The 513,010-nt window shown below is 35.4% G+C and overlaps 3 protein-coding genes, 1 non-coding gene and 1 pseudogene across 5 annotated transcripts; 3 read left to right on the top strand and 2 right to left on the bottom strand.

Moving 5' to 3' along the window:
- Positions 1-25,675: 25,675 nt before the first annotated feature.
- On the bottom strand, positions 25,676-233,518 carry TBCK (TBC1 domain containing kinase). Of its 2 annotated transcripts, none has more exons than XM_032860374.1 (26): positions 233,225-233,518; positions 225,476-225,696; positions 212,853-212,925; positions 183,808-183,922; positions 181,306-181,379; positions 171,750-171,891; positions 166,465-166,525; positions 163,009-163,070; positions 161,872-161,933; positions 159,416-159,564; positions 158,100-158,238; positions 156,695-156,794; positions 153,026-153,075; positions 152,715-152,844; positions 151,619-151,717; positions 149,759-149,821; positions 149,138-149,264; positions 147,878-147,928; positions 146,061-146,144; positions 131,766-131,851; positions 115,063-115,099; positions 113,836-113,997; positions 93,918-94,093; positions 59,026-59,201; positions 46,400-46,559; positions 25,676-26,253 (listed from the first exon to the last, which is right to left on the bottom strand). In XM_032860374.1, the coding sequence occupies exons 2-26, from the start codon at positions 225,666-225,668 to the stop codon at positions 26,143-26,145; spliced, it is 2,682 nt and encodes an 893-aa protein (XP_032716265.1). In that variant the 5' UTR covers positions 225,669-225,696; positions 233,225-233,518; the 3' UTR covers positions 25,676-26,142. The 2 variants fall into 2 exon arrangements, with proteins under 2 accessions (XP_032716265.1, XP_032716257.1); XM_032860366.1 differs by having other exon boundaries at positions 233,229-233,518.
- Positions 180,148-180,772, top strand: LOC116869323 (annotated as a pseudogene).
- Positions 233,519-233,854: 336 nt separating the features above from the next.
- AIMP1 (aminoacyl tRNA synthetase complex interacting multifunctional protein 1) lies at positions 233,855-267,777 on the top strand. The gene is made up of 7 exons (XM_032860353.1): positions 233,855-233,890; positions 243,439-243,572; positions 245,894-246,007; positions 248,446-248,610; positions 252,035-252,246; positions 258,831-258,999; positions 267,540-267,777. The coding sequence occupies exons 2-7, from the start codon at positions 243,464-243,466 to the stop codon at positions 267,704-267,706; spliced, it is 936 nt and encodes a 311-aa protein (XP_032716244.1). The 5' UTR covers positions 233,855-233,890; positions 243,439-243,463; the 3' UTR covers positions 267,707-267,777.
- Positions 261,015-261,117, top strand: LOC116871601. The gene has a single exon (XR_004383446.1). It is a non-coding gene; the product is annotated as a U6 spliceosomal RNA (small nuclear RNA).
- Positions 267,778-282,695: 14,918 nt separating the features above from the next.
- On the bottom strand, positions 282,696-292,597 carry GIMD1 (GIMAP family P-loop NTPase domain containing 1). Its single transcript, XM_032860341.1, has 2 exons — positions 292,178-292,597; positions 282,696-283,202 (listed from the first exon to the last, which is right to left on the bottom strand). The coding sequence occupies exons 1-2, from the start codon at positions 292,595-292,597 to the stop codon at positions 282,942-282,944; spliced, it is 681 nt and encodes a 226-aa protein (XP_032716232.1). The 3' UTR covers positions 282,696-282,941.
- Positions 292,598-513,010: the final 220,413 nt, after the last annotated feature.

Raw genomic sequence — 513,010 nt, 5'->3', positions numbered from 1 at the left:
AGAAGAAGAAGAAGAAGAAGAAGAAGAAGAAGAAGAAGAAGAAGAAGGAGAAGAAGAAGAAGGAAAAGCAGCAGCAGCCACCATCTTCTTGTTTTGGGGCTCCTGTCTCAGGCATTGCACGGGTTTTTTTCCCCCATAAGTTAATGGATACTAATCACTTAATTAGTTAAAAAATATGAGAAATCACTATATGCCAGGAATTAGTGTAGACACTGGGAATATGGCAGCAAATAACACAATATCCCTGCCCTTAGGGAATCTGTATTCTAACGGGGAAGAACAACGAAACAAAACTGATGAGGAGACTTGGTGCCCCAAAGTCAAGGAACGTCAAGCAATATTTGATGTTGGAGGTTTAAAAGCTCTTTCCATTGAATTAAAGGAACAAATCAATGAATGTTTTATAGACACATTAATCAAGAGTATAACAAAAAGAAACTCTAAGGGTTTTTGTTACAATTGCCAAAGTTTAACACAAATCTAAGTTAAGTGAGATGTACAATCTATGAAAAAACTAAATTAAAATTATTTTAGTTATATCACTTCATATATAGTCTAAGAACATAATAAGAAGATGCTTCCATTTCCCTCCCCCACCCTTACACTATTGCTGTCATACACATTTACTTCTACATATGTCCTGTATTCCACACTATGTTGTTATCTTTGATTTAAACCATCTATGTGTTTTAAAAGATATTTCTTAAATGAGGAAAAAGAGGGGCACCTTGGTGGCTAAGTCAGTTAGGCGTCTGCCTTTGGCTCAGGTCATGATCCCAGGGTCCTGGGATCGAGCCCCACATCTGGCCTCTGCTCAGTGTGGAACCTGCTTCTCCTTTGCCCTCTAACTGCCACTCTCTCTCTCTCTGTCTGTCAAATAAATAAAGTCTTTTAAAAAAGAAAAGAAAAGAAAAAAATGAGAAAAAGAATTTTGTCCTTTTCCCAATTATTTACTACCCAACACTTTTAATTCTATTATTTAGATCCAGATTTCCATCTGGTATTGTTTTCTTGTTGCTTATAAGACTTCCTTTAACACTTTTATTTTTTATTTTTTTAAAAGATTTTATTTATTTATTTGACAGACAGAGATCACAAGCAGGCAGAGAGGCAGGCAGAGAGAGAGGGAGGAGGATGAAGGCTCCTTGCTGAGCAGAGAGCCCCATGCTGGGCCTGATCCCAGGACCCTGCTTTAACGCACTGAGTCACCCAGGTGCCCCTCCTTTAATGTTTCTTGTATAACAGATCTGCCAGTAATGAATTCTTTCAGGCTATATGTTTTGTTTTTTTTTTTCAGGCTTCATGTATATTAAGAGACTTATTTTGCCTTTGTTTTCAGAAGATACATTTACCAGGTATAGAAGTTAAGTTGTTGTTTTAGTTGTTGTTGTTGTTTTTTCTTTTCAGTCCTTTAAAGAAGGTGACCCACTTACTTTTGGCTTGCAGATTATCCAAACAGAAATCTATCGTCTTTCTTATCTTTGGTCCTCTGTACACGTCTTTTATCCTCTGGCTGCTGCTTCTTCTTCTTCTTCTTCTTCTTCTTCTTCTTCTTCTTCTTCTTCTTCTTCTTCTTTTTTTTAAAGATTTTATTTATTTATTTGACAGAGAGAGTGAGAGAACACAAGCAGAGGGAGCAGCAGAGGGAGAGGGAGAAGCAGACTACCCCGGGAGCAGGGAGTCCATTGCAGGGACCTGAGCCAAAGGCAGACACTTAACCATCTGAGCCACCCAGGCACCCCAGTCCTCTGGCTGCTCTTAAGGTTTTCTCTTTACCAACTGTTTTAAGGCATTTGAATTTGATATGCCTGATTTTTTTTTTCATGCTTCTTGTATTTTCTGTTTGTTGAGTGCCTTGGGTCTGTGGGTTTATGGTTTTCATTAAATTTAAAAGCATTTGCTTATTATTTCCTTATATGTATATATTTTTAAACTCTCTTCCCCTGCCTTTTTGAAAAATCTCCAAATACATGTGTATCATACCTCTTCAAGTTGTTACTCTTGGTTTTTTAGTCTTTTTCTTTTGCTATGTTTCACTTTAAATAGTTTCTGTTGTTGCCTTCAAGGTCATTAATTTTTTATTATACAATGTCTAATTTGCTTTTATATGGTGCATGTTCCATCTCAGGTATTATATTTTCATCTCTAGAAGTTCACTTTGAGTATTTCTTTTTAAAGATTTTATTTATTTATTTGACAGAGAGAGAGAGAGACAGCGGGAGAGGGAACACAAGCAGGGGGAGTGGGAGAGAGAGAGGCAGGCTTTTTGCTGAGCAGAGAGCCCAATGTGGGGCTTGATCCCAGGACCACAGGATCATGACCCGAGCCAAAGGCAGACACTTAACCACTGAGTCACTCAGGTACCCTTGAATATGTTTTTTTTATATCTTCTATATCTCTCCTTAAAATGCTCATGCTTTAGTCTACTTTCTTGAACATATGAACTACAGCAACATTTTAATAACTACATGTAAAATTTTAAAAATAAACATAGTAACTATTTTAGTTTCTCTGCGCACTAATTCTATCATCTGTATCATTTCTGGAATCATTTCAATTCACTGATATTTCTCCTCATTATGGGTAAGAAAATCTGCTCTTTTTGTATGCTCTTTTTTTATTTTTTTAAACTGGCTGCCAAACATTGTAAATTTTACCTTTTTTATGGGTGCTGGATATTTTTATGCTCCCTTATATAGTTTTGAGCTTTGTTCTAGGACTTAGTTAAGTTATTCGGAAAGATTCTGATCCTTTTGAGGCTTGCTTTCAAGTTTTTTAGGTGTACCAGAGCAGCCTTTCATCTAGGGCTAAGTTTGCTTTACTACTGAGGTAATAACTTTGAGTACTCTGTCTGATGCCTCATTAGTTACGAGGTTTTCCACTGGCTGGTGGGAACATGAACTGTTTATAACCCTTATGAGCTCGAGGACTTATTCCACCTTTCTTTCTGATTCCCCCAACCCCTGGCCTTTGGTAGTTTTCTCAAAGGCATGTGCTGATCTGTATTCAACTGAAGACTCCAGGTGAAACTTCTATACATCTTTGGAGTGCTCTGCGAGGCTCTCTTCTCTCTTCTATTCTGCCTTGTGAATTCTAGCCTTTGCTTCCACAAATATTCAATTCTGACTCCCAAACTCAGAAAGACCACTGACTGTGTGGCAGGTAGAAACTCTCTGGGAAGTAAGCCAGGGCACTTGCTTACTTTCTCTCAGTGATCAGTGTTTTGCTTTCTCTGTTGGCCAATATCTGAAAACCATTTTTCACATATTTTTATCCAGTGTGTTTGTTGTTTGAAGGATGTATTCATTTCCGGGGACTGGTGTAACAATCACCACAAACTAGGTGGCTGAAAACGGTGGTAATTTTCACACATTCTGGAGGCCAGAAATCCAAAAAGCAGGACTACAGTTTTCTTGAAGGTTCCGCTGGAGAATCCAGTGCTTACCTCTTCCGGCTTCTGGTGGATGTCCTGGCATTTCTGGACTATGGTCACCTCCCTTCAGTCTTTGCCTCTGTCTCACATCATCTTTTCCTTTGTGTGTCTGTTAACTCCCTTGACCTCTCTCTTATAAAAGACACTTGTGCTGGCATTTAGGGCCCACCCAGATTATCCAGGGTGAGCTCCTCATCTCATCCTAATTTAATTCCATCCACAGAGACTGTTTTTCTAAGGAGGGTAACATTTACTAGTCGAGGGACTAGGGCTTTGTATCTTTGGGAAGACATTATTCATTGGCATATAGAGGGTAGGTCCAGTTTAGACATACAGTACATACATATTCTTGTCATCTGGCAGCAAACGGAAAGGAACATAATACTATCAACTCAGTTTGGGAAGGGGTTGGTATCTTCAACCCTCCCCTCTCTTAACCTGAGGCATTTTGTAGAACACATTTCTAAGCAAATAACTGTCCTGCTGTTCAGTTCAGGACAAAACTGGGTTTAAAATATGAAACAGAGGGCTCCTGGGTAGCTCAGTGAGTTCAAGCCTCTGCCTTCGGCTCAGGTCATGATCTCAGGGTCCTGGGATCGAGCCCTGCATTGGGCTCTCTGCTCAGCAAGGAGCCTGCTTCCCCCTCTCTCTCTGCCTGTCTCTCTGCCTACTTGTGATCTCTCTGTCATAAATAAATACAATCTTAAAAAAAATATGGAACAGAGAAGAGTACAGAATAAAGGTCTAAGAAGTGAAATCACTGGTGAGAGAATGTCTGGAATTTATCCTAAATTAGATATTAAATCCTCACAAGATGAGTATTTGCTTCTATTTTATGGCAGTTTCCCTAAACTGACTTTCAAAAGAGGTCACATGGGGGTGCCTGCGTGGCTCAGTTGGGTAAGTGTCTGACTCCGTGTTGGCTCAGGTCACTATCTCAGGGTCGTGAGACCAAGCCCAGTATCAGGCTCTGTGCTCAGCATGGAGTCTGCTTGAGATCTCTTTCTCCCTCTGCTCCTCTTCCCATTCTGCCTCTCTAAATAAATAAAATCTTAAAAAAAAAAAAAGGCAGTCACATGACTTACTCAGAGTCACAGAGTCAGTGAGTTGTAGAACTGGGAATTGAAGCCCCACCTGGCTAACTCCAGAGCCCAGTTTTTTTTCCTATGACCATAGAAAGCCTCCCAGTCAAACAGTTTAGATGAGAGGAATCATGGCATTTCTGGGGCTCAGGCCTCACTTCTTTATTTATGAGGTCGAACTCTCTGTCCTAGGATCTGGGACTGGTTTCCACAAAATGAGGTGAAGGAAGCCAGAGGTGGAAACATCCATAACTTGATAACTCTTTCCACTATGAGTCTGAAAACAAAGGATGTTGTGTATTTCACCACTAGGTTACATGAGATCATGAGTGAGCAAAATACCATTAAGACTGATTAGGAAGAGAAACATGGACTAGGAACCTAGTCTATTAATTAACATTACCACTATTGATACTAGGCCAGAAAATCTTTCAACTCAGGGGTACCACATTAGCCAATTTAAATAAAGGACCTCAAACTCTAAGAACCCCCCCCCAACTTAACACTGTGTTCTGCCAGACTATCGAAGCCATTTATAAGGAAGGAAAAGCATCCTGGTGAATAGGCTGCCTTTCTCTCCACAATCAACCTACTTATTCTTACCATCCTTTCTTCTTAGGTCCTCTGTAAAAGGTAAAGTTGTTTATCATCTAGTGTAATACCTCAGAATCAAATGTCAGTGACATCGATATGGGAGGATAAGAGAGAGCATTCAAGGTGAAATGGATGATACTGTTTGGTTTGTTTATCACACTGTGTGAAGGGAAGGAGGAAAGGGAAACAGGGAGGATGGAGCGGTGTCCCTCACAGAGGGAGATGGGTGAGCCATGCCAACAGCCTTCCCTTTCCAGAACACCAAAGAAGCCATTGTTATCCACTCTTATTTTGGCCTCAACAGAAAACACCTGATCCCAGGGGGGGAGGGTTATTTCCATGGCAGAACTAAAGCATTCTGTCCCGGTACAGAGGAACCTAGAAAAGCACACACGCCATGCCAACCCCTGCTGGGGGTGTGGGCTCTCCGGCACACGGGGCACTGGCTGCGCCCATGCAGTGACCTTTGCTGGTACCTACAACTCTTGGGTCTTCAGGGGTTTACCGTGGAGTTTGCCATGTCAAGGCTCACTTACTGTCTCTCTCTGGCTCCATTTCATTGAGTCATGTGTCCAGCATAATGCCCTCTCACAGAAATGACTGAGGTTTTTTTTTTTGTTTGTTTTGTTTTGTTTGTTTGTTTGTTTGTTTGTTTGCTTTGGGTTCTCTGGCAGATGGGCAGTTGGAGAGGGCTGATGGGAATGAGTTATGTCCTTGAGGCTGAATGCATGGAGAGCTTTAAACAGATCCTGGCATTGGAGAAAGATTCATGTTCTCTGACTTTCCTGTGACTTGGGGCAGGAAATGCAGTTGAGCATTGGTAAGGAAAGATAACAGGCAAGACAAGGGTTGTATTACAGGGCTCAGTGGCACAAAGCCACAGGGGACAAGAAATAGTGGGCATGGAGCCATTGACAAGAATTGTAGTATCCTTGTCTCCCAGGCTCTGATCTCTCAGTGCCCTGGGGGAAGTGATAAACTCACTAGGAACCAGTGCTGACAAATGCCCAGAGATTTCACTTTCAAGCGAATGGTGTCTGGGGTGAATTAATAGAACACATGATACTCCCTTCCCTGCCCTCAGTTAATTTTCTAGAAAAACTTTCTGGAGAATGAAATGCCCAGACACTCAGTAGAAAAAAGTAAAAATATGAGGGTTAAGCCAACATCCTGGGAAGGAGGCATCTCCATTAGAGGAGCAGACATTTCGAGAGGGTTCCAGCTGTGCCCGGCCAAATAAACAGGCCGTGAACTTCCCGGCAGCCCAGCCAGAGCCATCACCAGTTCTTTCGTTCAACGAAATTAAAGGGTGCAATTAACAATTTCCATGACTTGGGCCTCATTGCCTTCAAATTGCAAGAGGGTGAACAAGTAAGGAAGAGAAGGGAGGCACCAACATTTCAGAAATTATGACCTTCAAAGGAGGAAGGATAAATCCAACCGCAGGGAAAGTGGGCAGAAATGTGATACCCTTTGTGAGAGCCCAAGGAGACCCCAAATTGCCAAACCACTGTATCTGAGGAGCCATGAATGGCTCGTTTATTTTACTGAGGCTGAGGCTGATGGGGTAATTGTCAGGGGAGGCTGTGGGTCTGACTGATGCTCAGGCAGGCAGGCTTTCACCATCAACCAGAAAGGTCTCGGTAATTACCCATGGCCGTGTGCCATGCTGGGGTATGTGTGTGTGTGTGTGTGTGTGTACGCGCGCACGTGCGCATGTGCGCGTGCAAGTATGCACGCGTTTGCAGGCATGTGTATGGGTTTGCATGGGGAAGGATGGCCCTTCTGTGCTTTTAAATCCAGGCCAAGATTTTTCTCTGTTTGGCGTTTATGGCACAGAGTCATCAGAGAGTGGTGAAATAAAACTTTTCAACATGCTAAACCTTACGCTAAAAATAATTTCCATTCTTCCTGTAACGTAAGCTTCCCCAGGCCTTACCGGTCTAACAGGATTAGATAACTAGTCTAAGCTACATAGCCTTCTCCCCTCCCTCCCTCCCTCCCCCAGTTGCATGTCTCAGAAGCTCCTGCTCGGTGCAAGTCTCACCCCTTTCTGCTACTCCCTTGTGGCATCGCATGGGACCTCAAAAACAGCTGTTGTATGCTCTTCTGTTCAAGCCTTCCTAGCCAGGGATCTCGTGCCTCTCCTCACCTCCGCACAGCTTCAGGAATCTTCCTGATAGACCAGAGTCCACGCCAGGAGGGGTCCCTGCTTCCAGTGGCCCAAATCAGCAACGCAATGCATGGGGTGCTACAGAATGATTATACTTTCTAGAATTCTCACCAGGCTGAAGCTGCCTGACTCCCCCGTTCTGCCACTCATGCCTATTAGGTAGCTATGACCTTGTTGCCAGGTCATGTATAACTTTGTGAGACCATCTCTTTCATCTGTTACCTGGAGCTCCCTCTTTTCACGCAGTGCAGGTATACCTTCAGGAGGCTGGGTTCAAGGACCAACATTCTAGAACTGTGCTTCTCAGACTTTCACATTTATTAGAATCACCTGAAGGCTTTGTTAAAAGTTTCTGGGTTTTAATGCCAGATTTTCAGATTTAGTAAGTCTGGAGTAGGACACAAGAGTTTACATTTCTCATGAGTTCCCAGGTGCTGCTGATGCTGCTATCTGGGGATCATATTTTGAAAACCACATTGTAGATCAGTATTATGCTGTTCCTGGGCTCCTATCTAACATAGTCTTGGAGCTCCTGCCCACTGATAGGACGAACATAACTAGCCATGTGAGGATTTTAGCAAAAGGCCCAATTTCGGTTTAAGGTGGCACTTCCATTACTATCATAGAAGATGAGAAAATACGGACCCTCTCATGGTTTACTTTTAAAGCAGAGTTTACTTGCCTGCATTCTTACCATATAGGATCTGGTTTAGGAACTTCAAACGTGCATATCCCTTATGTATGAACAGTTGACCAACATAATTTTGGGGGTAGTGATGGGTCTCCATGAAATGCTGAAGAATGGCATTTATGTAGTTTTCTTCCTCTGACTATAGAAACCATTATACTTAGAGGATACACATTTTCTTTCCTTGATGAACTGGTAAATTTACTTATGGGTGGGAGGTCTGGAGGATGAAATAAGAGGGACTGTAAAACTAGGGAGAGGAAATAGATGGATGTCTTCCTTGCTTAGTCTGAGGAGTACTCTCAGAATTAGAGTTACACTGTGGATTAAATGGGCTTTCAGCCAGGGGCCTTCCTGGGAGTCTAAACCATGTGAAACATTTCTGTGGGAAATGTGTTATGAGAGGATACAAACTAACTTAACCCACCAACTGGAGCTTAACTTGCTGCAAATGAGTAAAAGTGCTAAAGGTCAGGCGCCTGGAGGCTCAGTCATTAAGCAACTGCCTTCGGATCAGGTAATGATCCCAGGGTCCTGGAATCGAGCCCCACATCGGGATCCCTGTTCAGCGGGAAGTCTCCTTCTCCCTCTCTCGCTCCCCCTGCTTGTGTTCCCTCTCTCTCTGTATTTCTCTCTATCAAATAAATAAAATCTTAAAAAAAAAAAAAAGAGTGCTAAAGGTCTTTTGTCATAGACGAACATTCTTTTGCTCTCATATATTTATCATCGGTCATGCAAGTACAATTACATACATACATGTATAATTATATCTGGCATTTGCTAGACCATTGAATTATTGCTGTTGTAATTGGGCTTTCCATGTCTTTCTCATGGAATCACAGAGATCATCACTATGGCATCTGCTGGGCCTGAGAGGATCAAAGTTGAGGTTAGGCTGGAAAAGCCAGGCTCCTGGGGACAGCTCACATACAGTGTGAGGTTTGAGGTCTTGTTTTGGCCTGACTTCTGAGTTTGGCTGGACGTGATTCTTGACAATAATGGGACAAAAGCAGAGCTCTCGGGGAGGGGAAGCATGTGAAAGTGGACTCTCCCAGATTCCAGGAACTCTCGGGACCTTCCAGTGACTCTCATTCAACTCTTCCACTCTGGAAACTGAGGTCCAGAGAGTTTGACGAAGGACGTCACCTGAGTGTGGCCACCTGGGATAGGCTTAGAGCTTCAGCATTAGGGTTGCTGTAAGCCATCCTCCGCAGAACATTCAGTAGACCACCAGCGCTTGACGAAAGCAGCAGGTCCTAGCTGAAATGAGTTTGAGAAATACTATCATTCATAAATCATTAAATGGGGAGCTCGTTAGATAGCAACTGAAAACCCAGACCACAGTCGTTTACTTATTCAAAGAATTCATGTGCTAAGCACTATTCTAAGTGCTGAGGATCCAGGCGTAAAGAGATAGGAAAAGTCCCTGCCCTCATGAAGTCTACCTTCTAGCTGTCTCCTTCCGCTAAGCAGTGTATTTCAAATCTTCATTATTTCCTTGAACCTACCACTCCCTCCCCCCACCTCCTTTTTTTGCATAAAGAAACTGGAAACTACTTGCCCAGATAGACACTATCTCCTCTCACCTTCACTAAGCTCTCCTCCACTGCCACTCACAGTAGAACCATCCCTCCTCGGGTCCCCTGCCAGTCCGTCCTCTCAGGCTCTGGGTCCCACCTTCTTCTCATTGTGTCTCTAGAATCTTTGTCCCCTTGAGCTCCATTCCTTCATTATGTAAACAGATTCAAGTCTCTTCTATTTAAAAAAACAAAACAAAACAAAACAAAAAAACAAAAACAAAAACTCTTCGTTAAATTTATGTTCTCCCTCCTTACTCTGCCCTCTCTTTATCTCTTCACAATCAACTTTCTAGAAATTACAGTCTTCTCACTTTTTTTCTCCATTTTCTCATTTTCCAGCCTCTTCATTTCCTTAACCCACTACAACCAGCTTCAGTTCCATGGAAACTCCTCTCAGCAAAGTCACTATATATATATATATTGAGCACCTCCTGTGTGCCAGATGGTGAGGGGGTCACTAAGGAGATAGAGGGGAACGAGTTAGGCATGGTCCTCGCTCTCTGGGAGCATGCAGTCTAGATTTCTGTCCCTAGGAAGACAGACTTTAAACCAATTAACATGCAAATAGAGACACAATTCCAAATGGGGGTAAGTGCTTTGAATACCAATGGGAAGTGTTCTTGAGTAGAATGTTAAGGAAGGTCTCTAAGAGGGATGACATTTCATCTGATAAAATAACCATTTCTAAATTCCTTATGTTGCTTGACCTCCCAGTACCCTTTAGGACTCCTAACCATTCTTTTCTTTGTCAGCTGCACTCCAGGATCTCCATCTCTTTGCCCAACCCATCCATCTCCATCCCCTCTCTCTGCTCATCCCTCATGAGGTATTGCTCAGGGTCCAGCGTTCAGCTTTCTCATCTCACTAACATCCTCCCTCGCCAACATCATCCACATCCACAGCTTCAACCCTGACCAGTGTGCTGAAGCTCCCGAACCTGTATTCCCAGCCTAGATTGTATCCCAAGCCCTTAGCTCATTTAGCTGGTTTCCTTCCAAGTAACTCCATTTGGGTTTCCCCTAGGAAGTTTGAGTCCAAAGGGGAAGCCAATCTCCTCTTCCTACCACTCCACATCCTGGTTAGCATTACTTCTAGATGAAGCCCCAAACCGGGTCACCAACCTAGATTTCTCTATCTTCCTTACTGCTTCCTCACCCACCACACAGACATTTTTCTAAAAATTACTAAGTCCTGATGATTCTATATCCTTGATATCTTCTTTCTTTCTTCTTCCATTTCAGTCCCCATTGTTCTTCCTTTTGTTCAGACACTTAGGCCCCTCATCTTGCCATCTTTCCCTCTGCCACAGGACAGAAGCCTTACTGGACTGCCTGCCCCCAGGTCTTTCCTCCTCCAACCAACCCTCTCTTTCCTGTAAGAATGACATGTCTAACATTTGCAGTCTCTCAGATTATGCTGCTGGTCAGAATTCTCTAATGGCCACTGCTCTGGCTCCTGCTTCATGCTTTAGTCCATGCCTCCCCCACTCACATCCCCTCAGCCCTCCCTCTTCTGGTCTTTCCCTGGGGACCAGAAGGATATACAGAACTTGTGCTTACATCCTACCCACCCCCTTGGCACCCATCCAGAAAGCCAGAACCCTGGGATTCTGTGTGCACACAGTTCAGAACGAGGGCTTCCATCTGTGTTCTTGCACAGGCCCTGGAAGTATTGGGGAGGGCCATTTGCCTCCTCACGCCTTCCCCGCTACTTTTACCTCCCCTGAATTTCTGCTTCCTCTCCTCTTCTAGGGGCTGGGCATTTACTTTCTGGTGTCTGAAATGCCCTCCTGCTCTTCAACCCAGAGTAAAAGTCCTACTCCTCATTAGGTTTTAGCTAAAGGGTCTCCTAGCCTCCCCAGCCAACCTGCGTGTGCTTCCCTCTGCATCGTGACTCACCCCTCTGTGGTCATCCTCAAATTTCTCCAGAACACAGCTGGCAGCTTCTCCATTTTCTTTGTATTTCCCGGCCCATCCTGGACCTGAGACACGATGAATAAAGAAGTGATCTCTACTAGCCAAGAAATGCATCTTGCTTGCCTAATTTCACCATTGCTTGCCTTTCAATGGCAAAAGAATTTTAAAAAGGCAGGCAGCAGCATGGGATGGGGTGTTTTATATAATTAGTAATATTAGCTGGTTCATGGGTTGAGTCTTCCCTGTGTGCCAGGCACTGTGATAGTGTTTTACATACATTATCCTGTTTATCTTCACCATAGCCCTATGAAGCACACATGATTATGAGACCCATTTTACAGATATGGATGCCAAGGCTCAGCGAGTCAAACTGAATGTCTCAGGTCACGCAACCAGGAAGGGAAATGCCAAGTCCCCCAGCTAAAGACTCTCTGCCACCCCCCATGCGGTTCTAACACGCTGCATTAGAGCAAACTCTCAGGGCAAAATGCGCGGTCACCCCGCTTCCAACAGTACAAAGGCACTGAAACATATAGAAAAGTGTCCTTGGGACTGCGAAGTTGCTACACGATCACTCAGGACTTTCCCTTAAGGAAAAAATACAGAGCGGCAGTAAAAAATAAAGATGAGCCATCAACCTGCTAAGTTTTAATCCTAATTTTATTTAGTGTGGGTATTTATTTAGTGTGGGTGACACATTTAAGGTAGTTTTTAAAATTATAAGTCCTAATAGAAAACTTGTTCCAAGGAATTATTTTTTCCTCCCCCCACTTGTTTTTAGGTTAAGTAATTAGGCTGCTTCTAGAAGAGACACAGAAAGGGGAGCAACACTCTTATGAATTAGAATTTCTTTCTTCTCGTCCGAGGCCATGAATCCTCAGATAGTTCAAGTCTCTTATTACTAAAATCGATAATTAAACAGCAGAGGAAAGATTATCGTGGCATTGTGTGCTCAGCGGCGTCAGAGTCATGTCCTCGTCTGTGCATCAAGATCAAACCCCCCTCGGAGGGGAAGCCTGCCATCACCACAGGCCACCGCAGAACGAGCTTGCTGTGCTTTCAGGAAATGGATGCACGTTAAGGACAAAGGCAAGAGAACATGTTGGCGACAGACAAAGGCTTAAAGGGGATCTCAGCTTGCCGCTCCATACAACTGACTCAAAATAGAACCTTTGAAAATGAAGAAGTCAGACTGAGGGCGGTAGCTCTTCAGGGCGGGATTGCAGGATGTCACAGCGTTGGGTCAATTTTCTGTAAAGGTTCAGCGGGGTGGCAGCAGCAGCTGGCTCCTGCGGTGTTTCTTCCAGTGCCTGCTGGCTCTCGGGACATTTGGCATGTAATCCAAGCAAACAGGTGTCATTTCCCTAAAGATCAGCAAGAATTGCTCCAAATTCCATGGCACCCAGCTCATGGCTGTTACACGGTCACGGCCCTCCCGCTGGCCCTTGTTTTATGGTTAGCTTCGAAAGGGAAGGGCTCTGTGCCCTTCTTCCTCTCTGACTCTTCATCTCGCCTGCTGCAAGTCTTAGAGCTTTTTCTGTCTTGGCTAGTTAATTCCCACGTAATGGGTGGAAAAAGACCTCAAGCATGGAGACATTATGAGATTGACTGTGGTTTTAAGGACAAACCAATAGTAAGGTGAAAAGCTCTCCTCTGGTAGGTTAACAATAAAAAGTATAAAAATAGCTGCCTCTGTTTTTATGTGCTCTGTATGCTAAACATTATATGCCTTACAATGATTTTTGTCTTTGGTTCTCATACCGACCCTGCAAAGCAGGCACTGGCCAATCCTATTTAGGAGATAAGGAAACTGGGGCTGGAGGAAGCAGGATAACTTGTCCAAGGTGATACATTCAACAGGTGGCAAGGTGTCTAGGTCCAAAGCACAAAAGCACCCACCTTGAGAAGTGGTCTTACTACCAGGCCCAGCTCTTGCTGATCTCACAGAACAGTTGCAGCCTATGTCACACAGTTATATCATTGTTTCCTTTTTAAATTCCTTCGTATGCGCCAACCCCTTTAACAGAGCTGTCATACTGTGTGCTATCTCTTTAATATCACCCACTACATATCCCAGAGTCTGGGCACCTCTCTGGCTCTTAATCATTGTTGATTAACTCTGTGTATGTTGTGAACAGTCATTCTCTTCATTCAGTCAATAAACTCTCCTTGAAACCCACTTCTCTGCTGAAGGTGTCCTAGTTTCTGTGGGAAATAACAAAATGAAAATGCCACTCATCTTGTCCTCAGAGAAATCTAGAAAGGGGATAGAGTTCTAAGTGCAGGAAAGGAAAACCCCACTCACATTTTGCCTAGTTTCCTTCCTTGCTCCTCTGCACAAAAGGAGGGAATACTAATCTGATACATCTGGTCCAAGAACATTGGCTTGGGCTATACTACTGATGGGCAGGTGTGATGGTTAATTTTATGTGTCAACTGGACTGGGTCACAGGGTGCCCAGATATTTAGTGAAACATTATCCTGGGTGTGTCTGCCAGGCTGTTTTAGGATGAAATCAACATTTGAACTGGTAGGAAGATTGCCTTCCCCAATGTGCTGAATCCAATCAGTTGAATGCAATCAGTTGAAGGTGTGACTAGAACAAAAGACTGACCCTCCCCCAATGTTTAATGGCCTTCAGAACCAGGACATCAACATTTTCCTGTCTTTGGTCTTGCGCAGAGCTGGCTCTTTCTGGATCTGGAAGCTGCTGGTCTTTGGACTGGAACCACACCTTCAGCTCTCCTGGGTCTCCATACCGCCAGCTGACCCTGCAAATGCTGGCGAAACTGTGGGAGCCAGACCCTGATATAAATCTCATATATATATCGATTCTGTTTCTTTGGAAAACCCTGCCAAATAGAGCAGGGTTACTCTATGAGTTTTGTCCTTCTATTACTTCCATTGCAAGTGGTTGCAATGGGTATGCTGAGATAATGCCCCTTTATGTAGCTGGCCTTTTTTGTTGTTCTTATCTGTTTATGTGCATACTTAACCTTACCGGTCTTTTTTTTTCTTTTTTAAGATTTATTTCTTTGTCAGAGAGAGATCACAAGCATGGAGAGCAGTAGGCAGAGGGAGAAGCAGACTTCCCACTGAGCAGGGAGCCCAATGAGGGACTTGATCCTGGACCCTGGGATCATGACCTGAGCCAAAGGCAGATGCTTAACTGACTGAGCCACCCAGGCATTGCTTAACCTTACTGGTCTTTTGTCTTAGTTTCCATACCATGTAATAAATTACAAAATGGGATCCTAAGATTTAGATTCTTTTTTTTTTTTTTAAGATTATTTATTTATTTATTTGAGAGAGAATGAGATAGAGCACGAGTGGGATAGGGGGAGGTAGCAGAAGGAGAAGGAGAAGCAGACTCTCTGCTAGCAGGGAGCCCAATGCGGAGGTCCAACCCGGGACACTGGGATTATGATCTGAACTGAAGGCAGATGCTTAATTGACTGAGCCACCCAGGCGCCCCTAAGATTTAGATTCTGCCTTGGAGCACAGAAGATACTCCACAGGTCTTGAGTTTAAGCTATGTGCTTTAACTCATCTTTATAAAAGCTCTGAAGTAGTGGTCACTGGCCCAGCCATAAATTGTTATTTTGTTTTGCACTTATTGCTATCCCTGGTATGTAAATTTTATTCTGGAGCTTGGTGGGGAGGGGGTGACTGGCAGGAATTTTTAGGTCCCCGGCTTTAATACCATCAAAGAATACCACAACTTTACTATCTGACATAACCTACGAGCTACATTACAGACCAACAAAGTGTTGTCTTGGAAGCATGAGCCATCCACTCTGGGACCTCAGAGCACACTTGGACTTGAGAGCCTCAGGGAATGTATGAGTTTTTTCTTTTCTTTTCTTTTTTTTTTAAGGTCTCTTTTCCCAAGAGAAGATGTTCAAGAAACATCTTTGGAATTTAAAGAACATCAGGAGCTAAGCAATGTGTATGCTAGGGTCGGGTTAGAGCGTATCATCGCTGTTTGAAAAGAGACTGTTGGATGATGTACAAGTTGGCTAAGCCGGGACAACAGCTCTGGCCATATAAGCAGCAGGAAAACAATGCTTCTACTTATTTATGCACAAACAGCTACCCACATTCCTTGATTAATGCTCTTCATTAGTCACATCCTTAAAGCCTGCTAAGTTCAAGTCACTCCTCAGGTGCCTATTAAAGAATGGGATAAACTACATAGTTTTGCTCCCCACAAAACATCCAGACATAGTTAAAAAGAAAAACCAGAGTCATATCTAAATTTATACCAGTACTCCCAAACTCTCCTTCCTATTTTGAATACATTTGTGTTTTGATGTGATCTTACCCATTTAAAATGGGCACCGCTCTCCTCTTATACTGGTTTCTGGGTATAATCTATCTGCATCTCTCCTCTGCAAGGGAAAGTCGCTCCCACACAGATGCTACTGAGGAAAATGACCTTCTGGAGGCAGAGATAAACAAGGCTGCTTTTCATCTCCCAGCCATTGATTTTCTGCAAGGCAAACCACAAAGCTGCTTTGAAGTCCAAGGGAGAGCGGCAAGGGAAGAGGGAGATAAAACTGAAGGAAAGAGAGGATTTGAAATAAAGTTAATCTCTGTCATTTAGGTGTAGATAGCTATTGGCAGAGCTGAAACTGCCAGATTTTATCAAGAGAGAATTTAGATTATTGTAAAAAAAAGAGGGCGTTTTAAGTTGGTAAAACCAAGTTAGGGGAAGGTAGGGTGTAAAACAGAGAGAAATCTGAAAGATCTTGGATAAAGTGTATCCATTTAGCAGAAATAGTTGCTTGTAATCAAACAGTGGCCAGTGTGTAGTGGGTAATCTATTTTTAACACTGCTCAGGAAGGCTTCCCTCCTGTTTATGTTGCAGAATAGGACCAAATATATAATTGTAAGAGCACTTTTTATATCAAAATTTCTTCTTAAAGACAACACAATAGATAAAAACTTTGGCTTAAAAGTTTGGCTAGGTCAGTGATGACTTTTATAAAAACTGTAAGCATATTACATGTGTTTTTCAGATTTTATTTATTTGAGCGTGTGTGTGTGTGTGTGTGTGTGTGGTAGGGGGAGCAACAGAAGGGAAGGAATCTCCAGTGGACTCCGTTCTGAGTGGGGAGCCTGACTGGGGGCTGGATCTCAAGACCCTGAGATCTTGACCTGAGCTGAAAACGAGAGTCTGACGCTTAACCAACTGAGCCACCCAGGCGCCCCAAGCATATCATGTTTGCATAATACCTTCCTTTTACAAAATGCTCTTCCATGAGCTTCAGCATAAGCCTGGGAGATAGGCTGGATAAATACTATTATCCCTGTTTGACACAGGAGGAACGAGAGTCTTAGAAACCCCTCAGCAATTGCATGGGGGCACACAGAAGGGCAGCTGAGAGGCCAGAAGAGCCTGCTTCTTGGATTCGTGCTCTCCCTCTTCCTTGCAGGCTCTCTCTAATTCGTGGTTTCTTAAGGGAGAGAACCTCTAACTCGCTTCTTTCTCCTCTTTCTGAAACATGTATTGTTTTTCTCTGCGTCTTTTGATAACTTATTTTCAATGTGTTAGTGTTGGGATTTTGACATATATTTCTCATTCTCGAGGTGTCTGGAGGTTAAATTCTGACCCAGGAGGTCAGGAGGCCCACTCTGAAGACAGCCCCAGGGGAGGGCGAACTTCCTGAACAGCGCTGCGACAACGGGGATTGACCATGATTCTGGTGGGTGTAAGGGCGCTTAGTGTTGTGAAATGAAAGATCCTTGAGAAAGTTCAGTGCCTCTCTCAACCATGAATACAACAGTTGCCAGCCAACCTGAAACCCCAGCCCACAGTTCTTCCTCATTCCAGCCCTCTAAGACCTGGGTGAGCAAAAATACACGTGGCATTTGAGGGGAAAGGCCTCATGGAGGAGTTAAGGTTTCACCAGCCCTTGAGATCGCTGAACGACTCATGTGGGTCTAGGTTGGGAATGACAGCTTTGGGGTTTCAGTAGAACCTTTTTAAAATTGACTGCTTTTATTTGGTTGTTTTTACACAACTTATTTGTACCAGATACTTAATTTAACATTTTTTTCAGATTCTACAAATCATCTTTGTGTTCTAGCTGGTAAGTAATAAGAGTACATACCCAATAATCTACTCATAAAATTTCAATCAGGCTTTACAGGAAATGCTTAGCTGCTTTTAAAAAGGATCTGTTAATGTTCTGAGCAGGACTAGCTAATTAAAAGAACTAAATAACTACAACAATTAATTTCCTCATTAATTTATTCTTTAATAGAATAAAGACTATTCTACTGATTTAATAGAATTAATTTGGCTGACAATAATGAACTTTAATATGAATTTTGATATTACATCACTTAATCAAAAGGGGCAGTTTTTAAATTCATTTCAGAATGTCATACAATTAATTATTTATAGAGCACTTAACACAGTCAGCTTCTGCTTGAGCTATTGTCATCTTATGGGGTAGTTCTGTACAAGTATGTATCATCTTGCTTAATGTAAGTTATATAAGGCACCACTGAAATTTTAAATAGTTGTTATCTTGCTGCCTAGGATTCATGCTAAAATGACTTTGTCAGAATTTGTATTGAAATGAGTGGATTAAGAAGTAAATTATTTTTTAAAACCATCTCTTTTAATTATTTCATTCACCTCTACATTTACACTTTAAAAAATATGTGATTTATAGTAAACATATTTTGAAATGTGCACTTCAATGTCTAATCAACACATTTCATCTCCAACAGGTTTTGTAAAATATTAGTTAACCAGTAGCTAGATAAGTATCTATATATTTATTTCTGAAATCTGATCTAGTCCTTTTCTATTACCTGGGATGTTGTTAGCCTTACTCTGCTTAGAATTGTTAATTTAATATAAAATGGGGGAGGGGTTGTTTTAAAAAATTTCCTTGCTACCTGGAAAATGCTCATTTCATACCTCTTTTAAGGCACCAGATGATGGCATAAATCAAAATGATTATCTGATATTACAATAAGGCATGTTGATAAGAAAAAAAATTCTTGTTACAAACCAAACATAGATAAACCACAGTTTAAGGGGACTATACAGTCATTGAGTTGTATTAGCCCCAAAGGAGGGTTGAAAACTTTTTAACACGGTTCAGCCACTATCAGACTAATTTAGGAAAGTAAATAACTCAAACCGACCTCCAACCTCTGAGTTGATATTGTGTGATAACTTTATGTTTTTGCTGCGTAGAAGTAAATGGAGAGGTCCCTGAAACTGAATTCTGCCTGTTTATACTAGTTGCTCAGGGCAGGTCTTCATCCCAAGGCAAATCTCAGTCATGAGCAGAGCACAGTCCTTCTAGGGTAGATGGGAGACAGAGTGGCAAACACTTCTGGGACAAGAACCTCTTGAAATCTTTGTAAACAGGAAACAGGCTCAGAATAGGGAGTTGAAATGGTCACACTGGGCAGTGCATTTAGATGCTTTATCCTGTCATCTATATTGCCATATGTAATTAATGATACTGTGTGAATGCAGAGATTTTTTTTTAATCTTCGTTATCCATTAAAAAAACCAATTCTTCTTCTTGGTGGCACAAGGCTATGCAAATGGGACTCTGTGTCATTTGGCCTCAATCCAGTAGTCATATTCCTCACAGGACTTTCAGATCCTTAATGACCCTATATGGAGTCCATAGCAATGAATACATGGTCCATGGGATTATTAATGATTTAAAAGATAATTTTAGAAAAGATACTTTATCTGACAAGTAATAAATTATCAAGATAGTTTATCTTCGTGCATAAAAATAATTTTTTTAAGTTAGCAAATGACCTAAATGACCTGTTTCTTCTCTTTTATGATTAATAGACCTAAAAACTAGTTATCCCTCTCCCTCCCCTGATAATCCCCTTCTTTGGCTTTCTACACACGACTTGGAGGCTGATACAAGGAGTTGTCCAATCCTTTGAGCCCAGTCCCTAGCTAAGGTATAGAAGACAATGATCGAAGGCTAACTTTAACCCTGCGTACAAAGGATTTGACTGCAGACAGAGACAGTGCGGTTCTCTACCAGGGATGTTTTCTAGGTAATGTTGTCCTGGAGGTGAAGAGGTAACATTATACATAGCAAGAGTTCCTCACGTTCTATCTTTAGCTTGAATACTTAACCACATTCTTTTGGTGGGCGAAGTCTTTACTTTTGAATGGTGAATATACGGGCAGCAGAGTGGCATCTGCCAGGAGCTGAAGTTAAGTGGCACTTCTGTGTCATATAGTCAACACGAGTTTAGCCAACACTTATTTTTCATTTCCGTATCCCATGTATCACCTAACACAGAGCCTGACAGGCTGACCTGTAATGAGTGTATACTGGGTTGAAATTGGTGCCCTTTTATCTTCTCTATCTATATGTGATGGACAGAAAAATCAATCTGGATTAGGAATCAATCATGAAAGCAGAATTATAATTTTGGGTCTCTCTTTTAGTGGCTATGTGATTTTTACAAAATCATTTCACTGTTCTTATTGTTTGAAACAATGATGGTTGGATTGGATGATCTTTACAATTCCTTTTACCTTCATGATTTTTAACTACAGACAACATAATGACCATAGGATGGTTAAAACTTACGGTTTGCTGGTAAATATAACTAGCTTAAAAAAAAAAAAAGAATAAAAGGAAAGCCATGATTTGTGATGTTTGCCATTTCTATGGTGTAAATACTCCTGCTGTGGCCAATTTTAAGCTACCAGTGTGAGATCACTGAACATAGAGTTGGAAAGAAATGGGTATATTCAGCTGTCCCAAGCCACTAGGAGTCAGTTCCAGCACACTATAAGCCTTAAAATAATGTTATTCTACCTTAAAGGACTGAAAAGTATGTTAGTAAAGTTGAGAAAAAAGTAGTAAGAATGGGAAACAGGAATAAATTTCCAGAGTTAATGAGAAAATTAATGCATGGATTGTTAGTTTTTAATGCTTTACCTAATGGTCACACTATTACAGTCTTTCAAAAGAACGGTAGGACATGCACTGTTTTTAAAAAAAAAAATCACATTTCTATATAAAGATAGTAATATTTTCAAAAGCTATATCTTTTAGAGTGGCAGGATGCAATATTTAGAATCTGATCTAATGCTTTAAATGCATTTGTTATAGCTCTAAGATTAGTCTTAAGCCAAGACAGGACAGTGTTTTAACCTCCACAACCCAGAGGATTAATATATAATATCCAGCAATGTTGGCAATATGGTGCCTTGGTACTCATCCATGCATTGTTTACTGGTGACAGTGAGCATTAGAACAGAACAGTATTATTGCAATGCTGCAGAGAATGCAAACTAAAAATGTGACCTTTGAAGGGAGGAGAAAAAAATATTAAGGAATGTCAATCCAAGGAGACATGAGGCCTGGAAGTCATGTTAGAAGCTACAAATATCACAGTCTATCTAAAGAATACTGAATTTGCCGAGATCCAAGTTTAGTCTTCATGTGACAAGCCTGTCTCATAAGACAGTAACACAAAAGTTACTCAGAAAAGATATAAACACATGCAACATAAAAAAATAGGGCAAACTTTTAAAAAGGCTTATTTATAAGGTGTACTATTTCCAACATTAAATGAAATAAAACTGGATTGCAAAACCTAAAGTTTGTGTGTGAGCAAATGCTAGTGTCAGAGACACTGAAGGTTTGTAACACTTCTCCGTTATTTTGCCACATAAAATCTAAGGTGGTAGTTGTGAAGGGTATTTGATCTTGAGACTGAACACTCAAACAAAAATGTAAAAATCTGTCATAAATATTCTTGTTTGTTTCCACTCTTTGGCTTCATGAATGTTTACCAAGGAAAATGAATTATTTGGTTAACATTAGGCATATAGGGAGCCATCCCACATACCCCTGAGGGGACTGTTTGTGACTCTGAAATAGTACAACATCCACCATCTCCACAGCACTCAAGGCAGCTGTCCCACCTATTCAGAGTGGGTTTTACCAGATGAAACTACTGCAAAAGATCTTTTAGAAAGGCTGTACCATACTTTTGATATTAATCTGCAAAGAAGTACAAATGACCCTTGAAGAACATAAGTTTGAACTCTGCAGGTCCACTGACATGTGGATTTTTTTCAGTAACTACTGTACAGTACTGTAAGTGTATTTTCTCTTCCTTATGATTTCCCTGATGTTTTCTTTTCTCTAGCTTACACTATTGTAACAATACAACATTTAATACAGATAATATACAAAATATGTGTTACTTGATTGTTATTGGTAGGGCTTATGGTCAATGGCAGGCAGTCACAGTTATTACAGAATTTTCGACTGTGTAGGGATTGGTGCCTCTAACCCCTGTGTTGTTCAAGGGTCCACTGTATTTTTATGGAACTATTTGGAGGAGGAATCAAACAAAGATCTGGTACTATCTATGCTTTCCAAAAGTTTGATTTAATGTATTGTTCTCATTTTTCTTTTTCTTTTTTTCTTTTTCAAAGATTTTTTAATATATTTATTTGGCAGAGAATAAGCGACACAGTGGGAGAGGGAACACAAGTAGGGGAGTGGGAGAGGGAGAAGCAGACTCCCCGCTGAGCAGGGAGCCCCATGCAGGGCTCTATCCCAGAACCCCGGGATCATGACCTGTGCTGAAGGCAGACACTTAACAACTCAGCCACCCAGGTGCCCCATGTTCTCATTTTTAAATAGTCAGATGAACACATGCCTTATAACCTGTTCTAGGGGCGCCTGGGTGGCTCAGTGGGTTAAAGCCTCTGCCTTCGGCTCAGGTCATGATCCCAGGGTCCTGGAATCGGGCCCCGCGTCGGGCTCTCTGCTCAGCAGGGAGCCTGCTTCCCCCTTCTCTCTCTGCCTGCCTCTCTGCCTACTTGTGACCTCTATCTGTCAAATAAATAAAAATAAAAATCTTAAACAAAACAAAACAAATAAAAAAACCTGTTCTAATTTGGGGACTTACCTAGCCTTTCCACTGAACACCTCCTGTCTACAACAGATTTTTCTTCACTCAGAATACCAGGACAATCTCTCCTGTACCTTCCTTGATTTGGTGGGGTTATTTCTAGTCATTTCATGGAACGAAGAGTTCTTTGAGACTGTCACTGTGTAAGGTAGTGATACAAACTCCCCACCAGAAGGCCCAAGGCTGTGTCTTTTAATCCTATGTGCATGTTAAAACCATAGTTCCCAGGGCCTATATTGATATCTGATATCCCATGGGCCTGACAGTGTTTCAGTTCCTCTTCCGATCTGACATCAAGGAATTGATTTCTTACAAACCCGATTAAGTATTAAGACATTTTTAAATTAGCATTTTTATGCTTTGGGAAGGGGATGCAATTAGGTCAGTTTACTTTGTTGTTGGAAAATATTTGTTCCAACTGATAGTATTATAGAAATTTAGAGCTAGGTATACTATTAGAGATTTTTTCTTCACTCAGTGAATTAAGATTTTGATTTATTTATAAATCACCAGGTACCAGATAAGTTGGCATTTGATAAAAATTACATTTTTTTCCCTATCCATTTAGATTCTAAAATCCCTAAGTAAGAGATCCAATTCAGTTTTATACTTAACAAACATCTCCAGTGTAGTGGGTTGTTGAATACAAAAAAAAGTATAAATTATGGTCTTTGACCTCAAGAAGCTCATATGTTAATATGGGTCTTAAATGTAAACAGATAATTACAAAATGATGTAGTAAGTCTATTATTAGAAGTATGAATGGAATGCTTTGGTAGTTGAGGCTTTTATTTATTTATTTATTTTAAAGATTTTATTTATTTATTTGACAGAGATCACAAGTAGGCAGAGAGGAAGGCAGAGAGAGGAGGAAGCAGGCCCCCGCCCAGCATTGACCCCGATTCGGGGCTGGATCCCAGGACCCTGGGATCATGACCTAAGCCAAAGGCAGAGGCTTTCACCCACTGAGCCACCCAGGCGCCCCAGTAGTTGAGGCTTTTAATGCATCATGGGGAAGACTGAGATGACTGGAGATGCTACTGGTGCTGGAGTATAAAGGATTTATAAATGTGTGTGTATGTATGTGTGTGTATCTGTGGGGCTGGTGGCGGTAGTAAGGGCATTCCAGATAGAGGGAAAGAGACTGCTAATGCCGGAAACAAACAGTGCTGATAGTGATAATGTAGGAGTCAGTGATGTACCCCAAGGACTTCTACTGTCATGAGTTGTATAGGTTTAGTGCAACAAATAGTTGTCAAGGTTAACTTTGTTCAAACTATCTGCCACCAACTACCATAACCAGCATGTAGACATGGCACTGATGATGTGCTCTTTCTTATTTTACTGTTGAGAATATTAAATATCCATAATTTGAATGGTTAAAAAACTCATTTAAAAAAGTAAGCCTTAAATATATTAAGTTTTAAGAAAGATCAAATGCAAAATCCTGATGGAGGTTGGCTACTATTATCTTCTCACGCAGCTCTCCCCAATACCCAGTTCTTCATCTTCCTCTACTGCCATACCAATCCATTCAAATCAAATCTTAACCCCTCATCCTCCTCTGCTTTCTCAGTAAGGCAAACTTAAAACTCAGAACCACTCGTTTCAAGTGATCATCAGTGCTGTATTAGGACTATGAAGTCAGGTAAGTAACCAAAGGTTAAAGGAAAGGACAGGAGGACTTAATATTTTTCTGATCATGGCAGATGATGACCTCAAAATACTATTAGGGAAACAGTGGTAAAATTTTCTTATTATTCTCACATTTTTCCCTTGTATATTATTTAGGGGCCACAGAATGCTATAATTACTAGTTATGTCACTGTTTTGTATCTAATAGATCTTTGACACATATCTGGTGAATGACTAAATATAATTCAATTAAGCAAAACAAGTAAGATGACACAGCCTCTGGGACAGCTTGAAATCCACATGCAAGAATGAGGTTGGATACTTAACTCACGTCATATATAAATAGTAAATCAAAGACCTTGGGAGGGATTAATGGGGAATGACTGCTAATAATTATAGGATTCTTTTTTTGGAGAATAAAAATGTTCTGGAATTAGACAGTAGTGATGATTGCACTATTTTCTGAATATACTAAAAACCACTGAATTGTATGTTTTAAAAGAATAAATTTTATGGTATGTAAATTGTATCTCAATAAAAAAGTAGATGCAAAAAACCAAAACAAATAGCAACAATAAAACCACAGCCAGATAGTTGAATTGAGGCTCTTATTGAAATGTTCTACACCTTGGTGGTTCCTAACACTGAAGAGAAATACAAGTTAAAGAGGAAAACAACAACAATAACACTGTTCAGTTAAAATCGAAGATAATCAAGAAAGGTACTATAGTCCAATAATTCTAAGATATGTTATCTTTTCACATTTCTGAAATGGGAATGCATCTTATGATTGATGGTATGTCCAGTTGATTTGGTTGCATTGTTGTGATATGTGTTAGATTCAATGAAGTTCAGTAGTTACTTTTTAGAATAATGCAGAAGCTGCTAGTTATCCTACAATATGTGTTCTACTCCCCCATCAGTATAATAAATTTTAATAATCTTAATAATAATGTTTCAAGAATTTTTTAAATAATTAAAACTTAAATTTTTTTTTTTTTTGCCTGGGTAAATGACCTCCCAGCCAAAGATTATATTTCGTTTTCCTTATAGTTAGGTGTGGCCACATGTCTAAGTTCTGGCTGATGGGTATAAGCAGAAGTAACATGTGCAACTTCTGGTTTGTGCACTTAAAGAGAAAGAGCATTCCTTCTCTGCTTTCTTATTTGCTCCCTCCCTATTTCTTTCTCTCCCCAACCTCCCCCTCCTCCTTCGTTCCTGCCCTTCTAAATGGCATAAATGGTGTGAGCTGAGCAGCCATCTTGATCCACGAGCTAGAAACCATGTATTGAGGGTGATAAAGGAATGTGAAGATACCTTAGTTCTTGATGATTATGAAAACAGCATACTAGCTCTAGACCTATTATGCAGCCTTTTATGTGAGAAATACAGTTCTACTTTGTGTAAGTCACTCTTATTTTGGATTTCTCTGCCACAGGAGCTGAACAAATGTTCTAATGTGAATGGTTTCTGACTTTCATTTCCCTGGAAGTAAATTGTAAATTATTATTACTTTTTTCAGTGGGCTAGATTCTTCTAAACAAACCACATACACACACACACACACACACACACACACACACACACACACTCTGTCTGGGCCAAAAATGAGTTGCCAAATATAGCATTTACTTATAAGGAATATATTGCGAATAGCTTTTTACTTTTCACTATCATGGAAAGATTATTCCACCCCCATTCAGTCTATGTTTCTAAACAATACCTTTGTTAGGACTGTCTGGTCAGTGCAGTTGGAGACAACTTTTCAGTGCAACTGAGATTTCTTGATAATGCTAAATCTGCCTTGTCAGCTGAATTCCTCTGGCTTTGTGTTGCACTGTGGTAAAAATACATGATCAGATTTCACTGTTAAGGACATTCTTTCAGCAATACATGTACAGTCAAGTTTGTGCCTGAATAGCTGAACATGTGAGTTATGAGATTTAAAAAAAAAATGTTTTGTGATAAAACTTTATGGAAATGCAACAATCTGGAAGTCTAGCTCTGTCTTCGAGTAGCGAGGCCATGAAGAGTTGGGCAATTGGGAGCTGATACCACTCTGTCCTTTTCATAGTCACAGTCTTGGTTCTTCATATTTGAGGAGATGGGACAGTGAGGAGGCCTGTTGGCTTGATCTTATTAATTCCACCATCTAGAATGCAGATTCTTGGATATTTCATCTTCACAAGATGTGCTGCAAACTGAAAAAAAAAGGGGGGGGGCCAAATTTATAGAGGATATACAAAATCTGTATTTCTCCAATCCCATTTTTTTCCCCTCAAGCTGTGAAAGATAAAACTTCTTTAATAATACTATTATTATCATTGTTCTATCAGTGAATCACTATTTTGGGTTTTCAATATAAATCAAATCACCATTTAACATGTTGACAAGTTCTTTACACTATAGAATAAATGTGTCTCTTTAGTTCTCTTTTAAGCTTGTTGTAAGAGGCAATAAATATACATGGTATGCGTAATTTTTGAATATATATTATATATATAATATTTTATAATATAAAATATATAATATTTGAATGTAATATTCAAATAGTACAAAAAGTATATAGTGAGATATAAATTCCTCCTACCTCTCCTCTCAGTTTCCCTCTCCAGAGATCATTACTATTTTTCATGTATCTTTCCAGTGATAGTTAAAACATTCTCAAATCTATATTGAACAATTTTTGATATTACTGTCCCTTTATTAGTTGTTGCAATTCTCGTGTAATGTCCCAGAAAGGGCCATAAACTTGTTGTAACATGTTTCTGGAGCAACTATAATGAACAGTTTGAGACCATAAACTTGGAATGAATTTGAAGGATTCCAAGAGGTCATCCAAGGACATCCAAGAGGTCTTCTGGATGGTTAGCAAAATAGGACTTTGAAAAGTTAACAAGACATACATATATCTTCCTGACTTGGCCCATGTCTACCTATCTAGGATCATTGGTTATCTTTCTCTATTCCTTTGACCTTATGATAAAGCAGTCCTGAACTGCTTGTCAATCCCAACATAAATGAGGTCACTTTAGGATGCAGAGCATTTTGGTTGTGCAGGTTGCCCTTTGTTGGGAACATGTACTATTTCCCACCAGCTCCTGGATAGCCTTTAGTTCCTCCTCAAAAGGCCCCCCCCCACCATCCCCACCTGCCTAATTTCTATTTATTTCCCTACTCATGCAATTTCTTCCCTACAGGCTAAGTCTCCATTACAAACCTCTCTTCTTAGCCTGTAAAATTCCTTGGGCTAAATCTCTGCCTTTTGCTTACCATCTTATTTAAATTTAAGACCCTGCTTCCCTAGGACAGTGAGACTGTTCTCTTTCTTTTTATCCCTAGTGCCTGGCACATGACAGGGGCTCAATATATGCTTGTTGGACTAAACTAAACCAAGACATAGGACATACAACCTAGGACAAAAGGATGAAGGAAAGAAGGGTTTTCTTGGACTCTGGCATTCTATTTCTATTCCCTCCCCTTGGGGGTGTTTGTTCTCTTCCTTCTCCTTGGGTACTTGCGACCTCAAGTTCTTTTCAATTACTTTGTCAAACTTGATCTCCGGTCCTCCAGAAAAATGAATACCTCCTGATACCGCTATTGGGAGTGGGTGAAACTTAACAGCTGGTGAAGTCTCAAGCAAGCAGTCTACACTGCATGGTTCAAAAGCTGAATGTTTCGCTCAGGATAAGTTCAAGGCCTCAACCCCAGGGATTCTGCTTTATTGATCTAGGCTCAAGAAAGTGTTTTTTATTGTGGTGGTGGTAGTTGTTTTAAACAAACACCACTAGATGATCTTAAAGTGGGTAGTCTGAGGACAGTATTTTGGAACATACCACCTAGAGCCAACAAGATAAAGGTATCAGTAACTAGATGCAATAGACATTGCTGGACTGGGGTCTTTAACAATCCTCAAAATGACTCACAGAAATGGACCTTAATACTGCTGGCCCCACTGATCTTTTCCATCATTCTCTGCAGTGCCTTAATAGATTCAATGGCCATTTACATTTCAGAGCCAGTACTCTTTTAGCCACCTGGAAGTATCTTTAATAGTAATCAATGTTGAAGAAAGACAGTGCATCTGTATTTCAAAAGCTATCAAGTGAGATAGACTATTACTGTGAACTGGTCTTCATGCTGTTCTTGCTTGTTTCTCTTTGAACTTCAGTCCTTAACAGCAGAGGAGCTAGATTCATCTGCTCTGAGTCAAGCGCAGGCAGCACAGTCCCTGGTACCATATGATTACTGAAACATCTTTGCTTCATTCTCCCACATGTAGCAATACAATTAACACAGAAGCCAGAACTCTAAGATAAACTACCATTATTGAAAAAAATCTTGTGGATAAGCAGTCTTAGCATTGAGTACTTCAAAACACTGTAGAAGTCAGAAAGCAAGGAAGGAAGGACTTCCTACTGTACATTTAACTTAATCTCTCTGACACTATGCTGTAGAGCTAGAAAGAGTTCCCAAGATTATTTTAAGGAGGGACATAACAACTAGTCTGCCATTGAGCTGGAAATGGTGAAGGCAAAGCAAGCAGAATAGAGCACTTTGGAATAATTAGGGTGGTGCTATGTGGGAGGTCTAAGAAGAAAAGTAGAAGCACAATACAAGGAGATGGCAAATGTTTTGGTGCCTTGAAAAGCAAGGCTGTGCTTAAGTAAAGACAAAGAGCCAATGTTGAGTTTTCAGTTTAGGATTTTGAGTTCTGCTCTGCTTGTGGTTGCAAGTACCCATGTTAAATAGGGGGCCTAACAGTGAAGGCATGACTGGATCTTTTCCACTCCTACCATGGCAGCGTTTTCTCTTCATTCATTCATTCATTGATCATACATTTTAGTGAGTACTTACTGAGTACCATGCACTGTTCCAGTTTTTGGAGTGCTTATAGATCAGTGGAGGAGATAGGAACGAATAACCTCAAGTAGTAGGCGATTATACAAGTAGAAGTTTGGGGTACCTCTGAATTTAACAGGGGTTAAAGGAAGCTGATCCTCCCTCCCATCCCTCTTTTATTGACTCCTGAAGGGAGTGGGAACCCAGATGCGATGGCTACAATTGTGTTCTCTGTGGCCATAGCCTGACAGGTTAGGGAGGGAGGAAAGGGCTGTGAATGTCCGGGGTGGTTTCCATGTGAAAAAAGCCATATCACTCATGGAGAAGACAGGTGGTGGAGCACAGGAGAACCAGGCACGTAGAGTTCTGGGTTTCATCCATCTTTCACTCTTCATCTGGCAGGGCTTTGGCAGCTTTAGGGTGTTAACATACAGGGTACTGGACTTTGGTGATTAAGAATCTAGAGTAGGGGCACCTGGGTGGCTCAGTGGGATAAAGCCTCTGCCTTCGGCTCAGGCCATGATCTCAGGGTCCTAGGATCGAGCCCCGCATCAGGCTCTCTGCTTAGCAGGGAGCCTGCTTCCCCCTCTCTCTGCCTACCTCTCTGCCTACTTGTGATCTCTCTCTCTCTCTCTGTCAAACAAATAAATAAAATCTCTTAAAAAAAAAAAAAAGAATCTAGAGTAGCCTGTAGCTGCAGCTTTGGGAGAGGCCGGACTTCAAACAGAAGTCACAAACCTAGACTCACTGAGCAATATCCTTGGCAGAAGTGGCAGGATGTCATATCGGACCAGTGGTTATGGAGCTGTCAGACTCATCTGGGTGCTTTTTTAGTCAACAATGATACCCAGACCCACTCCAGATCAGTAATCAGTAGAATTTTTTTTGGGCTATCGCCCCAACATCAGGTTCTTTATCTGCTTGTTTTGAAGTTTTCTGGGTTATTCTATTGTGTAGCCAGCATTGAGAATAATTTTACTAGATAATGGGATTCATTTGCTGGTGAGGTTTGTTTGAGACCTCAAGCTGCAATTTTAGTAAGTATAGTCCCATGTGGAGAGCAAGTCACCTTGCGCTAAAGAGGCTGGCATGTTTGGAGGGCTGGAATTTGTGAGACCAAGTCCTACGTGTAGAGAATGGGGTTCTTCCAACTGCACAACCAGCTGAGATCTATAGGTCAACATCCCATGTGGAGCTGGTAGGATCTGATATTTGCTGGGATAGGATTTTGAGACTCAGAGATGGCAGGGACACTGCATTTTTTGTGGGAAGTACTCCCATGTGGAAAAGGCAAAGCTCTTGCATTTTTGTCATTCTTCTGGGTAGGAGAATCTGGCTGTTCTTTTCATTTCTAGGGCTTAGGTAGACATACCTCAAAAGAGCACTGTCTGAAAGTGGCAGGCTCTTGTGGGTGGCACTCCTTTTTGTTTTTCTCTGTCTTTTATCTTAACTTGGATTAAGAGGCTGGCATGTTTGTCCAGTGGAAGTCAATATCTGTTATAGGAGGAGAATGAGTGGAGGAAAGGGATATTTTGATCTGCCACAGAGTGGTATAGCATAACTAAGGCCAAGAAATTAAGGCTGAGTATGGGTAAGATTTAAGAGAAGCAGAGAACAGGATCATGTTGTTTCTCACTGGGTGTCCCGGGTCACAGGCTTGGGTAGAACCCACAGTAAGCTAAGAAAATTTGGCTTCTGCAAGATTCTGAAAGGAGCACATTGCAGGACAATTAAATTTCTTGATGGGAAACTTTGGCCTCGTGAGTTTTAAGTTTGTATTGGGAACTGGACAATTACCATGAACTAACTAACACTCTGGTGAAACTCAAACGGAGGTCCTTTTCTCTCTTCCATTTTATTTGTCCATTCCTTTCCCTCCAAATATTGCTAAACTTGGGACATGGATATATTACTTTTGGTTGGACACAGAACTGAATAAGGGAACTGGCAAATTATCCTGTAATGAATAGCTGTAGTAATTTTATTTTCTTGGTTTTATGGTTGTGAGGCTGATGTTCTATTAGTCCTATATATCCTCTTGAGCTCCTGCAATTCTGAAAATATGGTGTCCATTTAATATTTCTGGCACTATGTGGTTGGGGCTGGACTGGTACCTCACACAAATTATGTACCTATTTCTAAGTTTGGCTGGACAACTCTATAAGTGTGGGATGAGATAAGATGAGAAAGAGAATATGGGATTATTTCCACATCTAGAGTACAGTGTGGCCTTGGGTTAAAAATAACCCAAGTGCTGTCTTGTCCTGATTATTTTAGAAATTCTGAGGTCATTAATAAATTCTGAGGTCTTGATCACTTGAAGGGGTCATCTCAGTACTCCCAATTAGAAACATGAGAGCTGTGACAAGGAGTACTAGGAAAAGTTAAGAATGATTTACCTAATATGCCACTGATCTTTTCCCTTGATTATATAGTCAAGTATAATTTTGAAATGTCATTTTTGTTTCAATCCTTGTTGTGTTCTTTCCATAACTGAGATAAGTGTTCCATCTTCTGCTAGTCTTCTGTATTTAGGTATTTTATAATTAACACACTAATGTTTATTTTCTTTAAAGTACTAAATAAGTTTACCTTCTTAAATAAGTTATTTAAGGGAGCCCTTGTATGCATTTAATAGGAATGTATATTGGTTTGGCCATTATGGAAAACAGTGTGGAGGTTCTTTAAAAAACTAAAAATAGAACTACCATATGATCCAGCAATCCAACTTCTAAGTATGTACCTAAAGGAAATGAAATCTGGATTTTGGTATCTATACTCCCATGTTCATTGCAAAACTAGTTACAGTAGTCAAGATAAGGAAATAACCTATGCTCATCGATGGATAATGGCTACACACACAGAACACACATGGGAATATTATTGAGCCATAAAAAAGGAACTCCTGCCATTTGGGATATCATGGATATAGCTAGAGAACATTATGCTATATGAAATAAACCAGACACATAAGGACAAATACTGCATGATTTTGCTGATATGTGGAATCAAAAATAGTCAGAGTCATAGAAGCAGAGAGTAGAATGGTGGTTACTAGGGGTGAAGGGGTTTGAGAGAGGAGATGGACAGATGTTGGTCAAAGGGTACAAAGGTCCAGTTATGCAAGATGAAGTCCTAGAGACCTAATGTACAACATGGCAATTACAGTTACAAGTATAATAATACTATACTGTTTGCTGAAAACTTGCTAAGAAGTAAAAGAAAGAAAATGCTGATTATGTGAGGTGATGACATGTTAATTTGTTTGATTGTGGTGATTATTTTATAATGTGTACATATACCAAAATATCAAGTTGTATACTTTTAATATATATATAATTCCTATGTATCAGTTATATCTCATTAATGTTGAAAAGAGAGTACTAAATAAGGTACAAAACTGGTTTTCATAGTAATAACATCTAATAACAATTAAGCAATAACATCTATTAAGCAGTAATTACACTCTCAATTGACTCACAGAAGTAAAGTCCACAGCAGAGCAAAAGCAAGAAGGTGAACCTAAGGTCAGCAATCATCTTACACCTTACCATAGGCACTTGTGACAAGTAAGGAGCAGAACTGTTAATTCCAGGGTATTAATGTAGAATCTTATATACTGTAAAACGGTTATTTATACAATAAGGAAAAAATGGGAGCATGTATATAAACAGCCAATATGGCCTAGGATTTATTAAATTAATTAAATTTTATTAAATCCATGTTTGTTTTGTTAAGGATAGCTATCCTAATGGTGTCTGGGATATCCACAATCCATACTATGTTGTATATGAGACTGTATCTTAAAAAAACATTTTTAATAGCCTGTGTTATATAAGTAGATATATAAATAATTGTAGTTTTTTTCTAAATAGTTGTAGTTTTGTTTTAATTTTCTGTTGCTTATATAGTTTCTATCTCCATCTTATGTCTTCCCATTCTCTCTTTACCTTTTTTATTAAAAAAAATGTCAACAAAATATATAAATAGACAAGAATGGTATAATGAGCCCCTAGGTACCCAAAACCCAGTTTCAGTAATTACAGCTCAGATAGTTTATTTCATTTGTTCCTTCCACTCGCTCTTCTTGACTACAACCATTCTTTTGAGGTAAATCTCATATATCATTTTGTACATAAATATGTATCCTTAAAACAAAAATACTTGAAAATATAACCACAGTATCATTATACATCTAGAAAATATTAACAATAATCCTTTAATTATTTAGTAAGTGTTTGCATTTACAATTACTTCATAAATGTCATCTTTGCATTCATCCATCCATCCATCCACCCATCCATCCATCACCAACTTATCTATATTTACAATCTATTTATTTGCATCAGGATCCAAACAAGGTTCACACATTATGACTGAAGGATGGCTTTTAAGTCTTCTGTAATCTATACATTTGTTTTATCTCTTCATTTCTTTGCAGAAAGCCTAGTCTCTCTTGAATCTACTCTAATCAGACTTTTGTCTCCATCACTCCTCTAAAATACTCTTACAAAGGTCAGCAACAATCTCCACTTTGTCACACTGCCAAATCTAATTTTTAAGACTCAACTTGAATCTTACTTTACCCATCAGCAACATCTGACATATTTAATTACACCTTCCTCTTTTCAAAACTCTCAGCTCAGGTCATGATCTCAGGTCAGTGAGATAAAGTCCTGAGTTGGGCTCTGTGCTTAGCAGTGAGTCTGCTTAAGATTCTCTCTCTCTCCCTCTTCATTCCCCCCACCCACCCACCCACCCACTAGTGCTCTCTCTCTCTCTCTCAAATAAATAAACAAATCTTTAAAAATAACTTTCTGAAGGCCCATGGTGCACATGTCAAATGGTGTTTTCCTTCCTTCCCCTTCCATCTTCCTCTGATCTGTTTTCTTTGTTGATCTCTTCTACCAATCATGTGCACTAAAGCAATTTAAAAAAAAAATTATAAGCTAGTTTATAATGGAGACAATGGATTTTTACAATTTCCTGAAATAAATTTTAGTTATATCTTTTAATGGTCTTTTGACAGTCTGTTGTTGAGCCCATCAGCTGGAATTTGTCTTCCATTCTGGAATAATGCATTTATAAGCTATTATATTTAATTATAAGAAATAAAACTCTACTTTTTTCTGTATTGTAAAATACTAAGTGCTTATTTCATAAGTGGAAGGATTCTATGTGTTTACACATCCTGTTTTAATTCTCCGAATTCTAGTCTAAACCTCTAAATCCTTAATTGATGTTTTAGTCCTCATTTCCCATTAGCACTTCAAACTCAGTATGTCCAAAATTCATCAGACTTCCTCCAAATCGATGTTCTCTTCCTAATCTCTATTAAAGGTATCAGCAACCTCCCCAAAAACCCAATCTGGAAATTTTAAGGTTATCTTTGACTTAAAAAAAACCTTTTTTAAAAGTTTAAATTCAATTAGCCAAGGTATATTTTTGACTTTTGACTTTGGCTCCATGTTCATTTAGGTACAAAGCTATGTCAGTTCTCTCTGCGATTGTCTTGGATTCATTCCTTCTTTTCCATTCCTCTGCTCCTACTCCATTTTAGATCCTAATTATTCTTGGATTAGTTCCTAAATGGTTCTTGTGCTTTTAGTTTTTCCTTTTCCATTTGCTTGGCACTCTGCTGCCTACACAGAGCAATAGGGAGGCCCTCAGGAAATCCTGAGACCCCAACACTATTGTGTAGAGATGTTTTCCTTCCTAAGGGGGATTACCATTAAGCAAGGTGACTCAAGATCTATGGATCCTTTCCAAGGAATAGCTTGCTTCTCTATAGTCAGGAAGGACAACATATAGTACCCAAAAAGTCCTTACTGAAAATTTCATTTTGATAATATTAAGTCTAAAATTTCTTTATATTTTAAGGACAAAAGAAATTCTTCATTTTAGATTTATGCTTATTTACGCATTTTATAAATACATGCATTTATTAACACATAAGTTAAAGATTAATGAGAAGATTGTCTCTTAGTGTCCTGAATAAGGTAAGAAAAGATAGTGACAGAATGTTACCAGATGCCTTGAATCACATGACAGAAGCAGTGAGGCCATTTCCCCAATGTCCTTTTGAAAGTTGCAGGACTTTGGCTGTCAGTTTCAGACAAACTCCGATTTCCTTTTCTCAGAGCCATGAGAGCTTTGCTAAGTGGGGGCTTACAAACTATTTAGACAGCAGGAGATGCAAGTGTGAGACAAGATCGGTATAAAGGTAGAATCTGGGAAGAACCTAGCATTGGAATAGACTGGGAATACAGAGAGAGTGAAATTCTTTGACTAGTCTCTGGTTTTTGGTGTTTAAAAATTTCTATTTTATTGGGATCAAGGGCAAAGGAGAGGGAAGACACTAAAAGTAATTTGCCAAATGACTTTCTAAAATACAGCTGTTAGTATTACTTTCCTTCTTAAAAACCTTTAATAGTGCCTCACTATTCATGTAAACTCCTTAGCGTAGCATTCAAGGCCATCTACTTCCAGACTCTTCTAGCTTTCCAGCTTGTCTATAGCTAGAATGCTCTTCAAAGAAGCTCTGTGCTTTCCAATCAGCATGTGCTATTTCCTTTGCCTGGAATGTTCCTTCCTGACCATGGCCCTCCTCCCAATACATTTCCTTACTGAAATTCTACTCATAATTTAAGGTCTGTTATCTTCTTCTCCATGAAGATTTAGGAACCCTTAACTGGAAGAAATTTCTTCCTTCTCATTGATTTTCTAGAACTTTAATTATAAACTTCACATAGCACATGCTACATTCTGCTTTGAGTTTTAATTGGTTGCATACACGTCTTATCTTCCTAACTAGATTGTAAGTTTTTTGAGGGCAAAGGACTATGCCTTTCTCCTTTCTGTTTTCTCATAATAGTTCCATCATGTAAGCATTTAATGTTTATTGTCTTGAATTAAACTAGTAGCTGATACTAGTATTTTTTCTTTTGTCTTTCTCTTTTCACTAATTTCTGCAAATGTGCAGTCTACAGCAAACTATTATTTCTCATGTGTTCATTCATTAACTTAGTCATTAATTCAAACATCAAATATTTTTCGAGTGCTTTCTACTTCAAAGGCATGATGCTGGGAGCCAGGGGTACAACAATGAATATAATACAATCCTTGTCCTCAATGAGCTTAGAGTTTAGTTGGAGATGCAGAGAAGAGAAGAGGCAATTAAAATACCATTTAATAAGTGCTATATAGAGCCATCATACATGGTTGGACAAATTGTGCACTGCATGAGAGAACCTGGAAAAGGGGTAAGTGGAGCATGAAATGTAGCCCATCCTCTCCTTTGCAAACTGTGTGCCCTTATGTGGTACTGTGTTCACTAAAGGAAGGATGGGTTCTTATCTAATGCACACAGAAATTCTATATATTTTAATCATCCCAATGTCATTATAAAACGAAAAGATATGAGCACTTGGGAAGGGTATTTAGTACAAGATCTGAGGAGTTAAGAAATAGTTCTTTATATAAACAGCTATTTAAGACAAATGGGAATTACCCAGGTGAACAGAAGTGGGAAGAATGCTCCAAATAGAAGTACAAAAAGATAAGAGATAGGAACTACAGGTAGTTAATTATGGCTGGAATCTAAGAGGCTGAGGAAAGAGCAGTGAAGGATGAACTTGGAACACAAAGCAGAGCCCAGATCATAAAGGGCCTTATAGATGGTGAGTAGGATTTGAATTTTATTTTGAAGGCAACAAAAAGTCACAAAGGTATTTTGACAATGATCCGATTTACATTTCAAAAAGCTCACCTTAGTTGTGGGGTAAAACTGGGGGAAGGGGATTGCAGTTAGAGACATTGGAAGTTGTGGTAAGTCAGGCATGAGGTACAGTGAACCGACTTACGACAGGTGGGTAGTAGGGATGAGAGAATTCCAGACCTAGCTAGCAGGGTGAAAGGACAAATAATAATTTTCTATATAATTTGTTGTCACTAGTCAAGAATGTGAAATAACTCATCATTTCATTCAAACAGACTGGGTGGTATGGAGAAAGTGTAGGAACTTTGTAGTTAGTACAGTTTGAATCAGGGTTCTGCCACTGGTTAGCTATGGGAACTTGGGTAAATAACTCAGAATTTTTGGCCTTAGTGTCTTCACCTGTTAAATATGTAGTAATAATACACTTGAATAGCATACATACAGTGTTGGGAGGGTTAGATATCGTATGTATAAGTGCTTGATTCATATTAAATACTATAAGCTAGTTTCCTTCTTTCCTCTCTTCCTCTTCCCCCTATTGATCCATTAATAGCAGAGTCATTTATGACACCTCACAATTGTACAGATTTAAACAGCATATTTGTCCCCAAATGGAATGTAAGGTAGGGTTCACAGTGTTTATGATGAACTGTTTATAATAGAGCAGTAATGTATACTAGTAACTTTTACTGCTTACTAGGTTACATATACTTTCAGCAATTAGATGAAAGCTAGGGATCTAGTCTATTTCAAAAAATGACACATTTGTATAACATTTCACAGGTAATTTTAATTAGTTCAAAGACTTTCTAAAAGTCATGATGGACTCTTGGTTTAGAAGTTTTCCTTTATACTAATCTATTTAATTTTTAATTTTTGAGACTTGATAGTGTTTATCCATATGGTAATAGGAATCTAGTGTTTATCCGTATGGTACCTGGGGTCTTCCTCTAGATTTACAGATTAGGTTTAACAATAGCTTATAATTTCAAACAAGCCCTCTTAGGAATGGCTATGTGGAACGTTTTTTTGAAGTTGACAGTAAGAAAATAGGAGAAAATGTTTTTAGACACGACATAAAGTTGTTTTGTTTTGTTTTGTTTGTTTTTGTTTTTTGAAAACAGTTCTTATTCTAACAAAAAAAGCATACTGACTCATATCAGACGCTAAGCGTCTTCTGATAAAATTCCACCATCTAATACCACCATATGTCAGGAGCTCTAATGAGCCTTGTGGTACATTTTCCTTTGATCTGTGATATTTGGGACCAGAATTTCAGCAACAATCATTTATCAACTTACGTTTACAATAGACAACTGAGAACAGTAAACCCATACTGTGTCTCAACCACTGGCCATATTACACACAGTATACTATGCTCTGAAAAGAATGTATACAATAAAAACTCAGATTCAAAACAGTTAGAGCTCTGATGGATCATGGCCAAGTTCCAACCTCTGTAGGTCAAGCGGGAGGGCAACTATGGTTAGTTTGTTATTCAGCTAGAACATTCCTGTGGTAAGGAGTAATTAATTAAACGGTGGGCTGTGGAGGACAGGGTGGGTATGTAGAATAACACATACTGAGACAAGATAACAAAATAACAGGTCAGAATATAGGTGCCAGAGATCACAAGATTCAGATGATGACTTGGCAGTTTTTCATAAAACTTGAAATGAGTTCCCTCTTTTAAAAACTGTTTGCACAAATAATACATCCAATGGAGATGTTTAAAAAACAAAGTCTGGTTAGGTGTCTTAGGGCTCTCTTTAGTACAACTTCCACACTGCGTTTTACTTCACAAAACCTTTGAAAAGCTATGAGAACTGGGATTCTATCAGGCAGGCTGTAGCTGGGTGGTCTTTTAAAGTAAGTTATCCCCCAACATTTAATAAATGCAGAGCTATACAGAAGACGTTTCACTGTTACTTCTAAGCATCATATTATGTCTAGTGTGTTCAAGCCACATTAATATCTAAAATGTTTCCTTATAATCTGATGTAAACCCACAGACCAAAACATTTGCTGACAAGAAGGCGAAGAATAAGCCAGAAAGAATGCCAAGTTTAACGATAGCCAGTGCTTATGTGTCTAACAAGACCAAGAAAGAATTCCTTGCATATTTGGAACTCATAAAAGAAATTCACTTCCCATTCTTCATCAGAATGCTTAAGGTACAATATAAAGAGGCCTAATACATTTTCTGACAGGTAAGAGATCTCATATAAAGTCGTTTAAAATTATTATATTAATCTGAAGAACTAGGTAGATATCATCTGGAGCCAGAGAAGTTTACTATGGGGACAACACATACTGAATTGGCTGAAAGTGTTTTCAGAGTCACCTGGTCCCCTGGGAGCACTCTTGCCATGGGCTGAGAGTGTGGAAGCCTCCCATCACTGTAGTACAGACTGACTTCCAACCTAACATTCCCAAACCAAATACCACTGGCCTACGGGGAAGGCTGAATGAACACAATTGGATTGTTCTCTTATATAAAAACATAGCTGCAATGGCATGGTTTCCTATTACAAATCTGATCATCTGCAGTTGATAACAGATGCCGTATTATAAATTTAATTCCTACATGCCACATGTAGAAAGTATCAGGTACTCACATTGTTTGGTCATGGAACCTTCACAAAAGTCATCTCTCATCTATGTTTCTGAATCAACTGTTACTCAGAAATATATGTTTGGCTCTTTTCTATTTTGTTTTGTTTTATTTGGCTTTGTTTTGTTTTAAAGGAAAGAATAATATCAATAATAGCGCACATGGCTTATTATTGCCACTGGCTCTTATGTTCTCAGATGAATAATTTTTTTTAAGATTTTATTTATTTATTTGACAGAGAGAGACACAGCGAGGGAGGGAACACCAGCAGGGGGGAGTGGGAAAGTGAGAAGCAGGCTCCCTGCCGAGCAGAGAACCCAATGTGGGGCTTGATCCCATGACGTTGGGATCATGACCTGAGCCAAAGGCAGACACTTAATGACTGAGCCACCCAGGAGCGCCTGCTCCTGAATATTTCTTTTGATGACAAAAGAAAAGCACTGATTTTATGCCAAGAGTATACCATTTTAAGGGAACGATAAGATGTTCCTAATATTTTCCAAAGGGTTGACAAGACCAAGTGAAATGCAAAGATTCCTTCAGTTTCTTTCTTAGATAAACTTTTAAATGTGGTACACTGGCAGGGATGAAATTTTAGTGGTCTTATAAACACAAAATATAATCCATCCAGGGTAATTATTTATAAAGTCTTACGCATTTCAGTGACTAACACAGCAATATGATGTTTACAGTTTTTCTTAAGAACTTTCTAAAGATAGAGAAACACTAACTTTCATTTTGTTCTGGTCCCTGTTGTTGGCCATTTTCTAGTCCGACAGTCATCACTAGTCCTAGAGTTGGATCTCACTACATTCTTGCCCCACAGGGAAGAAAAAAAGTAACCACGAACACATTAAAGCATGCCACTGTGGTGTTAACATTCTCCTTAAATATTATAATTTACTTCTGGGAAAGAGGTGTATGCATGATGGTATTTTGTCCAGCGGAGATACATGAGACATTGAACTTGGGTTGGGAGTGGGGTAGTGAAATGGGTGCTGTATCAAAACAACCCATATATTTTTCCTTAAGTAATATCTGTTAACGTTAAAAATAAAAATTTCCTTTAATCTGAGTAATCTGCTCAAGGATATAACAATGCTCCTTCTTATGAGTTCATTTTTTTTAAAAGATTTTATTTATTTATTTGACAGACGGAGATCACAGGTAGACAGAGAAGCAGGCAGAGAGAGAGGAGGAAGCAGGCTTCCTGTTGATCAGAGAGCCCAATGTGGGGCTCAATACCAGGACCCTGGGATCATGACCTGAGCCGAAGGCAGAGGCTTTAACCCACTGAGCCACCCAGGCGCCCCTTATGAGTTCATTTAATCTGTAATTTGAATGATGGATTTATCTCTGCCTCCCCCTATTGATCTGAATATATACAGATTTGTACATGAGCTCTCTGAGATTAATTCAGCACATGTCAGTTTCATAAGAGTTATCCTTTATGATACTTTCTGTAAAGATCATGCTGGTATGTTTTCCTTCTATGCCCAAGAAATCGAATTCAGGTTTAGCAATCGAAGATGCAGTTTCTCATGTGAATTTTATTTTTATTTTTAAATTTTTATTTATTTATTTATTAAATATTTTATTTATTTATTTGACACAGAGACAGAGATCACAAGTAGGCAGAGAGAGAGGGGGAAGCAGGCTCCCTGCTGAGCAGAGAGCCTGATATGGGGCTCGATTCCAGGACATGGAGATCATGACCTGAGCCGAAGGCAGAGGCCTAACCTACTGAGCCACCCAGGTGCCCCTCTCATGGGAGTTTTAAAAAGATGATTATTTCTGCAGTGAGATAAGAATGAGACCTTGCCATCTTTCTCATTTCAAATGTTACATGAAGCCTGAATTGACTTTACACTTGTTTTGATAGAGTGGTCTTCCTACTCCCATTAACCCTACCAATACATACAGTCTGCATTTTTTTAGCTTGTCAAATTAAACTTAGTCACGCAGCAGCAAGGATCAGCACAAAATCTGACCCACCCTTGGAGCAGTAGTATACAACTCAGAGACGTAGAACTCCACTTAACTCACTTGAGACTACCTGACATTCCTTGATGCTGACCCGACATTGTTCTCAGAATATCTGGATGTGCTTGATTATATAATAGCTCACTTCTTTATTTAACCTGTAGTACAAGGTGAGTTAAAGATTACCTGACAAGTGAGATTCAGTATGACTTAGAGAAGTCCTATGTGGTACTCTAATTAAATTAGGATCATTGTAGTCCTCCTTTTTTGCCCTGTTCAGGGGAAAGCAACGTTTTAGCTAGCTAAGAAATGGCAGATTCTAAAGGTTTCCTAGTGTATTTAGCGTGGTAGCTAGGCCAAATACAAGAGACTTAAGAAGTGGTAATTACAAAGAAACCAATAAATTGCTAATCAGTTGTAATTACAGGAAATAGTGAATACATAAGTAAAATGGGATCATGGATCTTCCAATTATAGTTAGTAAGGTACACAAATAAGCTATAATTCTCAGATCTATTTTGCTTTCTCCTATGTCATTTTTGACAATATATTCAATACACTTGACCATTATAGAGTAAATCTTTCATATTTGAATTACAAAAGACACTCTGGTTCTAATTTGTACATCAAACAGATGATTTTAATACTGTCACACACTAGATAAGTGGCTCATTTTTTTCCTTTCTTGCAGTTGCTCAATGACATTTTGCTACTTGTTAAATTGAATATTAAGGACCCTTTTCTTTTATTGAGCTATAGTCTATTTTACTTAATATTTTTATTTGTTGGATTTTCAGTCTAGCTCTTTTATTAGATTGTAACAGAAGATGTAAAATTAGGAAAATTACAATCAGCATCTACTGTTTCGTGAGTAAAAAATTCCCTAGTCCAAATATGGGTTTGGCACAGAAACCATAAACTTTTCCAAAGATAATCTGTAACTATGCTAACTAGAATTGGCACCTCCACTTCCTTTTCACAGCATTCAACTGGGACTCTCTTAATCTTTTCAAAATAGGACTCTGCCAGCTGCAGTGCACTGATTTCAACTCAGAAGAAAACCTTACTTGCTTGGAAATCACTGTGTGTGTGTGTGTGTGTGTGCGTGTGTGTGTGTGTGTGTGCGTGTTTCAATACTAACAAGGGAAAAAGATAAGCCCTGATCAGGAGAGCTCTTATGAAAGAATCTATACTACTATGTGACCAAAAATTGTAGGGCTCAGATGAACTGTGGACAGTAGGATAGTCTGAACATATCAAACCCTCGAACTTTTCAAAAAATTGCTATTTTAACCATTTTTAGGTATACAATTCAGTGGCATTAGGTACATTCACAATAGTGTACAATTGTCACCAGTAGTTATTTCCAAAATTTCTTATCATCCCAAAGAGAAACTCTGTACACATTAAAAAAAACTCCCATTCTCTCCTCTCTCAGCCCATTAGAACACTCATTTACTTTCTGTCTCCATGAATTTGCCATTCTAGATGGTCCATTTAAGTGGAATCAAAGAATATTTGTCCTTTAGTGTTTGGCTTATTCCAATTTACCATGATGTTTCTATGGTTCACCCATGTTGTAGCATGTATCAGAACTTCATTCTTTTTTAAGGCTGAATAATATTACACTATATGTATATACCACATTCTGTTTATTCATTCATCTGTTGATAGATACTTGGGTTGTTTCCACTTTTTGGCTATAGTGGTGCTATAGACACTGGCATACAAGTATGATCTGTTTGAGCTCTTGTTTTTTATTCTTTTGGGTATTTACATAAGAATGGAATTGCTGGTCATAATGTAATACTACATTTATGTTTTGAAGGAATTGCCAAACTCCTAAAGTGATTTCTATAGAAGGTGCATCATTTTACATTCCTACCAGCCTTGAGCTAGAATTTCTTTCCAATTTCTCTATATCCTTGCCAACAGTTGGGTGATATCTCACTGTGGTTTTGATTTGCATTTCACTAAAGACTAATGATGTCAAGTATCTTTTCATAGGCTTATTGGTCATTTGCATATTTTCTTCATCCTTAGAGCCAAAGAAATTAGCAGCTGGAAAAAGGGAGTAGTTAGAGAAGGCTTTCTGGAGACTACCTTCAGTAGAAGAATATAGCAAACTTGAGATAATTTTTGAGTGAAGAATACAGAGGGATAAATTCTTGACTCTTTCCCTCTGGTAACTTGTCAGAACTCCCCATTAGCTCAATAGCTTGAAGCCAGAGAACATGGAAGCCAGCCTCCTAAGGCAGAGAACAGGGTGAAGAAGTGTAGAGAATGGATCTAGAATAAAAGGTGGAGCAAATAAAGGCTACAACAACATTGGATACATAGAATTCCAGTAAATAATTTTAAATTGAGATGCTTCTATATGGTGGTGGTGGGGAAGCATTAGTAAAGTCATACAGATCTGAACAGTAGATAAAAAGATGATGGAACAGCATAAGCAAATAAATAACTGAAGTTCTTTTTAGTCCCATGGTGAGAAAAATTTTTAAGATATATCTCTACGCAAATACTTAATTTATTTCTCAAAAATAATTTCCTGATGTTGGACTGAAGCATGAATAGCTGAGTATACAATTTGTTCAGTCATTGTTGTCTATAAGCACTAATGACCATGCAGTTTGAAGACATTGGCTAATTTATTCATAATGTGATGGCTCTTCATGTATTACTTTTCTTATCATATATTGTTATTACTTAACTATATTCATGCTTCCAGATTTCCTTCATATTTTGAACTTTTAAATTTATTTGCACTATGATAGATTATAGCATGTTATGCGTTTTGCATATAACCAAGGACAGATGCTTTGTAATTGATAATTTATTCATTTAAAAAAGATTTTATTTATTTATTTGCCAGAGAGAGAGAGAACAAGCAGGGGGGATGGCAGGCTGAGGGAAAACCAGGCTCCCCAGTGAGCAAGGAGCCCGATGTGGGACTCAATCCCAGGACTCGGATCATGACCTGAGCTGAAGGCAGACAATCAACTGAGCCACCCAGGCTTCCCTATAATTGATTATTTAATGAAATAAATTATTTATTTATTTATTTATATATATATTTTAACCTTTATGGTAAAATTAAGACACAATTCTAGAGATTTGTACAATGAGTAGGATGCTTGAAAACATCTGGCATACTTAAGAAGATTAAATCATAGGGTCTATTACTAGATAACCATCTTTCAAATGATGAATGCTTTATAAAAATAGAGTCATAAGATTGTTAGTTTGAAGAGCATAAAAGTTTATTTCAGGTCTTGATTTCATACACTGGAAAGAACTATTGGGATCAGTAAAAAGTCAGAACAAGCCTACCTAAGAAATAAAGATAAAAAATAGGACCAATGGCAGCATTCAGACTCAAAAGCCTTAAGAATTCACTGAGTTAAGGGGGTGGCCTGTAGAGTTCATATGGATTCATGTTTCAATCATGGCATATCAAACTTTGAGTCTACGTTTTTCTCAAATTAACTTTGAGTCTAAGATTTTCTCATGTGTAAAATGCATAGAATAATGTCTCCCTCATAGAAGAATGTTGAGAAGAATGAAATGACATATGGAAAGTACTTGCTACTTACCCATAACTGGGATTATTATTATCATTGTAAGGATTTCTTCCTAAGGCAGTCTATTACTTGGAACCCAGAAATATGTGCTTTTCCATACTAATTCTGTGGCTTGAATGTATTGATACGCATTATAATTGAACATTGATATTTTTCATTGGAATGCTGTGACAATATAGATTAATGTAGCAACAGCAGTATTACGTAGCCAAATAAGAGTAGTAATTATTGTCTAACAACTTACATAAAAACAATTTAGATACCATGACGATTTTAGTTCTAAAATGTTTTCTTTTACTTAAAATTGCACATTTGTCATTTAGTATACTGACTTCCTCTGAAATAGGTGTATTTAAATTATTCCCTGTCAGATACCAGACATAAGATATAAAAGAGGGGGTAAGTGATATATGACATAACTAATATTCACTCAGATACTTCTTTGGTATGTTCAATTAAACTTTTTCATCAAGGATGACCTTCATTTAGTGTCAAAAACTATTGTTACCATTAGCCCTATACTTCTGAGACAAGGATTATTGGATGCTTAGAATAGTCTATGACCAAAAGTTTTATATTAAAATTCTCATCTGACTAGTCAGTATATATAGATTATTTCTAGATTATTTCTAGATTATTCAGGATATATAGACATTAAAGAATAGATATTAGAGGGTAGTACTTTATTTCCACTGGTGATTTCTTTGAAAAAGAAGTTTTGTAAGTATATTCCTAACTTTCTTTTTGTCCCTTTATTCACTTTGCCCAGGGTAGCGGAGGACTGATTGATTTGACTGGTAAATTTGGGAAGGCTCTGCCTTGCCCTTCTTCCTTTTGGGAATAAGTTACCTGCAGGGAGCAAACCATGTCTGCTACTTTTCCAGGAGCAGATTCTTCCCTCCCCTTAGAAAAAGGGCCTGTCCTGGTTCAATGTTGCCTACATCTGGGTATGTTCACCAATCCTGGGGGATTTATGAGGAAACACATTTGGCTCTCATCTTAAACTATATTCTCCAACTTGTCTTTTATAAAAAATAACTGATATTTTTGACCTCCATAAGCTACTCTTTGTTTTATCCTCAATTTGCTAAGAACATAGTTAGGGAAGAGGGAAGACTTTTTATTTCTTCATATCCTCCTCGTATCTGAAAGTTGATATCCTTCCTGAATTCTCTATCATCAAAAAGCTTTGAGGCCATAGTAAACAAAATCCCCAGATCCAATAAATTCTATCATGATCAGCTTTCAGAGCCCCCAATCAAGCCCCAGTGTACTTCTCCCATGGAAGGAAATGAAGCTACTTCTGTGCAATTTCAGAAAGAAGTTCAAAAACAAAAACAAAACAAAACAAAACAAAAACATCTTAGGCTATCATTTGGCTCTTTCTAAGTTTATTACTGATCTTGATGTTGCACACTGAGGAAAAGTGTTAATTCTTTTACTGGGAAAAGGTGAACAAACTCTTCAGTGTAAGAAAATAGTCAGAACTTCAAAGCTCGTTTGATTTGTGACCAACTCCTAAAGAAATATACTCTTAGACAAACGGTTATGATAGACAGACAGATAACACATCATTATGTTCATATGCCGCTTCTAAGTCCACTTACCTCTGCTGTGTGCTTTGCCACATGCCCCACGATGACAATGACCTTCCCTTTGAAGCTCTGGAGCACAGCAGTGAAAGGGCCCTGGGTAAGCTCCCCTTCTGCAGTGAAGGCAGCACTAAATGGAATGTTGATGCTGCCTGAAATATGACCCCGAATAAAACTGAGAAGGAAAGATTAAGGAAAACATTTATTTGTGTGTAGACTTGAGTGTGTGAGGGAAACTCACAGAGGGAATTGATTCGCAGAAGATAGTAGGTTAAAATCGAAAATGAACACCCCTGATATGAGGAAGTGGAGATGCAACATGGGGGGTTAAGGGGGTAGGAGAAGAATAAAGGAAACAAGATGGGATTGGGAGGGAGACAAACCATAAGTGACTCTTAATCTCACAAAACAAACTGAGGGTTGCTGGGGGGAGGGGGGTTGGGAGAAGGGGGGTGGGGTTATGGACATTGGGGAGGGTATGTGCTATGGTGAGTGCTGTGAAGTATGTAAACCTGGCGATTCACAGACCTGTACCCCTGGAGATAAAAATATATTATATGTTTATAAAAAATAATTTAAAAAAATCAAACACGAATAGAGACCAGATTTAAAAATTCCCCGAGCAGGCAAAACTAGTTTAGTCATAGAAGCAAAGTTTAGTTTGGCTTATTGTGCAAGACAAGTGAAGCTAACTTAACATTGGTCACTCCTTGCTTATGCCTCTGAAAATCATAAATAAAACGTAAATTGTTGTCCCAAATTGATATGAGATAACCCCTAACCAATTCACTCTCATTTAGGAAAATTCTAATATTGTAACTAAACTGAAAAATAGTTATTACCTCCACATCATATAAGCTTCTTTATAACAGGCTCAGTCCATCTTTTTGTTTTGAGTGCTCCTAACTTGTAGACTGTGTTCTTTAGTATGCACATAATAAGCTTTTACTAATTATTACTTCAGTAATTCATTTGGTTTTACTTCTGGTTTTTGTTTTTTTCCCCCCTGAACTTTTGATGGTTTTTAACATCTTGAATGCTCACGTGAGTATTTTATCTAAACGAAGAAAGGTACTGCTAAGAAAAAAAAAAAAAGTTAAATATGAAAACGGAATGGAAAGAAGAAAGGAAGAAGATGAGTGGAAAATTTAAAGAAGACTTTCCTGAGGGGTGCCTGGGTAGCTCAGTTGGTTAGGCATCTGCCTTGGGCTCCGGTCATGATCTCTGGGTCATGGGACTGAGCCCCGCATCAGGCTCCTCACTCGGGAAGAACCTGCTTCTCCCTCTCCTCCCCCTCTGCTTGTGCTCTCTCTCTCTCTGTGTCAAATAAATAAATAAATCTTAAAAAAACAAAAACAAAGAAGACATTTGTGATTAAATGAAGTATTGCAAAAGGGATCAGGATGCAGCAAATCAATGTCAATTCTGGGCATTGCACAATATTTATGGCTTTGAGTTCATTACTAAAACCATGATTATTTTACAGCTCTGAGAGTAATATAGTCAATCAGAAGTTCTCTGATCTAAGTTGATAACTGCAAAACCTATCTACTTCAGGCAAGTGACTGCTAAACAAGACTCTCTTTAGAGTTGTTAGGTCATTAGCATTGATTGGAAACCCTTTTGTTGTGGGCTATTTCTCAAGTGAACTTAGATGACATTTCCATTCTTTCCAACTTCCTGCTTTGTAAAGGGGTCGTGTGTTCTTATATTTGCACTTTAGAAGGGTTCTTATGGTTTCATTGAGTATTTTAGTTTTGGAATTAAAATAATAAATTAATTTAAAATATTTAGTAATATCATATGATCTTAAAGAAAAAATATATGCCCCTTACTAATAAGCCACAGTATATTTCAAGAAGTGGTAGATGATAAAACCAGAGAGGTAGATTAAATAATAATTATGAACTTAGTCTTCTAATTATTCTCAAGGTATTTAAATTTGTTTGAAATATGAGATCCCACTTAATGTTATTATTTATTATCTGTCAATAATATCTGTTCCTGTCAATAAATGCCATGATGTTTTACATATTGTGCTTCCTGAACTTTCCAGGTTTGCCACAGTAATTTTGAAAATAAAGGCCCATATATCTTAAAAAAAAAAAAAAGAAAGAAAAAATATACACATACCCCTACCCCCCAACGAATAACTTTTTTTTCCCCCCACCAAATAATTTAACAGTACAATTAAAAAGACGATTCTTCATATAGAGTCTATGGAGGAAGACTTTTTTTTTTTTTTAAGATTTTTATTTATTTATTTTAGACAGATTGAGAGAGAGGGAGGGGAAGAGAGTGAGAGTGAACGTGGACACAAGTAGTGCGGAGAGGCAGAGGGAAAGGGAGAAGTAGATGAGCAGGGAGCCCAAGGTAGGCTCCATCCTGGGACCCTGAAATCATGACCTGCGCCAAAGGCAGGTCTTAACCAAATGAGGTCTTAACTAACTTAACCAATTGAGCCACCCAGGTGTCCTGAGGGAGACATTCTTAAATGTTACCATTAATCAAATAACTCTTCAAATAAATATAAAATAACTGTGAAAACTATTCTGAAAGAGATGGATAGAATACTCTGATAGATTGTATCAACTTGGGGAGGACAGGGAAGGTTTTCACTGAGAAAGCAAGTGAAGCTGAGTTAAAATCAGAATTAACAAGACTTAATTAGGCAAAGGGATGGAATAGAGGTGGGACAGGGTGGTTGAAGAGATAAACATTTCAAGCAGAATGTTAAACTTGTTACTATCCTACAATTTTCTGTTGGCTGTGCTTTATAGTTTATGTGTTCAATAGAGGCATTTCCTCTAGACCTTTTAAAAAAAAATTTAAGAGTCATAGGATTTTAAAGTATTATGCCACAAGCAACTAATATTCCCCCCCAAACTCATTAGATTTTTTAAAAAAATATAGATTAAAAAAACTATATTAAATGTTAAAATGCTTGCTAAAATATGATGGCAGCAGAGATTTTTTTATTTAAGAAAGTTATAATCCAAAGTGCAAAAACTATTCCAATCCCTTTTTCGGCTATCTTAACATTTTGAAAGATAAGGCACAACAGAAACAAAACTTTAAGCCATACCTCCCCTCTCCTTAGTTTAGTTCAATCAAAAAGTCTTGGAAAACATTTAAAGCACTCATCCGAGAACATGCTTGTTGTAAAATTCTAGTGCAAATAAGATTAGGTAAGCATGAATGCTCTTAGTTTGGTCAAACCTCTAAATAGCTATCCTTAACTATGTTACTGGCAAATAGCAGAGAAGAATGAGATTGACAAAAGGATTTAGTAATTGCTTTAAAATATCCAACAGCTCAAAATGTAACAGAGAAACAATCTCATATTTTTCTAAACCCTAAAAGAGCAGGGCATTTTTGTTGGGTACCACACTTGGTGACTTCATACCTCTATATAGGAAGTACATGAGCATTTCATCAGACCACTTTGTGGGCTTGTTTGGTTGCTATGTTAACTAATTATAATTAATGTTATAGAGTCCAAAGTAAAGGCTATACATTTAGTATATCAATAGCCAAAAGAGAATGTGGAATTAAGCACATAGTTTCCTCATATATAATGTAACTAAATAGATAAATTAATATAAAACTATATCTTTAGAGATCACTATTTCTTCTTGCTAAATCTGTTGCTGCTTCCTTTGAATGGCACCATCATCCACCAAATCAGTTTAAATCTCATCAGTGGCAACAGCCAACATTCCAGAGCACTAATAAATCCCATTCTCCTATCTCTATTCCCATGACCACTTATCTATTTCACACACTAATTCTTTTGAGTGCAGACTATTGTGGTAGTTTTTTGTTTCCTTCAGCTCTTATCTTTTCTCTTGGAAATCCATTCTATTCACAATATTGTTAGACTAAAAATTTAAAAACGAAGTTCTGATTATTCACGTCCTTATTGAGAAACCTTTTATGGCTGACCAATTTTCTCAGTTGAGCCCTCATGACTAGCACTAACTACACTTCACTACCAACCAAACCAAGTCAAACACTGTTCCCAGTACATGTGCCGCCTCGCTCCTGCAGCTTTCTCTGCCTAAATATCCTTTCTCCAGTTTTTTTGAGTGTTCAAACGTTACCCATCCTTTAAGTGTTTCCTCCATGAAAATTTCCCTTCCTATAGTATCTGCACATCTTTCATGATAGCAATTTGACTTGTGTAAAACATGCTAATGCTAATGTACTTGACTTCCATCAAGACTTTAAACAATTTACAGGATCTGTATTTATCTCATATATGGACTCTTATAATGCTTCAATACAGTGCTTATGTATTTGCTGAGTAAATGAATTTCAGAATTGTGTCAAACCTAGAATAACTTGGGTCAGCATCAAATATGTTAAATATATCCTGGCTGCCTAGCTACTGGCACCAGCACCTACCAATACATCAAGTGGCATGATCCAAAATTATCTTTTTTAAATACATAGTATGAGAAAAGGGAAAGAAACAAAGATAAAAGGCATTTCTCTGGATTTTTCTCCAGCATGGGTATTGACCCAAAGGGTTTACCAAAACTGATGTATTTTAGGGCAAAGCTAGAGATCCCACCCTTTGTGACTGCAAATACAGAGAAATGTTTATGCATATCAAATCTCTGGGTGATTCCATCCTTCTGGTCCTGCCTGCACCATTACCTCCACTCTTATCTTGTTTCATACTGCACTAATCCCTACAAAGTACAAATGTGAGCATACTACTTATCTGATTAAAATTCTTTAATGCTTTCTCATAGTCTTTGGAATAAAACTCAAATTTCTTAGCATGTTATATTCTCCACCGAAGCTGCCTACCGTAGTGTCATTTTCTACCTGCATGTATTCTAGCCATGCATATCCAGAGTACGTGAAATTTCCTCAATGTGTCCTTCTCACCCTCTCTGTGCAATCATACATTTTTCAGTCTAAAATGTCCTTTTCCTCTTCATTCCTGGGGTAACTTCTCTTTCAAGACCCATCTCAGGTATCACCTAGTTTGGGTCACCATCCTTATATTCCATGGCCTTCTGGGGGTGTCTCAAACATAGACCATTTCACACTGTATTGTAATTATCTATTTAATGGTCTCAGCCATAAGACTGTGAACTCCTGGTCAGCAAGGTTCTGATTTAAATCTGTTTCCTCATTGCCTGGCAAAGTAAGTCATTAATCAGTCTTGACTGGTTGATTGAGTGAGACTACATGATACTCCAGAACTGGGGCAATGGGTGGGTCTCAGAAAAATGGGAGCTCTTCAACAGTTAATGTACCTTCACAACTCACTATTAATCCAGACAGTAGAGGCATTCCAGCAGTGACCACCATATACTCCCATATTATACAAGGTCTATTGAGATATAGGAATACAACTAGCTAGAAATTTCAATTCAGGTAGCTTGAACCTAGACCCAAATGGGATGAGAAAAAAATCTTATAAACCTCCTTAATATCTATTCTTCTCTGAACACAAGTATCTCTAAATTATTTTGAAGAAATTTTTAGAAACTAATTCTTCAGGACACAGAGACAAGAGCAATACTAACATTTACTAAGGATGAATAATGTGGTATAATAATAAAAACAACTGAGTTTATGTGTTTTTCAAATTAAAAAATTTAAGCCTGAAGTTGTTTTTCCTATAGATTTGGATATTAAAAAATGTAAGTGCTTTACAAATAAGGCTGCAAAAAACTCAGTCTTGAATTCAAGGATATGAGAACAATATTCCTTCAAAGTATTTCCGTTTACAGATAATATCAGTTGGTGCCACATTTACATGACTGAGACCACTTTTAATATGAACTCTAGAAAATTTGAAACTCTATTAAGAACCATTAAAGAAAATAACAGTTTGGCTTGTGTATTATCTTTGAAGTTGTTAACATTACTTATGAAATTTATGTAATTATATGAGAAACACTTTCTATTGCCCCTTTAAAATATGCACTTACTGGGTTTGCTCAGTGCCTCACAGGGCAACTTGTGTTGGTCATTGTGTGGCTGAACCTGAGTGTCATGATGCCAGGTGCAAGGAAGGCCGGGAGGCAAGGAGAGCATTAAAGGACAGGAGGAAGTGAATTTCCACTGAGCAAGCATGTTTTCAGACCCCGAGCCCTGCAGTTCTCAAGACTCTGGGGCTCCTGGCTGTTTTGTGAACATTGATAATATTCCTTGATTCAACCCAGCACATGTGTGATTATTTAGATTATCTGGATTGTGACCTTTGTTGCTGTGGCTGTGGATTACACCTTGGAGGAGTGGACTTTCTGGACTCCTCTTAGAGAAACTTATACAGAGATGCAATACTATAAGAGACTATAGTCTCTTATATGAGACTGTAAGAACCTGAGCACAATGGGTTATTAACTCTTTAAACTCTTTAAACCCAGTTGAAGCACAATGGGTTATTAACTCTTTAAACCCAGTTGGATCTCATGTTGGAACAAGAGTGAGGACAATGGAAAGAGGTTGTCTTAAGGCTCCACACCCACACGGAACCCAAGGCAGGGCTTGAATTCCCTGATCCTGAGATCAATACCTATACTGAGATCAAGAGTGAGAGGCTTAACCAACTGAGCCACCCAGGTTCCCCTGTGTTTATTATTCTTTTCCTACCTCAAACCAAATACATGGCACAGGGGTGCCTGGGTGGAACAACTGGTTCAGCTTGGAACTCTTAGTTTCTGCTCAGGTGGTGATCTCAGGGTGGTAAGATTGAGCCCTGCATTGGGCTCTGCAGTTAGCATGGATTCAACTTGAGATTCTCTCTCTCTCCATCTACCACTGCCCCTCCTGCTCATGCTCTCTCTCTTTGAATTACATAAATAAATCTTTTTAAAAATGCACAGCCCATTTTTCAGACTTTCTTCTATTATGGAAGCTTTGGCTATCTCTTTATTATTAGAGCTGAATCTCTAACAAAGTTTGGATAATTAGTAATTTTGTTAGTTTTCAATCATAAACATTTAATTAGCACTACAGTATGTAGTTTGACATTGTTTCAAATGTGTTTATATATTTCCACCATATGTTGTATTTTTAATGTTTTTGTTATTGATCGTAACCAAGCTTCATTGTCTTTATAGAATTATATTAAACTTTTGAAATGTTTAGATATGCTTTCTGGCCCTACATGTGGTCAATTTTCAGAAGTGTTCCATGCAAGCTTGAAAAGAATGTTTGTAGCCAGCAGTGCTCTGTGTCTCTGGGTCCAGCTCATTAACTTTTTTTTTTTTTTTAAGATTTTATTTATTTATTTGAGAGAGAGACAGTGAGAGAGAGCATGAGCGAGGAGAAAGTCAGAGGGAGAAGCAGACTCCCCATGGAGCTGGGAGCCCGATGTGGGACTCGATCCCGGGACTCCGGGATCATGACCTGAGCCGAAGGCAGTCGTCCAACCAACTGAGCCACCCAGGCGTCCCTCTCATTAACTTTTTTGCTCAAGCCTTTGTGGTTATTGAATGTTCCTCTAGTATGTTCCAGAGAGTTGTGTATAAAAAATGTTCCACTCTAATGATAGCTTTTAGAATGCTCTTTTTATTTGATCCATTTTTGTTTTCTATTTTTGAAAGCTGTGTTATATTAGCTGAATACCATTTTGGAATGGTATTCCAAAAGTTGTAGTTTTTGGTGAATTAACTTTTAAATATTATGAGTAACCTTTATCTCTACAAATTCTCATTTCATTAAAATATCTCTTGTCAAAAAATATGCAATTATTGTTTGATCTGAAATCCCTGTAATTTATTAGAACAATATAACTGACTTAAATCTTTGCCTAGATTAACATTTCATGTTTCTTTCTTATAAAAATAAGATACAATTTCAACATAAACTTAGCTGTTTAGCTTCTCTGACATAAACTGTTCAGCTCTAATAATAAGAACTTAGATTAGATTATCTCTAGATTAGATTATCTTTCCTTCTTATCTGTGAATTGGGATTATGTCTTTATTGTCACATGGGTAAAGTCTGTCTCCATGTTCTCCAGCTTTCCTTTTCTATATTCTTTACTTGCACTACTGGGCCCTACTGAAGTTAGGGGTAGTTCCCTCAGATTGTTGATATGCTTCTCCTAATCCACTATCACAAAAATTGATAATAGGTTAAAATATTACCTCTTACAGGGTATTTGTATTTTAACTGAGAACACTTATAAGCTAAATAACTAAAGCTTTAGCAGACTTTCAGGTAATGGGGTTCAGGGTATAATATCCCAAAATATGGCATCTTGGTATACTAAATATTTTAAGCTGAAGGAATTTGAGAAATGGCATATGCAGAAAAGACTTTCTGACCTTTCCCTGAATCAAGAAATAAAACTGTCAACTGAGGGATGCCCTCCCTATACTCAGGGGATGGGGACATCCTTATCTCTAAGACAGAGGGACACTAAAAGGAATCTGAACAAACAGGCCTTGCTAAGTTTCCCTTAGCTTAACTAAATTTAGCTCATATGTTCTTGCCCTATCATGTGTTCTTGCCACTGTCTACTCCTCATCAAGCCTAGCATAAAAATTCTCAGGTTTAACCACTTCTCCAGATCTTCATTTCCTTATGAAGGCTCCCATGTCATATAAAACTTATATTAAATAAATTTGTATGCTTTTCTCTTGTCAATTTGTCTTCTCTTACAGAAGCCCAGCAAGAACTTAGAAGGGTAGAAGAAAAAGATGCTTTTACTCCCTTATACACATAGGAGGGTTCTAGAGGGTTAAGGCTAACTCTTAAATTCATTGGCAGACAGTAACGTAATTTGCTGAAAAGTAAATGCTTCCCTCTCTTTCATAAATAATCATTTCAATTATTTTACAAAGGTAAACAAGATGAGATAAAACTTAATTTTAGATTCTTAATCTCCAGAAAGAACAAATTACAAAAAAATTTTCACCTATATGAAGACATAAGAATTGTGTTAGCCAAATTTTCCTGTCTAAATGATCTTATTATAAAAGCAAAATAGAGGGTAAAAATTATATACAGAGATTATAAACAATTTGAAAAATATTATAGATGACACTTCAAAAATAACTTACTTTCTTTGGAAGAAGGAAAAGGTGTTAGAGTTTCTTTGTTGTTTTTTGTTTTTCTCTCTACTGTATAGTACTACATTTTTTTTGGCAAGGAAAAATTAAATTATTTTAAAAGTACACTAGTATTAAATACTTATTAATTTAATAAACAGAGAGATAAAGTCACATAAATCCCAGAGTTTAATTGTAAATATTTACCTTGGTCAGAATTAAGAACTACTCTACAAAAATAATTCCTTTAAAAAATATTATAAGGAATATAATAGGCTTTCATTTGTTAAGTTTTAAAACACCAGAATCTAATGATAGTTTTTGGGAAAAATAAACAGAAGAATTTTAAAAAAAGATTTATTTATTTTAGAGAGGGAGAGAGGGAAGGGGAGAGAATGAGAAAGCAAGCACAAATGTGTTGGGGGGAGGGCAGAGGGAGAGAATCTCAAGCAGACTTCCTGAGGAGCTGAATGTGGAGCCCTGTGGGGGGCTTGATCTCACAACCCATGAGATCATGACCTGAGCCGAAATCAAGAGTCAGATGTTTAACTGACTGAGCCACCCAGGTGCCCCAATAAAAGTATATTTTTAAGGCATTAAAGTAAGTCATTTGGTAGAAAAAAACCTTTCTAACATGATTCCCTCAAAATATTCTAACTTTGCTTTCCAATATTCAAAATAGTTCCATTTTCTCAAGTGAGATTTATTCTGGGAATGCAAGGGTCATTCAATAATCGCAAATCAATCAACATGATACACTACATCAACAAAATGAAGGATAAAAATCATATGATCTTCTCAAGAGATGCAGAAAAAGCATTTGATAAAATTCAACACCATTCATGATTAAAAAGTCAACAAAGTGGGTTTGGAGGAAACATACATCAATATAACAAACACTATTTATTGGTTGCTATTAATGATGACATCTAAATAAAATCAACCACCACATTCTAATATATTAATTTGAAGTACTAAATTAATGAATCTCTTAATTACCATGAAACACACTTTTCCCTTGCCTTTAATTCCTTGAGAACAGAATTTAAGATTAGTAGAAAAAAATGTTACTTATTTCCTCATAATGTAATCAAATGCATCATTAGAGATTATAAAAGGTTTTTTAGCCTTGGAAGGCCATAGGCAGATAGTTTGGATACTTCACTGAAAAGGATTCTTAGAACCCACAGTTCTCCATTCTTCACTGTGTTCTTGGTACTAGAAAAGACCTAACGACACCCAATGACTCTTGGAAGAGCTTAGCTTGTGGTTCTCCTCAAAGCACTGTGATTGATTCACAGGGGCCAATAGTTGGTATTTAGAGGTGAGATAAAGCAGCTATGGGATAAGGGATAAGATAAGAGGATACTGGAAAAAAAAAACCCCACAACTTAGGAAAGTTGTGAGGATAAATAACACAACTTAACACTTTGGTTTTAAAGTAGGCTTTCAAAAGGGGGCTTAGAGAATTTCACAATTCGGGTCCTTTGGGAGGATTATAAATGACAGGTAACTTTATTTTTCTTTCTTCATTCCCTCAGGACTCCCCCAAAATAGTACAAAGCACTACTGATTCTCTTCATTCAGCCTGTGATTATAAAGACTAAAACAATCAACCCAGGTCTCTATCCAGTTACAACTATGAGCCAGGTATTGTCAGATGACATAAAGGCATTCCTATATTAGGCAACTCACCCATACTCATCAGAGAACAATGATCAGGCTAGCTGCTCTGCTTTTTGGTGTTCTATTTATATTTATCCTGAAGAAAATAAAAGAGAGTAGCAACTTAAAAATCAGTCTATGAGGTATGAAAAACTTTGGACTGAATGTCACTCTCATATTGTGTTTATTTTAAAATTTCAACTAGCTTTTTAAATTATTTGAAAGGAAGTAAGTGGTGTGTATATAAGCTATTTAATTATTTTAGAAGTAATCTTTAAAATTAAAACAGGATGGGGAGCCTGGATGGCTCAGTCAGTTGAGTATCTGACTCTTGGTTTTGGCTCAGGTTGTGATCTCATGGGTCCTGGGATGGAGGACTACCTCGGGCGGCACACTCAGTGGAGAGTCCATTTGAAGATCTTTCATTCTGCCCCTCCCTTCTCTCTCTGTCTCTAAATTAAATAAATCTTTAAAAAATAAAATTAAAATAGGGCAGTATAATGTTGCACTTTTTGATGGTTTTACGAGAGACTATGATTAAAGTTTCAACCAAAAGAAACAAGCTAAAAAGTCAAAAAATTAAATGTATTTTAAACCCTTTAAACAACAGATAAAAATTTTTATAGCAGGAGTTCCTGGACCTGCCAACTGGAATTTAATGCTTCTCTTGGGAATCCACTCATCTCTTCTGCTAATGAACTTCCAGTATCCCTGAAAACCTAACAACGAGGAACATAAACATTTAGGCTCTAAAGTCTTTCACAAGTGAGGGAAAATAAAAAGTAGTAAATTTTAACAAAAAGGTGGGGATGTATCCTTTGAAATATCAGGCTCCCAAACTATATTCTTAGTAATCTAAGATTCTATGGATTGCTTCAGGAGTTCATTAATGTACAGTTTAAATTTCATTTTAAAAGTTTCATTTCAAAAATTGTGATTGCAAATAGGCACATGAAAACTCATATGCCAATTTTAACATAAAAGAAACCACTAATCTATTAACACTTATTTTCATATAACTCTCATTTATAGTTAGTAAATGATATAAATAATAACTTATGAAGAAAATCACTTAAAACTTATTCATTTATATTTTATACAATGAATTTCTGAGAGTTTATTTTATTTTATTTTATTTTTAAGATTTTATTTATTTATTTAACAGAGAGAGATCACAAGTAGACAGAGAGGCAGGCAGAGAGAGGGAGGGAAGCAGGCTCCCAGCTGAGCAGAGAGCCTGATGCGGGACTCAATCCCAGGACCCTGAGATCATGACCTGAGCTGAAGGCAGCGGCTTAACCCACTGAGCCACCCAGGCACCCGAAAGAGTTTATTTTAAAAGGAGTTACCCTGTTAAAATTTTTTGAAAATCATTTACCTAGATTCTAGAGTATAGAGAATCAAGGCATGCTTCATGAGAATCAGATGAAGAGATAAGCAGAAAGATTAAACTACTATTTTGTAACTGTTTATACTTTAATGCCAAGCAAAATCCCAAGAAGTTATGGTACATTTAATAGTAAAATGTCAGTAAAAAATACTTTAATATAGTCTCTAAAGACAATATTAAGAAAATTATAATAAATACAAGTTCAAATTTGAGATCTATCAATCTCTTTTTCTAGGGTATGAAATAGACCAGTTAAATACTCTTCACTTTCCTCCAAATTTTATCTATAGCAAGAAGGATTCAAATACCCCCAAGAACACTAGAGAAACCAAAAACCAAGAAAATGTCCCAATATTCTGGTGTTATTTGGGAAGCATTTTAAGGTCATGCAATGTTACTATGTATCATGCAAGTCTATTCTGACATCTACTTTGAGAGTTACTTAGCTGTTTGAATTAAGAGGAATCCCAGATTTGTTTTTACCATACACCCTCAAAATGGAAAGAAAACAGTATGAGTAAGGCAGTACCATCATTTAAAACCACATGTGAAAAGGATACTCTTCACTATTCCGGATGTCAACTACCAGGAGCTTTGGTTTACTGGACTTTGTCTTCTTGGGGGGTGTTTTGAAATGGCCTGTCACTGTGAGTTCACACAAGTCAATCAGGTCCTCTGCTGAAATCCGGGGTGATACTTCTGACTTTAGGTCATTTAATGGGATAGATTCTCTTGACTGAAAAAAATATACAAACAACACAAATATTGAGAATAATACTATATAGAGAAAGAAACTATAGCCAATATAGAATATTTGTAGGCTCTTGATATCAATCATTATAGCATACAGGAGAACAGGTAACTGAATCTCACTTTAGTGGTCTACTGTGTAACTGTATTCCTTACTACTGAGGTTTACTTATTCACAGATGAAAGCATTGTTCTTGAGCTCCTGGCTCAAATTTGATACAACGAGATGAGGCCGACTTTTCTTTATGAGAGGACTGTGTATCTTTAAAGACAGTTCCTTTAAGTACATTTCACTTTTCTTCAAGTATAATTACAATTGTTGTGATTCACATTAATTAAAACTCTGGTAATATAAGAAATTGCATTGTAACTCAGTATACATACTAATTAAAGAACCTGGTACTAATATACATATTAGACTTTTATAACATAATTTATGTCCCATACGGATAGTTGAGCAGAAATTAGATTTTCAGAGATGAATGCAAGGAACATAATACTTTCTTAGATAGTAAACAAAAATGACAATGTATCTTAATTGTGAAGGAATTAAAATCAGACTCCAGACAATCAAACAAGTGCTTTGGTCCATGCGACTATTATATGGTGTAAGACTGATTCAGACTAAGGGCTGTTTACAACTGTTCTCTCCATTACTTAGTAGGGAGAGGGAATTTCCTACCTCCATAAAAGGCAATGCAATACAAATCAACTCAATTCAAACTAAATTTATGAAGCACTAGTAGTCACTCCTGAAAACTTATTTACCGTAACTTGAGAATTTAAGAACTTTCAAAATTCACTTGATTGAAAACACTGGGATTGAAAAGAAAAAACATATTTATATGCTTAAGTTTTCAAAACTGAGCCTATTATCTCATTTACTCATTTTCTCTGTTTTCACAGTTCCATTGTAGGATATATTTAGAATTTCCAATTTAGAATTTCTAGTCAGGAGAGAGCAAATCATATGGATCATTTATCAGACAGACTTTTTTTAAGGCTTTTATTTAAATTCTACTTAGTTAACATGCAGTGTAATATTAGTTTCAGGTGCAGACTATAGTGATTCAACACTTCTATACAACACCCAGGGCTCATCACTTCAAGGGCACTCCTTAATGCCCATCACTTATTTAACCCATCCTGTGCTCCACCCCTCTGCGCCCCGCCCCCCGCCGCCCCTGGTAAACAGCAATTCAGACAGACTTATTTTGAAAAAAAATTGTTTTTGGTTGTAGTTTCAATTTGAGCTCTCAACCTTTGGGTTTCTCTGACTATGCCATAAATTCTTCAGTGGTAAAACACATTTTCTCCCACTTCATTAGTTTTTAAATAGGAATGGAAATGGCTAAGCTTTGTGGGTTTATGGCTCTTAATAAAAGACAGACATTAGACATTTTATTTTTTTTAATATTAAGAATTAAATCTACTTAAATATTCTGAAATTAAAAATGCTTCAAAAAGATAAAAGGACTTTAAAATCAGCTAGCCTTACAATCAATGCTTCCATCTCCTTTTTTGTTAGCTTGCAATCTCAGTATTTTTCTCAGTCTTCACATGAAGTTGCACATTTATGAAGATAAAATAAAGAACTTTTGATTACCCTAGTTCTGCTTTTAGGCATTTAGTGATGAATGCAGCATTTCAAACAGAAGTTTCGTCTGAATGAAATATGTGCCTTGCCTGATGAAGAAGAGAATCTGATAGAGAATTTGACCAGCGTATTCTCTATGAAGAACTGATTTAAGAAAGATCTGACCTTGGCATTGGTTCCAATCAAATATATCATGTATAAGGAGTTTCTCAAAGGAAAGAGCAATTGTTATACGTAATGGTAAAAGCAGAAGAAGAGAGGAATCACTGACAAATTCATAACTTTCTGAACTTTTGAGTGTATATATCAGTGAAGAACTTTAAAGATTTTATTTATTTGGCAGATAGAGATCACAAGTAGGCAGAGAGAGGGGGAAGGGAAGCCAGATCCCTGCTGAGCAGAGAGCCCGATGTGGGGCTCGATTTCAGAACCCTGAGATCATGACCGGAGCCGAAGGCATCAGCTTTGATCACCCACTGAGACACCCAGGCGCCTATCAGTGAAGAACTTTAATAAGACATGCAAATTCCTCTGCAAATTAACTTTAAGAGATTAATAAATCAGATTTAGAATCAATTGTACTACTTTGCCTTATGAAGAAAATAAATACCAAAAATTTACAGAACCTAGTTTCTCTTCTATTAAGACAATCTTATATGCAATTTGACTATTCATTGTGCAATTTCTACTTATAAAAATAAAAATATAAGTATATTTTTAAAGTATAAAAATAAAACCTCTGTACTTTTGTCTCATTTAGTATTATTAACATTGGGATTTTCCTGTGTGACTGGGTTTCAAATTCATGGGACTTTGTTTATGGACAGCAGACACAAATCTATTTATTTATTTATAGATTTTATTTATTTATTGGAGAGAGAGAGACAGAGATATGGGTCCTCAGGTCAGTAAGACTAGTCTGTACATTGTCTTATTCACACCTATTGATTATAAGTTCTATAAGAATGAGTATCTTTGTTTTGTTCATTAATGTATCCCACTTAAAATGTGTGGTACTTAGTAAGAACTCAATAATTATTTATGGAACATTTCCTTGGTCATTCACACTTCAGAACTCTTAGAGTTATTCACTTACACACCACTCTTCTCTTTTCTACTTACCTAAACCCTACTGATTTGAGATAAAAATCTGATCATGTAACTTTTATAATTAAAAACACTCAATGGCTTCCAGACATTGACAGAATGAACCCAGAATTCCTTAGTATAGCATGTAAAGCCCTTTATGAATTAAACCCTGCCTATAGGCAGGAGACCACAGACCTTGGAGTTAGACTCCCTTACTGAGCTGAGCACTAATGTTGGGAATTAGAAGAAAACAGTAATGAATAGGTGGGTAGGGAACAGACCATGAAGGCTCTGAAAGATGAAGAAGCTTGAGGCTATAATGAATAGGTAATTACTATAGGATTGCTGGATGCATGTATTACATTAACAGCAATATCTCAGGGAGACTAATTTGGCTGTATTTTGAAGGACAAAATAAAGATGGGAAAAATGACAACCAGCAAGACTTGTTAGAAAGTGAATTTTATGATTATTTAGAATGATGACATTGTAAATTGAGAGGTTTGCTTTATCCACTCTCCTCTATTTTCCTTTAGTCTTTCCCTTTCTACTATTTTCTCTTGCCAATTCTCTCTCATCCATAGTGAAAGATATATTAAAACAACATATAATAAATAATAAAATTACTTTCCAAGGGTGAGTCCTTGTTTAGCTACTATCCTTGCCATTCACTCCTGAAATCACTGAAACTTGGTTTCTGTCATGATACAGAAGAAGAAATGATTCATTTGTCTAGGAGAAAGTAGACAATTTGGGAACACTTCTTTGAAAAGGTAACATTTGGGTTGAGAATAAAAAAGGATGACTAGGAGTTGGCCAAGTGAAGAACTGGGGTTTTCACGCAAATTCTGTGTAAAGACATTCTAGCACGCATATTGGAAAGGTGTTTTGATTCTATTTCTAGGGTTTTGGTTTTACCTCGAGGAGATATGCTGAATAAAGCTAGTCTCATTAAAAATCCATTATTTCTTCAATTCAGCCTGGAATAAATGGGGCAGAAATTTTAGTCAGGATGCTATTTTCATTTTGAAAGAATTTTTAGCAGTTGAGTTCACAAGTATCTAACCAGAATTTCTCAGGTTTACAGTCCCTGCCTCATTTTGATGATGGTCTCTTCCATATTCCATGAACTCTGTGAAAACAGGGAGCAGGACTAGTTTGTTTTTTTACTTCCACTACCTAGCGGAGAGCTTAGAACCCAGTCACTACTCAGCAAACTTGGGTGTATTCATGAAAGGCTAAATAAAAAAAAGAAGACATATGAAAAACACTATGAGAAAATATAGAGAAAATAAAGGAGGGGTGCCTGGGGGCTCAGTTGGTTAAGCGACTGCCTTTGGCTCAGGTATGATCCTGGAGTCTAAGGATCCAGTCCTGCATTGGGCTCCCAGCTCCACGGGGAGTCTGCTTCTCCCTCTGACCTTCTCTCCTCTCATGCTTTCTCTCAATCTCTCTCTCAAATGGGTAAATAAAATCTTAAAAAAAAAAAAAGAAAGGAAAGGAAAGGGATGAGTAAATGGTGCCTCTTAAATTTTGGATATGAGTGATTAGGGAAAAAAGATGGTTAACAGTGGCAAATAGTAAATAAGGTAAAGAAAAGTTCTGACTTGGGTATGTGAAATCGAGGTTGCATAGGGTCTATTAAAGATGAAGCATTGAGAAGGCAGTTAGAGATAGAAACTGATGTTTGAGAGAAGTCATGGCTATAGTTATATTTCTGGAATCATCAACATAAAAATTATAGTTTATGTTATGAGAAAAGATAAACAATTTGAAGAAAAAGGAAAAATGGCAGGAAAAAAATCCTAGTTTTAGTAGGCACATCTATATACTGCTGAAAAAAATTAAATTATATAAACTATTACTAAGGCTTAGAAATACCTGAAGTTGAGATTTTTTTTAGGGTACTACCCATCAATTCTTATTATTGCATATGTTTACAATAAAGAGACTGCTTGCTTTCATAGTATTAGATATTTTGAACTTTTGTATGAAGAGGGACAGATTTTTACAAATGGCACAGGCAGACATTAACTATCATTCTCAAAGGAATTTTAACAAAGAAAAATGACCTTTGAAAACATCAATCTACAAAGATATTTTTATCTATATATTTAAAGCAATAAATTGTTTCTGTGGCATTTTGGTGTTTCCGTTTCTCTTTCATGTTTTTAGAGAGAAAAGGGAGGGGTTATTATTTCTAAGATACAAAATACAGTATCTGAAATGGAGTTTGAAATAAAACTGTCACGCTCTGGAAGCTGCGTAATATAGCTCTCACACTAGATAGAATATTTTTTCTCCCTCAAATAAGAGAGATAATGTATATGAATATGAAACACAAAGAAGAGTAGAGATAGAAATTTTTTCAGTGATTAGGGATTTTTTGCTAAAATTTTCCCAGATGCGCTCCTGGAAAATTACATGTAAGCTAAATTTCTATAAAGAGAGTGATTCTTCCTTTTATATGTAGTTTCATTTTGGAGGTATTTCATCTCTCTTGGCCACAGTTTTCTTGTGTATAAAATAAAGGAGAAGATATATTATGCTTCTATTAGCTCTAGGACCCTATGACCTTATTTCTGATAGATTTTCAACCAGCAATGGCTTCTAAAAGTTTTACTTACCTTTTGGGACAAAAGTTAGGCATCTGTAGGTAATACTTAATTACATCTGAGGAGTTTCTACTTAAAAAGATTCAGCAATGATTCTAATTGGGAGGCTTAGTAAAGTGTTTGAGAGAAGTGGTGTTTCGTACAGCACGACTTGCTTTTGCAAACGTAGATGAGTGAGAAGTTAAACATTTCATAGATAGGTGGGAAATATTTTATATTTCACATTGGTTGAAGTGAAGGCAGAGAGATGGAAGTTACAGTAACAGAACTCTAACATCAGTGAATTACAGGGAAAAACAAGGTCAATGAGGCAATGTATGGGAGATGGTGGTGCTGGTGCTATTGTAAATGGTTCTAAAATCTTCTGGAAATAATTTTTGAAATAAAACCAGAACCTGATAAATTTCCCAGGCTGAGGTAAACAAGATGAAAGTTAAAGAAGCCAGTGGCTTCACTCAGTTGAACTCCTAAAAGTGGAACTTATGACACCTTCCTTCTGTGCTATTCCACATAGGATGTTAAGGTCAGCTTCAATGGCAGCAGAGCTTCAGGGAGTAGAGCCAGCTGGTGACTAAGAGGTCACAGTATTTTAGTTAGTCCAATAGATATTTTCACCTCAAACTCTAATGTCAAGGCAGCCATCATTTGAACTAGGTTGCTGATTTCATCACCCTTCTCTTTCATTCTTACCCTTTTCCTTATTCACTGAAGTGATCAGCATGGCAATTTTTGCTTAGTGTTCCTTGTGACTTGGGAAATTCCCCCATCATTCTCCTCACTGTACAATGAACACATGTCAAATGAATGCCTGAACAATACTCTTTGGCTGGAAGCTTCAGTAAATTCCTGTGGAAGAAAGTCTTCCAGACTGCCTTCCCCTCATCCTTATTGCTGTGCCAAGGACAAGGTAAATGAGCTCTCTAAAGTGCTTGTGGTATTAACATTTATTACCATGACTAATATCTAGTGGATTGTTCAGCTAATATCATGCATCAGCCAACCATTTTTATCTTAATATAATTGAGGTGTCCCAAGTAAAGGGAAATCAGTTTTTCCTGTGAAGACAGAAGACTCTCAAATATCTTATGATAAAGAAAGGAAAGTCATTTGTCTCTAATCTCAAACCACTTATTTTAACATACTACAAACTATCCAAGATAATTCTTATGAGAATATAGATACAGAAATACCAATGCCCATAATATGCTTACTGTATTTCAAACTTCTAATTTAATGAATTCAGAAAGTGTCACAACCAATCTAATGCCAGGGGTCATGGAGATGTACTTTAGGTTTATAATATATAATACTTATTTTGGAATATGAACTGATAAGTTCAAATGGTTCCTTTCTAGGTTAAATTGGTTAGAGCCCATTTTTTTTTCATATTTTCTGATAGAAAATAAAAGCATTTCAGGGGTAAAATAATTTTTCAATTCATTTAAGATCTGACTAGAGTTCTAGATTCTGAAACATAAATTGGGCATAAATGAACAGAATTTTAGAAGAAAGTCTAATAAATTAGTTGATGTACAAAGTCTATATAAATAAAACAAAAGTCTGTTGAATTTAATAGTGAAAGTCTGTTAAATGTCATAGATAGTGACAACTAACCAAAATTACCAGCAATAACAGGATATATAAATTACTGAATATTTATTCTAGATATAATCTATTTTAAAGTATTAACTTAAAAAAAGTCTTCATAGCCTCCATTTAGCTTAATACAAAATGATACACAGTTAAAAAGTTATCTAAGAAGGGGCGCCCGGATGGCTCAGTGGGTTAAGCACCTGACTTGATTTTGGCTCAGGTCAAGATCTTGGAGTCATGAGATCGAGCCCCACTGAGTGTGAGCCTGCCTGGGTGGCTCATTGGGTTGGGCCTCTGCCTCTGGCTCAGGTCGTGATTTTGGGGGTCCTGGGATCGAGTGCCATGTTGGGCTTTCTGCTCTGCGGGGAGCCTGCTTCCCCCTCTCTGCCTGCCTCTCTGCCTACTTGTGGTCTCTCTCTCTCTCTGTCGGGTAAATAAATAAAATCTTAAAAAAAAAAAAAAAAAGAGCCTCTCTCCCTCTCCTTTTACCCCTCCCTTCTGCTTTCTCTCTCAATCTAAAAAAAAAAAAAAAAAAAAAAAAAAAGGTTACCTGGGGCACCTGGTTAGCTCAGTCAGTTAAGCACCTGCCTTCAGCTCAGGTCATGATCTCAGGGTCCTGGGATTGAGCCTCTCATCAGGCTTTCTGCTCAGCAGAGAGCTTATTTCTCCCTCTGCCTTCCCCCTCACTCATGCTCTATCTTAAATAAATAAGATAAAAAATATAAAGTTATCTAAAAAAATGAAAAATATTTCATAAAGGAGTTACAGGCAATATTTCTTATGGTGAAGTACATCTTCACAAAACTATAATGACTATCAATGTGCAGATATATTTCAACAATTATATACCCTATTAATTTTTTTTAATTCTTTGGTATGTCTGGCCATAATGACAGCCATCTAAATGTGTTCAAAAGTATTTTTTAATAGGAAAAAATAGATACTCTATTGTAAAATCAAATGACAAATTTATCATTAAAACACATGAGGTTGGGGCGCCTGGGTGGCTCAGTGGGTAAAAACCTCTGCCTTCAGCTCAGGTCATGATCCCAGGGTCCTGGGATCGAGCCCCGCATTGGGCTCTCTGCTCAGCAGGGAGCCTGCTTTCTCCTCTCTCTCTCTCTGCCTTCCTCTCTGCCTACTTGTGATCTCTGTCTGTCAAATGAATAAATAAAATCTTTAAAAAAACAAAAACATGAGGTTACTTTAATTGAAATGGTAATAATGCTATAAATGGTAAGAATACCACATAGAATCAAGAATTAACTAACAAATGACAAATGGACATACAAATACACAAGTTGGTAATAGCCTCTTAGGAAAGGTAATTTAAAATTACTGATTATCACATAATATGAGAAATAATTATTTCCTTTCCAGTCAAACAAGATACAAGTAATTTTTTGGTATCTTAAATTTAACTGAAATTTATGTTTTAGCTTTGGCTGGTGAATTTTCAGTAAGTTTTCATTGTTCTTTAATCTAGTTAATTTGTTTTTTCCAAATACCTCTCAAAATCACAGGATTTCACATTCCATGACTTCTTACAGTATTCCCATCCAATCATGAGCAAGGACTTTAAAATAAAATATCTCTAGGGCACCTGGGTGGCTCAGAGGGTTAAGCCTCTGCTTTCGGCTCAGGTCATGATCTCAGGGTCCTGGGATTGAGCCCCACATTGGGCTCTCTGCTCGGCTGGGAGCCTGCTTCCCTCTCCCTCTCTGCCTGCCTCTCTGCCTACTTGTGATCTCTCTCTGTCAAATAAATGAATAAAATCTTTGAAAAAAATAAAAAATATATCTCTGGCTTAAACTAAAGGTTTCTGACAGAACTGATAACCTTTACATAAGCAGAAATTATGACAGACTCCAGATTTAGAATGGACTCCAAAAGCTGAAACATTATAAAAAGACAAAGCTCAGGAGTCAAGAGTCATGGGCTATCTTTGCTTCCTACTGAATATCAGGACAACATGTTGAAAGACATTTGATAATATTTTTAAGATAATATTTTAAATCAGAATGCATAATTGTATACCACAATGAAATTTATCTCTCAAGCCAGAAGATAATGAAATATTAGAAACGTTGCCATTAAATCTAGGTGTAAGATAAAAATACTATTATCACTGTTGTTTAACACTGTTCTGGAGAATTAGGTGAAGTAAATAAATAATAGAAAGATAGAAGGTGTATAAAATTGAAAGAGAGGTAAAATTATCATAATTTGCAGATGACATATAACTGGAAAATCTGACTAATCGAAAACTATTACAATGAGAGAACATTACCGTTATCAAATAAATGATGATAACAGTGAAAACTTACAGGTGCTTACTATGTACAGCAATGTTCTACATATATTAACTCATTTAATTCTCTCAACAATTCTATATAATATCATCATCTCTATTTTATGGATAATAAGTAAATAGGTCACATAGCTGGTGTGGCAAAGGTGGGATTAAAAAATTTGAAGCTGTATTCTTAATGACTACACCAAACTGTTTAAAAAAATCAGTACTGCCTGTAAAATCTTTCTACTGGTATTTAAAAAATAGCTAGAAAATAGAATACAATGATAAAATATCCCAATTATAATAGCAATAGAAAGGTTAACACAGAAATAATTCTATCAGAAATATGCAAGAAAACTTTAATATGCCACAGAGGACCTTCAAAATAAGACAGGATGATATACCTTGTTTTTGTAAAAAATAAAACTCAATATCATATGCTAATTTTTCCTATTGTAATTTTAATTCAATGATAATATGAATATCAAAATGATTTTTTCCCCAACAAATCTGTGATATAATTATAACTTTAATAACCTTTGGTACTAGAAAATAAATAACCTGAATGAAATGAATACAACTGAAAAAAGATTCAGAAATACACATAAATTCATGTGAGAACTACCATAAGGGCATTTAGAATCAATGGGAACCATTTATTCAAGTAAACAAACATGTTAGTAACCTTAGACTAATTCAAATATCTATTTGATAAGTATAAAAGTTTAAAAGCTATTAAATCAAGTCTGTCTGGACTCTATTCTTTGCTAAGTATTTATTTTACTTAATTTCTGTAGGATTTCTGAACAATAATCTTTAATTCAGATACATGTATTCTGGAATAATATCAGCTTAACAGGGGTTTCTAGGTCCTCATTTTGGCTTTGGGGGGAATGAAGAAAGAAATAACCTTTAGCAATGATTCTCTAGCAGAGGTGAGAATGCTGCAGATAAAAGCTGCCTTTTCCTTTTTCATTATGCACCTTACTTTCTTAAATTCTGTGTTAGCATCTGTATAAACCAGGTTAACAAGCTGAACTTTTAGTATACTTACTTCTAATATGTCTTGTTTATTTATTTTGCATATTTTATAGGATATCCTGGAAGAAAAACCAGGAAAAATAAGGACAATGATACTTTGGGATCATGAAAATGATTAGAATCACTGAATCCTGTATATAACAACTGGGCTTGTTGTTGCTAGCCTTTTGACAGAATTGTGCCAGAATCCATTTCTCTTTAAATACCATGGAATGTCACTGATATATGAAATGACATCCTTGAACTTTGAGGTTGCATAAGGAAGACCTCAGTGCAGGACCCCAGATATTCATTAGCAAGTTGGAATTGTGCTATCTGTGCCCATCACTCTTCATGAAGAAAATATGTTCTATGGACTTACTGGTGGAAAAACATTGCTACAGGAGGTGTCTCAAATCAATACTGAATTAAATCAGGCTGCAAAGGAATAAATACTGTCACCAGCGTACTTTCCAAGTAACTGCAATGTGGATACGTTAATGTTGTGTCAAAGCATCGCCTGTCTTGATGTCTGTAGTGAACTGCGCTTTTGTCTCCGATCAGATCAGCTGCCAGCTTGGGCCAATCCTAAGTGGGATACTCTACCCTATATCATAAGAATTGTTATTTTCACCAAAGGGGAGAATAATTCATATTTATTTTCTTTTGTGTTTCTCACCAAGAAATCCACCTCCAATACCCTCCTACTCACAACTTCTAAAGATCTCTCTTTTCCTTCTTAAGAACCTTCCCCTCCACCCTGGCTCCTCAATCTTCCTTAACATAAGACACTCTAGAAATCTGTTAGTGTTCATACAGTCATTGTATTATTTTTTGTCTGGCTCTGGAAATTTTTTTTGTTCTTATTTCACTTGCTGTGTTTACAGGGCACTGCTCCATTCACAACATGTGCATACTGAAATCTTGTGTGAACTGAAATCTCCACATCTGAGAGGTAGCATTTATTAATTTGATGATTTAGTATGCAGAGACTCAAGAATTTCTGTAACTCAGAGGAAACAAATATCTTTAATATGTAACTATGAATTTTCATTTCCTGGGATAATTTTACAAAAAAAGGATAATAGTAAATGTTTTAAAATACAGTGACAAGATATGTAATCATGTGAATATTTCAAGCTTCAGAGAGCTGCAGTGAAATAATCTGATTTTTTTAAATGCGAAAAACAGGAAGGGTCACCGAGAAAAAACAATGATAAACATGTATCACTAATTTAGTTTCTTGACCTATAAATAAAGAATTATCCTTGAGTTATTTTATTACATCTATTCATTTATTCTGTTTCATTCTGCAAAACATTTTGAGAGTTTGGTTCAGTTTACCCTTCTAAACAACCTAATACATGTTTTTATCCCTTCCTGATATATTATTTCCATCTGCCAAAATAGTCTTCTGGTGTGCTGAATTAAATTACACCCAAAATTTGGAACCAATATACTACGGGAAAGGAAGTTAGGATAAACTGATAATGATCTTGCTAATTCTGGAATTAAGCTTGTCTTAAATAATACTTTAGACTGGAAAACGAACAGCATGATTGTAAGGGGGGCAAGGCTGGGGCATTGCTGATCTTTCCCTTCATCTGAACATGTATTCTCAGGCACCTTTCAGCATGCACCCTCAATTAGTAAGCTGTTTTGAAAAGATGCAGTAAACACTACTATGAAACAAAGAAAACTTCTCTGTAACTGCAGAGTCCTTAACGAATTAAGTCATCAAGTCCTTGGGATGTACTAGGTGCTCAATAAGTGTTTACTGAATGAATAAAACTTAGTCAAAAGTCTCTTAAAATGGAGAAGAAAAAAGGAAGAGTAAAATTAAAGTGTTTTTTTTAAATTATTACTTTTGATCTTGGCCTTTCCTTTATCCCTTCCAACCTTTCTCTTGGTTCTTTACATTTATTCTTTGAAGAAAAACTGTTCATACTTTTCAGTTTTCAGGGCAGATAACATTTTGTAACTTTCAATTCCTGATGCTGTCCATGTTGTATTATTACAACTGTGTTTCTGTGTTTATGCTCATATATACTCATGTGGTGGTACTCTGTAATTATTACTTCAATCATGACACACTTTCTCAGTTGATTTAATAGGGTTTTCTTTTACTGATTTCAAGGGGGAAAAATACCAAAAAGTATTAGTAGGAAACATAAGGTTTTTGGGTCCTGTATGAATTTCTTACTCTTAATTTATTTCCACATGAATGGCCTTTGAAACTTCACTATTGTAGGTCAGTATCTCTGATTAGGAACTGCTTTCACAAAGCAGAACAAGAAGGGGTGGAGGAGAGAGACAGATTTTTAAGCAGTAAAGAAAACAAAAAGAGGCTAAAAGAATGAATAGGCTAAGATTGCGGAGTAATGAAAACAGGTAGTAGTTTTGGTTCATGAAAGGTAAGTTAACTTGCCAAAAGAGGTTAGACATAAATAACTAGAGCATAAGTAGAGTAATATAAAAAATACACAAATAAATCAATACAAAAAATAATACCATAACCACAAATATGAATGTTTTATCATAGAGATTTTTTTTCCCATTATGAATGAACATTCCTGTTTACGCTCAAAGTCATGAAAAAATTGTATGCACATATCATGTTAAGAATCACTTATGGACTTTAGTAAAAACAGATTCCAGGAGCCAACCTTCAGAGAAATTATTAAGTAGATATTTGTGAAGTCTCAAATATGCACTTTCAATAAATATAGAAGGTTTTGGAGACCACTCTTCAGGTATGTTGTCTTATAGGAAATAGAGTAAAACACTGGTTAATTTGAATTAACCTTTTGTTAATTCACTCAAAAAATAATGATTATTGGATAATAATAATGATCACTAATGATTATTTATTGATATACCAGGTATGACAGGCATTGGAGATATAGTAAAAAATAAGAGATAAGCATATAATATATAAATATGTAATTAAAAATACAATGCATCCTATGAAGGAAAATTAGAATGCTTGATGAGTAAGGAGCTGTGACTAAGCAATTGAGGGCTTTGTTCAACTGAGAGTTAACTGGTGTAAACTTATTTGTGGTAATTAATTCAACTAAATACACATATGTTGAGAACACAGCATTTCTCAGACACTGAATTAGGCCCTGGGGGTTGAGAGATAAGAATGGTTCTTTCCAGTATCAAGATGCCCTTCAATGGAGGAATGGATAAAGAAGATGTGGTCCATATATACAATGGAGTATTATGCCTCCATCAGAAAGGATGAATACCCAACTTTTGTATCAACATGGATGGGACTGGAAGAGATTATGCTGAGTGAAATAAGTCAGGCAGAGAGAGTCAATTATCATATGGTTTCATTTACTTGTGGAGCATAAGGAATAACATGGAGAACATTGGGAGATGGAGAGGAGAAGTGAGTTGGGGGAAATAGGAGGGGGAGACAAAGCATGAGAGACTGTGGACTCTGAGAGTCAAACTGAGGGTTTTGGAGGAAGTGGGGGAGCCTGGTGGTGGGTATTGTGGAGGGCATGTATTGCATGGAGCACTGGGTGTGGCACATAAACAATGAATCTTGGAACACTGAAAAAAAAAGAAATTAAATTAAATTAAAAAAAAAAGAATGAATGATTCTTTCCTCAATGTATCTATAAACTATTAGAGAAGAAAATATGTTATTATTTCAATTATTAAGAAGTTACAATACATCAACCATATGCTAAGCAATGAGGACACAAAAATGAATAAGACACAGTCCTTACTCTTCAGGATTTCTTCTAATAAAGGAAATGGAAGGCAAATATAGAAAACTTAAGTAGGAGTATATGTATGCGCTATTCCTAGAACTAAAAGAAATCTAAAGCATAGAAAAATATGAGGGAACAATACTGATGGAAGAATGTAGCAAAGTTGGCAAGGGAAAGATCATGCAGGGCCTTGTAGCTAGGAGTCTTGGCAAGAATTTTGGTTAAAAAAGATTATATTGAGGGTTGGCCAGAATCCAATACAGCTGGTGTCCTAAAAGGGAAATCAGAAATTTGGATACACAGACATTCAGAGGGAAGTTGATGAGGGACAAGATGGCCATGTGACTGGAATGATGCATTTACAAGACAAGGAATACCAAGGATTATTGGCAAATACTAGAAGCTAGAAGAGGCAAAGAAAGATTCTCCTCATGAGCCATTAGAGAGTACATGGATCTTCCAAAAACTTGATTTTGGACGTTTAGCCTCCAGAAGTGTGAGATGATGAATTACTGTTGCTTTAAGTAAAATTAATAATAATAATAATACTAATAATAATAATACTAATAATAATAATAAAAAGATTATGCTAGTTTAAGCGTGAAAAATAGAGAGGAACAAGAATGGATATAGGAAATTATCGTAGGAAAGCAGGTAAAAGATGGGAAACTTGACTAAAATGATGTCATGAGAGATAGAGAGAAGTGAACAATATTTACGAATAGGGCTTTCTGACTGATTGCATTTGGAAGAAAAGGCAGGAGTCAAGTATGAATCTTGCTAATGACTTGAATAAGTGGGGGAATGATAATGGTGATTACTGATAGAGAGATTTCTGGAGGAGGAGCAGCTTTAAGGGGGAAAAAATTCAGTTTTGGTCATGTTCAATTAGAGGTTACTTGTAAAACATCCAACGATGTGGAGTGTTGAGTAAGTAGTGGATATGTGGGTCTTCTAGAGCTAATGAGAGATGCTTGAACTGGAGCTAAAAACCGGAAGCCATGGTAACTACATGATATAAATATAGAATACTGTGTAATATTTTTCTTGTGTGGGAACAGAAGGAGGCCTACACAGAACCTGAGGAATGCCATATTTAATGACATAAAAGGACAGGTGGAGACAGTGAAAGATAATGAGTAGAGATAACAAAAAGAAAACAAGGAGATTGGGGTGTATGAAAAAAACTCAGGAAAAATAATGTTTGAAAACTGGGAAGAGTTAATGGTCCTGAAGGTTCTTAAGAGATCAAGTAAGATCAGGACTGAAAAAAATAATTTGTGACTTCTGTCAGGGGGATGGAGAAGGTAAAGCACAAAGTGAAGCGAATATAAGAATAAGATAGGTGTTGGGGTGCCTGGGTGGCTCAGTTGGTTAAGTGTCTGCCTTTAGCTCAGGTCATGATCTCAGGGTCCTGGGCCTGAGCCCCATGTGGGGCTCCCTGTTCAGTGGGGAGCCTGCCTCCCCTTCTCCCTCTGCTGCTTCCCCCCTCCTGCTTATCCTCTCTCTCTCTCTCTCTGAAATAAATAAAATCTTAAAAAAAAAGAATAAGATAGGTGTCATTGAGGGTAAGATATATACATTTGGTGTGTCTATATAATGGAATAATTAAGCCATAAATAAAAAACTATTGAAGAATGGTGATATTCTTTAGATCTACATGCATGTAATTGAGACAATAATATGATTAATCTTGCAATCATCATTCCTTTTTTAAGAATGTGAGGAATTTATCACCAAGAATTTAAGAATTTGCCCAGGCATTTTAATTCAATGGTCAGGTATAAATAACTAATTGAATAATAACTGAATAAATCTGGTAATTTCCTGATAAGTGGCAATCTCCTGCATTAAATGGATTAAATGGATTAAAATATAATGACACATTTTTATAAATGATAAACAGAAGATTAATTATATGTAAAGAAAACAACCAGCTATACTATTAAATACTGAGGAATAACAAATAGCATATATTTCAAAAACAGCAAGCCTTTATCCATTAAACTTTGTTTTCTTTAATATGATGGTAATAAATATAGCTTTTCCATGTAGTTTTAACCCAAACAGTCCTTGATGAAGTGTCAGATTCGGACAGACTACTCAATGTCGGTTGTTCACTTCCTTAACTTCAGAAACAAGTTCTCATTAGCTCTAACCAACTTGGAGGAGTTCTCTCTTTGACTAACAGAAATAAAACCTGACTTAGTTTAGAGAGAGATCAAAGAAATTCTCTCTCTAATGATTAGCTCTGCTTAGGGATGACTGTTTATATCAAAAGATTCTCTTTTAAACATTAGACAGACTTCAGAAATCTTGCTGGTGGAATTATTGTCCTCTTAACTAACGAAGGCATTTATTGCCAAAGAGTAAGAGCTTCCACTAACACCATTCTTCTCAGTATAAGGGGTCAAAATTAGTTAATATATAGAACTAATAAAATCAACTGCAGTTCATAGAGTGCAAGGATATGTTTCCCTGGTTTTGCCCTTTCTTTCGATCTTCACTCTTCCTTCAGCAACTTTTATAGCTTTATTTTATAAATATGAAATATAAATATAATATAAATATATTTTCCCTATAATTATGACAGAGTAGAACACATTTTTGAAATGCCAAAGCTCATCATTTAAGTAAAATGTAATAGAAATTATATACAACTTGCACATATACTATGATGATGTCAATAACAAGGAGAAAGGATTTCTGGTAGGCTTAGACTATAGAATTCAGGAAAGGTATATTCACAGCAAAAGATAATTAGATACATGATTACAATAACTACATTAAGTTATTAAAATATAATTTCAGGTCTGCATATTTAAGAACTCCTTTATTTTATTATAAATAATTACAACTACCCAGATTCTTTAAACTCTTAAAAACTTAATATTCATAAAGTTACAAATCTTGTATTATTGTAAAATCTTGGCCCCTATATACCAAAACACCAGAACAGTAACAGAGCTCCATGTGTTGCAAATTCTTTTGTTAGCAGAGGAAATGGGACCAATTCCAGTATTGGGCTTTTTACCAAAGTTCAGTATGCATTAGAAAGAATAAATAAAATAAAATTAGATAAATATAAACCTGATTATATAGGGTTTATTACATAAACCCTATCTTTTAAAAGCTCAATGAAATTAAATGAGTTGATAAGGAAAATTGATAAATATCTAATATGTGTAAGGCATCATATGTTAAGAAAAATGACCACTTTAGCTTTACCCCATAGGTTCTGATATGTAGGGTTCTCATATTATTTTCTAGCTACTCTAGAACTTTCAATTGGAATTTTTTCCTTACCTGAAGAATTAAGAACTTGTTAAATTTTGGGGGGTTTATTTTTAATTTCTAAGTCATAAGAAGTTACTTTTATTTTTATTGCTTTCCAGTTTCACTAAATAATGATTTAAGGAATGTTGTTGTTGTTATTATTATTATTGGTCAAAACATCATGATCACTTGAACAGATTTCCTGTCCAATAAGTATTCTACAGATACAGCAACAGGAATGTCTTTTCATCACAGGTAGGTGGTAGTATTATGAAGACTTAAGAGGAACTGGACTCAGAACTATTTTGTAAAAGCTGCTGATTCTATGACATTTTGAATCTCAAAATGACAATGGAAGACAGTAGCTAAAAGTACAATGTAGTAGCTTTCACTGTGGTGATGCTATGTACTCTCAAAAGTAATCTAAATCTGACAAAAAAGTATTTGTAAGTAAACAGGAAACAACAAATTAAGTGATGAAAGTGGCCTTTGAAAACACATAGTCACTCACATTCACAATACTTCTATTGGATTCAAGAGACGTAATGTTTCTGATATACTTTTTCTTTAGTATGTCTATAAATTTCTTGAACAGTTGAAAATTGCACATGTAATCATATTGTTTTTTAAAGTTAATCTTGAGGTTGAATCAGTAGCAATTCTTTTCTCCTCCAAATAAATCATCAACAATTCAATGGTGGTGAGGAGGCATGGCCAAATATCCCAGTGGAAGAATTCCAATTATTTCCCACCTCCCCCAAATCTTATACTCAAAGTACTAAGTTATAATGGTGACTTCCAATCATTCCACTTAATGTTTAAACATTTATCTGAATAGATGAGGGCATAAATACACACACACACACACACACACACACGTGTATATATATGTATATGGAACACAGCAGAGCCTTGGTAAATAATTCATCTCAGAACAAGTAAAGGAAAAAAAAACCATTCAGCTTGGCTCAACTGTGCTTCACTTTCACTTCGGTGTACATCTTCAAGCATGGACATACTGAAAATAAAGATCAGAGAACAACTAAAGAATGAAATTTGCTCTTTTAAAATGTAGACTAGGGAAAGGATAAGAAGAGGTTGGTAAAGTATATCAATAATTACATAAATTATCTATATACCCCCACCAAAAATTATCCATATACCCTACAGAGACTTTGTTGGTGAGAGACAGAAGTTTTGTTACAAATTGAAAATCACTATCTCTATCTCTATCTCTATATCTATATAACCTCTACTAGCAGAGAAAATAATTATCGAGATTAACTTTCATAGCTTATATCACATTTTCCCCCAATAAAGAAAATTATTAATTTAATGCAGAGTATATATCTTCCAGACTTAAATTTCCCTTGAGTGTGTAGTTTTCTATTCCTTTCCCATTGTTCTCCTCATCCCAATCCCCTATAGTTTAAGCTTATTTTCAATATAACATGTCATTAATCCATCTATTTTCTACCTATGTTCATTTATCTATTATAAGTAGGAATTTCAAAAGATTGTTTTAATAAATTCATTTCATTCTATTCATCATATACCTTTATATATACATACCTTTATACAAATACATATGTACATATATATATGTGTGTGCATATATATGTATATATATATTTTTACACATAAATCTATCTACCTATATATTTTTTAAATTAAGCTGTGGTTGGAATGTGAAACAGAATCTTAGCTATTTAAGGAAAAGTGGATGGGAAAGACATTGGCACTAGATGAAATGATTCTTTTGGCAATTCTTTAGTATTTTCCAGATCAAAATAGTATTAAAACTAAGAAGTAAAGGTCAAAGTGAAATCTTAAACTTAAATTACTGAGATAAAACTGCCAGAAAGATTCCATCTTTGGAGAGCCAGTCTCCATCTCCCTCACTCCTCTTACTGTTTGTAGTGACTTCTAAATATAAAGTGATAGTAATAAAGCTAGCATAGCTGAGCAGAAATGAAATACCAGGACATCTCTTCTTTTGTACATATTATTTAGATATAGAAGACTGTCCTAAAATTCTTGAGTAGTTTCCAAAGTTGAAACCTTTAATCTTTAATTATTAAACATGTAATAATAATTGTTACCATTTTTGAGTGCTGATTACATATTAGACACTGAACAAGGTACTTTACATATATCATTCTTGAAACAATTCTGCAAGGTAGGAATTATTGTAATTATGCCTGCTTTTACAAACAGGAAACTAGAGCAGTTATAAAGATTATAAGATTATAAAACCAAAGGAGCAGGGTGAAATTTAAAGCCAAGTCCATGTAACAGCATACTTTTTCTACTACAATGGGTCTGCTTCAGGGAATATATATGATAGATGCATGTATAAATGTTAATTAGAATTCTCCTCTCCTCTCATAGTTGTTTTCAAGCTTCCATTCTACTAGTTAGAGTGCAACTTATGTTTCAATTTTAAAAAGCCATTTTTTATCTGTTTAGAATTTGATATGGATATATAGTATATAAATCTGAATTGTGATTATCCTAAATGTAATGAATATGCTTTTATAGTACATGCATACATTCTTTTTTTGTATCTGCTTTTTATATTAAACATTTAAATATGAACCAAGAAGACTCCAAATAAACAGAAGGACAGAAAAAGGGGAAAAATTTCAGATAAAATATAAAAAAAATTATTTTGAAAAAAGAATTCTATAAATATAAAATTCTAACAAAACATATTTTAAAAGAGAATTCTGATAAATGAGTATGCTATTTAAATGGATAATTTTAAGAAAACCATAAAGTTACAAAAATTGACTTAAGAGGAATGATCAAATATCTCCCTAATTAAAAAACAATAGACTCAGATGGTTTTATAGACAAGTTTTACTCAATCTATAAGAAACAGATAATTCCTCTTATACAAACTGATTGGACACCAGAAAGACGGAATGAGAAATGCAATCTGTTTTCTTTTTTAAAGATTTTATTTATTTGAGAGAGAAAGTACACAAGTGGGGGAAGGGACAGGGGAGGAGGAAGAGGGAGAAGCAGACTCCCCACTTAGCAGAAGTCTGCTCTTGGGCTTGATCCCAGAACCCTGGGATCATGACCTGAGCCAAAGGCAGATGCTTAACCCACTGAGCCACCCAGGCACCCCAGAGAAATACAAGAAAAGACTGACAAAGATATACAGAAAGATTGAGAAGGACAGCTAAGAAAATTATAAATTTATTTCACCTATGAACGCAGATGCAGAAATTCACTATTAGCAAATACTAGCAAATCAAATATAGTCAATATTTCTTTTGTGTAGTGACCTAGAAGAGTTGATCACAGGACTGCAAGGACCACTTAATATCAGAAATTTTAATAATGTTAAACATTATCATATTAAAGGAGGAAAATGGATGATCCTAATCAATCCTTACCAGTTGAATAAGCATTTGATAAAATTCAACACTCATTCATGATAATCATTCTACTAAGAGAAAAAGAAAGGGAAAAATTTCTATATAAAAAATTACCCATCACCCAAATAGAGAATTTATCAAATACATCAAACCTAGTGGTGAAACTAGAAGCATTTTCATTAAATTTAGGTACCAACAAATTTATCCACTTTCCTAACTTCTAGTTTATTTTATACTATGGGTCTTGTCCAATGCAATAAGACAAAAAAAGAATTAAAGAAGTAATCATAAAAGTAGTAACTAGAAAGATATTTTAAATATATAGATATGATTGCATTAGCTTCATAAACATCCAAGAGAATCCACAATCTATTATATTTAAAGAGAGAATCAAGTTCAAAATACTTGGTGTTTACTCAAAGGAGTTGAAAACTTTTGTCTACACAAAAATTGCACATGAATGTTAATGAAGCTTTATCTGTAATTGCTAAAATTTAGAAGAAATAAGATGTCCCTCAGTAGGTGAATGGTTAAAAAACTGGTATATCCAGACAATGAATCCTTATTCAGCACTAAAAAAAGAGCTATCAAGCCATGAAAAGACACAGAGGAAACCTAAATATATATTATCAAGTAAAAAATCAATCTGAGAAGGCTATACACTGTATGATTCCAACTCTATGACATACTAGAAAAGGAAAAACTATGGAAATAGTAAACAGATTTGTGTTCCTAGTGTTTGGGAGAGAGGACAGGATGAATAGGTAGACCACACTGAATTTTTAGGGCTGTGGAACTATTCTGTATACCAAAATGGTGCATACATGTCATTATTTATTTGTTCAAACCCAGATAATGTACACCACCAAGAGTAAACCTTATGTAACCTATGGACTTTGAGTGATACTAATTATTGTCAATGTAGGTTTATCAGTTGTAACAAATGCATCACTCTGTGGTGGATGTTGTTAATAGGGGAGGCTATGCATGTGTGGGAGCAGGGAGTATGTGGGAAATCTCTGAGCTTATTGCTCACTTTTGCTGTAAACCTAAAACTGTTCTAAGATAAAGTCTCTTAAAAACAGAGTCTTTAAAAAAAAGTCTCTTAAAAACAGGTCAAACAGGGGCACCTGGGTGGCTCAGTGGGTTAAGCCGCAGCCTTCGGCTCGGGTCATGACCTCAGGGTCCTGGGATCGAGCCGCGCATCGGGCTCTCTGCTCAGCGGGGAGCCTGCTTCCTCCTCTCTCTTTGCCTGCCTCTCTGCCTGCTTGTGATCTCTCTCTGTCAAATAAATGAATAAAATCTTAAAAAAAAAAAAAGGTCAAACAAGTTTGCTAACTATAAAATGAATCTTAAATACATAATAATAATCTTTCTATTATACCAGTAATAATCAACTAGAAAACACAATATCGTAAAAGATATGCATAAAACTAATAATATAATGTATTTATTCTTTGTTATAGACAACTAATAATTGCTAAATCCACACGTTCAAATTAATTTCTACCTTCTAACCTGCTCCTCCTATGGTCTTCTTTAATTAGTAAACGAAAACCAAAACACCATCTTTCTAGCCTAGGCCTAAAACTTTGGACTTATCCTTGATTCCTCTCCTTTATACCTTGCATTCAATCAGTCAGCAGCATCTTTTAGATTTCTTTTCAAAATATATCTACTTCTCATCACCTCTGCTGTTAGACTCTTGGATCCAAACCACCATACCATCTCTCCTTAGTCTCTGTTTTGCCTTTGTCCTTCTATAGTATCCTTTCCATGTAGCAGACAAAATAATCCTTTCACATGTAAGTCAGATCATGTCATTACTCTGCTCAAAATCTTACAATAGCTTCTCATTATTATTTGGCATAAAGTCAAAGTCTTAAGGTTTATACAAGATCTTACCCATTGACATCTCTTTATATTTATTACTTTCTACTCCCTCCTTACTCATCCCATTCTATACATAGCCTCCTTCTTGGTCCCCTACAAAGTATGCTACCATTGTTGCACTTGCAAGATGGAACATATTTCCTCAAGAAATCTATACAACTCACTCTCTCAATTCCTTTAGGTTCTCTTCTTAAATGTCTCATTATTAGCTAGACCTTTTTTAAGTCCCTCACATAAAATAGTAATTCTTCTTTAATATTATCTCAACTCCTCCTCCTTGGCATACTCTATGTCCCTTATAACTCTTTATTTTCCTCAGTGGCACCTATTCCCAAGTAACACGTGAAGTGTTTATTTACTTATTTATTGTCTGTATATCCTCCATTAAATGGAAATTCTATGAGGGCAGGTATTTTTTTTTTAACTTCATTGCTATATTCCCAGCAACTATAATAATATCGTTGTGTAGTATGTATTCAAAAATAATATTAAAATATAATACATTGGTTTTTATGTCATTTATTATATCTTCATTTATGGTTGAAACACATAAAAAAGGAATAAAATAAATTCTAAACAAAGGTGAACTAAAACTTGAATATTCTTCAGATAGAACATTTCATGTAAATATGTAGTATATTTTTCTATTCTCTTACTCAGTATTGCTCTTGAAGGGGATAATATATCTGATTTGAGAGTACATACAAAAGTTTGTTTTGCATCACAAAGCTTTAGCAAATTGACTTACCATCATTAGGAATACAAAAAGGAATTTGGGTTTAGTCAGATTCAGCTATTAAACCATTTAAACAAAAATCTCATTTCACTGAAGAATGTAGGGGAAAGGATTTATTTAAACTTCCTCAAGATTAAAAAAGAGGAACTTTTCTTAGTAAAATTTTACTTTATCAGAAAATGAAAGTGTCATATTTTTTGAACTGCTAATATTCATATCTGATCTTTAAAAATCAACACTCTCCCAAACACTTTGTTTCATTCAAGAATTAGAATGCAGTAGACAAATAGCATAGAATATGGTTGACATCAGTAAGAATGGCAGAATAAAAATCTCATAAAAACTGCTCCTCCAGAAAAACAATGAGGCAACTGGCAAAGATTATCAAAATAAATGTTTTCAGAAATAGGGAAATTAAAAAAAAATCTATAGCTATGTGAGGAGTGCATATTTAAGAGAAATATCTGAATCTTAGTAAGAATGTGAGCTTTGTTTTAATTTGCCCTACTCTCATTTCACTCTTCTCAGCTCCATAGTCACCTTGAAAACCAGGAGTTCCATAAACGAGCAGGCTAGCAACCTCTGGAAGAGGCAAAATGTTTTAGATGTTTAGAAGCACCATTTCAAGGAACTGTGATTATTTGGCCTGTCTTCCAGTTCCCTAAAAACATTTCTTCACCATGCTTATCTTTATTCAGAGCTGTCTTAAGCAGCCTTTTTTGTCAAAAACAGTCAGCAGTAACTGTTTAACATTGCAGCTGTCTGCAGGGGCCATAACCATAAAAACTGCGGTAGATAAGTTAACAATAAAAGTTAAAAATTAAGGTTAAAAGCTGAAGAAGGCAATGTCCACATGGGGCTTTAAAAACTCTGACATGTTCCTGGAAATTTAGAAGGCTATCCACTCATATGTAAAACTGTTCGCATTCTCTAGAAAGATCTGAGAAAGCCTTAATCTCTCATCTTTGGCTAACCTCAAGGCTCTGAGCAATTAGGAAGCAAAGGCTAAGGCAATGTAGACTGTTGCCTGAATGTTAAATATGTGCCCCAACATGCATACACAGCTCATCACCAAAGGTTGGAAGACTTACTGAGTACAGAAACTTAAGGTTATCTCTGTCTAAAAATTAGATGACCATTAAGATGACTAAGCAGGGATCAGAGTTGACAGAGAATACAAACTATACAAGTTTAGTTCAGAAAAGTCACTAAACAAATACCAACAATAATGACCACCATCATAACAAACACCAACAAAAACCCCTGTGGTGGGGGCAGAATCTGATTTCCAAAGTTGCCATATTAAATTCTTTGAAACATAAAGTTTTCAACCAAAACAAGTATGAGATGTTGGACTTATTAGACAAAGACTCTAAATCAGCTCCTTTAAATATGTTCAAAAAACTAAAAGAACCATGTCTAAAGAAATTAAGGAAAAATGTCTCATCAAATACAGTATATTATTAAAGACAATTAATGAAAATGAACCAAATAGAAATTATGGAGTGGAAAAGTACAATAAATACAATTAAGTGAAAAATTCACTAGAGGGGCTTAAAAGCAGATATGAGCCAGCAGAAGAATGATCAGTGAACAAGAAGATCAGTTGAGTGAAATTATCCAGTTTAAAGAGCAGAAAGAAAAAAGAATGTATAAAAATGAACAGAGCCTAAGCAACTCTGGGACACCATCAACCACAGCAATAAGCAGATAATGAGAATCCCAGAAGAAGAGAAGAGAAGAGAAAGGGAGAGGAAAAAAATATCTGAAGAAATAATGGGTGAAAACTTTTAAAATCCACTGTAAAACAATCTACACATCCAAGAAACTTAATTAACTCCAACTAGGATAAAGAAAAAAAATCCACATTTAGACACACTATAATCAAACTATCAAAAATCAAAGACAGAGAACCCTGAAAGCTGCAAGAGAACAACAACTCATAAATTGGACATCATCAAAATTAAAAACTATGTGCTTCAAAGGACATTATTATAAAAGTAGTAAGATAATGCACAGAATGGAAAATAATAAGTACAAATCATTTATCTGATAAGGGGACCTGTATAGAGAATATGTAAAAAAATTCTACAGTTCAACAATTAAAGATAACTCAAATAATGGGCAAAGGATGTAGTCAGACATTTTTGCAAAGAAGATATACAAATGATTAATAAATATATGAAAAAATGTACATGATTAGGGAAATGCTAATCAAAAGCACAATGACATGCCACTTCAACACTCACTAAGATGGCCATGATCCAAAAGAGTGACAGGTATTGGCAACATGAGGAGAAACTGAAACCCTCATACACTGCTAAGGGGAAGGTAACATAGTACAGGCACTTCACAGAACAATTTTTCAGTTCTTCAAAAAGTTGAAAACAGAATTAGCATATGACCCAGAAAATCTACTCCTAAGTATATATTTAAAGAACTGAAAACAAGTACTCAAATACTTACACAAATGAACGTTTGCAGCAGTATTATTTGTAATAGCTAACAAGCAGAAATAAACCAAATATCCATTAACTAATGAACTGTTAAATAAAATGTAGTATATCTACACAATGTAATATTATTCAGCCATAAGTCATCTAGAACAACCCTCAGCTGATAAGTGAGTTTTTGTACCAAAATCCACTAGGCAGTAATAATATTTGGTTGTTTGGTAGTAATAATATCTGGTGGTAGAACATTTCCACTGTTCAAGAATTTATTTCTCCTTGTAAGGCCTCATCTACTTTTGGGAAACTATAATGCAAATATTTATTTACTAGTGTAGGTTCTTATTCTAGTTTTGTTTCTTAAGATGTTCAAAATATCTTACCATTTTTCATGTATCTGCTTTCCTATTTACCATCAATATTTCTGCAGGGACTGCAATTACTAAAACTATATTCAACTACAGAGTCATGTTCATAGCTACCTTTAATAAATACGATTTGATCATAATGGGATAATGAGAAAACGTGCATGCCCTCATATTTTGGTAACACGAAAAATCATAGAAAGAACAAAGGGGTGAAAATTGCAAATTATTGCAAAAACATCTAGTTTCAAAAAATCTAGCAGCATAATCTATTGTTTTACATATATAGGGGAAAATTTGAAAAAGTTTTATCATTACAAGTTAGAGCCTATCCTATTAAATTGAAGATATCTAAAGCACAAACTCTCTCTCTCTATATATATACAATATATATATAATATTTATATATTAAATTTCTATATATATGGACATTTAATTTCATGGAAAATATTAAGATATTGTGGTAATATTGGAATGTTTGAAATATATGAATTATTATAGTTGATAGATTAGTCAACTCATATTTATAAAACCAAGTATTCAGAAAGAATAAATAATGTTAAAAAACCTGACTGGCATAGATTTTCAAAACGCAATTTTTTTTTTTTTTTTTTTGGTCAATCAGCACTCAGTAAGTATATATTCTTATTCTTATGTATTAAGAACTCTGAGAGAGAAGAGTCCAAGATGACAGAGGAGTAAGAGACCTTAGTTTAGTCTGATCCTAGGAATTTAGCTAGATAGCTATCATTCTGAACACCTGCAAACTCAACTGGAGATCTAAGAAAAGAATTGCTGCAATTCTACAAATAGAAAAGCAACCACTTTTTGCAAGGTAGGAGGTGCAGAGAAGTGAATCTGAGGTGATATATGGAAAAATAAATTGTAAATTGGGGGAGAGAGCCTCCATAAACTGGCTCTCTGGAAAGTGATATAGTGATATAATAGTGGAGCACAAAATCAGAATGTTTAGAAGTCTACTCCAGTGAGGGACATCCCTGTGCCTGAAAGGCTCTCAGGTGGCCAAGCAGGGTGGAATCCTAGGTGGGACAGTGTGGTCTCAGGACTGCCAGGGTTACAGAAAGAATGTGGGTGCCTGACAGCAGCAGAGTTTCCAGGCACTGGGGTGGGGAAGCCGTCTCCAATCAGCAAGCCCAGGAGTGGCCTTTCAGCTTGGTGTTGCCATAAACCAGGAACCGTGGCCTTGTCAGGTGACCATTCTCCCAGCAGGGGACCCAAAAATGGCAGAACCATGGGAGACACCCTGCACTCCCCCAGGAGCAGCAGTGTGTATGTGTGCCACAGAAGTCTACAGGATTTGGAGACTCTAAGTGGGATTGTGTGTCTGAGTTGGAAGTGCTTGGTCACATGCTGGGTGAGCACAAAGTGTGGATGGAAACCAGGGAGACAGGAGTGATTGACTGCTTTTCCCTGAGGACTCACTGAGGAGTAGGGAACATGAGCTTTTAGCTTGGGAGATTGCGAGGTAGCCATTTCCATTCTTATCCTCTAAAGTGGGGTGTTAAGTCTTCAAGGAACAAAAGCCATATAGAGCAATCAGAAATGCTTACTTAGCCTGAGCCCCTGGGAAGGGCAGTACAATTTTGCCCAAAGACACCAGAGAATCAGCACAACAGCCTCGCTTGCCTGACCCAAAGATCAGCAAGAATATCCCACTAAGACTAAGTTTACTGGTCATACAGAACTACAAAACTCCAGAGTTGCAGGAAAATAGTATATAGAACTCATGACTTTTTTTTTCTTTCCTCATGATTCTTTAGTCTCAATTTTAATTTTTTTCTCTTTCCTTTTCAACCAATTTCTTATTTTATCAACTCTTTTTTTATGTCTTAATTTTTCATTTTTATAGTTATATTATATCCTTTCATTGTATTTAATTTTATTTTTGTACATTTATTATTATTATTTTTTTTTATAATTTTGGTAACTGGTTTTCTAACAAACAGACCATAATACACATAGGATCTAGTGCATTTCTCTGCTCTGTTCACCTGTTTGATTATATTCTCTCTCTCTTTTTTAAATTTTAATTTAAGTTTTGGGTCTCTTCTGATTTCTTTAGAGTATATTTCTCTGCGGGCCTTGTTGCCCTTGTAGTATTTTGTTCCCTTGTTCATCTATTCTCTGGACAGAATGACAAGATGGAAACACTCACCTCAAAAAAGAGAACAAGAGGCAGTACTGACTGTTAGAGTTCTAATCACTATGGATAGGAGTAAGATGTCAGAACTAGAGCTTAGAATAATGATTATAAAGATACTAGCTGGGCTTGAAAAAGCATAGAAGACACTAGAGAATCCATTTCTGGAAAAGTAAAAAAAACCTAAAATCTAATCAAGTTGAAATGACAAAGGCTATCAATGAGATGCAATAAAAAAATGGAGGCTCTACTTCCCTATAACCCTGCAATTGCACTACTGGGTATTTACCCCAAAGATACAGATGTAGTGAAGAGAAGGGCCATCTGTACCCCAATGTTATAGCAGCATTGGCCGCAGTTGCCAAACTGTGGAAAGAACCAAGATGCCCTTCAAACGGAAGAATGGATAAGGAAGATGTGGTCCATATACACTAAAGAATATATGCCTCCATCAGAAAGGATGAATACCCAACTTTTGTATCAACATGGATGGGACTGGAAGAGATTTTGCTGAGTGAAATAAGTCAAGCAGAGAGAATCAATTATCATATGGTTTCACTTATTTGTGGAGCATAAGAAATAACACAGAGGACATGGTGAGATGGAGAGGAGAAGTGAGTTGGGGGAAATTGGTGGGGGAGATGAAACATGAGAGACTATGGACTCTGAAAAACAATCTGAGGGGTTTGAAGGGATGGGGGGTGGGAGGTTGGGTGAGCCTGGTGGTGGATATTATGGAGGGCACATATTGCATGGAACACTGGGTGTGGTACATAAACAATGAATTCTGGTACACTGAAAGGAAATTAAAAAAAAAAAAAGATTAGTCGACCATATAATTGTGGGTTTATTTCGGGGCTTTCTGTTCTGTTCTCTTGATCTATGTGCCTGTTTTTGTGCTACTACCATACTCTTGATTATTATAGCTTTGTAATATGACATAAAATATGAAATTGTGAGACCTCCAGTTTTTATCTTTTTCAAGATCACTTTGGCTCTTTGGGGTCTTTTTTTGGTTCCGCAAAATTTTGGGATTGTGTGTTCTAGTTCTGTGAGAAATGATGTTGATGTTTTGATAGGGATTGCATGATTTGTAGATTGCTTTTGGTGGTATAGACATTTTAACCATATTTGTTCTCAGGTCACAATCCTGGGATCCTGGGATCCAGTCCCTCAGTGGGGAGCCTGCTTCTCCCTCTCCCTCTGTTACTCCCCCTGCTTATGTGTACTCTCTTTCTCTCTCTGCCAAATAAATAAATAAAATCTTAAGCAAATTAAAAAAAAATACTTATCCCCCCCCCCCAAATGCAGGCTCTAAATGCTAGGATAAATGAAGAAAGAATTAGTGATATAGAAGACAAAATGATGGAGAAAAAGAAATTGAGAAAAAGAGAGATAAACACTATGGGAAGACTTTGACAGATAAGTGATACCATAAAGCAAAACAATATTAGAATAATAGGGGTCCCAAAACAAGAGGAAAGAGAGAGAGAGAGAAGCAGAAGGTATACTGGAGCCAGTTGTAACTGAGAACTTCCATAATCTGGGGAAGGAAACAAGCATTCAAGTCCAGGAGGTACAAAGAATCCCCCTCAAAATCAATAAAAATAGGTCAAAACCTCACCATATATAGTAAAGCTTGCAAATCTCAGGGACAAAGAAAATCCTGAAAGCAGCTTGGGACAAGAGGTCCATAACCTACAGGGGTAGAAACATCAGACTGGCAGAAGACCTATTCACAGAGACCTGGTAGTCCAGAAAGCACTGGCATGGTATATTAGGGGTGTTAACTGAGAAAAATATGTAGCCCAGAATGCTTTATCCAGTATGGCTGTCATTCAAAATAGAAGGAGAGATAAAGGACAAACAGAAACCAAAAGAATTTGTGGTCACTAAACCAGCCTTGAAAGAAATATTAAAGGGGATCCTTTAAGCAAAGAGAGCCCAAAAGTAACACAGACAAGAAAGGAACAGAGACAATATACAGAAGCAGTGACTTTACAGGCAATACAATGGCATAATTCATATCTTTCAATAGTTACTCTGAATGTAAATATACTATATGTTCCAATCCAAAGACACGGGTATCAGATTGGATAAAAAAGCAAGACCCATCGAAATGCTGTCTGTAAGAGACTCATTTTAGACCCAAGACATATCCAGATTGAAAGTCAGGGGGAGGAAAATCATATTTTTCTCTAGTGTCTTCTATGCTTTTTCAAGCCCAGCTAGTATCTTTATAATCATTATTCTAAGCTCTAGTTCTGACATCTTACTCCTATCCATAGTGATTAGAACTCTGTCAGTACTGCCTCTTGTTCTCTTTTTTGAGGTGAGTGTTTCCATCTTGTCATTCTGTCCAGAGAATAGATGAACAAGGGAACAAAATACTACAAGGGCAACAAGGCCCGCAGAGAAATATACTCTAAAGAAATCAGAAGAGACCCAAAACTTAAAAAAAAAAAAAAAAATTAAAAAAAAGTTGGGGTAGCAATCCTTATCTCAGACAAATTAGATTTGAAACCAGACTGTAATAAGAGATGAGGAAGGACAAAATATCATAATTAAAGGGTTTATCCAACAAGAAGATCTAATAATTGTAAATATTTATGCCCTAAAGATGGGAACAGCCAAATACATAAACCAACTAATAACAAAATTAAAGAAACACATTGATAATACAGTAATAGTAGGGGACTTTAACACTACACTCACTGCAATAGACAGATCATCTAAGCAGAAGATCAACAAGGAAACAAGGGCTTTGGATAACACACTAGACTAAATGGACTTCACAGATATATTCAGAGCATTCTATCCTAAAACAACAGAATACACATTCTTCTCAAGTGTACATGGAACATGTTCCAGAATAAATCACATATTAACTCACAAATCAGGTCTCATCTGGTACCAAAAGACTGGGATCATTCTTTGCATATTTTCAGACCACAATGCTTTGAAACTGGAACTCATTCACAAGAAAAAATTTGGAAAGAACTCAAATACATGGAGGTTAAAGAGCATCCCACTAAAGAATGAAAGGGTCAACCAGTAATTTAAAGAAGAATTTTTAAAAAGTCATGGAAAGAAATGAAAATGAAAAAACAACTGTTCAAAATCTTTGGGATGCAGCAAAGGTGGTCCTAAGAGAAAGTATATAGCAATACAAGCCTTTCTCAAGAAACAAGAAAGGGCTCAAATATATATCCTAACCTTACACCTAAAGGAGCTGGAGAAAGAACAGCCAATAAAGCCTAAACCCAGCAGAAGAAGAGACATAATAAAGATCAGAACAGAAATCAATGAGATAGAAACCAAAAGAACAGTAGGACAGATCAACAAAACTAGGAGTTGGTTCTTTGATGAAAGAATTAGTAAGTTTGATAAAACCCTGGCCAGACTTATCAAAAAGAAAAGAGAAAGGACCCAAATTAATAAAATCATGTGAAAGAGGAGAGATCACAACCAACTCCCAAGAAATACAAATAATTATAAGAACATATTATGAGGAAGTATATGCCAACAAATTAGGCAATCTGGAAGAAATGGATACATTCCTAGCAACATATAAACTACCAAAAGTGAAACAGAAAGAAAAACCCAACAAACCGAGAAAACCTGAACAAACCCATAACCAATAAGGAAACTGAAGCAGTAATAAAAAATCTCCTAATAAGAGTCCAGGGCCTGATGGCTTCCCAGAGGAATTACGTATTCTTCTGAAGCTGTTTCAAAAAACAGAAATGGAAGGAAACTTCCTCTTTCTATGAGGCCAGCATTTCCTTGATCCCAAAATCAGACAAAACGCCACCCAAAAGGAGGATTACAAACCCATATCCCTGATGAATATGGATGCTAAAATTCTCACCAAGACACTAATCAATAGGATCCAACATTACATTAAAAGGATTATTCACCAAGACCAACTGGGATTTATTCCTGGGCTGCGAGGATGGCTCAACATCTGCAATTTAATCAATGTGATACACTACATTAAGAAAAGAAAAGACAAGAACTATACAATCATCTCAACAGATATAGAAAAAGCATTTGTTGGGGCACCTGGGTGGTTCAGTTGCTTAGGTGGCTGCCTTCGGCTTGAGTCGTGAACCCTGGGTCCTGGGATCGAGCCCCATGTCGAGCTTTCTGCTCAGTGGAGAGCCTGTTTCTCCCTCTCCCTCTGCTTGCCACTCTGCCTACTTGTGCTCTCTATCTATCTCTCTGTCAAATAAATAAATCAAATCTCTCACAGAGCTAGAACAAACAATCCGAAAATTTGTATGGAACCAGAAAAGACCCCAAATAGCCAAAGCAATCTTGAAAAAGAAAACCAAAGCTAGGGCATCACCATTCTGGGCTTCAAGCTCTGCTACAAAGCTGTAATCATCAAGACAGTATGGTACTGGCACAAAAATAGACACAAAGATCAATGGAACAGAACAGAGAACATAGAAATGGGCCCTCAATTCTATGGTCAACTAGCAGGAAAGCTAGTTTGACAAAGCAGGAAAGAATATCCAATGGAAAAGACAGTCTGTTCAACAAATGGTATTTGGAAAATTGGACAGCCATGCGCAGAAGAATGAAACTGGACCATTTCCCTACACCATCCACAAAAATAGACTCAAAGTGGATGAAAGACCTCAATGCGAGACAGGAATCCATCAAAATCCTAAGGAAGAACACAGGCAACAAACTCTGTAACCTTGCCCACAGCAACTTCTTGCTAGACATGTTTCCAAAGATAAGGGCAACAAAGGCAAAAATGAACTATTGGGACTTCAGCAAGATAAAAAGCTTTTGCATAGCAAAAGAAACAGTTGATAAAACCAAAAGACAACTGACAAAATAGGAGAAGATATTTGCAAATTATATATCAGATAAAGGGCTATAATCTGAGAAACAAACTGGGGTGTGGTTGGGTGAGCATGGTGGTGGGTATTATGGAGGGCATGTATTGCATGGAGCACTGGGTGTGGTGCATAAACAAAGAATTTTGGAACACTGAAAAAAAAATTTAATAAATTAAAAAAAATGAACTTATCAAACTCAACACCCAAAGAACAAGTAATCCGATCAAGAAATGGGCAAAAGACATGAACAAACATTTTTCCATAGAAGACATGAAAAAAATGCTCAACATTAGTCGGCATCAGGGAGTACAAATTAAAACCACAATGAAATGCTACCTCACACCAGTCAGAATGGCTAAAGTTAACAAGTCAGGAAAGGACAGATGTTGACAAGCACGCAGAGAAAGGGGAACCCTCTCACACTGTTGGTAGGAATGCAAGCTGGTATAGCCACTCTGGAAAACAATATTGAGGTTCCTCAAAAAGTTGAAAATAGAGGTACCCTATGACCCAGCAATTGCACTACTGGGTATTTACCCCAAAGATACGAATGTCTGATCTGAAGGGGCACCTGTACCCCAATGTTTATAGCAGCAATGTCCACAATAGCCAAACTATGGAAAGAGCTCAGATGTCCATTGACAGATGAATGGATAAAGAAGATGTGGTATATATAGAGAATGGAATACTACTCAGCTATCAAAAAATGAAATCTTGCCATTTGCAATAACACAGATGGAACTAGAGGGATTTCTGCTAAGTGAAATAAGTAAATCAGTAAAAGACAATTAGTATATGCTCTCACTTATATGTGGAATTTAAGAAACAAAGCAGGATCATAGGGGAAGGGAGGGAAAAATAAGACCTAATCAGAGAGGGGAATGGGGAGTTGGAATAACTGGATGATGGGCATTAAGGAGGGCATGTGATGTAATGAGTACTGGGTGTTATATGAACTAATGATCACTGAACTCTACCTCTTAAACTAATAACATACTATGTTAGTTAATTTAAATTAAAAAATCGAGAGACAAAAAATAATAAAATAAGTAAGTGTTAAAAAAGATGTCTTTCTTCCTTTCTTTCTTTCTTTCTTTCTTTCTTTCTTTCTTTCTTTCTTTCTTCTTTCTTTCTTTCTTTCTTTGAAAGGGACAGAGAAAGAATGAGCACAGGAGCAGGAGAGGGGCAGAGGGAGCAGCAGACTCCACCTGCTCCTCTCCCCTAGTAGGGAACCTAACTTGGGTCTTGATCCCAGGACCCTGGGATCATGACCTGAGTCTAAGGCAGGCAGACAGACACTTAAACAATGGAGCCACTGAGGTGCCCCATCTTTCTCTATTTTTGTAATTCTTCCTTTGCTTCTGTAACTCTTTCAGCATATGACAAGTTGAGATACTACAATTATATAGACAAAATGTGAAGCTTGCTACCTGAGGGAATATATCAAATAATATTCTTAACTGTAAAACTAAATAGACATAAACGTTTTCTAAAGTTGCATAAATATAATCATATATTAGAAAATAGTTAAAAAGACATAAGTGATAACATTATTATGAGCAAAAATTATGCTACACTACATTTTTAACAACTGTCTGCCTTTAGAGTTTGTAAATTAAATCTGTAGATACATACCAAATCTGTTTTTGGAGGATCTGGACACTCAGTGGAGAAAAAAGGTGTCGAACTTCTGACGCCACTGCTATCAGGAACTGGCTTTGGAGGTTGAGCATGCTGTCTGTAAGTAGCACTTTTAGGAGTCCAGCAGAACAGGTTGATTGATTCCCGCACACAGCGTTCAATGTCAATTTCTAGATAGGAAATTTTTTTTTAAAAAGCAAACATTTAGAATTTGAATTGGTATGTTCATTAAAAAACACAATCTTTCCTAAATGCATGTATCCAATATGGCTAAGATGATAACCAATTACAAAAGATGTCAGCGAAAATATAGTATAGATATTAATCAGCATATATGATTATAATGGTGGTAGTATTTTGTTATTATATACCTTCATATATATATACATTTACATATGTGAATATATACATATATTTTTATGTGTATTTTGTTATCATCTACATATATACATATACACATATATACATACATATATACATATACACAGTAGACATGTTTGGATTGTTCAGTATATCATTATTTAAACATCATGGACTATAACACATCTTATTTATGAATCTGCCTCATTTACTCTGATAATAGTTTACTTTTTCAAAGTAGAATAGATATTGGGGAATTCATTTTAGAAAAATTCCAATTAATATGGTTAAGATAAAAATTTGAAGCTAAAGTGAGAAACCCTATCATTTAAAACAAAGTTGATCCATTTAACACTGTTAATTTCCAAAGGAAGAGTTTCAGACCATAGGTTTTGCATCTGCAGGGCTCAACTCAGTCTGACAAATCTGTCACCCAGTAAAAGCTTGGTCAAGTCAATGATCCAGATCACAGGTTGTAGTTCAGTTGTTAAATCACTAGCAATAGAAAAGCCAGTTGTATCTGCTTCCAAAACACCCTACCAATACCATAAAAGGTTTACAGTGAATCTTGAGAATTTACTGGCATCACCTCAATTCTACCCTGATGATTAGTACTGGCAGATACCCCATTCTCATTCACTTGACTCATGTCACCACTCCATCTCAAAATCCTTCCAAAGTCCTTTATCATAACCAAAATATTATGCAAAAGTATTTTGTAAACTGTACATCAAAATAGCAATTACTCTTAAAAAGTCATCTCTTATCTTAAGGCACTACTGTTTTTTTAATTTTGCATTATAATTTTGATTAATGCACTATGAATAAATCATGTACCCTGGATTATGGTTTCTAAGGTTTGATTCCAAGCTCCATGAAGAACTTTGTGATTCTGAAAAAAATAACTTCTCTAAATCCTGATTTATCCTCATACATTACTATCATATCTCAGAAAGAGCAAACTATTTCCAAAATAATAAAATACATCTCCTATTTCATTTGGGCCAGAATAGGTGGAAAATACATCTCTTCTGAAGACTTCTGTTCTTTTGCTCTAATGTTTCCAAGATCGAGTGCTTCTAAGATCTAGTGAACAGCTGTTGTCCTGGCACTTCTCTTTACTAGCATCCAATTCCCTTTGGCTCTCCCCTGTATTTGATCCCTAATTTGAGAGACAAGACATTATTTACTCCTTGATTTACTCCATCACTTTGGTGGAACACATTTTCCAGCAGCTTCTATGAAAGGATGTGCAGAAACCAAATTATTTTGAAATCTCCGTGTCTTTTAAAATATTTATTCTGCCTTTGACTAAGAGTTAGAGTAGGCATAGCATTCTAGGGTTGAATTTTTTCAGTTTAGAGTTATGCAAAAATAGTGCTCCATTGTCTTCTGAGAAGGCTGATATGATTCTCAGTTGAAATCATTTGTATGTGATTTTCCTATTTTCTGTAAGCTTTTAGGATCCCCGATGTTCTAAAATTTCATAATGATATATGTAAATATGTTACTTCATTATACAAGGTATTTGGTAGTCCTTTTGTAATCCTCCACCTAACAAAGTTCTTGCTTGATGTCTGCAGTAATTTGTTTTTTTTTCCTTTTCTCTCTTATTAAAAAAAAAATCCTGAACATCCTGAATTTATTTTCTAATAATTTTGCACTTTCTTCACTTTTCATCTGTATTTTTTGTTTTATTTTCTGAGACTTTTCCTAAACTTTATCATCTAACTCTTATTAGAAAGCTCACTGCATTTCCAGATTTTTAATTTCCAGTAAATCTTTTTTGTTCTTTGTTACTTAAAAAAAAAAAATCTGATTTGTCGTAGTTGCAATAACATCTCATAATTATCTTTCTGAGGATATTCCTGTATTCAGCTTGTGTTTGTCTGTGTTTTAGTTGGGGAGATTTTCTTTAGAGGTTTGGCTATCTATGACTCTACCTATTTAAAAGAAGAGCACTAAAAATGAGATTGGAAGTATTGTGTATGTGGCAGGTCTTAGTGACAGGTAGATCCACTACTGGGTAGCTCCAGACATGGTCATTTGTTAGAAGGCTGCTAAGTAAGGTATTTCTCCTCCTGGGGACGTTCTCCCTTTCCAGAGAATAATTCTCTGTCTAAACTAATCTTTGCCAGCATTGGTCCCAGAGAGTTCCAGGGGTTCTAACTACATACATCCCCTCACTTTTGCTCTCTGCTCTATGCTGTTAACTCTGAATTTCAAGATACTTTGGTTCTATTATTCCAAAGAATACCCCTCCAAATTTACTGTTGTTATGGTCTTTTTTTTTTTTTTTGTAAAATTTGCAAAAGTAAAGATATTTGAGCCACAAACAGTGAAGATTTCTGTCTTTATACCAATTTTCCCTCTACTACACTTCATCTTGTGTTAGGCAATATTATAGTGGCTGGGGACACTTTGATATATAACTAGGAATAAACTTTAGGAATAGACAATTAGTTTGGCTTAATGGGATATATTTTTTGTGATTTGAAGTCACTTCAGGATATCAATAAAAGATTTTCTCCTTGAACAAACTCTAGCCAGGTTCCTTTAAGCCCTTTTTTGGCTATGCCTCAACTTTGGCTTATTAACCCTTGAATGAAATACTAGGAAAGTCTTTAATGGTGCAAGGCCACATCCCTAGGATGACTGTACCTCCCACCCCCAATCCTTAAAGTACCTGCCTGAGAAAAGTCAGGTTGCCTATATAATTTATTGTTTGTTCCAGTCAACATCTGAAGATAGGGTCTCTGTCTCCCAGTCTCTGTGGGAAGGTAAAACCTAACTCCAGTAAGTGCCAGTTAGCAATCCTAGATGGGTTTCACAAGGACCAAGGTCCTCCTTCTTACTTTTTGTAATTTTTCACTTTCTTGCATCTTTTAAGCCCCTCCTCACCCCAGTCCCCACCTATTCCCTCATTCTCCCATTAAAATGCCCAGTTACCATTGTATAAATTGTTCACGTTGGACTCTTCTTTATTGTAACAGTATATTACTGATTAAAACTCATCCTTACCACTTTAACTAGTATCTGGCTTTGTTTATGTTTGACAGTACAGTAAAGTTATTGCTCTAGAAATGACTTCCTGAAATATTCCCATCACCCACTATATATGTGCAGAGATTATAATGCAATACGATATGTCCTAGCACCAGAAGTTTATGGGTAGGAGAAAGAGCTGAAATAAACACAGCAAATAATCAGACTTAAAAATTCTTCCAAACTTTAAACATGTAAAGTTGTAAGTAGAGAATCTGGTTCTCACCGATGCCTGATCAAAAGAGAAATACTCTCCTTCTAGGAATATGCTTGACAATGTTATAAGTTAGTAATAAGTGCATCATTAACTTTTTTTTCTCTTATGATAGGATTTTCACAAAATAGCATTTTTGTATTTGTAGGAAAGAAATCTGTAGCACCATGACAAGAGTGTATTACCTGTGTTAAGTCATATGGGATATGTATTCCCACTATCAATAATAAAAAACAAATTTCAACTAACAATGCCAATAGAAAAACTAATAATCTATTTTTTGTATAGAAAATTTGTACAGGGGTGCCTGGGTGGCTCAGTCGTTAAGTGTCTGCCTTTGGCTCAGGGCGTGATCCTAGGGTCCTGGGATCAAGCCCCGCATCGGGCTCCCTGCTCAGCAGGAAGCCTGCTTCTCCCTCTTCCACTCATACTGCTTATGTTCCCTCTCTCACGGTGTCTCTCTCTGTCAAATAAATAAAATCTTAAAAAAAAAAAAGAAAATATGGGCAATTATTGTCATATGAAGAGATCATCATTGAGTATGTAGCAAAAAAGAAGGAAAAAATATAGATGTATCTGACACTTAAAGTTAAAATAGTATATCATTTTTGTTTTGGAATTTGTTATGATCTCCTTACTCATTCTCAATATTGTTTTAAAGGTATAATTTTGTAATGTAATTTAATCTTCTTAGAGAGGGCCACTTCACATTGCTTAGGCTTCAGGCCCACAAAACCTGGATCTTCCCCTATCTTTCAGTCTTCTACTAGGTGGCAGAGGAATAGACCTCTAGTGGCTAGCAAGGTTGATGCAAAGATCTCCAGGGGTGGGAGAAATGAAACTACTCCTTATGGATACATTGAACTCATTCTTCTGGGTTTTTTTTTGTTTTGTTTTGTTTTGTTTTTGTTTTTGTTTTGCCTCATTTTCATTCAGTTTCAATTCCTGAGACTTTCTTGTGCTTTGCATCAAGAACTGGTTTGCTTCTTCCTAGTATTCTCCTTTACAGAGAGGTTTCAATTGTCTTTGCTTTTTATGAAGTGAGCTACTAGTGATGTAACTGTGTTCTATCTTCTCAATTTTTGTTGTGTCTTGTCTACTTATGCTCTCTTACATTCTTTGTTCTTAGAATTATATTTTTTCTTTCCCTTACTGTTTCTCTTTAATGATGTTTCAGAAGGGATTAGAGATAGACCTATATGTACAATCCATAATTCTTAATTGGAAAGTTTTCAAACTTCAAAGCCTCTGGTTTAAAAAGGGTGGGAATGAATTTAGGAGATGAGCATAGTAGGCTTAAAGCCTTGCTCTATTGGTCTAGCTATTGGTCTAGTGGCATTTAAGGTATTTACTGGAAAGTAGTATAATATGGCATATAATATGGCATACTGGAAAGAGCATTAACCTGGGAGGCAGAATGATTTGGGTTTAAATTTCAATTCAATCATTTCCAAGTTGTTGGCCAATCTCATTTTTCTGCCTCTTTTTGCTCAATCATAAAATAGGGATAATATTACTTAAATTCTGGGAGCATTATGAGTTATAAATAATATTATTTCAGCACATGGAGGGAATTCAGAGGTATTACAAACTTCCAGATATATAAAATGCATGAAAAATCTTGGCACTTCACCTGAAAATTTAAAAAGCATTAGCCTTAGATTCCAGTTAGTGTGCCTTCTTGTTTTAAACCCAGTTGAAATATAGGCTACATTTCTGTTTTGCACTTGGTAGATTTCCATTCAGAAAGAGATTGCCTTTTAAATAATATTCTTTAGCACCTTTGAAAATGCCAAAACTTGGAATGTTATTTAGTGATGAAAAGTAATGTGTTATCAAGCCGTAACAGACATGGAGGAAAAAGTCTGAAAAGCCTAGATACTCTATGATTCCAACTAGTCCAACTATATTGACATTCTGGAAAAGGCAAAGCTATCAAGACAGTTAAAAATAAAATCACTGATTTCCAGGGTATAGTGGGGTGGGGAGATCGGGAAAAGGACTGTATAGTTGTAGCACAGCAAATTTTTTTAGGGTGGTGAAATTGTTCTATATAATACTACGGTGGTAAATATGTAACATCACTTACTTGTCAAAACCCACAGAACTGCTCAAAACAAAGAGTGACCCTTAATGTAAGCTTAGTTAATGGACCTAGTTAATAATAATGTATCAATACTGATTCAACAATTGTATCAAATGTGACACATTAAGGCAAGATGTCAAAAACGGTAAATTATGAGCAAAGAAGTGGAAAAATATGTGAATGCTGTACTATCTGTTCAATTTTTTCTGTAAACTTAAAACAGTCCCCTCAAAGTCTGTTAACTAAAAATCCAAAGAGCAGTGACAGAAGTGACATCAGTAAACATAGCATAGTAGATAACTCTAAGGGCATTTCTTCTCCGTGGAGGTTTTTTTTTTTAAAAAAAAAAAAAAAAAACTAATACGGCTCCTGAGTAACTTAGTCCTTAGGCCCCTGACTCAGGTCATGATCTCATGGGTTGTGAGATGGGATCTCAGCCCCAGTTCTCTGTGCTCAGCAGGGATTCTGCTTGAAGATTCTCTCCCTCTGCCCCTCTCCCCACTCACCAGCCCCCAACATGCCCTCTCTCAAATAAATAAATAAATCTTTTAAAAAGTTAAAAAAAGAGAAAGAACTAATGAAAGAAGTTAAAAATATGTAATTATGTCATCTCTGTATTATATTTATTTCTTGACTACAGTAAAAAATTGTGACTTTTCATCCACATGCAAAACAAACTCTGGTGCCAGAAAACATTAAGAAAAATCCCCTTGCATATTACTGGACATAAAAAAGAAACTGGATTTGCAAGAATTAAAATATTAATAATTTTTTCCTAATCCTGCAAGAGGGACCACTGAAACTATTTCGGAATATATTGATTCACACAGGAAATTTAACATATTGGGCAATTTGAACCATTTCTCTCTCCACTCTGAAATCCTCATCTGTAGTTAACAACAGTATGGTTATTATTTCATCCCAACCTGTGTTTGAGATAAATGCTCACAATTGTCTCTGTGAGGCAGCTAGAAAATTAAGTAGCCAGGAAAACTGCTAAGGATAGGAAATAAATAGTATTTTATATTCAAACCACTATTGTAAAACATAGCTTGCTTAAATAAGAGCAGATAAATTGTAGAGATAATTTTTCATATTTAAAATGAGCTAAAAATTTTATGAAGTTGAGTTTTTATTTGCTGTTCTCTGAGAAAGGACTAACACGTAGGAAAAAAAAAAGGAATGGCCAGTAGTTTATCTAACAACAGGTTTTTAATCTAACACCAGGTACTGTCATTACTGTAGTTAGAAATAAGCTTCCTAAAAAGTTAGAAGTAAACTTCTGAAGATACTAGATTGGACCACTTGAAATTGCTGATATGGAAACCTACATTGTAAACAAGTAACATATTCCCCTGTAATAGTAAAAAGTACTAGATTTGGACTCCAAATGCCAGTTACTAACTTATATGATAATGAGCATTGCATAACATCACCAGGCCTCAGTTGTTTCAAGAGCAAAATGGAGATAATAAGAAAATCTACTTAACATACCTGTGATATATATACAAGATAAAAAATTTTTAAAACTTTGTAAACCCTAAATGATTCACAGCCATTATATGGATTATTTACATTGTCCAAATTTTCTATTCACAATTTTGCTTCATAAATGAAGCTTACTATAGGAGAATTAAAAATGTACAAAGAGGTTTTGGTTTGAATAATGTTTCTCTGTGCCATAAAGGCCACCTTGCAGTTTGTTTAGTTGAACTGAACTAAAACTGAATTCTTACTATGTTCAAAGTATGGTATTACATTCTGAGGCATCATAAAGATGTGTAATTTCTGAGAGTTTTGGAGAAGTGGACCAGTCAGGGTGAGAGTTTCCATTGAACACCTTGAGTATTCATTCAGTTAAGGACCTTGACATGTCACATTCTTGGACTAAATAAAAGGTAAAAAGACCCGCCTTCATAAATAAAAAAAAAATTAATATAGGCAAAAGGACCCACCAGTTATTTAACTGTCTAGCAAAACAAAACTCAACACTCTTTAAAGGAAGGTAATAAAATCCAGACTCTTTTCAGTGTATCTTCATCAATATCTGCTGTGTAATAAATAACTACATATGCAAAGCAGAAAATTGTGACCTATAATCAAGAGAAACAGAAGTTCAAGCAAATAGACCTATAAGATAATCCAGAATTAGAATTATTAGATAAGATTTTAAGGAATTACTATAAATATATTCAATGATTTAAAAGAAAATACTGTAAAGTAAATGGACAGAGAAATGCAAAAATAAAAAAGCCTGAAATACTATAACAGAAAAACTCATTATTTGAAGTGGAAATTTCCTGAAAGTTCTTTTATTTATTCATTATTTTTTAAGATTTTATTTATTTACTTGACAGAGAGAGAGAGAGATTACAAGTAGGCAGAGAGGCAGGCAGAGAGAGAGGAGGAAGCAGGCTCTGAGCAGAGAGCCTGATGCAGGGCTCGATCCCAGGACCCTGAGATCATGACCTGGGCCAAAGGCAGAGGTTAACCCACTGAGCCACCCAGGAGCCCCTGAAGTGGAAATTTACTGAAAGTTCTTAAAAGCAGAATAAATAAAAAGAACTATATTGGAAAAAAAAAAAAAGAACTATATTGGGGCACAGCAGTCTAAAAAACACTAAAAAACAAAGAGGAAGTACAAATCTATAAAAAGGACTGAAGAGCACTGATAATGGAAAAATATGGTGGTAAAATACAAAAAAATTATGTTACCTTTTAATATGGTTAAAAAGTAACTATCTAAAATCAGAATAACAACAATTTATCGAGAAGTTTATTATAAATATAGTTGTAAACCTCCAAAAGGAACAAGCCCTCCCAACACCTTGACTTTTGTCCAGACAGACTGATTTTAACTTTTTTTTTTTTAAAGATTTTATTTATTTATTTGACAGAGAGAGATCACAAGTAGACAGAGAGGCAGGCAGAGAGAGAGAGAGAGGGAAGCAGGCTCCCTGCCGAGCAGAGAGCCCGATGCGGGACTCAATCCCAGGACTCTGAGATCATGACCTCAGCTGAAGGCAGCGGCTCAACCCACTGAGCCACCCAGGCGCCCCCGATTTTTAACTTCTGACCTCCAATGTATAAATCATAAATCTGTGTTGTTTGTGATAGCCTTTTACAGGAGCAATAGGAAACTAATACACAAGGGTATACCCTAGGTGTAAACTGTTTTTCTATTCACAATATTTCTTTCTTTTTTATTTTATTACTGTTTTCCACATTGGCTGTACCAGTTTACATTCCTAACAGCAGTGCATGAGGGATCCTTTTTCTCTATATCCTTGCCAACACTTCTTAATTTCCTGTCTTTTTGATTGCAGCCATTCTGACAGTGTAAGGTGATAATCTCATTGTGGTTTCAATTTCAATAGGAATTGATTTGCATTTCCCTGATGATTAGTGATGTTGTGCATCTTTTCATGCACTTATTTGCCATTTGTATGTCTTCTTTGGAGAAATGTCAACTCAGGTCTTCGGCTATTTGTTAATCAGATTATTATTATTATTATTATTATTTTTTGATGTTGCTTTGTATAAACATTCTTTATATACTTTGGATATCAACCCCTTATTGGACATATCATTTGCAAATATCTTCTCCCATTCAGTAGGTTGCATTTCAGTTTTGTTGATGGTTTTCTTTGCCATGCAAAAGCTTTTTATTTTGGTGTAGTCCCAATAGTTTTTGCTTTTGTTTCCCTTGCCTGAGGAGAGATTATCTAAAAAATGTTTTTATGGCCTATGTCAAAGAAATTATTGCCTATGTTTTCTTCTAGGTGTTTTATGGTTTCAGGTCTTACATTTAGGTCTTCAATCCATTTGGAGTTTGTTTTTGTGTATGATGTAACAAAGTGGCCCAGTTTTATTCTTTTGCGTGTAGCTGTCCAGTTTTCCCAGCACCACTTATTGAAAGGACTGCCTTTTCCCCACTGTATACTCTTGCCCCTTTTGTGTCAATTAATTGGCCATATAAGCATGGGTTTGTTTCTGGGCTCTCTATTCGGTTACACTGATCTATATGTCTATTTCTGTGCCAGTACTATGCTGTTTTGATTATTACAGCTTTATAGCAGCATATCTTGAAATCTGGGACTGTTATACCTCTGGCTTTGTTCTCTCTTAAGATTGCTTTGGCTATTTGAAGTCTTTTGTGGTTGCATATAAATTTCAGGATTATTTGTCCTAGCTCTGTGAAAAATGTTGTTGGTATTTTAATAGGGATTGCATTAAATCTGTAGAGTGCCTTGGGTATTTTTAACTAATTTTAACAATATTAATCCTTCCAATCCACGAGCAGGAAATATCTTTCCCTTTGTTTGTGTCATCTTCAATTTCTTTAATCAATATTTATCAGAGTCCAGTTTTTTTTACCTTCTTGGTTAAGTTTATTCCCAGGTATTTTATTCTCTTTGGTGTAACTGTAAATGGGATTGTTTTCTTAATTTATCTTTGTGCTCCTTCCTTATTAGTGTATAGAAGTACAATGGAGTTCTGTGTATTAATTTTGTGTCCTGCGACTTTACTGAATTCACTTATTACTTCTAATAATTTTTTGGTGGAGTCTTTAAGATTTTCTGAATATAATATCATGTTGTCTGCAAATAGTGACTGTTTAACTTCTTTCTTACCAATATAGATGTCTCTTATATTTGTTTTTCTTGTCTCATTGCTGTTTCTAGGACTTCTAGTACTATGCTGAATAGAAGTAGTAAGAGTGGACATCCTTGTCTTTTTCTTGATGTGAAAGGAAAAGTTCTGTTTTTAATCATTGAATATGGGATTAGCTGTAGGCTTTTCATAAATGGCCTTTATTATGTTGAGGTATGTTCCCTCTAAAACTACTCTGTTGAAAGTTTTTTTTTTATCATGAATGTTGAATTTTGTCAAATGCTGTTTCTGCATGTATTGAGATGATCAGATTTTTATCCTTCATTTTGCTAATGTAACATGTTGAATGATTTGTGAATTCTAAACCATCTTTGCATCCCTGACATAAATCCCATTTGATCATAGTGAATGATCCTTTTAGTATATTGCTGAATGCAGTTTGTTAATATTTTGTTGACGATTTTTGAATCTATGTTCATCAGGGCTATTATTCTGTAGTCTTCTTTTCTTTCTTTCTTCCTTTCTTTCTTTCTTTCTTTCTTTCTTTCTTTCTTTCTTTCTTTCTTTCTTTCTTGGTGTCTTTGTCTACTTTTGACACCAGGGTAATGCTCGCCTTGCAGAATGTATTTGGAAGCTTTCCTTCCTTTTCTAATTTTTTTGGATAGTTTGAGGAGAATAGGTATTAAACCCTTCTTTAAATGTTTGGTAGAATTCACTTGTGACTTCTGTTGTTGATAGTTCTTTCTTGTTTTATTTTTGGTTTTGAGAGAGAGAGAATCTTAAGCAGGCTGTATACTTATTGCAGAGCCTGACATGGGGCTCGATCTCATGACCTCTAGGTCAATACCTGAGCCAAAATCAAGCATCAAACACTTAACTGACTGAGCCACCCAGGTGCCTCTCTTGGTAGTTTTTGCATTAGTAATTCAATTTTGTTACTAGTATCTAGTTTATTCAGATATTCTACTTCTCCCTGATTCAGTTTTAAAAGAACCAGTTTTTAGAAGTTTATCTCTATTCACAATATTTTTAATACATCAAATGCAAGGGATTTTCTCTTAAACCCACAATGAATTCTCCAACTCTCTGGATACCAGCTGGATGTCCTACAATTTAATTCAATTCTGAACAGTAACTAGCCAGAATTTGCACAGACCAGATAAGTTAAGGGCTTAGTCTCATAAGACTGCCTCCTTTTCAGATACCAGTCACAAGTCCCAGGTTGTCACCTATACTTCTGACCTACTGGCTATAAACTATGGGTCTCATAATCCATTTCTCAGTTTATTTGCTATAACAGTTCACAGAACTCAGGGAAACACTTTACTTAAGTTTACCAGTTTATTATAAAGGATACAAATGAACAGCCAGAAGAAGAGTAGGGCAATGTCTAGAAGGATCCTGAGTGTGGGAGCTTCTGTTCCTGTGAAGATGAGGTGAACCTTCCAGCAAGTGGATATGTTCACCAATCAAGAATCTTCTCTGAACTCTTTACATACTTCTATAAAGAATTCGTAATATAGGCGTAAGTGATTACTAACTCAATTAGCAGTTCCTCTCCTGTCCTAAGAGGAAAGGCCAAGTTTCCAACCATGGCTTGGTCTTTCTGATTACCAGCTCTTATCCTGAAGCTCTCTAGGAGCCCACGAAGATTTAGCTCATTAAAACAAACACTGCTCCTATCACCTAGAAATTACAAGGGACTTAGGACCTTTGAGTCAGGAACCAAAATCAAATACCAAATATTAGAATAAAAGATGCTCCTAGAATCCCTGTCATCCAGGTAATTAAAAGTGTTTTAGGAACTCATCTCAGGAAGTAGGGGAAGAAACCAAATATATAGTTCTTACTCTGTCACACCTGGGAATTTGAGGTTGGTTTAACAAAATGGACTATTAATTAATGTAATTCTTCAGATTAACAGAGTAAGGGAGGAACACCATATGATTAACATAATAAATGCTGAAAAAAACATGTGACAAAAATTCAAAACCCATTAATCATAAAAACTCTCAACAGACTAGGAAAATAAGGGAACTTCCTTAATCTGATAAAGGGCATTTATTAAAAAAATCTACAGCTAACATAAAGCTTAATGGTAAAACATCAAAAAAAGTTTTTTTCTCTCCTAAGAGTGAACCAAGACAAGGATGTGTTTTCATCAGTTATATTCAATGTGAACTGAAGGTCCTAGTCAGTGCAATGAAGCAAGAAAAATAAAAGAAAGGCATAAAAATGGGAAAGGAAGACATATAGCTGTCTTTTTTCTCAGACAATATGGATTTTTACATTTAGGAAAAAACCCCTAAGGAATATGCAAAACTATTAGAATAAGTAAATGAGTTTAGCAGCTTTGAAGGATATCATGGTTCAAAACTCAATTGAATTTCTATATATTATTGATAAATAATTGGATAATAAATTTCAAAATTTGATGTATAATAGAATGAAAAGCATAAAATACCTAGGAATACATTTAATAAAAAATAAGCAAAATATGACACTGAAAACTATAAGCATTGCTGAGAGAAATTAAAGAAGACCTAAATGAATGGAGATACACCATGTTCATGGATTGAACGATTTAATATTGATAAAGCTGCAGTTACATCTAAATCTGATCTATCGATGGTGGTCAAAATACAACCAGCTTTGTCACAGATTTAATGATTTGTTGAACACTACACCAAAAACTAATGATGTATTATATGTTGGCTAACTGAACATAAAAACAAAACAAAACAAAAACACCAGGTAATTTAATGGGGGAAGGAAAGCCTTTTTAACAAAAGGAACTGAAATAACTGAATAAATATATGGGACAATAAATGAACCTCCATATCAAAATCATACCACATAATGAATTCAACTGGATCATAGACCAAGAAATGAAAACTAAAATAAGCTTCTGGAAGAAAACTTAGGAGAATACTTTAATGATTTTTGGAGTAGGCAAACATTTCCTAGGGAGGGACACTATCTGAGGATTCTGGTTCCAGGATAAAAATCCATAAATGACTTTTCAGGCTCAACCATAGGCAATTACAAATGCTTTACCTGGAGGCTTCATGGGAGAAGGCGGCCCTCTTCATACCAGACTTTGTAAATAGCCAATGCACTGTAAGTCTCTGAAGGCTTGCTGTCAAGGACTCTGTCAAGTCTCTGAGTCCTTGCTGTCAAGGACTCAGATCTCCCTGGCTGACCACGCTGTTACACATATCTACATTTATTATCCAGACCCCAAAACAGAGGTCTTTTATCAGTTGCCTTTAGCAGAGGCTTTCTTCAGATACCTTTCAAAGACTTCATTTTTAGAGGAAGATGAACATGGAGATATTTCCTCCACTCTAATTGAGTACTAAGTACTTTTTCCCTATTTGTTTGTTTATTTATTTATTTATTCTAACTACTTTTTTACTCCAGTCTGTTTCCACTTTGCCCTTCCTGGGCTTCCAGTTCCATTAGACTGAAGGAACTTTTACTCCAGTCTTCCTTGGTAGTTAGACTCCATGTTTGTGCTGATCCACCTGACCCTCCACTATTCCATGTGGAAAAATAAAACATGGAGGAGTTGGTTCTTTCTCCTGTTTAGCCTCTTTCATATTCTATGGCACTAAGTAATTACAGACTTGACTGTTAGTTTAATTTTGGCTTGTTGTCTTAATTGACTACTACAACAAGTGGCTATCAGCCCACTTGAGCTCAGTCCATCCTCTGACAATATCCATAAAAGAAAAAACTGATAAACTTTATTAAAATCAAAAGTGTCAACTTATCAAAAGACATAGTTGAGAAAACAGAAAGGCCAAGAACAGTTAAAACTCATACACATTAATAGAATAGCAGTTGCAAAGGGGGGAGTAGAGATTGATGGGAGTGACATGAAGAAATTTTCTGGGGTAATTCAAATATTCTACATCTTGATTAGGGTGTTGTTTACATAGATAGTATTACTGTCAGATGTATTGAATTGTATAATTGAGGTCTATACATTTAACTGTCTATAAATCTTTTCTCAATTAAAAATGTTTAAATATTGAGAGAAACAAACAAAAAGAAGCAGCACAAGGTCTTTGTATCGTCTATACCTGCAAAGTTTTTTTTTGTGTAAAATTTTCAGTTGGACTAGAATGGAGAGGCTAAATATGGACTTATATTCCATTTGTTCAATTACACAGCATTATTTATTATCGATTAAACATTTTAGAACATTTGAATAATTTTCGTAACATCCAAAACCATAAGGGTGATCTGCAACTTATTTATCTATCTCAACCACAGATATTTTTGACACAAATTATTTATAAGAAGGTGAGAAATATTCTAAGTATTGATGTTCTAAGACATGAAAACATTTGCTGAACAAACAACTATGAAGTTGCTTATCTTACTAACAAAAAAAAGGGCGAATGGAATAAAATATGCTTATTATGAAGCATTCTCTACAAGGTAAATCATAAGAACATCCTGACATCCTCAGGCTCATGGAACTGTCATCACCATTTAATATACTGAGAGGAAGTATATTTTAGTGGGTAAAGAAGCACAGACTCAAGACTCAATAATTTTGAGTAACTCCTCTCACATTTTAACATTGTTTGTAATGAGTATCATCTGTAGTCCAAGTAACACACAGATAGAATGTTATTACTAGATAAGAGGATTCCAAAACACAAGAAATGTGCAGTTAGAGACCAATTTACTAAGATTTTGTCATTGCTAAGGAGAGATAGCATAGGAAAATTCCCCAGGGAGTTTGCCATATAATTTCTTGTTGTAAAGATCAATTGGTACACTTTTACCATATTCTTGAACTTATTGCTGGCCAGTTGTTCTTTTTCTATTCTTGGGAATCATAGCATTTTAGAAGTGTCCAATCCATTTTGCACATTACACCCAGAATATTTTTTCTAAAATATATATCTAATCGTGCCATTTTTCTGTTTAAAACTTTTGAATTGCATATGGAATAAAGCCAAAATTCCTCATACTCAGGACTACATTTCATCAATTTTTATCACCATTATCACTGAGATCACCCCAGTCCATTCACTCCAATATCTTTATCTCTCATTCTATCCTCTAGTCACTCAGTTAGTACCCTACTTAGAATTAGATGGTCATACAGTTGTATACCTCTGTATGCAACTCTGTCATCCTTATGGTATGTTCTAAGCTTCCAGTGCTTTTTCCTCATCCGCCTGTGGGGCTGGTACTGTCTTAACCTTATGTTTATGGCCTCAGTGCATAAAGCTGAATCTGTCATATAGTTGTTTTTTTTAGACACGTGTTGAATGAATGACTTAACTTATCCTAAATTCTCAAGGAAATGGTCAAAATTTCCCAACTACCAGTTCATCCACTTGAGGTGATTTCACAACTCAGAAACATTAAAGCAAAGTTGCTAAGTCTCATTGATCAATATTACTCAATGTTTTCCAAAAGTAAGTCACTCTTGCCTTGACTTTTTGTTCTAAACATGGTATTTTTCACAAGCCCACATTTACTGACACCATTATTTATCTACATAATATTTCTGGATGATTTGTCCTTGTTTTGTGCTCCTTTCACATTTCTTAGTTCAATTCACAGGGACACTATAGCAGAATAATATTAGACAGGGCAGAAGGAAGTCTGACAGACATCATCCTGTAATTGAGCTTAAAAGGTGGTGACATTGGAAGCTGTCCTCATAACACCAGTGGCCAATAACTAGTACTGGATGGTACCATGAAAATCTCAGTATTTCTTCTAAAAATACCTTGCCACTATTTTTAGATTGTATGAGAAATAGCAAATGTACTGCTTTCATATTTATCTCAACTAGTACTAAAATGACACACATAGCAATACATGTCAAGAACTTTTAGCAACATTTTCTAGCATCATTTGTACTTCCTCAAAAGGTAACATCCCACTATATAATCTATTACAAGGGAATAGAATTTGGGAGAAGTTTTTGGCAAAAACAGTATCTTTCTGCTATGTTCTATCTTCAAGAATTAAAGAGTTAGTATAAAGTGATGGAAAGGAGGGAGAAAGGAGAGGGAACTTACAGGATTGAATGTTACATGTTCTTTATGTATTTTTCAAATATTAAATGCTACATATACTTTAAAGGAATAGTTATACATACTGCATACTCAGTACCAGATTTTGTGTCAGGTGCATTATGTATATTATCTTTAGTGCTTGTCATAACACTAAAGCAGAAGTTAATGTGCCAGAACTGGGATGTTAGCTTACATCTATGTTACCTAAGACAGTTTGTTCCAGCAGGAGTACTGCACTGAAAGCTTCCCAGTTCACACAGGGAGTATGAGGTGGAGCTAGGACTTAATCTGTCTTGACCGCAAAGCCTGTGCTATCTACTGTACTACACTGTCTCTCAGAATGAAAGGAAATATTCTTCTTAGTCATAATATGTACTTAACACAGAAAGCTTACTTGACTTCTAAAGCAATTCCTCAATTGCTTTTACTAACAAGGAAACCTATATGATTGATACCTACTTTAATAATTTATAGAAAGAGCCAAATGGGGGTGATTGTTGCATTTATAACACCAGTAGGAAAGCCTGTCATGATAGAATGGAAAAGTGAGAAAAAGCAGAGTAATGATGACAACAATGTTAATAAAAATAATCACATCTTATTTGCTCTGTGCCAGGTATTGCTCTAAGTTATTCAGATATATTTATTTAACACAACAACTCTATGAGGCAGGTACTATTATAATTTTCATGTAATAGAGTTAAGGAAACAAGGAGGTTAGGTCATGACCCTAAGGTCAGTCACACAGCTGTAATTGGTAGAGTCACACACCTGAAACCCAGGGGATTTGGTTCCACATTCCATGCTCTTTACAGCTAGAGCTACTGAGTGTCTCTTTGTAGAAAGAAACCACTAGGGATGTTTGGGTGTATCAGTTGGTTAAGTGTCTGCTTCGGGTCAGGTCGTGATCGCAGGGTCCTGGGATAGAGTACAGCATTGGGCTCCCCGCTCAGCCGGGAGCCTGCTTCTCCCTCTGCCTGCCACTCCCCTGCTCCCCTTGCTTGTGTGCTCGCTCTATCTCACTGGCATATAAATAAAATCTTAAAAAGCAAACAAAAAACTAACAAAAACTCAAAAAAACTGCAACCTTATTTTGTTCCCAAGGTTACCAACTGAGCAGTGTTTCCATCATATTACTGTCAATTGATATTCTGAAGCCATCTGCGTCAGCAAAGAATTTAGTTAAATTTGCTCTTTGCTTATGCTTTTAAATGCAAATGAATGGGGATTTCAGTAAAGTACAATGTATTAATGAGTTCAAATCAATGTTTGATTCTATCCCGTCTTTATCTACAATCTGTCTCAAGAATTAAAGTGAAATATAGAGTTAGCCTATCTATCCTTTTTCTGTAGACTTAAAAAGATTGTTTCTTTTAAATATGTTCCAAGCTTATGTCACATAATATTTTGCTCAGAAAACACACATTCAGTGTGTTTGTTATATGTATTAATCTGGATTCACTTCTTAGAACTTCCCAGGATCACTTCCAGTTCCTCCAAGCATCAAGTACAGTTAGGAAAAGCTCAGCGTGATGGAAAAAGAGATCTCTTTAGATCTATTTAGGAAAGACATCCCAAGTAAGTGTTCTTTGATTAAAAACAAAACACAGGTACACTTTAGGGCAAGGTCTATATTTAGATCCCTTCTGGGCTTTTTTAAGTCATATTTTTATTATACTATCTTTCTTCCCTAGCTGGAATTATATACAGTGACCAAGGAAATGGTGAGCCAGAATAATGGAACAAAGGATCAAGGCGATTCACATCAGTAGAAGGCATCCTATTTTCAAAGTAGGCAGAGTTCGCCTTTTCAATGAGTCAGTTCTAACATATGTTTTCTTTCTTTCTGATTCCAGAAATAATGATTTTACTTTAATGGACAAACAGAGTTACTGTTAATATGCCTATACAGTCTGACAACAGATTCTTTCACCAGTGTTTAATGGTACTTTTATGTATGAAATTGGAAAGGTATTAAGTTTGCTTGATTTCAAAATGCACAATCAGCATTTCCTATTTTTTTTTTTTTTAACAACTGACCAGAAAAAGTCTTTTAATCCTAATCAATAATCCTCTGTTTACTTTGGCCTCTGTTTAAGTTGGGAATGAGAGGAAAACATCTACAGGGTACAGACAGTGTCCCTAGTTTGTGAAACCAGCTTCTTTTTTGCTATTCAATGCCAAAAGAAAAAAATTTAATTTGATTTTCAAAAGGAAATCTCCCAGAAGCAAATATAAGAACTAAAGTACTATTTGCTCTTATAAAAAAATTATTTAAGTTTGGTAAGTTAGATGATGGTGATACTTTGAATTTGGGGGAAAGAAGGAAGGAGAAGTTTTAAATAAATCTAAGTATTTTTGTTATTATTTACTCAAAAGGATGAAGATTTTTCAACAACAGACAGATAGTGAAGTACCAAATATAGATCATCCACTAAAGATAAAAATCAGGTAGGTAATATTTTTCTTATTTCTCTTGAAAGTGCTTAATAAATGTGCAATCTTAAGGTACCTTTTTCTTTTTTCAAGGATTTATTTTTTTCTCATTTTTAAAAAATTTAAATTCAGCCAATTAACATACAATGTATTATTAGTTTCAAGGAGAGGTCAGTGATTCACCAGTCGTATATAATACCCGGTGCTGATTACAACACATGCTCTCCTTTCTTTTGTTCTTTGTATTTAGGCAAATTCATCTCTTGGATAACTCTAAGTGTATTTATTACCAGCAGTCACTTGTGCCTGCCTAAATGTATGAACAACAATAAATGCAGCAGAAGGGTTGGAGCCAATGAAATGCTGTTTGAAAAAAGTAGACTTTTCTACCTGAAAAATGTTTCCGTTTCTACAAAAATATAGTTTAGTTTTTTAGTTTCACAGATTGTTATATCCTAGGTAATCACATTATATTCATCTTCGCAACCACAGCAGCAAAGCTTAGACCATAGTTGAATTCCCTATTTCCACACTTAGCATTTAACACCTAGATTTACAAACTCTTTGCTTGTGAATATAATATATAGCTTAACTTCCTATCCCACACTATATGGCATGGAATTTCCCAGGAGTGGTATGTGCTCTCCCAAGGGAACTGTTTTTCCTTTCCTCAAACTGTCAAATGGTCAGTAAGCAGCTATGGATAGGAGAGAGCAAAGTTCCATGTGGATTACATCTTTGTGAAAATACAGATTCTCAAACACCTAACCAAGTAGCCCATATTGACTCTCTAGCAGCTGAAGATAAACAGGCCTGTCCTAAGATTGAAGGCAAATACGTTACTGCCCCCACCTCATTTACCCTTTTGGTGGTATTACTGACTTAAAAGTAAACACAGCCATCTAGTATGCCCCAGGTGTGTATACCTACAATGCTGGAACAGCAGTTGTGGCAGTATATGAGTGACAGAATCCAAAGAAGGAAGTCAGGGCTCAAGAAGAGATTTTAAAAGCTTGGATGATTATTTTTGCAAATTATTATAAGACTGTCTCATTATCTTATAATTACATTTCATTGAGTGATTCTATTTATTTATTTCTGTACCTGGTAAATCAGAGAAGAGAAGAATGCACTCATTAAAGCCATTAGCCAAAAGCCGGTCCCGTAGCTGCTGGAGAATTGCTACTCCAATACAGAATGGGAAAGAGGAATTCCCAAGGAGTAAGGTATCCCAGAGGTGGAAAATTTTGTGCAGTGGAAATACATCTGTAATACAACAAAATATAAATATATTAATTACAATAAAAAAACAAAATAACAGAAATTAAAACAATAACAAGCTGTTTTACTAGACATATGACAAATGCCTTACGGTCAAAACTGTTTAAGAACACATAAACTGTTTTTATAAAATGTTTATAAATGCTATTTTTGGTTTGGTTTCATAAAATGTTTATAAAATTATTTTTATACAATATTTATTGTTTCTTAAGGCATCTTTAAAAATTGATAATCAGATTGGTCAAATAGATGACATTTTCTAACCTCCACCATTGATCCTGGTATAGTTGTTCCATTCATTATATTTCTTCCTAGAATTTTCTTGTTATACTATTTTCACAAGTTTACTTACCTAGATGAAATTTAGTCTTCTTTTAGATTGAGTGTTATTACATTTTTATTATGCATTCTAAATAATTGCTTTATTAAATTCCCATAAAAAGTTTATCTCATTTTTTGCAACTTTATTTTTTTACATTTAATGATAGTGCAGGTATCTTTTCAGGTAAATGCATACAGATCTACTCTAACTATGGTATTCCATATATCACTTGTACACATTTAAGCAGAATGTCCTCCATATTAATACCTGCAAGTGATTAAACTATTACACATCCACATAATCTGCCTAATTTCTAGAGGAATTCTAGGTTTAGAAATAGCAAAAATATTAGTTACTAGAGGATCTCTAAAAACTGAGTCTCATTTGGTTTGTAAAAGTTGCCTTCCCCAAAACTCTATTATATAAATACTATAGTTATTGTTAATTTCTTTTTCAACAGAGGGCAGAGATTGTATGGATGTCATGACATGTAAGATAGGCATCCTATACATCACTATGCAACACTCATCCTTTGCAATACTCTTTTTGTTACTCACCCTCAAAACAATTCACATTTCTCCCTACCCAACTCTATTACATTAGAATTACATTAGGATGCTTATAGAAATATATCTTTTAATATAACTGTAGCTATAATATACCGGGAAAAAAATGGAACTGTCCTTTTACTAATACAATATTGAAAGAAAAGGGAAAATGATACTTACGAGTAAACATGGTGAGAAACCAAGGGATGGCATAGAGCTATGGGTGGAAGAGGACGGGGTGCCAGGGATGGATAAAAAAGAAATAAAATATAATTACAACGATTATCAATAAGCTGAATGGTAAAAAATATTTGATGCTTTGGCCTATCCCACTGATTAAAATAAGAGTGAATGTTGATCATTATAATTATTACCACAAATACTCTCTTAAATAGTATTATCTCTTACAAATGCTGCAGACAACACTTCTGCCAAGGATTATTCCACAGAATGTCTTCATTTCATCAAAGAAAATACTCAAGACAATGTCTAACCCAAACACAATACTAGCAAGCCAATTCCAAGGGTGTACTTTCAGATTGTACAAAAACATTTCTAGGATTTTAATGGTCCTTATCAGTGTGGAGTTACCCTTAGTATTTTTGAGAATTGATAAGATGGTATTTGAAGAATGTCCAAAATGTCTTATAAAAAGGTGCTATGAAGCATATGCTTTCTATAACCACTCTCTAAATTAATACGAAGCTTCATAACAAACTAAAAGTAATAAGATCTAGAAATGAAATAATCTGGGTCAATAATTTGGGTCTATAGCTGAGTGACAAATTTATTTTCCTGTTTACTACCTAGGATGAAAATAAATACACACACACACATACACACACTTTCCATTAATTTCTTGACATTTTGAAAGTGAGAAATCACTCCTAATTTCTAAAAATAGAGTAAAATCTCCTTTGTCAGTATAGTAAGTATCAAAAATCAGTAATAATTTATAGAGAAATATGAAAAAGCTCTAATTTTATTTTACTTTCTGTATGAATGCTGTCTACCATTAGACAAAGATTTCTGTGCTACCTATAGGGTTTAAATAAATATTCTTTCAGCACCTATCAATTATGAATTTATCAGTAGAGTTGCATATGTCTTTGCATAGCACATGACTGAATATTTATGCTATTAAAATGCTGGTCAAGAATCCTAGGTATAATTATACACTATATCAAAATCTAAGTACTGTATATGGAGTAAAGCTCATTGCTCTCCACAAGATGATTTATATACATTGACACAGACAGAGTTCTTTCAAGTGACATTATAAAAGGAAAAACTGAAGAGTACCAAGGTATGTGACTTCACTGTAAAGAGTATGGATTGTAGAAAACAAAATACAACAAAATTAAATATTAGTTGCATCATTATTGTTTATCTTTTCTTTCTTTAAAGGACATGACATAAATTAAATTCTAATACCTCTACCCCCCTGATCAAAACCAATTATCCATTAGGAATCTTAAGTGAATTACTTCAGCTACACGCTAATAATCTGTTTTCCCACATAGGGAAGAGGGTATCATTGTATGAGGAATCTACACAAAGTAGGGAAGGAATTACTTCAAAAGATCAGAGGGAAAGCTTGCCAGGCTCACACAAAGCCAGGAAAAATTCATCTTACCACCAGTCAGAATAAAGAAACAAATTACTAAACAAACAAAAAACCTGTAATAAACAAGTAATTCGGTAGAGTACTCAAAAGAGAATATTGTCTTAGTAATATTAGCAAAATTATGCTCCCAAATTATGCTGTTGTGGTCTTATTTAATAAACTGTAAAAACAAGCTTTGAAAGGATCATATTGCTTAAATGTTAGTTAGCTACATCCCAAAATAAAGCTCAAGAATATTTATAAGAACATATAAATATCCAATATTCAACAAGGTAAAATTCACAATGACTGGAACCTAATAAAAAATAAATACTGATAGTGAAAAGTAGCAGAAAAAAGTGATCCATAATGAGGAGAAAAATAATTCAATCAAAATGCACACAGAAATGATATAAATGTTCGTAATACCAGGTAATGATGTTAAGATACTTTTTATAATGGTATTTCATATGTTCAAAAAGTTAAGGATGTTTATGTTAAGTAGAGACATGGCAGATAAAAAAAATCAAACGTTCAGAGATTAAAAGTACAATGTTTGAGATAAAAATATACATACTGGATGGGATTAAGAGCAGATCAGACACTGCAGATGAAAAAATTAGTAAACTTGAAAACCTTGAAATAGGAAGTACCCAAAATGAAACCAAGTCAGGAAAAATAGGACCAAAAAAAAAAAAAATAGCCCTAAGCATCAGTGAGCAACTTTAATCTGCTAAATACATATGTAGTTAAGAGATATGAAAAGAGAGAGAGAAAAGATGAGGGAACAGAAAAAAATATTTCAAGAAACAATAGCTGAACATTTTTCAAATTTGATGAAAACTATTAACTAATAGATCCAATAATCTCAAGATCCCCCAAAAAAGAACCATGAAGAAAACCACATCAAGGCACATCATATTCAAATTTCTCAAAATCAGTGGTAAAGAGAAAAATCTTACACCATAGCTAGAGAAAACACACACAAACACACACGCACATTATGTAAGAGTATCAATGAGAAGGTTCTTCTCAAAAATATTTTCTTGTCAGTGCCCAGCAAATGACAGTGTAGTAACATTTTTAAAGTATAAACATTTTAAAGTATTAAAAAAATCTGTCTATGTAGAATTGTATGCTCAGCAAAAGTATCTTTCAAAGACAAAAGGTAAAATAAGGACTCTTCCTCACACACACAAACTGAAAAAGTTCATCACTGCCAGCAATGCCAAAGAAGTCTTCCAGGCAGAAGGGAAATGATACCAGAGGGAAATCTAGATCTACACAAAATGAACAGACACAGGAATTGTAAATGTGTATGTGGTTGAATATAAGACTTTATTACAAAAAATCTTTAAAATAGTTGACTCTTTAAAGCAAAAATGGTAATTTATTGTGGGGTTTATAACATATGTAGAAATAAAATTTAGGACAACTATAACATAAACACTGGGAGGGGAAAACGGAAGTACATACTACCTGTGAAGTGATATAATATTACTTGAAAGCAAACTGCGGAAAGTTAAAGAATTATAATATAAACCAGAATTTCTTAACTTCACCACTATTCACATTTTAGGTTAGATAACTTTTGGTTGGGAATGTCCTTTGCATTTTCAGATTATTACGGCAATCCAGCCTCCACCCACTAGACGCCAGTAGTATTAGCCCAGTTTCATCAAAAATGTCTTCAGACATTGCCAAAAATCCTCTGGGAGGCAAAACTGTCTGTTTGAGGACCACTGTATCGATCCTAAGGAAACCAATTAGAAAACACAACAGAGTCATAGCTAATAGAAGACAGAGTAAGGGAGAACTCACTCTCTGCCTGACAGATGAAATAGCAGTGAATAAAACATATCCCCAGCCTGTAAGGAGTGTACTGTTCATTAAGGGCAGTAGATGCTCATTACATATTCTCTCAATTCATTTCATTTAGGTTCTTACCTCCACCTCACTATCAAAACTGTTCTTTGTCATAAAAGATTTCCACATTGCTAAATCTATAGCCAATTCTCATTCTCAATTCCTTTTTACCAATCATCAGGGTCTGCCAGTTAACTCCTCTTCCCTTCTCAACCTGCCTCTCCCATTTGACTTCCAAGATACCACATTCATCTCCTTTTCTTCTTACCCTTTTGACTGTTGCTCCATCTCCTTTGCTGGTTCTTCTTCATCCTCATGACTTAAATATTGGCATGCCCTATTTTCAGTCCTTAGACGTCTCCTCTTCTCTGTTTTTCTCCAAATGATTGTATAGTGTGAGGACTCTCCCATTTTTATAGCTCCATCCCAGACCTCTACCCTGAATTCCAAACCCACATGTCTAAATGCCAGCTTGACATTTCCACTTGTGTGTCTAACAGATATACATATAACATGTCCCAAACTGAACTCGGGAGACTACTTCAAAAATCTGTGCCTTCAAGCATAGTCTTCCAAATCTCAGTGAAGAGCAACTCTGTTCTAATTGCTCTGGTAAAAAATTCTGGAATCATTCTTGACTTCTCTTTCTCCTACACTGTACATCTACCATCAGCAATCCTGCTGGCTCTACCTTCAAAATTTATCCAGAATGTAAAAACTGCTTACCACCCCTACCACGAATTTCCTGATTCAAGCTACTCTTGCCTAGATTATTACAATAGCGCATGACTAACCTTTTAAAATTCCATCTTTGTTCCTCCTTGGGTTTCTTTTATCATAACAGCCAGAATGATCTTGTTAAAATGTCTAAATCAGAACATGGCATTCCTCTGGTCAACAGTATCCAGTGGCTTTCCACCACTGTAAAAGGAAAAGTCTTAACTATGCAATCCGGTTTGATGTAAAACCTGGTCCTCTTTGACTCTCATCTTCTTGTTCATCGAGCTCCTGTCACATTGGTCTCCTGGCTGCTTCTCCGACATCCCTGACATACTTCATACCTCAGGGCTTTAGCACTTGCTGTTGCTTCTGCTTCGATTGCTCTTTCACTCATTTCCTTAAGGCATTTATGTAAAAGTCACTTTTCTCATGAGGCTTTCCCTGACTTCCTTCCTTTCTCCTTTCTTTCTCTCTTCCCTTCCTATCCCTTCCCTTCGTCCTTTTCTGTTCTCCTTCCTCCCTCCCTCCCTTCCTTCTTTCTGTCCTCACCTCCTTTTTCTCCTCCCTCTCTCTTCCTCGAGTTTTAAGTTCCAGTTTACAGTGTTATATTAGTTTCTGGTGTACAATACAGTGATTCAGCACGTCCATACATCACTGGGTGTTCATCACACACGTGTGCTCCTTAACCCCCAACCCTTATTTAACCCATCCCACCAACTCCCTTGTCTATGTTATTTAAAAATTCACTTTCTTCTTCATCTGAGCACTTCACATTCATGTCCCTATTTTAGTTTTTTTTTCTCTTTAGTGTACTTACCACTACCCAACATATCACATAGTATATTTATCTTTTTTATTGTCTATCCCCCACTAGAATATGAATTTAATGAGGGCAGAGATTTTGTCTGTTTTTTTTTTTTTCCATTGACATGCCTACAGCCTAGGAAAATGGCACTGAAATATTTGTTGAAAGAAAGAATAAAATATATAATGAGGATAACTGAAAGGGATAGATTAAAAGATCCAAATATGAGATTATATACTTTCTTGAGAAGTTTTCAATAAATATGAAATAATAAGAGAATTAGCAAATCTTCCTTGGGTAAGAGATAGATATATATATATATCCTTCATATTAAATAGTGGAAAGTATTTAAACAACACTAAACTTAAAATTCTGAACTATATACTTATACTTTGACAACAATTATAAAAAGAATTATTAGAAACAAGTGAAATGAAGCATATTCTAATAATATTTGAAAAGTAAAAATTCAAGTTGAAAACATTTCTTTAATATAGAACAACTCCTAAGTGCTCACCAGCACCAGTCACCTCTTACCAACTTAATCCAGGTAAATAGATAGGTAATATATTCTGTGAAATGGTAGTACCTGTTATTTATTCTTTCTTTATTTCTTCCTTCTAAAATTTTAACTGACATCTTGATCTTAAGTAATTTCTTAGGGTATTGGTACATCTTCATAATACCGTCTAATACATGAGAAAGACAGCAATATAACATAATTTTGAATACTAGGCTAGTTCAGATTTTATTTAAAAAAACAATTAATGAAATATTTCATTTCAAATACTAAAAATATATAAAATTAGTTTTATTAGGTTAGAGATATTATTTGCTTTTCCTGATTTAAAGATGGAAACTGAAACCCAATGGAAAAAAAAAATACATGCTCTAGCTATTTCCTCCAGATCATTAAATTATTTTGCTCTGTTTGGCCTAGTGGTAGTCGACTAAGAGTCAGCTGAGTAAATACTGCCCCCTAGCTACATCAAGAAAGAATAGTGATATTCAGCATTTCAGGACATCTTTCCAAATGGTTTGGTTATATCAAAATTACAAATATCAATAGGAAAAACAAAGGTCGGAAGCTCACTACCTTGATTTTAAAAAGTAAAAAATTATGGCCTAAATAGTTGTAAATGTACACAAATGTAAAAGACTAAAAAAAGGAAACACTTCTTATAAACTCTGGATGAATCTTTTTGTCAAATGTATACTTATTTACATATTGCATATTGCCTCTCCTCTCTATTAATATTAATAACAATGAAATTGTTATTTTCATTATCATTTGTATGTAATATAATTGTTATTATAAAAGGGAATCCTTTTAGTTGACTTTCTTAAAAATCTACCTTCTAATGAGCATATTAGGTATTTTCTGTTTGCCTCAAGTCAGAAGTATGTCTACATTTAAGTTACCACTATAAAATACACTTTGACCATTAGTCATGCCTCATAATGACTCTCTGCATTAGGGAAATAAATATCTACCCACTCACGAAAGAACGCTTAAAAACTAACAGGTTTTTGGTGGTGGTGTTGTTTAGCAGGGATAGAGACTCTCACATATTTTCTTGATACTTTAAACTTAGTGATTTCTTTAAATCTTTATGATAGTTGTGAAGATTAGTTAATGGACCTAAAACACCTGGCAGAGGATGTATCAGACATCAGTATAGGAATTACAATGATCATTCTTAATAACAGTCCAGAAACTTGTTTTTTTAAAGTTTTTTAAATTTTATTTATTTATTTATTTGACAGAGAGAGAGATCACAAGTAGGCAGAGAGGCAGACAGAGAGAGAAAGGAGGAAGCAGGCTCTCCGCGGAGCAGAGAGCCTGATGCGGGGCTCGATCCCAGGACGCTGGGATAATGACATAAACTTTTGTAATAAAAAATGTATTTTAAGAACCCAAAAGGCTGAGGTTGCATGAAGCATCTAACAAAAGATTCACACACTCTGGAATAAGGAGTGCAGGAGTGGAAAGTAAGTAGAAGGGAACCCTAAGCACTGGGAATTGTACATGTTTTACAGGTTGGGATAGACTCAATAAAGGTGAAGCATAATCTAAGAAGGCTAAAGTATTTACCCTCCTGCTGGCTTGCAGAATCAACATTCCCCAGTCCCATGACACCTACTTTGAGTAAAAAAAAAAAAGTCAAATTTCCTTACATTAGTTCTGTTTCTTTTACTTTACAAATTCTCCATCCTTTATTTTGTCTATGTCTGACTTATTATCATCCTTTTAACTACATATAGTATAACAAAGATTGCTACAAAAGAAAATATTTGAAAATCAAGAAAATGCTCCATAAGACTTAACTGTTCTATTGTGCCACTCATTTTCAAAAGACCATTATCTCCTTCAATGATGAAAACAATGATGCTTTATGCTAAATCAGGGTAAATTCAGTAGAACAGGAAATTCAGTGGAATGGGAAAGGGTTTCACATGAACAACAAAAAAATATATAGTGAAAGCAAAAGCAGTACTAAACAGCTCTCCTTCTTTAGCAGTACTCCCCATCTTTTATTTTTAGAATTGTGGGGAAATACCTTACACCTTCTAAGAACAAAACCCACCTTCACTTCCATAACTGCCTTTATGGAATAATAATCCAGAGAAGAAAATTATAAATCTATTAAGATAACAGAGTGATTCACAAAGCAACTCTTTAGGATATTTTAAATAGAAAAAAATTACATTCTGATATTTTTGTAAACCAGTAATCTTTAAGCAAAAGACTGTTCTAAAATAAAGCTATTAGTATTACTGCCTTCTTATATAGGAAAACAACTGTGCTAGGTACTGTGGCAGATACAAAGAAATGTAAACACTTGGTTCATATATATGAAAAGATAGACGAAATAAAGTAGTATGGAACATGGTGCTATTGAATCAATACTATCTAGACTCCTTGCTAGGGTTTGAAGTCAAACTTAACTTAAATTTCCAGGATATGTATTCCCTGTTTTCTGACAATCAGAAAATTTTACTTATATCCAAATCATCTGACATTCTTCGACAGATTATTAATGGTGGATTCCCTCAATGATAATGCAAATTTACTTATTTATTTTTAACTATGATGATAATTTGTTTGGTTTGAGACTTAAAACTTCCTAAGAATCCAAATCTTCTTTCCCTATCTAACACATGCTCACACTGCATCATCACCATTTTTTATAAAGCATTTTCATAGATTTCAACTTATTTAAGGCTCGCAAGAGTCCTGTGGCTAGTCAAGATGGACATCATTTATTTTTTCTAATTTACCAATCAGTCACCTGAGGCTCAAGTGAGTCACTATGCCAAAATCACAGGTATATAACTTTTAAAGCAGGCACTAGACTCCAGGACTTCTAACTGCCAGTCTATTGTTCTTTACTACACAAGGATAGTAGAGAAGATAAAAATAAGTTGGGTTATAGGGCTTTTTTCCTACATAATTTATTATGTATAATAAGTTTATATACTCTTATATATATACTCTTAATATATATATTAATCACATATTAATTATAATATATATATAATACTCTTAATTGTGTATACTCTTAATTATATACTCTTGTATACTCTTCTTTTTTTTTTTTAAGATTTTATTTATTTATTTGAAAGAGAGAGATAACAAGTGGGCAGAGACTCAGGCAGAGAGAGAGGGAAGCAAGCTCCCTGCTGAGCAGAGAGCCCGATGCAGGACTCCATCCCAGGACCCTGGGATCATGACCTGAGCTGAAGGCAGAGGCTTAACCCACTGAGCCACTCAGGCGCCCCATTATATTCTGTATACTCTTACATACTATTTTTACATCATTTAAAATTTATAACATTTTAAATTCTATATCATTACATAATTAACAAAGTTGTTTAATCTTAATCTTTCATTTAAATGGAGTAAAGAGTTCCTCAGAGAGAAAGCTTTAATTTTTAAAATATTTCTACACCAAAGTTTCATGCAACTTAAGTGGATAAATGCTAAAGGTAGGTGTGTTTACAAAACAACTGGAAGGAAACAGATAATTAGAAAGAAAAAAAATCATTATATTTATTTATCTAATTTGTATTTATTCATCTAAAATGAAACTACATTGCAATTATTGAACAAAAAGGATAGCTGTTCTCCAATAAAGTTATGAGGTTTATTAATGTTTTGTTTAGATAACAGTGCTTTAAACATGCAGGTACAAGAAGAACCAGGAATTAGCTAGAATCAATTGGAGCTGTATTTGAAATCTAGAACCATTATTTACAAGATAGGTATCCTCTAGATTCATGCATAAGCAGTAAGTTCAAACCACATAGCACACTTCACAAATATACACTTTCAAAATAAGGAATATATAGAATAAAATTTTGAGTTGCTATGTTCATATTCTTACTCAAATTTTAATAATTTTCTGCTATGTCTTCATTCTACTTCTACAAATTACTACAAAATGACTTAAACATATAAAAACAATTAAAAAGGTGCATTGGACTCAGATGGTAAATGATTTTCTTTCTCTTGTATACAAAAGGTTATATTATGTCTTTTGCAAGTAATTATTTCCCCAATTCTAAAATAAAGAAAATCAAATTAAAAAATAAGTAACTGTATAATCATTTCTTTCTCTATTTTTATTTGACTTAAAATATTGAATCGAAAAACTACAAAGTAGAAATTAGTAATAAAATCAGTTGGACAATTTAACGGTTCTGAGATCCACAGTATTATTTTAGGGAAGGATTAGGTACTTTTCAATTCCAGAGTGCCTTTCCAATTATCTCAGTACTAAAAAACTTTTTAAAATTTTCAAACAAAATTAATTTACCTTAAGTAAAAGACTATAAGACCTGTTATGTAGCACTTTCTGGGAGATAGAAAAACACCTTTAAATTCAAGCAAATAAAAAAAAAAATCAAGCAAATAAAAATGGTGGCAATTCAAAGTGATGAGTGGCAATCTCTCCAAGTAAGGTGAGCAAGAAAGTCTTTATTGTTATTAATACCATGCTGCCTTTGGCAAAGTATTTATTCATTAACTGATGTAGCAAAATAATATATACAGTACAACTTGTAATAACATGCTTTTCTAAATGTAAATCATATTAATACAACCAAAGAATTAGTATGTGATCAGACTTTAACAATAAGTAGAACAAGAACACTTTATATGTATTATCTCATTTAATCATCACAGTGATCCTTTGAGGTAAGAGTTATTATAATCAACATTAATAGCAATAGGACTATGAATAAAAAACTAACAAGTATTTAGCTAGTAATTTGAAGAGTCAGGATTAGAACCCTGGTCCATTTGATGCCAGTGTCAGAATGCTTTCTCTCTATACCAGTTTTCTCAAGTTGTGGTCAGAGACTTCTGGGGATCTTCAAGACCCTCTAAGTGTACACATACTCAAAGCTGTTTTCACGATAATACTAAGGTATTTTTTATTCTTTGCAAAGCCACTGGTGTATAAAACTGCTGGTACCTTATTAAAAATCAAGGTCATGGCACTAATGTGTAACAGATTCTTGTGAAAAGTTTAAAATTAATAATTTTATTAAGTACCTTTTAAAATGTTTCATGAGACAAAATGGGAAGTATGCCTAAAACACATATTATGTTGAATTATAAAGATTGTTTTTAGAAAAAGCACTTGGGCAATCATTTGAGATGTGAGTTAAGGCAGGTGCTTTTTTTTCCCCCAAGAATACATTTTTTTTCCTTGCAAGCATGACATATAAACAATTATTTTTCCCAGGCTTTCATATTAGGCAACTAGTCCTCAAAAATGAATGAAGTGAGCCTGTCACTTCAAGAAAAAATTCTAGCAGTCAGGTGAATATTAAAATTTTAGAAAACATGTTCCGGCCACTGCGAGCTTGGCAGCTTTCCAATACTTAATGATTTTTTGGATGAGATCAATGGTCATATTAATGAATGTGATTTTTAAAAAATATTGTATAATGAAATGTTTCATAGTTAGATCTGCATAATTCAGTGAACCAATATTTTAAATGACCAACACATGACATTACAAAATCATGTGTGGGTAAAAGCCAAAGTGCAAGATACACTGATCAATTTGAATGAGACAGAGTATGAAAAGTTCATTGGTATGGTTTTAGATTTTACCTTGCAACTAGGCTTTAAGAAACTACCACTGTCTGAAAAAGTCCTTTGCCAATTACATGTCTGTATAAGTCCTAATTTTCTTCATACACTTCAACCAAAACAATGATTCACAACAGATTGAATTCAGAAGCAGATATGAGAATCTAGCTTTCTTCTATTAAACAGAGACTGCAAAAATATAAAATAACACCACTCCTCCATTATTTATTTATTTATTTATTTATTTATTTATTTTTGAAAGCAATTATTTTTCAGAAAAATACATTATTGTGGTTAACATGCAGTGGCTTTGCTGTCATTTTAAAACAAATTAATATGTAAATATTTTTTAAATGTCTTAGTAAATATTGGTAGATATAACCCACATAAACAAAACTCTTTGGTATCCTTGATCCCTAAGAAGTCTCAAGATCAAAAAGTTTGAAAACCACCGCATTATCCCATACTTGCTTTCACTTGTCTCTCAACCAGTAGAAAGATACATTAGATTGGCAACAGACTGGGGGAGATTCAAGTGAGGATTTACTAAGAGAAACTTGCTGGGTATTTAACTTGTGTATATGTGTTCTTAGCAAGAAGTTACCAATATATTACTTTATCATTTCCTGTGAAATTAATAAGTCTTTGATTTCTAAGATGACAGCCATTTCTGAAAGGTAATTAAACTCTCTTGGGAGAAAAGTGGCTCAATAAGCCATTTGTATTCAGGGACCTTAACGAATCTAAAGTCAGTAGAATGGGATTAGGACTAACATTGGGGACTTCATAGCAGTAGCCAGATTTTGTCTGGCTGGACTAGAACATTTTGTCTAGATGGATTAGAACAGGTCAGTGGGGATGCCTGTAATGGGAGATCCTAAATAAGGTACACTTTCCTAATTTATCCTATAACCATATCTTGATAAAATCTAAAAAGCTCATTACCAGTAGTCTCTTCTTTAGATTAAAATCTAAAATTTCTTTCTGTAGTATTAACAACATGAAGACCAGGAATAAATGAAAGAACAAACAAACAAAATAAGCAAATAAATATATAAATATCTTTTAACAATCCTTTCATGCTTTCTGTTAGTACAAACTCAGCTGAATATACATTTTGAAAAGGAAGGAGAAAATCAGTAGTGGGATAGCATCCATTAAGACTGCAGTTAAATGACCATGGTTTTGCCAGCATACCTGCTTATAACTGAATTTGTTAGCTTTATCTTTAGCAGTGACAGTAGGTTCAAAAGGCACATGTAGTACTGAGATACACCCCTTAACATTAATGGCCACTTGACAACTTTTCATAATTTGCAAGCTGAATGCTATTCATAGCATTTTAGAAAGTAGTTTCCTTAAGAATGAAGAAACACTTTCATGCTCTCATTTCAAAGTCCACATATATTTTCAGAAGCAGAAACATACACCAAGACAAAAATGATAAAAATCACCCTGGCCCCAATTTTGCCAAATACACATTACTCACCCTATTTATATGGAAATCACATAACTACCGTGACATATATAATCTAAGCATCACATCAGTGCACAGTATTCCTAACTATTCAAGCTACGACAGTGCTCAATATTCAGAGTTCTGTGACCCACAGCAAATGGAAAGGAGCCAGAAATCACAATCTTTCCCTGCAACCAGAGCCTACATTTCAATGATGCAAGATTAATGAAGGCTTACTTTGATAGGATTAGTTACTGAGTAGGAAACTCTGTTCATGATCTTATTACAAAAGTGCCCACCCCTGCCCTTGATGAACCTAGCCTGTATTGTTAGAGGTGCAGATAGTCACCTAAGTAATTATTTTAAAGGTAGAACACTGAAGATAGTAATTCAAGGAAAAAATAAAGACAAAAACAAAAACACACTGCATATACAAACTACTAAATGCAACTAAAAATATGTGATTATTAATAGAGTAAGAACAATGTTAGAAAAATTTTCCATTTCATCACATGCTTTCCACCACTATCCACTGTCAACAATCTCCATATTAAAAATATCAAATCTGTTTTCAAAACTGAATTTAAAAATAGTCTCAAAATTATCTACAGACTTGAGAAATAGGCCAACAAAATACATCAAACCAAAAAGAAACAAGATAAAATATTTCAAAAATAACAATCTTCTGTTAACATTTTAACTTTGTTAAATACCTTTCATTTTGCTTATTTGCTGAGACAAGAGAATAGTTGAACAAAGCAAATTTTTCTCCAGGTTAAAATATATTCTCCTTTCCTTCATTTTTCTTTGTTTACTCTAGGATTCTCAGTAGTGAAAGATCTATTCTCTAGAGGATGTTTGGAAATATAATGTCGAGTCACTTTTTAGAAATACATGCCAGGCTTTAGTTGTCACCATAATTAGGGGACTACTACAGCCAATCAGTGGATAGGGGCCAGCAAGGTTCAGCATTTGCCATGTGCTAGACATTCTCATCACACAAGGAACTGTCCCCCATCCCACATGACTTATAAATATCTTATAAGATTAATCACAGTACATAAATAAATCAATATTACTTCATAATAAAACCAGTATTAGAGAATTTTTATAAGAAATTACACAAAACGCCCCATTAATTATAGGAGGGGGTCATAATAAAGAGGGCAACAGAAATCAAAGATAGCATATATAAAGTATTGAATTATTGAATTATTAACTCACTCTATATAGTAGCACATTTAACAAACTCCAGTGTACTCTCCACTCAGACTTAACAAAGATTAACACCTTGTGACAATTGTTTTGGAAATTTTAGAAATCAAAATAATGCATAATCAATAGAACGGAAGGCCTCTTTGTACCACTCCTCAATTCTAATTTTTTTCTTTTTTAAGTATCATGTTTTGTACTTTCCATAACTTCTGTAAAAATTCCTTCCTAGATGTAAATAATGAATATGACACTCTGTATTTAGGTCTTCTAGTTGATCTAGAACTTACTTTTATATACTGTATGAACTTGGCTTTGATTCCCACCTCCCCTTCATGTAGTTACCCAATTGTATCAGGGCCATTTATTCAATAACCCATTCTTTTCAATTTATTTATAGAGCCATCTCTGTCACATACCAAAATCTATTTATGGGTGGGTCTGTTTTGTGGGTTTTGTTTTGTTTTGTTTTTGTTTTACTGGTTTATATCACTGCATTAGTTTTCTTTTGGTTAATATGTGCCTGACTTAAGTTTTTTATCTCCTTTTTTGACCAATATCCTTAAATTTTTATCTCATAAATAGCATACAGATGGATTTTTTTTAATGCCTAAAAATTTCCTTTATTAGGCAATCTAATTAGCTCACATTCTATGATCTTTTTATGTTTTTACAGGATTGGCTGACTTTTCTTTACTGCATATCCCCACATCCTCCATTGATTTAGAAGTTCTACATTCTCTTTCTCTTTTCTTAATGATTACCATTAAAATTTTAATATGCATCCTATACTTCTACATTTCCTGTGAGTGGAGACCCTGACTACTCTTTGGTCTGGATTATATTTTCCAAGGCTGTTTTTATATAAACATATTGGAAAATGTATGTATGGTTAGAAAACCAAAGATGCTAACACTCCTGCTGCTTGCTGTGCTATGAGTGATAATGTCCTTTGTCTCTGACCCAGGAGTCCTGGGTTTTCTGCCAGTGCCCATGAAACCGTAACAGGCTCAATCATTAGCTTTTAAGTAGAGTGAAAACAAATCCCAGATCTGAAAAGATCTCTGACTTAATGCCTAAGTATAATGAGTATTTTTACTTTCCCCTCATACAACACAAAACATTACAATATTTTTAAGCTGAGTTCTTACTTGCTCTTATCTTTTATAATATTGCTAGCTAAAATTTTATTTCTATTCATCTTTTAGCCTTTTTCAAATTAATTTTATGTATAAATATTTAATAGTAATTGTTTAATTAGATTTATAAGCTTGTGAGGATTAGATGAGTAGTTTATTTAAAGAGGGTGGAGGAGTGCTTGGGTAAGCACTTAGTATGTGTTTGCATTATTATGTTTTAACAATGTTTTTTGCTCACCCTTTTATACCATACTCATTCAGAGTTTAATTTTTCTGATTAACTAAAGCAAATACAAATTATATATTTCCTTTAGTGAGTCCTTTCTTAATACTATCTATATTCATGAATGTGTCTAAAATTTTTAGTCAGGCTGTCTTGGTAATTCCATACATGATTTTCTGCATAAATGTTTTTTGTCAATTTACAACATTGCCTGACCCAACGTCATATTCTGTTTACTACTGAGAACAATTAGGTCCTTTCAAGAGAGTTCTTCGAAAATAATTCTCTCTTCTTTTAGTCTATGTCTTAGCTATCAGTAGTTTTTTCCCTCAAATATCTTATTCCATTACCAACTTGGCAGTCAGCTCCTCTATAATTTTTTCAACTCCTGCCATCATAATTAATGTAGTTTTGTATTATATCTTCCATAATGTGAAGCAAGAAAGGTGGGGTTATAAAAAATGTATACTTCATATGATAATATGTATACTGGTTAATTTTTTTACAAGGTCTTTTATCTCCATTTAATTATAGAGCTTGTCCTTATTTTATTTGTTTCCTAATCTGTATATGTACTTTTTGGAGCCTTCACTGAACAAATCATGTACTCAAATAAAAAGTATTTTTCCAGAAGCCTAGAAGCAAATGACACTGTAAATGTTGAGGATAGTTACTACAGGCCTGATCACATCACAGAGTTATATATAGCACAATACAAAGAGCAATGAACTAGGAGTAAGTGTGTCTATGTTGTAGTTTCTATTCTCCAATGGAAGATGAACTAGACTATGGGCAGAGGGTTGTCAAATGATGTAAGTTAAAATTTTAGTTCTGTGACTAATTAGTTTTGTTATCTTCTCAAACACTATTTCTCAATTAAAAATGCTGAAATTATCTGCTTCATATGCCTTGCAGGTTTATTTTGAGACTCAAGTGAAATAATGTTTATGAAAGCATTTTTAAACTTCAAAGCACTCTGCAAGTATTTATACTATAAGTATTATTGTTAACACTTCAAATAGATTAGTTGAGTGTTAATATAAACATTTTTCATCTCTAATCTTACCATCAATAAACTGGTCCCTTAATATGAGACATAAGAGGAAAGGCATGATCAGGAAACAAAGATAAGTTAAGATGGAATAAGGAGAACTCTATCTCAAAAATGTTTTTTTGAGGTTAATCAAAAGCTATGATACTATTCTCCAAAACACTTCTAATAGAGGTTTGACTGCATATCACACACCACAGATGAGTAACAGGCTAATCATGGCTAATCTTTAAGAGTCAACTCTGACTTTTGGGTTGATATGGACTATTAAGAAGCTAATGAAGTAAGCTAAAATCTGGCAAAGCTTCTGAGGTTAATATATCAAGAAAAACACAGAAGTAGCTACTTAAAAATTCACTAAAGTTCAAATTTCCTACTTCTTCAAAAGCAGGCCTACCATAAAATCCATGTGAAAACCCTTACAGCACAGTTTAAAACAACACTCAAACTAACAGGTTTTTCAAAAAAATTTGATAGTGCCAAAAAATATAAAATAACATACTTTCCCTTTACTTAAAGTGAGAATATGGAAGGTAATCACACAAACTTTATAAAAGAAGGCTATAATTAGTCACAGAAATTTGTTCAGCTACACGGATTTCTTATGACAACACAACTTTAAAAACAGTACTCTTTTGTGTTACCAGTGTTTGCTTTATTTTTTACCTAGGTTCTATTAATGTCCCAAGTACTTACATCTGGGATAAATCCAATCTCATTGAGATGATTGCTCAGCTCTGGATCATGGAATGCAATCATCTGTGAGAACACGGTCAGATACTCTGAAATGAAAATAAAGTTTAAGACAAGCACCATTTTTACAGAATACTTTAAATAAAGGCATTAAATTCATATAAATTTGTTTTATTTACATTTTGAATGATATTTAATTTTTTCCATGAAGAAAATATATTTTAGTAAGCTAATTTTATCACCATTTTAATCACTTACAGATAATTATTAAACATACCAAAAAACTATGGCACAATTTACTTTCTACCTTCTGAACTACTGGTTCATTTCTTAAATCATGGATTACACACGTGGTATTTTCCTACTAAATTCATCATATGTTTTCTCTCACAATATTAAATCTGTCTTGCATTTATTGTATATTCAGAAAGTGGAAGAGATACTTAAATAAGGAACAACACTTTATAAGCAATCACAAGTAGAACAATTATGCTTTAATTTTTTTATATATACAGATATAGGCATTTGTTTTACTTCTAATGTACTTCCATCTAAGGTTCTACATTACCCTATTTAGGAATAAGAATTAGTAAAATCTTAATCCAAAAATAGGCACACAGTACACAATTAAAAATACCTGTTGTCAATTCTAATCCTATTGTAATTCATAAATTTCAGTTAAAATATGAGGAATATTTCCTTATTTTCTCCATTCCTTCAACAAATTGCTTTTCTTGTCAATTTACTCACTATGTTCTAACCTGAAAAAGATTCTGGCAACCCTCAGCTCAAGGGCAAGTAAACCATACTTTTACAAAGCAAAAAGACAAAATTAACACATATTTTAGGAAGCTCAACTTTTTTTTTCTTTTTGAGATTAAATGACAATAACTCCATAAAATGAATAGAATTCTGCCTTACTTAAATCTAATGGTTACTATGAAGACAAATAATAATAAAAGATTGAATAAATATGACTTATTTTTGGTAGTTAAGAACAGAGGGCTCAGGGAGGTTTCATGATGTATTTAGTATTATTCTCTAAGACAGAGCCAAGCTCATAATTCCTAGTGGTGTTTTTCCTGCTGTGCCAAAAAGAGGCATTATTTCAAAAGAGCAGAAAGTGTGAGTTGTAGGAATATTGGAGAATATGGTAAGAAAAATTCCAGGTTATCTGTGTCTTTCTGAAGGAAGACAGACATTCATTATTTCCCAGGGATTCCCCTGGATATGGTATGGAAGATGCTGAGGAATTCAGCATGATGATGGAATGAGACATTTGTAATGCAGAGAAGAGAAAAAGACTGAGATGGGAAATTTTTAAGCTTGTTTTCAACTGCAGTTTCATTATGTGAATAAACTGTACCTTGTTATATTTGGTTCAAAACAATAGTTCTTTTAAGGAAACAAGAGCTATATAAAATTATATTTTAAAACTCTGGCAAATCAATCATCAAAACTGTTATCCTTTATCAAATAAGGTCAATACTTAAACTACTAGTATTGTAATTTCTGAGCCATCTCCCATATTCAAATCTATACTGCAGTTAGATGTCTGTAAATATGGCTCTTATATGCTGTCACATGATAAAATAAAGTACCTCCCATATCTTTAAAAAATTACAATAACTCAATGAATCTTTTCTCTTAGTAACTTCAACTCCTTCTTCCAATACAGTAGGAGATCAAACCAATTATTTGGTAAAATAACCTATAAAAATAATGCCTGTTTTTTTTTTTTTTTTAGTTTTTAAAGTACCTTATTTTTCATATTTCCAGAAAGAGTACTAAGTCCTTGACAACCTGTCAGTATAAGTAGCCTTCTCCTCTTTTCCTCAATGGAAACTTTGCTTCTATTGGGTGTTCTATGTAAGCAATGAATCATGAAATTCTACTCCTGAAACTAATTTTATAGTATATGTTAACTAACTGGAATTTAAGGAAAAACTTCAGAAAGAAAAAAAAAAAAGCACACAATAAAACCCCCCCAACCTTGATCTAATGACAATGCATTTTATAATTATTTACCTATAAGCAATGATACATTTTGTGCAAAGAGAAGCAGCAAAAAGCACCAAAAAGAAAAGACTAGGCGGTGCTGTATTCAAGACCATGATAAAGCTGATTTCTGGATCTAATTTGAGCTTTTACCCATGGGTGTTGGGTAAAGAATAGGCATTTAATCAATATTTTTATTGATTTGATGTTTACTCTATAGCAACAGAATTCATTCTATCTATCCACTGTCTCGACTTTTCCTCTAAGAACAAGAAAGACACAATTCACATCAGCTTCAAGATTTACAGATTGAAGTGAAAACTCGTTGGATCCCAATATCTCAGGGAACTTCTGGGTCTAACTTTTGCTGATTTATCTTTTTTCTACTTCTAATTAGCAATAGTATGTTTACAGTCCTAATTTATCTAGAAACTAGAGGTATGTAACATCAATAATCACAAGCATTCATCTATATGTTGATGAAAATATATAGTAACTTTTAAAAAGTACACTTCATTTTAAACTAGAAAGTCATGCCTCAGGCAATTCCCCACAGCTATGCTCTAGTTTACTAAATATCATTCTTATCTTAGCCTGATAAAAGATAATTACTATGTGGTATTACATGGCTGAGTAAGAATGGACTGAGGAAACCTAATTCATAATGAAAACATATTCCTTGCATTTGGCCAAATATTCATAGTGGATTTATGATACATGATATGTGTTATAATTGCATATATATACATATATATGCATATATATACATAAAATACACACAAATACATATGTATTTTTATAAAATACACACAAGTATGTATATCTTTATATATTATATACTACCTATCATCTCATTGAAATATAAGTCATAAGGCTGGAAAAAGTTTTGGTTGCTCAAGACAGGCTTTGGAATGAGATATACTATGGTTTGTTATATTCAGAACAATTTTTTTAAAGATGGGATATGGTGGAATTGATGAAGTCAGCACTATGTGATATTTTAAGTTATTTCAAAATGTACTTAAAAGATCTGGGGAGTAAATTTTTAAAAATTGAAATGCAAATGTCCTTTGATTTATAAATCAACTTCAGATAATTTAAGGGTAGTTCAGAAAAACAGAACAGTAGTCAAAATAAAGAATTTCAAGGATATTACTGCTGACTTAAAATGTTCACAGGACATTTTAATTGTGATTTCTAATAATGAAGATATACATCTGAGCCATAATATAACCCCCTACATAGTATTTTCTAACAAACAGGTGACTATGTAAGGTTAAATGTTATATTATTCTCTAAAGACAATCAAGATCGGAGGGGAGGAGCAAGAAGGCAGAGGAGTAGGAGACCTAATTTTCATCCTTGGTCCCAGGAATTCTGCTGGATGGTTATTAAACCATTCTGAACACCCATGAAATCCACAGGAGACTGAAGAAAAGAATAGCAACTCTATGAACAGAAAAGCACCCACTTTCTGGAAGGTAGGATATATGGAGAAGTGAATCCAAGGTGATATTTGAGAAGACAGAATGCGGGGAGAGGGAGCCTCCATCAGCCGGCTACCAGCAAGGGACAGAGCAGTAGAACACAAAATCAGAACTTTTAGTTAGAAGTCTGCTCCACTGAGGGATGTTGCTCCACTGGCTAAGCAGGGGTGGAATCCTTGCTGGGACAGTGTGGTCTCAGGACCCTCAGAGGGCAGAAGGTATAGTGGAGCAAATTATGGCAGAGAACAACCCTAATTTGGGGAAGGAAACAGGCATCAAAATCCAGGAGGCATAGAGAACCTCCTCAAAAATCAATAAAAATAGGTCAATAACTCATCACCTAACAGTAAAACTTACAGGTCTCAGAGACAAAGAGAAAATCCTGAAAGCAGTTCAGGACAAGAGGTCTGTAAACTACAACAGAAGAAACAATAAATTGGAAGAAGACCTATCCACAGAGACCTGGCAGGCCAGAAAGGACTGGCATGATATACTCAGAGCACTAAACGAGAATATGTAGCCAAGAATATTATATCCAGCTAGGCTGTCATGGAAAAGAGGAGGAGAGATAAAGAGCTTCCAGGACAAACAAAAACTAAAAGAATTTGCAAACACCAAACCACTCCTACAGGAAATACTGACAGGGTCCTCTAAGCAAAGAGAGAGCTTAAAAGTAACAGACCAGAAAGGAACAGAGACAATATACAGTAATAGTCACCTTACAGGAAATACAATGGCACTAAATTCATATCTTTCAGTAGTTACCCTGAATGTAAATGGGCTAAATGCCCCAATCAAAAGACACAGGGTATCAGAATGGATTAAAAAACAAGACCCATCAATACGCTATCTTCAAGAGACTCATTTCAGACCCAAAGACACCAACAGAGTTAAGGTGAGGGGGTAGAAAACCATTTACCATGCTAACAGACATCAAAAGAAAGATGGGGTGGCAATCCTTATATCAGACAAATTAGATTTTAAACCAAAGACTATAATAAGAGATGAGGAAGGACTTATCATACTTAAAGGGTCTACCCAATAGGAAGAGCTAACAGTTTTAAATATCTAGGCCCTTAACATGGGAGCAGCCAATTATATAAACCAATTAATAACAAAAGCAAGGAAACACATTGGCAATAATACAATAATAGTATGGGACTTTAACACCCTACTCACTGAAATGGACAGATCATCTAAGCAAAAGATCAACAAGGATATAAAGGCTTTATTTATTTTTTTAAATTATTTTAAAAAGATTTTATTTATTTATTTGACAGACAGAGATCACAAGTAGGCAGAGAGGTAGGCAGAGGGAGAGAGGAGGAAGCAGGCTCCTTGCTGAGCAGAGAGCGTGACACAGGGCTCCATCCCAGGACCCTGGGATCATGACCTGAGCCAAAGGCAGAGGCTTTAACCCATTGAGCCACCCAGGCACCCTGGGTATAAAGGCTTTAAATGACACACTGGGACCAGACTGACTGCACAGAGATATCCAGAACATTCCATCCCAAAGCAACAGAATACACATTCTTCTCTAGTGCACATGAAATATTCTCCAGAATAGATAACATCCTGGGTCACAAATCAGGTCTCAACCGGTACCAAAAGTTTAGGATCATTCCCTGCATATTCTCAGACCACAAAGCTCTGAAACTCAAACTCAATCACAGGAAGAAAGTTGGAAAGAACTCAAAAACATGGAGGCTAAAGAATGAACAGGTCAACTAGGAAATTAAAGAAGATTTGAAAAAATTCATGGAAAAAATGAAAATGAAAACACGACTGTTCAAAATCTTTGGGACACAGCAAAGGTGGTCCTAATAGGAATATAGAAAGCCTTTCTCAAGAAACAAGAAAGGGCTCAAATACATACCCTAACCCCACACCTAAAGGAGCCAGAGAAAGAACAGCAAATAAAGCCTAAACCTAGCAGGAGAAAAGAAATAATAAAGATCTGAGCAGAATTCAATGAAATAGAAACCAAAAGAACAGGAGAACATATCAATGTAACTAGGAGCTGGTTCTTTGAAAGAATTAATGAAACTGATAAACCCCTGGCCAGACTTATCAAAAAGAAAAGAGAAAGGACCCAAATGAATAAAGTGAATTAAAGAGGAGAGATCACAACCAACACCAAAGAGATAAAAACAACGATAAGAACACATTATGAACAACTATATGAACAACATTCATAAGAACAACTATATGCCAGCAGATTAGACAATCTGGAAGAAATGGATGCATTCCTAGAGACATATAAACTATCAAAACTGAACCAGGAAGAAATAGAAAACTTGAACAGACCCATAACCAGTAAGGAAATTGAAACAGTAATCAAAAATCTCCCAGCAAAGAAGAGCCCAGGGCCAGATGGCTTCCCAGGGGAATCCTACCAAACATTTAAAGAAGAATTAATACCTATTCTTCTGAAACTGTACCAAAAAACAGAAATGGAAGGAAAACTTCCAAACTCATTCTATGAGGCCAGCATTACCTTGATCCCCAAACCAGACAAAACCCCATCAAAAAGGAGAATTATATTGATGCAAAAATTCTCACCAAAATACTAGCTAGTAGGATTCAACAGTATATTAAAAGGATTATTCACCACAACCAAGTGGGATTTATTCCTGGGCTGCAAGGTGGGTTCAACATCTGCAAATCTATCAGTGTGATACAATACATTAATAAAAAAAGAACAAAAACCATATGATACTCTCAACAGATGCAGAAAAAAAGCATTTGACAAAGTACAGCATCCTTTCTTGATCAAAATTCTTCACATTATAGGGATAGAGGGTACATACCTCAATATCATAAAAGCCATCCACAGCAAGTGTCATTCTCAATGGGGAAAAACTGAGAGTTTTCCCCCTAAGGTCAGGAACATGGCAGGGATGTCCACTATCACCACTGCTATTCAACATGGTACTAGAAGTCCTAGCCTCAGCAATCAGACAACAAAGGAATAAATGACATCCGAATCAGCAAAGAAGTCAAACTCTCACTCTTTGAATGATGTTTCTTTATGTGGAAAACCCAAAAGGCTCCACCCCAAAACTGCTAGAACTCATACAGGAATTCAGTAAAGTGTCAGGATATAAAATAAATGCACAGAAATCAGCTGCACTTCTATACACTAACAGCAAGACAGAAGAAAGAGAAATTAAGGAGTTAATCCCATTTGCAATTGCCCCCCAAACCATAAGATACCTAGGAATAAATCTAACCAAAGATGCAAAGAATCTATACTCAGAAAACTACAGAGTACTCATGAAAGAAATTGAGGAAGTCACAAGGAAATGGAAAAATGTTCCATGCGCATGGATTCGATGAACAAATATTGTGAAAATGTCTATGCTACCTAGAGCAATCTATACATTTAATGCAATCTCTATAAAAATACCATTAACTTTTTTTCAAATAAATGGAACAAATAACCCTAAAATTTGTATGGAACCAGAAAAGACCTCAAATAGCCAGAGGAATGTTGGAAAAAGAAAATGAAAGCTGGTGGCATCACAATTCTGGACATCAAGGTCTATTACAAAGCTATAATCATCAAGACAGTATGGTACTGGCACAAAAATAGACACATAGATCAATGGAACAGAATAGAGAGCCCAGAAATGGACCTTAAACTCTATGGTCAACTAATCTTTGACAAAGCAGGAAAGAATGTCCAATGGAAAAAAGACAGCCTATTCAACAAATGGTGTTGGGAAATTGAGACAACCACATGCAGAAGAATGAAACTGGACTACTTACACCACACAGAAAAACAGACTCAAAATGGATGAAAGACCTAAATGTGAGATGGGAATCTATCAAAATCCTTGAGGAGAACACAGGCAGCAACCTCTTCAACCTCAGCTGCAGCAACTCTTCCTAGAAACATTGCCAAAGGCAAGGGAAGCAAGGGCAAAAATAACAGTTGGGACTTCATCGAGATAAAAAGCTTTTGTGCAGCAAAGGAAACAGTCAACAAAACCAAAAAACAACTGACAGAATGGGAGAAGATATTTGCAAATGACATAACAGATAAAGGGCTAGTATTCAAAAATCTATAAAGAACTTATCAAACTCAATATCCGAAGAACAAATAATCCAATCAAGAAATGGGTAGAAGACATGAACAGACATTTCTGCAAAGAAGACATCCAAATGGCCAACAGACACATGAAAAAGTGTTCAGCATCACTTGGCATCAAGGAAATACAAATCAAAACGACAATGAGATACCACCTCACACCAGCCAGCATGGCTAAAATTAACAAGACAGGAAATGACACATGTTGGCAAGAATGTGGAGGAAGGGGAACCCTCCTACACTGTTGGTGGGAATGCAAGCTGGTGCAGCCATTCTGGAAAACAGTATGGAGGTTCTTCAAAAAGTTGAAATAGAGCTCCCTACAACCTAGGAATTGTACTACTGGGTATTTACACCGAAGATGTATGTAGATTCAAAAGGGCACATGTACCCCAATGTTCATAGCAGCAATGTCTACAATAGCCAAGCTATGGAAGGAGCCTAGAAGTCTATCAACAGACGGATGGATAAAGAAGATATGGTATATATACACAGTGGAATATTATGCAGCCATCAAAAAACTGGAATCTTGCCATTTGTAATGGCATGGATGAAGCTCTTAGAGGGTATTATGCTAAGTGAAATAAGTCAATCAGAGAAAGATAAATAACATATAATCTCACTGATATGAGGAATTTGAGAAATAAGACAGAGGGTCATAGAAGAAGGGAGGGAAAAATGAAACAGGACAAAACCAGAGAGGGAGACAAACATTAAGAAATTCTTAATCTCAGGAAACAAACTGAGGTTTGCTGGAGTGGAGTGGAGTGGGAGGGATGGAGTGGCTGGGTGATGAACACCAGGGAGGGTATGTGCTTTTGGGAGTGCTGTGAATTGTGTAAGACTGATGAATCACAGACCTGTATCCCTGAAACAAATAATACATGATACATTAAAAAAAATTAAATGAAAGGAAAAAAAAAAAAGAACATCAAGATTTTTCGAAAATCTCCCTTAGACTTCAGGTGAAGTTTAATATCACACTAATGCACAAAACCACGTCTAATATACTTTATTTGTATGTTTTAATGAGACTTTATACCTTTTAATTTTCTGCAATGAGATATAAAATAAAAAGTCTTTTTCCTTTTTAATCTTTTCAAATTAAAAAATTCTTATACATCTCGTTTAAAACAGTTTCTTAATTCATTACATACTTTTAAATGACAGTGTAAGGCTTTTGTATGACACTACCATATTTTTGTACAGCTATTTATAAATAAGTCATCTGTTTTCAAAAACAATTTCATAAAATGGATACAAGATGAAATTTCAGTAAGTTCCCACATATGGATATCCTTACTTTTTCCTTTCTAAGTAGTCTTTCTTCTTTCATTGCCTTAGATTGGGTAAGGAGAAGGTGAAGGATGATAGGGGAGAGATTTAAAGCAAAAGATTTCCTCAGCTCACAAATCAAAAATAGCATTCTTGGTTCTAAAAGTTCTGTAACTATATGTTATTTTCCATTAGGCATTGAAGACGCTAAGTGTATGTAAATATGCAGAGAGTCATAAATCTCTTGTCAAGTAAAATGTGCCTAAGCTAATTCATTTGGTGCCATTTGGACGCATAGCACTCAAAAGAAGTCAAAGTTATTTTACTGTAAATGAACCCAAATTAGATTATCTCACATTACAAACTTTGCCAGTTGTAAAATTTGGCTTGCTATCTAAAACAAGCATCAACCTTTATGTCAAAAAGAAAAGAGGTGGGTTCAAAAGAAGAGAAAGATAATTTTCAGGCCTATACTTGTCAGCTATTTTCTTTTTGGTTCACATACCGTGCTCTGGTAAATATACAAACAAGCTCACTCAACAGTTTTCATACTATTTCTATTAAAGGCAGAACATTTTCAGTCTCAGGAAAAATCTCCTTAGTCACAAGATGTAAGACATTCTGGAAAACAGCAAGGTTGTAAGTTCAATGTATTTCCTACTCTCTCCCAATATGCTATCATTAAAGCCATCCATGACAAAGATGTTTATTCAACCCAAAACAAGCAATGCACTGTTTTTCCAAATGCATAACCCTTTAGGTGAAATTGCGTATCTCCCTCTCTTTTTCTTATTGTTTGATGAGAAAGGAGATTTATATTATACTCCTATTTTGACAGCTGGCCTTTAGACTCCAACTTTAGTCTATCTTCCTTCTTCCTTCTCTCCTCAAAAACTTACTCAATGTCTGTGTGCAGCGTGACCATACATCCTGATTACATGGAGAGTTCCAGTTGCCACCTGTAGGTGCAGTGTCTGGTGCAGTTAGTGTGCCTTTTAAACTCTGAAAAATACCCCAGTTTAGTTATACAGCCATCCTAGCTAAGTGCTGTACTACATTAGAGACATTACAGAGAAGATACCATCCTTTTCCCCAACGGATTTAGAAACATATACAGGAAAACAGAATATTGGGAAATTTTTCATGCAATTTTATTTCCTAGGTTTATATGGTAATTCTTTCTCCCTTCCCCTTTCTGACTTGTAGAAACCACATTTTCCAATTGTCCGAGTGTGAATATGCCTTAGTTTTGGAAACAGTACAAGAGGGACACCTGGGTGGCTCACTGGGTTAAGTGTCTGCCTTCAGCTCAGGTCATGATCCCTGGGTCCTGGGATTGAGTCCAGCATCGGGCTCCCTGTTCAGCGGAGAATCTGTTTCTACCTCTCCCTCTGCCTGCTGTTTCCCCTGCTCTCTTGCTCTCTCTCTCTGGCCAATAAATTAAATCTTTCTAAAAAAATAAGTAAACAGCACAAGAACATTTAAAGTTGTAGCAAAATTCCAATGGCTGTTTTGGTGGACAACATACAGCAGAATGACTCTGAAGTAGTATAGTTTAAAAGTTTATAGGCCAATTTTCTAGGTTGTTCCTTTCTTAATTGAAAAAAGACATAAATGTATATGTAAGAACCTATTTAGCCAGAGCGCTTCCATCTGGTTAAACAATAACTTTGTTGTTTATACAGTAAAACTTAAACTGTCCCTGCCCCCCTTTCCCCCAGGGGACGTACTGAAAAACAAGTCCTGGAAACCAGTCCTAGGTAACAAAGCCCAAATACAAGGGTGGGTTAGGCCAGGTGAAGACATCCGATCAGTGGAGGGGGCGCATACAGTCTCCCTAGCTACCAAGGAGTAAGGGCCCCGCCCTTTGGGTGCCGTTTGGGCGCCAATTCTGACCAAGGTGATAGACTAGTTCAAATGTCTACTATAGGGCAAACTGTAATTCAATTGGTCACTTATGTGTGACCTAACATGACTATGCAGCTTTCTCTGTGTTTTACAATCTCATTGGCCACATGTGCATGGCCAGGCCCAACCACATGGCCTTTGCCCTTAAAGGCTAGTCTGTAAGGCAGAGACGGATCGTTCGTGCTCTCTGTAAGAGGCATGGCCCCGGCCGGTTGGTTTGATTCTTGATGCTTGGCATGGAATAAAGCTTTGTTTGACCTTCACTTTGTATCAGTCTCGCTCCTTTAATCACGGACCCATTAGTGGGGGACTTTTCAGTATAGCTGGGTTTTCCATATAGGATTAGTTCCCATTTTTAATAATTAAATGGCTGCCTTTCTTCGCTAGCCTAAAGCTGCCTTTTTTTTCTCTTCAATAGCCTAAGGTACGTCTGTCCTGCAAGTTATAAGCCTGTTTTTCCAATATCTCTGCAACTCTAACCAATCTATCCCTTTCAGATCCCTCCACCTTTTTCAATCCAGCTGGCACTCTAAGGTTCTGAGTCTAAGAGTAATTTTAAGGATCTTAATTTAGAAGTCCAACCTTGAGCTGTTTAACCAGTATATTTTTTAAAAAAATTCCTGTGTATTGATACTTTATCAACTCAATAGTAACATTACTGGGGATTAATTTGATAGTGTCAAAAATGATAAAGACATTTCATTTAGGCTAGAAGTAAATTTTTTATCTTCTTAAAAATGTCTGCAGGTAACAAGTTAATAGGATCATGGTAAACAAACAAAACAGGGTACTTTGACTAAACAGATAATTTTTGTCTCTTCTGTAAGAGGCAAAGCATTTTAGAGTCTTATGAATATGTAAATACTGTATTTTATGAAAAATTTTAAAATAAAAAACTTCCATATTCTATTAGTATATAATTATAAAAACAAATAAATAACATTTAAAAGTGCAATCCAATATAGAAACTGGTTTCTGTAGAGACAATTCAATGACTCAATGAATATGCAATTCTGCAAATAGCTGTTGAGTTGATTGATTTCATATGATATACAGCTTTTTCAAATTTTATGGGTGGGAAAGTGTGCATGTGTTATTGATGCTAATCAAAAATCAATGTCACTTTGAAGTTTAAAGCTAAAAATACTACATAACAAAAGGGGAGGGGAGGACACACAAAGAAGGAAAACAATAAAGTGAGAGCCGAATATTTCTAATTCTAAGCCTAAAATAAACATTTTGAAGAAAAATAAACAACTGTTCTTCCATAAACTTTAGTAACCAAAAATCAGCATCCTGTTTCATCCCATCCTCCAGCTTTCTTTGGCCTTCAGGCATCAGATTTGACTACTGGTTATTTTATCAACCTATTCTGGACTTTTTTACTACAGTTCTCTTCCTTGTTCTGTCTTAAGGATTTCTTTCTCCCTTTTGCCAAGCAAATTCCTACTCTAATTTCAAATTCATCAATAAATATTGCCTTTCATGAAACCTTTCTAGACATGTTCTCTCTTTCCTTTGCTACCAAAAAGAAAAGAAAATTTGAGAAAAAAAACCAACACAAAATAACTTCCCCAACTTCATCCTCTGTGCTAATATAGCAGTATGTATATTTATTTCATTGACTTAAGTAGTTATTTTCATATTTACTTCCTATATTACACTATGAAATCCCTTGGAAAAGGACTGAGTGTTAATTACCTTAGGAACTTCTATTAAGTAGTGCCTGGCATAGAGTCAGTACAGAGCAATTACTTACTTTTTTTTTTTTAAGATTTTATTTATTTATTTGGCAGAGAGATCACAAGTAGGCAGAGAGGCAAGCAGAGAGAGAGGAAGGGAAGCAGGCTCCCCGCTTGTGCAGAGAGCCCAATGCAGGGCTCCATCCCAGGACCCTGGGATCATGACCTGAGCCGAAGGCAGAGGCTTTAACCCACTGAGCCACCCAGGCGTCCCCTGAATTACTTACTTGAAATTGCTTTTTTTCTTTTTCTTTTTTGAAACTGCTTTTTTCTTATATAACATATGGTCAATACAAAAACTGAACAAATAGACACCTTGTTTATTGTCTCTTGGGAAAATATACACGTTCATCGTAATATTAAAGAACATTTATTGCAGCCTTGAAAAGTTTTAAGATTAGTTACCAATTCAAGATTTCAAACACAAATTTATAGAAATTATACGTGAGAAAATATTAACATTAACAAAAATAAACTTTAAGTAATTGTATAGTCTTTTAATTATAATCTAAATGTTAAAATGTATTACTGATTAATCTAACAAATTAAGAGTGGTTTTCGCCTTTCTGACTAAGTCCAAATTCACGTTGTGGATATTATGGTTTCTCTTGTACTTACATGAAACAAGATCTTGTCTTGCTTATTTGTATAATAAGCCTTTTTAAAGTGTATTTTAAAAGTTCGCAGCTAAAAAATAAAAGAACTTACCTTTTCCAAGTTGGAAATTCATTATCAATATAAAATATATACATTCATCTGTATTTTAAAACAATTACTAGAAAAATGAAACTAAATTTTTAGAGGTAAATCCTTTCTGTATTTTGAAATAGGAAACTATAAAGAACCAAAAAAAAAAAAACCGAATATAATAGAAGCTATGTAATATGGCCCTCTGAGACCTAGCCAATTCATTTTATAAACTCTGTTTTTTGTTTTATTATTACATCATATTAGTCACCATACTTTTTTTTTATTATATAAATTCTGTTTTGATCGCTTTTATTTGAGGATTCTCCAAATATCTTCATCTTTCTTAAAGTACAGTAATCTGGCTAGGCACTATGCTTTAATAGAGGCCTGATAAATTTGGGAAAAGATGTTTTCCAGGCTTTATATAGGAAAGTTCAATTAATATTATGGGTTCATGTTAGCTTTAAAAATAATAGCATTATTTCTGACTTTACTTAACTAAAGATTAAGGAATCACATTTTGTGATGCACAAATACTTACATGAATATTTTCTATCTTTAATCTTTTCAGTTTGTTTTGGTCACTATTTGGTAAATTATTTGCATCGTATAGTCTCTGAAATCTCTTGGTATCATTCAAGGTGTTACTAAATCCACTCATTTTGGATTTTGCTGGAATCTTAAAGAGTACTGCCAATTATATAATAAACATTACTGATAAAGGTAATAAGGAAACTATGAATAAGTATTGAACATATCTCAATAAGATACAAGATACACTCTTATAATACAGAACTTCATTAATTCTCAGAAGTTGACATTACATGGCTCTTGAAGTTGGATGGCTTTACTAAATTAACATAAAAGCAAAGAGCAACTTCCTTCCTATAAAACATGTTTGTCTTTGGTTATAGTAGTCATTAGAAAAATACCGTAATTCTTTATGGACTTGGAAGAAAGACTAAACCTAATGGTCTCTTCATGGGTTTTAGTGATGGACAATTACCATATTTTATTAGGTCATAATTATAAATTTAATTTAGCATTGGTTATTTTTGACATAAGAACTTACTCTGTAAAAAGACAAGTAAAGACGTTTGCTTACCTTGTATTACATGTGAGTTGTCTTTCAAGAAGAAGTTATACAGGTATTTGGGGATAAAAGCAGACATACATGCATAAGCCAAGGCTAAGAAAGAATAAGGCAAAGATATATAGCAAATTAGTTAATGGGGTAAATGGTCAGTAGTCACTCTGCACACGATCCTTGAATCTAGTATTAAACAAGAATAATGTTAACAATTGATGGAAACACAAAATTAAGTGGGAGAGAACCTCTATCTTTTAAAACAGAAAATATTTTGGATGACAAAAGATAACCATCCTAGTAATTTTTCAGTTTCGAATGAGTATGACAATCTTTATCCCACAACATTAAAAACTTTTATTATCACAACTTCATACTTAAAAAAAAATCTAAATTGGTCATTATTAATGAGTCATACAGACCTTAAGATCCTTAATTTTTTTGATACAAACAAAAGAGTCTGAGAACTTTGGATTTAGGAGCTCTAGTCATAAACTGTTCTTTCAAAGATCTCTTAATATTCTTGGATCAGAATGTGTAATAATAGACTATGTTTAACTAAACATAGCAAAATCTCTGGTCTAGATTAATGAGTATTGATGTCAGAGAACAGTACATTTTAAAAATCACTCAAATAGCGAAATTTTAGCTCTCTGGGATTATGCTATCTCTAGACTCAATTCCTGAAATCTCTGTAAATTCTGACCTGAAATAGAATTTATAAAAGATGGAAATCCAAGATTCAGACTTCTAGAGATTTATGCTATATAGGGTAGCAGCCTAGATGTGATATCATTAGTGATTAGAGTCAATTAAATTTAACAAATATTTTTTGAAAAACCCACTATAAAAGAGGCATTATAAGAGGAGGACAGAAAATTAAAAAGCTGTCATTAAAAAAAGCTTTTAACCAAAGAAAGGGTTACTATGTTAGTATATAAATAACTAAAATATAAAACATACATAAGATAAACTTCCAGAAATATAAGGTGCTGTATGAGTTCAAGAGGGAGAATAAGAAAAGTCTTCATTAAGAAATGATTGAAATGATCAGTTTTGGAGAAAAAGACCACTATTTATTTCTTTACAAACTGTTTAGAAAGTATACATGGACTAAAACTAGTTTCTAAAGAAGTCAAAATTTTCTCCAAAGTTCATTAAGTGGCACAAAAGAAGATGAATTCATAATCAGATTCCCCCTAAATTTCTAGTCACTGTCTTGTTACAACTGAAACTCTAGTAATAAATTAATCTTTCATATCCTCTAAAATGAGTCTAACAGATTATTTCACAGAAATTTACAGTATGTAGGGGTGCCTGGGCAGCTCAGTCGTTAAGAATCTGCCTTCGGCTCAGGTCATGATCCCAGAGTCCCTGAATTGAGCCCCATATTGAGCTCCCTCCTCCATGGGAAGCCTGATTCTCCCACTCCCACTCCCCCTGTTTGTGTTCCTGCTCTTGTTATCTCTCTCTCTGTCAAATAAATAAATAAAATCTTAAAAAAAAAAAAGAAATTTACAGTATCTACTAGGAAGAGATCAAGTACCTCACAACAAAAACAAAAACCTTGGGTGCCTTGGTGGCTTAGTGGGTTAAAGCCTCTGCCTTCAGCTCAGATCATGATCTCAGGGTCCTAGGATTGAGTCCTGCATCAGGCTCCCTGCTGAGCAGAGAGCCTGCTTCTCCCTCTCTCTGCCTGCTTCTCTGCCTATTTGTGATCTCTCTCTCTCTCTGTCAAATAAATAAAATCTTAAAAAAAAAAAAAACTTTCCTGTTTGAATAAAATATTTTAGGAAAATATGTACAGTGATTATTTACATGATAAACAGGCTTACCTTCATTATTGAAATTTAAATATAGGAATGGAGCACAAAGTGAATCAAGACCTGGTGGAAAGGAGTTTGGGATAAAGAATTCAGTAAATAAAGATCAGTATAAGTGTATATACATACCTTATTAAGTTCCCTGAATTACTTCTATATAGATTAAGCATTTTAAGTATTACTCATCCAGAAATATATTACACATCATGGTGTAGTGTGAGGAGTAATTGACAATGACTGGCACATAGTATATGCCCAATACAGATCAGATACTGTTATTATTATCTATTATTTTGAGTTAAAGTGAGGAATACAGTAGTTGAAAAATGTAAAATTGATAGAAGGCTTGGACTATATAGTCTCATCTCTGACCCTAGGTGATCCTGGCAATCATTTTAACATCTCCAAGCATGTTTCCTTATCCTGGAGATGGAAATTTGTCTTATAAGTTTCTCTGGGATGAAGAAAAGCAATCTTTCTAAAATTGTACAGTAAAATACAAATATGTTACATATGTCTTTTATTGATAATAATGCTGCTCATATGTTATCATGTTGAAGGGAGGTAGGTACATAAATCTATCTATAATTGTTAGGAAGATACAGAACTCTAAAAGGGACAAGGCTAGGAAAAATAATAGCTTTGTTTTAAGTTTTGCCAGAAATTGAGATTTAAAATAAAAAAAAAAAGCAACTACTGTTCATTACAGCAAATTAAAAAATAAAACTGGGAAGAATGGGCATCTCATTCATGAATTTATCAATGACTACAAAAATAATAATGAGAAGGACTAAAAATGAAGGACATGAAACATTAAAGTTATTTAATAAGAGAGAGATAATAAATAAAATAAGCAGTGTAGGGTGGTATCCTATTCTCTAATTCCTAATAACCATGATAACCAGGTTGTAAATCATTAAATGACAAGAATATCAATTAACCCCAAATTAATTATGGTATAATATTATTTTATTACTTGCATATCATTAAAAATAGTATCCCCAAAGATTACAATAGTACAAAGTATTCTTCCTACTTGACTAATCAGTATTATGGCAAATTGTTTCATTAAATATCATGCATTTAAATGATATCTACTATGCATTTAGACAAAGTTTTAAAAAAAGATCTCTCAAAAAATGGAAAACCAGTAATAGCTTTCCACAAAGCTAAGGATATTTTGATAATTTGTTTTAAATTTTTAAATTTTCAGTCATGCAACATGCTTCTGGTACTTCAGAAAGAATCTTAATAATGGGGGGAAAATGTTACCTTGCCAATACACAAGATCAGGATGAGACACAACCCAGGCTTTTAATACACGCCTAAATTTTGCATGACCTTCTGGTGATGATAACAGTTCATCATACTGATGACACCGAGGAATATCCACTTCGATCTGTAAAACAGCAAAACAATAAGGTGGAACTGGAATAGAGTGATCTCCAATAAACCTCAAGATAAGGAAAAGGAAAGAGTGTATCCTGAATATCAGAATAGACCATCTACATAATCCTAGTGCCTGAAGTTTTTAAATTTTATATTATTCCTCTGGAAATACCAAGAAAGTTGTATGTATATTTAAAGAAAAAAGGCAGACCATTTAATTGAAAAGGCATTTATTAATAAAGTTTCCAAAAAACCTTCCTTTACATCCTGGACTAAATAAAGGGCAAATTCTTCAGATAAAAAAGTACAATTATTAGGAAAAGTTACTTGGTCTATATACTCCTTCGGAACAATTCTAACTCATTAACTTGTGAGTAAAATAAGAGCATGCATATATATACATATGAAGGCTGCTGAGTTTCATAATTAAGAAAATTCCTCTTGCCTTTCTAAAATTTAAAGATTTGGCAGAATTATCTTGGGTTAAGAAAATCTAAATCGTACTTGTCTATCTGTAGGAATTGGAGTATCTTTATCAATTGCATCATACTTGGCATGAATAGCCCCCTGTAAAAAATAAGAGAAGATATATTAATTTATCATATCCTTAACAAATTATTGACTTAGACAAAATACAGGTCTTAAAAACATCTATCTTTGAAAATACACCCAATTATAGATAGGCACATTCAAACTCAAAGCATCTTCTTAGAAAATTCTTCACATCTTTTACAATCTGTGATGAAAGTCTGTGACAATTTACCATTTTGCTAAGGCAGTCATTTGAATTATACGCACAGGAAGACAAGTACATTGAAAGAATCACTTAATGAATATGCTTAGCTAATCTCCTAGTCCCCACAACACAACACAGCCTTGTTGTGCTCTATTCATTGCCCTCTCACACATAGTAAGTTTCATGAAGAAATTTAAAAAAATAGGGGGAGTCATCCCTTGAGAAATTTTCCTGTTAAAGTTGGAAATGAAAGCAAAAATAAAATAAAATTGTTTAAAGGAGTTCAGCACCAGAAGGAAGAGGCTTGGGATAAATTAAAGAATGAAATAAAGAGACCACTTACATTTTCCATTTATACTGTTACAGAAAGAATAATTACATAAACTACTTCAAATTTTGGTAATGTTCTATAGGATCATGCACAGAACAATTCTTAATTCTCTGGTTTACTGTTATGGTAGAGAAAGAGCTAGGAATTTGGAGTTCAATCTCTGATATTACATGCTACTATCAGCATCTCGGGCACATCTACTTCATGAGACATTTGGACAAGCTGACCTTGAAAGTACTCTTGAATTTTAACATTTTATGGTTCTACGATTCTAATTATTACCATACGGTAGGAAAAATAGGCATTCTTATTAAGCAACCAACCAAACTCAAAGATACTTGTAGACTTTCACCAAAGAAAACAGGAATAAAGGAAGGAATTTTTTCAATAGAGTTAAAAGGATTAAAAATACTTGGGAGAATTCGCATACAAAAAATTATGTGATGGATACCCATAAGATATCTATAAGAGAATACAGGAAGGCAGGATGACAAAGAAATTGACAGGAAATGTAAACATATTGGCAAAGATTTGGCCCATTACCATGACTGCTGTCACTAAAGTCTCTGTTAGTACTTCAAGTCACTCTAATAATGTGACACCTTGCCTCTTCTCACTGCCACCCATAAGGTACCACAGATGACAAAGTAGCATTTGTCCTGGTAGATGGTGCTGGGAAGACAGATGTGCCAAAAGGAACTAAATTATATTCATGATTATTGACAAGGTTCAAATTAGAGTGGAATATTTCTCCTTATAATAAGCAGTCCTATTTCCTTTTTTTTTTTTAAGATTTTATTTATTTATTCAGGAGAGAAAAAGAGGGAGAGAGAGACACAGACAGAGGGAGAAGCAGGCTCCCCACTGAGCAAGGAGCCTAATATGGGACTCGATCCCAGGACCCTGAGATCACGACCTGAGGGGAAGATAGATGCTTAACCAACTGAGCCATCCAGGTGCCCAGCAGTCCTATTGCTAAATGAACATACTTTATAAGCAGGGCTGTATATTTATAACTGATATGTATATTAAAATATTCAATTTTTAAAATGAATAATCAATATAATTTGAGTCCCATTAAATGAAATATTAAATAGCATAAATCTAACAAGACTTCGTATTTTTCTATTCTATCCATTCTATTCTTTTCCTCTATTCCTTTCACTAAAAATTGCAAAATAATCTTAATACTCAAATTTTACTACATAATTTTCTAATAACTTGGAAAATATATATTCAGAAAGTATTTCCTTCTTTCTTAACACGATTGATCAGCTTCTAACCTCTTCTTTCTTACCTCAACTCCCAAAAGAGCAGCCCAGGTTAAACCTCTCATAAGAGGAGGAATGTCAACTCTTGCTTCTTTCCAGATTTGATTTTTTTTATATGGATAAGCCTATAGGTAAAAAAAGATATGAAAAATAGCTCAAGTTACTAAGTGCCTTCTTTTAATCTAAACAATCCTGAATATACCAGTGATAAAGTTGAAGGTGACCTGCAATAAAGTTCCAAGTATCTGAAATTATTTTACCTGATGTTATTAATACATATTAAGTTAGCAGTGGAATAGTTCCCTACCTCTGTAAATGTTATATAGTACAATCAAAGAGAGGAGCTGAATTTACTGTTTTTAATCATCCCTCTCTATTTTGTGCTATGGAAGAATTATGAATGGATCCTACGGAGACTAATATTCTGAACCTCATATGTTAAGTAACATAAAAGGCACTTTGGAGAATACCTAGTAACATAGAAAGTATTCAGTAAATGTAAGTTTTTATTATGGTTACTTCCATAAGCTTGCATGTAAATTTGTCTTTTTATAAATTTGTACTTCAGGAGGAATTTCTAGAACAGAATTAATAGGACACAGGGTATGGATCCTATTAAAGGCTCTTAATACAAAATTTAAAATAGCTTTATAGAATGTTTTAACCAATTTACACTTATTCCAGAAGAATGAGAGTTCCAATCTCAATATATATTTCCTCACTTTGCTAATTCAATATGGAAAAAAGGTTAATTTTTTCAGTCCTAATAAGGATACATATTTAAATAGATTTACTGACTGGTTTTATTTCTATTATTTTTTTATCCATTTCTCTGTTTCAATGATAGTCATTTTCCCTATTGATTTTTAAATGTTTTTTAAATATTAAAAAAAGATATTAAATATCTTTTGTCTAGTGTGGTTTTGCATAGATTCCTTCATCTTGTTTTTACTTTTTAATTTTATTTACAATTCACATGTATCATTTTTAATATTAATCAGATAAAACGGGTTGTAAGAATTAGTGTTCTCATGACATCAAGATTCCCTAAGAATTACCAACGAAAAAAAAAAAATAAAGATTGCATACGGACTCTTTACACCTTATGCTTTAGAATCCTACCTTTAGCAGCCTGTCAAAGAGAATGATTCTGTTTAGTTGGTACTCTGTGTCCCTCTCTCGGATGATTAAAGGGAGAGTGGCAGCTGCAGACAACTCATTATTGCTGTTTGAATGAGGTAAACTAGACTGGCTATAATAGAGAAACAAGAGCAGAAAAATTGACAAAACATATAAAATAAAAACACCCTGAACATCACATTTTTGTATCCTCCTTAGGAAACAATTTTCCAAAAAAATATGCAAGCTTCTTATCAATCTAATAGAAAGAGAAAAGAAAAATAATGGTAAAAAGAATATATATATATACTCACTCATCTTCAAGTAGTGGGTAAAATGCTTCTCCACCAACATCTTTTAATCTCTGAATTTAAAGAGAAAATATTTATGATACTTAAGATCTGAGACAGAAACACTGATCTTTATTTAAAAGGAAGAATAAGGTAAAACTATATATTTATAAAGATACCAGGAAAACTACAACAGAATTTAAAATTCATTTATTGTAAACATGCAAATACACCATGCCTGCAGTGATTAAGTTTAGCTGTAAAGAATATTCTTTGTTTTTTAATTTTTTTACCTTCAGGGATTTCTCATAAATGTTGCACACCTATTATGATAGTGTTCCAAACAGGATGCAGAATTGCTAAAATTAGTATAAATTTGAATAAATGGATAAAACATTTTTTAAATTATGTGAAGATTATATAAAAAAGTACTTTTTAACACACATCCCTTAACTTAGAACTTGAGTCCAATTTACTTCTGCCTTGACATTAATACAAACTAAAACAAAAGCAAGGTGCTAAAAAAAGGATTCAGAAGAATTTCTCACATCATACTTTGAACATGCATGACTCAAATAGCTGGTAAGTCAGCCGACAAAACTCAATTTTCTTAATTATTTTTTCACAAACTTATTATAATAATGTTACTCCAAATAATGCCATTGCCAGAATTATAGATATTATTCAAAAGCATAAGGTGGCAGGCAATAGTAAAGTAAAATTAAGACACATCCTAAGTAGGGTGATTAAAGTTAATGCCATCTTGCCTGCTGCTCTGCTCTTCAGTTCAACTTCCAACTTGAGGGCAGAGCATCTGCTCTTATGGGGATTGACACAGAAGTTCAAGCTGTGTGTGTAGCCAGCATTGATCTTCTGTTGATTAGAGTTATTGTGTACTCACCCATGTGAGTTAGCCTCAGAATTCTTTTTTTTTTAAAGACTTTTATTTGAGAGAGAGAGCATGAGAGGGGTAAGGGGCAAAGGGAGAAGCTAGCTCCCTGCCGAGCAGAGGGTCCGATGTGGGACGTGATCCTGGGACTCCAGGATCATGACCTGAGCTGAATAACCTCAGAATTTTTAAAAGCCAAAGAAAAATCTTTTACCCACAACTGGCAAACCTGAATCTGGCAAAACCTGATTTTATGCCTGGCTTTTTTCTAAAATTTGATGTGCTGTAGATTTATGCCATTTTTCCTCTAAACTTTTAGGCGTTTCTTTTGTGGATTAAAATTCTAAGTAGAAAAATAAGATTTCCTCAAATTTTACCCCATTATTAATATGCACATTGTTTTAAAATTTGGGTTTTACTGTCCTGAAAGTCAAAATATTACAAGTAACTTTTCTGCTTTTTTTATATTAAAAATGTAGCATATTAAAAGTACAAAAAGGGCAAAAATACAGAAAAGTAGAAACAAAAATTATTTGGTTTCCATATTATTTTTAAAACAGCAACATAAACTTTTTTTTAATAATCATAGATAAAAGTATTTTAAATTTCAAAAATGGAAATGTAAGGTCATTGAGAAAGTAAAATTGAAGACTTGTATTTATTTAACTTATGTTCATATACTTTGATTATATTTAAAGAAGCAAATTAAGAGTAAAACCAAATTGGTCAAAACCATGTATTTGGATGTAATTTATTGTTTGTTGTTTTGTACTGCTACTTACTTCATCTACCATACACATTCTTTCTTTTCAAAGAGATGACAAGCTTAGTGTATTGTGTAGTAATAATTATAGATTTAGATTTTCTATTCCTTGCATTACGGCAGGTAAGAGATTCTAATTTCCTCCTACTACATAATATGTAAAATACTAACAGGAAAAGCCTAAAAATATAAGGAAAATCAATGATGTGAGACCCAAAACTGGGCTTAGAGATAAAGGATATAAGCTAGAAATAAAATATATTGATAATCATGGCCTAGGTTTTTAAGCACAATGGGACAAAGACTTGGGCATCTGATTAACAGGCAGCCAGACTGGAGGAGACCCTGCTATACTCAAGAAAGAACTGGGTGTGTCGGGGGCCGAGGGGAGGACATCCAACTTTAGCCAGCCTGAGTGATTGATGTAGGGAAGAAGAATACCCAATTCAGATTCTTTTTAGCTGTCCTGTCTCTCCTAATAAGGTAAGGAGGGAAGCTGAGAAGCTTTGTATGAAGGTCACAGCCCAGAGACACAGGTTCACTAAAGGGCTGAGACCTAACCATAGGACTACAGAACTCCTTCCCTTCCCTACCATACCTCCCATGTCAATAGAGCTCCAGTATAAAAGGGGATTCCAGCTGAAAGAGCTGCATGCAGGTCTCAGACTCTATTTTAAAAAGTCTCTAGGGGAAAAAAAAAGGTCTCTAGGGAAACCCAAAATCACCAGGGGGAATAAAACCAAGGATAGTTGAGGAAATTTTAGTCTTCGACAAAAAAAGCACACATAGTAAACAGCTAGATAAACACGACATTGTGAGCTAAAGGCCTATTTACCATAGTTCTTTTTATTGGTAAATCATGTTAGGGTTTTAACAAAAAATGGCAAGGCATGCTAATATGTGAAAAAGACACTCTGAAGAAACAAAGCAAGCCACAGAACCAGCCTCAGATTTGTCAGAGAGTTGGAAATTATCAGGCCAGTAATTTAAAATAATTCTGATTAATATGCTAAGGGCTCTAAGGAAAAAAGCAGAGAGCATGCAAGAACAGGTGGGTAATATAGGCATGGAGATAGAAATTCTAATAAAGAATCAAAATATGTAACCTATGTGTTATAGAAACCTATATGTTATAGAAATCAGAAGGAGAAAGGAGGAAATTTCTGGAAATTTTCAAAATTAAAGACATGAAATAACAAAGATCCAGGAAACTTTACAAACATCAAGCAGGATAAATACCAAAAGAAAAAAACTATGCCTAGTAATACCATATTCCTTAAAAGAAACCATCAAAAGTTAAAGGAAAAGCCACAGATTAGAAGATATATGCACTACACAAAGCCAACAAAGACTCCATATTTGGAATATAGATTTTGAAGTCCTCAAATCAATAAGAAATCACCCAGTAGAAAAATTGACAAATGATATGAACTAGTAATATATAGAAGAGGTAAACACACTACCAAGAAATATGAAGAGATTCATAACTGCATTATAATCAGGGAATTAAAATTAGTTTTATAGCAAAATATTATTCTATACCTTTTAGAGCAATGTATTTTTGTTAAGGTTTATTTATTTAAGAGAGAAAGAGAACAGGAACAGGGGTTGGGATAGGGAGGGGCAATGGGAGAGGGAGAAGCAGGGAGTTCCATGCAGGGCTTGATCCCAGGACCCCAGGATCACGACCTGAGCCTAAGGCAGACGCTTAACCAACTGAGCCACTCAGGTGCCTCTAGAGCAATAATTTTGTAAAAATTTGATAATATCATGTATTACCAAGTATATAGAAAATGAGAAACCTTATCCAATAATGGAAAAAAGATACAACTCCTTTTGTGAATGACTGAACAGTTTGTACTAAAGCTGAAGATGTACAGATCCTATTTCCCAATAACGTCACTCCTGGGCACATACCTTAAAGAAACTCTGACATATTTTATGAGATCAGGGAGGAATTCAAGGCTTCATGTATATCTTTAAGGTTTTATTAAAAAAAAAGAAAAAATCTGAGGTAGATTTGTCAAAACATCATTCTTACATTTCTTAGCTGGCATAAGGACAATGTCACGGTGGTGTCATCTAATAGTGAGCTTCTGTCTCGACCTTGTCCAAAGCTTTCACCATCTTCAAAGAGAAAACTGAAAAGAGATTAAAAAAAATAATTATTTTAATGAGAACACAAAAAATGATTTATTGCTTCTGCTAGAAAATAAAATTTATTCTAAATCATCATTCCCTCATCAAAGAAAGAAATTTTAGACTAAATGGATTAATTAAAAATATGTACTTAATATGTTTATATTTCACCAAACAATTCTCATTTTTAAATATAAATTGAGTTCATATGAATACAGTTTACAAATAGAAAGCATTTTAGGAATACAAGAGTGTGATTTATTCTCTTTGCTCATGCAGATTCAGTGTTAAAATTACTCTCTTGACAATATGTGTATGTGCTCCTGAGGAAGTTTATATGAGTGAGAAATGATAAAAGAAGAAAGAAAAATCATAATAGTAACTTCTCAAGAGAAAGAATAGTGAATAATAAATGCATAAAATTTCTTTAGGGTTTCAGAGAAATAATTTTGAGAATTTACATATATCTTGAAATTTCCATCATCTTATTTCCCAGTGTTCTGTTTAATTCAATGTGTGAGAAATATAATTGACTGAAAAATCAGTTAAAGGGGGAAAAAATAGAAACCCGGTAGTCTACTCAAATAATTAACCTAAAAATTTAACATGTGAAGAAAAAAATGACCAGCAGGTAATTTTTATTGTTATCTATAATGATCAAATCTAGTAGTAAAATCTAAAATTAAAAATTTAAAGCATTGTTGGAAACTTAAGAGATTTAGGTTCACACCTTTACGAATAAATACAAACAGCAATGGAACAGTAACAATTTTGGTCCTAAGAGTTGTACTGTTAATTAACTTTCAGTCTAATTTATGTGATGATGTCCAAGATCTTATGTGGTTCTACAGCTTTCGTAACAGTGATTGAGTACCATGATGACCTCTAGGACAATGAAGCCATAGAGTACATTTACAATTGTAACTGGAAATAAAAAATAGTTACTTATAATAGGCACACTAGTCTACTTTATTAACTCTCTTGAATATTACTATTCTTTCTGACTTGCACATTTTTCATTTTTGAACATCAATTATTAAAGCTATTCCATAATAATGGATCTACTTCAAATAGATCAGAAAGCAAACTATGTATTAAAATATTTAAAAATTTATTAAAAATAATAAAATGTTAATGAGAATTCTTCAAATAAAAGCTTCAGCCAAAAAACCAAGGTATTGACTTCCAGTTGCTTTCATAATCACTTAAGGAATGTCTAGCAAAGAAATCCCCCCCAAAAAATAAATAAATAAAAAAAATGTTATTACTAAGTGTTTTTCACTTCTAAGAGAAACTTCTTTCCTTACTTGGGGAGTGTGCAGATCGGTGGTTTAGACCGAATGATCTCCTTGTTGACAAGCTCTTTCTCCAAGTCACCTCCCGCTAAACACCAAAGGTAATAGACTTCTTCAATAGATCTTTCTGCCAGGTAATCACTGTTTATATCTATTAACAGCAAATGGAAAAGAATCATAGCTATCATATTTTTTGTTTTTATCAAAAGGCAATAGGCAATAATGGCTGGTATTCTCAAAATTAATTGAAGAACACAGCAAGAATCCCTTTAATAAGAACATTCATACTATAAACTGCACAAAGGATGAAATGCAGATATACATATTGGATGTACATTCAGTTTCTTTGAGAAAAAATAGAATTTTTACCCTCTATATTAGAGTTATATGGGAAATATATTCTATATATCAGGCTCTGTGGGGAAGGGATAAGGGCAGAAAAAAGCACTTGGACAGTTAACTAATACAAACTATCCCATCCTTCATGTCTTGAGGCAATTGCTGCCTCTTCTGAAGAGTCTTTCTTACTGTCTCAGGCACACTACGATTCTACTGCACTATGTTCATATTGAATTTATGTATAATAGTAATATAAATGTTTATCTGCCTCTCCATTTGGCATGAATGTTACTTGAAGTTATAGTGCATGGAACATAGCAGGAACTCAAAAAAATATTTGACTGAATGAATGATTAGTAAATATTTCCTGCCACGACCTACATCTTGATAACTCTTCAATGTAAGAATATTATTGGTGCCACTAAAACACACATTCTGAGAATGGTAATCTTTATAGATGAATGAAAAGAAAAAAGCTGATATTCTCTTACAATGTGGAATATAATGGTATGGACTTCTACCAATAATATAATTTTTAGAGATCATTTATAATAAATCATGTAGAATATGATATATGTATGTTATAGTGGAAATTCCACTGGGAATTAGAAAGCAATTTTGGCATTAAGGTTTGAGATGAAAATAGGACTTTGGCTTGCATAACAAATTTTTTTTTGGTGCCACTTCCTCAATTCTTAAAAGTTCTTGCTCCAAAGCAAGTTAAATTTAAAGGATTAAAAAGTTAGGTGGTATAAGAGACACTTATACTCACAAAACAAACTGAGGGTTGCCAGGGGGAGGGAGGAAGGAGAGGGTGTTAGGGTTATGGACATTGGGGCAAATCCAAAATTATCTCTGAATTCCCAGACAGGTAGCCATAAAGCCTTACTAGTGTAATATATATGTTGTTGGTAAATGCAAAACTGAAAGTAGGATAAGGGTACTTTTTTTAAAAATAAAACACTGTTTTCGGTCTTATTTATCATTACCTTTACATAGCTGACTGATATCCTCAGGCAGAGTCAAATCAGCACATCTCAAAGAAGATGAAAACAGACTGGCAGGTTTGGTAAAGGGAGTATATAAAGGTGACACTTCACTAAATACCTTGTCCTGCATTAATTCATCGGCAGTTGGCCTTGAGAAAAATTTAAAACACACAGTAGGAATGAGATACAAATTTCATCATTAGAAATTCTTGGCATCACTTATTTAAAAAGTTATAAAATGTAGAAAATTAATTTTCAAATTATTTAATTATAATTTATATTTACCAGGGTAAATCAACTCTCTTTTTTTCTTAAATTGCTGTGTAATGCTGACCTTTTAATGTTTATTCCCTGATTTGTGTGTCTCATTACTCTCTTCAAAAGTAAAAAAATCCCATATATCACAGTGGTGCCAAATTTGCCAGTGCCTTACCTAATTTTGAAAATAGTGGTATGAAAAAAGATCACTGGAAATATGAATAATCTTCTTATATTGAAAAATCTGATAAGACACTTTGTAAAACTTTCATAATACATGGCTTTTGTATTATATGATGTAGGCCTGTTTCTGAATATAGTGTGAAATGAATCTTGTGGCTTTGGAAAAAAATTAGAAGAAAAACAACAAATTTCTACAGAGCTTCATAATGTAAGAAAAAAATGATAAGAGCTAGCATATAGTTTATATCAGGAGTCAGATAACTATGGCTCTTGGGTTAAATTCACCTACTATTTATTTTTATATGGTTCATGAGCTAAAAATGGATTTTGTATTTTTAAGTAGTTGAAAAAAATCAAAATATTATTATTTTGTGCTATGTGAAAATTACACAAAACTCAAATATCAGTATCTAAAAGTAAAGTTTTATTGGAACATAGCAACACTAACTCATTTAAGTATTGTCTTTGGCTGCTTTTAAGCTACAAGATCAGTGCTGAATAGCTGTGACAGACTATGGTCCACGAAGACAAAAACACTCGCTATCTGGTCCTCACCAAAAAGAGTTTGTTGATTCCTGAGTTAAATAAACACAGTAGCACATCAGGCTTTTTTTTTTTTTTTTTTGGAAAAATATGATTCGAGAATATATTTTATGCTGTGGCGTTTAATATATCTACGTTTAGAAATATCTGTACCTACATTTAGAAGAATATGCTTGCTTCAGTATGAAAAAAAGAATCATACTTTGCAATATTTCATGTGCATTTTTCTTTTTAGTTTAGTTAACCATGATTATTTCCCTGGTTATCTGCCAAATTTTCAATTAACATTATTGTCAGTGGGTCCAACCAAATTAACTATGGCACAATGTACTTAGAAACTTGTGTCATGGATGATGTTACAGCATACTGAAGGAACTATCACTAACTCAAATTGCCCATTAAATAACCAGCAACCAACCATAAAAAAACCAATGTTTCTTTAAGTTACTCACACATGGATCTGTGGCTGACAAATGTGAAGTAAATAAAATCTTAAATATCTACTGGCAATGTGTTTGATTTTTCTAAAGCACAAAAATAAACACTGGAAAATGTTCCTTAAAAAATTTGCTAGAATAATGGCATACATTCAAGGGGACAGTTAAAAGTCTTAAATACACCACCAGTACAGAAAATAATAATAACCTATCCTTAGCAGAGTCTAGATGAATACTTGTATATAAAAATGAAATGGCTGTACGCAAATGTTGAATTTTTTCCCTTTTGTGCTTTTTGCTCTTATAATCTATCAAAGATTATTATATATGAGCATCTTCATTTTTTACTTTTCCCTTGACCATGATTTACCTGTGTTACTGAATATCTTAATTAAAATTCTGAACTAATAATGCCTTTTGGTTTTCTTCCTCCTCTCTTAATGTGGCATTAAACATAAAAACATAAAAATTATGTTTTTAATACCATTCCACTCTTCCTAACATGTATTGATAAAGATGTTTTTCTAAAGACTAATTAGAATATATTATTTTCAAATATCATATACTTAAGGAGTTTAGTAAAGATAACTGTAAGGCTAACAGTGATATCACCAAATGAAAACAAATAATAATACTGATAAGAAATCCTTTTATATTACCAATAATTATTAGTAAACCTCACCATTTATTGAAGTTCTAGGTTAAATACAATTGCTTTTGTTGTAATTTCTCTTGTCATTCATGTTTGGGAATATCTACAATTTAGCCTATTTTCTAATTAGAGACTAGGAAATGAACCAGTAACTTCTTTGGGAATGTGCCAGTTTTCTGACAGTGGTTTAATTACTGTTTTCTTCTTTTATTAATACATATTAGTGCCATAACTAACAGTTATGATACTAGTGTCAATTATGTATTCTTATATATATGTAAATATTCTTATTTAATCCATTACTATTATAAGTAATAAGAAAAACCACAAATACTTTTATACTAAAGATAACAGCATAATCTCTAAGTCTTAATAATATAAACCTCTTGGAAGGGTGGAAGGTGAGACACTTCTTCAAAAGATTTATCACATTTTCGGGAAGGTCCTGGTAAATAACAACAAAAAAAAAAGAATTATTTAAAATGATCCACTTAAAAAACATATTTTACTCACACTAGTCAAAAAGGCTAAAATTAACAAGTCAGGAAACAACAGATGTTGGCAAGGATGCAGAGAAAGGGGAACCTTCTTACACTGTTGATGGGAATGCAAACTGGTGCAGCCACTCTGGAAAACAGCATGAAGGTTCCCCAAAAAGTTGAAAACAGAGCTAACCTATAACCCAGCAACTGCACTACTAGAAGTTTATTGAAAAGACACAAACATAGTGATTTGAAGGGGTACATGGACCCCAGTGTTTATAGTATCAGTGTCCATAATAGCCAAACTATGGAAAGAGCCCAGATGTCCATCAACAGGTGAATGGATAAAGAAGATGGGGTATGTATACATAATAGAATATTACTCAGCCATCAAAAAGTGGAATCTTGTCATTTGCAACAACGTGGATGGAACTAGAGGGTATTATGCTAAGCAAAATAATAAGCCAACCAGAGAAAGACAATTGTTATATGATTTCACTCATGTGGAATTTAAGAAACAAAACAGAGGAGCAAAGGGGAAGGGAGGGAAAAATAAAACAAGACATGATCAGAGAGGGGGACAAACCATGAGACTCTTAACCATAGGAAATAAACTGAGGATTGCTGGAGGGGAGGGGATAGGGAATAGGGAAACTGGTTGATGGGCATTAAGGAGGGCATGTGATATAATGAGCACTGGGTGTCATATGCAACTGACAAATCACTAAATTCTACCTCTGAAACTAATAACATACTATATGTTAATTAAATTGAATTTAAATAAAACATTTTTTAAAAAGAAAAGAATTATTTAAAATGATCCATTTAAAAATATATTTTACTCAAATGTTTGCTATTCTAGGACATTTTGATTTTTCTAATAAGTCTTTTATTTGGACTTTATACTAATTTATATTAGCTTATCACTCTGTGAAAAAACAAAAATCTGAACAGAAATAAACATAACTTTAAAATATCTTGCTGTTAGATCTCAAGTATACAAAATACATACATTTCAATAACAGATTAATGACAAACCTTTATGATGTCCAGACAGCCATGCTCTTCGGCCAGAACTATTATAGTGTCATCTACGCAATCTGTAAAACAGAAAAATTGTATGAAGTAATGCTAATTTTCTTATTTATCAGAACTGAACTCAGATAATTTTTTTAAAAATTGTGTTATGCACTTTTGGAACCTGGAATATTAAAAGGCTTGTGACTTTGTTAAGCTTTGTTACATGTTTTGATAAACATAAAGACTTTAAACACTAAATATTAATTGAATTACAGATACTAGAAGATAGCCACTTAAATAATGACAAAAAGCAGTGGTTCAAGATAAAGATTCTCTTGTAATGCACATACATGTAATGCACATATACATATTATTCTTTTGCATTTGCATAATTTGGAGAATGTACACATATCTCTGGGGATTTAAAGTATACATTTTACAATACATATCAAAATATTAATACCAAACTTTAATGAACTAGAACAAACAATCCTAAAATCTGTATTGAGCCACAAAAGACCTTGAATAGCCAAAACAATCTTGAAAAAGAACAAAACTGGAGATATCATGATTCCAGATTTCAAGAAATACTACAAAGCTGTAGTAATCAAAACAGCCAACAAAAAAACCCCAAATCTTGCCATTTGCACGACGTGGATGGAACTAGAGGGTATTATGCTAAGTGAAATAAATCAGTCAGAGAAAGGCAAATACCATATGATCTCTCTGATATGAGGAATTTGAGAGGAAGGGTGGGGGGTCATTGGGGGAAGGGAGGGAAAAAAACAAACAAGATGGGACTGCAGAGGGAGACAAACCATAAGAGACTCTTAATCTCAGAAAACAAACTAAGGGTTGCTGAGGGTGGCGGGGTTGGGATAGGGTGGCTGGGTTATGGACATTCGGGAGGGTATGTGCTATGGTGGGTGCTGTGAACTGTGTAAGACTGATGATTCACAGACCTGTACCCCTGAAACAAATAATACATTATATGTTAATAAAAACAAACAAACAAAAACCAGTATGGTACTGACACAAAAACAGACACACAGATTAACGGAACAGAATAGTAAGCCCAGAAATAAATTCATGCTTACAGGGCCAAATTTATCTTCCACCTAAGAGGCAGAATATGCAATGGGAAAAAAAGACAGTCTCTTCAACAAATTCTCTTAGGAAAACTGGACAGCCACATGCAAAAGATGAAACTGGACCACTTTCTTACACCATACACAAAAATAAACTAAAAATGGGTTAAGGACCTAACTATAGGGGTGCCTGGGTGGTTCAGTCAGTTAAGCAACTGCCTTTGGCTCAGGTCATGATCTCAGCATCCTGGGATGGAGCCCCTCATTAGTCTCCCTGCTCAGAGGGAGTTTGCCTCTCCCTTTCCCTCTGCTCCTCCTCCCCATTTGTGCTCTCTCTGTGTCTCAAATAAATAAATACAATCTTTAAAAAAAAAAAAAAAAAGGACCTGTGAGACCTGAAACCGTAAAAATCCTAATAGAGATAACAGGCAGGAATTTCTCTGACATTGGATGTAGCAGCATCTTTCTAGATATGTCCCCTGAAACAAAGCAAAGATATTGCTAGGACTACATCAAAATAAAAAGTTTGTATAGTGATGGAAAAAAACAACAAAAATAAAAGACAACCATCGAAAGGGTAAAGATATTTGCAAATGACATATCCGATAAAGGGTTAGTTTCCAAAATATATAAAGAACTTAAACAACTCTTTAATCACTATACTGTAAATCTGAAACTAATATAACACTGTATGTTAACTATACTGTAATTTAAAATAAAATAAAAAAGAATTTATATAATTCAACATCTAAAAAAAAAAATCCAACTAAAAATGGGCTGAAGACATGAACAGACATTTCTCCAAAGACATACAGATGGTTAACAGACACATGAAAAAAGTGTTCAATATTACTCATAATCAGGGAAATGCAAAGCAAAATCTCAATGAGATACCACCTCACACCTGTCAGGCTAAAATAAAAAAAAAATACAAGAAACAATAAATGTTGGCAAGGATGCAGAAAAAAAGGAACCCTTGTGCACTGTTGGTAGGAAAGCACACTGGTACAGCCTCTGTGAAAAACAGCATGGAGGCTCCTCAAAATATTAAAGATAGAAGTAACATGATCCAGTAATCCCAGTACTGGGTGTTTACCCAAAGAATAAAAAACACTAATTCAAAAAGATATATGCACCCCTATGTTTATTACAGCATTATTTATAATAGTCAAATTATGGAAGCAGCCCAAGTGTCCACTGATAGATGAATAGATAACAAAGATGTGGTGTGTATATACACAACGGAATATTATTTAGCTACAAAAAGGAGCAGATTCTTGCCATTTGCAGCAACATGTATGGGTCTAGAGAGTATAACGCCAAGTGAAATAAGTTAGAGAAAGACAAATACCATATGATCTCACTCATTTGTGGAATTTAAGAATCAAAACAAATGAAGAAAAAGAAATAAAAAAAAACCAGACTCAACTATAGAGAAAAAACTGATGGTTACCAGAGAGGAGATGGGTGGGCGGGGGCAGGTGAAACAGGTGAGGGAACTAAAAGTACATTTATCATGATGAGGACTGAGTAACGTCTATACATTGTTGAATCACTACATTGTACACCTGAAATTAATATAACACGGTATGTTAACTACACTGAAATTAAAATTATAAAAATAATAAGGTCTAAGTTTAGTCTGTAGACCATATTAAGAAATCTCTAAGACTCCTTAAAAGCCTTATTATCAATATTTGAAACTAAACATTGTAAATATGGTAACATTTTGTGCAATTATATTTATAATTCATTATTATTTGATATTTATTGATACTTTTCAGTACATATTCTTATTTGTAAACCCTATTAACATGGACATTAATTTGTCACTCTTTTACATAAAGTGCTCTATCAGTTTTTCTCTCCTTTATTACCGCATGTGCTTAATTTATTCTACTCTGAAGTAGATTACATACATTTATGTAAACTTGAATTAAACATTATGATCTAATATACATGTAAAATAAATGAGCTTGTTATAAGGAAAAATAAATATTCTTCTCAGTCATTATTCACACATGATTCATCAAACAGAAACTCAAAACTTAAGCTAAGTTGTCTGAAGGTAAACTACTACAGAGAAGTTTATTTATTCTCATATTTTGATTTCAGAACTTCGTTTACTTGGCTAGATCATGAAGCTAAGAAAATACTTTTCTACATTATAATTTCTTAATGAGTAAGAAAAGCACTACAATAATACTTCAGAAGGCACTCTTAAGTTGTCCTATTACTGCTTACCACTGATCATTAGAACATTAAAGAAATTCAGGATATTTCAGTGTATTCACTTTTTTAGAACACATTCTTAATGTGTATGATTACTAACAGTCACTAAAGATTATATTTGTAGTTGAAACATAATAATTTGTGAGACACTTACCTAATGTAAGCAAAAATTTTAGTCTTTCAGAAATATCCAAGCTCTGAAATAATTTTCTTCCCTGAATAAAACAGGAAAACAAATTCATGTTAACATTTACATCTTTTTTCAGGGAGGCATTTTTCCCCCCAGAGATGAAAATGATTTTATCGGGTATCTCTTTTTTTCTTCAGAGGTTTTATTTGACTTTTAAAGTAGCGTCACTAAGGAAAATGTATCGGTTTGACATTCAAACATTTCATATATTTAAGGATCATTACATTCTAGTTTAGAATCAAACATACTTCACTTTTGAGAGCTATATATATTTGGTTGTCTAGAGAGATTCCAGGCCACCAGGAGCCTTATGTAAGGGACTAAGATGACCCTGGGAAAGATTCATATTATCCTTACATTCACCCAACTAATACTTACTTATATATCATTATCCAGGTAATCTGCTGTCTCCATTAAGAAACATTCAATGACATGCCTTCCTCCTTCCACAATGAATTAGACAACCATCCTTTGTGTTCCCAAAGCACCTGCTATATTTATTTTAAGATACATATATTGTATTTTGTTTCCTTATTATTCAGCTTCAGGGTGCTGCTTGAAATAGAGTCTGGAATCAGTCATAACTTCAACAATTAATGTGTCAAGCAACAATTGTGTGCCAAATTGGACTTCTGGCCACAAGCTATATAACTTGGGCAAATACTTAACCACCTTAGGTTACACTTTTCTCATTTATAAAACTGGAACATTAACTGTACATGCCATAGAGGTTGCAGTGAAGATTACAGAAATGTATAAAAAAGTACCTCACATTTTTTGCACATAGAAAATCATTCATAAATGTTGGCTATTATTCTTTTTTTTTACAAACAAATTAAACGTACAGGATCCTTTAAGTAGTCTTAGAAGGAAAGTCTTAAGAAGATAGCCTGGTCTTTATGTGGAGAAAAAAAGACTCTTTTTGTTTTGTTTTGTTTTGTTTTTTTAATAAAGAGAGAGCAAAAATATTTCTTAAAGTGTCGCTCCCTGCTCCCATTCTCTTGGAGCTGACTTGTTAGTGCCTCATTCTTCTCCTGTGCCCCATCAGGAAGCGGCATTAAAGACTTATGAAATTAGGGGCACCTGGTTGGCTCGGTGGGTTAAGCCTCTGCCTTAGGCTCGGGTCATGGTCTTAGGGTCCTGGGATTGAGCCCCACATCAGGCTCTCTGCTCAGCAGGGAACTTGCTTCTCCCTCTCTCTCTGCCTGCCTTTCTGCCTACTTGTGATCTCTCTCCGTCAAATACAAAAAATCTTAAAAAAAAAAAAAAGACTTATGAAATTAGAACTACAGGTAGAGAGATCATTGAAAAAAAGTTGCCATTCCTCTCTCAATTTTTTACATTATCTTATTAATCTTTAAGAAATACAGGTTTGATTTTATCAATATCTTGTTTAAAAATTTAAATGGTCCCCCAAGCCTTATATATCAATATCTTGTTTAAAAATTTAAATCGTCCCCCATGCCTATGTAACTTAAAGACAAACTTCTCAATTTAGCATTCAAAATCTCCTAGATATCTTTTCAATGTAGGTTCTTAGTATGTATCTACCTGTGATGCACACACACTCACACACACACACACACACACACACACACAAAGCAGCTCAATTTGATTACTTGCAATACAGTGAATATACTCTGCCTATATGATGATATGATATGATTGATGATTACATAAGATCATATGATTTTGGCTTATGTTACTTTCCTACAGTAATTTTTCTTCATTGTTATCAAAATTTTATATATATCCTTAATTGCATTGCCACTCTTGAATGTTAATTTTGTGAGTTAAAGATTTCAAAATTCAAATTACTTTCTCTCAGCATTTTGATGACATTGTGCCACTGTTTTCTAACATCCACATTTCTAAGAGATTTAACGCCAATCTCATTCTCGGTAGGTAGTATGTCTTTTCTGACACATTTTAAGATTTTCTCACTGACACTGATAAAGTCATCATAGCTTACTAAAGGCAGGCTGGTGTGTTAAGAGTACAGCTTTGGGTATAGTTGATGGGTACAAATCTGCTCAAGTACTTACTATGATGTAACTAGGACAGGCTGCTTAATTTTTCTGTACCTCAATTTCCTGATCTGTAAACTAAAGATAACAATTAGACAAACTTTATAAGACTGTTGTGAGTACTGATTAAGATAACAGAGATTTATAAATGTATCTGACTTTTGAAAAGTTCTTAATAAATGTCACCCATTATTTCATTACTGGTTGTCTCGTAAAAGTTTAGTATATGATTTCTAGGTATTTGTTGTTATATGTCGTGCTTTTTTAAAAAATTTGTTCTACAAGGTAATTAGAGGGTTCTTTCAAACAAAGAAATTTACACTCAGCTTCTGATACTACTATATGATAGATATGAGAATATCTGGCTCTATCCTCCCTATTTATTTATTTATTTATTTAAGATTTTATCTATTTATTTGACACAGAGAGAGATCACAAGTAGACAGAGAGAGAGGGGTAAGCAGGCTCCCTGCTGAGCAGGGAGCCCGATGCAGGGCTCGATCCCAGAACCCTGAGATCATGACCTGAGCCAAAGATAGATGCTTACCAACTGAGCCACCCAGGCGTCCCTCTCCCTGTCTTTTAAAATTTATCTTTTCAATCTCTTTATTTCTTTGAGACATAATCTAGGATAATTACTCAGCTTTACTTTCTACCTTCAGTGTGTCTAGTTTCCTCTGATCCATCTAGTTATTTCAATAGTTACATTTTTTTTCTCTTAAAATTCTTAACTGGTTCTTCTTTTCAGTAAATATTCTTGATGAATAGTTTCTATAATTGTTTCACAAGTGAAATTGTTTCCTTTATCTCCTAAAGAACACATACTTTTATATTAAAGTCTTTTCAATGGTGTAAATTCTTCTATTTGTTGTTTCCTTTTTATTGCAGATATATGTATTTACATCATATATCATATTGTAGATGTATTGTTTTAGGTGTTTGGTATTTCCTAGATATGTACTCACCTATATACATCTTCTGGACTATGGAAACTTCTGGGCAGCAGGGTGGCTATACAGCCTTCTGGTGACATAGCAAGAATTTCCTAGCAAACCTGTTTTGGTATAATTTTTCCTCTATTTCCCAGGATTTCTAGTGTACAAACATTCCCTTTTTAGTTATTAGTGTGCTATTAATGTATATCTTAATATTTTATATCAATTCTAAAGCTTTGATGAGGTAGAGGGAGATTTAAGCTTATGTTCAATATGCCATTCTAAAACTAGACGGTCTAAACTTAAGCATCACTTAAAATGTCATGAAGTCCCTATTATGAAATTAATATTTCCTTTCTTGGAATTCACATAGTTCTTCTGTGTTTATCTTCAAAGTTTATGGATTTGAATTAAATTATAAGCTCTTTGACAATGTGTCTTAATCACAGTTTACTGCCTAATGCATCTGTCATGATGTTATACACAGAGTAATTAGTCATCTATATTTGTTGAATTGAATTACTCATATAAGACACACCCTGGGGGCGCCTGGGTGGCTCAGTGTGTTAAAGCCTCTGCCTTCGGCTTGGGTCGTGGTCCCAGGGTCCTGGGATCAAGCCCCGCATCAGGCTCCCTGCTTAGCAGGGAGCCTGCTTCCCTTCCCCTCTCTCTGCCTGCCTCTCTTCCTACTTGTGATTTCTGTCTGTCAAATAAATAAATAAAATCTTAAAAGAAAAAGACACACCCTGATCATTAGTAGAGTTTAGATATATGTGATGTAATAAAAAGGAAAAGCTGTAAATTTCACATTTACACTTACACTTCACATTCAGCATTCCAATGAGAATTTTCATTTAGGCTATGATTTTAAACAAAAGTGAGATTTGCTATCATTTAATATCAATGAAAAGTAAAATGGCATTTTCCCTTACAAAAAGCAGTGCCAATATGTAAATTATTTTATGATTAAAAGTACAATCATAAAAATTATAATATTTTTCTTAATCATAAAATATTTTAGTACAGTAAAAGATAACAGTGATGGACTATTTGCTATGTAACACACCATACTTATTTCATTTAGTTTTTCAAACAATTATATAATATAGACAAAAAATTTCTGCTTGTACAGACCTCAATGTCCAAGTAAAGTACACAAATGTGACACATGCTATAGTAGAAGAGGACAGCAAGGAAGATAAGGACCTAATGCTGGCAGGTATTTGAAAGTAGGACTGAGAGACTGTTAGTTGTCCCTCCAAATCCATTCTCATTGCTTTCTCCATATTTATGTGTCCCAGCTAAAGACTGTATTTTTAGTGTCCCTTGTACAGATGCGCAATGTGGCCACGTAAGTAAATTGTCATCAATGAAATGTAAAGGGTTGACATTTGCACTTTTAGATCATCTTCTTAAAGAACAATTACCATGAACTCACTTATCTCCTTCCCTTATGCCTAAAAGGTGATAAAGAAACAACTTTGGAAACCAGACGTTTGAGATTGGTGGAGCCATAGCCTAGCTTTGTGCATGACATGGACTGCTGTTAAATCAGGGAAAGAACATCCATGTTCTTTAAGCTACTATATTTTTAATTTCTTTCTTTTCAATAGCAATTTGGTCTTTGCCCTAATAAATATAGAGAGTGTCTGAGAAAGATCTCATAAAACACAACTCAACTACTAAGTGATTCTTGTAAGAAAACAACAGGAGAGAGAAGAAGGTATTTTGGGAAAAAAGAATACCACAGAAAGGGGGACCATGAAGATATCAAAGAGTACACATAGCTTTAGGGTAACTCTTTCTAGAACTGTTTAATTTTTTATACTTAGTACAATATAAATTCTTTATATTTAGTAAAGTATAAACACTTTATAAAGATACCAAAATGATAAGCAAATAAATTGTCAAACAGGATTTTTTAATAAGTCATACTGAGATTTAAGCCTTTTTTCCCTTATATCTAGTCAATCCACAAAGCAAAAACATGTTACTAAATAGCTTTCTTATCAGAAAACTTATTTTAGGGGTTCCTGGGTGGCTCAGTCATTAAGTGTCTGCCTTCGGCTCAGGTCATGATCCTGGGGTCCTGGGATTGATCCCTGCATTGGGCTCCCTGCTCAGTGGGAAGCCTGCTTCTCCCTCTCCCGCTCCCCCTGCTTGTATTCCCTCTCTCGCTGTGTCTTTCTGTCAAATAAATAAATAAAATCTTTAAAAAAAAAGAGAAAAACTTATTTTAATAAGCACACAATTTCTTTTTATCAGTCTAATATTTCTCTATACATACCACACAAAGCTCAAATAAAATGATTCCAAGAGACCACACATCTGATTTTGGGCCAGAAGGCAATGGTTTTTCACTTGATACATGATCAGTGGTTTTGAAAATTCCTTGTGCAATTACCTCAGGTGCCAAGTATGATGGATACCTGCAATGGTACATTAAACAAATGAACAGTTACTACAAACTACAAAGGGAGAAAAAGTAGTACTACAAGTTTACTATCTGTTTGATAAGATATATGTAAAAGTCCAGTGCAATTAAATTAAAAATTTTTGCTAGGAAGATTTTAATCTAACCATCATAATACAGGTCTTTCATGTCCAGAAATCAAGAGAAAATATATATATGCGTCTTAAATAATTTTAAAACTATTATGTCTCTCTGAAGCATTAATTCCTTTCTTTGCTTTCCCCTCTTTTTAATACATTGCCATCTTGTAGTAGTCTGTTTTCAGGTGTTTTCTTTTCCTCCTTATTGTCTGTCTTCTCCTTACACTTAACTATTAATTAAAGTGCATTTTAACTTGGAAAATAGTACATATTCTTTTGAGTAGAAATGTCAACACCTTTAAAGAAACATAAACTGAAAACTAAAATTCTCCCCCATTTCTGTGCTCTAGGCACCCATACATATTTATAGATATAGATAAACTTGACCATCCATCACCACTACCCCACAGGGCAGCATACTATACATTCTACTCTGCACAACTTTTTTTTTTCACTTAAAGTATATTTTAGAGATTATTCTATAAAAATAAGTCTAGAATGTCTTATTCTCTTTGAAAACTGCCAACAATTATATTGTGCTAATAATGCACTTAATTAAGAAAAATGCACTAAATTTATTTGACCAAACACTGAAGAACATTTTGAAAGTTTCATTCCAACATGGATAATCAATTGAACCCTATTCCATTTATTGAAAATGCTATCTACTCCCAACTAGTCCACAGTACCAGTTTCTACCACAAAGAAAATCTCTACATACATGTTGATTTGCATCTTGGCTCCCTATTTTGTTCCACTGGTAAATTTGCTGACACTGTACCATTATACTATCTTAAGTCTATAACATTATATAAGTAATTGCCAATAATTGCTAAGACTAGTCCTCTCAAAACACACACATCTTTTTCCAAAATCTATAAAGAACTTACCAAACTCAACACCCAAAGAACAAGTAATCCAGTCAAGAAATGGGCAGAAGACATGAACAGACTTTTCTCCAAAGAAGATGTACAAATGGCCAACAGACACATGAAAAAATGCTCAACATCATCACTTAACATCAAGGAAATACAAATAAAAAACAATGAGTTACCAACTCACACCAGTCAGAATGGCTAAAATTAACAAGTCAGGAAACAAGAGATATTGGTAAGGATGTGAACAGAGGGATATCCCTTTACACTGTTGGTGTGAATGCAAGCTGGTACAGCCACTCTGGAAAACAGTATGGAGGTTCCTCAAAAAGTGAAAACAGAGCTACCCTATGACCCAGCAATTGCCCTACTAGGTATATACCCCAAAGTTACAAATGTAGTGATCTGAAGGGGCACATGCACCCCATTGTTTATAGCAGCAATGTCCACAATAGCCAAACTATGGAAAGGGTCCAGATGTCCAACAACAGATGAATGGATAAAGAAGATGCGGTATGTATATATATAATGGAATATTACACAGCCATAAAAAATGAAATCTTGCCATTCGCAACAACGTGGATGGAACTAGAGGGTATTATGCTAAGCAAAATAAGTCAGTCAGAGAAAGACTAGTGTCATATGATTTCACTCATATGTGCAATTTAAGAAATGAAACAGAGGAGTAAAGGGGAAGGGAGGAAAAAATGAAATGAGATGAAATCAGAGAGAGGGACAAACCGTAAGAGACTCTTAACCATAGGAAATAAACTGAGGGTTGCTGGAGGGGAGTGGGGTTGGGAATGGAGAAAATGGGTGACGGGCATGAAAGAGGGCATGTGATGTAATGAGCACTCGGTGTTATATGCAACTGATGAATCATTGAACTCTATCTCTGAAATTAATAATATATTATATGTTAATTAATTGAATTTAAATTAAAAAATAAAATGTTGACTCTCCCCCACCCCCCAAAAAACCACATACACCTTTTAATTTCTCTGTAGGAGTGTTTAGGTACTTTTCAGATGTTTGTTCTCTCTATATATACATTTAGAACTATCTTGTCAACTTGTTTCTCTCTTTCTTCCTCCCTTTCTCTCTCTCTCTCTCACACACACACACACACAGAGGTGGAATTTTTATTGGAATTAGATCAAATGTAACACAGGTTGGGGAGAATTGGCATTTTTCTGATACCTACCCTAACAATCTATGAGCAAGTATCTATATTTATTTAGGCCTTTCATAATGTCTTTTTAAAAAAAGATTTACATTTCTTTCACAGGGGTGCTTTCACAGAAGTAAAATATCTGCTTAGATTCTTATTAGGTATTTCACATTCTTTTGCTGATGTGTAAATAATTTCTTTGTATTAGTTTTGTATCTAGCAACATCACTAAACCCTCAACATTTATGGGAGAATTCTTTTGAGTAGTCTGTAGATAAGCAAATCAGTTACGCTTAACTGATTTGTTTATAGTAACAGTTTTGTTTCCTCCTTTCTATAATTATAATTTTTAGTTCTTTTGCTGCCTTCTGTGGTAAAATTGCTAATATGAAAATAACTGCTGATAGTTGACCTCTTTGTCTTTTCTTTTTTTTAAGATTTATTTATTTATTTAGTTGACAGACAGAGATCACAAGTAGGCAGAGAGTCAGGCAGAGAGAGAGGAGAGGAAGCATGCTCCCTGTTGAGCAGAGCCCGATGTGGGTTTCAATCCCAGGACCCTGGGATCATGATCTGAGCTGAAGGCAGAGGCTTTAATCCACTGAGCCACCCAGGTGTGCCCTGATCCTCATCTTTTAAAATACTTTTAACCTTTCACCATCATAGTTTCTCTGCAGAAATTTCTGTCAGTGTTAACCATGAAGAAATTTTGAAAATTTTGAACACCTTTTCTTTTTATTACAAAAAGAACAAATGATTCTTTTCCTTTTATATGTTAATGAGTTTAAATACATTAATTAATTACCTAATGTTTAACCAACCTTGCATTCCTGGACTTTTTGTTTCTACTAATTTCACTTTGAAAATTGAAAATTTTATTTTCTTTATATATAATTTATAATATATATAATAAATTATAAATTTTACAAATAAAATTTCATTATATATCTATATATAGATATATATAAAATTTCTTTTCCTTGCCCAACTGCATTCATTAGTACCAGGTATACACTGGCATATGATAGTGGTGTTAGTAAATGTTTTGTTTTAAACCTACTAACTTTGGGGTTGAAATCTATCTACTAACAGGGAGATATAAATAGATGGGTGATTTTCACTACATTAAGGAAATAGTTACATAGTTCCTTTTTATTAAGAATTTAATAAAGAATGTTATCATAAATCTATCAGTTGTTTTTAAGAGAACACAGAAATGATTACTTGATCTTTTTTACTTTTGATATATTGTCCTATTGAATTATGTTTATAGATTGCCTAAACCATCTGTATATTGGTAGAATAAACCACACTTGATAGTATCTTCTATATGCTTCTGGTTCTTGTTAACTTTTCTATAGAATTTTTTATATTAATATAACATATTTATATTATATAATAACAGATAATCAAATATGGGTATGATTTATATTTAAATATTTTATGCGGTACCTAGGGAAGACCAGGATTAATGTTATACTAGCTTATGAAAAAGGATATTGCAAGCTTTTCCTTTAAAAATAACTTTGAGGGCGCCTGAGTGGCTCAGTTGGTGAAGTGACTGCCTTCGGCTCAGGTCATGATCTCAGAGTCCTGGGATTGAGTCCCACATCAGGCTCCCAGCTCCATGGGGAGTCTGCTTCCCCCTCTGACCTTCTACCCTCTCATGCTCTCTCTCACTCTCTCTCTCTCAAATAAATAAATAAAAAAATAAAAATAAGCTTGAAATGTATAGTATTGTAATTTAAATGGCAACAAATTTAACCACTACGTACAGGTTTGGTAGAATTTGCCTGTGAGTCAATCCAGGTATCTCTGTAGGGAGAGGTAATTCCTTCTACATTTCTATAATTGGTATTAGATTTTAAAATTTTCTTTGGGATTATGTTTTGGTATTTTTGTATTGTATTTCCCTTTCTTTTATTCTAGTTTTCAAATTTGCTCAGAGCTAAGCAAAAAAATAATTTATTGAGTCTTCTAATGTTCTCTACCTCTCTAGTTATTTTTCCTTTACTGTACCTTATTTTGTGCATTTGAGTAAGCCATCTTTTTGCTGATTAGGCTAACTAATAAATGTCTTTTTTTTAAGATTTTATTTATTTATTTGACAGAAATCACAAGTAGGCAGAGAGGCAGGCAGAGAGAGAGAGAGAGAGAGGGAAGCAGGCTCCCTGCTGAGCAGAGAGCCCGATGTGGGGATCGATCCCAGAACCCTTGGATCATGACCTGAGCTGAAGGCAGAGGCTTTAACTCACTGAGCCACCCAGGCGCCCCTAATAAATGTTTTTATTACAGATGTATTTCTTTTTGTCTCTCAGTACTTTACTATAGTCTGGTGATAGATGTTATAGAAACTTGGTATAAGTTAACTTCAGTATACTTTACTAAAGATAAAAATTTGTATTTATAAAGTACAGTAAAATTTTTAGCAGGAAATTCAATGGTAAATATAAAGGAATTGGTAAGAAAATCGTGTTATTGTATAAAATATTTTCCTATCACACTAAAACACTGTTAAAGTCTTCTGTCTTCTAAACTCATAAATGTAAGCCATTTTATTTAATAAAAAAGACAAAGCCTTTATAAACAGTATATTCTAAAAAATGTGTCAAACTGCTAACTTTAATTTTCTAATGAATTCATTTTATGACTAATTCCACAAAACCTTAAGTTGATCTGCTGAGATGGAAATTATTTCTCCTCCCAGTGAATCCCCATGGTATTTTATCTGTATCTTTCTTGTAGTTTTCAAATGATTATAAGATACTTACTTTACTTGTTTTATATATGACATAAAAGTCTGTACACAATATGTAATACTATACATTTTTATGTTTTGTTTTTGTTTATGCTTATATTTAGTATACAAAAATTCACCCTTCTTTAAAACAAACAAACTTGAGGGCACTGGTGTATCTTATTCATTTTTATAAACCCTCAACAACTACCAATAAAATTTAAATATAAGATATACTCAGTAAATTTTTGTTAAAAAATAGTATTTCTGGGTGTCTGGGTGGCGCAGTCCCTTAAGCATACGCCTTTGGCTATAATCATGATCCTGGGGTCCTAGGATTGAGTCCCCATCAGGCTTCCTGCTCAGTGGGGAGTCTTGCTTTTCCGTCTCCCTCTGCCCCTCCTTCATGCTTATGTACTCTGTCCCTCTCTCAAGTGAATAAATAAAATCCTTTAAAAATAATAACATTTCCTATCAAAAATGCCAATTAAGATGGCCTTACAGACAACTTAAGCAAACAGTACATAAGTATCAGACACATTGACAATTATCATATTTAAATCCTATAGCCTAGAAACAAAAGAAACAAAAACAGCATTAGAAGAGAAATGAAAATGAGGGGAATTCTGCCTTACTTATTGCATATGTGCATATCCTTTCTTCATTTATCATCAAATTTAGTCATAAGCATAATTATCTGTATTTTTCAATCCCACAGACATTAGATTACTATGACACCTGGCAATAATGACTATAATCAATATTCATTTAAGTATATGGTACATCTATGTAATATATGTAACGTAGGCATTCAAATATTACTTTCATTTCTTTTCCTGAATTTTTCTGTCGCCACCTCCTCACACTATGATTGCTAATACTTACATTTAAAATATGTCAATTAAGTCAGAGAATATAGCTTAAATTCAATGGGTAAGTTAGGCTTTTACATATCTTTACACTTTAATGCAATGATAATGATGACAGTAATATATACTTTTAATTTGCTCATACATTTCTCTCATATATAAATTTGTATTGAGTCATTTTACCCAAAAGTGATCATATTGCTCTTCTAAATGGCATCTCTGGAGACAACTAAAGCCTAGTGGAAAAAGGATGGACTTGATGTTATAATATTTGTATTCTAGTTTCAATTCTAGCACGTATTCTATATGTGATCAGGGTTTCTTAATCTGAAAACAGGAATAATAATGTTTATCTCACAAAACTGTTACAAATACTAGTGAGTACTGTTTTTATAAAAATGGAAAATATGATATAAATGCAATGTTGTATTTTTAATCACCATCATCTTGATATACCTAGAAGGCAAATTGTTTATTTTTAATCCTGATTTCCAGTACATCTTATCCAAAAATAATGGTGTGGATTGTGAAAGGCCAAGGAATACTATAGGTAAATAGTTATATCTAAGATTTCTGACTGTGATCTCTAGAAGCATAGAGGTGAGCTTTGCTCTAAAAATTCTTATTTCCCTTTTAATCAAGAATTAATTAAACTAATAAAAATAATAAACCCTAGGATTGTTTTTAAATGTAGATTATCTCTTTTCAACAAATGTCTCTTTAGCATAGCATTTTAACACTCAAAGAAAATTACCAGAACTTTGCTGTATGACTGGTGAGGCTTTCATCATCTGTTTGATCTTTTAAGAAGGTATTAAGCTACTGGCCAACTGAAACGAATGTCCAATTTCTAACTCTACAATATTTTGAAACAGATGTTAACATTTTACTTTGTTGTTCCTTAATATTTGTCTTTTGAATCAACTGCAAGCTTTTTTTGGTGTAAATATTTTCTTTCATGCCTTAGCTGTTTGATCACTTTATTTTTCCTGGCTAATGTTTCACATTTTGCTCTTTGATACTTTCTGGTCAGACCCTTTAGGTCCAAGACTTCAAAGTAACCCAGACCAAATGGCACACAAGACCAATTCTATCCAAGCATTTTAAATTCAAATGTAGTTCTTCAAAATACTTGATGTGCTTTATGAAAAATCACTTCCTTTCTTCCATTCATCACTAGTAAACCTAAAGCATCTTTAAGTAAAAGGCAAAAAAATTAAAGCAATTTTTGTTTGCATTATGTTTTTGGAGTTCTTTCTCAGACAGCTTGATTTAGACAACATGAAGAAGCATTAGCAATCACATTTACTTCCTGTGAGACCACTGCTCCCTAAAAGTTACTTCAAAAGGCAATTATCACATATGAAAGAAGACACTGGAGCTTTATAGTGAACTTATTTTTATTATACTCAAAAGGGTTTTTTTTTAAACAAATAAAATGTAGGCTATTTTTATAAATTGTTGTTTTCATGCTTGTTAAACAATGTTTTTTTTCCTATTACCAAAGTGTTGGTATGCGAAACTGCAAGATTATTAATTTATGTACCTTAATAAATATGCAATCAAAAGAGAAAATTTTCCATTACACAATGAGCTTCTTGAGGATAGGAATCTATCTTACCCATTTTTGCACATTTAAGCATCCAGAAGAGAAGGTGTTCAATAAATATTGTCTTAATAATTAAAGGAAGGAATGATAAGCAATTTATTTTAAGATTATTAGCGATGGCCTAATAAAAATTTTTGGTAAGAAATCTATAATCTAATCATAAAGATAAAAGGGTAATTTATAAATGAGTCCCTTTTTAAAAACATCTAATTAAACAATGTTCCTGCAGAAATACATTCCATGACTTCAAAGCACAATTTTTGCTAATGCAGTGACAGAACTAATTTTAGAGAGCCCAAAGAGCAAAACACAAATAGGTACTATTAAAAAAATCACAAAGCAATTGAACAATATGAGTAAGGTCTCTAGATTAGATAACAATATTACATTAATTTTAATTTCCTTTTTTGATATTTGTTTTGTGGTTATGTAAGAAAATTCCTTACTTTAGGAAATACAAACTGAAGCATTAAGGGTAAAAGGTCATCAGATACACTAATTATTCTTAAATGATTAAAAAAATATTAATATACACATATACCTGTATGTGTAAGAAAAAAATAAATAAAGCAAATGTAATGAAATGTTGACATTTGGGGAATCTGAGTTAAGGCTATACAGGGATTCCTGTACTATTTTGAAACTTCTATGTACTGAAAATATTGCCAAAATTAAATATGCAAAAAAAAAAGAATTAAATTATTAAAATGTCTAAAAAGAAATCATACAATAAATGTAACAAAAAAATCTGTATCAAAAGCATCTGATTAATAAAAGGATAAAATAAACTTTCCTTTTTAGAGGCCAACATAAACTAGAATTTCATAGCAGAAGTGATCAAATAAACCTCCCCAAACTTGGAATTCTCCCAGGAGCCACTGGTCTTCCTCTTCCTCTCAGCAGCCTGGGGTGACCTCTGAAAATGGTTCGCTATTCGCTTAACCTGGAAAACCCTACGAAATCATGCAAGTCAAGAGGTTCAAATCTCCATGTTCACTTTAAGAACACACGTGAAACTGCCCAGGCCATCAAGGGTATGCATATCAGAAAAGCCACCAAGTATCTGAAAGACGTCACTTTGCAGAAGCAGTGTGCCATTCTGTCGCTACAATGGTGGAGTTGGTAGGTGTGCCCAGGCCAAACAGTGGGGCTGGACACAAGATTGGTGGCCCAAGAAGAGTGCTGAATTTTTACTGCACATGCTTAAAAATGCAGAGAGTAATGCTGAACTTAAGGGTTTAGATGTCAATTCTCTGGTCATTGAGCACATTCAGGTGAACAAAGCCCCCAAGATGTGGCATAGGACTTACAGGGCTCATGGTCGGATTAACCCATACATGAGCTCTCCCTGCCACATTGAGATGATCCTTACTGAAAAAGAGCAGATTGTTCCTAAACCAGAAGAGGAGGTTGCACAGAAGAAAAAGATATCCCAGAAGAAACTGAAGAAACAAAAACTTATGGCCCGGGAGTAAATTTACACAGAATAAATGCAAATAAAAATAAAAAGCAAAAAACAAACAAACAAAAAACTTCCCCAAACTTAAACATGGACTTTCAGGTGTAGACTCTACCCCAATACCTCTTATACCTACAATGACTTAACCTGAGTCTTAATATACGATTATATCTTATGGAACAACAAATTTGTAGAAAACATTATAAGAATGCTTTTTCTCAGCCTTTTAAGGAACACGCATTATCCCTGTAGGAATCTGATCAGCCTTCTTTCCTTAAATTTACCCAATTCTGGATAAAATGAAATTAATCAGTAAGCATTATAAAGTGAAGAAGGTTGATAATCTGTTAGCCTCTCTTCCAATTCAATGAAATATCAACATTAGATATCTTCTGGGCACTGGAAAAACTCACCGTCTACTTTTTAAGAGTATATGGAAAATTAAAATATGCTAATAAAGAAAAGCTAGTTTTGTGGAGAAAGTAATTATCACTAATAATGAAATATATATTTTATCAACTATTACAAAGTTTACGACACAACTCAGAAAAAAAGAAAACACATTCTTACCCAATTGGGAAATCAACATCATCACCATGAGCTGTCATGTGATAAAGTCCAAATTTAGCCAATTTAACATGTCCCTACAATAATAATAAAAATCACTATTAAATGTTTTAATATTAGTAGTAGGAAAAAGTATCATTATACATTTCATAAGTAAGGAAATCACCAGCCAGGTATATTAAGAAAAAAAATTAATTTGCCATAATTTTAGTTTATCATAATTTTATTTAAAAAGTATTCGCCAATGTCTGAAACCTGCTTTACACTCATTACAAATATATGTATAAGTATATGCATATGTGTATGTATGTATATACACATACATATATTACTTATATATAGATCTCAAAAAAAAACAAACGCTTAAAATTTTTTGTTTATATTTTCCAGGTTTGTTTTTTTTACGATTTTATTTATTTATTTAACAGAGAGAGAGATCACAAGCAGGCAGAGCGCAGGGGAAGCTGGCTCCCTGCCGAGCAGAAAGCCCAATGCAGGGCTTGATCCCAGGACCCTGAGACCATGACCTGAGCCGAAAGCAGAGGCTTAACCCACTGAGCCACCCAGGCGTCCCAATATTTTCCAGGTATTTTGACGAAACCAGAAAAGCAGAAATGTTCTCATTTGTCTTGAATCTCTGCTTCGAACATTTTTTGGTAAATTAATAAAATAATTTTTTTTTGTCTGTTCTGTTCCCTTTATTAATCTTTACTTCTGCAATAGAGTCTATTCTGCATAAGTAATAAATAAACATTTATCAGGATGAATTAACTAGTAGGTGAACAGAGGAACAAGAATGTGGGATTGTGGTTAAACATTTCCATTATTTTCCAAGACTTATTTCCTTTCAGCTTTCCCTCCCAAACCCACTTCTTTTTTTTTTCTTTTTTCTTTTTATTTTTTTAATTTATTTTCAGCATAACAGTATTCATTGTTTTTGCACCACACCCAGTGCTCCATGCAATCCATGCCCTCTCTAATACCCACCACCTGGTTCCCCCAACCTCCCCCCAACCCCGCCGCTTCAAACCCCTCAGATTGTTTTTCAGAGTCCATAGTCTCTCATGGTTCACCTCCCCTTCCAATTTCCCCCAACTCCCTTCTCCTCTCTAACTCCCCTTGTCCTCCATGCTATTTGTTAGGCTCCACAAATAAGTGAAACCATATGATAATTGACTCTCTCTGCTTGACTTATTTCACTCTGCATAATCTCTTCCAGTCCCGTCCATGTTGCTACAAAAGTTGGGTATTCAGCCTTTCTGATGGAGGCATAATACTCCATAGTGTATATGGACCACATCTTCCTTATCCATTCGTCCGTTGAAGGGCATCTTGGTTCTTTCCACAGTTTGGCGACCGTGGCCATTGCTGCTATAAACATTGGGGGTTTTTTTCAAGGACTTGCAAGTCTATTCATAATGTTATAATGTAACCCTGACATGGGGGTTCTCAACTTCAAAAGATCAGTTCACAAATCAAAATATTACTGAATCTGCTAGATTTCTAATTTTTATATTGTTTGAGAAAGTTATAATTATCACAAAAGTGCGGTTCTTAATAAAAAGCAAATATAAATTTTGTAAGTCTCGTAAGTTTTCCTCCTTTTTGATACTTAACACTTTAAAAAAAGTTAAATTGATTTTAAGATTTGTTTTCTTTTTCTCAAGAACTTTACTTCCCAGAACTATAAAACATTTATATATTAAAACAATCAGATTGGTTAGATACTCTACTGCTATAAAAATGCGATTAAGGAGTACTAGTGTAGCTTTTATGATTTTTAATATCATAGGGTAATTTGGTAAAAGTCTGGGAATCAGAGGAAAAGAATAATCCTACTAATACAAAATAAAATTCCCCAGAAAAAATTCTCTCAAGACTACTTTATATGCTTACGGAAAAATGAATGTATGATTATTCCTGAAAACATACTATCTTGCTACCCATAATTTTCTTATGAGGGTTGACCTGCTTCTTATTAATCACCCACAAGATTTCCAGGTTGGGAAGTGGCATTCCAATAAGAAAAGAAGCTAGGTATGAACAGCTGGTAAATAAAGAAGATAAATGGAGAATAAAATAAAAAAGAAAAAAATAGGGAAGAAGAAAGATACAGAGAAGAAAATACAATGCAGCTATGGTATGACAAAAATACTCTATGTAAATAGAGAAGCTTTCTTAAAATGAAAGCAAATTTAGAGGAGGAATGGACTGGGAAGATACCATACCTATTTTTCAGAAAGCAAATGAAAGGAAAAACCAAAAATGAAGTTAGAAAATGAATCTTGAGAAAAAAAGAATAATGCATGTGAAAAACACATGGATTTATATAATTTAAAGATAAGGTTTTTTTTCTAACTACTACAAAGATATCACTTTCATAGAGCCATTTCATTATGAATATTATTAAAATATATTTGTATTCTATAGTCGCTCTGAGTGGGTCTGATTTCAGCAGCTTCCAACCACAAACAACAAATATTTAATGTATTATTTGACAATTACCTTTCGGTCCAAAAGAATATTATGAGGAGACAGTGCTCGGTGTACTATACCATGTTTGTTCATATATTGCAGACCTTGAAGTACCTCAAATGCAACGCACAAAACCGTTGAATAGCTATGAAGAAAACAAAAAGTCACAGATCAACAGATCAATTACAAAGCAGAAACAGAATCTGTTTTAAAGAATGAAATGAGGTCATTAAAATTCAGTTATATTTTTATTATTCTTCCTCTATTCAGAGAAAATACAATCCATCCAATTTATAAAATATCCACTATATACATATTTTGGATTTTCTGATTACATTGGAATTGATCTGGCAAGATCCTACAGTTTCATGAGGCTACTCTAATAGCAGTATTTGTTTTTTCCAGGGAGGGAGTTGAATTTTGGTGGTGTGCGATTAACCTTCTGCAGGTTTGGCTTTACCAAATTATCAGAAAAGTTTCAGATATATGGCAGAACTAAGTCAAGGAAAACCACCACTACTGCTCAAGACAAAATGCCTAAGTCCCTGAAAAAGAGCTAAAATATATTTTATGGTAGATATACATGAGGTTATTTACATATCAATCCACAAAGCAACCTCCAGCAATTCATGATTTAGCATACATTTCTCTTCAATTCTTTCTAAGCCATCTTCCACCCCAGTTTCTCTCTCTCTTTGCCTCTCCATCTCTTTCCATTTTTCTTTTTTTAATCCAGCACCATTCTGTGGGAAATCAGGAATGAGATACAGAAAAATAGGAAAGACTAATTCAAACCCAATCTCCCAAACTATCAATATTAACATTTTGGTATAGAATTTTCTACCCATTTTTTTTGCCATTTTGAATTAGACTTTTAAAAATTAAATTAATATCTATAGGAAGTCACTAAAAGTTATTTTAAAAAAAGATATACATAAGCCAACAGTAGAGATAAAATGGAATTATTAAAAAAATAGACAATCCCAAAGCTGGCATAATAAAAGGAAAAAAAGAACAGAGAACAAATGGAACAATTAGAAAATAATAGATTTTAATTAGGATGTATCAATAACTATATTAAATGCAAATGGAAACATTTAAACTCACCAATACAAAGCTAAGAATTGTGAGATTGGATAGGAATTGAGACTCAACTACATTCAGACTATAAGCAACCCACATTAAATAAAAAATGTAAGTTAAAAGTAAAAGAATGGAGTAATAGGTTACTGATTATCATGGGCTTGCTTGGTAGGACAGGTTGACTACAAAGGAGTATGTGGAAATTTTAACTGACAGAATTGTTATCTTGATTTTGATGATCATCACACTATTGAGTTTATCAAACTGACTGACCTGTACACTAAAAAGGCTATATTTTAAAGTATGTAAAGTATATCTCAAAACATGTGATGTTAAAAAAAGTAAGCTGAATAAAATTAAAAAAAAAACTTGCAATACGACTCCCTCCTCTAAATTAAAACCATAAGAAAAAACAAGACATGAAAAGCAAAAATCTCTCTCTTTTCATTCTACTCTGATTTTCCAGAGTAGAATGACCCTTAGCAGTTTCTGTTTTCAATTCTTCTCGTGGTTAGAATTTTAGTTAATATAATTAAATCTTCTTCACTATGCAAGATGATACAATTAACATACTTTTACAACTTTCTCATTTTCCTTTCCCAACTCCTGATTTTTTTTAGCTGTATTATTTTTACATTATCAAATTTTATAAGTGAAATAAAAAATCTACATTTCTTTTTTGACGGCTAAACAAATAAACAAGTAAATACATAACATGACATGGTGATTAGGTGCTAAGGAGAAAAAGTAGGGAAGAAAGAATATGGGGTAGCAGGATGCTAATACAAACAAAGTGTGGTCAAGGAAGACCTCACAAAGGTGATATTTGTGCAGAAATCTAAAAGAACTGAAAAAAGACATGCAGCTCTCTGGGAAATATGTGATTCAGGCAGAGGGCACAGTAAGTCCTGAACTGGAAACTGCACAGCAATTCAGAAAGTTCAATGAAGCCACTATGCATGCAATAGAATGAGCGAAGGGTAAAGTATTAGGAGATGAGGTCAGAGACATAACAAGGAGCCAGATCACGTAGGCCATTTAGGCCATTGTAAAGACTCTGGCTTTCACTCTGAGACAGATGGGAAGTGACTGTCACATTGCCATACTATGATTAGTAAATATTCACTCTAGAACTAAGAAAAAAATATATATCTAAGCCACTTAACCCCTAGTTCTCAAGCAAAAACATCTCAGTCATCAGGATTTAATATGTACTATAATTTTATGATTATAACTACTCATGAAGGTTATCATCAGCTACCATTATTTTTATACCTCCTATTATTCATTTTGTATTTATATTTTTACTTAGCTAGAATACAACCATGAGAAAATTTTTCATAAGTGTGGCATGAGTAGGACATTTTAAAGCATGACAGGTCTTTCTTTTTTTTAAGATTTTTATTTATTTATTTGACAGACAGAGATCACAAGTAGGCAGAGAGGCAGGCAGAGAGAGAGGAAGGGAAGCAGGCTCCCTCCTGAGCAGAGAGCCTGATGCGGGGCTCGATCCCAGGACTCTGGGATCATGACCTGAGCCGAAGGCAGAGGCTTTAACCCACTGAGCCACCCAGGTGCCCCAAAGCATGACAGGTCTTAAAATGTCTTACTCTTATCTTTAAACTTGAAAAAGATTTCTCCATTGTCTTCAACTGTTCTTTATTACTGGTAAGAAGTTCCGTATCAACATAATTTTGTTGTAGATAGCTTGTTATTCCCCTTTGGAAGTTTGTGATTCTTTTCACTTTATCCTTAGACTTGTAAAATTTTAGTCCAGTGTGTGTAGAGTGTGGGCATTTGTTCATTTATGTAAGAAGCCACAGGTGTGCCTCTTTAATCTGAAGACTCACATGTTCTATTAGCAGAAGAATTAACAAGGAAAAGTTGATTTGTTAGGTCTTTGTTTTCTCCCTCTACTGTATCTTTTAGTTAGAACTCTTAGTGGGCAGGTAAAAATTAGATCCATTCTCCAGACCAACTTTCTGTTTTATTTCCTATGAGCACAGTCTTTAGTCCTATCTCTTCTATTATTTAATTTCCAGATTCTTTGTCCTGATCTGTAGCTGTTAGTTTTCAATGGATCCTATTCTGTGGTATGGATACATTATTCTTTTAAGTCTCTCTGAGAATTGTTACTAGAATTCTGCTGATTCGGGGGTGGGGGCGGTGTTATCTTCATTTCCTCTAAGGTAAGTTTTTTTGTTTTCCTCCCTTGGCTTTCTTTCTCTCAGACTTTTTCATCAAATGTCAGATAATCCCTGGTTATCAGCCATATTTTAAAATAAATTGATATTCTCCATGAAATATGTAAAAAAGAAACAAAAGAAATTACTATTTATAAAGAATGCTTCTTTAAAGTATTTCTCTTTATCAAATAGTTCCCCCATATTAAAGAGACACAACAGTCAATCTTAGGCAAATAGAGAATGTGTGAAACAAAACCAATTTTAAATTAATGGAGTTTTCATAAACATCCACAAAAAAGAAACCAACTATGGAAAGGAAAAGATCGCAAACTTTAAAACAGCCATAGTAACACTGATAAATATGTGTGTATGAAAGAATACAAATGTCTCCCTTTTAAAAAACAAAGAAAAACTTTTCTTGAGATTGACTAATAAAACATAAGAACCTAGTTTTCTAAGCTCATTTGGCTGTATGAGTCCAGTTTACATCTTACATAAAAGTCCTCTTTTATCCTTCTTCCCTTTCTCTGACATGCACACACACAATTCATAAAATCTTAAAAGCTGATGCCATATTTAGCCGTGACACTAGAGGACCTCAGTTGCACACTGCTTCAATACAGAAATCTTTCTTAAAAAACCAAACCTTTAAAGCGATTTTTTCCATTAAAACAGTTCTGAAACAGCTGAACACAGAAGACTGCATGTTCTATACTGTCTACTTGCTTTTCTGATTGTAAAGTACAACTGGAAAATACTTTCACATCAAAAAGCACATTCATTCTATTATCAAGTTGATGCACATATATGTTGAAATAGTTTTTTAAAATTCAAACACAGGAAAGCTGAAGCTCATGACAAATCTTAGCCATTACTTGAGACTACACATGAATTAAAGCTAATGGACTAAGTATTCTTCAGAATAAATTATAGTAACTCAGATTTGCTTATCTGCCCTTTTGTATTCTTAGGATTTAATTCTAAAATTTATTTTAAAAAATAAGGTAAAGGAGAAGAATCAGTATATGTGAAATTCCGTATACTCGTTTTGCTTTTAAAACTATATTCTTTAATACTGCCAATAATTTAGATCACAAAATCTTTTAAAAAATTATTTTGAAGTAGCTAATGCAATTATAACACAACAGCAAGGTAAAAAAAAATCATATGTCCAGTAATAGCATGTCACAGTTAATTGAAAATGGACTCCAGAAGGAGAGTTACAATTAAGAGAGTGGGATTCTTGCAATTTAAAAAAAAAAATGTTTGCAGGGGATAACAGCACTTCATCCTACACAATTTCCAAGTTATAATCTCATTAATAAAGAAATCCATCACTAATCTATAAAATGTAAATGAAACTTCAAGTCAGAAAATATTATCTTCCTTTTGAAATTTTCAGTTACTACGTTACTCCCAAAGATTGTGAGAATAGATTACTTTGTTACCATTGTCCTTGATACTCTGAAAACTTTAATGAGCATAAAAATCTTTGGTGATTATAAATACATAGAAATGGCTAAAAGGCAGCTTTCAAAATAATATGACTAATAATTTTTAATAGAACAAGATGATATTTTAAAATACTTTCATTTATATTTAAACATACCAATTAAGTGGCTATTATCTACTTGGTATTGTGTTTTCACACTACTGTGTTAGGCTCCATGGCTATCAAGAGAAAGAACTGATCTCTACAATCAAAAAACCTACAGTGTAGGTGGAAAAACAGTTTTATAAACCGATAATTTTAATACAACTGAATTCAAAAGAATTTCAATGTAATTCTATAATTAAGTCAGAAGAGAATTAATCATCCATTTCCTCTGTGTTACAAGAAAAAGAAAACATGAACATCTATTTATTACATTGGTGAAGCCAAAACAGATCTATAAAAATAAATCACTGTACCCTGAGGCAGGAACTAACTTATTTAACTTGTAATCCCTCTACCTATCACAGTTACTACAAGGTAGGAATTCAATAAACATGTATCAGTAGGTGTTCAATACATGTATGCCAATGACATCCCATGATAGTGCAAGAGGGTGCAGTAAAAAGATTAAATTCTTCGCCATTAATGAAATAACAGCTCAAAAAAGTATATTACACTTGCAGTGGATCAACAGTAAGTTGACTTAGAGGGTTTTTTTGAAAGAAAGAAAATCCTGCCATTTGCAATAGTATGGGTAAATCTGGAGGACATTATGCTAAGTAAAATAATCTGGACACAGAAGGACAAATACTGCCTTATTTCACTTAAATAAGGTTTAAAAAATAGTCAAATTTGGGGCGCCTGGGTGGCTCAGTGGGTTAAGCCTCTGCCTTCGGCTCAGGTCATGATCTCAGGGTCCTGGGATCGAGTCCCGCATCGGGCTCTCTGCTCGGCAGGGAGCCTGCTTCCCTCTTTCTCTCTGCCTGCCTCTCTGTCTACTTGTGATCTCTGTCTGTCAAATAAATAAATAAAATCTTAAAAAAAAAGTCAAATTTATAGAAGTAGAGAATAGAACAACGGTTATAAGGGATTAGGGAGAGAAGAAAATGGTTACCAGGGAATGGGGAGAGGAAAATCAATTGATTTAAAGTGTCAGTTGTGAAATAGAAGTCCTAGAGATCTGCTGTACAACATGGTGTTGATAGTTAACAATACTGTATTGCACACTTAAAATTTTGTTAGGAGGGTAGATCTCATTTGTTAAGAGTGTAGATAAGTGTTCTTATCACACACAAAAATAAAAAGGACACAGGGGTGAAACTGTTAGAGGTGATGGTATGTCTACTACCTTGATTGCAGTGATGGTTTCACAGGTGTATTCATCTATCCAAACTCAAATGTATACATTAAATATTTGCTGTTTCCTTGTATATCAATTATACCTCAATAAAGGTGTTAAAAAAAGAAATAAGGACAAATTCCTATCAGCCTCAAACCATCAGTTCTTTTTGGTTATTTGCAGTGTTTCCGAGAAGAGATGTTATACAGACTGCAAGAAATGGAGGCCAAGAAAGAGACTGAGAGGTCAGGGTTGCTGAGATAGATTTGGAAGTCATTCACAATAGGTGGTAACTAAAACCACACATGCTATTTCCTCTGATCCATAATCCATGATATTTCTAAGGGCCACTCCACAAGCCAAAATACCCATACTGTCAGCAAACCAAGGGAGGAAACGCACTTCTGGATTCTATGAGTTCAAGATGTTCTTTCACCTTATAAAATTTGATCACTCCCACAGAAATTTTCCTTTTGGTCTAAAACTTTCCTTACTTGGTATCAGTCTGAAGTAAAATGTTAAAGGAGAGTAAACACAGAGGAAAGTTAGTTAGCTACTGTGTGATTTTGGAAATGGAGAGGAAAAATGAAATACTAATGACTAATGTTCAGAATTTAATACAACCATATAATCCTGTGTTATCTTCAACCTAAAATCTCCTTCTGTAACTTCCAGACAATAGAGCTCAAGTAGTATATAATTTTTAATAGCTCACTGGTCTATTATTTTGAATTTGGAGAGGGGAGTATTTTCAGTGCTGAGCTAATGTCTTTGAGGCTCTTAGAATTTGCCACTTATCACTTATTAAATTTTAACATGTTGCTAAAAATACCACACTATTTAGCAGAGCAATTTTTTTTTTTATAAAGAGAAAAAAAGAAAGTTTTTGGAATTGAAAAAGGAAATAACTGATTTCACTACTGGGTACACATGTTTTAGACCAAAAGGCTATCCATTTATGCTAAATCTAATAGTTCATTTGCTTCAGATTCCTATGTTTTGAAATGGAAGTTTCATTGATTAACTGCTTACCTAAAGATTGTTTTGTATTAGGCCTAAAAAAAATCCCTAAATTGTGAGATTGAGCATATTTTACAGTTTGGTTCTCACTCAAAAAAAAAAAAAAAAAGTTGAAAGCTATTAATCTGGAATGTGACTAATTCTCAATGGGATACAATATATTGGGGAATTAATTTTCCAACTCAAATACTAGATAACTTTCCTATCTCATCACAAACGTAATTGGATAAGATCAAAATACATATGGAAAGCATAGTCTAGTGGTTTGAGGTTCAGACATAATGGAAACTCCGTCACTGATTCGCTTTGCTTGGAGAATGTTCCAATTTCATCCTGCCTCAGTATGCAAATGTGTAAAGTGGGAAATGTAACACCAAAAAGGGGCTGATTGGAGATCAATGAGCTATTGGTCCTACACAGAATCCTGGCCGTTTATAAAAGCAGGAAAGAACAAACAAGAAGTCCAAGACCTTCTCAAAAATACTCTAGGGTTTCTATAATAAAGTATATAACATTTTGTTTGTCTGTCTATCTATCTATCATCTATTTCTCTATCTATATTCCATAAATTAACAAGGTCATAAAATGAGCTCTCCAACCATTTCCACGATACAATAAAATCAGCAAAACGGTTTTCTAATTTATCTGTGAGGAAAAAAATTGACATTTGATAAGCAGGACTGGAGGACCCCGGAGTGAGCTGGTTATTTCTGCAATGTCAATTTTTCCTTTCCCAAGCAGCTATAGTATCCTGGCACAGACACTCCAAAAACCTTTTTTATCATAGTTACTGATACTGTCAATGAAAACACACTGGGTAATAAATCTCACTTTCCATGCCCTGGCAGCATTTAGGGCCATATAAAGTTGTAACTTTTCTCTAAGACAGAACCTATGGAGGCTTATGTTTGCTTGGATCTGTATCCCAGCTCATTCTGAAGTTTTTTTTTTTTTTAAGCTTAAATTTATTTAATATTACTGTGTGAAAAAGAAGGAGCAAATTCCTATTATTATTTAGAATTTTGATTTGAGATCAACATTTTCCTTTTAGGCAATCTGCCACCCTACCCCCAACCCATCACAACAAAGTGAACTGGAGAGGGCTTGTGTTTTATGCACATGTTTATTAGTTCAGTGTCTGCAAGACAGCATAGCACAAACAAAAGTTAGTCAAACTGAAATATTCAGTTCAATGATGTGTTGGTCTGACTTAAATTATAAGAGATTTGGCTGTTGAAAATTTCCTATTCACAGTTTCTATTCTATTTATCAGAATTGGGGTGATACAGTGATGATATTTTGATCAAAGAACCCCCCCAAATTAAAATTTTATTAAGTACTTCTATCAACCTTGCAAAGTTCCTATGATATATTCATAAAGAATACAGAATAAAATAAGACCATATTAATAGTTGGGTCTTTATCTCCAAACCTAATGTAGAACTCTAGGGAGCTTTGCTAACCTATGCAGTTCCTTTTTCCCAAGACAGGTGACCTGAATGAGTGAATTCAATTTCTCCTAAATTTCAACTAGAGTCACTGATCTTAACTTTATGACACAAGGAAAATTAGATTCATTCCAGAAAGCTACAAGAAAGAAAGACAGATAGATAGATAGATAGATACATTTCCAAAGTATCCCATAATGATACCATGACACTGTTAAAAAAGTAAAGGACAATTCTATTTTACTAACTGATGGAAAAGCATTCTATTAATGAATAATATTAGTTGATATAGTCTAAATGGAGCCCCACTCCCCTTGCCCCCAAATGTCCACATCCTAACCCCTAGAACCTATGAATATTACCTTATTTGGAAAAAAAGTCTTTGCATATGATCATCATTGATCATTCAGCCAGGCACAAAATCCAGTGTCAAGTGTTCTTATAAGAGACAGACACGCAAAGGAGGAGATATGAAGATGGAGAGAGAGATTGGAGTGATGTGGTCACAAGCCAAGGAAGCCAAGGAATGCTGAAAGCCACCAGAAGTTGGAAAAGGCAGGAAGGATTCTTCCCAGGAGCCTCTGAAGATAGTGGGACCTGTCAATAGCTTGATTTCTGACTACTGGCCTCCAGAATTGTGTGAGAATAAATTTCCAGTGTTTCAAGCCACTCAATTTGTGATAATTTGTTTCAGCAGCCATAGGAAACGAATAGGGTTGTAAGGACACACATGACATCAAGGGGACTTGTTTTTCTCCATCATGACCTGACTATAACAGAGTAATTCTCCTTCATACTTTTCTTTAAATGATCTTTATTGAGATTAAATTACAAAAAACTCATTTACAATGTACCTTAGAAGAGTTTTGACAAATGTATATACGACCCCAAGCACTGCCACAGTCAAGAAACCGAACACTTCCAATATCTTGAAAGGATTCTCTTATTCCTCTTCCCAGACAATCTCCATAACCTACCCCTGGCTTGAAGCAACCACTGGTCTGTCTTCTATCACTCCAGATTAAATTTGCCTTTTCAAGAGTTTCAAATAAATGGAACACTATGCCATTATTTTGTGTCTATCTAGTTTTTTGTACTCTGCATGATGTTTTTAGGATTCATCCATGTTGCTGCCTGCATTACCAGTTCATTTCCTTTTTTTATTGCTCAGCAGTATTTCACTAACTTCTTTAACCATTCATCTGTTGAAGGGCATCTTCTCCTTCAGAATTTTAACAGGTAAGCACAATATAGTATTTTGCCAGGAAAGTGGTGGACACATTTAAAATGAAATTTCACAAGGAAATAAACGACAGTATAGAGTGCCAGATCTTGAGCAGTGTCATATTCTTAAAACTGTCATTATGAGAGAACTGATAATTTGAGGCATAAAGTAATAGGGAAGCACACTAAAACTTGAAATTAGGATTTTTTTTTTTTTGTCTAAGATATATGTGGCAGAATTGGGAATGTCCAGTCCTTATCATGATGATTTTGAAGCACTTATCTGCATTTGGACACTGATGTAAATGCTATAAAAACAAACAAGACATGAATGCTTTTCTTATGTCCTATCACCTAAGACTGGTGACACCAACAATTGACAATGTCTAGCTAGTGAATAAACTAACATGAACAGAGAAAGTATAGTTAGCATATGGACAATTACAGGATGCATTGACCAGAAACAGACTGCTTGCAGAGGAGAGCTACGACTTTCACGAACTCAGATGATTAGGAGAGAGAAAACCACATTTTTCTCTTTTCTAGGTAATCTGGGAGGAATTTCTAAGTAGGATATCAGTCATTCTTCATATGACCACTTCGTTTTCATCTTAAGTCACTGTCTGAAACAGCAACCTATATTTATGACTCGTCATCTTAAAGTGCCCCACTTCTACCCTCCAAAACTGTTTCATAAAGAAAAATAGACAAAGCAATCTCATTACTCTCTGATGGATGTTTTTACTACTTAGCTCCCCAAGTTCATCTCCTTCACCTCTCCTCCCATGCACCCTCCACATCTGCTTTATTCATCTGCTTACATATCAGTGCCTTTTTGCACATGCTATTTTCTCTGTCCTTCTATTTGGTCCACATGGATGACACCTAGACATTCTTCAAAATTCAACACAAGCATTATTTCTTTAGTAAAACTTTTCTAGATTCTCATGGCTATGAGGTATGATGTCTCCAAACTAAATTGCATATTCTTCTGGTATATACTTATCAAAAAATGCTATATTATAATTGCTTATTATAACTCTGTCTACTCACTTAGCCAGCAATCTCTCTAAAGATTAGAACTTTACATTTTCATCTTCAGATTCACTAGCACCTAGCCCAGTGTCTGAAATATATGTACTTAATGAGGAAATATGGAATGGTCATTGCATAGGTTAATTATAATCTAAATCATAATCGGTCATCATAGAAAGGCTATGACTATTCCACAGGGAATGCTTATTGATAATATTCAATAATCATTTAGTATATTATAGTACTTATAAAAACACTATTACCATTACAGTCACTAATAGGAAACACTTAGATAAAGCATACTATGTAAGTGCTGTTATAAATAATTCACATCTATTATTTCACTATCCTAGAAGGTGATAAGATAGAAACACAGAGGGGTTACATAAATTAGCCATGTGAGTAAATGGTGGAGTTGAGATTCAGACCCAGCAGGTTGGTCTTTGAGTCCATGTCTTTACCCACTACATTATATTGCCTCTCAGTGTTTAATAGTATAGTGAAATCAAAAGAGAGGTTTTGAGCTCCAGCTATATCACTGTGACAGATGTGTTAAAGTAACTGCTCTGAGTATCAATTCCTATACCTTAAAGTGGATATTTATTGTTTCTCTCCCTGGCATCCATGCCCCGTTCTTCCAAAGACAATTTACAATTTTTATTTCAGACTCCGTCTCCCTCCTATTCTCCTTTATCTCATACATTCTGTCTTTAGGAGTAGAAATGTGACTCAGGCCTTTATTAGTCACTTTCCCCTGGCCACAATAATTGTTCGTAAGCTGGTCTGATTGAAAATCTCAGGACTTAAATGGCAACTGATAAAAATGGCTCGCTCCTCTCCGGAAGACTGAGAGGATATGAAGTTAAGAGTTGTTATGACCATTTTGCCACCATTAGGGGAGGATATGGAACTCTTACAACTTATTACAGGCATGTTTCGTTTTATTGTGCTGTTTTATTGCACTTTAGATATTGTTTTTCTACAAATTGAAGTTTTGTGGCAACATTGTGTTGAACAAGTCTATTAGCAGTGCCATTTTTTCAATAGCATTTGCTCATTTCATGTTTCTGTGTCATATTTTGGTAATCCAAACTTTTGGTATTTGGTATTTTGGTAATCCAAACTTTTCCATATAGACAAACTTTTTCAAATGTAGTATTTAGTAAGAGGAAAGGAAAAGTTATAAGTATAAATACCATACCACCAGCCATGATCTTAGTTTCTATTAAAATTAGTTTCTGTTAATAAACTTTTTCATAGAATTTTTGACATGTCATCTGCTTTTCATAACACAGACAATAGTCACTTATGTGCCACACTATATGACACAAATATTATCTCAGGGCTTTTTGACATTCCTCAAAAAGCCTTTAAGGATATATTATCATAAGACAAAGAAAAAAATGAGTACTGAGTAATGTACAGAATTCCCAACACCATTTGTTGAAGATATAGATATTGAATAGATAGAAAGGTATAGAATTGTATGGGCTCAATATGTCATATACATGAAACTAAAATGATATTGATTAATTATACTTCAACAAAAGAAAAAAAAAAAGCAGTCCTCTCCATCAGGGCAAACATCTGCTCTAAGAAGAAAAGACAAAGAGCCAAGGATATTTCTTCCCTTCTTAGTGTGAAAAGCTTTTAGAACTAGATGTGTGCCTCCTGATGTTGCAGAGAGAGGTCCTCTAACATACTGATGACATGACCCTCCATCCAGAAATAGCTTCAAGAAATTTTGGCCAATTATTGTTTGAAAGAACTTTTAACCTTTAATTATGTCAAAACTGAAATAGTTTTGGAAAGCATAGTGACATCTAGAGCAACAATTTTAAAAAACGCCTTTCGACAAGTAACTCATTTAGGTATCTAGGGGATAGTTTTGATATTTTGACAAGTTCGCTGAGCATACTTGCTCAAATTTTAAAATTTTATGGGGGACGCATTTGGTTTATTCTATGATAGAGAAGTACATTTGGTGATTTCTATTCTCAATTCTGTTTTAAAACAAACATGATTTCTCCCATTCTTTATTTTGCTGTCCAATGGGGCTCACAGAGTGTACCTGTTAAAGCAGTTGATCAGATCTAATGTTCTATGTTAGCAATTATGACTACAAAAGTTAGTTGAAGTTCTGATGATGTTAGGAATTATGACTATAGCCTACATCTGTGCAGAGACAGGATCATCATCCACTCAATCAAAATGATGGTCTCTGATTAAAACATTAAATAAATTCTATTTTTAGCTTTTTGAGGAAAATCCTTTATTGTTCTCCTGAGTGGCTGCACCAGTTTGTATTCCCATCAACAGTGTAAGAGGGTTCCCCCTTCTCCACAACCTCACCAACATCTGTTGTTTCTTGTGTTGTTGATTTTAGCCATTCTGACAGGTATGAGGTGATATCTTCTGTAGTTTTGATTTGTATTTCCTTGATGATGAGTGATGTTGAGCATCTTTTCATGTGCCAATTAGCCATCCATATGTCTTTGGAGAAATGTCTATTCATGTCTCCTGCCCATTTCTTAAGTTGGTTATTTGTTTTTTGGGTGTTGAGTTTGAGAAGTTCTTCACATATTTTGGATACTAACCCTTTATCAGATATGTCATTTTCAAGTATCTTCTCCCATCCTGTAGGCTGACCTTTAATTGTATTGCTTGTTTCCTTCACTATGCAGAAACTTTCATTTTGATGAAGTCTCAATATTTTATATTTGCTTTTGCTTCCCTTGCCTTGGGAGGCGTATCTAGAAAGAAGCTGCTATGGCTGATTTCAAAGAGGTTTCTACCTGTGTTCTCTTCTAGGATTTTTATGGTTTTATGTCTCACATTTTTGCCTTTAATCCATTTTGAATTTATTTTTTGTACAGTATAAGAAAGTGGCCCAGTTTCATCCTTTTGCATGTTGCTGTCCAGTTTTCCCAACACCATTTGTTGAAGAGACTCCTTTTCCCATTAGATTCTTTCTTGCATTGTCAAAGGTTAATTGACCCATATAATTGTGGCTCATTTCTGGGTTTTCTACACTGTCTCATTGACCTGTGTTTCTATTTTTGTATCAGTACTATACTAAACCTTTAATCACTAAAGTTGGATCACTAAACCTTTGTAATATAAGTACGCTACACTCCAGCAATTGTACTACCAGGTATTTACCCAAAGAATACAAAAATACTAATTCAAAGGAATACATGCACCCTGAAATTTATAGCAGCATTATCTGCAACAGCCAAACTATGGAAAGAGCCCTCTCTCTCACACACACACATTACATTATTACCAATCCATAAAAAAGAATGAAATCTTGTAATTTGCAATGACATGGACAGAGCTACAGAGTATTATGTTAAGTGAAGTAAGTCGTTAGAGAAAAACAAATACCATATGATTCCACTCATATATGTAATTCAAGAAACAAATGAGCAAAGAGGAAAGAGAAAGAGAGACAAACCAGGAAACAGACTCTTAACTATAGAAAACAAACTAATGGTTACCAGAGGGGAGATGGGTGGGTGCATGGTGGAACAGCTGATGGGGATTAAGGAGTGTGCTTGTTAAGATGAGCACCAGGTGTTATACAGAACTTTTGAATCACTATATTGTATACCTGAAATTAATATTACATTGTATGTTGACTAACTGGAATTTAAATAAAAACAAAAAACATTAAAGAAATATTTATCCACAATAAAGAACTTAAACAACTTCATATCAAAACAACAAACAATCTAATTAAAAAATGGGCAGAGGACTTGAGTAGACCTTTTCTTCAAAGATGACATACACATGACCAACAGACACATGAAATGGTATCAAAACCATTTATCATCAAGGAAATGCAAATAAAACCACAATGAGTTATCATCTCAAACCTGTCAGATTGGTTATATTTAAACAGAAAACAAAAAAATAACAAGTGTTGCCAAAGACGTGGAGGAAGGGAATGTAAATCGATTTTACCATTGTGGAAAACAGTATGGATCTTCCTCAAAATTAATAGAACTGCGAATGATCCAGCAATTCTACTTGTGGTATCTATCCAAAGAAAATGAAAGCACCTATTCAAAGAGATGTATGCACCCACTGTTCATTGCAGCATTATTTATAATTACAAAGATAGGAAGCAACCTAAGTGTCCATCAACAGATAAATGGAAAAAAAATGTAGTATATATAAAATGGAGTTTACTCAGGCATGAAAAAGAATAAAATCTTGCAATTTGTGACAACATGGATGGACAACATGGAGGGTATTATACAAGTGAAATATGAAATAAGTCAGACAGAAAAAAAAACAGTATTATTTGTATTTCAATCTAAAGAACAAAACAAAACAGAAACAGACTCACTTATTATTGATATTTTTATATTGGTCTTGTTTCCTGTTACCTCACTAAAGTCATTTATTAATTCAAAGAGTTCTTTTGTACATGCTGTAGGATTTTCTACACAACCACGTCATCATTGAACAGAAATATATTTACAACTTTTCCTCCTTCTCCTCTCTCTTTCTTCTCTTCTTATTTTAACTCCTCTACTTTTTCTCTTCCTTCTTATAATCTTTATGTCTTATATTTTTTCTTGAACTATTTTACACTTGTATTTTTATATACCATATGCCTATGCTGCTTGCATCTTTCTATACTAGCAGCAAATAATTGGAAGACAAAACACAGTTTTGTCTATAATCGTATCAAAACATAAGATACTTAAGAATAAGTTTAACAAAAAAGCAAGAGCTCTACTTTGTAAACTATTAAATATTGCTGAGAGAAATTAAGGAAGATTTAAAAATTTGGAGAAAACAACATGTTCACTTATTAGAAGTTTCAAAATTAAGATTTCAGTTGTTGCCAAATTGGTCCATAGGAGCAATGTAATTCCAATCAGAATACCAACAGACTTTCTCAAAAACTGGGAAACTTACTATAAAATTTACATGAAAATGTAAAGATCCAAGGATCACTAAAGCCATCTTGAAACAGAAGACCAAAGTTGGAAAACTTATATTTCCTGACTTCAATATTTACTATTAAGCTAGAGTAATAAAGATAGTACAGTGCTGGCATAAGGACAGAAAATAGATAAATAAAATAAAACAGAAGGCCAGAAACAGACCTACATTTACATGGCCATTTAATTTTTAATAAAAGCATCAAAGCAATTCAATGGAAAAAGGAAAGCCTTTCAAGCAAATAGAGTTAGAACAACTGAATATCCATGTGACAAAAACAGAGTTGAACACCACATATATTAAACTGAGAGAGATCAGAGATCCAATATAAATTTTAAAACTATAATTTTCTAAAAGAAAACATATGAGAATATCTTCACAACTGGGGAGGAGACAAAAGTTTCTGAAAAAAGATACATGGTAATATCCATAAAGAAAAATTTGATACATTAGCCTTCATCATAAATAATTCCTGCTCATCAAGATATACATTAAAAAAATAACTAGGCAAGGCAGACTGGCAGAAATATTCACAAAAAAAAATCTTGAAAAGTATATGTATGGAGAATAGAATATACAATGAATGCCTCTAAGTCAATAATAAAAAGACAAATAATATACTTAAAGTGGGACCAAAAGCTTGAACAGACATGTATGTCATTATATGAATGTACAATGAACACATGGGAAATACCCAACATCTTTAGTCATTGTGGAAATGTAAATTAAATCTACAATGAGATACCACTTTATATTCATTACAGTGGCTAAAAGTCATGAATTAAAACAGCAACTGCTGGCAAGGCTATGGATGAACTAGAACTTTCATACATTGTTATTAGGAATGTAAAAGGTATAACACTTTAGATAAAGGTCTGGTGGTTTCTAACAATCATATAGTTACCCCATAAACCACCAATTTTATTGCTACATATTTATCCAGGGATAAGAAAGCATTTGCTCACAAAAAAGACATAAGAACATTCACAACAACTTCAATTATAAAGACCAAAAACCGGGAAATATCTCAGAAGCTCATAAGCAGAACACTGCTAAAGAAATTGTTGCATATTCATAAGCTGGAATACACCTCAGCAAAAAAAATAGATTATAATATATGAAGCTACATAAGTGACTCCCCAAAACATTAGGGTGTGTGAAAGAAACCTTAGATAAAAGAGTATATACTGTATAATTACATAAGGTACTAGAATAAAACTAATCTAGGGTGAAAAAAACAGCGAACTGGTTGCCTCTGGGAGTTGGGTTGGGGTGAACAGTAAAAATTTACTGGGGAGGGGTTTGAGTGAAATTTCTAGGATGATGGCGATGATCTAATCTTAATGTGTATTTGGGTTACAGAGGTAAATACTTTGTCCAAAATTCATCAAGTGATATACAAGTTTTTGTACTTTCACTGAATGTAAAGTTTATTTAAAAAGAAAACATAGGGATTTGTCTCCCTCCCGATCCCATCTTGTTTCATATCCCCCGACCTCCCACGACCCCTTGCCCTGCCTCTCAAATTCTTCATATGAGGGAGATCATATGGTAATTGTCTTTCTCTGACTTATTTCACTTAGCATAATACTCTAGTTCCATCCATGTCATTGCAAATGGCAAGATTTCTTTTCTCTTGATGGCTGCATAGCATTCCATTGTGTATATATACCACTTCTTCTTTATCCATTCATCTGTTGATGGACATCTAGGTTCTCTCCATAGTTTGGCTATTGTGGACATGGCTGCTATAAACATTCAGGTGCACGTGCCCCTTTATCCCTACATTTTTATTGTTAGAGTAAATACCCAGTAGCGCAATTGCTGGGTCATAGGGTAGGTCTATTTTCAACTTTTTGAGGAGCCTCCATACTATTTTCCAGAGTGGCTGCACCAACTTGCATTCCCACCAACAGTGTAGGAGGTTCCCCTTTCTCTGCATCCTCGATCTGTTGTTTCCTGACTTGTTAATTTTAGCCATTCTGACTGGTGTGAGGTGGTACCTCATTGTGGTTTTGATTTGTATTTCCCTGATGCTGAGTAATGTTGAGCACTTTTCATTGTGTCTGTTGGCCATTTGGATGTCTTCTTTGCAAAAATGTCTGTTCATGTCTTCTGCCCATTTCTTGATTGGATTATTTGTTCTTTGAGTGTTGAGACTCAATCTCACAAAACAAACTGAGAGTTGCTGGGAGGAAGGGAGGTAGAGATAGGGTGGTTGGGTGATGGACTTTGGGAAGGGTATGTGCTATGGTGAGTGCTGTGAATTGTGTAAGCCTGGTGATTCACAGACCTGTACCCCTGGGACAAATAATACATTATATGTTAATTTAAAAAAAAAAAAAAAAGGAAAACATAGGGATTCCTGGATGGCTCAGTCAGTTGGGTGTCTGCCTTCAGCTTAGGTCATGACCCCAAAGTCCTGGGATAGAATTTTAAAGACATCTTTTACAGCAAAAAACAGTAACAATGTATAGTCAGATTTATAATACATACAAAAGTAAATATAAATTGCAAAATGAATGACAATAATATCTAAAGGATGGGAGGAGGGTGAAGGGAAGCGTAATATCTAAGATCCCTACATTATATGTGAATTGCCATAATATTAATTCATGGAAGTTAGATAAATTAAGGATGCATAATTGTAGCCTCTACCATAATCAAATACACATCATATATGTGTGTGTGTGTGTGTGTATTTATATATATAAATACACACACACACACACAAAGACTAAGACAAAATAAAACAATAAAAAAAAAAAAACCCTAAACCTCTGACTCCAAGTGCTTATTTAATTGTAGTTCTTTTATGTGTTGGCATCTTATAATTTATCAACTCAGGAGTTTCTGCCTTTCAAACATTTCCCAATAGGAAACTGTGCTAATTTCATTACTATTTTGTTGTTCTTTTGTCTTTTATGAGTATAGATAATACACAGAATAAAATTCAAAGTGTTCCCTTGAAGTCAATGCAACTCCTGAGTTAGTTTATTAAAGTGTTCTCACCTCACTTACTAAAGAAATTGATTTAATGGGGGCAGAACAATAAGTAAATAAAAAAAATGCTCTAATATACATAGAGCAAAAATGCTCTATGTATATTAAGGTTATACATAGGTGATTTTTTAAAAAAATAGGAGATTTCCATAGGTGCAAATGATTTCCTTTCATTCTTAGATCATTTTGCTATTTAAAAAACAATTACATAATTTCTCACCTTGCTAGTAAAATCAGAATACACAGATATTTCACCTTTTCTTTCCAATGTGTTAAAATAAGTGAATGATTCTTAAAAGTTAAAAACCCACTACTTTTCACAATGACCCCATCCATTTAAATGAAAGCGTAGGAGAAATATACCTTCACCAACAATTTAACTTCTTACATCAGATAGCTGCAAACTGACTGTCCATTGGCTAATTTTAGCCCATTCCTTTGTTTTGTTTGGATCATTATTTTTAGATTTTTTTAATTACTTGAAAATGTTTATAAATTCAGAGATTTCCCCCAGAAAACCAACCAGGAAAGAAAAAGGAAAAAAAAAAAAAAAAGACTACAAGAGAACAACCACCACTAAGAATCCAAATTCTGAATTCTTTTGAAAATTTTAAAGAAACGGACACTTTCTAACACAGCAACATCAGGGGGAGCTGATTATTAACTGCCTCTTTTCAGTGTGTTCCCTGCCTTCCAGTTTAACTCAGTTCAGCCCAGAACACTTAAATTACCCATCAGGACTCAAAGAGTTCATAACTTCTTTTACATATATTCCCCATCCCAAATCCAGTCTCCTTTCTCACTCCAGTCCCTACTCATCTTGTCCACCTGTCTTCCTCTCTCTTTCAATATAGTGCATCTAATACATCACTAACATTTTCAGTTGAGGATGCACTTGGCTAAATGAAACTTTCTCTAATGGAAAATAACAGGTCAACTTCGATATCAACATATTTATGCATTCTCTCATCATTCTTTTTGTATATGGACATTGAAGTAGTCCCTTTTCCCAGCAGGAATTTCATTTTAATAAACACAGGGTTTACTTTACTCTTGATTATTATTCTGGAGACCAGAAGTTTTAAACAAAGTTTGAATTTAAACTTTATTAAATTTTGATTATTTTTTTCTGACGATAACTGGCAACTTGAGTGACTCAAAAATTTCATCAAGAAAACAGAGGTTAAACATGCTTATATTTGTTAAAAGAATTAACATTGCTTAATTAATTATTTCTCTCTTTAAAAATTGAGGTATAATTAATAAAAAATTAGATTTAAGTGAGGAGGAAAAACTTCAGTATTTACCTGTATAAAGAGTATGATAGGTATAATCCTCCCAAGATTCTTGTCATGTAGGTATTCAACCAATCACTAGGAGAGGTACTGCTGTGAAGGGGCTTGGCAGATGGATTTAGATTGCTAATTCATCAACCTTAAAATGGAGACAGTCCCTTCCTTTATCCAGGTGAACCCAATGTAATCACACACACCTTAAGGTAGAATAGCAGAGCAGAAGAGTCAGAGAGAATGCCAGAAGACAGGAGGGGTCAGAGATTCATCTTGCTTGGACTGGACCTGTTGTCACTAGCTTTGAAGATGAAAAAATGGGGCCATGAGCCAGGAAATGCTGGTGGCTTCTAAAATCTAAGAACAACTCCTGGCCAATAGTTAGTAAGGAAATGGGGCTCTCAGTCCTACAGCCATATTGAACTAAATTCTACCAATAACTGGAATAAGCCTGGAAATGAATTCTCCCTTAGTGCCTCCAAAGGAAATACAGCCTTGGCTTTGGCTTTGTTAGACCTGAAGCAGAAAAAAACAGCCAAGTCCAAAAGACTTCTGACCTACAGAACTATAAGATAATAAATGTGTGTTTTAAACTGCTTAATTTGTGGCAATGTTAATAGCAGCAATAGAAAGCTAGAACCTCATTGGTGAATGAAAAAAAAGTCTTTCCACAAACCCAACTGAACAAGACCAGCAACTATTAGTTTACAAAGTCTTAACATACTTCATGAATTGCTGGAAGTGGCTACAAAATCTGTTTTAATGCCCCTTCAAAAAAGAATCCCATCAGTCTCTATGTGCATTTCCCCAAAGTGCCCATTTTCCTGCCTGGCCTTTTGTGGCCTCCTGGGAATTGTGCTCTTAGAAACATTCTGATGAGAGTGTTTTGCCCATTTGAGGCCCTGAACCACTCTAGCTTATCTAGAGAGATAGTTTGTGCACACAATGTGATTTATGTGGAACACCTGCTTTCCTTCTAAGGGTCTAGAGCATCAGTAACTGCAGTCAATCACACAGGCCTTATGTGCCTATGTGACCAAACCCTAATAACCCTCCACTTCCAGACTCAGACAAGCTTCTCTAATGGGCAGCACTTGGCACACACTGTCACAATTTGTTCCTCTTTGAATTAAGTATATCCTCTACAACTCTCCCCAGAGAGGAATCTGGAAAGCATATGGCTCCTTTCCTCCATTCTTTGCCCCTTTATTGATTTTGTTTTGTCTCCTTTTGCTATATGGTGTAACCGTTGGGTACATGACTTCTGAGTCCTGTGAATCAGTGACTGGGAGGGATCTTGGTGATCCCTGACACAGCACATTTCCCATCATCTCAGCCACAATGACTTACTAATATAAAAAAGAACCCCAAATATCATACTTCTATAAGACTAAAAAATTTTCCCCAATTTTCCCCCAATAACCAAACTGTAGTAGGCAGAATCCTACGGTGGTTCCCAAGATCCCTGCTTCTTGATATACACCCTGTATAATCCCCAATGCTATGAATATGATGGACTTTACTCCCATGATCAAGCTGTTATATGGCACAGTTGACTTTAAGAAAGGGAGATTGGGCACCTGGGTGGGTTGAGCCTCTGCCTTCAGCTCAGGTCATGATCCTAGGGTCCTGGGATCAAGCCCCACATCGGGCTCTCTGCCCAGGGGGGAGCCTGCCTGCTTCCTCCTCTCTCTTTGCCTTCCTCTCTGCCTACTTGGGATCTCTCTGTGTCAAATAAATAAGTAAAATCTTAAAAAAAAAAAAAAGAAAGAAAGAAAGGGAGATTGTCTGGGTGAGCCTAACCTTATCACATCAGTCCTTAAAATCTGGATCTAGAGCTTAGAGACAGGGGAAATACAAAAGATTCCAGGCATGAGTGAGATGTGATGAGGGAGTTTCTCCACTGCTGACTTTGGAGATGGAGAGGGCCGCATGACAAGGAGTACAGATGGCTTCCAGAAGCCGAGAGCAGCCTCTGGTTGATAGTAATCAAGGAAATAGGAATGTCACTGCTATCATTGGAAGAAACTGGATTCTGCCAACATCTTAAAATGAATTTAGATTTTTTTCTCCAGAGCCGTGAGAAAGGAAATGAATATTTTTTTTTTACTTATTCTATTTAAAAAAAATTCGAAGAAAATAATAAACAAATCATCAAGATAACATTTGCATCAGACTTTCACCAAAACTAATTTGTCTGGGAAATAAAATTATGGTACATAGTTAAAAGGAAGATGATAGGGAAATATAGTTTGAACTGCAAGACTAAACTAAAAACACAATTAGTTCACTTAATTATTCATTTATAACACACTAACTATATGCAAACTCTTAGGCTGACAATTTTAGGAGATAGAAAAATTAAAATATTATGGTATGCATGTTAAAAATGCATGGTTAATTAGGGAAGGCAAATCATAGCTTCCATAATTCTATGATTGCAAGCAAACAATTATTTTTATTTTATTTATTTGAAAGAGAGAGAAAGAGAGAGAGAGAGCACGCACACAAACGTGAATGAGGGGAGGTACAAAGGCAGAGGGGCAGAGAGAATCTCAAGCAGACTCCCCATTAAGCGCACAGTCAGACATGGGGCTTGATCTCAAGATCCTGAGACCATGACCTGAGCTGAAACCAAGAGTGGTGTTCAACTACCTGAGCCACGCAGGTGCTCCTGCAGGCAAACAGTTACAAGCTAAAAGGGAAAAGGCACTTTACAACTGGAGAGATTCAATGTAATAAAGAAATTTGGAGTAGGAAAAAATTTTTGCTTTGGCTCAGCGGTATGGTCTAGAAAGATGGAGGTAAGTGAATAATTTTAAAAAGTGCTATACATCATGCCAAAGATTGGAGATATACATTTGGACAAAAGGACAGCTCAGTCTTCATATTATATGTCAGTTCCCTGGTGCTAATTTAGAGAGTTTGATTGAAGTTAGATCCTATGCCTATAAAATGCACCTTCCCCCCTCCCCCCAAACACAAAAGTGACAGCCACCTAGTGTTTCTGAGCAGGGAATGGACTGATTTTTAAAAATAATAATATAGCAGCAGAAAGTAGTAAGGAGTATACTAACAGCTCAGTATACTAAGGAAGACCAGTTAGGAGAATGTTGTAATGCAATAGTCAAGCAGTTTGTTAATAAAGGCCTAAACTAAAGAATGTAGAAAACAGTAGAGATGTGAGAAATACCACCAAGGTTGTATTAATGATACTTGATGGCTAACAGGATATAGGGTACAAAGGAGGAAGAAAGCGAAAGATAACTGCAAGATTCCAAGCCTGAGTGAAGTACATCTTTGGTACTATTTTCCATCCTTAAACAAAACAAGTAAAATAGGAAGAAAAGTATACACCAGTTATATAAATCTCTAAGTTACTTGACTACAGTAGAATAATTTCAAATGAATTTTGAAATGAGGGCCCTTGAAGGAAAAAAAAATGTACACGAGCTTAAACTTCTACTATAAGGTTATTTTCTAAAATAAGAATATCTAGTATCCATTTCTGATGACTGTGAGACCTGTGGGTCATTATGCATCTATAGACGGTGCTCTAAAATGTGTCCAAAATTCTTTAGAGTATCTAATTCAGTGAGTAGGCAATCTTTTAATAGGGGCAAATAAAACTTACTCATCCAAGTAAGTCAGATCATGTTTTCCATCAAGCTAGTGAACAGCTGCAGACATAGCCTGCTTCCCATCAAAGTCTCCATGTATAACCATGTGTAACCTCTGCTATGCTGATGGTTCTCTGGTAAATTTTCAAAACCGTAACCCTAAAAACATATGACAAACATTTTATTAAAGAAACATGCCTGCACTACTCACCCTGCCTTCACTTGCAAATTTAGGGACAATGCAGAAACTTTACTCCACATGCCAAAACTCTGCTGAATATCTATCTGTCTATGAACTACACTTGCTGACACTGCTACAGATTAGGCAAAAGTACATGCTCTGAATAAAACTAACACAAAAGGGAAATATTTTCCAAATAGCACCTAGACTTAAAAGGCAAACCATTTTCTCATGCTTGCTTTAAGAGGAGTGATGAAGGTATGTTTTAACATTCTTGGAAAATATTTTTGAAAGGAGTTGAGATTTAAATTTCCTCACTTTCAGTATCTTGAATATGGCTTTAGGGTAGCAATTAAATAGATTCACAGGCACCAAATATGAGATGACTTCAAACAAACCTTCCAAATGCTGTACTTTGTTTCTTGAAACCTACTGGTTATAGGAATTTAATTGAATTCCATGCTTCTATGTTTCCAACAAATAATTTTGATCATTAACTGAAACTGGAGAGAAATATTGGCAAGATCAAACTCTGGCACAAGTAACATATAAAAGCCACTGAAGAGAGAGCAGTATTCTCTAAAAATTAATTCCTCATATTTGAGCTTGAATAAACTATAAAGAAAATGGTGAGTTTTCTCTTTCAAACCAGATCAGCAAGCTATCTGTAAAAATAACATTATTTTATAAGAGACTGACTTGATAAATACCTCCAGGTCACAGCACAAAATCACTATTTTCTGTTTGGATAATATAAATTCTCAAAAAAGTTTTAGGGCCATTAATATTAAAAAAAAAGAAGATGCTTGGTTTTTTAGTGCAATCTGAAACCTCAAGATAGTTTTAAGTTATATTTGTAATATGGATTACTACTATGATGGTTTTAGTACAATACTGCTTAGTTCAATGATATTAAGTGTGTTACAAAATATGAGAGTAAATTGACACTAGACACTTCTCTAATTTTCTAATTTTCATTTCCCTACTCCCCGTCTCACCAATTTTACAAGACTTAAATTTTTCTTCAAAATATAAATCCAGTAAGATATATGCCTTGGATGATGTTTAAATTTAGACAATGCGCTGCAAATAACTACCAGACAACTGGCAGCTTACAGTTTTACAACAGTTAGAGACAGATGGACAAGTAAAAATCAGGGGGGTCTCAAATTGCAAGCCCATCTAAATAGATTTCCTGTTTACTTTGCATCAGCCTCTCTTACAGGTGCAGGGTGCTTACTTTTGGCAGTAGGGGGGAAATTTATATGATTTATAAGCCATAAGAACATCTTCTCACTTTCCATAAACAGGTTATAGAATTAATTAAAATTACAGCACAGCAACTCTGCACATGAAATCTGCTCTGTTACTGGAGACTAATGTAATCCAAATATGTGGAAAGTCAAATAGTTTTCAACAAAGCTAATTTAGATGGATGGATCAGATAACAACTTGGAACTGAACCTGACAGAATCAGATCTACTCAAAGGCAGTAAGTGCTGAATGTTATATTCCAAAATGAATGAAGAAAACACTGAATTTTAGTCTGTTACCAGAAGGATTAGAAAATAGTACTTTACTTACAAAAATGTTTAAATATCTTACTTCGGGGCACCTGGGTGGCTCAGTGGGTTAAAGCCTCTGCCTTCGGCTCAGGTCATGATCCCACGGTTCTGGGATCGAGCCCTGCACTGGGCTTTCTGCTCAGCAGGGAGCCTGCTTCCCTTCCTCTCTCTGCCTGCCTCTCTGCCTGCTTGTGATCTCGCTCTCTGTGTCAAATAAATAAAATTAAAAAAAAAAAAAAGATAAATATCTTACTTGAAGAAATTACAAAGACCCAAAAAAACTACCGTATGTTCTATTTTATGTAAATGAAACAGACTATTAGAAAAGTAAATGGCATGTGGATGGAACTAGAGGGTATTATGCGAACTGAAATAAGTCATTCAGAGAAAGACAATTATCATGTGATCTCATTGATACGAGGAATTTGAGAAGCAAGACAGAGGGTCATAAGGGAAGGGGGGGTAAGATGAAACCATAAGAGACTCTTAATCTCAGGAAATAAACTGAGGGTTGCTGGAGTGGAGGGGAGTGGGGGGGATGGGGCGGCTGGGGGACAGACATTGGGGAGGGTATGTGTTATTGTGAATGCTGTGAATTGTGTAAGACTAACGAATCACATACCTGTACTCCTAAAACAAATAATATATTATATGTTAATAAAAAATAAATAAATAAAAAGAAATGTAAATGGAATGAAAGACTATGAAATTTGCATTTAATCCTATTCATGTTTATCTATCTACTCAAAGAGTATGCTTCCATCTGTAAGATTTTATGTTCATGAAGACATATTGAAAAAAGGTGGCTTCTTTACACCTTTATACTATTGACACTACTAGTGTTCACTGCTATCAGATTTATATCTAAAACAAAGATAAAGCATGAGGAACACAGGAAAGTAAAACCTTCCACAAGCTAATGGTTTAATCTTAGTGGCAAAGTAATATTGACTGTATCCTTATATATAGTACAATTGAAAGTTAAAAAAAAAAAAAGTAAAAGGAGAGAGTTGAAGTAAAATGATGAAAATGGAAATTTGTCTTCTGAGTCACCAGAGTCTCTCTTCTGCTTCAGTTTTTTCAGTAAGCAAAGGAAGGACAAGTATGGGAAGAGGGGGAAATTTCAAGATCAGAAGGAACATTCTATCGTTACTACCACTCTGATGACCAGAGAACTACTCTAGTTGTAGCTTATAGTGTCCTCCAGAATGGTGGGAGCACAAGCCCATGGGTAACATCAATTTTCAGAATGTGGACCAATTCTGATCTTAGTATAGCCATGTCCATTCCACCTCTAGTACTTTTGGATATTCCCTTAATACTCTACCTTCTCTTCATAGTGTAAACATCTTCCTTTCTTCTGTCACAAGTAGCCTAAATCAATACTAAATAATTTTAAGAACTTTAGTTATTTTTCAATTAGTATTAATGTCAGTTAGTATTTCACTACTGTTTTTTTTAAGTACTTGTATGATCTCTAAGACTTGTGTGATAGCCAGCTTCTAAGGTGATCCTCAATGACCCTTGACTTCTGAGATTCACATTCTTAGGTAGTCCCCTCCACAGTGAATAGAATTAATAGTTGACTTCTGTATCCAGCAGACAACTGCAGAAATTGATGGGTGTGTGGTTCCTGAGGGTAGGTCATAAAAGGCATAGAAGCTTCCACCTTGCTTTCTTTTCTCTCTTAGATTGCTCATTCTGAGAGAAGCCAATCCCATGTTGTGAGGATAGAAGAGACCAGTGTTGAAAAGCCTTCAAGATGGGAAAGAATTAAAGCTTACAGTCAACAACTGGCACCAAATAAGTGAACTACCTTAGATCATCTAGCCTGTCAAGCTTTCAGATGATTACAGCTCCACTTGACTGCAACCTCATGAGATCCTGAGTAAAACCATCCCACTAATTCATTCCTGAATTCTTGACCTGTAGAAATTATATGAAATGATAAATGTTTGTTGTTTTTAAACCACTAAGTGGTGAGGTATTGGCTAAGCAGCACAACTAATTCATACTATTTCTTCTTAAAGAAAGAAATACAAATAGGTATGCCATTGGATCAACTACCTTCATTAACAACATAATACTGTTGCTTTATGAGGGATTTAGAACTCAAGCTAAGTAAATAATGGATCACGTTTTTGTTTTATTTTAATTGAGGCATAATTTACATGGGTGAAATACACAAATCTGAAGTGTATATTTCAGGAATTTTGACAAGTTTTGCAAGAACATGCACCACATAAGTAATACCATGATCAAGAGATGTAAAAAATTTCCATTACTCTGGATAGTTTTCTCAAGGCTATTTTGAGTCAGTTCTTACATTACTCCTTCCCCCAACCAGAGTTGAGTACTGTTTTATATATCTATCACCAAAAGTTTTCATCATTCTAGAACTAAATAGCAAACAGAATATGTTCTTAAAATTATAAGGTTTTTACATGTAGGGAGTTGAGGGAAATTGGAACAGGAGGTGAACCATGAGAGACTATGGACTCTGAAAAACAATCTGAGGGGTTTGAAGGGTCGGGGGGTGGGAGGTTGGGGGAACCAGGTGGTGGGTATTAGAGAGGGCACGGATTGCATGGAATACTGGGTGTGGTGCAAAAACAATGAATACTGTTACGCTGAAAAGAAATTAAAAAAAATTTTTTTACATGTAAAAATTATAAAAACATATTCACTAAAATAAGGTTAAGGTATTTCTAAATATATAGAGAAGTCACTTTTATTATGGATGGTCAGGTCAGACTCTTCCAAAGAAGCAAGTAAATGGGTATGCCTGGTATCTGCATCTTTCATTCTAGAGATCACTTAAAACCAAATCATTTAAAGTATCAAGGAACGTATTTTTATACAGTTAATTTGTTTTGCTTTTATTAAATAACTACCATTTAACAATATATGTATTTTTTCCTCCCTCAAAAAAAATTTGTTTTCATCTAGGATATAGCAGTGATTAAAAAGCAATTACCAAGAATGAGAATATTTCCTTAAAAGAGGATGGATAATTATAATCCTATAAAGACTTATGGCAAGTATTTTTCATTGGCTTAGTACAACTTTCTTTATTCATTAAAAGGATATTTTTTATGATTTTAAGATAATTTCAGAAAATTTATAAAAATTCATTTAGTAGTATATTTGTAATAACATATATACCACCTACTCTTCTTGACAAGAATGCCTGAGATAGAAAGTCAAGTTACTGAGTCATTGAAATAATTGAATTTAAACTATATCAGTAAATTCTATCTAAGCCATGGTTATTATTTCTCTCTACCCTTCAATATGGCCTTTCCTTAACACAGTTCACTATGTCCCTAGGAATACCAGCATTCTGTTAGTAGTTACTATGTACTACTTACAGGAAAATACTCTCAATCTCAGCTAGAGAAATGTTTAGTACTGGAAAAACATTTCAAATTTTCATATATATCCTCTTCAGGAATTTTTTTTGTCAAGTACTTTGTAGAATGCCTACCTCACAAAAGCTGAACACTGGACAATGTCAATTTTGAATTTCTATGGGGCCTGTGAATTAAATTTCCTAAAATAAAAATTTGCACCTGGATTTTATTATTAAACAAGTAACAGAAGAAACGAAAACTCTGCAGTTTCTTGTTATGCCTTTTTGTTTGCCAATTTCTGCTTTTCATTTAATCGCCCTGATATTACACAGTACCTCACAGGTTTCCTCTCTCGAAGCAAGTCTTCTAGACTCCGTTCACAGTGTTCAGCTACCACCACCAGTCTTTCTGAGTAAAACAAAGCAAATCCACTTTACATTTGATTAACAAAATGTTTAATAACAAAATAATATAGTCCATTAAAGATATTATAGTACTAATAGCACTGTAAGAGTTTTTTAGACTCTACATTAACTACATAATTACCAGATCTATACAACAGAATAAATGTGTAATAAAAGAGTACATTAAATAACAATTTCACGTCATCTTGTGTTTTTGTCTAGAGTTTCTCCCATGTGCACCAGGAAAAACAGATGGAAAAGTTTTACCTTTGGAAAAAAGAAGTGACCCTTCTTCTGACACAGATTAGGAAAAGGACAAACTTGGATGAAGATACAAAGAAATTTTGATGTGAAGGGGAAATTGGGAGCTAGGGACAAATTGTCTTGGCAGTCTGGTTCAAACACAAGGTTTTGCAACTGAGTTCAGAAATTTGAGAAAAGTAGAAATGTTCTGAATCATGACTATGAAGAAAGAACAGAAAATTGGTTTGGGATTATTTGTAACATCATGGGACCTGCTGAGATTAAGTAATAATATAAAATTTTGGTGGGTACCATCAATATTATGATGTAATTTTTATTTTCCAACAGATAAAGAATTAGCATAGTTCTGAGGGTCAGACCATACATTTTTTTCCCATCATTTATCCCTAATGACTAACACATTGTTTGACACATTTTTAAAAAAGATTTTATGTATTTATTTGAGAGAGAGAGTGAGAGCTCTCCCCACTGGGCAGAGAGCCTAATGTGGTGCTCAATCCCAGGACCCTGAGATCACAGATGGGGCTGAATGCAGACCTTAACCAACTGTGCCACCCAAGCACACCCCTCATTTTTTTAAATCTTTTTTAAAAAAGTTTTTATTTATTTATTTGAATGAGAGACAGTGAGAGTGGGAACACAAGCAGGAGGAGTGGGAAAAGGAGAAGCAGGCCTTCTGCCGAGCTGGGAGCCCGATGCAGGGCCCAATCCCAGGACCCCAGGACCATGACCCGAGCCACAGGCAGATGCCCAACAACTGAACTACCCAGATGCGCACCCCCCACTTTTTTTTTTTTTTTTTTTTAATGAATGCATGTAAGAGTAGTGAGAGAGTATTAATGAGCTTACAAGTGTTTGGGAATTTGATAAGGTCATTTCAGGAGAGGTCACAGGTTTAAAAGAAATTGTGGAGTTTTGTGAATATCTATGCAAATAAGATAGATGAGGAATAAGATTAACACAAAATATGGGTGGCAGACTAGGATGAAACAAAGGAGAGTGCAAAGAGATTGGGAATACTGATCACTGCAAAGAGTTTTGATGAAAATGAAAAGTAGGAAAGGTAGAAAAAATGAGAGAACAGCATATGGGAAAGGAGAATTCCAGAGTAGGAGATCCAGCAAAAGGAACAACTCTCAGTAACAACTGGCTCAAGGTAAGGTCTTGCATGTGGGAGTAGAGATGAAGGACAGTGGTACACAGGCAATCATGTAAGGTATGAGGGCAGTATATTACATGGGTCAAATCTTGGAAGAGGAAACTCTCTGAGGGGGTAGCATTACACCGAATGATCTGAAACAGAAAATGAAAAAAGCTCTAAATTAAAGTGATCACTTTCAGATGAAAGACTGCAAGTGATCTAAATAAGAACTTAAAGAAAACTAAATTTGAAAGAATATTTAACAAGGGGGAAAAAGGAAAAAAAGAGTAAGAAAGAAAATCAGTTCTTCAATAAAGAAAAAAACACAATAAAGAAAAAAACACAAAGTTGACCTTGAAGCAACTGTGTAGTTATTTGCTTTCATCTTACAACATTATGCCAGTTTTCCTAATACCTATCTGGCTGCCTCCCCTTAGTCTCCTCTGTACAATGGCACCCCTAACTGATGCTTCTAGTTCCTCTACTTTTGATTCGGGGTCTTCATACTGTGTTTTCTCTTCATTTACTCCCATGGCTGAAAATTTGCAAATTTTATTTCAAGCCCTGAACTCCCTTCTGCATTCCAGGCTTTTACAGAAAATTTCTCACTTTAATATAAAAGTCACCTCTAACTTGACAGAACTCAAACTGAACTTATACTTTGTTCCTGAAACCTGTTCTTGAGTCTTCAGTAAATGGTACCACCATCCTGCCAGCTCCATCAGCTAGAAACTTAGGAATAATACACTTATTATTAATTAATAAACTTGGGAATAATCCTCCTTTCTCAAATCCAAACGAAAGTCCTGCTATCTCTATCTCCCAAATGTTTCCAGAATCTTTAGTTTGCTCCACACAAACTGGGTCCAAGTTAGGATCCTCTTAATATGAGAGTACAATGTACCTTAACTTATCTCACATTAATTCTTATTACCATCCATCATATTTTCATACTAAAGTCTCAGTGATAAAATAATAATAAATCCAAATGTCCTCTTTAGTTTCATCTTTTATTACTTTGGCTTACCAACTTCCAGTAATGCTAGCCTTCTCTTCCCCATCTTGCTTAAGGTATTAGCACATTGGTTCTCATTGTCTGAAATGATCTTCCTCATTCTCATCTCCCAGCTAACTCCTATCATAAAACACAGAGGTTAAAAGCACAGACTCTTCCATCTAAGCTCAAATTCCAGGTTTACTACTCATTAGCTATGCGACCTTGGACAAGTTTGCTTCTTTTTCTGTGCCATAGTTTCCTCTTCTATAAAATGAGGGAAAAAATAGCACCTACCTCATAGAGTTGTTGTTAGGTTAAAATAAGTTAACGTGTCAAACCATAAGTGACTCTTAATCTCACAAAACAAACTGAGGGTTGCTGGGCAGAGGGGGGTTGGGGGGGGTTATGGACATTGGGTAGGGTATGTGCTATGGTGAGTGCTGTGAAGTTTGTAAACGTGGAGATTCACAGACCTGTACCCCTGGGGGAAAAAATATATATATATATATATGTTTATAAAAAATAAAATTATTAAAAAAAAAAAATAAGTTAACGTGTAATAGGGATCAAGAATAGTGCCCGGCACATAAGTATTTGCTATTATTATTATTCATTCCTTGGTTAAATATGACTTCCATAAGGAACACTTTACTGGTGCCCCCAAATCAATTTGCTCCTCCTATCATATAATCTATTCTGCACTGTACTTTTCTTCAGTAGCACTTACTTCAACTCTAAGGATTTGTATACATTTCTATTTAATGTCTTTTTTAAAAATATTTTATTTATTTATTTGACAGAGATCACAAGTAGGCAGAGGCAGGCAGAGAGGGGGGGAAGCAGGCTCTCCGCTGAGCAGAGAGCCCGATATGGGGCTTTATCCCAGGACCCTGAGATTATGACCTGAGCCAAAGGCAGAGGCTTAACCCACTGAGCCACCCACCCCGGTGCCCCTCTATTTAATGTCTTTTTTCCTCCACTACATAATACGTTTCATGATGGCAGGAACATGTTGGTCTTGTTCTAAATGTATCATCAGTGTCTAGAACTGGCACCTCAGACATATTAGTATCTAAGATAAAAATACTTGTTGGCTAAATGAGCTTGAGCAAAGAGGTATGATGTAACCATTAGAAATGAATAAGAGTCTTATGTGAAGATAGTCATTATCTAAATAGAGATCTGTCCTGCATACAAAATTATATGCCTACATTATAAACTAGGCATAATAAGTCCTCAATAGTGCTTATTTTAATATAAAACAAAAATATCTGAGTTCATTAATATGTGTATTTTCCATTAATTTATAATTTTAAGTTGGATATTCATAAATGTCCATATCCATGAGAGATTTTCGAAGTGTTTGGCACTAGCCTAATTGGTCAGGCTTAAAATAATTTAGGAAAAAAAAAAAAAAACTGTCAGGCTTCTTCTAGAAACTCCTTCAAAATATCATAAAACAGAGTTTGCCAAAATTTCAGGATTCTATGGAACTCTGAACCATTATTTTAATACAGTGGAGACATAATCCTTGGCAAAATATCAAAGTTTCTCCCAGAGGTAATAGAATGTACACCAAAACAATGTTTCCAATATGAACCATTTTTTCAAGAAATCATTAGAGAGTCTTCATCCTGAAACTCTGGACCACTGTTTGAAAATAACTTCTGTTTGTTATAAAAACAATATAGTTTCACAGAATAAAATATGACAAAAATATCTGGGAATCACAATGTGCCAAACAAAAGTCAGCAATGTAGTGGCATTATTTATAAAAAACAAATGTGACATGAAGATGAACTTTAAAGAGTGGAACATACAAAAACTGTGAAATAATCTCTCTTCTAACAAATATTTGATGAATGCCAAGTATCACTGTAGTGTAAATACAGCCTGAACTGTATGTTTTAAGTCAATGCTAAAAAACTGAAGAGGGTACAATATTAAGCCAGAAAGATTTAATAAAGGAGTTGAATGAGGAGAGGAACTAGAAGAAAGATTTAAATGAAATTTTTTTAACTTAAGAGAAAGAAAGGTAAATTGTGAGTGTGTTAGGTTATTAGATAACAGTAACTATATCATTCTTTTGTTACAATAAAAACTGAGGCTAGCTCATCACTTTTTAAATATAGTATCTAAATAAATGTTCAGATAGTAAAACTGAAAAATACAAATTCTGTTCTTAAAAACCAGTATTGTGGGGCTCCTGGGTGGCTCAGAGGGTTAAGCCTCTGCCTTTGGCTCAGGTCATGGTCTCAGGGTATTAGGATCAAGCCCTGCATCCGGCTTTCTGCTCAGCAGGGAGCCTGCTTCCCTTCCTCTCTCTCTGCCTGCCTCTCTGCCTACTTGTGATCTCTCTCTGTCAAACAAATGAATAAAATCTTTAGAAAAAAAACAAAACAAAATAAAACAGTATTGTTACTAGGTCACCGGATGGTTAGTTTTATGAGTCAACACAACTATGCTATAGTTTTCAGTTACTCAAATGCTAATCTAGGTGTTACTATAAAAGTATATTGCTATGGGGGCGCCTGGGTGGCTCAGTGGGTTAGCCTCTGCCTTCGGCTCAGGTCATGATCCTAGGGTCCTGGGATCAAGCCCCACATTGGGCTCTCTGCTGAATGGAGAGCCTGTTTCCCTTCCTCTCTCTCTGCCTGCCTCTCTGCCTAATTGTGATCTCTGTCTGTCAAATAATAAAATAAATAAAATTTTTAAAAAAGTATTTGCTATAAATGATCAAGATCTATAATCACTTCAAGTAAGGAAGATTATCCTAGATAATGTGGGTGATTCTGATTTGATCATTTGCAATGATTAAATAGCAGAATTGAGGCTTCTCTGAAGAAGAAATTCTGCTCATGGACTGCAGCTTCAGCTTCTGTCCAAGAGTACAGCTTATCCTTGATAGCTTATCCTTGATAGCCCGCCCAACCTCACGGTCATGAATATCCTACTGGTTCTATTTCTCTCATGAAACTCTGAACCAATAGACACACTAAAGTTGAAAGGTATATGCAGCTAGAGATATAGGATAAATGATCTTATAGGTCCTTAAGGATGCTATTATTCTTTACCTGAATTTTCACATCTATTAATTAAAATAATTTTATTTTTTATTTTGTTAGCAGCCACCAAAAGATTTCTGGGTAAATAATGCCAAATAAGGGACATCTGGGTGGCTCAGTCAGTTAAGCCACTGCCTTCAGCTCAGGTCATGAGCCCAGAGTGCTGGGATCGAGTCCCGCATCGGGCTCCTTGTTCAGCGGGGAGCCTACTTCTCTCTCTGCCTCTGCCTACAGCTCCGCCTGCTTGTGCATTCGCTCTCTCTCTTTCTCTCTCTGACAAATAAATAAATAAATAAAATCTTAAAAAAAAAATAATGCCAAATAAGATGGGAAGAGGGGTGCCTGGGTGGCTCAGTTGGCTAAATGTCTGCCTTTAGCTCAGATCATGATCCTGGGGTTCCGGGATGGAGCCCCTTGTTGGGCTCCCTGTTCAGCAGGAAGCCTGCTCTCTCATTCTCCCTGAAGCTCCCCTGTCTTGTGCTCTCTCTAAATGGATAAATAAAATCTTTAAAAACAAAAACAAAACCAAAAAAAAACCAAAGTGGGATGCATTATCATTTATAATCGTCATTCTGCTTCTAAACACTGCTGAGATATCAAGCTCAAAAGAAAAAAGAGAAAATTTACTAACTTAAATATTTTCAGGCTTCATTGTTTTTTTCTTTTAAAGATATTTTGATCAACTTTTATTTTAATAAATCATGTTCCTAAATTTTAATAAAATGTCCACTATTCTTGAGATTCAATACTTCATCCTAAGTTAGGGATAACTGACATCACCTTGAATCAGTTTTGAATAATCTACAGAAAACAGTGAAAGCCTGACTTCTGAGCTAACCTAACATGTGAAAACATGTTACTAAAATAGACCACATGTCACACATAACAGCAAATGAGAATGGGAAGGTAGGGGAATTGACAATGACAAGATATGAGATAGCTGCATAGCAAGAACAAAATAAAAGGGGAAAAGAGAAACAAAATCAAAATTCTTTGAGGAGACAATGAAGTGGAGTCCAAACCAAAACCATGTGGTGTTACATCATTAAGAAATAACGTGTTGTTCAAAGAGATTGTAGAAGGGAAACTTCTTCTATTTTTTCAACTTAATGTAACTGAAATTACAGGAATGCTTTGGAACAAACAGACCTTTATATAAACTTACTTTAATTCAGCGATTTATTCCTTATGCATACAATTTTTCAGGACAATGAACACTGCCAATATAAACAAGACAATCAAATTCTGTAACCTTATGACAATCACTAATATCTTCATTCTAGGCAGCCAAACTTAAAATATATGACTACTATACATATCTATGACCCATGTTACCCTAGAAAAGAGGACTACTGAGATCTAGGAGCAGGGGAAGCAGAGTAACCAGCAATATGGGACTACCCAGATTATTGTGCAAGCTTCAACACTAACAGAGTCTAATAGTGTCTAAGGAGATCATTTTCTACCTGACACTGATAACTAAAAAGAAAGAGGGATTATGTCATAAGGTTCTCCCAAGTTCAGTGTTTACAGAGGCTCAGTTAGGTAGAGGGAGGAAAACAAGGAGCTCAAGAAATATCTAGGACAATTAAATGAATTAGCCCAAGAAAACAAAATCTAGGGAGAACTGGATAGAAGCCAAGAGTCCAGTCAGATGATGTGAAGCTCTGCATAGGCTTCCAGCCATGATGGGAAAAAATAAAAGTCGCTTTAGGATACAAAAATGAAGAAATCCTAAGAACTAAGTGGCAAGAGTTTGGGAAGACAGGCTACTTTAAAACGGCAGATGGAAAACAGCAACACTGGGGCGCCTGGGTGGCTCAGTGGGTTAAGCCTCTGCCTTCAGCTCAGGTCATGATCTCAGGGTCTTGGGATCGAGCCCTGCATTGGGCTCTCTGCTCAGCAGGGAGCCTGCTTCCCCCTCCCTTCTTTCTCTGCTTGCCTCTGCCTACTTGTGATCTTTGTCTATCAAATAAATAAATAAAATCTTTAAAAAAAAAAAAAAGAAAACAGCAACACTAATTATGGTTACCAGCTACAAATGATAATGAGGATCTAATACTATTTCCAAGCTTTGCTTGGAGTGGTTTTGACACTGGGCCGATGTAACAACTGTAAATTCTTCAGAATTTGTAATTAGATTGGTAGTGGTGGAAAAGGTGATTGAGGCATTCAGGTACTGACAATATCTATCAATTGTTCAGTGATATAAAATACCCCAAATGATTCCTATAATTTCAAAATATTTAATTAATGTCATTGAAGCTATTCATCAAATAAAAACTTTAGCAAAGAAAATAAAATGTTTTTAAACAACAACAACAAACTTGCCAAAAGTTCCTTTCTAAACGTTCGGCAAATGGCTAGAGCTATCTATAAAGTCTCCTGTGGGTACAGCTACCATTTGTCTTCATGGCTATATATAGGCAAATCAGAAAAAGCACCTCTTCTCTCAGAATGAAATAGAGAAAAAGATTTCAGCCCTTCCTTATTGCATTAGCCAGAAGGTTTTGTGCAAAACTCTACAGTTCAGTGGCTCTGAATGTGGGTCTCTGGATTGGTAAATACGTGATATGGCACACCTATAGATACTGGTCAAATCAACTTTGGAGGGCTTACTGCCTACATTAGAATTTCTCCAGATTGTCTTTAAATAAAGAAGAAAAATTCTCTCCATGTAGTTGATACTCTGCATAAGTGCTTTTAAACCCTTTCTTTACATTATGAATCCTTTTTGAGAATCTGATTAAAACTTGGGCTCATTATCCAAAAAATGGTTGTGCATACATGTACACACACACAAGACTGTCTATATAATTTCAAGGTCCATAGATCTCCTCGTGCCCATTCATAGGCCCCTGTGGCCCTCAAGTGCTATTTCAAACTGTCAAATCTATTTTACCTAATGCTCACCACAGAAAAATTGGGACAAGAAGCTACAGGGGTTTCCACTCAGAGATCAACACAAGAAAGAAAAATAAAGCAAATATAGCCAAATGTGTTGAGAACACTGCCCATAATAACAAATATCTCAGATCCCCATAACATAGAAGTTTCTATATAATATCTCTATGTATCACCTGAACATACAATATATTGTATGAACATTATGAACCTTGCAACTGATCATTTTTCCAGATTTAAGTAAAAATTTAGAAATTAATTTCTTAATATGTTGCTTCATTATAAATGTAATTTGAAGCAGATCAATTTCCTTCTTTGCCTTGACCTATAAGAAGTCAACAAAAAAATTTATAGTCCATGTGAAGAAACTAAGAATTAATATTATCACTTACTATCTTACACTGTTTCCTTTCTCCCCATCCTGATTATATATATTTTTTCATGTATATACTGTATACACAAAATATTATGTATATGTATATATAATATTGTACATATGTCAATTTTTTAAGAAAAATTATAATAAGAAATGTAAATTCCTTTAAAAAGAATAAAAATGGGGGTGCCTGGGTGGCTCAGTGGGTTAAGTCTCTGCCTTCGGCTCAGGTCATGATTTCAGGGTCCTGGGATAGAGCCCCACATTGGGCTCTCTGCTCAGCAGGGAGCCTGCTTCCCCCCCCCCCGCCTGCCTCTCTGCCTGCTTGTGATCTCTGTCAAATAAATAAATAAAAATCTTTAAAAAAAGAATAAAAATGATTATGAATAATATCAAGATTTGCTTTCTTAGGAATATGTCAACAGTAAAAGGCCAGCACATCTCTTGAAAATCTGCTATTCCTTTAGGCCACTGGTACCATTACAATAAATGAAAGTAAATAAAACTTCACAGACAGAAAAGCTACCCCTCTGTGTTCTGAAGTCTCCTATCCCACTAAAACTCTCTATATGGGGTCGTCTGGGTGGCTCAATTGTTAGGCGTTTGCCTTGGGCTCAGGTCATGATCCCCGGGTCCTGGGGATTGAGCTTGCATTGGGCTCCTTGCTTGGCAGAAGGCCTGCTTCTCCCTCTCCCATGCCCCCTGCTTGTGTTCCCTCTCTCACTGTATCTCTCTATGTCAAACAAATAAAATCTTTAAAAAAATAAAATAAAATAAAAAAATAAAACTCTCTATATGAGAGTCTGATGAATATCTCCATTCTTCAATGTAGAAAACATTCTTTCCTTTGTACTCCCATGGTGTAGCATAGCACATTGTACATCATCTGCTGTAACAACTATTACTATATTAAAATCATGTTTATATTTTTTTCCTCTACTACTTCTAGAGGGATCCTATCTTATTCATCATATATCTGGCATCTATAACAAGGAGGGCCATAATATTAGGCATAAGACTGTTAAAGTATTTTAACACCAGTGGACTGGCATTATGTATGCCAAAGCACAGGGTAAAAAATGCCAGAGTAGACAAGAAAGTCTGGTTCCTAAACAAATCTTCAACTTATCAACATCTTTAAAAGTTTATTTCCATCCTGGTTTTCCGTCAGCTCTGCCCTCCAAGTTTATTCTTTGTGGAGAGAGACCTTTATGGCCTTAATAGGGCCCCACCTACATTCCCTCTTGAAAGGTTAGGCCAAAGCTGGTAAAGGTTTGCTGATATTTGTGAATAAATCAATCAAAGGCAATCTTGCATAGTAAAGAAGGTCCCAACAGAATAATGTATACTTTAACTGTCTGTGTTTGTGTGTTAATGTGTACGTGTATGTACATATGAATATGAAAAATCACAATTTTTTATCATCTACAAAACAAATCTTTTTACCACCTTCTTTCTGAGATCTCCTGACATACCTAAATATTCAAGACACTAGATATATGATAGAACTCCAAAGTGTTTAAGGCATTGAATAGCTCTGATTGGTAGAGGTATCAATACTTGCATTACAATGTACACTTATTTCAGCTTCAAAAATCTTTTGAAATATGATAAAATATTTAATATTCCAACTCTTTACTGGTTGTATGACCTTAGATAAATTACTTAATTGCTCTGTATCTCAATTTCTTTATCTGTAAAATGTGAATAATAATTGTCCCTATCTCACAATAATGTTATGAGGATTAAGTTCATTAAAATACATAAAGCACTTAGAAAACTGCCTCAATAACAATAAATACTCCATAAATATTAACTTAATAATAATATTTATTACAAAAACATTTTCTACTCCAAGTCTATAAAATGTAAATGTTTTCAGAGCAAATTTTTGTTTTGTTGTTAAAGACTATTTATTTATTTGAAAGAGAGGGAGAGAGAGAGAGAGCACGTGTGCAAAGGAGCAGACAAGCAGGGGGAGCAGCAGAGGGAGAGAATGCAGCAGGCTCTCAGCTGAGCAGGAAGCCCTTCTGGGGTTTGATCCCAGGACCCCAGGATCATGACCTGAGCCCAAGGCAGATGCTTAACTGACTGAGCCACCCAGGCACCCCAGGGCAAATATTTTTCGAAGGCCATTAACCCAGACTAACTGAAAGTATCATTTAGCCTATCTTTCAGCAAAACAAAGAAAACATTATTTGCGTTTTGGTTTTTTTGTAATATTAGGTTCAAACACACGAAATTGCCATTTTTATAGGCAATATCAGCAACTATATATATATAGGGTTAACTTTTACAAAGTATTTTGTTAGAAAAATTAAATGTATTTCATTGAAATGCATTTAAAATAATTTTAAGCAATGGAACCTCAGCATGCAATTAAGTTTCCAAAAATAATTTTAAAATAGTTAAAATATTGCCATCATAAACATGTTTAGGGGTGGTATAAATTGGATAATTGTGTCTCCCCGCTCTGCACCATTAATATGTTAAGACCTAATCCCCAGTGCAGTGCTGATTAGGGACCTTTGGGGTGGGACCTTTGGGAGATAATCAGGTCCTGAGTGCTCTGTGCTTTTAAGACACTGAGAGAACACCTTGGCTTCATCCACCAGGTAAAGGTAACTGCGAATGAGGAAGTGGGCCTCACTAGATATGAATCTGCTGGTGCCTTGGTCTTGGACTTCCCAGCCTCTAGAACTGGGAGAAATAAATGTTTGTTGTTTACTAGGTTTATGATGTTTTGTCAAAGCAGTCCAAAGGGACTAAGATATGGGATACAGAAGAACCTGAGTATATTACTAAAAATGCAGTAAATATCTTCCTGGTGAAACACTGACTTTTTAACCAATAGGATTCAACTTTTTTACTTTAGTTTCCTAAATGGAATTTTATATAAAAAGACTAATGCAGCTCCAAAAAAATTAGTGACTCCCTTTACATTTGGAAATAGCCCAAATTACTTTCAATCATAAAATACATTTAAATAGATACTTCCAAAATTTCTGACATTAGCACTTTCATTTTCTTTTTATAGAAGGAAAGAAATATGCTTAAGGATGAGTGGTTTCCCTGAAAGAGAAAATTAAAAATCCTTATTCTCAGATCTGAAAAACATGAATCCCTCAAAATGCAGTCATTTACTATTTTATTCACTCAACCAACATTTATTGAATGCCTCCTGTGTGCTCAGTACAGTTCTGATTCTGAGGTTAGAGGTAAAAGTCATTAGCCCCCCCCCTTCTTTAAGATTTTATTTCTTTATTTTAGAGAGAGAGAATGCACACACATGCACATGCAGGCAGGTGGGGAAGTGGGGAGAGGGAGAGAGAGAATCTCAAGCAGACTCCCGGCTGCATGTGGAACCCAACACAAGGCTTAATCCCAGGACTTGAGACCATGACAGGAGCCAAAATCAAGAGTCAGACACTTAACTGATAGCCACACGGGTGCCCCGTTTTGTCTTTTTTCTTCAAAAAACTAAGAATCCTCAGAAGAGACAAATTAAATAGAAAATAATAAAAAATATGATAAAAGCTATAAAAAAATCTAAGAAAGGGACTAAACTCAGATTGTACAGAATGGAGCATAGTATAATCCGAGAGAGAAAACAGCAAGAGTATTAAACCAGGGACATGTGAGGGGCCAAGGCAATCAGGAAAACTTGAAAGACTGAATTTGGCTGGACTGAAGGTGAAGGCATGCCTGCACATACATACTGATTACTATATGCAGTCACTGCATATTTGTAACCTAATCAAGGTAACAGAATAAAGGACACAAAAACAGAAAAAAAGAACAACTTACCATGCTTTCCCCTAGAAATATCCACATATTGGCAAAGTCTGGGATGGGTGATGGTCTTAAGGATTTGAAATCGCCCTAAAATTTTGATGGAATTTGGTGTGAGAGGAAGCCCATTGCTTCCACAAACATCATGTGGCAGAGCCGAGGCAAAAAAAGTAAAGGCACCCATTTCAGCATCCTTCAGGGGAAACATTTCCAAGTCCTAGATCTTCTAAGATAACCTGGAAAAGGAGAGAATTTTATCACAGATCAACCAAAAATTAAGCCAGTGTTTTCTCACCTTAAATATGATTAATAATATATAACTTAGAGGAAAATGCCAATCAGAACACTTCACAGTAAAAAATATCGAAGTTAAAAAATTCCAAGATAATATCAAAGAGGAAAAACCACCTAATCACAAATTTACACTGTAGTTCTAAATCACAATCAAAGATTTTCAATGGCATAAAAAGGAAAATATAGAACATTCCCTCTTCAATGGCACCTGACAGTTTTAAGAGTTTAGAGGAAGTTTGTTATTGCATAATGATATCAATAAGGATCTTCTCTTTACCTAAAGCTTGAACAGAGAAGAGACCATCAAGACTATTAGGAATTTTTCCTTCTCACAGAGTGAGTAAAGTCAGGAAAGAGGAAATATAGATACCAACCATTAAGTCAAATTATCAGGGCCTCTATTCTAATAGTAGTAAAAATTAAACTAGGTAACAGAGGCCTCCATAATGTTTCTTAACTAATCAATTTTTGTTTTTGTGCTAGATACTTTACGTGACCTGTTTTATTTTTTTAAAAAGATTTTATTTATTTATTCGAGAGACAGTGGGAGCACAAACAGGTGGGTTGGGGGGAGAAGGGCAGAGGGAAAGGAGGAAGTAGTCTCCCCAATGTGGAACTTGATCCCAGGACCCCAGAGATCATGACCTGAGGCAATGGCAGATGCTTAACCAACTGACTCACCCAGGAGCCCCTATGTGTGACCTGACTTGTTTTAATTCTCTCAACAACTTTCACAGATGTTACTGCCTCCGGTTTATATAAGTTTCATACACACACACACACACACACACACACACACATATATATATATATTTGTATTTTATATATATATATAGGACCACTATGTGTGTATATATATATATTTATTATATATATAAAATATATATATTATATATATAATATTATATATTATATATATAATATAATATATATATAATAGGATCACTCCAAATATATATTTGGAGTGGTCCTATTGACATGGCAGGTCTTTTGAGGGGCAAGTCTTTTGCTAAGACCACAAGGGTCTATGGCCCAAAAAGTGGAGTTTGATAGTAATTCTTGCTGCAAGTTAAAAACAAACAAAACAGCCTACACAGAGGTCAGGGAATTGATACAAAACTATGCAATAGTTACAAATATTTTGCAGCTCTTAAAAATGCCAGCTTTACTTGTCATACAGTAAAACTGGAAATAACCCAAATGTCCTTCAGTAGATGAGCAGTACATCTGTACCAGATGGAATACTTCTCAGCAATTAAGAAGCAACAAACTCTGGATGCATACAACAACTGGTGTGGATTTCAAGGGCATGATGCTGAGTGAAAAAAGCCAATCTGTACAGGTCACACACTGTAGGCAGCCACTCATGTTTTTGTTATCACAAAGTTAGATTAGCAGTCACCAAGGGTTAGGGCTGATGAGGCTGGGGGTGGGGTGGGTGGTTGTGACTGGAAAGGGATACTGAGAAGGAAAGTTTTGTGTTGATGAAATCTGATCTTGATTGTGGTGGTTGTTACCTGAATCTACACATGTGATAAGGTGACCTAAAATGGTACACATGCGTCCCAATGTCAGTTTCTTGGTTTTGATGTACTGTAATCCAGAGGATGCAACCCAGTCTGGGAAATGGGGTGCAAATTATATGGGACGTCATACTGTTTTTGCAACACCCTGTGAATCTGTAATTATTTCAAAATAAAATGTGAAGTTTTAGAAAGAATATATAATAAAAGCAAATGTTCACAGTATTAGAATAAAACAAGTTTCAAAGTGAAAAAAATATATAAATTATATATAATATATATATGAATTATATATATAATATATATTATATATTATATATATTATAATATATATATAATAGGATCACTCCAAATATATATTTGGAGTGGTCCTATTGACATGGCCTCCACAGCAAATAATGCCCCAGACAAAGTAAACTGGAGACTAAGGAACTTGCTCCGGAGCAATCTGAATCCCATTAATGTAATCACAACAAAAATGGTCCCTAGGCAAGGGGTTAAGGAAGTTAAGGAAGTCTTGACTGCTGTACTCTGCTTTAGAGGGTAGACAGTTGGATTTTAACTGGGGTCCCACAAATTCTAGAATTCATAATAGTTTGCTTTTGTTACCTTTGCTCATACCAGCTTTTTATTGTAATTCTCACACAGTTGGTTTAATTTCAAGGGAAGAGATTTAACTTTTTTTCCTTTGAGGGTAAATAACTATCCGGTATTGGGGAGGACCAGTGGCAGAGTTAACTCTTTTATTTTCATCCCTTTAAATTATCGTTCTCATTTCAAACCTTCTTTTGACTTATGATCCCCATTATTTCTGCTTCTCTGATCTGAAGCCTCTGAATCTGAGGAGGCCCAATGCACCTCCTGACTGTAATATAAGTTGTAGCTTCTTTCTTTTGCTTTTTATGACAATACTCCTCTGTATGCAACTCCGAAATAATGAACTATCCAGGAATCATGAGATAGTTGAAGAAAGACTACATTTTAACAGGCAAAGAATAAAATAAACAAAAAAATCTGCCCTGGAGGCAACTGGAATAACTTACGGCAAAGAAAACAACAAAAACCAAAACCAGCTGAAATATATTTAAAAAGATTTGAGAAAACATTATATCAGGATGTATGGCAAAATATTTTCACAGAAGAGTAAAAAAGGAATTGCTGATACAGATGAACAACCTCATTAATATCCCCGAAGCTGTTCATTAAAACTACATGAGAACTTATACCTGCCAGATAGTAAAAATTAAATTTGATAATATATAATGTTAGGAGGATAGAAGAAGTAGCATGTAAACTAATATAATCATCTGGAAAACAGTTTGACATTATTTTGCTATTCCATTCCTGCAGAAACTCCGTCACACATTCAGAAAGGGATACATATGAGAAAGATCAGCATGATATCGCTCCTATTATTGCCAAACTAGAAACTTAAATGTCCAAAGACAGGTGAATGGTTAAGTAAATTGCAGCACATTCATCTGATATAAGAGTATACATGAAAGAAAATAAGCAAATTGTAGAAACATTTAATAGCATAGACGAATCTAGAAATATAACCTCAAGTAGGAAAAAGACAGCACATAAAATGTATGTCAATATTCATAATATTCAACAAGAAAAGCTAAATAATAATTAAGGCATATGTTCATATGAGATAATATTATATTTAAAAAGTGAAGGAATAATAATAATAATAATAATAGTAAAACCTGAGGATAGGGTTACACCTGTATGAAAAGTAGGAGTGAGATTAGGGAAGAACTCATAACAAGCTTTTAAAATCTTGAGTAATACATTAGTTCTTAATAGGCGGGTTAATGGGTGTTCATATTATTATGCTCCATAATTTATATATTATATATTTATATACATTTATATATTTATTATTATATATATTATATAAAAATAAATATATATAATTTATATATTCTGTATATATATATGTGTGTGTGGGCTATAAACCACATATTTCATATTTTTTAAAAATTTTAAAATAAAAAATTTAAAAATACATGAATCGATTTTCAAGACCAAGAAAATCAATAGGGAAAGGACAGTCTTTAGCAAATGGTACTGGAACAACAAGATATACCTACAGGAAAAAAAAAGTAAACTCAATTCCTACTATTACATCCATGAAAATCTGAGTTGGTTTATAGACCTAAATGTAACATAAAAGAATATCTTTGCAACCTTCGGGTTGTTAGGCAGGATTAACAACAACAAAAAAGCACTAACCATAAAAGACAAACTGGATAAAGTGAACCTCACTGACATTAAAAAAATATGCACATCAAAAGGCACCCTTGAGAAAATGTAAATCCAAACTGAAGATAAGGAAAATGTTATTTTACTTATAAATACATGTATATATATCACATTATATTTATTTATGACATTTTTACCAAATACATATATGTGTATACATATATATGTGTATGATAGCAGACTTATATCCAGAATATATATACAATGCCTACAACTCAATAATAAAAAGAAAACAAGTCAATACAGAAATAGGCAAAAGTCTTAAACATATATTTTCACAAAAGAGAACATACAAATAGACAATAAGCATATGAAAAAGTTCTCAATCATTAATCATCAGGGGAATACAAAATTAAAACCACAAAAACATGCAATTTCACATCTACCAAAATGGCTAAAATCAGAATGACTGGAAATACCAAGTGTTGAGGAAAATGTGAAACTGGAGGTGATATACTGCTGCTGGTGGGAGTGTAAAAATGACACAAGAATTTTGGAAAACTTTCTGGAAAGCGTTCTAAAGTTGAAAACACCCTAAGCTTATGACTCAGAAATCCCACTCCTACTAGATACTTTCTCAAGAAAAATGAAAATATTTGTCTATAAAACTTCTCATATGAGAATGTTCATAGTATTTCTATTTACAACAATCCTGGATTGGAAGCAATGCAAACGTCACACAAGTAAATGGATAAATAAGTTGTGGCTTATTCATCCAATAGAATTCTACTCAGCAACAACAGAAAAGGAACAAACATGCCAAAATATACGTATCTCAAATACATTGTGTTGCTGAAAGTAACCCTAGATGAGTTCATATTGTATGACTACGTTTAAATGTAGTTTCAGAACTATACTTCTAAACTAGAATGATAAAAATGAGTACATAGTGTATTGGGCAGGAAGGATGAGATCAGACAGTGAAACATAGTAAATTTTTGGGAATAATGAAAATGATCTACCTCTGCCACATGGGTGTTTACTTGTATCAAAACTCATCAAACTACTCACTTAAAATCAATGCATTTTAACATATGTACATTTTATCTAATAAAAAATAAAAAATGAAATAAAATTAAGATATTATGAGAAAGGAAAAATTAAAAATGAGTGGGAATTAAATGATTACCAAGTTATATAGAAGTGTTGGAAAATAAAGCTGAGACAACTGCTCAGAATATGGAACAAAAAGCAAATAGATAAAAACATAAGAGGAAAGAAAATTGACATAGTGAATCAAACCAAAAATCCAAAAACCACCTTATAAGAGTTTCAAAAAGAGAACAGAGGAAAAAAGGGAGAATAAATTATGAAAGAATAGGCAAAAATTCCCCACAGTTGAAGGGAAATATGTACTTAAAATTAAAAAGGCTTATAATATTAACAAGGATAAATGAAAATACCCACACTGAGACATTTATCCTAGCTCCTTTCAATGAGTTCATTGCAAGAAGAATAAACTCACAAGGCTTATCATCATAAATTTTCAAAGTATCATGCAAAACTAAAATTCTTTAATCACTCCAGAGAGAAAACAAATAGTTCAGACAGCAACAAATTAAGATAAGACTGTCATTCTCATCATTTCATGAGCAATAGTAGAAGTCAGAAGACAACAAAACCCTTTGAGACCTAAAGAGACAAATTCTGTTTCTATACCGTGCCAAACTATCAATCTTAATAATTGCAAAAAATAATTTACAGCCACATGAACATTAAAAATAAAATTATTATCCACAGACCTTTTTTGAATAAGTATCTTAGGATATATTCTACCAAGAGAGGAGAAAAACAAATAACAGAATATGTGTGGTTAAGAAGCAATGTAACTTACCAGAATGTAATCTGTTCAAATTAAACAGAAAGTGATTGAGCTTCAAGGGGAACATCTTCAAGCACAGAAATGGAATGGAAGCTTCTCAAACAAAGAATGAGAGGACATGGTGAAGAAAGCATGCAATGGGAGGACTTGGTGAAAAAAGCACACGTACCTTTTTCCCAAAAGAAAACAGAAAGTCCTTTGTAAAAGTGAGGAAGGTTAAAACTAAACAGGAAGTATACTATCCCAAAAAATAAATCACACTTAGCTACAGTGTAACTTTTTGTCATCATAGACCAAGAAAGAAGAAATCAATTTGATGTTAATATTACAAGTCTTCTCCTTAGTGTGGCATAGGGTCATGAAATTAAGACATTGGGAAGGAAATGTATCATGGCATACTTTTTGGATTTAGGATTTAGGATTTAGGAATATTTTAACATTTTATTGTTTTTTAGCACATAAAAAAACAATAAAAATTGTAGTTAAGAAATATAATGTAAATATTATTAACATTGACAATGTGTAAGTAAAGGTCTAGATAAGGGAGAGTGGGAGTGGTGGATGTAGTTTCTGCAGTGATAAAGGTGGTAGAGTCATTACTTTCCTCATTTTACCAAATAAGTAGCCCAAATATATTTTTGAAAATTGACATGAAAAAATAATTTATATATACTATTTAAAATCATAACATTAACCAATATGAAAACTAAAAATTGTAATAACTATTCAAAACTTTGGAGGAGAGAGGTTGGGGATAGTATGAGTTACCTTAAGAAGTCAATTTAAAAAAAAAAAAGAATGAGCGTTTTAACTTAACCTAAAGTTAGGAAAGGTCAAAAGTGGTCATTTCTGACAAAGAGGACTAAGGGTAGAGAGGGAGACACTATTATCATTTTATTATGCAATCCTTCTATACTGTTTGACTTTCAATTAGATGGCCTCTATCAGACAACTGAAAATCAAATAACCAAATAAAGAAAATGCAAATTCTTCAAAAAGATAAGATACTGGTTAGCATAAAACATTTCATCAATGTTCCACTTCAACTACCGCCTAGATGGGTGCACATCAAAAGGTTCATATATACAAAATACACACATAGATTTGCTCACAGTTGGTGAGTGGAAGAAAGCTAATAATAATAATAAAAAAAGACATCTGAGGCGAGAGATTAGTTGAGTAAAAACAATGTAAGCAGAGGGCTTTGAAAATTCATTCATTCAACAAATATCTTGAACGTATTTAAGTCAGGTGTTTTTCCAGCTGCCCAGCAAAGGACAGTGAATAAGATGCAATCCCTGCCCTCAAAGAACTTGGACTCAAAAGGGCTTGGGACAGGGGATGCCGATTTCATCATGAATAGTTCACACATTTCTTCAACGGGGGAATAATACGAGTTCACTTATTTTATATACATTCCCTCAAAAAAGTTGTCTTTCCGTCCCAAATAAAACCAGGAACCAAGAGGCCTTGGAAAGTAACCACTGACAAGTCCTATTGTTCACATTCTCCCACTCCACAGGGAATGTTCCTTCTCGACAGTTGCCTAAACCTTTGAAACCAGAAACAAAATCAAGACTTTGTATCTATGTTGAGTAACGGAGAGCTGATTCCACAGTCTCTAGCCTCCTCTTTAAAGTGATACAGTGGTCACTCTCAAGTAGGACTCAGGTCAACGTGCGGAGGGGGGAAAGGCGAACATTAGCCAGGGTTGGGCACAGTTTTCAGCAGCAAGCAGCTCCACAGGTTGGCTCCCCTTACTGTGGGATAAGCCGGGCCACTCACTGCACCTGACTTTCCTCTACTCCCACCAGCCCACCCACTACGACACACAAAACTGACAAACCCAAATACCTGCCTCTGAGTCTGGGGACGCAGGCGGACACAAACACAAAGGGATGGAGCGTCTACACAGGGCCCCAGCCTGTCGCAGTGGCTGCTGCTGCTGCCGCTACTGCTTAGTGTACCAGACCCTGCATTTCAGGTGCTTCTGCAAAAGAAGCCGCTCCTGGAGCGCTAAGATTGCCCTTTGCCTGCTAGCTAGATCCGCCGAAATTTCCAGCTCGGAATCTAGCCAGGAGCGTGAGTCTGACTCTCTCCACTGACAGCTTCCAGCTTTCCCCGCCCCCACCTTCAATTCAGTCGGCGGTTTCTTCTGACCTCACAACTTCCACGACACAAGGTTGAGGAAAGACCCAGACGCCTAGCGTTTTGCACTTGCCCAAGCTGATGACAAAATGTAGCCACCAAGGAAGAAAGGGGGGGGGGATTGCATTATTGGCTAAGGAAACAAAAGACGGAGAGCGTGGTGTGGCTGCGCACAGGAAGGGGGAGACAGAATTTAGAGTTAAATCGGTGGTACGCTCAGGCGTTTGGTGGGGACACCGCGTTGGGTCCTTTCTCAGTGCTGTCGTGTGCGGGAGGCTGTTCTAACCGCTCCATGCTGAGGCTACCCTGGTGAGGCTAGCCAGGTTGCTCTGTATGCCGATTCATGTGAGTGACGGCCGCGGAGGGTCCCGGGTAGGCGAGTTGAGATCGAAGGAGTTGCCCTTCCCTTACTCGACGTGGCGAGATAGTACCTGGCATTCCGATACTAGTGGGAGATACGCTCATTCCCTCACCGATCTTGGCATGTTGAAGTAGAGAACAGCTCGGGACCTTTTGAAGGAACCATGTTTGAGAAAATGGGATGCGGGGCTGAGGGAAAGGATGCTACTGGAAAAGATATATTCACAAACAAGTCTACTGTTGCGTTTGCGCTCGCGCCGGTGTTGTGAAAGGACTGGGGTGGGAGTGGGGCAGGAATTAATCCCTCGAGTAGGTAAGCCGCCACTATGTTTCCGGCACTGTTTCAGACATTGGGTAAAGAGCAATGAACAAAACAGAAACTCCTGTCTTCCCGTAGTCACATTTTATTGGTGAAGGCACATACTAAACACAATTAAGAAAAACATGACATATTGTGGGTTGTAATGGGCGTTGAGGAGAAAAATAATACCGCAGAGGAGGGGGGTAGTTTGAAATTTTTGTGTGGTCAGGGAAAGTCTTGCTGAAAAGACGACTTTCAAGAAAGAGCCGACATCCTTGAGAGAATTAACCATATATATATGTCTTGGGGGAAGTGTAGTCAGCTAGAGAGACCTGCCATTGCAAAGGCCATGAAGCAGAAACTCGCCTGAAGAGCAAGGAAGCTTGTGGGTTAGAGTTGGGCGAAAGGGTTAAAGCTGGGGACAAAAATCACAGAAGGAACAAGTCATGAAGGATATTGAGGGCATCTAAGTTATTGGAGAGTTTTGAGCAGTGGAGGGACATAAGCTGGCTTCCTTTTAAAAAGGGTCTTACTGGGTGCCATGGTGAATAGATTGGAAGGGGTGGGGTGGAAGAAAGACCAGTTTGGAGGCTTTTGTAGTAATCTAGAGGAGACACGATGGTGGCTTGAGGAGGCATGGTAAGAAATGGCTGGCCAGGTTCTAAGTGCTGTTAGTTTAGATGTGCATGGATATTGGTGGATGATGAGTTAATTTAATTAGGATTGAGAAACACTTTAAAAATGAAGTGTAGTGTGAGTTTTGGAGTAACAAACACGTTAAAATCACAGCTTTGCCATTTAATATTCAAATTTGTAGTATTTGGATTTAGACCAGTTATGTAATTAATCTGAATTTTTCTATAAAATGAAATTGTTATCCCACAAGGTTATAAAGCTTAAATGACCCTGTATGTAATGTGCCTGGCCCATTAAAGTAGTGGCTGTTGTTACTAGCTGTGTTCTTAGATAAGAAATGGGAAAAAGTACTGAGTGCCTCTGTGGATGGAAAGGGATGGTTAAACCCTACTGAAGAAAATCTGAGAGACCTAGACATACCCTTTTTAAAAATTTTATGCATATTTCACTGGACAGAAAGATTTTGTATGTTAATGGTCATAGTACCTGAAATAACATGGACTGTCTTCTCATAGCCATCCACTCTCTAGCAATCCTCTCTTAGCCATCCCTAAAGCCCTCCAGGACTCCCTGTGCATTTATGAGTAAAGGGGAAGAACGCATTCTGTTGAGTACAGAAAAACAAGAATAAAAACGAATTTCCAGTTGTAAAATGAGTAAGAGATATAATGTACAGCATTGTGACTATAGTTAAAAAATACTGTATTTGAGTATTTGGAAATAGGTGGGAGAGTGGATCTTGAAGTTTCTCCTCACAAGAAAAATATCTTTGTAACTATGTATGATGAAGGTTATTAAATGGGCTAATGTGATCATTTTGCAGTTTATATAAATATGGAGTCTTGTGCATCTGCAACTAATCTGATAATCTGTCAATTATACATCAAAAATTTTTAAAGAGGAAAATTGACACAAGTAATAATTGGCAGAGGTAGAATTTGAATTAATTCTCTGAATACAGGCCAAGTAAATAAATAAACAAAAAAGAAGTATTCACAAAAAGAATATTTTAGGTCTGTCTTCTATACTTTGGGCAAAGGTTGCCAAAACACCCCTGGAGGTATTGACAGTTACCACTGCTATAGAATTAGAGTATCTCTGGGATGCATTATTCTCAGAATATTTGATCTTATTGTTTACCTTTTTAAAAATTCTGTCAGATGTTTTAAATCCTAGTAGGAGTTTTAAGCTAGTTTTAAAAAAGTATCACATTATGTAGCATGGTAATAAAGATGTTCCCCATATGGGTGATTTGGCAGTTAGATTATGAAGCAAATGGAGGAGCGAAGATTGGAAGGTTAGATTAGGAATTGATGGTGGTGGGGAGAGAAGAAAGTGATTAATTACTATAGTTTATTAATCTGGATGTATATGTTTTTCTAATATTTACATTTCTAAAATAGTCATACATTTTGTAATTGTTGTCTTAAAATCACTATGAACTAAGTGGCACTTGTGAGATAGTTGTCAGTGCCCCTGCATATGCATACTTGGTCATAACTGTCAATATTGTCATCAGTTCAGTTATGTGTAGTGTTAGTATAGTAGTTGACTTTAAGCTCCATTTTAAGTATCCTTTATATGATTTACCATTAAAATGAAAAAAATGTGTATGCAGAAATATAGGGAAACAAAAGAGTTATATAAGATAAAAAGGGTTTAATTTAAAAGAATTTTCAAACAATACAGGATGTGTGCTTTTTTCTTAATCGTACATAAAATGACAGAGCATCTTGTGATTGTAGCCATTTTACAATTGGTGGCATCTTAGGTTTGATGAAATACAATACTTAAGGCATCTAAGAAGAATATAAACTTTTACCTAATTGAAGTTCTGAGAAAGTGAAATCAGGTGTTTTGGAAAGTGGAAAGACACTTCCCAATTTTTGTAGAATTCCTATATTATAAAGGAAGATTGAAAACCTGCACTTAAAACTTCCATTTCAAAGTGATAGCTTATTTGTTTATATTTGGTTCCTAACATTGAAAGCCTGGGGCAGGGAATTTGTTATTTAAAAGGAATTACTGGATATAAGACTAATGAATCACTGAACTAGATCTACCTCTGAAACTGATAATACACTCTGTTAATTAATTGAATTAAAATTTAAAAACAAAAGGTATTACTGGCAATTTAGAATCAGAGTGGGGAAAGACTACTGGGGAAATTGCTGAGGTAAAGGGAAGCCATTTGGAAATGACAAAAATCTCAGGAATAGCCTTTTGTATATTTTAATGATTAAGATTTCCAAATTCATTTTTAATAAATTTAATAGAATCAGCCTCAGTTTTTATTATGGCATCTTACGATGACTTTTTAGGCCTAATGAAATATAATGAATATTGTGAACAAAATTAATGTTACGAGGCAGAAAAGTTCAGATAATACTTTTCAAATGCTTTTTGTTGTAAAAATAAGGTCATTATTTTTCAGTTTAATAAAGGAGAAAGAAGTATAAACTATCCAGCAATTCCTACTATCCAAACACAATTAACATACTTATGTACTGTTTTTTCTTTTTTTCTCTATGTGTTTTATATTTGTAATTACTGTGCATGCAGTTAAGTATTATTTTGCTGTGTAATTTTTTTCTTCTATGTAAGTGTTTTACATTTATGATTACTGTGCATGCAACTAAGTATTATGACTATTTTATCTCCTAATCATTAAATAAGATTTAATACAGATTAAGCCAGTATTCCCAAACTGTTTTAGAGGGTATTAGTTCTAGTAAATGTTAATAGGTGTTCCTGGTTAGGATTCTGTGGTTAAATACATTTTGAAATTCTACATGATTATGTCTTCTACAGAAATTATAACTTTGACATTAAAAGAGCTAACTCCAGAATAAGACAGAAAGTTTTAATCCTAATTTTTTAATTATAGGATTTTAATTAATTTAATTAATTTTTAATTAATAGGATTTTAATTTTAAATCCTATTATTTACTAATTAGTCACATGACCTAAGGCAAATTAATATTAATTCAAGCTTTTTTCTCTGTATAATGGAAGTAATTATAGTATCCATAGGTAATCTGTGTAATACATTTAGCCAGCCCATAATAAATACTCTGCAAATTTTATTTGTTACTGTTGTTATTAACATCGTCATCTCTGAGAAACCCTAAGTCTATTAACACATTGAAAGCTCTGAGGAGACTAGAGGAGCTTAAAAGTTATGAAATTCAATAGATACTCAATATAAAATAGAAAATCACTATGGAGCAGTTGGCACACAATCATGAAATGAGCACTAGGTTGAATGGTTTAAGATTTGTCTGAACTTTAAGCTTTAAATTGTTACTACACTAGCACTGTTGCCCTAAACATAACCTCATTTAAATTTTTTTTCCCAATTTACTGTGTTTCCCTCATTTATCTGAAAGCTTAGTGAGTACAAAGAACATGTTAAAGTTTGTTCTTTACTATAACCCCAGCGCATGGCTCAGAATCAGGAAATACAAGTAAAATTGGGGTCATGCACTTAAGATTTTTGATAGGGGCCTGGCAGGTAGCATAAATGCAGACAACAGGGAGTTGTGCAGTCTTGCTTAAAGCATTCACCTTCAACTGTTTCAAATATTGATAACCCTGGAACACAAAGGCATCCCTGATCTCTGTGGTGATAGTTTGTAATCCCTAGAAAAGACTAGAGATCTGGACCAAACCCTGAAAAATATAAGCATTAAAGGGACAAGTAAGAAAAAAGCCCTAAAAGGAAGTGGCGAAAAAGTAGGAAGTGAAACTATCCTCATTTTATAATTAAGAAAATAAAGCACAGAGAAGTAACTTTACCAAAGTCACACAGCCTATTAAGTATGAGATTCAACCAAGATTCGTTGGCTGTAAATACTTTAAGAAAAAAAAAATGCTCTTCTGCTGGTGCTAGTGATCAATATCTGCATATTGCTAGAAAATATGCACATAAACTTATGCATACTACTTATATTTTTGAAAGCTTAAAGACAGTTAACAAGTACTAGAAAACCTATTTCCAGAGCTTCTAATTCCAAAAACAATAAATAGCTCTTGACATTTGAGAAAAGCTGTGTCAACATAAAGACCTGACTAGAAGCCAATCCTGAATATCCCAAAAGGCATGTTAATTTTGACATCATGAATAATATTGCCAAGATAACCAGTTATGTAGGAGTAGAGAAAAAGTAGACGCTGGTTAACAGCTAGTGTGTTTTATAATCGTCCTAAGTTTTATTTTGTCAAGAAAACTTGATTGTTATCACAAAAATGACTGTGCTATCAAAAGATAGTTCCTCTCTTCTTTTATTGAGGCTTCCTTTATCATGGTATTACTGATATTGTGGCAGTTAAGGTAGTTACAAGTAACTTATCACTACATTACATATCTTACAAATGTTGGAAAATTGTTATTTATTGCATAACCAAATAAGGACTTTGTTATAAGTGATTGGGATGTAGAGTATTTTCAGGTTTTTAATTTCATATACTCTTTAGTTTGTGGTTGACTGATTTTTTTTTAAGACTTTATTTTTTAGAGCAGGGTTAGATTTGCAGCAAAATTGAGTTGAGAGTATTTAGTGAATTTTTATTCTTTTTTTTCTTTTCCTTAAACCGAATAATTTACATCATTTTCATAAAACGATTTTTCTCTTGGTATTCTTGTTTGCCTTTGGCGAAATGGTAAGTATGGCTCATGCTGGATTGCTTTGCCTTCTGAGCTAGAGCTGGGAACTGTTAATATTGGTCCTTGGAAGACTTTCACAAGGCGTTGAAAGGGAAATCTGCTGTATGCCGTGGAGTGTTCCTTCTTTGTATGCCAGTTGTTTAAATAATCTTAAGTCTGTTACCTTTAGAGTTTCTGTAATTATGATGACAGTATCAATTCATAGGGAAAAGTGCAGAGTTTCAGTTAGTTGGCTGTTGTCTTATTGTATTCCCTTGGACAGGAGTCCTTCGATATATTTTATACACTATTATAAACACAAAATTTAGAATTAATATAAATATATTAATATTTATCACCCCTATAGACTGTATACCATTCAGAAAGAAATTAAGGTGTGGCTTAGCCAAATTATCTAAGTATATTTTAATATCAGTCTCTATAATTTGTATTTTTATTATTTGTTTTGTTCTTAACCTTTAAGAAAATATAAAAGTCATACCTAAGGATCTACAAAATACTGTGCCCATAGATAACCTACACTACTGTGAGCTTTTTGAAGGTGGGGATTGTACATATATCCTTTGTTGTGTTCCCAAAATTGTGCTCAGTGCCCAACATTTTTTAGCTATGTGCCAGATATTTTGAGTATTATTTATGGTGTCTCATTTTGCAATATATCAATGCTATGAAATATATAAAATTATCTCCATTTTACAAATGAGGAACTGAGGCTCAGAGAGGTTAGGTAAGTTGTTAAGGGGCAAAGGTAGGATTTGATTAAAGGTATTGTGATTTCCAAGTCCATGTTCTTTTTATTAAATTACTTTTATCTCATTACTCTTGTAATACGTTCTTAATGTTCTAAATAAGGAGGAGTAATAAGAATATGTACCTCATGGTGTTGTGATAATTCAATAAGTTAATATTGTGAAGTGCTTAGAAAAGGACCTGGGAGATACTAAAGACAAAGTAAACACTAGATATTACTATTACCCGGTAATACCTATCAGAAAATTTGAGATGACTTCTGTCATCCATAATTACTTTGTGTATCAGTGGTTTGTTAGGATCACTGTCCTCTCTCCCTGTTCTCAACGACTTAAGACTTCATGGCCTACGGGGTGCCTGGATGTCTCAGTCAGTTACACATTGGACTCTTTATTTAGTTTCTGGTTATGATCTAAGGGTTGTGACATTAAGCCACATGTCCAGCTCTGCACTTAGCACAGTCTGTCTTTCTCCCTCTGCTTCTCCGCCCCAGTTTATGTACTTTCTAGCTCTAAAATAAGTAAATAACATCTTAAAAAAAAAAAAAAAAGACTTCATGGCCTAAATTTGTTTTTCAGTAACATTTTCCTTTGTTACTGACATGTTTCCACTTTATTTTTCATGTTTTATTTTATACAGTTATTTGGTTAAAAATGAATCCATTTTTACTGAACATTTCAAGTGATATACAATTCTCAGTCCTAGTTTTATTTTACAATTTAAAACTAGACCTTAATCTAGGCAAGTATTTATAGAGTTATAAGCAAGTATATAAAATATAGAGGTATGTACTTTTTATCAGTATCATTCAAAGTATCATTTCCTTTTATTCTTTTGTTTCCTCTTAGTGGCTCTATGTATGTGTTTGATGTATTCAGCTCATTTGTGTTTATGTTTTGAAACACTCTTACTAAACTTATGCCTGTGCTTCAGTATGTATTACAAAATTCATATTTTATTTAACTCACTTTTGTAACTGTATTTTGCAAATAGTTAATAGATTTATCAGCTCAGTAAAAGTACATCTTTTTTCTCTAAAAGATTTTATGTATTTGACAGAGAGAGAAAGTGAGCAAGAGAGGGAACGCAAGCAGGGGGAATGGGAGAGAGAGAAGCAGGCTTCCCACTGAGCAAGGAGCTGGATGCCTGGTTTGATCCCAGGACCCTGGGATCAAGACTGAGCCACCCAGGTGCCCCTCTTTTTTTTTCTCTTCGCCCAGGAATTATGATCTCTGTTTTGCAGATTATTGTTAGACTTAGTTTTAAAACTGTTTTTGTGTGAGTCTGCACACAAATTCCATGTTTTACTTATATTTTTGAGATAATTTTTGTACCTGTTGGCAAATTCATGACAGCTATTTTACACTTAAATCTACTTGTTTCTTATCAGTTATTAGTTGAATAGGGATTTTTCTAAAGTGTATTACTAAGGTCACATTTATTTTAGGATTAGCTCATCAAATTTTTCTTTGCTACAAAAGTAAAAGCTAACAAATTATGCTAAATCAAATACTCATTACTTTTCTTGGGAGAGCTGTTTTCATCTATTGAATATATTTGATTATGTTAGACTAAAATAGAAAGACATTAAACTGAAACAATGCTGTAAGGAGGAGGTTAAGAGTCCAGGAGAACATAGCTCTTTTCTTTTTTAACTTTAGCTTTTTCATCTGTTCATTTGTACTTTTCTCTAAAATTCTAAAACATTTGAGGAACGGCAACAGACTATTTTGTGTTCATGTTGGCAAAAATTGGCTGAATTTGAGGTTAATATCTTTATTTTCAATTTTTGTACCTCTTTATTTTTTGCTCTTTATTTTTTGAACTGTTAAATAATAGTCTGTGTAGAAAATGAACAATTCCCTGTTACTTTTTCAGATTAACCTCATTTATATTTTCTTCACTTACTAGCAACTTTATTTTTATCAGGTTTTTATTTTTTTGGTTGTTCTATATTATAAATTGTCAACTTTAGCATAAAGTTTTTTGAAAATCGGTTCTCTTTTTATAAAAAAGTAAACATATCAGAATGTTCTTTTTTTTTTTTTTTTAAGATTTTATTTGTCAGAGAGAGAGAGAGAAAGAGCATGAGCAGGAGGAGGGGAAGAGGGACAACCAGACTCCCTGCTGAGTAGCAATCCAGATGTAGGACTCTATCCCAGGACTCTGGGATCATGACCTGAGCTGAAGGCAGATGCTTAACCCACTGAGCCACACAGGCATCCCCAGAATGTTCTTTATATAGGATGGATATTGTATAATATGAAATTTTCAAACAATCTTGTATTATTTGTTCATTTAGTTTTTTCCTTTATCAAAAAATTTCACCATTTTAATGTGTATCACTTGTTTAAAATCAGAATTGCTTCAGCAATGCTTATGTCATTGTTATTCTTTATATTATAAATTGAAATTAATCAGGTTAAAAAAAGTTTGTTGTGGTATTAATAATTAATCTTGTCTTTTGTCAGTTTTGACTATTTGTCTTAATATTCAGCAGTTTAAACTTCAACATTATGAGTTAATCTCAGAATGTTGCTTATATGCATTTTTCTGCGTACTGACAGGATGTTTTCTAATTTCTATGAATTATTATAAAATTAAAATTATAACAATTTTCTTTTTCAAGAATGACAGTATATATGCTGATGTTATTTCTGAGTAGGCATTTCATTAATATTTATATATTCCTAATTGTTAATCTTTTAATTTTGTCTTTCTTAATTCATGTGCTTCTTCTTAAAATTGTACATAATTAAATAAACAGTAGAAATACCCAGTGTACAAAAAATAGCACTAAAAGAGGGAATTCAGCAATTCTTAACTTTGGAACACAGGGGTGGCACTCAGTTATAGCTTACTTAAGGTTATTGTTACTCTTTTCTCTTAGTATTCCTGCTTTGCGTCATAATACTCTGCCATGTTTTAAAGCTTCTTTAAAACTTTAAAACCTAAAATGTGGTTAAATCGCATCTTTTTTGCATGTAGGGAAAAAAATTGATTGCCTCTTTCAAACATATTGAGGAATTAGTTGTTTAACCTTTCTGCCATTTGGTTTGTTGCTATAGATCGGGAAAACTGTTTTCTTGGTATATTGATCTCTTAGAGTAGAAGATGTTTTTCCTTTAAACTGCTTGCTCATAGTGTTGTGTACAATAAATTTATTCCTTCTGTGGTATAATTTACCATTTTTATTTTTTCACTTAGGATTTTCTGCTGTTTCTTGGCAAAAATGGCAACTAATGGTGCTGTTCTGAAGAGACTAGAACAGAAGGGTGCAGAAGCAGATCAAATTATTGAATATTTAAAGCAGCAAGTTGCTCTTCTTAAGGAGAAAGCAAGTAAGAGATTTTGCATTTTTGGAGGAGATACCTAAAGTGAATTCCTATTTGGACAAGAGCACAAAAACTGTTTACTCCATATATATACTTCATCATCTTGATGATAACTTTTAAATTCCTTTAATATTTTAATTTTGAGTGAAATAATATTCTGGAATTGAGATAAATTAGAATTGGTATCTCATGAATGTAATATAGAGAAAACAATATTATTTTAAGAGTGTTAAAGGAAAATTAATGTTTAAAATAAGTTCCTATAGAATTAAAGATTAAAATGAAGAAAATTGAGTAAAATCAAATATGAACTCAAATTTATGTCCTCTATAAGAATATATACTTATATTACCCTCTACTAAAGCATTTTCTGACATAATTTTTACATTTTTCCCAATATGTCTTTAAGTTTTACCTAGAAATTGCTATGACATATACAAAAATATCAAATCTGAATTTCTGCATTTAGGATTTAGATTAATTTTTGTTTAAATATATATTTTTATTTCTCAATAACCAGTATTAATGGCATAATGAAAATTCCCAAGTTTTTTAGAATAACTAATAGAAATAAATGCTTTTCTTTGCTGCATAAGACTGAATGGTTACAGAATCATAGCTACTTTTCAAAATATTTTTTCTTCATCAATTCTTTTTTCTTAATTTTAAAATATTCTAATTATTTCTTTTTCATAATGTTTTATAAATATTTTTCTTGAAATTCTTAAAGGATTTCTTGTTATTTTTCTTAAAAATTTTTAATAGTTTTTTCCATTAGTAACTTAAAGAAAGATTAGAGATGATCAGTGTTTATGTGTGAATTTTTTCTCCTGTGAGTGGCTATTAGCTTGACTAACATTTCAATTTTGCTAATCAAAAAAAAAAAAAAAAAAGGAACCCTTCTACACTTCTTGCATATTTATTTTTCACCTTTATCATTATTTTTTGGTATCCTGTCATGGGTGGTTCTCAGTCCCATTGTTCCTACGTTACAATAAATATTTTGTAAAAATCTCTTAATACCCTGTAAAGAAAATATTTCTTAGGTACAATGACCTATCTATACACATAATATCAAAGCATATAATAACCTTGTATGGAAGAGAGGAAAATTAAAAAGAATGTAATATAAATTGTAGTAATAATAAAAATGTGTATTTTAGTGAATAAATACTTAGACAGGACTGTCCTATCAGACATATGAGAGAGTCCTATGCTGTATGGTTCCCATTCATGGAATCACCAAGAATGCAATAGATACATTGCTAATTTGTATGTGTGTGTGTATTTAGTCTGCCTTTATGTAGGCAACTCTGATACCAGAAACAGCTTTCAGTTGTGCAGTTGTGTTTTTTATTCACTCAGAATGATGAATAATTCTTTAGGGAAAGCTGTGAACAAAACAAAGTGCAATCTCCTCTTGATTTATAAGATACTTGATTTATAGAAAATTCAGGGTGTAATGAAAATGTTTAAGAATATTTTATGTTTATATATAAAAAATAGGGTTCAGGCTCAAATAATGAACAGGTTTTTCACTCAAACAAATATACAGTGGGTTACAGGAAAATTCTACAGAATGTGAGACAACTCTTCATTTTATAGGTATATCTGACATGTTTTAGGACATCTGGCATTCCTGACTCCTGCCCAGTAAATGCCCAGAATGACTCCTATTATTTTTGACAACCAAAAATACTCCCACAGATTTAAAAAATCCTACCTAGAGAGCAGTACCAACCCCACTGAGAGTCATTGCTTTTCTTTTGTTCTTTTGTATACCTTATTTCTCACCTTTAACACATGTATTATATCTTGAGGGGAATCTTTGAAGCTATTTCACTCATTGAATGTTTAGCTAGCTCAATGTTTGAGACATTAAAAGATTATTCAGGTACTTTTACAAGGTAATGATTAAAAAGAAAGAAATGAGAATAGTTTTTTTTATGGTTGGCTATCATTAGATCTCCTGCTTTAAAAAAATAATAATGTGTCTAATACTTGCCTGAGTTTGATAGTTTATCTATTGTTGATACTTTGAGTCCAGTTCTTAAGTTGTGATTAGCATCTTTATGGGAGCTAGGAAAGGATTCATAAACAAAACTTTTCTGTTCCATTATTATTTCACAGATTTCCTTGCTTTTTCTCTATTTTAATTATCATGTTAGTCTAATAAATATTAAACTAATAATAAAGAAGTTGGCAAGCATTTGTTATTGGTATTATCCTAGTTATGTTTATACTGCTGTGCTCTTAAATCAGGTAGTAGTCATAAGAAGCCTTTTAGAAAACATGTCTATATCTTATCTGGATTTTCTTAATCCTAGTTTTGCAGGCAACTTTGAGAGAAGAGAAGAAACTTCGAGTTGAAAATGCTAAATTAAAGAAAGAAATTGAAGAATTGAAACAAGAGCTAATTCAGGCAGAAATTCAAAATGGAGGTAATTAAATGTAGAAATGATAAGTTGTTTTGATTTATAATAATTATTATATCATTAATTGTTAAATTAGGTATTATGCTTGATTTCTCATTTTATCTTCACAGTAGCCCTTCTCATGCAATCATTCCCCTTTACAGAAGAGAAAATGGAGACTTAGAAAAGGCAAATGATCTTTCTTGAGCTCATGCAAAATGTGTAGATCTGGGGTGCAAACACCTGTGCTTTTAGTGATGTTTAGCTTGTTTCCCTGTGTTTGTTGGCTATCTCTATGTCTTTGAAAAAATGTTCAGGTCCTGTGCCCAATTTCATAGGAAGATGATGATGATGATGATTTTTGGTGTTGAACTTGTAAAAGTTCAGTATATATTTTGGATATTAAGCACTTAACAGATATATCATTTGGAAATACCTTCTCTCATTCAGTTGGTTGCCTTTTTATTTTGTCGATGGTTTCCTTTTGCTGTGCAAAAGCTTTTTATTCTGCTGTAGTCCTAGTAGTTTAGTTTTGTTTTTGTTTCCCTTGCCTCAGGAGATATACTTAGAAAAATGTTGCTGCAGCTGATGTCAAATTACTGCCTGTATTTTCTTCTAGGAATTTTATAATTTCAGGTCTCACATTTAGGCCTTTAATCCATTTTAAGTTTACTTTTATGTATTTTATAATGAGATGGTCCAGTTTCATTCTTTTGCATGTAGCTGTCCACTTTTCCCAACACTATTTGTTGAAGACTGTCTTTTTTCTATTGTATATTCTTACCTTATCAGGGAAATCCTATTGTATGCCTGAAACTAATACAGCTATATGTTCACTATACTTGAATTAAAAAAAAAAAAAAAACTATGCTTTTTAATCTCTGTGCTACATTCTTCAACTTGATCATCACTGTTCCCTATTAAATAGTTATTGAAAATAAACTAATAATATATAGCTGACATTTTATTACATTTTACTATATGCCGGGCACTGTGTGCCAGGTGCTTCACGTACATTATGTATTTTATCCTTAAAATTTTATGTGTACAAATGTCCTTGTTCTATACATGAGGAAATTGAAGCTTACAGATAAAAAGTAATTTCCCTGAAATAATATTTAAGTTAATCAACTCAGCAGGTAATTATCATTTCAATTATTAATGTTGCAAATAAAATTTAAAATTTTATTGAATTATTTAAAGGTGGATAAATTTACATCATTTTAAAACAGTGGTAATAATAGCTCTATTACAATTTCAAAGTATCATACAGAAAGGCATTTGGTTGTATAATACAAAATCCTTCCTAGGTGAGTTAAGGAAGCCCAAGTATAGGGAAAGTCTATCTTACTACTTTCTTTAGAATTATCCTGTCAGTGAGTAAATTATTTTGAATGCTACAGTAGGAGCTCTACCCTTAGTGAGCTAAACATAAATAAGGAAAAATCAATATAATGTGTGCTTACAGCTGTCAACTGAAGAGAACTTTGCTTGTCAATGGAAAATCTGATCTTTTCCAAGGCAAGGAGATTTAGAATACAGGTACAGAATTAAATAAGCAGTTAAAATATTAACAATGTAAAACTGCTTTCCATTTTACCAGTTCTAAAAGATTGCCTTGGAACATTTTAAATTCTGATCTTGTTAATGAAATGCTAAAGCAGTTCAATACTTTGAATTAATTTATTGCATTCTGTCAAATGGTGAAACATTAAATAAGGATAGATAGAGTGTCATATTACTGAAAGAAGCAAGAGCCTCCAGAGAACTTAAAAATACCTCAGAAAAGTGGTCTGAATATTGGCCAGAATTTAAGCCACATCAGAATCCCTCATGAGATTTTATTTTTCTTTATTCACTAGGCTATGAGAGTTTTTAACATTGCTGAAGGAATTTTCTCCCTTAAAAAGTTGTTTTTTGAAATAAAATTATGGACATGTCTCTCCATTAATTCTGATATTGAAATGACTATTATTAAAACACTTTCCAGTTGATTGTTCAATATAAAAAAAAACCTGAGTAAAAACATGCCATCTTGCCAAACCGTGAGAGGATATTCTCTGGAGACAGACTGCCTGAGTAAAAATTCTTATTTTCCTACTCACTGTGTACATGATGGGCAAGTTTTTAAGTTCTCTGTGGCTCATGTTGATCATCTGTAAATGGAGATGTGAATAAAACTTACTGCTTTAGAGGTATTTATGAGAATTATAAGAGTTAATTCATGTAAAGCATTTTGAAAAGTGGGACATAGTCTATAATAAATATTAGTTATTGATGTTACCCATAATTTTCTCAGTTATTATTAAATGAGAATCATTTAGTTATTTAACTTTTATCATGGTTAAATGTACTTAATTTCTTGGCAGCCTTTTTATAATCTCAGAGAGTAAAGACTTGATAATTATATACAGTGAATTTTTCTTTTAAAAAGACCTCATCGTGACTTTTATTTTTTGTATCAGTGAAACAAGTACCATTTCCATCTGGTACTCTGCTGCAAGCTAATTCCACTGTTTCTGAAAATGTGATACAGTCTAGACCAATAACAACTATGACTTCTGGTGCCAAAGAACAGATAGGAAGAGGAGCAGAAGAAAAGAAGATGAAAGAAAAAATTGAAGTGAAAGGTATTTTTTTTTTTAAGGTATTTTTAACTTTTAAGGTTATTTGGTTCTTGACTGGTTTAACATGTCAACATTTTTGGTAATAATAGTGGTGTCAAAAAGAAAGTTGAAACCTTTATGAACAAGTATAAACAGTAGGATATTGGAACATAGAAACTGGTCCTAAAGGATGTGTGAAGATTGACCAGATTGATAGGGTAAGAATGTGGTATTTGAGGTAGAATATGTTTTTAACATAACGAAGAACATAGAAAGTAGAGATTAAGCGTAAGGACCCATATGTAGTTCAGTATAACTAAACTTTAGTGTATACTCAATTTCAAAGAAGTCACAGGTAGAAAGTTAGCTTGGGACTAGTTGTGATGATATGGAAGGGATATTCTAGTCAAAGGAGAATGTCTGAACTAAGGCATGGGGGTGTAAAGATCTTAGGAACTCATAAAATCTGGAGTAGAAAGTATATCACCATCTGCTTAGCTAAACCAGAAATCTTGTAGTTAACCTTACCCTGTTGTCCTCCCTCAATTTGCATGCGTAACTGACCACCAAAACATATCTAGAACCCAGCTCTGTGGCTTCATTTTGTCAGGTGCTACCTTTGTTCAAGTTCTCATGATCTGTCATTTGAATTAATATTAAAGCCTCATCTTTTCTAATTTATCTTTACCTTGCTGCTAAAGCTATTCTAATCATAAATCTGACTCCTTTTTTACCTAGTGTCCTTTATTCCTTTATAGACTTCATTTTTCCAGGTATGTCTAAAAAAAGTGCTTTTATAATTCATTACACACACCTCTCATAACACTTATACTCACTTAAGAGTTTTTGGAAAATATAAAATGGCTGAGGAATTTGTGAGTTAACCTAAGCCAATTTAGCACCTAATGCTTGTCAGTTCCTTTTAGTAAATATCAGTAAATTTTCTTAGTTAGAAGTAGATAGGGGTTGTACATCTTCTACATACTACATCATTAGTTGGTATGGTTACAATGAAAGCAAGTCAAACTAATTCTTTCACTTTATAAATTATAAATTTATTAAGAAGTAGGCACAAAACAATCAGACAGCCTGTTTTAAGTATGATAAAGTTCATACCCAAAGGAAGATCTGCTGCATTTGTGACTAGAGGATTAGTCAATCTTCTAGTCAAATGAGACAACGCAGTCTTCCTTTGTGGGAGGAGGAAGCACACAAGACCAAATGGAGCTCTATGTCTAGAATGTCTCTCTTCAGTGGTACTTTTCTGTGATAATGGAAATGCTGTGTAATTGCATTATTGAACATAGTAGTCAGTAGTCACACATTGCTACTGAACGTCTTATAATGTATCTAGTATGACTAAGGAACTGAGTTTTTTATTTTAAATTTAAATGTAAATAGCTATATGTGGTTGGCAGCTACCATATTGGACAGTGCTGGAATACAGGGCTGTTCCACTGGTGTTTGGCTGCTAGAATTGCCAGATTCCAAAATTCTGTTCATGCTCAGGCTGTGGTTACCATACAAGCTTTCTAGACTGTCACATGTGAGCATCACTAATTTTTTAATGAAACGTTCTTAAAGTCTTTTATGATAATTAAGTTCTTGGTACAGATTTGGATATTTGCAGTCACCTCTGGAATGTAGATTCCGATAAAAGTATTTCCAATGCCTGGGAAGTAGATTAAAATTAAAAATACAAGTTGATATATAGATGTTCTGTTATACTGCATTATATCAGATACATAGACTATCACTCAAAGGTAACTGTTATTTAAGATTTTTAGTGTATTCTAGTAATTCATATATTCTATATCATTTGGGTTTTTACCATTAAAAAAAGTCTTTGCTATTATTTTACATGGAAAATGGAATTTTTAAAAATTTGTTAGATTAAAAATTGCCCGTTATTTTTGAGCTAGCTGTACCTATTCTTTTATAAAATGTCTTCGTATAGATTGTGAATGTCCTTACCCAAACTCATTCTTCCCCACTCCAGGCAGAATTATTCATCTCTGTGTTTCTACATTTTTTTGTCTATGTAATGTTTGTCACATATTCATTATGCATATCTTCTTTAAAAGATATTTTCAGTGCCTTAGATTTCAGTAAATATTTGTTCAAAGATTAAATAAATAAAGATTTAGTTGAAAATGAGTGCTTCTAAGCCACAACTGCCTGCTTATCTCTATCCTGTAGATTGCAGGTAAATAATTTATTTTGACTTACACTTTTTTCTCCTATAGAAGCTAGATGTAAACTATAGAAGCTAGATGTAAACTGAAGGAATATGAACTCTTTTTTTTTTAAGATTTTGTTTATTTACTTAGACAGTGAGAGAGAGAGCATGAGACCAGAGAGGATCAGAGGGAAAAGCCAGATGCCCTGCTGAGCAGGGAGCCCAATGTAGCACTCTATCCTGGGACTCCAGGATCATGACCTGAGCTGAAGGCAATCGCTTAACCAACTGAGCCACCTGGGTGTCCCGGAATATGAACTCTTTACAGGTTGCATTTCGATTCAGTGGCCAAAGTAATAAAATGCTAATAAGAGTTAGATTATTGACATATAAATAAGAGGAGGATTTTTAAAACATAATCAGAATAGGGGTGCCTGGGCGGGTTTTTGGTTAAGCTTCAACCTTTGGCTCAGGTTGCAACTTTGCAGTCCTGGAATCAAACCCCCTATCACCCCACATTGGGCTCAGCAGGGCATATGCTTCTCCCGCTGCTCCTCCTCACTGCTCTGTGTGCGTGCTCACTCGCTCTCAAATAAAATCTTAAAAAAAAAAAAAAAATCAGAATAAAATGTTCTCTTCTGCTCAGATAGTTACTGTGGATAAACCTAAAGCCCTAGTAAGTCTTCTGAGAAATACAAGAAGTGGAGAAACTCATTGTTTACATATTGGTGTGTTTAACTGAAGAGAAACATTTTATCAGTGAAGTTATATTTGATTGTAGTTCATTCTCTTAGCTCGTATTGATTGTGGTGTTCTTCCTAAATAAAGGATTTTTCCCTTTCTAAAGAGTCACAGTAAAAATTTTAAAGGATTTTCTCCAGCTCTGTTTCAGGGAAAGGTAGACTTTTCTCAAAAAAGGTCCATTTAGTAAAAATCTTAAGCTTTGCAGACCAAAAAGTCATTTTTACAATACTCTGCCATAGTGTAAAAGCATCCATAGACAATAATGTAAATGAATGAACATAGTTTACCAACTTCTACTCTGTTTTAAACTAGAGATTTAGACAGTTATTCAACAGAGAAACAGCCAAAATAAGGTTCGAGATGTTATGACTTGAATAATTCTTTCCTTTGTTGTTACTTAAGTGAAGGTAGGAGATAAACATTCTTTCTTTTAAAGCTCATCAGTATTGATATTGGGGAGTTTTCCATAGTTTATTTTATTTTTGTTCTACTTCTAATGTTCAACCATTTATAAATTTTTTTTAGGAGAGAAAAAGGAGAAAAAACAGCAGTCAGTAGCAGGAAGCATTGACTCTAAGCCAGTAGATGTTTCTCGTCTGGATCTTCGAGTTGGTTGTATCATCACTGCCAGAAAACATCCTGATGCAGATTCTTTATATGTGGAAGAAGTAGATGTTGGAGAAACAGCCCCAAGAACAGTTGTCAGTGGCCTGGTGAATCATGTTCCTCTTGAACAGGTAATCTGTACAGTTAAAATTACCTTTCCATACACGTCACTTTTTCTTAATGTTTTTCCATATAATTTTGTATTATGTGACCATACAACATAAGCCAGTATTCATTAGTTCATTGATTAATTTTAATAAAATAAATTTCACTAAAAAAGTACATGAAACTACCCAAAACTTGGAATAGCATTGTAAGTGAGGATCAAATTCATGAAGATAAAAAGAAGAAAGATGCATTATTTTTTCTCAGTTTTTAAAATGTTTTTAGTTTGCTATTTTAAGTGTAATACAGTATAAATATTTTTATCATCATCATTCTTTCATGGAATTTTATTACTCCTTGATTTTTTAAATCACTGTTAATATAAACCGAGAAAGCATCAATCTAAAATGTAAAAGTAAGAACAAGTCTTTTTTTTTTTTTTTTAATAACTCAAATATTTTCATACTTGAAGCAAAAAGAAGAGAGGGGCTCATGGAGCTTAACCTTATAATTTTTAATGGTATTTCTTTATTTTTAAAAAGTGGATGTTTTGTATTTTGTTGTTACTTAGGTATTTAAAATATGTGTGTGTGTGTGTGTGTGTGTGTAGATACACACATGTGTGTATTTCCAGTGACAGTGGAAAAAATTAGGCAGTAATGATTTTAATTTGGTTTTTCAGAACATCTACAGTAATTTGAGTTATCTGTCTCTTCTGCCCCATGGTGCTTTGGAGATACTGCAAAGGCTGTAGACTTCAACAGTAAAATAGTTGTGCTTCTCTGTTCTTTGCCAGCTCTGTTGCTTATTGGCTCTGTGAATGTGGCTAAATCCCTACATACATTCATTCATTCATTCATTCATACTTTCAGATGCAGGTATTTCTTGGACACTGAAGGCACTGTTCTAGACAAGGGATAGAACAGTGAATTAAGGGGCGCCTGGGTGGCTCAGTGGGTTAAGCCACTGCCTTCAGCTCAGGTCATGATCTCAGGGTCCTGGGATAGAGTCCTGCATCGGGCTCTCTGCTTAGCAGGGAGCCTGCTTCCCTCTCTCTCTCTCTGCCTGCCTCTGCCTACTTGTGATCTCTCTTTGTCAAAAAATTAAATAAAATCTTAAAAAAAAAAAAAGAACAGTGAATTAAAATGATTGATAGATTTGTTTTAAAAAAAAAACAAACCTGCCTTTGTGAAGCTCACAACCCTATGTGGGAGTCAGAAAATCACAATATATAGTATATTAAATAGTGATAATTATTAAAAAGAAAAGTAGAGAAAGAATCTAGGAGTTTTTGGAGTTATAATGATGTTGTTTTATATAAAGTGGTAGGGAAGGCATCATAAAGAAAGTGATATTTAAGTGACGGTCTAAGAAAATGAAGAAAAGTCCTCTGTCTCCCTGGTAGAAGAGTATTACAGGCAGTTCTAAGTCAGATGCTTCCCTGGCATGTTCAAAGAACAGCAGGAAGCAGTGTCATTATAGCAGAGTATATAAGGGGGAATGTCATGCAATATGAAATCAGAAATAAGGATAGGATGCCAAATATCGTAGAATCTTATAGATCATTGTAAAGACTGGCTTTTATTCTGAGTATGTTGAAAGCCATTGGAAAACTGGTAAGCTAAGGAGAAATGTGGTCTGCCTCATATATTAGTAGGATCATCTGGCTGTTCTGTTGAGGGGAGAAAAATGGAAATAAGATCAGTGAAGAAGTTTCTATCTATATAAAAAGAAAGACTTGGTTCATTTGTGTGTGCTTTTTTTTTCCCCTCTGCTAACGTTAGTCTTGTGTAGGCCCAGGACTTCTTCATAACTGCTTATGAAGTTAGGCTCATAAGAAGCCCTGGAGAAAAGAACCAATTGATCTTGAGCCAGCTCAAATTGGAAAAACTTCTTCTCCTTTGGGCTTCATCTTTTTTATTATCATAAGTTGCAGACAATTTCTTCTCTTCCAAAAGCTGTCATTCATAGCCTTAAGCAAAGCTATTTATATACACATCTGTACCTAACCTATCAAGGCAGTAGTATTAAACATTCTATAAAGCAGGACCACTTCCCTCCGCCCCCTACACTACACTGTAGATTTGTGTATTTTTCTAAGGTAAGGGCCATGGGTATCATCTGATGCCCTAACAATCGTATATAGCTAACACTTTTGTTTTTTCTTATATATATTTGCTTTAACTGTTTTTTCCCAAAGTGACATTTTTAAATTATTTGTATGAAGAAGATCTTATTCATGAAGACATCCAAAAAGGGGGCTTCTTGAATTTGAGTCCTAGGCCTATTATTATTATTATTATTATTATTATTATTTTAAATCATAGGATTTGGGGGTAAATTTGCCATAGCATTTGTTTATAAAACAATCTTTTATTTAGAATGTGCCTTTTTCCTTCCCTGCAGTGATAGTTCTCTTGTATGCCGTTTTATTTTAAGCCTATTGAAAGAATAGAAGAACTGTGTTCCTTAGTTTTGCTAATTGGGGATAAAAATTAAGACACTTCAGCTTTTGAAGAATGAAGAAATTTCTGTTCATTTCTCTAACAAATTGTAGAAATAACCCTAAATGTTAATTGCAGTGTACTTAATGCTTAAATAGTTAAATGATCAATAATTTTTTTTTATATTTGTTGTTGAGGTATATTTGACTTGCAATGTTATATTAATTTCAGGTGTATAGTTGTTTCAGTGATTTTAGCATTTCTGACATTACTCAGTGCTCACAATAAGTGTAGTCACCATGCAAAGATACTAAAATATTGACTATATTCCCTATGCTGTACTCTTCATCTCCATGATGACTGATTTTATAACTGAAACTTGCACCTCTTAATCCCCTTCACTTATTTTGCCCATCTTCCCATCTAATTCCCTTCTGACAACAAGTTTGTTCTCTGTATTTAAGTCTGTTGTTTATTTCTTTTGTGTTTTAGATCCTACATGTAAGTGAATCATATGGGATTGTCTTTCTCTGATATATTTCACTTGGTGTAATACCTTCTAGGTCCATCCATGTTGTCTTCAAATGGCGAGATTTAATTCTCTTTTGTGGCCAAGTAATATTCCATCATACCTGTATTCCACATTATATACATTACACATGTGCGTCTGCACGCGCGCACGCACACACACACACACCCTTTATCCACTCATCTATCTGAGTACTGGGATTCCTTCCATATCTTGCCTATTATAGATACTCCTGCAGCAAATGCAAAGGTGCATATATTATTATGCCCAAGTTTTTGTGTCCGAGAGACTACCAAGGAGCCAACACTGATGCAGTCACACGAAGGTTTATTTGACAAGCTTAAGCTTGGGCCCAAGTATACCCGACACAGCAGAGTAGGGACTTGGACCCCGAACCAGATTACAGTCAGAGTTCTTAAAGGCAGAGTAGGGGTGGACTTGGCGGTGGGTGAGGACAAAGGGGATTATGGATGATGTAAGTCTCCAAGGATTTTTGGAAGCAAGGTCTCCAGGACCTTGAGGGGCTAAGCTATTGTTGGGAGAAAGGTTATTTATTACCAGTAATAAAAGATTTTTATAAAATCTTTTCGTGAGACCCTTTAGTTATATATCAGTGGGTCATATGCTTGGGAATGATAGTTGACACTATCTTGGAGGTTTAGAGATAAAGTTTCCTAAAGGAATTACTAAAGTAAACTTACAGGATCCTGGTTGGACCTGTTGGAGTGGGGGGGGTCTGTCAGGCTAGGATTGTCCTTTGTCCTTAGGAAAGCCTTAAGGTGGAGGTCACTCTGCTTGTTTCAAGGACTTGTCATCAGATAATTATTTTTCTGCCTCTGTGTCCCACATCATTCCTCCCTGAACAGTCTTGACCCTTAAATCTTTAAGGTTTTTGAGGGTGGAAGGTCTCATCTTTTGTAACTTCTTCCTGCTGAACAGGGGCGTAGAGTTGTCCCTACCTACTCGGGCAACACTGGTGAGTTAGGGAATGTGTAGGGGAGTTATGAAAGACAGAGGCAGCTGAGTCCAGGGGAGACTGCTCAGTTGATCTTCCCAAGTGGAAAGGATCATCTGTGGAAGTTATGACAGTGAAGGAGTTGAAGTCAGGTGAGGAGATATGGGAGAATATAGCAAAACATGATTAGTGTTTTTGCTATTTGACAAAAAAAAAACCCTTTTCCAGTCCAGGAGTTTTTTCCAGTCCAGGAGTGGGAGAATTACTGTATCGTATGGTAGTTCTATTTTCAATTTTTTGAGGAACCTCTATACTGGTTCTCACAGTGGTTGCACTGGTTTATATTTCCACCAACACTGCACGAGAGTTTTTTTTCTCCACATGCTTGCCAACACTATTTCTTGGCTTTTTGATAGTAGCAGTTCTGCTTGGTGTGAGGTGATATCTCATTGTGGTTTTGATTTGCATTTCCGTGATGAATAGTGATGTGAGCAGTTTTTCATGTATCTCTTGGCCATCTGTATCTCTTCTTTGGTATCTACTCAGGCCCTCTGCCCATTTTTAATTGGATTGTTTGTGGGGGTTTTTTTTTGGTGTCAAATTGTATAAGTTCTTCATATATTTTGGATATTAATCCCTTACGGGAAATATCCTTTGCAAATGTCTTCTCCCATTCAGTAGATTGCCTTTTTGTTTTGATGATGGTTTCCTTTGTTGTTCAAAAGCTTTTTATTTTGGTGTAGTTCCTGTAGTTTAATTTTGCTTTTGTTTCCCTTGCCTGAGGAGCCTTACTTAGAAAAATGTTTCTGTGGTCTGTGTCAAAGAAGTTACTGCCTATGTTCTCTCCAATTTTATGGTTTCAGGTCTTAGAGTTAGGTCTCTAATCCATTTGAGTTTATTTTTGTATATGGTTTAAGAAGGTGGCCTAGTTTTTTTGTTTTTGTTTTTTTTTTTAATTTTCCCAGCACCAAATGTTGAAAAAAACTCCTTTCCCCATTATATATTCTTGCCTCCTTTGTCGTAGATTTTCTGGACTCTGTGTTTTATTCCATTGATTTATGTGTCTGTTTTTGTACCAGTACCACACTGTTTTGATTACTACAGCTTTGTAATATATCTTGAAATCTGGGATTATACCTCCAGTTTTATTCTTTTCAAGATTGCTGTGGCTGAGAATATGCTTATGGCTAGAATAACTTTCTTTCATGCCTGTTCTTGCCCTGGGCAGGGTTTACTTTTAGTGCTGTTGAGGGGCTTCTGAGCTCACTGGTGGGCCAGCACTCATCTTAACTGTCCGCAGTTAGCCTCTGCAACAGCTACAGGAATATGAAGGGTAAAGCTTGCTCCCTGAGCGGGCTACAAAGAGGACTTCTTGCAGGAATTGTGGTTATGCTGGTGTATAGGGTTATTGCCCCTTCTTTCCAGGGCAGTAGTCACTTTGGAATGACATGACTTGCCTGCCTTCGGTGTTTGAGTAGTAGAATCTGCTTTGGAAGGGCAGACAGATGCAGGTAGACTGGGGGTATTTGGCTGCAGGGAATGCTGGGATGGGGGCATGGGCTGTCGGTAAGTTAGATGGAGAGGGATAGCATCAGCTCCTGCAAGCCTCAGGCCATCAAGGAGGTGGAGGGCAAGAAAAATGACGCCCTCTAGCCCTTCTTTCTTTCCCAGAGATATTTCCTGTAGCTCTCTGCCTCTCTAGCTCATCCTAAGATTAGTCCGTAAATCTCCTTCACATATACCTCAAGCACTTTTCAAACTGCTGCTTTTGCACTGTGTCTAGTGATGGCTCTTTTAGTGTGGAGACTCTATTTACCAACACGCCCTGGTTTTCCCACTTAAGCCCTGTTTATTTTTAAAGCTTCTGGAGTTAAATCCTGCTGATATTCAAAGCAAGTGGTTATGAAGACTCATTTTCCCAGTTTGCGTCCATCTGACCCCCCTCACTCACCTGTGTTTGTGATATTCCTCCTGTTTGTGGTTATTTGCCAGCGTTCCTGACTGTGTCTCCACTCCTATCCTTTTCGATGTTGTCTTCTCTCTAGTTGTGGATGATCTATTCTGTCAGTCTTGAGGTCAATTTCAGAGTTAATTGTAATAGATGTAGTTATTTCATTGGTGTGTTGATGGGACTATGTAAGGTTGGGATCCTCCTACTCCGTACCTATCTATCTGATAGAGTCCCAAGAGTAATTTTTAAACTAAGAAATGGATCTTGCATAGTATTGGAAATGACGAAATAGGTAAGGATTTTTCATTATTTTAATGCTAACACTAAGCTAAATGCTTTACATACATATTACAATATAATCCTAAACTTGGCTTTTTAAATTTGCTATCATTTTCTTCATTTTGTGAGGAAAAGCAATTCAACTTTATATAATCTCATTGCCAGTACATGGCAGCTAAATTCAAAACCAAATCTGTTTCGTCTAAAACTTATTTAACTGAAAAGTCTTGCCTCTGCTCCTTCAACTATAATGTACTGTCAGTTTGTGGAATTTTTTTTCAGGGTTTATGTACAACTTCTTAATAACAATAAAAGATTTTGGACATAGAGACAAATATATATTGACAAAAATATACATTTTACATTTAGCTATTAGATGTACCTTAATGTATTCTAGGTATGATAATCTAAATCCCTGTATATCATTAATCACCAGTTTATGTTTCACACAGATGCAAAATCGGATGGTGATTTTACTTTGTAACCTGAAACCTGCAAAGATGAGGGGGGTAATATCTCAAGCAATGGTGATGTGTGCTAGTTCACCTGAGAAGGTTGAAATCTTGGCACCTCCTAATGGGTCTGTTCCTGGAGACAGAATTGTGTTTGATGCTTTTCCTGGTAAGTATTTATTAGTCATTATTTAAAACAGTTTGGGAACCATTGTTTTCTTCTAATGTTTAGTTTAAAATCAATCTTGTGTATGACTCCTTAAGGCTTTACCTTAAGTGACCGTTATTACTGAGATTTTATTACTGAGTTTCTTGAGATTGGTTTGAGATGGCTCATTAAGCACAGCCATCTAACCATCACCCTCCCCATGAATGCACACATTGCATAAAATACTAGAGAGAGTTTGCTTTGGACAATGTTAATAATACTTACATAGCAGAAGAGTGTGATATGGATAGAGAACTGATTAATGTGCTGCAGAATCTTTGAAGCTATAGATTATCTCAGAATGCAGCACAGGAAAACAGAAGAAAAGTTCATACATGGGGAAGAAATGTGTAATTCTCAAAGTCCATCTAATAATGTATTTGCATATGCTATTACTTTAGGATATAGAGGAGAATCTCTGAATTAAAATTTGTATTTATTGCAATCATCTCAAAGGAGGTTACTTTTCATTTTGCTTGTTTTCTCCAGTAAAATGCTTCTGAGACAGATAAAGCTTCATAATGTGTGAAAAAGTTTCAAGTAGATCTTTGAAACAAAAGAACTTATCAGATACAGAATAACTATTTCCTTCATAAAAGGAGGTGGAAATAGTTAGAAATCAAAAGATTGCATTTACTTAAAGGATGTTCATTTGATTAGAGTAATGGGGAAAGTAGAAACAAAATAGGCTAACACAGAGAATCAAATCTAAAAGTCAGAATTGATTTGGAGATAGATTTACAGAAACAGCTGAGTTTTAATAGTATAGCAAGGCTGATATGATTAGATGGACCTGCTTTTTTAATCCTTTGTTAACTGTATTGTGTTTGATAAAATATTAGGATATGAAGAATTTTAACATTGGACTAAGATAGAAAATGTGGATGAAAGCATGGGATTAATTTTCTTGAAATTTGCTCACCCCTCCTAATCAAAAGTAGACTAATCTAAAAAATACGGGGATTGTTTAGCAAGTATCTGTGGCTTTGAATGGATGTAAATGTCTTGATTGTCTAGATTGGAAACCATAATGGTCTGTGCTCTAAGACTCTTTCTTGTTAAACTAGATTTTGGGAAATCCCATTTAGAATCATTTCTCAAAGGAGCATAATGGCTTTTGGTTCTAGGAGCATATGATTATCACTCTGCTACCACAATATCAAAAGACCTCTCCAAACCTCACACTTGGGGGTAAATCATCATTTGTATACCTGACAAACCTGAAATTCTATTGAGAAGTCTTACTCACTAAACTGGGATAGAATGACAGTAAAAGTAAACATTTTCTTTTAAAATTCAGCATGCATTTTTTAAAAAGGAAATTCTGTTTACCTTTCCAAGTTAACATTTGCCTTTCTTTCTATTTAAACATTTAAGATTTAGTATGTTTTCTTTAGGTTTTATTTTCTGATGTAAATTGTAGAGTTACATGCTTAGAACTGGAAGAAATAATCTACTTTAACCCACTATTTTACAGATTTAGTTTGGGGTGTAACAAAACTTAGCTACTTTCTTAAGGTCATCTAGAGTTTAGTGAAGGGATCAAACAATAAATGTGCCGGAATTTCTAATACTGTAGCATTTTTGTTTGTTGATTGTTGCTTGCTGGGAATTAATACAGACTATTTCATTAATGAATGCTTATATTCTTTTATTTCTGTGACTGTTTTCATTCCCTTATCCGAAAGAATTAACAGGTGATATTTCAGCCATTGAATCAGCTTTATCTGAATGCTATTGATGAGTAAATTGGAAGATTTTCTTTAGGCAGTGACTTAGCATTAGAGATGCTAATAGCCCCATATGGATTTCTTCTCCTCACTATATTCTTTTTTTTTTTTTTTTTTTTTCTTTTCTATACACTAGCTTTTATTACTAAGTGGGAATTATATTCAAATATCTGGGAGAGGAAAATTAACATTTTTATCATTATCAAAATGCCTAACTTAGAAACAAATGTTAAAACATTCCAATCAGTGCTCTCTTCGGCAGCACATATACTAAAATTGGAACGATACAGAGAAGATTAGCATGGCCCCTGAGCAAGGATGACACGCAAATTCTCCTCACTATATTCTTTAATCTATCTGTTTGGCTCGTTGTGTGTTTATATTTACATTGTTCCAAAGTCAGATATTTCATGCAAATTCATAGTTTCTCTGTGTGCTTCAGCACATGGATTTGTGGAGAAGGTACGAAAAATAGTTGTAAAGTGAAAAGAAACAATAAAATGAAAAAATAAAATGAAATAAATAAAATAAAATGAAAAAATAAAAATGGCCCATGAGGTTACTTTCTTATCACTTATAATAGCTTAGCCAAGGTAAATAACATCAAGTAATTGATAAATTTTAGGATATGAGGTTTGTTAATGCTCATCTTGCTTATGCATCCACATCAGTTGCTTCTATGGCAGTAAATCTGAAAGGAAATAACAGTTAATACAACACAAAAGGCCGTTACTTTCACTGTTGTTTTTTTCTTTTCCAGTGAGGGCCATGATTTATCAGTGCTTTATTTTTCAGCATCTGTTTTACATTTTAGAGCTTAAGGTGTCTGCTGGACATTTTGATGTTCACTTGATGTGCTTAGTGTCTAGAGACTTAACATTTCATGTTATATAAAGTGTGGTATAGAACTTGTAGTTGGGGCTCAAACTTTTGAAGTGCTATTTGGCCTTGAAAAGGCTTTACCCTAACAACTGTTTATTCCAACTACAAATCCAAAAAGTACATAGAGTTTAGAAGATGCCAAATAATACTTTTGTAACAATGACTAGAAACCCTCACCACCCAGTACTTTTTAAGTTTTCAATACATGAAGCTATGCATTTTAGTATTTAAATGTGGTAAATAGTCCCAAAGCACCAAGCAAAAATACCTTGAAAATAATACTATGGCTAGAAGACAATGGCAGTGGTAGCCACTTTTTGACAGTGCACTGTTTTGGCTAGTAATAAATGAGAATTTGTATTCAGACTTTTAACTTCTAAGATCATGCTTATTTTTATTGATACTGTCTTATTAATAAATGTAATTAATGGTTAATCACAAAGCATATATGATATATAAAAGAGTGTTGAATTTTTTGATCCATTTATTATTAAAAATCTATTTGTCTAAATTTGATTTTTCAAACTTGTCTATATTTGATTCTTCTCTCCAAACTCATTTCAGTCGGGTTTCTCTGCTCACTTTTCCCAGAACTGTTCTGATCAAGATCATGAATTAATCTCTGTAGCTAAATATTCATGGCTAGTTTTTAGTCTTTTTCTTAAGTAACTTGGTTTCCGGCAGCACATTGTCCTGGTGGTCCCTTCACTGGCTGCCCTTCTTATCTCCTTTGCTGATTCTTCCTCACCTCCATACCTAGCACTGAAGTATTCCAGACCTTGGTCTTCGCCCTCTTATCTTTTTTCCCCCACATTTGGCCTCATCTATTTTCCTTCCCATGTTTCTGTTTTCTTGGCTTTTCTTTGTCTTGCTTTTCTTTACCTAGCTGCTTGCTAGACTTTTTCATTAATGTATACCAAGGAAGAAGAGATATCCCCATCATTCCCCTAGAATTCCCTTTTGCCATAGTATTTCCCATCTTACCTCAAGGAACTCCTTTCTTCCAACTTCTTTTTATTTTCTCAAATATCTTTGTCAGCAAATCCTAGTATTGGTACCTTTTGAGAATATCTAAAAGCATTCTTATCTACGCCACTACCGGTTTGGTCCTTGTGCCAACATCTTTGGTTGGGAAGTCAAAACCTTCTAAATGATCTCCCTTGCCCTTTTTCCATCTACTTTCAGTGATAGCAGGGAGATGGATGTAAGTCAGATTGTATTAGTCCTTTGCTCAGAACTATTAAGAAGCTTTTTATTTGACCCAGAGTACAAGCCCAAGTTCTTACAGTGGCTTCCCATTATCTTCCTTTACCTCATGTACTCTACAGATCTTCAGTGATCACTCCAATCGAGCCATTGGCTCTTTCCCCAATTAGCTACATGGCTTGGTTCCTCATCCTGTTGAAATCTTTTAAATGTTATCTTTTGGGGGTTTTTTTTGTTTTTTTCCAAAACAATTAACATCTAATATACTATACATTATTTATTGTCGGCCCACAGAAATGTAAGCATCATGGAATCAAGATTTCTGGGGTTTTTTTTGTTGTTGTTATGATGGTGGTTATTCACGGCTATATTCCTAGCATCTGGAAAATTGCCTGGCATAGAGTAGGAACTCAGTAAATTGCTTAATGAATAGACAGAAAGAAATCTACTTTTAAAACATGTGAAAAAGCCAACAACCCCTGCCCCCAAGTATTTGGAGAACAGGCCCGAGCATCTGTTTCATTATTGTTAAGATCATTCCTGGAATCGCCAAATCACTTTTCTCTATTGATTAGCTTTGAAAAAATTAATTCACTTTTTTTCTTTTAGATTTTATTTATTTACTTGAGAGAAAAAGAGCACAAGTAGGGGGGAGGGACGGAGGGAGAAGGACAAGTAGACTCCCCGCTAAGCAGGAGCCTTGCCACAGGGCTAGATCCTGAGACCCTGAGATCATGACCTGATCGGAAGTTCAGATGCTTAACTGACAGAGCCACTCAGGCCCTCCAAATTAATTGACTTTTATTGGCAAAGTTATGCTTTAGTTTTTGTGCCACAGTTGGCAATAGTTAAAATTATTATATCTCAAAAACTCAGTTAAACATAAAATAATTCATTTAGTGCTATGCTTTTTATGGGCATGGCAGATATCAAAGAGAAGCTGATAATCAGTGAGCATCCTGTGTAAAAGAGTAGCCTAATTAAAATGAAGTTTCTTGTTCTTATTCCAGACTTGTGAATAACTGGGACTTTGGAATTTGCATTTATTGCTTTTTATAGGTTTTAAATTCTGAGAAGGTGGTCACAGCATTTTACATCTGTACAAACTCCTTTCTGAACTATTTCCTGTTCCCTATATGCTTTGTTTACAGTGAGTTGGCCTAAAATAGTCTCTTAAGGATTAGTTCTATTACATTATGTATAACCATTTCTAAATGGTGATTATTGGCATGCGTTTAGCAATTTCAGAGGCTCTGCAGTTTTTAGGTTTAAGAACTTTTGTTGATATCATTGAACTTCTTTGGATAGCCATGTCAAAAAGATAAAAAGGAAAATAAGATTAGAAGGACATAATACACAGGAATGATGAAAAAGACTTCTCTGGACAATATAGTTTATTTAAAAATAGTTATTTAAAATATTAGGTATGTTTTTCATGGCAGGTGATTTAAACTTGTATTTCAAACTAGCTTTATACGCTACCAAATAATATATTATTGAGAAACATTTTGAGTAAGCCAGAAAGTTTACACTGCATTTAAGACTTTCCAACTCTAATTTATATTCTGTTATAATGTGACGGGTTTTAGTTATCTCAAAATTTTATTTGTCTGAATCACGTTTCATTTATTGATTAAAGTCTCACAACTACATTCGGAGTGTTCAGGTATTGAGTCGGTGTGTTGAAAGTAACAGCTATGCTTTAGAGGTTTCTCTTAGTAGTTTCTAGTTAGACTTAGTTCAAATATTTGTTCCTAGAAAGTTATTAGTCTTCGTTAAGAACTTAAAGCTTCAGATCTTGACTCTGCAGTGCTGGGTGACCTGGGAACCTTTGTGAGGCTCATCTTTTTCATCTATAAGAAGGAGTTTTTAATGGTATCTATATTGTGTGGGTTTTGTGAGGTTTAACTTTTGCAACACTTAGCTACCTGCCTGATATTTTAAGTTCTTAGCTGTAACCTTTGTACCTCAATTTCCTCCTCTGTAAAATGGGGGTAATTAATAGTATTTATGTAGTGTACTGAGAGGATTGAGTGAGTAAATATATGTAAAGCACTTAGTGTACTGATGGCATAGTAAGCACTATGTGCTATGTATTATGAATATTATTTTGTATACATGTCAGTATCTTCCTAGATCTGAGAAGTTTAGTTTTGTGCTGCATTACAGTTTTATGTCTGCATTTAGTAAGAACTCACACAATCTATACTCTTGGTAAGAAGCTTTCACACAAATATGGAATGCTCTGCTTCTTAAATTAATTCATTATTCTTTTTTGGGTGGGCTGGGGGAATTCAAAGTTAGTACTCCAGTCTCCCTGAATAATATGTCTGACTTCAGCTTTCTAGAATTCTGGAATGCCCACTTCCGCACATGCTCTGTGTATAAGCAAAGTAGGATTATGTTTGTAGACTAAGGAATAGTTTAGAAACAAAAAATAAAACTCTTGCAGATACTTTATATATTGATATTTTTTCCTATTGTTTATTAAGTAGTTCTCTGTTGTCCAATCAAATGCTCCTAAAAGAATAAGAGAAATCCTTATCCTTTATGCTAGTCTTTCAGTTTTAGTTTCATTGCATGTTCTTCTGGAATAGATACATCATTTAACTAACCATTCTCTCATCTCTGAAAACCTGCATACCAGAGGACAGTTTTGTGTGTTCTTGCCAGTTTTATGGCAGTTTGTGAAGAGCTAATAAAGAACAAAATCACTACGGCCAACCAATTTCCTCAGTTTTGTTGTTCCTGTTGTATGAGTGGAGAATAAAAACTAGTGTAGGTAATGAGATATAATCAGAATATAAAATATAATTAGTTCAGTAATGTTAAAAGATTCTTTTTAAAGTAATTGCAGAAGATTTGAAGTTGGTATTCACTTTAGAAAAGATCTAGAAGGTTCTATTTCTATCATTACTGAATTAGACTTCAGAAAAACTTTTTATTACCTTCAGGAAAGCAGTTTTTATTTCACACTAGTGCTTAAGAGATAAGTTGTTTTTCTTCATTGTTTCTTGAACTGATTCTTTTTCTTTTCTTTTCTTTTTTTTTTTTTAAGATTTTATTTATTTGCCAGAGAGAGAGAGAGAGAGAGAGAGAGATAGAGAGAGAGAGCACAAGTAGGCACAGTGGCAGGCAGAGGAAGAGGGAGAAGCAGGCTCTCCGCTGAGCAGGGAGCCCGATGTGGGGCTCCATCCCAGGACCCTGGGATCATGATCCAAGCCGAAGGCAGCCGCTTAACTGACTGAGCCACCCAGGCACCCCGAATTGATTCTTTATTCCAAGTGTTATTGAACATCCCCAGCTACTAAAATGATGTTTTATTAAACTTTCATTTCTGCTTTCTTATCAGTCATTAAATAGAGGATTATTTGGTATATTGGTGCCCCTAAGTAGACCAGATGCATTTTACAATATATTTGTCTTTTGTTGATGATAAACTTTTAGTGTGGTTTATGATAAAGAGAGAGGATGCGTTATTATCCACATGTGAGAATGTTGTTTCTTTTCTAAAGAAGAGTTTATCAGGAGGCAAGATGCTGTACTAGCAGAACACAGGTTTTGGTGTCAAATTATAATTTGTTGATCATGTAGCTTTGAGCAATTTATCTTCTCTGAACACCATTTCCTTATATTTAAAATCAGAGTATTGTGTGCATTGTTTGCAACAGTATGTATTTCTTGTGCTTAGCAAATGCTTGTACTTGTCTCCTTACTAAACTTTTTTATCTCTTTCCATCTCGTCAAATGGAATGGGCAGCAGATGAAACCCAAAATAGTTATATTTAGCTAGATAATCTCAATATTTAATCCATTCTGTAGTATCAGTAAGAAATCTTTAAGCACTGTAGCAGCAATCTATTTTGTACATTGAAACAGATTAAAGCATAAGCTGTTTGTGCCACATGTAAAAATAAAACACATCAAATTATGCTCTCATCTTTTCAGTTTTTCTGTCTATATAGTGACAAAATGAGTATCTTATATTTTTGTTTTAATAATTTGGGGAATAAATTCTCTTAGCTGTATTACCTGTAGAAATATTTATTATAAGAGTAAAAAATAATCTTTCACATTTGTACAGAAATGACAAAAAAGTGTGTGTGTGTGTGTGTGTGTGTCCATATTTAGTTTTAACAAAGCAACTTGTACAATTTAATGTTTTAAACTGAGCATCATCTTTACAGTGAAACAAACAAAAAATTTATTTTTATTTTTATTTATTTTTTTAAATTTATTTTCAGTGTTCCAGAATTCATTGTTTATGCACTACACCCAGTGCTCCATGCATTATGTGCCCTAATAAACAAAATTGCAATAGAGAATATCAACTCAAAATAATATCCTACAGGTTGTGCTGATCCTCCCATTAGTGGGGCTCAAGCCATCATTAGGAGAGAATTTTATTTTAAAAAGTCATCTTAAACTGCAAGGGTGTCCGTTAAACATCACAATTAAACATGTCAAAGGAGAAGCCATGTTAGGAAATGACAAATTATTTTATTTTCTCAATCAATAATATAAACTGCTGATGACATAATAAAAATAAGTGTTAATAAGTAAGTGTTTAAATTCTGATCAGGTTTAAAGATCAGAAAGTGTTGCCTAGACAATTCAACAGAAATCTCTATAGATAATTTATTTAATATGTTAGCTATGTAACTTTTTTTTCCCCCCCAATAGGAGAGCCTGACAAGGAGCTGAATCCCAAGAAGAAGATTTGGGAACAGATCCAGCCTGATCTCTTTACTAATGATGAATGTGTGGCTACATACAAAGGAGCTCCGTTTGAGGTGAAAGGGAAGGGAGTGTGCAGGGCTCAAACTATGACCAACAGTGGAATAAAATAAAATTAAATGCTTCATTTACTGAACTACATTAGCGAAAACTTTAATAACAATAAAAAGAAATACATTTGTCACTATAATATAACAATAAAAAGAAATACTTGTACCTAAAATATAACTGGCTTTTTTGTGTGTTATTTCTCTTGTAGACTTGACCAGTCTTTTACTGGTCTATGTTGTTTTTAATTGGTTAAAGAAACCTACAATTTTACTTAGGGTTTTTGCTCCCTTATAATGTAGGAAGGGAATCACCTATGTTTTGTGAGGATATATTTTTTTGCAGGGATGTTGGTTATCAGATTGTTTTTCTTGATACATTTAGATAACTTGAACTAGATGAACATTCAGTTTCCTATTTGTAGGCACATGGTACATGAAATTTTAAGCTTTTGGACTTTTAGTATATTGTATATCTGTATTATAAACGTCTTCTCTTTAGAAATAACAAGTTACAGTTTTCATCAAACTTATTAACTGGTCATATTGTAATAATACTGAAAAGGACCAACTGTTGATTCTAGAAAGCCAGATATAAAAGCTCAGAGAAATGGCATTTGAACATTATTGCTATTGATTACCTAAGTAATCAGACAGGTATACTTAAGGTGACTTTTCAAAAAAGAATGAGATTTTTAACTGTGTACTGAACTTTTTCTTTCCATGTGGCAAAATAATTAGTAATAAATGTCAACTAACTATAAAGAGTAAATATATGGCTAAGTGTTGCCAGTGCAGTTTCCAGTAAGTTGATGTAAAAGCAATAGTCTACTTCGTAAATTCTAGGTTATTATAAACTGGCTACCTAGATGGTTTATAGGCTACTATACAGTTTATTGGCTACCTAATTAAAGAGTATTTGTAGGTTATTTCTTTTAGAAGAGCATTTAAGATCGATATATTTCCATTTTTCATGTACTATCATACTGTCAGTATATTAAGAAATTGTTATCAAAGTTAACATACATCTATATTAAGGTGTCAAATGACTGTTTTTCACTCATCTTAACAGATATTGTAGGAACAGTGAAAATTGATTTAGGAATTAGGAGCTTTCAAGTTCACCCGCCTTGAGATGATGACTGATGATTTGGGCTGCTGAAAAGATACTGTTTAAAAGAAAAATTACACAATATTTTAGCTGTTCATAGCCTCTGATGGAGAGGCAAAACAAAAAAAGTTAAAACAACCCTGCATGCCAGATTCTAAAAGGTCTAATTAAATTTCATTTATTGAAGTCCATGAAGTTCTGGTAGGCCAGTTTTGTCGTCTTTTTCAAAAAGTAACTATTAACAGCATCAATAATAACTGTTGACAACTAAAGACAAATGAACATCAGAAGTTATTTTATACTCAGGATATATTATTCTTTTGGAAATAAGACTATGACAAAGTCTTGTGATTCTGTATTTTCCACTTTTCCCAATTATATTAAATTTCTTTAATACAAATTAAAGAATATATCAACTACTTAGGTAGTTGAAATACTTATTCCCAATATTTATTTATTTATTTATTTATTTATTTATTTTAATTTGAGAGAGAGAGAGAGATCACAAGCAGGGGGCAGGGTAGAGAGAGAAGCAGACTTTCCTGCTAAGCACGGAGCCCTTTGTAGGGCTCCATCCCAGGACACTGGGATCATGACCTGAGCTGAAGGCAGATGCTTAACTGATTGAGCTGCCCAGGCGCCCAGTTCCCAATTTTTAAAGTTACATAAATAATTAATCAAGTTATCAATACAGGCCCATTATTAGTCATTGTTTTTATAGAAAAATAGTTGTTTGATTTGTATTGCTGGGATGAGAGAGCTCTTACGGGATTAACAACAAAAATGGCATTGTTCATGAACTAGACATAAACCTTTTGGCTTTGACTGGTATTCAGCCCTTTAAGGATTTCAACAGTAGAAGATGGTGTTAGGTCATGGTCTAAACAGTTGTTGCCTCTTGACCTCTGTTTATGTTGTGTGAAATAACCAGGAGGGAAAAAAAGTTGACCCTCCCCCAAGAACTTTCTTATGCAAGGTTGGTATACTATCTTAGAGTGAATATTGGGAGTACTGATTTTTCTTATATTTAGAAATTCCATGTGTATTATTCTTTTGAGATGAGTCATTTTCAGGACATGTTGATTTTAACATAAAATTGAAAAATTTTTCCCCTGCCTTGCTTTTACCAAGAACATTAAGTACTGTATGGATACAAGAACATTAAGTGCCTGCCAAACAGGTACTTCATTGTTGCTTTTTTTTTTTTTTATGACTTGCAATTTATTCAGAAGAAAACAACACAGAAGGTAAGAATTACCCACTGATAAATGGCATGCCATTATCAAGCACATGGAATTGACCCCCACATGGATTATTCATTTTATAATATTTTTTTCTTTGCAGATTATTTTTTTTTTCAGCATAACAGTATTCCTTGTTTTTGCACCACACCCAGTGCTCCATGATATCCATGCCCTCTCTAATACCCACCACCTGGTTCCCCCAACCTCCCACCTCCAGCCGCTTCAAACCCCTCAGATTGTTTTTGAGTCCATAGTCTCTCATGGTTCACCTCCCCTTCCAATTTCCCCCAACTCCCTTCTCTCTAACTCCCCTTGTCCTCCATGCTATTTGTTATGCTCCACAAATAAGTGAAACCATATGATAATTGACTCTCTCTGCTTGACTTATTTCACTCAGCATAATCTCTTGCAGTCCCGTCCATGTTGCTACAAAAGTTGGGTATTCATCCTTTCTGATGGAGGCATAATACTCCATAGTGTATATGGACCACATCGTCCTTATCCATTCGTCCGTTGAAGGGCATCTTGGTTCTTTCCCCAGTTTGGCGACCGTGGCCATTGCTGCTATAAACATTGGGGTACAGATGGCCCTTCTTTTCACTACATCTGTATCTTTGGGGTAAATACCCAGTAGTGCAATGGCAGGGTCATAGGGAAGCTCTATTTTTAATTTCTTGAGGAATCTCCGCACTGTTTTCCAAAGTGGCTGCACCAACTTGCATTCCCACCAACAGTGTAAGAGGGTTCCCCTTTCTCCACATCCCCTCCAACACATGTTGTTTCCTGTCTTGCTAATTTTTGGCCATTCTAACTGGTGTAAGGTGATATCTCAATGTGGTTTTAATTTGAATCTCCCTGATGGCTAGTGATGATGAACATTTTTTCATGTGTCTGATAGCCATTTGTATGTCTTCATTGGAGAAGTGTCTGTTCATATTTTCTGCCCATTTTTTAATATGATTATCTGTTTTGTGTGTTGAATTTGAGGAGTTCTTTATAAATCCTGGATATCAACCTTTTGTCTGTACTGTCATTTGCAAATATCTTCTCCCATTCCGTGGGTTGCCTCTTTGTTTTCTTGACTGTTTCCTTTGCTGTGCAGAAGCTTTTGATCTTGATGAAGTCCCAAAAGTTTATTTTCGCTTTTGTTTCCTTTGCCTTTGGAGACATATCTTGAAAGAAGTTGCTATGGCTGATATCGAAGAGGTTACTGCCTATGTTCTCCTCTAGGATTCTCATGGATTCCTGTCTCATGTAGAGGTCTTTTATCCATTATGAGTTTATCTTTGTGTACGGTGTAAGAGAATGGTCGAGTTTCATTCTTCTACATATAGCTGTGCAGTTTTCCCAGCACCATTTATTGAAGAGACTGTCTTTTTTCCACTGGGTATTTTTTCCTGTTTTGCCGAAGATTATTTGACCGTAGAGTTGAGGGTCCATATCTGGGCTCTCTACTCTGTTCCACTGGTCTATGTGTCTGTTTTTATGCCAGTACCATGCTGTCTTGGTGATCACAGCTTTGTAGTAAAGCTTGAAATCAGGTAACGTGATGCCCCCAGTTTTATTTTTGTTTTTCAACATTTCCTTAGCGATTCGGGGTCTCTTCTGGTTCCATACAAATTTCTGGATTATTTGCTCCAGCTCTTTGAAAAATACCGGTGGAATTTTGATCGGAATGGCATTAAAAGTATAGATTGCTCTAGGCAGTATAGACATTTTAACAATGTTTATTCTTCCGATCCAAGAGCATGGAATGGTCTTCCATCTTTTTGTGTCTTCTTCAATTTCTTTCATGAGTGTTCTGTAGTTCCTCGAGTACAGATCCTTTACCTCTTTGGTTAGGTTGATTCCCAGGTATCTTATGGTTCTTGGTGCTATAGTAAATGGAATTGATTCTCTAATTTCCCTTTCTGTATTTTCATTGTTAGTGTATAAGAAAGCCACTGATTTCTGTACATTGACTTTGTATCCTGCCACGTTACTGAATTTCTGTATGAGTTCTAGTAGTTTGGGGGTGGAGTCTTTTGGGTTTTCCGTATAAAGAATCATGTCATCTGCAAAGAGAGAGAGTTTGACTTCTTCATTGCCAATGTGGATACCTTTTATTTCTCTTTGTTGTCTGATTGCTGTTGCTAGGACTTCTATAATACTATGTTGAACAAGAGTGCTGAGAGTGGGCATCCTTTTCATGTTCCTGATCTCAACGGGAAGGCTTCAAGCTTTTTCCCATTGAGGATGATATTTGCTGTGGGTCTTTCATAGATAGATTTTATGAAGTTAAAGAATGTTCCCTCTATCCCTATACTTTGAAGCGTTTTAATCCAAATCCAAATCCAAACGGATGCTGGATTTTGTCAAATGCTTTTTCTGCATCAATTGAGAGGATCATGTGGTTCTTCTCTCTTCTCATATTAATTTGTTCTATCACATTGATTGATTTGCGAATGTTGAACCATCCTTGTAGCCCAGGAATGAATCCCACCTGGTCATGGTGGATTATCTTTTTAATGTGCTGTTGGATACTTCTTAAAAATATGTAAGTTCCTATTTAGACTAATTACAAAATATTCAAAGTAACTTGTGAACGTTTAATAGCATGTCAGCACGGTAAAGAGTGTGGATAGGGCCCTGAAGAGCAACATTAATAACTTTAACCGGGTCCCAGAATCTTAGTTTGCCTTGCCTTTGCAGGTTCAGAAACCTGCATTTGTAGATGGCTATCAGAGATGCTAAGATATCCATAGAGCTTAGTATTGGTTTTGAAGCCAAATTACCTAGTTTTGATTCCTGGCTCTTCAAGTTAAATGTGTGTATAAGCTTGGGCAACTCCTTAGCCTTTATATACTTTACTCCCCTCATTTAAGATGGGTATAATAAAATACTTATCTCAGAGTTATGAAGATTGTGGGAGTTAGTAGCCACAGAGCACTTAATTCCTAGAATATAATACACATTTTGATACCAGTTTATGGTAGGGTTGCTCCTTTTCCAGAAACTAGTGTTCTTGGGATTTCCTGAGAAGTTGAACTCTTGTTCAGAACATTACATAGTGTATATGAAGCGCCAGGAGGCTGTGGTCCTCTTTTTCAGGACCTCATTGTCCCTCTGTACCAGATGTAATATTTCATCCATTGCTGAAGATGTTCTTCATTGCATTACCAAAATTTTCTCTCTTATCCATGCCCTCCCACTGAAATCTGTTGTTTAAATATTTAGATACTACCATCTCTGTTCATCGATGCCCTTTGACTGGTTTAGTATTAACGATAGCTTTAAATAGTTTTGCAATTTTTTTAAAGATTTTATTTATTTATTAGAGAGAGGGAGAGAGCTGGGGGAGGGGCAGAGGGAGAAGCAGACTTCCTGCTGAGCAGGGAGCCTGACATGGGGCTCTATCCCAGGACCCTGGAATCACAACCTGAGGTGAAGGCAGATACTTAACTGACTGAGACACCCAGGGACTCTTAGTTTTATAATTTTCTTAGACTAGGAAGACAGTATTTCTCACTGCTGTGTTTTAGTTTAATATAAATAGAAGCAATTCTGTTTTTAAGTTCTTGGTCAGTGGGGAAGCACTTCACTCTGAGTTTAACAGGAGCGTTAAAGGAACATGAGTACACCTCAGCTTTCCAGGGAAATTTTATGTTGTACCTTTAAAAATATAAAAATAACAGAAGTACTCAGTATTAACTGTGTACTTTAGCTACATGAATTGTGACACAAGTTCTGGTTCTGAGTCCTATTGCAACAGTGTGAAAACTAAAACTTTATCACTAAGATACCAAATAAAAACTTGGGAAGAAAATTAATGTAACTCAACTAACGATAATACTACAAATTGCTGTCTGTGGAGAAAGCTTTACTCTCCAAAATTTCAATTAAGGATTAAACCATGCCCTTCTCTAACAAAAGAGGGGAATATATTAATATTATTATATTAAACATATTAAATAATACATTAAATATATTAAATAATATAATTAATTAGGGGAATATGTTAATAATACCTCTCTACTCTCATGGATTTTATTATAGGATTGTTATTAAGATATTTAGTGCTTTAGAGCTAACAAAGTACTTTTACACATCTTAACCTATTTTTTAACTCCATAGAAGTAGACCAGCCATCTCATTTTACCCCAAAGAACTAACAGAAAAGTTAAATAAATGCCTGTGCTAAGGTGTAACTAGCTGAAACCTAGATCTTTTTACTGATCCTGTGCTCTTCTCCATTATAATACACTTCCCATGTGAGTTATATGTCATGTGTTTTCTTTTATTTGGGTGAGAAACAACTTCTTTGTTTAAACTTTAGGGAGAGATAGTGATAAACTCCCTAAACTCTAGTAGTTCATGTAAGGACATTAGGATGATTCCATTAGTGGGATATTTAAGAGACTCTAAAAGAACAGGTGAGATCATTAAATACTCCTTTGGGGTTGTTGGTTACAAAGATAATTTATCAACTTTTTCTTTTTGTTGCAGAAATTCTTAGGAAGAACCTCTTGGTAAAACCAGGCTGCTGCTACTGGCAGCAATTACTTTGTTTTTGTTTTTGTCTTTTGTTTTTATTAATATATACTGTATTATTTGTTTCAGGGGTACAGGTCTGTGATTCGTCAGTCTTACACAATTCACAGCACTCATCATAGCACATACCCTTCCCAGTGTCTATCACCCAGCCATTCCATCCCTCCCACCCTCCCCCACCCCCAGCAACCCTCAGTTTCCTGAGATTAAGAGTCTCTTATGGTTTATCTCTCTCTCTGGTTTCATCTTGTTTCATTTTTCCCTCCCTTCCCCTTTGATCATCTGTCTTGTTTCTCAAATTCCTTATATCAGTGAGGTCATATGATAATTGTCTTTCTCTGATAGATTTATTTCGCTAAGCATAATAACCTCTAGTTCCATCCACACCATTGCAAATGGCAAGATTTCGGTTTTTGATGGCTGCATTGTTGATGGACATCTAGGCTCTTTCCATAGTTTGGCTATTGTGGACATTGCTACTATAAACATTGGGGTGCATGTGCCCCTTCAAATCACTACATTTGTATCCTTAGGGTAAATACCCAGTAGTGTGATTGCTGGGTCATAGGGTAGCTCTATTTTCAACTTTTTGTGGAATCTCCATACTGTTTTCCAGAGTGGCTGCACCAGCTTGCACTCCCTACACCAAGAGTGTAGGAGGATTCCCCTTTCTTCACATCCTCGCCAACACTTGTCATTTCCTGACTTGTTAATTTTAGCAATTCTGACTGGTGTGAGGTGGTATATCATTGTGGTTTTGATTGGTATTTCCCTGATGCTGAGTGATATGGAGCACTTTTTCATGTGTCTTTTGGCCATTTGGATGTTTTATTTGCAGAAATGTCTGTTCATGTCTTCTGCCCATTTCTTGATTAGATTATTTGTTCTTTGGGCGTTGAGTTTGATAAGTTCTTTATAGATTTTTGATACTAGCCCTTTATCTGATACATCATTTGCAAATATCGTCTCCCATTCTGTCAGTTGTCTTTTGGTTCTGTTGACTGTTTCCTTTGCTGTGCCAAAGCTTTTGATCTTGTTGAAGTCCCAATAGTTCATTTTTGCCCTTGCTTCCCTTGCCTTTGGCGATGTGTCTAGGAAGAAGTTGCTGTGGCTGAGATCGAAGAGGTTGCTGCCTGTGTTCTCAAGGATTTTGATGGATTCCTATCTCACATTTAGGTCTTTCATCCATTTTGAGTCTGTTTTTGTGTGTGATGTAAGGAAGTGGTCCAGTTTCATTTTTCTGCATGTGGCCATCCAATTTTCCCAACACCATTTGTTGAAGAGGCTGTCTTTTTTCATCGGACATTCTTTCCTGCTTTGTCGAAGATTAGTTGACCATAGAGTTGAGGGTCTATTTCTGGGCTCTCTATTCTGTTCCATTGATCTATGTGTCTGTTTTTGTGCCAGTACCATACTGTCTTGATGATGACAGCTTTGTAATAGAGCTTGAAGTCCGGAATTATGATGCCACCAATTTTGGCTTTTTTTTTTTTTTTCAACATTCCTCTGGCTATTTGAGGTCTTTTCTGCTTCCATATAATTTTAGGATTATTTGTTCCATTTCTTTCAAAAAAGTTGATGGTATTTTGATAGGGATTGCATTACATGTATAGATTGCTCTAGGTAGCATAGACATTTTCACAATATTTGTTCTTCTAATCCATGAGCATAGAACATTTTTCCATTTCTTTGTTTCTTCCTCGATTTCTTTCATGAGTACTCTGTAGTTTTTGAAGTACAGATTCTTTGCCTCTTTGGTTAGATTAATTCCTAGGTATCTTATGGTTTGGGGTGCAATTGTAAATGGAATTGACTCCTAATTTCTCTGTCTTGTTGGTGCACAGAAATGCAACTGATTTCTGTGCATTAATTTTATATCCTGATACTTCACTGAATTCTTGTATGAGTTCTAGCAGTTTTGGGGTGGAGTCTTTTGGGTTTTCCAAATAAAGTTTCATTTTGAAGAACCATGTGCCTTGAATCTTTGCATAGTGCTCTGTTGAGGGCACTGAGCTGACAGTCCATCCCAAAAGCCAACCTATGAGAGAAGTCACTTAAGTTCCAGATAGACAGATAAATAGACAATATGTATTTATTTAATCCAGGAGCAACTCTATAGTTAGGCCTCATTTGCAGTACTACTTAGATGATAAACCCAAAATTTGCAGTAATAATAAAAAGAAGGGTAGCTGCTGACAGCTCATATGCCTTTATACAAAACCAGATCTTCAGGTACCAACTTGTTGGAATAGAAAGGAGTTAGTGACTTACACATTTTTGCTTACTGTACTTTTTATAGTTATGGTTTGTCCTTTGGATAAGTCTTGGCAGAGATAATTCACAGGGGTATAACTCCAAAAAAAAAAAAAAAAATTGGAAAAAGGACCCAGAACAATGAAATAATTGCTGGTTTGAAAGTGAGCCATCTGGAATTTCAGAGTGTGAATTAATTATTGCATATTATATTTTTTCACCCTTATGTATTCCCTTGTTTATTTTTTTTCCTTCCCTTTCCTGACTCCCACCCCCCTCCTAACACACTATTCCCAGCTCTATGGATTTTTGAATAAAATGCATGTGTAAGTGTTATTTTATGTCTTCATCAACATCATTTCCTATCTGGCAGGCTATTGTCTGTAGCAACAGCAGCAGAAACAAGCCTAGGGCTCAATAATTACCAAAAAAATCCTTTTTTAATGAAGGGGTAGCTAGTCTTCTTGTCTTTCCCATTGCTACATAATACACAGTATTATTCAAATAGTAATATTAATGTCTGCTAATTTTACAGTGAAATATTTGTGATGAGCCTTCATATGAAGGCTGCTCTAACAAAGTCTTACTTTTTTTGGTAAATTACCTCATTAGAATATTATACATCCCAGTAGAGAAATGTTTTCAATATATATATGCATCCACTTAACTTTTCAGCTCTAAGATTGCATATTTGGCTGATTCTTACTAATTTTAAACCCATTCAGCTTTTTACACTTGAGGAATTTGGAAAGAATAGTGTTGAAGTTATCCAAAATCAACACCACAATTTGATTTCTCTTTGAAAAAGATTAAGAAAAATGCAAACTAAAAGTTACTTTCAATAGGTTTAACAAAAGAGAATGATGTTGGTAGAAATAACTTTTTTCTGTAACCTTAGTTTTCATATAAAAGGATAGTATTTTCTCTTAAAACAGCACATGCTTTGAAAAAATCTTGAGGTGCACTAATTTTTAAATAAAGTTTGAGAATTTGGGAAATAGCAGTGCCACTAAAAACATCAGCCTTTTGTAAAGAATTATAATATCCCTGAAAATCATTAGAACTGAAAATCTAAGCAAATTCTTTATGGAAAACATGGCAAAATATAGATAAACATAACTAAAAATGGAAGTCTGAAATTGCTAATTGAGGTAATATATTTAGGAGAATAAACCTAGTATTAGGGCTGAATCACCAATGTACCAAGATGGTATGTGCTAATGGGACTTGAATCTTAGCTGCACAAAAATATCAAGTATACTATTTTCCAGTCCTCCAAAATGTTCAAAGCACTTTCAAAAACAAAGCTCAATAGAGGTTTTTGTCTTCCAGGTGAGAATATGCACAGACTGGGCCTCTGAAGGAAAGATTGCAATAAGGAAAGATCGCAAATTATAGCCTAATGGGAAAGGCGGTGGAATACCAAAGATGAACTCTCTGGACATCATTTCTTTTACCTAGAGCTAGTTTTGGTTACATGGTTCTTTTGTTGCAAGTTGTAATTATCCCCAGTTATGGTGAATTTATTCAATGGATATACATGCTCAGTTATTTAAAAAACAAAAACAAAAACAAAACCAACCCAACTTCCAGTAGAGTACAGCACAGCAAAAAGATGTTCACTTCAGTGTCTCACCATTCTTGTGATTCAACTACCTGCTACCAGCTAACGAATTAGTTTTCTACATCCATTATGCTGATTATTGTAAGGTGTAAGGATTGCTGCTGCATAATGGTACATAGAAGAACATGTCTAGAATTTAATGCCTCTTGGATACTGTGCTAGAATTAAGAGTATATTAGGAGTATATATAACACACTAATTATGAAGATGAGGGAAGATGAAAACAGTGTTAAGGAATGGACCTTCTAATATTTGTATATTAAGTTAAAAGAGCTAATGGTAAGCTACTGGGAATGGTCAATGTAATTGTTAAGAAAAGACTCTTGAACAGAAGGGGCAATCTGTCAGGGAAGTCTTTAATTAAGTGTCTTAGCAAGATCTGGTAATGGGGAAAGAAAAACATTCCAAAGCCCTCTTCCCTAAGGAGGAGATGGGAAGGATAAAAGGATAGGGAGGAAATGAAAGTGTTCTAAAGGTCTATTTTAGTAGGTGAGAGCATGATGCTATGTAGAAAGAAAGTTCTCGGCTAGGGAAGTAGTTGTTACTTTGTTATCATGCAATAGTGCTTGATTCTAAATTCAGGAATAAGGAAATAATCCTTAATGCATATCAGTTAGAACTTTCAAATTATCAAGGATCAGCAAAGCTGATTTAGTAAAGGAAAAGAAAAATGCAAGAAACACGGTAACATAAAATAAGAGAAACATAAGAAACTTGTTCTAGATGTCAAGGAATAATATAAAACCATTTTGATTAAATCATTCTGGTATTGATAGTAATATAAAATAGGTAATGGAAAGAAATAAGAATCCAAAGTAGATCCAGAAATAGATACAGGAAATCTCTCTCTATATATATAATCTACCTCCTCTGTCTATCCGTTTATCTTTCTTCAGTAGGAAAAGGATGATTTAATAGGGAAATTATAATTGGTTACCCATCTGGAAGGAAATAAAACTAAAACCGTATCTTGTATGATGTACATAGAGAAACACATGAGTATAAGAAAATTCACAAATTTAGTTTGGCAAAAGTTCTCATAAACAAAGTTAAAGGATAAATAATAGAATTGTCCAAAAAAAGCAACATAAAAGACAGATGGAAGACTAATATCTATTGTATACATTGAGCTCTTCTATTTTGCCAAGCAGGGAGTGTTAAAAAAGAAAAAATTCAATGACAGTTGTTAAAGATGGTAAGGCAGTCTTTTTATAGGAACATCAAGATAGGTATAGGACTACTGTAGCAATGGAATTTTAGAGTTGGGCAAGAGATTGGGCTCAACTCCCAGTGTAGCATAGGCAAGTGGGAATTCACAAGTAAGTAGCAGGGTGGGGATCAGGAGTCACTTGGGAGATGGTGGAGACTAGGAACCTGATCAGATATTGAGAGTGGGAGGGTCTTGGTTAAACTGACTTTCCAGAGTTCTTGCTGAGACTAGATTTTACAAGGAAGTGCATAGGTGGGGCTAGGAGAAGTTTAAGCCTGACAGAAGTGTCGGTCAAGCAAAGAATCATTGTAAGAAGTAATCCAGTAGAAAATTGATAAAAAGGACAAAGAATGTGAAGAGACAATTCATAGATGAGTAAATCTAAATGAGCAACATGCTTATAGAGATACTCTAATAATAGTCTGGGAAATGCAAATTAAGGTAAGATGATTTTACATTTATCAAACGTGTTAGCAGTAGGTATTTAAGATGATAACACTGATTGGTGACAAGAATATAGGGAAAGGGTACAGAAACAGTGGTGAAAATAAAATTTCTTACAATATGAAAAGAAATTGGGTAAGATATATTGAAATTAAATTGTATGTATACTTTCAGGCAGAATATAACTTACAGGGAATATAACTTACGGAATATAACTTACAGGGGAAAAATCAATATTATATAAAAATACATATACAGAAATAGTTGGAGCATGACTTTGGGTGGCAGAAAACTGGAGTACACATCAATAGAGGAGCAGTTGCACAGACTGTTACAAATACACTGAAGTGTTAGAAGGGTTGAATTTAATAAGTTACATTTCAGAGTTGAAGGAATTTTTATGAGGTAGTATTAAGTGAAAAAAAAAAGGATACTATAGAGAGTTTAATGTGAAAATCTTTTAAAAAAAGAAAACAAAAGTCACGGCAGCTGGGTGCCTTAGTCAGTTACGCATCTGGCTCTTGATGTCAGCTCAGGTCATGATCTCATGAAGATTCTCTCTCTCTCCCTTTCTCTCCCCTTCCCCTCTCCACATCAAAAATAAGTTAAATAAATAAACAAAAATAAGACAAAAGTCCTCCATATGCTTATGTGTATATGTGTACTCTGTGTAATTTACTTGGACATGCAGAAAATAGGAATGGTGTATGTCATGCTCTTTGTTGACTTGAGCTCTTTCTAATTGGCTGCTATGCATTAGGAGAAGGAGAGGTGGAAGAAGAGAGAGGTAATGGAAAACCAAAAAAGCAAAATATAAGACTACTAAAAGAAAGTCAAGTATGTTACATGATCACATTTAGGGAGTTAAGTATATATACATATATATGATGATATAAAAATAATTCAAGGAAGAATATCACAGAAGTCTTCCTCTTTGAAACTGGTGGGGACACCTTCCCTCTATCAATTATTAACACCAAAGATCTTGAACCCTTAATGCTCTGTGTAATATATTTTTCCTGAAACTAGTATTTATGTTCTAGAAGAGTTGACATCACATGAATGAAGGATATGAAGGGCTTAAAACCTGAATTTCCCCCTCTCTTCACCACTCACTTCAGTTTCAGCTTCAGCCTCAAATCCCTGGGGGCACTTGGGTGGCTCAGTTGGTTAAGCTTCTGGTTTTGGCTCAGGTCATGATCTCAATGTCCTGGGGTGGAGCCCCACATTGGGCTCACTGCTCAGTGGGGAGGCTGCTTCTCTCTCTGCCTCTGCTTCTCCCCACAACTTGTACTCTCTCTCTCTCTCTCAAATAAATAAATAAATGAATTCTTAAATATGTAAATATCTTTTTCTGTCACCAAGTGACCAACCCCTAGGGAAGTGTCAATTTTTTATTTAGTTCTTAAATCAGCTCCATTGTTGCAGCTCTCACTTTACAATTAAATTGGTTCTAGGTTTTCTAATACCATTTATGCTAGAGTTCAGGTAAAATTAAGCATCAAGTAGGCTTTTGAGAGCTTACCAGGGAGAATAATCATAAGCTATAATCCTATTTCTAATAGGAAATTAGTGTATTGCACACTTAAAAAATGTGAAACCAAGCTGTTTGTAAATTAGGAACTATCTTAGTTAAAGAATTTTATAAATTATAAAGCTCATGTACAAATGTTAAACATGAGGGTGACCCAGTTTTGATTTAGTGGTAGTCTAAATTGGGTGTTATGATTGACTAGAATTATTTTCCTTCAGTCCTCACTGCTGCCTTGAGACCATCCTGGAGCTCTCTACTAAGCCAAAGTGACAAACCTTATAAAGTAGAGAAGGATCTTCTTCAGGCAAGGTTTTATTCATTTTTTATTATTGTTACCCTTATTTCTGCTGCAAGGCTAGGCTCTGAATTTTTACCTGCATTTCCAACCCTAAATAGGAACCACAGGTCATAAGAAGGTGGGAAAAGAAAGTTAACATTTATTGAGCATCTACCATGAGCCAAGTGGTTTAATCATTACAGTAACTATCAAGAGGATATTCCAAATGAGGATTTCACAGGATTAAATAATTTTCCTTGTCTAGCATCAAGTAAGTAGTGGAGATGGTTTTTAAAATATAGGTAGTAATTTTTCATTTTAACTTTTATTTAAATATAACAGATATACCAAACAGTTTATGAATCAGAACTGTTCGTTGTTGAATTTTCACAAAGTGAACACTCTGAAACCAGTCTCCAGGTCAGAAAATGAAACGTCACCAGAATCTCAGAAGCTACCCAGAGCATGCTAATTATCCTCTCCAGAGAGTGATCTCTCCTGATTTCCAGCACTTCTAACATCAGAGTAGTTTATATTACATCAGTTTGGACTGTTTTTGAACTTTATATAAATAGGATCATACAATATATCCTATTTTATGTCTGGCTTCTTTCAACTTTCTGTTTGGGCAGTTCATTGATATTGTTACATGCAGTTGTAGTTTGCTCATTCTCATTATTGTATAATACTCCATTGTGTGAATATACCTCAATTTGCTTATCCATTTAACTGGTAATGGACATTTGGATAATTTCCAATAGCTACTTAGCTATTATGAATAGTACTGCTATGAGCATTCTTATACACACATGTGTTTTAGTGCACAAATGTACACATTTCTGCTGAATGTATGCTTAGGAGGGCAGTCGCTGTGTCATAAGATTTGTGTTAGGAATTTTGAGTACTTTATATTCTTCTTAACTGCCAAACAGTTGTCCAAAATTGGTTATACCAATGTACACTCTAACCATCAGCCTATGGGAATTCTGACAGTTCTCATCCATTCTAACAGAGGCATTTTGAAACAAGGTTTCTGACTCTAAAACCCGATGCTCTTTTCCTTTTATCTAAATTTTATTTAAAGGTAAGAACTTGGTAACAATTTTCTTTTATAAATTCCATGATTCTTTCTAAGATTATTATTCTTTGTTCATTAAGTGAGTTTCCTTTTTTATACTGGAAAATATATCTGCGCTGAACAGAATTTAGCAGGGTCAGCAGTGTATCGGAGGCCTCACGCAAGTATTTATCTTCAGTGAGCCCAGCTTCTTCTATTTTCTCTGCATGGGTGAAAAGAATGGCAGTGTAATTCTTCCAAGCATGTCCCAGAAGTTCCTGAAAGAAAGAAGAAATTAAATGGCTATTTGACTTGGCCCATAGTCCTCAAACACAAGCAAAGGATAGCTTTTAGACATATATTAGTTATTAGACATATATTAGATATAGACAGTCAACAGATCTGGATGTCTGTCATGTTACTAAAAGCTGATATATGTAATAGGAAGTGAAGATGGGGTCAAATAATGGAAAAAAATAGAGAGATGGGCAGAGTTTGTTAAAAAAAAAGGCTTTCTTCATTTTAATTTGCTCTTATAATTTATGTATATACAACTTCAGAACTGCGTATTATTAATGCTGCATATGATATGATTTCATTCACAACAATCAGCAATAATTTATATTTACCTGCCAACCTGAAGCTATTAGAACTACAGTTCCTTTAAGTCAAAGGACTTTGGCCAAGGGAATTATCCTATCTTTTTTTGTAGGAATGTTGTGTTATTATCATAACTAAAAGTATCTTCTGAGGATTTATAATTACATAATCTGGTTACAATCTATTGATTAATCAGATGACATGTAATGGAAAAGCTAAGATCAAATTACATTTAGTGATTTGGAACAACTACAAAATATTACTGTGATTCGAATCCTCTTCACTTCACATGCCAGAATCAAGCCCAGTTTATCAGATGACTTCCTCTAATGTGGTTGAAAAACATTGAAGACTGGTATTCCTTTGTTTAGTAATGTGTGGAAGTTGGTTATGGAATAAAGTCTTGTTTGATTAGTGAAAATAAGCTGATATAAAATGGAAGCAACAGAATGTGGCAAATTGTTCACACAATGTGGAAGGTGTCTAGAAATAATCATTTAACATTTTTAATATTCCAAAAGTTATAGGAAATCATGACATTGTGGAAGTAAAATGACATTCCTTTCATTCCAAATATTCTTGTTACCAAAATATTTTCAAAGGTGCTACCAGTTTGTAATAGCAATTTGGAGTTTAGACCCTCACCATCATCTTAAGTAGAAGGTTTAAGGTATTTTATTTTTGAGTCTTCAGAAAAATATGAAATACTTAGGAATAAATATAACAAATATAACAAATAAATATAATAAATATAACAAATATAACCTCTAGGAATCAGAAGGAAGAAAGAAGGGAGAATAACTAATATTTAATGGTAGATACTATGCTCGTCACTTTACACACTTTATTCCTTTTGAAATTCAACACAATGATTTGTGGGAGATAATACAAACTCGGATTTAAAAAATCTGAAAGACAGGTTGGAAAACTGTTTTCAATGTATATAACAAATGTAGGATTGGTATTTATAAAACTGAAAAACTGAAAATGAAGAGAGAAAGAGGAAGAGAGAGAAAGGAAGGAAAGGAGGAAGAATCCAGACAGGTAAATAATATGGAAATATAGCAACTGTGGGACAATATATTTAAATTTAAACATATCTAGACCATGGTTACCAATTACGATTCCTAATACAATTTGTCATTTATCAGAGCTATGTATTTATGTATTCATCTCTGTGAGCTTTTGGAAGGAAGAATCTATGTCTTTCTTATCAAAGCCTCACGTTGTAAACTCTCAATAGAAATTGGTTGGACCAATTTGGAGTTTGGAGCCTCACCATCACCTCAAACAGAAGGCTTAGGGTTTTATTTATTTGTTTTTGAGTCTTCAGTTTTGAAGTTTAATCTTTGGGACACAAAATTTACCTTCCTGTAAAATTTCTCCTTTGTTCTATAGTTCATGCCCATGGATTTGCATGTAGTCTGTACTTTCTCTTTTGTATTCAGACTCTCTCAATGAATAAGTCCAAAATTTTTCCTCATAACTGTTTAAAATTTGTCTGCACCATAGAATAATTGTATATTTCTGGTTCTCCTAAAAGTGCCCTGCCTGAAGAAAATCTGAATTGAAGTTTCAGGATCAGTACATTAAATGAATAATAATTTTTTTTTAAGATTTTATTTATTTATTTGACAGAGAGAGATCACAAGTGGGCAGAGAGGCAGGCAGAGAGAGAGAGGAGGAAGCAGGCTCCCCGCTGAGCAGAGAGCCTGATGTGGGGCTCCATCCCAGGACCCTGAGATCATGACCTGAGCCGAAGGCAGAGGCTTAATCCACTGAGCCACCCAGGTGCCCCAATAAATAATTATTTTTAATAAATTCTAAACCTTATAAAAAAACTTTTAAAAGGGTATTTTAATTGGTATATTCTTATGTGCCCTCAAAACATAAATTAGCAAAATTTAAATTAACCCAACTTTTAAAGAAGATAGCCGTTTGTAAATCTAATATATGTGTAATGTCAACATCACATTTTAGCTAATAGTGACATAGCAACATTTGTCATACTTAGTATGTTGTAATGTATTTCTTGTGAAAAAGATCAAAGAGTCGCAAAATAAACAGGTGCTATGGTTTGAATTGTGTATCCCACTCCAAACTCATATGTTGAAATCCTAACCTCTAGTACTTCAGAATGTGACTTTATTTGGCATAGGGTTGTTGCCAATATAATTAGTCAAGTTAAGGCCACAAATGCAATGCGATTGGTGTCCTTATAAAACAGAGAAATATGGACAAACATATGAATACAGGGGAAAATGCCATAAAAACATAAAGAAAGAAAGTCAAGACCCTTGGATAGATTCTTCACTTATAGCCCACAGAAGGAATTAATCCTGCTAATGTTCATTTCAGATACCTAGCCTCCAGAACTGAGAGATAATACACTTCTGTTGCTTAAAAGACACCCAGGTAGTGAAATTTGTTATGGCGGCCCTAGCAAATTAATACAAATAGTTGAAAACTTTATGAAGTGCTAAATAGATCTAGATTCTGGGACTAAAGAGATTTCTGGGTTATGTACATCAGAACCACTTGAGATGCTTGCTAAAAATGCATCAGAATTTTTAGGGATGGAACCTGGGAATTTGAATTTTAAGAAGAACTCCAGGTGATTTATTCCTTCTGCAAAGATTTACTGAGGGTTACTTTGTTTCAGGAACACAGAGTGGACCATGACATACACTTTTCTGCTTATGTCTAGTGGAGATTCTTTTGTACTAACTTAGAACTGAGAAAGAGGGACAGACAGGAAAGAAAATACTTTCCATTTGTTGTAACTGCAGGTATTGTGATAGAAAATATATTGGTGCTATAGAGGCAGACATTTGGCCTGGTTTGGGGTGGGGGTGGAAAGTGAAGGTAAAGGGAGGAGTCAGATGCAGTTTCTAGCATGTGATGATGCTTCAAGCATAGGAATCAACAAGAGACTTATAGGGCAGTGAAGATGTACAAAGTAAAGAGAGTGATTGAGCCTTATTGGGGATTGTATAGTGTATAGTATTGGGAGTTCTCTAAAGTGAAATTATTGATCCTTGAACATTCTTATCTCTGAAAGTTTCACAAATTTAGAGCCAGTTCTAATATTCACCCAGTATTGATCTGTTTATTTTGATGGTTATAATATTGAAATGTATATTACAAGTTAATAAATAGACACTACCCTTAACCTCTTGAGTGCTACCTCCAGGTCTACCCCCTGGGTTTTGGTTGATGCATGAAACACATTTGTCATTAAATATTTTTTGAAACATCACCATAATAAAAATTCATGCTAAATAAACTGTTTGGCCCAAGTGATCCCTTCCTGAGTTATATATTATAATATAGAATTCTTCTCTTGCTAGGTGAGTACTCATTGCGTTCAATGGTATAACTGTATAACTTTCACAGTATATCTTTAGTTCCTGGTTTTCTGGGTTGTAACATTAACACATTCCCTTTTTGTCTCCACCAGAGATTTCCTCTACTTTAAACTATAATAACATTCATGGAAAATCAGTTAAACCACCTAAGGAAAATAGATTTGTAAGCTCAACACCACTTGCAAGTCCTTGTGTTCAGCCACTGGGAAGTTTTTACATGTTGATAGTTATTTATGAAAGGATGCTCATGTCCTAAACTGTGAGAGAAATTGCACTTTTGAATTACTGCCAAAAATAGAAGAGAATGGTTGATTTAGCTTATAATCTTTAGATTGATTTTTGGCTGGAAAATAGTTGACTATTTGAAAGTAGTGTCGCTTGGTGTATAGTCATCACGTTAGTGGCCAAACGTGTTCTCTATGGACCCAGAGAAAGAATAATCACAGTTGATTGATACCTCACATAAAAATCCAAGAGTAAGATGAGTTAATGTAAGTTATCTGGTGTTAATAATTTAAATATAGTACTAAGCTAGATGGAAATTTTACAATCAATCATGAATTGTTTGGTTTCAGAGTGCTAATGGGTATGAGTCCATCTAGTCCTTTTGGGATAACTAGTTAGGATATAAACTGTGTTTTCCAGGAATTATGTTCATTTTCCCAGGACCTCACCAGCCCTGCCCCATTTGTTTGTGGTTGATGAAATCATAGCATCTGGACTTTTTAGGGGGAATTTTTTAAAAAGCCAACTATTACATCAACTGAGAAAAAAATTATCATGGAACAGGAGGACAATAAGGACCATTCTTTATATTTCATACTATTCCCTTACTCTCATCCCACTTAAAGCACCACATTTCTTTTGCCGAGAGCTGAATGATAAGACTTTGTTAGATCAGATTCAGTAAATATTCAACCTTAGAGATCTTTTGTCCAAATTGGCATATTTTATAGAAGGGAATATTGTGACATGCGATGTTAAATGGCCAAAGCCTCACAGCTGGACTGTTGGCAGGCCTGGGCCTATAACAGAGGTCCCCTACCTGCCTAGACCATGTCCTTCCCACTAAATTGGAGCTTCTTACTTTAACCTTTACTAAGCCAGTGAATTTTCTTCCTGGATTTTTTTTTCTAAATTAATAGGGAAGTTCTTATACATCAGGGCTGTGTAAACTTGATTTCACTCTGAGCAAGATAATCCTGAAGAAGTTTACAAATAATATGTCTTAATTTTAGTGTAAGACAAACATTAACAATAAAATTATAATGACCATAGATGACACTTAGTGTGCACTCATCTTGTGCTAGTGCCCGAGTTAATTTACTATTACGTTAATATGAAATTAGTCCTGAAAATAACCCAGTCAAGTAGACATTATTATTTTTCCCAATTTACCAATGAAGAGATTGAAATTTAGAGAAGCTACTTGCCCGAGGTCCCAAAGCAAACAAGTAACTAAGTAGGATCTTGACCACAAGTATAACTTACTCTAGAAGCCATGCTGTTATCTATAATAGATTGCTCATATCCAGTAATTCAACTGAATGAGGTACTCATTACAATCTGCGTAGTGATAAAAACAATAAAAATGTTAACAATGATAGTAATTTTCTATGAATCTCCTCTAAGTCAAGGAAAATGCAGAGTGTATTACATCATTAAACAAAAGCCTTAAAACTCTTGAACATAGGTAAAATTATCCTCATTTTAAAAGTGAGGAACCGAAGCCAAGAAACTCGTAGTAATATTTATAGTCACATACTTAGAATTGTAAGAAGGCTTATTTTTCAACTAAATTCTATCCAAGAACTAAGCTTGTTATCTTTGTTAAGTATTTTCAGGCTTTGCATTCGCCTCTCTGAGCCGTTTGTGTACACACCCACCTGAACACCGACATTTGAGTTGTTCATTCTAAATAAAAAATATCTGCTTAAAGCCTGATTATGTACAGTAATAATACATGATACCATGATAGTGGAAAAAATTTGAGTCAATTCCTGGATTCAATTCCTAGTGCAGTTTGGCTGATTGCTAGCACTTTTCTTAAGGTGATTTTATTGTCTTCTCTTATTCATTATTTGTGGATTTTAAAATAATATTTAAATGATATTCAGATAATATTTAGATGAATCATTCCCTTTATTTCCCAATTTTGGGGAGATGACTCACATCTCCACCATTTTGCTATAAATTATGAACGCCTAACATAAATTTAAAAAAAAAAGGATCATTTGGGGAAATGTTTCATTTGTCATTGCTGGCAGCCTATAACCCCTCTAAAAAATATTAGAGCACAAATTAAAAGAGATATTTGAAGAGACCACAGGGAGGTACAAGAAAGAAGAGGTCACTTCTCTGGCACTGGCCTTGTAGGCTCCTTCCAAGGCAGGCATGAGTGCCGCCAGAAAGGAGGAAAGCAAAAGGGAGAAGGCAGATATTTCATCCCCCATTTTGCATAAGCCAGGAAGAAAAAGAAATCCAGGGTGTGTCTGGAACCAAGAGGACCTTAACAACTCCTTGCTCTTCCTAACAGCTGTTGGTCCTGTTGAATATTCAGACATTCTGCAGCTGCTCCTAATCTGTGAGCACATCCAGATGGCTGCCACCAGTAACTGAAGCACCTTCAGGAAGAAGGTCATAAACAGCCAGCTTGTGCATAGGCGATCTTCAACCAAAAATTATGATAGAAGCTCAGAATAGGACTGCAGTGCCTCCCAGGGGTCATGGGCCCCTCTGTAGGTTACTAAATCTTGGCTTCTCAGTTTTCCTGGGAGGGAAAAGATATTTATTTTAGAAAAAAAAAATTCTGGATCTGAGTTTAACTGTAGCCCATCTCCTCTCTGCCTTTAAGTCATGAACTGGACACTGAATTAAGAAAGCAGTGGTAAGAGAAGGCGGCTGTATGCCAGGGACTTTTTAAAAAGATCAGAGGCATATATGAATCAAATTCACTTGTATAAAAAAAATTAAGGATTACAATAGAGCTCTATATCCTAAAACTGGAAAAAAGTCTATTTTTAAAAGGTATGTCTTTTTTTTTTTAAGATGTTTTATTTATTTGGCAGAGAGAGAGAGAGAGAGAAAGAGAGAGAGAGAGAGAGAGCACATAAGCAGGAGAAGTGCCAGGCAGAGGCAGAGGGAGAAGCAGACTTCCTACTGAGCAGGGAGCCCAATGATGCAGGGATCGATCCCAGAACCCCACCATCATGACCAGAGCCGAAGGCAGATGCTAAATTGACTGAGCCACCCAGGCACCCTTAAATTGTATGTCTTTTAAAATACCCTTTTCAGCTAAGCATAGGACGAGCATAGAGAACAATCTGGAGACATAAGGAAAGAGGTTAGTTTTTGAGAAATATTTGTGCATTTGCTGAGTTTACTGATTTATATCCATCTGTACCTTCAACTTAATAACAGCTTTAAATGAACTTTAAAACTTATTTAAAAAATTACACTGGTGGAATGGCAACAGGTTTTCCCTCACTTGATTTCTACCAGAAATATTGTTTGAAATGTAGTCTTTAATCGTTTGGGGGAAGTTAGTGGGTTGTCTTAGATTCCACATTGTTTCTTAATTGCAATCATCTTCTCTTCTTTGCTTTTGCACAGCATGTCCTTGATTTTTCAGGAGTTAGATGATGAAGAATATTTTTTATACTCTTGTCACCCTAATTTTTTCTGCTAGTTTGTTGTGATTTCACATATGGCTCTTTTTTTTTTTTCCATTTTTAGAAACATGCAGTTACTGAAAAAAAAGTGTGTCTGTCATTTAGATCAATCTTATGCCTTAACAAGTTAAAGGGAAAAAATATTTATTTGAATCTAAGGATACTATCTTTCTAAGTGTAACAGATCTTGTATCTATGTGATCAGAGATTGGTTGAAAGAAGAGTATCATTTATACAAATTCTTGAGTGAAAAAATGTCTGCTCTGTATTCTCCCTGTAGTTTACCTGTGGAGCTTCTCGTAGTGAAGAATTCTCTTAACCTTGGTGACTTAATGAGGCTACTGAGTAATCCTAGTCAAGTCCAACGGTTAAATTTGGGTGGCCCCAGACTAGAGAATCGAGAGATGAGTAGAATGGAGCAGCTCAATGAGCAGTTTCCAGGAATTGTTGGTTATAGATGGACCTGGTTCATACATGTGTATGTACCATATGCAAGCATTACTCCCTCCATCTCCTAGTTATAGCCATATTCATAAGCCCGCCCTATTCCCAGATCCTTACCTAGACTGGTTAAACAAGTTTCCAATTTAGTGACTTCTAATAAATGAACAAACCACTAGGCAAGGGTGGCATATGTTATTCAGGTTCACGCTGAGGTCTCTGTGGTCTTTTCTTGGCTACAGTGAATCAGTTGCTGACCCTACAGATGACGAGGCACTCAGAGCATCTGAAATTCCTGATGTCTTTCCTATCAATAAAGCCACAGTGAAACCTACTTTATCCCAGGCCATACATTATACTACTTTGGCACTTAGTGTATTGTCTTGTACTTGTTTATCCATTTGTCTCTTCTAGAATGTAAGTTTTTTAAGGACAGGACTGATATATTGTTCATCAGTCATTAAGCTCTATATAAGTAACTGATACAGTTTTTAATGACTAAATCAGTGAATGAACACCCCTTTGTTGGTAAACTATAAGAGATTGTGCTCTTGATGTTAAATGGATATAAGTTTTAGTAGTTCTTAAACTTTGCTATTAAAAAAAAAATGGACCATTTATGCAAATGCAGGTATGCAGGTTCTACTCTTGAAATTCAGTATGGCTTGGATGAATATGCATTTTTAACAACAGCCCAGTTGATTCTGAAGCTGGTGGTCTGAAGAACATAATTACAAATTCACTCATGGGTCAGTTAACCTCTGAAGTCTAGCATCTTACTTGGGGATGCGGAGGAGTTTGTCTGTGACCTAGATGTAAAATGACTAACTGAATTCCTCTAAAGGAAATTGTAAAAATGACTCTTGGTAGGAAAAATCAAGTAATTTTTACCATTTCTATGTGACCAACACTTATTTTTTTGTCTCTCTTTCTCTTTTTTTTTAATGTTATGTTTGTCACCATATAGTACATCATTAGTTTTGGATGCAGTGTTCCGTGATTCATTGTTTGCGTATAACACCCAGTGGTCCATGCAATACGTGCCTTCCTTAATACCCATCACCCAGCAGTTGCTTTAAACTTGCTCTAAACTAGTCTTTTAAACAGATTGTCATAGGATAATGTTCTCCAAATAGAAATAATGGCATTAGTGTAATTGCCTTTTTGTATTACCTGAATCATCTGGACTGAGGAAGATGCTTCTTGTCCGCAGAGAGGCACGTCTGCTCTCTGGACCAGCAGTGCAAGATGGAGACCCTCTTGCCCAAAGTGATGTGCCAGAGCCTCCTTGACTTCCTGTTTCACATGCTCCTGTTTCAGCCTGCTGTGTGGATAACCTGGAGTGTCCAAGACCTGGATCTGCAGGGTTATCTCTTGCCCCCCTCGACGCATGAAGCCACAGAGGTGACAACTGCGGCCCAGACAACAATCTTTGGTTACAGAACATGGAGAAAAGCTGCTGTGGAAATCAGTGCTTCCCAGAAGAATGTTCCCAGCAGAACTTTTTCCACTTTGAGTCATGCCAAAGAGGGCCAAGTTGAGGATCATCTTGTTAGAGTCTGTCATGTCTGTGGGTAAACAAAGGTTCAGCATAAGCAGTTAGGCTTCAATATTCACCCAATGTAAGCCTTCTTACTTGGCCTGGAACATTCCTGGTACTACTTTTGGCTTACTTACCCCTCATTCATAGTGACTAAAGCATGGAGGGGTGCTCCACTAAAGTGGAGACACCCCAATGAGAACAGGAAGATTAAAAGAATATTGGTAGTTTGCAATGGGAGAGGAGGGAGAAGTCAAATACAGACAAAGAAGAGACGAGGAAGCAATAATTGCAGGAAAATGAGCAGGAAAAAAACAAATTACATGAAGATGATGTAAACCATGTTTAGGAGGAATGTGTTAACTCATCAATGTGGCAGGTGAGTCGGTTTAGCAATGGGTGCTGAGGTTTCTGGGTTCATTAATGAGCTAGCATCAATATTTGAAAATAAATCACTTTTGGAGGAGAAGTAGGAACAGAAGAGTGGAAGAAATGGATCTTTCTGGCATTTTAAAAAACATCCCCAACTTCCCCATCTCCCCACCCCTGGAATACACAGAATACACAAATGGCATCTGCAAAAAATGATCTTTCCTGACTTCCTGAATGTTTGTCTCCTATGAAGCATGAATACTGTTAAAGAAGATTTCTGTTTTTGTTTACGTTTTTTTTTTTTTTTACAACCAGGCAACATTCTGATGAAAATGAGAACTGCTTGTAATTTCTGTTATGAAATAATTAATAAATCATTTCCATGATCTACCATAGTAACTTACTGGCTTTTGAATAAAGGAAGTAAAGCCCAACACATTGTGTAGCTCAATTAAGAGGGAGGAGAATCTTGGGAGAATCTATTCCATTTACTGCCCCCCTAAAATGGAGGTAATCTTTTGTGTAGAACATAAGAATTTTTCCTAAAGATTTTATTTATTTGTTTGACAGAGAGAGACACAGTGAGAGAAGGAACACAAACAGGAGGAGTGGGAGAAGGAGAAGCAGGCTTCCCATGGAGCAAGGAGCGCAAGTATGCAGGGCTTGATCCGAGAATCCTGGGATATGACCTGAGCTGAAGGCAGATGCTTAAGGACTGAACCACACAGGTGCCCCTAGAACATAAGCATTTTAAAGTCATTGATCATTTTCATTAGATCAGAAAGACAGAGCTATAGCCAATTGCCAAAGGAACGCAACCTGCTGATTCAGAAGTAAGGACATTTAATTAAAATTGCATATTTAGGGGCATCCGGGTGTCTCAGTCCTTAAGCATCTGCCTTTGGCTCAGGTCATGATCCTAGGGTCCTGTGATGGAGCCCCACATCGGGCTTCCTGCTTCCTCACATTCCCCTCCCATTCCCCCTGTTTGTGCTCCCTCTCTCACTGTGTCTCTCTCTGTCAAATAAATAAATAAAAAATCTTTTAAAAAATTGCATATTTATTATTTTTGCTTATAACTTCTACTTCTATTATTCAGTTTTATATACCTTTGGCCTTTCTTGTCCTCTATTGTCCCTCACTCCAATCTCCCTAGACTCTAATATGAACATTTTGAAGTAACCTCACACCGACATACAAAAGACACTCATTTTTGGAGTCCCTCAAGGTGACCCCAATTTACCCAGTTCATTCAGCTGTGTCGGCTGAACCACAGTCACTCAAGTTTCTTTTTACTCCTGAATCAAATGCGTGATTAAAAAAGAATAATTATTATAGAGTCTCAATAACTTGCTATATGTCACCTACCTTTTCCAATCTTAGAAATACTTTTTCCACAAAGACTTCCCTGGAACTGGTACAGTTGTTCTTTGGTATAAACTTTAACCTTCTGACAGTGTCACCATACCACTCTGGGACTGACACTGTATGTATTTTATTAGGTTAATCTATTACCAGAATCCTCTCCATAAATGGTTCTTTGTCTTCCTCTAATCAGCACTGAACTGTTTTTGTCATCTGATAGGCTGAACATTTCAACAGATACTTCCTGAAACTATTTTCAAGATTAAATTATTTGTTTTAGGGCATTGCTGATAGGTAATACCTTCTTTCTAGCATAAATAAATGCAAAATTGACAACTATTTTTTTAAGCCATCCTTTTCTCTCTTTTTATTTTATTTTTTTTAAGATTTTATTTATTTATTTGACAGAGATCACAAGTAGGCAGAGAGGCCGGCAGAGAGAGGGAGAAGCAGGCTCCCTGTTGAGCAGGGAGCCCAATGTGGGACTCTATCCCAGGACCCTGGGATCACGACCTGAGCCGAAGGCAGAGGCTTTAACCCACTGAGCCACCCAGGCACCCCCAAGATTGACAACTATTAAACACAAACTAGACGTTCAAAAGCAATGGTCACAATTTTTCCATTGAAAATGATAGAACGTTTCTCATTTACACTACATCAAAAGTTTCAACAAATAGATATGCAATGTAAATGCAATCAAAAGATATTGATTTCATAGCAGTATTTAGTTCAAAAATTCTATAAGAAAATGCTTCGCTATTTCCATGGAATTGAAATTATCTTATCCTAATTGATGCAATCACTAACATGCTTGTATCTATCTGCACATGTAGTTTCCATATCAATTAATGATAGCATATTTCAGAAAAGGAGTACAACTAACTACAAATTGAGGCCAAATACATTTTGCTTAAAATTGGGGTTTCATCTTGTTGTTGAAAGCTTTAATTTTTTCTCTGTGTAACACATACTTTTCCAACTATCTCTTTAGTGTGTAAGATGTAGAAACCTTAGTATGGTTATATTCTGGTTCATCTTCTCCTATACCTCTCAAAAAGTCTGTGAAGTATATATTTCTGTGTGAAGGAATCTTGGAGACATCTGGAATGCCTTATGACTTCATGGGCAGAAAGTTAAAAAGTCTTCTTCCTGTGTGGCTATAACAAGGAAAACATGAACTGTTTTCATTCATCTGACAAGCACATTTGTCCTTCTTGAATGAAGCAGAAAGAATCTCCCCCAGGTGGCAGTAGTAGCCTGTTTCCTAAGAAGTAATTTTGAACCAGAATTTATTTCATTTTCTTCTTCAAACCATAAACTGACATTCTTCAAATAGGCAACCTACATCAACACATATTAATTGTGTGGAAGATCTTTTGAATAAAGGTAAAATGAAGCCATCTTTCCCATGTTTTGTATAAAATGTGACAAGTGTAGAAGGTTCTTAGTTTTCAAACCCTCCACTTTGCAATCATAGCTTAAATCATTTGCTGAATGCAATAGTTGACAGTTTAACAAATAAAGTTCAGAGTTCATATGTGTGGTTAAAATTTCCAATGAGGCTGCAAAATTTAAAAATAATTTCCAACAGGTTTAATGATAGTTTTAGATCTAAGCCAATTTAGAGATTATATAGAAGGGTAGTGTATTGTTACTAGATGATGTTAAATAATTGATGCTAATTCTTTTTGGATCAGAGTGAAAAAGCAACTTGAAAAATTACCTTCGCTCTTTACTGAAACTTGGCTAAATATAATGTAGCTGGGATAAAACTGTATTACTTTAATGGCTGGCTCTAGAATATCTCTGACAAAGGAAATTGTGTTTGAGAAGATAGTTGGATTAGCTACTTGAAGTAGAAAAGGGGATCCTGATAACATAAGTCAAACTCACAAAAAGTGATGGCCAAACTGCTGGGAATGAGGGAAGAGCCAAGAAGAGAGCAGAGAAGATCCAGGTATACCAAGAAGGGTTGGAGGGAAGGAGGGAGAGAGAGATAAAAGGGAAAAGGAGAAGGTAATGGGAGACATTAGAACATGGCCAGACTCTGGATTTTCCACTTGTGCAAATGGTTAAAGGACTTTGTTAGAGCAGAGATAGCTAATGTTCAATTTTAAGTTCTTTGCATTTCTGGAATATAAAGTAAGCTGTGTTCATGATTATTTTGTATGAGGATGGATTTTTTGTTTGTTTGTTTTTGGTTGTAGTTAGCATTTTACTTTATTTTATTTTGTTTTGATGGAAATTAATGGAGAAACCTGAGATCCTCCCCAGGTTAGCACAGGATGAAGACCACAGAAGGTGGATATTGGAAATGACATCTGAAGTGAAGTAACTGAGGAAAAGGAGGAGGTTGAAGCTAGGAGACTAGTCCCTAAGAGCCTGCGAGAATCTTGGGAAGGATCTTAGACTTTACACAGTCTCTGAAATGAGATATTATATGGTAAGGATGACTCTAGTTGACATGAGTAAAAATTATATTTCAAATTACACACATAAGCACAGTATTAATTTGCTAGATCTATCATAGCAAAGTATCATAGACTGAGTGGTTTAAATAAGAAAAGTTAATTTTCTCACAGATCTTGAGGTTAGAAGTGTGAGATTAGGCTGTCAGTGGGGTTGGTTTCTCCCGAAGCCTCTCTCCTTAGCTTGTCATGGTCATCTTCTCCCTGTCTCTTCACATGGTCTTTCCTGTGTATGTTGTGTCCAGTTTTTTTCATTTTAGAAGGACACCAGTCATAGCAGATTAGGGCCCACCATAATGACCTAATTTTAACTTAATTACCTCTTTTAAAGGCCATGTCTCCAAATACAGTCATGTTCTAAGGTACTAGAGGTTAGGATTGTAACATATGAATTTGGGAGATACATGATTCAGCTTGTAATGCACATGTACACACATTATATTAACATTTGTGCATATATGTATACATTATAATTATATAAATTATACATCTTTATACTCACTAAAATTGTGTCTCTATAATCCATAAAATTGAGGTTTATTATAAGCAGTTCTTGATTTATGGCAATTTGACTTAACAGGTACTCTCATAGTTGTAAACAAACTACAATTTTCATTGGCTTGAACTGTGAACACATTGCTCATTTGTTTTTTTTTTCTTTTCATAATAAAGAAGACCCTTAGAATAATAACCAGAGTCTGTAATTATGATGTCTAAATGGCCTTAACCTTGACTGACACTGTTATAAGTGTAGGGGAGCACTGATAAGCTGGTTATAGTTGGTGGTAACTTAATTTTCTCTGTCTGAGCTGATCTTGGACTAAGACAACAGATCTTACTTTTCCAAAAATTTCAGAGAGCACTGGCCAGCAGTTTCCATTTTGGGGACAGTCCTAATTTGAATTCATTTTGAAGGTTCTTGGAACCACAAAGAATGCCCATGTCTGCCCATTCCCAATGGGAATATGAGAAGCCTTTGGTCGAAACTTCGTTGGTTTCTCATTTTAAAGACTGTACCAGTCTCATTCTCCCTCAGGAAAAGTTTTGATGTTGTTTTTTGTTTTGTTTGCATTTTGCTTCTGAGTATTTCTGATTGATTCTTTTTAAGGATTATAAATGAAATAAGTGTATTTCAAAGCATCTAGGAAACTCAGAAAAGAAGAGAGGAAAATAGGGTCATTTAAAACATTTTATTTCCTGTCCCACATGGGACAGTGGCTCCTCTTGGGGAGTGACACAGTAAGCACATTTCTTTTTCCAAATTACTCCCGTCCTCCCACTATTTACTCTAGTTCCTTAAGTAACACTACTGTGATGAGAGGCCTTAATGATGGGATTATGTTTAGCATGTGGTGTGGAGGCAAGACTAATTGTTGGCAATTACTTAGTGTATGCTATTCTTTTGCTATGCTACTGCATTCAGTTTTCTAAGATTTACTTATAATTTTAGCAACTTTATTAATAGTAAAATTACTTTATAGGTTTCTATTTTTTAACCTATATTTGTTAGTTTTCAGATCAAGCATATACTAAACTCTTGAAATAGAAAAGTTTCTTTCTTTTGTGGTCCTTTGCAGTAATTCAGATACTTTGGCAATTTTTCATATCTAGTAGATTTGAAGAAACTTTCACAAAAACAATTAGGCCCAGCAGCTTTCTAGAGGTCATTCCAGAATAACTTCAAAAATTTCTGCCATAAGGGAAGCAAGGGCAAAAATGAACTATTGGGATTTTATCAAGATCAAAAGCTTTTGCACAGCAAGGGAAACAGTTAACAAAACCAAAAGACAACTGACAGAATGGGAGAAGATATTTGCAAACGACATATCAGATAAAGGGCTAGTGTCCAGAATCTATAAAGAACTTAGCAAACTCAACACCCAAAGGACAAATAATCCAATCAAGAAATGGGCAGAAGACATGAACAGACATTTCTGCAAAGAAGACATCCAGATGGCCAACAGACACATGAAAAAGTGCTCCATATCACTCGGCATCAGGGAAATACAAATCAAAACCACAATGAGATACCACCTCACACCAGTCAGAATGGCTAAAATTAACAAGTCCGGAAATGACAGATGCTGGCGAGGATGCGGAGAAAGGGGAACCATCCTACACTGTTGGTGGGAATGCAAGCTGGTGCAACCACTCTGGAAAACAGCATGGAGGTTCCTCAAAATGTTGAAAATAGAACTACCCTATGACCCAGCAATTGCACTGCTGGGTATTTACCTTAAAGATACAAACGTAGTGATCCGAAGGGGCACGTGCACCCGAATGTTTATAGCAGCAATGTCTACAATAGCCAAACTATGGAAAGAACCTAGATGTCCATCAATAGACGAATGGATAAAGAAGAAATGGTATATATACACAATGGAATACTATGCAGCCATCAAAAGAAATGAAATCTTGCCATTTGCAACGACGTGGATGGAACTAGAGGGTATCATGCTTAGCGAAATAAGTCAATCAGAGAAAGACAACTATCATATGATCTCCCTGATATGAGGGAGAGGAGATGCAACATGGGGGCTAAGGGGATAGGAGAAGAGTAAATGAAGCAAGATGGGATTGGGAGGGAGATAAACCATAAGTGACTCTTAATCTCACAAAACAAACTGAGGGTTGCTGGGGGGAGGGGGGTTGGGGGGGTGGGGTTATAATGGACATTGGGGAGGGGATGTGCTTTGGTGAGTGCGGTGAAGTGTGTAAACCTGGCGATTCACAGACCTGTACCCCTGGGGAAAAAATATATGTTTATAAAAAATAAAATTAAAAAAAAAATTCTGCCATAGTAATTTGATTCTTCTTTTGTTAATTTTGATGATTTTTATATTTTGTATTTTAGCATCGATCCCTCTTCTTATTCTGTGATGGCTTATATATTGGATTTGACTTTATATGCCTAGTAAATGTTTGCACACATGTGTATGTGTGTGTACATATGTGTACATGCATTAAACTTTTATACCCTTATAGTTTCAAGTGGATTTCCATTAAAATAAATGAAATTTATAATCTGATACCTCTAGGATATAATGAATGATGTGACTTACAATAACTAAACTTTTGGTTACCACCTTTGAGCTCTTAAGGTTGAAAACTAAGAATCACAGGTATACTCATGTTATCATTTACAATTATAATATAGTAAGTCATCATATAAATATGTGTTACTATTAAAAAATGAATGTGACCTTGAAAATAAGAGAAAAATTAGTAGGCTTTTTGTTTAAGTTTTTATTTAATCATGCTGTGGTCATCACAAGTGCACTCCTTAGTCCCCATCACCTATTTCACTCATTCCCCTGCAACCCCCTCTTCCTACAACCATAAGTTTGTTCTCTAGTTAAGAGTCTGTTTCTTGAATTAATAATAGAGCTTCCCTATGACCCTGCAATTGCACTACTGGGTATTTACCCCAAAGATACAGATGTAGTGAAAAGAAGGGCCATCTGTACCCCAATGTTTATAGCAGCAATGACCATGGTCGCCGAACTGTGGAAAGAACCAAGATGCCCTTCAACGGACAAATGGATAAGGAAGATGTGGTCCATATACACTACGGGGTATTATGCCTCCATCAGAAAGGATGAATACCCAACTTTTGTAGCAACATGGACGGGACTGGAAGAGATTATGCTGAGTGAAATAAGTCAAGCAGAGAGAGTCAATTATCATATGGTTTCACTTATTTGTGGAGCATAACAAATAGCATGGAGGACAAGAGGAGATGGAGAGGAGAAGGGAGTTGAGGGAAATTGGAAGAGGAGATGAACCATGAGAGACTATGGACTCTGAAAAACAATCTGAGGGGTTTGAAGGGGCAGGGGGTGGGAGGTTGGGGGAGCCAGGTGGTGGGTATTGGAGAGGGCACGGATTGCATGGAGCACTGGGTGTGGTGCATAAACAATGAATTCTGGTACACTGAAATGAAATAAAAAAAAAAAGAGTCTGTTTCTTGTCTTTTTTTTTTTCTCTCTCTCTCTTATTTCCCTTTGCTTATTTGTTTTGTTCCTTAAATTCCACATATGTGTGAAATCATATGGTATTCGTCTTTCTCTGACTGACTTATTTCAATTAGCATTATACTCTATAGCTCCATCCATATTGTTGCAAATGGAAAAATTTCATTCTTTCTTATAGATGAATAATATTCCATTATACACACACACACACACACACACACACACACACACACAATACATATTCTTTATCCATTCATCAATTGATGGACATTTGGGCTGCTTCCATATCTTCGCTATTGTACGTAATACTGCAATAAACATAGGAGTGCATGTATTCCTTTGGATTAGTGTTTTTGTATTCTTTGAGTAAATACCCAGTTGTGTGATTGTTAGTCATAGGGTATTTCTATTTTTAACTTTTTGAGGAACCTCCATGTTGTTTTCCAGAGTGGCTGCACCTGTTTGCATTCCCACCAACAGTGCAGGAGTGCTCCTTTCTCCACATCCTTGCCAACACCTTTTGTTTCTGGTGGTTTTGATGTTAGCCATTCTAACAGGTGTGAGGTGATATCTCGTTGTAGTTTTGATTTGCACTTCCCTAATGAAAAGTGATATTGAGCATCTTTTCATGTGTCTGTTGACCATCCCATATATTTTCTTTAGAAAGACATCTATTCATGTCTTCTGCCCATTTTTTTTAACTGGATTTTTTGGGGGGTATATGTGTGGAGTTTTTTAATTTCTTTATATATTTTGGATACTAACCTTTTATTGGATATGTCATTTGTAAATATCTTCTCCCATTCAGCGGGTTGCCATTCAGTTTTGTTGATGGTTTCCTTTGCTATGCAGAAGGTTTTTAGTTCCAACAGTTTATTTTTGCTTTTGTTTCCCTTGACTCAGGGGACCTATCTAGAAAGAAGTTGCTATGACCAATGTGAGACAAATTACTGCCTGTGTGCTCTTCTATGATTTTTATAGTTTCAAGTCTCACTTAGGTCTTTTATCCATTTATTTATTTATTTTTGTGTAGGGTGTAAGAAAGTGGTCCAATTTCATACTTCTGCATGTTGCTGTCAAGTTTTCCTAATATGATTTGTTGAAAAGACTGTCCTTTTTCCACTGGATATTCTTTCTTGCTTTGTTGAAGATTCTTTGATCATATAGTTGTGGGTCCATTTGGGTTTTCTATTCTGTTCCGTGTGTCTATTTTTTTGCCAGTACCATACTGTTTTTATAACTACAGTTTTGTAATATAATTTGAAGTCTACAATTGTGATGCCTCCAACTTTGCTTTTCTTTTTCAAGATTGCTTTGGCTATTTCGGGTCTTTTGAGGTTCCATACAAATTTTAAGATTCTTTGTTCTAGTCCTGTGAAAAAAAATGCTGTTGGTATTTTGATAGAAATTGCATTAAATGTGTATATTACTTTCGGTAGTATAGACATTTTAAAATATTTGTGCTTCCAATCCATGAGCATAGAGTATCTTTCCATTTCTTTGCGTATCTTTACATTTGCAATTATAAATAGGATTGTTTTCTTCATTTCTCTTTCTGCCGCTTTATTACTGATGTGCACAAATGCAACAGATTTCTGTACACTGATTTTGAAGCCTGTGACTTTATGGAATTCATTTATCAGTTCTAGCAGATTTTGGGAGTGAATCTTTCAAGTTTTCTATATATAGTATCATGTCAGCTGCAAATAGCAAAAGTTTAACTTCTTCCTTACCAATTTGGATGTCTTTTATTTCTTTTTGTTGTCTGATTTTTTGTGTGATTCCCATGGATATGACTTCCAGTACTATGTTTAATAAAAGTGGTGAAAGGGGACATCCTTGTCCTGTTCCTGACTTTCAGGGAAAAGCGCTCAGTTTTTCCACATTGAAGATGATGTTAGCTGTGGTTTTTCATATATGGCCTTTATAATGCTGAGTTATGTTCCCTTTAAACCTATTTTGTTGAGGGTTTTTATCATGAATGGATGTTAAACTTTGTCAAATGTTTTTTCTATGTCTATTGACATGATCATATGGTTTTTATCCTTTCTCTTATTGGTGTGATGTATCATGTTGATTGATTTGTGAATATTGAACCACCCTTGCAACACAGGAATAAATCCTATTTGATCATGGTGAATGCTTTTTTTAATGTATTATTGGATTCAGTTTGCTAGTATTTTGTTGATGACTTTTGCATGTAAGTTCATCAGATGCTTAATGACTGAGCCACTCAGGTGCCCCTATAGTTTTTGTTTTAAAGTCTATTTTGTCCAATAAAAGCATTGCTGCTCTTTCTTTTGACATCCACTTGTGTGACAAATGTTTCTTTAGCCCCTTCTGCAGGTGGCTTTAGGTCTAAAATTAGTCTCTTATAGGCACCATATAGATGGGTACTGTTTTTTCATCTGTTTTGTCACCTGATGCCTTTTGATTGGAGTATTTAGTCCATTTACATCCAAAGTAATTCTTGGTAGATAGGTATTTATTGCCATTTTAGTACTTGCTTTGTTTGAAAATTTTCTCTGATCCTTTCTTGTCTTTCTCTTCATGGTTTGCTGGTTTTCTTTAGTAATATATTTGGATTTCTTTCTCTTTACTCTTTGAATATTTATTAATGGCTATTGATTTGGGGTGACCATTAGATTTGTATGTAATGTCTTCTGCACATAGTAGTCTATATTAAGTTGATGGTCCTTTAAGTTTGAACCCATTCTTGGGGCACCTGGGGAGCTTAGTCAGTTACGCATCTGACTCTTGATTTTGGCTCAAGTTGTGATCTCAGGGTCATGGGATTAAGCCCTGATTTGGGCTCTGTGCTGAGCAGGGAGTCTGCTTGAGGTTCTTTATCTCCCTCTTCCTCTGCCCCTCCCCCCATGCTCTCTCTCTTTCTCAAATAAATAAATCAATCTTTAAAACAAAGGTTTGAACCCATTCTTTTCTCCTCCTCATGTTCTAGGCATATGGTGTCATATTTTACAACCTTTTCTTTTGTGAGTTCCTTGATTGATTGATTTTTTAGAGAAGTATTCATTTTTACTGCTTTTGTGTTTCTTACCCTCATACTGTCATTTTTGGTCTTTATTTTCTACTTAGAGAATCCCCTTTAATATTTCTCACATGGCTGGTTTAGTAGTCAAGAGCTTCTTTAGTTTTGTGTGTCTGGGAAAATCTATCTTTTCTTCTATTCTGAATGATAACCTTGCTGGGTAGAGTATTCTTGGCTGTAGGTTTTTCCTATTTAACACTTTAAATATATCATGTTACTCTTTTCTGTCTTGGAAAGGTTCTGCTGAAAAATCTACTGATAGCCTTATGGGGTTTCCTTTGTATGTGACTATCTTTTGTCTTCCTGTTTTTAATATTCTTTCTTTATCATTATATTTTGCTATTTTAATTATAATATGTCTTGGTGTGGATATGCTTTTGTTGATTATGTTGGGATATCTGGATATCCTTTTCCTCCTGGATCTGGATATCTGTTTCCTTACCAAATTAGGCAAGTTTTCAGATATTATATCTTCAAATAAATTGTCTGCCCCCTTTTCTCTCTCTTCTTCTAGGATTCCCATAATACAAGTGCTATTATATTTGATGGAATAACTGTGTTCCCTAAGTCTATTCTTGTTTTGCATAATTCTTTTTTTTCCTTTTGTGTTCAGCTTGATTACTCTCCATTACTCTGTCTTCTAGGTCATTAATTCCTTCCTTCCTCAGTTTCTTCCAGCCTCTGGTTCTTTCTGCCAAGCAAGTTTCTCATTTTATTAATTGAGCCCTTTATCTCTGCTATGTTATTCCTTATCTCTGTCTTAAGTCTCTAACTCATGTCTTCCACCCTTTTCTCAATTGCATTGAATAACTTTATGATCATTGATTTAAATTTCCATCAATTGTGTTACTTATTTCTATTTCACTTAGATCTCTGGCTGTGGCCTTGTCCCATTCTTTCATTTAGGATACATTCCTCTGTCTTCTCATTTTGTCTAAGTCTCTGTGCCTGTTTCTCTGTGTTAGAAAAGTCAGCTATGTCTCCTTTCTTGAGGGTAGTGGGTTTATGAAGACGACATCCTGTTGGGCCCTACAGTGTTATGTCCCCTGTTCTGCAGGGCCTGGCACTTCCAGGATGTGTGCTGCACGTACTTTGCTATTGTGTCCTGAATGATTTATCCTTCAGGCCAGTTGTCTGCAGAGGCTCTCTTTGCCTGTTGTGGGCAGTGTTTATTCTCTGGCCTGAAGTTGTCATGTTTTAACTAGGCATGTTCTGGTCTGCTTGTGAAATGAGACCTGCTTGTGAATGAGGCCGATGCTGCCACCAAAACTGAGGCCTTGAAAAACACTTGGGTCAGGAGAAACACTGTTGGCCTGGGTTTGGCTCAGTCATCTGGGGAAGGGAATCTGCTGCACTGGGACTGGGGCAAACATGACTGAGAAGGATGGTTCCACAGATTGTTGTGGTGACAGGGCTTGGTATAAGCAAGTTAGATAGTGAAAGTGGGCACTGTGTTGGTTCCCACAGATGGCTCTATGTTTGTACTGATGGACAGAGTAAGGAAATGGTGCTAGTTAGTTTCTTTGTTTCTGGAAGAATCTCCCCACTAATGTTGCCTCTCTGGGACATACTCAGAGAAGAGCAAAGAACTTCTCCACTGTATGCCCAAGGGGCTCTTCACAGTTTCCATGCCATATGTCTACAGGTTGTTTGCCTTGCCTTCTCTCTGAGAGTAGCCCCAATGTCCTCTCAGCTCTCCCACAGCCAAGCACACTGACCTTTAAAATTCCAGGTTTTAAACCCTGCTGGTTGCAAGAATCAACAAAGTTCCAGGCCCTCTCAAATTCAATGCCAATTGCTATGGGAATTCATTTTCCTCATGAGCTTACCTGTGTGCTAATCTGTCTCTTGCCCTTTTCTATGACTAGAGCTCCCTCTCCACAGCAGCTGCCTTGATCTGTTTCTCTCCCAAAGTATGTCTCCACATTCCTACCTTCTTTTAGATGGCCTCTTCTCTACCTATTTTGTGGAGTTTGTTCTGCCAATCTTAAGGGCAATTTCTGGGCTATTCAGAAATTTCAGAATTCAGAAATTCTTTGATAGTTATTTAGTAGTTTTCATGGGATGAGACAAGCTTAGGGTCCTCCTACTGTGCCACCATCTTCAAAATTGGTAGAGATTAAAATTCAAAGGATCTTAAATCTTCCAAAATTTATTCTTAAAAAACTTCTGCTACATTCTGTTACCCCAATTTAGATCCTCTTTGATAAAAGAATTTTCTTACTCAATTTTGAGAAATAAGATGATATAGTATAATACAGAATATTATTGAAAATATATTAATATAAAAATAATTTTATATGTCAAAGATTTTATATGCTTTATTCTTCTTACTTAGGAAATAACATGCACTCAACCTGTATGATAAGACATTAGGTTGACCTCAACTTCTAAAAGACTCTAATTTGTCATGTATTATTCAATTTCAAACATTTATGTGTTATCAATTATAGTAATGCCTTGGGAAGCACTAGAAAATTCTCTTATCATAATACAAAACATCATAAATGTCATGGATATTGGTTAGAAATGAAGTTATGGCCATGGGTATCAGATGTCACACCTGATATCTCCTAGACTTGATGCTACAAAATCTCCCATTTTATGGGAAAAACCTTTTTTCCCTAAAATAATTGATAATCTCAAGTCAAGAAAAATAAGCCCTGCATAATAATAACTAACTTATTTAATATACTTATAGTCTTCCTAGGATAATTAATTTTTCTTTTCCAGGAAAATGTAAGCTTTTTCTCTCCTTAGTAATTGTTGTGGTAGGGAACTAACTTCCTAAATATTATCACTAGAATTGTTAATAACAAAATATCTGAAACATGGAGATCAATAAAAGATACTGCTAATTACTTTAGAAAGGTCAGAAAATCCTCTAAAATCCCTTAATACTTTCCTGTCCCAATTTGAGGTTAGATAGGGTGTGTGTGTGTTGCTTGCCCAGTGATGGATTGTTATTAACCACTAAGCTATGCAAAAGACATGATACATGACATTAGTACAGTCTTATCAGCTTCTATCAAAGAATGTCAGCTACATGGGAAGTACAGTTATTAGTATTAAATTCAAGTCTTGAGTAATTTCTGGGTCTGAAATACTGGATGGTAATTTATCATATAGTAGCCCTTTATTGAACCTTAAAAAAGAAAACAACAGCAGAGTGCTAAAGGTATTTGTGGCCTAAAGCAAGAATTTTGGATTTCCAAATTCCTAACAATACTGAGGAGTGACTGAGATACCAAGAGAAGGAGAATCAAATGGAGGTTATCCTTTGTAGATTTCTGTGCAATGCAGATTACCTAAGGGCATATCATAGAGAGGCAGTAATGATGCAGAAAAGGAAATGTCAGTGTTGTGTTTGTGTGTATGTGTACATGCATGCTATATGAGTTCAGCATACTGTAATAGAAAGCTAAGACGTATGTAGTACATGTGATAGACACTGTTCTAGACACTTTTAATGCATTAAGACACACAGCCCTCTGAATTGGCTGGTATTATTAACCCCATTTGAAAGGACATTCAAACACAAAAAGGTTAGGTAATTTGTTCATGATCATATAGCTGGTAAGTCTCAGAGTTACTCTTGTTCTCAGTGTATAGTTATTGATATTCATCTGCTCAATTAGTTACTATTTTTATTTCAGCTGTAGCATCTGGCCAGAAAAATAAGATTATTTGCCAAAGTGTAAAGAAGGAGGAAAGGCACATCAGAATAAGGTGAAGGAACACAGGGAGCATGATTTATCCATATATGTAAACTGATACTTTATTTTTATACTTTGTTCCCCAAAAATGCTTTGGGAAAACATTTAAAACATAAATAAAGAAACAGTGGATTTTCTAAAGGAAAAGTTAAAGTTGTCCAAAGTTAGTTGACATTTAGCTACAGTTCTTTGTTTCTGCTTTGGGCCCAATCTTATTGATCATCCAGGCCATTTTAATCATAAAGACCCCTCCCCCCAAAAAACCCAACCAATAACAGCAATAATAGTGATAATGACAACAGCTGTACATTTTTGGGCAATTACTGTGAAGCAAGCATGTGCTAAGTGCTTTATGTGAAGTTTTTCATGTAAGTCTCATAACAAATCTGTGTGGTAGGCACAATTATTGTCACTTTCTCCATAAGGAAACAGACTCAGGAGAAGAATCCTCTCAATATCACACAGCTTAGAAATAGCAGAAAGGGAATTCCAGCCTAGATCTACCTGAGTTCAGAGACCATATACTTATTCATTATACCATAAAATGGATAAGTACAAAAGGAAAATGCTAAATGCTCTGCACACGTCCTTTGCTTATGTTCTACTTAATTCTGGTCATACTCACCAATGTCATAAATAACCACTTTGTTAAAATCATACACTGACCTGGTATTATACTTCCGTGATCATGGCCCCACACAGTACATCACATCCTGCTTGTCAGCCAAGTCTCCACAAAAATTAACAAGCATGATTTGAAAGTCAGAGGCAGAGCAGGCGAGAAAGTGGGTGGTAAGCTTTGAGAATGGTTTTCAGGTGTTCACCACATGAGCTAAGCGCAAAAAAGACATACTAAGGTCTATGTGTTGTGTGGTCTATGAGAGATGAGGTCAGTAATATAACACTGTAGTGTAGTGGTAAATTTCAAAAAGAGACATATGATATTTACATAATTCCTAAAAGGTGAAATTAAATAGGTCTGGATAAGAGCCACTATCTGTGCCAAGCATGATTATATGAAATTGAAATCATTGCTTTACAGTGTTGCTATAAAATTGCTGGGCTAAAAAACAAACCATAGGCCCACAGTGTTTGGAGACATTCATCTGAAACATATTGTTGTAAGCTTAGATGTGGTGGAAGGGTTGAATTCGGTCTTCTAGCCAATTTGGGAAGGTATACAGGATATTACAGAATAGAATAAAGATCACATTTACATAGTCCAATTGTAAGCTTAATTTGGCAGAAGAAATGGCAAGAAGTAGACTGCATGTAGAAGTGGCAAAACAGCTCTATGGTTCAAGGTGGTCCTTTGTATGATATTAATTTTATTGTCTGTCCTGTATTATAATACTTTGTTTTTAAGCTTGATATTTTTTTGAAGCAATTTCTAAACTCTGTGGTGTGCACAAATTTACATTATAATCAAAGAGCAAAATATAACATTTAGAGATGGTATTATGCAACATAAATACATAGATGACATCACAAGCTGGTGTGACAATAAGGTATCATGGATGGTGTTTATAGCATAATATGAAAATATGTATTTCTTTCTATGGTTGTTTCTTATGTTCACCAAAGAGAAATGAAAAAAATATTGCTATTATTAAAGATAAAGGTAATTATTTTTAAAATAGTTTTATTTTTAAAAATATCATGAAAGTGTGTTTGTTAAAATTTATGCCCGCACTGTAGATATTAAAGAATATATGAAGCTTATTCAAGTTGAGCTCCCCAAATAGCTAATTAATTAGCAATTCAAAACATATTATTGAGTGACCAATTTGTGCTGGGTACATCATTTATTTTCCAGAAGTCAGAGGTTTGATAATTATAAGGCGAATTAAATTCTACAGGATTTATTGTTATATTTCCTTCTTTTTTTATTTTGAGTATAGTTGACACAGGTGTACAATGTAGTGATTCAACAACTCTCTACTGTTTTGGCTATGTATTTCTTTTAATCTCACATGTGTTTCATAATGTAGGAGGTCCTCAAAAACTCAAAAGTGAAATATTTTCAGAATCTGGACACACCTAGACTCCAAATCATTGCCATAAAACTAGAGGGCTACATTGTTTGTTTCTCTCTTTTATTAGCACATAGATGAATAGTTATAGTCCCTCAAATAAATGATTATTGAATGAATACATTTATATGAATGTATAAGAATTAGAAACAAAATAAAATAGAAAGAACTGGGTTGAAAATCTAGAAAGCCTCTGAGAGTAGTTATTTCTTTACAAAACAAAAAATTATCTACTTCAGAGGATTGTTGTAGGGTTTAAGATAATCTATATGAATATATTATATTACTCTAAAAGTAACTGATTGCAATCATCATTTGTTCTGTTTTAATTTTTAATTCTCCTGGGGAAGAAAATAGTGCTTTCTTTTTCAAATTTGGAAAATTGAATAATGACTTAATGTGCAAATTGACAGTCTAAAAAAATTCCATCATGCTGATGATTAAAATAACAAGCACTGATTTTCTTTTAATTTAATCTCTCCTTTGCAAACTGTCAATCATGCTAGCTTTTTCTGATTCTCCTACTTATAGATGAGAAAGCTTTTGCTACACCTCTCCCCATTGTTTGTTTTAAGTAAACTAAGTTTTCATTATGGCAATAGTTGTAAGAGGATTTTTTGAAGCTTTGTATGACGCCCTAAAATAATTTAAATCATGATTAATGTTTGTGTATGTTTATCATTCCTGCTATTTTAGTTACATCATCACTTGGTAGATCTTATTAAAACAATATAATAACAAAATACTGTTAGAATACCCACTAGCTAGCCTTCTAAGCCCATTCTTGAAAAAATTACTCAAAGCCAAAGCATTCATTTTCTTCAATTTTGTAGTGTAACAGTGCCAGAAGTCCTGGATTCTAGCCCTAGTGTTACTACTAACATGTTCTACAAACTAAGGCAAATCAGCTGACTTCTTTGGATTTGACTTTGCCCAATAGAGAACTTGAAAAAGATGAACTTGGTGTTTCTAAGGTTATTTCAAGCTTTAGAATTACAATTCCAATCTTATAGAAAGAAAATGCTTACTCAAATTCAGGCTCAGAAATTAACATTTGGCTCGTTTTAGTCTTAATAAATTGTAGTGTCTAAGATTAATGAGAATATATCTAGAGTAGGTATATGGAAGAAATCCTGATTCCCACAAGGATGTAACTTAGCAATTCATGGACTCTAATTTATACCAGTGCCTATTGAATAGAAGAGGAAAGGGAAATGTCTTTCTCCATATTGGAAAATGATGGAGAGGAAAGAACTTATAAACTATTCCTTGTTTTTTGTCCCCCCACTCCTCTATTGACCTCCTCTTTCCCACCCATCTGCCATCAGCATCATGCTGATGTAGAAGGGTCAGCTGCTGGGAGTTAGTGGCAGGGGTGGGATTTTGCAAATGAGCTCACCTTGTTTTGAATTTCTGTTTTCCATCTGTTTTTGGCAAACATTCCTGAAACTTTAAGAACTCCATCTACTTTAATATAATTGATGAACATTTCATTCTCTTTCTAGTGCAATACTGAGATTACTTTATACTAAGAACAAGGAAGCCTGGCTTCCTTCCCCATCAGGTCCCACAGGCCCTTGCTGTCATTCATAAGAATTCTTTAAGTTACTTTTGCATTTATTCCCACTTAGGTAGCATAAACATTTTCTTGTGGCCCCTTCCTCTGGTTTTTGGAATCTCTCTCATTCTCTCTTTTTCCCTTCTGTTTCTGGTCTTTGCCATAGAATAAAAGATGTGTGTGAGCCATGGAGTTCTCACCAGTTCTCTTCTAGGGACAGATTATACAGGAAGCTGGCATGGGCGAAGGCAGTCAGCCCTTCCATTTGAGGATTTTCCTTGCCATTTTGTACCTCCTACCAGTTAGGAGGAAAAAACAGTTTTAATCATTATCTCAAGGGTTCTTCCCATGTTTTTTCCTGATGTTTAACTTCCACATCACTTCTCTCCCTTTCCTTTGAAGATTTTCAAGCTGGTGGGTACACAGGATTTATCTATGTGCCAATTCCTGTTGGCTATGGTTGCTTGGTATATTGTTTGAACAGTAATTCAGGGCTTAGCAGGGTTGAATGCTGTGATCTCTTTAGGTTTAGCAGTGGGAAAGGAGAGGAATGGCACCTTGAATCAACAACTTTCTTAGGCCTTACTTTTTACTCAGATAGAATTGGTCACAATCTTTTTTGTATACTGACTGTTTATTCTAAGAATTATACCATGCCACATTTCATTGTTAAAGGGTTCTGGGCCCCAATTCCAATTTGGTGGTGGCAGTGCTGGTGATGGGGTTTCCCTAGAGCACCATGCAAGTCTCCAGCACCAACGGGGTGTCCTAAAATTTCACTAAATTTTTACACTATCTATCTGGAGATAGCATTAGATCTCACAGGCTAAAGGGCTCAGTCCTGCAAGACTGCCCCCCACCCTTTTAGATACCAGTCCTAGGCTTCTGACCAACTGGATATGGATCTGAGGTTTCATATGATCCCCTTTTTGGGTTCAATTAATTTGCTAGAGTGGCTCATAGAACTCAGAGAAACATTTTACTTATTAGATCGCTGGTTTATTATAAAAGGATATAAGTCAGGAAGAGCTTAATGGAAGAGATGTATAGATCAAGGCATGGAGAAAGGGCACATAGCTTCCAGGCTTTCTCTGAGTACACCACTCTCCTCAAATCTTCATCCTGGAAGCTCTCCTAAACCTATACTTTTGGGTTTTTATGGAAGCTTCATTACATAGGCATGAGTTACTAAATCATTGCCCATCAGTGATGGATACCCCTTTGGGTAAGGGGATGGGTCTGAAATTTCCAACCTTCTAATCACATGGTTGGTTCCACTGACAACCAGCCCCCATCCTTAGGTGAGGTCCAAAACTCGCCTCATTTACATAACAATAGTCACCTCAATTGCTCTCATTGCTTAGGAAATTCCAAGAGTTTTAGGAGCTCTGTGCCAGAAATAGAATGAAAACCAAATATGTATTTCTTATTTTAGAATACAATATTGCAATTGCACTTGCTTTTAGAAAGTTTTCTTGTACCCTCTTCCCATGACCCCAATGCTAACAAAGTTTTTAAGAACAATGATCATATATTTTTCATATTTGTATGCTTAGGTCCTACCTAATATTTGGCTTGGCATATATTAAGTGCTAGTAAAATTACACAAATACAGAAATGAGATTGTTTTGTTTCTCTTTAGTCTTTTTCTCTCTCATCTCTTACATCTGATTAGCAAGTGCTGTTTCACCTTCAAATATCCCTTAGATCTCTCCATGCTTCTTCATGCAACCTGAAAGTTTTCCTTTCTCTTCTCCATCTGGTGAATTCCCACTTACCCTTCAGGTAATCTAGATCTGCTGAGAATGGTTTTCTCATATCCTTTTGCCCTTACTTTAAGCCATGTTAAGTTCTCCTCCTATGTTCTTACTGAACTCTGGGCATAGACCACTCAAAGCAATCACTACTTTGTTCCGCTGCTATTGGTTTTCCTGTCTAGCTCTCTTTCAGATCCTGAGCTCGTTGAAGGCAGAAGTGTAAGACTTGGCAATATATTAGGCCCTTAATAAATGGTTTTTAAATGAATGATTAAAATTATTCTATATTAAGGGGTGGAACAGTGAAAAACTCAAATATTTTATTACCTAAAGTGTATCCAAGACTCACTTCAGTTATGTGCTATATTATGGTCCTGACAGTTCATTAGATAATGTTGTAACTTAACAAAATGTTTTTCTAGAAAATTCACTGCCATAGATTTGATTACTTCACATTCAATTTTTATTATCATCCTTGTCTTCATGGGAAAAGTCATTCACTCTTTTCTCTAGAGAGCATGCAATGAGTAACTTTATGCCATTCTGATAAAGTCATACAGTTTACAGGAAGAAAATTCTAGTCAGAAATTCAAGAGTCAAAAATGAAAAATTTTATAACCCACGGGGCTAAAATTTCTCAGAGAGAATATGATAGATTTCTGTGTACTCATTAGTTTTCCCACACCAAAGAAAACTGTTTGCTCTGAGTGGTGATCATATTCTGTAACATCATTTGCATGGAAATGGAATGGAAAACATACATAAGAAAAGCAAAGAAGATCAGGAGATGCACTCTTTCCTGTACAGTTTAATCTCTGCCCACATGAAAGTTTTGCTTTACAAATGATCTTGAGTCTATGTTACTAAGATATTTCAGAAATTACTTACGTGAGGAACACTTAGGTGGCTCAGTCAGTTAGGCATCAGCTTTTGGCTCAGATCATGATCACAGGATTCTGAGATTAAACCCTACATTGGGCTCCCTGCTCAATGGGAGTCTGCCTGTCCTTCTCCATCTGCCTCTCCATTAGCTCATGTCCTCTCTTGCTTTCTCTATTTTTCAAATAAATAAAATCCTAAAAAAAAAAAAGACAAGAAATTAGTTAGTTGAATGATGTAAATATTTAAAGCCAAAACATATGCTTAAGAAATATAAAAACAGTTTTCTGTTTATTATTCTCACTTTTAGTTTCTTTCTTTTGTAAAGTGAGCAAATGAAACCAGTTTGGAAAATTGAGATAAATAAATAAATAGATAAATTACAAAAAAATAAATGTATGTATGTGTATATATATGTATGTATGTATAAAGTTTGAGTCTTTGCACTGGTTCATAGGGTGTTCTCATTTTTTTACTTGATTGGGCTCAGATTTGAAACAAACTACACTTTCAAAGTCCAAACAACACATACAAAAATTATTGATATATGCTTTCATTTTTTTCTTTTTTTCCCCACATTTTCTCTAAAGGAAATAAAAATAATGACATTGCTAATTTATATTTCACATACTATAAAATAGTGGTCTCATTTTTAACACCAAGTATAATCTATTGTGAAGTTATTTTAAATGACTCTTTAGATTCATTTTTACCACACCCTCATGTGAAATCTAACATGATACATGCTTTCTTGTGCTTTGAGTTGTATTTCTGCTTAAATTCAGAAGCTAATTAATTATAGAAAGGCTTTAAGAACAATTTCTTGCCACCCCTTCAGTTACTGATGTCACAAAACTACATCTTCGTACATTGTGTGTTCCAAAAACCTAAGAATTGTGCTTTTTAATATAATAGTCTCTCAAATTCTGTAGAAAGCAATATGTGGAGTTATAAACTATTATTACAACAATACTAGTTTTTATAATTGCCCATATATTTACCTTTACTGAAAACTCTATTTCTTCATGCAGCTTCTAGTGTCCTTCCATTTCAACCTGCACAACCTCCCTTTCTTGCAAGGTGGGTCTAGTTTGAATGAATTCCCTCAGCTTTTGTTTTTCTGGGAATATCTTAATTTGTACCTCACTTTAGAAGGAAAGTTTTGGTGGATGTAGAATTCTTGGTGACAGATTTTTTTTCTTTTCTTTTTTTATTAACATAATGTATTATTTGTTTTAGGGGGGACAGGTCTGTGATTCATCAGTCTTACACAATTCAGCACTCATCATAGCACATATTCTCCCTAGTGTCCACCACCCAGCCACCCCATCTATCTCAACCCTCCATTCCAACAAACCCAGTGTTTGTTTCCTGATATTAAGCGTCTCTTATGGTTAGTCTCCCTTTCTGGTTTCATTTTGTTTCATTTTTCACTCCCTTCCCCTATTATCCTCTGATAGATTTTTCTTTTAACACTTTGAATATTTCAATTCATTGCCTTCTGGCCTTCAAAGTTTTTGATGAGAAATATGCTGATTATCTTACTGAGCACCCCTTGTATGTCTTTTGCTGTGTTCAAGATTTGCTCTGTGTCTTTGTCTTTTCTCAGTTTAATTATAATGTATCTTGGAGTGGGTCTGTTTGAGTTTATCCTGTTTGATTGTTGAGCTTTTTTGGGTGTTAATAAAATATCATTCACCAAATTTGATGCTTTCAACCATTATTTCCCCAAATAATCTCTACCTTTTTCTCTCTTTCTTCTCCTTCTGGGACTTCCACAATACATATGTTGATTTGACTGATGGTGTCCCATAGGTCCCTCAGATCTTTTCACTTTACTTAGGTTTTCTTCTCTTATTTCTTCAGACTTGATAATTACAACTGTCCTAACTTCAAGTTTGCTGATTATTCTAATTATTCTAATTCTAATTCTAATTTGCTTAAATTTGCCTTTGAATCTTTCTAGTGAATTTTTCATTTCAGTTATTAAACTTTTCGGCTCTAGAATTTCCTTTTAGGTCTTTTTTCTCCTCATTGATATTTCCAATTTGTTCGTGTATTGTTTTCTTGTTTCTCCATGTCTTCCTTTAGTTCTTTGAACATCCTTAAGACTGTTGTTTTAAAGCTTTTGTCTAGTACTTCTGCAGTTTGGTAGTTCTCAGGGACAGTACCTATTTGTTTGTTTCTTGCTTTTAAATGGGCCATACTTTCCTATTTCTTTGTATATCTTGCTATTTTTATTATTGAAAACTGAACATTTGAATCTAATAAAATGATAACTCTGGAAATTAGATTTTCTTCTTTGGAAATCAAAAGCTCCCCAGGGTTTGCTTTTTTGTTATTGTTTTCTTTTTGATTGTTGTAGGCTGTCTCCATAGTAAGGATCAGCCTAAGGTATAAACATAAGGTCTTCTTAGGTCTTTTCTAAGCCTGGGCATGTGTGGTGACTTTTTAATTTCTGTTGTATATGCAGTTGCTTTCAAATGTCCTGGTCTTTTATGTCTGGCTTCCAGAAGGAGAAGAAGAGAAAATGAAGGGAGGGGGGATACAGGGTAGCACTTTAAATTCTCCAGAAGTCATTTCAGCCAGTGTGGGAGAGGCCTGCAACAAATGGTGGGTGGTGGTGGGGGATGGGAAGTGGGGGGTGAGGGGGTGTGAAGATTGGGGGAGGGCAACAATGGCTGCCTGCTTCTGTGTCCACACCTCTGTGATTAGAAGCAGCAATCAGTGGCCTGAATACAGATCTCAATATTTGGAAGATAGGATCTTTATTGCCCACCCTGGCTCTTACACACTGTATGTTTGCAAAGCATTCCAGGAACACATGCATAGATGCATTCAGTGGGTTAGACGTGGGAGATGGGTAGCCACTGATGAGCTAAGAGCTAAAATTAATCACAATTTACTGTCTAAGCCTTCCCCTGAAAGTGGAAAGCATTCAATAGTTTCCAGAGTTCCAAGACAGTTACATTAGACAGATTCTGGCAGTGCAATTTTGTCTAGATAGGGAGCTGGATTCCTGGTACATCCTACTTTGTCCCAGAATGCTTCTGGGAAAATCCTTTAAATCAAAATATGTATATAATACACTCTTAGTTGGCTCAAATCATATTTATCATAAATATTACTATATTATACTCAATAGGTAATTTCTTTTCATATTTTGCACTCATAAAGATTTATCTTTCAAAGACTTTTCAGGGACAAAAATTTTAAAGTCTTTATTTCTGAATATGTTGATAAAGGGAGAACTGTTCAAGCAACATTGTTATTGAGATTTCATTAACTGGAAGAGAAAAGTGAAATGGAAAAGGAATGTGAAGATGAGTACTATGGACTCATGAATAAATGTGTAATGTAAAGAGGGGAGATTATAAAGTGACCTCTGTGACTTTAAATCATCTAAATGATTAAATAAAAAGCACTGATCAGTATGGTCTTACAGGCAGATTAGGCATATTCTTTAGTTTGGGAACATGCTTTATTTCATAGAATTTAATATTTCATTTCATAGGATTTAATATGTAACTATTTTTTCATGCAAAATCTTATATACCCTCTGCTACACAAACTACAATCATGAACTACAATTTTTCCTTTAAACTAGAACAAGACACAGCTTGCCTCTTATGATATAACAGAATAAAATAAAATGTGAAGTGCTCCTAAAATTAAAAAAAAATCAATGATAATTTTAGCCCTAACCTAGTAACATTTCAAGCAGAAACATCAAATCATGGTTGTACACAAATTTATTAATTAATGATAAAGCATTGCTTTGGTACAAATGCAAACTGGTGCAACCACTGTGGAAAACAGTGTAAAGATTCTTCAAAAAGTTAAAAACTACCCTATTATCTAGCAATTGCACTACTGGGTGATTATCCAAAGAATACAGAAACACTAATCCAAAGGAATACATGCATGGCCTATGTTTATGGCAGCATTATTTACAATAGCTAAGATATGGAAGCAGCCCAAGTGTCCATCAACTGACAAATGGATAAAGAAGAGGTGGTTATATATACAATGAAATATTATTCAGCCTTAAAAAGAACAAAATCTTGCCATTTGCAATGACATGGATGGAGCTATAGAGTATAATGCCAAGTAAGATGTAAGTCAGTTAGAGAATACAATATGATTTCATGCATATGTGGAATTTAAGAAACAAAACAAATGAGCAAAGGGAAAAGAGAGAGCAACAAATCAAAAAACAGACTCTCAACTATAGAGAGCACACTGATGGTTAACAGAGGGGAGGTTTGTGGGGATGGGTGAAATGGGTGATGGAGATTAAGGAGTACACTTGTGATGAACACTGGCTGATGTATGGAAGTGTTGAATTACATATTGTACACTTGAAACTAATATAACATTGTATGTTTACTAGGTGGAATTAAAATAGAAACTTAAAAAAAGTAAGGAATTGGTTAATACTAGTTTGTTTATTCATTCATCCCATTTAATAAAGTGCTTTGATGCATATTATCTGATAGATACTGCAGAAGGCACTGTGTGTGAATGTGTGGTTGGGGATAAATTTGAATATAGGTGAGCCTTTCTTTCCCATATTTAACTTAATTTTTTAAAATCTGAGTATAGTTGATAAATAATTTTACACTAGTTGCACGGGTACAACATACTGATTAGACAAGTTTAAACATTATGGTACACTCACCACAAGTGTAGCTACCATCTGTCACCACACAAAACTATTATAATATCATAGATTATTTTCCCTATATTGTGCCTTTTATTCCCATGACTTAATTCAGTTCATAACTGGAAATCTGTATTTCCTACTTCCCTTCACCCACTGTCCAACCCTAGCCACCTTCCCCTGTCCCATATTTAACTTTTGAAAAGCTTACATTCTTCTATGTTATTCATTGATATTCCTAAAACATAATTCCAAAATGAATATGGATATTGATCTGTAAACTGATAAGCCAACCCCACAAAACATGTAAGTCATTGTTCAATATTTTCCTCTTTAACTTCTGACATACACAGATACAAATTATATATAAAAGTAGAGGAATATTAGTAATCCTTTTCATTGTGTTATAATCTGTATACAAGATTGGATTTATATTTTGACAATTGCAATGCAAAAAAATATATGTAGGGTTCCATGTAGATATAATAGTAACAACACTTACTATATGGCAGACACTATTCTAAGCACTTACTCATATTTAATCATGAAATCCTTAAAACAATCCTTTGAGGCAGGTACTATTACTACTCCCATTTTGTGGGTGAGAAAATTGAATCACAGAAAGATAAAAGAGTTTGTCCAAGATTATTGTAAGTTTTGTTTCAAGTCTGTAAGTTTGTGATTCAAACTCAACCATTCTGGTCCTAGACACTCTAACTCACTTTTGGCTAGGATGACCAAGAGGGAACTTCATAAAATAAGTTGACTCTATAAGGAACTAAACTAAGATTTTGTTTAAAGGAATTTTGTTTTTATTTTGAAATAATTTTAACATCTAGATGTAAGTTGCAAAAATAGTACATGTAATTCCTATATACCCTTCACTCAATTTTCCCTGATGTTAACATTTTGTATAACAATAGCACAGTTATCAAAACCAGGAAACGAACACTGCTACAATACTATTATTTATTTATATTTGTATTTATATAGAGAAATCTGATTTGATTTTTGTGAATTGTTTCAGAAATATTCTTTTTCTGGTCCAGAATCCATCCAGGCTTCCCCACTGCATTTGATTATAACATTTATTTAGTTTCCTCCAAACTATGACAGTTCCTCAGTCTGTCTTTGTCTTTTGTGACTTTTGTGACTTTTTTAAGGGTCATTTGGATCATTTTGTAAAATGTTTTTCAACTTATGTTTGTCTGATTTTTTTTCTCAATATTTTGTTGGGAATATTCATGATTAGCAAAAATACTGCAGAAAGGATGTGTCCTTGGTGCATCATATGAGCAAGTACCGGATGTTGATATATTTTCCTAGTGGTTGATGTTAACCTTGATTGCTTGTTAAAGGTGGTGTCTGCCAGTTTTCTTCAGTCAAATTTCTTTTTTTTCTCCTGAGAAAGATACTTTTCTAATAGAGATATATGTTGAAACTGTGAATATCCTATTTTTCTCATAATTTTGCTCACTGATTTTGTCATTCATTTATTATCTGCCTGCAACCAATTATTAATATGGTGTCTACTTAATGTTAGTTTGTTCTCAAAAGTAGCTATTCCTTTTGTCCTTTTATTCATTTATTGAGTCATTTATTCATTTCAACATAGATTATAAGCTAATAGTATTATTATTTACTTTGTTGTTCAAATTGTTCCAGTATTGGCCATTGGGTGTTCCTGTGTATTTTAACATGTCTTTGTCATTTCTTGAGTTATTTCAGGCTTTTCACAGAAGGAAATCAAAGCATCCCGGAATGTAACAATTTAGAAAATTCCTTTTATATTTGTAAGCTTTGTGTATTGAATAAGCTTCAAAAAATATTTTTCTCACAAGTAGCAATGTTAATAAATTTTTATATATTTTTAGTTAGAGTTAAATATTTTTCATAACTCATTGCTTACTTGGACCTAACCTAACACCAAGCTTTATTTATACCCCAATGTAATACTGGGTTGGCTAGTACTCCCTAAATGGGGGAAAATAAGACATAGAAAAGTTTTTGAGTTTTAGATACAGTTTGTAGTGTTTTCCTGCTTTAACCCAGCTATACCATTGAAGCTCAAATCACCAAAATTCTCTTTATGCAAATTCTAGGGCATGAATATGGAATACTTTTGACCACATCAAGCCATAAATAAAAAATTACAAACTTAGTCAGCAAACTTTTACTGAGTGCTTTCAAGTAGTAGGCATTGCACCAGGCACTATGCATTTATAAAGAATATGTCTGAAAGAAGTTAGTTAGGGAATTAGGAAATAATATTTGCATTTAAGAAAAGGAATCATAAACAGTGGATCTATGGGAAATTAAAAATATTCCATAGCTAATGGGCTCATAAACATAGGGGAAAAATGTACATCATATAATAGATACATTATTTAGGAAGAACCTTATATTAAATACATATTTGAATGGTAATTCATAATAGAAATATTAATAAAGCTGTGAGAATTATAGAGGAGAGAAAACCCAATTCTACTTGTAAATATGAGTAGTGTGAGAGAATGCTTCAGAATTCAAGAGACTTTTTAAATATGTTAGAAATCACTTGGTGAGAAAAAAAATTGGAAGGACTTTCCAGGCTGAAGCAAATCTTGATTGAGTATATACATAATGTTGAAAAACAATAGGGTTAGGGAACCACTAGGAGATTGAAATTCCAGTTGCATTGTCATAGGAGAAGTGGGAACACTGGTAAATGAGAGGCGGTCAAGGTAGTTGGGAGCCAGATTATGATGTGTGTTACAGCCCTGGGTAAGGAGTTTGGCTTTGTCTTAATCACTGGAGATTTTTGGACAGCCACATTTGGGATAATTTTGTGCCAGAAAGATAACTAGAACAAAATGAAAAATGGAGTGATTTTATGTTATTATCCCAAACAGGCGATTGAATCAAACATGTAGATCTCATTTCTGGCTCTATTTATCTTGACCTCATATTATCCTCTGGTATTCTTTTTCAGGAGGAAGATCTTGAGAAAGATGGGAAATTGAATGAGATTGAATATAATCAAATAAAGAAAGCATTCTGTTCACTCAATGTTAGGACCATATTGTCCATAATTACAGTGTTTTGTCATGTAAAGGAAATGTGCCTGATTTTTGGTGTAGGCGTAAATACTCTGATACACACACACACACACACACACACACACACATATGTGTGTGTGTGTGTGTGTGTGTGTGTGTGTGTGTGTATGGGAAACTATATGTAGCATACACTTAAACTAAGGAGGAATTGACTGATTTTGGAACTTTCTTTTAAAATAAATATAATCTTATTTTCCCAATCAATATTTTTTCAAAGATTTCATAGCTTATATTCTTTATAAATACTAAATATAAAATAAGTCAACCAAAGTATGTATTAAGTACTCTGTTTGCTTAAGAAATTTAAGAAATTCTTTTGTAAGAAAAAGACTTTCTCATGTTAGAACAAAAATATCCAAGTGTGACCATAGTTAAGGGCCCTAAAAAAAAAAAAAACAAACCTGATTTTGCCTTAAGAACATTTGAGTTTCTTTATTTTCAAGCATGGCTTGCCAAAAGGACATGGAATTAGTAGAAGTACTTAAACTCATCCAATACTGTAATTTGAAATGCATAAGCCATCTCAGCAATTACTGAGACAGAATAACAATGTTTATGTTGTCTTGGATCTCTTACTGTAATGGAATATTTGTGGAATAATTTTGCAAACAAGAGCTATAAATTTCCTATTCTCTACAGAAAATGAATAAATCAATGAGCTGAATAAATAAATGAAAACTGAGTGTACATTGCTAATTTTATTTTATAAAATTTCAATTAGGCCAAACTTTAATATTTAAAAAATAAAGCAAAGTATTATGTCTAGAGAACTTCCTTTTTTTAAAATTTTTTAAAAAAAGATTTTATTTATTTATTTGACAAAGATCACAAGTAGGCAGAGAGGCAGGCAGAGAGAGAGGGAGAAGCAGGCTCCCCACCTAGCAGAAAGCCCCACATGGGACTCAATCCCAGGACCCTGGGATCACAACCTGAGCTGAAGGCAGAGGCTTAACCCACTGAGCCACCCAGGCACCCCAAGAACTTTTAATTTAAATTTGGACCCAAAGCTATATTTTGGAGAATACATGAAATTATGAATATAATAGTCCTTGGGATTAAGCCAATAAATTTAATCATATTGATGATTCCTGCCTTTTGGGATGGTATCTGTGAATGAAGATATATATATATATATAACTGTGTCTATATCTACATGTACCTCTCCACAAATTTGGGGATTATTAGAATTGAAATTCAAAACTTTAAAAATGTTCATAAGCTTCTGCTTTGATACTTTTTGGAATGTTGAAAAGCAAAATTAATGTTAAATTAATACTTTTTCCCCCTAGACTCTGAATTCATTAATTTGATCTATGTCTCTGAAACAAAGGAAAATTTTAAATTAGCAGTTATGAAAAATTATACATCTGCACTGTAGTAAATCAATGAAGTTGTACTTTGGTGGAGAGAACACTAATGTATAACACTCTGAACTATTTATGCAAATTATAGTATATTTTGGGAAACCATAGAGAGATAATAAAAGGGATTCAGAGCTACAGTTGCTCAATGACTGGGGAAGACACAATATGTTAAAATATTTTATTTATAGGTTCCTAAAGTACCTTAGGTTAATCTTAGTTGAATTACCCACTTGGTCAGTAATCACTTGTCTATAGTCTTAAAAGAAGATAAAAGTATCATTAACCATGATAGCCCTCTTCTTCTTAAAGTGATCCAAAAACTACTTTTATGTAATTTTCATTGATGTGGGACTTCATGGGCTAGAAAAGTTTGAAAGGAACATTAATTAGTTTCCTCTTGTTATAAATCATGTAAAAATAACATCTGAAATCGATCTTATTTACCTTCTTCCAAAATGAGGAAAGACTCACAATAAGCTGTTGTGTTATGGAGCTCTGGTGTTTGCCTGGGTTAACCCACCGGTACAGGAGAAATGTTTTGCTGATATCTGGGATTGTGCTAGGAGACTATTTCAAATACAAGTGCCTGGCCATCCTGAGATGGGAAGAGGAGTTATAGGACAAAGTGGTAGGGTGTTTTGCATGGCCCCCATATTCCCAACCCATGCCTATCATTCTTTGTTCTACTGTTAACAAGCTTTCTGTAGGCTCATCAACTTCATCCTGACTCATTTTTACTCTCACCACTAAGAAAAATATTATATATTGCTATCATCTATTCTCCTACCATAATTTAAGAACATTTTAAAAGAATTTCCTCTTGTTTGGTTCTCAACAGAGAAGAAGAGCTAATTAACAATTTCTATGCAAGAATTCATTAGATTTCCTTTTCCATGATACATAATAGACCACAACTTTGTTTTCATTCATGTTTTGACTAACAGAAATTTCCTAACTCTTTCATGAGGATGTTGAAAGGATTCGCCAATTAGTGTACATAAGATTCAAGTTCCATAGAAAAAATTTATTACATATAAACATAAATTTCACTGGGAATAGAAATTAAGAAGAGAATGTCTCTTTTACCTTACTAACATGGTCATTTTTAGATGTCAAAGTTGTATTTTTTGCAATATGGATCTCTAGAAAGTAGAAATGATGGATTAAGCAAGAATGAGATAAAGCCTATATTCTCTGTGCTCTCAGTAGGTAACATTCATACTGATTTCAATGATATTTTAAATGATACATAGTTTTTTTTTTCCTCCACAGTCTCACTTCTTGAATATTATAAGAAATATTATCTCAGTTACACAAGATCAGAAACATGTGCTTTAGGCCTAATAATATTGCTGTTCTATAAAGTCAACTCCAAAGACTCTACATAAAATTTGACTGATTTAAAATGAAATAGAAGCAGCTGTTGTAAGGAATGCAGTGTATAAGCTCTCATTTAAGGTTATAGTTTAGGTCTCTTATTTATTTTAATTGTGTATTTTGAATGAAAGAAAGAAAGAAAAGAAAACCTGGTTATAACTATACTAAAACAGTACATGAAATAATAAAACTCAATTGTAGTCTTTTCCTTTTACAACAAGGAGCATGGATTTGTTGTTGTTTTGCAAGAGCTTATTATAATATTATTTTTTCTTCACAATTGACTACAAAAAAAACAGTTAAATACTGAAAATTATATTTCAGATCTTATCACTTTAAGATTGATTTGAAAAACCAAAGGAAGCTACATTGTTTTTTATAGGTTTAACACACTTTCCCAAAACATGCAGCTATGAGTTTAGTTATAACCACAAAAGTGTAGATTAGTGGCACATTATTTAGAAAACTCATCAACCAGATCTTAAAACCTTAAAAATGGATTGGTAATGACATTTTCTTAATTTCAAGTTAAGATCTATCTTGGCTCCCTCTTTTCCACTTTTTTCATATATGTGTATTATATATATACACACACACCCTACATACAGGATAATCCATATATATATATGTATATATATATATGACAATTATAGGGTATACTCCAGTGTACTGTATGCAACTTGGATATTCATCTCAAAATTTATTTAGAATTTTATACAAAGAATGCATATTTACTTTGTTACGAGAAAAAGTAAACATGAATGTAACTACCATATAGATTTAGAAAATCCATTTTTAGAATGTTTTTTGTGTGAATCATTTAACTATTATGGGAAGACCACAAGGATTGAGATAGCTATATACATATGATTGATTTTAATGTTTTGAAGAATGTTTCCTGGGATATGAATGATGATATAGCTTACAACATTATTATTATATTCTGCATATATTGAATTATTGAATATCTATGATATATTTGTGTTAATAACTAATTCCTTCTAGGATAATATCTTGAAAATTGTAAGCTCTCAATTAAACCAATAAATCAACCACAAATAGAGGCTACTTTACCATTCTATTTAACATTTCTATAAGAAATATAATCCACCTTGGATAGTGGTCTATGATTAGCCCTATATTGTTCAAATGATCATGAAATGACAGTGTAGAATCTATATGTATTAAAGACCATGAGTTGGAATATATTACAATGATTATGTAAATATTTATGTCCTGAGTGAAATAAAGGCCTATGACCAGATAATTTTCCTCAAATAATGTTCTAAAAGAGCCAGGATGGATTGTTGTATGAAATTACTGAAATTACAACTAAGCAGGTTTGTTTTTATGATCTTACTCCATGTTGCTATTTATGACATCCACATTCCTAGAGTGAAGAGTTGGGATGTAGTTAGGAAAGCAATAATAGGTACAGTCTTTCTTCATTCACCTCTTAGAGCTATGCTCTTGAAGCAATGATACCATTCTCTCTGCTCTTGATTACCCTGGGTGTCTGTAATCAGTCCATCTTGAGTGTTCTTTTGTTTTTTATAGTTGTAGTAAACTCTTCCCTAAAAAAAGTCATCAAAATGATATTGAATATAGGTTTAGCCTATTTGTTAGGAGTTTGGACTTCAAGGGTGTTTGGATTGTTTTCCTGCAATAAGATGGTAACTCTAATTTCATATATTTATAAGAAAAATATATTTTATATAGCTTTTTGATCTTTTTAAAAATTTTAACTCATTAAAATGTAAACATGTAGGGGCGCCTGGGTAGCTCAGTGGATTAGCCTCTGCCTTCAGCTCAGGTCATGATCTCAGGGTCCTGGGATTGAGCCCCGCATCAGGCTCTCTGCTCCGCAGGGAGCCTGCCTCCACTTCTCTCTCTCTGCCTGCCTCTCTGCCTACTTGTGATCTCTGTCTGTCAAATAAATAAATAAAATCTTTTAAAAAAATGTAAACATGTAGTATTATGTCTTATATGTCATACATATAATTCTGGGTACTAGTGGATTTAACACTGAATAAAATTGTCAAAGTCTCTGACCTGGTGTAGCTTGTAATCTATTGGGAGTAAATGACTCTGGAGTTTGGGTCAATAGACAAGACACTTAATATGGAAATATGTGAAGGGCATAATGTTTAGGCTGGGGAACAGGTTGCAGTTTTAAATAGTGCAATAAAGATAAGACTCATTGAAATGCTGACATTTGAAAAAAGATTTGATGGAAGTTAATTATGTGAATATCTGTGGTCATTGCTTTCCAAGATTCTAAGTGAGGAACTTGTTTATAGTATAGGAGAAATAGCAAGACCAGTGGAATATAACAGGGGAAGAGTGCAAGGAGATAAGGTCAGAGAACTAAGAGAGGAGAGGGTTAGATTATGTAGAGCCAATGGGGCCTCTGCATCATATTCATATAGAATTAAATGACCTTATGTTATGTCTAGAACATTGTAAGTACATTTTTTTTATAGTTTAGGGAAATGTGGAATCACTGAAAAATTTTTAAGTAGAAAATTTATGAGATCCGACCTATATTAATTAGGCTTGTTGTCTTTAGAAAAGGCATGGCAAGGGGTAAGAGTGGAAAAAGGGAAAATATTTGAAATGTTATCAGCTAATCTAAGACATAGATTATTGTAACTCAGACCAGAGTTGAAGCAGAAGTAATAAATGGTCACATTATGAATACATTGTGAGGGCGTAAACCACAGGATTTCTTAAGAGAATGATTGTTCAATGTGAAATGGTAGCACTTGGGTGGAATGGGTTGATGAGGGAATAGCAGGAGTTCAATTATTAACATGTTAATTTTATATTTATTTATAAATATAATAATATAAAATATAATGTTATGTTTATATTAATATGTTAATATCTTTTAGATAGCTACATAGAGACATCAAGCACTAAGTTATATATGTGAATCTGGAGGTCCAGAACCAAGCTGGGATTGGAGAATTAAAGAAGAGAGTCATTGGTGTATAGATGGCTTTTATAGTTATGAAACTGGGTGAGATCACTAAAGGAGAGGTATAGATAGAGAAGAAAAAGGGATCAGAAAATATCCCAAATCTGCTCCAACATTAAGAAATCAAGAAAAGAGAACAATCAACAAAAGAATTTGAATATGAGAGATAAGTGATTGAGGAGGAAAAACAAGAGAATGGTACTTTGAAATTGAAACGAAGAAAAGTCCCTTTTTAGGAGGGACAATCAACTAAGTCAAATGCTGCTTATAGATTCAGAAAGAAGAGTATGAGTATGGACCATTCATTCTAATATCATTGAGGTTGTATTAGGTTTCTCCAGAGAAACAGAATCAGTAGGATGTATGTATGTCTGTACATATGTACTGAGAGATTTATTTTAAGAAATTAGCACCCACAGTTTTGAGGCTGTCAAGTCCAAGGTTACCAGGAGCTTGCATCAAGGACAGAGTGGCCATAATGGCAGAGATAGAGGCTCTATATGGACCCAACAGCCTGGATCCCCAGTAAGGTCAATCTAATTACTATCCCTGAATGTCTATCCCTGAATAAACTAGTCCTCAATATACCACCATTCTTAGAGAAAACAGATAAGCCACTTTTTGGCAAGTCAACTACATTGGATCTCCTTAGTCTAGGAAGGGCCAGTAGTTCATCCTCCCTGAGATAAGATGCTTTTGATAGGAGTTTGCCTTTTTTGCTTGCAGAACCTCACCCAACACCAGTATCACAGGCCCTATGAAATGCCTGATCAACAAGGCAATATCCCTTTTCAGACATTACCAGTTAGTGATTATTGGGAATCTCATGCAACATTACATTAGACCAGGGACTCATTTCATATTACAGAAGGTGGGTCGACAACCATAGAATCAATGGGTCAGATGTTACCAGATAATTACATTCAGAAGAAACTGCATTCTTTTGGGACAGAGGATGGGTCTCTTGAATTATAAGCTATGGCTGCCACAGGGTACTTTGGATTTCTTCTATTCAGAGATTAACAAGCATATTGACAGGGGTAACTAACCTCGATCAACAAAGCAATGCTGAGGCCCCTTGAGGATCTAACTTTCACTTTCCCTCATAGCTATAGGGTTAGGGTTAGGTCACAACTGATGTGCTAGGCTTAATGAGGGATGTGCTAGGCCTGACAAAGGAAGGAAGATATACACTGAATGAGCTGCAGGACCAGCCAACATGTACTGGCAGGAGAAAGGAAGACTGATACTAGATATATGGTAATAGATACATTAAAGATACTACACATATTTAAATATATAGTACTAAGTTCTGAGAGTATTAGATGAGAAGGTATGGAACATAAGTTTGATTAAGGGAGAATTTATTAACGTGAGAGTACTTTCACATGATGAGATATTTATCACCCTGGCAAAGGCCCTAGGAGATAGTGCTAATGTACAGTGAGAATGGTGGCCTAACCTAGTGGCAGAACTCCATGGCAGATGGTAGAGAGGATCAAAAGGCCTAGAAAGGTAGACATGTTGGTGTGGATGTACTACCTAAGAATAGACCAGAAAACCAATAGCCTATCTATGTTGCGTGAGAGAGCCCAGAAGATACCCCCCACAGCAAAGTGGTAAGGACTATGCTGGTGAGGTGGTGGTTATCTTCTGTAGGCCAAGGCTGATGGTAGAAGATGCTGTTATAGAACTGGGCTCACAGACACCTTTGCTTGAAGTGATAGGGTTTTGAATTAGGGAGGCCATATGCCAACATTTACTACTAGAAGCAATGTATGAACAATAATTATAAAAGGTGTCTAGGTCAGAATAGCAGCCAGGGGAACAGATCCACAGAGAGATATGGATATGGTTAATGGAATAAGACATTCCTAGGGGCAAGATAGATGGGTGGCCAACAAGAGCATTTCTGAATCTATATAATCAAATGAAGTTGAGGATGGATGAGGCTAAGGAAAGCCACTCAGTAAAATAATCATCATCCCTTGCTTTCTCTTTGACATCAGCCAGGTTTCATTACTGACTCACTGACTAAAGAGGTCTCATTCCCTTAGGAAGAACCTTAAAACATCAAGACAGGTCAGTATGGTAGTCCATCCCCAGAAATTTTTGGTCATTTTACTGAGGAGAAGGCCGTTGGCACAGGGTCCAAATTGACACTGATAACGGGGGACCTAGAAGATCTGAAAGGAGATCCAAAGTAGTATATATGTTTTTTTCCTCTTACTGTTTGAAGATGTCTTTTTTCTTTGTCTCTGGTTTTTAGAATTTCTTTCTATAAGGCATGTAGTTGTGATTTATTATGTGTTTATTCTGCTTTAGATATCCTGTTTCATGGACATTTTATAATTTATTTATCGTTTTGGATAATTTCCCACAATTTTCTTTCAAGTATCAACTCTGCCTCATTCTTTTTCTTGCCTCTTGGAAATTCAATTAAATATATATATTAGATTTAATTTTTTTTCCATGTATCTCTATGCTTTCTTCTATATTTTCTATCCTTCTGTTTTCCAGTGCTCCAGTATGGATATTTCCTTTACTATCACTTTGGTTGACAAAATACTCCATTTATAATTATTTTGAAACTTATATGTTGTAGGAACTACATTGAATGAAGGAAACAAAGGATTTGAAATAGCATAAGTCTATTTTTTTCTTCATGTGGTTGTGGTGATGTTTATTGTTACTACTGAATTTTTATTTTTTTAAAAAAATCATATTTCAAATTGTGCTACAAGCCCCATATTGTAGAATTCTCTACTAGAATCCTTAGTTGCTGTGCCCTAGCAATATGAACTCTAATTTTAAACAAAAAACCTGGGGCACACAAAACCGAAGTCTGAATTTTAATACAGCCAAGTTAACAAGTATCCACCTAAAACAGCTTCAACTAATAATTGAAAAGTAAATTAAAGCATCATGAATAAACCACTCCTAAGAGCAAAAAGTAAATCTAGTTAGATAAGTCTGTGGCTCATATTTTCCATGGCAGGCAGAACACCAAGTAGTCTTGGTTAGCTGACAAAAATTTTGCCTCCACCTGGCTTACTGCCTTGCACGTATTTGTGCACTAACGAAAGCCATGTTGAAGTCTCAGAGAACTGAATAGCTTCACATAGTTGTTCCAGAAATATAGATAAGTCAAACAGAAAAACATTCTACAAATGTAGAAAAAGAATGAAATGCAAAAACTGTACTCTTTCACCATATCACATGTCCATAACCCAACCACCCTCTCCCTGTAAACCTGGCAATTCACAGACCTGTAACCCTGGGGCTAATAATACATTATATATTTATAAAAAAATTAAAAAAATAAAATAAAATCTTAAAACAAAAACTGTACTCCTTCAGTTGGTAGTCTAGGAAAAGGGAGTGTAGTAGGCTAAATACTGGCCCCTAAAGATACTCAGGTTCTAATTTCTGGAACCTGTGAATGTTACCTTATAATGCAAAAGAGACTTTGTGATGTGATTAAATTAAGAATCTCAATTTTGAGGGATGCTTGGGTGGCTCAGTGGGTTAAGTCACTGCCTTCACCTTGGGTCATGATCTCAGGGTCCTGGGATCGAGTCCCACATCGGGCTCTCTGCTCAGTGGGCAGCCTGCTTCCCTCTCTCTGCCTGTTTCTCTGACTACTTGTGATCTCTCTATCTGTCAAATAAATAAATAAAATATTAAAAAAAAGAATCTAAATTTTGAGAGGAGAGATATCCTGGGTTATCGAAAAAGAGTGTCCTTAATAGAGGGAGACAGGGAGTCTGGGGGGCTCAGTCTTTAAGCATTTGCCTTCGGCTCAGGATGGAGCCCGGCATCTGGCTCTCTACTCTGCAGGAAGCCTGCTACTCCCTCGCCCACTCCCCCTGCTTGTGTTCCCTCTCTTGCTGTGTCTCCGTCAAATAAGAAATAAAACCTTAAAAAAAAAAAAAGTGGAAGGCAAAGGAAAATGTGACGCAAAAGAGAAGATGGCCATGTGACAGAAATTAAGGGAGGGAGAATCAGAGAGAAAAATCCTATAATGTTGGCTGTGAAGATGGAAGAAGGGGCCATGAACCAAGGAAAGCCAAGAATGCACTTACAGACATTGGAAAAGATAAGAAAAAGGATTCTACCCTACAGCCTCCAAAGGGAGCTTGGCTCTGCCAATACCTTGGTTTTACTCCTGTCAGACTCATTTTGGGCTTCGGGGCTCAAGGATAGTAAAAGGTTAAATTTCTATTGGTTAAAGTCACTAGCTTGTGGTAATTTGTGATAACAGTAATAGAAAACTACCATGTGGAGGTTTCTAACTATGCTAAATGTTTTCTAAGAAAAGATGTATCAATGTAATACTATATAATACTTGTGAAATTCTAAGAAATATCCATAAATTATAAGATCATAATTGTCTAGGATTCCTCTAAACAAATGGTTCTCATTTAAATATTCCTAAGCTTATTCTTTTCTACATCCAGTTAATAAGCAGAAGGCTTGTTACTGATATCTATGATCCATAATTCACTTACTATAAAACATTGTTGTTATAAAACCTAGACTTAGCAATAACTGTAACTTTCTGCTAGTTTTAGATCAAGTGTCACATGTGGATGGAAACTCTAGGTAATGGTAATTTCATACTCATAAAACAAAAATAACAACTTTCAGAAAATTGTAATATGATAAAATACATGTTCTAGACATCTATTTGTACCACTTTGATTACTTTAAATAATAGTTATGCCAGTTTGGCAACAAGCTATCCATCCATCATCCATCCATCCATCTACACATGCATACATTTAGTTAGATAGTCATTCTTCAAACAACTCATCTGTAGAGGCTTCAACATATAAGCATGTATTATGGATTTTTAAAAAAAAATATTTTATTTATTTATTTGAGAGAGAGAAAGAGAGACAGAGAACAAGCGGGGGAAGGAGCAGAGGGAGAAGGAAAAGCAGACTCTTTGCCAAGCAGGGAGCCTAATGGGGGACTTGATCCCTGGACCCTGAGATTATGACTCGAGCAGAAGGCAGAGTCTTAAGTGACTGGGCCACACAGGTGCCTCTATATTATGGATTTTTAAGAGTAGATTTTCTTTAGTAGCATTTCTAAGCATATTTTATCCCAGACCCTCTTTTTATGGAGCATTTTATGGCACCAAGATTCTGAAGTGATATCCTAAATATAATCCATGCTGTCTTTAGTATACACTTCAACAACATTTTAAATATTTGACAATATATATCTTTTATAATACTCAACATAATATCTATCATTATATCTCTAACTCACTTTGCTATTCTTAGCTCCTTCTCTGTATTCTTTCTGATACTTTCTTATAGTCTTAATCTTCCCCCAAATTTTATTTATATTTTATGGTGGATGATACAGTCTTTCTGATAAGTTACAGACAGAAATATCTCTCTCTCTCTCTTCCCCTCCCCCCTCCACACAGGTAAAAAGTTTAGATTAAATTCCTGAATTATTTACCAAGGATACAAAATCTTATCTACATGAGGTGGTTACTCAGGACAAGTACTATTAAGCATATTTATTAGACTTTAAATATGTAAGTGAAGTGGGCAGCTGGATATGTAATGAATCAGGAGAATAATGGAGAGGACAGGTCCAGATATACAATTTTGGAAGTCATTTGTATATGAATTATATTTGGAGCTATGGAACTAATGAAGTCACCTGGAAGGATGTATAAAACAGCAATGAGAAGGTGTCTAATGAGTCGTGGATCACAGCAACATTTGGCTACTGGGCAGAGAAAGAGTCAGCAAAGGAGACTGAGCAGTTGTGAGCATTGAGGTAGAATAATCAGTAGAGTGTGGTGTCAAAGAAGCCAAGAAATGAGTGTTATAAGGAGTGTTTGGCCACTGTCTTGAATTCTGCTGAGAGTTCAAGTAATATAAACATACTTCACCACCTGGAGGCATTATTAACTGTGGCAGAAACTACTTTGTTATTTCCCTTTTTCCTCTCAGACACACAGTTATACTTCGTCTCCCAACTTCCCTTGCAGTTTGATATGGCCATATATAAATAAGCTCTGTCCAGTGGAATTCTCCCACATATGATTCTACTTCCCAGTCTTGCAGATGAGTGGAGGTCGTATGTGTCCTCAGAACTAGAAAGGTCCTGGGTCCTTGAGTCTGTGGAAGAGAGAGATTTAGGACAACTTTGTTCCAGGAATTCCTCCTTTAGACTGCTGCATGAGCAAGGAGTAGAATTTTATTGTGTTAAAACCCTGGGATTTTGGATCTGTTTGTTATATCGAACCTCCATGCACTAATGTGATAATCTTGACAATAATAGACTACTGGGAGTGGTGGACTCTGAAGTCAAATTAGAGATGTGCAGAGTATCCAAGGGCATTTGTGGACTCAGTTTTGATAATCTACCAGGTGACTGTGGCAGCTTACACTTAACCATTTCAAATGCTTTAATTTCCTCATTGTTTGAAATAATGCATCTTTGTGAGTGGTCTAATCAAATATTAGCCAAACTAAATCTACCTAGTTATTTTCTCGTACTTTCTCTTCTTCTTGACTAGTTTACATGGTAAGTCTTAACAGTTAAATTGTCAAATAATTCACTAGCTAGTACAATAGTAAGCAATATGCTTGATAGTACTCCAGCAAAGATTGTCTCTCCTGGCTCTTTAGTCTATCAGAAAGAAAGGTTTCCTAATACAAGCCAGCATTTACAAACAAATTCCATTCAGGATGATACTAAGAGAATTTCTGTTGTTTCTTTTCCTACCTTGAAGAACATCAATACATTTCTTCTTGTTTTCCAATGTTGAGAATATTCCAAGCTTCACAGGAAGGGGTCAGAGAGTAGGAAAAAAAAAAGTTGATCAAAACATTTTTATGAAATAGAACTTGGAAAAAAGATAGATGATTATATTCATGCATTCTAAGATGCCAATTTTTCACATTTTAACATAGCAAACTGAGATGCCTCTTACACTCAATGTAGTTAGAAAGCATTATAACATTATGTCATAATACAATTGGCACCAATTTTCCTTTTTTACTTGTACTTAAAATAATGATCTAACAATGAATTGAGATTTTCCCCCCTTTCTTAGTTGTACTTAAAATAATGGTTTGTCTTATAACTGACAATGTCTTTGAAATATAGTCATCATTGCATATTTTATGGATTATCAACCTGTCATTCAAATTTATATATTGAAAAAATTTGTTGGGCTATTTTTTGTTCGAATATGTATGAGCCACATTTTGCAGCATTATGTATTGTTTCAACATTGAGCAGACTTCTGCATATTTAAAGATCTAGCATCTTTCCTACAACAGTGCAACCACTTCAGAGATTATTAAAATAGTATCATTAGTATTGAGGGTGGCACTTTGGCTTCTAAATCTGTCACATTTATGCAAAATATCTCACTCAAGTCCTCCCCTCACCTCATTAATTCTTTTCTCCAAAAAGAAACAGATTTCCCATTGTTGTTTCTTAGAAAACTTGTTTTAACATTTGAGAATGTGATGTTGTGACAAAAAGGGATAGTAGTCTTCTCAATGAGTTGAGACATTTGAAGTTACTCAAATAGCTTTAAAACCAGTATTTCAAAAATTATGGTAACATGGGGTGGGATATTCTTTCTTTTTTAAAATTTAATTTAATTGAATTTTTTTTTTTTTTTACCTTCTAACTGTATTCCATTATGACTAGTGGGTCCATATGTATTTTGACCCACTGTGATGAAAGACATTTTATCACACAACAACCCTTTCATGCTTAAGCATTAAGATCTGAGATGAAGATGAACCATTCCAACCTGAATATAGAAGGTATATTCACAGTCCATTTATAATAAATGATGGGCCAAATAGTTTTGGACACTTGTGTCATTTCTATTTTGAACATGAGAAGAAAAATCATTCCATTGAAAGATGAATCAGATTTCCCAAAGTCGTACAACAAACCAGTGTCAAAAGAACATAAGTAACTCATCATTTTTTTACTCCCTCCTAGCTCATCAATCACACTTTATTTTAAGATTTTATTTATTTATTTGACAGAGGGAGAGAGAGAGAGTGAGCACAAGGTGGGGAGCAGAGGGAGAAGCAGACCCCCAACTTAGTGGGGAGCCTGATATGGAGCTTGATCCCAGGACCCTGAGATCATGACCTGAGCCAAAGACAGATGCTTTACTGATGGAGTCACCCAACTGATCCTCATCAATCATATCTAGAAACCAGAGTCTTCCATCTAGGGTAGATTTATGAGTACCTATAATGGCCACTTATTACCTTTAATCTTTCAGGAAGATCAAGCTAAAATGGTTAAAAGGGGACAAAAAAGGAAAATTCAAATATATCAAGAAATCTCTGGAGAAATAACATCTTGTATAACATGTGTTTCTCACTTGACAGATGAGAATGCCAGCATGGCAAGATGGTCTTAAAATACTGATTGAGAAGAGGTAGGTCTTAACTCAAATTATTCAGGTTTAGTAAAAGTAGATTCACTTAGACTCAATTTCAGCCCACATAGTGGCTAGAGAAAAAAACACCTACATGTTTTATGTTAGTTATGGTTTCCTTAAAATGTTTTAGAATTTTGGCAGATTAATATTTTCAAAAGTCTATAAGTTTGCAAAGTTTAGTAAAACCAGTAATGAGGAGGGGTAAAGAGAGAAAAGACAGGAAAAAGAGGAGAAGGGATACAAGAACTAAAACACATGTCTGAGCTGTAAGCTCTAAAGGAAAGCAGATATCATAAAGAGAACAAGGCAAAAAAGAAATTGCTTTGTGCCAAAAGTTTGCGAGTTTAGTTCCAGACTAAAGGGTCTAAATGTGTATTGATATGAAAATGGAATTTTGCATGAGAAGGACAATGTACCACTGGCTGAAAGGGAAACAATTTTACTTTTTCTCAAATACTCAAAGTGATTCTTAAAGAATTTCTTCACTCTGAGTTAGAACAAAATGGAACAAATATTTTCATGCTGCATAGTGGATTATTCCTCATTGCTGTTCATTCAAATACATTTCTCCCTTTCAATAGACAAGATGAAAGCAAATATATTTAGGGCATGACCTAGAGCAGGGTCTCTCATCTTTGGCACTGTTGGCATTTTGGGCCAGATAACCCTCGTTGCAAGGGGCTATCCTGTGTCATGTAGATGTTTAGCAGCATCCCTGATTCCTAGAGATAAATAGCGGCCTCCTACAATAGTGACAATAAAAACGTCTCCAACATGGTTGAGGCAGGGGGTGCCGGATAGGGCAAAAATCACCCCTGGATGAGAACCACTATGCTAGAGGCAAGTCTAACAAATTAGCATATTGCCTCTTAAAATTTTTCCATTATCTCCACTTCTACACATTTTTCTCTAGAATTGGAAACATATGAAAGGCCCATCTGGTTATGTGAATGGTCTGATTATTTTGTAGCTGCCCACATGCGAGATTTAAGTGCACAATTTCACACAGAAGAGACCAAAGAGTCCTGAAATGACCACTCATGGTAGGATCTGAGGGCCTGAGGTGGGAGCTGGGGGGTGAGGCATCGAAAGAAAAGGATAAACAGATTGAGGAAACATGCAAAATGGGAAAAAAAGAAGAAAGGGGTCTACATTAGTTTCTTAGGTCTACTAGAGCAATGTGCCTCAAAACTGAATGACTTAAAACAGAAATTTATTCCCTCTCAGTTAAGGAAGCTAAAAGTTTAAAATTACGATGTTGTCAGGGACAAGCTCTATCTGAAGATTCTAAGGGAGAAGCTGTTGCATGCAGTTCCCTTAGTTTCTGATGTTGCTGGCCTGGTGCTCCGTGGCTTGTAAATGCCTGACTCCATTCTCTGCCTTTGTTGTCACATGATATTTTCCCTGTATCTGTTTATCTTTCTCTCCTCCTCTTCTTATGAGGACACTAGTCGTATTAGATTAGGGTCCACTTTAATTGAAAAAGACCTCATCTTAACTAGATTATATCTGCAAGACTATTTCCAAATAAGGTCACTTTCACATGTACTGGTGGTTAGAACTTCAGCATCTTTTAAGGGACATAATTCAACCTATGATAGGTCGAAAGGGAAGCAATTTGTTCTCAAATGGTTCCAAAAGAAATGGTTCTCAGGGAAGTTTCAAAAGCATTAATCAAAGACCAGGCCCACTTAGGAAACGGGTAATGCATAGAAGTAAAAAAGATAATGCTGAAGCCTCATTTCATTGTGGTATCTCTAAGGGTTGAAAGATACAACTCAAGTTGGAAATTCTGTAGTTTGTGACTTTCATGTATGTGTGACCAGCTAAAGAGAAGTTGATTAATGATGGACAATACCTCCTTCCTGTTCACTATTGGGGATGTCAAATTGAAGATACCTAGGTAACAGATGGGTATTTAAATTAAGATATTTGAGGAAACTTAAAATTAAAACTATTACAAAGGTGTGGGAAGAGTGTAAGGAGACCACAAAGATTGTGTGGTAGTCTGCAAATAGTAAGTAAATAGAGCTTTGTTACTATCATCTATAGACCTGATGGGGAAGTGTTTATTTGAACAGAAAGAGAGACAGAAACCGAAAGAGAGAGAACACTTTGTGGAGTTAGAAGTCTGACAGAAGACTTTGGTCAAGGGATACAGCTATCCTATGGGCACCCTACAGGGCGGCAGCCTGAGCTAATAAATATCCCGATCTTTTCCTTTCTTCTCCTTTCTGTGCTACCTTATCTGTCAAACCTAACCAAATGCCAGAGGGCAACCTGTTTATATAGTACGTATAGTTTAGTCTGCTGCCACCAGCTCCCCCATACTCCTGCATTCCCATCAAGCCAGTATAGAACAAATTTAAGAAGGCTGAAGAGTAGATCTGAAAGTCTAAGTGAAATATATCTAGAGCATATAAGGAGTTTGTTAAAATGTTTTTTCTCTATATTATTTTGTCTATTAAAAAGTAAAATTCAATTTTTATTAACCTGGCTATATTTTAGCCTTTGTATTTGAAGGGGATCTCCTGCTTGTTTAATGTATTTATTTATCAGTTCTTGAGTAAAAACAAGCAAATAAAAAAATACCACAGTGGATCAGGCCAGTAATAAATATATATATATTTATTTGTGTCTGTCTATGATTTTGGAAACATGTGACATTTTATAGAAAAAATTGTAGCATTTTATCATGCTACTGACATATTTGGGGATGCATCTAAAATAAGGACAAGATGATAACTAAGAGTCAGGAGATCTTAATTCTAATTTTAGACTTACAGATAATTTGAAGAGGAATGTTCATGTAAATCATTAATACCTTTATTTTCAATTGTAAAATTAAGAAGTTTGGCATTTCTTCTAGCAAGACTATTTTATAGCCTCTAACTTCCCTTATCGGGGGTTTATTATTCATGACCAATAACACATTCATCAGTATATTTGCCTTGATTATATATTTTCCCAAAAATGGAGCAATGAACAAAACCTTACTAATTTGTGAGATTGTAAAGAATGAGAAATATACCCAGTTGTAGTTAGCAGTTTTCACAGAGAATTTGAGTGATTCATGGCAAGGAGAGAAATGTATTCCAAAATCTCAACTATTTAGATGGCTCGAGCTTTTTCTGACCTCAAAGCCCTGAAACATGCTATTTTTCTCTTCTGGAAAGATTCCTAGCCTGGCTAACTGGTACCCTTCCCTTAGGTCACAGCACAGCTGTCAATCAAAGAAGTCTCCCTTAATCCACCTCACCCCTTCCCCAATTTTTAAATAAAGTCACTTTAATTATTTTTATTCTTAGAATCTACTTCTTTTCATTTATTGCACTTGTACATAATTTGTAGTTATATATTTATTTGTACAATTTTTGTTTCTTTGTTTGCTTTCTATCTTTTTCTATTTGACTGTAAATTGCTGGGGATAGAGATCATATCTGGATTTATTTTAAATCTTTCTCCCCAGCCCTTATCACAGTGCCTTGCCCAAATTAATTAATTAGTTTTCAAATGGTCAAATGAATAAACTTATCTATATTGTCAGTGGACCTGGAATTACTATATGATGAGGAGGAATTTGGGCTTGTGAACCTTTTTACAACTTAATATAGTATGTCTTATCTATTGTCCAAGGATTTGTCAAAGGAACAGATACTGGGTGCTAGATTGCCAAAGGGTTGAAGTTGGCCAACTTCCCTTGCTCAGTACATGGAACATCCTCATAGATGTGACAAAGAGATAAAATATAGAAAATGCACATTGAAAATAACAAAAAAATGAAAATAAAATGATGATACAATAGTAATATAAGTAGACTACTCTAAAAAGTTTATCATTCTAAGAGTGAGGGTTTTTTAAACTCTGCACAGTTGGCATTATTTGAACCAAATAATTCTCTGAGGTGGCAGAATGCCCTTTGCATTGTAAGATGTTTAGCAGCATTGTTGGCTTCTGCCAAGTCAATTTTGGTAATCCCCCTTCAGTTGTGACAATCAAAGTTGTCCAGATGTTGCCAAGTGTCCCTTGGGAGACAAAATTGCCTCAGTTGAGAACCATTGCACCTAAGAATTAATAAACAAAAACCCAAACCAAATCAACCAAAAGAAACAATTTAATACACTACTCATTATTATTTCACAGTCCCAAGAACCTTAAAAATCTCATAAAGAAGGGGTGCCTGGTGGCTCAGTCATTAAGCTTCTGCTTTGGCTCAGGTTTTGATCCCAGGGTCCTGGGTTCAAGCTCCACATTGGGCTCCCTGCTCAGCGGGAAGCCTGCTTCTCCCTCTCCCACTCCTCTTGCTTGTGTTCCCTCTCTCACTGTGTCTCTCTCTATCAAATAAATACAATCGTTTAAAAAAAAACTCATAAGAAGATTAGTATTGTCTCCATTTCATATATAAAGAATAGGAAAGAGGACAAATTAAGTGGTAACTTCAAAGCCATATAAAGGCAGAGCAAAGATTATGAATTCAGGTCTTTTAATTCTGAAGCTTGTGTGATTTCCACAAATCTATTCTGCTACCTTAGTAGAAACACCCACTGGGGGATTCTAGAGCAGAGATGAGCACCAGCCCCTGGAGTCAATGAGGACCCTGCAAGATGAATGGGCCATAGCTATACCCACCACCACTCCCAAGCCTGAATGTCACCTCTAAGGCTTCCAGAAGCAAAGACCAAATTTGGGATACTTGGTGGCCATCATCTGAGCCCTCCAAACCACCCATTCTCAAGCCTGAGAAGAGAATTTCCAAATCTTTCCTGATCCCTTCTTTTATGGGAGACACTTAAAAAGGACTTAGATCTATTTTCCTTTTCAATATATATTTGTATTAACACTGTAACATTTAAAAGCAAAATTAATAATATCAGTGATTGATGTGCTTTTAGAAACAGTAAATTTTTTTTTTCAACTAGATCAGGGATGGTGTGGGGAAGAGGGCAGGGAGGAAGAAATAGAAATAGAAATAGAAAGAGAAAGAGAAAAACACATAGCACAGAACAAGAGACTGAAAAAAAGTCAGAAAGATATGGAAAGGAAGACAGAAAGGGACACAATTAGACACATAGGTGGAGCCACAGAGGGGGGGCATGCAGGCATGCTATGAGTTAGGAGGGAGATGAGAAAGGGGGACTTGGGGAGGGAGGAAGAGGCTGAGGAACAGGAAGGGGCCTTGGGTGTGGGGCCCGTGTGGGAGTTGGTAAAGATGGAAGGTGACTGGTTACTCTCCAGGGACTTGACCAAGTAACATACCTGATTTCTGTAATGTTGCAGGCATTATTGGTGAGGATATTGAGGATAATTTCTCACACAGTGAGTCTGTACAATGTCCTGAAAGAACTCTCAGACTTATCCAAATGATAACCCCTTGAGGACACAGGACATGAAAACCACTGTTTCCCTCTCTCTCACTTTTCTGTCCCCTCCTCTATTTCCCTCTAGCCCTGCAAATCCAAGAGCAGCTGACTTAAGTCTATGTCGGGAAAGGTGGCTATAAGCAGCTGCATGCAGCCTGGGTGGAGGTGGGGGCAGCTGTGAGCGCTATGTTTGGGAAAGCCTCAAAGGTTTGATCCCTGGGGGCCATTTGGACCATTCTAGACTTCTAGATTGAGACACACAGCACCTAGGCGGCTACTATCCAGTTTAATAGCATCACAATTACAGTGGAAATCTGACTATTCTGGGAAGGCTTTTAGTGCCTGATCCACATAATATTTGATACCTCCCTCTGGATCAAAAAGCCCCAAAGTCAACGTCCAGGATCCAAATATTTTCTAACTGGCTTCTCAGCTGACAGCCAGAGCCAGCCATCAGAGGTTTAATCAGACTGTGTGCAGCTGACAGTTAGACCACAGAACTGTTAACCTTCAGGTGAGAAATTGAGTTGACACTGAACATGGAAGAAATAGTTGTCATAGTTTATGATAAAAATAATTTCTTAGTCCATGGCTATGGTGTTCACCACCAGTGATCCATGCCTCCTCTTAGTCAGTGGATGCTGAAATCAAAATATTGTGTGGGAATTGTCAAGAGCACAATTGCCATTGGAGACAGTGATATGAGATTATATCATAACAGTGCACTGTTCTGTGAAAAAGCCACAAGTCCCAGCACCAGAATAACCTTCACAGTTTTCTGGTCCAACTGCTTACTTGACTCAGGAGGATACCCAGCACCACAGAGGTTAAGGGAATTGTCTAAGATCATGCAACAATTGAGTGGCAGAACCCAAACTTCCTACTTTTCATCCTGTGCTATTTTCACTTATGGTACATGATAAATAATAATATTTTCAATAGAAATATATGGTCTGTTTGAAATTTTCAATTAATAGTCAAAAGAATGTCAATGCATAGAGTGAATGGTTATTAGACAGTAAGAATTAGAGGGAGAACTAAAAAAAAAAAATCCAGCATTTAGCCTAATATGTGTGCAATCAATACTTATTGAATGAAAGGAGTGGGGTCAAATTATTAGTGCTCTTCTCAGGAGGTTCCTGTTATGAAACAACCACAGAATGATTTACTTTAGTGAAGGATACAGGGCTCGCAACTCAAAGGGTGCCATTTTGGAAAGTTATTTTTTTAATTAAATTATTAAAACTAATAGAAAATTCACTAAATAATGAGATGTTAAAGATATAGGGCGCTCAAGAGATGAACAGATGCAAATCATATGTAACTACTTAAGAAGTACACTCTCAGCAAATGGGAAGATCCTCTGTTGTCCCTGCAGAGTGAAGCAAGTCGTATTTCCCAAGTCTCTTTGTTTTGGATTTTCTCCCAATGTAAAAATCCTTCTTCCATGTAAAATTCAGCAGCACAGACTACAAAGCCAGATTTCATAGAAATGGTAGGTTATTTGAGGAGAATCACCCTCTCTCAGTACGTTACTCTTAAATAGAACATTTCATTAAACATTGCCACTAGCAAAGTGGGGCAGGGGGCAGTGTTCTTCCTAGAAGTTGAAATAGCCTTGAAAGGTTGAATGAACTAGATTTATATGTGCATTTTTCAGATAACTAGATTCTCTGGGGACTAAAGAGTGGTAAAGGTTTAATATGATCTCAATGAATCTTTCAGGTCTTCTTGTATTTCATTGTATTCTGACCATGAATCATGGGAAAGTTCATCAGATCAACTCATTTCTCAGCTGTTTGTGTCTTAAGACCTTCTCTCTTGTTTGGCAAATCTGATGTGATGATCTGTCTGTGGTTCCAGGTCACCTGAGCATTTAGGCTGCTGTTCTGTTTACAGCTCCCAAAATGTCTTCTTTTCCCAGAGGCTACATCATCCTGGCTTTTTGACGTGTTGGAAGGATGGAGATATTGCAAAACAGCTCTTTGAGCATCTCTATTTCGGGCTATAGATTGCTAAGTGAACATAAAAGCCAAGTATTCCCTCTTTACAATTGCTCCCTGTATTAGCACAAGCCAAAATGTTGCTTACCAGTGTCATTTTTGCCTAGTCTTGATGAAAAACAATCTCAATCCAAAAAACTTCATATGCAAAAAAAAGTTTTTTAAGATTGTTCAGAAGAAACTAAATTAGCCGTTATATTTAACAGAGTGAAAATTTACTTATTAAAAAAACAGAGGTTCCTATGGGATAGTTTATATTGTGGCAATATATACTTCAAAGTTTCTTATGTTAAATGATTCTAAAAGAAGACTTTTGAAAGCATATGAATGTTCTAGATTTTTAAAAGCCATACCTTTTGGTCATATAGCACGCAAACTAAATGTTACCAAAACTTTACTATTCGTTATACCATCTGAGCTCATAACATTTAGAGAAAGGTATGATTAGATGTATATTAAAAGTAAGAAAAGTATTTCAGAAAGATTAAGGGTCTGGTCTCAAGACATATAGCTAGGAAGAAACAGGGTAAGACAAATCTAATTCAAGCACTTCAAGACAGTAAAACTATTTAAAAATATATTTCTAGCATGTTGTTTGCTAAATGCTTGATCCTTCGGGAACCATCTAATGCTTTTTGGATTCCCATTAGAAGGAAAAGACTTACTTATCTAATTATATAGGGCTGGAAAATATATATTTTTGTGAAAATTATATTTATGAACTTGTAGACTTAGATCAGAAGATAAACTTGAAAGTAATGTATATCTTTGCCATTTAATTGGGTTGCTTGTAAACCACCCCAGAAGAATCTATTTAAGATCTAAAAAAAAACCAAAAAACAAAAAAACTTATGCACCTTTTTTGTGTTAGCCATCTCATTGCTTAACAATCTACTGAACTAAAGTTCTTTGTTCTAATGTAGAACTATTGACCTGTGTAGAAGGATTATTGGTTAAGAAATCTGTTAACTGGAATCTGTTAAGAAAAAGTCTGTTGAATCTTCCCAAAGCTGGTTTTTAGTTTACTTGATCTTTCTATTATTTCTAATGCTTGGTATTTATTTAGATAAGGTCCCAAATAAGTAAAATGTCACATTTCCCCTTAATTCCAAAACTTTAGATTCACTCGATATTAAAGTAGAAGTTTAAAAAGTACTGAATGCAATAACAGCATTGTTTTATAGGTCAAGTTGAATACATATTTAAGGATTATAGTCATAAAATATTAATTTATTAGTCAGTCCATTGTCTGCAACTATCATCTACACTGTTCCATCTTGTTGCTACCGCCATTTTCTCAAATTTTTATCATCTGGAAGGCATTTTTGTTCCCCAGGTACCCCTTCTCTGTACTTGTCCTTAGTCTACAGCAGTGATTCTCAAATATCAGCAAGTTTCAGTATCATCTAGAGGGTTTGATAAAACAGGTTGCTTGAATTTCTAATCAGTAGGTCTGGAAAAGGCCCAAGAATTTGCATTTGGGGCTGGTTCCCTGATGATGCTGATGCCGTTGATCCAGGGCCCACATTTTTGTGACCATATATTCTGTGTCTTTCTGGTTATTTCCATTTCTTCAGTTTGTTTTTGGTGCATTGGAAAGACATTTCAGTTTCAATTACCCAAGGTTCATTATAAAAACATCTTAGTTTCAAGTATCCAAGGAAACAGAATTTTCATTCATCTATTTGCCTCCAGCCAACATCATGATTTAGTAGAGATGGCTGTTCACAGAGAGAAGAGATTCTCCCTTAGGCCATTCCTAATATAAACTGCTTTCTACCAAGGCTTGTCCCCTGTCTTCTGGGACTGAGAAAGATGTGAAAGAACAGCTCATCCTTCTTTTTAAAACAGTCTCTAAACAAAATCAGGTGATATAGCCAGGGATGTACAGGATCTTTGGTGCCCTACATGACTTTTACCTTTGTATATTCATAAGTATGTGATAAATTATTTCTCATTTCCAATATGGCCCGACAGGGTGTTGTGAGGGCAGAAAGCTGTTGGAATTACTGGAGCGATTCCTCCTCTTGCTCGCACTCTTAGTAGCTTAACTTCTGGAAATAGAATGATGATTTTAATCCATTAGGTTGCTCATTGAAAAATGGAAGAAACGAAGAAGATTTAAATCAGGCTTGGATTGACATTGGTGGAGCTGGAGTTAGTCTTAATGTAATATCTAAAACTCCAGCTGTTTTTTCTTTGGTTATAGCAAGTCTTATTCATTTTTGTATCGAAAAGACTCTTGGCTTCTGATTTTTATGTTCTTTCTCTTGAATTGTATAAAAGTAGAGTTTCTATAAAAGGGTATTTTATTTTACTCTACTATCTGAACATCAGTCAGATGCCAGATAAAAGAGTCGGTGTTTTAAAGACACGGCTCCTACCCTTAGAAACCTGTATAAAATGTGGACATGGCAGAGAAACATCAGACATTTTCCTACATAATTAGAGCTACCTAGGGAAAGTGTATCCATCACACATCTATAGAAGATTTTTTGGCTGAGGCCCTTTCATAAGGGATTAACCTTCAGATGCATTTTCCTTCCTCCCACCAGATGTGTGTTTCTCTTACAAGCACTCCCAAATAATTCAATACTTTATATAGTGAAATAATTTCATTGGAGTAGAGAATTCTCTCTCTATCCCAAGGATTGATTTTTCTATGAAACACTTACTCACAGGAGGTCAATATCTGTGTATTTCTGTGGATGGTCAGAGTACTGTAAAAGAGGCAATGGGGACCATAATGCAGGACAGGCAGCCGTGCTGGTAAAAATAAATAAATGAAAATATAGACAAAGTAAGTCTTTCTTCCAGCCTTTGCATTTGCTAAACTGTCAGCTGTATTCACCATATACTGGTCTTGAGCTCATTAATCCTTAAACACACTAATTATCACTATTTTGACTGACTCTGTGGGATATTTACACGCTGTAAACAGTTCTGGTATTCTTTGCAAACAGATGCTGGGAAGGACCCCTTGGGTTCTAAGTTGCTCTTCCTTACCAAACATTTGTTCTTTTGTAAACCGAGAGCATGACCATTTTCCTTATACCACTCTCCTGTGTATGCCAAAAATAAAGATATATGCCAATGGGGAAGATAAATTAAAGTGTCTTTCCTTCATTCAGCATCATTACACAATAATAAGTAAACTATGGGCCTTTTCTGCATATCATCAAGAGATTCTTATTATCTCTCTGGAAGGAACCCCTTCAGACTTGCTTATTCCTCTAATCAGTATTTAATCTGCAAGCAAAAGTCTACTTTTTGTCACCAAAGCAACCAGTTTAGTCTTCAACATCCTAAAAACTAATTCTACCACGTCTGGCCACACTGAAGAGGTTTCTTCCATCTCCAGCTCACAATGTATACTTATGAACAAGCAGCCTGAAAGGAGAAGTGCAGGGGATGCTAACATGGTCCATATTTGTTAACGGGAACCTCCTCCTGCTGAATGAGGGAAGCTTAATCCCGTGGAAGTATGGTTTCAATTTTTCATTGAAATTACAATCAAACAAGTTGCCAGCACACATTTTTCTTTGTCAGATGTTTCCCTTATGGTAGATTTGGAGTACCCTTGGGCCGCTTTATAAACCTTATCCTCTGCCAGTGTTGCTACAGACTCTTCTCTTTGTTTTCAAATTAATTATGCCTTTTTCTCCAAGAGGTGGATACATTTGATATACAGTAGTACCTAACAGGAAAATGCCTCTTCAACACTGACTTTTTGCAGGACTCTGATGGAAAGGATGACACATTACTGGCTCTTCCTTTGCTCTCTGTAGGGAACTCAGTATGATAAAAATTACAAGAGCCAAGGGCCTGCAATTTCCTGATTTTCTAGCACTTATTAAAATTGTATTTATCAAGGTTGACTCTTGGCTGCTGGTTGAACTGGCTCTCGTGGAAGGAATGGCTTTTAGAGCTCTGCTTTGGGAGCAGGGGATCCAATGCACACTATTGGATAAAGTAGTCTTGGGAATGACTGTACTGTTTTCAGACTCACAAAACCACAAGCTTCTCAGGAGAGCTGAACCCAAGTTGGAAATCTTCCACCTCCTTTTCTTTGCGCAAGCAGTGTCAGAGGGAACAAGCAAAGGATGATAAAGGCCAGTGTTTTTTTGATCTCTGGTCCTAGAACAGTGTCCCTAATGGGTGAGATTCTACATCAAAGAAACGAGAGTAAAACTGGAAATTGACCATGTTTTTGTTTTCAGCCCATCTACAGGCAAAGGTGCGATGGAATTGATTTGGCCTAGAGTTCTGGCCACATGAATCTTTTGGCAACTGCCAAACATTGCCATCTGGACCAAATCATTGTTTTTCCTCTATCTTTGCAGGTGTTATTTTCTAAGGTGACTGCCCCTGCTTTAACTGGGGAAAAGGTGGGTCCTAAAAATAGAGATAGTGTAACTACTATTACTGCTATATCTTACTGGAGGAGTATTGCTCTCATAAGTACTTAATACCACATATAAAAACAACCCATCAGAAGAGAAAGAAATGAGGTATAAGTTAACATGATTTTGTGAAGGGAGAACTAGAAAGGGAGCAAAAACGCTTGAGCTCAGTCTGGGCTCTGCTCCTGAAATAATGTGTGACTGAAGTAAGGTGTTTTGGGCGTTCCTTCACACATGTAATTATACTTCACCAGCGTCATCACACCATTAAACCTTAGGAATGGAAGGGACCTTGGAGTGCTAATATTTATTTATTTTAGTGTTATTTAGTAAATTAAATGAATGAATGAATGTTAAAGCTGTCCTTAGAATTTATTTTTCTTCCACTGTTACAAAGCACTTACTATGTAGGAAATATTGGGAGATGGACAGAAAAAACTAAGATGAAAAAGATATGATGCATTCCTTCAAAGAAACCCACCATCTTATAGGAAACATCTATTCTTTCTTTAATCCAAGTATTCAACATTTATTTCACTCTGTGCTAGATGTTGGGGATACAGAGATGAAAAAAGCATAATTTTTGTCTGTCTTCGAGGATCTTTTTTATTTACTGAAGAGATACGTAGATAATTTAAAACTGTGATAAATGGTTGGTGAGTGGAAAGCCCTGAGGGCTATGGTGGGGAGGTGTCAGGGGAGGTTTCTCAGAGGGAATGACTTTTGGTTTGAGTAATCTACATAAATAATTAAAGGGGTGAATGAAAGTGTGATGTGTATAGTCTGAGGGGAGTGAGGGGTGGATGGCATACAGCATTCGATAAATGATTTTAACAGATCTGAGCACCATGTTTTGGGTACCATATCACTTCAGTATAAATAGAAGACTTTTTCTTAGTATTAACTGAATATTCAGTTTTTCTTGAATATTTCTGGAGAAGTTTTGTCAGAGGCTTGTTCAAAGGTCACCCCTCATAGAGGCAAACCATAGGAGACTCTTAACTATAGAGAACAAACTGAGGGTTGCTGGAGGGGAGGTGTAAGGGCAGATGGATGAAATGAGTGATAGACATTAAGGAGGACACTTGTTATGATGAGCACTGGGTACTATATGTAAGTGATGAATTACTAAATTCTACTTCTGAAGCCCATACTACACAATATGTTAACTAACTTGAATTTTTATTTTAATTAATTAATTAATTAATTAATTTTTAATTTATTATTTGACAGAGAGAGAGAGAGATCACAAGTAGGCAGAGAGGCAGGCAAAGAGAGAGGGAAGCAGGCTCCCTGCTGAGCAGAGAGCCCAACTCAGGGCTCAATCCCAGGACCCTGAGATCATGACCTGAGCCGAAGGCAGAGACTTAACCAACTGAGCTACCCAGGCGCCCCTAACTTGAATTAACAAAACAAAACAAAACAAAACAAAACAAAACCCAAAAAACAAAACCTTGGGAAGGAAACAATTAGTAAATTATGAATGAGTGTTGAGTTTTCATAGAAAAAAAAGTCAACCCTGTTAGAAATAAATCAGACAGAAAAAGACAAATGTGACTTCACTTATATGTAGAGTGGAAGGAAAAAAGAAAAGAAAAGGTCCAAATTCAACCCAAAGAAGGGCCTGGCCCTGTGTAGAGGCCTACTTCTACACATTACTTAGTGGATTGAGACTGTCCGCAGGGACACCTTGGAAAGGATGACCTGAGTGTGGCGGGGCCATCTAAGAAGAGAGAAGGTCACCGAGTCACCCCAGAGCAGTAGAGTTACTTCTTCCAGGAGTACTTGCATTGAATGGGGAAAAACTGGCTCCACTGAAAATCCATAAAATTTTAAGAACTTCCCAAAACAAAAGAAAACAAAACAAACAAAAGCCACCTCTGTTGGTCTTTCTCTGAGTCTCTAAAATACTAAACAGAAAGAATACTTCTACTCTATCCATGACCACCACCACCACCATCACTATTATCATTACACCATATCACCACAATAACTGCCACTAAAATATTACCATTGCCACCACCAACAACCACTACCAGTCTTACCACTGCTACCAATACCACTGCCGCTACTGAGGCTTTGACAACCACTATCATCATTACCACTCCCACCACAATTACTCCCACCATCTTTCCTATTCTCATTCCTGAAGTAATTTAGCTAGCCCTTCTCAGACATCTTAATGGCCATCTATGCCCCAGGTCACAGTTCTTGCATGTGTTAAATGGGTGATATTGGTAGCCACTGTAATGTCAACTAAAGGAGCACTTTAATAAAAGCCTTTTTTTTTTTTTTCAATGACTTAAGAGGATTCTCCAGGCTCACACAGGAAAACTGAATTTTAAATATATTCTTCCCTAAAAGAACAAACAGCAATAACACATACTGCTGTCCTTTATTTAAAGTATATTCCCACATGGATCCTCAACACCTAGAGAGCTATTTGAAAGGTATTTCCTGAAAGAGTAGAGAAGATAGGATAGCATATTACTCACCTATGATGATAATCTCATATTACTCGAGTACTTAGTCTTAATCTACAAGCTTCTTCTTTCTAAAAACTTTGCAGTTCAGGCTGAGAATAGGAGTAAATCTTCTAAGAAGGTAAGAGATCATGGTTCGAAGTGTCTCATTGTTTATACCAATTATTAAATATTAAGGGATTATAGAAGCAGCTAAAGCCAAAAGAAGTGTGCCCAGAACAGAGTTGATGACGGAGGAAAAATAAGAAATGGTTGGGGGTAGTGATTTTCAAAACATGTTTATGTGGTTAAATTCTAGGCAGTTGTAGTTTAAGTTAAATTTGGAGCATTTTTTCCCAAGGAAAACATGGGAAAATAATTATACAATTTGTATACAATATAAAAATCATAATTACAAACATCTATGGAAGAAAAACTACTGAACTAGCTTAATAATTCTTTTCAACTTTTTAAGATTTGTCTGCAATTTCTTCAGTTTTGTCATCTGTTAGCACTCTTTCATGTCATTCAATAAAGATCTCTTAAGACAAGTATGTCACACTACTGAATGAAGGCTAGCTCTTGAGGATACCATGAAGACCATACCTTCAGTATCTGCCTTGGAGTTTGTTACATATCAGAAACAATAGTAAGCAAGTAGTGCCATTACAGAGGGATCATGCTACAGTACATTTATGCACCTGGTCCAATTAAAGCACCTGAGATAAGTATCTAAATCAAGTTTGGCATCATAAAGGGCATAGTCAGAAAAGGAGGCCAAGATCAAGTATCACCTATTTTGCCATTTGAAAAATAGAAAGGGTTTTATTAGAGCAAGGAAGGTGGGAAGTTAAGGAAGAAGGGTTATTTTAGGCAAAGGAAATAGTGTGTGCAGAGACAGAGGAGTATAAAATAAAGTACAGTTTCTTCTAGAAATTGCTAAAGAAATCGGTATAGTGGGGATATCATATTAGATAAATAGTAAGCTCTTACTGTGTATGAAAAAATATCTGAGGAAAACTAAGCACTGAGAAAATTCTATTTGTTAGAATGTTTTTCCCACTGTGAACTGAAAAAAGTCATTGCTTTTTGGATCATCTAGATCCAGTTAACTGGTGAAACACCAGTATTTCATGGGACCATACATAGCTGGGTCAAATAGTCACACTGGCCATACTAGAGCCAGTATGGCCATATCTGGTTTTGGGATAAGGTCTAACTTGGGATTAAATCCATGACTACCTTGGGGTTTGGACTGAAGGCAGAGTTAGAAGGAAGCTGCAGTGAAGATGGGAGAGAGATAATAGAGTTGTAAACATATTTTAGAAGATGTGTGTATGTGTGTGTGTATATGTGTGTTCCCTGTTATGCCTTTTACTCGGGTTTCAGATCTATTAAGCACATGCAAAATGAAAGACAGATATTCATAATGAGTTTCTAGGATGTATTAGGGGGTAATGACAGAATCCTAGTCTTGTATGTATTTTATTCTTTGTATTTTTGTATTTTATTCTTGCTCTAACATAAAAGCAGGCAATATTAGTGGTAGGAAACAAATACAGAACTAATCAGCTTCAACAGTCCGATTTTAAATAACACATTTTCAAATATTAGACACTAAGTAGCCATACATCCATTTATCCAAAGGGAACTATAACTTCCCTGACAGAATGAAGATATAGAATTCTTTGTAAAACATCTAGTGTTTTTCCATTTAATTTCAGAAAATTTTCCTAGCTTTCTTAAAAATAGTAAATATTTTCTTATTTAGTTGAATTGTCATTTCTTTTTGTTTATTTTACTATTTTTAAAGCTATCTTGCATGATAGAGCCAAGATTTTCAGAACATATTTAACTGCCAGAGGGAATGGCTCAGAAGCCCAAGTATCAGCTTCAGTACACATAAATTCTCTGGAACAACATCTTCAAATCCCAGAAGTTTTCTTCTTAGGTTGCCAAAATAAGGTCAAGGAAACCATAAAATTTCTCTGTTACTGTACACACACACACACACACACACACACACATATATACATTCTCTTTCCTGACTTAACATTGTGAGATGATCTTACAAAGCACACTGAAGCAGACTATTTTTAAGGTCAATATTCAAGGGCCTGAAAAGTTAAAAAACTTTTACTATAAGAAGACAGAGGACAACAATTTTGGGCTCAAAAGGAAAGTTGTTACTGATTTTATTTCTTCTACTATAAAATAAAATGAATAAAATGCAAATTCACGTAGGACAGGCTTTGAAAGAATGGATTGGAAGCATGGCAGTCACTTTGAAAAGTCAGTTGATTCCTTCCTCTTGAACATGTAAACAAAAATATTCTATCAGTTATTTTTAAAGAGTGGTAATTAAAAAAAGTTAGTATTGGCTCCATGGCACTATTTCAGCCAATTCATGTCAAGACAAGAAAAGAGAAATCACAAGTAATACAGTTATTCTTATTACATGATAATACTAATACAGGTGACACAGATGTCAACTGTTGACCAAGTTTTATGTCTATTCATCATTTTCTTTTTTTTTTTTTTAAGATTTTATTTATTTATTTGACAGACAGAGATCACAAGTTGGCAGAGAGGCAGGCAGAGAGAGAGGAGAAAGCAGGAGAAAGCAGAGAGCCTGATGTGGGGCTTGATCCCAGGACTCTGGGATCGTGACCTGAGCTGAAGGCAGAGGCTTTAACCCACTGAGCCACCCAGGCACCTCTATTCATCATTTTCTTATTGGGAATTATTCCAACACATGAGTTTTCATAAAATTTAAATTTAAATTTAATACCTCAAGAGAGAAAAAGGGAAATAACACTTAATATGCACCAACTGTGCCAGGCACTCTGTTACATGCTTTATACATAACATATAGTTTACATAGAATATTATGAAGCCTATATTATCAAATATATTTTATTTATGAAAAACAAAGGCTCAAATAAGTTAAATGAATTGTCTGTGGTCACAACTAATAAGTGGTAGATTTGGGATGTGCAGATTTGTGGTTTGGTTTTAGGTTTGGAGTTTGTAATCAGATTTCTCTGACTCCACTGAACTTGATATATTCCCTTTGTTACATTTCTAACAAAAGTCCTGGTACATTTTTGAGGTTTTACAGAAGGGAAAAAATTGTCCTTTGTACATATTTAAATAAATAAAACTTTAGGTTAAAGCTTTACAATTCTGTTTCATTATCAGGAGCATGAAATTTCAAAAGTCCCTGCCTAGGATCTTGTACTAGGGTTCTAATACAGTTTAATTTTTGAAAGAAATGTTTCCATAGGATTAAGAAAAAAACACTAGCCATTAATCCTAACCTGATTTGGAGGGTACAGAATGAAAGCCCTGAAGGAATAGTTTTTCTGTGTATAGAATTTGATTATAAGGAATTCTCAAGTCATTTTTAACTTTTGAAAGGATGAGAAAATTTTTTCTTTTTTCCTTTGTTCTTTATAATTAAAACCATATTTTTATTTTTTAAAAAACAGGAAATTTGGGAAATGATTAGTTCATGCTATGGTCAAATTATTTAAAAATATATAAATGTAGACAAAAGAGAAGGTAAACATTATAGTTTTTGTAACAGGATGCAGTGGGGTAGGAATGGGGAGTCCAATTTGTTCATTTGGCTGTGTCTAGCCATGTGCTGCTCAGTGGGATGCATCTTGGAAAACTTGCCCTGCGATCCACAGAAACTAATTTTATTTGTGATGGAAGTACAAGAGAGGACTTTAAAACAACTGTTTTATCTAAAGGTAGATGTGGAGAAACTTTTATGAAGGACACTTCATTCATCTTCGATTCTTTGGTTAAAATTTCTTCTTGAATTCACATATTCATTCATTCAACAATCATTTTTTGAATGAGTATTACATATATGAGCAAGAAAGAATCTCTCTGTAAAAAGTTATTAGGCCAGTGAAAGATCTCTCTCTCTTTGTTTAAACAACAAAGCTACCATATCCATAATTGTGGAGAGCAGAGAAGGAGTGCCTACCTAGCTCTCTCTCTGGAAAAGGGGGCTAAGGAAAATTACAAAAAGGTGAATCCTCAGCTAAATCTTTTTTTTTAAGATTTTATTTATTTATTTGACAGAAAGAGAGAGACAGAGAGTCAGAGAGAGAGAGAGAGAGAACACAAGCAGGGGAAGTGGGAGAGGGAGAAGCAGGCTTTCTGCTGAGCAGGGAGCCTGACATTGGGGGATGGGGGGTTGATCCCAGGACCCTGGGATTATGACCTGAGTGGAAGGCAGATGCTTGACCAACTGAGCCACCCAGGCACCCCTCCTCAGCTATCTTAAAGCAAATATTTTTCAGGTAGGTAAAGCAGAGAACTTAATCTAAGAGTGGCTGTGGAGTGAGAACCTCAACATAGGATGGGATGGTTTGCTCTCACAATTTTGCCCCCAGGATTCACCTTTAAGTTGGGCAATGGTTCAACACTGCCCTGAGGAGAATTCTCTTTAACTCTTCAAACCCAAGTTTTGACACATTGACAGACCCCTAATTCCCCACATTTCTGCAGACATCAGACAGTGGCAATTAGGCTTTCCTAAAGATGTGGTGATAATGGCCTTTCAAATAAGGACATAACCAATAATTAAAAACAAAATAGTCTGTCTTATCAGACACCTTGTTCCTTGAAGACCATTCAACTTGTCCTATCTTTATGTATTCTAGGAGGAGAGCTTACACAGAGTTTCAATCTTTTAGTTCTAAGCTTTAGTAAAGTCTTATTTAATATTTCTTGATCTTTGTCCAACTAGAGACAAAGAACTAGATCTTTATCCAACTAGAGAAATAATGAAATTGTTCAGGTTTGCAGGACAGGAGTAGCCTCTGAACCTAAAAAAGCAGGAGGGTTTATCATTCCCAATATGAAATTATAATAAAACCTTCCTATTGCAGAGTGTAATGGTACAAGGGTGATCAGCTTGTTTCAGTTTGCCTGGGACTGTTTTTTTTTTAATTGTGATAGAAAATATGTAATATAAAATTTACCATCTTAACCATTTTTAAGTGTACAGTCCAGTTGTATTAAGTATATTCACACGTGTGAAATAAATCTCCAGAACATTTTCATCTTGCAGGTCTAAAACTCCATATCCATTAAACAACAACTCCCCTTTTCCCACTTTCTCTACCCTCTTGTAACAACCATGCTTTCTGTTTCTATGAATTTAACTACTTTGGATGCCTCATATAAGTGGACTCATAGAGCATTTGTTTTTTTTTTAATTGACTTATTTCTCTTAGCATCATATCCTCAAGATACATCCATGGCGTAGCATGTGACAAGACATCCTTCTTTTTTAATGGCTAAATAATGTTCCACTATATGCATGTACCATATTTTGTTTGATTCTATCACTCCTCAGTAGACATTTGGGTTGTTTCCACCTCTAGGTAATTATGAATAGTGTGGTTATGAACATGGATGTGCAAATATCTCTTTGAGATCTTACTTTCAGTTCTTTGGATATATATCCAGAAGTGGGATTGCGGGACCATATGGTAGTCTATTTTTAATTTTTGAGGAAACCCCATACTGTTTTCCTTAGCAGTTGCACCATTTTACAATCCCATCAATAGTATACAAGTGGCCCAACAATTCCTCCTCACTAACAGCTTTTTTTTTTTTTTTTTTTTTTGGCTTTTTTGGTAGCAGTCACCTTCTCTTGGTATGAGGTAATATCTCATTGTAGTTTTCATTTCTCTGATGATTGGTGATGTTGAGCATCTTTCATATGCTAATTGGCCACTCACATGTCATTTTTGGAGAAATAGCCAGTTCTTTGTTCATTTAAACTTTTTTTTATTATTGAAGAATAGCTGAAATACAATGTTATGTGTTTCAGTTGTACAACACAGTGATATAACAATTCTATACATTTCTCAGTGCTCACCATGATAAATGTCATTGCTGTTTGTCACCAAAATTATTAAAGTAGCATTGACTATATTCCCCAATGCTGTGCTTTTCATCTCCATGGCTTAATTATTTTATAACTGGAAGTTTGTACTTATTAATCCCCTTCACTTATTTCACCCATCCCCTCCACTCACTTTACTTCTGGTAACCACCAGTTTGTTCTCTATATGTAAGAGTCTGCTTTTATTTGTTCATTTGTTTTGTTTTTCAGATCTCACATACAAGTGAAATCATATGGTATTTGTCTTATTTACTTCAAATAGCTTATCTCTAGGTCCATTTATGTTGTTGCAAATGGCAGGATTTCATTCTCTTTAATGGTTGAGAAATATTTCATTGCATATATTTATGTATTTGTCTTGATGGACCCTTGGTTTGCTTCTATATCTTAGCCCTTGTAAATAACACTGCGATATATATAAAGCTGCATATATCTTTTCAAATTAGTGTTTTTATTTTCTTTGCATAGATACCCAATTACTAGATCATATGATAATTCTATTTTTAATTTTTTGAGGAAACTTTGTATTGTTTGCCACAGTGGTTGCTCCAATTTACATTCTCACCATGAGTATTTGGGGATTCCCTTTTCCCCACATCATCACCAACATTTGTTATTTCTTGTCTTTTTGATACTAGCCATTCTGATTGGTGTGGGGTGACATCTCAGTATGGTTTTGATTTGCATTTTCCTGTTGGCCATCTGTATGTCTTCTTGGGAAAAAAGTTTCTTGGGGTCCTTTGCCCATTTTTAAAACATATTATTTGTTTGTTTGTTTGTTTGTTTTGTTCTGAGTTGTGTAAGTTCTTTATATATTTTGGATATTAACCCCTTATTGGATATATCATTTGCAGGTATCTTCTCCCATTCAGTAGGTTGGCATTTCCCTTTATTGATGATTACCTTTGCTATGCAAAAGCTTTTTATTTTGGTGTAGTCTCAAGATTTTATTATTGCTTTTGTTTCTCTTGTCTCAGGAGACATATCTAGAAAGATGTTGCTAAGGCCAATGTCCAAGAAAATTATTGCTTATGTATTTTTAAAGGAGTTTTATGATTTCAGGTCTCATATTTAGGTCATTAACCCATTGTGAGTTTATTTTTGTGTGTGTTGCAAAAAAGTGGTCCAGGTTTTTTCTTTTCTTTTCTTTTTTTTTTTTTTTTGCATATAGCTTTCCAGTTTTTCCAACACCATTTATTGAAAAGAGTGTTTTATCCCCCATTTTATATTCTTGACTCCTTTGTCATAAATTAATTGAGCTAATAAGCATGAGTTTATTTCTGGCTATCTATCCTGTTCCGTTGATCTATGTGTCTGCTTTTGTTCTAGTACCATAATTTTTTGATAAATACAGGTTTGTAGTATATCTTGGGATTAGTAGTAAATTAGTAGATAAGTAATAAATTAGTAGATTAGTAGTAAATCTGGGATTATGATCCAGATTTGTTCTTTCTTAAGATTGGTTTGGCTATTCAAGGTCTTTTGTGAGTCCACATGAAATTTGGTATTTGTTCTAGTTCTGTGAAAAATGATGTTGGTATTTTGAGAGGGATTGCAATGAAACTGTAAATTGCCTTTGGCAGTATGGACATTTTAACAATGTTAATTTTTCTAACCCATGAGCATGGAATATCTTTCCACTGGTTTGTATCTTCTTTAATTTCTTTCATCAATGTCTTATAGCTTTCATAGTATAAGTTTTTCACCTCCTTGGTTAAATTTATTCCAAGGTATTTTATTCTTTTTGGTGCAGTCGCAAATGAGATTGTTTTCTTAATTTTTCTTTCTGTTACTTTATTATTAGTGTATAGAAATGCAAAGGATTTCTGTATATTAATTTTGTGACTTTCAACTATACTGAATTCATTTATTCCAATAATCTTTTGGTAGAGTCCTTAGGATTTTCTATATAATACTATGTCATCTTCAAATAGTGACAGTTTTACTTCTTCCTTATCACTTTGGAAACCTTTTTTTTTTCTTTTCTTGACTGATTGCTACAGCTAGGACTTTCAGTACTATGTTGAATAAAAGGTGGTGAGAGTAGACATAGCTGTCTTGATCCTGATATTAGAAGAAGTTTTCAGTTTTTCACCATTGAGTATGATGTTACTGATGGGTTTTTTATTAATGACCTTTATTATGTTGAGATATTTTCCCAATAAACCCACTTTATTGAGAGTTTTTGTCATGAATGGATCTTGTACTTTGTGAAATGACTTCTACATCTCTTGAGATGGTCAAATGGTTTTCATCCTTCCTCTTGTTAATGTGATTTATCACATTGATTGATTTATGAATATTGAACCACCTTTGCATCTCTGGAATAAATCCCATTTGATCATGGTGAATGGTCCTTTTAATATATTGTTGAATTTGGTTTGCTAATATTTAGTTGAGTATTTTTACATCTATGTTCATCAGGGATATTGGCCTATAATTTTCTTGTGTTTTTTTTTTTAAGATTTTTACTTATTTATTTGAGACAGAGAAAATGGGAGAGAGAGAGTATGAGCATGGGAAGGGGAAAAGGGAAAAGGAGAAGCAGACTTCTGATTAAGCAGGGAGACCAGTGCAGGGCTCAATTTCAGGACCTTGGGAACATGACCTGAGCCTACGCTGATGCTTAACCAACTGAGCCACCAGTTGCCCCTCTCTTATGTTTAAAGATTTATTTATTTATTTATTTTAGAGAGAGACACAGAGAGAGAGAGGTTTGGGGAGAGGTAGAAGGAGATGGAGAGAATCTTTTACAGACTCCCCACTGAATGTAGAGCCTGATGCAGGGCTTGATCCCATGACCCTAAGATCGTGACCTGAGTGGAAATCGAGAGTTGGATGCTTCACAGACTGAGCTACCAAGGTGCCCCTATAATTCTTTTCTTGCAGTGTCTTTGTCTATTGTTACATCAGGGTAATGTTGGTCTTATGCAATCAATTTGGAAGCATTCCTTGCTCTTCAATTTTTTGGTATAGTTTGAGAAGTATAGGTATTTAACTATTCTTTATGTATTTGGTAGAATTCACTAGTGATGCTCTCTGGTCCTGGACTTTTGTTTGTTGGGATTGGGAGTTTTTTGATTACTGACTTAATTTGGTTACTAGTTATCAATCTGTTCAAAGTTATTATGTTTTCTGGAGTCAATTTTAGAAGACTGTATGTTTCTAGGAATTTATCAATTTCTTCTAGATTGTTCTATTTATGGACATGTGATTTTTTATAGTATTCTTTTATAATTCTTTGTATTTCTGTTGTGTTGGATGTATTTCTTCTTCATTTCTGATTTTATTTGGATCCTTTCTCTTTTTTCTTAATATGTCTGGCTTATTAATTTTGTTGACATTTTCAAAGAACCACCTCTTGGTTTCATTGACATTTTTCATTTTTAGTCTCAATTTCATTTATTTATGCTTTAATCTGTATTATTTCCTTCCTTTACTAACTTTGGTCTTTATTTTTCTTTTTCTAGCTCCTTTAGTTATAAGTTTAGGTGCTTTATTTGAGATTTTTCTAATTTCTTGAGGTAGACCTGTATCACTATAAATTTCCTTCTTAGAGCTGCTTTAGTTGCATCCCCAAGATTTTGGACCATTTTGCTTCCATTTTCATTTGTCTGAATATATTGTTTTATTTCTCTTTGACCTCTTAGTTGACCCATTGATTGTTTAGTTGCATGTTATTTAGCCTCCATACATTTGTAGTTTTCCAGTATTTTTTAAAAAATTGATTTCTAGTTTCATACCATTGTGGTTGGAAAAGATGCTTGATACGATTTCAACCTTAAATTCATTGAGACTTGTTTTGTGGCCTCACATGTGGTCTAACCTGGAGAATGTTCCATGTGTACTCAAAAGAATGTGTGTAATGCTACTTTTGAATGGGGTGTTCTGAATATATATTTTAGGTCCATCTGGTTTAGGTGGACTTTCTGATTCTACTTGCATTACTTTTTTCTCACTGCTTCTCCAAATATAAGGAAATAAACACATAGGATATGGAACATCATGAAAAAGAATAAACCAAAATAGTGTTACAAAATTTAAAAGAATTTTTAACCAAGTAGAACTAAGCCACTGTTTGGTTTAAAAAAACTCTATATCCTCTGGTGACTAAAGTAGTGTTAGATGTTGGGGTGCCTAGGTGGTTCAGTTGGTTAAGCCTCCAACTCTTGGTTTTGGCTCAGGTCATGATCTCAGTGTTGTGAGATGGAGCCCCACATTGAGCTCCATACTCGGTGGGGATTCTGAGATTCTTTCCCTTTCCCTATCCCTCCCTCTTTTCCTCCCCTCGTTCCCACTCTCTCTATCTCTAATAAATAAATAAATAAAATCTTTATAGTAGTTTTAGATGCTATAAACAAATAAATCTGAAATCTCAGTGACTTAACACCATTCTTTCTTGTTCATATAAAGTTCAGTCAGAGGTGGTGATAATAGAGGGTGGTTTCTGCTCTATGCAGTCATTCAGTGACCCAGGCTGAGTGAGAGTTATTTTCAATTCATGGCTTCCAAGGCTTTTGGGCACCAACTCCTGCTGGTGAATTGGGAAAAAGGGAGAGAGTGTATGATCATGTAGAAGGTGTCTAAAGGCCAAACCTGGAAGTTATATACCTTATATCACCCATGTTTTATTGGTTAGAAATTAGTCAGATGAAAACATTCAAATATAAAGGAGACTGAGAAATGTACCCTAGCTTTATGACTAGTAGTAAAAAGAAAGAATTTGGTGAACAATTATCCAATTTGTGCCTCACATTATTTATCCACCAGAATCTCTTCATATAGTGCACCTATGTTACCAGTGGTCATTTGATAAACAATTATTGCCATATCCCTTGATTTCCTAAGCTGTTGTGGCAAAAAACTCTGTCAGCATTCCTAAAGACTATGAATGGGATTATAATTTCACTGCTACAGCTAAATTTCAAAAGAAGTCATTGACTATGTTGGCAATATTAAGTGATGTCTAACACATAATTAATAGGGCATGTTCTCATTTAGGGATAAAAAGACTTCCTTTGTGATAATGAGTCCAGGTAGAGTAAGTGAGAAAGGATGCCAAAAGTCTTCAGTGAAAATGATTCAGAGCTATTGGATAAAAGCAGTGTTTCCCAAAATGTTCTTGTAGAACACTAGTACTTGGATATACACCAAAAGAAAAAGAAATGATCTTTTACCCATTAAAGTTTAGAAAATGATGAAACTCAAATCTGTCTTTGAATATTCACAATGCATATGAACATATTAAAGATTCCAAATAGTTCTGTTACAAAAAAAAAAATCTTTGGTTTTAATTTACTTTCCTAATATTTGTCATGGATCATTGTGTTTTAGCACCATGCACTATTGTGATAAGTGTGTGAAAAAATGTGGTTGATTCCCACTGCAGTCAAACATCCTAGTTTTGAATGCCATTTTCTCTACTGAAAGCTTTTACGTGTTAAGTAGAAAAGCAATTTTCTTATTATTCATACTGTTTTATAGCATTTTGAATATAAGTAGAATAAAACTTAGATTTAGCCACAATTTTTCCCTATTTTATTCTTCCCTTCCTCATTTATCAGCAAACTTAGTACTGGTAGGGTAAATATCACCTTAAATAGTTTTCCCTTATTTTCCCTTAAAAAGTTCTTGAGATACACACACACACACACACACATATGTTTATTTTCTCCATAGGCTACCAATTTCACGTTACAAATTTTGAAAGTCCTTTTTTCTGTTACCGGTATTACTTATTTTCTATAGAAATCATTTTCACTCTGGTGTTCACTTCAGGTGAATAATCTTGGGCCCTTCCTTCTACTTCCAATTCTTCAATTTTGTTTTTACTTTTTTCTACATTCTGAAACTGACCCAGAGACCAAATCTGTCTAAACCATTTCTTTTTTTTTTTTTTAAAGATTTTTTTTATTTATTTATTTGAGAGAGAGGCAGTGAGAGAGAGCATGAGTGAGGAGAAGGTCAGAGGGAGAAGCGGACTCCCCATGGAGCTGGGAGCCCGATGTGGGACTCGATCCTGGGACTCCGGGATCATGACCTGAGCCGAAGGCAGTCGTCCAACCAACTGAGCCACCCAGACGTCCCTGTCTAAAGCATTTCTAATGGGAACCTTTTTTGGAAAGTGGGGGCAATTTATATCACCTAGGAGTGGTAGATGCAACCACAAGATGGCACTCATTTATATTTACTTTCTAACCTGATGAAAAATTTGAAATTTTTATTTTGGCATGGAAAACAAGAATAGATCTTTGACTACATTTCAAAAATGATCTTGCTTACCTGATATGCTACCACTTTTTATTTTGTTTTACAAATATAAAAATAACTTTACTGGACTTTTGAGATGTAGCATGAAGGTATGGCTGCCAAACATTATAATATTTGGAGTAAGTTAAAATTTGTTATCTATTTCATTATATACTTTTTGAGGAAAACTTTTGCTCTTGCTTTTTTCCCCTTCTCTCTTTTCCAGCATAGTGGCCAGTAAACTCTAAAGATATATGAACTGATGTTTACACGTTGAGATTCACTTATTTTGTGCCAGTATATGTCTGGTTTTACAGAATTGCAGGCTCTTCCTTTTCCTAAGGGCTGTCAATCAGTATTATTTATGCAAATGAACTACTACCAATCTTCATACACTAGGTTATTTTTTAAATGACTCTTAAAAAAGATCTAGTCAATGGTGTTGGAGTAGTCTTTATGTTGGTTAAAGCTGAAATTTTGGATTAAGACCAGAAGAAATGAAGATTTTGGAGGGACCATATGGTTGTATTGGTTTGGCCTTCAGGAAATCCAAAGGAAACTCTGGTATCCAGGGGCTTAAACTATGAATCTTATTATAATGTGTTTCAATAAAGCAAATCAAATTATCTGGGGCTGTGCTTACAATATGTAGTTATAAGACTTATATGGCTACATAAAATAAAATAAATTAAAAGTAAACAAAATTAAATATCTAGTTTCTCAGTCACACTAGCTACATTTCAAGTACTCAGTATTAGATAGAACAGATTATAGATTTCCATCATTGCTGAAAATTATCATGGACAGCGTTAATCTAGGGGCTATTACTCCAGTTCATATATGAAGGACAAAAAGCTGTAACTGCATCTTTGCTTATTAGTCACTTCACTTTATTTAAATCATCCTTAAGTTGCTTGGGTATCAGATGCTTTTCTGAGCAGCCGTATAATCTATTAGAAAGAGTATTGGATAGGGAACTGGAATTTGGCCCAACCAGAAACTCCTGACTATGAGAAAATAATTTGGCTTATTTAAGTTATTTTTACCTATGGAAAATCAAGCTAGGAAATATGTACAGGAGAAGAGCAAGTCTGGTGCTATCAGTAGAAAGTTCTGCTTATAGGATGGCCCTTGACTGGTATCTGGGAACATGGATTTTAGTAAAGTTTCTTCTATTCCCTCATAAGAGTGGTTCACTGTGTCAAAAATTCTTGTACAAGTAATACGGTGTATGTTGAACACCTGTTTGCCTTCTGAGAGTATGAAGTTTGTGTACATGCCAGGCTTAGGGCACTTATATGACTAGCTCCACATAAAAAACCTGGTACTGAGCCTAACTGGTAGAGAGCATCTCACATTTGTCGTCGCAACTCATGTCTCAGAGGAATTAATGTGATTACACCATGTGATTACACCAGTAGATGACTCAGGAAGCTCATGCCTGGTTTCCCCTGGACTTTACCTCATTTGCCTTTTAGTTTTGCTGATTTTACTTTGTATCATTTTGTTGTAATAAATCATAACCATGAGTAAGACTATATGTAGAGTTCTGTGAGTGCTTCTAACAAATCACCAAAACGGGGTGATCTTGGGGACCCCAGCACACCTCATAATTATGTTCAAAGAATAATATGAAGTAAAAAACTTGGAAATAAGTTTGAGTTGCAAAAAGCTTCTATATACTTGCATATTATTACTAGTAATTGTAGTGAATCTGGCAAAGAAGAAAGAAAATCAGAAAAAAGTATTTATTATAAAATAAATAATAATATATAAAATAAATAATATATTAAAATATTTATTATAAAATAAAATGGTTTAAAATGAAACTAAAAAGCTATAGGCACCTGAATAATTTTATCTAAAATGTTTAAGACATAATTGTTGTGATTTTACTGAAATTAATTAGAAATACAATAATATATTGGGACTAGGGAAGATACAACCCGGTGAAAGAGGACTGCATGCCATTCTTGGACTTTTGAATATCCTTGGAAAAACTTCCAAAGCTGTCTAGAAATGTGAACTGCAATGGCTAAGATAAGAATTTCAGTGAAACAGAATAGCAGCCATTTTTTCCTGGATCAAGTTTAAAGAAACTGAAGAGTCTTCTTAACACAACTCCCTGGATGTGAATTTGTCTTTCCACAGCAGGTTTAAGTGACTAAATATCTCAGACTTGACACATGTCGGTGGATCTGGCAGCAGCTAAGAAATATGGCCTTGGCTTCTAGTGTTGGAATGGGAGCTGAACTCTCTCTCCTTTATTTTAAAAGTTGCTTTTATAACATATCCTCTTGCAGTGAATTATCTTCTAGCTCAAACATCATAATCTTTATACAAACATGAAAATCTTTTTTCTCTTTGTTGTGCAATTCAGTCATCTCCAAATTCCAAATATCAGACACCCTCTCTTCTGATTTCCACCACCCATTTTCTACAGCATGGCCCAGGAAGAATAAACACTTGGTTTCTTACCAAGGTGTCTGATGATAGTACTTGGTCCTTCCTTCTTTTTTCTCCTTCTTCTTCTCCTTCTTCTTCTTCTTCTTCTTCTTCTTCTTCTTCTTCTTCTTCTTCTTCTTCTTCTTCTTCTTCTAATTTATTCATTTATTTTGTAAAATAAACATATAACATATTTTTATCCCCAGGGGTACAGGTCTGTGAATCGCCAGGTTTACACATGTCACAGCACTCATCATAGCACATACCCTCCCCAATGTCCATATCCCCACCACCCTTTCCCGTCCCCCTTCACCCCAGCAACCCTCAGTCTGTTTTTCGAAATTGAGTCTTTTATGGTTTGTCTCCCTCCCAATCCCATCTTCTTTCATTTTTTCTTTTCCTACCCCCCAACCCCCCGACAATGCATCTCCACTTCCTCATATCAGGGAGATCATTTGATAGTTGTTTTTCGCCAATTGACTTATTTCGCTAAGCATAATACCCTCTAGTTCCATCCACGTTGTCACAAATGGCAAGATTTCATTTCTTTTGAGGGCTGCATAGTATTCCATTGTGTATATATACCACTTCTTCTTTATCCATTCATCTGTTGATGGACATCTAGGTTCTTTCCATAGTTTGGCTATTGTGGACATTGCTGCTATAAACATTCCGGTGCATGTGCCCCTTCAGAGCACCACGTTTGTATCTTTAGGATATATACCCAGTAGTGCAATCGCTGGGTCATAGGGTAGCTCTATTTTCAGTTTTTTGAGGAACCCCCACACTGTTTTCCAGAGTGGTTGCACCAGCTTGCATTCCCACCAACAGTGTAGGAGGGTTCCCCTCTCTCCGCATCCTCGCCAGCATCTGTCATTTCTTGACTTGTTAATTTTAGCCATTCTGACTGGTGTGAGGTGATATCTCATTGTAGTTTTGATTTATATTTCCCTGATGCCGAGTGATGTGGAGAATTTTTTCATGTGTCTGTTGGCCATCTAGATGTCTTCTTTGCAGAAATGTCTATTCATGTCTTCTGCCCATTTCTTGATTGGATTATTTGTTCTTTGGGTGTTGAGTTTGCTAAGCTCTTTATAGATTTTGGACACTAGCCCTTTATCTGATATGTCGTTTGCAAATATCTTCTCCCATTCTGTCAATTGTCTTTTGGTTTTGTTAACTGTTTCCTTTGCTGTGCAAAAGCTTTGGATCTTGATGAAATCCCAATAGTTTATTTTTGCCCTTGTTTCCGTTGTCTTTGGAGATGTTCCTAGGAAGAAGTTGCTGCGGTTGAGGTCAAAGAGGTTGCTGCCTGTGTTCTCCTCAAGGGTTTTGATGGATTCCTTTCTCACATTGAGGTCCTTCATCCATTTTGAGTCTGTTTTCATGTGTGGTGTAAGGAAATAGTCCAATTTCATTTTTCTGCATGTGTCTGTCCAATTTTCCCAGCACCATTTGTTGAAGAGGCTGTCTTTTTTCCATAGGACATTCCTTCCTGCTTTGTCGAAGATTAGTTGACCATAGAGTTGAGAGTCTATTTCTGGGCTCTCTATTCTGTTCCACTGATCTATGTGTCTGTTTTTGTGCCAGTACCACACTGTCTTGATGATGACAGCTTTGTAATAGACCTTGAAGTCTGGAATTGCGATGCCACCAACTTTGGCTTTCTTTTTCAATATTCCTTTGGCTATTTGAGGTCTTTTCTGGTTCCATATAAATTTTAGGATTATTTGATCCATTTCTTTGAAAAAAATGGATGGTATTTTGATAGGGGTTGCATTAAATGTGTAGATTGTTTTAGGTAGAATAGACATGTTCACAATATTTGTTCTTCTAATCCAGGAGCATGGAACATTTTTCCATTTCTTTGTGTCTTCCTCAATTTCTTTCATGAGTACTTTATAGTTTTCTGAGTATAGATTCTTTGCCTCTTTGGTTAGGTTTATTCCTAGGTATCTTATGGTTTTGGGTGCAATTGTAAATGGGATTGACTCCTTAATTTCCCTTTCTTCTGTCTTGTTGTTAGTGTAAAGAAATGTAACTTATTTCTGTGCATTGACTTTATATCCTGACACTTTACTGAATTCCTGTACAAATTCTAGCAGTTTTGGAGTGGAGTCTTTTGGATTTTCCACATAAAGTATCATATCATCTGCAAAGAGTGAGAGTTTGACTTCTTCTTTGCCAATTTGGATGCCTTTAATTTCTTTTTGTTGTCTGATTGCTGAGGCTAGGACTTCTAGTACTATGTTGAATAGCAGTGGTGATAACAGACATCCCTGCCATGTTCCTGACCTTAGCGGAAAAGCTTTCAGTTTTTCTCCATTGAGAATGATATTTGCAGTGGGTTTTTTATAGATGGCTTTGATAATATTAAGGTATGTGCCCTCAATCCCTACACTTTGAAGAGTTTTAATCAGGAAGGGATGCTTGCACTTTGTCAAATGCTTTTTCAGCATCTATTGAGAGTATCATCTGGTTCTTGTTCTTTCTTTTATTAATGTGTTGTATCACATTGATTGTTTTGCAGATGTTGAACCAACCTTGTAGCCCTGGAATAAATCCCACTTGGTCGTGGTGAATAATCCTTTTAATGTACTGTTGGATCCCATTGGCCAGTATTTTGGTGAGAATTTTCGCATCTGTGTTCATCAAGGATATTGGTCTGTAGTTCTCTTTTTTGATGGGATCCTTGTCTGGTTTTGGGATCAAGGTGATGCTGGCCTCATAAAATGAGTTTGGAAGTTTTCCTTCCATTTCTATTTTTTGGAATAGTTTCAGGAGAATAGTAATTAGTTCTTCTTTAAATGTTTGGTAAAATTCCCCCGGGAAGCCATCTGGCCCTGAACTTTTGTTTGTTTGGAGATTTTTTTTTTTTTTTCAGATTTCCTTTTTTTTAAAAAATTTATTTATTTATTTTTTTATTTTCAGCATAACAGTATTCCTTGTTTTTGCACCACACCCAGTGCTCCATGATATCCATGCCCTCTCTAATACCCATCACCTGGTTCCCCCAACCTCCCATCCCCCGCCACTTCAGACCCCTCAGATTGTTTTTCAGAGTCCATAATCTCTCATGGTTCACCTCTCCTTCCAATTTCCTCCAACTCCCTTCTCCTCTCTAACTCCCCTTGTCCTCCATGCTATTTGTTATGTTCCACAAATAAGTGAAACCATATGATAATTGACTCTCTCTGCTTGACTTATTTCACTCAGCATCATCTCTTCCAGTCCCATCCATGTTGCTACAAAAGTTGGGTATTCATCCTTTCTGATGGAGGCATAATGCTCCATAGTGTATATGGACCACATCTTCCTTATCCATTCATCCGTTGAAGGGCATCTTAGCTCTTTCCACAGTTTGGCAACTGTGGCCATTGCTTCTACAAACATTGGGGTACAGAAGGCCCTTCTTTTCACTACATCTGTATCTTTGGGGTAAATACCCAGTAGCGCAATTGCAGGGTCATAGGGAAGCTCTATTTTTAATTTCTTGAGGAATCTCCACACTGTTATGAATGTTTCAATCTCCTTATTGGTTATGGGTCTGTTCAGGTTTTCTATTTCTTCCTGGTTCAGTTGTGGTAGTTTATATGCCTCTAGAAATGTATCCATTTCTTCCAGATCGTCGAATTTGTTGGTGTAGAGTTGCTCATAGTATGTTCTTATAATTGTTTGTATTTCTTTGGTGTTGGTTGTGATCTCTCCTCTTTTGTTCATGATTTTATTTATTTGGGTCCTTTCTCTTTTCTTTTTGATAAGTCTGACCATGGGTTTGTCAATCTTATTGTTTCTTTCAAAGAACCAGCTCCTAGTTTCGTTGATTTGTTCTATTGTTTTTTTTTGGTTTCTATTTCATTGATTTCTGCTCTGATCTTTATGATTTCTCTTCTCCTACTGGGTTTAGGCTTTCTTTCTTGTTCTTTCTCCAGCTCCTTTAGGTGTAGGGTTAGGTTGTGTACCTGAGACCTTTCTTGTTTCTTGAGAAAGGCTTGTACCACTATATATTTTCTTCTCAGAATTGCCTTTGTTGTCTCCCATAGATTTTGAACCGTTGTGTTTTCATTATCATTTGTTTCCATGAATTTTTTCAATTCTTCTTTAATTTCCTGGTTGACCCATTCATTTTTTAGAAGGATGCTGTTTAGTCTCCATGTATTTGGGTTCTTTCCAAATTTCCTCTTGTGATTGAGTTCTAGCTTCAGAGCATTGTGGTCTGAAAATATGCAGGGAATGATCCCAATCTTTTGATAGTGGTTGAGACCTGATTTATGACCCAGGATGTGGTCTATTCTGGAGAATATTCCATGTGCACTAGAGAAGAATGTGATTTCTGTTATTTTGGGATGCAGTGTTCTGAATATATCTATGATGTCCATCTGGTCCAGTGTGTCATTTAAGGCCTTTATTTCCTTGTTGACCTTTTGCTTGGATGATCTGTCCATTTCAGTGAGGGGAGTGTTAAAGTCCCCTACTATTATTGTATTATTGTTGATGTATTTCTTTGATTTCGTTATTAATTGGTTTATGTAGTTGGCTGCTCCCATGTTAGGGGCACAGATATTTAAAATTGTTAGGTCTTCTTGTTGGACAGACCATTTAATATGATATAGTGTCCTTCCTCATCTCTTATTATAGTCTTTGGCTTAAAATCTAATTGATCTGATATAAGGATTGCCACCCCAGCTCTCTTCTGATGTCTATTAGTATGGTAAATTGTTTTCCACCCCCTCACTTTAAATCTGGAGGTGTCTTTGGGTTTAAAATGAGTTTCTTGTAGGCAGCATATTGATGGATTTTGTTTTTTTATCCATTCTGATACCCTGTGTCTTTTGATTGGGGCATTTAGCCCATTAACATTCAGGGTAACTATTGAGAGATATGAATTTAGTGCCATTGTATTGCCTGTAAGGTGACTGTTACTGTATATTGTCTCTGTTTCTTTCTGGTCTACTACTCTTAGGCTCTCCCTTTGCTTAGAAGACCCCTTTCAATATTTCCTGTAGAGCTGGTTTGGTGTTTGCAAATTCTTTCAGTCTTTGTTTTTCCTGGAAGCTTTTTATCTCTCCTTCTATTTTCAATGATAGCCTAGCTGGATATAGTATTCTTGGCTGCATGTTTTTCTCATTAATGCTCTGAATATATCATACCAGTTCTTTCTGGCCTGCCAGGTCTCTGTGGTTAAGTCTGCTGCCAATCTAATGTTTTTACCCTTGTATGTTACAGACTTCTTTTCCCGGGCTGCTTTCAGGATTTTCTCTTTGTCGCTAAGACTTGTAAATTTTACTATTAGATGAGGGGTGTGGACCTATTTTTATTGATTTTGAGGGGCGTTCTTTGCATCTCCTGGATTTTAATGTTTGCTCCCTTTGCCATATTAGGAAAATTCTCTACAATAATTCTCTCCAATATACCTTCTGCTCCCCTCTCTCTTTCTTCTTCTTCTTCTGGAATCCCAATTATTCTAATGTTGTGTCATCTTATGGTGTCACTTATCTCTCGAATTCTCTCCTTGTGTTCCAGTATGTGTTTGTTTCTCTTTTGCTCAGCTTCTTTATTCTCTGTCATTTGGTCTTCTATGTCGCTAATTCTTTCTTCTGCCTCATTTATCCTAGCAGTAAGAGCTTCTATTTTTGATTGCACCTCATTAATAGCTTTTTTGATTTAAACTTGGTTAGATTTTAGTTCTTTTATTTCTCCAGAAAGGGCTTTTATCTCTCCAGAGAGGGTTTCTCTAATATCTTCTATGCTTTTTTCAAACCCGGCTAGAACCTTGACCTTGAGAATCGTCATTCTCAACTCTAGATCTGTCATATTACCAATGTTTGTATTGATTAGGTCCCCAGCCTTCGGTACTGCCTCTTGTTCTTTTTTTTTTTTTTTTTGTGGTGAGTTTTTCTGCCTTGTCATTTTGTCCAGATAAGATTTCTTTCTCCTTCTCTGGAATTCCGCTGTTCTCCTTGGTGAGTGAAGTTGGTCTTGGCTGGGTTTCTTGTTGATCTTCTTGGGGAGGGGCCTGTTGTAGTGATTCTCAAGTGTCTTTGCCCCAGGCAGAATTTCACCGCCCTTACCAGGGACCAGGCTAAGTAATTTGCTCAGGTTTGCTTTCCAGAGCTTTTGTTACCTGAGCGCTAGAGTCCTGGAGGGCAGGAATGAAAATGGTGACCTCCCAATCTCCAGCCTGGAGGAGCCAAGAGCTCAGGGTCCCACTCCTCAGTGCCCTCAGAGAAAAGCGCCTAACCGCCCCCGTTTCCCTGGCCTCTGGTCACGCTTGGAGAAAAGCGCTCGGTTGCTTTCATCTCCCTGGCCTCCAGCCTCGCACTTGGAGAAATGTGCTCAGTCACTCCATCTCCCTGGCCTCTGGCTGCACTCCAAGCTCACCCAGCCTGTGCCCGGTTCAAGGTAACCCCGGGTTGAGAGCTCACTCCTTGGCTTTGTCACTGTAGCTGGCTTCCCTGCTCTAATACCTGCGAGCTCTGAGACACTCAGACACCCTCGTTCCTTCTGTGACCCCGTGGGACCTGGTGTTACGCTGACCCTGCGTGGGCTTCCCCCTGGTTTAGCCTTTGGAGCGATGTCCCTCAGTGGAGCAGACTTTTAAAAGTCCTGATTTTGTGCTCTGTTGCTCCGCCGCTTACCGGGAGATGGCCCCTCCCCCCGCGGTTTATCTTCCTGTCACTTTGGATTCACTTCTCCGCAGGTCCTACCTTTCAGAAAGTGATCTATTTTCTGTTTCTAGAATTGTTGCTCTTCTCCTCTTTGATTTCCCATTGGATTTGTAGGTGTTCGCAATGGTTAGATAAGCTATCTAGCTGATGTCCTGCTACCTGATGTAGTCTCAGCCTGCTACTTCTCCACCATCTTGACTCCTCCCCCAAACTTAGATTTTTAAGAAACTAGGTCTTCTACAGATAGCATATTCACTGATATAAACTTCCCTACTTATAAAAGTACAGAATGTGATAAAACACACACACACGCACATACACACAACTATACCCCTATATGATAGGATTCCAGAAGGATGAATTCAGTTGGCACAGGAGCAATAAATAAATATAGCACTGCATTATTTAGTGACATCTGAGAAGTTTTTTTTCAGAGAGGCAAGCTTCTGATATCATGTTGTTTATTGTTTTATAACTGACTTATACTACAAAGGTTTATAAAAGGTGTATAGTTAGAAAAGCAGATATTTTAGCTGATTAAATGGCTTGAAACAGTGGATGTAGAACTATTTCTTTAATGAAATCTTATCCTTGAGTCTGGTGCCTATCACAGATAAAAGCAGAACTGCTCTAGATGAAGAGAGGAAGGGCTGGAGGCCCAGAACTCCAGCAGCTAGATCTCCTTTCCACCCAGGGAGCACTTAGGTAGACCCAAGGGAACCTGCATTACATGGCTAAGACTTCCACAACACAGTTTGAAAGCAGAACCCATGAAAATGTGTGGAAACAAAATCAAACTTCAACTAAAAGGATTTTATGTTAAGCAGATAAAATTTTAACTAACTTTATTTAGGACTCTACCTCATTGGATTTCTACATTTTCCCAAATTTAAGCTTTCTGTGTTGTTATATAAGGAATCAAAATACGTCCATTAAAAACAAAAACACACAAAAAATCCCAAGACTTTAATTAGCTTAACTTCCTTTGAAGAACTGATATTACTATATTACTTGGTAAACATTATTGAAGCTAATCTTCAATATCACCAAGGTATCAGATCTCCATCAACATTTTATGGAAGATCAAAGAAAGAGCTTAGCTAGAAATCTTATGGAAATACAATTCCACAGGCTGACTCTTCATAGACTGAACTGTGGGACCTTTACTGTCTTCTTAGAGTTTGGTTTCCTAATATAAACAGAGAAGATCATATGTATTCTTCATTTATAAGTTTTAATTCTTCATTTATAAGTTAATAAAATTCTGTGGTTTTCAAAGAAAGCAATTATTTAAGATGAATTTGAGTCAACTAGTGTATCAAGTTTTTAAAAGGCTTAAAAGTAAATCCAATTGTGACTTTTTTAATCTCTATGGGGAACATGTGGAGATGGTGCATATTTGGGGGAAAGAAAGTTTCTTTCTTTAGTTGTAATCACATACAGTGAAGGCTACAGCTCTGATAAGATTTATATACAGGAAATCAAAATATTGAATTAGGGTGGTGTAGAAACCCATTGGGATGCCCTTCTATCTTCAAAATTGTAGTTAAGCATCTACGGCTGAGAACAAAAGGCTAATATTTCACATTTTGAGTTTGGAGACACTCAAAAGTGCTGCCACTTTCCAGCAGTATGCATACTAACTTCTGCTCAGCCTTCTCACCTGATTGTGAGAATTAAGTGAAATTAAACAGTAAAGTAATGAGAATAGCACTTGACACATTATAAAAGCTCCATAAAGTTTAGTCATTATTATTATTGCTAATATTGGTTTTCCTGAGGTTACTTTGTATTTCTGAGAAGACAACTGTGTTATAAACTTGGTGACATCAGGGACTTGTGTGATATTTTCTCCCTAGTACATAATAACATGCTTTTACAAAGTGTTGGCTCAATGCATTTTTCTCACAAACTAAACAATTTTGGTATTTAATAAATATGAATTTTAAAATGTATCTATCTTCTTAAACTGTGCTTCATAAAACTGAACAGTTATAAATATTATGTAGTAGCTCAAATAGTAAGCTTGATGAATACATACATATGGCATATCTATGATATGTTTATATATATACAAGGATATATATTATATACATGAAGATTACACACACATATAATCACGTAACAAATACTGAATTCACTCTTTTCAAGTTTACATGACACATTTACAAAAGTTGATTTTGTATCAGGCTAAAATAAATTCTCGATGAATTCCAAATAATTGAAAAAATAAATTCCTATTTGCTGAGTGTAATGCAATAAAACTGAAACTAAAAAGAAAATAGGAAAAAAAAATCCATACACTTAGAAAATAAAAACAAACTTCTAAATAATTAATTGCTTAAAGAAGGAATCAAGGATATTTTTTCAAGTGCACCACAAATTGAAACTTGTGATTATGTACTCAAAGCATTTCTTAGGAAAATTTATAAAACAGGGTAGTTCAGTGGTGCTCAGAAGTGAATTTATGTATACATAATAAAATGAGAAGATTGAAAGTTAAAGAACCACGATTTTTCTATAGAATCTGAAGAAAAAGTCTGAGTCCTATAAAAGGAGAAAAAAGGAAATAATAAAAGGTAAGAGCAAAAATTAAATAGGAAACAGTTACAGTGATCAATAAGACCAAAAACTAAATGAAAGAAAAAGAAGCACTAATAAACATCTAGAAAACTGATCAAGTGAAACAAGGCAAAATAGATATGAGGAAAATGAGGTTAAAATTATAGATTCCATAATTTCTAAACTCTCAAATTCAATGAGAATATTATGATCATTTTTATGACTGCAGTTAGATAAATTGGATAATTTAAAATACAATTTACCAAAATCAATTCAACAAAACAAAACAAAAGCCCACCTGAACAGACCAATAACATTAAAATACTTAATTGACAATCACAATTCACACTCTTCCCACAAAGGCACCAAACCCAGAGAATTTTATGAGGGATTTTTAGCAAACCTTTAACTTAAAAGTAATTCTGATTTTGACATTTTTAGAGAACAGAAGGGGCAAAGCTACTTGACTCCTTTCTTAATGCTAGTAAAATTTGATAAACTTGATATCCAAATTACATGAGGCATGTATAATAAGAAAATAAGGGCTAATCTCATTTCTAAATGTAGATGTAGAATTATCATGCTTTATCTCTTTCTCTGGATCAGTTTTGCTAGAGAGTTGTTAGGCAAATTGAATACACCATTGTTACCAAATAGTATTTATCTTAGCATAGATGAATTGTTCAACAATAGAAAATATATTTATGTATTTGACACATTAATAAGTAAAATGTGATTTAAAAAATCTCAATAAATGTAAAAAAAAAAAGCATTCAGTGAAATTCAGTATTCTTTCACAGTGAAAGCTATTTTATTAAGCAATTAGTAAACATAAGAAGTGGACAAGAAGTATGATTAGGCTTCCTCAAAATCACTGCTATTACCAGGGCTCAGTCAGTTAAGATTCCAACTCTTTATTTTGACTCAGGTCATAATCTCAGGGGCTGGCTGAGAGTCTGCCTGTGATTCTCTCTTCCTGCTGCTCCTCCCCGCCACTCTCTAAAATAAATAAGTAAATCTTTAAAAAAAACCTGCTATCACCAATAATATTTATGTTGTGTTAGTGGTTTTAATAATTACAATAAGAAAAGGAAAGGACATAAAAGATATAGAGATTACATATAAAAAGACAAAACCACAATTTTTAGACTATCACCTGGGTGGTTCAGTGGGTTAAGCCTCTACCTTCAGCTCAGGTCATGATCTCAGGGTCCTGGGATCAAGCCCTGCATCCGGCTCTCTACTTGGTGGGGGACCTGCTTCCCCCTCCCTCTCTGCCTACCTCTCTGCCTACTTGTGATCTCTCTCTGTCATATACATAAATAAAATCTTTAAAAAAATATGCAGAAGTATCTCCTGTTAAATTATTATTGTGGGGATAAAATTTATATATAAAATCCATAATGTTTCTGTAATGACTGCAATCAGTGCTTTGAAAATATTATAGAAATTTTAAAAAGCATTTGCTATATAACAAAACAGTTAAGATAACTAGAAATTGAAATTGAAAACAGTTATTTTAAGTTTTACATGGGTGAAATTATAAAATAGTTTTGAAACATTTACAAAGAGACTTGATTAACTGAAGATGTATACTTTGTTTATAGGTAGGAAGAGTCAACATCATAAAGATTTCAACTCTTCCAAATTTATCCATAAATTCATTGTGATTTCAATAAAGTTTCAACAGTGTTTTTCATAGAATTTGAGAAATTGATTCTAAAATAAATATGAAAAGAGTATAAGTTAAAAAAAAAAAAACCCAGCTAATTGTGAAGAGGGAGAAGGAGGAAGACACACTTGTAATGCTAGTTATCAAGACTTACTTATATATTTACAGAATTAGATATTCATTTATATATTTGTATATGTATAGAATATACATACTTATGGTGTTAGCTCAGTAAAGGGCAAATACATCAAAAGGACAAAAAAGAAAGCAGAAGCAGACAAAATCCCAAAGCATATAGATCTTAGATGTGTGGGATTTCACTTCATGAGTGTTGTTTCATTACTGTATGTTGAACTATAGCAAATGGTGATGTAACTACTACCTATCCAAATGTGAAAAAAAATATGCATGTGTTCAATTCCATTTACAATCTTTCCTCTTTTTTTTTTTTTAAATTTTATTTATTTACTTGAGAGAGATAAAGAACAAGTTGGGAGAGGAACAGCAGAAAGAGAGGGAGAAGCAGGGGGCCCAATGCAGGGCTCAAACCCAGGACACTAGGATCATGACCTGGGCTGAAGACAGATGCTTAACTGACTGAGCCACCCAGGTGCCCCAAGATCTTATAATCTTTTCAAAGACTATAAAGAATATCTTCATTACATTGAGGTAAAGAAGATAACTTAAACAAGTGACCCAAAAGTATAAATCATAAAGGAATATATCAATACATTTAACTACACTGAAATTATGAAATACTAAACAATAATAGACACAATAAATAAGAATGAAAGAAGATGTTTATGACATAGAGAACAAAGGATTAACTTCAAGAATACATATAGGACTCCTACAAATCAAAAGAGTAAAAACAACAAAAAGATAACAGACAATTACAGATGGATACCTGCTTCTTTTGTTGGATTGAATGCAAATGATTAAGCTTACATATTACTGTGAACGAATAAATGGTTTCTCTTCCTTTAAAAAGGTACAGAAGCTATCCTTAGAAGATATGGAAAAGGTATTGCATATCTGAAATTGCCTTTTTTCCCCTTCCATCTCAGGATCCTACAAATCCATGTTTTTGGAAGAGTCAACTTGAAGGATAAAAGGAAATTTGAGTTATGTTCTTCTGAGTAGTACAGCAATCTTCATATCACCTCTGTGTGTGTAAAGCACAGGTAATGTTAAACAAAGTTATAGGATGCATTTAGCACATTTAGCCTAAGAATATGCACATTAAAATTTAACAGATACATCTGAGCATGTTTAACTTATTCGTAACAGCTGCTCATTGTTAATTTGGCTTATAGTTCCAACCTGTTCTTCATATAAACTCCTTTTCAACCCCATAACGATGAGTAAAAGGACATGAAGAGGCAGTTCAGGAAAGAGGAAATTCAAATGGGTAATCCACTTTGGCAAGGTTAGTAATAAGTAAAATACAAGTTAAAATAATAATGAAATACAATATCACAACCATTGATAAGCAACAGCTTTAAGATCTGAAAATTCTAAATGTTTGAAGTTTGAGAATACCAGGTGAGGATTTAAAAAATAGGACTTTTACACAGTGATGGAAGGAGTGTACATTTTGGAAAGAATTTTGACAACAACAGTATTATTAAAAAGGCACTCACCTGACAATCTAGCAGTTCTACTTCTTAGTATATATCCCAGAGAAATTCTGGGCATGTATGCATAAGGAGACAGTTATAAGGAGCATTGATTTTATTAGTGAAGACTGGAAGCAATCTAAATACAAATCAGTAGAGAATAAATAAATAAATAAATAGTAGTGGTAGATTTAGCTAATGAAATAGATTATTGTAATTTTTAAAAAGGAGCTACGTAAATGTATTGACATTGATAACACAAAAAAAATCTGAGTAAAAAGTGAGAAGTGCATATATGCTCTGATAAAATAGTCCTATGCATTGGAACTGGTTATCTCTATTTCCATGGAAAGAAGGAATAAAAACCTGTATGGTTTTTATTCCTTCTTTCATACCAAAGGTAAGACAGAGATATGCTCTGGGAGAGAGGCAGGCAAATATGGCAAGATAAATACACAATGAAATTTTCAACTAATGAGTTATTTTCAAATAATGAGTTATTTCCAAGTGGTGAGTCACTGAATTCTACTCCTGAAATGAGTATTATACTATATGTTAACTTACTGGAATTTAAACAAAAACTTGAAAAGAAAAATAAGTTAAAAAAATAAATGTCTTTGTATATACATATATATGTATAAAAAAAGCAAATGAATAATTAAAAAACCCAATCTTTCTTTGTTTTGTTTTCTTAAATTCCACATATAAATGAAATCATATGGTATTTGTCCTTCTCTGACTGGCTTATTTTGCTTAGCACTATACTCTAGTTGCATCCATTTTGTTACAGATGGAAAGATTTCATTCTTTTTTATGGCTGAATCATAGCCCATCTATCTATTGAAACCAAAAACCAGACTCTTAACTATAGAGAACAAAGAGATGGTTACCAGAGAGGAGGCTGATGGGGAGATGGGTGAAAAGTTGATGGGGATTAAAAGTACACTTATCTTGAAGAGCACTGGGTGATATATGGAATTATTAGATTACTATATTGTACACCTGAAACTAATACAACAATGTATGTTAATTACACTGTAATTTAAAAAGACTCATATCACCAAAGCTAAAGTAAACATATTCAACTGTTTACGTTTGTTAACACTATATGGTAGATAAATGGGTGTTTGTTATTTTATTCTCTGTAATTTTATATATTAAAGATTAATAAAGAAAAATGTGTATACAGTATAAGGAATCAGCCTATATTTGTAAGTGAACTGTGGAGTGCCCTGATTGACCTGAAAACTATTGGCACATGTTTTATAGAATATATCTGAAGCAGCCAATGTGTTTTCCTCCCTAATACCATTCTGAGGCAGAGAATTACAATGGTCAGTCCAAAACAAAGAGTGAAGCTGCTGGTCCTGAGCTGTTTTTTAATAATAATAGACATTAAAATGAAATGTTCGAATCTAATAAGTTAATACAAAAGCTTTCCCATCTCTCAGGCTCTATTTAGTTTTTCAGGTCTAATTAAAATCCAGGATAAAGCATTCAAAGCATATGGTGTTTTACAGTGAGTTTTGACAGCAGGACAATTGTCAGTTTATTTTAAAAGAAATAAAAAAGGACAGAAACAAAACCATTTTGCAATGCATTATTATTATGATTAAATTGTTCCATGTTTCAAAAAAAGCATTTGATGTACTGAGTAATCTGTTGTGTAATAGAAAGTACTTTCCAAATATCACAGTATTTTAATTAAGACTTTTTGTGTTCTTTCCTTTATACACATTACAGAGAATTTTATGTCCTTGCATTCTCTCTTGGACAGGGCTCTGTAGTGTTTTGGATATGGTTATTTTCAGTAGTACTGAGAGTAACATGCCTTGATGAGCCAAAATCTCAAAAGACGAGTTCTTGAGATTTTCTTCAAAATGAGGATGTTATAATCTTGAATGATGGCCAACAATCTCAACAAGCTCTCTTGGAGAGCTGCTCATGGGATTTCCTTAACACTTGTTGCTGTGTCATTAACAAGGCACTGAACTTCTTGGGATAACCCAGCTGTATTTTCTGGGCTGATACGACATTTGCATGAGGGGCACTTACAACTTTAATTTTCCAGTCTTAAAAGATGACTTCATGATATCATATCAGAGGCTAACTTGAAGCCTAGAAGATGATGATGGCCTTTTTCTACTAAAAGATTAACGTATTTCTTTCTACTTTCATTTGTTCGGCTTTTATTTTACTTTGGTAATTGTTGGGGCTTGGATCTTCACAAAGCCAGTGATTTTCCATTCTCTGAGGAACTCTAGCCAAACATCCATGGTCAAAAGCACTTAGAGGTGAAGAATGGAATGAGGATGGCTTCCAAGAGGATGACATTGGATTGTAAATAAAGAGGGCAACCTTCAAGATGTTATTAAAGATTTAGAGAGTTTAGTGTTAAGGACTACAGGGAGGCTTGTGTTAGCTTAGGAATATGCTGGGACCTGCTATATTCTCAAGTGTATTCCTTCTATCTCAACTCATTTGGCCAAGATCAAGTTGTTTCTTTTTATTCATGATAAATAGTTCAGTCACTCATCTCAATCCTCGAGTAAACAAATGTAAACTTTTATTTTTTTGTTTAGTCTTTCTTAGATCCTGATGATGGATGAAATGAGAAAGAAGCACTGCTAATAAAAAATACATATTTTTCCATTATGAATATTTGCTAACTCTGAGAGGTAGAGACAAGGTGGGAGGTAAAGACACATAGAGACAAGATCTTAAAAGTTCTCATCACAAGGAAAAAAGGTTATAATTGTATATGGTGGTGGATGTTAATTAGATTTATTATGGTGATCATATGTTATATACCTGAAACTAATATAATGTTATATATCAAGTAAACCTTAAAAAAAGAAAGAAAAAAATATCGAGGTAGAGAAACATGAGAGATGAGAGGGAGAGAGAAGAAGAAAGGAGGGAAAAGGGAGATAGGGGAAAGGAGGGGAGGGGAGGGGAGGGGAGGGAGAATGAGAATCTGAGAGACACTTCTTGTGCTTGTGCACATATGTGGACACATCTAAAAGATTCCACAATTTTGTTTGTTTTCCAGTTAAATTGAATGTTTTAGTCTTCATCATGGTTTTTTAGGCATTTTAAGTCTAAGTAGTCAGACCACTTCAGTTGTTTTAACACCCTAAATCCAAATGATTGGGCAGCTAAAACAATCCAATTGGGTCAATCATTTAGCAATCCTAGGGACTGAACCAGTGATTGATGTGGTATATGAGGCAGACTCAAACTGTAATTTGTTACTTCAGAGAAAGAAAGCTAACAAATTCTTTTGGGAAACCCAAGAGGGATTGAGTAAACTTGTGTTAAATGATAGGATAACAATATTACATTACTGGGTGGTTAATCCTAAGAAGAGTCTTCCACACATGGAAGGGAAAAAAGACTACAAAAGTAAGCCTGCCTAAATATATTCCCAGCTCTGTCTTTCTGTAAAAGACAAATAGCCTCCATATGTTGGGTTTGAGGGAATTAATCACATCCTTTGCCCTCAAAATGGCAGCTGATTGAAAACTAAGCACAGGAATCAGAAAATTGTAATGCCAGTTTTACTGAAGGTAAAGCTGGATTGGCAAGTATAGCTTGAATATTGTCTATCTAGCTTTCTAATATTTCTTTCCAAAATTATATTTACATTCACTTGAACAGTAAGACCTTCACAGCAGTAACTTACCAACCAGCAATGCCTCACCATGTCCACCCAAGAAGCCCAAGTCAGAGACATGAGAGGGAGGCTTTCTTTATGTGTGCAGTGACTTACCATGCTAACCCTAACCACCAGAAAAATATGATCTAATAAATATTAGACTCTTTAACATATCAAACAGATAAATTACAGATCCTCTTATAAAGAGGAAAAAATGAAGGGTGCCTGGGTGGCTCGGTTGACTGAATGACCAGCTATTGGTTTTGGCTCAGGTCATGAATTCAGGATCATGAGATTGAGCCCCTCATTGAGCTCTGCACTGAAGGTGGAGGCTGCTTGAGATTCTCTTTTTCCCTCTCTCTCTGCACGTACCTGTGCTCTTTCTCCCCCTCTCTCACACAAACGCACAGGAACAAATGAGATCTAGAAGGAAAGGTAGATGCTTCTCACCAACACTTCTGAGAGAATAGAAGCTCTTATTTTATTGAGCAGTAAGAAAAGAGTTAGGGAGACAAAGTAGTTTCCTCCAAACTTCCTCCAAACACTTCCTCCAGGGGTACACTAAAGGTACCCTTACTTTATTCACAATATTGATGCAACAATCCATGTGAATGTGGGAAGTTTTGGCTCAGCATCTGGGGATGATGTAAGTTTATTACAGAGAACAATGAAGTAAGGACAATAGAGTGGAAATACATTGTGGAGCATCTACTGTGTCACATACCATTCTAGGCACTTAATACCAAAAAGTATGAAGTTATCCCTAAGGTCAGGCAGCTCAAAAAAGAGAGAAGGTAGGCATATGTTCAAGTTATTTTGGTGTCAAATCTGATGATTTTTCAACTATAATGCTCTCCTACTATAACATACAGTAACATGCTTGGACATAACCTTTGGACATAGCCTTTTAGAGGGTAGCATCTAACTACTATTGCAAGAATGGGGAGCCCCTGCTAAAATTATTAACAACAGCCAAATACTGAAAACTGTTCAAATGTTCATCAGTTGATAGATGGTTAAGCAAAGTGTGGTATATCAATACTATAGAATACTGTTCAACAACCAAAAAGAATGAACTACTGATATATACTGCAACATGAATGGACCACTAAAAAATTATGCTAAGTGAAAGAAACCAGACACAAAAGACCAGATATTATATGACTCCATTTATATAAATTCCCCAAAAGGCAATCTAGGGAGGCAGAAAACAGATGAGTGGTTGCTTGGGGCTGGCTGTGGGGTTGGGGATTGACTGCAAATCTGCAAATAGGCATAAGGGAACTTTTTGGGGATGATGGAAATGTTTTAAAATTAGATTATGGTGATGGTTGTGGTGCCCTATAAATTTTCTAAAAATAATTGAATTACACACTTAAAATGAGTAAGTTTTATGATATGTAAATTATAACTCCATAAAGTCATTTAAAAATTTATTTTTAACAAAGGGGGTATGAATTGTGTGTGCCCCCTATTTCCTCAACATAATTAATACTATTAAAGTTTTCTTGAGAATTTTTGATACCTACTTTTTTATATTACTAAGCATGGCATTTAAGATTATGTATAAAAGGAAATACTTCTTTAAAATTTATTGCCATCATATGAATGTTGGATATTCTGTTTCAGTAATATTGGGGAAGGTGAGTAGAAAAGGTCTGGGTTTCTACTCATAGGAGGAGACAGCTGGAGAACTTTTCTAAGACCAGCTTTCCTTCAACCAAAGACGCAGAAATTACTCTGAATTAAATGGTGGGAGAAAGAATAATGGTGTGGCTTTTCCTTTCCCCTGTGCATTCTTGAATTAATGACAACAACCACTTTTGTTTTTTTTAAAGATTTTTGTTTATTTTATTTGACAGATAGAGAGAGAAAGAGCACACAAGTAAGGGGAGTGGGAGAAGCAGTCTCCCTGCTGAGCATGGATCCCAATGCGGGGCTTAATTCCAGGACCCTGGGATCATGACCCGAGCTGAAGGCAGAGGCTTAACTGGCTGAGCCACCCAGGCACCCTCAAAACAACCACATATTGTAGCAGGTATTGGGGTAAGTGTCTCCAACTGTTATCTCACCTAACACACCCAATAGTCCCTTTGATAGAGATTAATAATGGTGAAGACGGATCCATCTGCTCACCAAACACATTTCTTCTTTTTACTTGGGCACACAGTGAGAGCAGATATGCCAGCATCCTTGTAGTTAAGACTGATGGTGAGACAGAGCATCTGAATTCACTTATCAGGGAAATGAGGTAAGAAATGGTTGTGATGTTTCCAGGTCCACCCTATTAAAAACTTCAAACCAGGCGGAATCCAGTCATCAAGACACACTTATGAGAATGAGAGATGTTTATGACATAGAGAACAAAGACATCCTTTCAGAGATAGTACTGTAAGTGATTGGAAAGGAAAATAACAATAAGCCCCTTAGGTGGTGAAGGAAGATGAGACCTTCCATGGCCCAAGTAGCTCTAAACCATCTTTCAATGAACGTAGCTCTGGCTAACCACAGTGCTGAAGATTGCTTAGCACAGCATTGCTTAATTACCCGGGACAACAGGGTGGAAGGCCACAGCTGCCATTAATTGCCTTCTTTCTTTGATCTTACCACAGGCAGTGCTCTGTCTCTCTTATAAATAAATATGTATTTACTGACTCTCCAAATATTTATTTAGCACCTACCTTGGCAGACTTGTGTACTGGGAATATATCTGCAGATGAGAAAAAGTCCTTGTTTTTTGGAGCCTACATTCTGGTGGAAAGAAGCATATTATGAGAAAACAAAATAAACAATACTTGAGATTTTGATGTGTACTATGAAATAGAGTGATATGCTACAAAAAGGGGCAGTGGTATAAAGGGAAACTGGGGAGGATGGGAGCAGGGTGGAACCTTAAGCCACAGAGTGTTAGCAAGGGCTTCTTTGAAGACATCCCATCTGAACTAAGGCCAAATGATAAGAAAGAGGTTGCCACATGAAGATGTGAAGGAGAACACTGCAGGGTTAGGGAGTACAAGTTCAGTGGCTGACATAGTGTGAGTTTGGCAAGACAACAGAAAGAAGGCATGCATGACTGTATTGTGGTGGGAAAAGGAGAGGTGCATTTGGAAATGCGCTTAGAGGCCTGAAGGTATAGGGTTTTCAGTCATTGTAGGGAGATTATATTTAATTCTAATGGCAATGGGGAAACTTTGGAGAGTTTGGATGTAGAATAATTGAAAAATGCTTTCAAAGTGTGCCAAAGCAGCCTATGGAAAGCCGCCTCACATCTCAGTCTAACATTGACTGCAGATTCCCCCACTTGAGTCACAGGCAATAGGTTGCAGGAATCTACCCGGCCTTACATTCATTCATGGAAAGAAACTCTTATCACAACTCTGAACTTTATAGTGAGGGTGACTATGAAACCAGGGATCATAGTTTTCCAACTAATTGAATGTCGTTAGGAATAAATGTCTAGTTTAAAAAAAAATAATCCTCTTAAACAACCCACCAAATAAACCTGAATGGCTCAACTGACATTCAAAACTTTGCATTATACGGCTAAGCAAATTTCTTTTAAAAGAAAGCACTTCAATGATCCACAGAAATATACTTAACATCCAAAAGAAATAGTCAATAGTCAGGGAGGCTAGTCCAACGGAACAGTGTGATAAAGAAATAAGCTAGGAGTTACCTGACAAAAAGACTCGGTCTTATGATAAAACACAAGGTAATGCAAACCAAGGAGGAACATTATTAATAAAATAGCAATGTAAGCTTCCAATCAATCAAATGTCACTTGACTTGGAGGAACTGGGAGGATGATCAACACTTGTGAGGATAGAATGCCAAAAAGAATTTATTAACAGCTCGATCTCTTAGTCTCTGAGGAAGCAGTATTTGGGACAAGCACATTGAATAGCTCTTGTATGAGTAGCTTATTACCAAATCCAAAACAATACCTTTTCAAGTCTCCAATACTGAGATGTCTTTGTATTTCTTCCCCAGTGAATGGCACTGGGGAGAGGAGTACAGGAAAATCTGAAGGATAATGAAACATAAGACCCAAGTATTACACAGAAAAATTCAATCCAGAAGTGTATAGGGATAGGGATGCTCCAAATAAGGATGGGCCTGGGAGTTGTGTTAGAAATATAACTGAGTTCTTTGAGCTACAAATAGCTCAAATCTAAACATGTTTGTTCCATGAATTTTTAGGGAAGGGTCTTATTTTTCTGTAAAGCTATATTTACAGGACAGATAGTCATCTAGTATTTATTAAGTTTTTGTAAGCATAGTCTCTTTTCTCCATCTTGTTGATGTAATATTCTGATGTATGTCTGTTTCCTGGCACACATAGCATTTAATAATTAGTAACTGAAATAAATGTTAGGATTAGTTTAAAATACATGTCTGTCCTCTGCCTTAAAAATTCAGAAATAATAGGGTCATAATGCAGAGAAAAAAAAAAAACACCCAGAAAACAAACAAACAAAAAACCAAGGAAGCTAACTTTAGTCACTACATTTGCTTTGTTGGTGCTGGAGATGGAGATGGGGGATCATGCGTGAATTGGAGAGCTGTGGAATGAACAGTTAGTTCCAGCTGATTCTCTACTTTCAGAAGGTAGCAATGAAGGTAGGTACATTACAGAAGAGGTCAAAATATGAATAAAGTTAAAATGTTGGGAAAATATGATGTATTTTGGGGAAGAGTTGAGTCTAGTTCAGCTGAAGAATAGAGTGTCATAGCAGAGAGAATTTGGTACAGTGGGAAGAACAAGGATTTGTGAGTCACATAAAACCCTGGCAGCACTAACACTTTAGGAAAAAAACTTAACATTTATTGTCATCTGTTTCCTCATTCTAAAGGAGAGATGTCAAAGTTCTCTTTCTCTATGTTCTTCTAAATATTAATAAATGCCTACATTCTATTGAAATCTTACCATGTGTTAATTCTATTAATTTTATTAATTTAAATACCTGTGTGAAGTACTGGACATTAATTACCTTATTCAACCCTCACAGTAATTATGCGATGAAAGAGTTGTGAGGATAAAACGGGAAAACATAGTATAGTGCTTGGCTTATACTATATCCTAGGATACATGAGCTTCTTTATCCTTCTCATCTCTTTTCTTGTCAATTAATTGTGGGAGCTAAGCCTCGAAAGGAAACGTGAGCCCAGCTGCAGAGGAATCTTGCTATTAGGACTCCGTTTAGCCAAAAACTTTGGTCTTTGAAGGTTTTGGAGCTGGGAAGTGGCATGTTTAGAATTGTGATTTCTTTTTACCAACAATCAGGTACTGTGAGTTGGATTTTCTTCTTATTGTTTAATCAGCTTTCTGAGAGATTACATTTCCAATGCAGGTTGAAACATTATCAGACATTCTTCTTTCAGAGGAATGAACAATCCCTTGGATGACTAGAGCATCTCATAACATCATTGAGTTCTGCTTATTAACATGTCAAGTTAATAACATGTTTATCCACAGTGATATAGACAGCTAAGCGTAAAGTATTACTCTGGCTATCTTTCGTGCTATTTTGCCCTGAGAACTACTGGGACTTCTTCACTATCTATTGCTCACCCCATTCAGTGAAACAGTTCTACTTGATTTTTTTCCCCTGGCTACCAAGGGTCAGCTTAAGCCCTCTTTAAACAGCCCTGCTATTTTTCTAGATGGTATCAATTAGTACTGATTTTTTTACTGCCAGATGAACTTTAGTCTTCACCAAGCAGAGACCACTGGACAGACATTTCAAAATCTCTCAAAATGTCCCCCATATCTCTTTTCAAGCCCTTTATCATTGCTATGTGTACAAACCATGGACTAAAATTAATAATAATAACAACAACAATAATAATAATAAAGCAAAATGAATATCATCATCCCAGGCTAAATCTCTTCATAAATCTAAGGTGGATTAAGGCTAGGATACTTGTAGATTCCCACATTTTTAAAAAAGTCTACCTCTTAAAGAATTTGCCAATTCTAATTATCAACTGTAGTATTTAGACTGAGGATTATAAACTCAAGATTAAAATTAAAAAATATATTTAAAACTAAAGTAAGTCACAAGGCTGATTAAAAATTCACAAATAACTTTTTTGGCAGTTTAAACAGAAGATTAGGAATCATGATTTGGGGTTTGCACATAGACTATCCCTTGAATACACACAAAATAGTAAGATTGTTTGAAGGCAGTTTATAAGAAAGGAAATGCCCTGATCTTATTCCTGAAGACCCTTGCTTCTACAGACAGACTCAGGTCTCTCTCTTGAAAAGAAATACAGTCACCACAGGTAACACATGTGTTCCCAAACATCGTTTCTGTATACGAGTCTACACCAGTGGTAGTAAAGAGGCACAGAACTAAGATTTTCAGTCCACACAATCAGGAGGCAATGCGATTTAATAGAAAACACTGGACTTCCCATGTCCAGAGCTTGTTCGCTTATATATTGCCTCATTCTCTTGTAAGCTCCATGAAGGCATAGACTATTTCTGAATATGTGGCCCCTACCACTGTGCTTGGCACATAAAACCTACTCATGCTAATATGTGATTGTTTGTAGAATGACTTTGAGTCAAGGGATCAGTATTTAGTTCAGTGCTTCTCAAACTGTGGACAACTAGGTTTTTTGACTTTCCAGTCTGTCTCAGACTGATTATTTTATAAAATACAAAAAGTGAATTACTACAAAATAAAACATAAAGACAAAAAAACCCCTAAGTTTTAGTTATTGAATGGAATAGGTGCAAAACTGTTCTGTCAAACTGCTTTCACGAAGTTTCTAAATGTGTTTTCTTAAATTCTTCTCCTGTTGAAAACGAGAAAGAAAAAATTGCTATCAGAGAACCACACTCTGAATAGCACTTTTTAGTACTTAACCTGCCACTGATTAAACTTGGAAAATTTGTTTTAAACCCTTGGAGATCTGTTTGGTCATTTGTAAAATGTGGAACACTACTGATTTTCCAGAGGCTGCTCCCTGAAGACGTGCTATTTTGTTCTTACACCTCCTGTTGGTCTGGTCAGTACCTCTGAAGGTGGAGTAACTGACAATGGTGAACAAATGTCAGGCTCAGGCTTCCCTTTCACCATCTCCTAATATGACATAAACCCATAAAGCCTTTGTCCTGGGACCAAGGCTACTCTAAGCCTGAAACTGACTATTCACTGGACTGATGTTTGAAAACTGATAAATAATTTTAGCATAGTAGTGACTTCTCCCTCCCCTGAAATATTTTATATCCCTGGTTCTGCTTTATATTATCTTTGTAGCACTTAGCAATAACATACTATATGTTTTACTTATTTTATTTTTAATCTGTTTAAATGTTAGTTCAGTCAGAGCTAAAATACTTAACCCTTTTTTTTCATTATTGTGAAAAAACCCATGAAACTGGGCTTGACACAAGATGGACAGCAAATATTTTTATTAAAAAATGAATAAGTGAATCAACTCATTTATACTGCCTCAATAATTTAATCTGAAGAAAGAAAATTCTTACATGTTTCCTACTTTAAGAATTTGGAGTCTTAGTATAGTTTTAGTGGAAGACTTAGTATTTGAGGTAATTTGAACTCTGAAGCTTTTTCAGCTTGACTATTTATAATTCTAGGTATATTTTTTTTCCCTCATATATCAAAGAGGTTTTTAATGAGGGTAAAATTCAAAGTTCTCTTTCAAAAGCATAGTTTGGACTCATCTGGGTATAAAAAAATACACATCAAACCTGTTTTTAATGTAAGACGTATGTTTTAAAAATAGATAAATCACAGATGATTGAGTGGAATTTTTTCCCATTTTCCAAGAAAATTTTACCTTTAAACTTAAAAATGAGATGAAAAATTTCAGCCCTAAGGATATATGTATATATATACATATATATCTCTTATGAGAAAAATTCTACCTGTTTTCAGATACGTTTTCAATTTTTTCTCAACTGCCATTACACCATGACACTATAGTACTGTCAGCAATAAAACCAAATTGAATTTTATTATTCTACATTTATAGTATGTTGGGAAAAAGCCCCAAATCTTCTTATTCATATTAAACAGTCTTTACTTTTCCTTTCAGGAAATTCAAACTATGCAACTAAATAAAACACAAATCTGCCTTCTGATGTTACCCACTACAGAGAAAAAGGAATGCAAATATATTTAAACATATACAAACTTTTATATTTAAATTTTTGGCCACATATGCCTTAATAATTAAAACACACACACACACACAAAGTTTACATATGTTTCCTGTTCTTTCTTGCTCCCTTCTTGGCCATTCAACCTTTTCAATTTTTTCCCTCTATTACTTGATTGTTTCATTTCAGTATTTTCATTTTTAATACAGTTTTTATGTTTAGCTATACTTTCAACTTTTCCACAGAAGGAAAATTTGGCTTTTTATGCTCATTTTAAGATTTCAAAGTTAAACATTGAAAGGTATGGTATAGGTGGGACCACGTTTTTCCTCTTCCAGTGTTTCTGCCCACATGTGCTCAAGAAGTAGAAACTCTGATCCTTCCATAACTAATAAAAAGTGAAACTTGTTCTCCCATTTGCTTCTCACACCCACCCCCAAGAAGACTGACATAATTGATTGGTGAAATTGAGAAGAGAATCATTGCACTTGTTTGGCTTTAGTATACTTCCTCCCTCCCTCTTTGAGATCTCTTTAAGTTGAGGAAGTTGTGTTTTTTGCTAGGCTCCTCCGGTAGCATAAATGTCATTGGTTCAAGGCATGTGACCAAGAGCCTGCATTTCAGAGGTCCCAGCTCCAGGCCCTAATGGGTATAGGAGGGATTCTGGATAAGCACGTCTGTTCTGAAGACCTCAACTCTCCTCTGGAGTAATAGTTCTGGTCTGGGAGAAGTGAGTTAAAAAAAAAAAAAGACTTTAATTCTGGTCATGGATCAAGCTGCATTCTTTAATCCAATATTACCAATAATAAAACTAATATTTTAACAATGTTTAAATATCTTTTAGACTAAACATGTATCTGACTGATCATCATATCTAGTCCCAGTCATTTCAGTACATGGAGAAGAATGTAGAGTTGGGATGACTAATCATTCCCATATCAGAACAGTGGGTAGAATCTGGGTAGGTGAATATAAGGAAAGAGGTGTTTTAGATGCAGGGCATGATGTGAGTAGAAGTGTATAGAATGTACAGTATGTGTACATAAAAACATACATACAAATACATATGATCTACAGTATGTGTTTGTGAACAATATGTCCTTTATGGCTGGAGCTTAGGATTTTGTTTGTTTGTTTGTTTCAGTGGAAAAATACATTGGATAAACTAGAAAGGGAATAGATGTTACTTTATATTCCTTACAAGATAGGACCATGATAGCTTTTTAATTGACATGGTCAGATGCTAAAAGGATAAAAAAATATAAGTGGTGTGAAAAAAAGTCTAGAAACAGCAATAGGAATAGTAAGAGAGGATTGGAGGGAAGAAAAACAGGAGAAAATTATTGCTTGCTTGATTAATTAACTCAAGGCTCAGAGAGCTTGAGTGACTTTCCCAGATCAGTCTGAGTCAGAAGATCATGCTCTTCATTTCTAAAAGGAAACTGTTTCTTTATTCACAATACTTCTGACACCAAGTGTGTTCATTTTCCACACCAGCAAACTCCAATTCTCTGTGGACACCAAATGGGTGTCCTACTATTTAATTCATTCTGAAACTAACGACCCAGAATTGGCACAGACAGGTTAAGTGGTAAGTCTCACAAGACTCCTCCTCACCCCCCTCCCTTTAGTTGCCAATCACAAGGAGTGGACTATTTTTTGATCTCCAGGTTACTGACACTTCTGTCTAACTTAACTACAATTGGGGGGTTCCCATGATCCCTTCTTTAGTTTCTCTAATTTGCTGTAATGGCTCACAGAACTTAGAGAAATACCTTACTTACTATTACTGTTTTATTATAAAGGATATTTTAAAGGATACAAATAGTCAGATGATGAAGTACATAGGGAAAGGTCTGGAAGGGTCCTGAATGCAAAAGCTTCTGTCCTTGTGGAATTTGGGGTGCACCACTCTCCTGGCACGTTGGAGTCTCTCTGAATCTCCTTATTTAGAATTGTTTATGGAGGTTTCATTAGTTAGGCACGATTGATTAAATCATCAGCTGTTGGTGATTAACTTGATCCCCAGCCTCATTTCCCTTTCTGGAGAACTGGGGTGGGGCTAAAAGCAAGTTCCTATCCTCTCACAGTCAGTTCCTTTGGTAACCAGCCCCCATCCTCCAAAAGTCACTTCATTAGCATAAATGCAGGTATGTTTGAAAGGGAATTATGAATAATAGAGAATGTTCCCTTTATCCTTAATGGTCTTTAAATTCCAAGGTTTTTAAAAGTTCTGTGTCAAGAAGCAGAGATGAAGACCAAATATATATTTCTTGTGTCACAGTGTCACAACATTTACTTGACAATCATATTTTTAGAAGAAGGTGATTTCTGTTCGAGGGGCCTGCAACACTGCAGAGACACCCAGCAAGCTGTTGGGAATGTAGGCTTGGTGCCCAGTTTGGCAGTCATCTGTGGAGAAGTGAGAGTAAAACTAGAGCAGTGGGCAAGATCATCAAGAGAATGTCTGCAAAGTGAGCTAAGAGGAAAAATGCCTGTGAGAGGAATCTAGGGAATGCCTACATGGAAGGGCCAGGAGGAACACTCACAGTTATTTGGGGGAATTTCTAGTGATTTAGTCCAGGAATCACTGAATCACTGCATCAGTTACATCTAATATCATAGAGGATTAAAAAAGGTGTTTTTTTTAAATCCCAGAGAAAATTTATTTGGGAATAAGAAATTATTGGAGATACATTTATGATAAATAAACCTTTGCATTTATAGAATGACTCGAAGTATATTTAGTTATATAAAATTTATATATAATTTCATCATGACCACTGATACAGTGGAGTGTTGCAATTTGAAAATTGCCATACCAGTGAAAATTTATTTACTCAATTTATTATTTCATTGATTAGTTCGTGACTCTTTAATTGTGAACTATTTTTTGATTTCATACTCTGCTCAAGACAAGAAATCTATATATTGATGAAAAGTAAGATTTCAAGGTTACTATTAATCAATAACTTACAAACTCCTGCTTAGTTTTTAAATGTCAAGTTCCTCAAGATATACCTAACCAAATTCTTGTCTGGCCACAGCTCCTCGGATGGAGTGTGTGTGACATTGATGTAAAGAAGTTAAATTATGTATTATGGGCTCAATTATGTCCCCTTTCTTCAGATTCATATGTTGAAGCTACAACCCCCAAATGTAACTATATTTGGAGATAAGATCTTTAAAGAAGTGACTAGGTGAAAATGAGGCCCTAGGTATGAAGCCCTAATTCGAAATGATTGATGTCCTTGTAAGAAGAAAGAAAGAGAGACACCCAGCACTCCTGCACAGAGAGTTGCCCATACAAAGAGTACAAGCTAAGGAGGCCTCAGAAGAGTCAACTCTGCTGGTGTCTTGATCTTGGACCTCCAGCTTCTAGAACTGCATGAAAATAAATTTCTGTCATTTAAGCTACCTAGCCTATGGTATTTTGTTATGGTAGTCCTAGCAAACAAATATACTATGAAACTAGGAACTTACCTTTACAGCTATGCAGCTCTAAAGAAGGGATTTTCAACAAATACTGGTTAGATTCTGACAAAATAGACGAGCCTCTTGAAAAATTTATGCTGAATGTAGGTTTTTTGATTCACTGGGTGGAGGAGATGGACAGCACCAGGTCTCTGACCAGTTATATTGGTTTTGGTTATTGAAGCAGTGGGCAAAAACCATATTAATGTTTAATTGTGAAATATCTTGCCTTTGGTGCATAGAGAAAAAAAAAAAGGCCATTAGAGAGACTTTGGCTTCTCTCTTCTGATTTTATAACCATATCTATGGTGATAGGCAAGGCTATTTTGAAATAATGAATATATAAAATGCAAACCACCCACATTTATCCTTTCACAAGAACTTGTAATGATGCCTGAAAAGCACACAAAAATGCTCCTTTTAATGTTTTTAGAAGGATAGCTTAAGGTTGTTTTCAAAGTTTCAAGATCCAAATGCAAAGGACTCCACTTCTTTACAAGTGGTTTAATCCCGTGGGTAGTGTGGTTATAATCCAGATGACTCTCTTGAGGGGCACAGAGAAGCAATGCCAATTTTTTTGTGTGTTGAAAGAACCATAAAGAAGAAACAGATCATACTTTGTGGGCTGATAAATAGCTCAACACACACAGCCAGAAGAATGAACACTATGCACATTGCACAGCTAACTTTTTTTTTTTTTTTTAAAGGCTGAAATGGGGGAGAAGAGTTGTGGATTTTATTTCTTTGCCTGACCCCTCACTTGGTGAGATGGCAAGGACAAAAAGGATATGTCAGAATTTAAAATGTGACATTGAAAGAAAAAGTTTAAATATGATAAATATCTATGTATGGAGCTTAATTTACTTTCTTTTCAATTTCTGTTTTAAAATGAAAAAAATTGAAAGTGGCTTCAGAAATTATTAGAAGCAAAACTTTGGTGGTCTCCTTTAGACACATGAAAGGAAAATTGCTAGAAACAAAAGCCGAAAGTTTACTTTGCTTGGGTTGATTTTATACTTGATAGATGACTTTGGGAAGGTTCCATGTTCAGAAGAGCTCACTCTAATAGTGAGTAGGGAGTGCTGGAAAGGGAAATTTGTAGATACTAAAAGTATACCAGTTGCATGTGAAAGCCTCAGTCATGAATTCTCTGAGGCTTTCAAGATTATTCATACACAAACTTTTCCACTCTCGCTCTTTTATCTTATCTTCCTCTTTGTTGTTGCTGTGTGAGGCATTCATTAATAGTAAGGGAACCTACACTCCTAAAAGATACGATCTTTGTAACCCTGGGAAAATAATCAGTGATAATATTGTCTTCCCTCTTATCCTCAAGAATTGTCTCTTCTAGATTGGGCTGAATGAAATTTTTATTTTCTCACATAAGTAAAAACACTCTTTCTTAAACACATCAAAGCCCATTTGAATTGGGTCACATCATAATTTATTTTATCAAACAGATTTTAATTTTTTCCAGACTTAAAAAATTTCCAGATTATTCCAAATTTTATGTGCCAAATTCCATCCTCAATTAGGCACATGCAGCTAATTGCACACACATAACTGAGGACAGAGGTTGGCATTGGGAGTTGAAAGTCTCTGAAGCTCTGAAATTTTTTTCTTGGAAAAGCACAGACTTTAATCTATGAATTAAAAAAAAAAAACCTTCAAAATTAATGACATCACTTTTCCAAAGTTGCTTTCAAGCACTGATTAGTTAATTCACTACGCCCTGGTGTAATCACTCTTTATTATCTTTTTTGCAATGAGACAATAGTCATACAAATGACCTTTTTATTTGCTTGCACCCATGCAAGCAAGACCATGATAGAATTAAGTTTAAAAGTTGGCATTCTAAGTCTGTGTCCATGATGATAGCTGGAACTATGCATTAACATTATATAATTGTGTAATAAATTTGTTACTTTCTTGATCATTGCCTCTTTTATTATTTAAATAATAATGGCTTTATTACACTGTTTCCAAACTATAAAGCTAATATTGGAAATAATGTCAGCAATACAGAAAGGTATAGGGAATAAGATAATGACTTCAATTCTTACCACTATGAGGAGGCCATTTATGTTTTGTTGCATATTCTTTTAGAAACATCATCTGACTTTTCTTCTAATTCAATATTGATAGAATAATAGACATATCATGGTAACCAGCTTTTTCACTAGGGAAATATTGGAAATCTTTTTACATGAAGGAATACAGATACCTCTTTTAAGGCCCACATACTATCTTGTTGGACCAGCAAATCTCCAGCCAATCAATTATTTTCACAAAAAGAACTGCTCTTCCTTGCTGTGAACTTTGTCATTATGAAGTCATTTGATTAATTGTGATAAATAACTGGAACTCAATTCTTTTTTAGCTATATCAAAGATCCCAGATTTCCAATAAATCTATTTGTTCTTTTTAAAAACTATCATTTTGAGTCACATATCTGTAGAATTATACTCATGACTTAAGAATGTCATGGCAATGGAAAATGTGAATAACATAGGTATGTGAAGTCCTCAGAAAATTGTTGAGTGTATCTTGTAGTCTCTTATTCCACATCTTTAATCTGATGATGTTCAAACCGATATGGATTTTGAGTTCTATCTCCATTTCTTTTTCTTACCAATTCTTAGGAGCTTAGTGTAAGCAGGGGAACAGAAAATCTTGGGTAGTGTATACTTCAAGTAATAAATTACTAAATACTAAATTTAGAGTGGAGTTCTTATGCTTATATGAATAGTGTTTGAAAAATTGAGAGAAGCTCCATATAGGCTCTGTAAATTACCATTCTATTCTTTGTTCCTCCCACTCTTCATCTCCTAAAATCTTTCCAATCTACTGCCCTCATAAAAACTCAGATGCATTAACAGCCTTGTTTTCTTCATCCTTTAGATCTTATTCTCTGTTGCCTACTCAAAGACATTGCTCTAGCAATGTTCCCTTTTCCCTCCCTCATCATCAAATATTTTTCTCTACTGAATTTTTCTAATGAATATATAAGTATACAATTTTTTCTTTTATTTTAAAATATTCCTCTTTACCCATTTTCCACTCCACTTACCACTCCATTTCTTGGCTCCCCTCTGGAGCAAAAGAGTTATCTTTCTTTACTCCTTGATTTCAATTCTTCCTTTTTCTTTTAAAGCAATCTAAGCAGGGTTTCTCCCTCATGAGTCTAAAAATTGTTCTTGAGATCACTAGTGACTCACATGATATTAAATATGATGGTCAATTCTCAATCCTCATCTAGCTTGACATGTCAGTCTCATTTGACACATATGATCACTTACTCTTTCTTAATAAACCATTCACTCGGTTTCCAGAATGCCATTCTCTTTTAGTTTTCTTCCCTTTGGTGTGGATTGCTCCTTCTCAGTCTCCTTGAACTCAATCTTCTTTTTCCTGACTTCTTAACTTTGGAATGTTAGATTGTTTTCTCTTTTTTCCTCCTTTTTATCTACACTCATTGTCATAATTGTCATCTATATGATAATTACTCTCATATTCACAACTCTAGGACCATCTTTTTTCCATACCTAACATTCATGCATCCATTGTTATTTCAACTTGGATGTCTCATACCTCTCAAATTCAACATGTCCAGTAATAAACTCTTGGTCCTCGCCCATTCACAGTTGTGTTTCACTAGTCTCAGTTTTAGCAACTTTATCCCTACTGTTGCTTATGACTGGAAAACCATTATTGAGTACTTTTGTTCTTTCACACCCCACATTCATCTTTCAGGAAATCTTGTTACCTCTAATTTCAAAATATAGTCAGAACCTACCCATTTATCACCCCCTCCATCAAGTCACTAGAATCCCCAATCAGGTTTTCCATTACCCTGGTCCCTTTGGAATCTATTGTCAACAAATAAACCAGAGAGTCTCTTAAAACTCAAATTATACCATTACACTCTTCCATTTAAAATCCTGAAATAGCTCCCCATTTTACTCAAGGTGAAAACTATAGTCCATACAACAGCTTAAAGGCTAGAAACTTCCATTTCCTCTTTGACTTCTATTCTCCTCCTTGTTCAGTCTCCAGCTATCACAGAAGTTTCCTTGCTATTCCTCACATATACAAGGGACTCTCTAACCTTGAGATCTTTCCTTTGGATATTCTTTTTACCTGGAATGTTCTTTTTCTAGATATTTGCTTGGATAACACTTTTGTCTCCTTCAAGTCTTTGACTAAATCCCACTTTCTAGAAGAAGCCTACTCTAATTTATTTAATACTGCATACTCTCTTGCCCATCTTTGACATTTCTAGCTCCCATATTCTGCTGTGGTGTGGTGTGGTGTGTGTGTGTGTTTGTGTCTTTCAAAGCATTTATTATCTTTGAACATTCTTTGTTCAAAAGATATATTTTGTTTGATATAATTGTTGAACATTCTTTGTTCAAAAAATATTTATTGTTTAATTTCTCTGCCCCCATTAGAAGATTATTTTTGAATATATCTTTGAGGACAGAAATCTTTGTTGTGAATGGTGGACCTGGGGGTAAATATCTCATTATTAAAATTATAAATGAAATAACTAACTAAATAAGTCAAACTTGACTACACTAATGATGAGATATGTCATGCTGAACAGATTTGGTTAATTCAATTCTATGCACATGAAATTAAAAAAAAAAAAAAAAAGACAAACCAGAATGAAAAGGAAGAATACTGGAAAAGAAAAAACATAGTGTAAACTTAGTGTTTTTAGTTTATGAATTTTCCTTCTCTTAAAAAGATTTTGGGAAAACAATGAAGATGCTACAAATGTTGCTGTTTGAATCTTGACTAAGATTGGTTAAGGATTATGCTAATTTGGGGATAAAAAGGGAGAATTTTTGGCTTTGAAATATAAATGTATACATCATTGGCCCATCCCATTAACGCTTCTGAAATTTCCCTTCAGCTGTAGCTGATTAGCAACTAAAAATGTCAAGGTTTATTTTGAGAATATTGGAGACTACTATAGGGCCTTGAAACAATTAGTTGCTCAAGGCCTCATTAAGAAAGAGAGCATATATATATAAAGCTATAAGACTTGGCTGGTCAAGAAAGCAAAATGGTTTTGAGCATTTTATTCAGTGAGGTAAATTAGTGTGCTTTGTTTCAACTGGTTAACCAAATGTTGAAAGCATGGCAGACTACTTTGGAAGGAATGAAAATTTCTCTAGTTGAGGGGAGGCTGTGTGGTGAAATGTCAGGCTCATATAAAGTTATTTTGTTGCGAAGACTAGTTGCTATGTCTACCGATTTTGATGCCAATTACTTGTAATAAAAAAGAGTAGTCTTTGAGTGCTTATGTTAAAAATATTGTTTAATTCCAGCATTTGAGGATGCAGCTAATGATTGAAAGTAAGAAATCTTAAGGCATATTGGTTTAAATGTTGGCTATAAAACAAGAGAATATATTTAGGTATACAACAAATGAGGGTAAAATTCTTTTAAAAACTTTAAACATAAGGCAATTTTGAATACCATTTGTTGGGGCTTGTGAGGACCCCAAGTAAAACAATCATCTTCTCCTTTGTAAGGATAGACAAAGGAATCATATTGATGGAAGTCAGAATACCAGCTGTGTTACTAATCAAAATCTGGTCTGATGACTGCATTTAGATATATATCCACAATTGTTTTCCTATCACTTAGCTTCAATTAGACACACTTAGTCATCAGGCATCAAGTGTATGCAGACCTCCCTCAAGGCCCGGATATTTACCACATGATATTGATTAGACCTTAAGGCAGGGTCCTGGATGGCTCCAGAAAGAGAGAAAAAGAGGAAAAGCCTGCAATAAACTTGCTAAATGATTTCTCCCACATCCACCAATTAGACCAACTGATTCTTCTTTCACAGGGAGGGCTAAGTTGGGATAGAAAGATTGAAGGTTTTTTAAAGAGTAAAGCCTCCCTGGCTGGAAACAGGAGGAATGGAGAATATACTCCCCGACCCATCCCCTCACCCCTAAGAAAACACTACTCATTATGTATGTGTGATCTATTTATGCCATATGTTTCAAAATGTGTGAGTTAGCGGGAAGAGGAAAATGGGGATTATTGTATTTCACAATTTCCACTGCTATTTTTCAAATAATTACACAAAGAGTTGCAAATCACATATTCACACATAGTTGGAATATACACTGCTATGAATTAATGTTCATGAGTTAATGGCTCAGCCATGGATGAGGGAGAAAGAGGGAAATCCTAGTGCTTTTATTAATGAGCAGAGACCAGAATGTTGATAAAATTTTCTGCATCCACTGAAGACAGCATTGCTGCCATCTGCTGGACTGTGAGTAGGTGTAACCCGGAGGAAGGAGTCTGTTGTATTTATCTCCCTCCCACTTCCTAGGCTTTATGCTAGGTGTCAGGGTGGGGCATCTAAAGATAGCAGCTCAAAATAGCAGCCAGAGGTCTCTGCCAAACTTAGTGAAATTGGCTGATTCTGGGACAAGAGCTTATTCTGGGAGCTGAGGATTCAGCAGGGGAGAGACACCTCACTCAGGAGACTATGATAAGTATGGCCCTAGTGGAAGAGCCATGAGATGGTGGGGTCCACTGCCATGTGAAGTTAACAGACAAAGATTTACAGAAGAGGGGACCTGACTTTATGCTGGAAGCAAATAAAGGTAGGGTTTGACAGGGGAGATGGAGACAAGGGAATTCTAAGTGGGCACTGGTCCAAAGAGCTTAATTCTACTGGTTCATGAAGAGTCTAATGAAAGTTCCTACTTTTTTTAGGAATAATCTCTTTCTCTTATTTCTCTTGTATGATCAACCTCTCCCTAGTCTGTAATTATTCTCAACTATTTAGTTAGTAATCCTAATCAGAAGAAATGGCTCTCTAATAATTGAAGTTATGGATAGGCTATAACCAGCATGACATGTCCCTCCCTCACAATGCCCCAGTGGAGTTATCGCCCATGTTCTGCCCTGAAAATAACAGGAAACTTCATTTCAATGAATTTCTTTGGTTTGTGGTTTACCATAGCATAAGTTTATGAGGTTGGACTTTACAAATTCCATTTCAATCAGATATTATTTTTGCCCTAAACAAACTCTAAATGCCACAAATAAAGCTTTCACCAATTTAGAGACCGTCTATAACTCATAAGTGTAATTAGGTTTAAAAAGATCCTAAGATTTCACACAATCCTTGTTCAACATTTGTGATTTTTATACTCCATGCTTCTAGTCCCTGAAAAGTGGTCAGCGGGATATATTCCGCTATCGTAAACTGTGGTATGTTAAGGACCCAGCAAGTTAAAAAGTAATAACTTTTGATTTGGCAACAGCAGAATAAAATGTAGATAACTGAAACTTTTGTCAACATTAAGTTTGACACATGACAGATGGAACTTTCAGGTTGCAGATATGAATGTATGGAGGAGCTGTTCCGTCTGAATTTCATTTGACTTTCCTGTGGTTGTCAAAATGGGTTTCTTTCAACCTTTGTGTCAGTGGAGGTTGGTTTGTATGGGACTTGAGTGATAAACCTGTCAAATACAGCAAAGTTTGTGATTCCATTGGGCCCTATCATAAAAACCAGGATTGAAACCTGCCAAACTTAGTGAAATTGGCTGATTCTGGGACAAGAGCTTATTGCATAGATTTGGATAATGTCTGCACATATGTTTAAAAAAAAAAAATCTTGCTTTAAATATGTTTGTGTTTAAGACTCCTTCAGTGAAGGATTTGTGACAGTAAATAAATACAATGGAATATGTTTAAACAAACATTTTAAATTTATTTATCCACTTTAATGTATAAAATATTCTCCACCCAAAGCTACATTTTCTTCCACCACTATCTCTTCTTTTTAAATCCAAACGTTCTTAACATTAATTTAGAAGATATGTAAAGCCAGGCAAAGGCAGATGAGACAAAACTATAAAGTCAGTTAGGAAGTGTAAGGAAATGAACCAAACTGGAAGCAATGCCAGCATCCAGGACAATGTGGGAAAACTAGACAAAACTTTGGAGAAGTAACACACTAAAAGTAATCACATCTATCTGTTGAGCCACAAAGAAGCATAATATTATCCTGGCCTTTGGTATCTTACAGTTTATCTGAGGAGATATAGCCTTTTCAGATGGAAATAAATGATAATGCAAAATGACAGGCCCTGGGTGTGTAGGCAGCAGATGTACATTAAGGCCTAATGTGGTTGGGAAGGGATTGTGAAGAAGGTCGGGTTTAATTTGGGCCTTCTTCCCTCTCTCTCAATCTTTATTTTAAATTACAAAACATTATAAATATGAGAATTGAATAATAGTGTTTACGCAGAACAGATACTAATTATTCACAATTACTACCATTTATTAAATACTACGTGTCAGGCATTGTGGTCAAGTGCTTTGTATGCTCAAACTTTGCAATTTTTCAATGACTTAAATACTAGTTTCCCCCCAAATTACAAATGGCAGCTTCAGAGAGGTTAAACAAGGTATCCAAAGTCACATAGCTCCTACATGGCAGAGCCCAGACTCAAAGCAAAACCTGTTTGATATGAAAACCTAAACTCTAAACCATGGAGTTAGTGCTGACATAGAGCTAATGATCAATTATCTTCATGTTGTGATGACAGTTAAGGTTATGGCACCAAGAATTTCCTTCCTAACATGAAGCATATGTTAGTTTGAAAAGGAATTCCCTAAATAGTAATAGTGAAAACTATTTAACAAACACAGAAGAATGTTTATCACATAATGTCAAACGGGAAAAGAATAATATAATAAAAGTGTTCACTGCGTTTGCCATTATGTCAAAACTATGTATGCATATAGATGAAAGGCTGGAAGAGAAATTTAGAAGGAAAATAGATTTTGTTGAAATGATCAGAGTCATAGATAGCTAAGTTTTTCTTTAAAAATCTCTTCTGGTGTTAAAATTTTGTCATGAATATTTTTAAAATTATATCAGAAAAATTAAAGCTATTAAACTAATCCAATAAGAGAAACTTAAACTTGGTGCTGGAAAGAAATCATTCTCAAAATACAAAATTACAAATTGTTTTAAAACATGAAATCAGTATAGGAGGTCAGGAAATAAATGAAATTTTCTAGCAGATAGTTTAGTTTATGAATACTTCAATTATTTTACTAGAAAATAATGTTTATTTTTCCTCCTCAGAAGTTTGCTTTAAAGTTGCCAGTTCAGTAGATAAGAACGTTTATAGAATAGGATTTCATACTACTTCCTCCCTCTTCCCACACCTCACTCTGTGTCCCATCCTGCTCCATTCTGACCAACAAAAATCTTGTGTTTTGTTGAGTTTTTGTCTACCGCACCTTTTGTCTGAGAAACTCTATGACTTCTAGGACTCACAAAGGAACAAGAGCTTTCCAAAGGAAGAAGGAAATTTTGAGTTTATTTTCTTTTAGGCCTTAGAGTTTCTTGAGTGTGAGAACTGATCGATGAAGTTTGGGTATGGTTCAAAGATCTCAATAAAACTAGAGCTCAAACTTGTAGGTAGTGATAATTACAGATAACTTACTATTTTGTCTTGTTTTCATTTTTCTGTTGGGATAGTGAGAAATTATAAATTCTCTTATCCTACTCTTCTTAACTGACCTACAAAATTAAGGGCTGCTTTCTATTCCCTCTGCAAATGTACTGACTTAGACCTACTTCATTGAGAAGGTCCAAGTGCCATTTATACTCTAGTATACCTCCTCATTTCTTTCTCATTCATCAACAGCCAAATATGTACATATAAGTAGTACTTATTGTTGAGATTTTATAGTTTAATGGATATTACATACAATGATGAAATATTACTGCAAAGGAAATGAAAGTTGAAGAAAACTAAGCTGAATACTTTGAAAAGCTTCAAGATATGTGGATAAAAGAAATGATGATGAATTATTTGTGGGAGAGATAGATTTCTAAAGATACTTTAGAAGGATTTTATGTACTCAGATTGCATTTCAAGGTTCTTTAAGTTTTTTCTCTGTTTTAAAGAAACTCAAACTGAAAATTTTAGGAGTGCAAGAAAACCATTTTTTGGCATATAGTCAAAGAAAGTCCAGACTCTACATAAAAAGATTGGCCAGTGATGTTGAAGGTATATAGGATCTTTAAGGTATATGTATTTTGTTATGATTCACCAAAGTAACTGACTTTTAGAAAATTATTAACCAGCCAATTGCCAGTCTCATACATAAGAGGTGAGAGCACTTTTTATAATCTTGTATTCAGTTTGAAGGCAAAGAACATTCAGTGGCAAAATGAGAAGTAAAGAGTTTAGTATTTTGAAAGATCCTTAATAATTTTTAACCTTTTTAAGAACTATATATAAATCCACTTTATTCCTCCCTTTCTTCATTAACTCAGGCCTTTCCCTTCTGTGGTGGAGACTAGCTGTTGCACAAATACACATTCTTTCCATTATTATTATTATTATTAATTTATTCATTTTTTTTCTCACCATAGCACATGCCCTTCCCAATGTTCTATTATTTTTCAAACAAACTGACCCAGAGTTTTCAGCTGCATGTATTGCCACATAGCCAAAGAAAGCTAAAGAAAGACCACATTTCCCAACCTCTATTACTGCTGGCTGACCAGGTATATTAATTTTTGATGGCTGCTGTAACAAATTAATACAAATTTAGTAGTCTGGAACAACACAAATTTGTTATCTCATTGTTCTGTAGGTCAGAAGTCTGCATTTATCTTGTTTGATTTCTCCACTTACGGCTTCACAAAACCAAAATCAGGTGTTAGCAACTTGGCTTTTAAAGGATTTTTAAGGATTTTTAAGGCTTTTAAAGGAAGGCTTTGGGAAGAGTTCACTTCCAAACTCATTCAGATTGTTGGCAGAACAACAATAGTTGTTGGCAGAACAACAATAGTTCCTTGAATTTGTAGAACTAGGATCCCGTTTATTTGCGGGTTGTCAGCTACAGGTGCCCTTAGCACTTAAAGACCTCTTGCTGGTCTTTGTGTGGGGTGTCCCTACATTTCAGGACCAAAAAGTTACCTGTATTGAGTCATCCCTGGACCCTCCAAGACATCCTCTTATGCCATTGTGTCTTTAAACTCATTGTACAAGTTACAAGTACTGCAGTTGTGCTTAAGTTAAAACCTCAGGTAAGGTGAGATTTTGTGAAATTGTGAAAATGATAAACTTTAGGAATAACCTGTATGGCACCTATATCCAAACAACAAAGAGATGAATTTAAATAAAGGACACATTTAAAGAAGCTGTGGTTTAAACGAAAGACTAAATAACAACACCAACAAAAATAACAAAACCAACCAAAGCAACACAAAACTGGTAAAAATCTTAAGTTCTTTTAAATACAGAACAAAATTTGTTTTGAAATTGGAGAATTACAGTTTTAGATCAGAATATCAGTCTTATAACCTTGAAAATATAAGATTAATGATGTATCTTTCAAAAAGATATATCTTTCAAAATGGGGGAGGGAAGATGGAAAAAACGTATGGGTTTATTTACTACTTTTCCAAAACATGGAGATAGTTGATAGTGTATCAAAGCAAAAGAAACAAACAAAAACCCACAAAAAACCGAAAAGCACCTAATGATGTCAATCTCTTAACGGTTTTTATATTTCTGTTTCTTAATCTTTCAAGAGGTAATATCTACTGGATCTTCCAGAAAATATCCAAAGTTTAGTAATCCACTTTCTTTCCTTTCAGTTCTTAGTTCTGTTACATTTAAATTCAGTTAAATTTGTTGTTTTTATTTTGGAATAAAAAAATGGAGTGTTTCTTATTTTTAGAAGACTATTTTCATGTTCTATGTGTTTTTTTGTGTGTGTATGCAGTGTTCAAAAATCTCTATGTGTGTATCAAAAGATGCCAAAATAATGTTTAGTCATTATTAAGGATGAATATGTAATTTACATTACCTTACATAAAGGTGAACTTTGTGTGATTTATGAGTCTCTTCTTTAAACTCCACTGCATTATATAACTTTAAACTACTATGAATACTACTAACTAACAATAAAAATGATAACCAACTTGTCTTGAGCACTTGACAAATGTCCAGCATTTTTAATTCCAACAACCATCAAAATAACTCATTTCTCTATCTTAGAGATTAGGAAGCTGAATTTGAGAGAGAGAATTGAGGTGATTTTCTGATAGTCTCACAGCTAACTAGTGGTGGAGTCAGGATGGACAGATATCATAAAAATGAACATTTAGAATATTTTACCAAAACAACTAAATAATTACTCTGCAAAAAGAAGTGGTGAATTTATGTAATGTATAGGAGTCTTATAACACTTGAATGCATTGAATATATGAAATTAGAGCTTTCAGCATAACTTCATTCTGTTACTACAATTGTGCTCCTATTATTATTACCTCTGGGAAGTAGCTTCTTAGAAAAATTGAACTATCTAGCCAAAAATTTAGTAGTATTTTTCATAAGTCATTCTATTTTTCTTTCCCTTCCTTTCTCAAAGTGTAACCATTACCGGTTTTGCCCATGCCCTACTGAAAAAGGTGTTCTGAGGTATTCCAGTAATTGACTTCAGAGTCCAAGAGAGTACATTTTCTTAGAGTTATATAGAGCTGTACAATGCCAGAAGGCACTGAAGTCTCAACTGTTTGATATGCAAGTGTATCTTAGAACTAGGTACAAAATACGAGTAAGACATTTGCTATTTTTCTACAGGTCAAGAATTCCTCCAGAATGCCTTTAGGACTAAAATGTCCAGTTTCTACTAACCATAAATCCCTTTTGAAAGTTCAGGATTAGCCTACAGGTTTGCAGCACTAGAATCTGTTGTCCATAGCTGCAACTCTGCAGAGCTCAATACTGGACAACAAGAATGGCATGTTGGTATCTAATTTTGATACTCAAAGTTATCTGTCATTGTATGTTTCAAATTGTATGATATCTCTACACAGATGTGATTGATATTGAAAGCTCTCTTTCATCCACATCTGCATGAAATCCCAAGAGTTTAGAGGATTTGAGAAAGAGAACTTGGTGCCACAAGAGACTTAAGCAAATCTGATGAAGAAAAGATCACTAGGACCATGGGTATACTATTTGACACATTTTAGATGCTACTTCAGATTCTCAGTTTACCTTGTTCAGCTCCAGCTGCTGCTGAGGAAACCCACTCTCCGTGGAAGTCCAGGCACTTCCATTGTCTGACTTCTCAAAGGCATATTGGAACTCCCCATGTGCAAACATTGACCAATGGAAGATGAGGAACAGAGAGAAAAAGTCCTGCTCCATTTCCCTTCTATATCCAGTTTGGAACATAGTGTCGTTACTCTATAGTTTGTCTGTTGATGCTGCAAGTAACAGAGGGAAAGTTTGTATCTCCTAATGAAGCACAGACTTCTGGGTAATGCACCATCTTTTTGTTTCTGTTCTTCCTTGCCTTATTTTGCTACTTTGGCATTTTCCCATAAAGCATAGTGCTCAAGTTTTGCTTCAGGCTCTATTTTCTAGGAAACCTGGGCAAAACAGATGTTCCAGTGAAGAGTTTTAGGGTTGAGTGATGGATAAGATTTGTGTTTTTCTCATTTTCTCAATATGGCTTTCACGTCAACAACAGAAAAGGGAAAGAGGAAAGGAGAGAACAGGTTTTTAGTCAGTACTGATTCTGGGTTGGTCACTCTACTCATGGTTTTACATATATATTTTATACACTTGAAACTATCTTACAATTTAAATAACTTTATCCCTATTTTACAGGTGAGGATACTGATGCCCAAAAAGGTTTTGCAGTATGTGTGAATTTGTATAGCTATTAAGTGAAGGCATTGGGATTGAAAGCTAGGTTTATCTGCTTCCAATAGTACATATATTTCTCTTTAACCAGTCAATCTGTTTAGATTAGTAATGTTTAGATCAGGTATGATGTTCCAGAAAGGATTTTAAGTGGTGTATAGGCATAAATAACAAGTGATAAAATAACATATCTATCCAAACTTATGGAAAAGTTACAAGGCAAACATGATTTTAAATCTGGATGCTACTTGGCTTGAACTTAATGTTACTTTCTGTCTTTTTAAGATGAAAGAGTTAATCTTTGCTAAGAGTAATAGAGTTGGACTTCAGTTGCTATAACTGTTGCACAAAACTTATGTATTTATGATCCAATGTGTAGCTTCACCAGCACGGTCTTGACATTTGAAAGAGAGATAGTTCTTCCAAAATAACTTGACAACTGCAATACTTATAGACTTATTTATCATTTTTTGGTGTTGTTGTTTTGCTATTATCTTCAAATCAGAAAGTAAAGAAAATTCTAGTATTCTTCCCTGGTGAGGAGTCACATTATACCATACTAATATGATTTTAATTCAGATTAATTCTGGATAAAAGATACATTTTTGATGAATAAGGGGTATTATGCACTGAGTGAAATGAATATTATGTATCACAAGGGTCCCCTAGTTCAGTGCTAATAGAGACAACTTCCTCTGGGTGCCTGGCTGGCTTAGTTGACAGAGCATGCAACTCATAATCTCAGGGTTGTGAGTTCAAGCCTCATGTTGGGTGTAGAGATGTCTTAAAAATAAAAAGTCTTGAGAGCTTCCTTTGATTTCTTGTTAAATATTTGGTCGTTTGGAGGTCTTGTGGTTTTAAGATGCAGCATTTTAAGATGGGGTTCCAGAGAACTGAGTAAACAACGCTTGTCTTATCATTTACCCATTTCCTTTCTAAAGTCAATTCAGGAGTTAATTTAAGTAATGTACAATGCCCCATAATTTTTCCTGAAATACATTGTCTTATTTATGAACTTACATTCAAAAGAGCAAAAGCATCTAAAAGAATTTATTCCCGATAGTCTTTATGGAAGGTGCAAAGTCATAAATTAACAATAAGTATGCCCTAGAGAAATACTATAATCATGCAAGGGATTTCCATGTTATATTATCTGTCCTTCCTTGGCCAACTCTTGCAAAATTTGTCTTTGTGAGAAAGATTAACAGATGTATTTGAATGAGTCTTCCTTTTGGAATAGCATGGGATCAGGATCAGTCTTTTCATTTAGAATGTTTTGTGTGACATTTTCTTTCTCTCTTTGGGAAGTGAAATAATTTATATTGAGCTTACACTCACAATGATTCATTATCCTTTTTCAAGTTATGGAAGTTAGGAGAAGCTATGAATTATTGAAAAAGTTTAGAAAAGGGTACACACATTGTGAATAGATATCAGTAGTTCACATTTTTTAGGGAAAAAATGTTAATGAAAAATCTGATTTAAGATGTTCTAAACATTCAAAAATATTGCTGAATTTCAACATTTCAATGGGCATTTATGATAGCTTACATTCCTGATTAGATTATCTAATTCTCTAATACCAATTTTTGAAACAGAAAGTCAAAAAGACAACTTTTACGTGTACCCTGAAACCTATGCTTTCATTCCAATTTTCAAAGATCTAGGAGAAAAAGGTAAGGAGATTACATGTGGAATATATAAAATAAGTTTTTTTCCCTCTGCCTTCTAATGCATACAGCTATTCTTGTCTCCCTAACTATCCCCCAGTGATATAGGTGTCAGATCACATTCTATCTGATGTTCCTGGACCTAATCCTTACAATTTCTCTTGTTTCCTGCCCAAACACTCTGCTTATAACCCCTCATTTGACTCTACAACTACCTATAAAACATAAGCCATGTAATTATTTCAAAAGAGATTTCTAATTGTTTTATAGGGAAAATATATTAAAGCAAGTGTGGGGGGTATGATTGTTTGAAGTTTTATCAAATGTGCTTGCAGTTCTTTGTACTTATTTTTCTTATTTCTCCCATACAGTCAGAAATGTTCATCTCAGTTGAGAAATATGGAGCAGAAAAAAAAATTACGTTCTCTAAACTTAATTTTGAATCCCAAAAATTTAGTTCCAAAAATACTCAGGAAATATATAATCCAAGATGCTATAAAATAAAATCCTTTTATCTACACTGAAAAATATTCCCCAGGACAAGGGGTAGAAATGGGACAATTAGGGAGAATAAATCATTTTCTGCTGACAGATTATATTTTAAGTGTTCTTCTGTATTGAAGGAGGAGAAAGGTATCAGAAATCCTCAGATTAAGTCAGAATATCTGAAAGCAGAAGGGGCCTATGTGATCACCTTCCTCAAACCATCCCAGATAGAGCCCGGGAGAGTGGAAGCACTGTGAAGGGCAGATTTTTCTGAATTAGCCTAATGGTTTCCACAGACTTAGAGCTGATGGGAGCAGTAGAACATTTCTCATGTGGCAAAGATGGCCAGCGGTAACCTGAGTAAATCAGTATAAGGAAAAAAGGTGGGAATGACTATTCCTTAATGGGTGAGTTGTCAGTATGAATATTTGATATCACCAGTGATCAGTTATACGAACACCTCCAATCTACACTGTGATATTATGGACTCAAATTTAGGTGTAACTTCAGTGGGGCGGTGATGAAGGCTGAGGTTAAGTATCCATAATTCAGTGGAATGGGACTCAAAAGAAATATTAAATTCAATTATAAGATAAAGTAATGTAATTTTATTTATTTATTTATTTCAGACCAGGAGCTATGGAATGACATTTGTATCATTCCACATAACCCCAACCCCCTCCCCAAATTTTACCTCTTTAGACACTGGGCATCTGGCCTCCCAACTCTGTTTCTTAGCTCCAGGTGCTCTCAGCTGAACATTTTCTGAGTCTACAGATTCCCAGCATGTTCTTCTATATGAGGACATGTGCAGACAGATCCATTGGCCAGATATGGCAGGCTGCTTGGCCATCCCATGATTTTTATGGTTTGCTTAAAATAAAGTGGCACTGGGGGTGCCTGGGTGGCTCAGTAGGTTAAGTGTCTGCCTTCAGCTCAGTTCACAATGCTGGGGTCCTGGGATGGAGCCCCATATCATTGGGCTCCCTGCTCAGGGGGAAGTCTGCTCCCTCTCCCTTTATCCTCACCTTGCTCGTGGTTTTTGTTTGTTTGTTTGTTTTGTTTTGTTTTTTCTCTCTCTCAAATTAAAAATAAATATTTAAAATAAACTGCCACTAATATACAAAAAGAAAAAAAAAGTTCAGAGGAAGGGAATAGTCACTTGGTTTTTGCAGTGTGTGATCATATTAAACACCACCAATTGTTTAATAAGTAGTTCTTCAAAAAAAAAAAAAAGCCTGTAATTTTAACATATGCCAATGCCAATATCCATCTATGAGGTAATTTTAACCTACTTAGGATATATGTAGTAGATATAAATACAGATGTAGTTGGTTATATATATGGTCAGTTGAAGGGATGGATGATAGGTAGGTGGGTGAGAAAGTGCATAATGGAAAGATAGATGTACAATGGGTACCTGAATGGACAAGTGAGTAGAAGGTGGATATATCATTATATGGAAGAAGATATTGGCAGATGAATGGAGGTTGGGTGGTTGGGGCGACTGAAGTAAGAATCTCTAGATACCATTCTTAACCAGTGACCTCGCTGATCTTAAGCTACCAATTATCGCTGAATGTGAAAATGAGAAGGATATGTACAAAATCATTTCTCACAAATCGGTTACTTCTAGTTCCAACTGGTCATTGGCTCTTGTCCATTGCATATGAAAATGATACCTTCCTTTCTTGGTAATTTACAGGCTCAAATGTAGAGCTCTGCTAGTTTCACTGACAGGTGTAGGCTATTTCTGAAGCTAAGGAAAAGTCTAACATAAAGAGTTAATTTTTGCAAGAACAATATCCTTGCAAGAAGACTTTCAGGCACAGTCTTCTTCATCTGTAACAGTCTTCACAGACTATGAATTTTATTTCTTTTCACACTTTTTTTTTCCCCAGAAACCACATTCAGTAATAACATTATACTGGGAGATTTCAGGAAAAAAAGGGTGAATAAGATTTACCCGGACAGGGTCTAAACTCAGGGTCAACAGAGTTGGAACACGCATGGAAATCACAAAGGTCAGTTGAAAGTACAGAGCATGGGAGAAGCTCAAGAAGGAGATATTGTATATCCAGTGCTTAAGAGAAAAATGATATAGATTCTATCCTAAAATATTAAAGGTCAAAACTTGCCTAGAGTTTATATTTATTAGGTTGTTTAAATATAAACTAGAGACAATCAATATACTTAGATTTTATTTTAATTTTTTATTGTATACTTACTCTGCCACTTTTCTAAGTGTTTTATATGTATTACTTAAGCAATTATCACAAAATATAATGCAGGTCCTATTATTACCATCTCTGTGTTAGAAATGAGAAACTAAGGCTTAGAGAAGTTAAGTAACTTGCCTAAGAATGATATCATTCTGCTCTCTGTTGAATGATAAGAACAGTTCCCCAGGGATAGAAACAACGGTGTTCACTCAATTTTCTTTGGAGGAAAATTTCATAGGATAAGTTTTTGCTCATCAGTTTACTCTGTCTTTTCCTGGTACATAGTGAGGTGTTCAGTAAATACTTGTTGAGTGAATAAATTAATACCTTGCTTTATTCTGGCTTCACCCATTTTGATTATTTGACACAGTTGTTGCAGTTTATTATCATTCTATCATTTTACTTGCTAGTCCATTGAACTGTAGTCACTTTATCAACATTTACAAAAACTCATAATAAAGTTGTATTCTCAGAATTTGCAAAGTAAGCTTAAAATAAAAACAGATGAAAAAAATTATTTTTAAACTGTTTCTACCCTGAAAGAATTCTATAGATTATAGAAATGTGTTTTTTAATTAATACAATTTTTGGATGGGATTATTTGATGAGAGTATGTAGCAGCTTGAAAGATGAGTAAAGATGAGAAAAAACAAATAGAATCCTTATAGTTTATTATTCCCTTTATACTTAGTGATCACAAAATATGGTATTAACATATACATTTCAACATTCTCAGTTTCTCGTCTTCTGTAAATTCATAGTATTAAAGATTTATTTTTGATCCCTATGAAGTTAATGCAGTTAGAGGAATCACTAAATATTACAGCAGAAAGAATTAACTTCATAACACCTAAAAAGGAAATTATGTTAAGATTAGTCAAAAGAACAGATTCCCATGATCAGTTCATACCGGTCCATTTATGTTGACCACATGTACTATAGTCAGCTTATTGAGTTTAGCCACAAAGAACTCAATGGACACTGATTTTAGAATATAATTGTGGGAAGTTGGAATACGAATCATACTATTGTATCAAATTGTACCCTGAAATCTGTGTCACTGTGTCTTCTTTTCCTCACACGTTGATGCAACAGAAGTCAACAGAATTTATTCCTTTATTTCTTTTCTAGCTGTTCTCCTAAAATAAAGTGAATCATAAATTTAAAGCTAAATTCAAAGTCTACAAAACATAAAGCAGACTCAAAGTGTGAATAACACTTTGAGTTATTCCATTTCTCACTCTTTTGTAACTCTCTGTCCCTTCAAAACACTTCTGAGTTATTCCATTTCTCACTGTTTTGTACTTCTCTGTCCCTAATAAAACTCTCCCTTTTTCTGCTTTCTAACCCTTTTCCATTTCCACCATGCAACTGAAGTTTAGGAATGGATGTTTAAGTAAATGATACATTCTTTCTGTCTTTGCCTGGAATTTTCCATCATCTTTGCCAGTAAGCTGATTCCTGTTAACAAACCATGTCTACTGTATTTCAGATATCCAGAATAGAAGTTTTGGATCCAGCATATGATTAACTACTGGATGCTATTTGCAGAAATTTTACATTTGTGTTGACATGTCTTGTCATCTGACCGAAATCCATTGCTATCCTAATGACAAAATTGTTAGGGAAATCAATTATAAGACTAATTCTAACAGTAAAATAAATGGCTCTTTAATTATTTTCAAATGAGAAATAAGACTCAGATGTTTAATAGTTCAAATGAAAGTTATAGAACACCATTAGTGATTTATTTCATGGACTAAACGATGCTAAGGTAACACATCATACAACTTTAATTTCATCACTTTGTCTTTCAGGGAGTCTTGTCAACATTACATCATTCATATCAGTTATGCAACTTAAAATATGTGGAAAAATGCTTTCAGAAGTCATCCTGGCAGTAAAGTAACAGACTGTTAGTCTATAATTTTATGGTAAATATTGATTGTCCAAGTTCATCTGAAAGGATGACTATCCTTTCAAATGTGAATTAATATAGAGAAGGAGAACCTTTCATCTCAGGCCCTAAAGCCACTTTTAGGGGGACTATAGGAGTCATCCAAAGAACTAGCATATTTCTTGTCCTCAATAAGAAATAAACAATGACTCATGAAGCCACTAAATGAAGGAAGTTAGAAAGACCCAAAATAGGAATCCACACTCTTTTATTTCCTATACTATCAGATAATAATATTTTGTGTATGTGTATGCATGGTGCTTTGCTTAAAAATGATTAAATATGCAGATGGAGCCTGGGTGGCTCAGTTGGTTAAGCATCTAACTCTTGATTTCGGCTCAGGTCATGATCTCAGGGTCCTGGGATCAAGCCCTGAGTTGGGCTCTGTGCTCAGCAGAGAGTCCACTTGAAGATTTCTCTCCCTCTCCTCTACACCTCCCTCTGCTCATGCTCTCTTTCTTTCTCCCTCTTAAATAAATGAATAAATAAATCTTTTAAAAATGATTAAATATGCACAACAATTTGTGTTGTTTACCATTCTTATTTCTTGGGTAGAAAAATAAACTCACAAAATCTGCGACTTTTCAAGTTCACAAAATTAGAAACCAGCAGAATCAGAACACAAATTCATATTCTCTGATTCAAAGCTTAAGTCTCTTCCTACTATTTTTTTTTTTTAATTTCTTGTATGATAATATGTGCTGGAAGTTTAGTGGAGACATGTCAATCCTTTAGCTGTCTAACTGGTGTAAATGATAATTACTTCTGGCCAATTACATACAAAAATTCACCTCATTCATAAAACAGTAAATATAAATACTTAAGAAAAAATTAGTTTACATGCTTTTCTTGTCATGGTCATTGCCAGTATTAAGATATATATCATTGGATATTTGGATATTGGATATTGGATTTTTGTTTTCTGATATTGGATATTGGGTATCCGATTGGATATTGGATATTTGTTTTCTGATAGTGTGGTAATACATGAAATACTAAGAAGTATTAAGGACATCTATGAGGGCAAAGATATTGTTTTTTCCTAGACCAAAGAGAATAAGTCTAAGGGTTTAAGTGAAGACAAAACTAATATAGGCCAAATGAATAACTTAATCCAAGATTAGAAATTGGCCCAATTATAACTGGAAATTTTGTCTTTGATTTCTTTTGCAATATCTCGTTCTCTATCCATAGGTATTAGTGAAAATAATGCTACGTATTCAGGAGACATTCCATACAAGAAATAAAGTTCATGCTTCCCTTTTAAAATCCATGTGTATATTAAGGAAAATAGAAACTCTCTCTTTCCATATATAATATATATATGGAAATATATATGTGAATATATATATTATATATAATACTAAGTTATATATACTATATATAATTATATTTCTGTAAATTTATATTTTTATATATAATTATCAAAATATTTCTTTGTGAGAAATACTTGATGTATCCGAGGTTTTAAAATTTTTATGATCTCTATTAGTATTAATGTTTTATCCTGTTAGTCTTAACATTATATTTAAGTTCAATACACTGAAACATTAGACTTAGATTGATCTTATCCTTGGGGTAAGCATACACTCTCATTACATTCATTCTTGCTGTTAGTAAATAGAGTGGTTCCTTTTCCATGTGAGTTCTGTTTTTAAAGGTAAACAAAATAAAGAGAGTTGAAAAAAATGTTTAAAGCGTCTGCATATTTTTTAAAAAATTATAACAGCTTTATTGAGGTTCAATTGACCAAAGGTGAACATATTTAAATATACAACATGATAAATTTTGACAACTGTATAAACTCATAAAACCATCACTGCAGTCACAACAATGAATATATTTATCATCCTCAAAACTTCCTCTGTACCCTTTTCATTCTGTCTCCTGTTCCTTTACACCCCATTCCTATCCAGGAGAAATTGCTGATCCGATGTCTAACACTACAGAGCAGTTTGCTTTTTTGAGTTTGATATGAATGGAATCATAAAACATGCTTCCATGCTTCTCTACCTTGCTGCTTTCACTCAGCATAACACTATATCCTCATTTATTTTGTGCATACCAACAGTTCATTTGTTAATGAGTGAATTTAGTAAGGTTGCAGAATACAAGAGTAATATGCAAAGAACAATTTTATTTATGTCATCTAACAACAAATAATCATTGCTTAGTAATACTCCAAGATATGGTTATACCACAATGTGATATCTCTGTTGATAAACATTTGGGTCTTTTTCCATATTTAGCTATTATAAATAAAATTGCCATAAACTTCATGTATAAGTCTTTGTATGGACATGTGCTTTTGTTTCTCTTGAGCAAATAGTTAGAAATGGCTGATCTATACATACACATATATTATGTGTTTAATGTTTAAAATACAGCCAAACTATTTCCTAAAATAATTGTATAATTTTGTATTCTTACCAGCTATGAGAATCCAAGTTGTTTCACACATTTGCCAATATTTGGTACAGTAGACTGATTTGTGTCCCATCAAAATTCAGGGAGATAATTAGATTTAGATGAGGCCATAAGGGTGGGGCCTTCATGATGGGACCCCCAAGAATTCACTCACATAGAAGGCCCCTGAATTTTAGTTGGATTTATTTCCCACTCTGACATACAAATGTCTCACCAATAAGTTGAGTGTAAAATTGCTACTTCTTGCTCACTAGGTGCAATAAGCACAATATAATGAAGCATTGTGATATCTTAAGAAAGGTAAAGGTAACCAAGATCCCTGCAAACTATTGTGGCATAGGGATGGAGAATCAATATCTGCTAAGGTAGAACAGGGAATGTTTTTCTGGCCTTTCCAGCTGAAAGCAAAGCATTTCTGGTGGGCTTTAGGAACAGGTATGGAAGAGAAACATTTGCCAGAATACCTACATATCAGGTACTAGGGTATGTTAATTTGTTTAAGCAATGAAATCAAATCTGGTATAGCAGCTGCAATTAGACTTATCAGCTGTTTAAGCTTAGGATAATCCTCTGTCATTCTCTAATATTCATCTGTCTCTTCACAGGCCAAATAGGAAAGTTATGGAAATGTGATAGGAATTGCCACCCTTGCATGTTTCAAGTCCTTGATGGTAACACTAATCTCTGCAATCCCTCCAGGAATGTCATACTGGTTTTGGCTTACTTTTTTCCTAGGTAAGGCTGTTCTAATGACTTTCACTTGGCCTTTCCTATCATAATAGCCCTCACTTCACAGGTGAGGGAACTAATGTGGGGATTTTACCAATTTCTTTGTATGTTTATTCTCATTATGCATTCTGTATCTGGGAAAATAACTCAGATGGGTTTGAGGACTCATTAGACCTACTGTGAGATGGACCTGTGCTAAAACACCATTGGTCACCTAACCTTTATAACCTTCTATTCGAATGGTGGACCACAGCGACATTTTCAGTTTCCTGAAACTAGTGTCAATTCAGAGTCAGTGTCAAGTCGTCCCTTAAAGTCTGATTATTCCCTTTTCTTAATTGTACAGTTATCTTGGTAAAAGAGTATCTTTGGAGAAGGCTGGGAGAACAATTAATAATGTAAAGAGCTTTTCTCCTTTGGGTAAATTGTCAAATTTTGGGGCATAGTATTTCTTTTTTTAGCCTTTTAATGTCTATAGGGGTTATAGTGAATTACCCTTTCTCATTTCTGATAATTAGGAATTTGTGTCCTCTCTCTTTTTTCTTGGAAAGCCTAACTAAAGGCTTATTCATTTTATTGATCTTTTCCAAGAACCAGCTTTGGGGGCACCTGGATGGTTGTCAGTTAAGCATAGAATATCTTACCAAAGAATGAATGAGTTAACTAGGAAATTAAAGAAGAAATAAAAAAAAAATACATGGAAACAAATGAAAAAGAAAACATAACATATCAAAACCTTTGGGATGCAGCAAAGGCAGTCCTAAGAAGGAAGTACATAACAATATAGGCCTTCCTCAAGAAGCAAGAAAAGTCCAATACGCAGCCTAATTTTACACCCAAAGGAGCTGGAGAAAGACAGCAAATAGTCTGAATCCAGCAGGAGAAGAGAAATAATAAAAATTAGAGCCGAAATCAATGACATAGAAATCTAAAAAACAAAACAAAAACAAAGCAGTAGAATAGATCAATGAAACTAGGAGCTGGTTCTTTGAATGAATCAATAATATGATAAACCACTAACCAGACCTAACAAAAAGAAAAGAGAAAGAAGAGAAAGGACCCAAATAAATAAAATCATGAATGAAATAGGAGAGATCTTAACCAACACAGAAGAAATACAAACAATCGTAAGAGCATATTATGAGCAATTACACGCCAACAAATTAGGCAATTTGGAAAAATGGATAAATTCCTAGAAACATATAAACTACCAAATCTGAAACAGGAAGAAATAGAAAACTTGAATAGACCCATAAATAGTAAAGAAATTGAATCAGTAATCAAAAATCTCCCAACAATTAAGAGTCCAGGCCTGGAAGGTTTCCCAGGGGAATTCTACCCAATATTTAAGGAGAAATAATACCGATTCTTCTGAAAGTGTTCCAAAAAGTAGAAATAGAAGGAAAACATCCAAACTCATTCTATGAGGCCAGCATTACCTTATTCCCCAAACCAGACAAAGATCCCACCAAAAAGAATTAAAGATCAATATCCCCAACGAATGTGAATGAAAAAAATTCTCAATAAAATACTAGCAAATCAAATCCAACAATATCTTAAGAGAATCATTCACCATAATCAAGTGGTATTTATTCCTGGGCTGCAGAGGTGGTTCAATATTTGCAAATCAACCAAAGTGATATACCACATTAATAAAAGAAAGAGTAAGCATCATATGATTATCTTAATATATGCAGAAAGAACATTTGACTGAATTCAGCAAATGTTCTTGATAAAAACCCTCAACAAAGTAGGAATAGAGAGAACATATCTCAACATCATAAAGGCCATATATGAAAGACTTACAGCTAATATAATTCTCAATGGGAAACACAGAGCTTTTCATCTAAGGTCAGGAAAAAGACAGGGATGTCCAATCCCATCATTGTTATTTAAGATAGTACTAGATATCCTAGCCTCTGCAATCAGGTAACAGAAAGATGTAGAAGTCATCTAAATCAGCAAGGAAGAAGTCAAACTTTCACTATTTGCAGATGACATGATAGTCTATGTAATATCCAAAAGACTCCACCAAAAAAGTGATAGAATGGATACATGAATTCAGTAAAGTCACAGGATACAAAATCAAGGTACAGACATCTGTTGCATTTCTATAGACCAATAATGAAGCAGGGGAAAGAGAAATCAAGGAATCAGTCCCATTTACAATTGCATAGAAAGCCATGAGATACCTAGGAATAAATCTAACCAAAGAGGTAAACGATCTATACTCTGAAAACTAAAGAACTCTTATGAAAAAGAAATATGGAAAGACATGCCATGCTCATGAATTGGAAGAAAAATATTGTTAAAATGTCAGTACTACCCAAAGCAACCTACACATTCAATGTAATGCCTAACAAAATGCCACCAGAGTCTTTCAGAGAGCTAGAGCAAACAATCCTAAAGTTTGTATGGAACCACAGAAGACCCTGAATAGCTAAAGCAATCTTGAAAAAGAAAAGCAAAGCTGGAGGCATCACAATTCCAGACCTCAAGCAATATTACAAAGCTATAGTCATCAAGACACTTGATGGTACTGACACAAAAACAGACACATAGATCAATGGAACAGAATAGAAAACCCAGAAATGAACTCACAACTAATGGTCAACAAATTTTTGACAAAGCAGGAAAGAATATCCAATGGAAAAAAAGACAGTCTCTTCAACAAATGGGAAACTGGGTAGCAACATGCAGAAGAATGAAACTGGACCACTTTCTTATACCATACACAAAAATAAATGCAAAATAGATGAAAGGCCTAAATGTGAGACAGGAATCCATCAGAATCCTAGAAAAGAACAAAGGCAGCATCCTCTTTGACCTCAGCTATAGCAACTTCTTACAAGACATATTACCAGAAGAAGGGAAACAAAAGCAAAAATGAAAACTTTGGCTTCAACAAGATAAAAGGCTTCTGCACAGTGAAAGAAATTGTCAACAAAACTAAAAGCAGCCTACAGAATGGGAGAAGATATTTGCAAAAGAAATATCTGATAAAGGTTTAGTATCTAAAATCTAGGGGCATCTGGGTGGCTCAGTGGGTTAAGCCACTGCCTTAGGCTCAGGTTATGATGGCAGGGTCCTGGGACTGAGCCCTGCTGATCGCAGGGTCCTGGGACTGGGCTCTCTGCTCAGTGGGGAGCCTGCCTCCGCCCCCCCCACGTGCCTCTCTGCCTACTTGTGATCTGTCTCTCTCTGTCAATTAAATAAATAAAATCTTAAAAAAATAAAATCTATAAAGAGCTTATCAAACTCAACACCCAAAAAACCCAAACAATCCAGTTAAGAAATGGGCAGAAGACATGAATAGACATTTCTCCAAAGAAGACATACAAATGGCTAACAGGCACATGAAAAGGTGCTCAATATCACTGATCATTAGGGAAATACAAACCAAAACTACAATGTGAAACCACCTCACACCAGTCAGAATGGTTAAAATTAATAGCTCAGGAAACAACAGGTTTTGGTGAGGATTCAGGGAAAGGGGAACCTTCTTACACTGTTGGTGGAGAGGCAAAATGGTGCAGTCATTCTAGAAAACAGGAGGGAGGTTCCTCAAAAAAGTTAAAAAATAGAACTACTATATGATCTAGAAATTTCGCTACTATGTATTTATCCAAAGGATACAAAAATACTGATTCAAAGGGGCACACGCTCCCTGATGTTTATAGCAGCAGTATCAACAATAGCTAAATTATGGAAAGAGGCTAAATGTCTGTTGACTGATGGATGGATAGATGGATAAAGAAGATGTGGTATATATAGATATAGATATAGATATAGATATATAGATAGATACACACACACACATGCAAGGGAATATTACTGACCCATAATGGTGTGGATGGAACTAGAGTGTATTATGCTAAGCTAAATACAATAGTCAGAAAATGACAGATACTATATGGTCTCCATTCACATGTTCAATTTAAGAAACAAAGGGATGAATATGGAGGAAAGGAAAAAAAAAAGAAGGAGGCAAACCATGAAAGAGACTCTTAACTATAGAGAACAAACTTAGGGTTGCTGGCGGGGAGGAGGGTAGGGTTTGGGTTAAATGGTTGGTGGGTATTAAGGAGTGCACTTGTGATGAGTACTGGGTGTTGTATGTAAGTGTTGAATCACTAAATTTTACTCCTAAAACTAACATTACATTATGTGTTAATTAACTAGAATTTAAATAAAACCCTGAAACATGACAAAAGTAATAAAAAATTAAAATACAATATAATATGATCTATATAATAACATATTATAATATATAATATTTAATATAATAATTATAAATATTTCAGATACAAATATATTTCCAAATATATTTGGAATTCCAGATATTATATATATATTCCAGATATCATATATGAAGTTATGTATATATTCCATACCGTAAATTTCCCTTTAAGCACTGTTTTTGCTGCATTCTACAAATTTTAATAAATTCTGTTTTCATTTTCACATAGTGAAAATGAAAATATTTTAAAATTTCTCTTGAGATTTTCTTTGATCCATGATGATTTGGAAGTGTATAATTTAATCCTCATATATTTAGGTACTTTCCAGAAATCTTTCTATTTTGATTTCTGATTTAATTACAATGTGGTTTGAGAGCAATGATTATATGATTTTTATTCTTTTAACTTTGTTAAGGTGTGTTTTATGGCTCAGAACATAGTCTGTCTTGGTACTGTTCTAGGTGAACTTGAGAAGAATATATATTTTGTTGTTGTTGGCCAAGGTAGACTACTGATGTCAGTTATATCCAGTTGATTGGTGGTGCTTTTGAGCTTAATTTTGTCTTTATTGATTTTCTGCCTACTGAAAGTGTCCATATTTGATAGACAGATGTTGAAATCTCCAGGTATCTGCCTTCGGCTCAGGTCATGATCCTAGATTCCTAGGATCCAGGCCCGCATCAGGCTCTCTTCTCATCAGAGAGCCTGCTTCTCCCTCTCCCACTCTCCCTGCCTGTGTTCTCTTTCTAACTGTGCCTCTCTCTGTCAAATAAATAAATAAAATCTATTTAGAAGAGCACAAATTGCATGGAGCACTGGGTGTTATATGGAACACTACATCAAAAATTAATGATGTGCTGTATGGTGACTAACATAATACAATTTAAAAAATCTTTAAAAGAAATAGTGGATTGATCTATTACTCTTCGCCATTCTATGAGTTTTTGCCTCAGGTAGTTTGGCACTTTGCTGTTAGGCACATACATGTTAAAGATTACAAAGTCTTCTTGGAGAATTGGCCTTTTATCATGCAGTGACTTTATCCCTGATAAGTTTCCTTTGATGAGTGTTAGCATGGCATATCTTTCTCCATCCCTTTGCTTTTCATCTTTCTTTTCCCTTTATATTTAAAGTGGTTTTCTTGTAGACAATGTAGAGTTGGGTCCTGGTTTTTGATCCACTCTGACAATTTCTGTCTTTTATTTGGTGTATTCAGACCATTGACATTAAGGTGACTATAGATAAAGCTGGATTAATCTACTGTATTTGTTACTGTTTTTAATTTGTTGTCATTTGTTCTTTGTTCTTGGTTTTGTCTTCCATTCTTTTTCTGCCTTTTGTGGCTCTAGTGGGACATTTTGTATAACTCCTTTTCTCTGCTCTCTGCTTTCCATATCACTTAAACTTTTTTTTCACTTTTTTTTTGTACTTTTTGCCCTAGAGTTTGCAATGTATATTTACTATTATCTAAATTCACTTTCAAATAACACTATACTACTTCAGGGGTATTGTGAGTACCTTGAAATGAAATATTCCTAATTCCTTTCTCTCATCTCTTGTATCATTGCTATCATTCATTTCACCTATAAAATACCTTTTATGTGTTGATAATCAAATGTATTGTCGCTATTATTTTTAACTTTTTTTTATCAAAATTTACCTGTTCAATCTCTTGCAAATGAAAAAAAAAGTTTTTATTTTACCTTCACTTATTCCTTTTCTGATACTACTCCCCTTCTTCTTCTCCTTCTTCTTCTTCTTCTTCTTCTTCTTCTTCTTCTTCTTCTTCTTCTTCTTCTTCTTCTTCTTCTTCCTCTTCTTCTTCTTTTTTAATGTAGATCCATGGGTTTCTCACTTACCATTTGCTTTTTCTCTGAAAAACTTCCTTTAACATTTCTTGTAAAGCAAGTCTCTTGGCATCAAATTCCCTCAATTTTTGTTTGTCTACAAAGGTTTTTATTTCTCCTTCACTTTTGAAGGATAACTGTACGAAATATAAAGTTCTAGGTTGGTATCCTTAAATATTTCACTCCTATTTCTTCTTGCTTGCCTCGTTTAAAACAATAACAATCTTTGGTAGAATCCCTTTTGAATGCACATGAAATATTTACTGAATTAAACCATAAGCTGGTTCAAAAAAGTTTCCCCAAATTTCAAAATTGCTTTAGGAGAGCTTGGGTGGCTCAGTCCAACTGACTGAGTTAAGCATTTGACTCTTGATTTCAGCTTTCTGGGGGAAAAAAAATGCTATTGCAATGTGTTAAAGACTTTTAACAATTTTTTTACATTTTTTTTCTGTTTCAAGTTCTTATTTAAATTCCAGTTAATTAGCGTCCAATGTAATATTAGTTTTAGGAGTAGAACTTAGTGATTGAACGCTTACATACAACACCCAATGCTTATCACAAGTACCCTCCTTGATCCCATCACCCATTTAGCCTATCCCCTCTGCCCACTTCCCCAAGATGTTCTTTTAAATAAAGGTGCTGAATTGATTAATTAGTTAATATAAATAATTGAATTAGTTAAATAGTGGAACTTAATCACATACCTCATAGCATATACCAAAGTATAAAAAATAAAACAATAGAATTTCTAATAGTTAATACAGGAGCATATCATCATGACTTTAGGGGTAGGCCAGGTCTTCTTATATAGTACATAAAACAGTGAAGGAAATAGTGATACATTGGACTGCATCCAAATTTCCAAATTTTGTTATTCAAAAGACACCAATAAAAACACAAAAACAACCCATGGAGTTGAGAAGACATGAATATATTTAATAAAAGACTCACTTCCTTTATGTATATAAATTCTACAAACTAATAGGAAAAAGACATTAAAATGGACATAAAATCTGAACAGACACTTGACCAAAAAAATCCATACATAAAATATATGTGTTAAAAGATCCTTTAGTGTCATTACTTATCAGGGAAAAGCACAAAAACCCTATGAGATACCACTACAAGTCTACCAGAATGGTGAAAATAAAAAAAAATATATATATTCCAAATGTTGGCAATAACGTGGAGTATCTGGAAATTTCATACACTGCTTTAAAAGTCATTTGTGAAAACAATGTCTGGTAACATCTGGTAAAGCTGAACCTACATATACCCTATGGCTCACTCATTCTACTTCTAGATGTGTATCCAATAGAAATGGACACATATATGCACTGAGTCAAAAACATTCATGGCAGCATGATCCATAATGGCCTACAACTAGAAATGACTCAAATATCCACCAAAATTAGAATAGATAAGTAAACTGTGGTGTACTCATACAGGGGAATACAATATAGCATGGGAAAATAATGGATTTCTAGTCATGCAACAACAAAGATAAATTTCATAAATAGTGTTCATTGATGAAATTCAGGCACTGAAACACTTAGATTAGATGCTGGTGATGACAACTGAGGGCACTGAGTGTGCTAGTAATGTAATATTTGGATCTGGATTATACATGTAACCACTGTAAAAATGTGTACAGCTACATACTTAATATTTGTGAACTTTAGAATATGAATGTATGTTTTGCTTCAGCGAAATGGTAAAATTTGGAAAATATAGTTCTTAGCCTTTCCAAAATACTTTTGGAACTATATTTTACATTTTTAAAGCAGGACTGTGAAAAAAGAAAGTTCTTCTCACAGAGGATTCTTTTGTATACTCTGCTTTGTTTTTACTACTTAAAAGACCATTTTGAGAAATTATGATTATTTATAATTTAGTAAATTATCAGTCATGTGAATAAGTCTATTTTAGTTTTATAGTAGCAAAATAAATCAAATGTGTATTTAAGAAATTTAGAGAAACATCTCAAGGGAAACAATAACTACTAAAATGTGGCTTCCCTAGCTAATGCATTTCCCAAAATACGTTCTTCATAACCAAGGGAATAATTATTCATGCTGAATTTTTCTTTAAATTTCACCAGTGTAACTGAATTGTAATTAAAGACCCATTGTTTTTTTCACATCCCTCTTAAAACACTATCTGGAAATGAAAGAACATTTTCTGCATGAAAATAGCAGCCAAGCATTCTTAGTGTTTTGATTGCAATAATTTTAAGTGTTATGGAGTTTCATCCAGAAAGAATTTACCAAGATATCTTAGGTTTAAATTACAAAAGAGAGAAACCAATGCTTTAAATTTAGAATCCAACAGAAAATTATGACTTATAAATTCAGAACAGAATTCTCTCAAGTCCTCATCTTAAACAGCCATCACAGAGTTCCAGCTCTGAAATGTTACATTAAAAGAATTTATTCCCCAAATCACTTAGAATAACTTTTGTTGTTTTTTTCAACAGAAGCTTCCCTTTATCCAGACAAATGTTCAAAATCAAGTTTCCTTTGAAAAATAATGACTTAACATAGAAGGAAATTATTTTGTTGCTCTCAAAATTGAAGTGTAAAAGTGTTAGAAGTTTTATGAAACTTACCACTTCTAATGTTATTCCAGTTTGGTCAAAATTGCAGGTACAAGTTGTAATCAGAGTGAATTTAATTTTGATTCAGAGTGATTCAATTTGGAGGTACACAATCACTTTCTTTTGGAATTTCCACAATTTTAAATAATGATAGTATCTGAGGAAGGAGATTTAAATATACTTGCTTTGGTGAAGGGATAGTCTACTATGGGATATGCTACTTCTTACTTTAAAATGAGGGGGTGCCTGGGTGGCTAAGTAGGTTAAAGCCTCTGCCTTCAGCTCATGTCATGAACCCAGAGTCCTGGGATGGAGCCTGGCCTGGAGACCTGCATTGTGCTCTCTGGTGGGCAGGGAGCCTGCTTCCTCCTCTCTCTCTGCCTGACTCTCTGCCTATTTGTTATCTCTGTCTGTCAAATAAATAAATAAATAAAATCTTTTAAAAAAATGAAATCCTGATAAATTCATTTAGCTTCTAAATCACAAGTTTTCTATAATTCTCAAGGATTCTTTCAAAACTACATTTTTAGTGACGCTTAACAAGGCAATCAAGGAAAAATAATCCCACATGATTATGAATGAAAGCAATAGAGAGAAATTATCTTTTAGTCTAATGTATTAATTCTTTACAGATAATAAACTAGAGTTCTCATGGAAGTCTTCTATATATTTTTTAAAAATTTATTCCATGTTTTATGTTTTAAGATGCTATTACAATTAACACTTAAAAATTGAATTTTCTAGTTTTTGTTACTGACCTACAAAAATACAATTGATTTTCTATACAGTTGGCCCTTAAACAACACAGGTATGAACTGTGGGAGTACTTACACATGGATTTTTTTCAGTAAAGACAGTACAATACTTTAAATGCATGTTTTCTTCCTTATGATTTTCTTAATAACATTTTATTTTCTCTAGCTTACTTTTATTGTAAGAATATAGTACACATAAAATACAAAGAATGTGTTAATCAACACTTTATGTTATTGGTAAGGCTTCCAGTCTGTAGTGGACGATTAGGAATTAAGGTTTGTGAGAGTTAAAAGTTGGAATTTTTGAGTGCATGAGGGTCAGCATGCCTCACTCCCACATTGTTTAAGGGTCAACTGTATTGACCATGTATTTCATGAGTTGCTAAATGCACATTTAGCCTAAAGTGCTATAGTGAGAACATGATGTAGATAAAATTTGAGTAAAAATTCATAGTCTTAATCATATGAAGAGTCAGAAGACAGAATTCAGGGGGGTCAAGGCAACTGAAAGTGAGAAAGAGAATCTAGGCAGAAGAGAAACTGGGATTGGGAACATCAAATTCTGTGTGTAAACTCTGCTCCAGATTCCTAAATTATCCCACACAAGACAGACTCCAAATCGACCAGCTAAAAAATGTAGAGATTTCAGCTATTGGTCATTGTAGGGGAGTCAGAGCATGGACTTTGAGTTTATCTATGCTAACTTTCTGATAAAGCAAAAAAGAATCAAACCTCTGAGAAACAGAGGAGAATCTCCAATTTCTACAATATATTATTCAAAATATCCAGGATTCAGGATTAATTGTTGGGCATTGCAAGGTTACACTGTAGTTAACCTGGAATATGCTATCTTTAAAGAATGCTGTTTTGTTCTGGCAGAAGTTAATTTATCGATGATTCACCATGAACCTGTCAAAATTTGGCTCTAGGTTTTGTTAAGGCAGGCCTAGGGCAGCTATAAGGCTTGGAATTATTTCTAATGTGGCACACTTTAGGGGCCTCAATTAGATGATGCTTTGTGCAAAAGAGCAAATCTGATTTGCTTTGCTTTACACCATCATTCCAGAATCAAAATTTCAAAGTGTTTTTATAAAAGTGCATTTAAGTATACTAGACATCTTCTTAAGTATAGATAACAGTTAGCTTCTATTTTACATCTAAACTGAAATCATACCTATTATTTTTACTGGATTTCCTTTACTATCACTTAGAATGGATGTTCCACGGAAATTCTGAAGAGTCCCTTAGACAATCAGTTCTTCAAATTTTATTAACTACAAGTATCTTGGGTCTAAAAAAGATTGTCTCACAATTGACAAAAGAGTGTCCAGGTTCTGCTCACAGACCTTTGAGGTAGACAAGACTCTTGTCCACTCCACCAAGAAGGGATGATATTAAGTCTAGGATCCAGTTCTTCTAGGAACTTTGAGATCATTCAAGAAGACACCTCCCCCTCACCTGGGAAGGGCCAAAGAATCAGGGACGGTAATGCATTATTATTACTTAAAGATATCTTAAGTAGACAATAAAAAGACTTCATTGAAAATCCTATCTTATGTACCTATCTCTAATAAAATATAATTATAATACAATTATAATATAATTACAAAATATAACTTATTAATTAATTGAGGAATGGTAAGGAGGAGGAAGTTTCCCCTGATCTTTGTCACAAAGTACCCAAATCACCAACACCTCGTATAAGTTAACACTTCAAATACACTTTTATAGGAAAATATTTATTTTATCTATTTGTTTTGTTTTTAAAGAAAATGCTAGTGGTGGGTTCATAGAAACATGCCCTGAGCTGAGTTTAGAGTATTTTTCAGTAGCATATTCCAAAATGAGCAAATAAGCAAGCCATTTGGTTTATAGCCAATCTCTTTCAATTCAATCCATTAACATCCCTATAGCAGGTATTTTAAGAGGAAGATACCATTACTGTTTCTCATGATCTATTTTAAGCTTATAAGAAAATAGGGAAAATGTAAGCAATGGTAAAGAATATTTCATGTGGGAGAAACACTTTGTTACATTTGCCTTAAAAATTACTATTATTGTTGTGCTTTTCAAACTACAGTGTAATATTTGCAGCAGAAAGCCTTGGCTTGTGAGCAGGAGCTGTGGTATGGGTGTTTGGGGCAGTAGGAAGTAAGCACTGCCTCCTTGCCAGCAATCCATTTGACTGCCAATATGCATGGGGTTTTGTTTTTGCCTGAAAGAAGAGAAAGAAATTGGGGGGAGGGGGCGGGCAGAAACTCTGAAGGGAACAAAAATGAGAACAATAAGGAAGAGTTGACATTTATTCTCTACCTGCAACCAGCCTGACAGGCAGATTTTAAGCCTTGATAAGTTTCAAGACAAAAAGCTTGAGGTATTGTGTGAATGAACAACTGTTAAATTGAGAATACAAAGTAGGTAGGGCCTGAGGGTCCAGGGAATGTAAGCCAACATGAAGTTAGGGAAAGGCCAATCTCTGCTTCCTTGAGCCCACTGTTTTAGTACTATAGACCTTATGCTCAGGTGCCCCTGACAGCCTGGCTGTGGGGAGAGATCGCTCCAGGAGTGGACAGAGATGGCAGAATGATACTGGGTCATTAGTGAGTGCTCTGCAGCTAGAGAAGTCCTCTAAAGACCTACAGGAGGTTTTAGAAAGGGCCCACATTCCTGTGGGAGGAAAGTTGGTATCCATATAACCTCATTAATACTCATAGGTTGGAGGCATCTGGAGTTTTTAGGTTATACTTACAAGTATAAATTAGGGGGCGGCATCCATGTATGCACAAATATTTCCATACATACTTACAGCACATGTACACTGCCTCTCTTTTCTTCCTGAAAACATCTTGTCTGTCAGTGACCACAGCTAAACATTAGCCCATCTGTGATATTGACCCAGGTCTTCCTTTATTTTTTCACAGCTCAACAAATCCTTCCACAGACAGACCCTTACTCAGATGTCCTCACATGTGTTAGGGTTCTCCAGAGAAACAGAACCTATTTGATAGATAGATAGATTGATAGATCGATAGATAGATAGATATAAGAGAAAATTTATTATAGAATTTGGCTTACATGATTATGGAAGATGAGAAGTCCCATAATCTGCTGTCTGTGCACTGGAGAACCAGGAGGAGGCAGTGGTGTAATTCAGTCCCAGTCCGAAGGCTTGAAAATCAGGGTGCTGATGGTGCAGAGTCCTGGTCTGAATCTGAAAGCCTAAGAAGGAGGAGGGCCAATGTCAAAGGACAGAAGATGGCTGTCTCAGCTCAAAAAGAGCAAATGTGTCTTTCCTATGACTTTTGTTCTATTCAGGACCTCAATGGATTTGATGACACCCACTCATACTGGTGAGGGCAATCTTCTTTCCTCAATCTACTGATTCAAATGCTAATCCCTTGGAAACACCCTCACAGATACACCCAGAAATGTTTTACCAATTATCTGGCATCCCTTAGCCCAGTCAGTTGACACATAAAATTAACCATCAGATCTCACTTCCATAATTCCCTAAGAAAACTATAATTTTGAAATGACAGCAATTTATTAAAATAAATATTTATTGAGTGCAGATGCTGTATATGCTTTACACTTCATGTAACAGAAGTTACCTTCTGCCTACAGAGAAATTAAAAGCTTATAAGGTAAATGGAGTATTAAATAAATAACTAGAAAATAACTTGGAGTGTGATAATTAAGTTAAAGAGATACCTAATATAAGAAATCCAAACTAGATTTTTTGGGCATGTGAAAATAGGTAAATTGATTCTAAAATTTATATGTAAATGTAAAGAACATAGAATGGCCAAAACAATCTTGAAAAAGAACTAAGTTGGAGGACTGACATTGTTTGATTTCATGACTTAAAGCTACAGTAATCAGGATATTATAATGAAGCCAAATAGCTAATTGGAACAGAGTATAGCAGAGGAATATCCTACATATCTATGGCTAATTAATTTCCAGAAAAGGTATTGAGACAATTCAATTGGGAAAGGAAAATGCTTTTGGTGTTGTCAACTGGATGCCCATCTAGGAAAAAACAAAACAAAACAAAACAGTGCTGATAAGTATTTCACAAAATGTACAAAAATTGATTTGTGATAAATCATAGACCTAAATGTAAAGTTAAAACCACAAAGGTACTAGTATGAAATGGGAAAATATATTTGCAATCTTGGGTTTAACAAAGATTTCCTAATCAGGACTTAACAGAGAAACAATGATTAAATGAACTTCATTAATATTAAGCCTCATTAAAAGTTGCCCTTACAGGGGCACCTGGGTGGCTCAGTTGGTTAAGTGTCGGGTTCTTGATTTCGGTTCAGGTCGTGATCTCAGGGTCATGAGATGGAGCCCTCAGTTGCGCTCCAGGCTCAGCAAGAAGTCTGCCTGAGATTCTCTGTCTCCCCACTCACTCTCCTTTTGCCCTTCTGTGCTTCACTTGCTCTCTCTCTCAAATAAATAGATCTTTTAAAAAACCCCACAAAGCTTGCTCTTACAAAAATGAATAAAGCTATAGCCTAGTAGAAAATATTTAAAGTGCATATATCTAAAAAAGATTTGTAATCAGAATATGTAAAGAATTTATATTACTCAATGACAGATAATAAAGACCACCCAATTAAAAAGTGGGCAGACTGAAATATGCATAACAAAGTAAGGGTGATTAAAAAAATTTCAACCTGATTTATTCATCCAGGAAATAAAAATTATATCCTTGGAGAGAAAGTTATTTACAGTCTCAGGGTGCTAAAATTTAAAAATATTAAGAATATCAAATACTATCAAGGATGAGAGCAAATGATACTCTCCTATATTGCTGTTAAGAGTATAAAATCACACAACTACTTTGTGTAACTACTTAGCAGTTCCTCATCAGTGAAATATATTCAGAAATTCCTATAATCCAGCAATTCCACTCTTAGGCATTTACCCAAGATAAATGAAAATATATGTCTACCAAAAAGAAATTTATTCTAATAACTAAAACCTGGAAACAAGAAAAATGTCTACCAAAGAATAATAGATTCTTAAAAGTAGTATATTCATACAATTGAATGTTACAGAACAATAAAATAAATGGACAAATAAAAATGAATGAAAATGCAATGTAAATAAATCTAAAAAATGTTATAATAAGTCAAGGAATCTGGCCAAAAAGAATGCACACATTTACATGAAGTTCAAAAGTAGACCCAATCGGTCTTTGGTGATGGAAATCAGGACAAGTGGTTGCCGCTGGGATTGACCAGTGAAGGGCCCAAGGAAACTGTCTGGGGTTATGCAATTTCTTTTAATCTTTTTAAAAGTATAGATTGATAGTTGTATTTATTTCTCAAAACTCATGGATTGCACATTTCACTGTAGGTAAATGATATCTCACGGGGCACCTGGGTGGCTTGGTGGGGTAAGCATCTGCCTTCCTCTCAGGTCATGATCTCCAGATCCTAGGATCAAGACCTGCATCAGGCTCTCTGCTCAGTGGGAAATCTGCTTTTCTCTCTTCCTCTCCCTCTGTGTGTATGCCCTCTCTCACTCTCACTCTATCTCAGATAAATAAATAAAATCTTTTTAAAAAATGATATCTCAATTAACAATAACAACAACAACAACAACAAAATAACACTTTGGCTAAAATGGCTAAACAATGGCTAAAACTGAAAGCAATATGCACACATTTAAAGTATATATAGAAACTTGATATTTAATTTAATAAACTCAAAAAATTATTGCCTTGTGAATGTTTATTTTCTTACCTTCGAAGAAGGCATGTAGATAGGATACATTTTTTCTAAGACCCTACCTAGCATAGGTTTTTTCTCAAGTTGGGAATATATAGAGATATATATGATATTTATATATAATATAAATACAAATATGTATAAGACTTATTTGTATTTAAATTTAATTTTTTAGCTAGTATTAATAAAAAAGAATCAAATTTACAATAAATTCAGAGCTGTTACACAGATGATAATTTTTTAAATACTTTAGATTTTTCAGTAAATTGTATTATTAGGTCAATTTATAATTAAATAAGCATAGCTATTGTAAGCAATATATTTCAATAATTTAAAGGGATTTTTTTCTTAAATGATGTGTATGAAAAAAACCATCCTTCATTTTAATTTTGGAAAATTTGTTTTATTGTTCTGTAATTTTAATGAGCTTTCTCATCATGTACTAATTATTGATAGAGGCAATTTTGGATATCTGTGAGTAAATTTAGGAGTAATATAATTTATTTATTTTCTGTATATGAGTGGTTGAAGTAGTACATTATTTCCATGGGTTAGCAGGCAAATGGAACTGTAAGTGCTGCCAGTGTTTATCTAGGATTAATTATTTTTTGATAAGAAAAACATCACATGCATTCTATGGAGCTAGTTATTCTTTGCATAGTTTCTGCCAGCTCCACAGATGTGACTGAGTTGAAGACAATATTCCCCGGCTAAATTCCTGGGATGCAGGTGAAAGCCAGTGAAAACTAGATCATGTATCTGAGGTATGCTATAGTTTATTTGGAACCCAACCTGCATGTTATTAATGAATTTTTAAATCATCTTATAAAAAGGAACTTATGAGAGAGCTAAACGATTTATAAGTTTGGTATCTGATTGATGTTCGATGTTTATTCTTTCAAGTTTCATTCAACAAATATGCAAATATGGATAAGATGGTGATGAGTTCACTTAAGATATGTGTAGTCTAGTGGGGAGACATTTTTTTGACTGGGGACCTTTATTGACTAACTATTATGTGCCAGGCACTGCGAATACAAAGATATAACCATAGCAAATTATATATTTTCATTTCAGGGGGCTCTCAACTTGATTGGAGAGACATTGACCTGACAGATATTATAATAGAGTACAGAGTGCTATGAAGGAAATAAGCACAAGGGTGCATATATGCAAGCATTCTAAACTAGCTTTTGGTTGTGAGTTTCTTAGGCATTTTTAGAGAGGTATAACATCTTACACAGCCTTTGAAAAAAATACAAATGCATAGGAATTCAGGAAGTAGAAATGAGGGTGGAAACATTTCAAGCAGAGTGAGAAAAATCATTGTAAAATCATGCAGACATGAAAAGAAACTAGACATAGTCAGGAAGTGGTAAAGAGTTTCATTGTGGCTGGAATATGGGGTACTTGGAAGGGATGTGAATGATTAAGGCCAGCTGCTAGGTTGGGGACATTAAGGGTATTGTATGTCATGCTACAAAGGTTTGATTTCATTCCTTAACAAAGAGAGAGCCAGCTGAAGTCTACAAGCAGGGTGGGATATAATCAAATATGTTTTTTTAGGTTGATAGTGTGGAAAATTAGCTTGAGTAGAAAAAGACTAATGTTCGGATATACAGTTAAGAATCCATGATGATAGGCCAAGTAAGAGATGATGGTGTGGGTATGGAGGACGGCGAAGATAACAACAGGAGCAATGAGGAAGAGGGAGTCAATTACTAGTGGGTAGGATCAGTGGAACCTCACGGTTAATTTGGTATGGTGGATAAAGGAGTTGGAAAAGTCAAAGATGGTTCCTGTCACTTTGGGGTGACTGGAAGCATAGTGATGCCATTAAATAAGTTACGAGGATATAGGATGAAAACTAGGTCTGACAGAGGAAAATTAATTTGTTACATTTGAGGTGCCAGTATTAGAAGTTCTATAGATGATTATATAAATTTTTTTTATTAACAAAATGACACAGTTAGTATCTAATATTTCTGACTCTTCTTATCACTGCCAAGCTAAGGGCTGTTTTAATCCATTGTTATTAAAAGGCTACATGGGGCCCAGGAGAAGATTGCACAATCTCCTAGGAAAGTGCAAAGTTTATGGGAAAAACATGTTCTTATATGAACATTTAGAAAAGTCACTCTTTTGCAGGGTCTTCTCTATGAATTCCAATTCCTCATAGACTCTTTTATTTGAACTTTTCATCTTTCCTGTTGCTTTTCTCTCATTTCTTTCCAAGTTTCTTTATCCTTCTTTAGTTTCTGGACCTCAAACTGGTTATAGTACTCTAATAAATTCCTGACCAATGCCCAGTGGAATAATTGGTTTAGCAGCTTGCGTGTTTTGTTCTTGTTAGTACATTCCTCTACCTTGCTGGTTTTTAAAATAAGAGCAGTGTGCTGACTCATATTCAGCAAAGGATTCTAATACACCTTTTAGACTTTATGGCAAACCCATTCTTCACCATCCTGAATTCATATCATGTATTTACTTTTATTTATTTATTATTTATACTTATATATTTATATATATTTATATTATATATCGTTATTTATTATTTATATCATGTATTTTAGTTTTCTCCCACCAAGTATTCACTCCTATTTAAATTTGTCAACATCATTTTGGGTTTCAATTCAGTCTCAAAAGAACTAGGTATCTTTCTCACTTTTGTGTATTAATCCAATTCCAAAATGTAATAGGTGTGATTTCTCAGCTGCTCCAAGTCACTGGTAAGTAGATGGGGTACTAATCCTAGCCACTAGGGCAAGATTCTAAAGGCTGGTAGGTCATTTTCTGAAGGATCCTTGGGGAAGCAACTTTACTCATTGTTCTCTTGTCACATACCAAAGAATGAGAAAAACGAATCAGGTATAATCAAATGTCTTACACTGTAAAAACAAAATAAAGAAAATGCTTGTCACATTATAGTCTTCAAAAACATGAGTTTCCTTCTCTTTTTACACCTTGAATAAATAAGCAATGTTATTTCATCTCCACTAAGGAGAAATAGGTGTTCTTATAAGTCAGAAGTTAAAATACTTTGAATTACTGAATTTTTAATTTGTCAGAATAAAATTCATTTTGATCTATAGGTAAATTTATACCATTAAAAGAAGGAGGAGTCAAGATGGTGGAGAAGTAGCAGCTGAGACTACTTCAGGTTGCGGGAGATCAGCTAGATAGCTTATCTAAAGATTGCAAACACCTACAAATCCAACGGGAGATCGAAGAGAAGAAGAACAGCAATTCTAGAAACAGAAAATCAACCACTTGCTGAAAGGTAGGACTGGCGGAGAAGTGAACCCAAAGGGACGGGAAGATAGACCCCGGGGGGAGGGGCCGGCTCCCGGCAAGCGGCGGAGCAACGGAGCACAAAATCGGGACTTTTAAAAGTCTGTTCCGCTGAGGGACATCACCCCAGAGGCTTAACTGGGGTGAAGCCCATGCGGGGCCAGTGTGGCCTCAGGTCCCGCAGGGTCACAGAAGGATCGGGGATGTCTGAGTGTCGCAGAGCTTGCAGGTATTAGAACCGGGAAGCCGGCTACAGAGACGGAGCCGAGGAGTGAGCTCACAGCTCGGGCTTACCTTGAACCGCTCGCAGGCTCGGTGAGCTCGGAGCGCGGCTGGAGGCCAGGCAGACGGGAGTAATTGGGCGCTGTTCTCTGAGGGCGCACTGAGGAGTGGGGTCCCGAGCTCTCGGCTCCTCCGGGCCGGAGACTGGGAGGCCGCCATCTTCATTCCCGTCCTCCGGAACTCTACGGAAAGCGCTCAGGGAACAAAAGCTCCCGAAAGCAAACCTGAGCGGATTACTCAGCCCGGCCCCTGGTAAGGGCAGTGCAACTCCACCTGGGGCAAAGACACTTGAGAATCACTACAACAGGCCCCTCCCCCAGAAGATCAACAAGAAACCCAGCCAGGACCAAGTTCCCTTAAGAGGAGTGCAGTTTCAATACCAAGGAGAACAGCGGAATTCCAGAGGAGGAGAAAGCAAAGCACGGAACTCATGGCTTTCTCCCCATGATTCTTTAGCCTTGCAGTTAATTTAATTTTTTTTTCTTTTTCAATTTTTTTCTCTTCTTCTGCTAAATTTTTTAAATTTTTACCCTTTTCTTTTTTAACGTTTTTTAACTAGTTTATCTAATATATATATATTTTTTTCCTTTTTATATTTTTTTCATTATTGGTTTTCTTTTTTTATTTGTTTCTTTTTTCTTTTTTCTTTTTTTTTTTTCTTTCTGAACCTCATTTTATCCGCTTCCACCCCCCCTCACGATTTGGGATCTCTTCTGATTTGGCTAAAGCATTTGGCTAAAGTATTTTACTTACTCCTTCATATACTCTTATCTGGACAAAATGACAAGGCAGAAAAATTCACCACAAAAAAAAGAACAAGAGGCAGTACCAAAGGCTAGGGACCTAATCAATACAGACATTGGTAATATGTCAGATCTAGAGTTCAGAATGACGATTCTCAAGGTTCTAGCCGGGCTCGAAAAAGGCATGGAAGATATTAGAGAAACCCTCTTGGGAGATATAAAAGCCCTTTCTGGAGAAATAAAAGAACTAAAATCTAATCAAGTTGAAATCAAAAAAGCTATGAATGAGGTGCAATCAAAAATAGAGGCTCTCACTGCTAGGATAAATGAGGCAGAAGAAAGAATTAGCGATATGGAAGACCAAATGACAGAGAATAAAGAAGCTGAGCAAAAGAGGAACAAACAACTACTGGACCACGAGGGCAGAATTCGAGAGATAAGTGACACCATAAGATGAAACAACATTAGAATAATTGGGATTCCAGAAGAAGAAGAAAGAGAGAGGGGAGCAGAAGGTATATTGGAGAGAATTATTGGAGAGAATTTCCCCAATATGGCAAAGGGAACAAGCATCAAAATCCAGGAGGTTCAGAGAACCCCCCTCAAAATCAATAAGAATAGGTCCACACCCCATCACCTAATAGTAAAATTTACAAGTCTTAGCGACAAAGAGAAAATCCTGAAAGCAGCCCGGGAGAAGAAGTCTGTAACATACAATGGTAAAAATATTAGATTGGCAGCAGACTTATCCACAGAGACCTGGCAGGCCAGAAAGAGCTGGCATGATATATTCAGAGTACTAAACGAGAAAAACATGCAGCCAAGAATACTATATCCAGCTAGGCTATCATTGAAAATAGAAGGAGAGATTAAAACCTTCCAGGACAAACAAAAACTGAAAGAATTTGCAAACACCAAGCCAGCTCTACAGGAAATATTGAAAGGGGTCCTCTAAGCAAAGAGAGAGCCAAAAAGTAGTAGATCAGAAAGGAACAGAAACAATATACAATAACAGTCACCTTACAGGCAATACAATGGCACTAAATTCATATCTCTCAATAGTTACCCTGAATGTTAATGGGCTAAATGCCCCGATCAAAAGACACAGGGTATCAGAATGGATAAAAAAACAAAACCCATCTATATGTTGCCTACAAGAAACTCATTTTAAACCCGAAGACAACTTCAGATTTAAAGTGAGGGGGTGGAAAAGAATTTACCATGCTAAAGGACATCAGAAGAAAGCAGGAGTGGCAATCCTTAGATCAATTAGATTTTAAACCAAAGACTATAATAAGAGATGAAGAAGGACACTATATCATACTCAAAGGATCTGTCCAACAAGAAGATCTAACACTTGTAAATATCTATGCCCCTAACGTGGGAGCAGCCAACTATATAAACCAATTAATAACAAAATCAAAGAAACACATCGACAATCATACAATAATAGTAGGGGACTTTAACACTCCCCTCACTGAAATGGACAGATCATCCAAGCAAAAGATCAACAAGGAAATAAAGGCCTTAAATGACACACTGGACCAGATGGACATCACAGATCTATTCAGAACATTTCATCCCAAAGCAACAGAATACACATTCTTCTCTAGTGCACATGGAACATTCTCCAGAATAGATCACATCCTTGGTTCTAAGTCAGGTCTCAACCGGTATCAAAAGATTGGGATCATTCCCTGCATATTTTCAGACCACAATGCTCTGAAGCTAGAACTCAATCGCAAGAGGAAATTTGGAAAGAACCCAAATACATGGCGACTAAACAGCATCCTTCTAAAGAATGAATGGGTCAACCAGGAAATTAAAGAAGAATTGAAAAAATTCATGGAAACAAATGATAATGAAAACACAACAGTTCAAAATCTGTGGGACACAACAAAGGCAGTCCTGAGAGGAAAACATATAGCGGTACAAGCCTTTCTCAAAAACAAGAAAGGTCTTAGGTACACAACCTAACCCTACACCTAAAGGAGCTGGAGAAAGAACAAGAAAGAAACCCTAAACCCAGCAGGAGAAGAGAAATCATAAAGATCAGAGCAGAAATCAATGAAATAGAAACCAAAAAAACAATAGAACAAATCAACGAAACTAGGAGCTGGTTCTTTGAAAGAATTAATAAGATTGATAAGCCCCTGGCCAGACTTATCAAAAAGAAAAGAGAAAGGACCCAAATCAATAAAATCATGAATGAAAGAGGAGAGATCACAACTAACACCAAAGAAATACAGACAATTATAAGAACATATTATGAGCAACTCTATGCCAACAAATTTGACAATCTGGAAGAAATGGATGCATTCCTAGAGATGTATAAACTACCACAACTGAACCAGGAAGAAATAGAAAGCCTGAACAGACCCATAACCAGTAAGGAGATTAAAACAGTCATCAAAAATCTCCAAACAAACAAAAGCCCAGGGCCAGATGGCTTCCCGGGGGAATTCTACCAAACATTTAAAGAAGAACTAATTCCTATTCTCCTGAGACTGTTCCAAAAAATAGAAATGGAAGGAAAACTTCCAAACTCATTTTATGAGGCCAGCCTCACCTTGATCCCCAAACCAGACAAGGATCCCATCAACAAAGAGAACTACAGACCAATATCCTTGATGAACACAGATGCAAAAATTCTCACCAAAATACTAGCCAATAGGTTTCAACAGTACATTAAAAGGATTATTTACCACGACCAAGTGGGATATATTCCAGGGCTGCAAGGTTGGTTCAGCATCCGCAAATCAATCAATGTGATACAACACATTAATAAAAGAAAGAACAAGAACCATATGATACTCTCCATAGATGCTGAAAAGGCATTTGACAAAGTGCAGCATCCCTTCCTGATCAAAACTCTTCAAAGTGTAGGGATAGAGGGCACATACCTCAATATTATCAAAGCCATCTATGAAAAACCCATTGCAAATATCATTCTCAATGGAGAAAAACTGAAAGCTTTTCCGCTAAGGTCAGGAACATGGCAAGGATGTCCGTTATCACCACTGCTATTCAACATAGTACTAGAAGTCCTAGCCTCAGCAATCAGACAACAAAAAGAAATTAAAGGCATCCAAATCGGCAAAGAAGAAGTCAAACTATCACTCTTCGCAGATGATATGATACTATATGTGGAAAAGCCAAAGGACTGCACTCCAAAACTGCTAGAACTTGTACAGGAATTCAGTAAAGTGTCAGGATATAAAATCAATGCACAGAAATCAGTCGCATTTCTCTACACCAACAACAAGACAGAAGAAAGAGAAATTAAGGAGTCCATCCCATTTACAATTGCACCCAAAACTATAAGATACCTAGGAATAAACCTAACCAAAGAGACTAAGAATCTATACACAGAAAACTATAAAGTACTCATGAAAGAAATTGAGGAAGACACAAAGAAATGGAAAAATGTTCCATGCTCCTGGATTGGAAGAATAAATATTTTGAAAATGTCTATGCTACCTAAAGCAATCTACACATTTAATGCAATTCCTATCAAAGTACCATCCATTTTTTTTCAAAGAAATGGAACAAATAATCCTAAAATTTATATGGAACCAGAAAAGACCGCGAGTAGCCAAAGGAATATTGAAAAAGAAAGCCAAAGTTGGTGGCATCACAATTCCGGACTTCAAGCTCTATTACAAAGCTGTCATCATCAAGACAGCATGGTACAAAAACAGACACATAGATCAATGGAACAGAATAGAGAGCCCAGAAATAGACCCTCAACTCTATGGTCAACTAATCTTTGACAAAGGAGGAAAGAATGTCCAATGGAAAAAAGACAGCCTCTTCAGTAAATGGTGTTGGGAAAATTGGACAGCCACATGCAGAAAAATGAAATTGGATCATTTCCTTACACAACACACGAAAATAGACTCAAAATGGATGAAGGACCTCAATGTGAGAAAGGAATCCATCAACATCCTTGAGGAGAACACAGGCAGCAACCTCTTTGACCTCAGCCGCAGCAACATCTTCCTAGGAACATCGCCAAAGGCAAGGGAAGCAAGGGCAAAAATGAACTATTGGGATTTTATCAAGATCAAAAGCTTTTGCACAGCAAAGGAAACAGTTCACAAAACCAAAAGACAACTGACAGAATGGGAGAAGATATTTGCAAACGACATATCAGATAAAGGGCTAGTGTCCAGAATCTATAAAGAACTTAGCAACTCAACACCCAAAGAACAAATAATCCAATCAAGAAATGGGCAGAAGACATGAACAGACATTTCTGCAAAGAAGACATCCAGATGGCCAACAGACACATGAAAAAGTGCTCCATATCACTCGGCATCAGGGAAATACAAATCAAAACCACAATGAGATATCACCTCACTCCTGGCAGAATGGCTAAAATTAACAAGTCAGGAAATGACAGATGCTGGCGAGGATGCGGAGAAAGGGGAACCCTCCTACACTGTTGGTGGGAATGCAAGCTGGTGCAAACACTCTGGAAAACAGCATGGAGGTTCCTCAAAATGTTGAAAATAGAACTACCCTATGACTCAGCAATTGCACTGCTGGGTATTTACCCTAAAGATACAAACGTAGTGATCCGAAGGGGCACGTGCACCCGAATGTTTATAGCAGCAATGTCTACAATAGCCAAACTATGGAAAGAACCTAGATGTCCATCAACAGACGAATGGATAAAGAAGATGTGGTATATATATACAATGGAATACTATGCAGCCATCAAAAGAAATGAAATCTTGCCATTTGCGAAGGCGTGGATAGAACTAGAGGGTATCATGCTTAGCGAAATAAGTCAAGCGGGGAAAGACAACTATCATATGATCTCCCTGATATGAGGGATAGGAGATGCAACATGGGGGTTTAATGGGGTAGTAGAAGAGTAAATGAAACAAGTTGGGATTGGGAGGGAGACAAACCATAAGTGACTCTTAATCTCACAAAACAAACTGAGGGTTGCTGGGGGGAGGGGGTTTGGGAGAGGGGGGTGGGGTTATGGACATTGGGTAGGGTATGTGCTATGGTGAGTGCTGTGAAGTGTGTAAACCTGGAGATTCACAGACTTGTCCCCCTGGGGGAAAAAATATATATATATGTTTATAAAAAATAAAATTAAAAAAAAAAAAAAAGAAAAACTGCTTTTCTCATTGTATAGGTAAACCAGTAATCAGGAAAATTATGTTGTAGCCAAAGTCATAGAAATATTATGTGACAACATATCAGAGGTATGTGCTTTAAAAAAAATACTTATTTAGACTGTTTTAAGTATTTTTCAATGGCCTTCAAAATCATAACTCTAAATAGATATATAATATTTCCATAATTGAGTATTATCTAGTTTTTTGACATTTAGCTGATTTCTAATTTTCCATTATTAAAAATTGTACAGTAAGCATTTCTGAAAGGGCTAGGTGTTATGATTTCATTGGATAAGTTATTATATTGAATAAAAGACATATTTATCCTGTTTAATAACAAATTTGCTAGTCCTGCTTTCTTGTAATAAGAATTAAAATGTATACTGATATATCTCAGATGAAAATTTTGTAATTAAATACTATCTTTTCCACAAAATCTTCTACAAGCACATAAAAAGATCATTCATTCAACAAGTTTTTCTTGAGTATCTACTATGTCTTAGATACTGTGCAAAATGTCAAGGACACAAATTTGCATAAGAAATAGCCATCACCTTGGAGGCACATACAGTCTTGTAGGATGATGTACATATGTTGACAGATATTGAGATAAAATATGAGTGTAATAATAGGAAATGTGCAAGGATTATGGGAACATCTATGTGAACCTTTCTTCACGCTTGCCTCGTAAAGTCCATCCAAGGTACAACTTATACATTTCACTGCCCAGAGTACCCAAACACAAATACTAATGCTCACTAAGCTCTTGGTTATCTTCCCTCCCTTCTTCCCACCTTCTCTTCCTCCCTCCCCTTTTTTTTCCCCCCTAAAATGTCTTTATTAAAACTATGGTCAGACACTACATACAGTACTCAGAATATAAGAAGAAACAGGTCAGGCAGTTTCTCTCTTTATGATCTTTATGCTGGTGTGAAAGAGGAAAACAACTAAACAAATGATTATGATGTGATATAAGAAAGAGGAGTACGAACCAGAAAGCACAGTCTTGGTCTTGCTTTCAGAAGACCAGTTCTATTTTTATCTGCTTCAGAGATAAACTTTTGATATTTTGTTTACGATTTCATTAAAAAGTACATACATACACACATCACTCTTTTGCATAAAGGTAAGTTTGAGAACTAGTTTATTGTATTATTTAATTTATTTACAAATACATTTACATGATAGCTACACTTGTACTGAGCATAGCATAATCTAAAGAGTTGTTGGATCACTGTGCTGTATACCTGAAACTAATATAACATTGTGTCAACTAGACTCAAGTAGAAAATATTAAATACAATAATAAAAAATAAATATAAAAACCTGAATATATTTTCAATGTTAGCAGAGACCCCAATCTATTAAACTGAAATATTGCACAAATTTGCTGATGCTATATTTTGAGTTTCATTTCCCTTCCACTTTGGCATTTAAATTTTAGTCATTCAAAGAAAGCCAAACTTGTTAAAATTGTTGCAGTATGGTTTCCACATGGTAGTAGTTATGCCCTTTGACAGTTACACCTGGACAAAGGTCTCAACTCCACTATAGACACAATGGCATCACCCTAAGCTCTGTCTCAGTAATATCTCTTTGGTATGGTTCCAATTCTTGGGCCCACCCTCGGTCCTGTTTTCTGATTTCTAAGCTTTGGTCCACACTGTGCTAGTTTCAGAACACAGAAAGATGAGAAGACAGAATTGATTATTTTCATTAGGTAACCACACATCAAAAATCTTACGCAGTTTATTTGCTGAAGTTTCCTTGTTTTAACTTTATATACAAAGGACCTAAACATTTATATGTGGACTTTAATTAACACCATGAACTGGGTTTGAATCAAAGATTCCATATAGGCATACTCTGAGGTTAAGATGACTTACAGCATTGCACTATCATTAGGAAAAAATGTCTCCCATCATCCTCAGGTAAATCAGTAGTACAGTTGATTGCCTAAATAACTTTTTTTTTAAAAAGATTTTATTTATTTATATTTATATTTATTTATTTATATGATAGACAGAGATCACAAATAGACAGAGAGGCAGGCAGAGGGAGAGAGGAGGAAGGAGGCTCCCTGCAGAGCAGAGAGCCTGATGTGGGGCTCGATCCCAGGACACCGGGATCACGACCTGAGCTGAAGGCAGAGGCTTTAACCCACTGAGCTACCCAGACACCCCGCCTAAATAACTTTTTAATAGATTTTCAAAATATTTCTTTTTTTAATTTAACTCATTGTTTTTATTTTGAGATTTATTTATTTTATTTATTATTTATTTATTTATTTTAGAGAGAGAAAGAGAGCACAAGTGGGAGGGGCAGAGAAAGAGTGAGGGAATCTCAGGCAGACTCTGTGCTGAGCATGGAGCCGGATGGGGGCTCGACTCATGACTCATGACTCTGAGATCATGACCCTGAGATCATGACCCTGAGATTACGAACTGAGTCGAAAACCAGGGGTCTGTCACTCAGCCCACTACACCATCCAGGCACCCCATTCCGTTTGCCCTTCTACTTTCCCCCTTTAAAGCAAGTCGTTTTTTTGTATTAAGTGTGAAAATTATGCAGCTTCTTTTACAGAAGATATCTATCTATTAACTTCTGTCAATTTGTTCTGAAACGTGATTAAAATAAATCAAATAATGTACACTATGCTCTTGGCCCTGCCTCAGTTGCTTGGAGTAGCTTACAGACTTGGAATTGGTTCTGTGAGTTGCAATCAGGAGAGGGTTGGCCAGGAAGGGCATCTTCCTGTGACTGCTTGTCCCAAACTCCTAAAACTCAGTGATACAAAGGTTTATACTTCAAAATACTTTGCAACTGTGAATTGGTTAATTACATCTTCATTCCCAAGGGCTCTGAGTAAGTTTTGTTTTCCCTTTGTAGTTTGTGGTATTCATTATAGCACTATTTATTTTGAGCTCCTGATCTTGGTTTTATTTGGATATATTTCTCTTGGATGTGTTTGTAGTTACTTTTCTTTTTCCTAATTTTTTTGGATGCCCAAGGGGCTTGGGACAAGGCTGCCTATAAATTAATCTAAAAATGAACTATATTTGTATTCTTTGTCATGTGCCAGAATGCCATTTGGAAGCCTCTCTTGGAATATGAGTCTCCCTAATACTCACCACAGTGGAATTCAGGTGCAAAGTAAACACAGCAGTTCTAGTATCAGCATCCATGTAGCTGGGGGTGGGGGGAAGTGGGGAATTTTTATGTCTATTATTATTGCAAACAGATTGTTCGCTATATGCTATTTGAAACAGAGAGGGAGTAAGTGATTTAAGAATCTGTATTTTAAGTAATCAACTTGCACACCCAGTTTGCCTTCAAGGCTCTGAAATTACAGCCAAAACAGAAAGGAAACTTTTGCCAGGCCAAAAAGCAGTCCAAACTGCAATAGGTGACTTTCTCTTTTCTAAGTCTCTAAGATTTTTCTCTTGCTGGTTCGCTCCTATACAAACATTGTGAGAAGATGGCTTCTTGGTGCTGCTGTGGCTACTTAAAAATGATGAAACTAAAAAAGAACAAAACTTTTACTTTAATACCGTGAATTTTATAAAATTTATATATAAATTTAAATATAAAAATGTATATATATAAAGATAGATAGATAGACACACACACACACACACACACACATTTAGCACTAATCAGTGGTCTAAAGATGACCAGATGGCCTCTGGACCTCTTAGCACGGTCAGGTCATAGTGAGCCCCCCACCCCACCAATCTTTTCCTGCTTGTAGTGTTGATCTGGCTGTGGCAGCATTTCCACATCTGCTGTGTTCACACACATGATCTGTGTTCAACAAATAGCTCTTCCAGTTTCTGGGCCTGGATCTTAAATGTGTGTTGTAAGCTAAAAGGAGGCCTTGTTCCAGCTGGCAATGGTGGGTGAATTGCCAATGCAGAATTTCAACTGAACTGGGACTAACATTATCCGAAGCACATTTACGTTGGTGCGGGAAGACTGGAGTCACAACAGATAAATTGAAAGATTGTTTCATGATGGATTATACAAGACACTGTTTTTCCAAAAAATGTTTTCTATCACACAAAGGCCAAAGATCACATAACTCCTGTTCAGGACCATCCATCAAACAGGCTTACTCTCACCAAAAAGCTAAATTGCCAAAACATGGCGTGTTGGAAAGGCTTTAGCGTTTGGGATTATATGTGATACTTATCATAATCCATTGACACTGAAGATGGCTGAGTGCCCTGCACCTCAGAATGAGATCTTGTTTTAGTGAAACCAAGTATAAAGACACCAGAGTGAGTTTACCGAATTCAACCAACAGTTGTTTAATGGCCATCTTAGAATAGAAACCTCTTTAAAAAGGTGTTTTTTGGGATAAATGAAAGAAGTGATTCAACCTCCAGGGTACTTAGGTTTAGCTGAATAAAGATACTGATGATGATATATGCAAAATGCAGTTAAACGTGCTTGCATAATAAGCTCAAGGCCCTGTGGTAGTTGTGGCAATGGTAGAAATTTGAGAATGCAAACTTATCAGAGCTGTTGGGAGCTTAATTAGACCGTCTTGTTATTTTTTTGTGTATTCTCAGTTATTAATAATGTTACAGTATAATTATAATGTTACTAAGCGCCGAAATGTTTCAGTATAATTATAATGTTACTAAGTGCAGAAAATAAACCCTCCACCAAAAATATGAGTCTCCCAAATACTCACCACAGTGGAATTCAGGTGCAAAGTAAACACAGCAGTTCTAGTATCAGCATCCATGTAGCTGGGGGTGGGGGGAAGTGGGGAATAAATAAACTAGTCAGTAAGGTTACGAAGTCCACCACAGGCCAATTTAAACAGTTGACATGATGATTTGGAAAGAGAGAAGAAAATAGGGTAGCTTCAATTATAAATCTAACTTTTAATGATACCTTGGAAGCAATCTATGCTTAATTTGAAGTGTTCAAAAAAAATGTTTTTCCTCCATTCTATTCAACATTTTCAATGACTGTGAAAATTTTATCTCTGCATGTATGCATGTTCTAACAGACGTTATGGACAAATTAATAAATATGAGTTTGCTTATTTGCCAAATTACAAAAGGTGAATTTAAAGAGGGCCATTCACAAGCTAGGGTGCTACTTTATTTTATCAAATTGACTAAATTGAGAAGTAGGAAACACAAATGATGACTGCAAAAGAATGTTCGTAGTCCTGCCAGACCAAAATACAAATTCCCTCACTAAATTGCGTAAATATTCTGGTGTAACCCACTCATCAACACCATTTTAAGTACTCTCAAGTGCTCTATTCCAAATTAGCTAGAGTTTCACATTTATGTAAATGTACTTGAGGGCTCAAGCACAAATTACCAAAATTACTTTCTATGATGAAGAATAAATAATTATTAGAGTTGCAAAATGTCATCTGGTTTGACAATGAGGTGTTTTTGGCTTGTTTGCTTCTGGATACCTATCTAGTTTTCTCCTGACCTTGTGCTTGAGGTTTGATTCGGTTAATGGGAATTTAAACAAATGAACTATCTAAATACCCTCAATAAATATGTAAAGGAAATACTAACTACTTTCTTCTAAAAAGTTCAGTTTTTTATATTGAATGATTTTAATACCAGGAACCAGATTATCCCCAGAGCCTAACAAAAGTCCTGAGACTTTCTGTCTCAAACAGGCAAGGCCTCATTTCTCATTCCCATCTTCTGGTTTCCACTGACTGAGAGAGATCTTATTTCAAGATTTTGGGACATTCTGTATGACTCAACCTGGGGGATTTAAGGCAAGATAAAGGGAGTCTCTATTATTAATAAATCAATTCATTATTGGCTTCAGGATCTTAGAGGACCATTTTTAATACCTAGCTTAAAAATCATTAGGGTCTCACAAATTCCAAATTTCCCCTCAATTCATTCTATGGAACTTTCACCGTATTTTCATTTCTGGACTAAGAGAGAGAGAGCGAGCTGTGGCATAAACAGTATGCCATCAGACTGAAACATTGAAGACCTGGGTTCTAGCTCCAGTTCCCTTGCTCAAAAAGATTATATTGTTCTTGGGCAGGTCTCTGAATATCTCTGGGACTCAATTTTACCATATAAAACAAAAACATTACTACCTACTCTATATGGCTATTGCAAGGGTTAAATGTGTAGCGTGTTCAAAATGAAGTGCTAGGTAAATACCAGGCATTATTTTCTTTGTGGAACGATTCGTAAATAAAACAACATAGCTTCAGTTAAAATTAAGCAATAGACAGATACAATTTTTTTTAGTGTCTGCCATAAATATTTAGTTGGTATATCAAAATCTAGTTCCTATTTAATTCTTGAGATCAGTATTCATGAGTCATTCTTAAAATGACTCCACTGCCCGAACTGTGACATACTATCTTCTCTCCTCAGATATTCTAATCTCTAACCCATTCTTTTGTACCTAGGGATAAAATGATGAAACCACAAAAATGTTAACAAAGACATTCAACTTTGTGTTCCTCAATCAGCCTGCTACACCAGCCTTTAGGGCTAGTTTTGTTGAAGTAGGTCAGATGGAGGGAAATCGTAAGCCTCTCTATTTAACTGAGCTGTTCACATTCAGTGGCTGGATGCTGGGTTTCTCTGTGGATGACTGAAATATTGGCATTAATATTCAACAACTGCAGTGTCCTCTTTGACTGTAAAATCTAGGCTAGACCCCCTATGCTTCTAGACCACTTGGTGAAGTGTGGTGGAGTGTTAATTTTTTGAAATAAATCCTTGACTCTAGAAGCAAAGGAGTGAAATTAGTCTTTCTCAGGTGATGGGCTGGACTGAATTTGACAGGAAAACAGATAAAATAGGGGCGTAAACACATTGAGAGAAAGAAACAGTCTCTAACTTCATATAGGTTTACCTGCAATGGAACTGCTACGTTCTTGCCATCCTCTTGGTGAGAGGACATTATATGCCCCCCCTCTTTAGAGTGCACCCTGGCAATGTAATACTCAGAATCTTGGGCTCTCAAGTACCTCTTTTTTTTTTTTAATATTTTATTTATTTGACAGAGAGAGATCACAAGTGGGCAGAGAGGCAAGCAGAGAGAGAGAGAGGAGGAAGCAGGCTCCCTGTGGAGCAGAGAGCCCGATGTGGGACCCAATCCCAGGACCCTGAGATCATGACCTGAGCCGAAGGCAGAGGCTTAACCCACTGAGCCACCCAGGTGCCCCTCTCAATCACCTCTTAAAAGAAGATGTTTTGGAAGAGTATCCTTGTACTTTCCTATCAGGCACTTCCAAAACATCATCCTGCAGTGACCCATGAACCTCAAGCTCTGTCATCCCTTTCAGGAGCTTCCAGGTGATACGTCTGCCATCAGATTATACTTGGTTAAGCCAAGTTTAATTGAATACATGAAACAAGTATGACAGAATTTTTCAGTCTGATAGCCTTATTTTCTGTAGAGTGGTACTCAACTCGATGAATTCCATACAGAGAAAGTGCAGGCGTTTTGCTTCTGTCATTTCAATAGACAGCAAGACAATTCCATGAAAACCAGTGGCTGGCTGGGTTACAATTTATCAACTTGTTATTCAATCACTTTAGCTTTCTTTCTTTGAATGTGTTAATGAATGCAGCTTATGGATTCCTTTGGGCACATTCTAGTTTGCCAAAACAATTAATCTGGAGGGAAAACATTTTTGTACTTGTTCTTTGGAAACTTGTAGAAGCTTATGAAATGCTAACCGAGAATCTTAAATCTGATATTTGAGGGTCATGGTTGTGCTGTGCCGAAGAAAGTATTCAAAACTTCTTCTGTTTTTGGCATGAGAAACCTATGAAGAAGAATATCTTCCCCTAACATTGTCCAAGTCCTTTGTTTTCTGTCTGTTCTCCTAGTATTTTCAGACCTGGCCTCTTAGCTGAAGAACAGGTAGTTTTTAAGTTTTTAAGCTATGCAAAATAGTTTACAGTGTTTTTAATATTTCTTTCCTTTTCTACTCCTTTCCACTAATTTTCATTAACTGCCTCCTTTGCTTTTCAGCAAGCTAAAGGAAGGCAAATTGACAGCTGTTACTTCTTCCTAATGCTTGGCAATCCTTTTGGAGAAAAGTTGTGTGGTCCATACTGCTCTTGTTTAGCATTTGCTATAAATTTTGAAATAGAGGAATATGAAATGGCTATTGTATAAATCTATTCTGTAACCCTATCTCCAATGTACTATGCAAATTCTGTTGTAAACATAGGAAGCATAAGTCACAGTTTATCTAATACAAATTATATTTCATAAAATCACTGGAATTTATTCCACTCTTACCATTCCCAGAGAATAATTTCCAAAAAATATTGTTAAGTCTCATATACAGCAGATCAGTGGTTACCATGGCCAGGAGGTGGGGGAAGGGCGGACTTCGAAGTGGCATAAGGGAACTTTCTGGCATGATGACAATATTGTATATTTTTCTGTGGTGGTGATTATACAACAGTAGACTAAATTCATGAAAATCTACTATCGAATAATTTCTAATGTTATATAACTAGGTTACATCTCAGTAAACAAGAGTTAAGGGAAAGAAAATCCCTGAAAAATGCAGAGACTGGTCCTATTAATGTAGGAAAGAGTAATACATGTCATCTTGAGTTATATCTCTGTCTGTGGCCCTATTCTACCTCTACACCCACTTCTACACCCCTGCTGACCTCTGTCTCTACTTTGAAATCCGCACACTGCCATATTGCTATCTCTGCCTCTACCTTCACCTACACTCTAGCTCTGTCATTTTGTCTATTGGGAGACAGTATTACATGGTGTTTGAACACAGAATTTAGAAAAAAAGTTCTCAGATTAAAATTTCTGCTGGGTCTCTTAACTAGCTGTGTAACTTGGACAAATCACTTATTTTTATTTTTCTGTGACTCAGTTTTATTATCTGTAAAATGTAGATATGAATAATTCTTATTGGGGAGCCTGGGTGGCTCAGTCACTTAAGCATCTGCCTTCAGCTCCGGTCATGATCCCAGATTCCTGGGATTGAGTACTGCATTGGGCTCCCTTCTCAGCAGAGAGCCTGCTTCTCCCTCTCCCTCTGCTTGCTGCTCTGCCTACTTGTGCTCTCTTGCTATCTCACTGTTAAATAAATAAATAAATAAATAAAATGTTTTAAAAAAAAGAATAATCCTATTGGGATGCTTGGGTGGTTCAGTAGGTTAAACGTCTGCCTTCGGCACAAGTCATGATCCCAGAGTCCTGGGATGGAGTCCCACATCGGGCTCCTTGTTCAGTGGGGAGTCTGCTTCTCCCTCTGTCTACACTTCCCAATGCTTGTGCTCTCACTCTTTCTCTCTCTCTGATAAATAGATAAATAGATAAGTAAATAAATAAATAAAATCTTTAAAAAAGAATAGTTCTTATTGGTTTATTATAAAGACTATTGGTTTATTATAAAGACTTATTATAAAGACTATAAAAATGTTTGGCACAAATCTTGACACATGGCAATCACTATGTGAATTTTGACTATTACTGTTATCTATATAAATCCATAGAAATGGTTTGTAAGAGTTATCTCTGGTGAGGGCTGTGGTATCAGAGAAAGGTGAATGTATCTATATCTATCTATATTTTTAATAATCAGCATATATTGTGGAGGCCAAGGAAAACAAGGCTGTACCCACCTCGAGTCCAGCCCTGACATAAGTGCAGCCATCTTGATGTTCCAGATTATCACAAAATATTTCTTGGGTTCTGACCTACTCAGGTTAGCACTTTAAACAGTCCTTCTCTCCTTTAATGATTGATTTAAACCCCTGGACTGGAAAAGGTTGAGCTTCATTTTCTTTTTGTTACACTAATCATGTTTTGCTATTTTTTCCCATGTCTCCTCACTTGATTTGAACTCCTCCGCTGTCATAACTTCCACAGATGATCCTTTCCACTTGGGAAGATCACCTGAGCAGACTCCCCTGGACTCAGCTGCCTCTGTCTTTCATAACTCCCCTACACATTCCCCAACTGACCAGTGTTGACCCGAGTAGGTAGGGACAACTCTATGCCCCTATTCAGCAGGAAGAAGTTACAGAAGATGAGACCTTCCACCTTCAACAACCTTAAAGATTTAAGGGTCAAAATTGTTTAGGGGGAAATGTGGAGGCTGAGAAAATTAAGGCCATCCCACTTCAAGTTTAGCTGATGTGGGAAACAGAGGCAGAAGAAAATCATTAAAATTCCTTACCTACTGACAAGCCCTTGAAACAGACAGAGTGGTTCTCCTCTGGGGACTCAACTGCCCTCACCTTGAGGTTTTGCTACGGACAATCCTAGCCTGACCGACCCCCCTACCCCAACAGGTCCGACCAGGATCCTGTAAGTCTACTTTAACAATTCCTTTATCTCTAAACCTCCAAGATAGTGTCAAGAATCATTCCCAAGTATATGGCCCACTGATATACATCTAAAGGGTCTCACGAGAAGATTTTTATTATTGGTAATAAATAACCTTTCTCCCAACAATAGCTAGCCCCTCAAGGTCCTGGAGACCTTGCTTCCAAAAATCCTTGGAGACTTACATCATCCATAATCCCCTTTGTTCTCACCCACCGCTGAGTCCACCCCTACTCTGCCTTTAAGAACTCTGACTGTAATCTGGTTCGGGGTCCAAGTCCCTACTCCGCTGTGTCGGGTATACTTGGGCCCAAGCTTAAGCATGTCACCACAGGGTCCAAGTCCCTACTCTGCTGTGTCAGGTATACTTGGGCCCAAGCTTAAGCATGTCACCTCAGGGTCCAAGGCCCTACTCCGCTGTGCCAGGTATACTTGGGCCCAAGCTTAAGCTTGTCATATAAACCCTCATGTGATTGCATCGGTGCTTGGCTCCTTGGTGGTCTCTTGGATGCAAAAACTCAGGCATAACATTATTACTTTGAATTAGAATAAAAGAAGTGAGCAAACCGTTTGTAATATTTAGTTGGAGAACATGTATTCATCTTTTGGTAACAGGAACTTTCTGTGGTTTTGTGCTTTGCTCAGATTAGTTTCAGTCTTCCTGGAGGGCAGAAAGCCAACTTACCTTTGTCCTCACATGAAGCCAATGGGACCAGGAGCTTGGGGGTTGTGGGTGCTCCCAGGCAGTAGTGTTCCCCAGGGGTGCTGCCTCTAGCAAGGTGGTTGCTGCTGCTGTCTCTACTCATTTTGGAGGTACCTCTCACGAGGGCTTTTCAGTTTTAACCAGGAAGCTCTATCCATGTACAGATTGGGATATACAAGATTCTAAAGTCTGAGAGACCCTCAGGATAATGATTTTCAGATATAGAGTGGGCTAGATGGGGCTCGTGCCCTACACACATTATAGGAAAAATTTGCCATGGAAAGAAACCTTGAAAACACCAGGTTGTAGGAAAGCCTTTTTGGAACAAGGTGGGAAAAATCTCCCTTGGCCTAAAGCTGATGTGCTGATGAGCCACAGAGATGGAAAGCCAAGCTTCACTTCTTAAATAATTGGATGATTTTACATTTTGATCATTTTATTACATATATATGCATACAATCCATTTATACTATTTAGCTACTGGTCAAAAATCTTGAAAATGCTTATTTTACATTTTAGGAAGAGGTGCATAGCCATGTGTACTTCTGACTTTCAGAACTCAATGGGAATTCCTAAGCAAGAAGAATACAAAGAAATGACAGTGTTCCACAAACAGATGAAAAAGAACGATATAAAGAGACGATGTGATCTAGCTAAACCTTCACATAAGACTTCCTAATAATTAGTCTTTTCATTTGCCTAAAATGGAAAATAAGCATTTTCAACTAGGAGATACATAATGCCTGAAACGGGAAATTCTTGTGGCAAGAAGTTTGACAGTTTGATATAGCAGACGGTGATTAAAATGTGAGTGCAGTTGATTGGAGAACTTGAAGACGATAATGATGATCTGGTTTCAAACTCTATGTGCACAAACTGGGTTCGGAAGATGCAGATGTCTAATTGGATTTACCTCCTGCCAGACTGAAGGTAGCACAGTTTAAGCCATTTGGTTCTTCTCGGGAAGCTGTGGGTTCACAGATTAATATTGCCGTAAACTTTGGTGAGGAAAGAAAGTGGGCTTCCTTCTTGACATTGTGTCTCTTACATAACAACTAGAATATGGACCAAGGAGCACAAAGGATAAAGAGTGGAGTAGTGACCTCTAGTAATTCAAAAGACCTTCATATCTTCTACATTCAAAGTCTGGGTGTCTTCAAGGGTTTTGAAACAAAGCATCTTAATTTCTAGACGTAATTTCATATATTCATTAAATGTTGTGTACTTTGCCTGAGTGTGGGAAATGTAATGTGTTCTGAATGAGCTGAAATCGTTCTATGGCACTAGTGTCATAAATATTTTTAACTTTTTGATTTGACTGAGTTTTATCCTGTATTAGCCAACTGGTAGCTGGACATGTCAGCTGAGAAGGAACTGAATGGAAGTGGATAGATTAAATCATTGACTTTCAGCAATGAGAATGATCTTGGAAAATATATAACATTTAAGTAAACCTAATGTAATTATGTATTCAAGGGCCACTCATAAATATCAATGATTAATTTTCATTAAAAGGGCAGGTATCTCATATTATAAGTGCTTCTACATTTTCATTGCGGCATTAATGATGAGTCCTAAAATATCTGTTTTTAGCTGAATTTAACCCATTCAGACATTACCTAGGGTTGTCAATTACTAATCAACAACAAGTGAATAACTTCTAGGTTTCTATGAAGGTTTTATTGAACAGTTTAGCCTTTGCCAACACAGACTGAATTTTTATACATGTCTTAAAATTTATGTATACATTTGCAAACTTGTGGGAAACTCATGTTAGAGGAAATGTTAGCTTTTAAGATAATCACCTAGATTGGTAATGCAAAGCTATTTTTCCTATTAAGTGATTTACTTGGTGTGTTTATTCTATTCTTATTTTTGATGGATCATGTACAATGTAGCAGATTGTCAAGAACTCAAAGGATGTGTTTTCTGTCGATTTACAGCTAGTGCGGAACTGGTTGAAATTTGAGCTCCTTCATTTGACCTTAATGTAACCCTGACCTGGGAGGACAGTATGTCTCTAGGGCTGGAAGATAATTTAATTTCCATGCATGTCAAGTCCTCAGTTTCTTCTGTGAGGAGGCTGCCGAGAAGTGTCAAATTTTGCAGAATCAGGTGTTCTGTGTTGGAGATGTGGAATACATTCTCCAGGGGTTAGAGTTGAGACCACCAAGTAGACTTCATTTTAAAGCCTTAGGGGAGCCCTGAAACCATAGATTGTAAAGATGGAAAATATTTCTTTACCCTGTAAACTATTCATCTTCCATTTCACTTTTAATATGTGCACCCATGATAGCATCAACAAAGAAAGTTCCAAAGGCCACACTTAGAACATCTAAGTTTATTATTTTATACTTTTCCAGCTGAAAACAATGGTTGAAAATTCCAGTGTGTCAAGCAGTGGAATTTAAGTTTCTAATGCATTCCCTGTGTTTTTCATCCCCAAAGGGTTGTAACACACTGCTTACAAAGATTAAATGTAGGAAACTCTGCAATATCTACAAGATAAGGCTAATTCCACTCAGCTACTTGAATTTCCTTCTTTTCCCACATATCTCTGGTTTGTGGAATAATTTATTATACTGTAGAGCAAAGACAATTTCCAGCAAGACCAAAGTTAGTGGCATAACAGGATTTAACACTTCTGTGATTCTGAAATCATAGTTATGTAGCTCAATATAAGGTGACCTCATATCTGTTTCATATGACAAGCCTCTCTGTGGAACTCCAAGGTCATTATCTTCTTGTAAGGACTTCTCCATCCTTGCAAGTGAATTATAGTAGCAAAGAAGAAATAGTTTTAAAATGGCCATTGGATGAACCATGAGTGAGAAAGAAGCAAAAAATAACTCCAGCTGAAGGGCACTTTGTAAACTTCCTACTGATTTGATCATGGTAGATTCCTTCCATAACAACAAAATAATTTTTTTTTCTTAGGAATTCAAAGGGTAAGATTATATAATTGGCTGTGTCAATACTCTATGGGAGAAGTTGTTTAATCAGGGTATGCTAAATGCTATAATGAATAACCTCCAAACTTGAGGAAACATAACAGATTAAGAGTATATTTTCTGCTTTTGTTGAAGTTCAATGCAGGCAGAGAGAGAGAGAGAGAGAGAGAGAGAGAGACTCTGTTCCATGTGGTCACTCAGGGACTTAGGCTCCTTTCATACTGTGGCTCCATATCTCTCATCTACAAACTTATAGGAGTTTGCTGGGTTTCTTCCAACTCAGTAGTCAAAGAGAAGAGCAGGCATGAAGAAGACACACTTGTGTTAACAGGGTGTGAGCAGGGATGGAAAAATATTGCAGGAATTCTAGAGAACTGAAGTGTAGTTGTAGTACTTAGGAAAAGGGAAAGCATCAGTGAGCATATACCAATCTCTGTCATTCATAGCCAGCATGTAGCATGGGAAGAAAGTATTCTGGAAAGGGTGAGTTTTTTTCCTATGGGGGTAGGATGGGTAGATGGTGCTGGGAGAATTCCAAGTATGTATGTTTCATTTTTCTCCCAAACCATGACAGTGTTACAAGATTTGTGTCTCAGCTAAATTTTGGCCATTTGGGGTGGCAGTGCTTTTTCTGTGGTAATCTTTTCAAACCATGGCCAGTATTTTCTGGTCAGATTCATGTAAACTCCTGCTCACTTTTGTGATCCCTGACTAAAAGTTGATGAAGACTCTGCCATTTGTTTGGTAAACTTATCTTTTTAAATATTGTTAGGTACTGACTTATAAGACCAAGACCTGGGGATGGATAGAGATTGAGCCTCTGTACACATACCATGGGTTAGTATGGCCAGAAGTAAAATATTTTGGTGACACAATCTTTTTATGAATGTACATATATACACATTAGGCCTGAGGTTCAACTGAAGCCTTTCCAGAAAAGAGCCCTTAAAGAGGACAGAGGGATTTACCAAGGACTTTAAGTTCAAAACAGCAGCATTCACAGAGAAGAGGCTGGCTCCAAACCCTAGCTCTCTCAAACCTAGCTCTTCTCTCCTGAAGCTAAAATGAGTGAAAATGTTACAACGTACTCTGATCTCAAATAGAAAATAGTAACTTTCCCATTTCTACATAGAAGTTATCCTCTTCATGAAACTTAAATTTGAAATTGCTGTTTCTTTCTCTCATCACTTTCTAATTTTATGTACTTACAGAAGACTCTTAGTGACATTCATCTGGTGTCACTGGAAAAAGGTTTTAATCCTTTACTTTTTGCCTGTTAAAAATCATTGTCATTTGACCGTAGAAATTACAAATTTGAATGATTCATTTGAAGGTACTGGAGTAATTAGGATCTGTTTAAAGGCACCAGAATGTCTACTTATTTTAATTACAGTTTTCAAACACCAAGAGAAATGTTCTGAAGTTGTTGATGCTGTGGAAAAGTTACCTTCAGTAAAAATCTTAGGTTTTGGGAAACTAATCTGATTACTATTTTTTCATCATACACATGTGATTTAGCAAGCAGCTGTGTGCCTTCATGTGGTCTCTAGCACATGGTTTTGGGTAACGAATTTACTTTTGCTTTTTGGAATGTGCATTTACTTTTTACATGTTGATAGTAAACCAGTATTGAATATTAAATTAAAAACACTCTTTTTAAGAAAAAAAGTCTCACTTTTTCAGTCATAGTATTGTGAAAGCTATGCATATTATAATTTGAGAAGAAATATATTGCTGGTGATGTGATATAAAAATATTAGAGCGAAGTTTTTTTTTAAGTAATTAATTTTAAAATTCAGAGAAGATTAAAGGTTGTGTCTATAATGCAGTAATTTTTACTTACTAGAATTGTTAAATATTCACTTCATGGGTGAGAAAGCAATAGGGCTATATTTGTCCAGGGAAAAGACCACATAACTCAGATACTGATACATTTTTTAACAGCTGTGTAAACTTTTTCCATTCTTAGCAAGCCACGGTGACTGAGCAAATCATTGTAACAATTTGGCTTTTAAAATTTAGTGCTTATAATTGTGTTTATAGCATTGCTGACTTTACCTCTCCACATTTTTTATTTTATTTTTTTTATTTCTATTGGAGTCTGTGAGTAAGTGACTAATGTGAAGATAATACATAATGTGTGTCGTTTCAGAAAACAGATCTGGACCTGCTGTTGTAAGATAGATGTTAGATCTCTGGGAATGTGACTTGTAGAACTGGAACTGAACTTTTAATGGACAACACTCTACTATGCTTCTGTGATTTACATTTAAATTATACTCCTCAATAAAAAATTGTTGCTATCCACTTTGTTTTATTATGCTTTGTTTGCTATTGTTGGTTATAAACCAAAATATTTATATTCATGTGGAAACCAAAACTGAGGAAGGGTAATATCTTTGAAATATGTTAAAATTGTCTTTCCTTTTGAATTTTTAGAGAACCTACCTCTACATACATTTCCTCTTTTTAAAAATTATATATAGCTGAATAAATGAAAAACATTTGTATTTAAAGTAAAAATGTAAAATTGCAAAGTGAAAGATAATGAAAGTACTTACTATTTTAAAAGTTCCTTATACTTAGCCTATTTTAAGTCCCAATTTGATAATTGAAGAATATAATATTTGTGATGGTAAAATTTCCTAATAAGGTTAAAAATGTTATCAGTAAGGAAAGCTTGTTTAGAAAAACCAGCAACTACAAAAACTAAAAATGTTTTTTTTTTTAAATATCTTCGGAAATGTCTTTGTTAAGTTAAAGTCAATTCCTCAAACACTCAAATTTAGTTGTGGAAGTAAATTTTCACTTCTGGGATGTTTATATTTGCCTTACAAATCTTCTCTTATTACCATCATTGTATACCTTATGTGAAATGCATCCATGAGGACTATAAAATAGAAACCTGTTGGATTGCTGGATTGTTGCAAGACAAATAGATAAATAACGCCAACCCCACCCTTTTCTCCACGTGGATGCAAGGCCGCACATGGCATGAGGTATCACATAATATTTGAATGTAATTAAATACATCTATGTGAATAATGTTTGCATGAAAATTTTTCTATCGTTTTCAGCCGCGACAAAGCATAAGATCTAGAGAGGGAACATGTGCCAAGGAACTCTATAAACTTTCGTAGCAACCATTCTGGTTCCTTCTGTTTTTGCTCAGGACAATGAAGATCTTGGTGCCAAAGCCCATTTTCTAAATAGCAAAATGGAACTTTGATTTATACAGTGTAACTTACTGGTTTCCCGTATTGTCTTTTGGTCTGCCTCCTGACACTCTTCTGGCAGAGCTAACATTTCATTCCCATTTTTCAGGCTTTCTTCCTGAGGCAGATCCCCTTGTAAAAGTGGTGTGACTCACATATTCTGTTGTGAAAAGTACTCGTCGTCACATGCCGTGAAGTGTACATCCAAACACTTCCAATTTTACAACCACCATCTCAAGGCCCAGAGGTGCAAGTTAATGCAATGCAGTGACTTTACTGGCCTCTCTGCGGGCTTTGAGATGAAGTAACTGTTTTGCATTATCTGAAATATGGAAATGAAGGGTCTGTGGTCTCTGTGCTGCTGATGAAACTTAAATCCACAAAGGCATCATATCATCTGGAGACTCCATCAGTGTTTGAAGGAGGTATGCTTCAGTAAATTATTACATTATCTTGACCTGCAAGAAAAGGTATTTGCATTGCCTCAGCTTGTGTCCTTGAAGTATTCCATATTCTTTTGTTTAATCATTCTAAATTATAAGTGGTCAGATTCTAGGTCTTCCTTAAATCACATTTATTATTTTCAGAGAGTTCAGGCATTTTGCTGTAGAATATAAAAGTGAATGGACTTAGACAAAAACAGGCTATCGATACTGGGAACTTCCTGGCATGGGTACTGTGAGATGTGAGGGCAAGTGATCTTGAGATACAAGGAACTTGGTAATAAAGGATGAGCGTAATATTCATGGTAATGGTGCTATAGGACTGATGTGGAGAAGGACAGGCATGTGTCATGTAAGAAAATTGAGGTATAGTCTTGCATGTAACTAATGAAATGGGGTTTTGACTTAGTTCTTTCCTAGTTCTCTAAACTTGGGGCCTGGTAAATGAGATTCAAATTAGATGAACTATCCCTTTCCCTGGAATTTTACCTGCTTAGAGAACTGGACACCATTTCAGATGTCCCAACATAGCTGTTCTCCCCCTTGGTTCTCTGGTAAGCTCTCACCCAGTTTGATTGAGGCCAGATGGATTCTTTGCTTAACCAGAGCTTTTTGAACATTAACTGAATCAGATGCTTGCTGTTATTCCATGCTATGAAATCTTCAAATTATATGCCACAGAATCAAGAACAGGGTGATCATCTTGCCCTAGCAGTATAATTTCTCTGGTGCCAAAATATAGAACTTACAAAAACAGAAATAGACTGCTGATTCCAAGTATTTTTCTATCTTTTTTAAATATTAAAAATTGGCCTCTGTGGTGCCTCTTGATGTGCCATTGAAATAAAATAAAGTCACATGTCTTTGCCAAGTAGGGTTTGGCATTTTTCTTCTGAAAACATTCAAAAACACTTGGTTCTCATTGTATATATTTTGTTACATGCATATTTTCCATTATGTTTCGTAAAAGAAGTCTAAAACTCTTGAATCATTTAATCAGACAGTGCGGAAGTATTTCTCAGCAGCCATTGTATGAATTAAGCACATGGGTGTGCAACATTTAAAAGCATACATGGAGTTGCTTGGGTGGCTCAGTCGGTTAGGCCTCCAACTCTTGATTTTAGCTCAGGTCATGATCTCAAGGTCATGAAATTGAGCTCCATATTAGGCTGTGTACTGGGTGTGGAAACTGCTTAAGCTTCCTTCTCTCCCTCTCCCTCTGCCCTTCCCACCGCCCATGGCACCCCAGCCCCACTCTCTCTCTCTCTCTCAAGGAAAAAAAAAAAAAAGTTAAAAAAAAAAAAGAAAAGCATACATGGTTCCTGCTTTCCAAAGCTTTACAGTTTAAAGGGGGGAGGGATTTAAAAAAAAAAAAAAAGAAGAAAGAAAGAAAGAGATCCATCATCCAACCTCTTTCTTTCTAATCTATCATCTATCGATCTATCTACATCATCTGTCTATGGAACAAAAATGAATGAGAGAGAGAAAGAGGGGAGAGAGGGAGGGAGGGAGGAAAGGAGATTTACAGAGAGAAATACAACAGAACATTTGCACAGATATGTAGAGGGCTCAAAGATAGTGGTAGGTTGGAGCGTGGAAAGGATGCATTTGAATCTGTGCTGATTACAGATTCATAACTAGCTTTTGGACATGCCTTTTAAAGAGACCAGTGGAATCCTATGATTAGCTTCCTAAGAATGTCCACCTCCTGCAATTCCTTTGTGGATCCACAGATGATCCTGTTTAAAATGAGGCGCTTTTGACCCCTCGAATGCACCCTGGTTCTGAAACAGGATCTCAAGCCTGTCTTGAGCTTCCTCCCTGGAGTTGCCACTCCACTTCGTCATATTCTGTCGTCTACTGACTCCCTAGTGAATGATTTATTTTGAAGTTTTTATTTTAATTTTCTCCTCTTACTTCAGCTTTAGATTGATAGTCCTCCTCTCTTGACATCTGGTTTGCCTCACAGAGAAGGCTGTCCAAATGTAGCACATTACACTGTTTCTTTATTATCTTTATAGAACAACAGGGTGTAGATGTGTGACTATAATTCAAAAGCTTGTTGGAGGGTGCTAGGGACTTGATGGAGAAAAGTGCAGTACATCAAGGACTCTGGAAAGCCGCTGACTGCGTGGTGTGGCAGACAGAGAAAAGCCAGTACACTTAGCAATCATTTCCCAGCACGTACGGACCCTCCCAACAGTGTGGAGAAGTTTCCTGAGTCCTCATTCTATGTAAAAGGAGAAGCGTCTCATGCTAACCATGGTGGGCACATCCAGCAGAGATCAAAGTGCCTTCCCAGACGTTTCCTTTGTGACTCCTCTATTGGCCAACAAAGCTACTCTTTAGCTACCACTGTTTCAGTTTTGTTTGGTGGTTGAGATTTTTTTTTTTTTAATGTGGCAGAGAAAAGTTTCATCACATTTTATGCTGAATAGTTTAATAGTTCTTTTTATTTTTTAACTGTGTAGTTAATGTTGGATAGAGTTGTAACAGGCATTTACCGAAGGACACTGAAAGGACACTATATGAAAGGACACTGTCAAAAGACTTGTAGGGAGCTTTGGTCTTTGAACAATAGGCCATATGGAAGCCTATGTTAGATATATGCCAACCCCACTGGTAAGTGCTGGGAATTATGAAAGAAACGCTTGAGTAGTCTAATGGAGTATTTCTTTGGTAATAGTTTTTAGAATAGATTCCTTGCAGGTATAATATTTTGAGAGTTTTCAGATAATGTTGGCAAAATTAAAAACAAGTTATGCATCATATAATACAACTTGTATTAAAACATAAGCAAACATTTATATATACCCATATATTTATATGTACACAAATATTTCAATTCTTCTTTTTTTTTTAAGATTTTATTTATTTATTTGACAGACAGAGATCACAAGTAGTCAGAGAAGCAGCCAGAGAGAGATGGGGGAAGCAGGCTCCCTGCTGAGCAGATGTGGGGCTCAATCCCATGACCCTGAGATCATGACCTGAGCCGAAGGCAGAGGCTTTAACCCACTGAGCCACCCAAGCGCCCCTCAATTTTTCTTGATTATGAGGAATGATGGTATATAATCTTGGTGGTTAAAGACTTAACATTATTGGTTTCAATTCTTCAATTCTTTGTGTTGATCCTAAAAGTTATGTGGTGGTGTCATTAGTGATTTTGTGGAGGCTGTCATTGAAATTGACTTACAGATGCTTACAGAGGTGCTTACAGATGCTTACAGAGGCCTCATATGTACGAAAGAGACGTTCAACTACTGAGTGAATTTGGTTGACTCCCTACCTTCTTCATTGCTTTTTGGTATTATGTTGTTTCTACTCATCACCCTATATGAAATAATCAAAGTGAAGTGGGAACATTGTCATAAGTTTGTGGAGTAATGTGTGTGTAATAAGTCCCTATGTATAAAAATGGTTTTGGAAAAAAGCTAATTACGAGTCTTCATAGTGGATAAGAATAAAGGGGAAGAGGTCTAAGAAAAGTTTTTTTTGCTTCTTTTTCTTAACCAGGAAATAGAAATTTTGGATATATTAAAAAATGGAATGTTAAGTTTGGTAGTAGCTCTAATCTGTTTAATGAACAATGAAGCATATTTTATTTTATGGAAAAATTATATAGATATATCGTGTTCATGAATTTAGGGAGTTTTGAAAGCCTTAGAATGCACCCATCTAAGTTTTCATTGGATATGAATTTAAATTGATAATTTAAAAAGACATAATTCAACTTTTCTGATTTTCAATTACAATGGAAATTATATGAACATGCCGATGCCATATGTCACATAGGACATACCTAATATGGTCTAGCACTGAAAATGGACCAACCAACCAACAAATAAATGAGCTGTGGTAGATTGAAAAAAGTGGCCATAAATAATCTTTCTCCTTTTATCCATACCACTGGCGGCACCTCCTATAGATTCCAGTCTGGCCTTAGGACTTGCCTTGTCTAACCGGACATTAACAAACATCATGCAGTCAGGGGTTTGAAAAGAGATTGCTCACTGGGACTTGTACTCTCTTGCTTCTCTTCAGAATCTTGTGACTGCCACCACGGGAAGAAGTTAAGCTAGTCAGCTGATAGACACATTTTCTAGTTGCCCTAGCTGTTCCAGAAACCGAAACAGACAAAACAAAACAAAAACAGCCAACGTTAGGCAACTTCTGAGTTATCCATAAATGCAGTAGTGACCCCAGCTGAGACCAGTCCTAGAACCAGCCAGTTAAGCCCAGCCCAGACTGCTGACCCACAGGAATTTCAGGTAAATAATTGGTTCTTGCTTTAAGCCATTAAGTTTTAGGGTAATTTGTTATTCAGCAACAGATAACTGATACATTAAAGTAAACCAATTATATAGTTTTAAAAAGCAGTAATATGAATACTTTAAGGGAAAAAATAAATTTTATCAATAAGAAAGAAGTTATTAAAATTTTACATTTATATTTCAGGCCCAGGTTTTTAGTGTGTCTCCCAGCTGTGTGTTCTGAGTCCCAAGTACATTTCAACATGATCGCTCTAAAGAAGAAGAAACATCTTAAGGAGTCTCAAGGGCTTCTGGAGAGTTCTAATATTAGAGCTCTTTTCCTCATGTATATTTTTCCCAACTTTAGGTGAGACCAACTCAGACTAGTTTCATCTCCAGCAAATAGACAGTATGTAGAAACTTGCTAATCTTTTGCCTGTTATATACTACCACCTAATACTACATCCTGGAGAAAAATGTATGAGATCCTATTAAAAAAACAAGTTGGATGGGCCGCCTGGGTGGCTCAGTGGGTTAAAGCCTCTGCCTTTGGCTCAGGTCATGGTCTCAGGGTCCTGGGATCGAACCCGACATTGGGCTCTCTGCTCAGCCTGCTTCCCTTCCTCTCTCTCTGCCTGCCTCTCTGCCTACTTGTGATCTCTCTCAGTCAAATAAATAATAAAATCTTTAAAAAAAAAAGTTAGAAAACAGATAGTATCTACAGTGTTCCTAATTTAATACAAATTAGTTTCTATTCATTGTTCTATAAACTCCATAAATCCAGGGACTTGGCCTGATTTTTATTTGACTCACTGCTATATCCACACTCACTTAATACTTAAACTCTGAGATTAAGAAGATTCCTCTCCAAGGCACAGAGACTTGTAACAATCAGTCTACTTTATAGGTTCAGGCTGAGAGGTCTTAATTCTGTTTTGGAGAAACAAAATAGACAAGAGTATGCAATTTTCCCGTGAGGTTTTGTAAGATTATTAGACTCAAATACTATCCCATATCTTTAATCATTCTTCTTAGATTTAGGCTTTTAAACAGAAATATACTACACATTACAGATACAATTGCATCTTTATTGAATTTTGGCTGCCTAAATCATATATCTGAGATCTATCAACTCTTCAGTATGGGGTCTTTCCTGAATGACACACTAAGAACACTGTTTTTGTAACATTTACTCTGAGATCTTCTAGACAGAGCCTGTTAATAATATAAAGAAATGAACTTAGACTGTGAATTAGAAAAACTTGAGTTTGCTTCCAGTTCTGGCATTGCCAACTGCATGACTGGGAAATCTACTTAACCTCCATAAGCAGCTGTTTCCTCATCTATGTGATATCAGCAGAGTAATCGGTATGGTCACAATTTTCTTATACAGTATGAAGTATTGTAAAATGGAAGGCATTATTATTACAATGTCTCTTGACTTAACAAAATCTAATATTCATAATGACCAAAAAATGCCCTTGCAAGTGAAACTATATCATCACATGCAAGAAAAGTAAGAAGGGCATTTTTTAATATAAAGTTGCTTGTAGTGTGGAAGGAGAGCAAAATAGTTCCAGATGAACTACAGGTTGATTCATATATTTCAACACCCTGCTCAGGCAGGTAATAGTCCTCGTGGATATGATTCCATTCAAATGGACGTGGCCAACATAGTTCAGAAGATTGTCATGTTTATGACAATACTCATAAATGTCCAGGAATGAAATCCATGTTGATTTAAATTATTGAGTATTGTGTCAGTGGAGTTCTTTGGCTAAGTAAGTTAAAAAAAAAAAAAAGAATTTATGGGAAGCATATGGGGTAGCCCTTGGAATCTAAGAGGAACAGCTAGGCCTTGGGGCAGATAGGATCCAGGTCACTCCCTCTCAAATGGGGCAGAAAAGAGAAAGGATAGTAGAGATACCACTTATTATTTTACTAAAGTCATTTAGATTGGGATAAGATTGTTTTTAAAAGGTAAATTAAGCTGCTATTTCCTCCAGAAACGAATGGTTGCTGGACAGGCAAAAATAAAAGATAGTAGATATACTTCATGATTAATAAGGACTTAATTAATAATTATCAGTAATAATTAATATTAATTACAATGACCTTTAAAAACTTTTTGAGACCTACATCAAAGTTACTTAAGCCACTATGCAATATTTGTTTAAAAAATGATACAGTTAGTACTGGATTTTCCAAAGGTATTTTCGCAAGGAATGGGAACTTTCTCGGGAAGTTCGTGTCATCCCAACTGGATCCAGATACTGTCCTAGTTTTACTTGAAAGCTCAGGGTTTTCTATTCATATAAAAAATGCAAATTAAAAATGGTTTAAACAAATAAACAACAAGAAATTTCCAGTTTGGTGTGGATTTCATGATAACTGGCCAAGTATTATATAGTCCAGTAGAATAAGATACTTTGTGCAGACTATAAAAGTACTGTGAACAAGAGCACTAGAGTTGTACCCATATTCCTGAAGAAATAAAGTATATATTTTACTTTTCTTTATTATGAGAGGCCTTGAAAAATTTGATACCATTCAGGTTTGTCCACAACTGATTGTCAATGATGCCATTGTAGGAGGTTGAATACTAAACTGTCCTTTAAATACTTTCCGTATTAATCATGTTTAGTTTGGAAGCTCTGAGGTCCCTGGAGTTTTTCACGTCCTTTTGGAGATATTACATTTTATGATTTCACGTTTGATTCTACATTTTGATATGAAAATAGATCATGGAATCAACAAAACACAAACTCACAAAACAATCATGAACTCACAAAAAAATCTCAAGAAGTCACATACCATCTGATGTCATCTTATGCTTTTAGGTCATTTGTTGAACAGTTCACCAAGTTTGTAATTTTGAGTAAAAGTCTTAAGCATTTCTATATGCAAATCTAATTCCACCTTATTTTTATACTAAAGAATTACAAAGCATAATTCTATATTATTGTATATCAGAATAAGAGTATTTCCCCCAGGATTATAATTAACATCTGAATTTATGTTCAGTTTTTATAGTGAACAGATAAATGGAAATGTGGTTTTTGAGTAAACTGGCAAAAAATGTTCTGAGACCCACTGGACTACTTAACAGTGTGACATGTAACATATAATTATATACATTTACAAAGAAATCTTTGGTATTGTGCCATGTCATCAACATAAACAGGAGTGAACCTGGTTGAGATAACATTTAGTAAATGATACTCCTTAGCTGAGTTACTTTTCCTAGGCACCAGCATTGTGACGTCCATTATCACTTGGGTTATGTCCAATACACAAAGTGTGCCATGACATAGCTGAAGTTTTTTTTTTTAACTTGTGATCCTGTAAAACAAATGAATTGATTAGAAATAACCAAACCAGGCACCTAGGTGGCTCAGTCTGTAAAGCAGCCAGCTCTAGGTTTCGGATCAGGTCATGATCTCAGGGTGCTGGGTTTGACCCCCCTGTCAGGCTCTGTGCTTCAGGATTCTCTCTCTCCCTCTGCCCTTCCCCTCTTACTCTCTCACATGCCCCCTCTGTCTCATTAATAAATAAATAAACAAACAAATAAATCTTTATATTGTTTGTTATATTGCTCACTTTAAATTGAATACTTGAAAAATTATCTTGAAATATTTTATGTATTCCTGATATAAATTCAATTCATTTCCTCTAGCCATTTGCAATGGCTATCAATCTCCATAGAAAATGCTGGTCAAATGTGATGAGACAATATGTCTTCACTTAGCGCTCACATGCTTCACTGATTTTTCTTTTTTGTCCTGGCTCTCCCAAATACATGCCAATTATTTTTTTTTAATAAATATTTTATTTATTTATCTGAGAAAGTGTGGGAAAAGCTGAGAAAGAGAGAGAGAGAGAGAGAGACCATGAGCAGGGGTGGGGGGGCAGAGGGAGAAGAGGTCTCCTTGCTGAGCAGGGAACCCAATTTGGGACTGATCCCATGGAATCATGACCTGAGCTAAAGGCAGACACTTAACAGACTGAGTCACCCATGTGCCCCAAATCCATGCCAATGAGACTTAGAATCATTTCTGCCCTACATAGAAGATATAAATTCAAGTTCACAAGTTTAGAAATAAAATGGGGCTAATCTTTATTTTTCATGTAACTGCCTTTATTCAAATGCACAATAAAATTAATCTTTTCTTTGGTCTTTTTACATTATCTCAAAATTTTTTTCCAGATTTTCCAGTGGGAGCAGGGTAGAGTATTGGTGCATACCTCATTTCAGGTGTTGATAAATGGGTAAATGTGGTGAGGTAGATATCATGTCTTGTCTGAGCCACCATCATTGATTTGTTCTGGCTTTTGCTGAGATACTCTTTTCAGAATGGGTTTAGCTATCTTACCACAGACCATGGCTATATTTTCTCTTATTACCATCACCAAGGTTGAGATCTTCAATTTTCTGTGCCATGTCAATGTTGTCCTTGGGTTCAAGGAATATATTCAACTGCTCCAACACCATATTTTGCTTCAGGCAATTCTGTGGGGCTTTCTCAGATCTCACTGCCAGAAAGTGAAAACCACGTCTACTCTACCACCGTGCCACACTGGGCACAGGGAATCCTGGTCTGGCTGCCTCTCCTGGTCCTACTCAGATGTGGAAGGCAGCAATCCCCTCTGAATATTTACAGTGAAATAAACTTCTTGGTATCCCCCATCTCAGTAAGTGCCATTATCATTTGCACAATTACTCAGACAAAAACTTAGATTTCTCCTTGATTCTTCTTTTTTTTCTTACCCCATCGAATTTGTTAGGAGGTCCTCTTTACCTTAATTTATATCCCTAAGCCACTTCTCAACACTCCATTGCTACCACTGTTAATTCAGGCCAACAAATGGCTTACTGGGCCCACAGTAATAACCCCTTCACTGGTTTCTGTTAATTCCTTGCTTCTGCAATTGCTGCTCTCCTGCTGCCCCCCAGAGTAACCTGTTAAAAACCTAAATCAAATCATGTTACTCTTCTACTAAAAACTCTCCAGTGACTTAGCATCATGTATGGAATCAAAGCCACATTTCTTATAAGGATCTACAATGTGCTGGTCACTCTGCATCTTCAGAACTGGGCTTCTTGTCATTTCTTAAATATGTGAAGCTCATTCCTTCCCTAAGACTTAAAAATTTCTAATTCCCTGCTCTCCCACACATTACTCTTAAATCTTTCAGATATCTTCTCAAATGCCACTTCTTCAGGGCTTCATCTCCCCATTCCCTTATCTGACTTTTTTTTTTTTTTTACAACATCTATTACTACTCCAAATTGACTAGTGTTTATGAACCTCCTGCCTGCCTTCACCACTGATCTGAACTTTATCCTCCCAACTGCAATCTGTAACATATTATACTGCCTAGTACATAGTTGGCCATGAATAAATATTATTTTTCAGGGGATGAGTGCACTTGATATTGGAAATATGGTGTGAATAGGACAATGCTTTATTTTCACTATGTTTGTTTTTGAAATGAAAACATTTTCTAGATTAAAACTGAACTCAAAGAGACTTATTTGCTCACTTGGTAAAAGATACAGAAACAGATTTCTCTCTTATGTGTGAATATACCATTTTACCTCTGGCTTTAGCAGAATGTGATTTTTTACTATTTAACCATGTTATGTCCACAATTGTCATATGGATATATCAATATCCAGGAGACAAGAAGATATGTATCACCCTAAATCCAACACCCATGATCCAGAACACTGTTTAAAATAGCAAAAATCAAGAAATTAGTGACTTGGAAATCTTTCTATAAGCCATAGTAACTGATATGCTCGCCAATCTTGCTGAGTATGTATTATAATACTGGCATAAGGCATCAAGAATTTCTGGAAAGTGTGAACAACATACATTAATCATTTATCATTAACCTGAGGAAGCTTTGTATTACTATCACCTCTCTCCTGTTAGTAAGGTTTGACATTTATATACCCCAGGGTTCTTATAGTTGTAAGTCACTGGAACCCAATTTAAACTAGCTTAAGCAAAGAACAATATTTGTTGGCTGATGTAAGTGACAGGTCAAGGTTGGAATCTGGGCTCAAAAAATGTCTTCAGCTCTCTCCATCTCTTGGTTCTGCTTTTCACAGCTTCTACATGCATTGTTTGCCTCTTCTACACAGGTAGTCTCACATCACGTAGCAGAAAGGTAATCCCAGGTCTACATCATTAAAACTTGCAAACCAACATTTTCAGCAGCTGTAGCTCAAGTATCCGTGAGAGATCAAGCTTGGGTCAGGTCTATACTAACTGTATCATTGCGCTAGGGAGATGTTGTATTATGATTGTATCAAATTTAATCAAGTGCCCACCCCTTTGGCAAGGAAAGGAATTTGACATGATTGACAGCTCCTCCAGGAACACGTGGAGTGGGAGAAATGTTTCTTAGAAGCCACAGAAGGGGAATAGGAAATCATGTTGAGCAGGTAAAACATTAAAACTATCACCATTCATACACACACATTGCTTTATACTTCTTTAGGCCAAAAAAGGACAATGAATTTATGAAAGAAAAAAAATGTACATGCTGTGTGTTATTAATCTCCAATTATTGATCTCCTTATGTTATTGATCTCCTTCTGTAACTGGAAGTAATGCACTGGAAATGTCAGCTCTATTGTGTTGGCTAATTCTAGGAATCCCAACATTATAATAATAATAATCATCTATGATGAAGCTCTCACAGAATTAAGAATGGCAAAAACAAACAAACAAACAAACAAAAAAACGGTGAGCTGAAAAACAATAGAAATGGAGGGTAGAAATCAGAGTAATTGGTATTTCTGAAGGAAAGAAAGTAGCAAAGAGAAGAATAATAATCATAAATGTAGGATAAGGAAAATTTCTTGAATTATAGTTCTGAAGTTAGGCAAATCGTACTTGCATCATATTTTATGTATGAGAAAATGTCACCTCCACTTTCCAGCAACCCCTTCACATTTATTCATTGGCTCTCCATGTGGACTTGTTGAAATCTTGATTTTCTACCTGTAGTCCACCTAGTTGCCTTGCCTTTTGCCATATTTCCCTGTGAAACTGGTGCCTAGCCCTAAACCTAAAGTTGAATAGAGGCTATACTGTGCCAGTTTCCTTCCCAAATCTGGATCTCGATCCCTGTTTCTTATTCCTCTCACACTCTTCACTGTTTTTGCGACCATCCTGCTATGGAAAGACATTCTATTGAACTCCCAACAGTTCAAGTGGTTTCTGTAATATTCTTGAGTCTTGCTCATCAGAGTAACTTAATGGCAACAAAGATGTTTTGAATAATATTGGAGTAATGTGCCTTGGCTCTCCTAACTGTGTTCCCGGAACCATCTCTATACCTGCTCATTTTCTCTGCGTAGTAGCAGGGCTGATGATAAACTGGTGTCCTTCATTGCAACAAACAGGATGGATTCTGCTCTGATTGGCTGGGGGGTTGGGGGGGCTGCAGCTGGGCATTCCCCTCTGGAACTTCTTGTGTTTTTCTGCTTCTCCCTAGAATCATGGGGGTCCTGGGGAACTGGCCTATATCCAATCTCTTTTTCTTTTCCTCTTTATCACCATTAGCATAATTTGTGAAGGCCCAGAAAGCTTTGCAAGCTAATTGTGGTCACTATAGGTCATTTCAGAGCCTTGTTTCTGCAGGCCAAAGAAATGACCAGGACAATGAGCTGAGTGTGACTCCTGCTGATGGCTCTTTCTGGGAACAGCCAGCTTTGCTGGCTCTGTTTTGATTCAGGCGGTGATAACCAAGTCCCAGACGGGAAAATTTCTTAAAGGGTGAGTTTGGATTTGCATGTGTTTTTCCAAGTTTTTCTTATTTCAAAATGAGGGAGGTGGAAAATAATCACTGACTTTTGGCCCATTTTACTTGTTTACAGCCTAAGAGGTACATGAAATCTATTAGTTAAGTTATGGTAAAGCTGAATACTGGAACGATTAATTGAAAATATATTCTGTAAATCAAATGTTTCCTATGTCACAAATTGAGTTCATTCTTCCTTTTTCTCCTTAGTCACACATTTCACATCTAACCCATCTAGCTACAATACCTACTTTTTTTTTTCAAGTTTTAAAAGGTAATTTATAGCGTTGCAATTGTCAGGATTCCGAGGACTTGGGAGTGAGGGGCAGGCTAGATTCACCTTTCCTCAGGAGACTGGAAATGCACCATGTAGTTGACAAGATTTTGAAATTTTTTTTTCCCATAAGTCAAATTCCAACAGACATGTGGTAATGAGCCATGACCGATTACAGATAACACAGACCACAGTTAACCTCATACACACAGCACCAAGTAGGAACTTATGACCCTTGCCTCCAACACTCCACCCTCCACTAATTGTTTTGTGTTTTGTTCTTTCAGTGTATCAGTTTAAAAGGAAAACACCTCCTATGTGTTGACAGGGTTTATTTCCCCCTTCAAGGCAAATAACTGGGATAGTGATCTCCATTGGAATTCTCCTTCCAGTTAAATATGTGAAAAGGAAGGCCACAAAAATCCACGTTACCCACATACAACTTTTCAATTGCCAAGTGAAAATTGTAGCATTGTTCTGCATGATGAGGACCTTTTCAGATTTTGTATTTCTTCTCATTCTCTTCCCAAATTACTGACTTAGCTTTGTTAAAGGAAAATGTATACATGGCAATAAATTGATCAAATAAGTCATTGAAAAGGGAAAACTGGGTATTACCTTCCTGTGGAACCGTTGCTAGGCGTGTGGCCTTCAAGGACAAGACAGCTGTGTTAGAGTTGGTCTGACAGTTTCCTCCACAGTTTGTATTAATGGATTCATATGCATACACTTATTAGGTTGTGTATTTATTAGCCTGCACTGCTGACAGTTATATTCCATAAAGTTCAGCCTAGGACCCAAGTGTAGAACTCCAAACCTGCTATTTAGAGCAAAGGCTATATATTCAATTAATCTCAAATTATCCAGTACCACACTTTATCCTGTTAAATAGCAAAACCAAACAAAAAAGGCAAGTTGATACCTACAGTGTTTTGCTGTTGCCTGATTCAGTGATTCTCTAGACAGCTATAAACTGAGTTCTTGTTCATGATGCTTCTCTGACCATGTGTTCCCTAGCAGCCCAAATGGAAAAAAAAATTCAAATGTTAGAGGGTTAAAGTTCAGCTCTTATAAGTAGTAGACTTCAGATCCAAGAGTACACTTGGATTCAGAAATCTCATGCAATGGATTCCAAAGGGATTCTTTGCAGATGTTATTATGGTGTTTATGACATAATGTCTTTCCAGTATAGTCAGATAACTGAAAGTGACCAACAAAAGGAGGGTGATGTTAGGGGAAGAGTGAGGATTCATTGTTTGCATGATTTCATGAGCAGAGTAACTGGAGCATCACATATTACAGAGTGAGGGCCAAATAACACACATTGGGCAGAACCACTTCTTGCTTGCTCTTCCAAGAGAACCTGAAATACAGATGTGGCCAATGCCTTTGCAATGAAAATACTCCTTGTCTGAAACCGAAATTAAAGCTGAACCATTGAGATCCATGAAGCTCTAGTTCTTTCTGGTCCAGTTTCTTCAAGCGATTTTTATAAACACCTTACTAAGCATTTTATGAGCTATGAAAATAGTGGGGGGACCTGTGTGGCCACCAGCAGGTCACAGGCTAAGTACATTGCTAGAGAATATACAGCAAAGATAAGGAAGCCATGCAAATTCCTGGCACATACCATGGTCCTCAAGCAGAGTTCTGCTTCAGATCATGCTTGTTAAGTAGCAGGACTACTTTTTAAATTTTTTAATTTTTAAAATTTTTATTTTATTTTATTTTTATTTTTTAATTTTTTATTTTTTATAAACATATAATATATTTTTATCCCCAGGGGTTTAGGTTTGTGAATCGGCAGGTTTACACACTTCACAGCACTCACCATAGCACATACCCTCCCCAATGTCCATAACCCCACCCCCGCTCTCCCAACCCCCCTCCCCCCATCAACCCTCAGTTTGTTTTGTGAGATTAAGAGTCACTTATGGTTTGTCTCCCTCCCAATCCCATCTTGTTTCATTAAATCTTCTCCTACCCCCTTAACCCCCATGTTGCATCTCCTATCCCTCATATCAGGGAGATCATATGATAGTTGTCTTTCTCCAACTGACTTATTTCGCTAAGCATGATACTCTCTAGTTCCATCCACGTCGTCGCAAATAGCAAGATTTCATTTCTTTTGATGGCTGCATAGTATTCCATTGTGTATATATACCACTTCTTCTTTATCCATTCGTCTGTTGATGGACATCTAGGTTCTTTCCATAGTTTGGCTATTGTAGACATTGCTGCTATAAACATTCGGGTGCACGTGCCCCTTCGGATCACTACGTTCTTGTCTTTAGGGTAAATACCCAGCAGTGCAATTGCTGGGTCATAGGGTAGTTCTATTTTCAACATTTTGAGGAAGCTCCATGCTATTTTCCAGAGTGGTTGCACCAGCTTGCTTTCCCACCAACAGTGTAGGAGGGTTCCCCTTTCTCTGCATCCTCGCCAGCATCTGTCGTTTCCTGACTTGTTAATTTTAGCCATTCTGCCAGGAGTGAGGTGATATCTCATTGTGGTTTTGATTTGTATTTCCCTGATGCCGAGTGATGTGGAGCACATTTTCATGTGTCTGTTGGCCATCTGGATGTCTTCTTTCCAGAAATGTCTGTTCATGTCTTCTGCCCATTTCTCGATTGGATTATTTGTTCTTTGGGTGTTGAGTTTGCTAAGTTCTTTATAGATTTTGGACGCTAGCCCTTTATCTGATATGTCGCTTGCAAATATCTTCTCCCATTCTGTCAGTTGTCTTTTGGTTTTGTTAACTGTTTCCTTTGCTGTGCAAAAGCTTTTGATCTTGATAAAATCCCAATAGTTCATTTTTGCCCTTCCTTCCCTTGCCTTTGGCGATGCTCCTAGGAAGATGTTGCTGCGGCTGAGTTCGAAGAGGTTGCTGCCTGTGGTCTCCTCAAGGATTTTGATGGATTCCTTTCTCACATTGAGGTCCTTCATCCATTTTTAGTCTATTTTTGTGTATGGTGTAAGGAAATGATCCAATTTCATTTTTCTGCATGTGGCCGTCCAATTTTCCCAACACCATTTACTGAAGAGGCTGTCTTTTTTCCATTGGACATTCTTTCCTGCTTTGTCGAAGATTAGTTGAGGGTCTATTTCTGGGCTCTCTATTCTGTTCCATTGATCTATGTGTCTGTTTTTGTGCCAGTACCATGCTGTCTTGATGATGACAGCTTTGTAATAGAGCTTGAAGTCCGGAATTGTGATGCCACCCACTTTGGCTTTCTTTTTCAATATTCCTTTGGCTATTCGAGGTCTTTTCTGGTTCCATATAAATTTTAGGATTATTTGTTCCATTTCTTTGAAAAAAATGGATGGTACTTTGATAGGAATTGCATTAAATGTGTAGATTGCTTTAGGTAGCATAGACATTTTCAAAATATTTATTCTTCCAATCCAGGAGCATGGAACATTTTTCCATTTCTTTGTGTCTTCCTCAATTTCTTTCATGAGTACTTTATAGTTTTCTGTGTATAGATTCTTAGTCTCTTTGGTTAGGTTTATTCCCAGGTATCTTATAGTTTTGGGTGCAATTGTAAATGGGATGGACTCCTTAATTTCTCTTTCTTCTGTCTTGTGCTGATGTAGAGAAATGCGACTGATTTCTGTGCATTGATTTTATATCCTGACACTTTACTGAATTCCTGTACAAGTTCTAGCAGTTTTGGAGTGGAGTCTTTTGGGTTTTCCACATATAGTATCATCTCATCTGCGAAGAGTGATAGTTTGACTTCTTCTTTGCCGATTTGGATGCCTTTAATTTCCTTTTGTTGTCTGATTGCTGAGGCTAGGACTTCTAGTACTATGTTGAGTAGCAGTGGTGATAATGGACGTCCCTGCCGTGTTCCTGACCTTAGCGGAAAAGCTTTCAGTTTTTCTCCATTGAGAATGATATTTGCGATGGGTTTTTCATAGATGGCTTTGATAATATTGAGGTATGTGCCCTCTATCCCTACACTTTGAAGAGTTTTGATCAGGAAGGGATGCTGCACTTTGTCAAATGCCTTTTCAGCATCTATGGAGAGTATCATATGGTTCTTGTTCTTTCTTTTATTAATGTGTTGTATCACATTGATTTGTGGATGTTGAGCCAAACTTGCAGCCCTGGAATATATCCCATTTGGTCGTGGTGAATAATCCTTTTAATGTACTGTTGAATCCTATTGGCTAGTATTTTGGTGAGAATTTTTGCATCTGTGTTCATCAAGGATATTGGTCTGTAGTTCTCTTTTTTGATGGGATCCTTGTCTGGTTTTGGGATCAAGGTGATGCTGGCCTCATAAAATGAGTTTGGAAGTTTTCCTTCCATTTCTATTTTTTGGAACAGTTTCAGGAGAATAGGAATTAGTTCTTCTTTAAATGTTTGGTAGAATTCCCCCGGGAAGCCGTCTGGCCCTGGGCTTTTGTTTGTTTGGAGATTTTTGATGACTCTTTCAATCTCCTTACTGGTTATGGGTCTGTTCAGGCTTCCTCTTTCTTCCTGGTTCAGTTGTGGTATTTATATGTCTCTAGGAATGCATCCATTTCTTCCAGATTGTCAGATTTGTTGGCGTAGAGTTGCTCACAGTATGTTCTTATAATTGTCTGTATTGCTTTGGTGTTAGTTGTGATCTCTCCTCTTTCATTCATGATTTTATTTATTTGGGTCCTTTCTCTTTTCTTTTTGATAAGTCTGGCCAGGGGTGTATCAGTCTTATTAATTCTTTCAAAGAACCAGCTCCTAGTTTCGTTGATTTGTTCTATTGTTTTTTTGGTTTCTCTTTCATTGATTTCTTCTCTGATCTTTATGATTTCTCTTCTCCTGCTGGGTTTAGGGTTTCTTTCTTGTTCTTTCTCCAGCTCCTTTAGGTGTAGGGTTAGGTTGTGTACCTGAGACCTTTCTTGTTTCTTGCGAAAGGCTTGTACCGCTATATGTTTTCCTCTCAGGACTGCCCTTATGTGTCCCACAGATTTTGAACCGTTGTGTTTTCATTATCATTTGTTTCCATGAATTTTTTCAATTCTTCTTTAATTTCCTGGTTGACCCATTCATTCTTTAGAAGGATGCTGTTTAGTCTCCATGTATTTGGGTTCTTTCCACATTTCCTCTTGTGATTGAGTTCTAGCTTCAGAGCATTGTGGTCTGAAAATACGTGGGGAATGATCCCAATCTTTTGATGCCAGTTGAGACCTGATTTAGGACCGAGGATGTGATCTATTCTGGAGAATGTTCCATGGGCACTAGAGAAGAATGTGTATTCTGTTGCTTTGGGATGAAATGTTCTGAATAGATCTGTGATGTCCATCTGGTCCAGTGTGTCATTTAAGGCCTTTATTTCCTTGTTGATCTTTTGCTTGGATGATCTGTCCATTTCAGTGAGGGGAGTCTTAAAGTCCCCTACGATTATTGTATTATTGCTGATGTGTTTCTTTGATTTTTTTATTAATTGGTTTATAAAGTTGGCTGCTCCCACGTTAGGGGCATAGATATTTAAAATTGTTAGATTTTCTTGTTGGACAGATCCTTTGAGTATGATATAGTGTCCTTCCTCATCTCTTATTATAGTCTTTGGCTTAAAATCTAATTGATCTAAGGATTGCCACTCCTGCTTTCTTCTGATGTCCATTAGCATGGTAAATTCTTTTCCACCCCCTTACTTTAAATCTGGAGGTGTCTTCGGGTTTAAAATGAGTTTCTTGTAGGCAACATATAGATGGGTTTTGTTTTTTATCCATTCTGATACCCTGTGTCTTTTGATTGGGGCATTTAGCCCATTAACATTCAGGGTAACTATTGAGAGATATGAATTTAGTGCCATTGTATTGCCTGTAAGGTGACTGTTACTGTATATTGTCTCTGTTCCTTTCTGGTCTACGACTTTTAGGCTCTCTCTTTGCTTAGAGGACCCCTTTCAATATTTCCTGTAGAGCTAGTTTGGTGTTTGCAAATTCTTTCAGTTTTTGTTTGTCCTGGAAGCTTTTAATCTCTCCTTCTATTTTCAATGATAGCCTAGCTGGATATAGTATTCTAGGCTGCATGTTTTTCTCGTTTAGTGCTCTGAATATATCATGCCAGCTCTTTCTGGCTTGCCGGGTCTCTGTGGATAAGTCTGCTGCCAATCTAATATTTTTACCACTGTATGTTACAGACTTCTTTTCCCGGGCTGCTTTCAGGATTTTCTCTTTGTCTCTAAGACTTGTAAATTTGACTATTAGGTGACGGGGTGTGGACCTATTCTTATTGATTTTGAGGGGGGTTCTCTGCACCTCCCGGATTTTGATGCTTGTTCCCTTTGCCATATTGGGGAAATTCTCTCCAATAATTCTTTCCAATATACCTTCTGCTCCCTTCTCTCTTTTTTCTTCTTCTGGAATCCCAATTATTCTAATGTTGTTTCGTCTTATGGTGTCACTTATCTCTCGAATTCAGGCCTCGTGGTCCAGTAGCTGTTTGTTCCTCTTTTGCTCAGCTTCTTTATTTCTGTCATTTGGTCTTCTATATCCTAATTCTTTCTTCTGCCTCATTTATCCTAGCAGTGAGCGCCTCCATTTTTGATTGCACCTCATTAATAGCTTTTTTGATTTCAACTTGGTTAGATTTTAGTTCTTTTATTTCTCCAGAAAGGGCTTTTATATCTCCCAAGAGGGTTTCTCTAATATCTTCCATGCCTTTTTCGAGCCCGGCTAGAACCTTGAGAATCGTCATTCTGAACATATTACCAATGTCTGTATTGATTAGGTCCCTAGCCTTTGGTACTGCTTCTTGTTCTTTTTTTTTGTGGTGATTTTTTTTTGCCTTGTCATTTTGTCCAGATAAAAGTATACAAAGGAGCGAGTAAAATACTAAAAGGGTGGCAACAACCCCAGAAAAATATGCTTTCAGAAAGTGGTTGATTTTCTGTTTCTAGAATTGCTGTTCTTCTTCTCTTTGATCTCCAGTTTGATTTGTAGGTGTTTGCAATCTTTAGATAAGCTATCTAGCTGATCTCCTGCTACCTGAAGTAATCTCAGCCTGCTACTTCTCCGCCATCTTGACTCCATTCCCAGCAGGAGCACTTTTTAAGGTTTCTCTTGTTACTTGCAGTAAAATTACTAAGTTACAAATAATGGGTAAGAGTCTTCCATTCATGCAGTATCATTTTGTTATCCTCGTAATGTTGAAAGTAAGGAAGAAGGGTATTTTCGCTTCTGAGGAGGATGTTTTTCTTCTGCTGCTTCTAAAATATGGGTCTTAGTTTAGTTTCATAGATGAATTATTTGGAAGCCAATTATGCAGTAGCTCTTTTAATCTTTGTATTTATGATTTATTTTCTGTAACACTATGTGTTTTGATCCACGGTTAGTTTGAAGTATTTTGTATCTTGAGGACCTATATGTATCTTTCCTGTTTTTATCTCCAGACTAGACTGTTGTGGTGTTATTTTTAGGATTCAGAAGCTTCAGGCAAGCAAAGCCAGTGGAAGTACGTGCAGAATGCTTATCTTTGTGACTGTCAGTAGCTTATATTTCAAGTTTGCTTGGCACCACAAATATTCCAGAGAATGTGTTTTGATTTGGATGGTAAGGCACAGCTGAGGGAACTGGAGCATTTAAAGATTAAAAAAAAATCTAGTTTGTGGAACATGGCTGGCTCAGTGGTTAAGGATCCTTTGGCTTGGGTCATAATCCCAGGGTCCTGGGATTGAGCCCCTCTTGGGGCTCCCTGCTCAGTAGGAAGCCTGCTTCTCCCTTTCCCTCTCCCCTGGCTTGTGTTCCCTCTCTCTCCCTCTCTGTCAAATAAATAAATAAAATCTTAAAAAAAAGATTATATTTATTTATTTGAGAAACAGAGATCACAAGCAGGCAGAGAGGCAGGCAGAGAGAGAGCAAGCAGGAAGAAGGCTCCCTGCAGAGCAGAGAGCCCAATGTGGGGCTCGATCCCAGGACCCTGAGATCATGACCTGAGCTGAAGGCAGAGGCTTAACCCACTGAGCCACCCAGGTGCCCCAATAAATATAATCTTTAAAAAAAAAAATCTAGTTTAGGATTCTAATATCCGACTCCTGTGCTTGGATGCTTCTCTAGAATCCAGGACTCCTGAGCAGCAGGAAATATCTAATAGACTTTTAGGCCCCTTAGAGATAAGCTCGTCCAACCCTGTCATTTTACAGATGTGAGAACTGAGGGTCTGAGAAGTTAAGTGACTTATGCAAACATTACCTCTCATAGATGTTTTGAGATATGATTAATCTTTTAAATGGGCTTTGAAAAAGATTCAATATTGCATATAGTTTTTCCTAATAACTAGATACTTAAGTTCTCTATTAAAGTCAGCCTGACTAGAAGAAACAATTTTGGAAATTAGAACCTCAGCACTTTCAAAGTTCACATAAAAAAAAAAAAACAACAGTAAGATTGAACAATACAGCTATACCTTTATAAGAAGCAGAGGCATATGAATTTAACCTGCAGTGCAAAATGCCCCAACCCAGTTCTTTGATCAGAGTATCACAAAGCTAATCTGTAGTAAATGTTATTTTTCTTTCTAGGCATAGGGCTTAGTCTGTTTTAAAAAGGACATTTGTTCCCTGTTAGTCTTTCCTGTAGGCTTATTATTCCAAAGAACTGTTCAAGAAGTAAATAATAAGGAAAAGAAAAAGGGAAAAAATTGAATATTGTAGAAAGAAAGCAAATTAGTTCTGAAAGGGAGTCATAATAGGGGTAAAAATTTCAAAAGGAACAGTCAGAGAAGATGTCAAAATTGGAGATGAAGTTTCTTTGATGAACTCATAGGGCTAGAGAAACCAAGATACATGTGGGCTCTATAGAGAAGAAACTGTCCAATGTCCACAACAGGAAAACCTATTGTAAGTAGAAACTCACAGACATTTGCTCTTAGTTTTAAATAGAACCTAGTGAGGTAACATTGGTGACAACATGAAGCCTGTCATTGGCAAAACTGGAAAAAAGTTTTAAAACATATATTCTACTGATAATATTGTTCTATTCACCAAGGAAGGTGTTCTTTTCACCAAGAGTAAGAGATGGATGGGGAACAAAAATAGGAAGAGATTTTGGGTTTTTTTCCACAAGCTCTATAACTGACTGGTGGTGTCAATATTCTGAAAAAAGCTTAAGCCTAGCTTTAAAGTCCTTCTTTCTAACTCTTCAGGCCAGGAAAGTTAGCTTCAAGGAAAGCTTTCTTTGGAAAACATGTCTGAGCTGGTGACCTGCTAATTTCTTGGAATTCAACGATTTTATTTGTCTAAATTTCTGAAAATATATGTACATAAATAAAAGGTCTTACATTATAGAAGAAAGGAAGTGTTTTAGCATATAAAAGGAGTTCCCTTTATATAAGTGTGAAGGAATACTGGGGGCCGTGAAGTGGCTTTTAGTACAATGAAAATCTCCCATTCTACAGGTTTTTATTCTAAAATTTGAGTGCTTCTTCATGAGTATTCTTCTGTCAGTGTCCTGATATCTCTGAGATCTGAATCCAGAACTCCTGTTGGTTGAAAAACCAGTCATTTTTTCTCTCTGCAGTAACTTCAGAAGAGACAATCCTTTAGTTTTCATGTATTTTGATAAAAATCATTTTCTACATAGATTCCTAATCTTGTCCCCATTTACCCAACTTGAATCCTTGGGTAACTGAAGTCCATTTATAGGATACTATTGTAAGTTAGTGATGTGTCTAAAGTGATTTTCCAGTGAGGCAAATATCAGATAAAATGGCACAAAGCAGACTTGTGCAGTTTAGAGTTAATGTGGTAATGTTGTCTAGTTTTTCTTGATATCCTTTAGGAGATCCCAGAAACAGAACTCCTACAAGGGATGTTAAACACCTGGTGATAAATGACTTTGAAAGTGATGCTCAGGAATCAAAGTTCTAGCCAGAGTGGAGTGAAGGAAAATCTGCACACTAAGAGGGAGAGCCAAAGCTGTTTGGGTCTTGGCCCACCACACTTATGCAGCAAAAAATCAAATAAGTTGAAACTGCTTGTTCTGGCTGACTTTGCTACCACCTCCCACTCCCTTCAACTTCCCAAACTCACTTTCTGGAATATGGACACAAACTGATTCCCTCTGAAAGAAAGAAGACATGGTTACACATGTCTTGCAAATGAAATGAAAAGGGAATATGACATTTCTGGAAATTAATGACATTCTACTAATACCTCCTTGAAAGAAATCTAACAAATCAAGAAAAGATGGAGAAGGTATATTATAATACATGTGTTATTTTAAGTGGCTCTAGGCCTATAAAATTACCTTTATTATTTGCATAGATTCTTTTTCTTAAAGATTTATTTATTTATTTATTTAGAGAGAGTGTGTGCATGTGAGTGTGGGGAGGGGCAGAGGGAGAGCATCTCAAGCAGACTCCCTGCTGAGTGCAGGGCCTGAGGCAGGGCTCAATCTCCTGACCCAAGAGTAGAAACCAAGAGGCCCGTGCTTAACTGACTGAGCCACCCAGGTGCCCCTCTTTGCATATATTCTTGATGAGGTAGATCTGTCTTTAGCATTATCAGGGCTTATCTCTCCAATATAAAAATAATCAAAAACAATAATAATATTATTTACTTTATGTTAATGTGAACATAAGTCAATATATTTGTCTTCCACCGTATTATCATACATTTTATTCTATCTTCAATGAGATGTAGAACTAATACAGTACTAATGGTGATGACATTGACTAACTTGTCAATAATTCATTTTTCTGTTTTTACATGCCAGCATATAATATATCATGGTCAACAAGATGCCTAAATTCTTTGCCCTCACAAAGCCTAGTATCCTTGAATGAGTTTCATAAAGTCTCTGGACATCTGTGAACAAAGGAGTTGAATTAGATGGTTTTGAATGAATTTCTAAAGCCCTAAAATGGATGTTCCTAATCTCTGCCATTAAAACAGAAAGGAAATGGGAACTGTGGTTTCTACACTTGCTCTGATCCCTTCCTTTTTCCAAGGTCATGAGAAGGCTGAATGAAAGACTTGAATAAAAGGTCAGAGGAAGTGTTTCTTTACAGACAGAAAGGAACTGCTAAAGAAAAGAGTAAAAAAAAAGGAGGAAGAAATCCTAGGATTTTAAAACCTGTGGTTTCAATTTGGAAAGTATTAAAAATCAGGAACATATTTCTTGGTGTACCTCTTTGTGCTGTCTTCAACTAATATTAATCCCATGCTCTATTTGCATAACTGTTCTCTTAAGCTATGATTAAGAAGTTCAGGAATAACCACTAGTACTTCCTGAGATTCAGGCACTGCTGAAGTATTTTACTCACATTAATTCCATAACCAGCTTAGGAAGTGAATACCGTTATTACCCTCACTTTCCAGAGGAGAGTGGAAGAGGTCAAATAACTTGCCCAAGGGCACCTAGTTAGTAAGTGTAGACCCAGTATCTGAATGGGGATGCCTGGCAACTCTGCTTCACACTATCCAATACCTACCCAAACTGCTTCTTGCGTTGCCTCATGATTTTTCATTACTCTTCATTAGGCAATGTTACAGTGAAAGCTTCTTTTATAGTCTATTTTCATCACACACTGATGAATGGACAGTTGAGATCATGTCTTTCCTTCCTCTTTGCTGTTATAAGAAAGAGTAAGTTAAATAATGATGATTTCAGTTTGTTCTTGTTTTAGTTTTCTAGAGCTGATGCAACAAATTACCACACACTTGGTGGCTTAAAACAACAAGAATTCATTATTTCCCAGGTCTGGAAAGCAGAATTACAAAATGAAGGTGTTATCTGGGTTAGTTCTTTCTGGAGGCTTTGGGGGTGGGGTGGGTTAGGGCATCCATTCCATGTCTCTCCCCTAACTTCTGGTGGCTTTCAGGAAACTTTGGTGTTCCTTGACTTGCAAATGCATCACTTCAATCTCCACATCCATCTTCATATGAAATTCTCTCAAATGATCCTTGTGTCTTAAAATGTCCTCCTCTTTCTTTTATAAGAGCACCAGTCATCAAATTTAGGGCCTGTCTTATATCCAGAATTATTTTTAACTTAGTTACATCTGCAAAGCCCCTATTTCCCAATAAGGTGGCATTCACAGGTACTAGAGATTAGGACTTGGATGGCTTTTGAGGGGACTCTGTTCAACCCAATTTAGCTCTATTGAATGAGAGTTTAATGGTCAAGATGTTTTTCTCATGCTGTCAATCAATGCCCATTGCATTCTTCTGAATTCATTAATTCAAAAAATATTGATTGAAACTTTAGCTATGTATAGGTTACTGCAGGTAACAGGACAAACTCCCTGTGCTTTTGGTGCTAGTATTGTGATTAAGAGGGTGGTAGAGTGAGAGATACACCAGGCAGGACAAGGAGCTCATAAATAAGTCCATTTTAAAGAGAATGAAAAATGTTATGAAGGAAATTGAACAGGACAATAGATTCTGCTTGACTTATGAGTCCTAAATATCTCTGTGAAAATCAGTTATAGCTGTTGATACTGTCAAGAGCTGTATGATTTATTTTCTAAATCAAATTCTGTTTTGAGTTTTATTTATGTTGCATAAAATTCATCTTGGTATGATAAAGGGGTCAAAAGAAACAATAGGCTTATTTGTCATTACTCAACTAACATGTCAAAAAAGTATTCACTCATGAAAGGAATAACACTACGGTTTCAGATTTTCCTAAGGAATTGGAGGAAATTGAATTGGGAAAACACAACTAAAGCATCAATTCACCAGGCATCAATTTCCTCAATTCCCAAGCAGTATAGCATTGTAAGATTCCTACCAAAAAAGTACTCAGGGATCTTTTTCTATAGATACACAAAATTTTTAGGAAAAAAACCCAACTTGCTTAATTGCTCATATTTTACTTAACAATTAAACTGAAAGATTTCCACAGAACATATTCCCAAATGGGTTTGATGTTGTTATTTCAAAAAGTACCGGTACATTAGTCTCCATGATGCATCTGTCTTCTCAGGATGGCCATGGGATAACATGGCTGTATAATCAGTGGTTCTAAGAAAAAACCTTTGGTGATGTTTTGTAAACTACTGAGAATTGTTCTGACAGACTTTTCAGATTTAGGGCTGTTACAGGTTCATTTTGTTTCTCCACAAATTATATTTCTTCTTGTTCTTCTTGTAATTTCAGTAATTGGGTACAACAGCTGGAATTGTTTAATTTAGTTCATGAACCCTTTTATAATGTTAGAAATTAAAAAGGCAAAAACGTTCTTTCTAACTTGAAATACGAATACAAGTAAAAGCCTAGTTTATCCTGATGAAGGAGCTTTGTGTTTAAGACTAACAAATGCTTGTTTCAGCAAATACTTCCAACTCCACACCTTGCTGACTAGCTGTAGAACTCATTCTTCATCATATGGGTAGGAAAGAAAGAGGTTGAAGTCTATCCTTTTATTAGGAGTTTAGACATACACTCTCCCGTAGGAAGTGAGAAAATGCTTTTTTGGAAGTCATTTAGCAATAAGTTTAACAAAAACTATTTTATAAGACACTATCATTCAAGCTGTTTTTTAAAATCTGTATTAACAAAAGAAGGTAAAAGAAGCAATTAGGAACCAAAAAATAAGTAAAAAATAGAATATAAAAGGGAAATGGAACTAAGACTGTATTTAATGAGTTTGTGCTGATAATCCTTTGGCCAACAATAAGCCTTGATGTCTGCAAGATTGTGATGTTTGTGAATTTGGCTGGGGCTAACTCTTGCAGAATTTTTCTTGTATTAGGTTGATCTATGAAGAACACTTGTTGTGTGCTCAGTGCTGTAGTATATACTTGATGTATGGACGTGAATTAAACACATATGGTGCCATTGCTCATAGAATCGAATAGAAGACACTAAACAAGAACATACGTGAATAAATAAGCAAATATGTTCATATCATGGTAAGTGCTCTGAAGAAATGAACAGGTTGCAACGATGGACATTAACCAGAAGGAGTCATTTAAGCTAAGTGCCAACTGCTAAGGTTAAGTGCCAATTCAATCTATGCATTGGAAGGTCAACTGGATTTTCATATAACTGTCAGGGTAGGGGTTATTAACCTGTAACCTTGGAACCAAAGGAGGGTAAATCTTCTGTTCTATGGTAGGATTAAATATGTGATTTTATATATGTATATATCATCATTTACTTAGTGGACTATTTCTATGAGATGGACTGTAATGGCTTTCCAGATGGGTTCACTCACATTATTTGCCTTTGATCTGCTCCTTTTTGGCTTCCTGATCATAGAAATTCTAACTGGACTGGAAATTTTGCACTATTTAAACTTCGAGAGTTAATCCATTGATCCATGTGTTAAATCACACTGGTTGAACCAAATCCTTTTTTGAGGGTCGGAGGGTGTTTTCAAGAGTATTAAAAGCATTACTGGATGGATTTTCTGCTTTGAGATGTCCATTTAGTACAAAACACTTTTCTGTGGAATATTTAATCACTCTCAGTATCCTCTTCTTTTGTTCTTCATCTTTTTTATTTGCACTATGAATATGAGAAGACTACAAACTTACTATTAGGTCATAAACTGTTACTTGCATTCCTAAGAACTCTTGAATTGACAGACCATATTATAACGATTGTTTCAATGCACAAAAGAGGAATTAGAACTGTAGTGTTAGTCTTGCAATTACTTATAATTTTTCTTAGAGGAATTCCTATAATAATATTTTTTATAATTTTATACCTATTTATACACAGCTACATATCAAAACAGGACTGAGCAAAAATATCTTTGAGTACATAGAGATTTTCTTTTTCTTTCCCACCACTCTTCCAACACTATTGTTGGCACACTACTTTTTGCATACTCTAATTGCCTGCACTGTTATAATATTGGCCAACATTTATTAAGCACTGACTATGTGCCAAACATTGTTGTAAGCACGTCATGAGTATTTTCTTGTTTAATCTTCATAGTGACCCTATGGGGTAGGCATTTTTATTAACCTCATTTTCCAGATATGGGCATTCAGGCATAGGATATGTTAAGTATCTTGCCCAAGTTCACAAAATTGGCTAATGTGACTCTAAAGTGTAAGAGCCAAACATCTTTTGCCTGCAACTGCTACATTTCCAGTTCTTGATTAAAGGATGGAGATCTCCTTATAATTGATTAAGGCAAGGGTGTCAGTACAATGTAAAGAAGTTTCCCCCAGAAGCTCTGTCATATTGTATCCGTATGCTTTCTGAGAAGCAGACTGGGAGAAAATCCTTTAAAAAAAGAAGTCATTAGGTTAATAAGATATGTTTATAAGGTGCTAACGAACCATTTATAAATACATAAAAATGCCAATTGGGTCTCTTTTTACTGAAATTAATTCATAAAAGGACATGACCCTTTTGATAGGTCTTTCCTATAGATAAACCTCAGAGCGGGGTCTGGTGGTATAGACTGGAGTAAAAGCATGTAATAATTATGGATGAAAAGGGTCTGTAGACAGATTGAAAGAGGCCTAGCTCATTTTTATTTAAATAAATACCATAAAACTTAAAATATGACTCTAATTAGATGGATTATTATTCATAATTCTGATATGCAGGAAATGATTATTCTGAAACAGTGTGCAGAATCATGCATTCCAAGGGTGATGGTTTAGCTTCTGGCAGCTTAGCTGTGAAATTCCTCCTCCTTTTAAGATTATATATTCTTGATATAGAGTTTAAAAATACAGAATGGAAGGAAATATCACATATTATTTATACAATTTGAAAAATATGCTCCTGAAAATTCTGCCAATAAAGCTTGCATTAGATGTTTCTCTGTTTATAATTTTAAAAACTCACCTAGGGATCAGAAACCATTTTAACACTTGAGGAATTTTCTTTCCCTAGGCCCTTGAAAAATTGAGCTCTGCTGTGTCAATGTGGCTAAGTCTGCCCTGGGCTACTCTTGATGATAGAATTCATAGAATAAACATCAAAGATGATGAAAGGTAACCTGAACTGAATTTCTTCTGAACTTGAATGAAGTTGAGAGATCAGTCTGCAAATTTGTTCCCAGCTGAAAATTTATTTCAGTTGGTGCTATTGCTGTGATCCATCTATGTATAAAATGGGAGGAAAATTAATGGTAAAAAAATGACTACTTCATAAAAATGTAAGGAATATGAACATTCAGAGAGACCATTATCCAGGTCCATGGAAACCTATGACATGTGTTACAAACATAGACACAACATTGATTTGTATTAGTGATATCCATTTTTGAGAACTTTATTAGTAGAAGCCATTTCATTAAAAGGCATATTTATCACTTGAAACACCTCAGGATAAATCTGAAAAAAAATCTAAGGGAAGAAAATTCTATAGCTGAACATTTAAGTAGTATGTCGGTAGAGGTAGTCACTAAAGGAAATGTTGGTTACTGGAATTCTCTCCCCTTATTTGTATTTATTCTATTTGAAGGTTTTGTTAATAGAATATTAGATTTTGTAGAAGTCGCTATTTATTACATTGCCTTATGTAGCTCTTCCTGAAATTTTTTGTTTATTTATTCATTCTTTATTTACTTATAATCTATTTTCCTCTATTAGAATATAATTCTGTAAGAACAAAGCTTTCTAATTCACTCAGCCCAGTATGGGAACCATGGGAACCATGATTGACACAAGGTAAGCCTTCAGTCAGGGGAGGATCAAGATCATTTCTTTCCAGAACTTCTTAGAACATCTGCACAATGCTTTGTACACAGAAAGTCAATACGAATCTGTCAAGAAAATAAAGTAAATAGGGATTATAACACTTCGGTCACCATCAGAGTTAACTGTATGCTGATGGTAGGAAAATAACCCCAAATGAGAAGGGCATCTCAGAAGGAATCAATGGATATTCAGGCTTGAGTTTGTCCTTTAGATTATAAGTCACTGTATAATAGAGTATAGTGCTTTGCAAAAGGAAAAGGTATGTGTGCTTATCAATAACTAACAATGACCAGCAACTTCTTCAAACAAAAAGGTATTTGAGTGGCTACTTTATATTGGGTGGCCATGGTAGACATTTATGAATAAACTGGGTTTAGTCTGAGATCTAAAAAAAAGAAAAGAGAGAGACATTGGTAAACATATTATGTGAAAGAACATTCTCTGTGGGCACAGCAGCTAGTGTGAAGGCCTGGTGACAATGTGAGAAAGATGTACATTTGGAGAAAACAGAGAAGTGTTGCCTTGGATTTTTTTACAGTTGTGATCAGAAGCCACTGGAAAAATTTAATAACATGAATCAGGTGATATAATTTAGGTGTATAAGATCACTGTCTGGTAAGTGGGCTAGAGGTTTCAGAGGGTTAAGAATTGAAGCAGGGAGTGCTTGCTTTGGCAGCACATATACTAAAATTGGAAAGAATGTAAGCAGGAAGAGCATTCTGGAACATTCTGGAAGAGCATTCTGGATAATGGAAGTGAGAAGATCTTACCTTGGACATGAGTCTTTGTGGTGTAGCTGGGGCGAAGTAGACAGATTCAGTATAGGTGTGGAGTTGCTCAACTGATGTGGGAAATGAGGGAAGAAGGAATGCAAGAGAATTCTTGGGATGTGGGACTGGAGGTTGAGAAGGAGCTCCACAAGTGGTTGTAAAAAAATCTAGGAAAACCTGAGAAGGGAACAGCAGAACGACCAACATGGATATTACAGGGACAAATCAGAGATGAGATACTAAAATACTAATTGTAAATACCTATTGCATTCTTACTAGGTATAGAGCCAATAACTTCATGTATATGATTTTATTTATTCTAAAAAATCATGTGAAGTGGATTATTCCTTCATTTTACAGAAGAAAGAAAAGTTAATTAACTTGCTCAGATCATACGATGGAGAGGAGTGGGGTATAAAATCCTTTAGTATGCTAACTGCCCACCTTCTCAGATGTTCTTGACACCACCGTAGGGAAACATATGAATAAGTCCTTAGAGAATGAATGAGAAATCTCACAAAAGAAGCTCAAGGAAAGTTGCTGTAGCCAGGCTCACATATAAATCCATTCTATTTTCAAATAATAATATTTTAGAGTATTATGGAATTTCTATGTACACTGTACACATAGCAAGAGAGTGACAATGTAATTGAAAGGGATGGAAAGATGAAAAAGATACTACTTTCAAGAGCTTATAAGCAAACGTGAAGATGCTTAACAACAACCTGTTGTATAGAAGACATTCACAAATATGTGTTGAATAATCACAAATCCCCCCAACAAAAAAAGGCTAACATTTTAAGTAAGCAATCAACAGAGATCAGTGAGGACTTGAAAGCATGAAATAGCAAGGGAATAGAAATATAATAGAAATAATAATAGAAATAATAGAAATAGAAAGGGAAGCATGCAGATAGTTGTGGAAACGATTACTTTTATAGCCCTTGACCAATTACCATGATTGGTAGCTCTAAGGGAGACTAACATCCCCTGATCCTTTTTCCTAGGCATAAACTTCGTATTCATGAACAAATAATATTTGGCACTGTTCCTATCTTGGCTTCACCTAATGGTACCAGTTTGTCTAAAATGCTAAGCAAATTGAAAGCAAAAAACAAAGAGGAGCTTGAAAAACAAATCGAGACTGGGTAAAGTTGCATGACTGCAGAGGTCCCAGCTTTCTCTTACCTGTTGTATTGCAATTCGGGATTCTTTTCTCTCCCCGGTTCAGGTAAATATCTCTCTATCAGTATTAGGGATGCTTCCTGTTCTAGGAAAGAGATGGTTGATGTAATCCGAAGCTATTGGATTTCCTCTCTGGTTTTGCTAAAATTTCATTCTACTCACTTTTCAAAAACAAGGCACTTTCAGTAGGCAACAACGGCAGTGTTCTATCACAGGAAGAGCTTCTTTCACAACCTTTTATTATTTCATCTGTGATCTTCAACAATCATGAGCTTCCCGTTTCCTGTAGTGAGAGGAGAGACTAGAAGGGAACTTGACAAAGAGGAAATGCGGTATGACCCGGTGACTCACAAGTTCATCCCTAACTTTTATTGTCAGATAATGTTTACACACTTCTTGCTTTTTCTTTCTCTCTGGAATTATCTATAACTTTTGTTCTAAAATCCTTTCATTCTTTACCTCCCTGTGCATTCAATATTTTCTTCTTTGGCTTCTGTTGGGAATGCAAGGTGTCAAAACATACTATTTAAATGAAACTTTGATATCTTTCCCTGTGTTGAGTTTGTTATTTCCTATTGTTTGTCCATATAAAAAGCCTTGTATGTAAGGCTTTGATCCACTTTCAGTTCAGGGCACCTTATTGCTTTCCTCTTTTACCTCTTGTCCCCAAATCAATAGATCTGGATGGACTTCTCAGTGATATTATGCAACATGGTTTGTAAGATAACCTGGATTTTCCCAGAGTTTTTATCATTTCTCTAGTTTGCAGCCTTTTCATCTTAAAACCAAGACTTTTTATTAGTTTAAGTTCTACTTTTCTAATCTTAAAATAATCTTAAAATAAAATCTTATTACCTGGAGCTCCTGCACATTTAATGATTTCATTAGAATTATATTTCCTATCTGTACAAGAGATTTCTTTCCCTTTCAGTAGAGAAAAACTTCCATTCTTCTTCATTTGTTTTTGAAATTCAGCACTTCCATGGTCTTTGAGTTGTAATTTTGGTTTATTACTGTGATCAAACTAACTTTATTGGAGTCAGTTGGAGATTACGGTTTCAAGGCAATTAAGAGAAGTTATCTCAGAAATAAGATACATAAGGATGGAGGTTTGCTTTATGAAGAGAGAAAACACATAAGACAGTGCCTACTCTCTCATTTCATGGTTCATAAGTAATTGTTCAATATAAGTAAGCAGTAATTTTCTAAACCATATAGACTTAATCCAATTATCAAATATAAGCTGCCCTAAGGTGAAAAGTAAACATATGTCACACTCTCTTAAGTCATTTTACTGCCTTCTCATGAACTAATGCATATGCCAATAAGTCCATTCTTGTTTTGCTGATGAAACTGGGTTGAAAATACAAAGAAACTCATTCATCTAATCACTCTTTAAAATAGAAAGTCCTCCATTTTTCAGCTCTGGATTCTGCTGATTGGACTTGTTGGTTTATAACAAAACATCACTAATATAAGTAAAGACTCTTGCTTATAATCCTGACGTTCTCTGATTTTGACCATTCAAATGCTGTGGCAGCTGCCAAGAAGCAGATTTTTTAAAAAATCTAAGTGCAGAGAACCTGGGTGGCTCAGTTGGTTAAGTATATGCTTTCGACTCAGGTCATGATCCCAGGGTCCTGAGACTGAGTCCCACATCCAGCTCCCTGCTCAGTGGGGAGCCTGCATCTCCCCTGCCTGCCACTCACCCTGCTTGTGCATGCTCTCTCTCTCTCTGTCAAATAAATAAAATCTTAAAAAAAAATCTAAGTACAACTCTGACTTCACCACTTAAACCATGGTACTATAAGAGAGTAATTCATAAGCGTACCTTGAAAACCATAGCCACTGTTGTGGACTTAATTGTGTTTCCCCAAATTCAAATGTTGAAGCCGTAAATCCCAATGTGACTTTGGAGCTTTTGGAGGCAGTTAAGGTTAAATGAGGTCATAAGGATAGAGTCCTAATCCAACAAGATTGGTGGTTTTATTAGAAGAGGAAGAAAGGGAGATCTCTCACTCACTCTCTATGCCGATACACCATGAAAAGGCCATGTGAAGACACAGCAAGAAAGTAGTTGTCTACAGGTTAGGAAGAGAGATCTCTCCAGAAACTGACCTTGCTGGATCTTGGTCTAAGACTTCTAGTCTCCAGAATTGTGAGAAAATAAATTGCTATTGCTTAATCTACCCAGTCTATGGTACTTTGATATGGCAGCATGAACAAACTAATAAAACTACTCTTAGGGAAAAAAAATTTACAAAAGAAGATACAAATCTTCTGGAAGTGAGGAATATAATTATAATGAAAATTTTCCTGTAAGTTTTTTTAAGGGGTATTTTTTTCTATCCTTTCTCACAATATGTATAATTGATATTTCTGATGAATATATGTTCATAATACTTATCACCTAAAGTAGTACAGTTTTTATAACCATAATCTGGAACCATCTAGAGAAGACTGAGAGTATTGTCACCCTACTTTTAGAGAACTATCAGATGCCAAGATGTCTCTCTGCTCATTCCCGGGGATAATCCCATGTTAAGTGTCCAGTGATGGCTTTGATTGGTAATATTGGGTCATTATCCATTGGTTACTATCAATCTCCATTTTTCTGTGGATACTCATATATTCAGCTGTTACTCCATGTTTGCTGCTTTCCTTCATCACTATCTAAGCACATACAGAGCCAATTTTCCTTTGACGCTAGATTAATGTCTACAGAATCTTTAATTTATTCTAATCACCAACTTTAAGACAAGTTCTCTTAGTTTGACTATAATCTCTTTAAAGATATGTGATATATTAGTGCAAAGATACTTAGGGCAGCTTTCAGAGGCAATGATCAGGCAACAAGCATGATATTCACCATGTAAGTGTATTAATAAATGATTTGTTTCTGTAAAGAGTAATTTGTAGCCTTGCTATTTTATAATTTCTAAGGAACATGGGTAGAAGATGAGGGTGGAAAATCTCATTTAACAAGCTCAAGGTCCTTAACAATGCTTGTAGCTGGACTGTGATAGTTATATTCCACTCTTGAAAGATAAGACAGTTATATGATGTTCTTTATGACCAAAGTAGTGTTTTTTTTTTTAAAAATTACATAACCTCTTCATTTCCTACTAAAAAATAAAAATTCTTTCATTTGATCGACACGTGTTTGGGATATATTTTTATTATTAGTGTATTTGTGAATTTTCTATTTCTTTTACCTTAAGTGATTTATTTTTAAAATGTTAGAGGATATTGAGTGGAAAATTCATGTGTCCCAGAGTTGTGGTTAAGGCCTCAAATTGTGAGGCGCTAAGTATCCTACTTCGAAAGCCAGTATGTAATAGAAGCCAGCCATATTCCCACAGGACTTGTTAAGAGGTGAAAAGTACATACCACCCTCTGCCAACAGTGACTAAGAGAACTGGGGAGAGGAAAGGGAATCATCAGCCTTGTAGGGTGTACTAGTTGAGAGCGATGCTAACTGCTGTAACTGACAAACCTTTATAATTCAGAATAAAATAAAATTTTATTTTTCACTTATGTAATTGAACTATGTGGGTGTTCCTGGTTGAATAGTTTTTCTTAAAGCACTCTTTCCAGCTTGTAACGTCGCCATTTTTAGCACATGGCTTCCATACTAGTTCCTGGGGGGAGGGGGGGTGATTATCTCCATTTCAGGCAGCCAGAAAGGGAGAACATGCAAGATTGCACATGGGAAGATTTCAGGTTGTATTATATTGCTAGGATGGCCATAACAAAATACCACCACAGACTGGGTGGCTTAAACAACAGAAATTTATTTTGTCACAGTTTTGATGGCTACAAGTCCATGATCAAGATGTCAGCAGGTTTAGTTTCATCTGAGGCCTCTCTTTTGTTTGTAAATGGCTGTCTCTGGCTGTGTCCTCACATAGTCTTTCCTCTGTGTGTATGCATCCCTGATGTCTCTTTGTATGTCCAAATTTATGCTTCTGATAGAGACACCAGATTGAATTAGGGCCCACCCTAATGGCCTCATTTTAACTTAATCACCTCTTTGAAGGTCCTATGTCCAAATATAGTCATATTCTAAGGTACTGGGAGTTAAAGCTCCAACATATGAATTTGGGGAGGATATAATTCAGTAACGTGGGCCAAACATTGAAGTGATGATATGTATCACATCCACTCAATGGAATCTTTGGCTACAACTCTAACATATGAGTCTGTGTAATTGCAAAGGGATCTAGGAAATGTAGCCTACCTGCATACTCAGGAAGAAGAAGGAAAATAAATGGATTTGATCAGGGAGCAATCTCTTCCAGATTCCACTCACTCTTGCCTCTATATCTAATATATAATAATGAGGTAGGGACAGAAGAACAGCAATAAATTGTCCAAATGAGGGAGAATGAGAGATACACAGCTGTGTCTAGTAAATAGTAATAATGAACTCCTGCAGGGCAGGCATTATATGGGTCCTCTGCTCTGGCAATTCTTGATTAGACCCTTATTCTGCCCTCTGGGGGAACACTACAGACCACTGTTCCATAAGGCCCCTTTCTCTCCTCTTTAGGTGGTTCCTTTTTGTTCCTCATCCTTCATGCCAGGTCTCAAGTGTCCTTGGGTATATCTTCACTGGGAGCTGTGCATATTTTTGCAGGCTGCGTCATGTTCAGATAAATCTGAGCACCCATGTGTTGTCTGAAGACTTGAGAAGCTAAAGGCATACATGGTTTCTTTGGTAATACAAGGCCCTCAATACCTTAAGAAGGTTTTGATTCACTTGCTTCTAACCAGTTCCATGTGCCAATAACTACCACCCTAAATTCTTCCCCAAATATAACTCTCAAATTTGATGTGTGCCTTTGCTGCCTCCTCTCCATGCTTCTCTCAGCCTGGAGCTTAGAGAAACTACATCAAGGCCCTAGGAAACAACTCTTTGAAGAGGAAATGAACTATCTTTAATTCAATCTCAAAGGCAGAGATGAGTTCCTTGTTCAATTAAATCTTATTGTGCCTCTGTTACTCAATGTCCCTATCAATTTATTTTATTTTATTTTATTTTTATTTTGAGTCTAGAAAGAATTAGATTTCTGAATTTTTTTTATTTTTTATAAACATATAATATATTTTTATCCCCAGGGGTACAGGTCTGTGAATCGGCAGGTTACACACTTCACAGCACTCACCATAGCACACAGCCTACCCCCCAACCCCCCTCCCCCCATCAACCCTCAGTTTGTTTTGTGAGATTAAGAGTCACTTATGGTTTGTCTCCCTCCCAATCCCATCTTGTTTCATTAAATCTTCTCCTACCCCCTTAACCCCCCATGTTGCATCTCCTCTCCCTCATATCAGGGAGATCATATGATAGTTGTCTTTCTCCGATTGACTTATTTCGCTAAGCATGATACTCTCTAGTTCCATCCATGTCGTCGCAAATGGCAAGATTTCATTTCTTTTGATGGCTGCATAGTATTCCATTGTGTATATATACCACTTCTTCTTTATCCAGTCATCTGTTGATGGACATCTAGGTTCTTTCCATAGTTTGGCTATTGTAGACATCGCTGCTATAAACATTTGGGTGCATGTGCCCCTTCGGATCACTACGTTCGTGTCTTTAGGGTAAATACCCAGTAGTGCAATTGCTGGGTCATAGGGTAGTTCTATTTTCAACATTTTGAGGAAACTCCATGCTGTTTTCCAGAGTGGTTGCACCAGCTTGCTTTCCCACCAACAGTGTAGGAGGGTTCCCCTTTCTCTGCATCCTCGCCACCATCTGTCATTTCCTGACTTGTTAATTTTAGCCATTCTGACTGGAGTGAGGTGATATCTCATTGTGGTTTTGATTTGTATTTCCCTGATGCCGAGTGATGTGGAGCACTTTTTCATGTGTCTGTTGGCCATCTGGATGTCTTCTTTCCAGAAATGTCTGTTCATGTCTTCTGCCCATTTCTCGACTGGATTATTTGTTCTTTGGGTGTTGAGTTTGCTAAGTTCTTTATAGATTTTGGACGCTAGCCCTTTATCTGATATGTCGCTTGCAAATATCTTCTCCCATTCTGTCAGTTGTCTTTTGGTTTTGTTAACTGTTTTGGTTTTGTTAACTGTTTCTTTTGCTGTGCAAAAGCTTTTGATCTTTTGACCTTGATAAAATCCCAATAGTTCATTTTTGCCCTTGCTTCCCTTGCCTTTGGCGATGTTCCTAGGAAGATGTTGCTGTGGCTGAGTTCGAAGAGGTTGCTGCCTGTGTTCTCCTCAAGGATTTTGATGGATTCCTTTCTCACATTGAGGTCCTTCATCCATTTTGAGTCTATTTTCATGTGTGGTTTAAGGAAATGATCCAATTTCATTTTTCTGCATGCGGCTGTACAATTATCCCAACACCATTTATTGAAGAGGCTGTCTTTTTTCCATTGGACATTCTTTCCTTATTTGTCGAAGATTAGTTGAGGATCTATTTCTGGGCTCTCTATTCTGTTCCATTGATCTATGTGTCTGTTTTTGTGCCAGTACCATGCTGTCTTGATGATGACAGCTTTGTAATAGAGCTTGAAGTCCGGAATTGTGATGCCACCCACTTTGGCTTTCTTTTTCAATATTCCTTTGGCTATTCGAGGTCTTTTCTGGTTCCATATAAATTTTAGGATTATTTGTTCCATTTCTTTGAAAAAAATGGATGGTATATTGATAGGGATTGCATTAAATGTGTAGACTGCTTTAGGTAGCAAAGACATTTTCACCATATTTATTCTTCCAATCCAGGAGCATGGAACATTTTTCCACTTCTTTGTGTCTTCCTCAATTTCTTTCATGAGTACTTTATAGTTTTCTGAGTATAGATTCTTAGCCTCTTTGGTTAGGTTTATTCCTAGGTATCTTATGGTTTTGGGTGCAATTGTAAATGGGATGGACTCCTTAATTTCTCTTTCTTCTGTCTTGTTGTTGGTGTAGAGAAATGCAACTGATTTCTGTGCATTGATTTTATATCCTGACACTTTACTGAATTCCTGTACAAGTTCTAGCAGTTTTGGAGTGGAGTCTTTTGGGTTTTCCACATATAGTATCATATCATCTGCGAAGAGTGATAGTTTGACTTCTTCTTTGCCGATTTGGATGCCTTTAATTTCTTTTTGTTGTCTGATTGCTGAGGCTAGGACTTCTAGTACTATGTTGAATAGCAGTGGTGATAACGGACATCCCTGCCGTGTTCCTGACCTTAGCGGAAAAGCTTTCAGTTTTTCTCCATTGAGAATGATATTTGCGATGGGTTTTTCATAGATGGCTTTGATAATATTGAGGTATGTGCCCTCTATCCCTACACTTTGAAGAGTTTTGATCAGGAAGGGATGCTGTACTTTGTCAAATGCTTTTTCAGCATCTATGGAGAGTATCATATGGTTCTTGTTCTTTCTTTTATTAATGTGTTGTATCACATTGATTGATTTGCGGATGTTGAACCAACCTTGCAGCCCTGGAATAAATCCCACTTGGTCGTGGTGAATAATCCTTTTAATGTACTGTTGAATCCTATTGGCTAGTATTTTGGTGAGAATTTTTGCATCTGTGTTCATCAAGGATATTGGTCTGTAGTTCTCTTTTTTGATGGGATCCTTGTCTGGTTTTGGGATCAAGGTGATGCTGGCCTCATAAAATGAGTTTGGAAGTTTTCCTTCCATTTCTATTTTTTGGAACAGTTTCAGGAGAATAGGAATTAGTTCTTCTTTAAATGTTTGGTAGAATTCCCCCGGGAAGCCGTCTGGCCCTGGGCTTTTGTTTGTTTGGAGATTTTTGATGACTCTTTCAATCTCCTTACTGGTTATGGGTCTGTTCAGGCTTCCTCTTTCTTCCTGGTTCAGTTGTGGTATTTATATGTCTCTAGGAATGCATCCATTTCTTCCAGATTGTCAGATTTGTTGGCATAGAGTTGCTCACAGTATGTTCTTATAATTGTCTGTATTGCTTTGGTGTTCGTTGTGATCTCTCCTCTTTCATTCATGATTTTATTTATTTGGGTCCTTTCTCTTTTCTTTTTGATAAGTCTGGCCAGGGGTGTATCAGTCTTATTAATTCTTTCAAAGAACCAGCTCCTAGTTTCGTTGATTTGTTCTATTGTTTTTTTGGTTTCTCTTTCATTGATTTCTGCTCTGATCTTTATGATTTCTCTTCTCCTGCTGGGTTTAGGGTTTCTTTCTTGTTCTTTCTCCAGCTCCTTTAGGTGTAGGATTAGGTTGTGTACCTGAGACCTTTCTTGTTTCTTGAGAAAGGCTTGTACCGCTATATATTTTCCTCTCAGGACTGCCTTTATGTGTCCCACAGATTTTGAACCGTTGTGTTTTCATTATCATTTGTTTCCATGATTTTTTTCAATTCTTCTTTAATTTCCTGGTTGACCCATTCATTCTTTAGAAGGATGCTGTTTAGTCTCCATGTATTTGGGTTCTTTCCACATTTCCTCTTGTGATTGAGTTCTAGCTTCAGAGCATTGTGGTCTGAAAATACGCGGGGAATGATCCCAATCTTTTGATGTCGGTTGAGACCTGATTTAGGACCGAGGATGTGATCTATTCTGGAGAATGTTCCATGGGCACTAGAGAAGAATGTGTATTCTGTTGCTTTGGGATGAAATGTTCTGAATAGATCTGTGATGTCTATCTGGTCCAATGTGTCATTTAAGGCCTTTATTTCCTTGTTGATCTTTTGCTTGCATGATCTGTCCATTTCAGTGAGGGGAGTCTTAAAGTCCCCTATGATTATTGTATTATTGCTGATGTGTTTCTTTGATTTTTTTATTAATTGGTTTATAAAGTTGGCTGCTCCCACGTTAGGGGCATAGATATTTAAAATTGTTAGATTTTCTTGTTGGACAGATCCTTTGAGTATGATATAGTGTCCTTCCTCATCTCTTATTATAGTCTTTGGCTTAAAATCTAATTGATCTAAGGATTGCCACTCCTGCTTTCTTCTGATGTCCATTAGCATGGTAAATTCTTTTCCACCCCCTTACTTTAAATCTGGAGGTGTCTTCAGGTTTAAAATGAGTTTCTTGTAGGCAACATATAGATGGGTTTTGTTTTTTATCCATTCTGATACCCTGTGTCTTTTGATTGGGGCATTTAGCCCATTAACATTCAGGGTAACTATTGAGAGATATGAATGTAGTGCCATTGTATTGCCTGTAAGGTGACTGTTACTGTATATTGTCTCTGTTCCTTTCTGGTCTACGACTTTTAGGCTCTCTCTTTGCTTAGAGGACCCCTTTCAATATTTCCTGTAGAGCTAGTTTGGTGTTTGCAAATTCTTTCAGTTTTTGTTTGTCCTGGAAGCTTTTAATCTCTCCTTCTATTTTCAATGATAGCCTAGCTGGATATAGTATTCTCGGCTGCATGTTTTTCTCGTTTAGTGCTCTGAATATATCATGCCAGCTCTTTCTGGCTTGCCGGGTCTCTGTGGATAAGTCTGCTGCCAATCTAATATTTTTACCACTGTATGTTACAGACTTCTTTTCCCGGGCTGCTTTCAGGATTTTCTCTTTGTCGCTAAGACTTGTAAATTTGACTATTAGGTGACGGGGTGTGGACCTATTCTTATTGATTTTGAGGGGGGTTCTCTGCACCTCCTGGATTTTGATGCTTGTTCCCTTTGCCATATTGGGGAAATTCTCTCCAATAATTCTCTCCAATATACCTTCTGCTCCCTTCTCTCTTTTTTCTTCTTCTGGAATCCCAATTATTCTAATGTTGTTTCGTCTTATGGTGTCACTTATCTCTTGAATTCAGGCCTCGTGGTCCAGTAGCTGTTTGTCCCTCTTTTGCTCAGCTTCTTTATTTCTGTTATTTGGTCTTCTATATCCTAATTCTTTCTTCTGCCTCATTTATCCTAGCAGTGAGCGCCTCCATTTTTGATTGCACCTCATTAATAGCTTTTTTGATTTCAACTTGGTTAGATTTTAGTTCTTTTATTTCTCCAGAAAGGGCTTTTATATCTCCCAAGAGGGTTTCTCTAATATCTTCCATGCCTTTTTCGAGCCCGGCTAGAACCTTGAGAATCGTCATTCTGAACTCTAGATCTGACATATTACCAATGTCTGTATTGATTAGGTCCCTAGCCTTTGGTACTGCCTCTTGTTCTTTTTTTTTTTTTTTGTGGTGAATTTTTTCGCCTTGTCATTTTGTCCAGATAAGAGTATATGAAGGAGCAGTAAAATACTAAAAGGGTGGCAACAACCCCAGGAAAATATGCTTTAACCAAACCAGAAGAGATCCCAAATCGTGAGAGGGGAGAAAGGGGATAAAAAGAGGTTCAGTAAGAAAAAAAAAAAAAAGAAACAATTTTAAAAAGAAAATGAATAAAGAAAAAATATAAAAAAGAAAAAATCTATATATATTAGGTAAACTAGTTAAAAAACGTTAAAAACGTAAAGGGTAAAAGTTAAAAAAAATTTAGCAGATAAGAGAAAAAAAATTGAAAAAGAAAAAAAATTAAATTAACTGCAAAGCTCAAGAATCATGGGGAGAAAGCCATGAGTTCCGTGCTTTGCTTTCTCCTCCTCTGGAATTCCGCTGCTCTCCTTGGTATTGAAACTGCACTCCTTGGTAGGTGAACTTGGTCCTGGCTGGATTTTTTGTTGATCTTCTGGGGGAGGGGCCTGTTGTAGTGATTCTCAACTGTCTTTGCCCCAGGCAGAATTGCACTGCCCTTACCAGTGGCCGGGCTGAGTAATCGGCTCGGGTTTGCTTTTGGGAGCTTTTGTTCCCTGAGCGCTTTCCACAGAGTTCTGGAGGACGGGAATGAAAATGGCGGCCTCCCAGTCTCCTGCCCGGAGGAGCCGAGAGCCCGGGGCCCCACTCCTCAGTGCGCCCTCAGAGAACAGCGCCCAATTACTCCCATCACCGTGGCCTCCAGCCGCGTTCCTATCTGACCGAGCCTGCGACCGGTTCAAGGTGACCTCAAGCTGAGAGCTCACTCCTTGGCTCTGTCTCTGTAGCTGGCTTTCCCATTCTAATACCTGTAAGCTCTGCGACACTCAGACACCTCCGATCCTTCTGTGACCCTGCAGGACCTGAGGCCACGCTGACCCCACATGGGCTTCACCCCAGTTAAGCCTCTGGAGCGATGTCCCTCAGCGGAACAGACTTTTAAAAGTCCTGATTTTGTGTTCTGTTACTCCGCCGCTTGCCGGGTGCCAGACCCTCCCCCCTCAGTCTATCTTCCCGTCGCTTTGGATTCACTTCTCCGCCAGTGCTACCTTTCAGAAAGTGGTTGATTTTCTGTTTCTAGAATTGTTGTTGTTCTTCTCTTTGATCTCCCGTTGGATTTGTAGGTGTTTGCAATCTTTAGATAAGCTATCTAGCTGATCTCCTGCTATCTGAAGTAGTCTCAGCCTGCTACTTCTCTACCATCTTGACTCCTCCCCTAGATTTTCTGAATTTTTGAGAGCCTGGAGTTCTGAGTTGTTTCTACTCCCTTTCATTTCTGTTTGCATACTACCTTCCTGATCTCATTTCTCTCTTGCAATAACTTGTTAAAGACAGTAAGTAAAAGCCAAGATATGGTACTATTTTCAGTCTTCCAAACCACTTCTAGAATCTAGAATGACTGGGTCAGGTGCCATGTTTTACCTTCCAAGCAGGAGATGATTCTTTCAGATTATTTTACCACTGCATAGCTACCGTGAATCTCCATCTATCTAGCTTCAGTATTGTTTCTTACCACTCGTTGCCTCATTAGATTATGTCTTTGTTTAAGGCATTAATACACTCCAACACCAATTTTATATTAGTTTTCATAGGTTAACAGTTATAACAGACAGATATAAAAACTTCAGAGTTTTAAAAGAACAAATGTTCATTTCTGCTGACTTAACAGTTATGTGGTTTGAGTTTGGGGAAAGGAGAGTTGGCTGTATGTATTCAGTTAGAGACTCAGGTACCTGGAGAAACTGCTATCTTCTTTGATCTTCCTGGGCGTTGATATCCATCCTAAAGGTGGGGAAAAGATATAGAAAATTATTACTTAGACATTTTCATGGGCTATGGCTAGAAGTAGTTCACTTCCCTTCTGCTCAGTGCAAAGAATTCAGTCTCATGGCCACACACAAATGCTAACAATTCTGGAAAATAAAAAATAGCTTTGTGCCCAAGAAAAATTGAGAACAGATCTATTAATCAGACTGTTGTTAGTGCTACTGTCGATTAAAATACTTGTGGGCAAAAGATCTTTCTTCACTTTCTTACTGAAGGTAAGTGAAGAGGAATCCAAGAAGATAACTTATGAAAATTGGTGGTACCTTTAAGAAGGGAAAACAGAGTTCTCTTACTTTAATAGGTGCTTTCTGAGCTTAGAATTCTCCAGAGCATAGAGCATGCTGAGTGTTCTAGGGAGAAATTTAAGGGTGCAGGAATATAACATGTAGTCTTAAATTGTTCTACTTCCACTCTGGGAAGGGGAACGTTTAAGGACCTAGATAATGAAAGACTCGAGGCTCAGGGTGCTGGGGAGGCTCAGTCAGTTAAGCGTCTGCCTTTGGCTCAGGTCATGATCTCAGGGTCCTGGGATCAAGTCCTTCATTGGGTTCTCTGCACAGTGGTGAGTCTGCTTCACCTCTCCCTTTGCCCCTCATTCTCCCACCCCTCGTTCTACCACCCCTCCCCCTGCTTGTGCTTGTCTCTCAGATGAATAAATTCTCTCTCTCTCAAATGAATAAAGTCTTTAAAAAAATAAAGACTGGAGGTTCTCAGGAATATAAGAGATTAAGGGTTAAGTGACATGCATATAATGATTTGTTTGGAGACGAAAATCAGTACAACTTCTTCTTAATCTCAGGTCTGCAAGGCTTTTGAGAGGAGGCTTCACATGGAGGAATATAGAGGGTAGTGAACAAACAACTTTGGTATATTGCATAGGTAGTGACTGAGAAAAGTGAAAAATGCCCAGCCTAGTGTTTGGGACTATGTATTATTGCCAGTGGATCCTAAAACAGTCATGGCTTCTCTTCTAAGGAGGTTTCTTGAGCTATGCAAAAGCTGAAAATGAAAGCACCCAGAGGAAGCCATGCACACCAACCACATAGAGATACTAACAGCAAAGTCTCCAGTGGCAGACAAAACCAGAATCAACCAGAATGAAGGCAGGAATATCAATCAACTATCAATAAGAGGGAAGTCCTACAAAAAGACCATGCCTTCTTTCTTGCTTATCTTGGCCCCACACTAGAGAAACTAGAACTTATTCCCAAACCTCATCTACTCCATGTAGCTGAGGCCTCTGCTTCAGTTTACACAGGAGGAGGAGAGGAAATTAATTTTAGATGAAGTCCAAGTTCAAAGTTTCAAAATAAGTAAGATTACTTCTTCATTGTTGTTAACAGCTTTATTAATATATAATTAATATATAATAAGCTGTATTTATTTAAAGTATACATTTTGAGATATAATAAATCACTAAAATCAATCTCCATCACCTGCAGAATTTTTCTCATGTCCTTTTGTAAAGCTCTTTTCTCTTTTTTTTTTTTTTCCATTTAGCACAGATTTATGCATTTTGTTGTGTCAATAGTACATTCCATTGTATTGCTGAGTGGTATTTCATTGCTTGTATATTCCACAATTTGCTTATCCACTCACCTGTTGATAGACAATTATATTGTTTTCAGGTTTTGGCTATTAAAAAATAAAACTGCTATAAACATTTGTACACAAATATTTTTATAGATATATGTTTTCATTTCTCATGAGGAATCCTGAAAAGTGAAATGGATGGTATGGTAGGTGTATGATTAGCTGACTTAGAAATGGCCGAAGTATTCTCCAACATGGTTGTATTATTAAATATTCTTATCAGCGTTGCATGAGAATTCTAGTTCTTTCATGCCCTTGTCATTTTTAATTACATTCCTTCCAAGAATATGTGGTTATGCTCATTGTGATTTTAACTTGTATCTTCCTAATGACTAATGAGGTTCAGCATCTTTTTATGTATTTGTTAACCATTTGTATATCTTTGAAGTGTTCAAATATTTGTTAATTATTTATTATTAAGTTTTTGAAATTCTTTATATATTCTGGATGTAAGACTTTTGTCAAATATATGATTTACAAATGTTTTCCCCAAGTCTGTGATTTGTCTTTTTATTCTTCTAACAGTGTCTTTTAAAAATTGAAATTTAAATTTTAATAAAGTCCCATTTTTCCTTTCATGGATCATGCTTTTTGTGTTATAATGAAGAAATCTTCACCTAATCCAAGAATAAAACATTTTTTACCATTTTTTTCTAGATTTAGTTTTTCAGTTTAAATCTATAATCCATCTATCTTGATTTTTGTATATGGCAGAAAGTATACACCAAAATTGTTTGGTTTTTTTCTTTCATGTGGTTTTCTAATAGTTTCAATATAAAAATACAATATAAAAAGTTATATCTTCTCTTCAGAATTATCTTTGAATCTTTTGCATACATTAGTTGTCTATATGTGCATACAGTCATTGATTTATTTAAAGAATATCACATTGATTTAATTATGTCGCTTTATAATAAGACTCAAAGTCTCAGGTAGTATAAATTCTCTAACATTCTTCTTCTCCAAAGTTCTTTTGACCCTTCTAGATTATCTGCATTTCCTTTTCAGCTTGTAACTTCCTAGGAATAAGTCTGCTGGCATTTTGCTTAGGATTGCATTAAATCTATACATCAATTTAGGGAAAATTGATATTTGGATATTACTGAGTCTTCCAATCTATGCACATATACATTTCTTCATGGTTTTGGACTTGTTTTAATTTTTCCCTAGCAGTATTTTGTATTTTCCCATATACAGGGCCTTCGTATCTTTTAAAAATCTATCCCTAAATATTTTATATTTATGATGGTATTATGGATGATTTAAAAATTTAATTTATGATAATTTCCATTAAATGAAAGAAAAATTGATTTTTGTATATTGATCTTTTATTTTACAGCCTGCAACACTAACTTTCTAGTTCTAGTAGCTATTTTACATTTTCCATCAGATTTTTTTTTTCATAGACAACTACTTCATCTGTGAGTAAATATAATTTTACTTTCATTTTTCAATATGGATGTCATATATTTCTTTTTCATGTTTTATTGGAGAAGCCAAAACCTTTATTATAATGATGAATAAAAGTGATGAGAGATGATACTTTATTCTTTATCCTCAAGGGAAAACATCAGTCCTTCACCATACATGTGATGTTAACTGAAGGATTTTCATAAGTGATCTTTATAAAGTTGAGGAAATTCCCTTGTATTTCTGATTTGCTGATAGTTTTTTTCTAAATTAATAGATGTGTGGTTCTGTCAAAGGATTTTTCTGCACAAGTGATGCCATAATTGCATCACAAGTGATGACCAAGTGATTTTAATTTTTTAACCTCTTAATATGGTTATTCATACTGATTGATATTTGAGAAACTTTACATTTTTCCCTGTATTTCCTGAGATAAATACCATTTGATTGTGATGTATTATAATTTGTATATATTTTTAGATTTGATTTTCTAAAGTTTTGTTTAGAATTTTTGCATATTATATCATGAGAAATATTATTCTATTATTTTATTATGATGTCTTTGTCTAGTTCTGATATCAGAACAATGCTGGCCCCATAGAATGAAGTAGAAAATGTTTCTCCTGTTCAGTTTTTGGAAGTGTTTGTATAGAATTGGTATTATCTGCTCCTTTAATATTTGTTTGAACTCAACCTTTGAAGACATCTGGAATGGAGTTTCTTTTTGAGGAAGTTTTTATTCACAAATTCAATTTCTTTAATACAGATAAACTGTTCAGATTATCTGTTTGTTTTTGGATGAGCATTTGCAGTATCTTCCAGGGAACTTGTCCATGTCATTTATAATGTTAAGTTTATTGGCACAAAGTTGTTCATATACCCTCCTGTTAATTCTTTTAACATATGGGGACATTCTAATCGTTACCTCTGCCATTTTTGAGAGCTGCAGTTTGTGGCTTCTGGAACTCTTTTTGCTAATCAGTCTGGCTAGAAGTTTATCAGTTTTTTTTTTTTTAATCTCAACAAACCAGCTTTTTTTCACTGATTTTCTCTATTGTTTTTAAATTTTAGGTTTTAAGTGTGAAAAATAACCATAACTTACAGACAAATGTAGTTTGGACAAAATGTTATGAAGGGACCTGCTATTCAGTGGAAAAGCCAGATTTGACCTTTGAGAACAGTAATTGGAAAAAAATTAAATAATTTCATAGTTAAGACTCTTAAGCTCATTAGATATGTTAAATATAATTACATGTTAATACTATCATTCAGATATAATTTGATTGTTAACAGGCATTCATGTATTTAAATGTCAAATAATTTAGTGGAAAATTTCCCAAAGTGCATGTCACTGAACATTATTTCCTTGAATATTGATATATATTATGTGAAGAAAGGATTTATCTTCAAATAAAAGGAAATACTGGGTTAAACTGAATTGGATACATTTCTGTTTTTGTAGGATTTTTAATATTTTTAGATACTACATTGTATATCCTTAATTTCCATGAGAGGGTTATAAAACACAGCATTTCCCAAATTTTTTAAATGGAGCATCTAGCAGGATAAGAATTTAGCAAAACACCTTTTGGAGAATATTAGTAGGTTGAAAGAGTTTTAAATGAAACAAACCTTAGTTTAAATTCTTACCTCAGAACCAATTTGATCCAGCCAAGTGACTTTAAGTCTGTGAGCCCCAATTCACCTTCAAAAAGGGAACATTAAGAGTTCTTTTTAAAATTAGAGGGAATGACTCTTAGGCACCTAACATGATGCTTAGCGCATAGTACATGATCAATTATTGATATCAGTGTTATTTATAATGGTTTAGTTTTTCAGTAATACACAGGATACCAAAAGAGAAAAGAGGTGCATCATTTCCCTTGCTAGTGCTGACATAAAAGCATTTTGTATAATGTGGAATAATGATTTTTATATTCTTCAAAAATCATAACTAACTCATCTTTATACCTAGAAAAGACATGTTGGGGCAGAATTGAAATAAATGTTGGTATTTAGGAAGAGTATCATGAATTTAGCATAACTACCTTGCTGATTTCTTATGTGATCTCTAACAACTTAAACTCTCTTAGGCTTTGGTTTCCTAAATCAGTTTCATAAACTGGAGCAATTGGACTGGAGTTTTCATAATTGTTTACTTTTTAATACTGGTTCATAAATATTCTTGAAAGATGTATTGCCTTTGATTTAATCTTATTGGGTATTTTAAGAAATTTTGTTAATTTAATTTAGATTTTCAACCTCTGATCTTCACCCTTAAATACTTTACTCACTTCTACCCCCAACTTTTAGCCTTTACAATTCTAATACAGTTAGAGTTACTGTAAAGACAACACTTTTGGTTATCTACCCATTGTTCACTTTCTTCTTTTTCTTAATAAAACCTGGATTTATTTAGGTTTATAGCCTTTCCATATGCAGCCATGTGTCTCCAAGAGATGATGACCCCATCCCAGCTGCAGTAGTGTAACTAGTTCCTCTGAAGGTACCCTGATTGCATTACTAGTGATTAGTCCAGGAATAGAAATGGGACCCAATTCCACCTAATGAACGGAAGTGAAATCTGCTGGTGCATTTTCTGGGAAATGACCTCAGTCCTAAGAAACATCCACATCATAAGATGGTCAATCTCTTTTTATTGTTTGGCTTGGGTATTTGATTCTGCTTCAGCCATCTATCAAACAGTCTGTAAATTAGGTCAGATCAAGGTGGGAACAAAGAAGAGATGGTTGGTGTTAAGGAGCGCACATATTGCATGGAGCACTGGGTGTGGTGCATAAACAATGAATCTTGAAACACTGAAAAATAAAATTTAAAAAAAAAAGAAGTATATTATTTGAGACACTGTAAAAAAGAGAGAGAGAGAGAGAGATGTCAAGAACTTGGGTTTTGATGACATTGTTGGGAGTGTTAAAGTAATTTTCCCTGAAACTGGAACTTACTCTATTATATGAGATAAGAAATTTTCTTGGTATTTTAATTTCCTTAAAGTTTCTGTTACTTGTATCCAAAAGCATACTAACTGGCAAATGTTTAGACTTATAACTTGATGGTTCCAAATTTCATTTTAATAATCCATGTTTTCATTCTTCTGCTTCACTGCTTCTTCTGCTTCTTCATTCATAAGAGCTGAGCATTTCAAAATGTAAAATGCAACTTGGAAAAGGGAATCTCCAATGTAAAGAGTTGTTGGGGTTAAACCCTGTGGGGTGTTATCATATCTCCAGGTAGAATGTGTTCTCTGTTTCAGAGAATGCAGCAAAGTAGTATTCATAATGACAGGCTAGGAAGTACAATCTATTTAATGAGTTACTTTATTAAATAACCCTATTATTTCACCCTACTAATATTTTTATTTGGTAAAATTTTATTAGAAACTGACTTTTTTTCTTATTTTTTCTTTTTTATTTATTTATTTATTTTGTATGAACATATAATGTATTATTTGTTTCGGCGGTCCAGGTCTATGAATCATCAGTCCTAACACAAATCACAACACTCACCATAGCACATACCCAGCCACCCCATCCCTCTCATGCCCTTCCCCACTTTTGACACTAGTTTTAATACATTTTTTTTCTTCTTCTAAACATATGGAAGACTATGGGATAATTAACTTCAAGTTTTTGGCTAAAATGAGTAATTCTATGAAAATCATCTTACCTCCATGAAAAAAAGAAGCATTTGGTGTTTGAAAATACTCTTCATTGTTTATAGAAGCAGTGAACAACTCTTGTAAAATGAGCAAATTTTAGAATCCAGGACTTAGGTCTGATATTGATTAGCTATGAGGAAAGAGGTGGATCAAAGAGATAATTACAGTGAAAATGAATTTTATATACATACTGTATTTCATAAGAACAATAGTGTAAAACTTAATTTTAACAATATTTAGTGTATATTGGATCATCATTTAAGTGTATTGGCATAAGACAATTTTCTCATGAATCCTGCTATGGAAGAGTTAGCTTTTGACATTCCCACAGCCATTAAACAGTCATTTTACTTACTTGAGAGGGTTCCAATGGCATATTTCTCAAGGGTGGAAGGTTTTATGCCATTAACTTCCCGCATGTGGAGCTGGATTCTTTAAACACTTAAATGATTCTCAATTAATGCCTTTTTATAAATTACTTGGTGTAAACTGTGTAATAAAAGTGCTTTGCCAATCATTGGTGAGAACTCACTTACTCTTTGGACAAGGCTTCATTATAACAAACTATCTTTCACAGTCAGATGATGTTGAATGGTTACCATACCAGAGATGAACATGATGCCTTGATAATAATTCTGGACTTGTCTGTTGTAGTTCACTCAAATAATGTAAGCTAATCTACCAAGAAACATGCTTTGATCTTCATCATTAGGATGGATGAATCATACAGGGGGTCTGAGGTACTTTATAATTAGATCCAAGAACTTTTGGAAATACTATAATTCCATATTTTTTCATGATAAATACAGCCAAATTTCTTAAAAATCTTGGACTTTTTAAAGACATGGGTAGTTACCCATATATTTCAATGCTTATTCTGTTAGAAGTTCAGGATTTAGTTAGCTGATCCTTTTCTCTTTTTCTCTCTCTCTTTCTACACTTAAAGGAGAGGAAACATCCCTCAGAGTCAAGGTTTAATATCTAGTTGGGGATATAGATTACCTCCATGACTGCTGTTGACAGGGAATGTTTCCTAAATTAAGGTCCCTTCTTTCCCACTAGGGACCAAGACTGATACACAGAATTTGAGATGAGCAATAGCTTCTTTTGGGCAAATAATCCAAAAATTTGTATGGAACCAGAAGAGACCCTGAATCACTAAGGAAATGTTGAAAAACAAAAATAAAACTGGGGGCATCATGTTACCTGATTTCAAGCTTTACTACAAAGCTGTGATCACCAAGACAGTATGGTACTGGCATAAAAACAGACACATAGACCAGTGGAACAGAGTAGAGAGACCAGATATGGACCCTCAACTCTATGGTCAGTTAATCTTCTTTTGGAATACACTGTTGGCCTTCTTTCTTTTGGAGTAGCTTGAGTTTTTTTTTTTTTTTTTATTTCAAAATCTCAATTAGGCTATAATTTTCTTTTAGAACTCTTGACCAATCACTTTGCAATGCTGAGGATATTTGCCTATGTCTAATTGACTTGTTTTGAGGGGTTGTGCCAGAAACCACGTAGAATCTGAACTGTAACAAACACATCTGTATTATTCAGGAACACATTATTCTGTGGTACTTCATCTTTCTATTTTCACATGCCTCTCTCTTTTCTCTTTTTACTTCCTTTAGCACTATCTCCTATGTCACCTACCCAAGGTGGCAATCCACTCCAGTGCTGGGAGGAAATGATGGTGCCTGAGAGCTACTCTGAGCCACATCTGAAAAAGAGGATCTGTATCAGCTCAGAGCTTGATGTGTTACATTTGAAGAATTAACCAAGGACTATTTTGCCAACATTTCCAAAGTATATACTGGACTTCATCTTATAACTGATAATCAGATTTTCAGGCTATACAATAATTCTTCTTTGCTTACAACTATAATTTTGTGAATCTATGAGAAAAAATTTCTGCTACTCGGTATTTTCTGTCTTTGAAACACCTAATATTTATATCTATTTCCTCAAAAGCAAGTTATTAATGTTGCTAGTATCATTTATTATGTTATATATTTTTCTTACTTCCATTAGGTTCTGACATAGTGAACAAAGATGGTGTCTTACTCTTTAATTTCCAAATGTTAGCAAAGTAATTGGTACAGAGTAGGTCTTCAGTAAAGGTTGAATGAATTAATGTGGTTATATGCCAAAAATGCATGCAACCTCACTCAGAAATGGCCTTGAAAAGCAGCAGTGTTCAAAAATCTCCTGATAGACATAGTCTTAAGAAGTACACCTGTCTAGAATGTATATGAATCATGGGCAGAGGCAAATGGCCTAACAGGGCTTGGAAAGGAAAGGATAGGAAGATTGGAGACAAGGTGGTGGGGTAGAAACATGTGAATAAACACAGGAGGGGTACCAAGTGGAAAGTTTTGTGTATCGGGAGTTCATGCTCACCAGGGAACATTTAGTACAGAAGAGGCATTAAACAAGCAAGTGGACAATATGACCTACCAGTTTTGATGTTAGCCAGCTTCTGTCATTGTCTGCTCAGTGCTGGTAGGTTGGAGACATGAGTGCCAGTAACAGAGATAGAGGTCACACATGGGCCCAATGTCATGGACTTCCACTTACCAATGTTTGTCTGACTATTGTCTCTGATGAATGTTTCTAACTGGCCAGCAATGAGATTGGACTTGATCTCCCAATATGGCATCATTTCTCAAGGAGATATATCATCACTTGTTAGCAAGCTGATTATATTACTGGGCTCTTACCATCTTGGAAGATCCAGTAGCTCATTCTCACAAGCCCATATACCATCCTCAAGGACATAGTATATTCAGAGGACATAGCAAAAGTACCATTGAATTTTAAGCTGCATACTTTGGGATTCTTGTATCTTAGGACCAGCATGCAAGAAAAGATGTCAACATGTTGGCAGGAGTAATTCACTCTAATTATGAGGAGGAGGTAGACCTGCTGCTACATAATGAGACAGGAAGGAATATATGTGTAGAGCCCAGGTGATCCACATGAGTGTCTCTCATTAGTCGCTCTCCCAAATGTCACTGCAAGTAGATAGACACAGCAACCACAGGCTGAGGAATGCATGGTGACCAGGGAACCAGAGTGCTCAAGCATGGGGATCTGGGTATGGTACTTGGTAAACCAAGGCCAGAGGAGGTAGAAGCTAAGTGTGCAGGAAATCTAGACTATATCGTGGAGGAGAGAAATGATGAGTTATCAATTGTGGACTTGAGACAGCTATGAAAACTGTCTTGTTCAGCCCACTAAACTCTGTTTTAATATTTCCCTCTAGAAGAGAGGCCCATTAAAATCCCAAAAGAATTGCTCTCCAAATGTACATGGAGAATTATATCTGAGTGCTGCAGGGGATGGGCCCTGGTGGATAAGGGCCTACACCACTCAGTTCCTCCTCCAGGAAAGTTATTTATGGCAAACGTCGAGGAGTGAAGTTAGCAGACAGCCTGCAGGGCCCAGCTTCTCAGGGATCTGCCTCAGCTGCATTGAGTTGTTTCACTTGTGATCACTCTCTTCCTGGGACAACTTGCATCTAATGTCAGACTGAAGTGAGCTCATAAAGGCTTGTTCCAATTTAGCTTGATGAGAGATGGCTCTAAGGGGAAATATTTGCTCCATGCGTCCCCTTCAGGTTGACCAATTTTTCAAGAGAACTGCATCACAGTCCAACTTTTCCTTCTCCCCAGTATTAATTCTCTCTCCTTTCTCTCATAGTTGGAGATCTCTGATAAGCCTCCCTAGCACAAAATGAGGTTGAAAGTGTATAAAGAGATTTGATTGAGGAGAGTCTTTCTAGTTCCTATTAAAGAATTTGGGTTTTATCCAAGGGCGATATGAATCTATTGAAGGATTTTAAGCAGAGGAGTAACATGATTAAATTTACATTTTCAACAATCACTTTATCTATGGAAGTGAGTGGATAGGAGTGGGGACATCATTATTGTCCCAGAGGTAGAGTCAATGAAACTGTGTATAGAGACCAGCTATGATGCTGCTGCAGAAATTTAAGCAAGAGATGTTTATCTTAGACTAATACTGTGACAGTGGCTATAGATTTGTTATTTTTTGGTTGCAAATGAAGGAAAGTCAAGGTCCCTGGCTTGAGCAACTCAGAAGAGATTCTACAAGATTCTTCTGCAAAAATGATACAATTGAATGGCTGCATCTATGGCCAATAAGACAATTTCTAGAAAAAAAAGTCTTTTTTATTAAGATGAATACCAGGGTTACATGTTTTGATGTCAGGGTTTTTGTTCTTCTGTGTCCCTGTTATGACTCATCACTATTGAGTTATAACTTACATTACAAGATTTGCGGTAAAGAGATCTTGCCCCCAGAAGGATTGTGCCTGAAGATCTGCTTCCTTTCAGAGTCCTGTTTTGCTTCCATATCACACTATCTTGGCTCTGGGCTTTCAAAGCTATACAATAAAAAGATTGTATGAGGATCTATTCCTAACCAGCTTTATACGATTGAAAAGAGGTGGTTTCTTTTTAATCTTAGTAAAGACATTATACTTGAATTATAATTCTACATCTGACCCATTACCTCTCAGATCAAACTGATGGAGTTGAAGATAAAATTGCTCAAGCAAATCATATTACCTCCTCCAAGTTTTGACTGATGAAGAGACCACATCTTTAATGACATGTCAAGAATTTTTGTTTTATAATTTCTATCTTGGAATGCCTTCATCATATTTAGTTCAGTTCTTTTTTCAATTGATTTCAGAGGCTGAGAAGATTAGATGGAAAAAAGAAAATGTGCTAGAGGTGGCAGCCAATGGCATATGTAGAAAAACAAAACAAAACAAAACTGCTGTAGGCTCTCTGGATAGTGAACTAGTTGGTAACAGGCTGGATTGAGAAGGGTTGGGTGTCTTTGATTCATCGTGAATTTCCAAAAGAGAAAAGCTGACGATTTCTTTAGATGGTAGAAACCAAGAATTATTATCTTCTAGTCTTGAGGAGAGATGAAGTGATCCATTAAAAAAACAAAATGTTCCATACAATAGGAATAAACATCTAATTTTTCAGGTATGTGTGGAATAAAATGATCCATATAAACAATTTTCCCAGATAGCTTGTTCATATTTAGTGCTAAAATTTTAATTTTGAGGGAAACTTCTTAAAATGGGTTAATCATTTCTCTAGCTTTTTGAAAGAAAAGTTATTTGATATTATTTAAACATTTTCTATCTCAGGACTATCATGATGAATGACAATTAATGAGCCATAATGGGACACAATAATATCCTCAATTATTATCTTATTTGGGTTGTTTTATACTGACTAGGTATAAAATAGATTGTTATTTTTTTTCTATTTCTTGCACCTACTACTTTTTAAATTTTTCTCACTTATTTGAATTATATATTCACAACAGTGAACAGAGATCCTGTAGGTAAGAAATTATAGATTTAAATTATAGATTTGTTCCTTCTCTTTAGCTATTTGTTTGCTATGTATTCATTTGATTTGTTTAACTTTTTTTTTCATTTGCCAATTCCTCATAACATTAATAGTATAGGTTGTGAGATAAAAGATCCATCAAGTGGTTTCTTGATGGGACTATACATTGTTCTAGATAAACTGAGAA

The sequence above is a fragment of the Lontra canadensis genome, unplaced genomic scaffold, assembly GCF_010015895.1.
Source record: "Lontra canadensis isolate GAN:19392208 unplaced genomic scaffold, GSC_riverotter_1.0 scaffold1, whole genome shotgun sequence".
In the NCBI taxonomy this organism is placed as follows: domain Eukaryota; kingdom Metazoa; phylum Chordata; class Mammalia; order Carnivora; family Mustelidae; genus Lontra; species Lontra canadensis.
Note: the sequence above shows the minus strand (reverse complement) of the source record. Positions and strands in the feature narration are given on the sequence as shown.

Coding starts and splice junctions, on each gene's coding strand:
- TBCK (XM_032860374.1), bottom strand. CDS start 225,668: ATGTTTCCCCTGAAGGATGCTGAAATGGGTGCCTTTACTTTTTTTGCC. Junction 183,923..212,852: donor CGAGAGAGGAAACCTGTGAG/GTACTGTGTAAT, acceptor TTTTCTTCATAG/CTATTCAACGGTTTTGTGCG. Junction 115,100..131,765: donor AGATTGGATTTATCCCAGAT/GTAAGTACTTGG, acceptor TTCCACCCATAG/CTCTATGCCATCCCTTGGTT.
- AIMP1 (XM_032860353.1), top strand. CDS start 243,464: ATGGCAACTAATGGTGCTGTTCTGAAGAGACTAGAACAGAAGGGTGCA. Junction 246,008..248,445: donor GGCAGAAATTCAAAATGGAG/GTAATTAAATGT, acceptor TTTTTGTATCAG/TGAAACAAGTACCATTTCCA. Junction 259,000..267,539: donor TGTGTTTGATGCTTTTCCTG/GTAAGTATTTAT, acceptor CCCCCCCAATAG/GAGAGCCTGACAAGGAGCTG.
- GIMD1 (XM_032860341.1), bottom strand. CDS start 292,597: ATGCTGAACCTTTGTTTACCCACAGACATGACAGACTCTAACAAGATG. Junction 283,203..292,177: donor CCTCAGTCCAGATGATTCAG/GTAATACAAAAA, acceptor TCTTTCTTTCAG/GAACTTCTGGGACATGCTTG.